Source organism: Natator depressus, chromosome 9 (assembly GCF_965152275.1).
Source record: "Natator depressus isolate rNatDep1 chromosome 9, rNatDep2.hap1, whole genome shotgun sequence".
In the NCBI taxonomy this organism is placed as follows: Eukaryota; Metazoa; Chordata; order Testudines; family Cheloniidae; genus Natator; species Natator depressus.
In genome coordinates, this window is record NC_134242.1 from 67,054,094 (window position 1) to 67,630,809 (window position 576,716).

The 576,716-nt window shown below is 42.2% G+C and overlaps 2 long non-coding RNA genes across 2 annotated transcripts; one reads left to right on the forward strand and one right to left on the reverse strand.

Moving 5' to 3' along the window:
- Nucleotides 1–158,410: 158,410 nt before the first annotated feature.
- LOC141993559 (uncharacterized) lies at nt 158,411–451,742 on the forward strand. Its single transcript, XR_012640886.1, has 4 exons — nt 158,411–158,461; nt 317,713–317,873; nt 401,044–401,134; nt 451,640–451,742. It is a non-coding gene; the product is annotated as an uncharacterized LOC141993559 (long non-coding RNA).
- On the reverse strand, nt 387,369–399,773 carry LOC141993558 (uncharacterized). The gene is made up of 3 exons (XR_012640885.1): nt 399,640–399,773; nt 395,485–395,698; nt 387,369–388,794 (listed from the first exon to the last, which is right to left on the reverse strand). It is a non-coding gene; the product is annotated as an uncharacterized LOC141993558 (long non-coding RNA).
- Nucleotides 451,743–576,716: the final 124,974 nt, after the last annotated feature.

Consider the following 576,716-nt stretch of genomic DNA (forward strand, 5'->3'; position numbering starts at 1 on the left):
CACACTGTGATAACAATTTGCAATTTTCAGCAAGCTGGTCACCTATGACATACAATTCCCCTCCCTCCCCCAATGCACAGATTTCCTGGCGTCCTCATAGCCCACCCTGTCAGCATTTGACAAGGAGATAAGGAATGTGGATTAGTAGGACTGGCTCTCATAGACATGAGAACCACTTGTAGGTTGGTGACCCAGTCTTTCCTTGTAACAGCATGACCTTTCGCAGCTTCACATGCTGCAACTAATGTCTGTAGTTCTTCTGCTTGTGCAGATGCCCCAGGTAAACTGCCATGCACCACCAGCTGCCCATCTTGAGTACAAATGGCCCATCCTGTGTGTCGCTTGCTATCCACATAGAAGGAAGAACCATCCACATATAGGCAAGGGGCACCAGCTATTTCAGTTTCTTCCAGTGGAAGGTTCATGGGCTCTTCCTCAAGGCAACAATGATGCGGGTGTCCCTCATCTGGGGTAGGCATGAGGGTGGCAGGGTTTAGCCATGACACTCGTTGCAGAAGGCATTAGCAAGCTCATTTCCCATCAAGTCTATCTTGCCACATGGACTGCCGAAGATTTCTTTCCTGATAAAATAGCAAGGACAGCATGAGGCATGACAATATTTACATCCTGCGCGCCAATAAGTGGTGAGGCCTGACTTAGAGCCATAGAAGCTCCTTCCACTGCCTGGAGCCATAGTTGCATTGCTTGAGCAACAGCACCTAGTTTAGAAGAGTAGTATGCTACTAAGCGCTGTTTGTCCCCATGTTTTTGCATTAACACTGCTGCCATATGTCCCTCACTGACATGCGTGTACAATGTAAAAGACACTAATGGATTAGGAAGTCCCAACCCTGGGGCAGTACTTAGCCTCTGTTTCAATGTGGGAAATGCCTGTTCACATTCAAGTGTCCATTCAGTTGCATCATGCCACCACCAGCACCCTTCAGGAGATTATTAAGAGGCTGGACAATCCCTGAATAATTTGGAATTTGAGTTCAGCAAAAATTGAATAGCCGCAACACTTTCCTAACTCCCCTGACCATAATTGGTCATGGGTATGCATTAATAGCCTCAGTGCGGTCAACAGTTAAACACTTGTACCCCTTGGATATTAGATACCCCGGATATGATACTTCCTCCTTTGCAATCTGAGCCTTTCTAGCATTACATTTTACCCCTGCCAAGTGTCTGTCAAGTGTTGCAGGATCACTTCTAAGTCTTTCATGTGCGTTTGACCATCTGGTGAGGAGATAAGATCATCCACATACTGTACAACACAAGAAGCCACATCTGGCAACTTTGCCAGCACACCAGCTAACACTCTATGAAACAAAGGCCTGGTCTACAGTACGCGGTTATTTCGGAATTAGCCGAGTTACTTCAAAATAAAACTGATTCCGTCCCCATGATGGAACCAGTTTTTTTGATTTAAAGGGCTCTTTAATCGGATTTCTGTACTCCACCTCGGCAAGTGGAGTAGCGCTAAAATCGAGATCGCAGTTCCGGGTTACAGGCACTGTGGATGCAATTTGACTTTATTGGCCTCCGGAAGCTATCCCAGAATTCTCCCTTGTGACCTCTCTGGACAACACTCTCAACTCTGATGCACGAGCCAGGTAGGCAGTAAAAGCCCCGGGAACTTTTGAATTTCCTGTTTGGTCACCATCAGCACAAGTGACCATCAGCACAGTCCACCATCACAGGCAACCATGCAGAGTCCACCATCACAAGAGACCATGCAGTCCCGGATTCGCAGACGAGCTCCCTCATGGTCCGAATGGGAGGTACTGGATCTCATCGCATCTTGGGGAGATGAATCTGTTATGGCAGAACTACGTTCCAAAAAAAGAAACGCAAATACATATGCTAAAGTCTCCAGGGCCATAACGGAAAAAGGCTACTCCAGGGACACAGAGCAGTGTTGTACAAAAATCAAGGTGCTCAGGCAAGCATACCAAAAAGCCAGGGAGGTGAACGGGCACTCTGGGTCACAGCCCCATACATGCCGCTTCTACTGTGAGCTGCATGCAATTGTGGGGGGTGATGCCACCACTACCCCATCACTGCCCGTGGACACCTGCAAGGGGGGAGTAGCACGGAGCAAGGATGATGAGTTTTTGGAGGACAAAGAGGAGGAGGAGGAGGAGGAGGAGTACAGTGCACAGGCAGCAAGTGGGGAATCCGTTTTTTCCCCCCTAGCCAGGAACTATTCTTAACGCTGGAACCAATAGCCTCCTCCAACTCCCAAGGCATGCTCCCGGACCATGACCCTGGAGAAGGCACTTCTGGTGGGTGAGAGCTTGATTGGAGCCATGTGGTGTGGGGTGGGGGGAACCCAGCCACGGTGGGCTGTTTGCATTTAGTTTAAAGGGCTCGTCCCTGCTCAGAGCCTCATCAGAGCCATGCAGTGGAGGGGTGGGGGGGGAGGGCGTTGTGTGAAGCAATCATGCCAGAGAGCCCACAGGCCCTCCTTCTATATGGCAAACCCACCAGGCATTGCTTGCTATGGGAAAGGGGGCCTGGCAATTTGAAAGCATTGAAATGAATGCAGAAGAAGCAGAACGCTGAGTGCCCCTAGGGCTTACCATGGCTGCCTGCAAGCTGAATTCTGTTGCCCAGCCGCATGTGATGGCTTACTCATACCAAAGTGGCAGGCACTTCAGTATAAGAGGCAAAATGCAACCTTGTACAGAAAGAACATGTGCTGTGTACTATGAATTGCCTGTTTCACTGAGAAAGAGCGTCCGCTTTGTTCTCTAAAATGTATCTTTTAAAATACTACCCTCCCTTTTCCTCCTCCCAGAGCAAGTGCAAATGTTTCAATGCGGCCCCTATCTACTCCATCCCAGAAGGTGGAAAAAATGAACTCAGGACAACGTGTTTGCCAAGCTCATGCAGTTGTCCTGCACTGATAGGGCCCAGCTGAATGCATGGAGGCAAACAATTGCGGAGTCGCATAAAACATTACATAAATACGAAGAGAGGAGGGATGTCCAAGATAAGAGCAGGCAGGATGCTATGGTCAAGCTCATGGGGGAGCAAACTGACATGGTCTGCTGTATGGTGGCTCTAATGTGGGAAAGACAGCAAGACCACAGACTGCCGCTGCAGCCCCTGTGTAACCGCCCTCCCTCCTCCCCAAGTTCCATAGCCTCCTCACCCAGATGCCCAAGAACACGGGGGCAGGGGGAGGCTACAGGGACCCACACAGTCAACCCCAGAGGACTGCACAAGAGGCAGAAAGCTGGCCTATCTTAAATTTTGATTTGGTTTCTGGACTTGTACTTCCGTCCTCCTCCACCCCCCAACCCAATACCAACCCCCAGAAGCACAGCAATAGCAGGAGAGCAGAGTTGGCGGCAGAAGCTGTGCTGCTTGGTTCACGATGGCCGAGCAGAGTTGGCAGTGGAAGCGTTCGATGAGAGAGTAGATAGTAAAGATTACATAGGAAGATGAGAAGAAATGTGAGGTGCATTCATAGTAGCAGAAGAGCAGCAGTGCACCATCTGCTGAAAGCAGTATGGCGTCTGCATGACAAAAAGGCACGAAATGATTGCCTGTCGTAGCTTTCACAAAGGGAGGAGCAACTGACGACACACACCCAGAAACACCCGCGAGAATGTTTTTGCCTCATCATGCACTGGGAGCTTAACCCAGAATTCCAATGGGGTTGGGGACTGCAGGAACTGTGGGATAGCTACCCACAGTGCACCGCTCCAACATTCGATGCTAGCCTTGGTATTGTGGACTCTCTCTGCCAAATTCATGCGCTTTAGTGGGGACACAGAAGACCGAATGTATAAAATCACTTCCAAAAATTAGAATAGTATAATTTTGAAATAATTTCATACTGTAGACCTACCCAAAGTAGGTGAGTTATGAAAACTCTGGCTTAGGTGAGTAAGGTATATTGCTTCCCTTTAACAGTAAATGCAAACCAAAATTGACTGTCAGGGTATACAGGAACAGACCAAAAGCCATTTCTAATGTTTGAAGCCCATGTAGAGTTATTAAAACCACCAGCAATCCTACTCCAGGCTGTGCCAGGACATCTTGCTTTTACCATGGTGAAAACATCAAATGCATGTAAGCCTCCCACTGCCATCCACTCCTGTACCTTTTCCCAGAAGGGTAGGTTTGGGTTATTAAGCTGAAAAGATGGCAATTCTTTTAACATGCTCAGCAAGTCAAATGGACTCATAGGAGTGTGCTCTAGACGACTAACAGTAGCAGGGTCCCATTCCCCTTGATTAGGATTAGGGACAGTGTGCACTCTTACCGGAGCCATGAAACTAGACTGATAGCCCCATGTTCCATATGTAGGGTCCAAAGGTGCTGCGGGACAAGATCTCTTTCCCTGCAAGTCTCCTTCTATATACTTTTTTGCTTCTGCTTTCAGTTTTCCTACCTCTGCTTCTAACTCTCCTACCCTTCTTACAACTAAAATATCTCAACAAGAAAACTAATAAACTTACTGCTACAGTAATTATAAAAACCTCTAATTATACACTCTTCATATTGTGGATCATTATATCCCTTCATTTTTCCCTCCCCCCCTCCCCCGGTTTTTTAACCTAAATATCCTCCAATCTCCAAATTTTTAAATACAATTCTATTTACAGACTAATAACAATTTATTAAAATCAAACACCCCAGACTGAAATGCCCAATCAGCAGATTAATCCTTTTTCCAATTTATTTGATCTGCACAATTACAATTTTGAATTAGGAGACCTGGGCCAGCCAACACATTAACTAGAAGTACTTATGGCTATACCTGCCCCTACCCTAACTGTTGGTCCTTATGGCCTCTCTGATTTCCCACTTCAACACTTAGTCAGAGGAACTTACGGCTTAACCAGCCCCCACACTAAGTACAATGTCTTAAGACTGCGACCTAAATATTTCAAAACTGCAGCAAACCCCTTGAATTCCCCAACACCAAGACTTGCTTACTACAAAAGATATGAGAGTCACCAGTAAGGTCAGAGACACACAACCAAATAAAAAATGAACAAACTCACCCTCTAATTTGATTTATATGTCGTGATCCTGAAGGATATTTCTCACCTGGCTCGTTGTGCCAAGAAACTGTTGGGATTTTGTGGTTCCCAATAATAAGCAAATGAGTCAGATGCCAGGCAGAATCAAGGGTCTTTGATTCAATTCAATTCAACAGGACTTTATTCAATGTGCACAAAGGGAGAGCCCCCGGTACAAAAATCAGCCAGAGTCCCTCCAGCAAGGAGCCCCTTCCATTGCTATTTTATAGCACGTGGCAGTTACATAACAAGTTACATAACACAAACCTGTAACCAATCATATTTAATCTTTCTATATATGGATGTGTTCATCACATGCTTATAGTTCTCCACTTCACATGTTGAGCTCACCCCCCTCCCCTTCACCTTTTCAAGAATGTTCCTCGGGTGGTGAGCCACAGCATGCTTCTTATGCATAAGTACCTTGTAAATCACACTTTGTTTAAAATGAACACAAGCATACCCTTCAACATATTGGGATTAGTCCATCTATTACCATTTTACCCAGCTTTTGCTTGTTATTGAAGGATAATTTTCAAAGAAATTTTTTGAGCTTACATGACAATTGAAGTTTGCTGTTGTCTTCAACAAAGCAAAACTGGAAACAGACCAATGTAACCATCTGAGGTACATTACTCCTTACCTCCTTTATTATCTGTTCCATTTTTCTTAGAAACACCGAGGTCTATAGAAATAGCGTTTCATAGCCAAAAGTAATTAAGGTGGGCTAAAATATTCTGAAGAATAAAGAAATTGAAATGTTAATCAGTTTGGAGAACTTTTTCAGTACATGTTTTCAGCAATAACAGGAAGGGAAAAGGAACAGGAAAGTCCTGTTCAGTAACTAAGCTTATGTGAACAAATGACACTTTAGTTGGCTATTATATCTAGCCACCCACCATCTGTAGCTTTCAAAGAGCTTTAATAAGCACCACTTTAGCCTCACCATGCTGCTGTCAGGCAGGCATGGTATTACACCTACTTTATAAAGGGGTAAACTGATACATAAGTTGTCATTTGTTCCAGGCATTTTTCCTGGGTATTTACTTAGCCCCCTTCCCTCTGTCCCTTAAGCCCTAAAACTGTTGCTGTGTCTAAGCTGCTGACCCTTTTTTCTCTTTCTTTCTTACCTTTTTCTGTTTTTCCTTATCTCTTATTCTGCTTATGCTCTTCAACTAGCTTGTTTCCTTCTCTTTCCATTTATTGTCCTTTTGTATTAATTTAGATGGAATATATGGGCTCAAAGAATCAAAGGGGTTATCAACACCCTGTCACTGTCCAATATTAAACAGTATTAAACAAGATTTGGAGTTTCGTATACAGAAACCTCAGACTGCTTAGTACCATGGCCAACACACCATTCAAAATCTTTTTAACCTTTTATTAAAGACACAGAAAAGAAGGAAAAACAGTTAATACATTTGAAAAGTCAAGTAGGAAATAAGGCTTTCATTTTAACAACATTCCTGTTTCCCGTTCTCTTTAGCTGGAGACAGTTTTTAGAACAAACCCCATCCCTGCTTCTTGTCTGACAATCTTTTAGAGGGTACTAAAGATGGTAATAACTGCCCTTTGGGGGAAAACAGAAGTTAAGAGAGATGGACTTGAGCTGTTTGTTGTTGCTGTTACAGTTGTTAATGTCCAACCCCGTTTCCTAAGACAAAACAATAAAAACACACACAAAAGGGGCAAGAAAAGAACAGCAAAGATAGAAAATACAGCTTTTGTCTCTGGTGATGACTTAAACTTACAACCTCACTGCTGGAAAAACACAGGCACGGCACCTCCTCTTATCAGCCACTCTGAGACTTGGCAAACATGTACCAGCATTGGGCTGTTTAGGGCATTGCTTTTAATTGCCTCTCTGGTCACAGGCTTACAGCAGTGTTGCAAAATAAGCAGTCTTGACTGGTTAGGCCAGACATTTATTAGACAGAAGGAAAGTGAGAGAGATAGGAAAGAGAATAAACAAGCTAGGAAAGGAAAAGGACACATGGCAGGGGCGGGGAAACTCTTAGGTAGTGGTCAGGATTCAGGCAGAGCTGGTGGAGATGATGTCATCTGGCGCTCTCTCTGGCCCAGTCTTGTCAGGACATATCTGAGGACTAGGACAAAGAAGATCCAGGATCCCAGGAGTTGGTAAGGATTGCAACCATGATAGAGAAGCTTGCTCCAGTAGTCAATTTTTCTCCTTAAACTCTTTCTTTAAGGACATTAAAGGGAGTGAAAGGCAGACTATCATTATTTAATCCAACAGTTAGGCCTAAATTCCAACACTTCTATTTTGGTTCACTGATTTTTGATTTCACACTTTTCTCTTATACCAATCATGAACTTAAGAGAGTCCTTGAGTTATGGCAATAGGTCTTTTTGTTTGAACTAATTCAGTCTGTCTCACTTTAGTACCCTTTCCGATCAATGTATATTGTTATAGGTTATTGTGACATCTTATGAACTTCACTCATTTTTAAAGTTGAGCTCACAGTGAGGGTAAATTTGTAGACCCAGTTACACAACAGACCTTTCCCCTTCCCCTCCACCTCTTTTGCACTCCCTCCCTTACTGTCTCTACAGCCAAGATTTATAGACCTTGGGAGAAGACTTAGAAGCAGACCCCTTAACATGTTTTCTAAGACTGATGCAGTTTCTTCTCCCACAGTTATATAAACTTGTTTTTCTCTCCTTCTTCAGTGCCCCCACCATGGGAGCTGTCAGTGAGTGCTTCACTCCTTGCTATTATTCCTATGTGTGGAGGCAGCTGCCTGTCTCAGGACTGTCTGTGCTGCTGTATATACCTGTGCAGTTGTGAACTAACTGGATTTACTGCCTGTGACCTTGGCCCCCAGTCAAGTCTTAGTACTACCATGACTCCTCTGGCAGTAGAGTGTCTATCTTCCCCTCATTCATCTCCCAGTGTTCCTTTTGTCTCTACAAGTTCCTTCTCTGCTCTTGTCCGTGACATTCTTTGTCATCCTCTTCCACCCACCCACGCAATACAGAACTGCTCCTTTCACGCTGACTCTTGCTGTAGAGATTGCAAACAGCAGCACCTGTTGAGTGTGACAGATAGAAGGAGGTGTGGGAGCACATGTGGCTGCAGCAGCAAAGTGGGGAGAGAACTGGTGGCAGTTGTTTTGAGGGCACATATGCCTCACCTCCTGGGGGATTCTGGTGCCTCAGAGCTGGGAAGGGGACACACCCACAAGTTGGATAACCCCAGTTTACATGATTTACCCAAGGTGAATTAGTAAATCTGTGGCACACACAGAAAACAGAACCCAACAGTCTCGATACCTGGTCCTGTACTTGAACCACAGGAAAAATCAGGAAAAATCTAACTTCTCTTTTTTAAATGTATTATTTCAAATTGCATTGTTTTTACTCCTCCATGAGTATGATGCTAAAAAGTAAGCATTTTATATAGGTATTACCACCTCTAAATTCATACCCAGGTTCACAAAACATGATAAATGAGAACAGAAACTGAACAGGAAGTTGTCAAAGCAAGAGTGAAGCTGTCAGAATCATTGGAAAGCATTTCTCAGTCCTTTTGTAAAACCTGTCTGCAAACATGGTGGTGGAATGACATTGCCATATATTTCTGTCACAGCATGCAGCTGTATAGAAAGAAGTCAGTTTAGAGGAAATTATTTTCAATGATATAGAATGGGATATATAATTTCGGAGTTGTACATAAGGATTTAGCCATGTGACTCCCATTAATGTTAATGGGAGTCATGCAGCTAAATCTCTGTTTGCTGTTATGAAAAGTTACCCTAGTGAGTTTACATTAAGTCATGGCTGTCTGTCACGCAGTTGGACTACAAATCATTACTGTTGTGTGTGTGAGTGGTCCAGCAGAAGCGATGCCATGTATTATGATAGGGACATTTTTCCACTTATGTACGGGCCACTAGGTATATATTCTAAAATTATTCATTGCTAATGTTTGTTGGCATCGAACACTGTAAGCATTAATTACCTGATTTGAAGTGCAGTTACCTTTGACTTCAATGGGTGTTATATATGCTCAACACCTTTGAAAATAAGACTATAAATATCACAATTCGCTAGTACTTTTAAGGCCATCTTCAAGATTTAATGGTGTCCTGAGTGATGGAACATGTGGGGCCTCATACAGCTCCCTTCCCTCCTTTGGATGTCCCTCCAAAACCCCCGAAGGTGTCATCACTTTTTACCTGCCCAAGTCATGTCACCCCCCCCAATACCATGCTGCATCATGTGAGAATTCAAAAGCTTTATGTAAAGTAGGGATTGCCTCAGACATGGAGGTCCAGGCACAGAGAAGATCAAAAGGATGATGGAAGTGGTTGTGGTTTTGTGTGGATGCTGACAATCTGATCTCAAAAATTCCAGTGGGTGAGTTTTGGGCCATGTAGTGGGGTGATTACCCACTCCAGCCCTGACAGGGCTGAGGCCAGCCCTGTGAGAGGGCTGGGGCTGTGGGGAAAAGCCCAGGCTGATGAAGGGAGCAGCCGTAGCTGTGGCCAGCTCAATCAGGCCCAATTGGCCCCGATAAGAGGCTGTGAGCCAGGATCCTAGTCAATCTCCCTCTGCCAGTAGAGGGAGAAAGGCCTGGCTGCAGGGCAGGACACCTAGATTGGAGCTGGGCTGGGGAAGGGCCAGAGGGGCTGGGAGCTCTGGCCTGGAAAGCCCCAGGCTGCCGGCCTAATTACAGGCCGAATAGGTGCAAGGTTGCAAGGGGCAGCCCATGGGTAGGCGGAGGCAGCTGGTCCAAACCCCCTTGCCTGTGATGAGTGGGTTATACTGCAGTCTGCCCCAGAGAGTGGGACTAGATGGGGACTGGCAGTAGCCCAGATTGAGGTGGGGTTAGAGGGTGGGGGTTCCCTTGGGTCCCTGGGGACACCCAGAACCTGAGAGTGTGGGGATACTGCCAGGGGGGCAGCACCCCAGAGAAAGGGGCACCGGGTCCTGGGAGGGACATGGGAGCCGGCGGTAAGGTAGATCACCGGCCTGCAGAGGGCGCTCTGACGGCTGGTGAGCTAATTCCCAATGACTACCAGCAGGAGGCACCGCAGGGGTGAGTCCGCACGCTTACAGGCCATTTGCACTTTTGTACTATTTATGTCTAGACCTACATGTTTCCAGTTGAATAAACATTAGGCTATCAAAAGCTTTACTAAATAAGCTGCTTCTGTAGCAATACAAGTCCTGCAGGAGTAGAGGACTATATCTAAACTCAAACTTGTATTTGCTGCATACTGTATTACTGATATCTCTGAAGTGCATCTGTTTTGAATAGAGTTGTACAATGAAGTTCTTGGAAAGTTAGTCTCTGTTATAACATAGTTTTACTGATGTTCTATTTTACAGACTATACAGTATGCCTTATGTGTGTACTTTGTCCTCCAAACTGCTGATGAGTTGCTTTAGTAAGTCCAAGATATCCATCCTGTTGTTCAATGGAGCTAAGGAACAGATGTGTACGATATCTAGGGTGAAACATAAATCTGTGCACTTCCATGTGCGTTGAGTCAGGATTTGTCTAAGTATTCTCTGGAGATCCTCAATTGCAGTATTAACTGCTGCTCTTTCCGCCACCTAAATACATTTTGTTAAACCATTTGACCTTTCAAAGACCTGACTTTACACGGCACTACTATATGCGACAATTTGCATTGTCTAAAGAAGGGGTAGGAGGAAAATTACCATCAATACCCACTTGCTTTACTCCATTTTTTCCCCTTTCTCCTGGTTTTTCTCCTTTTTTTAGCTCCCCTCCCCCAAAATATACATACAGGACGTAGCCATGTGCTAAATATCCTACACCTTTGACTGCTTCTCCTGCACTGTGCTCACTAATCCATCTCTCATAGGACTAAAATCCTAAACCTCTAAGCAACTTTTAACAACCACCTTTCTAAAAAAAAAACAAAAAACAAACAAACAAACAAAACCTTCCAAAGAGAATAGTTTTGTTTATTTCTCACAAAATGTGGAATTTTCACCACAAATTACACTGCTCTGAAGTCCAGAACAGGCTTTTTTAAGTCATCCACCAGACATATGATTAAGATTTGTTATCTCATGACCTTGCAGAACTAGAAATAGGAGTTTTATAATATTGCAAAGGAGAAGAGTCCCAATTTCCCTGTGGATACCATAGCAGACCAGGTCTTTCCAAGCTGAGAATAAACTATCAAAGTATAATACTGTGATATTTTTAGTATACACAAACAATATTAGGTCATTTTTAGAGTTTTTACATTATATAAAAATATAAAATAAATAAAATAAATAAAATTCATTTCCCTCAGAGTTCTGTACAAGTGGAGAAATGAAACAATATCCCAATGATTTAAAACAAAAATCCTCCTCATAACATTTCTAAATAAAAAGGTTTATTGGGTAACATACAGCAAAATGTCATATAAAGAATGACAAGGGGCGGGGTATAGCTAAGTTTTCTCTTTCCAACATCTGGAATGGCCTACTTAACTAACTTGTCATTTCTTAAGCCAGACCAAGCAATATGGAACTCTAGTCACACCACCCATACCAGACCACACCACCTGCAATGTAGCCCTTCCTCTCCTGGGTTGGTAGTCTCAGAGGCCACACAAAGAATTGTCCGATGGGTTGGCTTGGTACACCACACTTATTCTTTTGACAGGCTGCACCTTCTGTCCATGGACCACCACTTTCTGGTTTGGGGCAGGCTAGGGTCTATCCTGGATGGGCAAGTCTCAGCCCTCACTTATTCTCTGTGTGTTTGAGTGAGTGGGGCCCTTTTTGGTACCACTCTAGCAAAGCGATGATTGGGTGGCAGCCAGGAGGGCTCACACACAGAGGCAGTTAGGGTGGCCAAGGGCAGTGGATTTCAGAGTTAACCCACTTAGATGAATGGTTCAGTTTATACCTCCCAGAGAACTTATCTCAGGTGCACTGCAGACATGATTGCAGCAATTACGCCTGGTTCTTGTTTTCAAGGTTTTCTTCATGACTATGAAGGCTATATAGAGTATACTCCTATTTACTTGAACCCCTGTTATATGAACATGCAGATTATCTGACTCCCTTCCTTGTTCCCCAGCATGAGATACATGCCCTCTGCAGAATGTGTCTCGTGCTGGGGGACAAAGGAAAGGATTTGGATAATGGGGAGTGTGATGGGGTGTTCATCCCACAGCCCTGAAAGGGTTAATGCAGACTGAGAAGGGGGCTAATTAGCCCAACAGGCCACAGTGGATATGAATCAGTGGCCAAGCAATCCCCTGCTTGAATGAAGCCCAGCTGGGAGGAAGCAGCTGGGCTGGGACTAAAAAGGCAGGAAATTGACAGCAGATGGGGGCTGCTGAGAAAGTCTACAGTTCCTTCCTAGGAGAAGGGAGGTATATTTGGGCTGGGAAACCTGGGAGCCAAGAAGGTAGGACAGGGCTCAGGGAAAGATAGTAAGCTCTAGAAGGGAACAGACTTTGACTGCTGACTAGAGGGTCCCTGAACCAGAACCCAGAGTAGAGGACAGGCCTTTGTTCTCCTGCTAGCCATTGATGGAGTAGCACTGTAGGGTAATGAATGGGAAGACTGCTAACACTGCTAGTATGGAGAGAGACTTTGAAAGACTTTGGTTCCCCCGGGACAGGAAAACATGTAGAGTGACCTGGCCAGATGGTTGAGTCACAAAGAGGCAGCAGCAGCTCATGGAGCGAGCGAGAGGGGCTATAGACCAGAGGCAGAGAGACAGCATGCGCTATTCCCTAGAGTGACCAGGAGGAAGCACCATCCAAGTGGTGAGTGGAGCACCCTGTCACACAGAGGCTCAGATAATAGAGCAGAGACCCCTCACCAGGGCTGCGAGAAGGAGGAAGAGGACAAGTACCCAGCCATGAGGGAGGCCACCCTGCAGCTGAATAGTTCCTGTGGCAGTGCAGCAAGCCCTCTGCAGCCCTGCTGTCACGTGAGTGAGCAGGGCCACGGCAGTGAAGCTGCAGAGGGCTTGCTGTACTGCTGCACAGTAAGTGACACCCAGTCCCTGCAGGCATGAGATGTGGGTGGGAGGTTCCAGTCGTGGCAGGGCAGAGCAGTGAACCCCAGCCAGGACTATGAGGAGGAGGAGCCCCAGCTACGGCAGTGAGGTGTCCTCACCTGAATAGCTTCTGCCCTCTCATTTATCCAAACTTGTGATTATCTGAATAAAATCCATGTTCCCAATGCCATTGGGATAATTGGGAATACACTGTATATGTTTTTAAGTACTGAGATACTGAAGTTGAAGGTTTTAGAAACTGAGATAGAGAGTCTTTTGCCTTAATCTGGCTCTGTGAATATTGTGTTCATCCCAAACTCATACCAATGAAATGTATATCCCCCGTGACATTCCCCAGGGTATAATCTGGGCTGTGATGAACAGCCCAGATTATGAACAGCTGTGTCCCCTCAGTTCTAAAACATGGGGTGCTATTTACAGTGCTTTGTTGTGAGAACAACCACTCCTGGCCTGCTCATATACAGCCTCTAGCATGTAAATTACCCACAGAGTATTATATATAATTCCTCTAGCCCGTCACCCCTGAACTATATTACAGAGCTACACCAGCAAATTCCCAGTCCAGACTTGTCCAGAGAAATGTATGTCTTGTTCTACCCCAGTACCCTCCTGGACAACACGAGCTAATTAAAAGTCCATCATTTCATTAATAGAAAATGATATACACTGATCCTTTTATCTCAAATGAATTTTCCCAAACACTTTGTTCCAAGCACACGCTGGCTTAGATAAAAACAAGTTTATTAACAAAATCTATCTTTCTGTAAAATGATTACAAGTAATGAGGCATAAAAGTCAGAATGGGTTACAAAGAAATAAAAGGTAAAATACAAACAAATACTTAACAAGGTAAGTGAATTTAAAGCAAAAGTTTTCTCTCACCATATGCTTACAGCAATCTGGCTGGATTCCTTCAGCCAGGGCCACGCCCTCTGATCAATGATGCTTTCTTTTCTTTCAAACGTTGTTGATGCTATGAGTTAGAGATGGAGGGAGAGAGGAGATTTGGGGCCCTCTGTTCCTCACTTTTATATCTTTTCCTTCTTTGAGAATCCACTCCAGCGGGAGTTCAGGCAACAGCAAATATGTTTGCCAAGATATAAATTTATCACTCACACCCTTTTTCTTGCCAAAGAATGGCCACTTGACTAGTGATAGTCCATTTGATTTAATTGCCACCATCTGTGGTGTTGGTTTTCCTGTTGTCTCTGAGGAACTGGTTTGGGCTGCTTCTCCAGACTTGGAACAAGTCTTAGTAATGTTATACAGTAAAATATTATAATTTTTATATAAAATGTTTCCCCACACATTTTACCAGGACAATAATGTTCAGATTATGGGCTTTTGAATGATGCCTCACAAGTCATACTTTGTACGAAATTTATCATAGTCTTGTAAAAAATGGTGAACATAAGGGTACATACTGTCACACCCCCACCAATTATTCTTTATATATAAAACATACACAGACTTCATACCTGTAAACACACACCACAGAGTCTCTCTGTGAGTCTCTTTTGCAGCTCACATTATGGCTTTTGGAAGCATGTTGAGCCTAAGCCTAAAATTAACTACTTTTAGAAAAGTCATCTAAATAGCTGCTCTTTTCAAAAATGTATCACTCCTTCATCAAGAAACAGGGAATTAGTTCTATTGGTCAGATTCTCAACTGGTGTAATATACAGATTTATATTAGCTGAGAATCTAGGGCCAGATTTTAAAAATATTTAGGTGTTACTGCATTCAATGTTGCAAGGCCTAACAGATGTAGGAGCTTAAAAAAACCCTCATTTTCAAAAGTGATTTAGGCACTTGAGCCAAAATCCCATTGATCATCAATGGGATTTAGACTCTGAATTGCCCAAATCAGTTTTGAAAATATCTGGGCTCCTAAATCATTTAGGCATTGCAATTCGGAGTGCAACACTGCCTAATAGCTTTAAAAATCTGGTCCCTAGTCCTCAATGCCTAATTTTGCTGTCACTATGGAGATAAAACTCCCATTGACTTAATCTGAACTCACTCATAAGGGCTGTGTAAGACTATTTAGCTTCTTGTGTTAGATCAGGGATGAATCTGGCCCACAGTGGTCCATCTGTTGACTCTGTGGCATTTAACTAATGCATCATACAGATATGTTCTGACACAAGACTGCGAAAGCTCAAACTGATATTTTGCCACAAATGCATTCTAGGCCATAACATGCTCTTGGCTACATACTAACAAATCACATTGGCAGTTGCATTTCAGGGTAAATCTTTAACTTATTTACATTTGTTTTAATTAGTATAATGTGCCTGTGCAGGAGGCAATGGGCGTAATTTTTGAACCCCTAATACCAGATTTTTAAAAGGGGTGTTAATTCCAGCTTTAATAAAATATCAGAAATAGAATGTTTAAACAATTATAGGACCCATTTAGTACGGGGAAATATTTCCAAGTGCCTAACACATGAAAAATATGTGAGGAACAATCATAATACATTACTGAGGTTGGGGGGGAGGATGTTCCTTTTTTAAATGGGTGTTTGGCTTTTTTTGTTTTGTGTGTAAACTGGCCTGTTTGGAATGATAAATGTAGTTTGTTATACAAATGGAAAACTATCATTTTGTACATGAATATTTAATAAAGTTAAAACACAGGAAGCTAATTAAGCTATGGCAGAGATAACTATTAAAAGTAACACATGAGCTGCACAGGGATGAAAGTTAGATGCATGGCTGTGCATTTGCCATGAGGGGTGATAAACTAGACTGATTGGATTAAGAGCCTCTTTGAATGTAATTTTCCGTGTCAATGTAGCAGAGTGAAAAATAGTTATATTAAATTTTAAAATGCATAATCCTAGTTGTCTGAAATATACTTTGTTAAAATATTGTCACCTTTTTCTATCACACCATTTTATTTTGTAATTACATTGTTTGCCCATTATCATTCATTTAGAGAGGAAAAGAGGTTATTCTGTTCCTAGGGATTCTTTTGGGGTTTTCCTTTCTCTTTTTTTCCTGAGACATTTAAAAAAAAAAAAGTGAAGCAATATCCTCTTTCTGGCAGCGAATATTCATTTTTCTTCTCTCTCTCCCTGGATGTTAATTTCAGCCTTTCATCTAAATTGTAGTTAGTAATTTGTCATTTAACACCAGACATTCAGCAGGTGTGAATAATAGCTCCATTGATTCCAATGGAGCTACACCATTCTAAACCACCTGAGGATCTTGCCCAAACTTATTTTTCCTTGGTTGCTTTTCCACTTCCCTTAGATTGACAAGAATTGAATTTTCCAGTCTGTTTTTTGTTTTAATATGTTGCTATGCAGGGCTGTCATGCTTGTGACAGTGAGGTTGAGCAGATACACTGAGCATACGCAGTGAATTCCAGAATCCCTCTGATTGGAAGACAGGTTCTTCCCTGGTTACTTGCTCTGAGAGTAAGAAGCTATCTTTGGCTGAAAGTTGGTTTACCACTGGAGATGGTCAGAATTTTTTCGCTGAAAACTTTCTCTGTCAAAAAATGAGGTTTTGTTGAAAACAATATCTTTGCTGAAAACTTTAACTTGATGAATTTTTTCAATATTTTTGGTCGGTAATTTTCTAAATGAAAACAATCAACGTTAGACTTTTGTTGTTGTTGTTTTACTCTCACCCCCCCGTCCCCATTTTGCCACCAAATACAATGGAATGAATCGTTTCCCAACTAATTTTATTTCACTTTTCACTGTTTCTATTTTTAGTGTGTTCTCTCTCTCTCTCTCTCTCTCTCTCTCGCCTCTTTCCACCCCAACTATATATTCAAACCACTTCAAGACTTCTCCAGCTTTGGAAAAGTGAGAGAGTGGTAGAGTTACAGAATTTTGTTTTTATTTTGGCTGCTCCAGGCTTTTTTAAATGTACAGAAGCTTTAGAAAGGTAAGATGAAAAATATAACAAAACACCAAACCAAGCTATGGATATTTCTCAGTGGCCAAAAAAGGAAGGGCAGGGGGAAATGTGGGGAGGACCTAAAAATCCCAAAACTGAAATTAAAAAAAAGTTTTTCACTTATCAAGCATCAAATCAAAACAAAAAGGTTGAATGAATATTTTTCATGGGGAGGGCTTTTCAACCAGCTCTATTTACAGCCTAAACCATCACTCCTTGTCTGACAGCTCTTTTTCAGAACTCTGTCTGTAGGTGTGTCTCTCCTACTATGAACCACAGTCATAAGTGGGGAGGAGAAGGAAAGATTCTTTTGTTCCGGGAGTGTTAACTGCTCAATTTAGGGCACCCAGCCTATACCCTACCGAAGGCTCAAGGCATGATTCAATCAATTTAGGCACCCCCACACTTTCTCTTCCAAGGGCTCAGGGTGTAAGGCACCTATCCTTATCCATGGGGCTCAGGAAGAAACCTGGTCAATTTAAGCACCCACCCTTTCCCTCGTGGCTCAGGGCTCTGCGGAACCTTTTCCCAGTGAAAGTGCCTTACACAGTTGTGCTGTAAACATCTATTTATTAGCAACACACACAGAATACGTATACCCAGCAAATATCTTATGCTCACCACTCCCAATATACAGACAAATTTCACCCGATCCACTCATCTGGAGATTCCTGGTGATGCCTTTGCACATCACAGTCATGCAGAGGGGTCAGAGTTCCAGCAGCTTGATGTTGAACTGCAGTCCGGAAATGGTTCCCAAAGAGCATAGGTTTTCATGTACATTATATAGGTAAAACTAGCTCCCTCCTTCAAATTTACTAATACTATCACATAATCCCACATACCTAAATAACAAAAGTTGTAACCAATTACTCACTGGCACCTCTGTGTCCTCCTTCCTGCCCAAGTTCTTTACATTTTATCTTTCGTGCACAAATTGTAACTTAAGTGTGACCTTCTCCATTTATGCAGATGGGCAGCATAAAGTACTTGTCAGAGTTTATCTTACTATTTGTTGAATCTCTTTCTGTATCCTCCCTAATTTCCCAGTGTTTTAACAACCTTGGTGGTTATAACTCTCGTTGGGGACCTTCCTGAGTTGGGCGTACTTTATCAGCAGCAGAACATTCCTCTTTTCAATTTTAGTGGTTAACTCCCTGAGTTTCACCCAAGGCTGGTTTAATATGGGGGGGGGGGAATCAGATCTCAGGCCTTACAGAGCCCCATAACTGTGGTGGTGAAGGGGGTTCACCACTGCAGCTTTAGAAAGCCACATCCTACCTGCTAACTATCAAGGGCTGAAGTCTTCTCTATCCAGGTGTGTTTGTTTTTTGGGGGGAGGTTCTAAGTTTAAAAACCAGACTAGGTGAGGAACAGATGTCTTTATGGAGTGGGGGGGCGCAATGACTACTCCACTCACCTTATTTAGATGATACTTGATATCAGGTAACTAGGACCCTACTAAATTCACAGCCCATTTTGTTAAATTTCACAGTCATAGCATTTAAAAAAATGTTTAATTTCACAGTTTCAGAAATTGAAGTCTTAAATTTCACTGCATTGTAACCATGGGAGTGCTGACCCAAAAGAGGGTTACGTGTGGGGTCACAGTATTGCCACCCTTACTTCTCCACTGCCTTCAGAGCTGGACAGCCAGAAAGTGGTGGCTGTTGGCCAGGAGCCCAGCTCTGAAGGCAGTGCTGATGCCAGCAGCAGCAGAGAAGTAAGGGTGGCAATACGATACCATGCCTTTAAAGCTGGGCAGCCAGAGAGCTGCTACTGCTGGCCAGACGCCCAGCTCTCAAGGCAGCACCATCACCAGCAGTAGTACAGCAATAAGGGTAGCAATACCGTACTATGCCACCCTTACTTCTGCACCGCTGCTGGCAGTGGTGCTGCCTTCTGGGCTGGCTGCCTGACCAACAGCCACCACTCTCCGGCTGTCCAGCTCTAAAGGTAGCACAGAGGTAAGGATGGGAGTACCATGGCACCCGTACAATAGCCAGATTTTATGGGAAAGTCAGATTTCACCGTCCATGACGTGTTTTTCATGGCAATGAATTTGGTAGGGCCATACAGATAACCCTTTACTAGGATGGCATCTAAGGTTGGGTGCAGCCCTTAATAGTTGTTGGAAAGACGCCCATTGACTTTAGTGGCAGGCCCTGAATGAATATGTCAGATTAGGAAAATATTGTAATGAAAATAATGGTTATAAAATGTAATCTGTGATGGGCCCCTGACTGTCATACTTCAGTTCACATTTTAGCCCTATTGTTTTTGTTAGAGATTGGGACTGGAAATTGTATCTTCAGCAAGAGGGGGAGGTGAATTGAGACTTTTTAATTAACAAGAGTGTCATTGCAAAATGGGTGTCAGTCAAATACTTCTGTAAACATAACCCGCAATGGCCTGAAATTTTAACATATTCTTCTAACCTCTACCTTTAACCATAATTTGGTCCAGGAGTTCTGAATACTGAGGGCTAAATGTCTGTCTGTTTAATTTCAGTTGTGAAAAATTCAGCTTCCCGATTCATTTTGCCAGTGTTCTCTAATCCTTTGTGCCGCCCTAATAAATCTGGCAAATAAGGATTATTAATCTTCATTTAATTGATGGGGAAGAGTAAATCATATAGATGAAATGACTAGTATAAAACCAGTGTCTGACAGAGGACTTTCTGACAAAGCTCCAAGAAACAATGGTCCAATGTCTGTCTTTGATTTTTACATGCAGTGTTTGATGTGATGGTCTCTTATTCTGTGGCTTCCATTATAATTTTTTAACAGATTTTTTTCCAGAACAATATTCTTTATTTTATAAACAATTACAACTCTACCCAGTTTTCATGTCACCTCTAACAGGCTCACTTTTTAGAGGTGGATGAAAAAAAATCATTTTTGAGCAAGACAGAGGGGATTACTGAGACAGCCTAATATCTAAAATGATCTCAATACATGATAGCATTCTTCTCATCCCTACTGGTTGCAGGGAGCATAGCACCATCACCGTGCAGCTCCAAAGCTCTAACATTAACTCTTTAGTTGTCATTTGATCAAATATCATCACACATTTGAAAATATTGCCTCAATATAAAATACATGCTCAAATGAGTCAAGACACTGATTTAATTTATAGCTGCTTTCTCCCCAGCTTGTGTAATGTTGCTTCTGCTGTTCTGTGCTAAAGCTGTGCATTTTTGGGAAGAAAATGTAGTTAACACTCTTAAAATCAGTTTAAATTACCTTTCTTGGTAGCATTAGCTTCGTGAGGCTGCAAAGTAGTGTAGCTGTTACCTAACTCAGCCACTCCAAGACGACAGTGTGAACCCCAAACATGAGGGGTTTATATGAAGGGACTTAATGTGTGTGGGCAGGGACATGCTGCTTGGCTTCTGTAACTTATGTGAATCTCAGAGTTGTTAATTCCCTTTATGCATTCCTTGATTTCTTCTGTACCATGCAGGGTAGAGGAATGCTTGGGCCTGAAGCAGTAAGCATTTGCAGGCAATAAAGAATGTTTTTAAATTGGGTCATAAGAGGGCTTCCGATAATGCTCACAGGGCCTCCCTTAACCTACTTAACATGCTCTGTGGCATTACCATGAATGCGCTATCCTTGAACGACTGAAAAAAAGGAACAAAACCTTCTGAGGACTTGGCAATACTGAATGTTCACAGTGGAGAAACATAAAAAAAAAAAATCAGAGTGCAGTCATTCTTACGAGTAAAGTAGTTAAGGAAAATCACCGTGGGAGAGGAAACATATTTGTGAAAAGCGAAATATTGAGTGAGTTCATCTAAAAATTTTCACACTTTGCACAAAAACAAAAGGTAGCTTTTTTTTTTTTAAGACAAAACTGGTTGTGTGCTTTACTGGATAGCTCCCTTTTGTGTGGGCCAAGGCAGGAAGCTATTTTTGCAGGTGAAAATGGCTCTGGAGAAAACTGAAGCAAAGCATAATTCACCTAATCTTGCAAAGAAATGTACATGGGATTCATCATTTGGTATAATTATTTATAGCAGGAACAGAGTCCCCCAAGCCCATTTCTCAAGACTTAGCATAGAAGTAATTTAAATGAGCCATTCTAGGATTGGATCTGGCTCTTTACAGCTGCTACATGCACAAAAAATATTTACTTTGTGGAAATGTGATAAGAAAATTAAATTTAAATTCTGCCTCCAGCCATTGAGTTTTGAAGTAGTTTAGCTTTTCTAGGAATTATGACTTCTGCAAGATCTGTGTGGCTCAGAAAGGGGAAAAATAAAATCTTCAAATGCTATAAAATTCTCTAGTCCTGCATAAATGCTACCTCTCTAATATATTCAAAGACTCTATGGCGTGTTAAAGCTATCCTATAGCTTTAAATTCATCCTATCAGAGAACAGAATGTGCGGGGGGGGGAAGCTTGTGGTTCATGTGACCAATCATAACTAACCAATCTAGTTTGGACTTCTAATCTCTCATTTCAAATACTTGGAGCCCAATGTTTGTAATCATGCCATGAAGTGTAAAAAGAAACAATAACTCACCCCAAAAATTGAGTAAATTTGATTTAATGAATAAATTAAAGTTAATTGCCATCTGCTCTGGCCATCCACAAATAGAAAGAAGGTTAAATTGAATGAATAAAGTACTCATTGAGAATAACTTGCTCACTTCTACTGCATACACTCCAGACATTGCATTTGCCATCATTTGGAAAACAAACACTTATGGCCTGTCAAATTGCCAAGCACAATGAGATTATTTGTTAGGTCATGTATCTGTAATTGATACTATGCTTCTAGTGTTGCAGAATGCTGTATATATTGTAATTTTACCTCTCTCTATATTTAGTGATTATTCACTAAATAAATATTGCCCATTTTGTTCAAGGTTGTACGGACCTGTGAAGACAGTCCATATATACTGTTGTGTGTAGGTGCAAGGAATCTGACTTAAATTTTGGCAGCCTTAACTTTACATTGCCTAACTTCTGTAGGTTAATTGGAGTTAGTCTGGGACTTGGAGACTTTAAAAAATATCCTGGATGTACAAACAAATTGCAAAACATTTGATGCAAATGTAAAAGCATTTAAAACATACCTTTTTTAAAAAAAAATTGGTAGAGCTTCTGTGAACATTTGGTGTTTCATCAGCAATATTTTTCTTGAAGCAGGGCCCAAACTGAATGTCTTGACGTCGCTTTTCACAATGAATTTTCAATTTCTGTTTTTGAGCTGGGATTGTTTGTCACTGTGTAGAGTATTTGAATTCACATCATATATCTTCTGGTTTCCAGATTGCCTGACATTATTGCGTGGGCCTAGGAATGTCAGCAAAACTATTTTGACAAATCTTCTAAGTGGAAGATAGCAGTATACCCTGGCCCAGATCCTCAAAGGTATTTAAGTGCCTAGACGCTTTTGAGAATTTCAGCCCTGTTGTTTTTCCCAGGGTTCTGAGTTGTGGAGTTAGGTGATAAGTGCTCACAAGAACTTATGGGGTTTCTCTCTGTCACCAATCTCTGTGAGTTGGTGGCAAAGTAGGGAACTGTTTCAGTTTTTTTATGAATATCCGCTATCTCCAGTTTGGTTTATTTGTTGTTAGAAAATGATATTTGGGGGATTTGAAGGAAGGAATGATGTGGGTTTTTAGCCTAATTCAAGGATGGCATTCCGTAAATAAAATCAGTCGGCAGTGTGAAAGAAAAGTGTGAGGACCATTGCAGAAGAAGCAGCAAACAGGGTTAAAGCTGGCTCGAGTGGTGGAATAGAGGGTGTGAAAGGGAGGATGTGTTAAGACAAGAGCCATTAAATAAGGTGGGACAGAATTTTTAAGGGCCACTTAAGTTCAGGGTGTAAGACAAAAATCATTTCACTATGCTAGCACAAATCCCTCAAGTCAGTCTCATGTTCAGTGGAGCGGGCATGATGGACATGAGTCAGTTTCACTTGTAGAGAGAGTAAATCATTGTTTTGTAGACCCAACCAGAAATGGTCTTGTTGGCTGTTTTGTTAGATCTCTCTAAGAAATACTAGCTGACAAAGCAAATTATTGTGTTGATTTCACAATTAGTAACTGCCAAACTGCTACAAAGACTTTGAAATGTATAGAGACTAGCAGAATTTCTCTCACAGCTGTGTTGTACTATGACTTACATTATGACTGCTGTAGAATGTAGGCTTTTGAAACTTAAGCTGATCAAGTGCTACCTGAGATCCTTTGTGAGTCAAGAGAGACTCTCAAGGTTTGTAATATTAGAACATGAACTGTCAAAAGCCTTAAGTACTATAGTCTGATAGAGGAATTCATACATAGAGGTTCAGAAAATTCCCTATGAAACTTTGAGCTTCCTGAATTTTGCATTGTTGCAAATGTTTACCATAGTTCAATAGTATTATGCAATTTGAAAAATAACATCTAGCATGTTTATAGGGTGAACTGATTTTCCAGGTGAAAAATCAAGATACTTGTCTGGGAGGAAGGTTCAGAGGACTTGGGTTTAGTGGGGGTCAGTTTTTTATTGCTGAGATTGGAGGAAAAGACAAAAGAGGTGGAGCCCATTCTTTTACCATCTTTTCAATCTTACCTTGTTGTTTTCCCCCTTTTCTTACTTTCCCTGGTGTTAAGTGTGGTGTATTGGAAAATAGTCAAAAATGACAAGCTTTCATATTAATTGTGAGCGATTCCCTGGTGCTGCTTGCAGGATATGGGGTAGTGAGGGAAGCCTTGTGATCTGGGTGGTCTGAGTGAGCCAGCAGACAGCCAGTTTGGAAAGGACTAGCCTTAAAGCAAATTGGCACCTCTTGGCAGCTGAAGTTGTGCCTCTCTGTCTTAGGTAGCACCCTGGTTTTGGTCTATTATTGCTCTGAATTCTGAGAAATAAAGTAGTTACATTGTAACCTTGCAGCAAGAGTACTTTTTTAATTTTTAAACTTTTGTGTGTATGCTGTGAACATAACCTAGAGAGAGACACAAGAAGCCATTTGCAATACTCAAGTTTTCTTGGTCCTGAAAACCCCAGGAACTATGCTCTATATTCTTGAGTGCCATCTACTGGCCCTTTCTTAACAGACAGACATCTCTCATGTTTGCAGTGCTCCTGTAACACCCACAGCCTGGCCCAACATGATTCTGAGTCGATATGGGGAAAGCGTTCACTGACAAGCTTAATGGAGAGTGGCAGCTTTGATAGACAGCAAGCCTAGCTTGCTGTCTGTTCTAGTACAGCCGGCCAGTTACTCCTTCAAGTGGCCAGTGTACAGGGATTTCCAAAGAAGAAAAAGGACAAAACACTGTTCTGTTTAAAAAAAAAAAAAAAGGGAGAGAGGCCCTGAAATCTGGGACATTCCCAGTGTTCAGCAGTACTTGATCACCCTAATTTACCCTAATCTATTTATAAACGCTGCTAGGTTGGTGCCCTTAATTCTTGGTGGGGTGTGATCATGTTCTGCAAAAGTAACTTTGTTTTTGTGAGGGAGAAGGGAAGTTGATGTCAAAATGCTTCACAAACCTGGCCGAAAATGCTCATACCCCTTCTCTGGTCGGATAAAGGATAGAGAATCTGAAATGTGTGTGTGGGGGGGCAATTTAAAGGGAGACCCTAATAATAAACAGCAGTATTTTGTGTTCTTAAACAACACTTTTTATCCATATATCTCGGAGCACTTTACAAAGGAAGTAAAGTATGGCTGTTTCCATTTTACAGTTGGGGAAATTGAGGTCCAGAGAGCTGAATTACTTGCCTAGGTTTACATGCCATGAGTGGCAATGGTGGGAATAGACCCCACATCTTATGATTACCAGGACAGTACTCTGTCCACTAGACCATGTTACCTCAATAACAGATGGTTCTTAAAACAGACACTCCTAGCTGAGACCATGTGCAGAAAAAGACTATAGATGTCCCCCAAAACTCTTATAAGCCCTTATTCATGTTGGAAAACTGGATAGGGATGTACATAGAGAGGATATGGGAACAGGGGAGTTGCTGGATATCTTTGTGGTATCCAAGAGGAGTGGCAGGGGTGCTGGAACAACTTGCATAGTAGAAGTGCTGAGAGACATGGAACCAAACTGTAAACCCTGTGTATGATGGAAACTACTTCAAGCTAGGGCATGCGGAATCACCCCTATTTACAGCACTTATGGGAGCTGAGATCTCCACAGCATCGATTTTTCTGAAGACCTTGCCTTTTGCCAGATGGGGAGATCCAAGAGCTCATTCAACTTGGAATTACAGTCAGGTATCCTGACTTCACTGGCAGGGATTGGTGTGCCCTCCTGGTCACCAACAATTACATCTCCCTGCAGCAGAAGTTTGTGGTGGGCTATGGCCAGCCCTAGTGATGGTGCTCGGGGCTGGCCAAGATTACCCATTGGGGTTGGGAAGACTGAAGATATGGATGGCTACGAGGACTGTTAATGCCCTCAGAGGCCAGCTCAACAGTAATGGCTATGATCACGAAGGGGCTTGCCCTCAGTGCAATGATCCTGAACCAGTAAGATACCAGAGACTATAGCAGTCAGTGCAGAAGACCCTATGTTGAAACCTCAGAGCTTCAGCTAGAGCCTGGAACCACAGTTGAGGAACTCATAGCTCTAGTCATGCCTCCTGCTTCAATCCCCCCACCATCTCCCTGCATTTACTAAAATGCCAGCTGGAGCCTTTCATGTGCAACAAGAGCAGGTCTAGTGGGACCTCACAAAAGAATGCTCTACATTTCCTGCATACTTGAAAGGACTTCAAAAGCCAGTGTAAAGGTAGTTTCTGTAATATTGAAAGGTCTTTTGTTATTGACTATTGTCTATAATACAGTAGAAGCTTGAATATGAACTTGTTACTAGGTTATTTTTTTCTTCCATTGTGTACACACTGGTGGGTTGCTACTGTCATTCATTTTGTTTAGAAAAGAAATAGAAGCATTTGCTTTCTCATTAAAAAGCAGTGGAGTGAATTACATGGGTGTTGCAACAACATGAGGACAAAAACTTTTTTTTTTTTGGTCTAGCAAAATTAACAGCATCTTTGTAACTTACTGCTCAAGCAAAACCAACTCTTGTGAAGAACATAGAAAACACAATATGAAAGTTCATTTCTGCAAAATATAAGTTGTTGAAGAATATTTATTATAATAAAAAAATCTCAAGTCCAAGTATAATAAAAGCTCTTTTCCTTGAAGAAAATTTGTTATTGCAATAAGCAGATAAAGAGTATTTTAATATGTATTCAGTGTTCACTTTATTCCTAGCAAGTGTAAACATTTGAAATCACTGATTTACATTCACATTGTCTTATTTGTTAAAAATACAGGCACAACTGATACATATACAAAAGCAGAACATATTTTCTGATTGTAAGGAAATGTTCTTGCCAAGGCCTTCAGAAAATTGAAAGCCAGAGTTAGAAAATTAAAGAAGAGAGTTAGTTAGTAAGCAGACCTTGATTTAAAACACACCACACACACCACACACACACACACACAAAATAACCACTGCGGGTTTCTAACTTGGATTGAAGCCAAGAGCCAGCAGCTGTATTCATCCTTGACTGAGCAAGTTGCTCTGCTGGAGAGCACAAGCTGAGAACAGTGGTATATACAACAGGGAAAGCAAGGCAAAATCACAGCTAATTAGAATTCCTGTAGGCTTTATCAACAGGTCTGCAAAATACAGTAATTAAGCTGTGACTGTGAAAACATGTCACTTTGATGTGTTTCAGATGAGGCAAACTAGCTGAAAATTACCCAGTTCAAAAATTATCACTTAAAATCTTTATAATGATACATATAATGTATCTACTACTACAGTGATTTTTGCAATTACTGCAATCAAAGCCAAGACTAATTTAATTTCTCAAAAAATGTACAATACATTAACTTCCCAACTTTTATTTCTGCCGGCTTACATTAGAGTGAAAATAGATTGTGAGAATAAAATACATTATGTTGCTATATCAAAAATATGTATATTTGACCTGATATGATTATAGAAAAAGTAGAAAAAAATACATTATGCAATAGATTTGCATAAACGTTACTCAGTTTTGTGTCTGGTAAATGTTCTTGGAGAGTTTAATAATTATTAGTCCATTTGAGTCAGCTATCTTAAAATGAAATTGGAAGAAAAAGTCTAAACTGCTGAAGGTCTAGTTTAAACTGTCTGAACTCAGGAAATTGACGTTAAGGTTGACATTCCATCTGTAACTTACGCTCTTGTAAGAGAGGGAAAAAAGCGCACATCAATGTGGCTGAAAGGACAAGGTGTCGGTGCCTTTTTAAAAAAGCAGACCCCTAACCTTATATGACAAGAGGGTTTTATTAAAAGTTATCTGTCAAAAATATGTTGCTTAATAAAACATAACCGCTCCTGTTCCTGGATTCTGTGTATAAATACAGACACCTGAGCTTTTTACAAACATGTTTATGTAGCTAGCAAGAGCAGTAAGAGGTCGCTGTTTCAGTCTTGTCTGTCAGATAAATATTGTAAACATGTATTGTCTATTGTATGTAATAGACCTACAACGAGCACCATTAAACCAGCAATACTTTCTGTGACAATATTTGATTGGACCACTTTTTTTGTGGTATTTGCTCTACCTGGAATAGAAAATAATCGAATAAACTCAAATATTAGAGCCAAGTATTTTTATAATACCCAGTACATAGGCTACATTAGTATCTCTAGAAGAACTTTGCTTCTCCATCTTCCAGTCTTTCCAGGAGCTGAAGATTGAAGATGGGAAATAGGAGATACCAGTGGTCAATTATGACCTAAAAATGAGGTTGCAATGGTGATATTTTAAAATGTTGTTTCTCTTTTACTGGTGTTTGTAGTTATTCCGGGAATCAAGGGAAAATATTTATGGTACATATTCAAGAAAGCATACTTTCTAAAAATGATGTCTATTTGTATGTGGGTGTACATATTTGTATCCACATTTTTCTATAGACATGCATATAAAAATAAAGTAACTGAAGGAATACAGCTAGCAACACTGGTTTTTTTACATCCGGTATCTATTGGAACCCTCTAGATTTTTTTTTATTACTTCTGGTAGTTCTTACTGTACTTAAAATGCTGACCTAATTAGAGAAGATATTTAAGGGGAAAAAAAACTCCTCTCAGAGACTCTTTGCTCTCAGCTATTATACTCACCTATTAGGAGGCATTATTATGCTATCAGGCTTATAACTAATGTATTATAAAATAGCCATCCAATTCCCAGACTTGAAGATGCATTGTAGGTGCAATTCTTGAAGCAATTCTTGAACAGTAGTGCCATCTATTGGAGAGATATTGGAATTATAAACATGGTTACATTAATATTTTCGCTCCAAGGAGCATTGGTTAATCCTATGGTTTGACGTTGGTTGGTTATTTATGTTGCATATGCTGTATCTGCTTACAATTAAAATATAACAGTAGAGCAGATCACAAATCATATAACTGTATTTATAATATAACTTAAGAATATGTAAATGTTACAATAGGATGACAAGTTATTTAAAATGATTCGTGTTTGAACTCTGCACGTCAGTGAAATCCTTGAATCCTTCAGCAAGTGCTCTACAAATTTCAAATGTAGACTTTTTTGGCATGTTGTGTTGTAAGTTATAGCATTTAAACATGTTGAGCTTGGCTGTAGCATTCTCCAAGTTGATGTGAAGAAATTATCTGTCTTAGTTTCTTACATTACACTAAGTGCCACACAGTTTTTAATGTATTTGTCAGCCCATCACCCCTGTAATTTAGGGAAGCATTCTTACCATTTAGAGGTAGGGAAACAGAGGCACAGAAAGGCTGATGTGATCTGCTCACAGGAAGTTTGTAGCAGAACAGACTTCTAAACACTGGTCTCTCAGCTCCTAAACTATAGGCTTAATCATTAGACTAGCCTTCCTCTTTACTGTGAGGTAGGCAGTGCGGTTAATACCTTTTCAGTGCCATGGGCTAGAAGCTAGCTGTGGGGCACATATAGAAGTACATGATCTACAAAATGGCATCACACTGCATAGAGGATCTCTCGCGTACAGTGTGTTCGAGGTCATGGCATCCAGAAGATGCCATTTTGTGGAGCAGGTCTGCTGTCAGGGCAGATGCATTCAGGGGCCAGACATTGAATAATGCCTTTCTTAGCAACAGAAATATCATGGAAACTATGCCTTAATAAAAAGAAGTTGAATTTTGTTTCATCAGGAGAATTTTATGTGGTGGTTGAACATCCTAGTAAATGCTATGTATTTTTGTGTCTGCAGGAAGCAACGGAGGTTTAGTAGTGCTTGTGTGTGAGGGACTGATAACTTTATTCTGTGAAAATTAAAATCAAATACTGAGCAAAAATGTTCCTATTCCTAAGAATTTACCCAACAAAACTCATTGAAGCAAAAAATTAGTGGAAGAAATAAATGACTTTTCTCCCTGGAAACACCTCATCTCATATTTGCTTCTGGGTGCTTGCTAGACAGCAACGGGGAGTCTAAAATCCCATCATCACCACTAAGCCAATTGATCTGAATAAAAAGGTCTTTTCTAGTCAGTAGATATTCATGATCAGCTTTTCATGTCAACTTTGTATGTCTTTGCTATATAGTGTCTGGAAAGGTACAATATGTGAGAGCAAGTCAAGGATGGTGGTGACAAATATTGTATTTAGGATAGCTGGATCGATGACTGTGCCTGCCTTATTGCTCAAGAATTACTGTTATTACCTGTCTTGAAATGAAATGCTATTTTTCGTTTACTTACAACGGTCTTATTGTGCATTTCTGCGTTCTGAATGTCAACTAGGCATCTCAGAGTCCTAACTCATATTTCAATGGTGCAGAGTGTTAGTTCCTATCTAGGCTACATTAATGGAAGCTGGGCGTGTGTGTGATGTAATATCATAAAATGGGGGCCAACAGATTAAGACAGAACCCCCCACATTTTAATTTAACCTTCAAAGAGCAAGAATGACACCAACAAAACCTTTCTTCCTCCCTCATAGAAAGCAGGCTACTTTTTTTTTTTAATTGGTATTGAACTGAGTAGAGTGGGAGAGTTGGCGTGAGTGAGGGCAGGCGTGTAGGAAAGCTGAGGCCGAGTCAGGGCTGGATTTAGCTACGCCACGCTGGGGCACCACATCCCTGACTCTCACTTGAAGTGGCAGTAGTAGAGGAGCACCTTTAACCGGCTGAGAAGGGGAAACGGCCCTATCTCCCCTCAGAACTATCAGGAGTTTCTGGTACTTATCTGTTGGTAAGGTGGGTGGACCATACCTTGCTGCACTCTTCTTCTCCAGCCATGTAGCTGAATGGTGTTGGTGGGGGAGCCCATCAAGAGATGTGCTTCTTACAGCTAATACTCCATTTAGATGAATAGACTAATTCACACCGCTCAGAGCTGTTGTTTTTAGATTGTCTGAACACCCCCTCAGGCAGACTACATCAGTTATACCTGGGTGGTGTGTTCAGGCTTTTTTGCAACTATGAGGGTGAGTGACTTTAAAAAAAAAAAAAAAGTTGAGTCTCACATAATCACATGACACCAGGAGCAGGGGCTGTAGGCATGGGTCTACTGTGCCTATGACTTTAATTCAGCCTTGGGCAGAGGTGTGGGTTTTACATTTGCTACTGAATAGTTTGAGTGTTAGCTCTGACATTGACCTTCTGTATGACATTCAGTAAGTCATTTAACTTCTATATGCCATTTCTGGGAAACAGACAGTGCCTTAGGGTTTGTCTACACTACAAAATTAAGTCAATTTAAGTCAATGTATTGCCACCACAGTAATCAAAGCGGTGGTTCACATCCACTTTATGCTTCTTCTGCCGGTGGTGCACATCCTCACCGGGAGCACTTCCACCAGCTGAAGTGGGGCATTGAGACGCTGACAGCTGGATCCTGGCAGTTCAGGTGTTGACAGCGCCAGCTGTCAGGGGGACACTGGGCTCACAGTTTGGTGTACCATAGTATTTGGGGTACCATAGTGCCTAGGAACCCTAGTCATAATCCAGGTTCCTTTTGTGCTAGGGGCTGCACAAAGATGGAACAAAAAGATGGTTCTTGCCCCATCTGGCTTTTTGCATAACCAGAGCTGGTGAAAAAATAACTCTGATGGAGTCATTTATAAATACAGAAAAATGTAACTGGCTTTAAATTTATTCATTGTATCTAGAAACAAGAGGGTCCATTGCTTTACTGAAAATTTCTCATTTGCTAGTGGGAAACGATACACTTATTATAGGTATATATTTTCAGCTGTTAAGAAATGAATATCATGCAAGCAGTGACTACCATACTAGTCCTGCAAAAAGGTACAGTTCACAACTGTAATCATCTGCTGGCTGCATTGTATTTTGTTCTCTTGCCAAAAAAAATTGGACTCATTGTTACATGATACTGAGCCCCCCTCATCTCCCATTAGCTTTCAACATTAAACCAGCAAATGAGGCAGTGTCAAGCTGTAGAGCATGAAAAGCAGACAACAAGTATGAGAGATGAAAGAGCAGGTCTACAAATGGGGCAACAGCAGGCTCAGAGTTTATTCCGACTTCATCCAAAACTCTCACTGGAAATGAGTGGGATATTTTCCAAAACCTGACATGTTTCCTAAAAGGGATGGTTGGAAAATATTTCACAATGGGACAGAGAAGAAAAATTTCTATCATACCTGTGACAGAGTTTTGAGATATATGTGGGAAAAGACTTTTGGAAAACTGTAGCTCTCACTACTAAGGCCTGGTCTACATTTAAACTGTATGTCAAAAATCCACACCGCCTGATCAACATAGCTATACCAACCTAACCTCCAGTGTATGTGGAATCCTTCCATTGACCTAAGTACCATCATTTGGAAATAGCTCTTCTCTTTGTATAGGCTGTGTCTACACCACAGGTTTATAGTGATTTAGTTACACCAGTATAGACTCCATAGAGAAAACATACCCTTAGGACATGTTTACACTTACCAGGGATTGATGCAGCGGGGGTTGATTTAGTGGGTCTAAATTGACCACAGATCGCTCTCCTGTCTACTCCAGGACTCCACTGGAATGAGAGGAGTAAGGGAAGTCAACTGAAGAGTGTCTCCTGTCAACGGAGTGTGGTATTGACACTGCAGTAAGGCAACCTAAGTTACTTCAACTCCAGCTACATTACTCACATAGCTGGAGTTGCATAACTGAGATCGACTTAGGTCTTGTCTGCACTACAGGGGTAAGTCTTGTACCTGTTTTTGTGAGTGGAGCATAAACAAGATCAGCAAATAAACAGTGTAAAAAGCTACTAAGTGGCTAGGAATGCACCTTAGGTAGGAGCATTTGCAGTTATGTTTAATTTTTAAAGATTAAACTTAATTTTAAAAAAGTCTCCTGTTCAGAGCTTCACACATGGTGGCCATGGGGCTGCTTAAAAGTATTGCTCAAATCTTCAGATAGTGGGTCACTGCCTGCCACCGCCAGATAGTGGGTCACCTTCTGCCATTTTGTCGCAGCCTTGTCTGAAACTAGACAAGTTTTGTCAGTGTGAACTATTCACCATGGAATCTTGAGAAATCAATATGCCAAACCATCAAGTGTGGGGGCCATATTCAGGTCATGAAACTGCAGTAAATACTCATAAAAATAATCTCACCTTTTTCCTGCTAAAAATGCATTTTGTTTGTTTCCCTTTACAAATGATATAAAATGGTATGATGCAGGGCTGTCTGGCAAAGGTGTTGGATATGTTATGGAATAACAATGAAGCATGAAAGGGGGAAAAATGTGGAAACAAAAACCTATTTTAGAATGTGCTTCAATAATAGTAATAAAGTCCAGTTTTCACACTCCAGAAGCCTGTACAAGGCAGAAGAGTTTTCTCAAAATCAATTTTCCATAGTTTCTACAACAAAACTGTATTTTATTTAATGCGTCTCAGTGATGTAACTAAATTCCAATCTTCACAGTTTAACTCTTCCATATACATTTTCACTACACAAGTGCATGTTTTTAATGAGGAGAAAGCTCTAAATAATTAGCATACACAAACAGGAATTAAGCCTCCTACTGCCACTATGTGATATGTATTTTTCCTCATTTTACAGACAATGAGATGAAGGTATGGAGGGGTTAAATGACTTACTCCAAGTAAAACAACAAATATGTGACAGAGGCGTGCATAGACTTCAGGATCCTAGCATATGTTTTAAATTATCAGAAGGCACTTTCACCCAAAAATTTCATGAATGGTGTGCAGGTTTTGTACAACGATTAGTTGTTTGCAGAACACAAAATAATTTTCCACAAACAGAAACTATGTAATTCACACTGTCAAAACCGATCCAATTCATTCACATTTTGTGGTGTAAAAATAAAGGAAATGAGAAATGGGTGCCTTAGCTAGTTCACCTAGCACTACTTGTAATGCTTCTGGACGTTGGCTGGCATCAGCTAGGCTTTAGACACCAGATTCGCCTCCCACACTAGTTTTACACTGGTAACTCCATTAACTTTAATGTTGTTACTCTGGATTGAAACCAGGGTGAGATGATAGTGATAATAGCATACTGTATGTCTCACTGAGACTTGGGTCAGAAAACAAAATTAACATTGAGAAATTCCAACATTTTAAAAATTGCCTTTTTTGAATTGAAACAAAGACAAATTTTCAAAATTTCCAGCAAAACAAATTCCAACAAATTTCTATTGGGATTCACTAAATGTTTTATTTCAATGAAGTCAAACATTACAATATATTACATTTAATATTATATACAATCTGCATTATATTTAATAATGTATACATTTAATATAATAGTAAAAATTCCTCAAAATAATGAAGTCAGAATGAGCCCACGAACTTAAATTCATATCTTTGCTAGACACTAAAAATCATGGTCTTAATAAAGACACTAGATTTATGGCTTATTGAAACAATTTGTAACCCATTAACCGCTTTTTCTTTGGCTCCAGATCTGTTAGTGGCCCACTGCACCTTGAATGGTTCCTTAGAATGTGTTAACTACTTATGCTCGTCTCTTTCACTGACAGAAGTTGGTCCAATAAAAGATATTATCTCCCCCACTTTGTCTTTCTAAAGTCAGAACAAAACATTTTCACCTTTTTGAAATGAAATGTTTCAATATTATCGAAAATAATAATGAGAAATTTTAAATGATTCATTTTGACTTTTTCTGGTCAAAAATGTCATTGAAATCACCATATTCCTATGCACTGTTTTGCAAAAACTGCATTCTACATGGAAAACTGTTCCCTCGAACAATTTTTGAGCAGCTTTAGTCTGGAGCTGTGGAAATAACTGAGGTTATTTGTTTGTTATTGGCAGTTCCAAAAAATCGGGGAGGGGGTTTGTGGGGGCGGGAATTGTATCAAGTCAAACATAATTTTTTTTTTTTGTTTTCAGCATATCTAAGTGTCTCTAATTTTCATTAGACTCAAAACAATGTTATGTTAGTCTTTGAGCATTTATCAAATTTTATTTAAAAAAATTAAAAACAAAAGTAATTTCAAAATGAAAGGCTGCTTTGAATTGAAAAATTAAAACTTTTTTTAAAAGTTAAAATGAAACTTTTTTTTAAACAAACAATTCTACAAAACTGACACTGATGCTCAATGTTGAGGTGTTGCCAAATCTGCCTTTTCTGGCACCGCCCCCCCCCCGGCAAAGTTTTGGATGAAAAATGTGGCCAAGTGTACTGTAATCTCATCATATGCCCTGTCTTTCAGACTGTTTCCTCTCTGCTATTAAAACCTCACCATGGAAGTCCAGTAAGTATTGGATTTGAGGTGTCATGATAAAAACAAACTCAGCACAGTTTCAACAGGATTTGGGCTCTTTGAACAACCCCTAGAGGCCTAGAGTGTCACATGCAAAATGGTGCTGTTTCATGTCCAGAACAACTGGAAAACTTGGTAGATCATTCAAACCTGAAACTGAAAATAAAAATGGGGGCTAAAATCATAAATGTATGTAACATTAATCTCAGCTATAACAACTGACACAAAGCATATATTCTATGTATGATTATTTGTGTGTGTACATGCGCTCTTGGTGTTGCCTAGTGTGAATTTATTTTATACAATATATCTGTTGCATAAACCTAAATAAGAGTTGATTGAAAGAACTTCCTTGTTTTTTCTTGTTACATAGAATCATAGAAAAGGGTTGGAAGAGACATCAGTAGGTCATCTAGTCTGACCCCCTGCTCAAAGCAGGACCAACCCCAACTAAATCATCCCAGCCAGGGCTTTGTCAAGCCAGGCCTTAAAAACCTCTCGGGATGGAGATACCACCATCTCCCTAGGTAACCCATTCCAGTGCTTCACCACCCTCCTAATGAAATAGTGTTTCCTAATATTCAACCTAGACCTCTCCCCCACTGCAACTTGAGACCTTTGCTCCTTGTTCTGTCATCTGCCACCACTGAGATGGCAGATAGCTCCATCCTCTTTGGAACCCGCCTTCAGGTAGTTGAAGGCTGCTATCAGTTGCCCCCTCACTCTTCTCTTCTGCAGACTAAATAGATTCATAGATACTAAGGTCAGAAGGGACCATTATGATCATCTAGTCTGACCTCCTGCACAACGCAGGCCACAGAATCTCACCCACCCATCCTGCGAAAAACCTCTCACCTATGTCTGAGCTATTGAAGTCCTCAAATCGTGGTTTAAAGACTTCAAGGAGCAGAGAATCCTCCAGCAAGTGACCCGTGCCCCATGCTACAGAGGAAGGCGAAAAACCTTCAGGACCTCTTCCAATCTGCTCTGGAGGAAAATTCCTTCCCGACCCCAAATATGGCGATCAGCTAAACCCTAAGCATATGGGCAAGATTCACCAGCCAGATACTACAGAAAATTCTTTCCTGGGTAACTCAGATCCCACCCCATCTAACATCCCATCACAGGCCATTAGGCCTATTTACCATGAATATTTAAAGATCAGTTAATTGCCAAAATCATGTCATCCCATCATACCATCTCCTCCATAAACTTATCGAGTTTAATCCTAAAGCCAGATAGATCTTTTGCCCCCACTGCTTCTCTTGGAAGGCTATTCCAAAACTTCACTCTTCTGATGGTTAGAAACCTTCGTCTCGTTTCAAGTCTAAACTTCCTGGTGGCCAGTTTATATCAATTTGTTCTTGTGTCCACATTGGTACTGAGCTTAAATAATTCCTCTCCCTCTCCGGTAAATAAGCCCAGTTCCCTTAGCCTCTCCTCGTAAGTCATCTGACCCAGCCCCCTAATCCTTTTTGTTACCCTCCGCTGGACTATCTCCAATTTGTCCACATCCTTTCTGCCCAAAATTGGACGCAATACTCCAGATGTGGCCTCACGAGCACCGAATAGAGGGGATTAATCACTTCCCTCGATCTGCTGGCAACGCTCCTATTAATGCAGCCCAATATGTAGTTAGCCTTCTTGGCAACAAGGGCACACTGTTGACTCATATCCAGCTTCTCGTCCACTGTAATCCCCAGGTCTTTTTCTGCAGAACTGCCGCTTAGCTAGTCAGTCCCCAGGCTGTAGCAGTGAATGGGATTCTTCCATCCTAAGTGCAAGACTCTGCACTTGTCCTTGTTGAACCTCATCGGATTTCTTTTGGGCCAGTCCTCCAATTTTTCTAGGTCACTCTGGACCCTATCCCTACCCTCCAGCATATCTACCTCTCCCCCCATCTTAGTGGTATCCGCAAACTTGCTGAGGGTGCAATCCACGCCATCCTCCAGATCATTAATGAAGATGTTTGTTAGGATATAGATATTCAGGCCTGTCTGTAAAGGCCTGTACTTTAAGAATTTAGGGGTATTCTTATTACTTGGCTAGTTAGAGGTATAAAAGAAAGAATCAAAATCACTGTCTGCTGGTGTAAGGGCCTTCTCTTACTGTGACAGTCTGAGGCCCTGTTCTTAGGCTAAGGCCTTTGGCTAAGCAGCAGAGGCAGCCATAAGCTAGGAAGCGAACAGTCACATCCTCACATTCCAAACTAGTCACATTGAAATAAGGTGCTATTGGGCTGTCAGGCACTATCAGGACAGGATTGTATTCCTATCACCTCCAGAGAAAGGGAAGTGCCTAGAAAATGTAAAAGGAAAGTTAGTTTGATAGCATCCTGTCTGGCAATAACTCACTTATCAATAGCTGGGATGTGAAATCCTCACTTCTGTATTGTTTTGTCATTATAGTTCCCACTTTGCTATTGTTTGTCTGTATAATCTCTGTCTGGTTCTGTGATTGTTTCTGTCTGCTGTGTAATTAATTTTGCTGGGTGTAATCTAATTAAGGTGGTGGAATATAATTGGTTAGCTAATCATGTTACAATATGTTAGGATTGGTTAGTTAAATTTCAGTAGAATGATTGGTTAAGGTATAGCTAAGAATATTACTATATAAATTGGGGGCAAACAGGAAGTAAGTTGGGATTCGAAAATAAGGAAAAAGGAACTTGTATTTAAGCTTGCTGGAAGTTCACCCCAATAAACATCGAATTGTTTGCACCTTTGGACTTCGGGTATTGTTGCTCTCTATTCATGCGAGAAGGACCAGGGAAGTGGGAGAGTGAAGGAATAAGCTCTCTAACAATGTTGAACAAAACTGGACCCAGGACCGACCCCTGGGGCACTCCACTTGATAACAGCTGCCAACTAGACATCGAGCCATTGATTACTATCTGTTAAGCCTGACGATCTAGCCAGCTTTCTATCCACTTTACAGTCCATTCATCCATTCCATGCTTTTTTTAACTTGCTGGCAAGAATACTGTGGAAGACCATGTCAAAAGCTTTGCTATTATAACATTGTAAATCTGTCCCTAGCAACGGAACTTTTTGGTGTCTGCTTCAGGTGAATATTTTATCACGGTTAACAATGGTCAAAATCTGTTTTGGTTGTGTTTTGAATTCACAACCTATAGGAATATACAGTATTTCAGTGATTAGTGAAGAAAAGGATTGTTTTGTTCTCAAGCAAGGGAAACTAAATATTGTCTCTATTTTACTGCAATTCTTTAAACAAAGTTATGATTCTTTTTAAGAGAAAAAATATTGCTTTTGAACTGTCAGTGAAATATAAAAATGCCTTCCCTTGCTCACTCGTGGCTCGTTTCGCCAAATCACAATAATTTTATCTCTGTGCTTTTACCTTCAATCACAATTTCTGTGAATCTCCGTTTCAAACTGAATTCTCCTCTAGTTGTCACACCAAAAAGGAAATTCAATTGTAAAATACTCATATGACAAATTCAGCTTTGTTGGCTCTTCAAATAGTAAGAGAAAAAGACTAAATTGAAAAGGATTGCAACAAACTGTGCTATAGCTACACGCTAGGGTTCCTTTTGGGGATAGGTGGTGTCCCTGACCTAGTTACATCTCTGGTACTTGCTGGACATATCATCTGAGTTACCATGAGCAGCAGAAGCAGAACCTCCTTGCTCTCACATATGTCTTCTCCATAGCTCTTGATGTCAGCTACCTGACCAGGTATGAGTTTGCCATGATCACGAAGAAAGCAGTAACCTACTTACATCCCAATCCTGAAATTTTTGGCACATATTCCTTTAGGATTGGAGAATAGTATCAGTGCACTGGAGGGTTTTGACTCCTGGAATGTCCAGATAATTGGGTGCTGGAAATCTGATTGCTGTAGTATCTATGTTCACCCTACCAATGGGTCACTGTGGCACATCCTGGAGGAGGGTTGATGTCTAGATCCTCAGGCACTCTATTGCACAGTAGGCCCACAAGCAGGCAGCCAGGTCAGCAGATGGATCACAACTGGGTTTCAAGCCTGAAGCCATTGGTCTTTGAAGGAATCTGTATAAATTATTAATTCTGTGTGGGATTATGAATTCTGTATATATTCTTTGCCTTCTTGGTTGTCCTTTTACCTCCATGCTGGGCTGAAATTCCAAGGGATAGTGGATCACTATATCCGATGAAGTGAGCTGTAGCTCACGAAAGCTTATGCTCAAATAAATTGGTTAGTCTCTAAGGTGCCACAAGTACTCCTTTTCTTTTTGCGAATACAGACTAACACGGCTGTTACTCTGAAATATATCTTGATGGTCTATCAATAGAAGATCACTATGTCTTGATGGTCCCCTATTAAAAAGCTTGAGGCAATAAGCTGGCTCCTACTGAGGATAATTGGTATGGTCAGGAAAGAAGTTGTATGGGAACAAAGTCACCTGGTAGGGGTCTGTGAGTGCCTGAGAAGGCTGATCAGGGCATCACCTGACAGGAGACTGGAAAGTTATAAAAGGAAAGGAACTGCTCTACTCTGGGTCTTTAGCCATTTTTTACCAGCTCAAGATGAGAAGAGCTGCTGCAGGAGCCTGGTGAGGCAGAAGGTATTGCTGTCTACCTCAACACAGTCTCAGGATTCCCAAGGGAAGGGTGAGCTGGAGCGAGGGGCATTGGGTTCAGAATGCTTGATGTTTTCTAAATGTTCTGTGCGCTTCTGTGCTTTATCTCTTTACTAAAAAATAATGGTGTTTAGAGTTGTGTGCAAGATCTGCATATCTAGCTTTCCCTGTCACATACCCCTTTAGAGGTAAACTGTAAACCACTGCAAGAAGACTGAACCCTTTCATTGGATTCTGAGGAATAAGCAAGAACTCCTGAGAAGGCTCAGGGGAGATGGCATGAGGTTCAGGGCCTGGACAGTTGGCTTTGCCAGGGGGCTCCCCATTGTGAAGAGGAGTGTCAGGTATGAGCTCTGCCGATGAAGTGCATGGTTAGAGGCCTAATGCCAAGGACAGTACCTAAATTCTGTCCAGCTGGGGCAAGCTAATCCCCCAATGTGGGATTCCTCATTGGGATCCTGTCACAACACTGAGGCTCTATCATAAGGAACTCAACTAGATTTGTGACAATAGTATAGCAGAAGGGGCATGTTGTGGGATCAGCTTATGCCTCTTCTATATTCACACATGACTGAACTACAGTGACCTTATATCCTGCTTATTCCACTTGGTGAAAATGATGCTGGGGCTTGCACCAGAGTAAATCTGAGAAATTGACTTGAGAGAGACAGAGTTGATTAGGGGGTTATGGCCACACACAAGATGGTTTGGTCCGAGATGCTCACAAGGTGAGTTTGGTGGGAAGCTGTTTAGTCAGCCTGCCTGGACAGGACCTGGAAGAATGTGAACTGTGAGGAGAAAACATTGATGGGACAATTTTGAATGTAGGTGGCTCAGTGATCACAAAGGGACATCTGAAGCACTGGGCCTGATCTTATAAAGGGTGATTGAGTCCACCTGTCAGATGCAAAGCCTGAAATTTTGCTCAGTAAACTTAATGGCTAGATCAACCAGGAAATAGCACGTTGTGAGCTCTTACCACTGGTGTCCAGTGAGGATAAAGGCTAACAGGACAGCTTCCAGAGGTAAATGAGAGCCAAGATTTCTCTGGTGGACCTTGTGTCTGTAGCCCAGGGGGAGATCTGAAGTCTTTGTGGACCAAGGTCTGTATTGGTAGCCTCTAACCCTGCTGCCTTCACCCCCTGTAGGGGAAGGGTGAAAGGATTCCAAAGAGTAGTGTCTTAGGGGTAGGCTGAGGAAGGGTCCACCCTGAGTTATTGGAATTGTGTTTGGGAGCCTTTGTAACTGGACCAAGTTAAATGCCTAGTATGTGAGAACAGGGGTGGGAAGTTTAAAGTGCCCCTCCACACTGTTAAATTAATAAAGCTGTGGTCTGCTACTTAAAATCTATCCCTTGCATCGCTTGTTCATTCACCAGCATGTCCTGATCAGTTTATCTTCCCCTGCTTTGAACTTGTCACTGTTTCTGTGAGTGACTGTCAGTTTAAAACTGAATTGTTTTCTAGTTGTGACACTTGAAAAGAAAATTGAATTGTACAGTACTCTTAGGACAAATACAATTGCTCTTCAAATAATGAGAAAAGACTAAATAAAATGTACAAGGATTGGAACAGGCTCTATTACAGTGACATGCAAGCCTATCTTTGGGGGCTCGGTGGTGATGTTTTCCCTGGCCTAGCTACAGTTCTGGAACTTGCTAGCCATCCCACTATGGTTGTAATGCAGCCATTCAGGAGCAGCAGAAGCAGGTCCCCTTCCCGTTACATATGTCTTTTTCCATGGATGTTGGTGTCCTCAGCAAGGCAAGATTAGCTGAGCTTTGGGAAGGCAGGCAGATAAGTAGAGGATCAAGTTTGTTTACAGCCTGTCCAGTGGTATAAGCCAGAACCACCAGAAACACTCATTTTATTTGCTGCTTTCTATCCCTTGTGTAAATTAGAAACTGGCACAATTTCATGCAGCTCCCCTCAGATTCCTGGCCTTTGTTCCCTATAGATTAAAAGGGAAAGATGAACAATTCCCAGGAGGGCTCAGACACCAGCAATGCTTCAGTTAGTTCCTTTCCTTTCCCTGTATTACAGGTGCAGTGCTGAAAGTATGGGGTTGGGAAGCAAAAGTGAATCTATTTAGCTCATGAAAGGGTTGACATTATCCCTGTTCCTGATTCTTGCTCCGCTCTTGGCTCCTGACTCTCCCCTGTCTTCTCTCCTGTTCCCACCATGTTCCTGCTCTGTGCTTGATCCTTACCTCTCCTTCTGTTCCTGCCTTTACACCTTGTCTCCAATCCTCAGTTACTAGTCCTGGCTCTGACTTCTGAGCCTGACTTTGGCTTGACTCTTGGGTCTGGCATTTGGAATCTGACATCAGCTCTTACTCTCAGCTTTGACTCCTAGTTGTGACTCTGGTTTGAGCCCAGGCTCTGGTAATTGGAAGTTGATTTTGGTGCTAACCTTTGGCTTTGTTCTCCAGTTTGGATGCCTGCTCTGCCCACTAGACTTGACTCCTGCTCTGACTACTAGACCAGACTGCCTACATCCCAGTCCAAAATATGGAGGATTCATTAGACTTAGGTTCAGTTTCTCCTCTTATAATACAGAAGTGAAGAAAACTTTTCTCACCAGCATACATTCCCACCGTCACCAAATACTAGCACACGCTAGAGTGTACTAACAATAAAACCTCCAATAATATAAACCGTGTTGGTTTTCCCCTTCGCCATGCATATCTTCAGGAATTGCATCTCCACCCCATGATATAATGGGCATTTCTACTCTAGCACATTATACATCTGGTCTGAGACTTAGTGAAAAAAGCACTGAGAGACTATATAACTAGCATGCTATGGAAAAGCAGGATGGATGGGGTATTTATTTCCCAGACTTGCGCTATACAGTGTTTCTTTGAATGCAAGGGTAGCTGTGTTAGTCTGTATCCACAAAAACAATGAGGAGTCCGGTGGCACCTTAAAGACTAACAGACTCCTCATTGTCTTTGAATAAAGGCTTTTCTTAAAGTACAGTCCCTCTGGATTATTGATGTGGGTATTGTTTCCTGAGCTTTAATTTGACTAAATTCAGAAGCACTCTATTTGTTATGCCACAACTTCTAATAAAATGTCTATGATTTTTTTTTGCAAACAGGAGATACATTGCATTACTTGTTACAAGTTTAATGTTTCAACTGCATATGTAAATAGTGCTTAAAAATAAGCCCAAACCTGCCTTTACAAAAGAATTTTTTTCTATGAGGTCTAAATAGCCATTTTTGTTAATTGTTTTGATACTTTCCCTACTATAACCAATCTTTACTTTTTTCAGATAATAGAAATAACTAGTTTCCTTTAAAACATATAGAAATAATTGCAAGACATTGGTCTTATAAAATTTACATAATCAGAAGAGAAGGTAGATCATATGAAATGTTAGAAATCATTTAGAGAAATGATATATGTTTAGACTATGCCACTGGAACAAACTCATCTTTTATAAATCATCAGAAATTGAGTAAACCTCATTGCTAGCTCTCCAAGTTTAAATTGGCAATAACCGATTCCACTAACTTGTAGTGTGCAAAGTACAGTATTTCTGCCTAGATACCAGAGGAAAGCAAACTTTTTGAAATGACAGATTGTATTGAATTTTAGATCTCCTTTTGTGTCATAGCACCCGTTGGAAAATTGGATACAGTTATTTGTGCATCAGGAAAAGAAGCAGTGTGTGATTATATTTACATTGTATGTGGTGTGGACTCAAGCCAGTAAATTCAAGGGGGTATTGCAATCTTATGAAACTATAATGACAGCAAGTGAATTTTGGTCATTTTTTCTAATCGCCTTCTAAAATTATCAGAATAAGTAATTCCTAGTTCTTGCATAACACTTTACTTTTCACAGCAATGCACCAGCATCCTCAAACAATTCTACATACTATAGGTGAGTAGTATTCTCTCTTTTTTACAGGTGGAGAATGTTTTTAACTTGTACATGGACCCAATCCTATAAAGACTTATGTATGTGATTAATTCAATGAGGCTGCTTATGTAATCAAGTTAAACACATTCATCACATAATTAAAAGAAAAGGAGTACTTGTGGCACCTTAGAGATTAACAAATTTATTTGAGCATAAGCTTTCGTGAGCTACAGCTCACTTCATCAGATGCATTCAGTGGAAAAAACAGTGGGGAGATTTATATACATAGAGAACATGAAACAATGGGTGTTACCATACACACTGTAGTGAGAGTGATCAGGTAAGGTGAGCTATTACCAGCAGGAGATCGGGGGGGGAAAAACCTTTTGTTGTGATAATCAAGGTGGGCCGTTTCCAGCAGTTGACAAGAATGTCTGAGGAACAGTGGGGGGTGAGCGGGAAATAGTTTTACTTTGTGTAATGACCCATCCACTCCCAGTCTCTATTCAGGCCTAAGTTAATTGTATCCAGTTTGCAAATTAATTCCAATTCAGCAGTCTCTCATTGGAGTCTGTTTTTGAAGTTTTTTTGTTGAAGAATTGCAACTTTTAGGTCTGTAATCGAGTGACCAAAGAGATTGAAGTGTTCTCCGGCTGGTTTTTGAATGTTATAATTCTTGACGTCTGATTTGTGTCCATTTATTCTTTTACACAGAGACTGTCCAGTTTGACCAATGTACAGGGCAGAGGGGCATTGCTGGCACATGATGGCATATATCACATTGGTAGATGTGCAGGTGAACGAGCCTCTGATAGTGTGGCTGATGTGATTAGGCCCTATGATGGTGTCCCCTGAATAGATATGTGGACACAGTTGGCAACGGGCTTTGTTGCAAGGATAGGTTCCTGAGTTAGTGGTTCTGTTGTGTGCTGTGTGGTTGCTGGTGAGTATTTGCTTCAGGTTGTGGGGCTGTCTGTAAGCAAGGACTGGCCAGTCTCCCAAGATCTATGAGAGTGATGGGTCGTCCTTCAGGATAGGTTGTAGATCCTTAATGATGCGTTGGAGAGGTTTTAGTTGGGGGCTGAAAGTGATGACTAGTGATGGCTATATTGATGACATCTTCATCATCTGGATCCATGGAAAAGAAGTCCTTGAGGAATTCAACCATGATTTCAACAATTTCCATCCCACCATCAACCTCAGCCTGGACCAGTCCACACAAGAGATCCACTTCCTGGACACTATGGTGCTCATAAGCAATGGTCACATAAACACCACCCTATACTGGAAACCTACTGACTGCTATTCCTACCTACATGCCTCCAGCTTTCACCCAGATCACACCACACGATCCATTGTCTACAGCCAAGCTCTACGATGCAACCGCATTTGCTCCAACCCCTCAGACAGACACAAACACCTACAAGATCTCTATCAAGCATTCTTACAACTACAATACCCATCTGCTGAAGTGAAGAAACAGATTGACAGAGCCAGAAGAGTACCCAGAAGTCACCTACTACAGGACAGGCCCAACAAAGAAAATAACAGAACGCCACTAGCCATCACCTTCAGCCCCCAACTAAAACCTCTCCAACGCATCATCAAGGACCTACAACCTATCCTGAAGGATGACCCATCACTCTCACAGATCTTGGGAGACAGGCCAGTCCTTGCTTACAGACAGCCCCCCAACCTGAAGCAAATACTCACCAGCAACCATACACCACACAACAGAACCACTAACCCAGGAACCTATCCTTGCAACAAAGCCCATTGTCAACTGTGTCCACATATCTATTTAGGGGACCTACCATCATAGGGCCTAATCACATCAGCCACACTATCAGAGGCTCATTCACCTGCACATCTACCAATGTGATATATGCCATCATGTGCCAGCAATGCCCCTCTGCCATGTACATTGGTCAAACTGGAGAATCTCTACGTAAAAGAATAAATGGACACAAATCAGACGTCAAGAATTATAACGTTCAAAAACCAGTTGGAGAACACTTCAATCCCTTTGGTCACTCGATTACAGACCTAAAAGTTGCAAACCTTCAACAAAAAAACTTCAGAAACAGACTCCAACGAGTGACTGCTGAATTGGAATTAATTTGCAAACTGGATACAATTAACTTAGGCTTGAATAGAGACTGGGAGTGGATGGGTCATTACACAAAGTAAAACTATTTCGCCTTGTTTATTCCGCCCCCCTACCCTTCACCGTTCCTCAGACGTTCTTGTCAACTGCTGGAAATGGCCCACCTTGATTATCACTACAAAAGGTTTTTTCCCCCCGCGCTCCTGCTGGTAATAGCTCACCTTAAGTGATCGCTCTCGTTACAGTGTGTATGGTAACACCCTGTCATAAATATAAAGGGAAGGGTAAACCCCTTTAAAATCCCTCCTGGCCAGAGGAAAAATCCTCTCACCTGTAAAGGGTTAAGAAGCTAAAGGTAACCTCGCTAGCACCTGACCAAAATGACCAATGAGGAGACAAGATACTTTCAAAAGCTGGGAGGAGGGAGAGAAACAAAGGGTCTGTGTGTCTGTTGGTATGCTGCTTTTGCCGGGGATAGAGCAGGAATGGAGTCTTAGAACTTTTAGTAAGTAATCTAGGTAGGTATGCGTTAGATTATGATTTCTTTAAATGGCTGAGAAAAGAATTGTGCTGAATAGAATGACTATTTCTTTCTGTGTGTCTTTTTTGTAACTTAAGGTGTTGCCTAGAGGGATTCTCTATGTTTTGAATCTAATTACCCTGTAAGGTATCTACCATCCTGATTTTACAGGGGTGATTTCTTTACTTCTATTTACTTCTATTTCTATTAAAAGTCTTCTTGTAAGAAAACTGAATGCTTTTTCATTGTTCTCAGATCCAAGGGTTTGGGTCTATGGTCACCTATGCAAATTGGTGAGGATTTTCACCAAACCTTTCCCAGGAAGTGGGGTGCAAGGGTTGGGAGGATTTTGGGGGGAAAGACGTGTCCAAACTACGTTTCCCAGTAAACCCAGTTAGAGTTTGGTGGTGGCAGTGGTTATTCCAAGGACAAAGGATAAAATTGATTTGTACCTTGGGGAAGTTTTAACCTAAGCTGGTAAAAGTAAGCTTAGGAGGTTTTCATGCAGGTCCCCACATCTGTACCCTAGAGTTCAGAGTGGGGGAGGAACCTTGACACACTCCTTGTTTCATGTTCTCTGTGTATATAAATCTCCCCACTGTATTTCCCACTGAATGCATCCGATGAAGTGAGCTGTAGCTCACGAAAGCTTATGCTCAAATAAATTTGTTAGTCTCTAAGGTGCCACTCCTTTTCTTTTGCGAATACAGACTAACACAGCTGCTACTGTAAAACATCACATAAGTAGCATCATTGAATTAATGACATGCGTAAGTCTTTACAGGAACAGGTCCAAACTTAGTGGTAGAGCTGGAAATGAAATGCAGGCACTCTTGGTTTCTGTTCTCTTGCTTAGTATAGGGAGTCATGGTGACTATTTTGTAGTTTGTTGGTTGTTTGAATTGTAAAGGAGTATGTTTTTCTTCATTACAATGTCAGTAAGGTCAGAATTTCACCCAGTAATTCTTCTGTATCTCTCAGGTGTTGGGATTCCCTCTGAGACCTTTTCCACCCCGTTTTCCAATAACTCAGTTTGACTCCGCATTTCGTCACTCAGATATCTTTATTAGGCATATAGCAAAGCTAAGCTAAGTTGATCAGACACATGCAGGGTACATACATAAGTGCTGGAACTAGGAGTGCTGGGGGTGCTTCCACATCCTCTGGCTTGAAGTGGTTTCCATTATATACAGGGTTTACAGTTTGGTTCAATGGCTCTCAGCACCCCTGGGTACATAACAGATCCAAAGTACTAAATAACTAATCAGCTTAAATACACATTCTGAAACAAACTCCACATGTGCCCTCTATTCCACATCAATTGTGATTGGTTCATTAGTTTCTGGGAACCAGTTTCCAAACAGATCGCAAGTTGTTCACACACCACACATATGCTTCTGTTACATATTGCTTACTATCCTTCTATATTTTATATTCGCTACATACTTCACATGTTGACAAGGCTACTGTAAATTCAAGATTTGTTGATTATTTCATGTCCTTGCTTAAAATAGATCTGCATCAGACATATCACCAAAATGTCTGAACACCTTTTTTTTTTTTTAAAGATAATATAGCATATATTAATTGTATCTCTTTTGGCTTCCCCCCTGGATCTTTTGTTAACCTGTTCATACTAAACTCAATAATGGAGAGGGAATATACCATTTTTAAGTGATCTCTCAGTATGTCAGTATCCCATGCCTCTCTATAGTCTTAACCTATATAATCCTGGGTTTAGATTTTAGTGCAGGTAGTTAAATTTTCCTATAGCATGTTTTCCAACAGAAAAGGTCATTAAAACATATTGTATTTTATATGTAATAATTAATTAAATGACTCCAGCAGTTGTTTGAATTTTCCTTGTTCAAGGCCATGAGAAATGCAGGGGGGAAGCAAGCAAAAAAGGTGTTTCAGACGTAGTTTGCGGTTACATATAGACTTCGAAAGATCATATTATACCCAAAGCTACTAGAAAACTTCTTTGTAATAATTAGAATCCCCTACAAGTTCATTTGGAAGGTTGAATTCCTGCCCCCAACAGGAATATCCCACCATTCTTCACAGCAGTCATGTTTCTGTAGCAATCCATAGCCCTTGGAAGAGAGAATATAAGATTCTTGAGAGGGTTCACATATTGTATAGCTGTGTGAATATCCTCCCTCAGTGTTGGCATGAAATGCAACCTGGAATGCAGAATGAGGTTATGGGTTTAATATCATAGTTAATGTTCTTAAAGTTTTATTAAAAAAATTCAAACATCAAAGTGTTTTTAAATGTTGTGAGATAGAGATGGCAGAGTTGCCAGACATGAAGGGCCCTTAGCCAGCTCGGATCCTATATTACTATAGTAAATGTAATACAAGGAATCACCCTTGTCAGAAACCTCTGTCTTGACGGATCATCCCAAAGTGTTCCAAAACTTATCATGTACAATTCTACTCCACATTTATTAGAACAATCACTTCTGTTAAGCTACCTGAGTTTTCTTGATCCCTTGTTCTGTCTATAAAGACCGGTTTCACTGTATGTAACTGAGTGAGTTTGTGATTTAGTGTAAATCCTTTGTGCACCTCTACAACTAATCCTTGATTTGACACATTTCCTTTTAAAAATGGGTGCGAAGGCTGCACACCTGTGATTTAAAATACATAGTCATATCCAAAGCACTTCAGAATGCAGAATATCTTGATGGATCAAAAGCACCAGAATGAAATATTATATTGAAAATGCCTCAATATTGTGAAATTTTTATATATTTTTAAAAGTTCTTCCATAATTGATCCTACAGGCTGTGGCCAATGTCATCCCAAGCCAGAGAGCCAAAGGAAATGCTGATCCAAGTTCTTGGGCTCTCCAGGACTCCTTCATCTGCCTCTGAGCCCTTCCCACCCACAGCAATAGTTCATTGCCAGCTCACTTTCTAATAGGATTTAACCATTCCTGCCCCTTGTGACAGAAGGTCTTTTTAAAGCTGTGGATGGGTAACTAGTCCTGGCATGACTATAATTACTCACCACTGAAATTTGCAACATGCTTGTGCGCCTTTCCCCATAGGATCATGCTGTACAGTGGGACTGTTCCAAGGTTCTTGTCCTACCATGCCTCATTATGTGTCCCTGGATTTTCCATTAATCCCAAATGTGGTGTTTTGAGGCTGCATGCATTGCAGCCGCTACTCACCACTCTATAAGATCACCATCTCCTTTGTCCCAGTACTTGCACTGTTTGGTGTTAGACGAATGTAGTTAGTTTACAGTGATAGATTTAAGACCAAAGCTGGAAAATTTTTTTGACAAATCTTTTTTTTTTTCCAATGGAAAAGGCTGGTTGATTGCAACTGAAACTTTTCAGAGATGTATTGGTTTAATGAGACTTCTGTTGGGGGGGTTTCTAATGGCAGGATGGAATTTCTGGTCAAAATGAGAGAGAATTCCTCACCCCTTAACCCAAAATAGCCAATGGCCCAATGGTTAGGGCACCCACCTAAGATGTGGCACCCACCTAGTTAGGCAAAGCAGGGACCTGCTCTCCCACATCCCAGGTGACTGCCCTAACCAAATGAATATTTTAGACGAATGTAGTTAGTTTACAGTGATAGATTTAAGACCAGAGATGGAAATATTTTAGGGTGTGTGTGACTCTCTCTCTCTCTCTCTCTCTCTCTCTACTGGTTTTAATGAATATTTGTGAAAGTCTCAGTTTTGTCTCCGCAGGGAATGAAACCAAATGTTGAAAACTGAACATTTTTCTTGAAACAGAATTTTATTTTCTGACCAGTCCTACCTTTGACAAATAATACAGTATTCTCCATCAGTTGAAGGTTAGTACACTAGCATGTCATGTGACAGAAACTATTTGTGCCCCAACTATGATAACCTTAAGGGAGGCTGTTTGGAAGGACAAGTAGTATTTCAAGAATTTGTAAATATATTTTATGGCTATATAATTCATTATATAGATACGTAGATGACATTATAGTTATGGAAGGCTTGCAAAAAGCAAAATGATTTTTTTTTAAAAAGTCTGCTCACTGACTTAAGTTTGAGTTTCACTTTATGGAAAAGCCAAGTTAATATTGAATATTTAGATTTATTGATAGCTAACAGTCATAACAAATTTTGAAATTAATATACTGCATGAAGAAACCCAACAGGCAGAAATATCAATTTACACAGTTATAGTTTTCATCCAAAATATATTATATATAATATCCCTCAAAGACAGCTTGTGAGATTAATCTAGAATGGTTCTACAACAGAAGAACTTGAACAGTCTAATTTGTCATCTAGTGGAATTGCAGAAAGAGGTAGTATGCATTGTATATGAAAATCAGTTACCCAAATATAGACAATACGAAGACATACGAAGCATGCACTCTTTCCAGTAAGAATTTCTTTTATGGAATTTTTGGAGCTTTTGTGCTAGCTAAAAGATAGAGGCCTATGTTTTTAAAAGTGACTTGTGACAACAGAGGACTGAGCTAGCTCATGTCTGAAGTATATGCTACTATGCATATTTTATACTGCTGACTGCTGTAAGAAATTGATATGTTTTGCTTTGAAAAATGTTATTCAAGTACCACTAATGTGATATGTGGGTCATATAGTCTTTTTAGTTATATGCAGCAAATATTTACTCTCCAGAAGGAAAATATAGTATTACAGGAGCCTTTTGCCATGAAAACTGGTATTGTAATTTATTGATCCAATAAAAAGTATTGCATTATCTACAGTGGCTACTTTAGTCTTCTTACTGAAGATAGTTGCACTTTTTGATGGATACAGTTTGAAACATTTCAGACCTTTAAGGTAACCAAGCCCTTTAATGTTCCAATGCTTCAAAGGATTTTATAAAACATTCCACACTCTTTTTTTTTTTTTATCATCCCCTTGTATGCTTTTTGTTTGTTAGCAGGAGAGAGAGGAATCAGTTACTGTGTGGCACCAGTGGTTTCAGGTACAATGCCTTTATCAGACCTTAAAGATTTTATTATCCTACCCAATTTATATTTTTTGAATTTCTGGATTTGACGCATGCATCGAGCTTGCTTCCCTGCTGTGCCAGCTGTCAGCATTTCCTATTCTTGGATTTTACCGTAACCATATTTTTCATGTTTGCTTTATCTTTTTTAAAAAAAATGAATTTTGATAAACATGCAGAAAATACTGAAAGTGACACATACATATAATCTATACATATGATGAGATACAGCAAAAATATCATAAAACAAATTAAATGTATGCAATAAATGCATTTTATCTCATATAGATGACACTGCATCCTTTGGAATTGATAGCATACAAATAAGCAATAAAGTAAAGGTAAAAACTTGATTATGCTGATGCTCAAGATTTTTATCAAAGAGTTTCTCCTTTGTTCTTGTGCATTTTGACATGAAGCTATAAGTTTTAACCAGTATACAGCATGCACTGTTTTAGTATAAAGTATGAATAGATGTTTGTCTCTGTGGATTTAAGAAGCTTTCTGAGAATGTCAGGAAGTACCTTTCTGAGCCTTTTCTTTCAGTTCACTACCAGTTTTTACATATACCTGAAATTTACAAAAATTACCAGGAAATTTACATGTACCTGAGATGGCTGCAACACTGCTTAATTTGATGTGTTATAAAATAGAAAATGTGTAAGGAGGTTTCAAAGAATTGTTCTCATGACACTTTTCAGAGTAGCAGCCGTGTTAGTCTGTAAACCTGGTGGCTGCACGTTGTGACTTTGTCCTCACCCATAACTATTTCACATTTGGGGACAATGTATACCTTCAAATCAGCGGCACTGCTATGGGTACCCGCATGACCCCACAGTATACCAACATTTTTATGGCTGACTTAGAACAACGCTTCCTCAGCTCTCATCCCCTAATGCCTCTACTCTACTTGCGCTACATTGATGACATCTTCATCATCTGGACCCATGGCAAAGAAGCCCTTGAAGAATTCAACCATGATTTCAACAATTTCCATCCCACCATCAACCTCAGCCTGGACAGGTCCACACAAGAGATCCACTTCCTGGACACTATGGTGCTAATAAGCGATGGTCACATAAACACCACCCTGTACCGGAAACCTGCTGACCGCTATTCCTACCTACATGCCTCCAGCTTTCACCCAGATCACACCACACGATCCATTGTCTACAGCCAAGCTCTACGATGCAACCGCATTTGCTCCAACCCCTTAGACAGACACAAACACCTACAAGATCTCTATCAAGCATTCTTACAACTACAATACCCACCTGCTGAAGTGAAGAAACAGATTGACAGAGCCAGAAGAGTACCCAGAAGTCACCTACTTCAGGACAGGCCCAACAAAGAAAATAACAGAACGCCACTAGCCATCACCTTCAGCCCCCAACTAAAACCTCTCCAACGCATCATCAAGGACCTACAACCTATCCTGAAGAACGATCCATCATTCTCACAGATCTTGGGAGACAGGCCAGTCCTTGCTTACAGACAGCCCCCCAACCTGAAGCAAATACTCACCAGCAACCACACACCACACAACAGAACCACTAACCCAGGAACCTATCCTTGCAACAAAGCCCGTTGCCAACTGTGTCCACATATCTATTCAGGGGACACCATTCTAGGGCCTAATCACATCAGCCATGCTATCAGAGGCTCGTTCACCTGCACATCTACCAATGTGATATATGCCATCATGTGCCAGCAATGCCCTTCTGCCATGTACATTGGACAGTCTCTACGTAAAAGAATAAATGGACACAAATCAGACGTCAAGAATTATAACATTCAAAAACCAGCCGGAGAACACTTCAATCTCTCTGGTCACTCGATTACAGACCTAAAAGTGACAATTCTTCAACAAAAAACTTCAAAAACAGACTCCAACGAGAGACTACTGAATTGGAATTAATTTGCAAACTGGATACAATTAACTTAGGCTTGAATAGAGACTGGGAGTGCATGGGTCATTACACAAAGTAAAACTATTTCCCCATGTTTATCTCCCCCGCCCTCCCCCCACCACCTTGTTCCTCAGACGTTCTTTCAACTGCTGGAAATGTCCCACCTTGATTATCACTACGAAAGGTTTTATCCCCACCCCTCGCTCTCCTGCTGGTATTAGCTCATCTTAAGTGATCACTCTCGTTACAGTGTATATGATAACACCCATTGTTTCATGTTCTCTGTGTATATAAATCTCCCCACTGTATTCCCCACTGAATGCATCCGATGAAGTGAGCTGTAGCTCACGAAAGCTTATGCTCAAATAAATTTGTTAGTCTCTAAGGTGCCACAAGTACTCCTTTTCTTCTCATGACACTGATTCACATTGATGCCTGTTCAGCTACTGCGTTCTGTTATGAATGGGAATAAAAGTATCCAATACCACAAAGTTATTGTGCTGGTTATAAATCTCCCTTTTTGAAAAATAAAAGAACAAAAAAGGGTAGATTAATCTCATAAAAATTGACATTTCCAAATCTTATCAGTTTCTGTTACAAAACTGAAAATCTGCTGCTGATCTCTTCCCTGGAGAATTTCATTTTATTTTTTATTTAAAAGTTTATTTGCTTTCATCAAGCCAACAGGCAGTCCGATATCAGATTTGAAAGGAGATGCACAGAGAATAGCTTTGAATGCTTTTGCCCATGACTACGCTGACCTCTACAAATGCCAAATGGAGACTGGTAACCTTTCAGTATAGCATATATTGATGCGCTGTTTCACAGGAAGTGAGCATCATGTAGTGGTTAGGGCACTGATCTGGGACTCATGAGACCTGAGTTCTGGTCCTAGCACTTACCTGCTCTCTGATCTTGGATCAGTCAATTCACCTTGTTGTGCCTTTCTTCCCTCTCCCATCCTTTGTTTGTTTGTTTGTTTGTTTTCCCCCTCTCCTCTGGTTCTTGTCATGCGGACAGAAAGGAGAAGACCAGAAGTCTGAGATGCAAGCAATGCAATGTTTATTGAGGTTAGTTTCCAGCAAGCAGGTCCATAACTCTGACGCTGCAGAGTCTTGTTTCCCAGTGTCCCATTCTCCCCCTTCCTTAGCAGGCATAACTATACCTGAAATGCACGCTCTTGGTCCCATGGTCTTGTTCCATTTTGGGGGGTCATGAGTCTGGGGTCTTCATCCCAGCTCTTTTGAATCCCATGGGAGGAGGGAGGTTGTGCTAGGGTCAGGGACAGGCATTTATTTGGCCTTTTAGTGTTTTATACTTCCCCCAAACCCCTTTTGCCCCTCCTGACTGGTTGCTTGACTTTGCCTTGAAACAGGAGTTCAGGCAGTCTTAAAGTGTGCGTGCGTATATTATACTCCCAACATGCCCAATAAGACTTTAACTGTTTTTATCTGTTCCCATTATACTAACAAATCTGTCTGGCTAGGCAGAAGCAACATACACAGTGTCTTTGTCCTTTGTTTATATATATTAGTAAGACTATAAGTGTATCAAGAATCAAACGGGAAACCAAGACCTAAAATTCTATCTTGGGTGAAAATACAGGCCTGAATCCTACATTATCACTAGTACTCCTAACAGGGCCTTTCAGTGCTACTGAGTAATGATGATCATAATATGTGGAGTGCATGTCTTTCCCAGTCTAATTTATTTTATGCTATGTTTGTTATAGCAGGTGGGATAGAAGTGTGTGATTGTCATGTGTTCCAGTTTGTTGGTCAAATTATCCCCTCCCAGTTAAAATTGGAAGAAGACCTGTTACTCAAAAATATGAGTATTTCCTACTTATCCTCCTTGGGTTGGAGGTGAGTTGTTTTGCATTCTCTGCAGAAAAGTCTGGTATATTTCAAGGGATACATGTGGAGGTCCTTTACCACTGTGCAATGCTGGCCCCTGCTTTTCTGAAGTATCAGCGACTCCCACTAGTTACAATACCTCTCACGTTACCATGAGGAAAGAGAAAGGCAAAAAAGTTAATATAGACATGGGCTTTGCACGTGATAACCTCCACAGAGAGTCCTCTGTAGCATTTGATGGGTGATAGGCATGGAGAAAATGCTATAGAGTCATTCAAGCTCCCCTTATACACATAGAGGGCACCTCCACATGCAAATTTCAGGGGGCATTTTTTGACCATACCAATGGCTGAGCAACAAGCTGCGGGATACAAAATACTGTATATCTTTTGAGTGTCCTCTCAGAGCAAATGGTCCATCATGGGAGATGTAGTCTGTCTAGGTAGCACAGCCAGTCAAAGAGAATTGAGTCATAAGGTACCCTCTTTACAACTCCCAGGAGGCCATGCGACCTCATAGGGAAATGTAGTTTGATGTTGAAATGATTCAAAATGAAATGTTTTGGATCAGTTCAGCAAACTAAAATAAAACCGTTCAAATTGGGAATATTGAATTATTTGTTTCAATTGAAAATTCCTAAACAATGCGTTTTACCATTTCTTCATCAAAATTTTGGGGGATCTTTCATTTAATAAAAAAATGATATTTCAACTGGAAGAAGACCAATGTTGAAATATTACAATTTTTCACAAGATGGAAATTCCAATTTTCACTCACTTCTTCCAGGAACATTTTGCACTTGGCTCCTGCTTAGCTCTGCAAGGAGGATATCCCTACTTGTACCCCTTCTCTCTTCCTTACATGTGGATTTGGCACAAGGTGGCCCCACATATGGAAGTCCAGTGACATCAAAAGGAGTTTTGCATGTGTGGCACCATCATATAAAATAAGGGTCCAAACTTGTGTCTTGACACAATTCATATCCCCAAATGCCTTCCGTAGGTAAATCATGAAGTTAGTAAAATAATAGAAGCTGAGGGAGATAGAAAACAAATAAAGGGATTAGGACTGTCAGTTAATCACAGTTAATGCATTTGATTAATGCAAAACCAATAAACTAGATTAAAAATTGTGATTAATAGCAATGTTAAACAATAATAGAATTCCAATTTAAATTTATTATATATATATTTTGGATTTCTTTCTACATTTTCAAGCATGTTGATTTCAATCACAACACAGAATACAAAGTGTACAATGCTCATTTTATCTTTTTGATTACAAATATTTGTGCCGAAAAATGATAAACATAGGAAATAGTATTTTTCAGTTCACCACATACAAGTAATGTAGTGCAATCTCTTTCTTGTGAAAGTGCAATTTACAAATGTAGAATTATTATTAGGGCTGTCAATTAATCGCAGTTAACTCAAAAAAATGAATTGTGATTCAAAAATGTAATCTCAATTAATCACAGCTTTAATCACACTGTTAAACAATAGCATACCAATTGAAATTTATTAAATATTTTTGGATGTTTTTCTACATTTTCAAATATATTGCTTTAAATTACAACACAGAATACAAAGTGTAAAGTGCTCACTTTATAATATTTTTAATTACAAATATTTGCACTATAAAATAAACAAATTATAATTTTCTGTCCACCTCATACAAATACTATAGTGCAATCTCTTTATTGCAAAAGTGCAACTTACAGATGTAGTTTTTTGTTACATAAATGCACTCAGCAACAAAACAATGTAAAATTTCAGAGCCTACAAGTCCACTTAGTCCTACTTCTTGTTCAGCCAATCACTAAGACAAACAAGTTTGTTTACATTTACAGGAGATAATACTGCCCGCTTTTTATTTACATCACCTGAAAGTGAGAACAGGCGTTCGCATGGAACTTTTGTAGCAGGCATTGCACAATATTTATGTGCCAGGTATGCTAAACATTCCTATGCCCGTTCATGCTTCGGCCACCATTCCACAAGACATGCTTTCATGCTGATGACACTCATTTAAAAAAATGCATTAATTAAATTTGTGATTCAACTCCTTAGGGGAGACTTGAATGGAGACTGCTCTGTTTTACCCGCAGTCTGCCATACATTTCATGTTATAACAGTCTTGGATGATGACCCAGCACATGCTGTTGGTTTTAAGAACACTTTCACTGCAGATTTGACAAAACGCAAAGAAGGTACCAATGTGAGATTTATAAAGATAGCTACAGCACTTGACCCAAGGTTTAAGAAGGTGTAGTGCCTTCCAAAATCTCAGAAGGATGAGGTGTGGAGCATGCTTTCAGAAGTCTTAAAAGAGCAACACTCCAGTGTAGAAACTACAGAACCCAAACCACCAAAAAAGAAAATCAACCTTATGCTGGTGGCATCTGACTCAGATGATGAAAATGAACATGTGGCAGGTTTGGGTTGTTATCAAGCAGATCCCATCATCCGCATGGAAGCATGTCCTCTGGAATGGTGGTTGAAGCATGAAGGGACATACGAATCTTCAGCACATCGAGCATGTAAATATCTTTCTACACCAGCTATAAAGTGCCATGCAAACACCTGTTCTCAATTTTAGGTGGCATTTTAAACAAGGAGCGGGCAGCATTATCTCCTGCAAATGTAAACAGACTTGTCTGTCTGAGCGGTTGGCTGAACAAGAAGTAGGACTGAGTGGACTTGCAGGCTCTGAAGTTTTACATGGTTTTATTTTTCAGTGCAGTTATTTTTTGTATATAATTCCATATTTGTGAGTTCAACTTTCATGATAAAGAGATTGCACTACAGTACTTGTATTAGGTGAATTTAAAATACTTTTTATTTTGTTTATCTTTTTACAATGAAAATATTTGTAATAAAAATGTGAAGTGAGCAATGTACACTTTGTATTCTGTGTTGTAACTGAAATCAATATATTTGAAAATGTAGACAACTATCCAAAATATTTATAATAAATTTAAATTGGTATACTATTTTAACAGTGAGATTAAAACTGCAATTAATTGTGACTATTTTTTTAAATCTTGTGATTAATTGTGATTTTGTTTTTTTGTTTTGTTTTTAATAGTTTGACAGCCCGATTAGGGACATCTGCTATACAGAAGTATATTTACAGATGAGATTTTCAGAGACAGAGTTTATAGCTAGGATCTTCTCAAATTCCCTATTGCCTAACTTCCTGCTCCAGATTTAAAGAAAAAGTGGAAAGAATATACCTTAAGAATTTGAGTTTCCTCTGGTTTTGTTTTGTTTTAAACAATGCATCCAAACCACGTGAACTTTCACCCATGGAAAGTGTATCTATATTTCCTTTTCTGAAAGAGAATTAATGGGGATTATTTTGAAAAGCAGGATTATTTGCCACGTATGGATTTGCCTTTGGTGTCTCATTTCAGAAGAACAGATTGTTACAGTAAGGGCGAATCTGCATGAGAAATAAAGTTGACTTCCAATTGCACAAGGGTACTGATAAGTAAAATCTTGAGTGGAAGCTGATTCTTGCTTCTCAGAACTGAACACAGTGTGGCATATTTGAAGGGAGGGGAGGGAGCTAAAAGCCAAAGGTTAAAGTTTCCCTGGCAAGTATGTTCCTTATGTAAGTATGAGTGGGAATCAATTTTATGAATTTGCTGAGATGGAAGTTATATTTTAAAGCTGCAAGCTAATAAACTAGGTTTGCCAATTTGATAAGTGTTTGTAGTCAAAATAAGAATTGAACGTAATTAGGATAAACATTTTGTTGACAGTATTTCTCAAATCAGGACACTTAGTGCTGTTAATCAATAGTTTATTAATTCCCCCAGAACCACATAAGTTTACGATCAACACTTCATCAATCAAGTGTAGACACAGCCAATGTTCTAGCCATATACTTACCACAAAAATACAGATTCCAAGCAATTGTCATGTCATACTAGGGCTGAGGCTCAGTTATACCATATAACAATAAAAATCACCACGCTCTCTTATTATATTTACTTATGATCATCACTTATTTAGTATCTCTAACACACTTATTACACTTCCAGTATTTTTCCAATGAGTAAGGATTCACTTGTCTTAAATGAACTTTTAAGAGTGTGGTCCCTGCTATTTGAATGGATTGGTATGAAAGGGACAAGTTTAAAACATCAAAAGCAATTTTGTAAACTTATTGTTTTAGATTTCTTAGATGGGTTTGCTTGAGTTTACAAAGGAGAGCATGCATAGCCAGTAAAAATCCAATATATGGTTCCTTGAGGTCTCACTAGAAAGAGTGTAGACCAGGGACAGGCAAACTTTTTGGCCTGAGGGCCACGTTGGGTTTCCAAAATTGTATGGAGGGTCGGTTAGGAGAGGCTGTGCCTCCCCAAACAGCCAGGCGTGGCCTGGACCCTGCCCTCTATTTGCACCCCCCTGCTTCTCACCCCTTGATGCCCCCCCGGGACTCCTGCCCCATCCACCCCTCCCTGTCCCCTGACCGCCCCCAGATGCCTCGCTCCTGACTGACCCCCATCCCCCCATCCAACCCCCCCTCCTTCCTGACTGCCCCCCACCCTGGGACCCCTGCCCCCATTCAACCCCCCTGTTCCTCACCCTCTGACCACCTAGACCCCTAGCCACACCCCTGCCCCCGACCACTACCCCGAACTCCCCTGCCCTCTATCCAACCCCCCCACTCCCTGCCCCCTCACTGCACTGCCTGGAGCACTGGTGGCTGGCGGCGGTACAGCTGCGCCACCCAGAGCACCAGGACAGGCAGCTGGACCGGCTGGACCCAACCACGCCACCGAGCGCCGGGTCAGGCTGCGGCTCTGCAGCTGCACTGCCTGGCAAGAGCTTGCAGCCCTGCCGCTCAGAGCAGTGGGCGGGGGGGTGGGGGGTGGGGGAATATTCTGGGTACTCTTCTGGCTCTGTCAATCTGTTTCTTCACTTCAGCAGGTGGGTATTGTAGTTGTAAGAACATTTGATAGAGATCTTGTAGGTGTTCTCCCCCCCGCCCCCCCCACTGTTCTTCAGACGGTCTTGTCAACTGCTGGAAATGGCCCACCTTGATTATCACTACAAAAGGTTCCCCCCCTCGCCCCCCCCCCCACACTCTCCTGCTGGTAATAGCTCACCTTACCTGATCACTGTCCTTACAGTGTGTATGGTAACACCCATTGTTTCATGTTCTCTGTGTATATAAATCTCCCCACTGTATTTCCCACTGAATGCATCCGATGAAGTGAGCTGTAGCTCACGAAAGCTTATGCTCAAATAAATTTGTTAGTCTCTAAGGTGCCACAAGTACTGATAAGATTTCAGGTGTCTCAATTTCTCTGTTGCTTCAGTCAGTATCCAGTAGAGGGCACTGATGTATAACAAATTTCTGCAGTCCTTTTATTGGAGGTTTCTTATATTTGATTCATTTCAAGGATAGAATTTCAGTATTAGGTTAGACTGTCAGTTCAATTCCCTTCCCTCCTCTCCCCACATGCCTTTTAAGCAATTTTTTATAATCATTCAAAGTTATAGCCTGGTTAGGTGCTTATATCTTTCAGTACTCTTTTTTGCCTTCTTGTGTCATATGACTCGCACCACTTTTATAGTGCAAAAATCATTTCGAAAGAAAATGAACAAAATTCCTTTATAGTCTTCTAAATCTAGTGGACATAGTCCTTACATTCTTTGATTAGATATAAATATTTCACAATCCTTAGGGCTTACAACAGAACAAGAGACATTATCCACATATAAAGAGACAGTTTATCTGATTCATACTACTGACAAATACGTAGCTTCTGATCTGGGAGGAACCACAATTGAAGGAACTAAAGACATCATCTATGGTACATTTGTTTAATAAAGCAATAACTGTACAGTTTAAAATATGAGGTGAAAGCATGTAAACTGGATCTCTTGAGGTTCCTGTTTAGTTAGGTTAGTATGGAGAGAGAGGTTTTATCCATATGTAAAATATGACAGGCGATTAACAATAGTTTTACTTAGCCATCTTTCTTTTCTATTTTGGGGGAGTGGAACTGCTAACCTTAGCTGACTTGTGGGCCCTTAGACAAAGTGTCATCGCACAGTGATTCATTTTCTTATTGTCTGTACATCCTGGGGTGAGTTCAGTACTAGGTTGGTCCTATTTTGGGGTAAACAGAGGATAGCTTTTCTGATTCAAGGGGCAGAAAGAATTAATTGGCATTAACCAGTCCAGGGATATTCTCCTGTATCTCTCAAAGTAAGAATTAATTATATTGGTTGTGCTCATGAAGCACAATTAATAAGATTGTAATATAGGGCTTTTCATTTAAATTTCTTAAATAACTTTATTAGCACTAATTAAATATTACCATGTCCCTATGAGGTAAGTATTAGTACACCCATTTTACAGATGGCTCATTTAAGGCTGCCCACTTAATTGGTGTCAGACCTAGTAAAAGAACCAAGGAATCTTGCCTCAGATTTTTTTGTAACATGTAGTCTGAACTCTCTATGGTTAATATTGGAGGAGAATAACACTACATTGTTTCCATAAAAGTTGGTATCTTCTTCACTGTAGCATGTCTGTAACGTCATATAAGACTGGATCTATATTTATCAGACTTAGCTTTTTTGTTTATCAGTATAAGTTCAGCAAGAATACCATAAGATGGCAATATTGCCCTTTAGGAAACAATATCACAGTGAAGTTTGTGAAAGAGAAACAAACTTTTGGTGGCTCACGATACTTTTGAATTTAATCTTAAAGTGTTGTATTGCCTTACTAAAATTATGCCCCCTTTGTAGCTCTTTAGTTTAATTTCAAAGTAGTCAATTAATAATATATTTAGTAGCAAAGTAAATATATTTTTTCTGTTATGTTGGTGGATTTTGAATCACAACATACTACATTATGTATGTTTTTTGTGGAAAACAATTTCTTGGATTATTCACACTACTACCTGCACCCAACAATTTCCTGATGATGATGTAGTAACAGTCCTATATTCTATTCTAAAAACAGCATTTTGTGAGAGATTGTGGACTGGCACTTCAGTGCATCAGCAACCCCCTTTGGTGAGACAGGGCTTTGCACAAAATCTGCACAGAATGGCAGGGTGGCCAGTCCACAGTTCTTGTCTGAATCTCTGTTGTCCTATTCTGGGGATAAGGATGTTGATGTCTGTCTGTTCTGCTGGAGTTTACGGACTTCCCCTTATGTTTGGTGTGGGTTATCTGATCCTTGTCCTCAAGGGGCCTGGAACCCCCTTAAGTTCTTAATTCTCTTCTAAGGGATAGGTAGGGGAACCCAGGCCCACCCATGGCACTGGGTTACTGTTCAGGTCCCTTAACTCAGGCATACAGAATCAGGTCTCAACAATTGTCCTGCTGTGTCCTGAACTTCTTCCTATCTTCTTTGGTTCCATAGGCTTCTGCAGCCTGTAGTTCTGGTCGTCCCTTCTCTGGCTCATTGTCACTTTGGGGTGGCTTCTTACCACCTTGCCATAAGAACCTTCTTTCTCTAGCCTTTTTCTTGCTCTGGCAGCCAACCCATTCTGTTGCTTCTTGGCTATTTGATTCTCAGCTGCTGTGAGACTGCCAATCAGTGCTGGATGGCAGTTCCTGCATTAACTCTTGGTTGCCAGGCCTGCGTGGGGTCTATAGAACTCATGACAGAGATAAAGAATAAGAAGTGGAAGTTAAATCATGAAAAACTATAACAAAGTGAAGATGATTGGAGAGCTGAGGATGCAGTGAACTCCTTTGGAAAGTTATTTGGGCCACATTTTCACAATTGGCAGTGACTTGGGATATCTCAGTACCCATGTGTGCAACTTCAAGCACTTTCGGCCTAACTTGCAGAAGTGTTGGGCACCCAAAACTCTGTTTAAAGTCAGTGTTTAGCTGTGGGTGCTCAGCACCCAGGAAGTGAGATCCAAGGTATCACAAGTTGAGCTGCCCAAAACCAGAGGCTACTGTTAAAAATGTTGGCCAAAATCAATCCTGAAGTCAAAAAAGGTGACAGAATGGTAGTTTGATAGGAAATTTAAGTCCTCAGTTCACTCATGAAACACATGCAGCAATATTGATAACTGCTTCTTTAATGTCTCTATCCTGACATGGAGGGGCAGTGATTCTAAATGGATAACAATGTTGAAAAGCATTCGTATTACCAATCTGCAGTTCCTAATGTAGAGACTTACCAACAGTTTAAGAATAATAAAATGTAAATCAAGATTTATTTTGCAGATCTCAGGTAAAAACAAACCAACTATTTTTAAGAGTGGATACAGTTTCTCATAGGTGTTTGCTGTCACTGAATTATACGGGTTTCTTAGCTTGCATTTATAGACACTGTGACAGGGTCGGGCCAGATGGCTACAGGAGAGTAATAGAAGGCAGATATATTCGCCCCAGGTTAAGCCGGTCCCTTTTCCCTGGGTAAAGTAACAGGGGCAGTTCCAGAACAATCAAGAACTTGCTGGAACCAATTAAAGCAGACAGGCTAATTAGGACACCTGGAGCCAATTAAGAAGCTGCTAGAATCAATTAAGGTCGGCTAATCAGGGCACCTGGTTTAAAAAGGACCTCACTTCAGTCAGTGAGGGGCGCGCAAGGAGCTGAGAGTGAGAGGGCGTACTGCTGGAGGACTGAAGAGTACAAACGCTGTCTGGCATCAGGAGGAATGTCCTGTGGTGAGGATACCGAAGATGTTGGGAGGACGCCATAGGGAAGTAGCCCAGGAAGTTGTAGCTGTCACACAGGTGTTACACAAAACACTGTAGACAGCTGTGATCCACAGGGTCCTGGGCTGGAAGCCAGAGTAGCGGGCGGGCCCAGGTTCCCCTCATCCCTCCCACTCCCTATTGGATACAGGAGGAGTTGACCTGGACTGTGGGTCCCACCAGAGGTGGACCAGCAGAGACTGTGGGGATTGTTCTCCTTCCTTTTCCCCATGCTGGCCAGTGATGAGGTTAGCTGAGTGAACAGCAGGTTTGAGCCACTAGCAAAAGTGGCCAAACTGAGGGCTGCCGTGAAGCTCTGAGGCAAGCAAATCCGTCAATAAGCGCAAGACCCACCAAGGCAGAGGAGGAACTTTGTCACAACACTTTAAATGTGGTAAAGAAGTGAGGGGCCCTCACTCACAAGACGCATGATATTGGAGGAAATGTATAGGATGAATTGTACCATTTGGGATTTTTCTGTGAAGTCAAATGGAGGTTTACTAGTTAAATTATTTTCCACCCCCCCTCCAAAGTTTGCATAATGCTCCAATTGTGAAGCACTATACAGCACTATACACTACATTGTACTGCTGTGAAGAACTACACAAGGTGCAGGGCAAATATGAATCGGATCTTGTGCTCACAGGGAGTCCAAAAAGGAAATGTATGAATTTTTTCACCTGCTTTGTTGTTGTAGTTAATTCACAAACCATGTTACCCTAGAAGTAGTGCATTTAAGATGCCAATGTGCAACAAAAAGGGCTATGTTAATTTCAGACACATTAAAAATGGGGAAAGATAAATATTAAATGGGAAGAAGATCTTAATTTCAAGCTCTGAGTAGAGTATTGCAAAGTAAACACTAAAGCCGAGATCCTCAAAGGTATACTTGGGAGTTAGGCACCTAAATACAATTTGAGGATCTGGGCCTACATCCAAATTAGACATGTTAAAAATGAAATAGTTGATACTGTCCTCCAATCATTGTTTTAATATTAGGTCTACTTTATCTATGAGTACCATAATTTAATAAACTGATATTTAGAAGGTATATTTCAACTGAAAGCAAGTGGCCATGGAGGTTTCAGATTTTGTTTCAACAAGATCTAGCTTTAAAATGGCTTAATATATTTTTACTGAAAATAGACATACATCTGGCAGCAGTAATCTCTAGTATTTTAAAGTTTTCAATTAATATGCCATTTTTAGAGGTGTACATTAGAAAATTTGCTCTTAGGTGACTTGCAGTTTCTAATTGTTCTCTTTAAATTCTTAAAGGGTGCTGGAAGTTGCCTAAAATAGCTGAGATTCATAGCTGTTTGTTGGGGCTATCCTTTATTAGTGATCTAAAGTAAATGGCATTTAGTGCTTTTATTCTCATATTGCTTGAGTCATTGACTTAGAGGGCAGAGACTGATAGGTTGTTGCATTCCTGTTTTCCCAAGTTGGTGACTGAGTCAATTAACTCAACTGTTTTATCAATAAATTTTATTTGGGTTGTATTTTTTCATATCCATATCAGTTCTCTCATACTTATCAATGAGCTTTATTTATACTCGGTTTCTCATTTAAGCTCAGTTAAAAATATTCCTGGCTTCCTCAGTTCTATAGTGTCACTTTTGCAGTGCTTCCAGTTAGTGATGGGTTAACCTCAAATGGTTTGCACATTGAGTTCAGATAAGCACTTCATTGTTTAGATGCTTATTCATCTTATCAAAACTATGCAAGCATCTTGCGCTGATAAAAATCTGATGGTGATCTTATGAGACTAGCTTTTCTTGTAGTACTTGGGCATTTTTGCTTCATGTCCCAGGTGCAACTGACAAGTTCAGAGTTTCACAACAATGAAAAAGTAATGAGAGAAAAGTTTGTTTGACTTTGGAGAAGTATCAGGCTGTTTTGCTATTCAGTGTTCTGAATGAGATAATTTACGCATTCTTAATTTCTGCTTAAATATAAGTGATTTTGTAGTTATTACTACAAATGTAGTAATGGCCAAAGCAGAAACTTGGCATTTTTAGAAGCTCATGCTAGATTTCTTAAAGCAGATTTATTTTAGCACAAACAAATAATTTAGTTTGATAATAGCAACATATGTACTATGATTTCTGTGACTTCTGCAGCAGCTGGTGTGTCTGGCCTGGGAGCCACCTGAGCAGCTTGGGCAGCCCCCAAACCAGATGCACCGGCTGCTACTGGGACAGTCTTGGGCCCCTCTGCCCCACAGCAGCAGGAGTTTGTGTGTGTGTGTGTGTGGGCTCAAGGCTGGGGATTGGGGTGCAGAATGGTGCTTACCTGAAGGGGGGGTACTCCCCTCCCTCAGGACTTAGCTCCATGTGCTGCCTCTGCCGGCAGGCACCACCCCTGCAACTCCCATTGGCTATTGTTCCCAGCCAATGGGCACCACAGAACTGGGGCTTGGGGTGGAGCATGTGGAGCTCAGAAGCCAGGTAGGGAGCTTGCCCCAGCCCCAACAACCTTCCCCCGCCCCCAGAGGACCCGTGGCGTCCCCTGGGCTGTTCCCCTCCCGAGGCACCCCCCCCAAATTTTAGTCAAGGGTATATAATAAAAGTCATGGACAGGTCACAGTAATTTTTGTTCACTACCATGACCTGTCCATGACTTTTGCTAAAAATACCCTTGACTAAAACATAGTCTTAATTACAATGCCACGCATATGATCTGTGATAAACTCAAGTACAACTAACCAAATCTGCTTGGTAGGATCAGTGCACTCCATTTTTTCTAGGTCACTATGCAACTGTGCATCCAGTAAGCATCTGGACATTAGATAGAAATTGACGCCTCATTGTGCTAGTGAGACACTTGTGAGCTGTCCCTTCAGCTTTCTGGGTTCCCTACTAAACCCATGGCAGTTAATAAGAGGTTGAATTTCATTCTTTCATTCCTTATTACCAGAGTAGGGTAATCAAATCTTTTGGGCTTCCCTTCTGCTCTCATATGCTCATTCAGTGTCCAGGTTCTGTAACCAAAGGATAGCCTCTGTATCCTAGGCGTTGTAAACCACTCTTTAGATGTCAGATTGGGCACTCTCCTACACCGTGAATTACTGTCTGCTGTGCTGCCCCACAGTTACAGCGTGGAGAGGAAGCCAGTCCAAGCTGGTGCATGGTTGCAGCAATTCTTGGCAAGCCAGAGAACAACTTATGGAGCCTGGTCCACGATCTACAATTAAAGGGACAAGGAGGTAGGTGCAGCAGTAGACTCCTGAATTACATTCTATATTGGCAAGCTTAGCATGGTCTCTGTGCCCCCAGTTGTAGTGGAAACATCAGGGCTGATAGAGATGAATGAAGGACTAAAAGGTCTGCTATTTTCATGATAGTTTTCATATCAAGGAGGTACGGGAAGAGATCTTCATTTTCAGGTGTTCCAGGTGAGGCTGGTATGTCAGGGTCTCATTGAGTTTTATTCTCAAGTTTGTGACAACTGGCTGGAATGGCAGTGACTGTCCTTGTACATGGATCAAGATGGGTTGATTGGGCCTGCATACTGATAGAACGCACATAATGTATCTATTGGAACATCACAGAATGAATGGAACATTACCTTGTGTAATGCAACATGTGTAAAGCACAATATTAACAGTAACTAAAGGGACTTCATAGATGTGGATATACACAGTTCAGTACACTATACCACTGCTAAGCCATGTCTTTCAGGGAATGCCTACCTTTCACTTTTGGACAGTAACCCTTTGGTTAGGAAGTGATATGTGCATAGATTTTTTTTTTTGCTGTTTTTATCTTTGAAAATGCCAATATACACACAAGCTAATCATACCTTTTATTTATATAGCCTGAGGACACTACCTTGAAGGTATTTCGTCAAAGATGACAAGCTCACGAACTAACCTACTATAAATATTTTCCTTTTTTTAAAAAATTATCCCCTTTTATAGGTAACTATCTGTGGAGATTATAGATTTTTATCTACTGCTATCACCTCCCATGTGTAGTGGCTAAATTCATATAATACATTCTCTTTAGTATTCAACTTTGAGCATATTATCAACAATCTGCCACTAGTCTGTTTCCCCTGTGACTACTTCTGACATTTCAGAACCGCTTTTAATCAGCATCTCTCTGTTCCCTTGGACCTGCTGGATCTTGAGAGGTATCTTCCATAGTTTTCACATTGTGGACCTGCTATCAATTTGCAACTTCTAGCTGTGTCGAATTCGTCCTGGTCCTCTTTTCTCTGGTTGCCACAACCTGCTCATTCTCATCTCTCTCCAGCCATGTAGAATGCCACCGTGACCTCTTGCCCCTGGTGGTTAAAAGCCACTAGGCCTCCTCTCTGACCTCCCCATTCTCTGATTCCTTAGTGAGCAGCTCCTTTTTTCACTTCACCTTGGGTACTTGTCTGTCCTGAACTGGCTATCTAGGAATTCCTCAGCTTTTCCGATTCTCAGTTGTAGCTCTACTTGCCCTCCATTCCAAGATGCTTTTCCTCCAGCACAGCCATCTACTTCCACTTCAGGCACATGAAATTCCTTCTGTCTTCAAGCAGGAAAGAGAACCTAGTACATCCATTGCAGGTCACCATGACTGTGCCATTGCTAGCTATCTTGATATCACATGTAGTGCTGAACCTAGAATGAAAATCTCTCTCACTCCCCCTGAAACTTTCCTGTTAGCTGCCTCTGTTAATGGTATCGTTGAATACTTCCAGACCCAGGAGAGACCCCTGTGGGACCCTTCTAGATATGTCTTCCCAGTTTGACAACAAACTATTAATAACTACTCTGAGTATATTTTTTTCAACCAGTTGTGCACCTACTTTATACCAGTCATCTATATCACATTTCCCTAATTTAAGAGATTGTCACGTGGCAAGTGTCAATAGCTGTGCCTTGTTACTTCCTCCACTTTCTGGAACAAGAAGATGTCCCCAATACTTACCAAGAATTTACAGGACATTTTGTGTTTTGCCATATTACTTTTTCAATGGATATGTAGGAATTTAAAGTTTCTCATTACTACTTGGTCAGAATGACATAAGCCATTCTGTTAACGTGTGCAATGGATCATTTATAAACCTAAATTCAATCTAAGCTAAATATTTTTTCAAGTTCAAGCTGCCATCTTATCTGTAACCCATTTCTCAGTATGTAGGCTTGGCAGCATGTACTGGTATAAATCAGATGATTGCACATTATTCTGAGATTCAGAGGCACATTTTTCTAGTATTTTTGTACAGTGCCTAGCCCAAAAGGGTCCTTGTCTATGAGAGTGGTCCCTAGGGCATTACCTCAATATAAATAATAAAATCATTAATATTTCATTCTTATTTAGTGCTTTTCATCTTCAAGGTACCAGATATTTTCAAATATTTTACAAATATTTTCTGCCTCTCTCAACATTTCTTACTCATAAATACAAGTTTTCTAAGAAGCAGCACCCTTAATTTATGAATTAATAAACAGAGGGCAAATAGTGTTCCCGAGACCACAAAAGGAGTCTGTTTCAGAGCTCAAATTAGTAATAACAACAATACTTAGTAAGTATACAGCACTTTTATCCACACATCTCCAAGTGCTTTACAAAAGTGTGTAAACCTCAGTACTCCCTTTTTTGTTGCTTTTATAGATGAAGAAACTATACAGAAAGAGGACTTTTTATAAATACAATTTCCAAAATATCAGAAAAATGCCATTATGGATCAAATGTGGATATATTTTGTGAATAGTCAAGATTTTTTTTCAATAGGCATATGTATGCCTTGCAAGGGCAATGACTTATATTTGTAAACTTTTTTTAAAAGGTGGTTCAGAACAGTAGGAGGATAGTACATGACTGCATGATGACATGGGGAAATCATGCATGGTGTAGAACTAATGTTCACTTGAAGATGTTCTTGATGTCATAGGAAACTGGCAGTAAGTATCTGCTGTAGGTGATGCATCCTGTTCTCCCAAAATTGTTTAAGATAACTAATTGCAGCAGCTTGTTTGATGTTGCCAATATTACTTGCTATTTTTTTGAAATGCAGCAAAGCAAAGAGTGCTAGGTATTTTGGGGTGTTCCATCTATACCACTGGAAGGGGTTAAAATGGCTAAAAAGGGGCTACTTGACCTAATGGGCTGTATGTGAGTGAAGTGTAGGTTGGATATACAGACCTAATTGAACCTGAAGACCAGCTGGGGCTTGTAAAAAGCCAGAGAGAAGAGGGCTGCTAGGGGAGAGAGTCAGCAGTCACCATCAGGATTGGAAGTAAGGAGTTGGAAGAAGCCTAGGGAAAACAGCAGCAAGGATGAGACCTCATGGACATTTGCTGATAATGTAGGATCCCTAGGCTAGAATCCAGTCTAGAGAGCGGGCCTGGGTTCCCCTACCAGCCACTGGCAGAGTGACATGGACAGGATAATGGACCTTGAAGTCTACCTGAGGTCATTCGTTTAGAAAGACTTAGATATCTCAAAGGAGGGAAATTATATGACCTGGCCAGAGGGCCAAAGCATGAAGAGGAGGCACGGCAGCTTGTGGAGGATATGGTGATGGGTGTACCATTCCCTTTGGAGGCTCCCTATTGGAGGTCTCGTGGTCCTACCACACCCTGCTCCAGAAAAAGGACAAGTGAAGGTGGGTCTTCCAGGCCTTCCTAGAAAGGCTGCAGGGAAGTAGCTAATCAGAGTGAAGCAGGCTCAGTTAAAAGGAGGTACAGGGCCTAAGCAGGTCAGTTCCTGGTGGGGACCAGAAGAGATAACACAGTTACTCTCCAGGGTATAAGGGGCTAGTCGTTTTAGTCTGTATCCACACAAACAACAAGGAGTCCGGCGGCATCTTACAGACTAACAGATTTATTTGGGCATAAGCTTTTGTGGGTAAAAACCCACTTCTTCAGATGCATGGAGTGAAAATTACAGATGCAGGCATTATTATACTGACACATGAAGAGAAGGGAGCTACCTCACAAGTGGAGAACCAGTGTTGACAGGGCCAATTCGATCAGGGTGGATGTAGTCCACTCCCAATAATTGATGAGGAGGTGTCAATTCCAGGAGAGGCAAAGCTGCTTTTGTAATGAGCCAGCCACTCCCAGACCCTATTCAGGCCCAAATTAATGGTGTTAAATTTGTAAATGAATTTTAGTTCTGCTGTTTCTGTTTTCAGTCTGTTTCAGAAATTTTTTTTGTTCAAGTAAATCTGTTATAGAATGTCCAAGAAGATTGAAGTGTTCTCCTACTGGCTTTTGTATGTTACCGTTCCTAATGTCCGATTTGTGTTCATTTATTCTTTTACGTAGGGACTGTCCGGTTTGTCCAATGTACATGGCAGAGGGGCATTGCTGGTACATAATGGCATATATAACATTAGTAGACATGCATGTGAATGAGACTCTGATGGTGTGGCTGATGTGGTTGGGTCCTCTGATGGTGTCGCTAGAGTAGATATGGGGACAGAGTAGGCAACGAGGTTTGCTACAGGGATTGGTTCCAGGGTTAGTGTTTCTGTTGTGTGCTGTGTAGTTGCTGGTGAGTATTTGCTTCAGGTTGGGAGGCTGTCTGTAAGCGAGGACAGGCCTTCCTCCCAAGGTCTGTGAGAGTGAGGGGTCATTTTCCAGGATAGGTTGTAGATCGTTGATAATGTGCTGGAGAGGTTTTAGCTGGGGGCTGCATGTGATGGCCAGTGGTGTTCTGTTATTTTCCTTGTTGGGCCTGTCCTGTAGTACGTGATTTCTGGGTACCCGTCTCGCTCTGTCAATCTGTTTCCCCACTTCCCCAGGTGGGTATTGTAGTTTTAAGAATGCTTGATAAAGATCTTGTAGGTGTTTGTCTCTGTCTGAGGGATTGGAGCAAATGTGGTTGTATCTTAGGGCTTGGCTGTAGACAATGGATTGTGTGATGTGTCCTGGATGGAAGCTGGAGGCATGTAGGTAGGAATAGCAGTCAGTAGGTTTCCGGTGTAGGGTGGTGTTTTTGTGACCATCACTTTTTTGCACTGTCGTGTCGAGGAAGTGGATCTTTTGTGTGGACTGGCCCAGGCTGAGGTTGATGGTGGAGTGGAAGTTGTTGAAATCCAGGTGGAATTCTTCAAGGGCCTCCTTCCTGTGGGTCCATATGATGAGATGTCATCAATGTAGCGCAAGTAGAGGAGGGGCGCTAGGGGACGAGAGCTGAGGAAGCGTTGTTCTAAGTCAGCCATAAAAATGTTGGCATACTGTGGGGCCATGTAGGTACCCATAGCAGTGCCACTGACTTGAAGGTATAAGTTGTCCCCAAATCTGAAATGGTTGTGGGCCCAAATCTGAAATGGTTGTGAACTTTGTGACTTTGTCCTCACCCAGAGACAGGGCTGCAGATACAAACCAGGGCACAGTGATAGGCCCCCTGTTGGACATACGTTACCCTGGAAGGGGTTTGTTTGTTCACATATTCATAGAAGATTACGGTTGGAAGAGAACTCAAGAGGTCATCTAGTCTGACCCCGTGCTCAAAGCAGGACCAACCCAAACTAAATCATCCCAGCCAGGGCTTTGTCAAGCCAGGCCTTAAAAACCTCGCAGGATGGATATTCTACCACCTTCCTAGGTAGCCCATTACAGTGCTTCGTCACCCTCCTACTGAAATAGTTTTTCCTAATATCCGACTTAGACATCCCCCACTGCAACTTGAGACCATTGCTCCTTGTTCTGTCATCTGCCACCACTGAGAACAGCCTAGCCCTATCCTTTTTGGAACCCTCCTTCAGGTAGTTGAAGGCTACTATCAAATCCCCCCCTCACTCTTTTCTCTTCTGCAGACTAAATAAGCCCAGTTCCCTCAGCCTCTCCTCGTAAATCATGTGTCCCTGCCCCTAATCATTTTTGTTACCTTCCGATGGACTCTCTCCAATATGTCCACATCCTTTCTGTAGTGGGGGCCCCAAAATTAGATGCAATACTCCAGATGTGGCCTCACCAGTGCGGAATAGAGGGGAATAATCACTTCCCTCGATCTGCTGGCAATGCACCTACTAATGCATTCCAGTATGCTGTTTGCCTTCTTGGCAACAAGGGTACACTGTTGACTCATATCCAGCTTCTCATCCACTCTGGACCCTATCCCTAGCTCCAGCATATCCCTACCTCTCCCCGCATCTTAGTGTCATCTACAAACTTGCTGAGGGTGCAGTCCATCCCATCATCCAGATCATTAATGAAGATGTTGAACAATACTGGCCAGAGGACCGACCCCAGGGGAACTCCTCTTCATACCAATATTGATTGTGTGTGACCTGGCTGGAGAGCTGGGCCACTGATGACCCTCCTGATGAGGGCAACAACGAACAGGGGGAGCCAGGAGAAAGAAAGTAAGTGCAAGATTGCATCTGACTGACAGAAGGAGTTCACAAGAAGTGATTGTCACAGAGATTTAGACATTAATCGGCTTAAGCTCATTCACCTTTATTATCTGTCATTCTACTATGTCCTTTGGATCAGATGCCAATATTGATAGCAGATAGCCCTTCTCTTACCTAAGATGCCATCCTATACCGCTTTTGATGATGATGAGCCATGACAATGTAGTCTGGAACTGAAAATTCCACATATGTGGTGGGATGCCTCTCCTGAAGCAAGATTTATAATAGTGCTTCAAGATCGTAAGTAGGTGGAGGTGGAGACAGATCCCTTTTTGCCACCAATTTCCCCGGATATTGAAATGCAGCTTCCTGAAAATCAGCCACAGCACCAGAATTTCTGGTGGTGGCCCTGAAAGGGGCCCCATTAGAGAGCAGTTCTTTCAGGTTGCATCTTGCTTAGAACACAAGCCTGTGTTCTGCATTTTGTTTACGTTCATTTAGCTTTTATGGTACTCATAGGGTATGCCATGAGAAGGGAGTAGACATGTCCCCCAGCTACTTAGATGAAATGAGATTTTATGTTATCAGACAAGAGAGTGGCAACTAATACCCAATGCATGTAAATCTTCATAGAGTTGTAGTGCCTTAAATTGAACTCGGAAACAAATAGGAAGAGGGTGGAGACCACAGAGGACAGTTGTAATGTATACATTGAAATAACACCCCATTCTAGACCACCTGAAGTTTTCAAGTCATCTTTTTTTGGTGCAGCACCAGATTCAGTACATAATAATAATAATAATTAATAATACAGTTTCAAGGTAACAAATGGATGGACCATTGTTGTAAGGTTTCATGGAACTGTGTCAGTTTTTTGGAGGTTTTCCTTGCAAGTATTGACCAGGTGCAAGCTTACTTAATGCATGAGATCAAAACAAATCAACCCACAGTAGAATTTGCTTAATTAACACACTGACAAACAGAAAATGCTTTAATTGGGATAATTGCCATGGAACTGATCTAATGTTAATATATTTCAGTAACTGAACAATGTATAATTGGAGTATGTCTGGGAAGCTTAGTTGGCAGGTGCAATATATTGGACTTCATGCTATTTGACAAATAAACTAACAAGATGAAGATTATATATTTTTCCTTGAGGAATAAAAGATGTCAAGTAAGCCAGTCTGGTTGGATCTTTTGCTTGGAATGGAAGCAAAGCCCCAGGTTTGTCTGGCAAATGGACTACGAAACAAAAGTAATTGTAAGACTTAGAAAGGAAAAGCCAGTTCAGTTTAGATTTTTGGAGTTAGCAAGAGGTAATATCCCCAGTGTCTCAAGATCAGTTTTTTGGATAACATCACTTAAAAAGATTGTATTGAATTAGAGACCAAGTTAATAACCATTGATATTAACAGGAGTCTGATTGCTTTCGACAGGCATCAGATTGTGCCCTTGTTGTTTATATTTTTACCTCATTTCAGTTTGAAATTCCTTTATATGTTCAACAGTTAATTATCAAAAGAACCTTTTTGTTGCTTTTTTCCTTTGAAATCTTGTTTAATACATTTTCTGTTTTTGTTTGTATATATCCTATTATTCGTGTTAAACTCCATAAATATTAATGTTCTGTGTCCCCCTTTCATGAGAATGATAGCTTATTTAAGATGCCGTACAAAGAGATAATCATTAGGTAAATTTAAACACTACTTACATAAGTTATTCATTTATGTTTTTGTCACTAAAATTGCACTGGGCAGCTGACTGTTTGGTTAAGGATTGGACGGTGATGACAATGGCTGTGATTCTCTGAAGCCACTTTCTGATTGGACACTGCTTATTTCAAGCAGTCACAGAAAGTGATATACATGTTACAGATCAACCAAATGACTCTTTGAGCACCATCTGTGATACAACAGCATTTTTCAATGCAAATGTGTTTTGTCCAAATCATTACCGTTGGCCAGAAAACATATGAATTGCTAGGAAACCAAATTCAATTTTTCTCATTACAAAACATAATCCTTTTGCCAGTGTGCCATTTATGACCCTGTGACCATTTAATATGGGCTTCTTTTTCAGTGTTTCTCTTCAATGCAACTGTCGATATTTTCAGCCAAGAATGTTCTTGACTACAAATATTGACCAAGTTACTGCCCTCAGTATGAAGTCTTTGATCTCAGCAAGAAATAATTCACTCTCCATTCGTAGTAATGAAAGTTTCCCAAATAATTGAGACCAATTTATGAGATTGACCTAAGATACATTTTGATAGCTTTGCTTCTCCCTCATCAAAGACCCCTGAGTCCATCATGTGAGTGGCTATATACACTTTCCAATGATGTTATCTATAAGCCTAACAGTGTATGCTGAAACGTACCAGCAAGGTAGATTATCCTTCAAGGTCAAACACAACACTTTTGTGCTATCTTTAAGCTAGTTATTAATTTGACAAGCCTAAATTCAGATGGAAGTTTGAATATGCATACCAAACACTGGATTAATATGTGCATGGTGCAAAAACATTACAATGCCCTATAATACTATGCTTCTGTTAAAATATGTGATTAGCAGCTGCCAGTTGGCATCAAAATCCTAAGCAACAGAAATGTGTTGGGTAACTGGCAAATGAATGATGGTTGACTGTTAGCATGAATTTTTTTAGCAAGAAGCTTTAGATGAAAATCTTCAAGATCATTTGTTAAGCAACTACATTTCTATTTCCCTTGCCAGAATACCTTTTGTTTGTAAGTGATTTAGGTGCTGCTAAAATCTTTATTACTGAGTATTCATCATTGAGGGCTTCTGTGTATATCATCAAGTATTAAGCACTTCTCTATAGTCTATATACTGTCGTTTAGTTTTAGAAAACTCCAGGTCAGAAGTAAGGTCACACTTTCATGATAATTATTAAATGAATAAAACGTCTAGATACAAGAGAAGACATTCTGAAAACTGCTTCAGGAAACCAGCTTTCTCAGCCAAGTTACAAATTGTTCAGTTACACAGTTTAGAACCACAATAGTACTATGAGCAATTCCTAGATCCAGTCTAAATCCACTTACTCCATATATAAACATGTCATTATTAATGTTACTTTCCAGTGTATGCACAAAAATACACATATATGCAAAGCGAAATGTTTATTGGAAATAACAATATATTAGCAAAATTACTGTGACTATTTTATTTAAATAAAATGTCACTAGTTTAATGGTCCTTCTGAGGTCAAACTGTCTGAAAGGAGGACAAAACAGTTTAAAGGGGAAAAAGTAGTAGTCTAGGGGTACTATGTTAATCCAACACTGACCCTGTCCTGCCGACTTATCACTCTAAGCCCCTTTCAAGAGTGTTTTTTTTCTAGAAATCATGGAAATGCTGAGAGGAAATATTTCTGTGAGAACTAGGCTCCATGTTTTTTTGGGTTTTTTTGGCTCCAGGGGTTTTCGGTCAACTGTGACGAAAGCACTACATCAGCAACAGTTGTGAGGAGGAGGAGGGAGCTGTCAAAGGGAGCCCTTTGGCCTAGCCATTAATGAATAGGTTGGAATGTGGCTTTGAGACCCAAGTGTTCAGGAGGCAGACTGATGATCACGAGGGCCACCTGTCACCCACCCTCATGGAGGAAGATGACGACAGCTCATCAGAGTCGCCATTGGACAAGGTGAACAGAGAAGATGGTGCTATAGCAAATAAACTATAAAAAGAGGTTGCCAAGGATGGGGTGTAATGGGGTAGGTACCGACCTGAGGTTGAGTAGATCTAAACACTTGGGTCTTAAAGCTGTTTGTTTTCTGAAAATTACTCAACAGCTTGATGATGCCTTTCTAGATCTAGAGACCTTTGAGCACCTACACATAGATTTACCCCCACAGGTTACTGATCATGTATCAGGTTTTTTTGCTCATGCCTGAAAGACAGATCTCAAGAGGAGACCTCAGATAAGAACAAAATGGAAGAATAAACCAGCTCGCACTCCAGTAATGGCTCAGATCGCAGCATCCATTTTCCACAGGCAGCTGTGAAATGGTGTGTTAAATCATGGTGATTAATACAACCTGTTTTTGTTTAGATTTGTTGTTGTGAAGATGTCCCCTCCATACTCATGTTAGTAAAAGACATTGCAACTAACAGTCATGTCTATATAGGTGACTCTGTTAAAGAAAATATTACACTCTTAAGGAAATTGTGAGCTTCGGAGCTTTCAAGAAGCCAAAAAAAATTATAAAACTTTGAATAGAAGACAAGTAACATCCTGGTATGAAACACAATCTGCTTACACTTTACACAAACCATTTTGAATATGTTTTAAAAGAAACAAGACCGTTTGCTTCAGATGTGGATGCACATTTTATGGATATGCAGCAGTGGTCCAAACACAACAGTAGTTTTAAGTAGGTCTTAACAGTGCTAGGGGCTTTAGGCCTAGAAGAGAAGATGGGTGATGATGTTTTCAAAGCCTTTATTAGTATTTTCAGTTATGTGCCTCAACATTTTCAAAATTCTTTTCTCTGATCAGTTTGCAACAAACCTTTAAGCAAATTGTTAAAGAGACATGATGTTCACCATTTTGTTACTAATAATGAAGTCAAAGCTGGAGTTGTGGAGCAATTTAATGGAATTTTAAAATGTAAGATGTGGAGATATTTTACAGCCCACAAAACATTTTGCTATGACAAAATGTAAGCAGGGTCTGAATGAACTCTCCCCTGACAACTGGACCAGGAGGGGGAGAGACTTCAGGAGCAAACCGTATTTATATAAATACACATACTCTGTATGGGTATCTAGCAGACAGGAATTGTGTAGCTCTAAGTGGTCAGCATTGGTTGGTGTTGGGTTACAAATCACTTTAGTATTGCAGGGGTAGTGAAATGTTATCAATGTTATCTTCATTGTATGATTAAATGGGAGCAGAACTGTGCTGAGCTTGTCCCGACTGAGGGGTCAACCCCAGCTGAAAGGAACTCGCTAAGCCAGGGGCTTGAATGCTAGACCCCTGTGGAAGTCAGAGGGATGTGGACAGGTGTCCTAGCCAGGAGATGTGGACTCTCCCTAAGGGTTCCCGGTCTAGTTTAACCCTGTTCCTTCCCACTGTTCAAAGACAGAGGACCTAGGGGTTACAGTGGACAAGAAGCTGGATATGAGTCAACAGTGTGCCCTGTTGCCAAGAAGGCTAACAGCATTTTAGGCTGTATAAGCAGGAACGTTGCCAGCAGATCAAGGGACATGATTGTTCCCCTCTACTCGGCATTCGTGAGGCCTCATCTGGAATACTGTGTCCAGTTTTGGGCTCCACACGACAAGAGGATGTGGAAAAATTGGAAAACATCCAGCTGAGGGCAACAAAAATGATTAGGGGGCTGGAGCTCATGATTTATGAGTAGAGGCTGAGGGAATTGGGATTATTGAGTCTGCACAAGAGAAGAATGAGGGGGGATTTGATAGCTGCTTTCAACTACCTGAAAGGGGGTTCCAAAGAGGATGGATCTAGACTAGTCTCAGTGGTGGCAGATGACAGATCAAGGAGTAATGGTCTCAAGTTGCAGTGGGGGAGGTTTAGGTTGGATATTAGGAAAAACTTTTTTACTAGGAGGGTGGTGAAGCACTGGAATGGGTTACCTAGGAAAGTGGTGGAATCTCCTTCCTTTAGAGGTTTTTAAGGTCCGGCTTGACAAAGCCCTGGCTGGGAGGATTTAATTGGGGATTGGTTCTGCTTTGAGCAGGGGGTTGGACTAGATGACCTCCTGAGGTCCCTTCCCTTCTATGATTCTATGATAGAGCTAAATAGGCTTCATTAGGAGCCTTTTATTATGATAAAGTGCTCAAATGAGAGCTGAAATCACTTGTGGCAAGGCGGTCTAAATCCACTTACTCCACTTCTGTCCAGCCTGCAAAGAGCTGAAAATCAAAACAGACTGATGTGCAGAGGTCACAACAGAGAGAAAGGTGGCGGCAGAAGGTGACTGACAGCCAGCCAGCGAATGAGCAGCTGGAGAGGGGGCGAGCAGAATGAGAGGCTGGCAAGGCAACAAGCAACTGGTGAGGTGGCAAGTGGAATGAGTGGCTGGTGGGGCGGCCAGGTAGCGAGAAACTGTGGCTGGTGGAGCAGCCAGGCAGTGAGGAACTGCGACTGGCAGGATGGCCCGCCAGAGTAAGTGTTCAAATGGCAGAGCAAGCACGGTGTCTTCTTCCCCGCGTGGGAGGTGAACTCACACAGATGCACCTCTGAACCCTGGTCCTAACTGACTGAGGACAACCTCTGAGAGTGGGGTATGATGAGGGAACAGAGAGGGGCATAGAAAAGGAACTTTTGGTTATAGAACTCAAGAGCATGAGGCAGAAGGCACTGCCCAAAACGCTCTGGGGTGGGTGTCCTGCTCACAGTTTTATGATTATGAACAGAGCTGTCCCTAGGGTATGGCGAATCACACACGCAAGAGGCGGGCAGGGAGATGAGGTGGGTGGGTGAGCGGGGTGAGGAGGCGAACGGGGAGGCGAGTGGCAGGCAGGTAGTGGGGGGGGAAGGAGAAGCCCCCCCTACCAGAACCTCCCCTCTCCCTAGCGCCTCCTGCCTGCCAGCGGGCCCCACTGACCAGTGCCTCCCCCTCCCTCCCAGCACCTACAGCCTGCCATGGATCAATGTTTCACCCGCTGCATCAGGAAGCGCTGGGGGGAGGGGAGAGGAGCAAGGGCGCAGCATGCTCGGAGGAGGGGGGAGAACTGGGAGGGGAAGAGATGGGTAGGGGGCAGGGAAGAGGCAGGGCACGGGTGGGAAGAAGCAGGGCAGGGGTGGAGTGTTGGGGGAATGGGGCCTTGACCTGGGCAGAGCCGGCAGATTAGAAACTGGACACCTGTGTCTGGGACTTAGCACTCCCCTAGGGACAGCCCTGATTATGAATCCTGCTTGTGGCACTTTCCCTAAGTAATGTCGGGTGACTTCCTTCCTTTCACTAAAAAATTATTTTCTACACTCAACTCTATGCTTGTGAGTGGGGACGCATTGCCTCTCAAAGGTGCCCAGGGGTGGTGTGCAATTTTCCCAGTTACTGGGTGGGGGCTTGAGCTGGTTCTGTGTTTATTGTTGAAAAGGAACCCATAAATATTGAACCCAGCCCTGGTCGCTGCCGGCTCCCCCTGGCAGAATGGTTACATCAACATGTCACCTGCATTTATAAAGAATTACAACCACAGCTTTCACAGAACTATAAGTACCAGACCAATTGATGTTAACCCCTCAAACTCTTTGAAGATATGGAAAATGGCTTATGGAGACAGTTTTAAAATAAAACCGGTTGTTGCCCCTTTTGGAAAAGGTGACCATGTGAGACTATCTAAAACCAAAACAGCTTTTGAAAAAGGTTATGAACTAACGTTTGCCAATGAGATATTCATAGTGGATGAAGCTTTAAGAAAGGGCCAGAGGCCTGTATACTGATTAAAAGATTATGGGGGTAAGACAGTTACTGGATCTTCTTACTCTGAAGAATTACAAAAAGGTCACCTCAAAGAGGACAGGATTTACAGGATTGAAAAAGTTCTAGATGAGAAAGGAAAGGGGAGAAAAATGTATTACTGGTGAAATGGTAGGGGTGGCTCAAGACATTTAACATCTTGGTGGAAGCTTCCCAACAGTGTGACATTTAGATGGCTGGGGGTTGGGGAGGGAGACAATTATTCTTGCAAAGAGAGAATGAGCAACAGCAGCTTTTACATCACTTTGCTCAGGAACACCAGCTCTGGTTTTTCTCCCCAAAACACCAACTCTAACTTTACAATACAGCTAGTTAAGCCCTTGAATCTCCCAGGGTCCTGGGTGGGGAGGTTAGTGGAAATACAATACCTGCACAGCTGGTACAATATCAACCTTCTGAAATCACCTTTGGAGTTAAGAAATGCAGCTTCATCAAATGATAAGGCTATTACTTGTCCATACCTGAATTATTGGATCATATGTACAGTACTGTGGCTAGTCAACCAGGCCCACCTGAGGTGGTCATGAACTATGAACCTGTGGGTCGAAAAGTTAGACTTAAATTCCTCTGATGTTGCTTATGCAATCTCTTCTGGTGGGGAGCTAGCTAATATTTGGATTTGGGCCCCAATCATAGTGTCAAAAATCCATTTCTCAGGAGAAATTACTGGAGGTTTCAACTCCTTAAATCTGTACATGGACATCATAGAACATCAGTCTGTAGGGTACTTTTCTGGTGAGCTGCATTGCCATCTGAGGAATGAACAATGAGTTTGTCACGATTTTTCATGAAAAACTGTCAACCCTGTCAGTAAACAGCACATCGACTCCATCCTCATTGGAATAAAGACAAACCAGAACAGACACATCTCATTTCAGTTCAGCAAGGTGATCATCAAGCTCCACCTGCTCTCTCAGGGACAGGGGGTTTTAAAAAGCAAAAGGCTATGGTGACCGTAAAAAATTTTGGGGACCCTACCATCTGGAGAAACTACTTCAAAGCCCAGGCTGGATACGCCCTTCCTGGATATCATGAGGCAGGTGTGGGTGGAATATAGCCTCTTTTAAAAAGCAAGGGGGAGTTAGAAATGACTAAACCCCACATAAAAGCACCACTCAAAACAGTCAGCTGTTCTGGAGAAGGTGGTAATCCAGCTACAAAGGAGAGTTTGGGGCTGATATCTACTAAGAAGAGGAAGCTTAAGAGAAAAAGAAATGCATCATACAAGAATCCTGGAAAACCCTTTAAAATAAGGCCTTTGACATATAGGGCCAGACACAAATGAGAGACCAAGAGGAAGCATCAACCTGATAAGAGATATTTTAATAACCATGGCTTCTGTTCACTGTGTGTCTGAAGAATGCACCAAATCTGAACTAGACTTGTTCCCTGACTAGCAAGAGAGGAGGTCTGGCTCCTGAGGTAAGGAGGTAGCATTCTGGACAGAGCAGTGCTGGGCAGGCTCAGGGGAGCAGAGGAGAGCTCCGGCCCAGTTACCTGCCAGGCTGCGGCCCCTCCTAAAAAGGGTCGAGAAGGTGCACGGGGCCAAAGGGGAAGTGGCCCAGGGAAGATGGGCAGTCAAGAGGGGAGAGAAGGAGGGCAGAGAGAGGTTTCCGCTAGAGGGTCCCTGCGTTGGGACCCAGAGTAGCGGATGGCCCTGGGATCCCCTCCTTCCCCCCTTCCACTGCACCTGGCCACAGAGGAGTGTGGCCAAGACAGACTGCAACTTGCCCCTGAGGTGAGGGGCTAGACTTTGGGGTTGTGGTTGGCCACCGAGGCAGGTGCTAGCCGAAGGACTGTCGTTATCCCTCCCTTCCCCCCCAGAAGGGGGTGAGACCGGAGTAGTGGGCACTACCGGAGGTCAGTGTCCTGAAGAGGATGCCGCCAGGCAGGGAGCAATGCAGGTCCCAGGTCAGCAAAACAGACCACGGGTGAGACACCACACGCCGAAGGTGCTCCATAGCTGACAAGAGCTAATTCCTGGAGAAACCAGAAGGAAGTGCCAGCAGTGGTGAGGCATTACAGGGGGCCAGGAGGGCCATTTGGCCGACGCCACAAGCTCAAAGGGGGCCTCAAATTTAGACACTTGCTAATTTTTTGGCATTTGATAAGTTTCGCAACTTGTTTTTATGCGCATCCCTATCGGACCAGAAAATAAAAAAAATATTCAAATTATGTCTCACTCTTTTTTTGGTGACTTATTTTGTTTTCATGTGTTGTCATTTTTTATTTTTATTATGGCTAGGGGCCTCAAAAGCTGAAAGTGGCCTGGGCCTCTCTGGACCCCTGAGAGGGCCTGAGAATTACTACTACATTTTTCTTATAACTCTTATTTACGTTATCCAACACTTTCTGAGTAACAGAGTCAGAATGTTTTGGTGTTACTGGGGGGTTGATAGTCATGCTCCATTCCTGTTCAGGTAGAAACAGATTTATTGTCCCTTTATCCACATTCCTCTGTCTCATGTACATTAGTTATGTTTGGAGCACGGCGCTGTAAAGTTAAGCCTTTTCACATGCAAGTGAAATCAGTCCGTTGGAGAATAGCCTTCATTTTAACATCCAATAAGTGAGTCACTGTGGTTCTGATATATTCCTCTGCTGGAGTGGGGGCTCTTAATTGCTCAAACTGCTGGCTAGACACTAGGTACATTTTTTTTCTGCATACTCCATTATTGATTAGTCTAAAGCCCCATTATCAGAGGGAGAGCAAAACTTAATGGAGAGGTCTGATCAACTCTCTAAATGGCTTCACCAGTTGCTTCTTTCTTTTAAGTGTGACTCTTTTATTGCACAGAGCTTTTATGAATTTGCATCTTTTTCAGTGTGCACACTTGATTTTGTGTCAAAGGTACTTTTCCTTTTTAGGTATTGAGTGCTATTTCTCAGATAGCCGCTAGTAAATCATCAGAGGCTGAACAGACTATAGCCTTCCTTTGCTGCAGGGGGTGATTTGCTAAGTAATTTTAAAAGAGCCAGGTTTCTCTTCACACAGCTAGACATATTTTCAGTCAGCAGCCTTGGCTGTTAAAAAAGGCCTGCCGATAATTCATCTTTTTTTATACCCTGCTGTTGTTCTTTTCAAAATATAAACCACTTGCTTGTCTGGAGGGAAAAGCCTAGTTCTTAATCTATAAGCCTCTAGTGTAGCAGCATTTAAATCCAACACCAAGTACCCATAAGTTCTTTTTGGCAACAATTTCTAAAGCTTTTAGAAATAATTGTGCCTTACCAGGTATATTTGCTGAGCCAAGTGTAACAATTTGTAATTTATCCCCGGGGCATTTTAAATAGAACCAGGTACTTAACGTTTAGGTTAATTGTGCAACTCTTTTTTCCCTGACAAAATATGTTCTGAACTATATATATATAATGCTCAGGTTCCTGTGATGCACATACTTGGTAAAGGCTTTCTCAGTTTTGTCACTTGTACAAGCAGAGTCCATGAAATTGTCTATAATAATCATATTTACTTTATTGGTAGGAAACAACAGGTCATCATTGTGCAGACAACACCTGCACAAAACTGGTAAAATGGTATTTATGAAGCAGTTCTTTATACAGAAGTAGCCAGCAACTGTAACACCACCCAATATTCTCAGGCATAACAGGCAACATTCACTCAGCATTATCCAACACATATTTTAAATAAAAGTTACTTTTCCCTCAGTTGCTTGGCCCAGTGAGAATTACAGAAACAGGGTGTTTCAAAAGCTGTAGGGTAGGGTTTTGTGATGACCTTCTTGTTGTAAATGACTTTTTGCATTTTCTTAACAGTGTTTATCTCTCTTTGCCACTTTTTTTTTTGTTCCTTACAATAGAGGGCTGCTGCACCTCTGTCTCTTTTGGAGTGCTCTCCCCTGGTTTAATGCTATAGTATAGGAATGGATCTTTCAAACTGTCAAACTTTTTAAGGTAATCCCTTTGACTTTCATATAGACCTTTCCTCCTGACAGCTTATACTAAGTTATTGGACCTGCTAACACAAACTCAGTGACGTGTTGATCTGGTGGGATCTCACTTGTGAGGTCCCCTAAATAATCTCCCAATGGGGGTTCCAGTCAGCCACTCTGTCCACAGATATCATCAAGTCTTTGTTATGGTACAGGCACCGCTCCTGCAACCTGTCTAGCAGGTTGTATAGTTCTAAGTGGGCATAAGCGGTAGAGAAACAAGTTATGAATATGTTTATACTACCAGATACTTTGTAGCATTCTTCTGCATGGTTCCAAGACACACAAGCTGTTTGATCATCAATAAACTTGCAGGGTGAAGCCTCATAATTGGGGCGGTGGGAGGGAATAGGTACTGAAAGAGTTTGTCAGGGTCTCTCAAGATGCTTGTATTGGGTAGGTTTGTCCTTTGGCCAAATTTACTTCAAAGAGAATTTAAAAGCAGTTGAGGGATTCAACAGGGATTCAACATGTACTCATGTTGGTGTAAATACAGCCACCACCTTTCTGGCAGAAATCATTAACATACATTGTTTTTTCTTCGTACTTGCATCATTTGGGATACCCTGAAGCCTCTTGTTTCTGATGGATGTGTAATTTTATGTAGTTGGAAAAGAATTTCAGATTTTTCTTCAAAATGCCAGATTTCGTAGATATTCACCACCACGTACCCCTTTGCTATGGCCGCATTCAATTCCACTGTGCACGAAGTCACCAGGATGGCCCTCTCCTCATCAGTAACAGTGAATGTTTCCTTCTGCTTGGTTTCTGCACAGATCTGACACAGTGAGAACATATGTTTCCTACCCATTCTGACAGGTAACAGTGGGGGGAAAAAGAGATCTTGTGGGGCTTTGCTTTAACTTTTACAATTAGATTTGTGATACATGCAAACAGCATTAGTCATCCCTCCCAAAAAGAGCAACCCTAGGCACCAGAGGTTGAGGCAATTGGACTTAGTTTAAGAAATCTGCAAGCTCCCTGTCTGTTTCTATCATCACCTAACACTTGTGCTCCCAGAGGGTTCTGACTATATACCCTTGATTTTTCAGATAGTGAATCTTGAGCTGTGTCTGGTAATAAAGAAACCCAAATGTTGTCTCTATTTTAGGATTCTGCACTTTTTTACAATAACAGGTGACACAGCCATGGAAAAAAACACCCATACATTTTAAAGGCCATGTGTTTCTTGTCAATGATGGCATAATCGTCTAGAAAGTAGAGTCCTAACTGTAATTCCCCACCTTGTAATGCATGCCATATCTGTATATTTTCTTTGTGAGCCGTATATAGCAGCTCTGTGATATAGTTGTCTGGAGGGAGAAATGCTACGGTGTAATTGTAAAAACATAAACCTGTATGTACCCATGCTGACAGATGCCAGCATTATGTACTGGAAAGGATCCATACACAATTTTACCTCTATAAATTTATCAGGACCTTGGTGTCCTGCTGACAACAATACACAAGCTCTTTCTGCAAGTCATAAGTCTTGTCTTATCTCAGTTGTCCTGTTACCAGTCTAGAAATTCTGCTCTCTCCCCAGGCATAATGCTGTCAACATTTTCATGTTCCACCCCTTCCACCTGGTCTCCTGCATGCATTAAAAAAATACACTTTTCTGATCATTCAGGTTTTCTAAGTTTGTCCATAAAACATAGATGATGGTACAGCACCAGAAATCAAACACTGACACAGCTTACTATGACTCCCTTTCCATTTGTACCCCTTGTCCACATAAGACTGACACTTATCACATAAAGTTTTAGACAGACATTTGACTTGTTTTTTGATGCCAAGTCTTTGTGTCTGACCAAACAGTCTTTAGACCTGCAATACAGTTTACAGCTAGAGCATCTCAGCTGCACACCCATGCTGTCTGCACATGTTGTGCTCAAGAAGAGGTGGCACCAATACCTACAAGTGTAGTTGTGACTTTACAGCATATGGCAAAATTCACAATAATTTCTCACATCAAACAACTTCTCACATCCACAGACCCATAGTAATGTTCATTGTGCAGCAGGATAAAATAAGTCTTGGGATAAACAGGTCCCCCATTTAAAAAAAACACCCCCCTTCCTCTGCATAAATCACCATCTGTATATTGACTTGTAAATGCTGTTCAAACACTGCTACATTGCTGAGCATAATCTTTTTTTTTTATCTGAGCACCCCAGTTTCTCATGCAGCTTTCTTGTTCATCTAACTTCTGCATCTGTAAGTTTACTGTCGGACATAACGACCAAGAGGCCACCCACAAAACACAGACTAGTACCAGTGTAAATCAGGTCTACTAAATACTGTCTCTTTTTATGGACAATCAGACCACTGAAGATAGAACTTTATGGCCACCCCGATGAAGTCTTTTACAATTATCACAACATGGCATAATGTCCCATCAACATGTGTATCTCTATTACTCTGTAGCAGTTTGGTGGCCTGATGTAAGAAATCTTTGGCGGACAGATCATCTCTAGTTCTTCTTATTGAAAACAAATTATGGCTCTCTAAACGTAACTAAACAAAATCATCTCGGGCTAGTCTCCCATTAACTTAATCAAGAACTAACTCTATCTGTGTATGGCTTCTACAATCTGCCATCTTGAATTTATTTGCTCAAGATTGACAAAACGAATATTCCTCACAATACACTCCATCCCTAAATCTATGTAATTTATATTGCCAGTTTCTCACTCGTTCCATATATACATCTGTTTTGGGTCTGCATCTGCATTTTCAAGGGTGTTTGGGGGTTTCTCTACAAAAGCACAAGGTGTCTTCTATATCAGAAGCTATTTGAAAGTCATCATTGCCCTTGAGGAAACATGGGCCAGATGCAGCCTCCTCACTCTCGGCTATAACAGTTTGAGAGGTTCCATTAAAAGGCATTTTTGTTTTTTCTCCTTATTTCCTCTTTTAAAATGTTGACAGTGACTCAGCCATAACTTTTTAGCAACTGGTTGTCCCCCGACCCTGCAGATACAAATGCTGACCCCAGTTTGTTTACCATTCAGTTGATGTGTATGCTTCAGGATGCCCCTTTTACCCATACCCCTTTCCATGACTAGTCATGCCTGCTCAGAACCAAAACCACCCTCTGGAAAACTGAAGTCTTTTTCAAAGTCATCCATGAGATCTTTGGCATCTTTGATGGAGTTTCCAGTCACCCTTCTTTTAGAATCCTTGAGGATATACAGTCCATCAATTTTCTGAATATATCATCCTTTTAGAATACTGATGCATTGTGCCTAGCTTATTTGGGCAAGAGAACAATTCATAACTATTCTCAGATACTTCAAAAAGAGATACCCCTGAATCACATGAGCTTTCCATTCTTGGTTTTTTATTTATAACCCTGAATAGAGCATAAGCTTTGGGTTTGTGAATCTTTTTTGTTTTCACTCACAGATTTCTCAAGGCTTGATGTGATGTCGACCACTGAGGAACTGGAGGTGCATTTGCATTGTTCCTTTTTATTACAGTCTTTTTATTTTGTCCTTTGGCTTATCGTAGCCAAGCTTTGACCTGTCCTGGTGCTTTGTCTGTGTTCTGCTGCTGTTTTATGTTAGCGTTGTTAAAGGTCTCAGAGCAGATTTCCGGTTCTTTGTTGGTTCTCTTGGTGGTGTCTCTGTAGCTCTGAGTAAGGCATCATCAGGAGAGTTGCACAGGTCTGATTAGGAAAACATAGATGTTCTAATTTAGCATCAAATAAACATTTTACAACATTCACACCACCCCCCCCCCCAAAAAAAAACAAAGAAACAAAAAAACCCTCAACTTTGCACACTCTTTCTCATCAAAGCGCACCCACATCTATGTATTTGCTTACAATCAAAACCAGTTAAATGACCAAACAAGCAAAGTACATTTACTAAGATTCAACTATCTGTCAATTGCTGACACTGGAGAAATTTTCCTTTTCAGATGTTTTTCTTTTTTCTCTTGAGTTTGTTTACACTCTGTTCTAGGAGTGTTTCTTACTTTGACCATATTTGGGTGACAACTTTATTACAAAAACACATGAAACCATCTTGTAATATTAAAAAATAAAATACCAGTTATGGTGTTTGTCTTCTATTTAAAAGTCATATAAAAGTTATTGCTTTACAAACTACAGGCTGTAAAATAAATACCCACACACTACACCACCCACACTGTTTTTGGTTTATTTCTACCATTAGTGTTTCTCCAAAACACAGACAGACATTTTTAATACAGTCATGTTTCCTCCATGAACCCCAAACCAGTTTGCAACAAAATACTTTTTTAAAAAAACTCACACCTATCTTTCATATGCCCCTAAATCACAAATAATTTAAACATTTGAACCAACTTTTTAACCATTTTAAAACACACAGAAAACACATTTTACACAGAGTAAAACCCCTCAGTATTTTAAGCATCCAAAACCCAAACAATTTGAAACAAAATATTTAAAAAAATTACACACCATCTACCCCTCTTTCTTGAAATCACACATACCTTTTCCCATAGACAAAAAAGGCACATTGTATGTGCCCCTAAAACACAAATAACAATATAAGGATCAAAACTAATATAAAGCCTTTAAAATACACATTTAAAAGCAAGTTTCAGAAATTTACCTTCCCCCACAGGATAAAGGGATGCTGGCACATGGTTTTTCTGTTTTCCTACACATGTACGTGAGCCTTTTGGTTAAAGAAAAAGCTAAATTTTATGCAATATTGTTGTAGCCATTTGGTCCCATGTTCGTCAGAAAGACTGGCAGTTCTCAAGTGGGGTTCCACAGGGCTCTGTTCTGAGTCTAGTATTGTTTAACATCTTCATTAATGACCTGGATGTAGGAATAGAAAGCATACTGATCAAATTTGAAGATGACACAAAGCTAGGGGGGATTGCAACCACTTTGGAGGATAGAGCTAAAATTCAGAGGGATCTTGATAAATTAGAGAACTGGTCTATAGATAACAAAATGAAATTCAATTAAGACAAATGTAAGGTGCTATACTTAGGGAAGAAAAAACAAATGCACAAATACAGAATTGGGGAAAACTGGCTTGATAGCAGCACTGCTGAGAGGGATCTGAGAGTTATGGTGGATCACAACTTCAACATGAGTCAGCAATGTAATCCTGTTGCAAAAAAAGTAAATGCTTATATTGCACTAACAAAGACATAGCATGAAAGTTGTGGGAGGTGATAGTATTACTCTATTCAGCGCTGGTTAGATCTCAGCTGGAATACTATGTCCAATTTTGGTCACCAGTGAATAGAAAAGATGTAGAGAAACCAGAAAGGATCTGGAGGCGAGTGACAAAAGGATGGAATGGAAGCCATGTGAACAAAGGCTGAAGGAACTGGGTAGGTTTAGTTTGGAAAAGAGGAGATTAAAAGGGGACATAATAGCAATCTTCATATTTGAAAGGCTGCCATAAAAAGATGAAAAAAGAGGAAAGTTGTTCTCTCTTGCCCCAGAGGGCAGGACAAGAGGCAATGAGTTCAAACCATCGCACAGCAGATTAAGATTAAATCTCAGGAAAAACTTCCTAATGATAAGAACAGTAGGACAATAGTATAGACTGCCAATACAGTAAGGTATTTAAATGCATTCAGAATGTTTACGTGCTGAGGTTTATCCCACCTCAGAGGCATATAGGAGCAAAAAATAACTCTGTTCATCTGATTACTTTTTGATGAGAGATTTATTCATGAAGTCCATATCTGAAAGAAACCAGAATTCAAGGGTTTCAGGGGTCGGGTTGTCAGATCATATAATTTGATCTGGGCCCATCTTCCATGGACCAAAGATATGTGGCATTTTTAAAAAAATTTACAAGATAGAAAATTGCTGGGAAGCAGCAAGGAAAGGAAGCAAGTATTATAAAGAAAAGTAAAGTATTGCCTTGGTTAATGTTTTTCTTACTCTTATGGAAAAGTCCTATAGAACTACATAGAGAACAATCATCGTTTTGTAGGTATGTTGAAATAAACTATAGAATTTTATTGAGAATTAGATCTGTGATATTTAGAATTTCACAGAGTATTTAAAAACAAAAAAAATAGGATGATTATATTTCTCTACTAAGTTCTATATTTGTAGAGTAATTTCTCTTGACTCCCATTGGGTTTATAGGATTTTTTTTTCTCACAATAGGAAGCAATTCTTCGGACTCAAATAGAAATTTGGGGTGCCTAGTAAATGCAGGAGCAGGACCAAAAGTCCATATTGCAGGATGGAGATATGAGTGCTATAATATGCATATGTAAACATGACCATTTATTTTGCTCTATATACATAGAGCAAAATAGCTGCATTCATTTTTCAATAAGATTCAATCTTGAACAACATTTAATGGGCATGAGAAACATTAGGCTTTTGACCCTATATGTCTTAGCATTCACTTTGGCGTTTAATTAAACATTTTAATGTATTTTATTACATGATTAATGTTGATGTCATTGACGAATGTGAGGATTATTATTTGCCTTTTATCACTTAGTAATTGAGTTCTGTGTATAATTTACTACTCTGCCTTTTATTGTAAAAGGCATCAAGGAAAGTTTCCATTAATCTTGTTCTTTTGGCTACAGTCTACTTTTAACAATGTGAATAGCTATCAATAGAAGCAGTGTATTAAAGAGAACAATGACAAAGAAAGAATTTAATTTGGTCATTAGCCTGGTTGCAAAATGTGTTTGGAATGGTGAAGGGATCACTTCCCCATTACAGCTTTGTTACGTTTAAAAATGTCTTTTAATTTGTCAGATGTCTAATCACAATATAACTGATAATACCATAGATTCTTTCAACTGTATAGTTTATTCACTGCTTCTATATGCCTCCTTGCACAGGAATTGCTTGAGCCTTGTTCACTAAATAAATAAACCTCTGATGGGATCACATTTTAAGAATAAGTCATTACACCTATTCTTTGTACAGACGACTGTTAAAGAATTAGACTGATTATTTGGAATCCGAACGATAGAACTAATGTTGTTTCTTAATGGTGAGATGGGGCAAAAAAGATGAATAGTAAGCCATTATTAGTGACAACAGCATGTTTACTACTTACATAGACTAATTTCTGTATGCATACATAATTACCATGAGGAGGTTTTGGAACAAAGGTTTTGCAATAGAGGAGGTTTTGGAACAACTAATAAATTAAACATTAATAAGTCACCAGGACTGTGATAAATACAGTGGTGGAAAAGCTCCCTTTGATGGACACCCAGTCAGCCAGTTAGCTGTAAAATCCCTCTTGGTGGCTGTTCTCTGCTAACTTTACTTGTAAATGGTTAACAAGCCCACAGGTAAAAGGAAGGGAGTGGGCACCTGACCAAAAGAGCCAATGGGAAGGTTAGAACTTTTTAAAATGGAGAAAAAAACTTTCCCTCTGTCTATTGTGTCTCTCTGGGAAAGAGTGGAACAGAGGGCAGGAGGAATGCTGTGTAAGATTAGGTATGAAAAAGTATCTTCCATACCTAGAAGAAATAATTTGGATAAGGAATGTTTAGTTAGACGTTATCAGGTTTATTTCTTATTTTGGCTTGTGGTTCTCCTCTGTGCTAACCCCTGATGCTTTTGTTTGCTTGTACCCTTTAAGCTGAACCCCCAAGAAAGCTATTCTGGGTGCTTAATTTTTGTAATTGGTTCTTTGAAGATCTAGCAAAAAGCCTAAATTCCAAAATAATGTTTTCCTTTTTGTTTTTAATACAATTTAGCTTTTTTAAGAACAGGATTGAATTTTTCGTGCCCTAAGAGGTTTGTGCATGTTGTTTGATTAGCTGGTAGCCACAGCTAGTTTGCTTTGTTTTCTTTCTCAGCTATTCCCCGGAAGGGGGGTGAAAGGGCTTGAGGGTACCCCGCAGGGAGGAATTCCCAAGTGCTCCTTCTTGGGTTAAAAGGAATTTTTTTGTATTTGGGTGGTGGCAGCATTTACCAAGCCAAGGTCAGAGAAAAGCGGTAACCTTGGGAGTGTAATACTTGCCACTCCAGGCTTGTATTAATTTTTGAAATCCTTGCAGGCCCCCACTTCCTGCAGTCGAAGTGACAGAGTGGGGATTCAGCCTTGGCAAGGACCAAATGGTGTTCACAAGAGTTCTGAAAGAACTCACATTGGAATTGCAGAATTACTAAATGTGGTATGTAACCAGCCTCTGTATGAGATGACTGGAGGATAGCTAATGTAACTCTTAAAAAAGGATCCAGAGGCAATCCTGGAAATTGCAGGCCAGTAAGCCTAATTTCAGTATCAGGCAAATTGGGTGAAACTGTAGTAAAGAACAGAATTGTCAGACACATAAATGAACATGATATGTTAGGGAAGAGTCAACATGGCTTTTGGGAAAGGAAATCATGCCTCACCAATCTATGCCCTGGCTGGGATGATTTAACTGGGAATTGGTCCTGCTTCGAGCAGGGGGTTGGACTAGATGACCTTCTGGGGTCCCTTCCAACCCTGATATTCTATGATTCTATGATTCTATTAGAATTCTTTGAGGGGGTCACCAACCTATGGACAAGGGTGATCCACTGGATCGAATATATTTGGACTTTCAGAAAACCTTTGACAAGGTCCCTCACCGAAGGTTCTTAAGCAAAGTAGGCAATCACTGGATCAGAGGGAAAGTGCCAATTAAAGATAGGGTCCCTGTCTATGTCACTGGAGATTTTTAAGAGCAGGTTAGAGAAACACCTGTCAGGGGTGGTCTAAATAATACTTAGTCCTGCCTTGAGTGCAAAGGACTGAACTAGAAGACCTCTCAAGGTCCCTTCCAGTCCTACGATTCTATGAAAGAGTAGCTTTCATAGTGGAGAGCGGTAAATAGTGGGAATCCCTTGGGATCTGTCCTGAGACCTGTGCTGTTCATCATATTCATAAATAATCTGGAAAAAGGGATAAACAGTGAGGTGGCAAAGTTTCCAGATGATAAAAAATTACTCAAGATCGTTAAGTCCAAAACTGACTGTGAAGAGTTAGACAGATGTCAGAAAACTGGGATGAAAGACAATGGCAGATGAAATTCAGTGCTAATAAATGCAAAGTAATGCACATTGGAAATCATAATCCCAACTATACGTACAAAATGATGGGGTATAAATTGGTTGCTAGCACTCAAGAAAGAGATCTTGGAGTCATTGTGGATAGTTCTCTGAAAATATCTGCTCAGTGTGCAGCGGCAGTCAAAAAAAGCTAACAGAATGTTAGGAGCCATTAAGAAAGGGATAGATAATGAGATAGAATATTTTATAATGCCACTACATAAATCCATGGTACGTTCACGCCTTGAATACTACTTGCTGCTCTGGTCAGTTCATCTCAAAAATGGTATGTTGGAATTGGGAAAAGTACAGAGCAGGGCAACAAAAATGATTGGGAATATGGAACAGCTTCCATATGAGGCGAGATTAAAAAGACTGGGACTGTTCCTCTTAGAAAAGAGATGACTAAGAGGGGATATGATAGGGGTTTTTAAAATCATGAATGATGTGGAGAAAGTGAATAGGGAAGTGTTATTTATCCCTTCACATAACACATGAACCACAGGTTACCCAATGAAATTATGAGGCAGCACATTTAAAATAAACGTAAGGAAGTATTTCTTCTCACAACACACAACCAAGCTGTGGAACTCATTGCCAGGGGATGTTGTGAAGGCCAAAAACATAACTGAGTTTAAAAAAGAAGTAGATAAATTCATAGAGGATAGGTTCGTTAACAACTATGAGACAAGGTGGTGAAGGATGCAACCCCATGCTCTGGGTGATCCGAAACTTCTGATTGCCAGAAGCTGGAACTGGATGGCAGGGGATGGATCACTTGACAAATTTCCCTTAGTAAGGCTCAATCCTTACTAAGGACGATGGATTACAGCGAATTCAGAGTTTCTAGGACAAGTGGTTTCGGCAATAAATACTAGTGTGATCATCATATGTTCTGTACACAACATTCTTCAAACAAGAGTGGCTTGCCTCACATTATCCAGAAAAAAATTACCTTTTCATAATCTGACATTTGTGAAATTGCAGCTGGATTGGTTTAAGTTTAGCGAAGTTTGTCTGGGAGTCAGACTGTGGATCAAACGTTGAGCTGGTTATTCTATTCAATGCTAATTTATCTAGGGTCTTGCACTGATCATCACCTAAGAAATGTAGCACTGAATTCCACTCTAACTACATAGAGATGACAGTAGCAGCCTTCAGCCTTAAATGTGGATGCTAGAGTATATTTCTCGAATGCAAACACAGTAGTTTTTGATTACACAAAAAAGGCAATTAAGAAATGGTGTTTTATTAAATATTTAATACACTTGTTTTCTGTATCACAAATTGTCTCATTCCTATATATGTGTATAGTTAGAAAATGGAAAAGTAAACAGGACATAATTCAGGTCATCTTATTCCCACCTTCTCACTTCAGTGACTAGGTGTATGAACCGTAAATGAGGGAACATGTTGGTCTTAACTGTTGTCTTCAGCCTGACTGTTTTTAAATGACTAACTCCTTTTGAACTTAGTGTTCCTTTGCCAGTGTGAAATATTTTGGAGCTGATAGTGTCACATTGCCTACTGCAATTTTCAGCGAATATTTGCTAAATGGTACATAACTGAGGGACTTTTGTTAGTGATTGGACAAATCTAAGCACAGTTTAGTAGGAATAAAGCCATCTCATTAATGTGAGGGTATAGTCTGAAAACAATGCAGTGCAGGAGCCATTGCTATGCCTGGAAAAAGAAAACGATTGTCTTAAATATTTAATACAACACAGCATCTCTCAAGCATTGTTTTTTGTGTGATGAGGTACTTACTTGTCATACCCAGGGAGCATTCTAAGAAAGGGATATTTTTAATAGGCTCCAAAAGATCTGGAAATACTGTACTTAAATATAATAATTCAGGGTGGGTGAGAGATGTGTTTTTCCCCAGCGGGAAACTCATGATGCTCAATGATTATTTCTAGCCATCTTTTCAGATGTTTTAATTTTGTAAGAAAGATGTTTTTTCACAAAGAATAAATTGAGCTGGAGAAATTAAAATAAAGTTTCTCTTCACAAAAATATGCAGTTTTTAAAGGAGGATGTAGTTGGATCTAGTGTGTAACCAGAGAATGTCCAAGTGCCTCCATAACTGCTGGAAATCAAGTTACTCCATCTATGGTGTGGGTAACTCCCCTGTCCAGATCTGCTTGTTTCTGATGAAAGAATAATCAAAGTTGTATTATATTTGCCTTGCACCAAATTGCACCTGCCTTCCTCCCTCTTTCAATACAACTATTGAAGATATACAGAGCAACCCTATTTGAAACATCACTCTGGAATCTATTATTGCATATGCAATATACATATTTTCCCCTGAAGCTCTTAAATAAAGCTTCATTTTTGGGATGCACCCTGGAGATTCAATGGTGTACTACTGCTCTACATGTAACAACTAGATTGGTAATCAATTCCATTTACTTAATAAAAATCAGATTAAACATGTATCCGGTCATTATCTTGCTTCTAAATCTATACACAGTTTTGACTAACTGCATTTAGAACTAATTGAGGACTTGGGCTTCCAAAAAGGGACTTAACATTTGTGAAGAACCTTGAAGAAGAGACATTCTGAACTCAAATAAAAGATTTACCTGGACACTTTAATCCTGATATATGAATGCTTTATGCAGTCTGCTGGCTGCTGTGTGTTGCAGTGGAGGACTATTAGAAAATCAAGGCACCTGAACTCAGTATGGGATGAGCAGAAGGTTTATGAGAGGAGAGAAATTGAAAGTATGCGATGAACCCAACTGCAAAAAAATAAATTGATCTATTTTAGGTTGGAAGCAAATGTGTTTTACTTGTGGAAACGAGGAAGATATTTAAAGACCTTAAAGAAAGCCCACGCCTGTTCTGGATAACAAGATTTTATAGCATAATGGCTGGAATGGTCAGGTCTCATACAAACCTAACACCTGTGGTAAATCAGTGATCCTATGTGAACGTCCAACTTTGAACTAAACAGGGAATCACTTTCTTGCTTGGCCACTGATTTATTGTCTAAAACTGTCTGAACCTATAAGCCCCACCACTGGTTTTCCCCTAAAGGAAATAATTCATCTTTTTCACTGTGTTTGATGAAAATAAGTTAGCATCCCACTGTTTAAATTCATACAGGGTTTATTAGCTGTAGGAAGAATATGCTCATTGTAGGCACTGGGTTACAAAAAGTTAACTTGTAATATTTAATGTTAGCTGACAAAAAGGGCTGTGCAGAGAATGTGATAATTACATCGGGAGAAGCAGAGGGCACTAGAGATATGGTGGTGAATTAGGTGGAGTTACATGCAGTACAGTATGTGAAATAATAACTTTACACAGACAGCTATTAGTGGTGGGAAAATATTCATTGGCTCATACAGGGAATCATCTAAAACAGTGGTTCCCAGACTTGTTCTGCTGCTTGTTCAGGGAAAGCCCGTGGCGGGCCGGGCTGGTTTGTTTGCCTGCCACGTCCGCAGGTTTAGCCGATTGCGGCTCCCAGTGGCCGCGGTTCGCTGCTCCAGGCCAATGGGAGCTGCTGGAAGCAGCGCAGGCCGAGGGATGTACTGGCTGCCACTTCCAGCAGCTCCCTTTGGCCTGGAGCAGTGAACTGCAGCCACTGGGAGCCGCAGTCGGCCAAACCTGCGGACACGGCAGGTAAACAAACCAGCCCGGCTCGCCAGAGGCTTTCCCCACACAAGCGGCGGAACAAGTTTGGGAACCACTGATCTAAAAGTTCAGTACACTCAAAATTGGAATGTAATAGATTTCTGGGCTCTGCCCCTCTGGTGTGCCAATGTTCTGCTTTGCACCCTTGGGGTAAGAAGATGAGTCAAGGTAGCTTTTAAGTCTCACAGCTGCTCTAATATTTTGCTTTGTAATATATCCTTAGGGCCAGGCTTTGATCATGTCTCCTACACTTCGGGAGAGGGCTGGGAGAGGACAACATAGGGAAATGGTGGCAGAAAGGGGTATGACATAGCCAGCTATATACCTGCTGTGGGTTCTTCCTATTTACCAGGCCAATCCATAATTTAGGGCAATGGTTCTCAATCTTTCCAGACTACAGTACCCCTTTCAGGAGTTTGATTTGTCTTGCATACCCCCAAGTTTCACCTCACTTAAGAACTACTTACTTACAAAAACAGACAACAAAATACAAAAGTGTCACAGCACACTAGTACTGAAAAATTGCTTACTGTCTCATTTTTACCATATAATTATAAAACAAATCAATTGGAATATAAATGTTGTACTTACATTTCAGTGTATAATATATAGAGCAGTGTAAGCAAGTCATTATCAGTATGAAATTTTAGTTTGTACTGACTTTGCTAGTGCTTTTTATGTAGCCTGTTGTAAAACTAGGCAAATATCTAGATGAATTGATGTACTGCCTGGAAGACCTCTGAGTACCCCCAGGGGTACACATACCCCTCATTGAGAACCATTGACTTAGGAGATTGAAAGAATGAGTTATTTTGGGTCACCTATAATTCGACTGGAATCACTATTTGAGTACATATTAGGGAACACTGGCTAGAGCTGTGGAGAGTACTAAATGATCCAATAGGTCTTTTCCATCTCTAATTTCTTTATATATACAGGGAAGGGGGCAGTGTAATATCCCCAGAGAAATTTCAGATTATAATCTGATCTGTGAGCCCATCTCCATGTAGAAATGGTTTAAGGAATTCTCAATTTACATTCCACTGAATGTAAATGTTCAGGGCATTCTTTTTTCCTCCAGTATTTGCCTTTTTGCTTGTCTACAACATTAATTGCTGAAATCTAGTCCTTTTTCAATCTAAACATTCAGGCTGGGATTTTTAAACACAATTAATTGACCAAGGAGCACAAGTCCCATTGATTTTTCTCTGAGGGATTTCAGATTATCAAGATTGATGGGAAAATAACAGCAGAGAAGATGAAAGATGACAAGACGTGAAATGATCATTCTTGAGATTATCAAAAGAAAAATCTGAAGATTTGTCAAGTGAGTTGATTCACTGTCTCCTTAGAACATTAAGGCTGTGCACCACGTATTACATGTTACTGAATTTAGTCACTGAGGATTTTAAGAGACATTTTTAGCATAGTGGCCACAAAAGCTGAAATCCTGGGAACTGAGAGGTTTTTCTGAAGGCTGCTGTCAAAGGAGCAGTAGAGTCAGCTGCATTTAAAAAGTAGATAATCTGAATGACCTATCCTAAGCATGATCCAGATCCTGGAAACCGACCCATGCTTCATTTTATGTGCATAACAGTTCTATTGAAGTCAATGAGACTACCCAAGATCCCGATCTTAAATGCTCTGAGATCTATGGATGAAGAGGGCTATATACAAGGTAGGGATTACTATAAGGATGTGCTTAAGTCCCGCTGAAGTCAATGGGAGTTAAGCATGTGCTTTGCTGATTAGGGGCACAAGTGTATGAAGTTAATGCATAACTGTTTGGAGGATCAGGGCCTCTGAGGACCTGCCTTAAACTAACAACAAAAAAAAGGCACTAAATCTTGCTATCTACAGCAGAGCTAGTCTGTTAAATATTAACAGACACACACACTCTCAGGATTTTTTGTAACATTTTACGGTTAGTATCATATTATATATCTACGTGCCTTGTACTGGAGATGCATTGAAGTGCTATGCCAGAAAATACAATATTGTTCACTTTGCCATTATAGTGAAAAAGTATAGAAAGGGAAGTTTGAACTGTCTTACCCTTAGCACGAAATATTAGGATGACAGCATTTTGAACACTGAATTGTGGATTAAAGATGCTTGCTTGGTGTTTAAAAACTTTATTTTCCTCTTTAAATACAGTGCTTCAGGTCTTCAAGATTTTCCTTTATTGGGATCTTGTGCACTCAGGCATTTGTGAGTTTTCTGCAAGACCATTATTTATGCTTTTTGAACTATTTTCTGAGAAGGATGATTTTTTATCAGACATAAGGGATAATATTGGACATGGTGTTCAGTGGATGTTTTCTTTGTCACTTTGCTATCATTATTTGTGAACACTTATTGAACATCAGTGAAGTGAGAGGAAAAAACATTTTTCCCTTAATGGACTACATTGTTTCATTGGTAAATTACACAAACATTTCTAAAAGTGCTTTTTATTCTGAAATATTAGTATCACATAATTTTTCACTTTAGTTTTGCTTTGCTTTCCTAGTTTGCTGTAATTGTATTGGGCAATTGGTTCCTTTCCAAAATAACTTGAATCTCCCAGATGTAGCTTGTTAAAATCTCTAGTTTTTCAAAATAAACTTTAATAGTATGGTAGGTGCCAAATCCTGTTGTCCAGGAACTCATGTGTGGTAAGGTGCTTGATTGCAATGGGAACAATATTAAGACCTATACATGAGAAAATTTAAACCTCAATATAGTGTCGTTATGGTTTGCTTTTTAAAAATCTTTTATTTTCACAGTGAAAACATACCAAACCAAACCTTTGGAACTGGGAGGGAATACCTCTCCTTTTAACACACATTGGAGCATGTTAGAGGCTCTTAATGGCTTGGGTGGTACTTAGCTAAGAGTGCCTCTCTCTGCGACATACTGGGGGGCCGCCAGGAAATCTGAGCTGGAGAGCCATTCTTATGAGAGAGAGGAAGCATCTGGCAGGTTGTTGTTTGCACTGAACTGCTTGACTTTGGAACTTGCTCCCCCAACCCTTTTCCAAATTCATTTTCCTTCTGCACATACAGCAATACCTGTTAGTTGGGGAAGGCAGGGGAGGAGATGTTGTTTGTCTGTTTGCTTGTTTTGTTTCTCTAGGGAATGGAAAGGATATGAAGATAGACCTTGATGATTTACATTTAAATGTCATTTCTTAAATTGCGGGGTGTGGTGGGTATGCTGTTTAATAATTAAAAGGGGTTACTAAGCATGGTCTTTTTCCTGCTGGATATGTAAAGACTGCCTACAGCAAAGGAAAAACTCTCTCTATTTTGTAAGTTGTGTGCTCAAACCTAAAGAAATAATAAATAAAATGTTATTACAAAATGCCCCAAAGCCTTTCCTATATATTATTAATTTGTAGTGCAGTAACACCTACAGACCCCTATTATAGACCAGGGCCCCATTGTGCTTAACACTGTATAAATGCTTAACCAAAAGATAGTTCCAGCCCCAAGGAGTTTATAGTCTAAGGGTATGTCTACATAGCCCATGGAAGTGAGCCTCCCAGCTGGATCGACACACTTGGCTTAGTACGGCTTGTGCTAGCACTGTAAAAATAGCTGTTTAGACAAAGATTTGAAGTTGCTGCTCGAGCTGATGCTCAGGCTCTGAAGTCTAGGGAGGGGGGCTTCCAAGCTCTAGCCACAGCTACAACTTCAAAGTGCTGTCTATACAGGTGTTTTTTATAGTGCTAATGGGAGCCCCACTAGCCCAAGTCTCTTGACCCAGTCTGGGAATCTCTCTTCTGTGGGCCACGTAGACATACCAGACGTGATCCTAAATAGTCCTCACTCCCCTCTTGCACTAAGCCTTTGCCTCAAGCTCTACTGTTTTCTCTGTACAGCTTCCTGTAATTTATCCAGCCATGTATGTGAAGTGAATCTTTCCGTCATTGCACATTTAGAGCCTGATGCAAAGCCCACTGAAGTCAAGGGGAACCATTCTATAGACATGAATGGGCTTTGGATCAGGCTATTTTGGATTTAGCCAAAAGAACTACTTTACATAACCACAGGCTAATGAAGCTAAAAAATTGATACCTATTTTTCTTCAGAACAAGGAGTGGTGGATGGGTGGGATTGTGGTTGTTTTTAAACCATTATGTTCTCACTGACTTAGTTTTTTATGAAATCTAAAAGTGAGTGAATAAAAATGCACTTTTTGGCAGAGATTAAATCTGAGAAATGTCAACCCCATTAGTGAAAGTTCCTGAAATTAACAAATGACTGAAATTTTACCTGGAAGTTGAATGGAAATTGTAACTTATTCTTCACTATATTAGTTGCTGTCACTCCTGCTATAATGCTGATTTTAAGATGTGTATAGGAGTATACTAACAGAGGAAGAAAACTTCTCCAACTCGTGCTTTGTGTAATCATTGCAGCCTGTGTTGTCTTTATACTGTTGATGTACAATATGATAATAACCACATTAGTATTTGAAGCTTTCTCCAATGCATGAAGTCTCAACAGGATATATTTTTAAAAGATTATTTTGAAAAGAGAAATGTGACAGATACACCAGAATGTTTTAACACAGTTGCTCTGCTGCAGCTAATATCCATCATTCCCACATCCGTACAAGAGAGACTGGCGAAGCTATCGCTATAATGATCGTTTTTAAAATACACTTTGTATGGAAGAAGAAAAGGAGTACTTGTGGCACCTTAGAGACTAACCAATGCATCCGATGAAGTGAGCTGTAGCTCACGAAAGCTTATGCTCAAATAAATTGGTTAGTCTCTAAGGTGCCACAAGCCCTCCTTTTCTTTTTGCGAATACAGACTAACACGGCTGTTACTCTGAAACCTTTGTATGGAAGCTAAAGCTCATAACTAAAGCTGGTCAGGAACTTTTTGATGAAATGTTTTTTCATCCAATAATGCCATTTCATGGAAACTGAAATGTTTCACAAAGACGTATTGATTTCAACAAAACTTTTGTCAGGTTGGTTTTCAGGTCCTGGGTAGCCTTTATGGACACAAGGGAGAGAGATTGGGATGAAAAAGAGAATCGTTTCAGTACAATTCCATTTTGCCGAAAGCTTTAAAAGGTTTTAGTTTTGTTCCATATTGGAACAAAACCAAATTTTGATACCTTGAAAGTTGTCACAATTCTTGTTCTCTGGCCAGCTCTACTGATGTCCCAGTTACAGCCATCTGTAATACAGGGGTGCTTAGTTGGGGAAAGCAGACATGAAGCACCTTTCCTCCAAGGCACAGCCACAATTTGGGCACACGTACTTGGAGAGTGAAGTGAGGAGGGTAGAAGCAGACAGTGCCTGTTCCACCCATACACCTACCAGTAGTTATATTCATAGTCATACCAACCAGTAGAGAGTTATACTGTCTCATTTTGCAGAAAAAAATTGAGACAACCTTTTCAAAGCAACTGAGGCAGCAATTAATCAAATCTAGCAATGCTTGTTAATCAACAATAAATCAACCTAGTCCTCGGTGTTAATCAAAAAGGCAAAGTTCGTTGTGGGATAAGTGTCACCTTCCAGTCATACACACCCCCTGCCCAAGTATTGCATATACTGCTCACAGACCAGTACCTGTATTGCGCAAAGGAGAACCTCAGGATGGATTATGACCATCTGATTTCTGGAGACTCCCCTTGCAATATTTAATGTTATAGCCTGTCCAGCAGAGGCTGACAAACCTACTGAGGCTTCACTGTGGATTTTATTATATTCAAGCCCAGGCATACAATACAATAGAGAGAAGCATTGTATAAAAGTCTAGATGTATAGGACTGTCATAGATAGAAGAGACATTGCACTGAGCAATGTATACAAACTGATCTAAACTGAGACAGAAATTAAACTTCGCCATGGCCAGAATTCAGGTTTAGGTTATGGTGGGGGAAGGTAAGATTTTGTTTGTTAAGCAAATTGTTCCACTCTGTTTATTTGTGTTTCTTAGATACCCTGCAATTTGGGCCATGGATTCTCTGTGCGATTCAGAAATGAAACAGTTGGGGACACTCATACATAAGATAGGATTCTGTCACAACCCAGGCATCAGGGCAGCTGCTGAATGCCTTGCTGTCCAGAGCAAAACATTAACAAGAATTGAATAGACAATTTGCTGTGTTATTTTCAGCTGGCATCAGACAGCTTTATTATTTGAGTTCACCTGGATGCTGTCCATTTTATATCCTGAAAGGAAAAGCAATGACATTTTTTTAGCTCTGGCAGTGATAAATACCATATTTGGTTGGCTATTGCACTGTTGAAAAGAATAAGATGTTTGACAATAATTACAAATTGAACTTTTTGGAAACCTACCCATAGAGAGAAAGTGTGTGTGGTCCAATGGTTAGGGCACTGGGCCATGACCTGGGGTCTGGTCCTGGATCGGCCACTGCTCTGTTGTCTAACCTGTGATACATCATGGTGGGGTACCTTTGTTTTTCCATTGTCTTGCTACTTAGATTGCTCCTGTTTAGGTGCAGGAACTGTCTTACCACGTTTGCACTGTACCTCAGTCAGTGGGGGGTACTGATCTTAGGGGGTACTGATTTAACACATGTGATCTATTTTGTTTTCTATGGACTCCCAAACAAGTTTTTCTGCTTTATCACTTTCAGTTTATAAAGTGTCTTAACTGGGATTAACTACTTAAAAAAGATTCAGATGATGATCTTCTTTCTGTGCAGTTGAGGAAATGCAATATACAGCCAGCACTGTTATATTGCTGCTCAGCATTGACTTTACCACAGCATTTCTAATGCAGTAAAGCACTTGTACTTTACTATGGCAATGCTTATATTTTAAACTAGAGGTGGGCCCAAACCATAGCCCTAAACTTGGATACCCCTGACCATTCCTTTGTTCAAAACATAGAGCAGGATCTGAATTTTGTAGCTAAGCCCTCTGTTTTTAACTTCACCCACTGTATTTTCACGGCAAAGTACTTTGCCATCTATGCTTTAAGAGCCTAGGTTGAGTTTGTAGGACTGGAGGCTAGGAAAAAAAAATCTTGAGCAATTTTGTTCTGAGTGTCACTAGAGGCAATGAATACAGTACCACTTCTCAGAATATAAGTGAACTTTAAGAAAATCAGAATTATGCAATGGAGTAGATAGTATAATAGGTTTGTGGATGTCAAAAAATGTGGCTACAGAAAGAACATCCTAGAAACTCTAAGCAACACATGAGAACTGTTTTCTTTTCTAAAAATGCATCTCTGGAATGAGAGGCTGTCAAGGTTCCTTCTTCACTCTGAACTCTAGGGTACAGATGTGGGGACCTGCATGAAAAACCCCCTAAGCTTATTTTTACCGGCTTAGGTTAAAACTTCCCCAAGGTACAAACTATTTTACCTTTTGCCCTTGGACTTTATTGCTGCCACCACCAAAGCATCTAACAAATAAATATATAACAGGGAAAGAGCCCGCTTGGAAACGTCTTTCCCCCCAAAATCCTCCCCAAACCCTACACCTCCTTCCCCCTTTCCTGGGGAAGGCTTGATAAAAATCCTCACCAATTCCCATAGGTGAACACAAAATCAGGATGGTAAATACCTTACAGGGTAATCAGATTCAAAACATAGAGAATCCCTCTAGGCAAAACCTTAAGTTACAAAAAGACACAAAAACAGGACTATCCATTCCATTCAGCACAACTTATTTTTTCAGCCATTTAAACAAAACAGAATCTAACGCATATCTAGCTAGATTGCTTATTAACCCTTTACAGGAGTTCTGACCTGCATTCCTGCTCTGGTCCCAGCAAAGGCAACACACAGACAGAGAGAACCTTTGTTTCTCCCCCCCTCCAGCTTTGAAAGTATCTTGTCTCCTCATTGGTCATTTTGGTCAGGTGCCAGCAAGGTTATCCTAGCTTCTTAACCCTTTACAGGTGAAAGGGTTTTGCCTGTGGCCAGGAGGAATTTAAAGGTGTTTACCCTTCCCTTTATATTTATGACAGAGTCTTTCAAAGAATATCTGGAAGGGTACAAGACTTTTCTCCTAGGCTTTCTTGTGAAAGAGTTATGAGTGAACTATTGTAGGTACACCCTGATAATCTCCTATTGTGCTTATTGACTGGAAAAGTAAGAGTATATGGCTTATCTCTGCTACTCAAACTATACAGGATATTCTCCCTCAGCGGGACTTGTGGGTCAGGCTTTAAAACAACAGATGAAAGTGCAACAATGTTCCAGTGTGTGTGTTCAGTGTGGCCTTAAACAGTTCATCTTTACATCACCTATATATTAAACATGAAATTTGCAAGTGGTTTGAGGTTCTAGCTCCCATAATAATAATATTAAAATATCATTTAGTTCTTATCAAAGAATGCTACTTGGGTACAATCAAGTGGTGTGAGGTAATCCAAAAGTCATTTAATATAGCAGGGGACTTGGAAGCCTCCCAGACCAACAGGAATGTTCCTTAAACCAAAACCCAAACATGTATTAAAGCTATTCAAAGGAAGCTTCAAACCATAATGGCTTTTGCTGAGTCAAGTTCCTATCTGGTTCACTTTCAATGTGAAATAAGTCAATTACATGAGGTGGAGGGATACATTTTAAAATTAGTCAAGTTCCTGACTGGTTAAGCATTAACCCAAAAATAAACCATACCATCCTGATTTAAAAATAAAATATTTGAATATTTAAATGTTATAGATCATTAAATCTTAAAAGGATTTTGGTGTTACTGTTCGCCTCTGCCTGTGGTATGAAAAGAGAGTTACAAAGAAAAAATGAGGCCACTAACCTTTAGATGGAGCTGTTTCTCCTTGGATAATATTATGCACACAAATATTTTGTGTATCCAGTAAGGGAATAGGAATGGACTGATAAATACTGTAACCCAATAATTAATTTAAAAAAAAACACATTCTTACCACAACTGAAAGAGTAAGTGTACCCAGTTCAAACCTGCTCATGTAACTCTTAACAGTACTAAATTATAAACAGAGCTAATTGTTATGTCTCAAATAACCCTTGCATTGTGAGTAGCTTTCTGGGGTGATAAGCTTTTAAGCAATTCATATGTTAAGGTGTATGTTATTGGTTTATGGATCTTTAAATATAAATGGTATGAATTGTACAATAGCAGTTGTTGTCAAAATGGCAGCTAATGTAAGTGCATGGATTTTGGCTTTTATACATCTAAGGTTGGTCCAGTGGATGCAGCTAACAACTGATGCACCAGTGAGCAGCAATAAATTTGAGGGAGTGGTTGTGCAATTCCAAATTGGCGTGGGGGTGGGGGGGGGAGACAGGGAGGAAACAGGTTGGGAGCACAGAAATATATTTTTAAAAAAATTCCAACATGCGCTACAGCCACATTTCATGCAGTTATATGAACCACATAGACATAGTGATGTAGAATAACTGGAAGTTCCGGGTGTAGTAATCATACACAGTATCATAGTTAAGTAGAAAGTTTTTACAGAAACAGAAGTATAGGCTTTGCCCTAGCAGCTTACAGTATAGACTGGCTATAACACAGTGAGTGGTGGTGATTTGCTGATTGACACGTACCAGCAAAGAATGTCTCATTCTCCCTGCTGGTATTTAATAAATAGACTGGCTTCTTAAGCAGATCTGATGTTTGGGCAGACTCCCTGATTTGGAGCCACTAGAAATGTAAAGGAGAAACTTGCCTTTTATTGTCTTAAAATAAAGATGTTAACTTTGAAAATGTAAACCAGTCACTAAGGTTGAAAGGAACAAGCAGCTGGACTCTGCTGTAGCTGATTTTTTTTTTAAAAAATTTGGGGAGGGATGGAGGGGCGCAGAATCTTCCCATGCACATTTTCAATGTGAAATAAGTCAGTTACGTGAGGTGGAGGGATACATTTAAAATTACCGGTAGTCATTTCTCCCTGTGTTCTTTAGATTCCTGGATGTAGATAGGCAAATAGTCTAACACATTTCCAGGAATGCTACTGAGTCAAACTCTGATCACAATAGTCTATATGTCCTTCGAATGTACATTGCAAGTTTATTTTTCCAGCATGTGCCCCTCCGACAGAGCATAACAAATAATTGTGGCCAATTCCTAAAATAGGTCACAGACACTCAAAACCAAACCAGTTACTTTATTTGCTTCTTCTAGCTCCTGCATATGCTAAGTATAGATGGGCAATATGCTAATAAATGGGTCTATTATGTTGGCAAATGTACCAAAATTGATGAAATATTTTTTTCAAGTAACAATGTACCAATAAAAGTGCTCCCAGAAAATGCTCCCACTGAAACATATTCAGGGGCAGCTCATCACTAAATGGATGTATGCCAGCAAGTGCTTCAGTGTACAGATCGCCCATTCCTTGTGTGATGTGGGTGGGGCTGCCAGTAGGAACATTGGCAGAGAGGTAACAATGCAGAAGTTGTCCAGGAAGGTTAATACAATTTCAGGATCTGCAGAGGTCAGGTGGGAGTCTCAGGTTAAATAAAAGCCAGTGCTAAATGCAAGATTAGTTGAGGTATTTTACCTAGTGGCTTCTACAGCTGCATTTTTAAGATTTGAAGGAAATTTTCCTTCATGTTCATATCCTGCAATATGAGCAGATCCCTGAACTCTACATGAAATGGGGCTTACCTGAATGGGGCTTAGTGGTGTCTACCTGGTTTGGTTGTATTGCATGGTCCTTAGCATGCTACAAATTTATTTTGAAGCAAAATACTGTAAATCTGACTTAAGACATTCACACAGAACAACCTCATTTCAAGAATGCTCAGGCTCTGGCTTTCCATTTATTTCCCTTGCCAGAGTTGCAGTTGTCTATGTTCTTGCCTAGCTCTGGCCAAAAATTCCCTCCTAAAAGTGAGAAATTTGTGAGTTTAAAAAATAAACAAAACAAACCTGTGCTATGCAATTTTAACAAGCATATGTAATGGTGGGTACAGGTACAAGTGTAGTTCCCCTTTATGGAGGGTTTTGCATATGCATCACTGTAGGTGCAGATTTTTTTTTTTAAAGAAGAAAATTATATTGGTGACTTGTGTGCTCAGAAAAGTGATGGACTAGAAGCATTGGCTGATGCCAGGCATAGTATGAACAAGCATTATACAAGCTTCCCTCATCTCTGCCAATTCAACTCAATTATTCAACCTAGCATGATACACCTTTGCTATGACATTTCTCTCTTGGCCAAAGGCTAATGATCATATACATATTTTGCAAGATGGACATTAGTATCTGCTCCTTTCTCAGGTTTCTGTAGGCCTTCCATACCTGATTCAAACATTTAACTGCCTTGCTCCTGGTAAGATCTCTGCAGGCTGCAATAAAGCTTTATTAGTTTCATTTGACTTTCATTATAGACTAATCAGAATTCAGTTAGCAAATCCTCTTGTCACTGCTGTATAAATCTTGCATCACATCCTCCTGTTTCTCAGTTGGACGCTCTGCACGTGCTTGTGAAAGAAGTGAATAAATCTCTGCTGACTAAGGGCCTTATTAGACTCTATTTATTTCTAGACCATCTTGAAACACATACACCCAGCCTCTGCTTCCCCTTATCTTTCATGAACAAAGTTATTGAGAAGCTGTCTCCAAAAATGCCTATCATCTGCAAATATCCTAGGCTCCTTCCCATCAAGTTTTAGAATGGGCTATTGCAGGAAATAGTACTGGTCTTTAGTGTCTGACATCCTCCAGGCCATGTGTCATAAATATAAAGGGAAGGGTAACCACCTTTCTGTATGCAGTGCTATAAAATCCCTCCTGGCCAGAGGCAAAACCCTTTCACCTGTAAAGGGTTAAGAAGCTAAGGTAACCTTGCTGGCACCTGACCCAAAATGACCAATGAGGGGACAAGATACTTTAAAATCGAGAGTGGGGGGGGACAAAGGGTTTGGTCTGTCTGTGAGGCTTTTGCCAGGAACAGATCAGGAATGCAGCTTCATAACTCCTGTAAAGTTAGTAAGTAATCTAGCTAGAAAATGTGTTAGATTTTCTTTTGTTTAATGGCTTGTAAAATAAGCTGTGCTGGAGGGAATGTATATTCCTGTTTTTGTGTCTTTTTGTAACTTAAGGTTTTGCCTAGAGGGATTCTCTGTTTTGAATCTGATTCCCTGTAAAGTAGTTACCATCCTGATTTTACAGAGGTGATTCTTTTACCTTTTCTTCTATTAAAATTCTTCTTTTAAGAACCTGATTGATTTTTCATTGTTCTTAAGATCCAAGGGTTTGGGTCTGTGTTCACCTGTACCAATTGGTGAGGATTATTATCAAGCCTTCCCCAGGAAAGGGGGTGTAGGGCTTGGGGAGGATATTTTGGGGGAAGACGTCTCCAAGTAGTCTCTTTCCCTATTCTTTATTTAAAACGCTTGATGGTGGCAGCATACTGTTCAAGGACAAGGCAGAATTTGTGCCTTGGGGATGTTTTTAACCTAAGATGGTAAGAATAAGCTTAGGGGGTCTTTCATGCAGGTCCCCACATCTGTATTCTAGAGTTCAGAGTGGGGAAGGAACCTTGACACCATGAATAACAGGCAAAATCCTTCCTTCTAACAACTGGACCATGCTGTCTTATATTTACTCTTTCATACCCATTTTTTTAAAATTAATATCGCATATGTCTGAGTGAATAACTACATATCTGAAGGATTAATACAAGCTTTCTGATATTGATTCAGGAGATGGGGGAGATAAAACCTGTTCTTTATGCTCAAGGTAATATGTTGGAAGGAAATCCCTCCCCCTCTATAAAGGCACTGGGTTTTTTAGCTCATTTCTGTGGTTCTCTTGTTGTGTTCTGTATTCCATGTCCTAGAATGTTGTCTTGCTGTTACTTAATGTGTGTATATTCCCTTCTGTGCCTGACATCCACTTTCTCTTATCCTTCCTTGTATTGTATTACTATGCTGCTCATACTCTGCATTCCACTACTTCAATTTGGCATTTCACTTTCTGCAATCAAGGATAACTATTTTGCTATATTTTAAGTACCGAGGTAGATTGAACCCATTTCAGGAAGGATGTACGCTTCTATTTGCAAAAAGTGATTGATTGGCAGTCAGCATAAGTGATTTCACTGTTAAGATTTTTGGAATGTCTTTCATTAGCAAACCAGTTCTGTTGAATGTCACTCAAACCTGCTGTATGTACCATCCAGGGATCAGCTAGTTTTATTTCAGAAAACAGCTTGATGCCCAGTGCCCATCATATGCATCATCATTCTGTCACTTGGTATGCAGCCCAAGAATGTAGATCAAAATGTTCAGGCTTTTTTTCATTAGTACTGAATAGGATAGTGCACAATCTCCCTTGTGGCTTATGTTTCCATTCAGCTGATAAAGTGAAAAAGTTTTGTATTTAATCATCTTCTGGGAATTGTGCTTTATGCCTATTTGCCTTAGCTTTTGCTCACATAGATGCACACTATTATGTAAATCTCTTTATTTCATTTTGTTTTGCATCTACAACACAGTTTGACTCCTCCTGTGATTCAGAACAGTCAGACACTGACTCACTCATTTCCTTTAATGAAAATAAAAGTCTCAGTCACTGATCGTAATACACTGTCCATTCACTGTTCTTTAGTCTCAGGTTACTTTAAAAGACAACTATGGTATTCTGTGAACTGATGCCAACATGGCAGGGTGGGGGATGACTATTGTCTTTTACAGCACTGAATGGACTGTATTGTCCCTGTGTAAAAGAATTGTAACATAAATACACATTAAAATATACAGGAAAAAACTACAAAATTCACATTATAAACTGTTTTGTAAACTTGAACAGCTAAATTCTACTGTTCATTTCAAATTTTGGGGGGTTTATTTATCTTGTATGCCTCCCCCTCTGCCCCGTCCCACCCCACTGAACAACTTAAAATTCTTAATGGAATTAAACATGATATGTTGCCAGTACAACAGAGATGCAAACAAAAATAAAATTTCTTAGGTTTGTGTGTATTAAATTTTGTGTGTTTTGCTTTACTTTCTTAAGTAATCTGAACAAAGAAAAGTAACGTGGTATCGTGGTGAACAATGAATCAAGACCTACTTTTTCCTTGATATATATGTATTTAAAAGTGGTCTTTTTGTAGATTTTTATAAAAGAGTGATCTGTGTCTCTCCCTCTTAACAACCAATGTATTTGCAAAGCAGATTACTCCAAATTAGTAAAAAAAACAGTACTATTTTAAATAGGTTAATTTACATTTTACAGAAAAATAAATAAAATCTTGGATTATCCTCGCTGGCTGGATTAATGTTCCAAACATGGAATGTTTGGCAATTCACTTCCTCTCTAGCAATTTCTGAATCTCTGTTCTTCCCATGCTTCTGCACTCTGTCCCTTCCCTGATCAGATCTTTTCCTTCTGTCTCTTTTACACACCTAATAGAGGTGCCCATCACTCTCCTGTACCGTTGTACAGCATCAAGTATACTTTCTGGGGGATCACTCCGTGCTGTCCTATCTGTGGTCCCAGCAAAGTCAATGCTTCAGTAGGAAGAGTATTAAGCCAATGCTGAGTATTTTTGCAAATCCTACCCCAATGAGCCATGCTGGAAAGTAATAAAGTAAAATAAAGAATACCCAAAGGGCTTTACAGAAGACTGCTGGTGACTCTTGATGATTCTCTTCTTTTCATTATATTTCCATAATGTGTAACCTTTTAGAAAGGTTTTGAAAAGCTGGAAAGAATTTTAGCTGGTGAAGTTACGAATGCAACACAGGGAGCCGATACAGCTGGCTTTCTGTATGTGACTCCAGAGTCTTTTCTTCATTGCTGTGATTACAAAAACCTCACTCAACTGTGCAAGTAATATCTGGAATAATGGAAACATGAATTCCTAAACAGCACAACAATTCCTTCATCCAACAGTTGAAGTGCAACTTCCCCTGAGCCGTATTGGGATGGCAGCAATGCTTAACTAGCCCCTTTCAGTCTTGCACTGACTGAATTTCTGCGATGAAATTAATGTCTTCTGAAGTCAGAAGTTCATTTATTTTGGGCATGGCTGAGAGAGTGAAAATCCTTTTGCATTATCTTTACTAAACCATTTTGTCAAGAAGCAGATTATCTAAATATGGCAGAAACATTGAACCATAACACTACATCTCGGCAGTAATTCTGAAGGACAGTATGTTCTCTACTGCTGCAAAGCACAATGAGGTAAAGATATTTCAGTGTATATATGCTCAGCACACTTTGTGGCTTTGAGGACAAAAATTCTGGATATTAGTCCATGTATTATATATGACGTTTGTTATTTAGGAGGTCAGACTAGATGATCATGATGGTGGTCCCTTCTGACCTTAAAGTCTGAGTCTGAGAATATCTCCCATGACTTGCAATGCAAGTGATATGTTCCTGCTGAGAATTAGGATAAAAACATGCCCAAGGAATGATGGGCAAACGACAAGCAGTTTGAAAATGGGATAAGCACAAATAGTTTTTGATTCACATTCAAATTTCATGGGAACGATCCAATAGACTCTTGGACCAGCAGATGGAGCTGAAGATGTCTTTACACAGACTTCATGTGGTACTTCTGCTTCAAGTCCTGCACAGTACCTGGGAATAGAATCTAAAAATTAAGAATTTTTTTCTGATTTTTTTTTTAAATTTAAAATAGGAATGCGCAGCGATTTCCAGGGTACTTTTGATCCAGTTATTTCCCCTCTGGTTAATTGTAGTCACCCAATCTTATTAAGAACTTCCAGAAACCTGTAGCAACTCATACGTGGGGGTAAGAACAAGGCTTCCCTGAGAACGAGGTGCCAGTAGTATGTGGTGCTGTCTGAGTTCACTGGGATATTTAGTAAAATATAACAGCTATGTGAAAGCTTGGTACAAGAATTAAATGTCACTTTAATCCCATAAGACACATAAGTGGGGAGAAATCTACCTTTATGTAGATTTTCTAAGAATCATCACAACTAAGGAACATCCCTATTATAATATCATTGTCCATCGAGTTTTCTAGTAGACTGTCTTATCTCAAGTCCGTGAAATACTTTCTTATGCAATCATTTCTGCTTTCTGATGCATTTGAATGAGATGTAAGAATAGTTCCCACACAGCACTTTTTCTACCATCTTTCAGGATAAAAGCTTGCTAGAAATAAATCTCCTTACTGGAGATGCCAGCTGACTAATGGGCAATTTATGCAAAATGTAAGTAATGAGTTAATATTTTACTGTTCTTGTACATTTTAATAACCATCTACTTCTGAATAGGCAATATGTACAGTATGGATGCATGCTTCCTGGAAAACTTCCAATATTCAGTTTAAATTATCTCTCATTTCTTTGTGGAGCTCCACTGTCCAAAGAATTTTTCCATCAGTTCCCTATTCATTAGTCCTGTCATCTTGCAATGTGTTCTCTGTACAGTCCAATACCTGCCTCACTGTAAACCATCTGTGGCTGTACTCAGTCTTCAAATTCAGTCTTGTCTGATAATCCCTCCTGTTCCCCACTCCACCTCATACAAGCTGACGTGTGACTCACTGTAAACTGAAGATATGCTTGCCTGCATATGATTTTCCAATAATAGCTTTTGCTCTTTGGAGTTCAGTATTGGGGTGAGTATGTTGCTGATTTTTAAGCATTTGCAGTTTGAGATGGAGATGCTTGTCATTTCCAATATATATATTTTCAGATAACCATTATTAATCCATAGATAAAAATAGTCCAGGGAAAATAAATCCTCACATCTCAACTTGGCATGAAAAGAAGCTGCCAGTCAAACATTCTGTCTCCAAATATCTTGTTGCAATGATATTGATAACCAATTGACTAAACAAAAGCCTGAGAATGAGAAATGACTTACCTACAATTAAATGTAAAAAACTGTCAGTGTAACTCTCTGCACTCATGCAGAACCCTGTGACAATCAAAAGGAGCTCTAGTATAGGCGCGAAGGTTCACCCTTGTGCAACTGCAACAACTTGCAGGGTTAGGGTCAAACACTGATTGGTGGGTTTTTTTTGTTTTTTGTTTAAATCCAAATGACGGATATTGCACTTTTTTTTTTTTTTACTAGCTACTGTGCATGCACTAATTTTTCACACAACTTTTGAATATGCATTAATGGACTCTTTCATACAAACATTATCAATGATGGGTTTATCTGCACATTGATTCTGACAACCTGATAATTCAAATACCCTTTTAATTATATTTGTATACTGTAGATTAGTGTCTCATAAAAGCTTATTTTTAAACATGGATTTAGAGAAAAAATAACTTCCATTGAGGCTGAAATTGCCACAACTGAAGTAGCTACAGCAAAGCCAAGGCATTGTAATGGACATTTCAGCCTCCTGTGCTATGGGAAATGTACCACAACATTTAAATGGCTTAGTGGTGTGAAATAAGAAGTACTAATGGGTCTAAGATTAGCAAGAAGGGTCCAATCCTGTCTACATCCGAAGTCTTTGGAAAACACAAACCTAAACTCCTTGTCCTGTGTTTAAAATGTTGATATCCATCCAGGGACTAGAACATATTACATATCTGCTTCTCTTTTCCCATAATCACCTTTCCTTTTAACCGCAGTCTCACTTTAATCTTTCCCTTTGTCAAACCACTCCTCTTCCTGCTCTCACTTAGCTGGTTCTAACCGTCACTGCTCTTTTCTTTCCTCTGTGAGTTTCCATTCTTTCTTCCTCCTTCCTGCAATCAGGGACCTGTGCTGAGTCTTCTTCCTGTTTACCCCACTTGTGATGTCTCTCATGTTTTGCTGACCTATATTGCCCATATCCCACCTGCTAAACTTAAGGCACCCATTCTTGTCCATTTTCGAGGTTTTAATTATATTGTACAGTGACCAGTTACTTTAGTTATTGAACCAATATGAAACAAATAGTGGTTAGGTTTGGATTGTAATTATAGCTGGATAGGAGTGAATTACTAGTACTGGCTCCCTGGATGGCTGTCTACACATTTACCATGTTCATTGTACACTGAAGCCATTAGGGATCCAGAGTTCCCTTGCAGTCTCTTTTAGACATGTTGTAAAACTGTCATATTATTGTCTGAGACCCCTCAAGGTTGTGGCTCATGCCCTCTGCTGGGAATACTGAGATGGTTAATCACAACTGTGTTTTTCAGTCTCTCATAGATTAATTTATAATTCACATTTTTACACCCTGTCATTGCTCTGAGTCATTTGCCTCTTGTGAAATATTTGCCTTCTCTGGTGCTGAAGAAAACCAGGATATCTAATGATGTCAAAATTGACAGGTCCTAGCCGACTTCAGGCAAGAATGATTTTGTTCTTAGTATTGTACAACACAGGCAGAGTCTGATCAGTTTTATTGCTTCATCTGGAAGAGCTACTGCATAGTACCCGAGACTGTGAAACTCACTTATGATACCCAACATCCTTAGATCTTCACACCAACAACTCACCTTGCCACTCTCTTGGTATAAGATATATTCCTCGAGTACCGACACTGCTAAACTACACGTTTCCATACAACAAAGACTTTCTGGAAGAACTGATTAAAAATGCAGTCTGACATATTATTGAACTTCACTAGACTCACTACCTAAGGAGACTTCAACATTCATCCAGATGACTTTGCAGAAGAGGTTTTGGGATACTGTATCAGCGAGCGCTTTATCTTTCAATTTCTCAGAGGTAACCTCTGGACCCATGTATGTGACTGGATCACTTGACTGAATATAGCATGAGAAACCCAAGAATCTGGTCAGACTACTCCATCTCTAGGTGGAATCAAGTCTTTCCATAACCATGCATTCCAGCACTAAGAAAACTACTCACATGGTCCACCTCTGAAAACTCCTGACCCCTGACAAAGTCCCTAAACTTATTTACAGGAAATGCTAGTCAACTAATAGGTGAAGGAATAGAAATATTAGTGAGGCACTACAGTTGCTTTCCGACTGTTGTAAACATCCTGAAAGCACATTCTGCCTACATGGATTATCATGGTTCTCTGGATTATCATGGTTCTACAACAGAAAAAGTGGGAAGGAAGAAAACTCAAGCATTAGTGGCGGAAAATATGGCCTGATGCAGACAGACTCATAAAAACAATTTCTACAGGCCTCTGTCACTACTTCATACTTCTCCTCTTCCATGCAGGAAGCAAAGTCATGACCTGCACCATAAATCATTTTATAAATCCAGACTATGTTCACTGAATCCCAGGATGTGGCATCTAACATTGGGAGGGAATTATCCTCTTATTTCATAGTTTATCACCTACAACTTGTGATACAGCAGAGCCAGAGGGCAGCAGGAGGGTGATAGAGGGGAGATGTGTAAGCCCCAGGATGATGAGAGCCTTATTCCCTGTATAGGGAAGAGAGGTTGCTATAGATTAATTAGAGCACCTGAAGCCAGTCACCTGATAAAATCCCCCTGCTTCAATCAGAGAGTTGAAGGAGTTGAAGCAGAGTAGTTTGGTGTTGGAGCAGAGAGCAGTTTGAAGGAGAGCAGTTTGGAGGAGTTGAAGCAGAGTGGTTTGGTGCTGGAGCAGAGAGCAGTTTGGAGGGAAGCAGAGGAGAGTTTGGAGAAGTGCTGTGGTGGGCCAGAAGACCAAGACCCTAGGTAAAGGGAAACCCGGCTTGTGCAGAGCAGAGGGACTCCACAGACACAAGGGGTTGGGAGAAACCTGGCCAAAGCAGAGAGCGGGCAGGAAGCCCCACAAGCTGAAGGGCCGGAGTGGGAAGTAGTCCAGGGGAAGGAATCGCTAGTTCAAGTGGTTTGCTGCTATCCCTAGGGCCCCTGGGCTGGGATCCTGAGTAGAGGGCGGGCCCAGGTCCCTCCCTCTCCACTCCCCCTCTCTGGGATACTAGTGGGACAGTTGATACCCCAGATCAGGGGTGAGAAATGGCACCCTGAATCCCCCCCCACACACACACACACGAAGAGAAAGTGCGGGACCCATCATAGCAGTGTCAGCAATTTGCCACTATCTGGGATGGCCTTAGGGGCTACTAAGAACAACATATCAAGAGCAGGATTAGAAACTGCTTTCGTTCCATGGTTTCTGCACATTCACACACTAAGCAGTCATGAGGGCACTCTGGGCCATTGTTTGTGACTGACCACTTCTTGAATAGTGAATGAAAGAAGGGCCCCTACGGAGACAGATTGTCAACACTTCCTTTAAGAGGAACATGCAATCCAACCAATCATAAAGAAACCATCACTTGATGCTAAAGACCTTGCAAACAACTACTCAGTGTCTCATCTCTGTCTTCTAAGCTCGTTTAGAGAAATAAAGTTTCCAACACTGCTTGTCATCTGGTTGTATGGTGGATACCTCTGTCAGGCTCCAGGCTCCAGGAAATTAAGTCCATTCCCCTCCTGTTGGACGACTCTACAGTTTTTGATACTGTTCATCACTGAATACTCCTATTTTGGTTTGAAGATGCAATAGGGTTTAACAAACTCCTTGAAATAGTTCAGGTCATTCCTTTAGACTGAACCAGAGGATTATATGAACAACTTTTCCTCTATCTCCACAGCCCTTTTATTTTGAGTCTATAGGACTTTGTTTTCTCTTGCATAATAGTCAATATTTATATGAGACCAGTGGGAGAACTAGTGAGAACATGTACTGAAGTGCTAGCAGTGCACAAATGACACCTGGCACTAATCTCCTTTACATCACATGTAAATAGTATCTTCTCCCCGTTCTCTTAATTCTTACCTAAAATCAGCACCGAATTGGAGAGCTGCTGGCTAAGACTGAACCCAGGCAAGACTGAGGTGCTTTGGTAAGAAGTTGGAAGTGCTTTACAGAACTTTTATAACACCCTCCACTGTCAGGGTCCACTGGGCTAAATTTCTTTTCAACCCCACAGTGCTACTATATGCCCAATGGGTGGCAGTAAATCTTACTCCAAGCTGCAGTTGACCAGAAGATAGTGCACCCATCCTAGCAGTATGCATACTCCAAACATTCATGACATCTGGGATTGATTACTTCTACTAATATTTAGAAATGGAGCCCCATGCAAAATGTAGCAGCCCATCTGCTTAGCAACACAAGTTAAAATGAACATGTCACCACCGTGATACATTCACTACACTACCTCTCCACTACACAGAGTCCAGGCCAAGATCTATGTCTGGGCAACATTGTTAATGCCTTATAACAGTGGTTCTCAAACTATTTATGATATGCAGCTCTCTGTGGATTATGTGGGCCGCACCCACAGAATATACATACTACCTGTAAGGCCCTGAGGATGTCACATGGCCTACAGCTAGTGCTCATTGGGCTGCTGGTGGCCCACAGGCTGCAGGTTGAGAACCACGGCCTATAATGTTTACTAGTGGGGGGAGAGGAAAGTTGTTGTAGTTAAACCAAAACAAAAATCTTTAGTTAGATTTTATAAATTGTTGTTGTTTGGTTTGTTTGAATGCCTTTGTGGAAAAACTCAGGTTCCTTTCAGGGAAAGCAGCTCATGATTCAGCTGAAAGGCTGTTGTGGTGGTAACGGTAGAGTGATGTCAATTAACCTTTCTTATCTAATAGTTTGTTTCCTGGAAGAATTAATTTTTTAAGCCTGTCACTTACGATTTCAAACACAGCAGGTGTTCTTTCATCTTTCAGCATCTGTAGCTGTTTTGCTGTAAAACTTTAGACAGGCTGAAAGCAAAACACTTAATTTCTGGAGACTGTCAATGTTAATAATTTGTCTCATTGTGTCATAATTGTAAATCAAATGTAACTAAGCTTAAACAACCCAGCTAAGTATGAGAGAGCAGTTAGGAGGGAATCAAGAGTCAGAAAGAGGTTATAGTACTTTTGAATTATTCTGTTTCTCTGGAAGATGCTCTCTTCATCTGCATCTCTATTTTTTAAAATTGCAGGATGCTAGTTTGACATCTGTTAGGCTGGTGTTTTTTTTCCTGCTTGTATATGGGAAGACTCATGTGAAAATGTTGGCTCATGTTTCTTGCTACCTTTCCAGCACAATTTTTCAGAGTTGAGTTATAGGTAAATGGATAAGTGAACAAAAGGTTATTTCTCCAAATTCTCTTGTTGTTTGCTCATTGCTGAAGTTGCTTATTTTTTGTGAAGCATGAAACAGGCAGTGACCCTACTATGTGATGAAATTCTGCACTAGATTTGGAAGAGGGGATAGTATTTTTCAGAAATCAAACTGGGAAGGTAACATGCTTTGCCAGAATGCGTAGTAATAAAGGATGTAAAAGACTGTGCAGCAAATTCTTTCTAGTGCATGTGTTCAGTGCCATATAGGAACACAGGGAGGGAGCAATCTAGTTAGCTAGATATGTGCATTTGATGGGATGTTAAATTTTTGGAACCGCGTTGTGTAGGGGATTCTATGTTTGTTTGTGTGTCTGTGCTCATAGTAAGGCTTGTTAAGAACCTGAGGGAATTCTTTGGCCCTCTGCCCCACCTAGTAAAGTCCAGTGGTATTCACAGCAGAGGCTGATATGGCAGCCATTGGAAAATCAGCAGGGGAAGAGTCTGTTCTTGAATTTTTTTCCTGTGGGATGCCATGACGACAGAGTGCTCTTGGCTACCCCATGGAGTTCTAAGCAGTTTGTAGTCTGATAATTACAGGGCAGGGTACTGAATGCAGAATAACTTGTCACCTTGCAAAGTCAAATGAAGCAGGTGCGGCTTTCTTCCACACTTGAAATCTCTGCTTAGGTAAGCAATGGCTGAATCACTGGGAGGTTTTACTGCATCCTCACAGTTTTTGACTTTTTATGATAACTAATTAAAAAATTATGGACTTTTCAGTCCATACAGAGGCTTTCATGCTTAAGGTTTAAGCTAACTTCAGGCACTACAAAAGGAATGATGGCAATGAGATTTCTAGAACGGTTTGTTTTGGAGAAGCAGACTAACTCAGAGTATTGAATCAGAGGGTACTGTGATAAATGGTGGTGACTTGATCAAGGGTTTGCCCATGAACATCCCAAAGTCACTTGCTTCTCATGCTGAAAAAGAAACTTAATCAAAATAAAGAAAAACAGTATTAATCCTTAAACCTATCTGCTGTCTGACTCTCTGCTTCTCTGTTGAACTTCTGCCTAAAAACTTCTTCAGCCCACTCCTGCTTAAGTTTCTGCTCCAGATCTAAACAGGCAGCTAGATAGCCTAATAAATCACATGATTGCTGGCTGGCTGAGTAGACCGGCTGAGCAACTAACTATTGGAACACTGCAAAGCTGCAACCACATTAACAAAAGGAAAAACAGTTGGGTCAGAGGAGAAACCAGAATTAGTGTGTGTGAATGCTACGTCCACCTTGAAGGGGTACAGCAACTCGGCAACAAAAGGTTGAGGGAACATATCTTTTTTTACGTCCCCTAGTGGTTGTACCTATGTGGGCACATTGCATAGTTCAGGTTAACACACACAGCTGTATATGTGTCTCATTTTCTAGTTTTCTAAATTGCATTTAATAGATCCCCCTTAATCAATGAACTGGGGGCAGGGGAAGAGGTTCCTGGCTGAGTATATTACAACACTATTTATTGTTTTTAGTCAGAACAGATTGAGTGATATTTCATTATAAGGAGAACTGTTGTCCATTTACCTTACCTCTTTACTTCGAATTCTTATTAAATTCTTGATTTTTCAACAGTTGCAGAGGAGACTGTTTCAGCAATGAAATGCAAGAACTAATGATATTGTCTCCATATGTGATCACCTATAGCTCTTGTTATCTTTGTCAGGTATAGATTCAGTAAAGGAAGTGGTGTAGGGAGCTCGGGTTGTTTATCAGGCTCAAAGTTTCTTCTTAGCTGTCAACTAGTTGCATTTTAGCCTAGAAGTTTAGCTTGTAGATGGCATTCCCCAATAGAGATATCAAAATGGTTTCGTACTTGCCATAGCCCACTCTTTTTTGTAACTTAAGTGAATGGTTTTGTTTGCATGTTCTGTGCCAAACAGAGGTCCATATCTTGGATGTTAATTCCTTGGCACATCTTTTTTTTTTCTATGAACTGATATCATCAGTGTCTTAATCTCTTTCAGGTACATTACTGAAAGATTTTGACCTTGTAGTTTTGGGTAAAAATTGCTTGCAGGCTCAACTTATTGAATAAGATGACAGTTTTAAATAAAAACAAAACTTGAACAAAAAGGAAAACAGGCCATAGAATCAGGCAACATTTATCAGCACAGGTTTAAGACAAAACAGGATGGAACCTGTCCAGGGAGAAACTTCTCCTTTCCTGGGACACACAATCAGATTGGCACCTCTTCATAGTCCTCAGTCATTCCCCTTTCTCCTAGAAAGATGCACATGAATATTTGACAGACCAGAGGTGATGCTTAGTTGTAGAGCCTTCTTATAAACCCTTGTGCACCCTTCTCTTCATGCTGAAACCCACCCTTGGAGCAAACGCTTGGCTAAACTAATCTTCCTTTGCAACGGGTAACAAATATTGCTTTATAATCCCATGTCTTCTAGCTTTGTTATATTTCATGTAGATAGTGGCCACTTTTCTTCTCCTTGTCTGCTTCTCATCTGAGAATTGAACTAATGCTTTATTGAGGGAGCAACTTTTGATAGAGAGAGGGACCAGCCATAGAAAAGGATATGGAGAAAGGGGGAAAAAACTTTCTTCCATTAATCCTCCCCTTCTTATACCCCAGACTATATACTGGACATTTTTTTGTAATCAGTATAACTTTGAGTATGATTTTAATATCATCTAATGTGTCTTAGGTATATCCCAGTCATGCTTTTTTTTATGACAGGAAGCTTATTCTTTTTGTTTCAATGGGACTTCTCTAGTTCTGTAATGTACCTTTCACATTGTCATTCTGACTCCTGTTTTGTTTTTCATGGCAACTGAAAGCCCATACTATTCCTGATCCAGCATCATCTATAGTCATTCTCTGGTCTTAGAGAAAGTTTGATATATATTCCAGATATTAAGGGGCTAGTTTTTCACTATAGATGTGTTGCTTCCACCAGATGCAGGAATATTTACAGGAATACACATTTTATGAGCTTTAGTTTCAGTCTTCAGAGCAACAATTTACTTGCTTGTTTGCATAGGCGGACCTAGCAATACCATTTGACTTTCGTCTCAATCATCTTCATTGTTTATTTCTTCTGCACCTCTCCCTTTGTCATTTCCTCCATGCTGCTTTATTTCTTAGGAGTAACAGAGGTTGTATGCAGAGCCAGCTGCCTATGCTTTCTTAGTAAAGAGTAATTAATGCTTCCTCCTATACTACTTCTGCAGAGATGTAAACTTCCATTTTTTAAAATACTTTATGGAGTTTCTTACTAAGGTGCTTTTAAAATTTGAATATACACAATTTTAATGTTTTATGTCAATAAAATAATCTCCAAGAATAAATAACTTAAATAACCTCAACTACATATGATATTTCAAAGGTCTTTGACTCTTACAAGTCTCAGTCTCTGTGACAGGTGATATTATAGCTATTGAACAACAAAATGCAGTTCTGAGAGGGGGGGAGAGGAAGGATTTTAAAATAATTCTTTGGGATTTCAAGTTCTATTGAATCCTGTACTTCAAAGTCCTTTGAAAAAAATTTTTCTGGTCTCTTGAATGCTCAATGGTTCAATTCCAAACTAGCTCTTCAGCACATGCATAATGGACTGATTTCAGACTTATTACTCAGAAAGACCCCAATGGTCACATGGCAGCTAGTTCTCTGAATAATATTTTCAAGCTTCCAAGTGCTTGTTTGTGTGAACCTGAAGATCTCAGTAGTTCTAATACAATATTAAGCTCCTTTTCCTAACATTGTTCTTCCCCTTCCCTTTTTTCTTGATCATCCTAAAAAAGTTGAGTGGTGTATAAAATCAAAGTATTCACTAGTCTTCTCAATAATTGTTCCTGTCGTTTGCATCATAAGGAACTTATCTTCATAAATGCACCATCACATTTCTTCCTATGGCTTTTTTATTTTCATCTCGGAGGGGTATTCCCTTCTGCACTGATGTTGTAGCTATTACAGAATATTCTGTAAACATTTTGGGACAGATTCTATGCTGCATCTCGTAGAACAACAGGCACATCCCGTAGAGAAGCTGGTGATGATAAGCCACTTTTACCAGCTAAGTTCTGGGTCAAGTGGAAGCTCATGTGGTCCCTGCATAAATTAGAGCAACCCTGGAGACTAGAGCAGCCTTACCAGTGAGGCTATCATGACCCCAGGTTTGCTACAACCCAGTCTGTTATCTGTCACCACCAAGCTTCTTGCTTTGAAATATTACCTCGGGGCACACGTTTTCTCCCTTCTTACAAGGACCCTATTCCCAGGAACAAGGGTTACGCTAGGTGTTCTTTGAGTGCCACTGCAGAAATCCCCATTCAGCAGACTGAATTAATGAACTTGTAACTTATTATTTACAGTTAAAATATACGATTTAACTTGAGTACTGATCATCTGGAAGTGCCCACTGTCTTCTTCAAGCCCCAGGACGTTTTTTCATACCCCTGTTAAGCCACTTTTCATAAGCCACTGAGTCGGATGTTGTCACAATTTGATGTCGCTACTACCTGGTAGCCCAGATCTCTATCATCTCTCATGGACCAGTCTCTGGAGTTCACGCCAGTTTCAAAGTGGGGTAGATCAAAGTGCACTAAGGAACTTTTAATGCAGGGTAGCAGAGTCCACATGGGCACTGCAGCAGGCTAGTATGAGGCAGATTTATACCTCATCTTACCGCAAACTAGGTGTTCATTTAGTTAAGAGTTTAGTCTCTCTTGAAATTATTAGCCTGGATACCTACCAGCCTGTGGGTAGGGAAGGAATTTGATTTTGCCTCACTAAATTATCATTACAGAAGTACTACTTACTGGAATTTTGTATAACGATGAGCAAACCTTAAGTGCAGAGGAAGCTTGTCCAAAACCTCTCAGCTACCATAGATTCTTACACCTGGAATAACTTCCCATTTCCTTGCACTATGTCTCAATCCACCCACGCTGGCTTAATCCTTATTTTTCAGTCATCTGTGATTTCCCTTTCTATTGCAAACCAAGGTCCAATTCCCTCCTTCCGCCAATTCTAACTTCCAGTACCCTTACCCCACCCCAGCACCTCTATGCCTTTGCAAATTAGGGGGAAAAAAAACCTTTGCCCCCTGGGATTGTATCAACACCCACCTTTTCCTCTTCAGCATTTCCTAGCCCTCCCGCTCGCCTCCGCAGGGGTTATGCCTGTGAAACTCATCTTCCATTTTCAACTAGCAGCAGGCAAAATGGGTTTTGTGGTCCCTTCTCCATGAGAGCTATATGTATATAACTTCAGTTCTAGTGGCAGCAGAAGAAAGGATAAGAGCTCAAGACTAGAGTTGTGCAAATAACAGGTTTTTGTTTGTTTCATTCGTTGTTTGCAGGCTTTTTGAAAAATTGGGGGGAAATTAGTTTTGGGTCAACTTGAAATAAAAATCTTCAAAAAATTTTTTTAGCAAACTGAAAATTTGGAAAAACAACTGGGTAGAACAAAAAATGTTTCATTTGGCCCAAAGCAAAACCTTTTGTTTTGTTTTTGAACTTCTTAAAACACTTTTTAATTTTATAAATAAAATTTAAATAAATTACTAAAGAGGTCATTCTGAATTGAAATATTTTTGTTTAGAAAAAATGCTGAAATGAAACCTTTTCAGATTGTTTTTGAATTATTTCTCTTTCAACTCAAACGATACCAAGGATTTGACATGAATTTTCAAAGGGTTCCAGTCAACCTGCCTGAATTTTTTGGCAAAAATCTTTTTCTGAAAATTTTTTCTCAGCTATACTTCAGATGCTCTTCCCTATTGATTGGTGATGTCCTTATAATCATTCAGGGGAAAGCACTGCTAAATCAAAACTAGCCACTGACTTTCTAGGCTCCACTCACCCATCAGACTAGACAGACTTGGAGGATGCAGTGTTGTGCCAATACAGGAAGGCTATTTGATCAGAAGTAGGAACGGTTTGGGACACACATGTCACACCACCATGCTTTACTTGTCTTTGTGTGCGCATGAACATATGGGGCTGGTTAATAATATAGTTGTTTTGGGTTATTCTTGATACCAGGGATATTTTGTTCAAACAAAAAAATCACATCTGAGTTTTGGGAAATTAAATTTGCTTTTGGAGTAATCGTTTGGGAGACACAGCAGGTATATAGTATCCCTTTCTATCAAATATGTTGTCAGAATAGAAAGCCAACAAATTTCAGTTACAGCATTTAACTGTGTCAGCTAAGCCTGGCTGAATTCTGTTTCAAATGTGCATTTAAGTATTTTCTATATTAATAACATGTTTTGTGTGTGTAAAATGGTTTTGCTTGGAAGATCCATTTTGACAAATGGATGCCACTGCATTTTATCATTGCTTTAATCTTCCATTACTTGGTTGTCTGTTTAACAGCAATTTAATTTTAAGACTATTTCATTGTGCGTGCCTCCCTTTTATCTGTATTTTATGACCGAAGCTGTAAATGTGACTGTTGTAATCAAACTGGACCAGATTATTCGATTGGAGACATTTTAACAATGAAGTCACAATTTTATGCATGATCAGGAAGCATAATAGAAATATTCATATATCCATGAAGCCTAAAGTAATTATTTCAGCTTTTAATGAAAGTTACTAAACCTCCATGAATAGTCAGAATGTGTGTGCATCCAATATTTATGCATTTTTGCTTGCTTGTTTTACAGCATTGGCCATTACTAATTTAATGTTTTCTGGTGGAAGAAGAAGGTATTATCAAATGTGTTTCAAAAAGACAGAATTAGAAAACGTAATCAGGTATTAAGAGTGAAGGTGAAACAAACCCACCCCTTTAGCAACAATGTCAATACGATTTATTTTCATTAGAAACACAATACAGAGATTTATAATCCCAGGGTATCAGTTATTTATAATGTTTGTATTTAAAATTTTAATTATATTCTCATTGAACCAGACACTGCATTATTAATTATAAGACAGCAATGACTTGAATACCATTATTAGTTTTGTTTTTTTTAAGTTGGCACTGTCACTGTTTCTGTACAACACTGGAGGCTGCTGATGTCTAAAAGGAAGTAGTCCAATTGGAAATAAACGGGTGCTTAAAGCCAAATACAGCACTTGGTAAAGATCCTATTGTAGTATACCTGATTCAAGACAGAAGGAGAGGATTGAGGAATTTGCAATACAGTTCTGTCTATTATAGTCTTAATAATGGAGATATGCCAAAGAACAGTTTGGAGCTAAAAGCAAAAAACCAGCCAAATTCAGCTCTGGCATAACGAGGCACAAATCATATTGAATTTAGTCCAACTTGTCTGTAACATAGTTCTAACTTTCTTAGAGTGTGTGGCACAGTAAGAGAACATCAGTTGCCATGTCAAATAGGTTTTTTTAAAAAAATTTCTGACAAGCATAATGCCCCATCTTTAATTCAGTAGCAACAATAAGCGAGTAAAATGCTCTCATAAACAGAATGTAAACATGATTGTGACACTAAGGGCCCCCCGATGGCTGCTGTCAGAGGGCCCACTGTACTGTAACTCCTTTCAGACCTGACACACTCATTACCTGCAACACACTGCTGTCATAATATGTATCCAAAAGTTATCTTGCAAGGTATCATATGTAAATGGGTGAATTACTGATCATGAATGTCAATGTGTGATATCTGTATGGGTTGGGTTTAAATAGTTATATATTTGTGCAGGAACTGTGTTCTTAAAATGTATTTTGGAGGCAGTGCATAAATCAAGGCTGCCCCAGACAAAGGAATATAGATTCCCAATCTGACTGGCTTCATTGCATGCAGAGGACAATAAAAATATATTTATATATAAAGCAAACAAAGCAATCAAGCTAACAAGCAAGGAAGGAAACAGCTTAGTAGGCATACCAGGGGACAGAGTCTGCACCCCATGAAGTCTTTCTGCCTCTGGAAGTAAAGGCAATAGGCATTGGGTAATATAAGGGAGCAAAAAGACCATTATCCATCACTTAAAGGACAAAAGAGGCCAGAGCTCTTGTAATCTGTGAAAGGTGGAGCCATCAGGCTTGTGGGCTGAGGTCTCTGGGAACTATCCATATGTGAGAAATTGCCTGAGACCAAGGTTATAATCTGTTAAATTTAAGACATTAGAAAGCACGTTTTATTTTTGTCTTATTTGTAACCATGTCGGTCTCTTTTTCTCTTGCTTACTATTGCTTAAATCTCTCCTTTTTTAATAAACTTCTTTTATTACAAAACCATCTTAGTGTTGTGTATTAAAATGAAGTGTGAATCTTCAACTAACCTTGACAGGCTGGTGTGTGCATTGTCTCTTTGGAGGTGGAGATCTTAATTTCTGAGAGTGTATCAATAAGAGGGATTGGACAGGGAAACTTCTCTGGGGGATTGGGGTTCACTGATTGCCAGTCTAAACCTTGCCTTGCAGATAACAGAGTTTCAAGAAGTTTGGTGGTGATGTAGACAAACTAGCATGGTAGGGAAAAGACACACAGTCTAACCTCCAGCAATGCTCACTCTTGCTGAAGCAAATGGGTAACACAGGGTATGTCTCCACTGCAATTAAAAATCCGCTGTTGGCCTCTGTCAGCTGACTCAAGGTCATGTGGCTCAGGCTTAAAGGACTGTTAAGTTTGGGCTGGGGCTGAAGCCTGGCTCTAGGATCTGGTGGCTGGAATTTTTTCTGGCCAGTATGCCAATCCCCCAAAGATAGTCCAGCAGGGGTCATATTCCTCAGTGGCAGCCCCAGATGAAGGCTTAACAGTCGAGATGCAACAGAGGGTGGGAAGGCTTAATAGTCAGCCTCCAGAGGGAATTGGCTTGTGGCGGCCAACCATTCATAGCAACGCCACTTTTTGATCCTTCAGTGTCTGCTCTTGCTATCATTGTGAAGCAGAATTCACCAAGCATTGGATTGTTCACCTACTAATAGGGAACATGAACTGGCTTTAGACTGTCGTTAGACAGGTTAGGACCCTGTGAGGTTAGAGGGTTCCAGAGCTTGGACTGCAGCCCGAGCCCGAACATCTACACGCAATTAAACAGCCCCTTAGCCCATGAACCCATGTCAACTGGCAGGGACCAGCCATGGGTGTCTAATTGCAGTATAGACATACCCACAGTGACTTAAGGTTCTGGGTGTTCTGAATAGACTGTCAAAATAATTAAACAATTTAAAATTCTGAGTTATTTTTAGGGACTTCTGCACCCGATACTAAAGTGTTTGAGGCCAGAAATGAAATAGGGCTGAACTCTGAACATGATTCTACACTACTGTTTAAGAACACAGAATCATCATAGTGGGTCAGGCCAATCCTTCGCCTAGCCCAGTATCCTCTCTTAGAATCATCGAATATCAGGGTTGGAAGGGACCTCAGCAGGTCGTCTAGTCTAACCCCCTGCTCAAAGCAGGACCAATCCCCAATTTTTGCCCCATATCCTTAAATGGCCCCCTCAAGGATTGAACTCACAACCCTGGGTTTAGCAGGCCAAAGCTCAAACCACTGAGCTATCCCTCCCCCCTCTTCTGACAGTGGCCAGTGCCAGAAGCTTCAGAGGGAATGAACAGAGCAGGGCAATATATTGAGTGACCCATCCTCTGTTTCATTTTCTGTGCTATTTACAAACAGCAAGAAACTTCTACAGTGCTTCTAGATATTTTTAGACTTTATAGCAAAAAGTTGTACTTTCGGAATTGACAGGAATGTGCCTGAACAATCCCATCAATTTTTTTATATCAGAGGGGTAAATTCTCACTTTGCTTTTTAATTGAGTTAAATCATGAAGTCTTTACCCAGGAAAAACTCTCACTGAAGTCATTAAGAAGTCACTGTAAGGCCCTCATGATTTGCCACATTGGTTTTGGTGAAAATGCAGAACATAAGTAAAGAACTTTTGAATAATCAGAAAATAAACCATAACAAGCATCACTCAGCATGAACTGAAGGAAAAGAAATATTACTACATATTCACAACATATTTCTGTATAAAAATGAAACCTAAAGTGCTGCAGCTGAACTCTTGTTCTACAAATAATCTGTTTTTTAAAATCACAATGGCTCCTTGTTACTTTTTATAGGGTTACTGACAGCACCTGTTAAGGTATTTTTGAATGAAACTGAAATAATACATCACACTGATTTGACTGTCCATGGTATCCCAATTTTTAAGTTTGCCTCAATGTCATTTGAGGAATAGGAAGGTTACATGCAGCAGCTAGGAAGCGTTTTGCAATATAACTGCTACAACTTTATTAAACTTAAAGCTCTTTTAAATTTGTTTTGCTCTGCAACACTTGTGCTAGGTAGGACTTAAAAGGAGGGAAGCCCAACAGAGAGGGGGTCTGACAGAAATAGCTACAGTGGTGGGTCTAGCTTCTGTAGTGGAACAAATTCCAGGGAGGCAGCCTTGGGGTTAGTGTTCCTGAAAGTGAATGGGGAGCTGAGGGGGAAGAGGCTTTAGTGGTGGTTGATTTGTTAGTAGTTTTGTTCTTCTGAGGGGCTTGAGGAAGAAGCCCTGGGTATAGAAATTATAATCCCTGTAACTGAAAAATATTGTATCAGTTCTTAGTCTACTCTAATGTAGCATAACAGAAGTGTGGTCACAATAGACAGAGATAAATTCTGCCCTCATTTACAACCTTGCAGACTGAACACTGAACTTGACCATAATACTTTTAAATTATTAGCAGTGAAAAATGGCCAATGCAAATGTTTTATAGCGGCATCTAGAAATACTTTCTTTAGAACAGAGGGCTGAAGTGTAATATTATATCTCAACTGTGTTAATGAACTAAGAAATCCACACAATATGGGTAGAGGTTTGATTTTTGAATTGCTCTTTAGAGATGTCCATATCTCATACATTATTGAATCGTATGTAAGAGTATGCAGAGGTACCACCTGGTCACCGGCAAACAAGGAATGAACTCCAGCTTACTTTCCCCTACCTCTGCACAAATGTTTGGGGAGAGATGATAAAGCCACGCTAGAGACTACCAGCCGATAGGATTCCACAAGAGTAATGCAGTAAACACCCCGAGAGAAGCTGCCTGACACAGGGGAGAAGGGAGAAGAGAAAGGGGAGAAGAGACTATTGTGGAGCTAGGAGGCCTCTGCCAACTTGTCACAATATGGCTGAAATAGTAGCCCAGTTTGTTTTTTGTTTTCTCTGAGGAAAAGATATAATGTCAGAACTTCCTTATTGTGCACTTCCAGCTGGAAAATCATTCATTAACATGGTGGATGACTGCTGCCCATCTGCTTCAATGAGTCGGAAAACTTGACGGGGCCAGTAGTTATTCAGAATGGGGGAGGAGAACACCTGCTGGGGGGATGCAAGGGTGGCACCTGTACCTCCAGACTCTCTAGCCACTCATTGCCCAGACAGAGGAGGAAGGGAGTTGATTGGTCTCTCACCCTATCCTTTATTAATTAAAACCCTAGCCCAGGCCATGTGGAGCCTCTTGCTCTCTGTGAGCACCTTCTCCATACACAGCCCCCCACCTCCTAATAGAAGCCTCAAAGCTGTGTTTTGCAGATGCTGCAGGTCTAATCTCCTGTTTGGGGGTCAAGGAGGAATTTTTTTATTCCTGTAGGAGCCAAATTGTCAGAAGGCTGGGGAATTTTTTTGCCTTCCTCACACGATCCTGGAGGCACAGCTAAGTTCAATAGGAACAGGATTTAATAATTAGTAGTAGTACTTGGTAGGGTGTTAGTTTGTTGCAACTTGCAGTCAGTTTCCAGTGCAGTTAAAAGGATAAAACGAACAGTTCTCAGAAGTAAAAGAAATAGAATTTTGCTGATAGGCCTTGTGCTCATGGGATGGGCCTCCAGGGGCTGAGGGGTCCCCTTTTAGTATCCTCTGACCTGTCCAAGCAGAAGAGGGGTAGGACTCAGAAGAGCAAACTGAGTCCTAGAGGTAGTCTGAGGAGAGTCTACGACAAGTTATGGGTTATATGGTAGAAGCCCAGAACTGCTTAAAATACCTGGTATGTGAGAGTATAGGTGATGTGGTGGATAGTGTCCCTGCCATCCGTTAATAAAGTTTCTGCCTGTCACTTAAAGTCCATCCCTTTGTTTATCCTCATTCACCAACATGTCCAGATCAAAAGGCACCATAGCTTCACTAGGCAACAAGACCAACTTACCAGGGGGAGAGGAATCCCCATTTAAAATACTAGACTATTCTATACTCATGCTCCAAAATACTACACTTTTCAAGAGTGTTACTTTTATGTTTTGGACCATTAGTATAGACTATTGTGTCTGATAAGGGCTGCACTGAGTACTTAAATCTTCCATAAGTCACTGTGCTATCTCCCTCTCTCCTGTTCCTTCAGACCATTTTTCGTACCTACAAGAGTTTGCAGAATTCTGTCATTATTTCTGCTCTCATTCCATTCTATGACTCTTCTTTCTCCTCACTGATCCCCTTTTCTCTTTTCACTGCTCATGTCCTTCATACACTTAGTACAGCCTCCCATTCCTTATGTAGCAGCAGCCTCCCTCTCTCCTTTCCAATACCCCTTTAAAAAATCTATTCTTTTAGAACAAAAATTCCTGTGTTGATCTCTTCACTGATATCTCCCTGCCTTCTTGTATTTGAATGGCTGTCCTGTACAGGGTTTCCCTGTCAGTTGGATTTGGAGCTTTTGGGGGCAGGGTCCTTTTATGTGATCATCCACTCCACACACACACACACACACACACACACACACGGCCACAGGATGAAAGAGCCAGCCTTACTCCCCACTTCTGACTAATTAGGAGAGGGGCAAAGAAAGGAGCTGTCCCCAGATCTCTGGCTGGTTAGAGAAATGGCAGGAAATCCCAGGTATAACTTCCTGCTTCTAGCCCAACTCTTACTGGAGGAGAGGAGTGCCATTCAGAAGTAGGAGCTCAGAGTTACTCAATCCTCATATCCCCACTTTGGGTACTGGGACTTTCAGCTGGCACAGGGACAGGGCTGGAGAAAGGCGACACCTAGCTGTGGAAAGAGAAAACATTATGGCTACTGTTGGAGGGCATACACCCAAATACAGCCTGAATCTGGAGCTACAGGACTGGCCTCTGGAATAGGCAGGGACTTGACCCCAGCCAGGTTGAAGGAGCAATCTCAACCTAGCAAAGTGATCATGGGTAAGGGAACCAGACATTGCAGCAGTGGCTGGGATGCATCCTCTGAATTTGCACCATACCTAAGTGCCGGTGAATATAGCAGATAGTGCACTTTTTGGGACTGAGAAATGGGAGCTGGCTGTTTACACTCTTAATATTTAGGCCCTGGAGACTTCAGTGCATTGTGTTATTTTTAGTGAGGGGAGTTGTGACTCCTTATAGGGCCCTGAAGTGGTCTCTTGTACTAATTGAGGTAGGGTGTGCCAAACAAAAAGATTTATTACTGTGGTTAATTCCTGTCTTTCAAAGGTTGGGAAGGGAGCCAAGGAGCTTGGACCTAGTGGGAGGCAAGCAGGGAGCTATTTGCCATGTGGCTTGGCATTTAGGATCCACATGATAAAGCTGGGGTGTCCCCACCACAAAGTACTATGTATGCTTGAAAGAGACTTTATAAATAGTAAGGAATGTGCTGCGTCTCTTGTGTTCTTCAGTCCCAGGGGACCTTAGCACATGAACACCCCCTCCTTTCTTAAAGATGTGGTTAGAAGTTCCCACCACCACCATCCACCAACAAAGAGCGATGTCTCAGCAGTCCCTGTCTTTCTTAAAAGAAGCATAAGCCAGAGTGGCAGGGATGATATGTATGTCCATTTTGTATATATTCCTCTCGATTCCCTGCAATGTATATCAATAACTGATTTCCCTGACCTCCCTAGCACCTAAAAAGGTATGTGAAAAAGGCACACTGTGTTCATGTTTGAAAAGTTTATGGTTGAATTGTTGTGTTAGATTCCAAAAATGTGTTGGAAAACTTGGGAGAGTATAGATGTATACTTGTTGTTTTTCAGATATTTTCTTATATCTGTCTGCCTAGAGCTGTTCACCATAAAGTCAAATGGCCCCTTTAGGCTCATTTGGGAAAGCGCACACACAGACACTCACTCACTCACTCTGCAGATCACCTGTTGGACTCTGAATGAAAAGCAAGATTGCAGGCTGTCCATGTTCATTATACAGTACTTGAACAAATCATGCTGTAACAGTTTGGAGCCTTTCAGTGTTTCATTAGCTACTCCATAGCATTTGGCCCTAGTAAAAAGACTCTCCCAAAATTGGGGGTTGGAAGGAGGGTCTATTTTAGTCATTTTTACATGCCCGTTTGGGAAAGTTTATCTATTCTGCACTCGTGTAATGCAACAAAATGGCTTTGTTTTGGAGCAGACTGGCGGTTTGGTGTTAGTACTGTTTGTGGGATAGCTTGGATTTCTTGCTTACAAGGCTAGCAGTGGTTAGAACACTTATAGAAGGTGAAGGGAGTGCCACACAGGTCAATCAACCCTTCTTCAGCCAATGCTGAAAGTAAAATAATAATCTCTTCAGGGAGCACTACCCAGCTATTTTTGGTTAGAGGAAATAATCCCATGTCACACTTGGTTGGATGAGGTGATTCCCACTTGTAAAGTACTTTGGGATTCTTTGGGATGTAATGTGCTACAAAAATGGCCAATATGTTAATATTTCTCATTTTACCAAAATGATTAGAGCATGTTATGAATTATTTCCCCTTCCCCAATATTTTCCATTTAATTTAAAGTTAGTGTTCCTCATTTACTTTAAATATACCTTCCATAGGCTTTCATCTTATTACATGGGGAGAAAATGCTGGCTCATTAGCAGAGAGAAGGAGATACACTAAGGTGTCACTATGTTCTTTTACCTTAGATTTGGATGATTATCAAATTGTCACCAAACACTGTCTTTCTTACCCTGAAAATAAAATACCATTTTCTGGTCGTCTTGCTGATCAGTTTCAGTGAAATAGTTCATTAGCATCTCCTAGGAGGACATTTAAACTTGGATTTTTTGCCTGAGCTAATAAAAATGCTAAGCATTCTGTTCACATGGATTCCTCCTGAATTAATTAGTTTCCATATAATGATTCATATGGGCAGTTCACAAGATTTTTTTATGCATCCTGCTATATTTTTCTGTACAAAGCAACATGTACGATTCCAGCAGCTTTTTGGTTTATATTGAATGGAAGGATTTCTGAGGTAGGGCCCCAGTTCCAAACACCTCCAAAACTTTGGAAATGGGGGTTGAAAACCAAACTAATTTCATACTCATGAAATTAAAATCCCTTTCTAAAGTCCTGATCCTACAAAGGCTTAATGTGACACAACATATAGCCCTATTTATTTCAGTGGGACTATTCACAATGCCTAAAGAATGGGCAAGCCTTTGCAGGATCTGGGCTTTCATTACAATGATCTATTGAAAGCAAAATTAATGTGCATGGTGGCATAGGCAGGAAAAAGAAGCATCAAGAAAAAGGTATTTTTTGTTTCAAAACTACTTAGTCATTTAATCCAAAGGTTGGTTGCAGATAACCTCAGCATTCTCGTTAGATGGGGTGGGATCTGAGTTACCCAGGAAAGAATTTTCTGTAGTATCTGGCTGGTAAATCTTGCTCATATGCTCAGGGTTTAGCTGATCACCATATTTGGGGTCGGGAAGGAATTTTCCTCCAGGGCAGATTGGAAGAGGCCCTGGAGGTTTTTCGCCTTCCTCTGTAGCATGGGGCACAGGTCACTTGCTGGAGGATTCTCTGCTCCTTGAAGTCTTTAAACCACGATTTGAGGACTTCAATAGCTCAGACATAGGTGAGGTTTTTCAGGAGTGGGTGCGTGAGATTCTGTGGCCTGCGTTGTGCAGGAGGTCAGACTAGACGATCATAATGGTCCCTTCTGACCTTAGTATCTATGAATCTATGAAACGTGTTTGTATTATTTCAGGAATATTGTATGTTAAAATACACAGCCAAAAACCAAACCAAAACAGAAGTCTCAATGATTACGTACACATGCTACAGAGGCAGAGTAGTGACACATTATTTTAAAACTAAGCATACTGGAGCATAAATTACATGTTCTTAAATTAGATATTTTAATATAAATATTGAACCTCATGTTAATGTAACAGCACAGTCTCTCTGAAAGGATTCAGTATTGAATATTTATTTTGATGCTTGTGTGAGATTGTTCTGGACTTTGAGCATTTAATTTTGCAGACATACACAAAAATAAAATAGGTTTAAGACCCACCTCCTGCCATGAACTGCCAAGGCTGTGTATTTGGCTCCTTCATGAATCTGGATAAAACAACAACAAAAAAAGACATTAGCTAACTAGAATATTGAATTTTACAGTATTTTTGTTGTTTATGAGCTTTATTAATGCCAAAAACGAGCCATTTATAGATACTACTTAACATTAATTTAGTCTTCACAGTTCTTCCAAGTTCCAGAAGTAAAATACCTGAACATTGCATCTCCCATGAGACTTTAGCTACATATATGTCTCCCAAAGAATAACTTGCTGTCTGTGATCACTTAGCTTTTTGGAAGTGTAAATAACAACTAATCGGCCTGCCCTCTCAATAACTTCCACACTTTGGCCTCTCACTCCCAATTATAGTGTTATCAAACTTTAGGTCACTGACAAGCTTTCAGAGGGGTTACAGGCAAGTATATAATTTTGTTTTTGTAGTGGAGAAAGTTAATATTCAGGACCAAGCTAATACTCCTTGAATTTCTTTGCCATTCATTAATTGGAAGAAAGCTGTCAAACCATACTTAGAGCATCTGGTGGCATTTTTTCTGCACTTTGGTGTAATTTATACTGAGTTTGAATTTCTTCCCCTCTCTTAAATTTCTTTCATCATTTAATCACCTCTTGAAGGAATATTATTTGCATCTGGTCATTTCCAGTAATTTCCTTTTACTTCACATCTTGCTTCATGATCTGTGTAGCTTTAATCTCTTTTTAATCACTGATGAATCAGAGTGAGATGGATTTAATTACATGTTCATCAGTGGAACAGGAAATAAAATCTAGCTTTCTTTAACTTGGCCCTCCCAAAATATTGCTGTTGGGGTGTTTCTAATAATATATGGGCACTATTTACAGCTATTGAGAATTAGATAAATCTACCCCAGAGGAGGTTAACCAGGAATATTCCTAGCCAAATGTCTAAACATTTTTCTTATACTATCCTTCTCTCAGAATTCCCAGCTTATCATTATGAACATATTTGATGTAAAGATTTTCTTTGTTTTAATGTAGTTTATTTTGAATCTAAATGTGAGAGTTGTGAAAGAAATAGATTTTACAGGAAGGGACACTGACATCTTGTATTTATACAGAGAAAACAGAATACCATGTGCAGTGATATATATTTTATACATAAAATCACATTATTGTCACTCTTGAAATAATTGAATGCCTTTACAGTACATCAATATTCTATAGTTGTTTCGTATACTAAGCAATTATGTTTACTGGCTGCTAGGTATTTCTCAACTGGGGAAGATTTGAATGGTGACCCTCTATCTATTTTTTTATGACAGTATGCTAAGATTCCCCTTGTCAAACTTTCTGTCCCTTTGCTAAAGTATTCTCCATTAGTGACACTTCCATAGTACCAGCATCCTCCAGGGATGATGAGAGAAGAAGGATAGGAAGAGATGACCTAAGAAGGAGCAAACAAAATACTAGTGGAACAAAGAGATGATAAAATAAGAACAGGATGAGTGCTAAAGTCAAAGGCCACATTTTTGAAAAGTGGCTAGTGATTTTGAGTGCCTCAAACTTAGGGTGTTCAACTTGAGACACATGAAAGGGGCCTAATTCATAGGGTAGTTGCTATGCACTTGGTGAAAATCAGGCCATGTTAGGCTGTCTCAAGCTGGGATGCCCAAAATCAGTGATCAGCCCTGAAAATCTTGATCAGTGAAGTGTTTTTTAAGAAAATCTTCTTTAACGCCCTAGTTAAGCATTAAATCAGGCTGTACTGAACAAATAAACATTTTAATACTGCTTCTCAAATCTTACCTCTCTCCAAAATCAGTCTGTCACTAACAATAGTGAAGAATCTACACTGTGAATAGCAAATCCATTAATGTCCAAAAGGGAACAATTTTTCTTGCCCAGCATTACCACTCTCCTTTTTTCTTTTTACTTGCTTGCTCTGTGGTATGCTTTGGCTCATTCTGGCCTAGTTGGGGTCACAGCTGAAGGAAAGTTGGAACACCCAAAGGGACAAGATAATGGCCTTGATCTTAATAGGAAGCTTGGGAGCACAGAGACACCACAGTTACACAAATGTACATCGTATGCCTATATAAATTTCAGCTACTTTGGAAACTAAAGCTCTGCAGTAGGTTTCACATGGTTTTATTTCAATTTACAACCATGGAGTAACCACAGAAGTAGTAGAAAATGGTCACATAATGTGATCTTTAAGCAAATGTTTATTCATGAAGTACCCATTTCTCTGCCAGTCCTCTCTGACTGACTGGTTGCTCAGCATGTACTGCAACAAACACCACATGGTATAGTAGTAGGTAATGAACAACCAGCAGTAAGGCATCTGCTATGCAGTCAAAAAGAAACTTAAAAGACAACTCTGCAGAAAGAAGAATATATTTCACAGACTAATGACTTCATTATTCTTTCACGAGATTTTAATATGACAAGGAAGCAAGTTTGCTTATCAATGACATAGGTCATTTCTGATTGACTCTGAACTCGTGTTTTGCCTGAAATTGTAGAATCATGTTAAATCGGTTTTTTTTTTAAATAATCAGTTTCCATATGTTGTATGCAGTGTAGCTATAGCTGTGACAGTCCCAGGATATTACAGAGACAAGATAGCTGAGGTAATATCTTTTATTGAATCAACTTCTGGTGGAGAGAGAGACAAGCTTTTGAGCCACACAGACCTCTTCTTCAGATTTGGGAAAGGTACTCTAAGGGCTAGTCTACACTAGAAGTGATACAGCACTGCAGTGCTTCTGGTGAAGATGCTGTAGGCTGACAGGAGAGAACTCTCCTGTCAGAATAAGAAAACCACTCTGAGAGGTGGTAGCTATGTTGTGGTGGTGGCTTAGTCACACCCCAAATGACATAAATTATCCAACATAACCTGTAGTGTAGACAAGCTCTGAGTGTCACAGCTAAATGCAAGGTGGAACAGATTGTTTAGCATAAGTAGTTAGCACATATTGTAAGTGACCATTCAAGGTAGAGTGGCCTGTTAATACCGCTACAGTTTTCACAAAAGGATCACTCTACATTTGACCTATCAGTCCTCATCCTCAAAGGAAACCTGCACAACACTTTCAAAAGATGAGCCTGGGAGCTTAAATTCATAACTCTGCTAGACCGTAAAAATAATGGACTGAACAGAGACTCTGGATTTATGGCTTATTACAACAAACTTATTACAACTCACCCCCTCTTTTTGTCCTGTGACTTCAGAGGTATTAACAGGCCACTCTATCTTGAATGGTCCCTTACAATATGTGCTAACTACTTATGCAAAACAATCTGTTCGACCTCACATTTAGCTGTGATGCTCAGAGTACTTTTCCCAGATCTGAAGAAGACCTCTGTTTGGCTTGAAAGCTTGTCTCTTACCAATAGAAGTTGGTCCAATAAAAGATATTACCTCACCCACCTTGTCTCAGTTTTCATAGAAGTAGTTTGAGAATATTAGAGATATACAGTACAGGAATGACTCAAGTCCCTCTGAACATTGAACACTTAGTACTGGTTAGGCTGGTGACCACCTATTCTGCTGTGTATCTTTTTCTTGTGACTTTGTGCTCCCCAAACCACCATTGTCTGTCTGTCTGTCTGTTCTCCATTGCATGTTGTCAGACTCCTAGATGGTGAACTCTCTGGGACAGGAATTGTGAGAGTTACATATTTATACAATGTCCAGGAAACCGGGTTCCTGATCCCTGACACAGGTCTGTAGGTATTATCTCGCTAAAAGTTAATACCTCAAACATCCCGTAAGTGAACTGCAAAAATAATCAAGGCCAGATCCTTAGCTAATGTAAATTGTTATAGATCTGATCTGAGGTTGTGGCAATTTGCATCAGCTGAGGCTGTGCCCACTCTAATCAAAACCTTTACCCAAGCTCCTGGTAGACTGTCAGTCTAGGAAGATAGACTAGAATGGAAAGCAATGGTGCTTTTCTTTTCTCTTTGCTTTTCTTTGCTTTACTTTTCTTTTTAAATAGAGGGAAAGTGTAGGTGCACAGCAAAGCTAAATGGTATTCCAGTGGAACAACAGACACTCAAGTACCTGAGATATGGGAAGGCTTTGTCTACATTACCAAATTTTGTTGACTACATTTATATAGACACCCAAAATTTGACCTAATAAAAATTGGAAAAGCTTGTTCACACTAGCCCCCTCTGGCAACAGATCACGTCCACATTTGGGGCACTGTCATCGACAGTGTGAGCAATGCACTGTGGGTATGTATCCCACAGTGCAGAGTGACACCTTCTGTCGCTAGGTGTTGTGGGAAGGAGGAGTGGATTGCGGTGCATTTTGGGACCGTGCTAAATGTCCCATCATGCATTGTTTTGTGTCCCAGCCTTCCACTGGTTTCCGGCTTTCTTTTGCACCATTTTTTCAATGGTCATTCTTTGTTGTGCACCCCAAAAAGGAATGGATCCCACACTTCTCTCCTATTCTCTGTTAAGTGTCATCAGGACATTGCACATGGCAGTGCAGTTAATTGTGAAATTACTGACAGAGGAAGACTCACAGGTGCCTGATATTCTGCGTGATATGGATAGAAGCAACTTTACATTGCTTTTGGCATTCACAGAGCAGCTACATAGGCTAGACCATCGCTTTTGGGCTAGGGAAACCAGCACTGAAATGGTGGGATCACATCGTCATGCAGGTGTGGGATGAAGAGCAGTAGCTACAGAATTTTTGGATGCGTAAAGCCACTTTCCTGGAACTGTGTGCTGAGCTGCCCCAGACCTGCAGCACAAGGACACCAGAATGAGAGCCACCCTCTCAGTAGAGAAGCGTGTGGCAATCCCTGTCTGGAAGCTGGTGAATCCAGACTGCTACCAATCGGTCTCAGATTTGTAGTGGGGAAGTCTACCACTGGGCCTGCATTAATGCAAGTGTGCAGGACAATAAATCGTATCCTGCTACAAAGGACCATGACTTTGGGAAATGAGCATGAAATGGTGGGCGGCTTTGCAGAGATGGGTTTCCCTAACTATGGAGAGGTGATAGATGGCACACCTATTCCAGTTTTAGCACCAGATCATCTTGCAACAGAGTATATCAATAGGACGGGGTACTTCTCCATGTTGTTGCAGGCACTTGTGGATCACCATGCGGGGTGGTCTGGAAAGGTGTATGAAGCATGCATCTTCAGGAACACCGGCCTGTAGAGAAAGCTGCAAGTGGGGACTTTCCTTCCAGACCACAAGATTACAGTGGGGGATGTGGAAATGCCCACAGTGATCCTGGGAGACCCGGCTTACCCCTTACAACCCTGGCTCATGAAACCTTACATGGGACACCTGAACAGCAGTAAGGAGCATTTCAACAACAGGCTGAGTAGGTGCCCGATGACAGTTGAATTTGCCTTTGGCAGATTAAAGACGTCCTGGTGTTGCCTTTATGGCAGGTTAGACCTTAATGAGGAGAATAGCCACGTGCTGCACTTTGCATAATCTTTGTAAATCTAAGGGTGAAATGTTTGCGCAGAGGTGGAGCGCTGAGGCAGAGTGCTTGATTGCTGAGTTTGAGTAGCCAGATACCTGGAAATCTCTCTGAAGGATTCCCATGGGATATCAGCATCCATTAACACCCTGTTCCACTGTACCAATTAGCTACATGGGGAAATGTCCAGCTCACAGAAACAAAGCCAGCCTCCCACATTTCTATGCCCTGAACCCACCTCCGCACTACACAAGCCACAGCCACTTACCAGGCATCTCATTTCCTGCTTCTTGCTCACCGGAGAGCAACTGCTGAGACTGGCTAGGCACCTCAGGAGTGGAGAAAAGTTCCTGGCTGCATGCCCCACTGGGCAACCCCACCGAGAGCTCCACATCCTCATCTAGCTCCACCTCTTCATCAATGACTTCATCCTTTAGGTTAGGTCCTCTTTCCGCCGCCTCCATTTCCTTCGAAGTATCCACAGGGCTGTTGGCAGCGGAGGTGGGGTCACCATCGAGGACACAGTCCCGTTCCTTATAGAAATGGCAGGTCTTAGGTGCAGCACTGGAGTGATGGTTTGCCTCCCTCACCTTATGGTACACCTGCCTCAGCTCCTTTATCTTTGATCTGCATTGTAGCGTGTACCGATCATAGGCCTTTCCACACAAGCCTAGAGAAATGTGCCCATAGGTATCCCAATTCCTATGGGTCAAGTGCAGCTGGGACTGCACAGACTCCTCTCCCCATATACTGATCAGATCCAGCAGCTCTGCTGTGGTCCAGGCAGGAGAGCGTTTGGTGCGATGGCCAGCCATGGTCACCTGGGAAGATGTGATGAGATCTCCCCATGCCGAGCCAGCAAGCAGGAAATGGAATTTAAATTCCTGGGACTTGAAAGGTGGAGGGGCAGATTGAACTCCACTGGCCTACAGCCAGATAAAAAACAAACTGCTGACCAGAGTGGTCAGGGTGGGCATTGTGGGACACTTCCTGGAGGCCAAATAAAGCTATTAAAGCATGTGTGGTGTCTACACTGGCTCTTTGTCAATGATAAAGGGAAGGGAAAAGAAAAAAATCTCTTGAAGGGGTGGAAGTATTTTGTCACTGAAATCAGGCATTTTTCCCGACAAAAGTCGCATCACAGTGTATACACACCCACTGTTTTGTCACCAAAAGGCAGTTTTTGGCGACAAAACTTGGTAGTGTAGACAAAGCCATGGTAAAGCCTCCACTTTTAGAAGCCAAAGCTGAATGAAAAGGTAGAGCTGTGTAATTAAAATAAATATTTTGTTCCACACATCTTGTTGCAATTCATGCCTATAGGTTCCCAATATGGGAAATAATTAATGTTTTTCGTAATGGCTCCGCTCTAATGATGCTATAGTTTCCCCTGAAAATACTCTATAATTGTCATAACTGGTTTGAAAAGGATTCAAGTACACTTTGTGCTGACCTGTTTCCATTCCACTTTAAAACCTGAATTGCAGCAAAGTCAGTACCACAGAAAGCATTTCAAAATTATATACAACTTGTTTTACTAGGTTTCTCTTTCATTTTAATAAGCCCTAAAGTAAGGGGCTTATGTTATCATGTGATCTTTATTTTGGTTTGGTACATAGATATACTGAGTGACTGCTGTAATATATAATAATTCACTGCTTTTTAACTATTGCACTGATGTGGCTATCATCCTGAAAGCTGTGGAAGATGTGGCTTTCCTTTTTGTCTATTTGGGAGCATGTTGCCTGTATTTAATTGCTTAATAGACTCTTGACCATGGAAAGCCAACATCAGAGCTTTCATTTTGGTGACTGAAGGTATCATGGGTCATCTTCCCATTTAAAGATCAGATCAAATGACCATATCCAATGCACAAGATATATGGTTTTTTGTGTTGTGCAATTTGGTAGCAGGCCTATTGTATGTAAAGTTAGACCATTTCTCAGGGGAAAGAGCTGGAAAAGCCTCACCAAATGCACAGCTAGGAGTTGCAGAGCTGTTTGCAGTTTAGAGAATTAATTTAAATATTTTATTAAATTTTTTGACGTATTCAGTCTTAGGAAAGGTGTCCCTCTGCTACTCTTGCCCTCTGACATTATTTAAAACAGCCCAACTAAAGCAAAACTAGTAGTGTGTAAACTACTATATCCCATCTTGGTCTTTTCTTTTAGGTCCCCCCTCCTTGCAAGTTTGGACTGCCGAGCTGTAGGAATTCTGTGGTACCCTAGGAACTTCATAGTTGTCAATGTGCTGCACATTTTGGCCACTTAGAATGTTGGTATGATAGTACAAATAGAACTTGGAACCTCTATCTCCAAAAAGCACAGTCCCCTAATGCTTGAGCTAATGGAGAGTCTCCATCAATTGCTAGCAGTATAAGGCCTAAGATCACAGCTGAACATTTGATTCCTTGTAAGAGTTAGAAGGCAGAAATATATATTAGCCAGGTCATATGTCGCAAAGGATTAAGTTAAATCTTCCATTAGCTTCACGGAAGTACCTTTTTTCTCCCTTGCAAGGCTAAGATGAATCATTTCCAGCAGTGATATAAGGTACAAATCAAAATCTGTCACCTCTTTCCCCAGTGGTAGCAAGCTAAATCTTACAGGCTACTGTAGCGTTATATGCTCAGATTATTTTTGAATTTGATCATCAGTGTTCATAGACAAACATCCAAAGAAATGCTTACTGCTCTTAATGTGCCTGTTGGAATACTAAAGATGATAGAGAAAATCCTGACGGACCGACTCCAAATAACATTTAAATATTCAAGCTGTTTTTCCCAGAAATACTAGTTCTAAATACGTTAACGTAGCTGGCAAAATTGTGAAAGACAGCAGGAAAGAGCTGTTGCCTGAAATGTACATAGCTTGACATTTATCAGAGTCCAAAAGCAGAAATGTGTCTACTATAGGAAAGCACTCATGCTGTTTATACTGATGATCCAACCATTTGTGTATTTGATGGTGACAGAAATCTTTGCACAATGTTCTAACTTCATTATCTTGGTAAAAGAATCTGTTAATGTTTAAGAATGAGAGAAATATTACTGGAAGAATGGTCAGTGACAATAAAGATGCCAAGTGCTGAAATGACATTGGTCGCAGGGCATAACATTTGGAAGGATGCTGAAGGAGTCAACATCTTCTTCAGTCACTTCCTTCCTGCTGGAGGAATATCTGAGTTTACTACTTTGAAAGATGATAACATTTGTTGCCTTTTAGAGAGTTTTGTTTTAAAAACTGTGTATGTTTTCAGAGTTGTTCTGGAAGATAAGTGTCTCACCCAATGTGCTTGAAGTAGAGCTGGGCAAAATTTTTCATGGAAAACCTGTTTTTGGCCACCAAAAAACAAGTATATTTGAGTGGACCAAAACAAGTTACAAATTTAGGCTGATTTTGGCAAATTCTTTAGGTTAAAAAAAATGAGAAATGTCCAAGTGATTTGTTTTGGCATTTCTGAAACAAAATGTCATGACTTTTCATTCCAGAAAAAAACATTTAATTTCAGAATTTCCTTCGACTTCACGTTAAGTCATTTATTAGAGAAACCCAAAATGAAACAAAACATTCTGTTTCATGTGTTTGACCCAAATGATTTTTTTTCAGACTTTCAGTTTGCCAAGAAAATTGTTTCAGGTTGACCCAAAGTTATTCCCCTGGCCTCCAACATTTTGGTTTGTCCACTGCGCTGAAATCAATTCTTTGCATAGCTCTCGTTTGAAGCAGCCAACAACATTTTAACCATAATGCTTGTTAATTTCTCAGAACCTTTTCATGTGTATAAACAGTCCTGGTAAATGAAGAAAAATTAGGGTAACATTTTATGGGCTGCTTAAAAGAAAGCTTTGTCATAAGCCCCTCCCTTCTCATTCTACTAGCAATTAAGTTCTAGCAACTTATTACTACACTGACCGGAAAGAAAGGAGGCAAAGAAAAGCTTCTGATCATCAGATGAGAGGAGAAGGAACTCTGACAACAGGAATTATTGGTGAGAAATATTCTTATTTATATCTAACGTCAGATATTGTGTGTAAGTAGGTGCACATTTTCAATTAGATAAATGGGGAGGTAAGAGAGGACTCTAATTTCCCCTTTCTTATTTCATGCTCCATATTTCCCATACTAAAAAAACCTCAGTTTGTGACAGATTTTAAATAATATGTCTTGAACATATTACAAAATCCTTTCATTTTACTTACAGCAGATCCCCTCTTGCACACAGACCTTTCATCCTCCATGCCCTGGAAAGGGCCAGGAGTTTAGGGTGTTGAGAGGGGAGTATGCTCAGGAATTTAGTCACCCTGAGCATGCTCAGGAGCAGGGACATTGCACAGTGTGAGTTTCTCCTCCAGCAAAGAAGCCAGACTTATTTTTGGCCTTTGTGTTTTTTTGTTTGTTTGTTTGTTTGTTTTGAGGGGGAGTGGAGGAACGTGGTTGGTAGTGATATCAAATTATTCTCCCTCCTGGAATCAAAGGAATAGACATCTGTGGTGGAGGGGTTTTAGCTCAATAATGATGCAAGTAAAAACTGAGTTTGTGTTCAGGCAGCTCCAGTCAACTCACTAAACCAGGCAGGATGAGTTGAATACCAATCACTTGTTCAGCTTGGTCAGCGCAGGTTTGGCTGAGGGGCTGCCATGGGAGTAGCCATACAAGGGTAGCCTGGCATACAGTCAGCAGCCTAATCCTAGTCCTTGCTGTATATAACTGTTGAGAATAGTCGAACACTTTGCAAACAGCTTTGCGCAGTAAATTCTTCCCTTGGACAACTGTTTCTGTTAAGTGATATCTTAGTAAGGATGGCTCGGTCTTTCCATGGAGAGCAGTTGCCAACCTATGCTAACATACATGTCTACTGCTTTTTCATTTGCTCTTCAATAAAGTCTTTCTAGACTCATTACTGCATGTTACATACCTTCCTTCATTCTGTTCATGCTCCTGACAATTATGAATGACAAGACGGTATCACATAAATGTTTATCTTAGGATTTCATAGGATATCAGTGATGGAAGGGACCGAAGGAGGTCATCTAGTCCAACCCCCTTCTCAAAGCAGGACCAGTCCCCAATTTTTGCCCCAGATCCCTAAATGGCCCGCTCAAGGGGCCCCCTCAAGGATTGAAATCACAACCCTGGGTTTAGCAGACTAATGCTCAAACCACTGAGCTATCCCTCCTCCCAATCTTAGGTGATAAACACGTAAAAATCTGTACGGTGACTAGCCAGGCTGCATGTCTAACTCTTCATCAGCAATGGAGTTATATTGGATGGTGGTTTTGGACTGGGTGGTCCTTTGAATAAGGAGTCAAACTTTATTTATCTGGATTAGTGGTTGAAGTAGTTCTGCAAACTTCAGGTATATTTTTATTTTTTGTGTCCCCCCACACTTGTTTTGCTAATTAGCAGGAATTTATTGACCCCCCCCCCCCCCCGCAACTTAGTCACATGCCACACCCACACTATTTTTCTATTACAAACAGCACTAGTCTCTTTCTTGCTATCTCATTTTGTGTCATCTCTAATTCAGTCTGCTTAAAGTTGAAAAATCTAATACAATTAACACTTTGAGAGCAATTTTAGACTTGAACCCAGAACTTCAGAGCAGCATCATAGGCACCTTTGCATTGAGAATATTAACTCCTCTCTAGTAATACTAATTAAACATAATGTCAGTGGTTTACAATGTTGTCTTAGGTTGAGAAGAGCCTGCTGTGACCTAAAGGGCAAGGCAAAGCTGAAGTTTTTTTATGGAAAATAAGTGTTAAGTACAATTCTAAACCATTGAAGAAAGTAATGGCCATTTTTGGCAAGCTATGGTTTTAGTGGTGTTTTAGCCACTCCACAGCAAACTAGCTACATGAAAATACATTTGTATCGTTATCATGGCAGTGTGAAACAAGAATACCCTCATATGTCTTACTTTACAGAGGACTGCAGCTTGAATACATAAACAAAGGGAGAGTGAATTTGACGTAGAAAGCATGGATCAATAGAGGCCTGATTTTCAAAAGTGCTGAATACCTACAAATCTCACAGTTAGCATCTCTAGAGATTAAGTCATAAATCAGGATCACCCCGAGCACTGAAACTTAGTTTGTATTGCACATCTTACTATTTTTTATTTCTATTATGGGGGCAATTAGTAATCTCTATCAGGATTCCATGGTGAAGGGCTCTGGACAAACAGGTAGGAATCAGACCATATAAAAAGACAAGTAACATGCAGAGCGGTGGCAAGAGATGATCAAATATGTACAATTTTCATACGTTGTATGGTAGGTAGTCGTTTTTATTTGCATGTAAACAGAACCAAACTAAAACCCAATAAAATTAACAAAACAGAAAAAATCCCAAGACTTTATGGTTGTTTTGTCTTCCACATATAATTGTTGTGAATATAGTCCTGTGTAACCCTTGAAGGATACAAGTCTTATCAGAATTTGTTTGGTTAACTAGTTAGATTGGATACAATGCAAGAATAGATTACTCATAATTGTTCTCACAATATGTTGGTACTTATACTCCCGATTGATTTTAAGTTATATTGAGAAATACAAATATTAAAAGAACCTGAAACTTTGATGTTTGATTAAGTTTTGATGGGGGGGAGGGTGTTGAGTAGGGCTTTTATTTCATTTTCACTAGTTTGACTATCTGCAATATGTCAAACTGACTTGTTTTTATTCATGTCCGAAAAGAAGTTGTAATGTGACCTTCTTTGACCACTAAAAGTATTATATTTGGCTACCAGAACTGCACAGATGCTCCATTCTTACACAGCCAAGGATGCCTGTGGAGCTAGAAGAGTATCAGTTGTGCAGAACCCTAACTGAGAAGAGATAGTTGGCTTGTTACATTAGGGGAATTATTTTTATTTTCTTCTACCGCCAACAAATGTTCATGTGCAAAAATGTTAAGCTATTTACAGTAGATCAAGAGAAGAATGAGACTTTGTACTTGTGTCGTTGCCTGCACTTAACTTTGATTATTTAGAATTAAATTGTGTTATGATTGTATTCAGAACCTCTTTTGTCCGACTAGTATTGTAGGTGTGTTTAGCACATGCATTTTATCCTCTACTGTAATACATGTATTCATTACTGATCACTCACATTACCAATAAATTAATGACCCACTCTTGAAAAAATTTAACATTTCGATATAACTTTATTTAAAGGTCTGGAGTGGGGGCTGCAATTCTTTGTATATCCTGTTAAGAAAAGGTTTGAAGGCTCCAACCTCCCTCCCCCTCACCCCCGCCCCGTTTCCTACATTGGGTGTGTTCCCACTGAAAGTGGTATTGCAAGTACGTCCATGCCAGCTCCATGAAAATGGCCACAGTCTAAATGTAAGAGGCCCCAAGAGAAGAATGCTACAGTTTGTTGCATACCCTAAATTTATAAAAGGAAATACCAAAAACCCTATTAGAACACTATTAGAACACTACCCTATTAGTACACTATTAGAAACAGTAGAAATGGGAAAGAGGGGGAATGAGAACTAACTATGCAAATTTATCTTTTAACACTGTGTAAATATCTCAGGATTAGAACTGGTTGAACCTACTCATGAACCATTTCACAGGTTCTTTATACCCCTCTACTCCTCTTCTCAAATATTTACATGGCAAATGTTGAGTCCATAGCTGAGATGCAGTCTTTGAAGAAACTAATGGCCTTATTTTCAGAGGTGCTGAGCACCTGTCTCTCCCATTGTCTCAAATGTGGATGTTCAGCACTTCTGAAAATCAGACCAGTGATTGAGTTTGTGACCAAACAATTAATTTAGACTGGTAGCAAAAGTAGTTAATTAAAGATACGGGCCTGACTTTGGGACACTGGGAGTTGGCCAAAACTCTCATTGATTCAACATGTCTGTAAATTGGGCCTTATGTTGTAAAATCAATGTACAAAATCAATACTATATGTGCAGCTAACATCCTAAAACTCTGATTGCAGATTCCATGTACTCAGTAAACGTGATTACTCACTATGAACAGGTGGCAAACAATGCATAGCTCAAACTTGTGTGTAAAAACAATTTTTCACAAAGCAAAAATATTTGATGTGTTTTCCTCTCATTCTCGTCTTCCCCCAGAAGTGTTCAGGTCCACTGGGAACACAATCTGGAGTATACACTGCCAAGTTCTTCCTGCTTTTTGTGATTTTTAGACCAACCTTATGAGAGTGTTGAACATACATCATTTTTAGTGATCTAGCAGTATGAACTTTTAGCTGGTTGCAGTCCAGCAATATTGTACGACGATGATACATGTTTTCAGTTGATCAGTGATGTTTACTATGTTAAGCAGGCACATCTCAGAGAAGTTATACAGACATAGTAAATCTTAAAATAATTAAACCAAACCCCATATCATATTGAAATTACTTTAAAGGACGGTAATATTTTGTGTGACATTTTAATCTTGTCTACTACAATTTATATTTTGTCCATAGAAAATAAATTTATAAAGAGGATTAAATCTATTTTGTCAAGAAAATGCATTAGGGAGGCCCAGAGCACGTGCTGCTATAATGGATTATTACACAGGTTTCACAGCCATTTGGCAAAATACAGTCTAGGGGATTCATTCAATTCATACAGGGTTTTTTTTTCTTCATTTAATCTCTAGTGAATAAATATTGATATGGAGGGACTATCTATCTAGGTTTTAATACACCCATTAATTATGGTATCTGAGTACCTAATTGTATGAACAACATACTATTGATCATACATACTATTGAGGGTACATCTACACTGCAACTGAGACCGTGCTTCCAAGCTCAGGTAGACAGATATGCATTAGCTCTGCTTGAACTAGGGCAGCTGCTGGGGTTATCTGCCCAAATACATATCCCGCGAGTCTGGGTGGGTTTGCACTCAGGAGGCTAACCCGAGTTGCTGCCATGCTACCCCTGGCTATCCTGCTATTTTTAACATGCTAACTTGAGCAGAGCTAGCATAAGTCTGTCTATCCAAGCTAGGAAGCACACTCCCAGTTGCAGTGTAAACCTATCCTAAGGCTCTTTAGTGAACCAAAATCTGTGTTGAAATATAGAAATAGCGACTTTGTTATTTTTTTAAAATGGTTCTCTGTTGTACATTATGACCGCAGTGTTCATTTATTAAAAGTAATTAAAATAAGGCAGTACTTAAAGTGAATTACTCTAGGTGATGGTACACCTTTGTGCAGACAAAACTTAGCCTCTGAACTAAAAAAATGGTGGAGATAAAGGACAGCCATGCGCACAAATGCATGGTTATAATGTAGGCGTGAGTCCTGTTTTCACAGACTGCTTTAACTGCTGTATTGCTGTCCATTTTTTCAATCCATATTTCAAATATAACTACAGTATCAGCGCATCTCATAGTTCCCGAGGCTTTTCTCCAGAAGTCTTCATAACCTCTTCAAGAATGAATAAGTTGAGCTTCTACAGTCAATTGATGAAGCTGTTGGAACTTACAAGTGAAATCTCAGCCCTGTTTGAAGTCAGTGTCAAAACTCCTGTTTAATTCAGTGGAGACCCCTGTATTTTAATTCTCCTGGGTTGTTATTTCTCAGCTCTACTGGCAAAACCTGAAAGCTTCTGTACTTTCACAGCTCTGGGTTTTTTGTTTGTTTGTTTGCTTTTTTAAATTTTTTCTACTCTTGAATAGTAACAGGAAATTAAGAGATGAAAACTTTAAATTAACATTAACATAACATGTAAATAATTAAGGTATCAGAATGCCATTAGCTTTGGTACATTTGCATGTAATTTGACTTTCCTATTCTGCTGCTTTTTAAATGTTTTAAAAGAATAAAGGAACATAAGGTTTGCCAATCATCATATTGATAACTGTTTATGTTAAATATCTGAAACTGTTTAAGGGAAAGTTATTAAATTTTGTTCATATGCTAGGTATTCTAAGTATTAAACCGCTATAGAGAGACCGAATGTTTAAATGAAATGGGTGATGACTGAAGAAACAATTATTGTATATTAATTTAATTATTGAATAGACTTTTAAACTTTGTTTTAAAATAGGAGCAATGTACAGCACAGCAAATATCTACTACAATATAACAGAAGCCTCCTTTACTCTGCATGCTGTGCAACACTTTCGCTGCATATGAGGAGTTATAAACAGTGGACATGTTCTCCATCATTCTCATGTGGTATTTAAGTGATGGCATTGGAGTGTGGGCAATGGCTTTTGCTCTGTGAAAGACCAACTCTAGTTTACCATCAAGGAAGATCTCAGATATTTGCAACAAATTACAGAGTGCTATGTGGACAGGCAAGGGTAAAGGAGAGAGCTGTGGATAGGAAAAAATATTGATTTCATTTCTCCAGTAAGTACAGTGGAATTCTTCCCTCAAGTCAAGGTGGAGAGTAACTTTTCAAGGTAATATTTAACCTCAGTGTCTCATTAATGAAGCAGGAGTGGCATTAACTTATAGGTTTAATATGTCTTACATCACAGCAATTTAACATCCCAGTATTTCTGAGAATAAATGAGTCCAATTGTATGCCACATACCCACTACCTTTTGGGTAGCAGCATTTCACATTCCTAGCTACTCCATTTTGATTAACTATGTACAAAAGTCAAATGAAATGGTGAAAGCATTTGAGTGTTTGGGTAGAGAGAGCAAGGTAGAGACAAATGAAACTGATTCTACTTCTCCTTTTGGCTATTCCTACCACAGCTTCTTATTGCTGAAATTCACAACTGCATGATGCACGATGATGGCTCTGGAAAAGCTGTATCAGTGTCTCAGGTCAGTGATCCAGGGATTATTGGTTAGAAGTAAATATGTTTTGATCATCAGACATTAATGTCTTCAAAGGAAATGGTTAATACACTAAGTTCAAATATATCCAGAGTCAGATATACAGATTCAGACATCTCAGATTAAGATAGGAGTTGCATAGTGGTGTCAGCAGTACTTCATACATTTATATGGAGATCATGACAACTGTATAAATGTTCAGCAATTTTCCTGAGACAACTGTGTAATAGCATTGCTGCAATCATATGGGCACAGACAGAATCCTATTTTATTCCAATGAGAAACCCTTATCTTAATGACAGTCAATGATTTCAGTTAAAGCGTTTCCTATTTCATTGGCACTGAAGCCTTTATACAGTGATTCCAGTGAAATGGGGTGGACGATCCCCATTTACAAATATATTTAAGCATCTATCTTAACGCTTCCCTCCGTTTCATGCCCTTATTTGCAAGATTATTTCCATTGCATTGAGTTATATATACATCATTCACTCTAGGGTATACTTAAAATGGGGTTAAAGTTGGAATGGGGGAAGCTTTACTGTTTGTAGTCCTGTTCATTTTACTCAACATTTGTTGTTTTTCAGTGACTGTAAATGATTTTTTTTTTCAAATAAAATCAGCTTAGTTTTGAACTCATCCATATTGTGCAACTAAAACTTACAAAATAATCTTTCTGAAGCATGGAGATTTGAATGTTCAGGAGGCTAAATAAGAGCACCCAATACATTAGGTTTGAAGAAAGAAAAATAGTTTGTCATTCCAAAGAAAAAGTCTGTTCAAACAGTCTTTCTTAACTTGCAAATCATTGGAACTAATTTTCCCTCAAATATTGACATAAATTACATTCACTAGAGCCCAGCTCCTTGTTTGGTCTTAGGGGCTGTTCCAGCAAGAAGTTCAATAAAATGTATTTGGAAAATTGAGTTTATCAAGCTTAAAAATCTTGAGATAAACTTTAAATACAAGTCTGAGTACTTAACAATACAATTAAGACCACTAATCTCCAAGCATTAAAATGTCTTGTAACATGCCTTATCATATGAATGAAGGGAGTTTGAACCTAATACAGCATAAAAGATTACACTAATTGTGGTAATATTTAGTGTTCATTTAAAAAATGGCTGCTCTTGAAAAAGCACTTTCTGAGCTCTTGTAATAAGGTCATTGACAAGCTCCTAAACATTCTGCAACATGGTAAATCCTACAAGGGCTCAATGTGCTCATAGTTCTTAACTGACTGTTTTGCTTTATTTGGAAGCAAACAGTCATTGTATTGGAAAAAGCACATATTTGTAAAGCTGAAATGTAACATTTTGGGCATTCCTTTGAAAAATCAACATTGGCCAGCAGTTACTAAATTGTAGTGTGTGTTAATATTTTTTCTGTCGCATTAGTTACCAGTGTGTGGTAAGTTTTGGCAGATTCTAAATTTTTAATGGCAGCTATCAATAATCATATTGAACACTTAGGGGCAGAGATTTTAGGCCAAAGTCTCAACCAGGATAGATGCAATAAGAGTCTGCAAATCCCTAGGTTCGAAAGGCATATCTGGTGGTAATAACTTAACTATCCATGTGTAGGTGCAAATGGGTACCTGAATATTTGCAGAAACCCTTGTTGAGCTCCACTTTGAAAACTGCTTTATCTGCTATGTTTAATTTGCTTAATTTTTGGTGGGTGTTCATGCTACCTCTTGATTCGAAACTTTGACTGGCAAATAGTTGCTGTCCAAATTGTTTTTTGTTAATGTGAGGTACACATCCAACTACCCTTGTAAGTAGAACAATGAACTTGTTGGTTCCACCAGTTTTCAAATTACTGCTGAACAATTTGACACATCTCTAGTCCTTCCACTCCTCTATCTCTTGAACAAATTGCTTCAAAAAAGAAGTATGATGCACAGAAAAATCTTGAGCTGTAAATTCTTAACTCTATGTTGACTGTCATTAGTACTGGTACTGTTCTGAGACCAAATGCTCTATAGATATTAAAGCATCAGTGAAGCTTCACTGACTTTCCTTACTACCACATATTAACAACAATATTATTATGTACACTGCAGACAAGACTCTATTTTAACTGAAGTGTAGGGTGACCAGACAGAAAATGTGAAAAATCAGGATGGGGGTGGAGGGTTATAGGAGACTATAGAAGAAAAAGACTCAAAAATTGGGACTGTCCCTATAAAATTGGGACATCTGGTCACCCTACTAAAGTGGGACTAATATACTTTTTTAGAATATACTTATTGGAAGCCCTTGAAACTTGCGTAGCAAAATGCAAACACATGGAATAGTTTTGGCTGGAATATGGGTAAAGCAATGATTTGTGATGAGGTTCAAGATATAATTAGATTAAAAAGTCATGGTGCAAATCTACATCAACCAAAAATATATGCACATGCAGGTTCATTAAATCCTATAAATTCAAACCTCCAAATTTTGTGCCACTTTCTTTTTTATGTGGTCTGATTTCCTAATGATTCATCCTGGTAAATAATCTTAGTGACAACTGCATAAACAATAAGTTTAAAAAAATGGTTTCCTCTTGAAAATCATAAAATACACATGTAACTCAAGAGCTGATCATGTGTTCTCATCTATGTAGTCTATTCAGCGAAGCAGCAATAATGACTGCTTTTCTACAACAGCAAAACAATGGTGCAGAAGAGAAGCAACACCCCCACAACCCAACACTAGCAGACCCTCTACTTTCACTATCTGCAATCAACCTATTTAAAACTGTACCCTGCACAGACTAAACTGCCGTTTCAGTTATTGTGAGAAGTCCCTATTCAACAGTCTAAAGAATAAATTTTGTTTGGAAAAAAATCAATTAAATACCTTTATGGCTTCAAGTTCTCAAGTTTTTTAATTAGAAAGACTGCAACATGTTTCAATTTAAGTGATTGTATTGCAATGAAAGTGCCATGGCCCTGGTGCTTCAGGCCAAAGCAGACTTTGTCAAAATGACCTTGTAAAATGAAAATGCTAATATTTGGACAGATTTGCTAAGAAGGTATTTAACAATTTGATACCTTAATGCAGTGGTTCCCAAACTTGTTCCGCCGCTTGTGCAGGGAAAGCCCCTGGCGGGCCAGGCCGGTTTGCTTACCTGCCGCGTCCACAGGTTCGGCCGATCGCGGCTCCCACTGGCCGCAGTTCGCTGCTTCAGGCCAATGGGAGCTGCTAGAAGCTGCTGAGGGACATACTGGCCGCCGCTTCCAGCAGCTCCCATTGGCCTGAAGCAGCGAACCGTGGCCAGTGGGAGCCGCGATCGGCCGAACCTGTGGACGTGGCAGGTAAACAAATTGGCCCGGCCCGCCAGGGGCTTTCCCTGCACAAGCGGTGGAACAAGTTCGGGAACCACTGCCTTAATGCATGATGTATTATTTTTGTTAGTGTCATAATAAGGCAAGCAGAGCTGGATAGTGAGCTAATTTTATATATCCTGGAGTTGCTATGAAGTGAGGATACAGAATTTAAGACTGCTCATTGTAGTAAACATGAGGTACATTTTAACAGGCCTGTTAATAGCACACAGTATTCAGTACATTGATCCTTGCCAGACTCAAGTATACAAGGTGGTGGCAGGCCACACTTTTGTTACTCCTTGAAATATTTCCAGTGGACAGAAGTGTAGTGATCATTCTTTTACACCTAATTTAACATCCTGCAGTATTGTCAAGTCAGTTCCAGAAACTGCATGTAGGTAATGTGCCTATTTGAGGAAATGTGTAGGTTTTATTGGAGGTGAGGTGGGTGTAGGGGAGGATGTGCTCCATCAAGTTATGTCCTTTGGTCACGTATCGTGCACCTGTTCAGGGAAAGGTTAGGAATATTTGTTTTATCTCTAATCTTTCAATAATGCTGTGTGCTCACTCTTTTTCAAATTGCAGAATTTTGCTAAGTGGTGTGAGTGTATCATAGCTGCATACTCCTTTGAAAAATCTAAGCTCACATGTGAGACTTAAGTGTTTTTCTTTTTTCACTTGCACTGTCTTAACATTGAACAAATGGTTAGACACTAGAATTGTAAGAAATCCATTATTCTAGAAAGGATGAAATCATGCTTCTCTGGCTAGAAGGCCCTGGATTTTGATATTCACTTAGGCATGAGTCCAGCTGAATATGACAAAAAATACTTGTGGTATAGTTAGTCTCTAAGGTGCCACAAGTACTCCTTTTCTTTTTGCGGATACAGACTAACACGGCTGCTACTCTGAAACCTAAAATTAGCTTTTGGTATTCAAAACTTTTTATTTGCTTCTGAACACTCAGGGAAAACAAATTGTTTTATTTTTATCTATAGGATTGCATCTGAAAGAGTATGTCATGAATACGAGCTCAAATAGTGATGAGAGTTCACTCCAGAAAACCATTGTTTAAAAAAAAAAAAAAGCACTTTTCTTGCAACTTAAATTTGTCAGATTATGAAGGTTTGGAGGTAACTTGAAAACAGTCAATGGGACAACTCCTAAGCAGACATCTATTGTTGTACTGTTATAATGCCCAAGATCCCCAGACATGGACCAGGATCCCCCTTGTGCTAGGTGTTGTAAAAACACAGAACAAAAAGATGCTCCTTGTCCCAAAGAGCTTAGAGTCAGCTTCTTTGTTAAAGTGAGATCACACAGTCAAGCAATATAAACAACATGTGACTAACGTGCCAAGTCATAAGAGGTAATTACCCACAGGAATCAGTTTGCAACCAAGCCATTGGCTAAAACTTAATCATACAAGCTATTTTATCAAGAGCAAATTAACATTCATTGAAATCACAACCTGTTCATTACAGCTTTTTGGAAAAAGGAAAATAGTTTTGCAAAAATGATTGTGAGACATTTTTGTTCCAAAACTGAACCTTTTTTCCCACCATTTTCTTGACATGTTTGACAAAACTGAATGATTAATACGTACTCTACTGGGTCTTCCACAAGTTAACCCCTAACCATTTTGATTGACAGGCCAGCTGATACAGTATGGGGTGCTCAAGGGAAATCAAAAACCCTCTAAAACACCATCCATGCTACAGAAAAATTCCTTCTGAACTATAGATAGCAGTCAACTACAGCCCAGAGCAAAATGCAGGAGGCATAGCACCTTTAAAGATTCTTACATCTAAATTATACTAGTCTTCTTGCCATTGGGGAATACAAACCAGCCAGCGGATGGGTAGAAAGCAAGAGAGGAGAGAACAGAATGCCTTCCAGCAGAAGCAGGACAATCTATATAATATTGCACACACAAAGACAATGAAGGCAGCCGATGGGGGAAAAGTATTAAAACATTTCAGTAAAAAGGGGGAGGGAGTAAATAAAACGCCCGTCAAGCCCACCACCAGTGGGTTCGACTGGCCTTCACTCTAGCCCCAGCAGCAGTAGAGGGGGAAAAATCAGAGAGGCTGCCTGTTGCCATCTAATGGCTGCCCCACTGATGATCTTCCCTGGTGTACCTTTCCAAAGATTCCTGATCAAAGCTATCAGCTATCAAATAACGCTACTGAAGATGGAGGAGTCTGCAAAGATTACATTTGCTAGTACAGTTTAGCCAGATAAATATAATTCTGTACATCATGAATATAACTGTATACTGATTCAGGGCAGGTCTCCACTGCAGATTGATTATGATGGTGTGCGAAGTACATAAACTGCATGTCCCCTTACCATGAGCATAAAGAGCAGTGTAGAGGGTGAGACGTTGCTTAAGTGAGTAGGGTAAAGACACCAACACCTTAGAGTATGTACAGCTCTCTACATGCCCAAGCAGTGCTTCCCCCATCCATACTGGTACTTTTAGCAGTGTTGTTTCCTGCTGCCAGAGGCTTTCCCCACTGCAAGGAAAGAACTTGGCTGTGAGAAAAGGCTCTGGCAGGGGAGAGGCAGCAGGGAAAGGCCCCAGCACCACACCGCAGCTAAAGCTTTTCCCTGATGCGGAAAGGTGCTGGAGGAAAGACTTTCCACCATGAGAAAAGACTCTGGCAGGGGGAAGACTCGAGCAGCTCCATCTGGCAGGGAAAGGCTCCAACAGCACAGGCTGCCAGAGCCTTTCCTAGCTTCCTCTTCCCTGCCTAAGCATTTCACTGCTGCATGGAGCTACACAGGAGACTGTGAGCACAGCCTGCTTGTCTACACATAACCTCCATGCCACCACCAGGTGTGGACAAGGCCTATATTTAACACAGAAAGGCCTGAAAGAGTTGCATCAATGATTATGAAGGAAAATTTCCGTGGTATGAATGGGCTATGTGCCATGACCCTCAGGATTATTATAGAATAGCCACCTATTTTTTATACATTTTTTTGTTTGTTTTTGTTAGAACGAAAGGCAGTTTTCACAATGGAAAAATGTCATTTTACCACAACTTTGTTGGCTGAATGAGAATATTTCTCATAAAAAATTCAAATTTGCCTCTGGGCAATAATACAATTTGGATCAGAAGGTAGATTGATTGTGTGTGTGTTTGTTTGTTTTACAATGTGAAAGATTGATGTTATGGATAATATAGAACTGGAGTTATGAGGTCAGAGAAATTAGGAATTTGAAAAAGCAGAGGATGATTCCCGGTAGAAGGAAGCTTTCAGACATGTTGTAAAAGTATCTGAGCTCTGAACGTTCTGAGGTTAGATCAACTATAGAGAAACCTAAGAGATTAGGACTACGTGCTTAATTTTTTAAAAATGTGAACGCAAACCATTAATATTAAAATAATTTTTTGTTAAAATTGCCATTGTTAAAAAAAGCTATGGTTTGGTTTTGGCCATGACTCTGTAGAAGGTGAACAATTTTGTTGCTGCAGTTGAGTAATTTTCCATGCATAATTACAAATGGCTACAATAAGATAAAGATGCCCTGAAAATCAGAAAAAAATGTATTGTATGTACATTATTATTTCTTCCTTTCTCTGGCTCCTTAACTAATCCGACAATGAAATAGAAAATGATAGTCTCCATGTTATTGCATTTTACTACTTTAGCACCTGCATTTTATGACTGCTTATAGGAACTGTATTTTCTATGATTCATGAAATATACAATTCATTACAGAACTACTGAACATTACAGAGCATCTTTCTATCATTACTCGTGGTGATGTGTAGATGTCAGCTGAACATATTATGTAAAATGAAATTGTACAGATAAAAAAACAATCTATTCTTTATACCCAAAATGTGCTTTGACTGAAAGGACATAAAAGTGGAGTTTAAAAAAAGGAACACAAGAGCCAATAACTACTTTAGCTTGTTCATATCATCTTTTTTTAAAATGATTATGCTATAAATGAAAAGAGCTATGGCTATTACCTCATAGGAGTGCTAGGTATGCTAAGCACAGATTGCCAGGCAGCTCAAGCTGCTGCCCTAACAGACTTGCAACATAAGAGCTACAATAAGAAATGCCATTTCAAAAAGGCAGTTCAAAGGTAAGTGTTTCAATTTGAATGGAGAGGGGGAGTTCTTTGATAGTAATCACATCTCTGCTCCCTGATTATAGCCTATCTTGTAAGTGTTAGTGTGATTATCTGTTAGATGGTACAGTATAGCTATATGGCCCTCAACAAAACAGTGTTAATATTGCATTAACATGCATCATCCTTGTGGTGGTTTCCAAATTGGTGACTTTTAAACTCAGTAGCATGTAAACATCGCAATTAATGCTGGGGCCGGTGATTGAGTATTGTAATGTGGGTAACATGATTATCCTGTCACTGATGACTGTATTATGTGCTGCCTCATTGTGATAAACCGTTATGAAATGCTCGTTAGCAGTCCCTATGATCAGTATATTAAAAGGCTTAAATGAATATTAACATTAGTGGAAAGTGCCAAATTTACAGTCTTGGGGTGAAGTTTTGCCATTGACCTTAGGGGAGCCAGGATTTCATCCCAAGAGGCTGGGATCCTCTTACCACAGAGCAGGGACAACACAGGTAGTGCTATCTTCTTTGGCTCTTATTTAGGCAAAAGGGTTTGCCACCCCCCTGAAAGCAAAGACCAAAATAGATGGAGGACTAGATTTTTTTTTGTTGTGGTCTTTGCTGTCACAGGCTGTGACAGAGTGCTGGGATTCAACAGTTGAGACAGCACTGATCACTTAAACGCTAATTAACTCCTCCCTTTCTCCCTCCTCCCCATGAAGCTGACTGCCTAATTAGCAGATTAGAATGGGCTGGGGAAGATTAAAGAGCTAATTACCCATTAACGCAAAGGGTAGAGAGAGGCAGTGCTGGGGGGAAAGGCAGTCTAGGACAGCCAGAATCAAGAAGGATCTCTAGGAAGAGAAATCTCTTTTCTTGCCTTGGTAGAGGGCTGAGGCGAAACAGATGTTGCAAATGATGTGGTGTATGGATCAGTAAGGTGGTGGGAAGGGCAATGCAAATAAACTACATGGTGGTGTTTAACAACTGAAGGTCTCTGAATTGTCTGTGTAGACAGGTGCAGGACCTCACCCTGTCACACATGCTTTTTTAATTGCAGCATATTGTCTTAATTGTTTGTAATTAAACAATTAGCTACCAGATAGCTCATACTAAAATCCCCCACTCAAAAGAAGTATAAGCAAGTAATTGCAAGTGGAAGGTGTATTAACATTTCCTCCAAAGGTATTGCTAGTAAGTATACTTGGCTTTATTTATTTGATAGAAGCTACTTGAATAAAAACAGGTAGGATCACAACAATGGAAACTGTTAATGTAAATTATTCTAGCCTTAATGGATATACAACAAAAGTCTTGTATGACATTATTATAAGAATTATGTCAATGCAGTGCCTCTTGCCTGCTTGAGATGTTGATTTCTGTCTAGTGTAATAGAACATCCCCAGGACATGAGTTTGTGTTGCTATATTTTTGCAACATATTTTAGGTATGTTACTTATTTTTGATCAAGCGGGGTGTTATCCTATTCCTATCCACACTGTATGTGTCTAGACAAATTTATACTCTGGAGATTATCCAGAATGAAGTATATTTGTTAACTTGATCTTTTACATCCAGGTAGTACCCGAACAGGTATTGAAACCTCTTTTAACTGACAATGCAAAAGACTGACAAAAACAGGTTGCTGAGTAGATGTGGTCTTCTAATGTGCATTGAGTAGGATTGTAGTGTGTGTGTCTGGACACTTGTTGAGTCAGTCTCTTATGCCAGAGGCAGCCTTACGGGTGATTAATTGGACAGGTTCCTTTGTACTAAATAGATGAAATTTTTCAAATTTTCATTTTCTTGATTCATATGGTTTTAATATGCAAAGTACTCAGTGTCATGCAAAACAGGATCTCTGTATGACTAAAGTATGTGACAAAGTTCCTCCTCTGCCTTGATGGGTCCTGCGCTTTTTGGCAGATTTGCTCACCTCAGAGGTTCAATGCAGTCCTCAGTTTGGCCTCCTCTGCTAGAGGCTCAAGCCTGCCGTTCACTCAGCTAACCTCATCACTGGCCAGCATGGGGGAAATGGACAACAGTCTCTGTTGTTCCACCTAGTGGTTGGGGACAGGCCAAATCCCTTTCCCAATTAGACCTTCCCTTCTGGTGTTGCTCATAGACCCGGTCAACTCCTCCTGTGCCCAATCAGGAGTTAAGGGGGCCCACCCTCTACACCAGGTTCCAGCCCAGGGCCCTGTGGATAGCAGCTGTCTACGTCTCCTGTATCAGCTGTGTGAGAGCTACAACTATAACTCCCTGGGCTACTTCCCCATGGCTTCCCCGCAGCACCTTCTTTATCCTCACTGCAGGATCTTCCTCCTGAAGCCTGATCACGCTTGTACTCCTCAGTCCTCCAGCATCACGCCTTCTCACTCCCTGCTTTTTGCACACCCTCCACTAACTGATGGGAGGTCTTTTTTAAACCAGGTGTCCTGATTAGTCTGCCTACCATAACTGATTCTAGTATCTGTGGCGCCTTAGAGACTAACAAATTTATTTGAGCGTAAGCTTTCGTGAGCTACAGCTCACTTCATCGAATGCATCCGATGAAGTGAGCTGTAGCTCATGAAAGCTTATGCTCAAACATATTTGTTAGTCTCTAAGGTGCCACAAGTACTCCTTTTCTTTTTGTGAATACAGACTAACATGGCTGCTACTCTGAAACCTGATTCTAGTATGTTCTTAATTGGCTTCAGGTGTCTTAATTAGCTTGCCTGTCTTAATTGGTTCTAGAAGGTTCCTGATAGCTCTAGTGCAGCCCCTGCTCTGGTCACTCAGGAAACAGAAAAGTATTCATCCAGTGGCCAGTATAACTGCCTTCTACCAGACTCCTGTACCCCACTGATCTGGGTCTATCACAAGTAGTTGTCACAATATTTAAAGTATGCGTAAGGTACCATATCTCAGTTGATGATATGATCATCTATGACTAACCTATTACAATTTGTTAGCACAGAACTGACCTTTTTCTTGTAAGCAAAGGGCACATTTTACAGCTTTCTGAACATGTCTTATCTACTTAGAAGGTTTTATAGAAAAGTAAGATGTAGTGACATTTAGTTTTATTCTAGTTCACTGCCATTAACCTCCTCCTGCTGACTTTAGATAGTTGTGCTTAGTGCTTTATCAGAAGAGAGCATATTAAGCTTATTCAGGGCTTGAAGTTGAGGCATGTTAGCATATTACAAATTGTTATATGAGTGCAATATTTAAATGAAGTTGTTTCATGATACAGTGCACATGTGCCTGGCTATACATGTGTAGACAATCATGTAATTACAAAACACAGCCTAGTGAGAGAACTGCTAATCTACTGTCAATACTGAAACACTGTTCCTTTAAATACAGAATGACTTCCTATGAGCAGTAATCACTAACTAGCTTAACGTCCGTGTGCTTAGATGTACAGGAGTCACACAAAATAACTTGCATGCTAAAGTACTTCCAAACATTCCTGTTTCATTTGGTATGCAATTCCATTTCCACTTATGCGACGCCATGCCATTTAGTATGCTCAGTGCTTTGCACCCCGCAGATCAATTCAGCTATGAAGTTAACAAAGTATGGAAGCTTTCTGTGAGCATATATTCAACCATGCGTTTGCTTTCCTTTTTTTCTGCAGTATGTTTAATGGATTTGGACATAAAAATCTAAGGCATTTCACAGGCTGTTTGGTATGTATGGGAAAGCACAGTTCAAAATGAGATTTTCATTTCAGTTAATGTAATGTTTGGTGTCAGATTTACTGAAAGCTGGATAGTTATACTATCTGAGCAACAAAGGAATCGTATCGTCCCTCCTCCACCCCTATGGTTAGTCTTCCCTGGATTTGTTCATTACACTGATAAATGGTTTCCACAGGGAACATTAGAAATGCTCCAGACTAAGAAAAAATAAAGTCAGAATTGCATAGAAAAGTATCTGAAGCAGACTGGAAGCCACCTCCCTCTTGTTAATTATTGCTTTGGGTGGGTGGGGGTTTTTTAAGTTATATTACAGCTTCCAATATGTGAGGATGTTGATGGATTTTGAAATCAGAGCATTGAATAGGAGGTCAATCCAAACTTGCATTGACTGCTAAATGTGCTTTGCCTACTTACTTATTGGAACCATACTACTGAATGGCAGAATAAGGTTATTTTGGATTTTATGCTTAGCCAGGCACAGGACTCTTGCTAAGCAAGTAATATGCAGTGTGGCCATATATAGAGATGAGAAACAGCCTGAGGAGGAGTCTCATTTCCTTGAGTATCTTTCCTGTCTCTTCAAACTTTGTAGACTAAAGACAACAAAGTTAAAATAACATTACACTTATATTTACATTCAACTAATTGAAATAGCCTCTATTTCCTTTGCCATAGGATGTGGTTCTGAAGGCAGAATCCTCTAACCAAGAAAAATTGTTTATTATGGTTATTATTTATTAGTCACAAACAGTTTTATCCTGGTATTATCTTTCTAGAAAGGCAGATCACGACAAATGTCTGTACTCAACATGTTTCCTCTTACGCATCATGAGATTTTCAAAATGACACTCAGTTATTTGCTGAGAGCATAAATTCCAGTTCCGATTTGTAAAGACAAGCCTGGAGGACAGGAGGATAATTGCTAAACAGCTAATCAGAACTCCAGAGATATAAAAGCTCAGAATCTGTATGCTAACATCTTAGTTTCCTTCCCCCCCCCCCCCCCAAGCAAAATGTTTTGGTGCTTTGTGAGGAAAATAAGTATAGCACCCAGTAAGTGGACAAAGTTTTATTATTCTCTAAAGCTGTTAAGCTGAAGGCAATTGGACAGATTTACAGGGAATTGTGGATATAATGACAAGGAATCCTGTGCATGTTTTTCAGGACAAGTTCTGCACCATTGTGACTTAATCAGAACAACAGTCTTGTGATACCTACCACAAACATGTCCATAAAGGCAGTAATAACGTAATTACAACAACAGTCTTTATAGGACCCATGGAAAACAGTTACTACTTCACTAGAATTGAACATATGCCAACCTGGGGGAAGAGGAGGGGGAGGAATGACTTTATAAATATTTCTGAAGTTAAACCTAACTTTGAGCTGAGAAATTTCCTTGATCCTGCACATATGACTAAGGATGAACTATGTCAACATTGGTATAGTGTTCCGAATAACCACACTTGAACGTAAGAGAGTCCATGTGATCTTGTTGTTTCCTACTTTCATGCCCATATACTGGGATTGATTGAGGTGGAAATGCTTGTTTGAAAGTGCACCAAACCCAAAGATATGCCTAAACCACAAATGAAGGTGTGATTGTAGCATGGATAGAAATACCTGTGCTAGCTTTAATCTAATTAGCAGTGATAACAAGAGTAGTAAAGACTTCATGGCACAGACTTGAACACAGGCTAGCAACCTGAAAATGTACCCAGGGTCCCTGGCAGCCTTGTACTGGGTCAACTAGCCTGTGTTGAAATCATACTGCCAAGTCTACTACTATTGTTACCCAGAGTAGCTAGACTAAAACTAGCCTTGGTATATCTACACACAGTACAATCAGACCTTCATTTGCACTGCAGATGTACGCTAAGATGAATTTATATAGGTGATCTGCCTAATGATGTAAGTTCTGTTTTCTGCAGGTCAGATCTCATATGTGCTTTCTGTAAACTCATCCAGATGATTACTGTGAGGCCAATTTAATGGTTGAAGCACAAACACAATCTAGTCAAGCAATGAATCCTTAATGAGTTTTATACTGTCTCTGAGAAAGGAGCTAAGAGCTTACACTACAATGATAACAATGAGGAGTCCTTGTGGCACCTTAGAGAAATTTATTTGGGAATAAGCTTTAGTGGGCTAAAACCCACTTCATCAGATGCATGGAGTGGAAAATACAGTAGGCAGGTATAAATACACAGCACATGAAAAGATGGAAGTTGCCTTACCAAGTGGGTGGTGGGGTCAGTGCTAATGAGCTTGGCCGTAGACAATGGATTGTGTGATGTGGACTGGAGGCATGTAGGTAAGTATAGCAGTCAGAAGGTCCAGGCTGAGGTTGATGGTGGGGTGGAAATTGTTGAAATCCTGGTGGAATTCCTCAAGGGCCTCCTTCCCATGGGTCCAGATAATGAAGACTTTGTAACTTTGTCCTCACCCACAACTATTTCAGATTTGGGGACAATTTATACCTTCAAGTCAATGGGACTGCTATGGGTATCCACATGGCCCCACAGCATGCCAACATTTTTATGGCTGACTTAGAACAACGCTTCCTCAGCTCTCATCCCGTAACATCCCTACTCCACTTGCGCTACATTGATGACATCTTCATCGTCTGGACCCATGGGAAGGAGGCCTTTGAGGAATTCCACCAGGATTTCAACAATTTCCACCCCACCATCAACCCAGCCTGGACCAGTCCACACAAGAGATCCACTTTCTGGACACTACAGTGAAAATAAGCGATGGTCACATAAACAGCACCCTATACCGGAAACCTACTGACCGCGATACTTATCTACATGCCTCCAACTTTCATCCAGACCACATCACACGATCCATTGTCTGAAGCCAAGCTCTAAGATACAACCGCATTTGCTCCAATCCCTCAGACAGAGACAAATATCTACAGGATCTCTATCAAGCGTTCTTAAAACTACAGTACCCACCTGGTGAAGTGAAGAATCAGCTTGACAGAGCCAGAAGAGTACCTAGAAGTCACCTACTACAAGACAGGACCAACGAAGAAAGTAACAGAACGCCACTAACGATCACCTACAGCCCCCAACTAAAACCTCTCCAGCGCATCATCAAGGATCTATAACCTATCCTGAAAAACGATCCCTCACTCTCACAGGCCTTGGGCGACAGGTCAGTCCTCGCTTACAGACAGGCCCCGAACCGGAAGCAAATATTCACCAGCAACTACACACCACAAAACAAAAACACTAATCCAGGAACCAATCCCGGCAACAAAACCTGTTGCCAACTCTGTCTGCATATCTATTCAAGGGACACCATCACAGGACCTAACCACATCAGCCTCACTATCAGGGGCTCGTTCACCTGCACATCTACCAATGTGATATATGCCATCATGTGCCAGCAATGTCCCTCTGCCATGTAGATTGGCCAAACCAGACAGACTCTATGCAAAAGAATAAATGGACACAAATCAGACATCAAGAAATATAACATTCAAAAACCAGTTTTTATGAAGAACACATCAATCTCCCTGGACACTCAATAACTGACTTAAAAGTGACACTTTTTCCAAAAATACCCCCTTCAAAAACAGACTCCAATGAGAAACTGCAGAATTGGAATTAATTAATGGTGCATAGACAATCCAGGAAGTTTTTGGAAAATGTAGGGGACAATTTCCTGGTGCAAGTGCTAGAGGAGCCAACTGGGGGGGGAGCTTTTCTTGACCTGGTGCTCACAAACCGGGAAGAATTAGTGGGGGAAGCAAAAGTGGACGGGAATCTGGGAGGCAGTGACCATGAGTTGGTTGAGTTCAGGATCCTGACACAGGGAAGAAAGGAAAGCAGCAGAATACGGACCTGGACTTCAGGAAAGCAGACTTCGACTCCCTCAGGGAACTAATGGGTAGGATCCCCTGGGGGAATAACATGAAGGGGAAAGGAGTCCAGGAGAGCTGGCTGTATTTCAAGGAATCCCTATTGAGGTTACAGGGACAAACCATCCCGATGTGTCGAAAGAATAGTAAATATGGCAGGTGACCAGCTTGGCTTAACGGTGAAATCCTTGTGGATCTTAAACATAAAAAAGAAGCTTACAAGAAGTGGAAGATTGGACAAATGACCAGGGAAGAGTATAAAAATATTGCTCGGGCATGTAGGAATGAAATCAGGAGGGCCAAATCGCACCTGGAGCTGCAGCTAGCAAGAGATGTTAAGAGTAACAAGAAGGGTTTCTTCAGGTATGTTGGCAACAAGAAGAAAGCCAAGGAAAGTGTGGGCCCCTTACTGAATGAGGGAGGCAACCTAGTGACAGAGGATGTGGAAAAAGCTAATGTACTCATGCTTTTTTTGCCTCTGTCTTCACGAACAAGGTCAGCACCCAGACTGCTGCGCTGGGCATCACAGCATGGGAAGTAGGTGGCCAGCCCTCTGTGGAGAAAGAGGTGGTTAGGGACTATTTAGAAAAGCTGGACGTGCACAAGTCCCTGGGGCCGGACGCGTTGCATCCGAGAGTGCTAAAGAAATTTGGCGGCTGTGATTGCAGAGCCATTGGCCATTATCTTTGAAAACTCGTGGTGAACGGGGGAAGTCCCGGATGACTGGAAAAAGGCTAATGTAGTGCCCATCTTTAAAAAAGGGAAGAAGGAGGATCCTGGGAACTACAGGCCAGTCAGTCTCACCTCAGTCCCCAGAAAAATCATGGAGCAGGTCCTCAAGGAATCAATCCTGAAGCACTTACATGAGAGGAAAGTGATCAGGAACAGTCAGCATGGATTCACCAAGGGAAGGTCATGCCTGACTAATCTAATCGCCTTCTATGATGAGATTACTGGTTCTGTGGATGAAGGGAAAGCAGTGGATGTATTGTTTCTTGACTTTAGCAAAGCTTTTGACACGGTCTCCCACAGTATACTTGTCAGCAAGTTAAAGAAGTATGGGCTGGATGAATGCACTATAAGGTGGGTAGAAAGTTGGCTAGATTGTCGGGCTCAATGGGTAGTGATCAATGGCTCCATGTCTAGTTGGCAGCCGGTATCAAGTGGAGTGCCCCAAGGGTCTGTCCTGGGGCCGGTTTTGTTCAATATCTTCATTAATCATCTGGAGGATGGTGTGGATTGCACTCTCAGCAAATTTGCGGATGATACTAAACTAGGAGGAGTGGTAGATACGGTGGCAGGTAGGGATAGGATACAGAGGGACCTAGACAAATTGGAGGATTGGGCCAAAAGAAATCTGATGAGGCTCAACAAGGATGAGTGCAGGTTCCTGCACTTAGGACAGAAGAACCCAATGCACCGCTACAGACTAGGGACCGAATGCCTGGGCTGCAGTTCGGCAGAGAAGGACCTAGGGGTGACAGTGGACGAGAAGCTGGATATGAGTCAACAGTGTGCCCTTGTTGCCAAGAAGGCCAATGGCATTTTGGGGTGTATAAGTAGGGGCATAGCCAGCAGATCGAGGGACGTGATCGTTCCCCTCTATTCGACATTGGTGAGGCCTCATCTGGAGTACTGTGTCCAGTTTTGGGCCCCGCACTACAAGAAGGATGTGGAGAAATTGGAGAGAGTCCAGCGAAGGGCAACAACAATGATTAGGGGTCTGGAACACATGACTTATGAGGAGAGGCTGAGGGAACTGGGATTGTTTAGTCTACGGAAGAGAAGAATGAGGGGGGATTTGATAGCTGCTTTCAACTACCTGAGAGGTGGTTCCAAAGAGGATGGTTCTAGACTATTCTCAGTGGTAGAAGAGGACAGGACAAGGAGTAATGGTCTCAAGTTGCAGTGGGGGAGGTTTAGGTTGGATATTAGGAAAACCTTTTTCACTAGGAGGGTGGTGAAACACTGGAATGCGTTACCTAGGGAGGTGGTAGAATCTCCTTCTTTAGAAGTTTTTAAGGTCAGGCTTGACAAAGCCCTGGCTGGGATGATTTAATTGGGGATTGGTCCTGCTTTGAGCAGGGGGTTGGACTAGATGACCTCCTGAGGTCCCTTCCAACCCTGATATTCTATGATTCTATGAATTTGCAAACTGGACACCATCAAATTAGGCCTAAATAAAGACTGGGAGTGGAAGGGTCACTACAAAAACTAATTTCCATCTGCTGATACTCGCAGCTTCTGAAATGGGCCGCCTTGATTGCAGTGGCCTCATTAGCCCTACAAAAGTGATTTTTCCCTCCTTTGTATTCACCCCTTCTTGTCAACTGTTAAGAATAGGCCACTTCCAACTTAATTGAATTGGCTCGTTAGTACTGACCCCCCCACTTGGTAAGGCAACTCCCATCTTTTCATGTGCTTTGTATTTATACCTGCCTACTGTATTTTCCACTCCATGCATCTGATGAAGTGGGGTTTAGCCCATGAAAGCTTATTCCCAAATAAGTTTCTTAGGCCTGGTCTATACTGGGGTTGGAATCGATCTAAGATACGTCGACTTCAGCTACGCTATTCTCATAGCTGAAGTTGTGTATCTTAGATCGACTTAGAATCACTTACTTCGCATCCTCATGGTGTGAGATCGATGGCCGCCGCCGCTTCCCCATCGACTCCGCTTCCGCTTCTCGCCCTGGTGGAGTTCCGAAGTCGACAGCAGAGCAATCGGCGATCGATTTATCGTGTCTACACTAGATGCAATAAATCGATCCCCAATAGATCGATCACTACCCGCCAATCCGGCGGGTAGTGTAGACCTGGCCTTAGTTTCTAAGGTGCCACAAGGATTCCTTGTTGGTTTTGCTGATACAGACTAACACAGCTACCACTCTGAAACTACAGTGATACTTTACTTGTTGTTTGCTGCTATTTGATTAGGGGCAAAGGCAGTATCTAGTCTTGAATTGTCCATGAGATTTTTACTTATCAGATTATATTAAGCATCACCTTGACAAAGGACAGCAGTAATTCTACAGAACACAGTGACATCTGGCAGCTAACGTGTGAGGTTAAATCTTTAATACAGTACGGAAAGATTACCTATTGAAGATCTGTGACTTAATTTAATAGGGAACTGGATAATTTTATTACCATTATTAATAACTTTTACATATAACACTAAGAGGGGTCAGGAGGGATTTATCTTCTGACTACATACAGAACTGCATAACTCACTAGATATATTAAGGGCTTATTTGCCTTTTTCTGAAGGATTAGATACTAGCCACTGGCAGAGTCTGGATAACAAGTTAAATGGACTAATGGTCCAATTTGGTAATTTCTATACTCTTTGTCAGTATCTGAGAGCTTTTTGATGTGTGAAGATGTACCTCTTCTGTCGTCATGTACTCAGTTCAGAGCTAGATGGCTCAGCAAATCAGTAATGGGATATGTAGCCTTTTGTTGTCTGGTCAGAAGCTCAAATCCATCCTACGATGATGGGCATTAAAACTCATTGCCATCCAAAGGCTCTTTGCGATCTGTATTGCACCAATCACAGTTCTATTTCATAAAATATTAAAGGTGCACATTAAAACGTGATGGCTCAAGCTTGGTTGCTAACCATATCAACTATGATTCTCAGAGGTGATGGCCTCATATGGATCAGTGTTATTAATTTAAAGTACTTGGCTATCAACAGCAAGATGGGCTCATAGAAACTGCTTTCGCAACAAATTGAAACCCTGATATTCCTGCATGTATATAGGGGTGGTCTTCATGTTAGTCTACTATTAAGCGTCTACATTCACCTAATCAGTCACAATGCCTCAGAAATAGTCCTGCCTGTCAATATCATGTGACAAAAATGTCAGGGGCTTCAGCTCCTCACTGTTCGAGAAGTTTTCAAAAACCAGACATGAATTAATCCTGTCTCTAATACTTGAATTAATATTGCCTCCTAACAACCTGTTGCAACAAATCAATTTATACCACTCCTCCACCTCATCAGCACACCTCTTTGAGGGACCAGTTCCGCTACTGCGGATTGCCCTATTCCTTTGGTGAACAGGAATTCTTTACACACATATACCACAGTCCTGGAGTGTGTGTGCGCGTGCAGGGTGTGTGTGTGTGTGTGTGGGTGTCCTGTTTTAAATGTGGCCCTTATCTTTCTCTTCTCCTCGGGCTGGTGAGGGGGAAGTAGCTGAGGATGAGTTGCGTTAATCTGCGTTTACATTAGTGTGAATGACATCACACTGGTGCCAGGATGTCACGGTCTCGGTCAAGAGTGGCTTTTCTGGGGGATGTGTCAACTGCATCCCTTGTAAATGGAATTACTCTTTTCTGGTTTTAACCAGTCAGGAGGAGCATAGATTTATGTTAGAAGTGGTGGCTTGAATGTTTTTTCAGGGCTTCAAGAGCTTTGTTCATATGGCGGGGATTAGTTCCATCAGCGGTGGTTAATGCCATCTCACATGCAGATCTTACCCCTGAAGTGTTCTTTTAAGCAGCTGGTGCATGAATTACATGTTGTATTAATGCAGTCTGAGTTGATTAGCTAACTCCCAATGCAGAATTGTATATGTAACTTTAGCGTCCTCGTGGCCAAGATGGAGTCTGCTTTGCAGGCAGCTTTGGCCAAGAGACAGTGCGCGCAGGAATGCAGCAGGAAAAATTCCTTCCACCCCAGGGGCACCTGTTCCAAACGCCCCAGAGTGAACACACACCCCCACAGGAAAAGTATAATGGATATAACAAAGGGAGATATTTATTTACAGAGGGATGAGAGGAGAAAAAACAACAAGGGGAAATGTAGGGGGAGCAGTAGAACAGGGTTGCATTCAAACCAAGGCCCCACAGGCCCAGTGGTAGCAGTCTGAAAGGGCAGACACCGAGCAATGTGTCTGCACACAGAGTTCAGGAGTTCTGAGCAAAGTTCCAGTCCAGTGCTGAGTGTTGGGTGCTCCTGGTCGTCTTCGGCGCCAGTGAACTTTCCCAAACAACCTCTCCGGTGCCCTCTTCTCCTGTTCTCTGCAAAGCCACACACAGAGCGACCACCTCCCCACTTAACTAACTAGCAGCCTCCCTCCTTACTCCCAATGCAGTCACAAGCCCCAGTACTCACAGCCCCATGTAGCTCTGGGCACCAGTGATACTGGGTTCAGCTCTGGCCTGTCCTTCTCGGGCAATTCCTCCCTGGCACAGTGCTCCTCCTTGCTCCTGTCCTGGGGTGTCCCCGATCGGCTGTCCTGTCCTTCCCAGGCTTCAGGCAGGTTCTCTCTCCTTCACTTTGTCCAGGGCTTCCCTGCTGCTACCCTTCTCTCCCCAGGCTCCAGAGCCACACCCCCAAATTTCCCTCCTTTCTCTCACTGCTCCCTCTCCCGAATAGGAAAAAGATTTAAAGGGGCCATGCTCTCTAAACCCCAAGGGGTTACATATGGTTTTGCAGCCATGATTTGCTGTGGTAGCAAAGTCCTGCAAATAATCTTTTGTGCCATTTGTGGATGACTTTGCCTGACTATTAATCTTCTGCTAATCATCTTTTAGCTCTGTTAATGAAGCTGAGTGATCTTATACATTGATGATGGCAGACTTGGATTTATTCTAATATGAGATATTGATTCTTGATACATTTAAACAGCCTTTGTAAAATTCACTTATTTAAACTTTGTGAATGCCACTTCCTCACTTGGGCTTACGCAGTCTGAAAAGTCTTCAGATGAATGGGAAACATTGTATAGCCTAACTAAAATAACTAAGCCAATGTGTGCAGTGTATTGTTTTTATCCGGATTCTCTCACCAGGTCATCAGTCCATTGAGAATTACAGGAAAGCCAAATAACTGTCACGGAGGTTTGTTGGATGGCCCATGGTAACATCTATCTGTCACTATTGAGTAGGCTGGATTTAAACTGGTCACCTAGTGGTGAAAAACTTTGTATTTCCAGGAAGAGGTAAAGAAATTTAGTGCATGATCCAACACCCATTTAAGTCAATGGGATATGGATTTGGCCCTTAAGATTTGTCTACCCTGGGGATTTTTGCATTGGCTGCACTGATGATAACCTCTAGTTTTGCTTACTGGTGCTTGCTATAGTTTGTAATTGCAGTAAGCCACACTTGTACAAATGACTGGTGTATCATGTCTAGAGTGGGGGCCGGAATGTACTGGAACAGCTACACTGTATACACAGTGTAGAAAAGCCTATGGTAAACCTCATATAAATAATTAAAGGGACGGGGGAGAATTGTTTTGTAAAATATGGATGTTTTAATGATAAATACTAGAAAGAAAAATTCTGGATAAAACATACGCTTAGTAACTTTATATTTACATATATGTACACACACATTAGTCTATGTACATATATGTGTGTATATACTTAGCCAAAGATAAATAACAAGGACATATCTTTTTTTAAAAAATGACTTTTCATTGAAATTGCTTAGATGATGTTTGCATTGTATTTACATCTCTGAAAAATTGGAGTGTTATGCACTCCTAGACACTTGTTTTTATACTTTATGGCCTCATTTCAAATCAACAGCACTTTTATATCAGTGCTTGCATGACACTGAAATAATTGAAGGATTAGTTTAGATGAAAGATTAGCCTACCAAGGACCACAGTGCACTGCATGTGTGCTAGCAGTAAAATTGACAAATTGTTAAAAAACACAGCAGAAAGCACCACTGCCTATATTTTACTAGCTAAGCTAGCATTGCCTTTATTGCTCCAATTAATATCTAACATATAAACAGGAAAGACACTTTTTAGCCTAATTCCTCAACTTGAATATTTCTAATTTGAGGCATCATGATAATTTCAGGCACTCCAAGCATCTTCTGCTCCTCATAGAAGGGAAGTAGTGTGTAGCATTTCCCCCCATATAATGTACTCTCCTAAGCATCCAAAGATAGGCTGATAACAAAGGGTTTAAGTAGGAATAACAGAATGAAATTGAGACAGGAGAATATTAGGAAAAAAATATTAGGTCAGCCATATTAGGCAATGGAATATTTTTCTTAAAAGAGGTGATAGAAGCCACATCTGTTGCTACATTTAACAGTAAAGTGGACAAAATGAAATGAGTGTTCTGCATTACACATTCATGCATGGGCTTTGATATAGACGAGTAGGTTTTTTTCAGCTCTGATGTTTGATGCGCACACACTGCATATTAGTGCTCATCCCTTTGTTCTGTGTTCACCATATGCACCCCTTGATTCTATGCTAGCCTTTACATTTTCCACGTTGCAGTCTTTTCACTTGCCATTTTGTGCCGTAAGCACTGCTGCCTGTGTCCGAGAATGCATGACACCGAGGCTACCACTGTTATCATCTTTTTCTTTTCTAAAAAAAATATCCACAGTCTGCTCTGGTGGTGTCTCTGCTACTTGAACTGGCAGAGGCCAGATTTTTAAGATAAAAATATACTATAAAACGAAGTGTGTATGTATATGTAAAAGATTGACTACCATACAAATGAGCATTTTGTAGAAGAATATATACCTTTATTGTGAACTGTCATTCATTGTTTACAATGACTTGTTTGCCTAACTAAGGCACTTGCCAACCTGACTCATGCTGTTGAAAAGGCTTTATAATTATACTTAAAACCACTGATCTTTTGAAACTTGTAATCTATTACAATGGAATTTGTGGAGGTCACCAATATTCAGCGTGAAATTTTTGTCATGCAGGACAGTAATTTTGAAAGTTATTGTGATCGCAATTGCTATTTTGTGTCAAACAGTTTCAAATTTAATCAATTTTATAGTCTTTATTATGGTTTTCAGTAAAAGAACCGATTCTAGGCTTTGACACTTGTTCCAATGCCCCTGGAATCAGTGAAAAGGATCCAGTTGACTTCAACAGTTGTTGGATCTGGCTCCTCCATTCTGGGGAGCATTTTATTTTAATTTCTGGATGACAGAGACATAGCCCAACTCCTACCTTCCCTCTACCCTCCTTTCCATGCAATGACATTTGTGGAATTAGAATTAAAATGGCCAGTAGTCGAATTCCTGCTCTGCATCAGAAAAGGTCAGAACATTTTGTTCTGGCATGGTCTACTCTAAACATTTCTAGTTTTCAAAATGGGATTATTCGGCTTTTTTAAAAAAAATCTTCTTTTCATTCTGATTCAGGACAAAGCAAAATTCGAGATTTTTTTTTTTTTTCATGAGATGAAAATTTCATTTTTCAGCCTCTCTATTTGAATGTTGCTTATTTGGGCAGTGGTCCTCAGCAAGAATTTCATTCTGTTCTCCCTTTCCCTTCATTTTGCATGCAGTTATTACATTGCTTAAAATACCCAGTAGTTGGTTTGGGGATTGGAAACCAGATTTCAATTCAATTCCATGTGACCACATCTAATCTGGTTTCTTTTTTATTATTACTTTATTTTATCATGTTTCAGAGTAACAGCCGTGTTAGTCTGTATTCGTAAAAAGAAAAGGAGTACTTGTGGCACCTTAGAGACTAACCAGTTTATTTGAGCATGAGCTTTCGTGAGCTACAGCTCACTTCATCGGATGCATAGCATATCGTGGAAACTGCAGAAGACATTATATACACACAGAGACCATGAAACAAAACTTCCTCCCACCCCACTGTCCTGCTCGTAACAGCTTATCTAAAGTAATCATCAAGGGAGGGCCATTTCCAGCACAAATCCAGGTTTTCTCACCCTTCCCCCCCGCTCCCCCCACAGACACACATACAAACTCACTCTCCTGCTGGTAATAGCCCATCCCTCTTTGAAACCTCTCTTTATAATGCGCATGATAATCAAGGTGGGTCATTTCCAGCACTAATCCAGCTTTTCTCATCACCGCCACCCCCCCTCCCCCCCCCCCACACACACCCCCCTCCAAAAACCACACACACAAACTCACTCTCCTGCTGGCAATAGCTCATCTTACAATGTGCACAGCAATAATCCAAGTTTAACCAGAACGTCTTGGGGGGGGGGGGGAGGGTTAGGCTACCTTGCATAATGACTTAGCCACTCCCAGTCTCTATTCAAGCCCAAATTAATAGTATCCAATTTGCAAATGAATTCCAATTCAGCAGTTTCTCGCTGGAGTCTGGATTTGAAGTTTTTTCGCTTTAAGATAGCGACCCTCATGTCTGTGATTGTGTGACCAGAGAGATTGAAGTGTTCTCCGACTGGTTTATGAATGTTATAATTCTTAACATCTGATTTGTGTCCATTTATTCTTTTACGTAGAGACTGTCCAGTTTGACCAATGTACATGGCAGAGGGGCATTGCTGGCACATGATGGCATATATCACATTGGTGGATGTGCAGGTGAACGAGCCTCTGACAGTGTGGCTGATGTTGTTAGGCCCTGTGATGGTGTTCCCTGAATAGATATGTGGGCACAGTTGGCAACGGGCTTTGTTGCAAGGATAGGTTCCTGGGTTAGTGGTTCTGTTGTGTGGTATGTGGTTGTTGGTGAGTATTCGCTTCAGGTTGGGGGGCTGTCTGTAGGCAAGGACTGGCCTTTCACCCAAGATTTGTGAGAGTGTTGGGTCATCCTTCAGGATAGGTTGTAGATCCTTAATAATGCGTTGGAGGGGTTTTAGTTGGGGGCTGAAGGTGACGGCTAGTGGCGTTCTGTTATTTTCTTTGTTAGGCCTGTCCTGTAGTAGGTGACTTCTGGGAACTCTTCTGGCTCTATCAATCTGTTTCTTCACTTCCGCAGGTGGGTATTGTAGTTGTAAGAATGCTTGATAGAGATCTTGTAGGTGTTTGCCTCTGTCTGAGGGGTTGGAGCAAATGCGGTTGTATCGCAGAGCTTGGCTGTAGACGATGGATCGTGTGGTGTGGTCAGGGTGAAAGCTGGAGGCGTGTAGGTAGGAATAGCGGTCAGTAGGTTTCCGGTATAGGGTGGTGGTGATGTGACCATCGTTTATTAGCACTGTAGTGTCCAGGAAGTGGATCTCTTGTGTGGACTGGACCAGGCTGAGGTGGATGGTGGGATGGAAATTGTTGAAATCATGGTGGAATTCCTCAAGGGCTTCTTTTCCATGGGTCCAGATGATGAAGATGTCATCAATATAGCGCAAGTAAAGTATTTTATCATGCGACTGTTCTATATTGCATTGGGTTAGCTCATTGAATGTTGGAAGCCAGGAGTCAGGATTTCTTGATGCAGCCAGCAAATGCAAGAAGCATTAATGCTGATGTGAAATCTGCAGACAGGTTGGTGCCAATGTGTTAATTAAACTGAGTTGGTGGACATTTTCAATATCGCTTCTTTGAACCATTGTATTGCTTACCCTAATTCCCCCCCCCACCAAAAAAAACCCAACAAAAAACATCTCTCAGAATGATTGTTCAGTCTTTCACACCTTATGAATTACATTGTTTGTTTTTCCCCAATACTGTCTACACAGTGGTAACTTTATTTTTGAGGTAAATAAACACCACCCAGCAGATCTTTTACACTTACACTCACACACAATCAGGGCAAGTTAAAAATCAGTGCCTTTACGGAGATTCATCAGCAACATTGGACTGGGACAGGCAATGCAAGTATGGCAGTACGGTGCACTGTACCAGCAAGATATTTATAGCCAGTGCAGTGTACCAGAAAGACACGGGAGAGGCCGGTGGCCCCACGCTGGCAGCTCCTTTGGTGCGGCTGTACCACCCCCAGCCCCTCCACGGAGCTGCGTCTCCTCCACCTGCACAGCAGCGGGGCTGTCCTCTGGCGGAGGGGCTGCTGTAGTCCACAGAGAGCTGCATCTCCATCCGCCCCGTGGAAGGGCGCGGCGAGGGGTTCTGCTCTTTTCCCTGCTGCGGTTCCCGGGAGAGCCCCGAACCATAGGGCTCTGCCGGGAACCGCAGCAAGGAAAGGAGCAGAACGCCGGCAGCCCCTCCAGCCGTTGTACCGCCCGCAGCGCTGCCTTGGCTGCTGCACAGACCGAGGCCGGAGACACAGCTGCGCGGAAGGGCGGGGGGCGGTGCCGCAGGAGCTCCTTTCCCCGCTGCGGTCCCGAACTCTGGGACGCAGCAGCAGGAGAACCGAGCCCCACCGCCAGGTAACGTGGGATAGATCATGGGGAGAGTGTGGTGGCCCTAGGCTGGGGGCGGAGAGGAGTCACATGGAGGGTCACGTGAGGAGATCATGTGCCCCCCCTCCTTAGTTGCCCCCCCCCCCCCATCGGTGAGCAATGGATTTTACTTGCACCACTGACTGGTACTTAGCTAAATTACTACCCCCCCCCCCTTCTTACGTTAAGCATAAACTGTAGAGGGAAAGGACTGATGAGGGAATACAAAATTAGAAATATAATGAAGCAGAAGGAAGATGCTCACACTAATGACATGCTTAGAACATTAAACGCTGCAGTTTAGGGATCGGGCCCACAAAGCTGAACATTGGTAGCAATGCCTCCAACATAATGTTGAGAATGACCTTAAGAAAACCTGTGTTCTATATTTCAAATTATCAAGTTCAGTTTATTTAAACTGAAATTTAAAGTTGCTGGCAACCAGGTATTTCTGAGTATCTAGTCAGACATGCCAAAGGAATGAACCGGTTTATCGATCATTTTTTGGTTTCATCAGAAGAATATTATAATTCAGTTTCATGGGGGAAAAAAATGATGTTTTGGTATTTGGTTCTGTTCCAGTGTGGAACAAAACTAAGCCAATGTTTAGGGCCCTCCCATGGGACAAAAGAGATCCACCTTCAAGTTCTGGCTCTGAATTAGGTGGAGCAGAAACTTGAACCTGAGTCTCCCACGTACTAGGTAAATTCATTAAACACTGGGAGTGGAGTGGGTGGGTTGGTCAGTCCAAAAACTCCATCCCGAGAAACCTTCCCTTCAAATCCAATACATTTACCTGAAATGTTTCAGTTTTGAGAAACTGGTGTTTTCCAATGAAAACAATGGAATGAAAAATGACTAATGACTTCATTTTTTCCAATGAAAAAATGTTAAGTCAAAAAATTCCTAACCAATTCTAACGATAATAATCAAAACTCATTGTCCCAAAAGTGTTGAGGTATGGTTAAAAGGTACTGAAAGATAAAGTAAACTTTGTGCAGAAGTTCCTCAGTAGGGATAAATGGATCCATTGGAAAAAGCCATCCTTGTAAGAGTGCATCTGTTCCTAAAAGACTGTGAGTGACGTTATTTTATTTTTAACCCAGATAGAAGCCAAAAATCTCATGTGACAGCTTGCTTCATATCACAATCAAAGCATCTGCTTTTTTTTTTTTTTTTTTTTGGTGTAAAAAAAAAAGCTTTCAGTTCTTAAGTCAACTAATTCTGATTTCAGACATGCAGTGTAATTAAAATTGTGTTCTTACAATAGCCAGGAAAGTCTAGCGTTAATGCTATGGATATACAATTCTACACATTTTTCTGAATATTGTTACTGTAGAAAGCTTTAGGAGTTAGACTGATGTTGGTTTCAAAAACAGAATATGCCCTTTAAAACAAATCAAGGGCTTGTTTGAACTCTTAAATATTTTTTGAGTTATTACTGTGAGAAAAGAGGTCAGATTAACTGGAAAATGACTCCACTGTAGTTCTGAAAGCTTGGTTAGTTTCCTCTTTCACTGCTGACCTGCTTTTAAAATAGTGATAACTAAAGAAATATAAGGAAACTCAGATATATGTTTTGTTCCTGTTGTTGAGGAATGAACTGACCTTTGGACGACAAATGGTGTGTTGATGTGTATGAACTTGCAACATTTCCAATATTTGAAGAAAAAAAAGTAGGTTTAAACCAGTGACTATATTTTCTTTAAATTAATTCCTACTGTGGATGGGTTTAAGGCTCTGATTAATGTCTGGGCTGTACTTAAACATTTTAAATTAAACTACTTATTGTAATTAAACACTCATCTCTGTCTCTCTCCCACTCATGCTATAAATGAACTCTAAGATTTATGATAAAATTTTCATTAATCTACAGAGCTAAAGAAAGAATCTGCATTACTGTAAACTGAACAGTTAATCTCAGCTGCAGTAATGGGTCATAAACCTGAATTTAAATAGAGTCTTTAAAGGATCCAAGAGTGTTTGACAAACTGAGGGCCAGGTTGTGCCAGGTGTGACAAGGTGACTCCATTGCCCCTTCCACCACTCTCTCTTCTGTGCAAAGGCTGAGAGCCACTGTATGTACCATTCTTTCCTTAGCACATGGAATTCTCTCTGCTACCATCCCTGTACGAGAAGCTCATGCCTTTAGTCTTTCATAAATTCACAGAGCATTTATATTGTCTTCACAAAGAAACAGGTTAAGGATTACTTCATCTAACTGCACACTTAGAATCATAGAATAACAGAGTTGGAAGGGACCTCTGGAGGCCATCTAGTCCAACCCCCTGCCCAGAGCAGGACTAATCCCAACTAAATCATCCCAGCCAGGGCTTCGTCAAGCCTGACCTTAAAAACTTCTAAGGAAGGGGATTCCACCACCTCCCTAGGTAACGCATTCCAGTGTTTCACCATCCTCCTAGTGAAAAAGTTTTTCCTAATATCCAACCTAGACCTCCCGCACTGCAACTTGAGACCATTACTCCTTGTCCTGTCATCTGCTATCACTGAGAATAGTCTAGATCCATTCTCTGTGGATCCACCTTTCAGGTAGTTAAAAGCAGTTATCAAATCCCCCCTCATTCTTCTCTTCCACAGACTAAACAATCCCAGTTCCCTCAGCCTCTCCTCATAAGTCATGTGTTCCAGACTCCTAATCATTTTTGTTGCCCTTCGCTGGACTCTCTCCAATTTCTCCACATCCTTCTTGTAGTGCGGGGCCCAAAACTGGACACAGTACTCCAGATGAGGCCTCACCAATGTCGAATAGAGGGGAACGATCACGTCCCTCGATCTGCTGGCTATGCCCCTATTTATACATCCCCAAAATGCCATTGGCCTTCTTGGCAACAAGGGCACACTGTTGACTCATATCCAGCTTCTCGTCCGCTGTCACCCCTAGGTCCTTCTCTGCAGAACTGCTGCCTAGCCATTCGGTCCCTAGTCTGTAGCGGTTCATTGGGTTCTTCTGTCCTAAGTGCAGGACTCTGCACTTGTCCTTGTTGAACCTCATCAGATTTCTTTTGGCCCAATCCTCCAATTTGTCTAGGTCCCTCTGTATCCTATCCCTGCCCTCCAGCGTATCTACCAGTCCTCCCAGTTTAGTGTCATCCGCAAACTTGCTGAGGGTTCAATCCACACCATCCTCCAGATCATTAATGAAGATATTGAACAAAACTGGCCCCAGGACCAACCCTTGAGGCACTCCGCTAGATACGGGCTGCCAACTAGACATGGAGCCATTGATCACTACCCGTTGAGCCCGACAATCTAGCCAACTTTCTACCCACCTTATAGTGCATTCATCCAGCCCATACTTCTTTAACTTGCTGACAAGAATACTGTGGGAGACCGTGTCAAAAGCTTTGCTAAAGTCGAGGAATAACACGTCCACTGCTTTCCCTTCATCCACAGAACCAGTTATCTCATCATAGAAGGGAATTAGATTAGTCAGGCATGACTTTCCCTTGGTGAATCCATGCTGACTGTTCCTGATCACTTTCCTCTCGTGTAAGTGCTTCAGAATTAATTCCTTGAGGACATGCTCCATGATTTTTCCGGGGACTGAGGTGAGGCTGACCAGGATCGTCCTGGTTCCCAGTTCCCAGGATCGTCCTTCTTCCCTTTTTTAAAGATGGGCACTACATTAGCCTTTTTCCAGTCTTCCAGGATTTCCCCCGATCGCCATGAGTTTTCAAAGATAATGGCCAATGGCTCTGCAATCACATCCGCCAATTCCTTTAGCACTCTCAGTGCAACGCATCCAGCCCCATGGACTTGTGCACGTCCAGTTTTTCTAAATAGTCCCGAACCACTTCTTCCTTCACAGAGGGCTGGCCACCTCCTCCCCATGCTGTGCTGACCAGTGCAGCAGTCTGGGAGCTGACCTTGTTCGTGAAGACAGAGGCAAAAAAAGCATTGAGTACATTAGCTTTTTCCACATCCTCTGTCACTAGGTTGCCTCCCTCATTTAGTAAGGGGTCCACACTTTCCTTGGCTTTCTTCTTATTGCCAACATACCTGAAGAAACCCTTCTTGTTACTCTTAACATCTCTTGCTAGCTGCAACTCCAGGTGTGAGTCAGTCTTCCTGATTTCATTCCTACATGCCTGAGCAATATTTTTATACTCTTCCCTGGTCATTTGTCCAATCTTCCACTTCTTGTAAACCTCTTTTTTGTGTTTAAGATCAGCAAGGATTTCACTGTTAAGCCAAGCTGGTCGACTGCCATATTTACTATTCTTTCTACACATCAGGATGGTTTGTCCCTGTAACCTCAATAAGGATTCTTTAAAATACAGCTCTCCTGGACTCCTTTCCCCCTCATGTTATTCTCCCAGGGGATCTTGCCCATCAGTTCCCTGAGGGAGTCAAAGTCTGCTTTTCTGAAGTCCAGGGTCCGTATTCTGCTGCTTACCTTTCATCCTTGTATCAGGATCCTGAACTCGACCATTTCATGGTCACTGCCTCCCAGGTTCCCATCCACTTTTGCTTCCCCTACTAATTTTTCCCGGTTTGTGAGCAGCAGGTCAAGAAGAGCTCCGCCCCTAGTTGGTTCCTCTAGCACTTGCACCAGGAAATTGTCCCCTACAGTTTCCAAAAACTTCCTGGATTGTCTGTGCACCGCTGTATTGCTCTCCCAGCAGATACCAGGATGATTGAAGTCGCCCATGAGAACCAGGGCGTGCGATCTAGTAGCTTCTGCGACTTGCCGGAAGAAAGCCTTGTCTACCTCATCCCCCTGGTCCGGTGGTCTATAGCAGACTCCCACCACGACATCACCCTTGTTGCTCAGGCTTCTAAACTTAATCCAGAGACTCTCAGGTTTTTCTGCAGTTTCATACTTGAGCTCTGAGCAGTCATACTGCTCCCTTACATACAGTGCAACTCCCCCACCTTTTCTGGCCTCCCTGTCCTTCCTGAACAGTTTATACCCATCCATGACAGTACTCCAGTCATGTGAGTTATCCCACCAAGTCTCCATTTATTCCAATCACATCATAATTCCTTAGGTAATGGACAATAGGATAGTAATTTAGAGACTGAGTCTATGGTGATAGTTCTCTGTACAGTGAAACAAACTGAGCAAATTTAGCCATTTTTATGTAAATTTATTGCCCATTCTCGTGAAGTGTGTTTTCCACTACAGAAAACACATCTTCAATTTTTACTCAGAGAGCCTAGAAAACAAATGTTTTGCTGTATCAGAAACCTACAGTCATTTTATTAATTATAATGGTGGTAGCCACAAAGGTTCCCTGGTCTGGAGTGGTGAGGATCGGCCTGTCATTGCTGCCTGGTGCCATATATTGTTGAGCAGTAAAGCTTTACACATTAAATGTAGTTTGTGTGAGGGGGGGGGGGAAGCTTTTCCCAAGCCTGTTTTGGTATTGATGAGTGTGGATGGGATTCAGTAACAATCGTTTGTTTGTTTTTGATCCATAGAAAATGTAAGCATTTCTTTCTTTCTTAGAACTCTTTTTCAACTACTCAGATTTATGTCTATGAAGAAGAGAAAGGGATTACATTACCTTGAATGTATTAAAGCTAAGTCTATACTTTAAAATATTGAATAGTGAATTAGCACTCTAAAGTACAAATCGTTCACCAGGACATATGCCTATATATCAGATGTACCATCAGAATGAATTGTGATTCTGACATTAACAACCTCCTGAAAGACAGAATGATAAAATGTTTCTCAGATTTCAGTAGACCTTTGCAAAAGCTAGGTATTGTAATGGCAGGTTAACCCTTTACGTATGCAATCAAAATGCACTTCTATTTCTTTAAGAAAATATCGGACTGTTGGCTTCTGCCTAACCACTGAAACTGATGGTAACATTTTTCTAAACAGAGAAAAGCCTGTTGGTCCTAGGAATACATTGTGAGAGTGCACCTGCTCAGAAATAGGTGCCGACATTCATTTTTCTGGGTGGGTGCTCCACCCCCACTTTGCCTCCAGGCCCCGCCCCCAGTCCATCCCTTCCTCCAAGACACCACTCTCGCTCCACTTCTTTGTGCCTCTGCTCCGCCCCCTTCCCGGAGCATACCCTGCCTTTGCTCCGGCTCTTCTGGCCTGTCCCATTCCCCGAGCACCTCCAGCCCACTGTGGAACAGCTGATTGGCTGGGCCCACCCAACAGCTGATCGGTGGGTGGGTGCTGAGCACCCACTATTATTTTTCCATGGGTGCTCCAGCCCCGGAGCACCCATGGAGTTGGTGCCTATGAATAGGGGACATTAGCTACTGCTTCAGATAGCAGGACTGTGTGTCACGCAGCCTTCAAGCAAATGTGAGAGAAGTCCTAAAATGCAGCCTATACAACTCCTTAAATTGCAGGATGATTATAAAGCTAATCAAGATGAACTAATTGTGGTTGGCAGTTTCAGCTAATAAGCATCATTTCCGCACCCCACCCTCCTCATAGTCACCAGTCAAGGAAGACAGAGTATAGTGAGAACATATGATTCTAATTTATTTTATTAAAGTTGTTAACTCCCTTATACTTTTGATGCAGGCATGTAACCTTCTAGGAAGTTTCCTGCATGCCCCACAGTTTCACAGCAGTTGGATGTATCTGTTTATAGAGTATCTGTGCAGTGACACCTGCTCATATTTTGTCCTCGAAAGTAATTTCAGATGACTGCTTCCAGAAACCAAAGCATCAAGTATCCTGGCATTGAGTGATGCATATCAGGTAAGACAGGAGGCAGCATGTGGGGGAAGTAAGTATCTTTGTCCCATTGCAAAAGGAATGGCCCCGATGAAAGGGAATATATTCCAGAGAGGATGGATAGAGATCAAGATGTCAGTTATGACAGACTGATGGTCCATTTGTTTGAGCAAAGATTGAAAGGTTTTTTTTTATCTCTATTTAACGTAAGGTTGGCTGTAGCTTTGAGTGTCTGGGCAAATAGTCCTCCAAGTCTGAATTAAAACCTATGCTAAAGATGGGCAATTTGTGATAAAATAGGCAATTAGCTTTCTCTACTTAATTGTTGTAACTGGCAATTTCATAGAATGGAATATCACCTTTTTCATATTGACAGAGTTATGTGATAGTCTTACTAATATAGGTAAGAGACGCTTTAAAATCACCATCTTTAAATGCAAAGGAGGTCTAGGGACTAGGAAGAATAAATGTTAAAGAGATGTGGCTGTTAAACTGGAGAAGAAAAAACATTTTGAGAAACATGTTTTATTCCCCAGCCAAAGCATATTCGCTGCAAATTTGAGACCCTAGGACTTGATATAGAAAGTGTTCAATTCAGATCAAAGACTAACAGATACCTGTTATGTTTTAAAGTGCCCTTTTATAGTAAGAGGAATGGACTCTCTACTGAATGGTAGGTCAGGATAAGTTTGGATGCTGAGACTCTAGAAAACAGTACTACTACAGAAAAAACTATGAGAGAAGTGAATCTGCATTCATTAGTGTTAATATTTTGCTTGTTGATATTTCGTTACCAGACAAAGGGGGAAAAAGATACAGCTCCTAGCAAAGAGCTGCAGCAGATTTACATTTTAGTAAACATGTTAGGTTGTTCAGATGCTTGTATAGAGTCTAACTCTGTGGCTTGTGGACACCTCAGATTAAGCTTGAAAATCAATCAGAACAGTGCAAGTCATCAAAAGAGTAACTCAATGTAATTGTTACACAGGGCCCAGACTTTGCTGTTTAGTCAGGATTATAATAACTACTTAACATTACAAGTGAGCTTTGTACTGTGACCTGAAACCCTTTTAAGATCAGGTACTGGCAGTGTTTCAGAGTAAAGGGCACCCTGTATTGATGATGCCCTGCCACTGCAATCTAGGATTTGACATCAAAAGTGACCCTGCCAAATCTTGCCACCATGGCAAGATAAAGGGGACAGACAGTTGCTCTAGCAGCTGGATTCCTTATTTCAGCTTTCAGTATACTATGAAGCACCAGGAACCCTCAACACCTATTGATGCAGTCTGAGTTGTGAAGCTTGGACGTTTGAAGATCATAATTTAAACCTGAAATCCTGCTCAGAAGTCAATTGATAAAGCAAAGTGAGCAGCACAAGTGTTTACGTGTGCAGTGACTCAGCCTCTCTGCCATAAACAGATCTTTGTGTTGTGCACTCTCCTAGGGAAATTGTTCTGCTGCCATGTTTTCTGACACTAAATATTTTTAGCAAGCTGCATCATGTCTGTCAGCATAAGGGATTGTTGAAAGGTAGAGCTCTATTTCTTTATGATTTGGGTAATCGAGGGAAAATAGTGCCCCCCATTGTGGTGTTTGGATTGTCATAATTAATCAGCTACGTTTGGAGAAACACTTTGTGGAAGAAAAGAAGAGAGCTACCACGTAAGTACATAGATTTTTCTTCAACTATCAAGTGCATTACACCAAGTTTCAATGAATTAATACAGATGAAGAATCATGTTTCTGGCTTTTGTAAGAATAATTTTCAAGTCTAATTTGTCGTTATTTGATGGATAGAAACCAGGAATAGAAAAGGTCTAAGATAGTGTTTCCCAAACTTGGGACGCCGCTTGTTCAGGGAAAGCCCCTGGCGGGCCGGGCTGGTTTGTTTACCTGCCGTGTCCGCAGGTTCAGCCGGTCGCGGCTCTCACTGGCCGCGGTCCCCCGCTGCAGGCCAATGCGGGCTGCGAGAAGTGGCGCGGGCCAAGGGACATACTGACCGTCGCTTCCTGCAGCCCCCATTGGCCTGGAACACTGGTCTAAGAGAATCAAATTTTCAAAGGGACTGGAATTTATCTTGCAAAGCAGCAGTCACAAAATTTTCAAGTACTTTCCCCTGTCTGACTCACAGAAAGTCTGTATACATATGTGATGAGGTGTCCATCCCACACCAGGGGGTCTGAAATAGTAAATTAAGCCAATTGACCTATAGGTTGCACATGGAGGGAAACCAGGAGTGCTAAGGCCTAATCTGCTGGGGGAGGATCTGGGCCAGGTTTATAAAGCCAGGAAGCTGGGAACAGACTGGGCTGTAGGGAAGCAATGCCTTCCTTGGGAGGAGGCATTGTGTGGTTGACACACCCCTGGGAGGGTGAGCCAGAAGATCAGGAAAGGCTCAGGGAAAAGGTAGTAAGGTCCAGAAGGAAGCAGACCTTAGCTGCTGACTAGAGGGTCCCTGATCTGGAACCTAGAGTAGAGGGTCGGCCTGCGTTCCCCTACCAGCCACTGGGGAAGTGGCATCATAAGGGCAGCAAATGGGTGGGCTGCTAGTAAGGAAAGACTGACCGCTCAGAAGGGGGAAATATGCTGAGTGACCTGGTAAGAGGGCCAAGTCACAAAGAGGAATTAGGAACACCTAGAGTGAAAGAGGGGCTGTGGACTGAGAGAGAATGAGACCGAGTGTAACTGCCACAAGGGTCATTGGCCTGGCAGATCTAATCCCCAGAATTGCCAGGATGTAGTGCTACCCCACAGTGAGTAGAGTGCCTTATCACAACATATGGTAGGTTTTTTACATGTGACAAACTATACGTATGTCAGAATGGAGTAGTTGCATGTCTAAGGTATTAGCATGCTCATTTGATATTCTGTGGGTAAAAATATTCGTGATTAAATGTCACTGCAAATGTGTTGCAAAGAAATTGTTGGCACAATTTTAAAGATGACTTTTGAAGATTTGGTCTTCTTAAATAACTGAGACTTTTGTCCAGGACACTGATTGATTATAACGTGCTGAGTTGGGAATAGAATCCAGGAACCAAACTCCCAGTCCTTTCTAACTACTAGACAACACCACCAGTGAGTAAAATCAAGTTGAATAATTTATTTGGTAGTGCTTCTGTTGCATTTATAAATAGGGTTTTTTAAATCACTTGTTACAGAACTCTTAAATACCTGTTCTGTGTCTAATTTATGGATGAGTCATTTTAGGAGGCTAGAATCCTTAATGGATGGATCTACTTTTTATTGGTATTGAGGGTTAACTTAATTTATGCAGGTAGGGACTGTCCTCCCTTTACCCTGAGATGGGCATAAACTAATAAGTACCTTTCATTCTGGGACTGAAGCTACAGCTTCTCAATTTTATACTTCCTAAATCTGTACAGAAAATCAGGTTGACATTGGTTATGTACCATGTATGTACTGAATGAATCATGCAGTACCATTTTAAGAAGTAATGAAAGGCAATTTACACAGATTATTCTGTCACATAGGTTCTTATGCCACCCTCATCAATGTAAATCGGAGCACTTTTCAGTAGTGTGGTAGGTGACCTGCCTCTGATGGTTTAACTACGCAGTTGGGTAATGTGCTCTTTGGGGGTGTGATTTCTAAAGTGCAACAACTTGCTGTGCATTAATTGGTCCATATAGCTGCTGCTGGTATACTTAACACAGTGGTGTTAGAATCAGTACTATATTAAAGTGCAGTAGATGTGCACCAGCAGCATCTATACGGAGCAATTAATTTGCAACATGTTGTGTGCTTTAGAAATCTGACCCCCATTGTGCACATTACTCCATCGTATAGACAAGCTACAGTACTGATTGATGAACTTTTCAACTGAATGTAGTACTAGAAATACTATGCACAATAAGTCTACTTTATATATAAGGAAGAATAAGCCAAGCCTTTCTAATAAAAAGTTATGTCCTGCAGCAGGATCGCACACAATACCACTATTTCCAAAGGCAGCTCATCTGATCAAGTCAAATACTATTCATTATAGTAAGTTCAGCTGTTGAAAATGCATACTGCTTTCATTTTCAATGTGGCTTTTATTTTCCTGTTGAAATCTAAGTTTATTTAACATAAATTTAGCTTATATTTTCCAGGAAACCTTTGCCCTTTGTGTATGGAGCTGTCTCATTGTGCTTTTTAGGTTGTTGAGAATGTTTTCTAGATTGCGTTTTGATAGGGATATGAGAATTTGAGCAGGTTATGTCTGCAGCTAATGTTGCAGTCTGCTTGTATATATTTAGGGGGGAGAAATCACTGTGAAGGTAAAGTACAAATACAAAACTGACTATGGAGGTTATTTGTTTTTTAATTCAGGGCCTGATGGTTTAACTCTTAGTCTGCGCTTAAAAGTGCTACAGTGGCACAGCTAGAGCACTTCAGTGTAGACACTACAGCGATGGGAGGGATTCTTCTGTCAACAAAGGTAATCCACCTCCCTGAGAGGTAGTACTAGGTTGACAAAAGAATTCTTCCATCAATCTAGCTACCATCTACACTGGGGGTGGAGCGGGGGTAGTTTGTTTTACCAGTGTGTCTCAGGGGTGTGGATTTTTCACAACCCAGAAACTAGCTTTGCCAATGTAACTTTTCAGTGTAGACCAACCCTTACTCATAGTAAGTAGCACCTACTCGTAGGAGGAATGCCATTACTTTAATTATTATACATCATGAGTAAGTGTTGCAGAGTTGAGGTCCAATCCTGGAAGCACTTGCCACTGGGTGTAAAGCTAACACTAGTTGTAACTGTGCTGATGGCAAAGGCACTTTCATGGTAGATTATTAGTTGTCTCTTAGGTTAGACTTTATGGCCTGGTCTACGCTAGAAAACTAAGTGAGCTTAACTATGGCCTTGTTTACACAACGGTTTTGTCAGCAAATGTTATGCCGGTTTAATTAAAACCTGCGGTTGCATGTCCACACTACCTCCTTGAGTCATCAGAGTGCATCCACACCAACAGCTCTTGCATTGACAGAGAGAGCAGTGCACTGTGGTAGCTATCCCAGTATGCAACTGGCCTCAGGGTGCTTTGGGAAGGGTTTGCAATGCCTCATAGGGCAGCTACAGCATCACATGATGCAGGTTTCTCAATCCCATCATTCCAGGGGCATCCTAGTAGATTGTCAGCTGCTTTTTCAACTGAAGTGTGTGGAGGGAGGGAGAGGAGAGTGGTGTGTCTGGGTTGAGGGAGACAGCAGGCTGACTGACCTATCCTGAAGCAGGGGGAGGTGGACATCCCTGCAAGTCAGCCCCTGCTCTGCCCAGCACAGCAGTCTTTCCCGAAGCAGCCCACTCTGCTTGCTTGCCTGTGGCTCTGTGATTCCCTCAGAGTTCTCCCACAACCTCCTCAGCTGCTGGGGGCCGCATCCTGTGCAGCTCTGAGAGTTCTCCATGCTAAGAAATGCCAAAGCAGCATAGCAGTCCCTCCACATCAGCAGTCTGCCTGCTGCTGTGTTCCTAGTGCAGGGCAGAACAGGAGCATTCCATGTTAATGATTTTCTCTTTGTTCCTAACATGGAGCAGCATGCTCAGCTGTCAGATACTTCCCGGAGCTTTGAGAGGGGATGGGGTGCATGTTTGCAGGGCAGCAGAGATCAAAGCAGTGAGCAGAGCGGTCATGGCAGGCATTGTGGGATACTGGTGGAAGCCAGTTATGTTGACAAAACAAACAGTGGTGTCTACACTGATGCTTTGTTGCTTTAACTTTGCCAAAAAAGCTTATGCCTCTCCTTGAGGTGGGTTTATTTTGCTGGCAAAACACCAGAATTTTGCCACCAAAAGTTGTGTACACACCTCCACTCTTGTCAGCAAAAGGCAGCTTTTGTCAACAAAACGTGTAGTGTAGACAAGGCCTCTTATTCTGGAAGTGAAAAATCCACACCCCTGAGCAGAAGTTAAGCCACCCTAACCCCCAGTGTAGACAGCACTGGGTTGATGGAAGAATTTTTACGTCAACTGAGTTGCTGCCTCTCAAGAAGGTGGACTGTTTACACCGATGGAAGAACCCCTCCTATCAACGTAGGTAATGTTTACACTGAGGTGCTACAGAAGTGCAGCTGTGCCGGTGTAGCATTTCAAGTGTAAGACAAGCACTATAGGATCAGGCCAAGGCTTCTTCATTGATTATCCACTTTACTATTTGAGGGAGAGAATTTTTCTATTATAACTTCTATTGTATTTACTTTACCCCACCCTGATATTGCATTGTTAGAGCATTTTACTTTTGTAGATGCAATAGTGGTGTCAAAAGCTTCATGTTTCCATCTTGTTCTGTTTCTTCTGAAAATCTTCCATATCCGTTTTTCTAAAAAATGAATACAAATCATGAACTTTTGAAACCATGATATAAGCCAACAAACTTCAAGTATGAGATAATTTCAGGTGCCTAAGGAAGGGAGGTAGGAGATTGGGAATGGGTCCAGTCATGCTTAATGGATTTTTTTTTTAAGTAGTTCTATTGGAAGGAAACATAAAATCTTAAGAGTGAAAAAATTAGGAATCAACAAGTACGGTAATTAATACACACTGATTTCCAAGAAAAAGCCTAGTTTTTGTTAGCATCATCTGTAAGCACAGATTCCATTAATCCTCTCTAACCACACTGTATTTTAAATGCACATGATGTTTTTAAGAAAAGATGCATTGATCAAAACTGGTTAAATACGAGTTTGTCAACCTGATCTCCTAGAACTGTTATTGGGTGGTGGTGCAGTGTGCCGCGTACTAAATTTAATTGTTGGTGTTTGACTTTATAATTTTAGTCCCGAGTTAGGCCTATTATCTCCACTTTATTTTAATACTTTGTCTTACACGTTGACGTTTTTCCCCCTTGCTGCATGTAAACTGACCTTGTTCATTTTTTTCCATGTTCCCATGATTCTGACCTCTTGCTCCTTTTAACTTTCCTAGCTAATTGTCTTCAATTTGTTTTCACTGTACATCTAACCTTGTTTGAGGACTGCCTTTTTGACATCTTACAGGAAGTCTCTTTGCTCTGATCTATGTATTCTCTGACTTTTGGGTGAAATTGAATGTAAAGAATTAGTTAAGTGCTTCACATTCACAGTAAATGTCTCCTCCTTCATTTGAACTGGAACTTTACAAATCCAGAGCTAATATGTCCTGGATTCTGCACCCTTTAGAATAGGGGTCGGCAACCTATGGCACGCGTGCCAAAGACGGCACGCGAGCCAATTTTTAATGGCACGCTGCTGCCTGCCGGGGATGGCAGACAGCAGCGTGCTATTAAAAATCCGGCCCGGCCCGGCCTGCTCTTCTCCGCCCCGCTCTCTCCTTGCAGGGCAGGCAAGCTTCCCCCCTCTCCCCGCCTCTTCCCCCAGTGTGCTGGGTTCCTGCCCCTCCTTCTCTCCCTCCCTTCAGCCTATCAGCTGGCGGCTCTTGCTACGGAGGGGGAGAGGGACAAGCGGAGCTGCAGCATGCTCGCGCTCTCTGCTCCGGGGACCTTGGTGAAGGGGTTGGAATCAGCGTATCCCCTCCAGCCCCCTGCCGTGAGCCGCTCAGCGCAGGGGGCTTGGAGCACCCCCACGACCTCAGCCCTCTGCCCTGACTCCCGCACACACACACCCCCCACCACCATCCCCCAGCTAACGTACCTGTTTCTCATTACTTTCCTATAGCTATCTGGCCTTGCCCCATCACACCTTAGACAGTATGTCTATACAGTGGCAAAAAAACAACAACCCTGTGACAGTGACTCTCAGAGCCGAGGTCAACTGATTCATGCTTGCCCTGTGGGCTAAAAATAGGAGTGTAAATGTTGGGACCCCGGGCTCTAAAATCTAACCAAGGGGGAATGTCTCAGAGCCCAAACATGTACAGTGCTATTTTTATCCCCAAAGCATGAGCTTTTGGGGGTTTGTTTTTCTTCCATTTGATCTTCAGAAATTATGGTCTTCTCTGATACCACGTTCTCTCTGTGCTCTGGCACCCTGAAGAGCTGATTTATATTTCCTTCCAATACAGAGATGGTCAGTTTGGTTCCTGGTAATGCCATCAGGGGAATTTCAAGCTAATTAATGGATATCTTTGTGAGGAAAAAGTCTTCCACAAATTATGAGCTCTGTTATTAGCACACTTCTGTCAGTCTTCCACCGTTCTGATTTTGAGAACCAAAGCTGTGCTTGCACACTACTCTATCCACTCCATTGTTGTCATCCACAAACTTGGCGTTGAAATCCACCATTACCAAGCAGATGTCATGCATAGTAATATTGTCTGCCAGAGTTTGTAGGCAATTGTAGAGTTGATCTTTGATCCATCATCATAACATTCCCTGACAAACGGTGTACAATTGTCACGTTCATGTATCATGTTCTGAAACTTGGTGAGGGCAATCGGCCATTAACTGGCTACCAGTCTGAGTGACTCTCCTGCTTTAGAAGTCATAATAAATGTTACTCTCTCTGAGTGGCAACCATATTGCCTCCCCAACTATAACAGAGCTTTGTTTTGTTTTTAAAGTATTTTAAAATCTATATATGTGCACAGTATATATCCACATGTGTTTGTGTTTATATTTATATATAGTTATTTAGAGGTTCAAAGCAATAATACAATGAATACTATTATGATTTTAAGAATGACTTTGTACTCATTGATTTCCAAAATTAAAATGTCTGGGTTTTTTTTTTTTTAAATAACTTTTGTTTAGGGGATAGTGCAGTGTTTTTACCTGTCATGTTTGAGACATACATATTATGCTCCTTTGTTCCCTCTGAAAAGGAAAACTGGGCTTCTCCTATTTAAAATTCTTAAGACAAATCAGCCTTCCAAATTGCCTTAATTGATTTTTTTATACACTGCCCAATCAATGTTTCTAATCAGTTACTGTCTTATCTACTTGTTACAGTAGTTTATAAAGGAAGACAAAGAAAATCATGTTTAAAGTGCTCAAGGCTTCATATGTTCTTTTATGTGTGTCATAGACATCTCTACTTAATTTGTGCAACCTAAAACAATTTTTAAAATCCAAAACCTAGTGCTCAGTTCAGTGTTTTTCACCCTCTCTAACTAGTTTTGATAAAGTTTCTGATCCCAGACATCTTATGACATAACCTGAACAATATAGTTAGTCAAAAATCAAAGTAGCATGTATTTGAAGAGCAACTTGCATAGTATTGATTTGATTTATTTTTAATTAGTTGAATGCCTCCAGATGATAGGGATAACAGTCTAGGAAGCCACAAATGCTGAATGATCAAGTTAATTAATAGAGAGCAATGGATGAATAGGAAACAAGGTTGACAAAAGCTTGTTTTTCCACCCTCATTTGGGGGTGGGGAGGAGAAACTGTATGAAAAGAGAAGTGCTGGAGTACCTTGAAAGGTAATGAAATTCAAAATGTGTGTTATAGGAACTGGTCAGTATTGAAATATTGTAGTGGGGAAAGAGCCTAATTGTGGAGAATATTCTCATGCAGAAGCATTGAGACTTTCTCCTTCAGATAGCTTGTGTCCATGACTCCTGCTATCTCTTTGTAGTTAACTAACGCTGAGTATCTGCCTTTTCTGACCATCCCCATTTTGCTGTTTATATTCTATGCCCACTCGTGTTCAAGACCACACATTGCTGCCTCCATCATCCCAGTGAAGTGATTCAGACGCCTTTTAGAACTGGACATACTTTATTCTCAATTGACAAGGGCATTTTTGACAACACCAGGAAGAAGTTCCAGCAGCAGCAGTCCAATTTGGGTAACCCGTCCGGCAGTGCAGAGTATTAACAAGTCCACTTCACTTGACTTTTAAGTTCTGCCCTACATCTATTTAAATAAACTATGTCTGGATCAAGAAGCATTTTGGAAGAATAGACACACAAATAATTTCTACGGGGAAATGATTACAGAGAAGTTAGCATTGCTGACATTCAAAGGGGTTGCTTTGAGGTCAATCTGCTTGAAGAGGTTGAGAGCCTTTTCTCTACTCCAAGAAATTCATGGAGTGCAAGAGTCTCTTCAGTAAAAGAGGTGCTTGATAGACCTCAAGACATACTAGGTCAAATCCACATACATTATGCTGGCACTGTAGTACAGCGGTAGGGGTATTGGAATGGTTCACTTGAATATATTCATGGTTTGTTGTTTTTTTTTCTTCTTCTTTAAGAGTCATTCTCATCCTACCTGTTAATGATTCTAGTTTGTCACTAGATAAGTGCATCAAATTTACTGGGCAAACGGAAGAGCCCCCTCTGTCCTGTGTATGGGCTTGGCTTGTGTTGTATAACCTGCGGTGCATACCAACAGATAACTGGACTTGACTCCGGGCCAGTGAGTGACTCTTAAGTGAGTTCAACATGCTTGTGCATCTGGACTAGGGTGACCAGATAGCAAGTGTGAAAAATTGGGACAGAGGGTTGGGAGGTAATAGGCACCTAAGTAAGAAAAAGCCCCATATATCAGGACTGTCCCTATAAAATCAGGACATCTGGTCAGTCTACTCTGGACTTATTTATTGCCAGAGGAATTAGATTTTCACTTGTACACTTTTAAAAATTGCATCTCATGGTTAAAGTGGCAAGGTTAATGTCAAATTTTGTCCAATGCTATTCTTTCTTAAAACGAACCATCACATTTATGATGACTTCATTCCTGGCACCTTTTTTATTAATATCAGACCTATGCAGTATAAAAAAGCAAAACAGTTAGTTGTTCTATGCACACACATTGACAGCTTTTTTTCAATATGCCCATATATGATGGCAAATCCTGCCAAGAAAAAAAAACTTTCTTCTGAATTAAGTTACATAGAGAGAAAGAAATTGGCTTCTGTTAAGGAAGTAGATAATTAAGTTGCTACCGGTGATTGAGGAGTAAGGTCCAGTCTTTGCTAGAAAAGATTTGCTGGTATACCTGTGCTGTTTTTGCTGGTATAGCTTTAAACCATAAATATTCACCAGACCAGGGACTTAAACTTGGATCAACCACAACCTAGGGGAGCCACTAATCTACAGAGGCATTTTTATACTACTTGGCCCAATGACTATTGAAATGTTTTATACAAAGTGGAATAGCTTCAACAGAAGACACTGATAGAGGCCTTTTCCAGAATACCTTACAGCCTGTGATCAGGGCATATCTAGGTATGTGGGTACCTGGATTCAAATGGAGTAGGGAGTTGAACCTGGGTCTCAACCATCCCAGGTGAGTTTCCCAACAACTGAGTTAAAAGATATACAAGGGTGTACCTCCTCTTACTAACACTTTGTGAATCTGTCCCTTTTAAAATACTCAAAAACAAAATATTTCAGGTCCAGTAAAGTTTTATTCAAACCCAAAATTGATTTTTTTTTTTCAATTTGCCAGCATTTTCTGGATTTGATTTTTGGTGGTGGTTGGTTGTTCTGAGTTTGTTTGAAACTGCCAGTGAACCAAAAAAAGTCTTATTTATTATTCTATATATCATGACCCTTCTCATGTGTGTGTATATAAGGAAATGAACCTAATTTTCCTGGTGAAATTTCAAACCAACTATGCCTATCTGTGTTCCTCCTCAGTTTCAATAAGTTACAATTTACTACTTTATCTTGCGGCCTAAGCAATTATGTAGTGTTGAGTGTGCTGTTAAAAACTGCAGTGTTCTACCACAGAGCTGGCTGCATCACAATGCTGAGTTAAGTGACCTGATGTATTCTGTACAAAAACGTTGTACAGATAAGTTAAGTTTGAGAATTGCACATGAAAGGTGTTATGGGTAAAAATTTCCATATTTTAACAACAAATATGTATAAGTAAATGCATGATATTAAGGAGGAATGCATTTGCTTCTTGGGCTTGCTAAGCTGTCAGTGGAGATGCTGGGGGAAATTTACAGGGATTGGGAACAAGGAGAGGAGAGATGTAGCACAATAATCAGCATTTTCTTTTTGTAGTTTGTTGTGCTAATAATAGGTCAAGGTTGAAGACAGATGTGTTCGTTCTTCTGCAATTATATGTGCAACCAAAAAACCAGTTTTGCTAACTCTTGTGGTTTTTTCATGAGTCATGATATTTTTGCATCTGTCTTAAAGTCCTGGCTGCTAGAGTCATGTGAATACACCAAAATATCATCTTTCATTTAAAAAAAAAAGTTAAGTGTCTGGCTTACACAGTTGTGGAAAGAATCCAAATGCAAATAAAAAGGACCCAAAATTTGTTATTTTTAAAATCCCCCTGAGTTTTGTGTCAGTCCCATGCTTTTAGGGAGTGATACATGATGTTAGAGGTTTGCAATTGACAATATTGGAACAGAGACAAGAACAAAGGAAGCTTACAGATATCACTGCAACAGAAACTGTTAGCATATGCTGTCTTGAACTGGGAAAGTACAATAAATAAATAAATAAATACTCTTCTGAGAATGTTGCCTGCTTCTGACTCTGCACCGGGCTAGGAGGAATGAGAAATACTCAGAGTTTCCGTGCAACAACAACATTCTTTAAAGAGGGCACATAAGGTTCTTTGTACTATGGTATTGATATTGTACAGAAGTGTACTTCCAAAAGTAAAGCCAGACATCCTGACAGTAATGCTCCTTTCTGGTAAATCATACCTCATATTAGTCAAAAAGAACATGTCACTTTAAACTGGTTTCAATGTAACTATTTTTTTAAAGTATGGTTTCCAATAATTTCAAGGACAACTTAATCGTATAAAACTCACAGCAAGTTAAAGTACATGAATGTGACAAATGAGCAAACATGAATGATGGCCAATTGAGGGAAGCTGTGCCAGCAGCTCTGCAAACACTAAAGCATGGCACATGATGTGTCTTGATGAGATAGTGTGATGATTTTTAGCAATAAAGAGGGGTGACCGCAAAATGTAATGAGGTGAGAGAGAGGATCTGGTTTTAATTTTTTTAGATCTTAATCTATTGTTTAAATAACTTCTTCGCATCACATTATGTAGGTGTATCTTGTGCACTTCCATGGTATGGCCCCTTTAGGTGGATGTATATATAAAATGTCTCTAGAATTAATAAAGACCTTAAATATACACAGCACATCTAACAAGTATATCTTTAGATAAATCATTCTAAATCCACAACTATTTTCATACCCATTTGGCTTTGTCTCTGACCCAATGGTATCACATTTTGATATTGCATCCTGTAACCTGAATTCTTCTGTGTTATCACTAATAAAGCTCTTCCTTCTGTTATAAACACACATGCTTCTGTGCTCTTGGACAATGTTACTTGTCTCTTGGGAGTGGGTGCCATTTCACTTATGGCTGGCTTCAGAGTTTTCTGTATATACTCCCTGATGTTTGTAGAACACTTTGGGATTGATAGATGGTACAATGAAAATATAACCATTTTTGGAATAGAGGAGAAATATATGATGCCCCCATAATGATCCCAAATTAGCCCATCCAACTCTTTGAGACAACCAGCAGGTACATTCTTTTGAAATGCTTTTTCACATAGTAATTGGAGTAGGCTGTCCTTTGAATTCGTATTCATCCTCACTGAATGTGCAGTGCAAAGAAAGAAATCTTCGTGGGACCTATTAGAAGCTCACTATAGCAAGCAGCTGTTAAATCAACAGTGAAAAATTCCAATAGCAGTACAACTTGAGCATTAAATATAAGGGGATGCAAGCATACGGATAAGCTTTATCTGTTCGTGTTCTTAGTTAAGTAACAGCTGCTTATAGAAGGAGGTACTCTAAATTTCCACATTCTAAAAGAGCCCTATTGTCTGAGATTAAGATGATGACTACTCCTCCTCAATCCTCATGGTTTTTGCTCATTTCATGAACAAGTTGATATAGAAGAGATTTGTGAGCTACAGGAATAATGGCTTTGTGTCACTGATCATATAGTATAGGAAAAATCCACAAGTTAAGGAAATTATTCATATAAACAGTAAGGAATATTTTTCCCCACAAGGTATGAATTCACTTCACAGCCATCCATGCTCAGGTACATGAAACTACAAGAAGAGCTAAAGGATTCAAACACCAGCTTCTATACTGTATGGTTAGAGATCAACTGCACTGTCCTAATAGAGAGAGTTGTACATAGACCACCCTCTCTTCACAGATACAACCAGTGTGTCCACGTTCCTGTAGTTAAGAAGCAGTTTATTCTGAGGTTAAGAACAGAATACGTGGGACACCTATTGAGGTCAACATTTTAAGTACTAATTCACCACCCTCAGTGTCCGTGTTCATAAAACAGTTAAGGGAGGCAATATATTTTCAATGTGAAGTGGCCATTTCTGTAACTCATCCATCAGAAAAAAACTATTATGTGCAAGATGGAGGAGCAGCCCAGCTGTTAGAAAGAAGTGTTCTATATGAACAGGGTGCAGGAGTTCAGTTAATTGTGTAATGATCCATTCCAAAGTGAGCTCTTTGACTCTTCATAGAAACAGAGAAGAGAAGGTTAGAATCATGAGTGAATTTTTTTGGCCAAACAGTTGATTCGCTGAAAAATGTAGTTTCAGGTCAACCAATATTTTGGTTTGAGTTTGGGCTGCATTTGGTGAATAGTTTCAGCTGGAAAAAAAACAACAACTTTTAAAAAAAAGTCAAAATGAAATGTTTCAACTTTTAGTTTCAAAACTACTTTATTTAGAAATGTAGCTAGATTTAATGGTTAAAGGGTAATAAGCACCCAGAATGTAACACAACATTTTATTTCAGGTCAAAGCATTTTTGAAAGGCTTCATTTGCCCAAAAATTACTTAGTTTTTTTTTTTTCATTTGAGTGAGAATCTTCCATTTTCAATTGATAAGAATTTTTCCAATCTTATTTTCCATTTCAGCCATCAGCAGAAAGGGACCAAGGAGGCCTCGTTTTAAAAAAAAATAAAATAAAAAATGAGCACTTCTGCTTCCAAAATTTTAAAAGACAGTGTCTAACATGAGATGGGCAAGGAAGGAGCATGAAATTATGGGCCCCATGTATCAGATCTATATGCTTTAACTCAACAAAATGTGAGTGCATGCATGCACAAACAAAACCAAGAAAAGAAAAAAACCAAAAAAACAACAACCACAAACTGTGCATTCTTTCCTCATCAGTATTAAAGATTTGCAACTACATGGCAGCATTTACACTGTATGAACTTTATTTTCCAAAAGCATCTGGTTTCCATGGACAAGCTGCATGGAATATTCTTTCTGGAATTAGTTTGTATATTATTAAAATCAATCAGGGAAAGGAATTTTTGCATGAGAATCTATATTAAATTGCTGATTAGTATAGATTATATCCTAATTAAAAAAGAAATTACCAACCCGATAAGGGCTAGTAGGAAGGACGTTATTGCCAAACTGAAAATAGATGAATATATGGACAAATGATCTAGATCCAGTTGAACTATATCCCATGCTAGAAAAGTCAGCATATAGTCTCTGTGCAAATCTTTTTGTCTAACAAACAAATCACGAACATGATTGTACAATGAAATCTCCATTGTATGGTGTTACACGAAAATGACTCTTGGAGCAAATGCACAAGGCTGATCCTGCAAATATTTACACACACAATTCATTTTAGACCGGAGAATAATGCCATTGGCTTCCTTTGGATATTTTATGTGTTTTAAGATTTTGCAGGATTAGGTCTCATGTTCCTTGTAATGAAACAGAGAGAACCTGAGAAGACTGCTTTGACTTCAGGCTCCCATTTTCAGGATCTGGACTAAGCGAGCAGCCAAGATTCAGTGGATGTATCAAGCCATTTTCTTTCCAATATGGAAAGGTTCAGTGCAAAATTGTTTACTTATGCCTACATTAATTATGCATGTCCCGTTTAAGTATGGAATTGGCAAATATTTGAGTCCTAGATAGTACAGATAAGTATTAATCCAGTCAGTCCTTTTTGATTCCCATCTGTGTGTATTTTTTTTTTTAAGGCTTAGAACTGCATTCAGTTAGCAATTAATAGGTGTGTAGCAATTAATAGGTGATAACTGAAGCTAGTGTCAACAGACTGAAAAGTATTGTGGTTTGAGAGGCAATTTTGATGACAATGTATGGTGCTTTGTTTAGATTCACCAAACTGGACAGTTGTGCAAATTCCTTTTATACAATAAGTTCTCTCTGAAAAACTGCTTGACATGGAGAATCAGCTATGTTACAACTTTCAAATCTTTCCAAGAAGCAAGGCCTAGTCATTAGCTTGCTGCTATGGTACCAGCCAGACAATTTATTGTTAAGTGCTTGTCAGTAGAGAAAAATCTGCTTTTTTCTAGCAACTCTCAATGGCACTGACATTTACTCAGAGTAAATCTAACATGGATTGGTTCAGAATACCACAGCATGACAGACGTGACATTTACTGCTGCCATACTTTGACCAATATTGTGATGATAAGGTCTTGGATATCCCATTGAATTGGTGACATATAATTTCTAACCTAATGGAAAGTCTGTTTACTTTTTCACTAAGGCCTAAGAAGAAATTAATTAAGGATCCTTCACTTGCTTCTTGATGTATACGTCATGGAGGGGGCATTAAATTCCACCCCCCAAACCCATTTCCCCAGATGTTAGAAATACAAGTTAGTTTCTTTCCTTTCCTTTTAGAGTCTACAAATCTGTTTGCCTCAGACATGCTAAATTTTTAGATCACTGCATGCTCTCCAGATAGTATGAGATTATTATAAAAAGAAAAGATTATGTACACATTTCATTTTAAAACTCTTCTGCATGGGACCATGAATTGTATATAAATGTCAATGAGCCCCTTTGTGCCTCAGGTTCCCCTTCTATCATTAACATTTTGATAGTGCTCTGTCTGTCGCAGGTGTTGTAAGGCTGTAGTCATTAATGTTTCCAAAGTGCTCTGAAATCTTCTGATGGAAGGTGCTATACAAGTGCCTATTATTCTATTCTTTTATTATCCAAATATTTTCTTTGGTTTTTATTACTGTAAAATGATACAAATAAAACATGCAGTCCCTTCCTACTTGTTTTTCCCTGCACCAGCACAATATAATAAGCAAACCTACTCCATGAAGAAAAGGAGTACTTGTGGCACCTTAGAGACTAACCAATTTATTTGAGCATAAGCTTTTGTGAGCTACAGCTCACTTCATCGGATGCATTCAGTGGAAAATACAGTGAGGAGATTTATATACACACAGAACATGAAGAAATGGGTGTTTTTTCATGCACACTGTAAGGAGAGTGATCACTTAAGATGAGCTATTACCAGCGGGGGGGGGAGAAAACCCTTTGTGGTGATAATCAAGGTGGGCCATTTCCAGCAGTTAACAAGAACGTCTGAGGAACAGTGGGGGAATAAACAAGGGGAAATAGTTTTACTTGGTGTAATGACTCAACCATGCCCAGTCTCTATTCAAGCCTAAGTTAATTGTATCCAATTTGCAAATTAATTCCAGTTCAGCAGTCTCTCGTTGGAGTCTGTTTCTGAAGTCTTTTCGTTGAAGAATAGCCACTTTTAGGTCAGAAATCGAGTGTCCAGAGAGCTTGAAGTGTTCTCTGACTGGTTTATGAATGTTATAATTCTTGACATCTGATTTGTGTCCATTTATTCTTTTACGTGGAGACTGTCCAGTTTGACCAATGATTAACTTCTCCCCTCATCCATGACTAACTTCTCCCCTCATCTTCCTTGGGCCTGCTAACCTTCATTATCTCCATCTCTGACAAACCTACTATGTTTATATTTCCTCCTATCAACTCCTGAAGTCACTCTAACCTTGCAGAGAACACACAAAGTGCCTGTCAGGATCACAGCAGGTCTGGCTGTCTTTGTGCTTGCTTTGGTCTTTGACTTTGGTGAATATCAAAGGAAAGTGTAGGTCCACTATTTAATAGGGAAGGAGAGCTAATAATAGATGACAGCAAGAAGGCTGAGGTATTTAATGCCTAGTTTGCATCATTCTTCATTAAAAAGGTTAATTGTGACCAGATACTTCACACAATTAATATTATCAAGGGGGAAGGAATGCAAGCCAAAGTAGGGAAAGAAGAGGTTGAAGAATATTTAGATAAATTACATGTATTCAAGTCAGTGGGGGCTGTATGAAATAGAGCTTAGGGTACTTAAGGAACTATCTGAAGTAATCTTGGAACCATTAGCAATTTATCTTTGAGAATGCTTGAAGCATAGGGGAGATTCCGGATGACTGGAGAAGGGCAAACATAGTACCTGTCTTTAAAAGAGGAACAAAGAGGACCTGGGGAATTACAGACCAGTCAGCCTAACTTTGATACCTGGAAAGATATTGTAACAAAGTATTTGCCATTTGTAAGCACTTAGAGAATAATAGGGTAATAAGTAATAGCCAACTTTTTTCCTGTTTTTTAAAAACAACAACAACACAATAAAAAAACAACACAAAAAAACAGATCATGCCAAACCAGATGAATTTTCCTTCTTTTACAGTGTTACTGGCCTAGTGGATAGTTGGGAAGGAGTAGACATGATGTATCTTGATTTTAGTAAGTCTTTTGACACAGTCCCACATGACATTATCATAGGGAAACTAGGGAAATGTAATCTACATGAAATTACTGTAAAGTGGGCACAAAGCTGGTTGAAAGACCATACTCAGAGTAGTTATCAATCATTCACTCTCAAACTGGGAGGGCATATGTAGTGGGGTCAGTCCTAGTAAATATTTTCATTAACGACCTTGAGAGTGTGCTTCTAAAATGTGCAGAAGACACCAACCTGGGTGGGGTCAAAATGACCTTGACAAATTGGAGAATTGGTCTGAAATCAGCAAGATGGAAAGTCAATAAAGACAAGTGCAAAGTAGCGCACTTAGGGAGAAAAAAATCAAATGGATAACTATAAAACGGGAAATAACTGGGTAGGCACTAGTACTGCAGAAAAGGATCTGGAGGTTACTGTGCATCACAAATTGGATGAGTCAACAGTGTGAAGCAGTTGTGAAAAAGACTAATATCATTCTGGGGTGTATTAGCAGAATTATTGTATATAAGACACATGGGGTAACTGGCTTCCTGAGGTACAGCCTCAGATGGAGTATTGTGTTCAGTTCTGGGTGCGGCACTTCAGGAAAGAGGTGGAAAAATTGGAGAAAGAATTCAGAGAAGAACAACAAAAAATGATAAGTTTAGAAAATCTGACCTATGAGGAAAGGTTTTAAAAACTATGTGCTCATGCTTGAGCAGAGGACTGAGAAGGGACATGATAAGTCTCCAAAGGAGTGTTCCAAAGGGGGTAGTGGTTGGTTGGTTATTCTCCATGTCCACTGCTTCTTGTCTTACCTTCAATCAGCTTCATCTGCAGCAAGGGAGATTTAGGTTAAATATTAATGAACAATATCTAACTGTAATGTTGGTTATACACTGGAATAAGGGAGGTTGTTGAATCCTTGTCACTGGAGGTTTGCTGTCAGGGGGTGTCAAGGTATACTTGGTCCTGGCTCATTGCAGGAGGCTGGACTGCATGACCTCTCAAAGTCAATGATAGTTCAATCTATACAGGCCAGACAAATTTGATTGGTCCCAGTTTTTTCTTAGCAGTAAGCAATAGTATATATGTGCCTTATTTTCTAATTTACATGTTCTATGATAAACCAAGTAATAATCTGTTAATGGACATTGTCAGAGATGGGATACTGGACTATATGGATCCTGTGGGGCATTTTCTAGTTTCCTAAGATTTTGAAACTCCAAATATATGTAGTACCAGGTAACTTCAGAATTGCTTTTTATACACTTATTTTGACACACACAGACTAGAATAAAATAAAATTCAACTGCTGACTCTACATGATTGGAAAGGCAGACACCTTCTGTCTTTGGGGAAATTAAATCTGTGCGCAGAAGCATGTTTATAGTTCAAGCTTAATGTCCAAGTTATAAGGTAGTCCGTAAGGCTTGGTAATATCAACTTCTGGATGAGAGAACCAGTCCCAGATTGAATGAATTCCCAAACCCTGTTTATCATGCACAAAGTTAACTCTCTTTCTTTCTGTCCTGCATTGTAACAACCATTAGGTCTCCTTCACATAAAACAGGCTTGGTTTTCTTTTTTCAGCATTTCCTTCTGTACTGTTGTACCTATTGACCTGACTATACTGGAGATTGGTATATAAATGTAGCTCTACTAATGTACCTATAATGGGGTAAACCTCTAATGTAGATTTGCTGCAGTGGTATAAAACAAAGCTTCTGCCATCATGGCTTTATCCCAATTTTAAACTTCCTTGTAAGTTAAAAGGAATTGGAAATAATACATTCAGGGAGTCCTTTGCTCACCTCAGCTTCTTCTGGTTTCTTTTTCTTTTTCTCCTCTTTTCTTCCCACTGAGACTTTTACACAGAATGGCTGTCGGAGACCCTGCCTGTAGCATGAGGTGTCTGTTTTCCCTTTATTTTATCTCATTAGGGTCCATCAGTAATACCCTTCCTCCAAGGCACATCTGTGGAAGTACGTTGTGGTGGGAAGTCACAACACTATAAAAAAGTAACCTGGAAGGTAAAATAGTTTTTGAAGTAGCCATTGTATGTAGAGCTGTGAAGATGATTTCTCGGTTAAAAAAATACTGCTTTATTTGAATCGGAATATAACCTGAAAATTTTAAAATTCTCAATGAAGGAAAATTCAGACATTTTCAGGTGGATCAAAATGTTTCATTTGGGAGAAAATGGAAATATTTTGATTTTGACTTATTTTCTGTTATAATATACAATAAAATCAAAACAAATGAATTTCAAAGTAAAAAAAGAAATGTTCTACCTTTTCACCAGATGTTTGTTTCAGAATATGACCTGTTTGACAGAACCACAATTTCATCAGAATTTTTAAGTTGCTTTCAATAGCTCTTGTTGTAATCAAATAATTTTAAAATGCACTGGGCCAGAGAGATTCCAGTGGTTAGGGCGTGTGCCTGGGCTCTGGGAGACACCAGTTGAATTTCCCCCTCTGCCTGAGGGGGGAAAAAAAGATTAAAACAAGGGTTTCCAAACTCTCAGGTAAGTACCCTAATTACTGGACTACAGCGTCATTCTCCTTCTCTCTCTGTCTCTGACTCAATGCATATTTAATTCTTTAGACACAATGAAACAGTTTCAAAAGGAGAGATTCCTGTATCAAAATATCCCATAGTTCCTCTCACACAAAATGGGGGTGTGGAGTTAGACATGCTCAGAGAATGTCTACCAAATTGGGCCCCATAGGCCAGACAGATGAGCCAATCCTAGTTCCACCTGGTTTGAAGATTGCCCTGGGGTTTAGGCATGAGATGGGCGCTGAGGCCGAAACAAGCCCAGCAGCAGCAGCAACTTAGGTGCCATGGCCTCTTTTAAAAAGAAAATTTAGATGCCAAGGTATCTGAGACACCTACAGGATTAGGCGGCCGCTGAGTAGGTTTTTTAGAATCTCAGTGATACCTAAATTTTGGACTTAGGCACCTAGTCTTTTTGTGGTGCTGGTTCTATAATATCCACCATTCATTTTCATCTTGGGTGTTTCATATCACATTAAGGAAAAGGAAGCAGAGTCCACCTCTTTTCAGAACACAAGTAAATAATTTATACAAGAGTGAGCATTTCAGTAAAATATTGGATACACCCTGTATCTCCTCAAGCACTAAGTCTTTTAATTAGGATGAACTTGATTGTACAGTTATCTGCAAACCAGAAGTGGCAAGTTGGCAGGATTTGCGTGCACTTCTTACCCCGGTATCAGATATCCTATTAGTTTAAGTGGGTTCTAATAAGTCAGGAGGGGCTGGGTCTGTACCCCATCAAGTATAAAGGGTATTGACATTGCTCTTCAGGAAGGGAACTGGAAGGTTGTTAGCAGCAGCCAAAGTAGGGAGAAGGGATGAATGCAGGGGTGAAAGTAAGTCAAGTGACTTACCGGTACTCTGGGGCCACCTCTGGGCCCGGAAGGGGCGGGGCCTAGGGTGGAAGGGGCAGGGTTGAGGGGGTCAAAGCCATCCCCAGCCCACCCTGTAAGGTAAGTGCCCCCCCCCCACCGGAGTAGCAGCAGCAGCCCGGGGCTCCCCTCTTCTACCGTCCTGGCCCTTTAAATAGCCACTGGAGTCCTGGGGAAGCAGTGGGGCTCCAGCGGCTATTTAAAAGACCGGGGTGGCAGAAGCAGCTGGAGCCCCGGCCCTTTAAATAGCCCCAGGAGCCCCTGCTACCCCAGGGCTCCGGGGGCTATTTAAAGGGCCTGCGGCTCCCCTGCTTCTACCGCCCCTGTCCTTTAAATAGCTGCCGGAGCCCTGGAGTAGCGGCGGCGGAGCTCCAGTGGCTATTTAAAGGGCCCGGGCGGTAGAAGCAGGGGAGCCCCAGGCCCTTTAAATAGCTGCCAGAGCCCTGCAGCCGCTACCCCAGGGCTCCAGCAGTGGGGCTCTGGAGGCAATTTAAAGGGCCTGGGGCTCCAGCCACTGCTGGGAGCCCCAGGCCCTTTAAATTGCCCCCTGGGGAAGCCGGGCTGCCCCAGTACGGTGCACTGGCTCTTGCCAGTACGCCGTACCGGGGCATACCGGCTTACTTTCACCTCTGGATGAATGCAACTTTTACTTGGAGTTAGATTCTTAGTAAAGCTTAATCTTAACAAGAGGGATATTTCTTTGACTCTCCATTGTGTTTGGACTTTTTGTTTTTGAGCAGCTTGGCAAAGGTACTTGCTTATATCAGACTAGCAAAATATTTAAATATGTAAATAGAAATATATAATCTCAAACACTACAGGTTCTAAAAGTAAGATTTTTTTCTAACGATTTGGGTTTACGTTTTGAGAGAGATACATACAAGGAGAAAATAAAAAAAATTGCTCATTTTTCGATAGACTCCTAGTTCATTAAGAATTAGTGATCTGCTAATTTTACATACAATCTTAATGTTAGTTGCAGGTCTCTTCATGCATATTTCTGTATAAATGGTGACTTGGATAACTGTCAGAGAAACAGAATGACAAACATCTTCTTAAATTTTGTTTAGAATTGAAATGTTTTTAAACATTCCCAAAGTTCTGTTACAGAATTGCAATACATTACTTTTAAAAGTGGAATTTCACTATCCATTGTGGAACTGGCCCAAGAGTTCTAAATGTATTATCTGTGCATGGCCAATATCATCAGCATCCACAGAGGCATGCGTAACACAAGAGCCAGAGAAAATTGCTTGCGTTCGCTCCCCACCTCTTTGCAACAAAATAGGTCTATGAAAACCTTTGGATATTTCAGCAGTATGAAAATGAGATTACTTTCACGTGGTGTACAGTAAATAAAAACGTTTTTTTTTTATTACGGTAACTGTAGCTTATTCACACCAGTAAGGACTGTGAACAAACTTTGATAATGTTTGTGAGTATAGGGATGGGTGAAACGGTTGAGGGGAAAAAAGTGACTTTCTCTTTCTCAGTGCTATTTCTACCTCCTGACACATTTAAAGCTTTTGAAATGTTGATTTACCCTATTATGAACCGTTTCCAGAAGCAATTAGATTGCCAGATCTCAGCTAGGATTGAAACCAAAAATACTGAAGCTACATGGGAAAAAAAAAAACCTTTGTGTTCATTCCAGTGGTAAACAAGTAGTGCCAGAAACTTCAAACTTCACAGGAAATTTTCTCACAAGACAGTTAACTACAATTTGCAGATTCAAAGGGTTTGCTTGCTTCAGATAAAAAAATGGCTAAGTAACCAAAATTTTCTACATCCATGCTAACCAAATCCAAATTCAAAACCTTTTGAGCTTCACCTGTTGCAACTGTAGATTGAGTTGTCTAAACTGTTTGGGGAATAATTCAAAGTTCTAGCCTTGCAGTCTGAGACCAGAGCTGCTACAATTATGTAGCATTACACATAACTGTTTAGCAACATTTGCAAAAGTTAAGGCACAAAACTGCGCCCTCTCTGAATGTCTGACTCTGAAAACTGAAACAGCATTTCAATGCTTGTATGAATTTGTACTAGATGTTAAAAATGGTTACATCACGCAAGGCTGAAATTACTTTTTCTTCTGATTCCTTGCTTAACTGAGTTTTCCTGAACGTTAAAACTGTTGTGCAAATTGCCAAGAAAACAAATTTTTTCAGGTAATATGAGTTCACCTCCCTCTCTCTATTTTCAGACTAACTCTAACCACTGTGCTAAGTTGTGACAGAAGAAGCTATTTAGAATCAGTTTGTCAGACAGCAGTTTTGTTTTAATGGCTCTTCTAAAGTTTGTGAAAAGCTTAGGACAAACTGGGGGTACTTAGGCACTGAAACCCTTTTTTTAGACACTTAAAATAGAGTCTAAAGTTAGCAGTGAGCATTCAGCACCTCTGAAATACAAGCCTCTGTTTTTCAGGTGTCTAGATTTCGGCCTCCAAGTTGGGAACATTTAGGCTAGATTTATTTATTTATTTATTTATTTTTACTTATAAAGAGAATGCAGTTCAGTCACATTCTCTCTCATAAAGTGCATTTAAATGGCTTGTGGTGAGCCTCTCTATGATTTGGATGCCTCACTCATATCACAGCTTCATTTGTTAACCAACAGAGCAGGTTGACAACTTATTGCTTCTCATAGTGACACTGAAAAGCTGCTGCTTCATCTAATACTGAGCTTTGTTGTATTTTTCTATTTTTTTCTTTTTCCCCCAAAACACATTGGACAGCTTGTAGAGATTTTGCTGTATTTTACAGTATGCACATTTTTGATCAAATCTATAAGCTAGACAGCAGCTGTCTTTAAATAGTTAAAATGTTTACGTTTCTGTAACATATGTAGAGCAAATATTCTTTAAAGGGGGCTTGTAATAATAAATTATAATAAAGGTTATTATAATGTAATATTCATAACACTGTGGGGTTAATAAGCCACCTGCCTTGTTTGTAGGAAAGGTGTGTTTTCTGTGGAACCCATGACTAGGAGTATACATTCGATTCAGTAATCTTATTGCACATCAATAGGAATGCTGGTTGGGCGTACACAACTGCCTGAACTATTCGTATAGTGTAAAATGTATCCCGTGTTTCCTAACTTGTGAATGCAAACTCCTGTGGGATTTACGTATGTGTGTATGTGAGTAAGTGCCTTACAGTCTATCTGCAATGCCAGTGGACTCAAGTAAATATAATTTCATTTGCAAGAGTGGCTCCAGGGCAACAAACCTTCCCAGTAGAGCCCTTGTGTTGGCTCTTAATGGCACAACAGCAAGAGCCTACTTCTTCAGAAAGATGTCAGTGGGTGCTGGGAACGGCACTATAGGCATTCAGAGTGAACCCAAAGTCCCAAGAATTTGACGCTAGGAGAGGGACAGTTGAGAAAAACAAACAAACAAAAGAACAACCTCAGGCAAAGCAGTACTGAACTCTGGTGGGAGAGCTCCAAGGAAACTTATGGCTACTCTACGTCCCTGATTCAAAGGCCACTAAAGCCAAATAACAGAACTGAACCCGTCAGTAGTAGTACTACTCGAAGTTTCTTTGATAGCAACTACGTAGACGTGATTCACCGCTATGTTACATACACCAACATAAGTGACGAGTGGCTTTAGAATTCCTAATTTTCTAGAAGAAAATTTGGGAGACTACCTCATGGGTTGCTATGGTAAACTGCTTGGAGATTTCTCTGCTGTTTGCACTGTCCATTTGGAATATTAGGGCCCTCTTCCCACAAATACTTGAGTTTCAACTGGCCATGCGTACTCTTTAAACACACACATAAGTATTTTCAGGATCAGGGTCATTTTTTTGCTTGCTGTAGCCCTTCACTCTAGGCTAGAAGAGGCAGTCTGCTGAGGAACATGTCTTGTGTTGCTCAGTAACTCTTCTCACTGGTTAAGGGCTGGCATAGAGTCCCTTCAGTACTCTTTGACAAGGAGAAAAAGGGCTTGATGGGGGAGGGGACAGAGGGACCACATCGGAGTTCACCCTTTATCAGAAAGGTAGAATGTTAACAATATAGTTTAAATTCATCATTAATACTTGATTTATTATTAGCTGTTCTCAACCATTGCTTAATACTAAAGGATAGAAAAAATCATAACATTTAATTTCAGAAGCCTTCCAAAAAGCAGAGGAATCACATGCAGATAACATATTTTGAAGCTTCTCTTTAAACTGTTCGGATAACATTTTCTTCTTGGCATGAGTTATAACTTCAGTTCCAAGCTATGTAGTTCATTTTCTAGATGTCAAGAATTAGTTATGTCCTGATGAGGTCTAATTATTTATGAGTTTAAAAAATAAATCTGGCACAATAAAGTGTGTTGAAGCAAAGGTTACTGTCCTTCATGGTTTAAGATAATCAGATTATACACAGGACAGTGCGGGTAAGGAGAAACAACTATCAGTCATGCAAACACAATTAAAACAGTTTTGAAGCTTGAAGAACATTTTATTACAGCTTTTAAATAAGAATATTGTCATAATGTACACAGTTGCTAAATAATCAAATCCCAGTCTATTTAATGGCACCTTAGAGACTAACCAATTTATTTGAGCATAAGCTTTCGTGAGCTACAGCTCACTTCATCGGATGCATACTTTGGAAAGTATAGAAGATCTTATTATATACACACAAAAAGCATGAAAAAATACCTCCTCCCACCCCACTCTCCTGCTGGTAATACCTTATCTAAAGTGATCACTCTCCTTACAATGTGTATAATAATCAAGGTGGGCCATTTCCAGCACAAATCCAGGTTTTCTCACCCCCCCACCCCCATACACACACAAACTCACTCTCCTGCTGGTAATAGCTCATCCAAAGTGACCACTCTCCTTACATTGTGTATGATAATCAAGGTGGGCCATTTCCAGCACAAATCCAGGGTTTAACAAGAACGTCTGAGGGGGGTGGGAAGTAGGAAAAAACAAGGGGAAATAGGCTACCTTGCATAATGACTAAGCCACTCCCAGTCTCTATTCAAGCCTAAGTTAATTGTATCCAATTTGCAAATGAATTCCAATTCAGCAGTTTCTCGCTGTAGTCTGGATTTGAAGTTTTTTTGTTGTAAAATAGCGACTTTCATGTCTGTAATCGCGTGACCAGAGAGATTGAAGTGTTCTCCGACTGGTTTATGAATGTTATAATTCTTGACATCTGATTTGTGTCCATTTACTCTTTTACGTAGAGACTGTCCAGTTTGACCAATGTACATGGCAGAGGGGCATTGCTAGCACATGATGGCATATATCACATTGGTGGATGTGCAGGTGAACGAGCCTCTGATAGTGTGGCTGATGTTATTAGGCACTGTGATGGTGTCCCCTGAATAGATATGTGGGCACAGTGGGCAACGGGCTTTGTTGCAAGGATACGTTCCTGGGTTAGTGGTTCTGTTGTGTGGTATGTGGTTGTTGGTGAGTATTTGCTTCAGGTTGTGGGGCTGTCTGTAGGCAAGGACTGGCCTGTCTCCCAAGATTTGTGAGAGTGTTGGGTCATCCTTCAGGATAGGTTGTAGATCCTTAATGCGTTGGAGGGGTTTTAGTTGGGGGCTGAAGGTGATGGCTAGTGGCGTTCTGTTATTTTCTTTGTTAGGCCTGTCCTGTAGTAGGTGACTTCTGGGAACTCTTCTGGTTCTATTAATCTGTTTCTTCACTTCTACAGGTGGGTATTGTAGTTGTAAGAATGCTTGATAGAGACCTTGTAGGAGTCTGTCTCTGTCTGAGGGGTTGGAGCAAATGCGGTTGTATCGCAGAGCTTGGCTGTAGACGATGGATCATGTGGTGTGGTCAGGGTGAAAGCTGGAGGCATGTAGGAATAGCGGTCAGTAGGTTTCCGGTATAGGGTGGTGTTTATGTGACCATCGTTTATTAGCACTGTAGTGTCCAGGAAGTGGATCTCTTGTGTGGACTGGACCAGTCTGAGGTTGATGGTGGGATGGAAATTGTTGAAATCATGGTGGAATTTCTCAAGGGCTTCTTTTCCATGGGTCCAGATGATGAAGATGTCATCAATATAGCGCAAGTAGAGTAGGGGCGTTAGGGGACGAGAGCTGAGGAAGCGTTGTTCTAAATCAGCCATAAAAATGTTGGCATACTGTGGGGCCATGCGGGTACCCATAGCAGTGCCGCTGATCTGAAGGTATACATTGTCCCCAAATGTAAAATAGTTATGGGTAAGGACAAAGTCACAAAGTTCAGCCACCAGGTTAGCCGTGACATTATCGGGGATAGTGTTCTTGACGGCTTGTAGTCCATCTTTGTGTGGAATGTTGGTGTAGAGGGCTTCTACATCCATAGTGGCCAGGATGGTGTTATCAGGAAGATCACCGATGGATTGTAGTTTCCTCAGGAAGTCAGTGGTGTCTCGAAGGTAGCTGGGAGTGCTGGTAGTGTAGGGCCTGAGGAGGGAGTCTACATAGCCAGACAATCCTGCTGTCAGGGTGCCAATGCCTGAGATGATGGGGCGCCCAGGATTTCCAGGTTTATGGATCTTGGGTAGTAGATAGAATATCCCAGGTCGGTGTTCCAGGGGTGTGTCTGTGCGGATTTGATCTTGTGCTTTTTCAGGAAGTTTCTTGAGCAAATGCTGTAGGTGCTTTTGGTAACTCTCAGTGGGATCAGAAGGTAATGGCTTGTAGAAAGTGGTGTTGGAGAGCTGCCGAGCAGCCTCTTGTTCATATTCCGACCTATTCATGATGACAACAGCACCTCCTTTGTCAGCCTTTTTGATTATGATGTCAGAGTTGTATTGTTAACCTATCCAACTATACTCTCAGCCCAGCAGAAGCAGCTGTCCTATCTCGGGGCCTCTCCTTCTGCCCCTCCAACCCCACGAACATGATACAGTTCTGTGGTGACCTGGAATCCTATTTTCGACGTCTCCGACTCAAGGAATATTTCCAATAGAGACTGGGAGTGGCTTAGTCATTATGCAAGGTAGCCTATTTCCCCTTGTTTTTTCCTACTCCCCACCCCCCTCAGACATTCTTGTTAAACCCTGGATTTGTGCTGGAAATGGCCCACCTTGATTATCATACACAATGTAAGGAGAGTGATCACTTTAGATATGCTATTACCAGCAGGAGAGTGGGGTGGGAGGAGGTATTTTTTCATGCTTTTTGTGTGTATATAATAAGATCTTCTATACTTTCCACAGTATGCATCCGATGAAGTGAGCTGTAGCTCTTCAAGGTGCCACAAGTACTCCTTTTCTTTTTGCGACTACAGACTAACACGGCTGTTACTCTGAAACCAGTCTATTTAATGTAATCTGTTCACAGATATATTTGTGTGCATTTTCTGTTTGCTCAAGTATAGCGTTTGGGGGCTGGGGATGAAATGCCATACTAGTTCTCACATGGAGTTCCAATCATGCAAGGTAGACACAGGAAGAACTGATACATAAGATCAACAGCTAATTTGGTCTGAATATTTCTGGGGAGGAAGTATCATGTAAATGTTTGGCACACAGATGTTTGCTATTAAAAAAAAGAGAGAAAATAGTGACTCCAGCAGTTTGTTTACTTGTGTGTCAGTTCAGAATACCCAATTCCATTTAGTTTTATTTAACATAGTCAAAAAACATAGCTATTCAAAAGCTTTGAGTTGTGCAACAGTTTATGTAGTCATGTGACTTTATTTTTGTTCCTATTGACCTTCCTCCAACCTCGTCCCTAATCTTTGCTTGGAACACTGATTGTGGCTTGTCAGGGCAGGATTGTCATGTCAGAGTTTGAACAAAGAGGCTGTAGTCTTGATGTTGGCCTCTAAGCATTGCTGTGATACAATGAAATAAAAGGTTTCAGAGAACAGCCGTGTTAGTCTGTATTCGCAAAAAGAAAAGGAGTACTTGTGGCACCTTAGAGACTAACCAATTTATTTGAGCATAAGCTTTCGTGAGCTACAGCTCACTTCTACACTTTCCACAGTATGCATCCGATGAAGATCTTTTTATACACACAAAGCATGAAAAAATGGGTGTTTACCTCTTCAAAACCAGACTCCAGCGAGAGACTGTTGAATTGGAATTCATTTGCAAATTGGATACAATTAACTTAGGTTACCTTGCATAATGACTTAGCCACTCCCAGTCTCTGTTCAAGCCTATTTCCCCTTGTTTTTTCCTACCCCTCCCCCCCCGACGTTCTTGTTAAACCCTGGATTTGTGCTGGAAATGGCCCACCTTGATTATCATACACATTGTAAGGAGAGTGATCACTTTAGATAAGCTATTACCAGCAGGAGAGTGGGGTGGGGGGAGAGAAAACCTTTTGTAGTGGTAAACACCCATTTTTTCATGCTTTGTGTGTATAAAAAGATCTTCTACACTTTCCACAGTATGCATCCGATGAAGTGAGCTGTAGCTCACGAAAGCTTATGCTCAAATAAATTGGTTAGTCTCTAAGGTGCCACAAGTACTCCTTTTTTTTTAATGAAATAAAAGGTGAAGTTCTGCCCTCATTGAAGTCACTGGTAGTTTTACCATTCACTTCTGTGTGGCCAGAATTTTACACGTAGTGACTCAGGTAGGCCTGAGTCTGTTATATGCAAGCTTGTATCAGAGGATTTGACGTTCCTGTGAATAAAACCCACCCTCTCTCTTTTTTTTTTTTTTTAAATGTATAGCAATGTTTTTTCTGGAAGCTTGTTTTTTGTTTTGACTGTTTGGATTTGTTAATTGCATTTTCAGACAGTTCTTCACTTTGCCTTAAACTGCTAAGATACTGACTAACTATTTCATATTAGATTGACATGCAGCTGACCCATGTTTCCAAAATAAGTTGTTTAATTTGTCTGGCCTATTTAAGGGCATGCATTTTTCTGAGAGTTCAGGGTTCTTTTGTTAAGGGGGAGTGGCAGGCAATGTCTTTAGTGGAGGCATCTTGTCTGAGATGACCGTTGTGACAAAAATAATGTTGCTGTAGAATTTAAAAGGGGTTGTTCATGACCTAAACTGCCAATTTAGACCCTATTTCTTACCCCTCACCCCCACCCCATCACTTATAATTGGACTAATCAATTTGTTTCTACTTGACATGATTAAATAAAGGCATGCCAGACACTTTCCCCAGAGTTACCAGGGCAGGGTTAACGTATGCAGAGGCCAACAAAGGCCAGGCCACACAATCAAGGAGCTGTAACCAATTCCTTAATGGGCCCTCTTACTCCTCGCTTTCGTGAATCAAGTAGGTGAGAATCTGGCCACAAATAGTGGCTTAAGTTCAAAGGGCAGTTTATGGGGGGGGAACCCCTGTTAAAACTATGGAAGTGTTTGAATTCTGACATTTCCCCTTGGCCACCTTTAAACTGTATTTAAGTGTCCTCATAGCCTCAATGCATTTGAGTTTAATGGTTGCTTAACATACTTGAAGGTATCATGTTATTCCAAAGTGCGTGTTAAATCACATACTTATACTGTGTAATTGTGATTAGTACTGAACATAAATGACCACAGATATAATTAAGCTAGTTAAAAGATTAAGAGGATATAACAGTTATCAAAGGAAGCAAGACACTCTTAAAACATTTTTATCACCAACAGTTAGTTCAGGGGCTTGGCCACCATGCTGGCCAAGGGTGGCTTGAAGATGTGAAGTTCAAAGAACTATACTTTGTGACATAAGCTTTTGGAAATACTTAACCCATTCTTTGAACAGCAGCCTGACCTCACAGCTGATGAAGGGTATGCAATACATTTTTAAGCCAAGGGGGTGGTCCTATCTGAGGATGGGGCGATGGAATTCACATTTAACTATGTGCAAGTAGCAAGGAGGAACAGTGGCTGATAAGTTTGAATAGTAGCCATGTGGCATTTTCCCCTGTTCACCTCCTCCATTATTCAGTGTTATAAAGTCTGATTACTCAGGATTTACACAAGTGAACTAAATTTCTCCCTCTGCCAGACCAGAGACACATTTTACAACATTACAAGTTTTTTAATCTTTTCAGTATCTGTATGAGCTTAATTCAAAGTCCTCCGTAAAAAAGAATTTGGAGCTCAGAGGATATATCTATATCCAGACATTTGTTTTTAGCACTGCTTTCTGCCCATATTTCCAGAGCATAGGTATTTAATCTTTATGTGCTATCCCACAGCTCCACACTTATCCTCTTCAATTTCTGTTTCTGGTGCGAGTCGGAGAACCTAATAACACAGAATTTGTGTATCCAATAGTCTACGTTCTAATAATATTCTACAGTTTGATATAAAAAGTTGTATGCAAAATATGCTCCCTTGACGTGGGAGGAAGGAAAAGCAACCACTGTTGGTTTTCATTGCATACTGATACTAAAGTTATTAGAACATAGAGAAAGACCAGCAGAAAGGACAACTGTCCCAGCAGCAGCAAGTTGTTAGAGGGTGAAAAACTACAGAATTTTTAGTCAGTTAGCATGTTCTTAGATTGTAGCATTAACACTAGAATGTCACAAAGATTAAAGTTCTAATCAGGATGTGCTTTATCAGCTGCCAGAATCAATTGCTTTTGTTCAAAGATCAATGCTGAAAACACACACGCGCCTAGATGTGTGCTCTTAAATCCAGATTTCAGAATCAAGAACAAGTGGCTTCATACTCAGAGGTGCTGATCACCTGCAGCTCCCAATGACTTAAGTAGTTTTTGTGGGTGCCTCTGGAATTAAAAGAAAATCTGGCTGCTTAATGAACAGTGATTTATTTTAGACAACCAAAAACATTGGCCTAAGGATGCATGTTTTAGAAATACTGAGCACCCACTAATTTAAACGGAGTTGATATGGGTTGAGTTAAAATGTTGTTTAATGTAACAAGTGTAACAGCTGCCCTTCATTCAGGTGAAACTTAAGAAAAAGTAGCGGTCTCCAAGAAAAAGGCATACTGTCAGGAGATCCACTACTTAGGCAGAGAGATTTTAGCATACGAGTGCAAGACAGCACACAGACAGATGCGGCCTGGACAAGCTGTGTGTGTGACCCTGATCCTAGGAGAACCGAAGAAAGTGAGCATGTGTGTCTGGGCAAGCTGGCTTAAGAGGCTTGGGCTGTAAGCAAACAAGCTATCTTCTGTTTGTTTTTTCCAGTGTTTGGGGAAACATGACTGGGTCCGTTCCCTGTAAACAAACAAGATGGCATAAAAAATACGCAAGACTCTCCCATCGATTTCTTCTCCCTCAGGGCCCAGAGCTATGACCAGCTGCTTGGGTCAGAAAAGGTAACAGGAGTCAATAGGAACTGCAGGTGCACAGCACATATGAAAATCAGGTCACAATTGCCAGTTTAATCAAGGAAGAACATTCCCTAGTTACGAATTTTAATTCTTTTTAGAAATGGCATTATATAACTTGGGCAATGTATAACTCTGCCTCTGGTTGACCTGTTCTCATCTTTCATGGTAATGAATAACTTGATGTTACAAATTATGCACAGTACTCCATGTAACATTGGTAATGCAAACCCTGTATTACTGGTGGACTCCAGATTTTATTGGAAATCACCTTCAATCCCCAGTGATGATTCCATATTAAGTGAGCTTTACACACTTCTTCCGTACGCTTGTGTTTAATAGGCATGTAACCAGACCAATTCTCCCCACACCCCTCACCCTGTAGAAGAGTATGTTGTAGATTAGAACCACATGTATCCTATGGCCCACTTTTCGGTATTCTTTTTGTGGAATGGAAGAATCTAACAAACTTCCATTTTCCTAGGGACCACAAGGGTCATCTAGTCTAATCCCCTGCCAAGCTGTGCAAGATTTGTTGGGTCTAAACCATTCAAGACAGATGACTATCCAACCTCCTTTTGAAAACCTGCCATGAAGGAGTTTCCACAATCTCTTGAGTCAGTCTGTTCCATTGTGCGGTGCTCTACACGTACAGGGTGACACATACTCCTGGGCAATAGAGAGCAAAGTTATAGGTGCCATGTATGATCTATTTTGATGGCATAAGCACAGTATTGGCAACTCCAAGCATTCAAAAATAAAGAGAGTGTATTCAAAATCATGGGATTTAAAAAACAAACAAACAAAACCTTTCAAGTTCTCTATTTTGGCTTGTGGTTTTTTTTTTTTTTTTTTAAATCTTTAAGGTATTTTGAGTCATTTTTCAAGTCTTTGTCTGCAACCGGGAGGACTAGAAACCCTTTTTTGGGGGGAGAGGAAAGCTGTCTCTCTCAAACTTAGCTTCATAGACCTCTGATCGAAAAGAAAATATATTCAATATATTTTTAAGAAATGTATTGAAAATATACTCCACAGAAATAACTTCTGTGTATACATGTTAAGGTAGTTATTCATGTCTGTTATCTTATGAGTTACATTCAGTTAATTTTGGAAACTCTTATTTCTTACCTTTGTGGCTTCCAAGTTAATGCATCTTAGACCTCTAAGTTGTTCAGAAATGAGTATTACACTGAGCTGAGGGCTGGAAAGTGCAACCTTCAGGGGGAAATCCACATTTTTGGATAAAATAGCAAAGGTTTTTTGTGGCAAGTTTTTCTACAAAATGTGTGTCTGTAGGTGCTCCAAAGTTGAGCTTGCCAGGAGTATTCCCTGCCATGATTGGTCACTGGTGCTGGAGGCATCGACAAAGGTGAAGAATAATGTAATTCAGAACAAGGCTTTGCAATTTCTCCTGGCAGCCGCCACCATTTGTGGGCTCTGTGCATATATATGTTGTCATACGTGCACACTGAGTGTCACTAAGGCCGTGTCTATGTTAACAGTGCTACAGTGGCATAGCTTCAGCGCAATTCCTATGGCACTGTAAGCCCATAGTATAGACTCAGAGTAGAGTGATGGAAGAGGCTTATCAATCACTGTAGGAACACCACCTCCCTGAGCCGCAACAGCTAGGTTTATGAAAGCATTCCTCCGTTGACTTAGCTGTGTCTACACTGGGGTTTAGGTTAGTGTGTATACGGCATGCCTGGGTGTTAATTTTTCACACCTGTGAGTGCCTTACCTATGTTGATCTAAGTTTTTATACCAGGCCTCAATAACTACTTGAAGAAGAGAGAATGCAGTGAACTTCTTCTGGGCTGTGGGAAACATGAAGTCAACATTATTTAAAAGGAGTAGCTTTTGCTTTTTTTGCTTTTGTAATTAAAAGCTCCTCTATAACTACTAGACCAAGTGAAAAATCCAATAGGCCACTACGTTCAGAATAGAGAAGCTTTCTAAAAAATAAGATCCATGAGGATGGTATCCTACTTCTACAGGTTGAGAACATACGTCAATCTAAGCTTATTTCTCTACAGTAGGGTTTTTTTAAAAAAAATTATGGGCTTTTGAAGCCATTTTTATGGCAATGCTTTCTGAGTTGGAGTCTTAATCCTTTCTTTTAAAAATATCTCATGCCAAGCATTAAATATCCAACACTTCTGATTTAAAAAAAATATTTTTGACAGTTTGCAGGGTGAACTGTTCTTTTTATCCTGTCCTCATATCCTGTTGCTTAGGTAATACACCACTAATGACCTCCCCAGAATTAGTCACAGTTTGGAACTTAGATTGTGGTCTTACAATTTGTCTTCACCTGTATAGTTCTTTTATGTAATACTTTAAAACATTTATTTCTTGAAAACCCTCTTGCTCAGCTGTTCAATAGCTTCTACATCTAAGGATGCTGATTTCTTTCCAATCAGTGTTCTGCTACCGTTTAGCCTGTCTTTCAGGAAAAGTGAATTAAATTTATTTAAATTAGAGTCTCATTTTCTTACATTGTATCTAATTGAACATTCATTTCATTTCCTCACCTCAAAAATCCTTAAGGATAAGACACAATGTCAGAATATTTGCTTAACTAAATGTTGGGATTATGAGAGAGCCAAAATAAGTTAGTTTTGGGGATTTATTGAGATGCTGCTCAACACATCTTCAGTTAAGTTGAACTACTTGTGTCACTAAGTTTACCCCTTGGTTGTTGACATGATGATGCAGAGAATTTGTCTAAGTTTTCTGTTCTAGACATAGCAACATTTGTGAATCGTATGACAAAATAGGTTAGGATTGCACTCTGTTACTTATGTAATGCCTATAACAATAGTATCTAGGTGCTGAAGTACAGTCAAAGGGCATAATTTTCCAGAGGAAAATGGGATTTGATTTGGATTAGCTAGAGTTCATTCACTTGCAATTAAAATGTCTTTTCTTTGGGTTAATAATATAATCCAAACTATTGAATAATCTTGGTAACCAATAATTAGACTGTAGGCACTTTGGGGAAGGGACTTTTGTTTGTGTTTGTAAAACATGGGACTGGGATCTTGATTGGGTCCTTTAACGGTGCACTTCTTATGGCCTGTTGGGGTTCATGTCTAGGGAGAGATACCTGGCTTGGAGCACAGGACTGCCAGGAGGGAATTATATATAGAAATCTGATCTTAGTCTGGGTGAGTTCAGATCTAGATGAGGGCTGTAAGGTTTAGTCCGAGGAAGGGTGCTAGCAGACATGCCTTGAGTTAGTTTCTTTATTAATAAACCTGATTCCAAAAGGGAAAATTAAATTGGAAAAAGCACCATTTGTGTGGCATTTGACTAGGAAGACTGTAACCTGGGGCTGTGGACATACCTGCTGTCAGACTGAGGAAGCCACTGATACAGTTCCTTTAGGTACCACCATAATGTAAATGAGAATAGTAATTGCCTTACTTTCTATGTGAGTGCATGATAAACTACTCTCACAATCTGTAGATTTATTCTCCAATCTGCTACATATCATTTTTTGCTTTATGGATATGGTATGGGTTGGGAGGAGCATCATATAGATGGTATCAGCTGGGGAACGAAGCTTAGCTATACGCTATTCAGCCTGATGGCCTTGTAGCGGCTGCTGAAATTGGTGGAGGGGCAAGAGACTGAGATTCTGGGTACCTGTTGTCCAGCAGATAGTTTAGTTAATTATTAGACTGTCAGCACAGGTGATATAAATTGGAAGAACTGAGTGAACAGGGCAAATGGAGTCAGGTTTTTGTGTGTAATATAATTTCTCCTTGCCTTTATTGTGAGGCTTTTTTCACTGTGTCTTTGCATGTGTGTGCTTAGTACCATGGCAAACCTAAGTAAGAATCCTTTTAACTTTTTATTAAAGATACAGAAGGAAAATTAATTTACACTTCAAAGGTTTGAAGTAAAGATTTTAACATTTTTCTTCCCTTTCCTTTTAGCAGAAGGATGTCAAATAAGGAGGTTTTCCTTCTAAAAACTGTCTTTTAGATGGTGGTAACTTTCCTTTTCGGGGAAAAGAGGAATGTAGTTGAGATGGGCTGAAGCTGTAATTCCATTTCCTAGAAGATAAAACAAGACAAATATTCACAAAAACAGGGGGAAGGGAGGGAGAAGAAACAACAAAGATAAAAGATGCTGCTGCTTCATTCTCTGGCGTTGAGACTCACTGGGAACCGTACTGCTTGAAAAACACAGGCATCGCACACCGTCTTGTTACCCATTCCAAAACCTGGCAAGCTGGTACGAGCATCGAGCATTGCTATTAGCTTTGCTCACAGCAGTGTTGCAAAATATACAAACTAAGGCAGACCCTTGTTAGACAGAAGGTAAAAGGAGAGGCATAGGAAGAAAAAGAAATAAGGTGGGGAAGAAAAAAGACACACAAAGGGTGGTACTGAGTGAAGGAACAGTCTAACATTCCAGGTGCTGTTTGGGATTGAGTCGAAGCTACTAGAGGTGAAAGTGTCACGTAGGTCCCTCTCTCTAGGCTGATCTAATCAGGACATTTCTCAGAATCAGGTCCCAATGATGTTCTGGTAGATTGCAGGGTTCCATCAGATGGTGAGGGTGGCAGCCATGGATGGTGATGTTTGCTCCTTTCCTAGTTACTCTTCTCCCACCCACCAGTTGTTCTCAAGCAAGTTTTCTTTTTCTGCTAATTTTCCTGCTAAAGTCTTTTCTCTTTAAGACCCTGGGAAAGGAATGATGAGTGGAACAGACCATTCATTCATTATTTTGCTCATTAGCCATAATTTCCAACACACCAATTTTGGTCCAATGACTTCCACACTTTCCTTGTTTACTAGGCATAATCTTAACACAGCCCTTGAGTTATAGCCATAGATCTTTTTTTGTTTGGACTAATTTAGTCTGTCTCTGTTTTGCACCTTTTCCCAACAACAGGTGGTATGGTCATTGTGATATTTTATGAATTTCTGCTCACTTTACTGTGGTGCTTACAATTAGGGTAAACTTGCAGGCCCAATTATCTCAACCACATTTTCACTCCCTGGAAGTTACAATGTGTGTGTGTGTTTAAACATAACTCATGGTGCAGGCTAATATTTTGGTGTCATCTATTGTATTCTGCGACTGGGGAAAAAATCTTGAGAAATGATACATCCAGCAAGCCCTTATGTCCAAGCCGTCTGTTTCCTTAACTTCCAGTTTGACTTAGCAGTTGTCACGGAAGCCCTATTCCTAGGGTGCTTTGCAAGTTTTCTTGTATTCAGCTTACTTTGCAGTATACCACTTGATACCTTTCCGTGGGTTTTGAAATTGGTTACACTGTAACCCTTGCATTCTTTTTTATTACTTTCCATTAAAAAAAATCATCATGGCTTTTTAAAGTGTTAATATTTTCTTGAAGATTTGGAGGTTGTCCAAGAAAGCCTGGGGAAGGGGAGGGTTAGGTGCTCCACTCACATTGGTTTCTTTCAATGAGAACTGAGTGCCTAAAATCCCTTAAACCCCTGTTAAAATTACATTTATCCATTTCTGGGCCATGGTGAGAGGAAAATCACACACTATTCTTATTGTAAAATGTTCTGACCATGTTTGGCTAGATGATGAAAGTAAGTGGCTAGAAGTTTGTCAAGTAATTAGTCCAAAGAGCAATGGGCATCTCCCCAAGCTGGAAACTAAAGGCTCGTGGAGAACAAAGTTATGAGATATTGAGGACTTTGACAATTGGGTGGGAAGGCACTGACATGTAAACATATGTGTAGAATTCAGGTATGAAATGTTTGTAACATATTAAGGAGGCTGAGACAGGCTGGCAATTCTGTTAAGTTGCTAATAACACTATTATTATTATTTCTGAGTGTCAGTCACTCCTCAAATGAAGAAAGAATGACCTTCTTTAAAAATCAAAGGGAATTTGTGCTTGTCCATTGGGGAATTATGCAACACTTTTTTTTCTGTCTTTGTTACTTCCATTTAGTGCCTGATATAAGCAACATCACATTTTACTGGAGAATTTTTGGCCACCAAACCAAAAAATATCAACTATTTCCACATCTCTAATCAGGGTACAGGCTATACACATTCTGATTAGAAGGGAGAAAGCCAGAGCTCCATAACCTGTGTCATAGTACTTGGTTGGATCCTATGTTGAGTGAAGTTCTGGATGGTTATGAACATCCATTGAGGTAAATTATTACTATGACTGTATCTGTGTTTTTGTTTTTGCCAAGTGATTGCAACATATGACCACAAGGAAGACCTTTGCTCCTATTATTTATTATGCCATACATCCTAGGAGCCCTAGTCAAGGACCAGGACCCCAATGTGCTAGGTGCTGTACAAATACAGAACAGGAAGATGGACACTGCCTCAAAGAGCTTACAAAGCCAAGAGATGACCAATGATACAATACAAAAAGATGGGTTCTTACTGTGAAACAATGAGAGAATATTGGTCAGCCTAATTGTCTCAGCCCACCAGTGGCCTAACCTTTGTCAAGTTTATTGTAGGTATGACTGCCTGTACCCCTGTGTTCACCCCTTTCACAAGATTATAGTAAATTTTGTATGAAGTATGCCTTGAAGTATCATTTGAAAACTCATAATTTGCTGATCATTATTGTCCTGGTAAAATATGTGTGGCAACGTTGTATGTAAAGTGAAGATTCATCTGTATGATATAACTAGGACATGTTCCAAGTCTGTGGAGCGGTCACAAACCAGTTCCCAAGAGGCAGAAGGCAAGCTGACACCTCAGCCAGATGTCATCAAAATCAAGTGGACCATCACCTGGTTAAGTGGCCACGCTTTGGCAGGAAAGAGGGTGTGGGCAAAAAATCTACATCTTGACAAAGAAACAGCTTGGGGTTCCCATCCACACAGATTTTCTGTCTCCTGAACCTCAGCTGGAGATGATTCTCAAAGAAGAGAAAGAAAGAACTATAAGAGGGGAGAACAGATGCCCCCAATTATTCCTCCCTTTTTCTCTGCCGCAACACCTGAAGATCGAAGGAAGCAGCATTATTTTCTATTAATAAGCTTCCTACATTTGTATTAATGAGTCTGCCTCTGTGATCCACTAAGCCTTGCAGAACCTTTTCAGTTCACATAGTCACTTGCCCCTTATGGTGAGCAAAGTATTGGGATATGGGTTCTGTCGATGGCCCCTGCACTGTTTGGAAACCCCATCCTCTGAAATCCAGCTATTATGTCTGGAATTTTAATTTGGCAACCACTCGTGGGTAGATCCCAATATTTGTTGCCTCACAAACTTGAAATTTTACATGACAGCTCATCAGGGTAAAATTTTCTGGGATGTTGGGGAGGAAAACTAGTGAGGAGTTTGAAAGTTACTGTTCTAAAAATATTTTCCTCTTGCTAACTGATTACTTTAGAGAAAACTTTCTTGGTTCACCATATTTCCAAATTAGCTTTGCTTCAAAATTCCAAGTTTGTTATTGCTGGCCTTGCTGGAAAATCCATTTTTGTGGTTTTGTTTTTTTCTGGGGTGGGGCTGGTTAGCGATATATTGATCCCACACTATATGAAATAGCTAGAGGTTCAGAGCAGGGTGAAATAGAAGGCAAAGGAAATCAGGAGAGAGAACCTGAGAGAAAAAGGAACTGTCCACTTCTCACCAACCCAAGGAAGCAAAGAAGAGAGACCTGAGTTAAATCCTTACTGTTCAATTCCAAACATTCTAAGGTTTGGGGGTTTTAAAGTACCGAGAATTATTGATGTTTCCTGTTTAGTGTGGTAGTTGCATTCCTCACAAACCTCGGTGTGAAGAGTGTTTCAGTGTAGATATTATCTATGCCAATGGGAAGGGTTCTCCCATCTGCATAGGTAATCTATTTCCCAAAGAGGCGGTAGCTAGGTAGATGGAAGAATTCTTCAGCCAGCCTAGTACTGTCTATATGGGGACTTTGTTAAGTTGACCTATGTCTGTCAGACATAGACTAAGCTATATCAATAAGATGTACATGATTTTCTAGGGTAGGCCACCTACCTACAGACCAAAAGGCCAGGTATGACTGCTGAATCCTAGTTTTCAATAACCAGACAATCTGCATCTTTTTACAGAAACTTGCCAACACAACTTGATTTCTAAGGCTCTGACAGTGGACTTTCCAACCCCAAAGTTCTATGCAAAGGACCTATAGCTGTCTGATGTAGCCTACTTACATAGGGCAATAGCAACCCACTTCTGAACTAATATGGTTTCCCTGAATCAAATGTTCTGGTGCTGGAGGTTTAATGCAAGTTCCTCAAGCAGCTCTGTGAAGGTCAGTTTTCTCATTTGGAAGTTCTGAAGCCACTGCTGGTCATCCCAGGCTTCCAAAGCTGTGTGATTCCCACCCACAGTGCTGGTTCTCCTGCACCAGAAGTAACAGTCCATCCAAGTAATGGCACAATATGTCCCAGCTTTCACTTTGTGAGCTGAATGAGTAGTAATTGACTCTCAAAGTCAGCTGTCTTAGTGTCAGAAAATTCAATCCAGCATCTCACCAATTGCCTACTCCACTAAGTAGTTCCACAAGGAGGAGCAGAACCAGATAATCATCCCATTGTGCCATGTCTTCCACCCAGTTTGGAGCAGTGAGGAGAAAGGTGATCAGGAATTTCCATTGGCAAATGTGTGAAGGCAGGGGACAGTACCGACAACCCACAGCAAAGCAATTCCTAGAGGGTCTCCCTATGATGTACAGAACCTTGGGATATCACCCATGAAATGGTAGCACTAACATCGTGTAACAGCACCAGAATTTATGTGGGTATACATATGTATACAGTGTTATACCCATGTCCAGCACAGCATATGTAAACATTCGGTCCAGGTATGGGGAGCATACAATAGCATGTACATGATTCAGTACTCAAGTATACACGCTATTGTAGGCATAACTTATGACTTTCAAAAAACACCATAGGAAATAGAACTCTTACATGCTTTAAATGGCTATTCTTGTGAGCTATGCATTAATTTTTGAACTAATAAAAAGGAGTACAGTAATTTTAAAATTATAGATTGTCTGTCTGTATCCAATATCCTATTTAATTTAATGTTTTTATAATCAGTATCCATAGAAAAACAAAGCAATCAAAAGGTTAGAGTATTTTCATTACTTAACCACAAGACCTAGAGAATGTTTTTGCATTAATAGGTATATAAAAGCTTTAGAGAGAAGTTGCCATTTTTCAATCAAGTGATAATTACCATAGACTATGTGTGTTCAGTGATAATTACTGCTTTGATGGCAGAACTCTCAGATGAAACTATAATTTGATCAAACCAGGAAAGCAGGATTATTAATCATTGACTCTGACGTCATTATGATCTACTGCTTTAGTTTTACTTATGTGTAATTACAGCAAAACAGAACTTCGCTATGTACTTCTCTGCAAAGAAAATATTACCACAGATGTTTCATTTATGGAAATTAAAGTACATTAAGAGAGGTTTAATGACAAGCACGCTGTTAAATACTGTGTTGTGCACCTTCACATATGCAGATTGTATTTCCTACTTACAGAAAGAAATGACTCTTGAAAAACAGTAGAAAGATTCCTTCCCACCTTCCAACCTAGAGAGCTCTACTTTGATTTGTTTTCCTGATAAGAGTGAGAGGCATTCATTTAGTAGTGTGAAGAATGGGCAAAGTGCTGGCTTGTTGTATCCATGTTTAATCCTTTGATGATCAGTCTGAATTTCTTGATGTAGTACAGTAATGCAAAATGCATTATATTTCATCTGTCAGTAGCCTCTGACCTCCCCACCCCTTGACATCAAGGGATAATGACATGCAAAGTAGGTAAACAACATATGCTTGTTAGATTTCTAGAATTGAAATTGGCATCTGGGGGCGAATAGGGGAGACGGTGTTAAATATTCCAGAGCAGAACTGCTCCTGCTTTGAGTATTTATGCTAGTCAGCTGCCCACAAGAGCTGAATAACACAGTCAGACAGAAGCTTTAAGTTTAGCTTTTTCTATTATCCCCATACAGGAGGGATAATCAATGTGAAGAAATCTTTGTTTTGCATTTCATTTCACGGGTGGTAGCTAGAGAAGCCTGCCAGCCCATGATAAGGGATTGCACTTCCTCAAAATGATCAGAATAAATTATTTTAATGTCTAAGATTTCCCCCCGCCTTCACCCCCCCCCCGCAAAAAAAAAAACAGAAGACCTCTATTCTGGAAGAAATTTAATCCTAGAATTCTACTGCAAAGCAAGGAGAAGGACTGTTTAAGGATATATACTGTTTTCTGGCAGTTGCAACTTTCTGCTACCTTTCTGGGACCAGTCAGTTTTCCTTTTGAAACATTAGTTGGTCTATTATTACTGTTGACTGTCACACGAGTCTCGAGGAGTAGAGAGGTTGTGCTGCAGAGACAGTCCATGGGATGGCAGGAGAATGGGAGACTTGCTGGGCCCCTGATTGAAAGTGGGCCCGGCAACATGGAGGAATGGAATTGTAGAGGCTCTGGAAGGCATTTTGAAAGATGGGGAACAATCAAGCAAGATTTGAAGATGCGTGAGGGCTTTAATCTTTAAAATTTTTGGTTCAAGGAAAGGATCAATACTTGGGGATGTTTATTATACAGCTAGCAAGGGATGTGAAGGGTAACCAGAAGGGTTTCTACAGGTATGTTAGCAACAAGAAGGTGGTCAGGGAAAGTGTGGGACCCTTACCAAATGCGGGCGGCAGCTTAGTGACAGATGATGTGGAAAAAGCTGAAGTACACAATGCTTTTTTTGTCTTGGTCTTCACGGACAAGGGCAGCTCCCAAACTGCTGCACTGGGCAACACAGCATGGGGAGTAGGTGAGCAGCCCTTAGTGGTGAAAGGACAGGTTAAGGACTATTTAGAAAAGCTGGACATGCACAAATCCAGATCTAATCAGCCACCTCCCTCAGCACTCTTGGCTGCATGTGGTTGCAGAGCCATTGGCCATTATCTTTGAAAATTTGTGGTGATTGGGGGAGGTCCTGGATGATTGGAAAAAGGCAGATATAGTGCCCATATTTTAAAAAGGGAAAAAAGAGAACCCGGGGAACTACAAACCAGTCAGCCTCACTTCAGTCCCCAGCAAAATCATGGAGCAGGTCCTCAAGGAATCCATTTTGAAGCACTTGGAGGAGACGAAGGTGATCAGGAACAGTCAACATAGATTCACCAAGGGCAAGTCATTCCTGACCAACCTGATTGCCTTCTAAGATGAGATAACTGGCTCTGTGGATATGGGGAAAGCGGTGGATGTGATATATCTTGACTTTAGCAAAGCTTTTGATATGGTCTCCTACACTATTCTTTCTAGTAAGTTAAAAAAGTATAGATTGGATGAATGGACTGTAAGGTGGTGTGACAGGGTTGGGCCAGATGGCTACAGGAGAGTAATTTTTTTTTTTTTTGAGCAGGAAAGAGTTTTATTTGCATAACACTTACAAAGAATCACCAAGAAGAATAAAGCAAAACTATGCAACAAAACAAAAGCAAACGCAAGGTATAACACAGCAGCCTTCAGGAGGGAGAAGTGTTCAGGCTAGCCTGGGCCCGAGCAGGGGGGCTTCCTCGACACTCGTGGTCTTCCACCCCCTCAAGTTACCTAGTGCCACGCCCAATGTCACCAATTATTCCTCTCCTGAGAGTGCCCGACAAGATGGGCATGGCTGCGGGTTGGGCGGTTTGGGGGTGGGGGGACGTACACCCACGTGTGATAGGACCCCTCTTGGGTGACAGTGATGACGGTATCCACAGCGGCAACGGCTGGGGCTGGGGTCTCTCGCTCTTCCCCTAAATCAAAGGGTCAGACGGAGGGAACCGGCCGGGGTCACTGAGCAGAGAACCTCGGACAGTGCCCACCGCTCCTCAAAGGCGTGAAGGGAGTCAGTGGACGCCGCCCAGAGGAACTCCGCCCAGATACGTGAATGTACTGAGGATCGGAAAACGTCCCTACAGTCGCAGGACGCTTCATTGGCCAACCTCCCCTCTCTGGTTTTATAGATGGCTGTTTTAGCTAGGGCTAGGAGGAGGTTAACCAGGAGATCCCGCGACTTTGTGGAGCCACGGATGGGGAGTGTGTAGATAAAAAGGTGAGGGGAAAAGTGTAGCCAAAAGCATAATAAAATATTCGTGAGGAGCCAGAAAAGGGGCTGCAGCCTGGCACACTCTAAATATACGTGTGCCAGGGTTTCCCTCACGTTGCAAAAAGGGCAAGTATCCGGGATGGGGGTGAACCACGTCAAAAACACGCCCATGCTCACAGCTCCGTGAAGGAGCCGCCAACTAATGTCCCCGACGGGCCTCAGGACCAAGGTGGAATACAGGCTGGCCCACCGGGGCTGCTCACCCTCCAAAGGTGGCAGGAGGTCCCGCCACTTTCTATCGGGGCGGGACACCAGGGTGTGGGCGTGAAGGGTGTGAAGCGTGAGTGTGTATAGACGTTTCCGTGGCGCGATTTGGAAGCTGACCGGCTGCAGTTCGTGCAGCTGGCTCGCAGTGAAAGGGTGAGGGGTTTGTTGGGATCTACGGGGTAGGGGCCCAATTGAAAGGTCCGGCGGGCCTGGGGTAGAGGGTGGGCGGGGTGCGCCCTCGCGCAGGGCTCGGTTGAGGTAAGCCCGAGCAGCGGGCATCAAGGCGGCCTTCACCTCCTGAAGTACGCGCTGGTGGGTACGAGGTCTGGAGAGCCCCATGTGCCAAGCGAGCGTCAGGGGATCCAGCCAGTCTCCCCAGTCATAGTCCAGGAGGTCTCTGACTCTCATGACTTCCACCAGGACCAAACTCTGGCGCACCGAGCGGGATTCCGCCACCTGCAGACGAAGCTGGGGGTTGTGCAGCAGGGGCTCCGCGAGGAGATCTGCACCCATGGTGGCCGTCACGGACCTGGTCGTTGAAAACAGTTTCCAGGTCCGGAGGAGGTCCTGGTAGAAGACTGGCAGCCCGGAGAGGTCTCGCGGAAAACCTTTCAGACAGAGATAAAAGAGCTGCCGGTCTTGGAAGCCCTTGGAAGCGGCGCAGGAAGGCGTGCGCCAGTATGCCCCACATCGAACTACCTGCACTATAAAGGAGCCTCTGCAGGGCCTGGAGGCGGAAGACACGGACCTGAGTATGCAGACACTTCAGGCCCTGCCCTCCTTCCTTCAGGGGTAGATGAAGAACCCCAACAGGGATCCAGTGCATTCCTGACCAAAAGAACTCTAGAATCGATGTCCGGAGGTTGGTCAGAAAACCCAGGGCTGGGACCAGGGTGTTGAGCCGGTACCAGAGCGTGGACAGGACTAGTTGGTTAAGCACCAGTGCTCTCCCTCGGAAGGAGAGACATCGGAGTAGCCTCGTCCATTTCCGCTCTATCACCCCACCTTCTAAATTTTGCCAGTTCTCCGGCGGACAAGGGTGCATGGCAGAAAGGTAAACGCCTAGGTAGAGCAGTGGACCCGCGCTCCACCGGATGGTCTGAAGCGCGGGTGGAAGGGAGCTCACCCCCCGCCAATCCCCCACCCCACCAAGCCAGAGCTCTTGACCCAGTTGACTCGGGCGGAGGAGGCTGCCGAATAGATGGCCTGGCAAGCCTCCATCCATGCCAAGTCACCTGGGTCCTGGACCACGAGGAACATGTTAGCGGCGTACGCCGACAGGACCAGCCGCAGCTCTGGCTCCCGCAGCACCAACCCTGTCAACCTCCTGCGAACGAGACAGAAGAAGGGCTTGATTGCCAGAGCGTACAGCTGACCCGAGAGGGGGCACCCCTGCCATACTCCTCGCCCGAAGCTGACCGGTTCTGTCAGGGTCCAGTTGAACCTAACCAGACACTCCGCGGAAGCGTACAGCACCCGGAGAAAACTCACAAACTGAGGTCCGAATCCAAACGCCTGCAGAGTGCCCAGGAGGTACCCATGGTCCACTCTATCGAACGCCTTCTCCTGATCAAGAGACAGGAGGGCGAACGACAGACCGTCTCTATGCCCGAGTTCCAAAAGGTCTCGGACTAGAAATAGGTTGTCAAAAATGCTGCGGCCTGGGACAGTGTAGGTCTGCTTTGGGTGGGTCACGTCTGCCATCATGGACCCTAGCCGCAGCGAGATTGCTTTCGCTACGATTTTGTAGTCCGTGCTAAGGAGCGAGACGGGACGCCAATTTCATAAATCGCGGAGGTCCCCCTTCTTTGGCAACAAGGCGAGCATCGCTCGCCTGCACAAAAGAGGGAGGACCCCGCCCTGCAAAGACTCGGCCCAGACAGTGGCTAGGTCTGGGCCGAGGATGTCCCAGAACGCGCGGTAGAACTCCACGGTCAGCCCGTCCATGCCCGGAGATTTATTGGTGGGCATGCGACGGAGGGCTTCCGAGAACTCGGCCAGGGTGAGAGGCAGCTCTAGTCGGTCTCGGTCGCCCACGCTGACCGTGGGGAGTTCCTCCCAGAGCACCCTGCAAGCACCAGGATCGGTCGGATCTGGGGAGAAAAGGCTTGTGTAGAAGTCACGGGCCCTCCCACACATCTCCACCGGATCCGTGAGGGGGGTGCCGTCTTCTGCTAGAAGGCAGGTGATGTGTTTCTTGGCCCCCCTCGTTTTCTCCAGGGCGTAGAAGAAACGGGAGCCGCCATCCATTTCCCAAAGGAGGCGGATGCGAGATCGAACAAAGGCACCTAGGGCCCGATGGTCCTCGAGGGCCCGGAGCTCCTCCCGCTTCTCCCGGCACGCTCCGCAGAGGAACGGGTCCTCTGAGCTGGCGGCCAGATGCCTCTCCATCTCTAAGACCTCCCGTTCCAACTGCTCTATCACTGCATTTCTCCGTTGGCTGGTGCCCTGGGTGTAGTCACAGCAGAGCTTGGCGCGCACCTTCCCTAGATCCCACCATCGCTGTGCCGAGGGAAAGGCACACCACTGCTCTCTCCAGGCCAGCCAGAACTCCCGGAAGGACGTCACGAAGCCCTCATCTTCCAACAGGCTGTTGTTAAAGTGCCAATAGGCCGGCCCCGGTCCCTCTGCACGGAGGGAGGCTGTTATGGTGGCTAGATGGTGGTCGGAGAAAGGGGCCGGCCGAATGTTGGAGGAGTGGGCTCGTGAAAGATGGAAACGGGATAAATAAATACGGTCCAAGCGAGAGTGGTGTGACCGATGGGCCTCCACCCGGACAAAGGTGAACGTGGAAGTGTCATCTGGGTGGTGGTCACGCCAGATGTCCACTAGGGAGTGATGTTCGACTATTCCTCGGAGAATGTTTGCGGCGGCCAGGCTCAGCTCGGCCGCTGAGTGGTCCTGTTCCTCGAGGGTGGTGTTAAAGTCCCCTCCCAGGACTAGGCACTTGTGAGAATCTAGGGTGCCAAGGAAGTCGGACACCCGCTGATAGAATTGCGGCCACTTCGGGCTCGTTGTCGGGGCATAGATGTTAACGAGGTTGACCACGAGCCCCTCCATACGGACTCGAAGGTGCAGCAGGTGGCCCGGCACGACCTCAGTGACCCCTAGCACCTCGGGCCGTAGGGTGGGGGAGAACAGAGTCGCCACTCCAGCTTGTTGAATGTTGAAGTGGCTAAAGTAGACTCCTTCCCCCCACTCCAGCCGCCAGCTGTCCTCGGCGGTCAGATCCGTATGGGTCTCCTGCAGGAAAACCACAGGGTACCCCCTTTCCTGAAGGTAAGAGAGCACCTGGGACCTGCGGAGAGGCATCCTACTGCCCCTGGAGTTCAAAGTTGCGATAATGGGAGGCGTCATGCGGAGGGCTGGGGGGGGGATGGGGGTTCCTTGTTGGCGGGAGTGTTTGCGGCCCCCGGCAGGTCGCGCAACAATCTGTAACCCATCCCGTGAGTAAATCATCACGAAAGCTGCGGGCCCGCCCGTAGGCCGCGGCACCGTGCCTTCCTTTCCCTCTACCCTTCTTTATAAGGGCCCTTGTGGCCTGGAGGAGTTGATCAAAGTCCCCCCATAGCTGGAGAGCTAGCTGTACCCTGTTGCAGGAGCCACGGATGTCTTCTAAAAACTCCTGCAACGCTTTTCGCAGCTCATGGGGGGGGTGGGGTTGCGATTTTCCTGTTATTCCCTGGTGGGGCTCTTGGTGCAGCCTCATGGTCCGCTGAGGCGGGCAAGCAGGGTGCGGACCACCGACAGGGCGTCTGACAGGCTAAAGTTATTAGGTCCGTCTCAAGCCTTGGGGTAGAAGGGGATGGCGGAGGGAAAATTGCAGCTCCTAATGGGTCGCAGCAGGAAAATGCAAAGGCTGCTCCTTGGGGGGGATCTGCAAAAAAAAGGAAGAGAAATAACCCCAGGGGTGGCAATAGCATTGCAGGAGGAGGTGGATTGGGCAGGGACAGGGGTGTGGGCGGGGGCAGAGGCAAGGCTCTGGGCTTCGGGAGGCAAGCAGCTGAGGCGCCTCCTGAACAGATTCGAGTGTTAAGTGGGGGGGAGGGGGCTTCCAATGATGCTAGGTGCAGGCTCTGTGGTGGATTTGGCAGCCATGGCATCAGGTGGTGGACCACCTTCTGTAGGGTGCCCACCCGGGAAGGTGGTTAAGGGGAGGGAGCATGGGGAAAGGGGGACTGGGGTGAGGTTGCCCAGATTGAGGCCAGCCGGCAGTAGGTCATCCTCTCCCTGGGTGACCGGGGTCAAACCTAGGGCCTCGATCTCCTCATACATGGAGGAGAGGTTGTCTTCTGCCACCCCGGGGGTCTCCCCTCTGGCGCCCGCTTCGACGGTCGCTTCGGGGTTTGCGGGGGGTTCGGGTGATATTCGGGCAGAAGGGGTCTCAGAGGGGAGGGTCTCCCGTGGAGGGGAGATCCTACCTTCCTGTGCTATTTTGTCTTCCCCCCCCCGACACTGGCGGATGGATCTCACTTGTGGGCATAGCGGAAGGCTCAGTATCAGTGCCTCCCTTCCTGGTCTTCCGGGGGGCCTCCGCATCGGATGGGTGCAGCGGAGATCAAGCCTTCCACTTGCCTCGCTTCCCCTGGACTAGGGTCCAGCCCTCCACAGCATCATCTGGGGGCTGGTTAGCAGGGGTCGTGTCGGGGAGTAGAGGCGACGGTTCAGGGGTTCGGGGGGGTAATGATGAAGCAGCATGGGGGGGGTTGTCCTTGGGGCGGGCCCTCTCTTATGCCCGGTAATATCTTTGCTGCACCCTCCTCCATAGGCTCTGCTGGATTGTTAATAGCAAGGGCGGGGCTCCCTCACTCATCTGGGCTTTGTAGGGGAGGTGTCTCTTGGGCCCGGGCGGGAGCAGTAGTGGATTGAGCAGGAGGAGAGGTGGTTTCAGGTGCCGGGCGGCCAGGGGCGTCAGCAGCGATGGAGCCGATGTCCTGCCGGATCTCGGGTGCCCCTCCCCACCAGGCCAAGGGGCAGTCTCTTTGGACATGCCCCGCTGATCGGCAGAGGTAGCACCGGGCCTCTCCCGTGGAGTAGTAGACCCGATAGCGGGCTCCCTGGTAGGGGACTAGGAAGGACCCCTCGAGCGCCTCTCCGTCATAAGCTGCACTTGCCAGCGGAACGAGAGGACGTGAGGGAGGGTGGGGTCCTTGCAGCCCAACGGGAGAGGGCTGATGACAGAGACGGGTTTCCCCAGGGTGGAGAGAGTGGGTAACAGGGCGGTATTGGGTAGAAAAAGAGGGACGGAGGTCAGGACTAGGCAGACGCCCAGGTCCTCTAGCGGCTCCAGGGGGACGAACACTCCCACCACCGCCAGGCCCTTCTCCACCACCTCCTGGGTGGCAGCCTCCGATGCTAAGAAAAAGACGACCCTCCCGTACATTTTGGAGGCCGCCACAATAGCCGTGGGTCCTACCACCCTCACCAACGCCTGCACGTATGTCTCCACGTGGGGCGAGGCAGGCACCAGGAGGCAACGGATGCCGTGCTTCCTGGTCATGGTGGGAAAGGGGCCCCGGCCGCTATTGATGGTAGCGGAGGCGGTGGGTGGGCGAGATGACGAGGTGGGGCGGGGCTGCTACCGCCCGGGCATATGCCCTGGGGGCCGGGGGAGGGACGCTCGCAGAGCTGGTGGAGGGAACAGCGGGGAGGGACGCCATGGTCGATGACAAGGCCACAGCGGTGGGGGCAGCCCCTGCCATGGAGGGCCTGATGGTTGTAGCGAGGCCCTTTCCCTTCTTCACACCCTGGCCTTTCCGGCTAACCGAGGGGGCTCTCCTAGAATCTGGGGGGCGGTGGGCGTAGCAGCGGCAATAGTTGCCCCGGTGCCTCCTGCTGCCAATGCCCCAGCGGGCATTGGGCAGCAGGAGGCACCGGGGCAACTATGGGCAGCTGAGGTTGTTAGAGGGGCCTCACCCCTCTCATTCCCCGCCATCGTGAGCAGGGAGAGACGGGGAGACACCAGAAGGCGGAGGGGGGAGGGGGAAGCAGATTAACCACTTCTCCTCGGGCTGCAGGTGGGGCGGCGGGGGGGGGGTGGGGAATGGGTCGGACTGGACAGGGGGAGGAAACAGGAGTTGGGGTCAGGTAGTAGGGGCAAACTGTGGGGTGGACAGTCTGGGGGGGGGGGGGACGGGATGTGGACCCACGCGCGTTTGTCCAAAGAGTCTTGTTTGGTCGGCTGTCGTTTCTGGTCCGGACGGTGGAGTCAGGGAAAGCAGCTGAATCCAGAGGTAGATGGTAAGTTGCCAGCAGGGACGGACAGCGGGGGGGCCGTGACGGTTGTAGTAGTGTGGGGGGGCACCGATGGATTGGGGGGCAGCTCCGTGCCACACCTCCTGTGCCCCTACAAACGCAGTTAAGACACAGTCAAACTCCCCCCATGCGAAAGTACAGTTCAAAAATTACTCAGTCTTATGGCCCCCTCCACGATGATTTGTAGCTTCCCTGGGCGGTTTTTTCTGTCGGCTATCTTCCCTTCTGGTTTTGTAGCGAGGCTTTCAGCAGGCCAGGAATGTCGGAGAGATAAGAAGATTCCTCTTGGCCATGAACATATAGCAAAACGGTTGGGTCTGGGGGCTTCCTCCCCCCCTCCTCCAGGGGTTTCAGCTGGAGCAGTAGCAGTGTCTGAGGGCAGGCGTGGGGGGGCTGGCAGCTAGCTGGCAGCCAACCAGCACTCGAACAGCAACCAAAAAAACCCAGCAAAAAAAACAAAATGAAGAAAAAGCATCTGGCCCGGTCGGGGGCGGGGGGGGAGGGGTAGAGCTGAGGCGGGGCAGAAAGTGAGAAAAGCCCAGGCCAGGGGGCTTTAGGAGAGTAATAGAAGGCAGATATATTAGCCCCAGGTTAAGGAGGTCCCTTGTCCCTGAATAAGATAACAGGGAAGATTCCAGAACAATCAGGAACCTTCTGGAGACAATTAAGACAGACAGGCTGATTAGAACACCTGAAGCCAATCAAGAAGCTGCTAGACTCAATTAAGGTAGGCTAATCAGGGCACCTGGGTTTAAAAAGGAGCTCACTTCAGTTTGTGGTGTGTGTAAGGAGCTGGGAGGAAGAGGTGCGAGGAGCTGAGAGTGAGAACGCATACTGTTGGAGGAATGAGGCGTACAAGCATTTTCGGACACCAGGAGGAAGGTCCTATGGTGAGGATAAAGGGATTGGGAGGAGGCCATGGGGAAGTAGCCCAGGGAGTTGTAGCTGTTGCACAGCTGTTCCAGGGAGCACTCAAAAACAGCTGCATTCCACTGGGCCCTGGGCTGGAATCCGGAGTAGAGGGCGGGCCCGGGTTCCCCCCCAAACCTCCCGACTCCTAGTCAGACACAGGAGGAGTTGACCTGGACTGTGGGCTCATTAAAACGGCCAAACTGAGGGCTGTTGTGAAGCTCCAAGGTGAGCAAATCCACCAATAAGTGCAAGAGCCACCAAGGTAGAGCAGGAACTTTGTCACAGTGGATAGAAAGCTGGCTAGATTGTCGGACTCAACGGGTAGTGATCAATGGCTTGATGTCTAGGTAGCTGGTATCAAGCGGAGTACCCCAGGGGTCGGTCCTGGGGACGGTTTTGTTCAACATCTTTATTAATGATCTGGATGATGGAATTAATTGCACCTTCAGCAAGTTCGCAGATGACACTAAGCTGGGGGGAGAGGTAGATATAATGGAGGGTACGGATAGGGTACAGAGTGACCTAGACAAATTGGAGGATTGGGCCAAAAGAAATCTGATGAGGTTCAACAAGGACAAGTGCTGAGTTCTGCACTTAGGAAGGAAGAATCCCATGCACTGCTACAGGGTGGGGAATGTCTTGCTAAGTAGCAGTTCTGTAGAAAAGGACCTGGGGATTACAGTGGATGAGAAGCAGGATATGAGTCAGTGGTGTGCCCTTGTTGCCAAGAAGGCCAATGGCATATTGGACTGTATTAGTAGGAGCATTGCCAGGAGATTGAGGGAAGTGATTATTCCCCTCTATTCAGCACTGGTGAGGCCACACCTGGAGTATTGTGTCCAATTTTGGGCCCCCACTATAGAAAGGATGTGGACAAATTGGAGGGAGTCCAGTGGAGGGCAACGAAAATGATTAGGGGGCTGGGGCACATGACTTTTGAGGAGAGGCTGAGGGAACTGGCCTCATTTAGTCTGCAGAAGAGAAGAGTGAGGGGGGGATTTGATAGCAGCCTTTAATTACCTGAAGGAGGGTTCCAAAGGGGATGGAGCTAGGCTGTTCTCAGTGGTGGCAGATGAGAGTACAAGAAGCAATGGTTTCAAGGTGCAATGGGGGAGGTCTAGGTTGGATATTAGGAAATACTATTTCACTAGGAGGGTGATGAAGCACTGGAATGTGTTACCTAGGGAGGTGGTGGAATCTCCATCCTTAGAGGTTTTTAAGGCCCAGCTTGACAAAGCCCTGGCTGGGATGATTTAGTTGATGTTAGTCCTGCTTTGAGTAGGGGATTGGACTAGATGACCTCCTGAGGTCTCTTCCAACCCTCATATTCTATTATATGGAATTTGTCCACCCACCTCCCATATTCTCTGAGCAGGAAATCTTGTTGTTTGTTATAGTTCTTAAAGGAAGAGTAACTGCCGAAGAGCCAAAAAGAGCACTGTAGCTGATGTTTGTAAACAGATTAACATTTACTGTGCATTAGAGATGATGTTATAAACTGTGACAGTGGTCACTCTTGGCTAAAGAACCTTATCCTGGCTTCTGAAGTATTACTTTAACATGCCTAGATAGCTGCCTGACAAGCACCTGGGCCTGTTAAAAAGGCTTCCAGAACTGGCGGGAATGTTCCTAAGGAGACCAACACCAGCAGAATGCCTGCCTGCCTGCCTTCCTCTTCAAGCCTAGGCGGGAAAGGAATGAGTAGGGAAAAGGGGCCAGATGGGAAGAAGTGGCTTGAGACCCAAGATCTTCTGATTCAAGAAGAGAGTGACTGTTTACCACCCAACCCCAAAAGGATGTCGGTACTACTGCTGAATACAAGGAAGGTAAGCCTACCTGAATTATGACCTCGGCCAAAGGGAACTTGGGAGAGCAGCCCTGTTTGTATTAACATCCAGCCTCCAAGAGGAAGGGTGGACTTGAGGGGCTAAAGAGTCTGTACCCTGAAAAAGAGTTAGTAACCCAGGCACAGGAGGAATCTTGATTTTTGATTACTCTGGTCTGGGAGTAAATCAGTACAAGAGTTCAAAGGAGCAGTGAGCCTGCAGGGCTGTACTGTGTCACAAGGGGGTGTGCTTGAGAACAGTGCCCTGAGATACATTGGGGTCCTGCTTTAGGAGATTTAGAACCATTTGCTTAGGTGAGTCTAAAGCCTAAAGAGTTAGGAATGAAACCGAGCAAAGTGAATTTCCCTAATGGAGATAGATACAAGATTAGACCACCTACATGAAGGTGGAATTAAGGTTGACAGTACCTATCAGTAACTTAAGGGTTAAAAAGAATTCAGGGCTATTGCAGTGATTCCAGAAGCAAGCATTCTAAACCCAGAATGATTCAAATTGAAGCTTATATTTAAAAGAAATCCAAACATCTTAAGGTAAGAACTGCATCCAGTATAGGCACCCAAACAATCTTGAGCTGGCCCTGTTGTGGCATCATGTGATCATACAATTGCGATGCTAGTGTTTGTGATCCCACACATGGGTCATCATAGTCCTTTTCATGAAATACCACATGTTGAGTTGAAGTTTCAGATTGCGGTCTTGGCTCCAGTAAGGAAGAAAACCAAACTGCAGCATCGCAGCATGAGTTACCAGCTCCTGGTGGGATTTGTCTTTCACTTCAACTGCAGAAAGTTAGCTCTAAAGCTTTCAAACTGCTTTCTGACTGAATTTGTATAGTGTGCGAGCGTAACAGATGAAACTCCATGGGTCCTTTCTGCAGTTGGTGCTACCAAAGGAACTTAAATTGTATATATGAGAAAGAAATGGATATGAATGTCTGGGCTATATATGAATCCTTTTAAAGACAAAATGAGTCACAGTAAGTTCCAAATGAGCCAAAATTTGCTAGATTTGAAACTTCACTGTTGAATAATATCTAGGCTCGGACCGCTGACGGTCTATGAATTGAGTCTTCAAAAAGAGTTAACAGTCCAATTTAATAGCAACATTTTTCTAGCTTCCGCCCCCCACTTGTTTCCTTCAGCCTGTGCCAATGATGTGGCACACACAGGTTAAATACTGTGTAGCCTAACAAAATCCCAATACATTGCTTAATATGGGTTACGTATTAAATGTTAACAATAGATAGATGTTCTCTTAGTATGGTATTTTACTAAAACAATGGAGTCAAGGGCTTGCATTGATAGGGTAGATGAAGAGGTGAACTGATGGAGCAGTAGTACCTAGAGACACTATGCCTTTGCAAAGCATAGTGAATGTATAGAACAGCATACTGAACAGCACCAGTTGCATCTCCCAGTGCTCTCTCAGGGCTCTAAACTGGTATTCAGGAGGTCGACTCCATCAGATAACAGCTTTCTGGTGGTATTTAAACTAATCCTTAGCTCCAGGAGGTACAGTCATCCATGGCTGCTTCTCACCCAAAGTAGTGGGAAGGGGATTCCCTGCATACTTCTGCTGGATGGTCAGAATTTGACCCAGGTAGTTTTGATTCTCAATGGTGGCAGTTATTTGTGAATCCTGTAACAAACCTTGAGTTAATTAAGTCTGCCAATCATCTAGGCATTGCTCATGATCATGTTTATTTTAGATGGGCATAAGTGATTGCCTCATGCTCATTTGTTTTTTACACCGTGTAGTGTTGTGTTAACTAAACTCCTACTCCCATATCGCCATAAGCTTAAGTGAAAGTGATCTGTTTGGTTATGAATATGCATACATATTTGTGTGCAGTGAATGTGACCTGAGTAAATAATCCCTTCTTTAAAAGGGTAATAGGCCTTATCAGTCTCCATTCAGAGAAACTGCAGGCCTGGAAAATGTGTGATGTGGATATTTAGTTTTTATGTTATGTTTCTCCATCTGTCCTGTCTTGTGGATATGTTAAAAGGATTAGGACAATTTCTCCTGCCTCAAAAACAGCTCGTATAAGCATGCAATAAGAACAATTTTGGAAAAGCTATACTCCGGGAGAGTCATCAGGAAGAAAGTTCATGCATCTCTAACTCATGTCATTGTAGTTGTGTGGGATAACCAATAACAGTTCAACATTCCCATTCTTATTAGCATTTTAATTGTTGAGGGATTAGCTGCAAAACAATACAAGAAACACCAGTAATTTAGAATAGTTATCCCCTGTATATACAAAGCTTGATCTTTTGAAAGGACTAAACTATTGCCAAGATTGAAACTCAAGAAATATTGTAAAGTGAGAAGTCATAAAGTTTTCTCACATTGCAATACTGGTAACACTTTAGATTACATTTTAACATTAAAAAAATCAGAACACTTGCATTTTGTTTTACGTTTTGCACTTCATTCTGTTTGGAGCAGTTAGCAGAGAAGCTGGCAGATACACAGCAGTGTTTCCTGTGTCCCATGGGAGTTTGGCAAAGGTTTGTTTTGCCATCATTTTTTTTGAAAATGCCACATTGCCTGTACCATGCCAGAGAGCAATCCAGATGGTGCTTGATTTTCAAGGAGGCCACAGTCCTTTAAGATTTGCCATGATAATGATGACACAGAGAATATGGTTGCAAAACTATTTCTCATTGGTTCTCATGAAACTAGTATGATTCTGCAGTATTTGGATTGCTAGAGCTGAAGATGAGCCCTTGCTTGAATTGAACACAACAAAGAATTCTGTATTGGTATTAAGATTTGTCAAGTCTGTGTTAATTCCCATCTACCTAAAATTTACCACCGAAGTTTGGGTCCTAAATGTCTTAACGCTATTTTAAGTCTCTGTAAGCCTGACTGTCCTCTCCTTCCAGTAAACTTCCCACTGGTGTGAGTATGTGATCAGTCCTTTAAATGGATCATCTAGGGCATAATTCACCACTTCATTACTTGAGTTTCATACTGGTGAAACTCCACTCATTTAACTGGAATTACTCCATAGTAGCAAACAGTATGTACACAGAAGCCAACATTTTTGCACTGGGGTACCTAAATTAGTAGCCACAGTGGTATTTTCAGGGGGACTGAGTATCTTACACCTCCCATGGACTCCAACTTTTGCCTGAATAGTTAGGTGTCTAACTTTTATCACACAACTTTGAAAGTTTTGGCCATATTTTTTTTCAATAGCATATTTTGATTATGGGCATACTCAGATATCAGATGCTCTAGCTGACAAATAATTACAAGCTTACTCTTAAGGGTTTTTCTCCTCATTGCCTTTTTATGGTACAACAGATGCACAGAAGTTGCATTAATTTTAAGAAGGTGAAGTTATACAGTATGTGTGTAATATATTACACACACAAAACTCTGTTAAAGGAACATTATTAAGGTTGCATTGTGAAGCATTCAAAACCTAGGAAATGCCAGAATTAAGGTTGCCTGTGCAACTGGGACTGTCTCTGTACAGAAAATAATAAATTCACTTCTTGTTTACTAAATCTTCAAAAAAATAACTTGTAACACTCCTCCCCGCAATGGCCTACATTTCATCTTTTACAACAGGAACAGAAGCTTTAGATTAGCAAATCTAGTCCTTTTCTTTTTAGAACTGCCAAAATTTATCAACTGCTAAGAGGTGGCAGCATGTTTGCAGAGTCAAAAGTACATGGGACATGTATTCCTTGGGTAATCTGTTCAACTATCAAGCATGGGGGAGTGGGGGGAAACTCTAACCAGCCTCCCATGTTCTTGGATGTTTATACTGGCTACTTAGAGAGTCTCTTGAATATGGTAAGGGACCAGTGCATCTTATAACAGCAGGGATAGGATCTATTCAATGGAATAATACCCCACCTGTGGCATATTTAAAGCCATCCGATCTGCAAAATAACAATAAAATGATGCAATCAATATATATTATGGGCCCAATGGAAAGTGCATTGAAACCAGTAAAATTAGGCATTTTATATAGTTAATAACTTAGCAAGCACTGTGCTCCATTCTTTCAAACACCAATTTTAATCATGCTGGTGGAGCTGCAATGCTTCTGAGCATTAGATTAATTTTTACCGGTGCTTCGCTTCATGAATGTAACAAATATTGTAACTGGGTTCATGTAAACCCAGTTAGACTAAAAAGGCAATAACCACAGTTTTTTGTAAATATAATCCCAACTAGTAAAAAATGTCCATAATGAAATGTAAAGTCACGTGTAACTCTGATTTGAGTGTTGTGGAAACTTTCATGCTATGAATGACATATGAACCTGGGAGGTGTGTGACTGCTTTGTACTGAAAGCATGTGACACTCACAGCTTTCAGTGGGTTTAAAGAAAACCTGGTAAAATTAGACCATAGGAAGTGAGCTGTGTTTGATTTACAGGATAAAACAAACCCACAGGGCCATATTCTGTGCTGCTATAATTGGGTGCAGCTCCATTCTGTGCTGCTATAAATGGGTGCATATCCCTTGATTGCAGGGTAGTCTTATTTACACCAGTAGAAAAGATGGCCTAGCATTACAGTGCAATTCAAGTGTGAAGAATCCATGCAGTGTGAAACTAAGGGAAATGTTACTGTGATGCCTTGCAACCAAAACCATTTAATTTCACACAGCTCAAATTATAGCCATTAGAGAGAGAATTCTGAAATGATGTGCCATTCGTCAGGCAATGATGACATAATGATCATTAACCATGTTGTGTGATTTCAGGTTGGGAGAAGCCATAGTTAATTACTGTAGTTGTGTAGTCCTGTTCCTTCACTAGCATTATGGTTGAAATTTCCCTTGAGTTTAAAGAAATGCCAAACTAATGCCTCTCTGAAAGTTTATATTCTCATGATAAAGTTCTAGAACATGCAATAGGTACATACGACACAGCAAAAAGATTCTCCAATTTATTTAAACTTCACTACTCTGTGTGGGGATAATACCAAAGTTCTTGCAGTAAGTAAACTGGCTAAAACAAAACAAAATAAAAAACAAAACAAAAATTAAAAAACCACCCACAAACAGGTGGACTCTTGTGGCTCAGTGGTTCCTTCTGTATAGTACTAGATTGCAACTGTTGCTGTGATCAGAAAGTAGCCTGAAACTAAAAAGCAGTTTCAACCACATATGAACTTTTGCCCCAGATCAGTAAAGCACTCCTAAATCAAACAGCACTTAACCATGTGCTTAAGTTTCACTGAAGATAATAGGACTCAAGCTCATCCTTAAAGTTAAGCAAATGTGCAGGTGCTTTTCTGACTCAATGCTATATGCTCACAATGAAGACTGAGTAATTCTCCTCTTTACCTGTATCCTTAGTGAAAAGTAAGAGGTCATTTGATTACATTTTTCCAGATTTGCTGTCCTTTAAATTTAAAGGCAAGGCTTCTTTCCATGACAGTAGTCATTTTCACAAGAGGTCTAGTTAAATAGTGTGGCAGTATTTTTTTTTTTTTCAAAACCTGTGTGATTTCATAAACATTATTGCTTGGAGATAAGTTAGTGAGCAAAATTATATGGGTGACTTCGTGATGGTGTCAGGAAGGAAACTATTCCATGCACAGCATTGTATAGCTGGGGTTGAGCCTGCAAACTTCTGCTTGTGCAATTAATACCAGCACGTACTTTGAAAGAGTTTGTAGGTTCAGCAACTGCTTCAAGTACACCACTTCCTTCCCCTTCCCACCAGAAACATGAAGTATTGTGTATTGCCCTGACAGAATACATAGATTCTCTCTTGACTTTGAGCATATAAGTAATTCCATGGAATTCAGTGGAATTACTCATGCTGAAAGTTAAGTCTGTGCCTAATTGTTTGCAGGGCTGGGCATATGATTTTTAAATGCTTGTTGGCACTTGAAAACTGATGCAACCAAACATTACGTAGTAGAGTTTCTACAGGTGGGCCATTTCTAGTGTTACCACTGATAATTTCTGATAATAGACTTGAATATTTACAGCAAAGAAATAAACATTGGAAATTATTATATTCAGCAATAATGTTTTAATTAAGAAAATTATAAAAAATTCTAAGTGTGAATAATTATTGAACAACTTTGGTGCTTAATTAACTGTTATATTATGCTACTTTATTAGGCTGCAATAATTAATCCATTAGCAATTCTATTGGCTCAGATAAAGAAACTAATTACTTTAAATCTTCATGCCTATGAAAAGATGAAATGCATTATGATTATCATTAGAACAATTTTTACAGTAGTTTGGATAAGTAATATCCTGTTTTATTTTGCTTGTTAGAAAAGCTATTATAAGAGCATAATCAGTTTCTAATAGCAAATAGCACAGGACAATTACATAACGTAATGTGTGTTGTATCTGAAAACTCTATTTTAGTCTAATTTAACGGACTTAAATTTTGCCAATATTAATAGGTTTTTTATTTGAAATATGTAAGCAGTATACCTCACTGTTGCAAATATCAGATGTACTGTACCACAGTGAATTGGGCACCCGGAGATAAAAGGCCATAACAGAATTTCATTATCAAGCTAACTTGTCTTATAATTTAATATTTTTAGCTCTGTTATATTTAATTAGCTCAGACTATTAATGTGGGGATAGCTATCAAGGTACCATTATGGGAGTGATAATCCAAGTGAGATGATATTGCATTAGTTTGTGAATGATTATGCTAATACAGTACTTGTGATAGGCTTCTCAGTTGAGCTGGCTAAATTCTGCAGTAAAGCAGCTGAGCATTTGGTTGTTCAATAATTATTACATTATTATTGTTTGTTATATATATTACTATAGCATCTCGGAGCCCTAGTCATGCCTCAGGGGCCCCCATTGCAAAAAAGTCAGTCCCATTCAAAGAATTTACACTCTAAGTATTAGACAAGAGACAACAGATGGATACAGACAGATGGATGGGGATGGAATGCAAGAAAATGAGACCATATTGGTCAGCATGAAAAGCAGTGGTCTCAGCACACCAGCGGGCTAACTGTTGTGAAGTTTATTGTCGACATCATGCAAAGGAGAGGGATTTGAAGAATTATAATGAGGTAACTCTGTGGATGTTTGCAGGAAATCCCTCCCAAGCCTGAAGGGCAGTGTAAGAAAAAGCACAAAGATGTTTGTTTGAAAATTTAACAAAAGAGCTGGATTCTCGGGCTGACTGGAGGTGGAATTGATATCTTAATATTGAATAAGAGATGGTAGATAGGGAGGGGATAGGCCACACAAGGCCTTGAAAATGAAGACAAGTACCTTATGTTTGATGTGATAGAGATGGGGAGCTAATGGAAGTTTGCAAAAAGAGAGGTGAGAGCCATGACCATAACGGGATTTAAATTGACCTATTTCTATACTTGTCATTTTTGCTAGTTCTATTTATGCTTTCGATAACTAACCTGAGCAATTTGTGTCAGTTTCTTAATAAATAGCCTGCATTGATGCAGGCTAACTGCCTCATAACAAAATTGAAGTAGTCCCCCAAAACACCTTATATCAAAACATGTTTTAAAGCTTGTGGTGTACAGGTTAGCTTGTGGTCAGTTGTTTTTGTTCTCTCATCATGGGAAAAGCAAAAATAGGTGACCCAGGGTCACCACTTGTCCTACTTTTATGCTGGGCACAAACATCTGCCCGTAGGCCTCTCTTTGCTAACATTATCCTAACTCCCTTTGTGTGTATTCCATACTTGTCCCATGCCATGTTTCAAGTTAATAAGTTACAGCAACTTCTATCAGTATTATACCCCACAGTATTATTGCCTACCAATGCATGCCTAACTGTATTAGTGGTTCAGGAGAGGGAAGGGTCATAGATAAACAGTACTGAACACTTTTATGATCCATAGGATTTTTTAAAATCCTTATAGCCACAAAGTGGAGAACTAACCAGTTGTAGTAGAAAAAGGAGAGTATAGTAGATACCCCACCTACTGTCCACATTTTATTCTTTAATCATACAAGGGCAGAATGGGTCACTTGAGTGACATTATGCTTGTTAAACTGTCTTTTTGAATAGTCAGCTGCCTACGAGTCTTGCTATTTATAACTGTGAAATAGGCAGCTGTTAGTAGGTGAAATCCTTCCATTTTTCTGCCACTATTAAATACTTATTTTATCAAGTAGCATGTGTTGAAAGGGATATGGAATTGCAGAGTTGGTACAGCAGGTTAATGCACTAGAATCTCCTATGAAAACTGGGTGTAAATTTGATTTGACAGGTGAAATCCATTTGTTAATCTTCATCCTTAGTCCTAATGGACATTTTTTATGTATATAATAATCTCCACATAATTCAGCACAATTGGTACCATTAGCATCCTCTATTAAGGTTAGTTTTTGTGAAAGTCAGGCTAGTGTAGGTCAAGACCGACGTGCATTAGCTGGGCTGTTTGTGACCTCACTCTACCTTGCTTTTAGCCATTATTATCTGCCTTTCATTTTCATAACCACTAACGCAATCAGATTTCGAGTGAATAAACTGAGAGGAAATAGAATCTTCACTTCATACACTTCAACAGATGCTTTAATTTGTGTGCTGAAGACATTAATTTGAGTGGATTAAGTTATTCCTTTTACAGACTATAATCTAAAACATCAAATGTGTGTAGAAACATATGATGGTTATGTACAATTTTAGATGTGTTAACTGAATTTATCCTACTTAAAGCTGGGTATAGCAGGTTGTTAACTTCTAACTAATTCTGTATTACAGAAATTCTTCCCTTCTAGTCTCCCCACAACCTTATTTATTTATTTATTTATTTATTTATTTATTTTTTGGAGCATTTGATATACCACTGTGAAGTCTATTCGGATGTGACTAATATAAAGTTACCAACCATACAAGGGCAATATGGGGTTGGTTCGATGGAAGTTTCTGATCTTTGGAAGTAAGTTCTAAGGAGACAGTTGAGATTTCCAGTAGTGTCTTCTGTTTAAATGTTTCCAAATATAATGAACTCAAGGAAAGCACACCACTTTCAGGATGCTGCCGTCACTTAATTTGGCTTGTTGATCAGACTTACGCTGAATGACATGAGTGAAAGGCATATTCTTTTATTCTCCCAGATTCATTTCAAGCTATTTGATAAGGAAGGAGCGTAGGATCTCCATGGAAGAGGCATTAGTAGTCTATACCCTGTTCTAGCTCTGTCCGGGGTCTTGCAGAGGTGGCGGCTTATGTTACACTGCCTGGAGTGGCTCATGACTGTAAGTGTCTACCTCAGGGCAGACTGTCAAAAGCAGGGCAGACACCCCAAACTGGTGGCATATTCTACTAGATCTCAGCAGCCCAGTACCAAGTATGAATTCCTAAAGTACTACAATAGTCTTATAATGGAATCACAAACAGTTCCCTTGGACACTCCAGTCTACTTTGCTACCCAAGCAAGCTGGGCTATGTGATAAATGGTCACTTACACCAAAAATCACAAATAGTTCAGGTTAATTCCGAGACCCAAGAGGCCAGTCACTCACCCAGAACAAGTTGCATCCTAGATCTCTTGATGAATACAATGCTGGTAGCCAATTCTATATTAACTAAAGGTTATAGCTAAGGAAAAGAAATGAGTTATTGAGAGGTTAAAGCAAGTAAAATATATGTACAATTGAATCACAGTATATAATTCCACATGGTAGCAGAGATGTAGTAATCTTCCAGTTTCCCAAGTGTCTCAGGGCTACCCATAATCACTCTGGGGATCACTGTGTTCTTCAGTTACTCCTCCCTATTAGAATCCAAACAGTCCAGAGATGAAAAATTTTTCCTTTGTATCCATCCTTATACCTTCTCACAGAAAACAAGTGGAGAAGGTCACTACCCACATGGGCTTTTTCTTTGAGGACGGAAATTGAGGAAAGCATTTAGAATCTTTGATCTGCGATCATCTCACACAATGACCACTTGTTTTGAAATTAGCAAAATTCTTCATTTGCATTGCACAAGGCTTTCTCATTTGGGTTATTTAGTTACGGGGGTATATACAATATAAATGTTTGCTATTACATTATAATGAGAAACAGAGAAGTAAAAACAACGTACGTAACATCTTGTTAGTTTCATGAACTTTGAACACCAAATACATTCTTATTAATTTAACAATCACTTTGATCTAGACTAATATGCAGGTGAATTGCCCTGGTTTCCAGCTGTGCATTTGTAAGTGTTTAGGGAGTCTTGGGGCTTTGGCATGAGCTGAAACCTGGCCTGCCACTGTCACAGCTTAGACAAGCCCAGTGTGGGTCCTTGTATTCTGTAGCTCACTGTCTAAGCTATTTGGTGACAGGGTAGTAAGAGATCTTCAATGTGATAAGTTAGGGAAATTTGCACACATGAAATGTTGGTTAAATTTCAAGAAAGTGTTTCTGCCAGTATTTCTAGTGGACCACAAAATGAATAGTCCAGCAGTTAACCCCTTAACCTTCTTAGCTTTTATCACATAAAAAATTCTGGGATACTTATTCTTAGGATTGGATGTGGGGCAACCAACACTTCTGTTTTTTCTAGAGCTACATGAAGTCTGAAAAAAATTATGCTCAACTTCTTTTGTCATTTCACATCCCTCTGAAATTGGCTGCAGATATCTTTTGTCTAGTAGACAGTAATAGCTCACGTTGCTTCAAGGGCAATTCACTCATCCTCTGCCTCACTTTGGCACGTAGCAGCTGCGTAAAGTAGTGTTGGCACTGGCCTGCAAGGTAGGAAACCTATATTGCAATTGTGTGTGTGTGTGTGTGCGCGCGCACACACACACACCTGTACCTTTCCTGAATTTTGCCTCTTCATAGAATCTCTTTACTACCAAATATTTATTGGGTATCGTGGCCAGAGGCCATGTACTTTTAAGTATATGCGTAATGCAGAACACTGAAAGAAACATTTAGTAAAAGGAGGAGAGTTGGAACACTACAGTGATTAGTTATCAGATTTCATTGGCCAAATTGGGCTAATGTTTGTGGGGAAAGCCCTGGGGAATCAGGGAAGTTCTTGCAGGGTGGACTGGGCTGGCACTTTTACATGGTTCAGCCCCCTGTATTCCAAGTTATCCAACTGTGGATGATGGATTTGAACTTGGACCAGCAGCTGGGTTAGGTGAACGTGATCACCTGTTAGTACCCTGGAGTGGGACTTATAAGGAGAAGCCTCCTCCATCAGAGAGAGAAGGGGAGAGAGATGCAAGGGGTCTAGAAGGGAACCAGGATTAGAGATGACTGGGGAAAAGGCCTAGCTGGACCTACTTGCACTGAATGAAGGAGCAAAAGCCTCAAGAATTAGAAGCTTTAGTAAATGCCAGGGAGAATGACCTTCCTTTTTTTTTTTCTGCAAACCGGTAAGGGGCTAAAAAAACCCTGTGGAGTAGGAAAGTCTTGTTTGCTTTAAGTTGACATTTGAACTGTGGTGGTATTTTAATAAACCAGACTCCAAGAAGGGGGGTTATTTGGCATAGAAGCAGCTGAGTGCTCTCATTAGGAAGCACAACAAGCAGAAACTAAGGCAGCAGAAAAGTCTCACACTGGATTGGTTAAACCTTGTTACAGAAGGCCTTTCAAGGCAACTCTGCTGTTTGAATGAGGAAGTGGAGGTTTGGCTACGCCATGTATAAGCTATCAGGTGTCTTTAAAAGTTAATATACTTCAAAAACAGCAATTAATAAGTGGGGCCCAGTCTGCTAAAGAATGGGAAATGGGCCTTAAATTCTTCCCGGCCAGTTCTGCTACCAGAACAGGAGACTGAGTTACCCAAATCAGGATGAGGCTAGCAGCAGGAAGCGTTTCCAGATGTGTTTAAAACATTATTCCTCAGTTATGGAACTAAAAGACTGACAGATCTGGAAGCCAGAATGTGCACCAGCTAGGGCTGTGTCCAGGAGAGCAAAGGAAGTCTGACGCCTTTTGTTCCTCAGCCCGGCTCGAAAGGGAAAAATGACATCTGAACATTATTGTAATGCATTTTGAGAGTGTACATATATGAGGAAATCATGTAGTGTATTGTCAAGCTGTGACTGTATTAAAATACCTGTGTTTTAAAGTTCCTCTTTATATGTTCCTCTTGACAAAGCCCTGGCTGGGATGATTTAGTTGGTGTCGGTCCTGCTTTGAGCAGGGGGTTGGACTAGATGACCTCCTGAGGTCTCTTCCAACCCTAATCTTCTATAATTCTTCTATGTCTTGCAGTCAAGGTACTCTCACATGAACAGCAAGAGCAAAAGTTTTTATTGAACATGAACAACACTGGCTGTCTAGCTACAACCATGTAATTCAGTAGAAAGTGTAAGCAAGTGCACTGGCAGTCCTACTGCAAAGGAGGTAAGTGCACGGGGAGTGCAGTAGTATGACACCTGTTCTACAAGTTCACATCAGGGTCACCATGCCTGCATAAGGGTGGAGTGTAGAGGGGACAGCTGACCATGTGCACTTTGCTCCATGGACTAGGGCAGAGAGGTAGCAACCCAAGCAGCCTTCCAAGGTACCTGACTCCCCTGTTACAGGGGATATGACCCATTATCTTTTGTCACTCTTGTCCCTCATTCTCTCCAAGTCTCGTAACATCTTTATGTAAGCTCTTTAGGGCTGGGATAGGGTCTTAGGTGCCATAAAGGCATACAATCATGCTACTGAGCTGTTTTGAGGTGTTCATTACCCTCAACTCTCACTGGGAATTGAAGGAGCTCATCACTTTACAGAGTCAGGCCCATCCTGAATCAATCATAATGATGATTGACAAAGTCAGTACCGTAGAACCCTGGCTTGCTAGGAAGCCTGTGTAGGACTTACAAAGCTACTAAGATGAACAAAGTATGTTAATTTTAAAAGTTAAACAATTATTTCTTGATATTACCAACAACTCTGTATTATCCCTGCTTTCTTCATCACTACTGCTGTCCATGCAGCCTTCAATAAGGACGGAGTAGGAAAGTGTTGTTGGCACTTTTCCAAACCTTATTAATTATCTGTACCTGTGACATTGTCCCGCTGTTAGTCATTAACCTCGCAAAACTTGTGCCAGTGATGGGGTCCCAGATATGCAGCTGCTCTGTAGGAGTTCATCACACAGGCCGCCTACATACTCAGGTCCTATTTATTAGAGTATAACAAGCAACAGATGCCAGGTGAGGAGCTGATTTAGATTGAATAAATTCCACTAAATCAGATGTCCTTGTTAGTACAGCACCATTGTTAACGTGTGAAAATTACATTTTTTTAAAACGATCTATTATAGAACAGGTTTCAGAGTAGCTGCCGTGTTAGTCTGTTTTCGCAAAAAGAAAAGGAGTACTTGTGGCACCTTAGAGACTAAATAAATTTGTTAGTCTTTAAGGTGCCACAAGTACTCCTTTTCTTATTATAAAACAGACTATTGGGATATTTTTTTCAGTTTAGTGTCCAGTCTATACCAGCATAGCTACCTGGACTTGTTTTCAGTGGAAGGAGGGCCAGGTCCATGACAGTGCAGCAATATGGTAATTTGGACATTACACGCAGAAGAATCTCTTCTCTGTGTTCTTAGTCTATCAGGACTGGATGTGAAGTTTTCAGGAGTCTGTATTTTAGCCAGCTCTATAAGGATGTGCTCCAAGGTGAGTGATCTTTAAGAACAAATTAGCAAAATAGTAACTACTGTATGGCTCATGAAAGATAAAGTGACATGCCTCTATATACATGAAGCAAAGAGCAGTTTCAGCTAATCCACTGCCTGCCTCAAAATTAATGTCATGGTACATTAACATTAGCTGCGAACTTAATTCATGCACTAATGTACAGTCCCATAAGAATTCAATTTGCAAACATCTCTGTGTTCAATCAGTTCTTCTTATGTACAGTAGACATTTTAAAAACAGGTTTCCAAAGCAAAGCCATTTGATACTCACAAGGTTCAATAAATGCTTAGGAAATTGTGCACTAACATTAACTAAATCTGTTTAGGCTGTAGTATTAAGAGGGGCAAAGATTCTGAGGTGTCATGTTCCTGGAAAGACTATCAAGATTGGGGGATTTGAATGAGTTAGCAGCTTATTGAAGAGCTGGGAAATAAGCAGTACCAATGTTCTTTATCACCATTCTTCATACTGGCCATTTCATGAATCCAGGCTAGCGTGTCTATTGTGCTTGTAACGAACAGTGTTTGTCTACACTGTTCATGGATACTTGCGAACGGTGTAGATGGAATAGCATCAAACTTGAGAACTCACCCACTTGACCTAGAGTGAACTACCTTAGCTTTAAATAGTGGGCTGTTATATATGGAATCTAGTGGGAGACCTCAGATGTGCAAAGCCAGTGTATTACATAGCCACTAGCAATGGCTGAATCCTTTTAATTGAAAAGTTTGACAAACACTTTGACACACACACAAAAAGGAAAGTTTTCACATACTCGGTTTTGGTTGGTGTGTTTCCTTTTCTTTTTCTTTCTCCTTTTCTAACAAACTTCAGAACAAAACCTTTGGAAACTTTAATTTTGTTGTGTCGGGCAAACTCTAATTCCCCCCACTCACTCACTTCCACCTCCTTTGCATTAGTATGGGATGAGTTGTAGGAAGAAGTAAAGTAGTCAGAGAAGAAGTTATCCTACCAAAAATATACTTTTCAAAAATTTTTGAATTCTTCAACTAGCTTTAACAGCCACTTCTCAATTCAAAATTACAAGTACAGCATGTAGAATTTAATGGCATGTTTTCTGGATGTTAAAGATGCTTCTCATTACCATTATAGTACGTCACTTAACTACAGAGCTGGCTGGACAGTGGAATTTCTCTTTCATGGGAAATTCTGATACTTCTAAATGTGCTTGATTGTTTTTGGAACAAAAAGCCATTAAATATATACGCATAGTTTAATATGTACAATTTAAATGGAATAAAACTAAATGAATCTAAACAAAATGTTTTTACCTCACTGAAAGAAGTTTTGACTTTAATGAAACAAAAGGAGGGTATAAATGAATTGTTTTGACTTTCTTCCATTGAAAATTGTCAGAGTGACCAAGTTTCCATGAAACGTTTTAGTTTTGACTAAACTGCATTTTCCTATGGAAAACTATTTTGCTTAAACTTTTTGAGCAGCTCTACTTTGCAGATGAATGTCCATCTTTTTCAAAGGAATAGGAGGTCAAAGTGAAGAAAATGACTGCCTGCTTCTCTAATCTGTTTAGCGGCTCTTCCATCCCTGTACCCAACCCCTTATTTATTGAGGTTTTTGTTGATATGTTCCCTGAATGGTACTGTAACTATATTTCTCACAGGTATATTTTACCTTAGCTAATAGATAAATAAGTGCTATTAACCTCATGAGTCATATTGTTGGAAGTCACCAAATGGTGCTGTTGAAACTGGTCTTGCTAGTTCTGTTTCTGAAAGCACAGAATTCTGTGTTTAAATTCTGAAGTGGTTGTCAGTTGTGGCAGAGTTCTTTATAGATCCTAACCATGTGACCAGTAAGATCTGTTCAGGCAGAACATGACCACATTGTTCCTGGGTGAAGAACTACTGACTACAGGTCATCTACACAAACCAAATATTGTTATATGGTGCCAAATGCATTAGTGTTAGTTATACATTTCATTTCTACATCTGGTCTGTAGCTACAATTGTTCCAGAGATCCTTGGGCACTGTACCCGACCCATTACCCATAGTTTTGCAAATCATTAAGCGTATCTCTAGTGTAAGTGCTAGCTAATTTTACAGTACAAAAAGAAGTGCACTGAAGGAGATTTGTATCCCTAAATGTCACATTACTTTATTTCATGGTGAACCGCATCCAACTTCTGTTCAAGTCCTGGGCAAAATGCCCATTTACTTGAGTGGGAGCAGAAACTGGTCCTATATGTATTTTTCAAGTAGTTAATAACAGAGCCATATCCCGCTGTCCATTGATGTCATTAGTCATTCTGATTAGAGTCTGCAGAAAGAGGCTAATGTATGTACCAGTCCTTTTATGCTATTTTTATTTTGACTTTCTCTTACAATAGACCACTTTAAAAAAAATCAGAAATATCTAACATTGGTAGATATAGTACAGATTGCACTAATCAATAAGAGCTTCCCTAGACCCTTTTTGTTGACATGGGGATTGAAGAGTTTGGAGTTTCATTAACTGGGCCAATAGAAATGCTAATGAGAGAAGTTATCTCTTTCAGAAATGGAATTGTTCGATAATGTGACCATTACTTGCCAATGTAAAATAATTACTGTATAAACCTTCTGCACAGTTTTAAGGAGACTAATAAGTGACAAGCCTTTTGCCAAATAATAGCCAACAAATAAGCTTACTTCTGTCTGTAATGCAATATTGTTTTTGTTTTTTTTTTTAACTTTCTCTGGCACTCATAAATAATTGAATCATAGATACATCTCTTTAGGAGTGATTTGCTGACAATGTACATCTAAATGTATCAAACTATCAGGAGAATCTAAATGATCACTTAGTTAGTTTCATGACCAGAAGAATTAGCATATAAGGTTTAAGACTATTAGCCAGAGCTGAGGCTCTTAGTGAAAACAAGACTCCCATGGAAACAAATAGGTGACAGGCTCAGGTCCTATGTGTGCACTTGAAATGCATTTACTAAAATAGAAGTCTAAAGCATGCATTGCTTAACGAACAAATAGGTGTACTGCAGTGTAACATCTGGAAATGACTCAAACAAACAATTTTCTATACTTCTCTACTTTGCATGATTTAATTAGCTAACTAGTTTGTATGTTAATGCACATTTAAATGGTTAACATTTAATGAACACAAATATGACAAGAGATGTTCAAACTTGGTACTGTAACCAAAGCACCTATTGTACATGCTTAGGTTTTAGCAAAATAGAGTGGAGAAGGAAACAAAAGTATTCTAAATGCTGTACAAAGCTGTGAACATGTAAGTCTGTTCCTTTCAGACTATAAGTGTCTTAACTTTGTCAGTGATCCTGGAGGAACAATTATTGGATTGAGTGTTTGTTCCATTTAATAAGGGTCCTTATTAATTCAAAATTTCAAGTAGGTCTGATTGTTCCTAGAGAATGAATGTCCTTTCTAGTCAAATGATAAATAATCTAAATATAGGTGTGTTATGGGGGAATTAAATTCTTGCTAAATGCTTTTGTATTAGATAATGTTTTGTGAGTCAAATAGCAATTGATGTAGCTTTTCCTCTTTGATTCCATTCTGCTCATTCTTAATTTTTTTTCAGCTGAGAGAAGACAAATTCTTATGTCCAGACGCATTAGGGAAAGTGAAGATGCTCACTAAGCCTGTATTGAATCAATTTATAGTGACTATCTGTAGCAAGTATAGGAAGTGTTTTTAACTCTTTTACTTCAAGAAAACTTGGAGGCAATTCCTGCAGCCCATGTGAGGGCTTAAGAAACCCTGAAGACAACAGAGCCATTTTAGTTTCACTGCATTTGAGGCAGAGGAGAGAGAAAAGCCTGGATGCTAGAGACCCCACAGAAGTATCTGCACAATGGAGCTCTGCTCTCTTGGGACCTCTTATACCACAATGAAAGAGTGAGCGGGGAAGGTGCGGCAGTAGCAGCATCTCCGCCCTGCCTCTTTCGGGCTTCCACCCCCACCCTTGAGCGATGCCGGGGACCGGCAGGGCAGGGCGGAGTAGGGTGGGGTGGAGCCGGGTCTCTCGCTGCTGCTGGCACCAGGCCCCCCGCTAGCTCCCCAAGACACCCTGGACCCTGCTTCCCCCTGAAGTGTGGGGCCCCCCAGAGTGTGGTAAGCCCAAACATTGGTGGAGCACGGGCACCACAGGCCCATATAACTTGCCACCTATGCCGGTGAGAGGTTACACTAAAATTTTAAGCTATTCCTGACATGTGAAACAGCCCCACTCTCTGCCGAATAATTGGGTGAAACTGTGCTCTGCTCTTGGCAAGCACACATATCCAAACGATTCTGGTTTTCCCCCTAGACCTCAGGCACCACCACTGCAGTGAAACACTTGTGATCTGGAGAGCACACTGAGACTACATCTATGCTTCACACCACCGGCATCGGCCTGTAGGTTGTGTGTAACTACATGCTGCAGTGGAAAGCAGTGTGTCCACTCTGCAGTGTATAGCTACATGTGTCAGCCTAAGGCTCTGGCACAAGGGAGGCAGTGGGGAAAGGCTTTAGCAGCAGGAAACTGCTAGACCTTGTGCCTGCCACCTCCACTTTGCCAGAGTCTTTCCCCACTATTGGAGCCTTTCTCTGTGGTGGGGAAAGGCTCAGACAGCCTCCAGGCAGTGGAACACTACACTGCTAAAAACAGCAGTGTAGACATAGGAAGCATGGGTGTGTAGAAAGCCATGTAAGATGCATATCATAAGGCTCTGGTGTGTCTTTACAAACCTAAGCAGTGCCTCACCGTCTACACTGCTATCTATACCCATGCTGGGGGGGCGGCATACAATATATGTACTCTACACACCACCGTAAGAAGTGTGCACTATTGATGTACGCTGAATATTGGATGTTATTGAGAATCTTGGAGTCTCACTGTTTCTAGAATTAAAAATTTAATTATATATATGTCAGGGATTGGCAACCTTTGGCACGCGGCCCATCAGGGAAATCTGCTGGCGGGCCGGGACGGTTTGTTTACCTGCAGCGCCTGCAGATTTGGCCGATCACAGCTCCCACTGGCCATGGTTCGCTGTTCCAGGTCAATGGGGGATGCGGGAAGCGGCGCGGGCTGAGGGATGTGCTGGCTGCTGCTTCCCGCAGCCCCCATTGGCCTGGAATGGCAGTCGGAGCTGCGATTGGCCGAACCTGCAGATGCTGCGGTTAAACAAACTGTTCTGGCCCACCAGCGGATTTTCCCTGACGGGCCGCATGCCAAAGGTTGCCAATCCCTAATATATATATTTATTTATTTTTACCAAAATATCATTAAAGGCTGGCCCAATCCTGGTGAAGCTGGATAGAAAGCCAGTCACCCTAAAAGCTAATGTGCAGAATCTAGTATACAGATATCAACATGGGTAAGAAATTTTGGAGTTATAATTTTATTACCTGCTGATGTGATATCAATCCTTATAACTGACCAGCCACTTCAGATGCTCCTCGTGAATAGCAACAAGAACGTTAAATTCCCAGATTTAATGTGAAAGTTATGATGCTTCGGTCTTAAAGGTTTTATGAAATGGGCCGAATAGATGTTGAACATTCACAGGCTCGGACTATACACGTCACCTTGAGCCAAAGAGTTGCAAAAAATATTGAAACCTTAAGATTTTAGAAACAGAACTTTTAAAATCTGATTAGTCAGATTTGACCAAAGACATCTTATTGGTAAGCTCCCCATGTAGGGATGATATGAATTTATACATTGACCATGTAGTTTAAAAATATACTATTTTTTACCTTCTGTGGTTTCCTCCCACTGGCTGCCTCACCAGTAGAGTATACACATAAATCTGTGTTCCGTTCCTCCTCTCATATGTCTGGCTTCTCATGGAGGAAGACTGTTTACATATAGGGTTAGACTTAGTAACCATTGTGTAATATCTGTTTACTATCAATGCTGTATCTGGAAAGCAGCATTGGGACTAGTTGGTTTGGCATTTAGATACAGCATACCAGTGTGTAGCCTGCTGAGTGGAGAGCAAATCAAGTAATTTTTTTTTAAAAGTAGTTTACTTCCAGGAAGTTCACTTTGGTCTTTGATGCAGTCAGTTTTAACAGAATGGCCAGATTTATATTGCTACGCTGTATAATGAAATTGCTAAGCCTTCATTATCTGAATAGAGCTGTGATTCATGCTAGCAAGTGACTAAGAATTATAAAGCTGGGGGAAAGAAATGAGCTCTTATGATGATGATGGCTCTTCAGTGTTCCAGTTATTATATGGAGATATACTGACTAGCCTTCATTTGACATCAAATTCTTCAGATCTGAAAATACAGTCGATGCCAATTTCTGTGTCTCGTTTAGGAAGCCTATTTTAACTATTTTTTTTTCTGAATGCAGTCCTTCAGTTTGATACATTATCCCACTATTACAAATATCCTCAGAATATTTAACTGTTCTCAATAACTAATGGTGCCATAGAGAATGGTACAACAACAAATGATAGTTCTGATTCTTTTACTGTTTGGTGGGATGCAATTCTGGATTCGTTAATAGTTTGAATGTTAGCAGACGATTGAGTCACTTCTCCCCCTTTCATTGTCTGTCACTCTTCTTCCACAAACTAGAACCCTGATATAAAATCTGTCAACAGTATTCTAACTATATTGCAACAGAATTCCTCAAGAACCTTGCAGTTTATCACTGCTGTTGCCATCTTTCAATGACCAGTCCTCTCAAACAGGAAGCGAACTGATGTTTATCTTAATCACTTTGGCTAACTTTGGGCAACTGTGCACTAACATCAGAAGGAGTTTAGAACTCTGCCATGAATAGAAAATTATAATAGACCTTATCCAAGGGACTGTTGTGCATGTACCGTTGAAATTAGTATTGGGTGAGAGCCAGTGATGAGCTGCCAAAATCTTTAACAACAGCTTCCTTCCTCACCCCACAAGTAGGTCGTTGCCCACCCCCGCCCCCCGGGACTCCTGCCCCATCCAACCCCCCCCTGCGTTCCTTGATGTCCCCCCCCCCCCAGGACCTCTGCCCCATCCTCCCCTGTCCCCTGACTGCCCCCAGAACTGGGCAGGAGGATCTCGTGGTCCACAGTAATGGGTGCCCACCCCACCCCTAAGAACTAGGGGCACCTGCAGGGAGGTGAGGTGGGGAGTCCTGGCGGTGCTTACCTGGGGCAGCTCCCAGGAAGCATCTGGCAGGTCCCTCTGGCTCCTAGGGGCCGGGGAGCAGGGAGAGCGGCCGCTCCCCCACTGATCACATTAAAAGTGGTGCCTTAGGTGCCGGCTCCCTGGGTGCTCTGGGGCTGGAGCACCCATGGGGAAAATTGGTGGGTGCAGAGCACCCACCGGCAGCTCCCTGCCCAGCACCGCGCCCGGCCCCAGCTCACCTCTGCTCCGCCTCCACCTCCTCCCCTAAACGCACCTCCCCACTCTGCTTCTCTGCAGCCCTGCCCCCCGGCTTCCCACGAATCAGCTGTTTGCGCGGGAAGCAGGGGAGGGCTGAGAAGCAGGCCGCGGCTTCACACTCAGGCCGAGGGTGGCGGAGGTGAGCTGGGGCAGGGAGCGGTTCCCCTGCGCCCCCCCCCCCAGGTTACCTGCTGCGGCGCAGGTGGCCCTTTCCTCACGCCCCCCCCCACCCAAGCTCACCTCCGCTCTGCCTCCCTGGGCCTGAGTGGGAAGCCGCCGCTTGCTTCTCAGCCTGCCCCAGCTTCCCGCGCGAACAGCTGATTTGCGGGAAGCTGGGGGGCGGGTGGAGAAGCAGAGCTGGGCGGCGCATTCAGGGGAGGAGGCGGAGGTGGAGCGGAGGTGAGCTGGGGCCGGGGGTGGGGTGGGGAGCTGCCGGTGGGTGCTCTGCACCCACCAAATTTTCCTCTTGGGTGCTCCAGGGGTGGAGCACCCATGGAGTCGGCGCCTAAGGCGCCACTTCTGGCCGGTTAAATTTAGAAGCCCTTGCGGAACAACCGGTTCTAAAAGGGCTTCTAAATTTAACAACCAGTTCTAGCGAACCGGTGCGAACCGGCTCCAGCTCACCACTGGTGATAACACAAGTGCTGAGAGTGTGATAGTATGAATGTGGATGTTGCACAGGGAACATTTAGCTGTGAGTAATCCAATTGACCACTGGATGGCACTGTTCAATATAATATGTCTCCTGGAAGCTTATTGCTATAGTGCACAAACTTTAGACTTAGAGGACATTCTAGAAATGACATTTAGAGTAGCTGAGTGCATTGTCAAATATAACAGTTTTTTAAAGCTAACACATAATAATCCACAATTTAACAGAATTGGTATTAGAATTAGCATATTAGGTGACCTACAAAGCCGTTTCAACAGCACATGCATCTTGTTGGATACTCCATTAGCATACCAAACTAGGTAACTTTGTTTTGTCATAGAACTAATTTTCAACTCTTCCTGAATTAGCTGTTTTATCTAGGTACTTGTATTGCCCCCACAATCCCCACCAGGGGGTTTGCATGTCCCCCACAAGTAAAAACAAATAATTTCTTTCCTTTCATGATATAAAGAGGACTTATGGGGTTGTTTTAAAGAAACTATATAGATGGAGTTGCAGCAAAATACATTTTGCTGTTGCTGCCTTAACACAGAACTACAGAATTAAAAACCAAGTTAAGGTCACAATTTCCCCTCTTGTTCTAATTCAAGATTACAGGTGCCATTATAAAATTAGTGTAGATGTTACTGTGTACTCTTTTGAATAGTCGTACACAAAAACTATTCGCAGTAAAATTAAAATATAATAATTTTCATCCATAAGGACAGAAAGACGATGGACCATTCCTTTCTGGCTTCTGCAAAATGATCAGGGAAAGAATCACAGCTATGAGAGACACAAGCATGTGTTTTTTAGGCCTTGTCTACACTACAGGGGGAGATCGATCTAAGTTACACAACTTCAGCTTCGTGAATAATGTAGCTGAAGTCAACATACTTAGATTTACTTACTGCAGGGTCCACACTATGAGATGTTGACTGGAGGTGCTCTCCCGTCGACTCCCTTTGCGCTTCTTGTTCAGGAGGAGTACAGCGATCAGCTGTCGATTTAGCAGGTCTTCACTAGACCTGCTAAATCGACCACCGATGCATTGATCGCTGTGTATCGAAGCCCTTATAAGTGTAGACAAGCCCTTAGGCAAAATAACAAAAGATAAACTGTTTTTACAATGTACTGAAAGTCTATATGAAAATGTAAAACAAATCACCATGTTTTAATACATTCCATGTTCTCAGGCCTTTTGTACTTTCACAAAGAGCAGATTGTGTTGGGTAGCAGTTCTATATTTTGCCTGAACATTTTTAATTAAGGGTTGGTTTTTTTTAAGCAAAGAAACGTTGTTATAAAAAAATGTATCTGAAAGTGTATGTTTATAATAATTTAAAAATGTTTAGTTTGGACATTATTGCTACCATTGTATCAACAATATTGTAGTGAAGTCAGAACTTCATAAGGGGGAGTGAGGGAGAGTAGATCATTGGTTCAAAATGTCTTCCTTGGTGCAAGAGGGGAATAGTACAGAAGGGAAGCTACAGAAGATATATTTATAGGTTAGCAAGCATAGATATTGGTAAGGCTATGCTTATTTTATTTTTGCTGGTTTAAGCTTTTTGTACTGCTGTGTGTGGGTGTAGCAGGGTAGGCACCTGCTCCGGCCCACAGTGGTTTAAGATAGTCCTGGGAGAGGGCTGGGGTAGAAGGAAGGCAATGGGGCTGATTGGGGGCCACACCCCAATCAGGGCCCAACTGGCTCTATAGAGGCTGTGAGCCAGAAGCCGAGGGAGAAGGGCCTGGCTGCAAGGTGCTGAGCAGGACACCTAGTTTGGAGCAGGACTGGGGAAAGGCCAAGGGATCTTGGGAGCTCTGGCCTAGGAAAGCCCCAGGCTGTGGGCCTGGTAAGGTCTATTAGGTACAGGGGTTGCAGGGGCAGCCATGGGTAGGCAGAGGCAGCAGGTCCAAACCCAACCTTGCCTGTGATGAGTGGCTCATACTACAGTCTGCCCCAGGGCAAGGGGGCTGGCTGGTGACTGGCAGGAGCCTACGACTGAGGTGAGGTAGGGGTAGTGGGTGTGGGGGTCCCGTGGGAGGGGGAGACCCAGAATTGTGGAGTACTGCCAGGGGAAAGCACCTAGTGAAAGGGGCACCGGGGTCCTTGGAGGGACACGGGAGCCAGTAGCAAGGCGAGACACTGGCCTGAAGAGGGCTCTCCAGAGGCTGGAATGCTAATTCCCTGAGATGACCAGCAGGAGGCACCGCCGGTGAGTCTGTGCCCGATTACAGTGTGGGAAAAGATGATTTTGACCATGACTGACTGTCCCACCTCACTCCCTCTTCTAATACACAGGGGCTCCTTTTGCTAAGAGTAAAACCAGCATTGGCTTCATTAGATCCAAGGTCAGGCCTCATTCCTTGCTGTTAATCCTCACAGTGCATTAAGAGATGGGTGGTTTTACTAGAAATGCTACATGTAGTAACGATCACATCTGTGCATGGTGCTGAGAAGTGTGTGAGGAAAAAACTGTGATGTACCTCCTGCATGCATTCAAGGGATTTCTGCATAATACAAAATGTGCTAAGCAAAACTGAGAAGTAGCTGAACAAGTTTTATGCAAAACATGTTCATTGAATCCAATGAGTTACTCATCTGACTGCATTTGTTCCTTTTTGATTGCTTTTCAGTTTTTGTTACTATTAGTGTTTGGAGGGGGATTTGTCATCCTATTTCTGGTTGACATATATTAGCTCTGTGTGTGCTTGGAAGCAAGGGTGATAGGCAGGAAGGGTGTAGCAGGGTGTGAAAGCCAGTGGTAAATAATAGGGTGATCACTCACCATGTAAAGAGGAGAGAGGCTCAAGCAGTGTCTGTTTGGCCCACTGCCTGAGGACATTTTACATTGGTTCCATCCGCAGAACAGGAAGCGAATTGTCTGCAATAAGAACTTGCATCAGGCAGCAACCCCTTTATGGAACCATCACTGTATTTGGCACATGGAGATGTATGGTCCTGTTGCTAGCTGGTAGCCTGCCCGCATGATGTCTATGCTGTTTAGAGGGAGCATGGCCTTCAGCCCTATCACTATTTTCATTGAGAAGCCAGGAACCAGTAGTAGCCCTTGCTAGTCAGGCAATACTGGCAAAGTAGTAATCTATAAATTACAGACCTGGGTAAGTTGCTCCGCCACACACACAAAGTGACTTCTCACACACAAAAAATACATGAATGATACTTTCTACATAGAAGAGTTGAGTCACGTGGCCCCCTGACCACATGACTTAGCTGGCAAATAACAGCTCCAGCACCCAATTCGGCATCTAGAACACTTGGAGTGATCTCTATTAACTGCTTAAGAAATACTTGGGCCCTAACAGTTTCTTATTAAATGATGCATGCAAAAATTACACCCAAACAGATTGATAAGTGTCAGTTAAGACCATTTGTGGACAGAAAGAAGTGCTAAATCAGACTAAATTGGTTGAAACAAGGAAGAATCACTAACAAACATTTGCTGAACTGTTCTTAATACATTTATTATTTGTATTACTATAGCACCCATATACTATAGAAGTCCCAGACATGCTTTTGTCCCAAAGAGTTTACAATCTAAGTATGACATGAGACAACAGGTGGAGCTAGACAGATAAAGTGTCGAGGAAAAGGAAACAATGAGATCATTTTTGTCAGCATGATAGGCTGTGGTCATAACACACTAGCAGCCTAACTGCTTCAAGATTTTTTAGGCATCACGGAAAAGGAGAAATAACTTTGCTTCATTTGCAAGAGATTAATCTTGCATGAATAAAGTTAAGTTAACACCATGGGTACAACACTTTCATAGAGTTTGTGTTGTTGTTTTCAATAACTCTATGAAATATCTAGTAAGTGTGTTTGTTATAGTGCCCTTTAGCTGAATAAAGAAAAGGAGGACTTGTGACAGATTAGAGGCTAACAAATTTATTTGAACATAAGCTTTTGTGAGCTACAGCCCACTTCATCGGATGCTACAAGTACTCCTTTTCTTTTTGCGGATACAGACTAACACAGCTGCTACTCTGAAACCTGTCATTTAGCTGAATAGTTACTGCCTCTCAAAATGAGGGTGGAAAATATTCTTATGCCAGGGTCTGCAAATAGCCTATTAAAGCAGTGGGCTTGGGGCAGCAGGGAAGCTCCTGCACATTCAACACTCACAGTAGAACATTTTTTATGTCAAACATCTTATGGTGAGCAGTCAAACTCAGAACTGGCTTATTTTTCATTCACTATGTGATGTACATTGTTTGCTAAAGCTCTGAACTGAATACACTATTTCCACTGACAATTCAGTGTTTTACAGATTCAGTGGTGGGAGATGGGTGTAGAGATGGTTTTTGTGATGATTTGGGGGATCCACATTCTGGGTCTAACAGATTGCCTTATATGGGATTGGGAAGGAATTCTCCCCCCCCCCCCCCCGATCAGATTGGCAGAGACACTGGACATTTTTCACCTTCCTCTGCAGCATGGGGCACAGGCCACTTGCTGGTCTGAACTAGAGTAAAGGGTGAATTCTCTTGTGAAGTCTTTAAACCATGATTTTAAGACTTCAGTAACTCAGAGGTTATGGGCCTATTGCAGGAGTGGGTGGGTGAGGTTCTGTGGCCTGTGATGTGCGTATAGTCGGACTAAATGATCATGATTCCCTAAGGACTTCAAGTCTATGAATCAGCCATATGCTTTCAAGAGTGGTGTCACATCCCCCTCATACTAGGAGCAATAGATTCATTAATATGAATAGCTCCCAGTCCAATGGGAGCACTGGAGGATGATGGGATGTGGCCGCATTCCAGGTGAAACCAGTTTTCTCCAACGTCTCTGCAGTGGGTTGGCATATGAAGCAGTGGAATTTCCTCAGAAAGGGGAAACCAAGAAACTAGGTCTGGGTGCTAGCCTTTAAAACCACAAAAAGAAAAGGAGTACTTGTGGCACCTTAGAGACAAACAGTAGCTGAGATAAAAGAAAGGAGAGGGACATGGTTTTGTAGCAGAGGGGTGGCTCTTGACTGAGGGACCAGCTGAGGAACAAAGAAGATGGCTGTGGGGAAGGTGGCGGGGGGGAGTGAGAGACTCAGGACATACAGATAGGGACATGAATATCGGTAATGTGGGGGAAGGGGAAAAAGAGAAACTGGGAAGGTAACAGCTGCAGACACAATTGCTTATGTAGAAATCCCAGTCAGCGAGGATGGATAGACAAGCTATGGTTATGGTAAACTCACTAGTTTTGGGAGCAAGTGTTGATCTGCTCAATGTCAGGAATAGGACAGTTTCTTGAAATCAGATATGGATGGAGAATATCCAAGCATAAAACTGAGGTTATAGTAACCGAGAGTAGCCTACAGCTGTCTGGAACACACAGCATTTTCATAGTTCCAACAGGTAACAAGTTTTCAGTGTTACGTACTGGGTGGAGTGGGATGGCAGAGAGAGGAGAATTTGGGCACTTTACAAGCGTATTGATTGGTGGGAAAAGAACCTGTGGGTTACTGGGCTTGAGCAACTTCGAACAGCACTATCAGAGTTGGGATCAGGATGTGGGGATTCAGGAGGCTCCTCTAGTTGAGGGTAGTGAACCAACAAGAAAAAAGTGGCCAGAAAAGAGAGAAATAGAGAGAGAGAGTGTTAGTCAACTAGATGAGAATTGCAAGTACTTGTGATGACCTGGATCTAAGTCTTTATTTAGATGATACTGACAATTGCAACTTGGAATGTACTTTCCAGCCTGTGTGCACCAGAGTCGAATAATCTTTCAGGTTTTAGTGGGGCCAGATCTGGGTTAAGTGGGAATCCAAGAAACATTATGAGCTCAGAAGGACTAGAGGAAGATCCCATCTTTTTGGTCCACCGGGCCTGATACTTATGATGGAGCAGGTATACTGTTATGCAATGTCAGTGCAGAGGGTGGTAGAACTGCAGCTGGGAAGGGAGTTATTAGCTGATTTCTGTTGTTTGGGTGTGAAGTATTGTTGTCACCATCTACATCTCGCAGTGTCAGAAGCTGAGGAAAGATCTTTTTATGAGGTTGCTTCTTTTTTATTGAGGTTTTATTGAGGTTGCTTCTTTTTTTTACTGATGTCTTGACAGTTGTTTTTTATGAAGGGAGGGGTAATTTATGTAGCTGCTGTGATTGACATAGTGAAGCAACCTAAAGGATTATGAGCTGATGAAACTTACAAGCAGTGTGCGATGCTGTTGGGTTAAGGATGGTTTTTGGGCATCCACATTTCAGAAAGAAGGCAACATATACATTTTTAGAAAGTTATTGTGCAGTCCATTGGGTACACGTGACAGCTACCTCAATAATTGAACAAGGTGCAGAGCAGCCTGACGAGTTTTTGGACCACTGCTTGGTCTGAATTGAACTCAGGAAGTATGTAACGGAGACCTTTGTCAGAGGTTATTGGAAAACAAATACTTAGTAATTCAGTTGCAATTAAAAAGGTTGAAGGCATCTTTATGGAACGAGATACAGTTTAGGAGTTTTATGCATCCCAGATGGCATGATGGGGATTGATCAAGCCGAGACTGGCAATCTCTGTACATCCCTTTTCAGGATGTCTGTATACAACTGATTACAAACATTATTTAGCATTGCAGAGCCATTTGAGAGCTTCATAATCTACTGAAAGCTGGGGGATGCATAGAAATAAGGATCCTAGAGGACGTTAAGAGGAAAATGGTTCAGTGCTGAAGGAGAATGCTGGAATCAGTTAAAATTGCAAAGGACATTATGATAATAAGTTGGGCAGCTCCCTCTGATATGTTTGCAAGATTGAAGGAAAAGAGACTACAGTGGGATATGGTTGGGTCAGAAACCCTAATACTGGACAGGTCTGTAGGGACCTGTTGGCTTGTTGAGGATATGTCCTGAATATTACAGTGAGATAAATCTTCCCCCCTTTCCAGAACTGGTTTTTGAATAGTATTGCAGGTTTTCTAACATTGGCAGAGGAGGAATGGAACTCGCCTGTGAGGCCAGTTGAGGAAATGGAGGTTAGTGCAACTGTATTGTCCCTGAAAAGAGAACTACCAGGGACAGACAGTTTAAGTGTGGAATCTTTATGCTTTCAATGATGCCTTGTCTAGAGGCACATTGGGAACGTCCTTTTGTGAAGTCCTTTTGCTTTTTTTCTTTTCCCCCTAAGAAGGGGGTTAGGAAGATACCAGGAATATTGAAGGCCTATTGGATTACAAAATGTTAGCTTCTGTTCTTGCCAAGAGATTGGGAAAAATAGCAGAGAAATTATTGCATCCCAGTCCTGCTAATGCAGTTAAAGTTTGTGCAGGGGCATACGCTTTGTGTAGTTTGCAGGAAGCATTTGAAATTTTGAAACAGGGAGAATGGCAGGATTTTGTTTTGGCTTTGGATCTGGTCAAAGCTTTCTATAGAGTGAAACTGCCTACCTTAGAAGAGTTGGTCCCGTCTCGATACAGGACTTGTCTATGTGATCAACTAGTTTACAGCAAGCTGGGGTGTGAATCTAGCCTGCTTCAGATTAACTGTCCATGTGGACCCTGCTGATATGTGTTAACGGTTTCTTAGAGCGCTTTGAGCGTACTCCCATTTCGAAAAGGACAGTATCCCCCCCACAGTTTGCAAACTGGCTATGGATTGTGTACATTGACTCACAATGCATCATTTTATAAATGAGTGGAGGGGAAAGGTTATATGGACACATTCTCGGGTAAGACAAGGTTGTCTCTTGAGTCTATTGTTTTGTTTTTCTTTGGACCCTCTATTGGTGGCAGGGTATGGTAAGAGAGGATTTGAGTATAAATGTATGGATTGAAGGAGAGATGTTTGACCTGTACAGACATCACAGTGCTGGTGGGCAGTGGATAAGATTGGGATACGTATTATTGACACCTTAAACAGTTATTCAGCTGGAGCAGTAATCAACATGAAGAGCAAGCCTTTGTGGGTGGGGACTTGGGGATATTTTGGAACAAAGCTTCAGACATGATTTGGTTGCTGAGTTGAACTGGAAGAAGTGGTTTGCCTCCTGCCAAGTTAAGGAGATTCAGTGAAAGAGATGCACCCTGAGTTTGGCAGAAAAGATGAAGTTGGTTAAAACATTGCTGTTTCCTCATTGTATTTATGTGATATATTTTTTAAATTTTCATAGGGTTTGTGCAGCTGCAGATAGGGGATAGCCACTTAATCTCCTATATTACGGGGAAGAAACAGGGGAAAGGGGGCAGGAAATGGGGGGTCAGATCATAAAAGGGTAGTTTATTCCTGCAACAGCCCTGCAAGCTCCCTCTTACACAACTTGCTCCAAGATGTATTTCCCCAGCATTTGAGATCATGGTTTGCAGTTTAGAAAATCACTACCAAAGGGTGCTTAAGGACTATTTCTCAGAATGCCATTTAGTGGTACTGAATTGCCCAGAAGATTGTCTCAATGGGGCATTGTTGTACTTCTGATATACTAGCATTCCCTTCAAATACCGGGATATAAGGTGGTGGATATTCAATGGTAAATTGTGGGTTAGAGGTAACCTATGCCTGGGAAGCACATAGAAGAAGAAGGCTGCTTCTAGGAAGCCTGTGTGGATCAGATGAGAGAATGGAACACTTTTTATATTCTGCTCCTTTAACCTCTGCATTTGGGATCTGGTGATCTCAAAACTGAGAGTCCCGCTGTTGCATGGCCATGACTTTTAGACTTCTGGAGCTTTTCAGGGATCAGAGGATTCTGCATCTACCTCGATAAGCAAGGTCAGACATTTGTTGCATATTTTCTTTCAGACTCTTGCTATTAATACAGTGGCTTAATACTACCTATGGGAGAGGGGGGAGCTGCTCACCTGAAAATCTAGTTCTTGCAATTTGCGCAGTTGTTTAGTTGCTGGTAATGGAGAAAAAAAGGAATGGGTTTAGGGGAATGGTGGATATCATAGGGACCTAGAATACCGGATTCACCTTCTAGTTTTCAGAACAAAGACTCTGGGATGGGGAGAGTTTGGGTTGTTTCTTTCTGCATTTGTGACTTGCCCTGATTGTGACAGAAATTTTTGGTTTCTGCTTTGAAGTTTTTATTTAAAGATGACCAGAGAGATTTGGGGGAGAAGTCATGTGCTGGAGAGGGAGTTCCTGGACACTCTAGAACAGTGGTTCTCAAAGCCGGTACACTGCTTGTTCAGGGAAAGCCCCTGGGAGGCCGGACCAGTTTGTTTACCTGCCGCGTCCGCAGGTACGGCCAATCGCAGCTCCCACTGGCCATGGTTCACCACTCCAGGCCAATGGGGGCTGCGGGAAGCTGTGCGGGCCAAGGGATGTGCTGGCCACCCTTCCCGCCGCCTCCTTTGGCCTGGAGCAGCGAACCGTGGCCAGTGGGAGCCGCGATCAGCCGAACCTGTGGACGTGGCAGGTAAACAAACCGGTCTGGCCCGCCAGAGGCTTTCCCTGAATAAGCGGCGGACTGGCTTTGAGAACCACTGCTCTAGAAGACTCTCTAACCAAATCCCAAAGAATGTCCAAGTGGTGAGGAAACCAATGTGGGGAGCGACATAGAGATGATTTATTGTTTTGTCCAGGTCTGTATCTTTTATGATATCTAAAATAAAGTGAGTGTGTGTGTGTGTGTATGTGTGCGCGCTTCAACTATCATGTGTTCCTGGGGAGGTAAACTGTAACTCAGAGTGCCCACGAGGCTGGAGCTCTGAGGAAAGTGCTTAAGGGTGTCTGAGGGTGGGGGGTCAGCTTCTACAAAGAGGTAATGGACAGTCTTCCCAGGAAGTGTGTCAGAGGGGCCAAAGAAAAGAGACTGTGCTGGAGTCTACCCAACCCAAGAGAGGCCTAAGAGCGCACAGGTCTAGAGTGGTGGGACTGAGAGTGCAGGGAGTGAACAGGTGAACCTGATCACTTGGACACCAATTAGTCCTCACCTCCCCTTCAAGGTAATTATCTAATCAGGCTGGGTGAGAGAGAGAATTAGCCCATCAGCCAAGAAGGATAAAGAGGCACAGGAACAAACTGCAAGGAGAGAGAGGAACAGGGCTCTGTGAGCCCAGCTCCACAGAGGCCTCAGGGAAGGGTGACCTCAGGTCCTGAGGAGAAGGCCAAAAGCACAGAGGATATTGTAAATAGACTGTTGCACGGGGACTGTAGTGGTGGTGTTGGTGGAGGGAACTCAAATGGCACTGGGAATGCACAACCAGAGGAATCTGTGCAGTTTCTGCTGGGCAAGAAGACAGGAGCGAAGGCGCATCTTGTTACAAGGAGTCAAACACTGCAGCCTGGTGAGCGACCAGCAAGGGGACCTTCATCAGGGCTGTGGCAGTTCATGTGAGTGCAGAATTCTTACAAAGCAATTAGACTTCTCAAAAAACAATAGCTGAGGGCCTGTCATGAGGTAGGAGGATTTTTTATGCTCTCTCTAGACTCATTTTCTCCATATCTAAAACGAAATAACAAGCAGTTGTGGTTATTCGAGCTACTGATAGATTTCAAAGTCCAGATTGCGAGTATTCATGTATCATTTCATCTCTGTGGTGTCAGTTGGGGAGGCAATGTGGCTCACACTATAAGGGCATAGTCTGGGCTTTGGGTGAACTGTGTTCTACTCCTAATTCTGCTGTGTGACCTTGGGCAAGTCACTTTACTGCATCCTTTATTTTCTGCATGTAGACAGTAAGAGACAATCCCTATTCAAAAAGAGCTTACGAGTACAGCAAGTGGCACAGTGGGGCCCCTATTTCAGTTGGTCTCTAGATGATATGATGAAGAAAATCATTTTACATCAGTTAGCTGAACAGAGCAAAACAGAGTGAAACTCACCTGAATGTTCCATTTCCTGCTGTCTATGGGTGTGATAAGAATACCACAGTTATATCTTCATCCAAATAGAAGTCTCTTCTACCACACCTCTGGCCAACATAAAAGGTTTTTTTTTGTTTGTTTTTTCCTTGGTAAAGTGGGGACATGTTGCTATGTGAATTCTACGAATTTCTGTTGCTTTTGTACCTGAGAAATGCTGTTCATCTTTAATGGAGGTGATTCTTTTGTCATGGAAATGTTCACTAACTAGGAAATTCAAAATGCTGATGTGACATTATAGTATCTATTCACAGATATTTGTAGCCATCATGAAAAGCTGCTGTTCTGAGATACAGTGAGATAAGTGAGGTATCTTCAATTAACATATTGGAATAGGCAGAATATGTGAAGAGTGATTTAAAAATATAAGTAGACCATATATGCAAATATTACATGAAAATGGTGGTTTTGAACTAAATCTTGAATTGTTCTTAAACATAAAAATGTTGTAGCCACTAGTCCATACACCTTTTAGAGTCAGACAGTTTACTTTGTTAGTTAAGCAGCTGCTACAACATATGTAGCAATTGTTTAACCTTTTTAGTATTCATTAAATCATATAAATCTGTTTTATAGTGATGTGAAGGCCTTCTGTTTGTATATGGTGAGATTCTTCATATCATTGCAAGATCTTAGTAGTAATTCTCATTTTTTTTATATATATGTATATATATAAAAAAACACATACACCAGGGATTGGCCAGCACATCCCTCGGCCCGCGCCACTTCCTGCAGCCCCGATTGGCCTGAAACGGCGAACTGCAGCCAGTGGGAGCTGTGACTGGCCGAACCTGCAGACTCTGCAGTAAACTGTCCCAGCCCACCAGCAGATTTCCCTGATTGGCCACGTGCCAAAGGTTGCCAATCCCTGAGATAGATCTCACACACACACACACAATTTATCCAGGCCAGGACACTGTTTTCACTGATGCCCAACACAGCAATGAGAAATTCGGTTATTTTCTGGTTGCTGTCCATCTTTCTTTATGAAAAGAAACGGGATAATTCCCATTGCTTGTTATGTTTCTTGCACTAACTTAAATTAAAAAAATTTAATGTTCAAGGTTTGGGGGTGCTGTTTGAGTGCATAAGGTGTGCATCTCTAGCAAGTTTCTGCTCTAAAAGTACTTCCCATTGGGAAGTTTAGACTTGAAATTAGACGAAGGTTTCTAACCATCAGAGGACTGAAGTTCTGGAATAGCCTTCCAAGGGAAGCAGTAGGGGCAAAAGACCTATCTGGCTTCAAGATTAAACTCGTTAAGTTTATGGAGGCGATGGTATGATGGGATAACATGACTTTGGCAATTAACTGATCTTTAACTATTCATGGTAAATAGGCCCAATGGCCTGTGATGGGATGTTAGATGGGGTGGGATCTGAGTTACGACAGAGAATTCTTTCCTGAGTATCTGGCTGGTGAATCTTGCCCACATGCTCAGGGTTCAGCTTATTGCCATATTTGTGGTCGGGAAGGAATTTTCCTCCAGGGCAGATTGGAAGAGGCCCTGGGGGTTTTTCGCCTTCCTCTGTAGCATGGGGCACGGGTCACTTGCTGGAGGATTCTCTGCACCATGAAGTCTTTAAACCATGATTTGAGGACTTCAGTAGCTCAGACATAGGTCAGGGGTTTATTGCAGGAGTGGGTGGGTGAGATTCTGTGGCCTGCATTGTGCAGGAAGTCAGACTAGATGATCATAATGGTCCCTTCTGACCTTAATATCTATGAGTATTACAACTAGGGCTGTCAATTAATCGCAGTTAACTCACACGATAAACCTCAAAAAAAAAAATAATCACAGTAAGAAAAGGAGTACTTGTGGCACCTTAGAGACTAACAAATTTATTTGAGCATAAGCTTTCGTGAGCTACAGCTCCCATTCACTTCATCGGATGCTCACAAAAGCTTATGCTCAAATAAATTTGTTAGTCTCTAAGGTGCCACAAGTACGCCTTTTCTTTGTGAATACAGACTAACACAGCTGCTACTCTGAAAGCTGTCATTAATCACAGTATTAATCATACTGTTAAACAATAGAATACCAATTAAAATGTATTAAACACTGTGTTTTTTCTACATTTTCATGTATATTGTATTCTGTGTTGTAATTGAAATCAAAGTGCATATTTTTGATTATAAATATTTGCACTGCAAAAATAAAACAAAAGAAATAATATTTTTCAGTTTACCTCATACAAGTGCTGTATTGCAATCCTTTAGTTGTGAAAGTGCAACATACAAATGTAGGTTTTTTGTTTTGTTTTTGAGTGGAGTTATGTAACCAAAACAAAGTGAAACTTTAGCACCTACAAGTCCACTCAGTCCTACTTCTTGTTCAGCCAATTGCTAAGACAAACAAGTTTGTTTACATTTACAGTAGATAATGCTGCCCTCTTCTTATTTACAATGTCACCAGTAAGTGAGAACAGGTATTTGCGTGGCACTTTTGTAGCTGGCATTGCAAGGTATTTACATGCCAGATATGCTAAACATTCGTATGCATGCCCCTTCATGCTTCAGCCACCATTCCAGAGGACATTCTTGCTTCCATGCTGAAGATGCTCGTTTAATTTAAAAAAAAAAAAAAAGTGATGATAAAACTTGTGACTGAACTCCTTGGGGGAGAATTGTATGTCCCCTCGTTCTGTTTTACCCACATTCTGACATATTTCCTATTATAGCAGTCTTGAATGATGGCCCAGCACATCTTGGTTTTAAGAATTCTATCACTGCAGATTTCACAAAACACAAAGAAAATACCAATGTGAGATTTCTAAAGATAGTGTGACGGGGCACACTCATCCTGTACCAGACGGGAAGGGGTTAACACCACATTTTGGGCTGAGGGAGCCACACCCCTTTCTCCCTACTGGGCATGCTCCAGGTGTACCAGTATAAAAGAGAGCAGCCCAGCTCAGTCAGGGGGAGATGCCAGCACGGAAGGACATGTGTCAGGAGCTCCTGCTGAGGATGCCTTCCAGTCTGTGCCAGAAGGAAGTGGAGATGTGGACCACAACCTCAGACACCAGCAGCCCACAGAGCCCCAGGGAGCAGCCAGTGTGGGGGACCAAAGAGATCCCAAAGCCTCCAGTACTACAACGTCCAAGACTACAATAGGAAGTGACCCGGGGCAGTGTTGAAGTGATATCTCCCACCGAGGTAAGCTCAGCGTATTTCTGAGGGATTCCTCACTGAGCTGGTCGTTCCACCATTACTAGGGCGCTGGGTCGGGGCTCAGTCGAATCGGGCGGGTCCAGGCCCTCCTACCTGGGCTGACAGCCCTTCTGCCAGCGGCCCCCATAGACCCTGGCCATTGGCCCACACTGCCTGGACAGTAGGGGCGTATTTCATAGACTCTGGCCACTAGACCGCACTACCCCGAGTGAGGGGGGATATTTGTATGTACTCTGTCCATTGGCCTGCACTGCACTGACAGTAGGAGCATGTTTGAGCTCTGGCCATTGGCCATTTGAGGGGTGATTCTATGAACTCTGGCCATTGGGCAACTCTATCCCACAGCTAAGCCCAGATGTGCGGACTTGAGCTGGGGGAAATAGGCACATAAGGTTTGTGCGCCTGCTTCTGTTCCCCGAGGAAGGCTGGGGCACTCACCCCACACCGGACAGGGCCCACCTTAATCATGTCACAGATAGCTACAGCACTCAACTGAAGGTTTAAGAATCTGAAGTGCCTTCTGAGAGGGATGAGGTGTGGAGCATGCTTTCAGAAGTCTTAAAAGAGCAATGCTCTGATGAGGAAACTGTACAACCCGAACCACCAAAAAAGAAAATCAACCTTCTGCTGGTGGCATCTGACTCGGATGATGAAAATGAATTTTCATTGGTCTGCACTGCTTTGGAAAGTTATCAAACAGAACCAGTCATCAGTATGGACGCATATCCCCTGGAATGGTGGTATGAATCATGATGGGACATCTGGCATGAAGAAAGAAGGGACATCTGCCACGTAAATATCTTGCCCTCACTATATAAATTTATAATCTGACCCAGAGCTGGTAAATCTTCTTCTGCACTTAAGGGAATCCATATGGCCAACACATGATTGTGCCTTTGGGCAAACAAATGACTCCCCCTTTCTCCCCCCACCCCACCCCCCAAAAAATCACTACTGGCTTTCAAGGTATGTATTAGTTGGGGGCACTTCACTTTCAACTGATGGGTGCAGAAATGCCACTCAGTAGTTTTCTATTTCATTTTAGTACTTTATAAAGGAGTACCACACAGATCTTAAACTCTCCACATTAAAAAAGGAGATAAGAAACAGTTTGTTAGATCTTCATGTTTAGTTATTTATTTGTATTACTTTAGCATCTCACAGACCAGGGTCCCATTTGTGCTAGGAACTGTACAAACACAGAACCAAAAGATGGCCCCTGCCCTGAGAAGGTTACAATTTAAATAGGCAAGACATGCCTATTTCCCCACTCTGTGTCTAACGCACAAGCAGAGTGAAGAATATGATTGTAGCAAGCATCATGTTGATGCTATGTTTGTTTGATTATGGGTGTAGTTAGGAGTGGATAAGCTGAAGGAAAGTGAGGTGAGGGGGAAAGAGAAGGGGAGAAGAGGGTGTAAAAAGGAGTCCTACTGAGGTGAAGAGGCTATGAGGGGGAGAAGAGGGGACAGTTGGTGCAAACAGCCAATCAACAAGGAGCAGAGAAAGTCTCTACTTTGGCTGCTTGTGCCCCTACCAGCAAGTGCTCCATATGGTAGGCCAAGAGAAACACTGTCTGGGTCCTAGTACTGCTAGAGTGAATGGTCAGGGTGTTTTCTATACACCGTTCTGGGTACAGAGGATGGCTCCAGCTGGGCCCCATTGGTCCCCCTTACCCTCTCCAGTGCTGCAGTCCCTGCATTGGCTACTTCTGCCCCTACTGGCTACAGCCTCACTGTTAGTCTGTTCTTAAAGAAAAAGAAAACTAAGCAGTGTCTATCATGCTCTTCTGTTTTAGGTGTAACCCTTCTGCCCGTCAGAGTTGGCAGCAACAAGGGCCGGGTTCAATATGTAGGGGATCCATTCCAATAACACAATGCAAACCGGCTCGAGCCCCCACCCAGTGACCTGGGACAAATATATACCACCCCCACTGGGCGCCTCCAAGAGGCAATACTTCCCCTCTCGCAAGCACCTAGTCTGAGTGTAGCAAAAAGCCTTTTAATAACAGAGAAAAAAAATGTGGCATTATGTTGGGGAAACACCACCAACAGGATTCATAACACAACCCATGAGCAAAAACCCACCCAAGCAAATTGGGGCATGCCCTTTCCCTTTTGTTCTTGAGTCCAGCAACCCCAAATCACCCAAAGTCCAATGACCCAAAAGTCTCTGTCCCTGGTCAGGGCAGCCCCAGAGTTCAAAAGTTTATCTACAGAGCTTTACCTCCCAACCTGGGTGGAGATGGGGGCGGAGGTAAGAGGCACCTTACATGATTTGAAGCTGACTGCCCCACAGCTCCATAGGCCTTCGCTCCGCTCCGCTCCGCCAGCCGCCCCACAAACTGCTTCGCTCAGCTCCGCTCTGCGGCCCACACGCAGCTCCTGCCGTCCCACGAACTGCTCCACCAGCCGATCCACGAACTGCTCCGCGTCCCACCAGCAGCTCCCGCCGTCCTATGAACTGCTCCACCAGCCTGTCCACAAGGCACTCCAGCCATCCCGCAAACTGCTCCACAATATAGCTTCAGGCTCCCCCACTACTTAACACAACGCTCAGTGATTTCAGCTCTTAGTCAGTTCAGCTCTTTGGTGAATTCAGCTTGTAGTAGGGGAGCCTCAGTGCTGGTGCACCATTAGCCCAAAGCGAGCTCAGCAGCCTGTAACTAGACTTCTAATGAAATCAAAATTAGCTCTGATATTCCACAATGGAGAGAGGAGGAAGTGCAATTAGCATGTAAGGCCCTCACCAAGGGGCCCATGCCACCAAGTATTAATACTTGTCCCCAGCCTCTCTCCATTCACAGAGTTTTGGAACCCATGACCCTTGCCTAGCGAGTGCTACTTAGTTGATGGTGAGTCCCTCCATCATAACAAAAGGCCAAGTACAGTTCCAAGCACAGTTCTCATAATCAGGGTAATAACAATTTATTCTTCCTGCCCCAATAACAGAGACACTGGGGATCCCACAGCAGCCAAAGTGACCATTTGGGCAGCTATGGCCTCATTCTAGGCAGGGTGGGTGTGCCTATGCAAGTGAGATCAGCCCCTGAAGTTGTTTTCCACAACTTGCCACACCTCACCACCAGCTGTCAGGGTGGAGCTCATCCTGACACTGCTTACATAGGCAGCCGGTATAATTTGGGTGATAGTCTGGATTTGACACCCGTTGCAATCCATCATTTGAACAGCTAATTTTACAATGAGAGCACTAGCCCAGCTGCTGTGGCCATTTGCCTCCAAAGATAAACACCATTCTTTGAAATACTAAGCAATATTTCCACTAACCAAATTTTCTGGATCACCAGAACTGTGTCCAGAAACAATTTCAGAGCCACTTCATAGTGGCAATACAGATAATGTCATTGTTCATCCTTCCCCTATAGTTAGGGAACTGGAGAATATTTTATTCATGCTTGTTCTATTGATTCTGTTATTGAAGAACTCCTCTTCCAAGTGCAGTGGAGGCTAAATTCCCTACAGTCCTTTTGCTTGTATCCTCATTGCGAAAATGACCTTAATCAGGTGACTACTCACAATTAAACTCTAATCCAGCAGTTACAACACCACAAGGTCTTTTCTACTGGCCTTCTCGTATAATACCTTAGTTGCAGGTGGTGGATCTTAATAGCACTGCATATTCCCAGAATGTTTTCAGCCATTTGCACTGCTTCCTCTTGGCAGCTCTTCAAGGTGTCAGCTTTATTTTGATTCTTCTTTTCTGTGCTTTAGGAGTTCATGGAGATTGTAGCTATGCTCTACAAACACTTAAATCTTTGTGTACAGGTTTTAAGTTAATAAAAATATTGAAAAGTCACAATCAATTAAAGGGAATAAATTTCAAACATAGTAAATAGAAAATATTATCACTAGGTCACAGACACAGCCCTCATAATCCTGTTCTTTAGAGCAAATTCCTGCTTAATTGCCATGCACGCATAGATATAAATATGGAAACTTGACCATTAGCTTTATTTCTAATTTCTATTGCAGCATCTTAGTCTGGTATAAATTATTTAGTTTTTATTAGAGATGCAGAAGAAGCATGAGTTACCACTAAAAATAGCGGAGTCCACTTAGAACAAAGGAATTATATATTTCCTCATACAGGCTGTTTTTGTTTAAAGTGTGCTTTTTTTTTTTTTTTTGTTCTGAAAAGTGACTCTCTACAATGATGGCATTGTTGCATTCTAGATCTTTTGTTTAAAAGAGTCATAAAAAGTATTCAGTTTACAAGTAGATAGCCTTTTTTCTCACTAGCTGCCCAACTCAGAACTCATGTTGGAAAGGAAAGCGGGGTGCTAGCTATGTTGCACATCATCACAAAGTTTCTTCAAGCCAATGATGCTCTCAATGAGAGATGTGACAACTCCATTGTCTATACTGTAATTGCACAAGTATATCTGATATGAACTTAACACAAATGTTTGTTTGGGGACAAGAGGAATCCACCTCCTTGATTAACTTTGTGCCCTCTCTAGTGGTAACAAGAGGACAAAAACTTTTAAGTACGTATGTATTTGCTTCACTAAAATTAGCACTTACAACAAAAGTTGAAGTTTTGTTTTTGTTTTTTAAAGAAAGAAAATGTTAGCAAAACACCTACATAAAGTTATGTAAAATAGCACTTTTGCCAAGCCTCAACCTTGCATGTGGTTATGTTTCTGATTAAATTTCTCTGGTTCATGATGTCTAAAGTCTGATAGTTTCACCCTCATATGGACAGAAATGGCTGAAGGTCAAATTGTTGAGTAGGGTACTGTAAAGCTTCTTTATATCCAGATTCACTATGGGCATTGTCACAGTTTCAGGGTTGACTGTACCTTTGACCGCCCCTTGCCCCCAGTCTTCCTCAAGGGTACCCACTTAAGGTTTTTAGACACCCATCCGTCACCTCTAAGCAAAATAGACTTATTCTCTGTCTTAAAAACATAAACATAAATCTCCATGTGCATGCTAAAGCTCACCAGAAGTCGCCTAAAAGTCTTTTGGAGCTCTCACAGGTGAAAGCCCTTCCAACCCTTTCATAAGGGTTGGGGCCTCCTTGGACAGAAGGTGCTGTCTGTCTGCTGGATCAGAAAGAAGGCCCCCAAGTCAATTTAAACCCAGCCTTTTTATATAAAAAGCCCTTTCTTTGTTGGTTTCTGGTTGCAGTGGTATATGCAAGCCTTCCCAGGGGATAGTAACACTGTTTTTAGTTCCTGCTGGAGTTATGCCTGGTAACACTCCATGGAGTTGCATACAATCCGTGGCCCTTAGTATTACATAAATTATTCATACACTTAACAACAAATTTCTCACTGCAAATATTGTGTGAGGTTCCAATATCTGTCAAAGGCGCTTAAGAACAAAAGAATGGCCATACTGGGTCAGATCAAAGGTCCATCCAGCCCAGTATCCTGGCAACCAACAGTGGCCAATGCCAGGTGCCCCAGAGGGAGTGAACCTAACAGATAATGATCAAGTGATCTCTCTCTCTCTCTCTCTCTCTCTCCTGCCATCCATCTCCACCCTCTGACAAACAGTGACTAGGGACACCATTCCTTCCCCATCCTGGCTAATAGCCATTAATGGACTTAACCTCCATGAATTTATCCAGCTTCTGAAAGTGTCCCTCAGAATGTAACTTTAGAATTTCATACTTTCTAGGTGAACTGATTTTCATCTAAATCAACTTAAGAGTTTTCAATCAGTGTTGCAAAAACATTCCTTTTTCCCCAAAAATGATTTTTGCTTTAAAAAAAAAAAAGAACCACTTTCTGCTTCGGACTATCTTCTCTCAAATTTTAAAATAAAATGGAAAAAAAAAAACCCAACCCCAGAACATTGAGATTTTCTAATAATTTAATTTAGAAGTTTAAGCACAGTGAAACAGTCATGTTGACTTTGTTGCATTAGAATAGAAATATAGTCTGTTATAGCAGGTGTCCCCAGATGGCATAGTTACATATAATCTTCCAAGTTATTTTTCTTAACACAGAAGCGAGTTGTTAAGATTGGAAGAAATAGTTTTTTGTTTTGGTTACGAATTATTGTATAGAGGAAACTGTTGCAAACAGCTTGAAAGGTCTCTCCCTGAAAGACTCAATTCTTGGTGCAGCGTTGCTTCCTAGTAACTGGACATTAGGGTGTAAGCTGAGATTTTTGGAAGATGGAGTTGCTTGTGGGCACTTTGATAGAACTGTTTCAGGACTTGTGTGTGTGTGAATAAAACAAGCTATACTGAGAATATATGCAGACTCCACATTGGTGGTTTCTGCTCCTTTGGGAAGCTGACCTGCAATATGCTGCACTTCTGTTACCATCAACAGAAGGGCGATGTTGGTTTAAGAAATGGGACACTCTTGTTAGAAGAAGGGGTAACAAATCTAAGTTTCCCTTATGGATGCAGAGGCTCCCCTTCACATTGTGGAAATGGAAAAACAGCTGGTGGTGGGAGGAGAGGTAGATAAGGCACCTTGTGGACATCTAGAAGTCCTTCTGTGCATAGTTAAGATCATATAGAGATGGTCAATGATTGGCAATAAGCTGTAAGGTTATATCTCTTTGTTGCTTGCACTCACCCTTCTAACAAACTCCAAACAGCATAAGAGAAGTGGGGGTATTCTAGTGTGAGGATGTGTACTAATCTTTTAAGATTGTAGCAGGAAGCAAGCAGTACAGTGGGAGCATTGTGCGAATGTCTGTTTTGGGTGCAGATTTCAGAATATGGAGCCTTTTCATGGAGTTGCTGGTTGGAGTGTTCAACGTATAGCTGCTATTTTCCAGGTTTTCTCATTCTTCATTGATTTAGCTTTGCTCAGGACGTTTGGTAATGCTACTTCTACTGAGCTAGTTTGAAAGAGAATGTGCCTGATGTGGCTATTATAGCTTCTAAATCACCATTGCTACAAAAGAAATGCCTTCAATAGCATTGCAAAGCAGTGGCACCATTTAAAAGCCTCTAAATTCTGTTTTCTTTTACCTGTTTTGATTAGTTCTTTAAAGTGCCATTATTGATAGCTCTCTCTGTAATGCAAAGCTTTATTTCCAGTTCCGTTTATATGTCAGTGATAAAAAGTCAATTCTTTTGCTGCTACCAAAGGGAAAGCACTTGAAAGTTGTAGAAATGCTGTCTTAAGTACTAACAAGGATGAGCTGGTACACTTGCAGTTTTAGTATGACTTAAAAGGGGAATTGTATTAATGTGAACTTTATTCAACAGGTGAGGTAATAATCCACTTGTTAAACTGTAAAATGAGTGGCTTTATCAGTTTGGTTTCCGACAGAATTGTATTTTGTGCTGAAGTTTTCACACGAAAGCTAAACTTTGACATCTGGGTTTCATAAAGATTAGTAGTAATATTTCCAGAATACTGCAAGAACACCTGTCTGTCATAAAGCCTTGGAAGGCAAAGATGGAGAAGTCCTAACAAGCACCTACTTCGCATTCGGCCTGTGTAAGAGAGTTTCTTGGTGTGTGTGTGTGTGTGTGTATATATATATATATATTTTTTTTTTGCTTTATTCCATCAGATAGTTCATAAATGTCTCAATTGATGAAGCTTAGATTTACACACACATGACAAATTCTTTAAATGTCTGATAGATAAACCAATGTGGTGGAAGAAGTATAAAACTGTCAAAAGGGTGTGGTACTTGGAAGTTTAAACACACACCAAAAAAACAAGTATAAACTGATGGTATCAACATAATTAATATTGCCGAGTGTGGTTCTTGCTCACTGTCTCAGTGGATAGGTAAATAAATGAGATTATGAATCTGTATATTTCAGTTAGTGTCCAAAGTTTTTCAACTATGTTTAAAAGGCATATGTTAAGTACATATACAATTAAAACTAATTTCATGTTTTTTCTATAGTACAGAAATACAAGTCATATTAAACTTAATCTTCTATAGGCACAGGGGAAATTTAAATCTTGAGGATAATAAGTATGGTTATTTATCATGGTTTTTAAAAAGAAAATCCAATTGCATATTAACCAAGTTAATGGCTGTTCAGTAAGTCTGTGTCAGAAGACTCAAGGGTCTTAGGGATGAGGAGACCTGACTACCAGGAATTTCACCAAGAATAGCTAGATTGTGTATTAGCCACAAGCCCTCAAGAAGGGGGAGAGCTTCATAGAGGCAGGACACTGGCTGCTGGTTACTTCAGGCAGCAGGCCATGCTCCACCCTGTGACATTGCATTCTATATGATTTTAGGAAAATATGCTAATGAGTGTGAATATAATGTAACTAGAATATGCTTCATGCAAAAGATCTCTTGTAAGGTATCACAACAAAGCTTATAATCTACTGAGTGTGGTCATCCTATTTGTATAAATGTATCACTCTTGTATCTGAAACTAGAAATATGAAATATAACTGAGGGCCTATTGTAATTTATGCAAAGTGTGGGCCATTAAGGGTGGTTTGGAGTCTTGATGACTCCCATCAACCAGGACAATTGACTAACTGCGGATGGCTCTGGTTTCTTGCAGACCTTCCTGTGAGTTAGGCTGGGAGGAATGAGGGCTTGGAGTCTTACAGTGACATGTGATCATGTCACCTGAACTGGAATCCATCTTTAACCTGGTGCTTTTCCATTTAAAAGGACGGGTGGGAACCCAGAGAGGGACAAAGAATTCCCACTTTATGCAAAAGATCTATAAGGGGGTGGAACAGAACAAAGGGGGCTGCAGTCATGAGAAATCCCCTAGCTACCACGTGAGCTGGAACAAGGGCTGTACTAGGGGAAAGGATTGTGCCCAGACTAGGAAGGCATCCAGTCTGTGATAGAAGCTTATTGAAACATCTCTGAGGGTGAGATTTTTATCTGTATTCAGTTTTCTTACTGTATTAGGTTTAGACTTGCGTGTTTTATTGTATTTTACTTTGTTCTGTCTTATTACTTGGAACCACTTAAATCCTACTTTCTGTATTTAATAAAATCACTTTTTACTTATTAACCCAGAGTATGTATTAATACCGGGGGGGGGGGGGACGACAGCTGTGCATATCGCTCTACCAGTGTTATAGAGGACGAGCAATTTGAGTTTACCCTGTATAAGTTTTATACAGGGTAAAATGGATTTATTTGGGGTTTGGGCCCCAGTGGGAGTTGGGCATCTGAGTGTTAAAGACATGAACACTTCTTAAGCTGCTTTCAATTAAGCCTACAGTTGTTAGGGGATGTGGTTCAGACCTGGGTCTGGGTTTGCAGAAGGCTAGCGGGTCTGGCTCAAACCAGGCAGGGCACTGAAGTCCCAAGTTGCCAGGACAGGAAAGCAGGGGCAGAAGTAGTCTTGGCACATCAGTTGGCAGCCCCAAGAAGGTTTCTGTGATCCAACCCGTCATACACCCCTACTCCCAACCCATTCACCAGAGTGATGAAGAAACATTATGCTGCCCTGGCAAGGAGCGATGAGGAATCACTCCCAATGGTGGAGGAGGAGAAGCCACATACCACCAAGGCTGGGAAGATATCAGCCACCACTCTCAGGAGGAAACATAGGGTAGTGGTGGTTGGAGCCTCTCTTCCAAGGTAGATGGAGACACCCATCTGTCAGCCTGACATGGCATCTTGGGAGGTGTGCTATCTGCCAGGGGCCCATATCTGATATGTTACGGAGGGATTGTCAAGGATCATCCAGCCCTCTAAGTACTACCCCATGCTACTCATCCATGCAGGCACTAATAATACTGTCACATAAGACTCTGAGCAGATCAAAAGTGACTATAGAGTTCTGGGAGTAAGGGAGAAGGATCTGGGGGCACAGGTGGTGTTCTCTTCAATCCTTACAGTCAAGGGTAGGGGCCCAAGCAGAGACAGATGCATCCTGGGGAGAATGCCTGGCTGTGAGGATGGTATCACCAGGAGGGCTTCAGCTTCCTTAACCACGGGATGCTCTTCTGGGAAGAAAGACTGCTAAGCAGAGATGGGGTCCACTAACTGAGCAAAGGGAAGAACTAACCTAGTGAGGAGGGCTTTAAACTAGGTTTGATGGGGGCAGAAGGCAAAAGCCCACAGGTAAGTCAAAAACAAGGAGACCTGGGAGAAGAGTCACAATCTGTGGCCAGCATGGGCGGTTATAGCTGGGATAAGGGAGACGAGAGAACATAAGGGAGAATCAAATCAGTATCTTAGATGTCTGCATACTGATGGGAGAATTATGAGGAATAAGCGGGAAGAACTAGAAATGCTAGTCAATAAACACAACTATGACATAGTTAGCATCACAGAAACTTCGTGGGAATAATACACGACTGGAATATTGGTATAGAAATGTACAGCTTGCTCAGGAAGGACAGGCAGGGAAAAAGGGAGGAGGTGTTGCCTTATATATCAAAAATTATATACTTGGACTGAGGTTGAGATGGAAATAGGAGACTTGTTGAAAATCTCTCTGGATAAAAGGGTAAAAAATAAGGGTGATGTCATGGTAGGGATCTAATATAGACCACCTAACCAGGAAGAAGGGGTGGATGATGCTTTTTATAAACAACTAACACAATCATCTGAAGTACAGGACTTGGTGGTGATGGGGGACTTCAACTACCCAGACATCTGAGAAAATAACACAGCAGGACACAGATTATCCAACAAGTTCTTGGAATGTTTTGGAGACCATTTTTTATTTCTGAAGTTGGAGAATGTTTTAGATTTGATTTGACAAATAGGGAGGAACTGATGGAGAATTTGAAATGGAAGGCAGGTTGGGTCAGTGATCATGAAATGGTCAGAAGGAAAACAGCACAATAAAGAATATGGATTTCAAGAAGGCAAACTTTAGCAAACTCCGGGAGTTGACAGGTAAGATCTCATGGGAAGCAAGTCTAAGGGGAAAAATAGTTCAAGAGAGTGAGCAGTTTTTCAAAGAGATGTTATTAAAAGCACAAGAACAAGCTATCCCACTAAATAGGGAAGATAGTAAGTATGACAAGAGACCACCCTGGCTTAACCAGGAGATCTTCAATGATCTGAAACTCAAAAATTCTACAAAAAGTGGAAGTTAAGTCCAGTTACAAAGGATGGATATAAATAAAGAACACAAGTATGTAGGGACAAAAAGACTGCCTAGGAAGGAATCTAGGGGTCATAGTGATCACGAGCTAAATATGAGTTAACAATGTAACACTGTTGGAAACAAAGCAAACATTGTGCTAAGATGCATTCGTAAGAGTATTGTAAGCAAGACACAAGAAGTAATTCTTCCACTCTAATCTGCACTGATTAGGCCTCAACTGGAGTACTGTGTCCAGTTCTGAGCACTACATTTCAAGAAAAATGTGGACAAATTGGAGAAAGTTCAGAGAAGAGCAACAAAAATGATTAATGGTCTAGAAAACATGACCTATGCAAGTAGACTTGAAAAAAAATGTTTTTTTACTCTGGAGGAGAATGAGAGTGGACATAACACTTTTCAAGTACGTAAAAGGTTGTTATAAGGAGGATGGAGAAAAAATTGTTCTTTGTAATCTCTCAGGATAGGAGAATAAGCAAGGGGCTTAAATTGCTTGACATTAGGAAAAACGTGCTAACTGTCAGAGTGGTAAAGCACTAGAATTACCTAGGGAGGCTGTGGAATTCCCACCATTGGAGGTTTTTAAGAGCAGTTTAGACAAACACCTGTCAGGGATGGTCCAGATAATACTTAGTCCTGCCATTAGTGCAGATGACTGGACTAAATGACCTCTCAAGCTCCCTTCCAGTCCTACAATTCTATGGTTCAGGATAGGGTTTAGAGAGTAATATGAACCCTGTTATGTAAAGTTTTTGTGAAGGATGAGGTGGATGTGAGAGGCTTATTAAACTTTAACCTTGAAATGTTTAACTAGGTTGAAGGACAGATGCTTGGAAGTGTATTTTTACTCTTCGGCATATTCATTTAAATGCACATCTAATTTTTGGACCAGCCTTTCCAGGCAAACTATTTTTTGTTAACATTGATTTTGAGTAGCTTCAGATTAGCAGGAATTAAATAGCCAACAATGAATTCTGTAGGCGCATAATGTCACCACATCCACTGTAAAAACATTTTAAGCTCTAGTTTAGAAACCAAGATAACCAATGATCACCCTTCAGAAAAGGTGTTTGTATGAAGGCTCAGCTTTTGCAGCCCTTAGCATAATTCTAGCAAATGTATGCTGAGCAGTACAGAGAGCACTGTAATAGCAAGTTCATCATGGTGCTCATGGAATTTCACACTACAGAAGTTTGCCAAGGCCATGTCTACACTACCAGCCGGATCGGTGGGTAGTGATCCATCTATCGGGGATCGATTTATCGTGTCTAGTGTTGATGCGATAAATCGATTTCCCCAATCACTCTGCCGTCGTCTCCGGAACTCCACCACGGCGAGAGGCAGAAGTGGAGTCAACGGGGGAGTGGTGGCCATTGATCCCGCACCGCAAGGAAGTGATTCTAAGTCTAAGATACGTCGACTTCAGCTACACTATTCTCGTAGCTGAAGTTGCGTATTGATTTCCACCTCCCCCCCAGTGTAGACCAGGCCCAAGAAAACTAAGTAAAGTTAATATTCTTTTTCAGCCACAAGTCTATTTAGACACTTTTACATTCAAAGTTCAAAAATACTTGTTTTAAATAACTTATTGCAATACATGATCCACATGATTTTAAAAAATCATTGTAACACATACGAAAGAATTACTCATCTTCCATACATCACATTTCTCATCCCTAAGGAATCTCTAATAGTCATTGTAGCAAAACAATAATATAAATACTCAAGCTACTTATGACTGTCAACATCATTTATATTGTTTTAGTGACAGAAATAAGCTGCTTAGAAAAGACCTAAGAATTAAACTGCTTAATCAAATCAGTACAAAACTTTCAGCATGTAGAAGGCCTTCTGCATTGTTTGGTTTTAAACTGCATAATGGTTGGGTAACTTCACTTTACCTCCTTTAAAAATGTATTTAAGTGGTTGGTACCTTCATGAAATTATTCTTTAATCTGGTGATTTCTTTCTCTCTCTTTTTAGAGAGTAAACCACAATCCCTTCAGGAGCATTTTGTCAAATAGAGTGAACTTTGTAAGCATATTACAGAGTACATGCTGTCTCCATAAACAGGCATCTTTTACCATTCCTTCCAGCACTATCGTAGAGTCATCTGTCTTATGCTCGAATTATATTATAGCACACTTTTTTCCCACACAAACATCCTTTGCCTTGGACAAGATGTACTGTTTGCTGTTACAGAAAGGTTTAGTGAACTGAATTATTAATTATCTCAATGCCAGCATTATCAAACTCAGGTTTAGGTTCTTAATGAAAACAAATTTAAAAATAAGTTTAGTCCTGCTTACTTTCTGGATTAAAAAAAGTTGCTGGCCTTCTGGAAAGTTGAATGTTTGCCTTAAGTGCAACAACTATGCATTATGCAAACCTGCTGATAACAAAAGTATTTTGGAACCCCAAGTGGCTGGTTTGCTTACCTTAGGAGGTTAGGCTCAAATGTAAAAAACCAAAAAAATATTTCAGCCATATCTATTGGAGCTATGATAAAGGAAAGTAATAGTGGTTTTAAAGTTAATAAATAACATACATTCAGTGCTCATGAACAGTGCCAGATGGGCCATACTGGAAACTGAAGTGTTGGGTTTATCTACAAAACAGGTAGTGAAGACATGGATTTCCCCACACTAACCACTTAGGGGGTGAAAACCTTCCCCCACATGACTGTAATACAGCTAACATTTAACATGGTCTGGAGAGACTACCTCTGGGTCAGCAAGAGGATAATGTAAATCCCCAAATCTATACAGTCCAAGACCTAGGTCCTGAAATGGCCAGCAATGGTCAAAGCCAAATGTGGTAGCCATTCGATATGGACACCTATCCTTTAGGACTGAGACCACCACTGATTTCTGACAGCTGTCTAAACTTAACAAGTAGTCACTTCTGAACTGGATAATATTCATATTAGCAGACTTGAGGTGAAATGCTGATTTTTTCAATTTACCAACCCCCTGAGATACATAGTGTGACAGGGCAAGGCCAGATGGCTACAGAAAAGTAGTGGGAGATAGATATATTAGCTCCAGGCTAAACAAATCCCTGGTACCAGGATAAGTTAAATGGCAGCTGCTCCAGGTCAGTTAAGAACTTTCCAGAAGGCAGGGAGAATGCTAGGTTGATTGGGACACCTGAAGCCAATCAGGGACTGGCTGAAACTAGTTAAAAGCCTCCCAGTTAGTCAGGTGGGTGTGAATGCCAGGAGCTGTAGAAGGAAGTTGTGCTGTTGGAGAGATTGAGCAGTACCCACTGTATCGGGCACAAGGAAGGAGGCCCTGAGGTAAGGGTAAAGTGGAGCTTGAGGAAGTGGGGGCTGCTGTGGGGAAGTAGCCCAGGGAATTATACATGTCCTGTTTCTAAAAGGTCAGCTACCATAGCTGATACTATTAGGGTCCCTGGGCTGGAACCCGGAGTAGAGGGCTGGCCCGGGCTCCCCCCTTTGCCCCCGGTAGATAAATCACTGAGACTGGGAGACAACAGAGACTTTGCAAGGGAGGATAGCTTCTCCTCACCTCCCTTGCTGGCTTATGATGAAAATGACTCAGTAGATTGTGACCCTTGTCTCTAGAGAGAGAGAAGGGCTACATGGAGGGTCACAGTAAGCCTCTGAGGCTAGCGAAATCCACCAGGAAATGTCGGACCCACGGAGACAAGGTCAGAGCTTTGTCACAATAGGTTTTCTGGGTATCTATAGAAGTCACTGATCCTACCTTTTTATTTTTTAAATGAAAAATCAAGCTATACTAATACAGGATGGCTTGTACTTATGCTATGTCTCTTTGGGGAGTATTTACTTCTTGACATGTTCTATATCAAGGATCCAAAAATCAGGAAAAAATGACTAACTTGAGAAATAATTGTAATCACTTATCTGGGGGATTTATATAAGGCCACATGCAGGGTATTTTGATATTTTTCACCTTGGAATGGACAGTTATGGAATGACCTCATATGAGACCTCTCTTCCTAATCCCAGGCATTGGTTGCCTTATACCCTGAAGCATGAGGGTTTATTTACCTTTATTTTTTTATCCTATCTAATGTAACTGAATGTTCTTATTCATATAAAAGTCTATTCCTTCTTCTTCTAAGTTCTATTAGGCTCTTAACTTGTGCTCTGAGCTATTCAAGCCAAGAGTGTCTGCATTTACGCTGCAAAGCAATATGGCTTGAACCCTGGGTCCTGGCTTGACTCAGGCTTGGACCCTCCATCTCCCTGGGTAGGAGACCTGAATTAGCACAATTTGTGTGTAGATGGAAGGAGGCGGTGGGGGGGAGGGGGTTAAGGCTTGAGCCTGAGTTTGAATATTACAGGTAGCCATACCACTTGTGTTTTAAATTCTCATCAACCACAAACCTTTCAAGCAGCTAAATAAAACCCAGCTTTTCAAATGTGTTAATCACCCAGAAATTTCCTTTGTGACACTTATGGCTAGATTTAAAACAAACAAACAAAAAACTCCAGAGGTACCTAGATGGGAGCTGAGCTCTTTGGAAAATCTGTCCCCAGGGGCTCTGCTTCCAGATATGGACATCTTTAATAAGCAGTCTAACTGCTACATTTGGACAGTCAAATAAGCACTTACTCAGAGAAAACAATTAATGGTCTAAGTGCTTTTTAAAGTATCGATTGGCAGAATATGGATTTCCCACCAAGGCTCTCATGTTTCAGAATCTGGGCCCTGGATCATTGGAATAAATATAGGGGTTCCCTTTTACTATTTATATATCGTAATTTAACACTGTGCCTTCTTTACATGGTTAGCAATATAGTAAGTTTGTTTATGTGGGGATAGGGGATTTCTAGTGAACAGTTACTTTTTATTCCTTATTTTTAGTAAATACTGCTTATCCTGCATTTTATGAAGATTTTGGGGGTCATGCTCAAAGCCACATGCTTGACAATATGTTGGACTGGGAAAGTAACTCTAGAGCAGTCTGAGTTTCCACAGTGGTGTTCTGAATCTCTGTTTTCTTCAGAGTGCTGTTGGTGAAAGCACTGGTGCTGTGTTGATTTTGATAAATGCATGTTGCACATGAATGAACATGAAGTTCATCTAGTTAGGAATGGAGCTATTTCAGTCAATTAGAATAGTAAGTGTGGTACCCCTGAATTTTCAAGCTGATATTTCAACACCCTAGCCTATTTCAGTGAACCGATGTAGAATGCTGGCAGCCAGATGCCAGTTATTGCCCAGGCTGCAGGCGTTAGCTAAGAACTGACAACCTCATAGCTGGGGACCAGGTATTAGTCTTGTAAGATTGTATTTACTGTTTTGACTCTATGAAATGCTTGTATGTTGCTGCATGCATTAATCTCTCTGATAATATCTACATCCCCTGTTAAAAGGTAATATTTAAGTGTTTCCTCTAAAACTGTAAATCCCCACTGTCTGGAGAGAACAATACCAAGTGTGAAATACTAGTTGGCTACAGAGGAGTTATCTCCTGCCTAACAAAAGAAGGCCCAAAGATACTAGATGAGCCATTATGGAAAATCAGAGGACAAAAGACTTTGATTGGTCCCCCCACAGCCATCGAGAGGAAGAGTACTCCTGAACTCATCCCATCATCTTGAACTCTGGGGAAAGGGAATGAAAATCTCTGACAAGAAGAAACAGCATCCTTTGAATGTTTGAACTTTGAAGGGCCAGAGATTTCTAAACTGAAGCCAGAGATCATCCAGGTCTTCCCTGAAAAAGACTTTGATCAGACAGATCCCTACAGCTTATGTCACTCTCTTAGGATTTAGATGGTAACTCATTTGTGTAATATATGTTTACTTGCTTTAACCTAGTTAATAAATCTTTAGATAGATTATTACATGATTGACTACAGGTGTTGTCTTCAGTATAGGATCTAGAGTACCAATTGATCTGGGGTAAGTGACTGGTCTCTTGGGATTGGAAGCAACCTAAATGTGATGTGATTTTTGGTATAAGTGACAATTTTCACTAAATCCAGTTTGTCTGGAGAGTCTGAGGGGATTGTCTGACTCCCTGGGGAGACTGTTATAGTGATCCAGGAGTTCATTTGTTACTGGCTTGGTGAAATCTAATCATAGAACATAGTACCTGTTTAGGGTGTCTGTCCTGTTTTTTGACAGTCTGTTCTGCGGCAGGCACTCTCAGTTGTGAGCCACTCCAGACAACATTACACTGATGCTAGAGAGGCCTGGGCTACCCTTAGGCCTTGACTAGACTTGCAAGTTAGAGTGCATTAAATCAGCCTTGGGTGCCCTAACACCTGAGGTGTCCATACTGGCAAGGCACTTAGAGCTCCAGGACTCTGCAGCTGGAGTGCTCCTGGTAATCCACCTCCATGAGAAGCATAAAGCTTGCTCCGCCCTGGCTGAAACACCTGGGTGTCAGTGTGGATGACATGTTGCATTACTGTGCTGTGATTGGCCTCTGGAAATGTCCCACAATCCCTTGAAGTCAAGTGGCCACTCTTGTCATTGTTTTGAACTCTGCTGCAGGCATGGGGATATCCCCTTTCAAAGCTCCCTTTCTGAGAGCCGGCATGCTTATCTGCTCCGGGACAAAGCAAACCATTAGTATGGAATGCTGCTGCTGCCCAGGCAGGGTGTGGGGGGGGGGAGGGGAGAGGGGGAGCTGATTGGGTTTCCCCCCTGCTGCTGTCTGAACTTAAAAGACCGCATGCTGACACACACTCTGCCCCCAAAATACGTCTCTTCCCCCCAAATACACACAACGCACTCCCTGTCACACTCCACATCCCCCCAATTTGAAAAGCATGCTGCAGCCACTTGCACACTGGGATAGCTACCACAATGCACCGCTCTCTGTGGCGTTGCAAGAGCTGCTAATGTGGCCTCGCCACTGCACTTGCAGCTGACAGTGTAAACACACTACAGTGCTTTCCCTGCTGCTGTCTCCAAGGACTGGTTTAACTCCCAGCACGCTACATCTGCAAGTGTAGCCATGCCCCTAGATAGACCAAACAACCAGTATTTTCTTTAATCTCACACATGAGAGCAAGGTAGGTAGATCTTGTCATCTAGACATATGTCACTTACAAAAATAAGTGCATACTTCCCCCTCCTTGTTTTAGTACGATTTAAACATGAAGTTGATTGCTGGCTGCAGAGTTGTTCTTCTCTTGCCCTTTGTATGGGCTGCCCATTGTTTTACTGTTTTGTAATTAGTTTTAAGGTTTTGTTTCAAATTTTTTATTTAATTTTCAGGGAGGATCAGTATGCAAGGCTTTGATAGGCAGCTTGAACTAAAAGCACCGGAGAAGGAATCAGTTTAGGCATTTAAAGAGGCTTCTTTTACCTTGCACGTATGTAATGCATCACTACATATTGTGCTGTGCAAGATCAAACCCAAAGGGGTAAAGAGCCCATTTGGAGAAGAAAAACAATTGTGGAGATTGAGAAGGTGCTTTGCACATTTATGGTAGACACAACCATGTATCTCTTTGCCCACCCTTTTATTTTCCAGACAGTAGAATGCACTGTGTGTGCTCAGCTAGAGCTATGCTCCTCTTTTTTTTTTCTCTCTCTTCTGCTAAAATTGCTCACTATTGTCACCCCCTCACGGAACTCCTATGGTAGCTGTGATGCTGTATCGAATATGTGGAACACTTTGATATTGTTGATACCGTTATTATAAAATTGAAAGGAATCTGACCAGATCTGCCATGTAAGATATCTCTGAAAATGTTATGATTTGCCAAGTATGATGATCTTGTTTATATGTTTGTATCCCCTTTTGTATTGTGAGTTAGATTTGTATGGCATGTCTGTATTTCAAAATTTGTGCTGTTTCTGGGTGACACCCCTAGACAGATTGGCATCAGCATTGCCTAGTCCGTTTGATGGCCTTCCCAGGGTCATCACCTGTACAATGAACCCATTGAAAGGAACTAGGGAATACACTTTATGAGTCAGCAAGGCATGTGGTATGAGAACTCCAAGACTTTTCCATGCCATGTGCTGGGCAGCTTGTGTTTTGCGACAAAGGAAGTACAAGCCATGTGGCAAAAGGCAGTTGCATCATCTCCATTTTGGATCCATTCCTACTTCTTACCTCTGGAGTAACTTTTCTACAAACTGAAGCTCTGAACAAAGGACTGAATGATCCATACAAGCTGTGGATGTGTTCCAGGGGGATTGTCAAGTCAGCAAACTCACATACAGAGACTTCAAAGTCCATATATCAGCAATATTGGTATCTGAGTGCTCTATCATTTAACAACTCTCTTCTTCTTTCTTTTTTTATAAACCTTTAGTTTTAGACACTAAAGGATTGGCTAGCCATGTGGTATTTTGGGTAAGATCCAAACTAATATTGACCTGGCAATGGGGCTGGCCCTTTGGAGTCAGAAGAACATTTTGTATAGTGAGCAGAGTTTTTAAATACCTTCTCACTGTACTGGACGTGTGGTCTGATTGGGAGCCAGAGCACTGGAATGCAATAAAAGAGGCTGTGTGATTTCTTTTTTTCAGCTCCTTGATAACCAGTCACTCATTGGTGAGTGTAACTTTAGTGTTACTCCCAAACTGATGGGTTATCTGCTCTCCCTTTTGCAGCCTGCCATGCCCTGGACACCCCTGGGTCACAGTAGCAATGGACAGAGCACTAACATAGAGATTTGGGTGGCTGCTGGCAGTAACCTTCCAGTTGTCTAAACTTACTCAGACCATCTGTAAGCAATAGTATGGTTGCTGTCACATTGTCCAGAATAATGTGCCCAATGTTGCTACTGCAGGCAGAGTGAACCCAGAAATAGCAACAATAGCCTTCTCTACCCGATAGAAACTTACCACTGTAAGAAAGCTTTCAATTGTTCATAAAATATTTCACCAGACCAGCTGGTTCTTAACAGTACTGGGTTTTCAGCAGACTGGGTTTTCAGCAGACTTAAGAACAAGTTCAATCTATACCAGTGGTGGGCAACCTGCAGCCCATAGGCCACCTGCGGCCTGTCACAGTAATCCTCTGGCAGGCCACCAGACAGTTTGTTTACATTTTTGTGGCTGTCCGCAGCTCCCAGTGGCTGCGGTTCGCTGTTCCCGGCCAATGGGGGCTGTGGGAAGCAGTGGCCAGGCCCGTGCTGCTTCCCGTAGCTCCCATTGGCTGGGAAACAGTGAAATGTGGCCACTAGGAGCTGTGGGTGGCCATGAAAATGTAAACAAATGGACTGGCAGCCCACCAGCCAATTACCCTGGTGGGCTGCAGGTTGCCCACCACTGGTCTATACCATTTCCATCTGAAATAGGTTAGTGCCAATGTTAATGTGTAAAAACTGAAGTGATTCTTCCAGTCATCTGCTATTATCCCACAAGGGCAGCACTGGCCTTTCAAAATCCCCTAGAATCCATTCCTCCTGGACTGCACTGAGGATCTATGGGATAGTTACACAGAGGTCATTGCCACTGTTTTAGATTAGTGCTAGCATGCTGTGACACATGGCTAGAAAGGGTTAAACATCCTGCAAAATAAACAACTCAAATTTGACTCTTAAAGACGTGGGGTGGTAATGGTTGTGTTTTTGTGTATTTACATATGTATGAGTAGGGTAGACAATGTAATCAACAGTCCCTGTCTATGCTGTATTCTGATAATTCAGAAATCAAAAGAACACCCTAGCATTTAAATGAATTGTAATCACAGGATATCTCTGTATTCATCTTGTGATGGGTTGGATCACAGAAACCCCCTTGGGGTTGCCAACTGATGTGCCAAGTCTACCTGCCCCTGCTTTCCCTGCCAGCCTGGGACTCCAGCACCCATCTTGTTGAGCCAGACATGCCAGTCTGCTCCAACGCAGACCCAAGGTCTGAACCATGTGCTCCAAAGCTGCAGACTTAACTGAAAGCAGCTTAAGAAATGTTCCTGTCTTTAACACTTAGATGCCCAATTCCCAATGGAGTCCAAACCCCAAATAAATCCGTTTTACCCTGTATAAAGCTTATAAAGGGTAAACTTATAAACTGCTCGCCCTCTATAACACTGCTAGAGAGAGATGCACAGCTGTTTGCCCCCCCCCCCCCGGTATTAATACATACTCTGGGTTAATTAAAAAGTGATTTTATTAAATACAGAAAGTAGGATTTAAGTGGTTCCAAGTAGTAACAGACAGAACAAAGTGAATTACCAAGCAAAATAAAATAGAACATGCAAGTCTATGTCTAAGAAAACTGAATAAAGATAAAAACTTCACCATTAGAGGAATTCCAGTAAGCTTCCTTTTACAGACTAGTCTCCTTCTAGTCTGGGTCCAGCAATCACTCACACCCCGTGTAGTTACTGTCCTTTGTTCCAGTTTCTTTCAGGTATCCTTGGGGGTGGAGAGGCTATCCCTTTAGCCAGCGGAAGACAAAATGGAGGGGTCTCCAAGGGTTTAAATACTTTCTTTTGTGGTTGGATACCCCTCCCTCCCACCTGTAGAAGTCCAGCTACAAGATGGAGTTTTGGAGTCACAAGGGCAAGTCACATGTCCACGCATGTCTCAGAACTTACAGGTAGCAGCAATGGCTCACATGCTAGCTTGAACATCCTCATGTAGACTTCTTATGTGGATTGGAGCCTCCCAAGATCCATTGTCCCTTAAGTGCTTCTTGATTGGGCACTTAATTTGCACATTCCTTTCTCAAGAAGCTGACCAAATGCTTTACAAAGGCTACTTAAAAATCAAGCCAGTATCCAGCCAGCATTCATAACTTCAAATACAAAATGATACATGCATACAAATAGGATTAATAGATTCAGTAGATCATAACCTCTACAGAGAGATGGCATATGTAGCATACAACATATTATAGTTATGTCATATATACACTCATAAGCATATTTCCATAAAGCCTTATGGAGGGGCGCCATTCCACATCTCTTTGAAATGTATAGCAAATCACCTGTGAATGGTGAAGGAACAAGCCAATTGCCCTATGTTAACTTGTATAGCTAAGTACCGGTGGTGGACCCCCTTCAAAATCATCTTAATTACCTTTTGTTCCCAGAGGAACTCCAACTTGTCAAAGAGAACATAAAATTATATAAAAGATCCTTGGGTCCTGATTCTATCATCGCAGATCTGCTTAAGCTTCATCCGGGGGAAGTTTGAGTTGAAAGACTGAGGTTCCAGTTGTGCTGGTATGCCCTGAATATGATATTTGGACATTGGGCTATAACCTATAAACTATTTCTAAAAGCACTCTTTGCAACTACAAAGCTCACCGTCTCTGCTATGTATCTGAACTTCAAGAATTAAACTCATGTCTGTCTGTCTATTGATCTTTTAACCATCCTCTCTTTTTTGTTTTTTAATACATTTTAGTTTAGTTAATAAGAATTGGTTGAAAGTGTGTATTTGGGTAAGATCTGGAATGTTCAGTAACTTGGGAGGTAATGTGTCCAATCCTTTGGGATTGGTAAAAACTTCGCTTTCATATGATGAGATTTTCAGAAATCATCATATTTGACTTAAGTACCTGCATGGAGGCCTCAGGCTGGATCACTTTAAGGGAGCTGTGTTGTTTGAACGTCTGAGTAACCATTAAGGTACTTAAGAACCTGTTTTATGCTGTCTTGGTAGATCTAAATATTGAATTATCCAGCAGCTTTGGGGTTTGTCTGCCCTATTCTTTGCAGTTCACCCTAATTGAGTGACCTCAGCTGGCCCCGACTGAAACCCTGGTCACATGTTGATACAGGGCAACCCTGCAACCGTGGTGTGGTTTTTTTTTTTTTTTTTTTTTTAAAGGTAGTGAGAATGGGTAGAACTCTACATACCCAAACCATTTCATTACAACAGGTTCAATAACAGACAGTTCAATCCTCTTGTGTAGAAGGAGCCTGTAGGACATTTGGAGAGCGAAGAGTAGCGTAGACACAGGTCTCAGTGTAACGAATACTTTTAGTGATGCTGTCTGTACCTGATATTTTAAAGTTTATGGACCATAGATAGAATAAATGTACTTTAGCCTTACAGACAATCTGATGCCATTTGTTTGCATTCTTTGCTCCATCTGGCAACCTTGTGAAGAAAATTGCAGTCCCCATTATACCCCATTGGGCATTTTCTCAGGGAACAAAGAATTACTTCTGGTTGGTGTTTCCTGGTACAAGGGAGTGATACCCACAGTGTTTTGCAAAGAAAACTTCTCTTGAGTAGAATGCAGCATTCTGCGGAGTCCTGTGCAAAATTGGAAGCAGATGCTCTCCTATAAAATGCACATTCTTGGCTCAGTCAAGTTGGCACACAAGTGATCAGGCTGGCTCTGGTGTCTTTGTCTAGTGGAGTGAAAAGTCCCTTTTTTTAAAAAGAGCACAAAGGGGTAAAATTGTGTAGGAAAAGCAATGCTGAAACAGGAGCAGTTCTTTTTAAATAAGAATGCAGAAGGCAATTACTATGCATACAGTAGGACCTTGTTCCTGTCTATCAGTCAAGTGACAATGTAATGAAATGTTTAGAACACAGCTGGTCAGGAAACATTTTTCTTGAGGGGTGGGAATTGACTGACAAACTAACACTGTTATCTTTTGCCAGTGTTTTCCTTGGAAATGTTTTGCATTTTTGTTAATCAGCGTTCCTGGTTAATAAAAGCCAAACATTTCTGATGAAAGCATAAACTTTTTAGTGAACTTGGTTTGCTGAAAACATTTTAATGAAAAAACATTTTAATGAAAAACTCATCTAGAGCAGGTTGAAAGTTGATCTCTTGCTCCCTGGGCTGCCAGGTACTGAGACGTGCTGCACAGGAGTTTTGCTTGCCTACTGGAGTGATCCCTTATGGATGACACTTGGTGTAGCACTGATAAGTTTTAGAAATAGAATCTATATTACCTAGGCCACAGGGGCTTATGAGAGCAGTAAATCAAACCACAATGAGTGGGTCCCCATAATATATATCCTCCCCCCTCTATATTAAAAAATAGAAGGTAAGGTGGCTCCTTTCTCTGATCCCCGATCACTTACAAATAGAATACAGGGGGGGCTGAAGAAGAATGTCTAGACCTTAAGGGCCAAATGATTATAAACAAACTGTGAACATGCAAGTTTTGCTCGAGTCCAGCAAGTAATTCTTCTCTTTAGGCCAGTGGTTCTCAACTGTGGTCCACCGCTTGTTCAGGGAAAGCCCCTGGCGCGCCGGGCCGGTTGGCCGAACCTGCGGATGCGGCAGGTAAACAAATCGCGGCTCCTCACTGGCCATGGTTCACTGTTCCAGGCCAATGGGGGCTGCGGGAAGCGACGCGGGCCAAGGGATGTGCTGGCTGCCCTTCCCGCAGCCCCCGTTGGCTGGGCACAGCAAACTGCGGCCAGTGGGAGCTGCAGTCGGCCGAACCTGCGGATGTGGCAGGTAAACAAACCAGCCTGGCGCGCCAGGGGCTTTCCCTGAACAAGCGGTGGACCACAGTTGAGAACCACTGCTTTAGGCTAAGGCGCAAGAACAGAGCTGCAAACTTCATGGCTGTTAAATACCCTGCTACAGGGAAGTTTGGCCCACAGCCGTCTTATTCCTCCCCTGGCCCTCTCCAATCTTCTCCCATCCCCTTAAATAACTTGTGGTCTAGGGCAAAAGGAGCATATTGCACAGGGCGCTCCACGTACTTTTATTACTTCAAGACAGTGGAACCACATCTCGTCCTCTGTGTTCAGTCTTTAAACAGCCACGGAAGATGGGGGCAGGATTTCCCCCTTAGCAACTGGTAAACAGTACAGACTGAGGAATCATTTCACTTGCCTCAGATTTTCATCCATGTCTTTGTTACTCTCTGAGGCAACATGCCTTCCAGCCAAATTATCCTGTATTCTGTTTCTAACAGCAGTCTACCTCTGCTATGGAATTCCCTTTGATATCAATTTCTGTGAAAGACTTATACTGGGATGAAACCCAGAATACACATTGGGGACCTGCAGTAGAATCTTCCTATACTAGGTCCCTCTATTCACTGCTATAAACACATTGGAAAAGAACTGGATGTTCTGTTCCCAGGGGTTTGTAGGGCCAATTGTACTGTAAAGTAGCAGAAATATGTGATCCTGCTTAGAGTTTGATAACCTTCATGGTGTGCTTACAGTGCTGTGTTTGCTGTGTTTACAGTGCTGAGAGAGTCCTGGCTCACTCTTCATTCCCTGGATTGTAGCAGTATTGAGACATAAGGTGGGCTTGCTCAGCATTGTGGCTGCCCCAGCACTCAGTGCTCCTATGGATTCTGGCTGGAATGTAAAGCTTTACTCCCTTGGGATTTAATTCCATGGCTGTCACAGATTTTCAGCTGCAAACACACCTACACGGAGGCACAGGCAGGTGCTGTCTGGCCCATATACTTCAGCTCTGTAGGCCTCTGGTGCAAGTCACTCACTATTTTACCAAGTTGTTACATTTTATTAAAGACCTACAACTTCCAAAATCATAGAAATGACTGAAAATGCAGGTTTTCTCCAAAGGCTTTGTGGGATCTTGCCAACGTTATTCTGAGGGAAAACACTGCAGTATTTCTTTCGTCTTCTTAAAAGGTAGTTTCACTGCTATTTGGAATGACTGAACATTTTTACCTTTTTCTAGCATCCAGTGCTTTTTCAAGGTGTGTTCTGACTTCCACTGAACGAGGTAACCATGACTGTATTCTGTCATTGCTAATGTCCTCATGCTTGCCAGCTGTACTTCTTAAGGCCTTTAACTGAGTGACTTTATTTGCAGCACACATGCAAATGAGCTTCCAGGCTCCAGATGTCAAATACTGGGACAATACAAATAGTCAAGTGTTGACATGGGACAACATGCTGCTGCTGTCTCCAGGAGGTCATGCTCAAGTAACTAACACAACATTAGGAATAGTTTTAGAAAGAGATGGGTTCTAAGCAAATATTACCCACATTTAAAGTTGTTTAATTTACATCAATTTCCGCAGCTGAACGATATATAAATATTCATGATTATACCACTGTAGTTTACATTATGTGATGTTTGATGAGATGAGAGAGAGCTGGCATAAATATTTTAACTCTTCTAAATATGCAGTGAATTTGATTCCCCTGTGATATGGTACTCAAAATCCTATGAACAGAAGAAAACTTCATTGTAAAAGTTCTATTAGTAAAGGTAAGGACTCATGCAATCGAAAGATATTTACTACTGGATTATCCAGGAGTGCAATGAAATTGCTACCTATTTCTTGTATTTATTTAGCTTCTGTGCTCTTAAACCCTGGTTAAAATGTGAGGGGAAGAAATTGGGTTCTATAAACATTGTCATTGCCATGGAGTTACCTGCTTTCCATTCTATCTACTTATATATGGTGATGAGGACCATAGAGAGTCATTAAATTCTCACTATGTATGTGTACACTATAGCAAGCAGAGTCTTAACTAGTAAAGCAGACTGCCAGCACCTACTTCCTTGGCAGAAATACTTTCTTAGTCTAATGAGCCTGATCCAGCATCCATTCAAGTCAGTTGGGAGCCTTTCAGTTGACTTGAATGAGCACTAGATTGGATCCTGATGCAATACATTCCCCTGTTCAGTACTACCCGTGTCACTCTCATCAACTTTAAACTATCTTTCTGTAGCTGGCACAGAACTGTTGCTACAGCTGGGTAAGAAACAGTTTTCCCATCCCACAAAAATGTTTTGAGATAGATAGATATATTTTAAAAAAAAGAAGCTCTTGCCCTAAATCAGATCAAAAAGTTGAAATGTTCTCAAACCAAAACTCGGGGATGGGGGGAAGAGAAAGAAAGGTCTTTTTTAGTCTACAGTTACTAATGTCTCAAAATGAAAATTTGACTTGAAAAAATAAAACGTTCCAGTTCAAAAATATTTAAATTAGATGTTTCAGCAACTGTGGGTCCGTCCCTCCCCCAAAGTTTCAGATTGAGAGGTTCATCAAAACTTGGCCTACTTTAGGTTTCAACAATTCAGGTTTGTGAGTGTGTGAGACAAGTAGTAAGTAGAAAACCAGACCAGCTGTATGGGCGCCAGTTTTGGCAAACACATCTGGCATTTGATCACCTATTCCTCTGATGAGAGCTTCAGTTCTAATGTCTAGCAGTAGAATTTCTGGCTGGAAGATGGTCAGTGTTGAAAAACTATGCTGCTTCTGCATCTGGTCACTTTAGGTCTGGTTGCAGACCCTTAATGCTGCCTGTGACAGTCTATACCATTAGGTTCACCACTTTTACAAAACTATAATAAATTTTGTACAAAGTATGCCTTTTGAGGTATTATTTTAAAATGTCAGAATCTGCTGAATATTCTTGTCCTGGTAATATGTGTGAGACAACATTGTATGTAAAGTTACAAGATTCTACTGTTTAACATTGTTATACATGCTCCAAGATTAAGAAAAGCAGGCCCAAACCAGTTTCTCAGGAACAAAGGACAGACAAGCACCCAGACAGGTGTTAAACTATCACCTGCTTAAGTGGCCATTCTCCCGCAGGGGGAAGGTGTGAATAAGAAATTTACATTCCACCACAGGGAGAGCTTAGACCTCACGTCTACAAGAGACTACTTGTCACCTGTACCCCAGCTGGGAGAGTGGTATAAGAATGAGAGACAGTGGCCTTCAAATCAATTCTCTCTCCCTGCATCTCTACTCACGGCAGCTACAATGCTTGAAAGACTGAACTGAGGAAGGGGTGGTCCTGGCTGGAAGGCTTTTCAGCCAGTAAAGACTACTGTAAACATATTGTGAGACAAAACCTTTTTGCTTTAAAGTTCGCTTAGCTTGTTAAATTAAAAAAGAAAAGGAGTACTTGTGGCACCTTAGAGACTAACCAGTTTATTTGAGCATGAGCTTTCGTGAGCTACAGCTCACTTCATCGGATGCATAGCATATCGTGGAAACTGCAGAAGACATTATATACACACAGAGACCATGAAACAAAACTTCCTCCCACCCCACTGTCCTGCTGGTAACAGCTTATCTAAAGTGATCATCAAGGAGGGCCATTTCCAGCACAAATCCAGGTTTTCTCACCCTTTCCCCCCCCCCACAGACACACATACAAACTCACTCTCCTGCTGGTAATAGCCCATCCCTCTTTGAAACCTCTCTTTATAATGCGCATGATAATCAAGGTGGGTCATTTCCAGCACTAATCCAGGTTTTCTCACCACCCCCCCCCCCCCACACACACCCCTCCAAAAACCACACACACAAACTCACTCTCCTGCTGGCAATAGCTCATCTTACAATGTGCACAGCAATAATCCAAGTTTAACCAGAACGTCTTGGGGGGGGGGGGGGGTTGTAGGAAAAAAACAAGGGGAAATAGGCTACCTTGCATAATGACTAAGCCACTCCCAGTCTCTATTCAAGCCCAAATTAATAGTATCCAATTTGCAAATGAATTCCAATTCAGCAGTTTCTCGCTGGAGTCTGGATTTGAAGTTTTTTTGCTTTAAGATAGCGACCCTCATGTCTGTGATTGCGTGACCAGAGAGATTGAAGTGTTCTCCGACTGGTTTATGAATGTTATAATTCTTAACATCTGATTTGTGTCCATTTATTCTTTTACGTAGAGACTGTCCAGTTTGACCAATGTACATGGCAGAGGGGCATTGCTGGCACATGATGGCATATATCACATTGGTGGATGTGCAGGTGAACGAGCCTCTGATAGTGTGGCTGATGTTGTTAGGCCCTGTGATGGTGTCCCCTGAATAGATATGTGGGCACAGTTGGCAACGGGCTTTGTTGCAAGGATAGGTTCCTGGGTTAGTGGTTCTGTTGTGTGGTATGTGGTTGTTGGTGAGTATTCGCTTCAGGTTGGGGGGCTGTCTGTAGGCAAGGACTGGCCTTTCTCCCAAGATTTGTGAGAGTGTTGGGTCATCCTAAGCAAAAAAAAACTTCAAATCCAGACTCCAGCGAGAAACTGCTGAATTGGAATTCATTTGCAAATTGGATACTATTAATTTGGGCTTGAATAGAGACTGGGAGTGGCTAAGTCATTATGCAAGGTAGCCTATTTCCCCTTGTTTTTTTCCTACAAACCCCCCCCCAAGACGTTCTGGTTAAACTTGGATTATTGCTGTGCACATTGTAAGATGAGCTATTGCCAGCAGGAGAGTGAGTTTGTGTGTGTGGTTTTTGGAGGGGTGTGTGTGGGGGGGGGGTGGTGAGAAAACCTGGATTAGTGCTGGAAATGACCCACCTTGATTATCATGCGCATTATAAAGAGAGGTTTCAAAGAGGGATGGGCTATTACCAGCAGGAGAGTGAGTTTGTATGTGTGTCTGTGGGGGGGGGGGAAGGGTGAGAAAACCTGGATTTGTGCTGGAAATGGCCCTCCTTGATGATCACTTTAGATAAGCTGTTACCAGCAGGAGAGTGGGGTGGGAGGAAGTTTTGTTTCATGGTCTCTGTGTGTATATAATGTCTTCTGCAGTTTCCACGGTATGCTATGCAGCCGATGAAGTGAGCTGTAGCTCACGAAAGCTCATGCTCAAATAAACTGGTTAGTCTCTAAGGTGCCACAAGTACTCCTTTTCTTTTTTCTTTTTACGAATACAGACTAACACGGCTGTTACTCTGAAACCTGTCATTATGCAAGGCACTGCATTTAGCCGCATGGAGTGGAAATCTATCAACTGCATGAAAAAACTTGTACAGATACAGACAGACATCATCTTCCTTTCCAAATGCAAACAGATGGACATCGTACCAAAAGGACTGAAGGTAAAAAATCCATTACAATCTACATACCATACAGACGATGCTGACAGCTTGTGCCACACGCTCTCAAAGAAACTGCGGAATCACCTGATCAACATCATCTACAGCAAACAGGGAAAGATTAAGAATGAGCTCTCAAAAATGGATACTCTCATAAAAAACCAACCTTCCACACAAACTTCCTCGTGGCTGGATTTTACTAAAACTAGACAAGCCATTTACAACACACACTTTACTTCTCTACAAAAGAAAAAGGACACTAAACTTTCTAAACTACTACAGGCTACAAGGGGCCACAGCAATGGTTCCCTCAACCCACCCAGCAATATTGTTAACCTATCCAACTATACTCTCAGCCCAGCAGAAGCAGCTGTCCTATCTCGGGGTCTCTCCTTCTGCCCCTCCACCCCCTCGAACATGATACAGTTCTGTGGTGACCTAGAATCCTATTTTCGACGTCTCCGACTCAAGGAATATTTCCAAAATACCTCTGAACAACATAATGATCCACAGAGGCCTGCCTACCAACATTACAAAAAGAAGGATTCTAGGTGGACTCCTCCTGAAGGTCGAAACAGCAGACTGGACTTCTACATAGAGTGCTTCCGCCGACGTGCACGGGCTGAAATTGTGGAAAAGCAGCATCACTTGCCCCATAACCTCAGCCGTGCGGAACACAATGCCATCCACAGCCTCAGAAACAACTCTGACATCATAATCAAAAAGGCTGACAAAGGAGGTGCTGTTGTCATCATGAATAGGTCGGAATATGAACAAGAGGCTGCTCGGCAGCTCTCCAACACCACTTTCTACAAGCCATTACCCTCTGATCCCACTGAGAGTTACCAAAAGCATCTACAGCATTTGCTCAAGAAACTTCCTGAAAAAGCACAAGATCAAATCCGCACAGACACACCCCTGGAACCCCGACCTGGGATATTCTATCTACTACCCAAGATCCATAAACCTGGAAATCCTGGGCGCCCCATCATCTCAGGCATTGGCACCCTGACAGCAGGATTGTCCGGCTATGTAGACTCACTCCTCAGGCCCTACGCTACCAGCACTCCCAGCTACCTTCGAGACACCACTGACTTCCTGAGGAAACTACAATCCATTGGTGATCTTCCTGATAACACCATCCTGGCCACTATGGATGTAGAAGCCCTCTACACCAACATTCCACACAAAGATGGACTACAAGCCATCAAGAACACTATCCCCGATAATGTCACGGCTAACCTGGTGGCTGAACTTTGTGACTTTGTCCTTACCCATAACTATTTTACATTTGGGGACAATGTATACCTTCAGATCAGCGGCACTGCTATGGGTACCCGCATGGCCCCACAGTATGCCAACATTTTTATGGCTGATTTAGAACAACGCTTCCTCAGCTCTCGTCCCCTAACGCCCCTACTTTACTTGCGCTATATTGATGACATCTTCATCATCTGGACCCATGGAAAAGAAGCCCTTGAGGAATTCCACCATGATTTCAACAATTTCCATCCCACCATCAACCTCAGCCTGGTCCAGTCCACACAAGAGATCCACTTCCTGGACACTACAGTGCTAATAAACGATGGTCACATCAACACCACCCTATACCGGAAACCTACTGACTGCTATTCCTACCTACATGCCTCCAGCTTTCACCCTGACCACACCACACGATCCATCGTCTACAGCCAAGCTCTGCGATACAACCGCATTTGCTCCAACCCCTCAGACAGAGACAAACACCTACAAGATCTCTATCAAGCATTCTTACAACTACAATACCCACCTGCGGAAGTGAAGAAACAGATTGATAGAGCCAGAAGAGTTCCCAGAAGTCACCTACTACAGGACAGGCCTAACAAAGAAAATAACAGAACGCCACTAGCCGTCACCTTCAGCCCCCAACTAAAACCCCTCCAACGCATTATTAAGGATCTACAACCTATCCTGAAGGATGACCCAACACTCTCACAAATCTTGGGAGAAAGGCCAGTCCTTGCCTACAGACAGCCCCCCAACCTGAAGCGAATACTCACCAACAACCACATACCACACAACAGAACCACTAACCCAGGAACCTATCCTTGCAACAAAGCCCGTTGCCAACTGTGCCCACATATCTATTCAGGGAACACCATCACAGGGCCTAACAACATCAGCCACACTGTCAGAGGCTCGTTCACCTGCACATCCACCAATGTGATATATGCCATCATGTGCCAGCAATGCCCCTCTGCCATGTACATTGGTCAAACTGGACAGTCTCTACGTAAAAGAATAAATGGACACAAATCAGATGTTAAGAATTATAACATTCATAAACCAGTCGGAGAACACTTCAATCTCTCTGGTCACGCAATCAAAGACATGAGGGTCGCTATCTTAAAGCAAATAAACTTCAAATCCAGACTCCAGCGAGAAACTGCTGAATTGGAATTCATTTGCAAATTGGATACTATTAATTTGGGCTTGAATAGAGACTGGGAGTGGCTAAGTCATTATGCAAGGTAGCCTATTTCCCCTTGTTTTTTTCCTACAACCCCCCCCCCCCCCAAGACGTTCTGGTTAAACTTGGATTATTGCTGTGCACATTGTAAGATGAGCTATTGCCAGCAGGAGAGTGAGTTTGTGTGTGTGGTTTTTGGAGGGGTGTGTGTGTGGGGGGGGGGGTGGTGGTGGTGAGAAAACCTGGATTAGTGCTGGAAATGACCCACCTTGATTATCATGCGCATTATAAAGAGAGGTTTCAAAGAGGGATGGGCTATTACCAGCAGGAGAGTGAGTTTGTATGTGTGTCTGGGGGGGGGGGGGGGGGAAAGGGTGAGAAAACCTGGATTTGTGCTGGAAATGGCCCTCCTTGATGATCACTTTAGATAAGCTGTTACCAGCAGGAGAGTGGGGTGGGAGGAAGTTTTGTTTCATGGTCTCTGTGTGTATATAATGTCTTCTGCAGTTTCCACGATATGCTATGCATCCGATGAAGTGAGCTGTAGCTCACGAAAGCTCATGCTCAAATAAACTGGTTAGTCTCTAAGGTGCCACAAGTACTCCTTTTCTTTTTTCTTTTTACGAATACAGACTAACACGGCTGTTACTCTGAAACTTGTTAAATTAGGTATTCACTTGTGTTTTACTCTTTTATTTGTCTTGTAACCAATCCTGACTTTTACGCATCATTACTTGTAATCACTTAAAATCTATATTTTTGTAGTGAATACATTTTTCTTATTGTTTTATTTTAGCCATTTGGGTTAACAAGGTTGGTCCATATAATTTTCCTTTGAAGGAATGAGGGCTTTTCTAGGGGCTGGTATTGTTCAGGAGGGTTTTAAGCAGTACAAGATGCACATTTCTGGGGGAAATTCTGGGACTGCTGGTGTTGTTCTGCAGTTTAATTTGTGAGTGGCTAACTAGTAGCACTCAATAGTGTTTAGCTGGAAGTGATCTTACATGCAAGAGGCTGTCTGTGAACACACCAGGAGTGGATGTTCTTACAGCAAAGTAGTGTAAGAGGCACCCCAGTTTGGAGAACTGAAGGGACACAGCTGTTCAGCAATCCAGATGTACCCAGGGCAATGTCACACTGCCTCTTTATGTAGATTGCATGTAAACCTCAGTTATGCAAAGAGCTCACTAACTTTACTAAGACTGTGCTGGTATAGTGGTTTGCCAACATGACTTTTTGCATGGTTTATTGCAGATCAGGGACTTGGATTTCTATAAGAGGTGTCACCTGTCATACTTAGCCTCTTTAATCGCTTATCAGACATTGTAACTTGTATTTTAGCATCTATCCCAGACATGGTGAGGAAGGACAACTAACTTGATCTTTGCTGCTGTGTTTGTGTGTAACCTAGCAGAAAATCTCCACTAAGAAATTGACTTGATGATAATGGAATTATTTCCAAAAGTGAAAAAGAAAATAACAGTTCTCATTTTGCCTCTATGCCCTGCTGGCCTACTGGTTCTGTTTGAAGATGACCACACAATATAATTAAATATTATGGGTTTTAGTTTTTTTTGGATACTGGATTGAAAGCTCAAGTAAATAGCCACCGCCTTTGAAATGCCTACCTGTAATGGCATCATGGTGCCAAGTGGAATATTCAGCCAGCTAGAGACCTAGAGGCACTTCATGAGAATGCGAAATCAGTCAGTGCTACACTTGGCTGATGCAGCAACGCATGGTGTCGGACACTATCAGGTGGTCGAGGGACATCTACATAGAACACATCACCAGACATTGACAATACCAGGAGAGATGAGCTGGAGTGCCGATGAGATGTGAAATCAGAAAGTAACTGAAATGCTTCCCTGGTGGATTGTATTTTCCAATGGACAACCTACCCTAAATTCTCAACTACTGAAGGACAATCTTCACTCGTTGTTATATTTTGCTTTCCACAACAAGCTCTCTGTACAACTTTTTATGAGTGATGTAACCCAAATACTTGGATGCAAATATCTAAACCATATTATTAAATTTATTCACCTAAAGTTGGGTTATTGCTGATTTATGCACCATATGTACTTTAGGACTTTTAAAACAAACTTTGTGGATAATCTAAGCATTATACCTAAATGTACAGACACTCTTTTCTTTAACCTGTGTACTATATAATTTTTTAAGAATAGCTTTAGTAATTTTTTTTATTCCTGCAGTATTGGAAGATATAATCATTTCTGTGTGGTGGAGGGGAACACCAGAAAAAAACAGCAAAAGCTTCCAAAGATTTAGAAACACAAGTGTAACCACTATATGTCTCACAATACTTCTGTGATGTAGGTGAGGTGGTTTTTGTTTTTTGGTTTTTTCCCCTTTGTACAGATGGAAAATAGAAGTTCAGCATCTTAATTGTCTTACCCCAAATCACTCACACTGCAACAGTCCTGGGATTACTGTCCTGGGCTCCTGCCTCCCAGTTATATAATTAAGCCCTCCTTGTACCCTGTGATTTTATTTATTTATTTATTTATTTATTTATTTGGTCGTGAACCTGTGTGAAAACCCAAATAAGTAAGAAAACTCCACCTTAAAGAATCGTACCTATTCTGAGAAAAAGAGGTTTCATCAGAACCTGTGAAAAGTTGGCAAGAAACCCAACTGCTTTTTTATTGTCTTTCATGCTGGAAAACAGACTCCTTCAGATTTTGTGGTGGAAAGTTTTTTTGCAGACATCTTTTCTTACTGTGAAGGAATTCTCATTTTACAATTTTAAACCGGGTTGTTGATGTTCCAGTACTAATTTCTTCAGTTGACTTAAGTGCTGAACTGGCTTGTATGTCTTGGAAATCTACGCTATTCTCTCTGTAAATAGAATTGTTGTATAAGAAGGTATAGACAACATCGGGGATGGTTAATAATCAGCACCCAGGTACCGTGATGGTGGGTATTCCTGGCAGTATTTGGGCCTCTAAGTAAGTTCACTTTTCATAAATACCTACCAAAAATAATCAAATTCTTACAGGAAGTTTCCTGTGGTGAGAAGTATTGCTATATTATAATTACAGTGCATAGCTTGTTAATGACGTAGTGTGACAGACAGTTTGTTGTCATACTTGTCATTACTATTAATGTGCTTTTTGAAGGCAGTATATAATATAAAGCTTTAGTCCCTGCCTGTTTTAAATCTTGTATTAGTATTATTGTAACTGTAGTTACACACCTATAAAACCAAACCAGAGATGCGATTTTTTGCTTCCCTTTTAAGAGACAATATAATATTTTCTTCTACTACCTTAATGTTGTGAAAACCTTACCCTGAGCTTTCAGAGAAAAGGAATGTTTCAGTAATTGGATAAGTTTGTGACAACTTGCTATACTTTATTAATTATGATTCTTAATGTAGAGGAAATGACATATCTCTGTGTTTTGAATTCAGTTGCCCTAACAAAGCTAATTGCTCCTCAAGAGATGCCAACCTGGAATGTGCTGGGAGTGTGAAATGAACAGTTGCTGACTTTAGTATCTTATTTTCCAGTGAGTTACCATTTTTCATGTAATTAGCCCCAATGTTCTTCTTACATTAACAGATCAACTAATAATATGTTACGCCTTAAACGCCAATAACAAGGAAAAATGTAACAAGGAGCATATTCAAAGGGCACCAGCTCATTACACTAAGAGCACTGATAGATACAACATAGTTAACATTTAGACCTTCACAAAAGCATATTTACATTGCATATACCATTCTAATAATGAATTGTACATTTATGGATTTGTCTTCTACTTAGCCTAATAGTCAGTTTGCTGACCTGAGTTCTCTATTTCAGTTGTTGCATGGTTTCCAGCAATCTTAATGAAGCTTTCAGTCACATGCTAAGGAGGAGAAAGCACTCCTTTTCCATACACATACTTATCAGCAGTTGAAATCCAGGCCAGAGCAATTAAAAGATGTTTGGGGTGAATGAAGACCATGAGTGGGGTGTGCAACTATGCAGAGCTCTGAACGGGATGACAAAAGCTTGAAGCAGATCTCGAAGCCAGAGAAGGGATTCAAAGAGAGGGAAAGACTAAGTCTAAGAGCTAAGAGAGGCAGCTTTTAAAAGCATTGGAAATTTGAATGGTTTGGAGGGGTGCAAAGTGAAAATGCAGTAGTCAGGTGGAAGCTGTAATAGTCAAGGCAAGATATCATAGCACTGGGGATAGAGAAGAAAAGATGCATTTCCAGAGATGCTCTACAGAGGACCAAAAGAATTTGGTAAGAGCCTAACTGCAGAAGGAAAAAAGTCCCAATAATAATATAACAGTCAATTAACACAGTGATGGTGAATAATTGACAAGCAATCTATATTAGGTTTTTCTATTTTCTAAATATTTCTTCCCTAAAATATGTATATTTCAAGGACCTGATCCATCAATATTAACCTGTTTTGGGTTTATATCATTGCTGAGAAAATGCTCTGTGTGGCTAGACAGGAGCATATTCTGAACAGTGTTCATTACAAAGAAATGTATATTCCAGTCTGTTGGCAGACTTATCCCACAGTGGGTTTGAATAAAGATTTAGATAAAAAAGTCTGTCAGAAATGTTACACAGGGCTGAAAAAATCTGTTTGTTCATGGTATGCATAGGTCAAAATCCAATGATATATGCGATCTGTTGTGTGTAACCGGCACACATCACATGTCCACTGCTGTTAAGTGATCTGAGACTTACCTTGTGCTATTTCTACTCCTTTCTGAAGAGCAATTTAGTCATTAACGTTTGCTTGGCAATGAGGTATTGTACTAAAACCTCTTCCTGACTCAGAAGTATGTTTTAATAACATATTTATTTCTGTAATTTTCTGTAAAATCAAAATTGAAAACATTGCAGATATATTTCATAAAGCAATAGCAAATATCCTCATGCTCAATATACTGTGGGTGTGTTACTTTTTAGTCCATTATAATTATTTTAAAAAGAAAAAAGAAAAGGAGTACTTGTGGCACCTTAGAGACTAACCAGTTTATTTGAGCATGAGCTTTCGTGAGCTACAGCTCACTTCATCGGATGCATAGCATATCGTGGAAACTGCAGAAGACATTATATACACACAGAGACCATGAAACAAAACTTCCTCCCACCCCACTCTCCTGCTGGTAACAGCTTATCTAAAGTGATCATCAAGGAGGGCCATTTCCAGCACAAATCCAGGTTTTCTCACCCTTCCCCCCCCCCCCCCCCCCCACAGACACACATACAAACTCACTCTCCTGCTGGTAATAGCCCATCCCTCTTTGAAACCTCTCTTTATAATGCGCATGATAATCAAGGTGGGTCATTTCCAGCACTAATCCAGGTTTTCTCACCACCACCACCCCCCCCACACACACACCCCCCCTCCAAAAACCACACACACAAACTCACTCTCCTGCTGGCAATAGCTCATCTTACAATGTGCACAGCAATAATCCAAGTTTAACCAGAACGTCTTGGGGGGGGGGGGTTGTAGGAAAAAAACAAGGGGAGATAGGCTACCTTGCATAATGACTTAGCCACTCCCAGTCTCTATTCAAGCCCAAATTAATAGTATCCAATTTGCAAATGAATTCCAATTCAGCAGTTTCTCGCTGGAGTCTGGATTTGAAGTTTTTTTGCTTTAAGATAGCGACCCTCATGTCTTTGATTGCGTGACCAGAGAGATTGAAGTGTTCTCCGACTGGTTTATGAATGTTATAATTCTTAACATCTGATTTGTGTCCATTTATTCTTTTACGTAGAGACTGTCCAGTTTGACCAATGTACATGGCAGAGGGGCATTGCTGGCACATGATGGCATATATCACATTGGTGGATGTGCAGGTGAACGAGCCTCTGATAGTGTGGCTGATGTTGTTAGGCCCTGTGATGGTGTTCCCTGAATAGATATGTGGGCACAGTTGGCAACGGGCTTTGTTGCAAGGATAGGTTCCTGGGTTAGTGGTTCTGTTGTGTGGTATGTGGTTGTTAGTGAGTATTCGCTTCAGGTTGGGGGGCTGTCTGTAGGCAAGGACTGGCCTTTCACCCAAGATTTGTGAGAGTGTTGGGTCATCCTTCAGGATAGGTTGTAGATCCTTAATAATGCGTTGGAGGGGTTTTAGTTGGGGGCTGAAGGTGACGGCTAGTGGCGTTCTGTTATTTTCTTTGTTAGGCCTGTCCTGTAGTAGGTGACTTCTGGGAACTCTTCTGGCTCTATCAATCTGTTTCTTCACTTCCGCAGGTGGGTATTGTAGTTGTAAGAATGCTTGATAGAGATCTTGTAGGTGTTTGTCTCTGTCTGAGGGGTTGGAGCAAATGCGGTTGTATCGCAGAGCTTGGCTGTAGACGATGGATCGTATGGTGTGGTCAGGGTGAAAGCTGGAGGCATGTAGGTAGGAATAGCAGTCAGTAGGTTTCCGGTATAGGGTGGTGTTGATGTGACCATCGTTTATTAGCACTGTAGTGTCCAGGAAGTGGATCTCTTGTGTGGACTGGACCAGGCTGAGGTTGATGGTGGGATGGAAATTGTTGAAATCATGGTGGAATTCCTCAAGGGCTTCTTTTCCATGGGTCCAGATGATGAAGATGTCATCAATATAGCGCAAGTAAAGTAGGGGCGTTAGGGGACGAGAGCTGAGGAAGCGTTGTTCTAAATCAGCCATAAAAATGTTGGCATACTGTGGGGCCATGCGGGTACCCATAGCAGTGCCGCTGATCTGAAGGTATACATTGTCCCCAAATGTAAAATAGTTATGGGTAAGGACAAAGTCACAAAGTTCAGCCACCAGGTTAGCCGTGACATTATCGGGGATAGTGTTCTTGATGGCTTGTAGTCCATCTTTGTGTGGAATGTTGGTGTAGAGGGCTTCTACATCCATAGTGGCCAGGATGGTGTTATCAGGAAGATCACCAATGGATTGTAGTTTCCTCAGGAAGTCAGTGGTGTCTCGAAGGTAGCTGGGAGTGCTGGTAGCGTAGGGCCTGAGGAGTGAGTCTACATAGCCGGACAATCCTGCTGTCAGGGTGCCAATGCCTGAGATGATGGGGCGTCCAGGATTTCCAGGTTTATGGATCTTGGATAGTAGATAGAATATCCCAGGTCGGGGTTCCAGGGGTGTGTCTGTGCGGATTTGATCTTGCGCTTTTTCAGGAAGTTTCTTGAGCAAATGCTGTAGATGCTTTTGGTAACTCTCAGTGGGATCAGAGGGTAATGGCTTGTAGAAAGTGGTGTTGGAGAGCTGCCGAGCAGCCTCTTGTTCATATTCCGACCTATTCATGATGACAACAGCACCTCCTTTGTCAGCCTTTTTGATTATGATGTCAGAGTTGTTTCTGAGGCTGTGGATGGCATTGTGTTCTGCACGGCTGAGGTTATGGGGCAAGTGATGCTACTTTTCCACAATTTCAGCCCGTGCACGTCGGCGGAAGCACTCTATGTAGAAGTCCAGTCTGCTGTTTCGACCTTCAGGAGGAGTCCACCTAGAATCCTTCTTTTTGTAATGTTGGTAGGCAGGCCTCTGTGGATCATTATGTTGTTCAGAGGTATCTTGGAAATATTCCTTGAGTCGGAGACGTCGAAAATAGGATTCTAGGTCACCACAGAACTGTATCATGTTCGAGGGGGTGGAGGGGCAGAAGGAGAGACCCCGAGATAGGACAGCTGCTTCTGCTGGGCTGAGAGTATAGTTGGATAGGTTAACAATATTGCTGAAGAAACAGATTGATAGAGCCAGAAGAGTTCCCAGAAGTCACCTACTACAGGACAGGCCTAACAAAGAAAATAACAGAACGCCACTAGCCGTCACCTTCAGCCCCCAACTAAAACCCCTCCAACGCATTATTAAGGATCTACAACCTATCCTGAAGGATGACCCAACACTCTCACAAATCTTGGGAGAAAGGCCAGTCCTTGCCTACAGACAGCCCCCCAACCTGAAGCGAATACTCACCAACAACCACATACCACACAACAGAACCACTAACCCAGGAACCTATCCTTGCAACAAAGCCCGTTGCCAACTGTGCCCACATATCTATTCAGGGAACACCATCACAGGGCCTAACAACATCAGCCACACTATCAGAGGCTCGTTCACCTGCACATCCACCAATGTGATATATGCCATCATGTGCCAGCAATGCCCCTCTGCCATGTACATTGGTCAAACTGGACAGTCTCTACGTAAAAGAATAAATGGACACAAATCAGATGTTAAGAATTATAACATTCATAAACCAGTCGGAGAACACTTCAATCTCTCTGGTCACGCAATCACAGACATGAGGGTCGCTATCTTAAAGCAAAAAAACTTCAAATCCAGACTCCAGCGAGAAACTGCTGAATTGGAATTCATTTGCAAATTGGATACTATTAATTTGGGCTTGAATAGAGACTGGGAGTGGCTAAGTCATTATGCAAGGTAGCCTATTTCCCCTTGTTTTTTTCCTACAAACCCCCCCCCCCCCCAAGACGTTCTGGTTAAACTTGGATTATTGCTGTGCACATTGTAAGATGAGCTATTGCCAGCAGGAGAGTGAGTTTGTGTGTGTGGTTTTTGGAGGGTGTGTGTGTGTGTGTGGGGGGGGGGGTGGTGGTGAGAAAACCTGGATTAGTGCTGGAAATGACCCACCTTGATTATCATGCGCATTATAAAGAGATGTTTCAAAGAGGGATGGGCTATTACCAGCAGGAGAGTGAGTTTGTATGTGTGTCTGTGTGTGTGTGTGTGGGGGGGGGGAAGAGTGAGAAAACCTTGATTTGTGCTGGAAATGGCCTTCCTTGATGATCACTTGATGATCACTTTAGATAAGCTGTTAGCAGCAGGACAGTGGGGTGGGAGGAAGTTTTGTTTCATGGTCTCTGTGTGTATATAATGTCTTCTGCAGTTTCCACGATATGCTATGCATCCGATGAAGTGAGCTGTAGCTCACGAAAGCTCATGCTCAAATAAACTGGTTAGTCTCTAAGGTGCCACAAGTACTCCTTTTCTTTTTTCTTTTTACGAATACAGACTAACACGGCTGTTACTCTGAAACCTATAATTATTTTATGATGGCAGTAGTCACTTTCCATGAGCAGTGCACTGTTGACTTGTCAAAGCTTCCCCCTTTAGAGATCAGGAAATATTGCACTGGGCCATTGCCATCACAGGCAATCATTTCCCCATTTTGATGAAAATCAGTTCTGTGTATGGGTGATGTATGCGGAATGACTTCAAAGCTTATTTAACGTGAAAATCAAGTGTAACCAAGGCATAAATCTTCATAGATATTGGTCTTCATGTCCAAAAGGTTTTGAAAATATTGCTTTGACAACAATAGTGTCTTTCCATTCCAGCTCTTTTATTAACATGACTTGCACAGGCAAGGATTTCTTTACAATTGATTACAGAAAATTAACGTTTCTCAGTTAAGGCAGAAAATAAAGGAAGAAATTAAGAAATGGCCAAAAGAAGATAAATTGCTTTCAAGCCTAACTGACAAGCTATTAAATCCTTGGCACTGGTGACTTCAGCATATCCACTGCCGGCAATAAAACTGGAGCCATGAAAATGTGGCACTGATCAGGAATAAATTTCAGATACATTTGAAAAATCCACTATAAATCTTGACAATGCCTTTGAAATGGGGGTGTTGTAACTGGGAAAGTCTCCCCACTTGAGGGGATGATGGTGATAATATAAATTCTGCGCATCATTATGTACTTCAGATAATTCCAATTAATGCAATGGTGTAAAATTTTCTGTAAAGGCCAAGAAAGTATTCCCACTGGAAGCTGATATTCCTGGCAAAATGAATAGGGAATGTTATTTTTAAAAGTGCATTTTTGTGTGAATTAAGGATGCTGAATAGACAGCCTTATAAACCAAAGTAATCTCTATTGGTGGAAAAAAATAAAACATAGGCTGTATCAGTACAAGCTTCTCATGCTGCTCTAACAATCCTCACTGACCCTGAATTGCAGAAGAGTTACTTTCAGAGGTGAGTCTCCATGTTCTGTAAAGTTCTTCCTAGAGCTGTTTACTGAGAATGCTAACAGAAGTGCTAATTGTGGATGTCATGGTGGTCTGGAGACCTGTTAACTAAACTGAACTGAAACCACCAAATAGCTGGCAGATGGTAATGACTTCCAGTCATCCTGGGCTGAGTTGGATCACCTGAGAACTGGACTAACATTATCTGCCTGTTTTTACATAAGCCATTGAATAGCCATCTGTTCTTAACCTGCCTTTGGTCTTTACAAATCTAGTCTTTGGTGTATCCAGGACATAATGTATCCTGGACATACTGTATCCTTTACCATTCACTGGAGCTGTCCAGTCCTCTTATATTAATTGAGAAGGAATAAATGTGCCCAAAGAGTCAAAGGTGTTAACATAACACAGTCGCTGTTCAACATTAAACAGTTTTAAACAAGGTTTGGGGATTGGTATACAGAGACCTCAGGCTGCTTAGTATCCTGGCAAACACACCATTAAAAATCCTTTTAATCTTGCATTAAAGATACAGAAAAGAAAGAAAATTAGTTAAAGCATTTGAAATGTAAAGTGTTAAATAAGGCTTTCATTTTAACAACCTCCTGTGTTCCCTTTCCCTTTAGCTGGAGAGAGGTTTTAGAAGGGGGGAAAGAAAGCCTTGTTTGAAGTCCCTTAGATTGTATCAAAGATAACTGTGCTTTTTGGGGAAAAAAGAAGTTAGTTGAAAGGGGCTGCAGCAGTCATTGCTGCTGCTGTTCAAGTCTGATCCTGTTTCCCAGAAGACAAAACAAGACAAATGCACACAAAGGGGGAGAGAAAAGAACAGTAAGGATAGAAAATGCAGCTTCCATCTCTGGTGTTGACTTTCACTTGCATCCTCACTGCTGAAAAACACAGGCATGGCACATGGTCTTACCAGCCACTCTGAGACCTAGCAAACTGGTACCAGTATCAAGCCATTTAAGTCACTATATTTTAGCTGCCTCTTTGGTCACAGGCTCGCAACAGTGTTGCTAAATATACAATCTTGGCTGGCTAAGACAGCCTCCTATTAAACAAGGCAAAAAGAGAGAAAAGAAAAAAGGTAGGGAAGGAAAAGGACACCTTCTGTGAGTGTAAGAAGGAGACAGTCTCACCTTGCAGATGGAATTTGGGGTTTAGCTGGAGCTGGTGATGTCGTCTGGTCAAGATACCTCTCAGGATTAGGATGGAAAAAGAAGGTCCAGGGTCTCAAGAGAGGGGCAGCCATGATGGTGAAACTCACTCCTTCCCCTTCTTTCAGTCAGCCAGTGTAGTGGTAGCTTCTGTTCATTAGTCTGTACTTCCCCACAAAACTTACACTCACTTTTTACAGCTGAGCGCACAACTAAGGTAAATGTGTACGCTCCCTGGGATGTAAAGGAAAGTTGTTGCATTGAGCATATTACCACTCGGTATACTGACCAACATATGGGATTTCTCCCCATTTAGATTCCTCAGTACTAAATATTTCATATGCATTGTAACCTTAATTTAGTTATTTAACTGTTACTTTTACAACCAAAAACTGAAAGCCAGATCTGTTTAGCTCAGGTCGGAATATGCTAATATATAATCACACTGCTGTGAAGTGAGGGATACAGCTTCCTTTACCACGTGCAACAAAGAGGAGTTTTTTTCCTAAAATTTCGTGACCGCCAGCAAAATTAAAAAGTTATTTGCAGAGCTCTAATTACCACCCCAAGAACATATGTTAACGGCTTTTCTAATTTGTAAAACAACTAAATTATTATGGGGGATTCACTATCCAGTCCCATTGCCCAACATTTTAACAGCAGAGAGCTTTTTTTCCCCCTACAGTTTGCTGTCAGACAGGGGAGAATGGGCAGAAGAATTTTTCCCTGGAGCAGTTGAACTAGATGGGAAGAAAGGACTGATCTACTAGTTGCAGAATGAACTACCAGAGCTGCAGAAGTATGGGCACTAGGCGAAGACTTTCCAAGCGAGGAGCCTAAAATCAGGTACTGAAATCCATATTTCAGAGCTGAAATAATGAAGCAGATTTTCAGAGGTTTTGGCAGCTCTCACTGAAGTCAAAGGGGAGCTGTTGAGTACTCAGTACTTCTGAAAGTCTACCTTACTTAAATTCTTAACATTTAGGCTACTATCTTTGCAAATTTTGGCTAGGGCTTTCTGTCACTTGAAGGTCAATCTAAATATAAGTTTAGGCAATTCCTTACAATTTTGATTCATGTTTTGCTTACGAGTTTGGAGCTAGGCCTGTGCAAAATGCTTGTAGCAATTTAAAAACACCCCTCTCCTGAAGCTTAAGCCCAAGTTTCCCCTAAATTGTTCATGGTTAGCAAAACTTTTATCTAAGCTTGAGTTGACTAGAAACTCGCCCTTCTAGCATAACTTACTGCTAAATTGAAAAGAAACTCATAAAACAAAACTACTTTTTTGCAAAGCCATAATCACGACCTCTCCTGCAAAGACTTGTGCACATCAGCAACTTTATGCATGTGCATCCCATTATGTTCAATGGGAATGTTCCTGTTCACAGAGTTATTCATATGCATAAGTCTTTGTAGGATCAGGTCCTAATTTAAAAATGAAAATCCAGGCTTGCATTTTTTCTGAAAATGTGAAGGATGTGTGGGTAGTAGTATTCCTGTTTGCTCGTTTCTCGTGAGCTCATTTAATCTTAAAATTGAGGGCATTTTGCGTCTTAACTCTGAAGTTCAAATACTGCTCTGACTTCAATAAGGTGACAAATTTTTTTTAAAGAGGTGAACATTTTAGGCCACTGTGAAGAAGTGGACATTTTCTGTAGCATCTTTGAATCCTATGTGTGTCTCAGTTTCCCCTACATTTTGCATGGCTACCTGGGATGGAGGAAAAGGACTAAGTCTGCTCTGAGGACAGGCTCAGAGCAAGAGGTGGATGTGTGTTGCCTAGCTGTCTGAGCCTGAATGGGTCACGGAATACAAGGACTGGCTGAGGTTGGCTCCATATCAATGGAAAATCTAAGACAACAACGGAAAAGCCAGTCACCAGGATATTGACACCTATCAGTTAACAACCCAGAGGAAGATGGATTTCCTCATCTCTGAGTAGGAAAGCTGGCATAGACCCCAGCTCAAGAACAAAAGAGTGGAAGCCAAAGTGTTGGCTTCTGGAAGGCACTGGGCTCTCACCTGGAAATTGACCTGGAGGCCAGACTTTGGGGGATAGAGAGAGAGAGAGCCTGAACATGAGGTTCAGTACAACTTGGCTGGGGCTCTGTGCTAACCAGAATGGACTATACTTTAACCTTCGTTTCTCTGTGCTAGCCTAAGGACTTCCAGATTCTGTATACCAGATGAACAATAAATGGTTACCTTGTTTTAAAAAGGCTGCCTGTGTCACTGTAAATACTCGCTGAGAGCATTGCACACAGTACAAGGGCTACAGTACAAACTTCCTTCAGGACTCTAGCTTGGCTAGATTCACTGCAGGGAGCCATGAGGAGAGACTGGACACTGTGCCAAAGGCCGTGGGCCTGCCGCTGAGGAACTGTGTGGTTTCTTGGGGCCTGGAGACTGGTGATGGGCTGGAGCATAAATCAGGCTCTGTACCAGTCAATCCTAATATGGTGTAAAATTACGTAGCTCTGAAGTCAATCAAGCTACTCTGACTAAAATCAGATGATGATATGGTCTATCTGTGTGTGTGTGTGTGTGCGTGTATTTTGCTGTTAAAAATTCCTTCTTAACTTTTATTATTGCTAAATTTTGAACAACCAAAAACAAAACATAAACTTAAGAGGTATAGTTACTTCTCTAACCAAAAATAGGCTAGCTAAGCTGTTTTGATCTTCCCTCGTCAATTGCATAATCAGCAAATTAAAACAGTCTTCCTAAGGTTCATTTCAGTTAAAAACAATTTATCTTGCCAGGAAGGCTAGTGGCAAATCAATAGGTCTGCTATCTGACCAAGAAAAATGGATTGTTCATTAATAAAAATGAGTGAAATTTCTACTCCATTATATTCTGTGTGTCTCTTTGATATTATTGCTAATATCCAGTGCATAAAATCATATTTGATTTTACAGAGCATCTGTCATAATTATGTGCCAAAGTGCTCTACAAAGTAACTGGCTGGTTGTAAGTAGTGTAGTGATTGTAAAGGAACAGGTGACATGCTTCACTCAGAGCTAGATGGACTTACACATAGCCTTGTACGAAGGATGGTTCATAAATAGCAGCACACCAGCACTGGGATGCACTGTGATTTGGAGACTGTTTGTTTGCGACACAATGTCTTTGGGGATGGTGCAGTTTACAGCCTGCTTTAGCAGCTGACTCAGCTGTGTTGGCCGGCAAATAGGAATGGAGCTAAAATTCCAGGCATTCCCTTGCTCAACTTTTGCCTCCCTATCTACCATCTCTGCTAATGCTTGTGCGTGCTCAGTCCCAAATAGCCTGAGTAAGGGTGAGATTGGGAATCCTTAGTCCAAATCACAGTTCAGCCCTGCTGTGTTCATAAGGAGCTAACTCCTGCTCTTAGAGGTGTCCGTAGCAAAACTGCCATTGATTTTAAATGTGTTCGTGTTGTCATCTTCTGTTTGCCCAAATCCTATACTTCAAACACAAACACAATTCCCACTGACTCCATAATGGAGTTTGGTCCAAATGAAGACTACAGGACTTGGCCCTCTAGATATCGTTTTGATTTGTACAAAGAAATTTTAGAAGAAGCTGCTCTGCCTCCTCCACAAGAGCTTCATAACCCTCATCAAGGGAGGGCATCTCTCCAACAAGGGTGGTAGATGGAGAATACGTACACTCCCTGCACCATGAGCTTTTGCTCCCACATTCAAGGAAAATATACTGAGCAATCTACCTTTGCCCTTTGAATCATCGTGTACTCCAGATATTAAAGCACATCTCAAACCACAAGAGCCAAGTTCAGCGGATTGCTTTAGCCATCCCAATGTACCAGTGGAGTCTCTGGAAGTGGAAGGTAATGAGGGATGTTTAAAGGGGCTCAGCCCTCCCCATCTAACTGGGGAGCATGGGGCCAGCCAGATTGGAAGTGCACTGAGCACTAGCTCCTGTTGTAGGCTGCCACTGGAATGTACTACGTATGTAGTAAAAACGCAAATTCTATATTCCCTGGACCACAACTAGTGATGGAAAGAATCTATCTACTTTAGCACACCGCTCAGAAAACGCCATTGCAAAGTGACACGAACAGCCAGTAAAAAAAACACTTTTTGCTTTTACTGCAAAGTGAAGTCATGATGTATAAAACTGAACTTAGTGAGGCAACGAACACTGTTGATAGGCCTATTGTAGATCTTTTTTTTTCTTTTTTGTAAACTCCAGGAAGTCTGTCTTTATTACATTAAAACTTTAGAAAACTGATATTTCATGCTACCGTGTGGTGTTCAAGATACCAGTTGCTGAGATAATTGGTTTGCACAAGAATTAGAAGAGAACTTGCATGAGTTCCTAAATTAAAACTCTTCTCTCTTAAAGGAATGTTCTTCAGGGAAACAAAAATTACAGGGAATTAATTAAGCATGAACTATTTACAGGGCACACTCCGGCAATATCCGGCTTTTACTGCTGGGAGAGTTACAATGTTGTAATTCTGGAAAGCTGATACACAGCACTATGGTCTGGTAAGAGCTACTTAAATAAATGATACATTTTATATTAACAATTTTCTTAAGAGTCTTGATAGGTAGAATACCATGTGCTTGAGTCAAAGATCTATGGCCTACCATTAAAATATTTTTCAGGGAATTGGGTGTAACTTTTGAAACACTGTAAGCATCTTTTTCATGTATTATAAATGTTATGCTAGTTTCATAACATTTATAATACATTTTCAGCCAATTGCAGAAGAAGCAATAACTACATAGATTAGTAATCGCCGTTCTGTTTTAAAAATTAAAATGTAAAAGCTTTCTATACTGTTGACAATTTACAGTTATGTACAATTAGCTTTTGAAATGTGGAAAACAGGGACAGAACAGTTGCATGCATCCCTTCTGAGTTAAATGGAAACTTGCAAGTTCCGTAATCAGAGCTTTGTGAGTGCTTTTACTTTCAGAGATCAAAACTGTAGAGTTGAAATACATGCCTTTTATTGTGGGCATTGACCTCTTGTAGTACCTCATAACTCCATGCCTGCAAATGTTTTGCTCTGTAAGTTTTATGCAGCATGTCTTTGTTGTGGAAATATCACAAAAGCAGGACTGGAAGGCTGAAGTCTCATGAGATGCCTCTAAGGTTTCTAGTTATTCCTAGGCTTGCTCTGGTTGCCCGTGAGATCAGGTTTTCTTGCTGCCCTTGGTTGCTTCCACATCTTAACATGGCCAAAGCCAGAAAATACAGCAAAGCAAAAAAATAAGTAAACCCAACTACTTTAAAACCCAAAGGTAGAGTTTGTTGGTCACTACAGGTGGTAGTTGTTCATTGTGTATTACAGTAGCATCTAGTAGTCTAAGCCAAGATTGGATCCCAACATGACAGACATTGTACAGGGAGTCCTCAGACTCGCGATGCCCAACTTACATCGGACACCACTTATGACACTTTTCAATTGACTGCCCGTTTCGCCCCTACAATGTTTGCTTCGCCCTTATGACAAAAGCCAGCCTGGAGAACAGCGCACACATCACATGCTGAGCCTCAGCTAATCACTGATTTCACTCTTCAAGCTTTCTGATTGGCTGAGCCCGGGGCCAGGAGCCAAAAAAACCCACAAGCGGCAAGGCTACCTAACAACAAGCTACCCTGGCTGTGGAAGCCAATCAGACAAGTGACTGCAGGGGGCTCCCCCCCTGCTCCATTCATTATAATGCAACCACAATGTTATTTATAAGCAACTCTGTAAAAAGCAAGAAATTCTGTGTAGTATGTTGCCGGCATTCTGAGCAGCCGCCTTTCTTGCTGCCTGCCTCCTTGGCTGTCTGCCCAGCCTGTGTTGCTGGCATTCTGTGAAGACTCCAGAGAAACCTGCAGCCCAGACTTCAGAGAAGCCCCGAGCCAAGAGCCCTTAGAAAGTTCCGGAAAGTCAAAGCATATGTGATTTTATGTTTGTTTGAATGCTGTTTACCAAATAAATACAATGATGTTGCTACATTAGTCATCTATAATTCATTTAGTACAAAAATCTGGGTTATTGTGGTGAAAATAGTGCATCAAGCCTTGGTTCAGGAACCAATCCCCCCTTTATACCATTGATTCCTATGGGAAAAGCTGTTTCGACTTACGATACAACGCAATTCTGAGGAACGAATTGTAAGTCTGAGGACTCCCTGTATGCTCACACAGTAAAGCAGTCTGTGACCTAAAAAAGAGTACAATCTATGTTCCTGATCCAGCAAAGCATGTAAGCACGTTTTTAACTTTCAAACAGGTGAGTAATTGCTTCAGGGTTAAATAGATATGACCAGCAAAAGCTAAGGAGGAAGTCTTGGTTTTACAAATATGGAACTATACATATATAATATTGTAAAATTTCTTACATAAAAATTATAAACCCTTCTATGGATCGTCTTTTTGGTTTGGTCTTTAAGAAGTTGCCATTGGTTATCTAAACAGACTTTTAAAAAACAAATACAAATGCAGATGAAGTTGACAGTCCCATGAAAGTTGTTTTTCTTTGATTAAATCATTTATGGGAGAATCTATGCATGTTTCCCTAAGATGTCTTTTCCTTGTTTTTCTTATTTTAATTGACCCATTAAAAACATTATTAGCTGGTATAAATTCACTGTCTGCTGCTAGGTTTACAGCCTGACTAAGCAGCACATCACTCAGACTTGGTTCATTCAGACTCTTGTTCCAATGAAGTTGGAGATTAACTAAAGTTCTTCCTTGTCACTTCTGCCCAGGCCAGAGGTGACACTTAATATTTAGGATGATTCTTTCTTATTTCTTTAAAGTTGACTGTTCTTTCCATAAGACAGTTGATCTAAAATGCCTACCCTCCATTTTGTTGCTATATGGGCTTTTTAAAATGCCTGTTGTACTTATCAAGGATGCTAATTTCAGCTTTATGATCCATGCAAGATGTTTTGTGGGTTTTTTCTTTGTTTTTCACATTTGTTCTATGCAATCCATTTTTTGCTTTGGTTTAGTTTCACAGAGTATCTATACTTATAGTAGGCTTCTTATACAATTTTAACTTTCTTTCCTTCTGATATTAACCTCTCTAAAAATGTTAAGGGAAATTAGTTCTGTCCAGGGAGAATTTCTCATTCCTTGGTGGATCTTGTGTGGTTATAGTTACGGCATCATAAATGGCAAAAATAAATTGGAGCAGCTCTAGAAATCAATATACTATATTATTCTCAGCCAGACTCAACATCTCTCAAAAATCTGTGGGTCCAGAGGCTGCAGGGTACTCTTTCCTCTGGCAGAAGCCTTCTGCTCCTTAGTGGCCAGGCCCAGAGTGCACCAAGTTCAAGAGAGACTTGCATTGTCCAGAATGATCTTTGCCTCAGGCCCTGTGTGCAAAGACTCACACTGTTCTGACAGAGTCTTAGGGGACAAAGCTCTTTGTAAACTTTCTTGCATCCAAAGCAATCTGCCTTATAATCGTAGGGTGGCATGGTGGGTGAGGTAATATCTTTTATTGGACCGACTTCTACTGGCGAGCGAGAGAAGCCTTCGAGCCACACATTGTACTCGTAGGAAATACAAATGAGCATGCCGACACTGGACATAATGCTTTCTAGAGACTCTTAAATTACACTGAAATCAAAATGACATTTTTCTGACCTATTAGAATATTTTATACTAAAAATGTATTAAGTCATTGAAATGCAAAATGGAGCAAAATGCTGTATATTGTGACTTAAGATAAGGGCAGCACAAAATATGGCTGTTCATGGACAATCTTTGTTATCACGGTGTATGAGAAGAATGCTACAGTATTAGGTACGGTGGCGAAAACTATAGGTAAGGTAAAGAATAATCTACGTTAATGGCTATTTTTTTTCTAGGCATCTCAATATTATTAAACACACCTCTGTACCTGCTGGGGTCACCCCTGCTACGACTGCTGTGGAGCACTGTCCAGAGGGTTCCTGCAACATTCTGTACCAGGGAGTGGTGGTGTGAGCTTCCCAAACTTTCATCCAAACTGTGAAGCTCTTCTGATTACGTTGTGGCAAGTCCTCCTTCCTCCCCAAAGAAGAGAGGAAGAGTCATCCTCTACAGAGAAATTGTCACTGCTGTTGGGGGGGTAAGGGCATGTAAAAATTGATCAAGCCTAGATCAGTGGATCATTCAGGATTGCCCTGACATTCTGTTCACATCTAAGGGAAAACGTCATCCTCCTTCCCAGCTCCCTTAGTGGCTTGCTTGATCATGATAGTGATCGAACTCTGCAATATTTTATCATTAACTGTCGATCATAGATTTAGCAATGTTAAATAGTGCCTATATTCAGCAGTGGATCAAATTAATGAGATGAGACAGTTGTATGAGTGTGAAAATAAATATCATACTATACAATTAATGAGCTCCAAGTATAATATTTGGGCTAAAACAAGGACTCTGGCTGCACATAGGCTCATACCAGAACAGTATCATCTCCTTCAACTCTTAAGTACCAAAATGAAATGCCCTTAGCCAGGGCCTTCAGTGCTCCAGTCTTGACTTCTCATCACCTTTACGTTCCACAGGACTTGTGGGGTCTTAACATTTAATTTTAATGTCTGTAAAATGGCTCTCTAGGTATGGGGATTTTTCAGTGTGCACTTTACTTTCCGGATGTGGGACATCCATTCTGCTTGCTGGTAATGGGGTTTTGCCTGGGGTTCCCACTGATCCCAATACGAGTAGAGTGCAAAGCTACTTATTGGACCTGGTTCCAAAGCCTAAGGACTAGTCAACAGAAGTCTTTCCACTGACTTCAGTGAACTTTGGCTCAGTCCCTTGATGAACTAATGTCCACCCAGGTCCACATTCAAAGTGCCTAAGCCCTGATTTTGGCTCTTTGTTTGTAGTCTTTTCTGATCTGGGGGGTTCACCCCACAATAGCCTAGAAGGGGTCAGTGAAGCTGGGAAAGGGCCAATTAACTGGATAGACCACAGCTGAGGGGCCTAAGTAATGCCTAAATGATGATGGAACCAGCTGTGAAGGAACAAGAGAGGCTACTGTAAAGCCAGGAAGCTGGTAACAAAAAGGGGCTACAGTGAGGGAGCCTGTAGCCACTCTCTGGACATTTCAGAGGGAAACAGCATGTATCATGAGACTGTGATATCCCAGAAGGAGAGAATTACAGTGACCTGGCTGGAGGGCCAAGTCACAAAGAGATAACGCCCTGAGTTGCAGAGAGGTGGAAGGGCATGCAGATGAGCAGCGGAAGGGGGCGTTAGGCCTAGAAAGAGCTAATCCCTGGAGTGGCTAGGAGGAGGCGTCCTAGTAGTGGACCTGTGACACCCTCTAAACATTTTTAACAACCAGGTTCATCTAAAGAATCAAAACCTGTCAGGGCTTTTAAAATTGTCAGACTGGTTTTGTTTTCATGAAAATAGCAGAATCCTCCATAGTGGTGACAGTACATTCTTTTTCGGTAATCCATTTATTATGCAGCTGTTGTAGGAGCAGCAGTGATCTGTATGCTACGTCAGGTTTCAGAGAAGCAGCCGTGTTTAGTCTGTATCCGCAAAAAGAAAAGGAGTACTTGTGGCACCTTAGAGACTAACCAATTTATTAGAGCATAAGCTTTCGTGGGCTACAGCCCACTTCATCGGATGCATAGAATGGAACATATAGTAAGAAGAGAGATATAAGAGAAGGTGGAATTTGCCATACACTCTGTAAGAGGCTAATTAATTAAGATGAGCTATTATCAGAAGGAGAAAAACTTTTGTAGTGATAATCAAGATGGCCTATTTAGACAGTTGACAAGAAGTGTGAGGATACTTAACATGGGGAAATAGATTCAATATGTGTAATGACCCAGCCACTCCCAGTCTCTATTCATAACATACAGATCACTGCTGCTCCTACAACACTCTGCCCCTTGATCTATGATCATTACAGTAGTTGTTGTCATTGTAGGGCACAGGTGATCTGTTGCAAACAAACCAAACAATCATAACCAGGTGAATATAACTAAAACCGTTACAAGTGACTAAACACCAGATATAACATAAACACAAATGCAAACAATCACAATAATAATAATTGGGAATACAATAAAACCATCACCATCACAATAATTGGGTACATCAACAAACAAAATGAGGCCCAAGTCTGCTGCTGCAATAGCCATTAAACAATAAAAGTCCCTGAGGTCAGGACCTCCTTAAGTACACACAACAAATAAGATTTGTAGGGGTACCACAGTTGTCATGTAAGGGTAAACTGATTTGGAAGATACATAGTAACAGAGAACTTGGTGAAATTGCTGATACTTAAACTAACATTTAGTTGCTAAAATATTGCAGAATTCCCTATTACTAACAGTTGTTTTCAAGGGGTCAGTAGGGGTGGGGGTGAGGACAAATCCAAGACCTGAAAGATGGGGCCCATGAACTACCCTTCAGGGCTTGGGGAAGTACAACCTGGGTGCACAGAGGAAAGTGGAATCAACAATACAAGAAAATGTAACTAACAATACAAATGTATCAATAGAACTCAACAACAAAATGATTATTAGAGAACCTAATAAAAAATAAACCTGATGCATTGGGGACCAAAGTCTTTTGGACAGAGGTAGATGTGATTGATAATTTGGTTGGAGATGGGGAAAGTAGAGAGAGGAAAAGGCATTTACGCTGTCTAGTAGTAGTTTCCCCTCTCTCTGGACCCAATGCTAGCACAGGATACCCACCAGAGACAGACTCAGAACATGGGACACAGAACATGAACACTGAACACAGATTTTGTCGTGACACTATAACCATGGTATTTCTGTAACTCTTCAGCTGGTGCTAGCTCTCCAGATCTTCCGGTTCGGAGGCTGAAAGATAGAAGCCTAGAAACAAATTAGCACAGTGCTCCCACCGTGGCAGACCCTACTTGTTTGAGTTGTCCACGGTGTACCCCTTTTTCCTCTGGGGTTTTATCTATGCCACCTAGGGTTTTTGCTAACTCTGTTGCTTGTGCAGGAGTCCACACAGTCTCTGCCACAGTGTGACCGGTACTTGGGGCTGCTCCGCCTGCTGCAGGCACAGGCCCATAGTTTCGGACCACCCTCCAGACCACCACAACATGGTGTCTGGGGTCCGGCCATCCAGATCTGCGGGATCCAGATCATACCAGATATCCCTGTCCCAATCATCGTATGGTCCCTCACCCCCCTGGACTTTCACCCCAATGGCAGTGACCCGGACTGAATAAGCCCCCCGGACCCTGTTCTCCTGGGCGGACCTCTCCAGGACGAGATCCTTCAGGCAGGTAACTGCCTGGCTCAGAGTGGCGTTCTCTACTTCCACCCGCTCCCGCTCCTCCTCTGCTGCCACCACCTGTACTGCGGCTATAGAGAGGGAAGACGCATGAGCACTAGCAGTCAGAGCCTGCGCCTTCCACATATTCCGTTCCTTCTCCAGCTCATTACATCAGTCCTTGAGTGGATCTATTTCAGTGGCGAGCTGACTCTTTGCAGCTTGTCATTGCCAGCCTGCTGCACAATCCAGTACCGCCTTGTCGGGACCGTATATAAGTACATATTTATCTGACATGAGCTGCAGTTCAGGAATTGTACTCCCAGGTGGAACCACCACTGGCATCCAGGGGTCTGCCCCCTTTCTTTTGGAGCCATTCTAACAACACCCCGGGCAGCACCGCCGCTCCCCAAGAGGGTGTGTTTTCTCGCTTGGGCTGCTTCACCTTTTTCTTCCCCTTGGCCCACAGTGGCATACTTAATAGCGGCGTCCTTTTCTCATTGCAGTGGGTTGCTAGCCTGCCACTTTTTCACACAGGCTCAAGCTGGACCCACTCAAGAGACCACCTGGGGGCAACAGGGGATTCCCTACTCTTGGGTCAAATCCTCCACTAAGCTGCCTGCATTCTCCACCTGTAATGTTACCTGAAATTGGGCCAGCTAGTAAGCTTAGGGGGGACTAATGACACACCAGAGTTTGGCAGAAAGCAGCACATTTACTATACTGATAGCTAAGCTCACAAGAAGGTGGGGCGTGGGGGGAAGCCACTTCACAAGTATTCAAAGAAGGAGAGGAGACAAAAGTGGTGGGAAGTGTAACAGGCCTTTTGAGCATACAGGTTATACAGAGCATACAGATCACTGCTGCTCTGACAACAGCGGCTTTTTGCATGCTCTGATAATGGTCATAATTTTACATGGGAACTGTGGATTCTAGCTACCACAGTATTGTGCAAGTGACATGGGTCATCAATGCCACATCATTTGAGTATAATACTAAAATATAACTCATCACCACTTTTTTAATATTTGAAAAATAGTCATGTGGCATGTACAAGATCAGTTGTTATGACACATTACAGCACAAATCAGTGTTTGACCTTTTATAAAATAATTTTATGCTATACACTGTTTTTATAAGGTTTAATATAGTATCACAGGCTTTAAATCACAAGAGGCTATGAAACTTTGTAAAGAAGATTATAAACCCAGCAGACATTATTAATTTTACACATGCTGGTGGAATATAAAGGATTTCTGAAATTATGAAGCAAAGAAACGGCATCAGAGTAGGTGTAGACTTTATTGAAATGTGGCTATTAAGTTATTTATTATTTAAAAGAACAGATTCCATAATAGTATTTCACAATAAGGATGTCAGAATGGTTGCTTGTAAACTGGCTGAGTATTAGACACTTGATTATTATTTCTCAGTCAAACTAAATTCAGATAGGGGAAGTCTTGGCACTCACTTTCTGCTAATGCTTGATTTTCTGGTAGAGAAAGGAGTTAAGAGCAAAAATTCCAGGCTTCCACATAGTCTGCATAAAAGTTTCTAAGAAACACAAATACCTTATAACTTAGGTTGATAAAAAGTTACACTGAAAGCAGCATGGAGGTTTTGTGTTAATTTTTCCAGCATTTCAACCCTGCAATATTGTGGACTAAAGAACTTGATATCATTGTAGAGCACCTTGAGTGCATTTTTATTATAAATTTGGGGGAAATAACCTTTTTGAAAATTTCTCATGAAAAATAAATGATATTTTTGTTCTTTTTTTTACCTGTTCTGTTACCAACCTTTGAAGGGAGTAGTAATTTAAATCCCTAAAACATCAGTTTGAGGTTAATCCTAATTCATGTTATGTGGCCAAGAGAGAAGCAAACTTCTGATATTAACAATATTGGCCTCAATTATTCAAAATTAATGCAAGTCTCAGATTCTTTCATGCCCCCTTGCAGACATCATTGAGGATGAGGCTAACTGGGCAGAGGTTTCTCAAGGCAATGGGGCACAAATCTTTCATTAAAAAATGAAATGCTGTATGGATGGTTGCTTTTTTACAAAATATGTTCCAGTGCTAGAAGGGGTTGTGTATAATTGACTAGAAATGGCTGAGGAAGTGGTTTCAAATAGCTACTGCTCATGCTCGGTAACATTTTTGAACCTTGTTTACTTAATGAAATCTAAAAGAATAATCTGGGCACATTCTTAAATATGAGCCCTCCAAAGAGGTAGTGGTGTGGGAGAGAAAGTAGTTGGAACTCTGTTGCTTCTGAATGAATGCCTCAGGACAGTACTAATGTGCCACATTTAGGAAGAGGGATGGTGCTGAAATTCTGAACATGGTCATTAAGGATCCCATGGCACTCATTAAGGGTGTGAATTCCGGAGACCATCTACCCAGGTGTTCACTAGGTACTTATATCTGGTCTACCTAAATTAATCTGGCAGTTGCAATTTGTTTAGGCACTTGTCCAGCACTTGTCCTAACCTAGCATAACTGTTCGCTGTTAAGCTGCTGCACTCCACTGCAGAGGAGGGGCCTTGTGAAAGAATAGTTTAAGTGGTGATTGCAGCCTGAGATTTTTAGATGGAAGTAGTTATGTATGTGAGCCATATTATCTAAAGCTTTGTTTTGTATTCTTACCTTCTAAATTTAAGGCCACCTGGCTTCATTTTAAGATTGTATTATTATGATTCAGTGGAGCTCATAAACAATTATATATGATATAGTCCACTGATAATTCCCAGATTGATAGGACTTTGATGCAGAAAGAGAATAGGTTGACAAGACAGTACCTACACAAATCATACATTTTGAGTAAAAGCTATGGATTACTTTGCATGGATGGCATTAGTCCCTTATTCACTATTTCAGTACGAGACTGTTTATGTGAGCGGAAAACCTTGCTCAAAACAATGGAATTTTAAATACACAATTTCTTACAACCATGTATAGTTCTAATGTATGACTTGTTAGGAATTGCAGAACACATTCCCTTGAGTCTAGGTACACAACATTCATAATTAGCTAGTGAAACAGACAAATTATTTTTACTCATGAGATATTATGTGCTTGAGTGTAAATGCAAAACTCAGCAAGTAAAAGTCAGTAACAGACAGGAAACTACTTTCAGTCTTAATCAAATGTATTTGCTTTTTGTTTGCTGCCGGGGAGCCTCTCAGGTATACCTTTTTCTCCTGCAGTGCAACAGTGACCACTTTTCAGTAAGAACAAATTAAATTGAATACAACCATAGCTGCATCAATCAAGCATCTCTGTAAAACTGTCACTTTTTAGCTTGACCCCTTCACAGGCAGTAGACAATTCAGATTATCCAAGCATACATGTTAAGCATTCAGTGTCAGCTGAAATCAGCCAGGGGACTTTGGCCAGCTCTCGACTTCCGGTTATTATCTTTGAGTTTCTACTGATATTTTCAGGATTACATACTTGGGACTTGGTTCAATTTAAAACTGTGTCTGATGTCTCGCTTCTGGAGGATGTTGCTTACTTCTAGAAAGTATTTCCTGAAGAGAACTGGTTGTGTGATAATTATTTTGGGCTGCTATGATTACTTATACTTTCTGCCTTTCAAAGGCCAGAGTCCTAGACCACAATTTTCAAAAGTGACTACTGACTTTTGCTATCTAAATTTTGGATGCTCAAAAGATCACTTAAAAGGGCCTGGTTTTCAGAAAGTACTGAACAGCTACCATCTGAAAAGCAGTCTCCTTTAAAGTGCCCGAAGTTAGGCATTGTTAATTTTTTAAAATCTTAGGCATGGATTTTGTTTGTGTTTCTAGATGTCCGTTGAACTCCAAGGTATGGTGTTGGGAGAGAGATGGTTGGAAATCCCCCAGACAAACAAGATTCTTAATGCCTACCAAAGTAAAGCAACCACAAACAGCAAAGGAGAAAATTGTGTAAACACAAGAGTGTGTCCTTTTATCATCTTTGATCCATATGTTGCAACATTTCTCTAATCCAGGGAATGTATATGAGTAGTTAAGGTAGCTGAATAACAAACTTCTTTGGGAATATTTTTGTAAATAAACATAGTGAGCTTGTTTCCCATTGGCGGGGGGGAAAGAGTTGCGGGTGGGGGGAGAGGGGGGGAATCATGATTCTGGAAAACTTCCTGAATTTTAATACAAATGATTATTTGTCCCAGAAATGCACTATTTCTGTTTAAGAAGCGGACATTGTTTCATGTGACTTGCTGTTTGTGTTAAGATTCACTAGTAAAGATTTCCATGTCTGACACAAGAAGAAACAGCCTCAGTCACATGATCGAGGTCAGGGAGAAAGTCAATACCCCTATCACTGACTCCATAGGCTACTACTACACCACAAACCATAGGCTGAACATTCTTAGTGCAAACTTTCTGGTGAGTACTAAGGAATAATGAATTCACGGAGAGAAATCAGTACTGGTTTGCAAACGAGTCATGCTTGGGGGAAAAAAGGCAAAAATTGTCATTTTGCCATTAATGCTCAACTCAAGGGCTCCATCCATCTCCCAGTGAAGTTAGTGGAGGAAAAACCACTTAGACTTCAATGGCTTTTGTTTATGGCCCGTAGTTAATATGTACTTGACATGTTCAATATCACAGCACATGCATTCAACCACCATGTACCTGAAGCATGAAGAAGCAGTCACATGACTCACATGGTGCTTCTGACTGTATTTTGGATCTGGCTCTCTTTCCCAGTTAAAAATATAATATTGCATAAATATATATTACATCTCTATTCTTTTGATGTAATGGTTTGTCTTCTTTTTTCTCCTGCTGAGCACTATTCTTAGAAAATGTTTTCAAATATTTGATGTGAAATGTGGATGGTTGAGTATTTTTTTTTATTAGTGGCTAGTATAGTTGATAGCTTGTTTGAATGGCTGGGGAGGGGGAGGCTTGCTTCATTAGAGCCATCAAGATGTACATCTCTCTGGCATATAGTATCCTGTCATCTTAATAAATACTTCCATTTAATGACCACACGCAAACCTTTGCTGATCTCTGAAAAGAAATAAATAGGGATGCTTACTCAAGTATGCCCAAAGCATATCCCCATCAAACTGTTGCGATGTAATTGAAATGGGAGGACTGGGTACTTAGTCTGCTATGACCCTTTCAGCACATATTTCCACTTTGAAATGTGTGTTCTTGCCTTTTTTCCCTGAGTTGATTTATTATAATTCATTGAGTACACCCCAGGAAGCAAATGGTGACAATCATCAGCCTTACAGTATACAGTGTCAATGAGGCTTCTATGTGTGATCTACTAGAATTCCTTCTGGAAAGTCTAAGTTTCACGCAGGGAAAAATCAGAAACAAAGATTCCTATGACAAAAAACACACTTGTGAGCTTCAGTTACAATACAGTGGTTATATTTCTGGAACTCTTGCAAGGATGCATCTAGTACAATCAGCTAGTGTGTCAAACATGTGCAACAGGAATATAAACATTAAATTACTGTAGCTCCATCTACAGCATGGTGTTGGAGGGCAGAGTGATGGTACTAGAAGAGCCCAAGGCAAGGGAGGGAAAGGGGATCATAGTGCTGCATGCATACAGTGGTTATAGACTTTCTCACACATTAGCTGCAAGCAGGAATGTGGGATTATGATGAGGTGTCCACCCCACATGAGCCCTGAGCAGGTTTATGAGTGCCTGGAGGGCCAACGAATCTTAGATGCTACACTTGGAGGGAAGCCAAGGATTGATCAACACTAATTGCAGATGAAGACCAGCTGTGGGAGGAGCTGGACTAGGCGTATAAAACCAGGAATTGAACACAGGAAGCAGGTCTGCAATCACTCATTAGAAGGAAAGGGAGTTAGCCAGGAACAAGGAGGAATCCAGGAGAAGAGTAAGCCCTAGGGTCCTGTGCTGGACCAGGATGTCTGGCAAAAGGCCTAGAGGGGTGAAATATTACTGGGAGCTGAGGAATCTCTAGTGGTAAATCTAGAGCTAGAGAGGTGGGGTAGGAAAGAGCCTAGGGAAACAGAACCAAAGTCTGAGACTGAACAGACCTAGGTTGCTAGTCATGGTGTCCCTAGGCTAGAACCTGGAGTAGTTGGGTCCTAGTAGCTGGAGTCCTCTACCAGCCGCTGAGAAAGTGGTACGGGATGTAGAGTTGGAACAGAAGATTGCCTGAGATGACATTCTAACAGCTTGTCCAATGGGACTTTCTTACCCTAGAATGGGGGACTGTTTTGTGACCTGACTAGAGGGCCAAGTCATGAAGAGAGCATACCCTGAGTCACGGGGGGAGAGAGGAGCCACAGCATGAGTGACTGACGGACGGGGGCCCAAGATGGGGTGAAAGCTAATTCTCAGATCCAGCTGCGAGGAAGCATGTCTACGGTGAGTAGGCCCTTTTACAGGGATTAATTAGTAATCCATTGTGTGCATGAATTGATTATGGGCATTATGTCAAATTTTTTTTTCCCAAGGCAGAAATTATCACTAACTAGAATTAATGTTTATCTACTGCTTTTGAATATGCAGATGCAAAATGTATGTTGAAAAGTATTGCTTTTTAAACAAAGAGAATTTTATCAAAATAGATGATCCAAAAATGTGTGCAAGTGAGATAAAGCCCTGCAAAACATGAACAGACACTTGTCTATCAGGTGTTTCTATGTGTAGAGCTTTAATATGCCATGATGGTTGTGCACTCTTGCTGGGAATGCAGGTAGAGACCTCTACTGTACCTGGCACTGGGGACAGCCCCTCTCTGTTGTATATGGGTGAAATTCTTAACCCTTCCTGTTCAAGTAAAAGGACAAAAACGAAAACACTTTGTAAAAGGACTTGGAATGGATGAACCATACAGTGAACAAATTCATTAACACCTGATACCTTTCTTTGCATGGTCCTGAAGGCAGCTATGGAGGAAAACTAGGAGTTTTTAGTAGCTTCTATGTATGACTCGTTGTAGACATCTTTGGTTGTCCATAGGCTTATGAGTGAACTAGTTTTGATAGCACCCCTATTTCTCTGCTGGTTTATTGACTGCCATGTTTGTTGTTACTGCTTTCATGCCTGCTTGTGGGATGTGTGCTGCATATCACTGGAGTAGCTGCCCCTGACTTTGGAGAATGGGAATACAACCTCACTTACTCCAGTCACTCAAACTCTAATATTAATGAATGGTGCCTGGGACTGGGATGGAAGGTAGCCATTTTACTTCCTGTTTTCTTTTTACTCCAGCTGGCCCTGTGGCAGAACCATCAATGCCCAAACTGAAAACTGCACATTTATAGAGCCTTCTGTGCCTTTAGCAGTGTACACTGCAGGTAAATGAGATGCTATAAACCAACTCAAACCCTCTGAGAGAATAATGCATTGGAGTGGTAATGCTCTAGAAGTACTTTACACAGCTTTCTGTGAAACATGATCCACATACCAGGTGCTTGCAAAACAATCAAACAGAAAAAAGGCCAGGCAAACCAAAATAGCATATTGTCTGTAATCTTTAAATAGCTTATTATCCATAGTAAGTGTGGAAAATAAACTGGCTGAGGGAATTTCCTGGGAATTAGTGACCAGTACGGTTAATAGTGCTTTACTCTGCCTTGGACCATCAACTCCTCATAGCTAGTTATTAATCTTAGGACATGATGCACACCTCAGTCTGTATTTTTAGGATTGTGCAATATGATCTTTTAAAAAGAACAAAAATACACAATTCTCATTGAAGTCAAAAGAAATGCTCCCATTGACATCAGTGGGGTCTAGTTTAGACCCCCAATAAGTTAAAAATGTTTGTGCAATAGTATGGTTCTTCATTTGTGCAAAGAGCAGCTATAGCAACAGTATCGGTAGCAATCATCACCAATATACATCAATTGTGACTTTGCAGGATTGTCTGTATTTAGAGAGAGGAGTAGGATAAGCAGTCACCATTCCCCTTGAGTGTTTGACCTCTCTGCTAAGACTCCCAGTAAAGGAAACTTGTAAAGGTGGCTTTTGTGATATGAATGAAAATAGCCCACCAACCTAATACACATAGGCAAGATATCACTTCTTGCGATATTATGGTCTTTCTATTAATCGCGTGACTTGCACTTGAAAACAGAGCTTTACGAAAACTGAAAATGTCTTGATAAAGATCTAATGTTTTGTATGGTGAAAAAAATCTAATGAAATGAAAAATGCTGACCAGTGCTACTTGAGGAGAATGAAGATTTTTCATGTTTTGAATACTTGAATACAATTTTTTGTGCAAATTTGTATTTCAAGGCCTTGACTAAAGGCAAAGGACTAAAGCATGTGCTTAATTTAAGCCGGGCAAGAATTGGGGAAGAGTAGAGAAGGATTCCTTTGAAGTGACATTTACAAAATATTAACTCTGGTATGTTGAAGAGAGAGAAAATGCCTTTCAGTGTTCCTTTCTACAATGCAATGAGCATGTATTGGAAGAAAATATTCCCTGATGTTAATCATGCTACTTGTTTTCAAAGGTAAAGTGATATTGTATTTCTAATTGTATATCCAATTCCTGTCCAAATATATCTGCACCACCTGTTTACTTGAAGTAGAGTGAGTTTGTATTACAAGGATGTGATGCTACATCCTTCATATTCTTCATAAAAATATTGTTGTTATGCCATATTCATATAACTGAGATGTTTTATGCAAGGTGGGACATGTGAGGTATCATTGGAAAGGTTATGATATGCTGAATGTGTTTATCTAATATGTATGTATCATTTCTGTATCTGAAGTTAGGAATATTGACTATGTAACAATTACAACTATGTGTGTACTTGGGGGAACACCCACCAGCCAGTAGGCAATCAGCCTGGATGGGCCATTAGTATCCTTTCTTAATCTCCCACCTTCCTGAGAAGCTTCCTAGGATGCTGCTTTGACACTACAAGGTCATGTGATGTCACCTGGTACAGAGTACCACCTTGGACACTGCTGGTATGTTTTCAGTGGAAACAAAGGATTCCTGCCTTATGTAAATCCTATTTAAGGCTGGGAAGTGAGTCAATCAGGGCTCTTCTCCATTGCCTCCCAGTCCAAGAAGGAAGACTGCTGAAAACACACAAAGGAACTAAGCTGGGGAAAGGCAAGGGCTGAGTACAGGCTAGACCCCTGTCTCAGCCTGGAAAGAGAAATAACTAGAACTCTGAGCTGAATAAACTCTGCAACCTGCCTAAAATGACATTTATGGTGAGAAATTATTATTTGTAACCTGTTTCTTTCGTGTAATAAGCTTAGTTTGCGTGTTTTGTTTTATTTGCTCGGTAATCTGCTTTGTTCTGTTTGCCATTCCTTATAATCACTTAAAATTTACCTTTTATAGTGAATACACTTATTTTTTTTTGTTTATTCCAAAACCCAGTTTGTGCAATTCATATCTGGGGGGCAAAAAGCTGTGCATATCTCCCTCCATATTGAGGGAGGGGGCAATTTTATGAGCTTGCACTGTACAGATTGCTCAATACAGCATAAGACCATATTATTTTGGGTTTACACCCCAAAGGAGGTGTGCATGTGAGTGCTGGGTAAATCCCCAAGCTGAATCCTCCCCCACACAGCTGATTTCAGTCTGTGTCTGCAGCTGGGTGTAGCCTTACCTCTATGCGTGTGCGTGCTAGAAAAGGCTTGAGGGCCTGGCACAGCAAGGACTGGGGGAGGAAGCCCAGGCTGGTGGAACTGGGAGGCTCAGTGGGACCTCGACATATCCTTTTGTACCCTGAAAGGGGAGATCCAAGCTGTCACAGTGGTGCAGCAAGCAGGGTGATCTGCACAGCTTGATGCTCTGAGACACTGGTTATGATTTTAAGTGAGTTTTAAGTGTGCTGGCTAGAGAGCAGACAAAGTGGTAACTGGTTTGTTGTTTTCTGTTTGCTTATTTTGGGAAAGGGAAGTAAGTTTAAGTAAGTTTTGCCTGTTAAGGAGTAGAGCGTCCCTTTTTTCCCTGACATCAATTTCCTTTTAAGAGTTGGGTAACCATCTTTGATGTTGAGAAGTGGAATGAATGATTTATATTTCAGCCTTATTTACAGTAGATGGACTATGTGTTTAATGACAATTGTATGGAAATTTCCCAGATGAATATTTATGAATGTGAAATATGAGTGCAGTGCTTCCGGCTGTGTGTATTGCCACAAACATTTCTTTGAACGGCTGTATTGAATTTTGTCAGACTCAGCACAATTGAGAAATCTTTCAGGGAACTACCTAACTGCTGCTTCTCTGTGTGTATATATATGTCCCTTTGGCATCTTATAATAAAGACTTGAATATGTACTGTTTTACTGGCAGTAAAGCCAGCAATAATGTCTTAGTAGAATCAGAAAAAATAACTAAGCACCCTAAATGTCTGAAATAAAGAGATAATTGAAATTACTTTGTGTTTAGGCCTCAGCAGTTTCCTGCTTTATAATATCTCAGGTGATCATTTATACTTAATGAAATGCAATAAAACGAGTATATTATTGATTTAGAATTTAAAAGTTTGGTTTGAGTCTACGGTAGGTCTCATTGATACATAGAACATTTATGAAAGAAACAAATTGTTTAAATTGCATCTTATTATATTCAGTAAAAAGTCAATAACTCACTTGCATAGGCCCATCTTTCAAGCTTTGAAAACAGATTTGACGGGTATGTTGTATTAAAAAATAAAAAGCCAATTTGTAGTCTGAAAGTTGCTTGTCTAGAAGTCAAGTCCAGTGGTGGGTGTAGCCAGTATTACCACCCCCAAGTGTTCAAAAATCACATCAGCCCTCTCCCAAATTATGAGATTTTTTTAAAATAACTTTTGAGATCCCTTCATTTGTCTTCTCGTGCAGTCTTTGTGGGTATGTCTACACAACAGCTCGGAAGTATGATTCCTAGCTTGGGTAGACCTAGAGTGCTATTTCAACATGCTTAAACCTGGCAGTGTGACTGCAACAGCATGGGCAGTGGCTCAAGCTACTTACCCCAGTATGTATCTAAGGAGTCACACAGGATTGTACATGGTTGTAGTGTATAAAGTGCAGAGACACCCTGACTTCTAAGACTAATTATGCCCTCAGGTATCTTTGTGTAACACACTTGGAATGCAGAGGGAGTTGCTCACACATCCATGGGGAGAATTTCGTCAGTTACACTAATTAACTTCTGGGTCTACTGGTGCACACACAGTTTTCTGGTACCATGGGCTTCAACACTAAGAGTCTCATTCCATTTCTCTACCCTTTACGAGTAATGGAAGTCTGTATTTAAAATTATTAATGTACATCTCTCAGAGGGTACACTCATCAATACATAGAAATTCTCCATTAGCCTTATTTCTGGGCAACCTTAAAAGGGGAGAGTGGATTTCTAGTTATATATAGTAAGGGGTTGGGGGTGTGTGTGTTTTTGTTGGCCCTTTGGAAGTCTACTTACTAAGGACCTGAAGTGTCTTAAAAATGACAAATTAGCAACTGAGATGCACATTTTTCAACACCAAAGGGCCTGCTGCGTTTTATGCAACATTTTGGAGTGAGTCACATGGACTTGCGGGGCTCACGCTCGTGCTCTAAAAATAGGTGTATAGACCGTACTTTGAAGTTGAAACTCTGGCCCTGAAGTCTGGGAAAGGGAATGGGCTTCATAGCCTGAGCTCCAGCTTCAAAGTGTTGTCTCTACAGCTAGTTTTAGAGCACCAGTGTGAGCCCCACAAACCCATGTGTTTACCCAGCCTGGAAAGCTTGCTCCTGCTCACTCCAAAAGTTTACAGTCTAACCATTTTCATTTTTCAGAGTAATGGAACAAAGGGAAATAGTACAGAGCCCTTCAGCAAAAACTCCTAACAGCTGAGAGCTCAAGAGCTGGAGAACGTGGGTGGGCTGAACATTTACAGTTGAGAACTTACATTGAGGCTCTGTAAACACAAAGTAAGGGAATCACAATTTAGGTTATGTGATGTCTGCTGCCTCTTCAAAATATTAATTGTTCTATTAGCTTCAATATTGGCTTTCCAAATTATTTGCCCAGTTTCTACTGAACTGTGGAACCATCCCTGTAATAACACGTATTATCAGATCCTATGATCCCCATCTTTGTTATGGTAGTGCTAGTTTGATTCCAGTTCACTTCAATTCTGTTGGAATGTACATGATTCTCACAGAAGTTGTTTGAGGCATGTACATTAGTTTCCATGGAGATTCAAGACTTCATTAAGGTACATTAGTACACATAGGAACACGCTTGAACACTGCTGGTATGCTGAAAAGAATTATAGCTATATGTGATTTTTTTGGTTCATGACTTCGATTTATTTTATATAGTACAATTACTAAAGAATCTGAAGGTGGTTGTATGAAACAATCAATTTGCAGTTTATGTAAACTGCAATGAGGTTGAATATTTGGAAAGTTAAACATTATATGTTAATTCCCAGAAGGGAGGTGGAGGAAATAAGCCAAATATCTGCTCATTTCTATAAGCTGGAGTTTATCAATTTGAATTAAGTATAGTGTTTGGCCTTTAAAATCAGCATTTTGTCTGAACAACCAATTTCCTTTCCACCTCTTCAACTTTTTTCTGAATAGCGGATTCTTTTATCCACCTGTGGTTCCCCACGTTTCTCCCCCTCGCCCCAAGGTAGCTGATGTGTCATATTGCAATGAGTCATTTTGGGGTTTTGTCAGTGTTAAGGAATTATAGCCCACAATATGACAGCTTGGCTGAGCAGTGGGAAGAAAGGTACTAAAATTCTTGACTTGAAGATTACAGGCAATAGTTGCTAGAGATTTTCCCCACTTTTGAATTTAGCTCAACTGGGATAATAATTTAGAGGAGAGTCAGGTATTCCCGTATACTGGTCAAACCACCTTTGCAATTAAAGTTGGGTGGGGGGAGGAAGGGTGTGTATGCAATTCATCAGCGTTGTCAATCCAGACAAAGGACCCCACTGCTTCTTATGCAGTGAGGGCCTAGTCTTGAAAGCACAGTCAGGCAATGCTATAAATTGTTGATTTTTGGAAGGAGGAACTTTATATGTAAACTCTTCTGTAGCAGGGATGATTTAATTCTCCTTCTGCTTAACTTTGGAGGGGAAAAAATGTACACACCTGGCTACCAACAAGTGCAAGCACATCATGGCTGATAGGAGAAAATATTACATTTTGTGTGTGGATGTGACATTTAACCAGTACTGAATTTGTATCTGAATTCAGCCTCTCTGAAGGTACTTGGGATCACTCAGAAAGGGACCTTAAAAATCACATTTCTGATAGTTACACATTTGAGTATCAAATTTGACTTGCATAGGAAATTTTGCCTGAGCAGCCATTGCAGAACAGTACCCAAAATATATAAACATAATGGCAACTTTCTCTTATAGGTAGTGGAATATGTATAGTGGAATTGGAGGGGAATAACAAACCAAACTGAAACATGCCATATACAAACAAGGCAATAAAAGATTAGCAACAGAACATACTGGTTAGATATAGAGGATTGGCTCATATGAATTTGGGGGTGATTGCATTATACTCAAGCAGGGAATAATTCACCACTTGGAGTTGAATGACTTTTGTAGTAGTTTGTCTATTAAAGGAAAATGTTTTCAGATGGAAAGGAGAGAAAGGATGATGGCTTTTTAGTAGACACATGGGGATGGCACTTAGGTGGTATGACTTACTGGATCTGTCACGTGATCTTGATCAAATCACTTAATGTCCTGTGCCTCTCTCATCATAGTAAAATGGGGATGATATTAATCTACTAGTTGTGGGTAAAATATAGTATTGCGAACCTACATGCAATATCTGGCACCTAGTTTATTACAGTGATGAGGATGGTAGAAATACCTAAGAGATAAAAAGAATAAAGCAGTTTAATTCAATGAGAGATTAAGTGGAATTGTGAAATGATTCCACAACATGCCATATCAGTGTCACCAGCACAGCCTATAGGGTGTGCACTGATCTCACTTTAGCTATATATTAGAGTTTTGACCTGTATTTCCTAGACCAAATGCTTGATTAGTTTTCTAGGAGTCACAAAACAAACTCAATATTGTATGACAAAAACAACAAACAAATACTGGTGATGTCCTTTTAGTAAGCTTGCACTAGCTTTTCCAAACTTTCCTTTCCTTTCCTCTTGAATATGTGCCAGTGTTTCATTGGCTTTTCTTTGAATCATGAACTAGAGTAGTGTTGCACTAGGTTTTACAATCTATCATGGAAGTAGGCTTGTTCAGGAGAGGCCTTTTAAAATGAGAGTTCATTACTATACTATCTCATAACAAACTGTGGTTGCTATGTGATAAGCTTGGTTACTGCACAGTAAAATAAAACTGCCATCATGCCAATATAGGTTCAAATGAAAAGGATAGTAATATGATGAAGGCTACCTTCCAAGAATTTAGGGCTACCTTCCAAGAAAACTGCCAGATAAATATTTGACTATGAGAAGTTCAACACTGAATTAGACAAAAATCTTATGCATCCTTATGATTGCTTAGGAATTTCAGCAGCACTGAAATCAGTTACATCTGTAGTGTCCAACCTTTTGAGCCTAGGGACTAACAGGTTACTTCAGAAATGTCAAGAAGCCATAGTCAATAGTCTCAGGCACATGGCCTTCTGCCATTCATGCTATGCAAAAGGAGCAGAAATCACAAGGAAAGGGATTCCTGTGTGGACCGGCATTTCCCTGTAGGTGCATAGCCAGATTCTACATCAACCCATGGTTTCCCCTTCTTGTCCCTTTTTGCTAGGGGCTGTGTCTGGAGGTTGATGCAATCTGACTATCCTCTGATGGCATAAGATCCCCAGGGATTGTTGCCAGCTTTCATCGTTATCGGGATTGGCGCAGAGAGTTGGGGAATTGTAGTTTGTTGTCTTTTTTCAGCTCTTCCTTGGGAAGGAAAGGAACCATCTTTTTGATGAGAGTTCCCCGCAGACTGCAGTAGCTGTGCTCTTATCCTGGTCTCTTTCCAGCATGTCAAGAAAACAAGCCAGGTAGTGCCCAGAGCTAGTCTTCATTTTTTCAAGACAGCAAGTATCCATAAAGGGAGCTACTGTGCAGCTGCAGTAAGGAAGTGGCAGGAAAAAATGCTCCTGAGTCTCATGAGAGCTGCTCGTGTGGATGCACCCTAGAGAATATGCTTTAAATTCATAATTTAATACAAAGTTTCTTAACACAGTTGTCCTTGCGTAGAACACTCCTGATCTAGATGTTTCCAGCATCTAAGTGGAACTTTGAGTGCTCTGAACTTCTCAGCCAACCATATATACAAAAATTAAAATCAAATACTTAGCCACCCATAGAACTGTCCATACACCAGTAACAGCTAACTCCCTGCATTAAAACTCCACCCAGAATCCAACCTTGTTATCCCCAATTCAGTAACCTACCTCCTCCCCTGCATGCCCAAGACAGAGATTTGGACTTTGCAGGATGACCTATGCAGATAGATTCCCCACTGTTCAGGTTCTTTGGACCAACCCTGCTGGTGCTGGAACACATCCCTGGATGTTAATGTAGTACAGTCCGGAACAGGGCATCATTTTGCAGGACTTGGATTCAGTCCTGAACAGCCCTGAAAATTGAATGTGCACCATAATACCTGGTCAGTTTCACATGAGGGGTTGATGCTATTTTCATTGGTGTCAGCTGAAGTTTTGTGTCTGGAGTCTGATGCCAGCAGGATGGAACTTGTGTAGTGTAATGGAAATTGACGTGTTGGGAGTACTAGTCTTTAGGAATTTGAGATTTTTTACAGCATGAAAGATTGTGCAGTTATACATTGCTCAAGCTGTGCTTTTTCATGTAGCCTCCCATTTGCTCATCTTGATAACTTGTAAAATATTCTTCTACAAATATTGCATTAACTGGCCTGTGGCTTCCCTATGCCAGTCAGCCTCCAATAAATAAGAGCTTTGTGCTTAAATCATGGCTCTTCAGAGGACATTGCTCCTGTATTCTATAGCAATGTTTGTAAACTTAATAAATATAACTTTGAGTTGATCCCCAGTTGTTGTTTTGTGTGTTTGTGTGGGGGGGGGGTAAGGGGGGGGTCTTACCCATGTTAGTCATCAGTTACTTCTACATCCAAAATAGTGGTAGATCTCTTGATCATCTTAGTGCTTCACTTTCCAGCTAGGGAAACTGCATCCATGTGTCAGGGAAGCATGTACTGTGACGAGTTTTTTCTGATCATACTCAGAATTCTGACACAGGAAACTGATGAAAAAATATATTAAAAACATAGCTTATTTCTCCAGATTTATTGCACCCCTTTTTCTGTTCCTCCTCATACAGAGGGTAAGCCATGGAATCTATATAGAAATCTGTACATGGTCTCTTGCTTCCACCTTTGCTTTGCAGCATTTATTTCACTGTCACCTCTGTACACAGCAACACAGTCAGGTTAGGACCCCACAGCAAAGGTGTAGCAGAGGAGCTAATGGATTAGCCATTGTGTGGATCTATATACCTAAATGTTCCCATGTTAGGGTCATTGTGGTACCCGCCATTGCCTGGGTTGTACTTGTAATAATATTTTGCACATGTAATCGGCTATGTAATTGCTGTACAGATTTTAACACATCACCTCCCTGTTGTGCGGTTTTATGCTTATTTTAGAGGCTAAAGAAACTGCCCAATCATTTCACACTTCTGTCTCAATGGACAGGTAACAGTAAGAGTGCCTGCATAGCCAGCTTTGCACTTGGTAAATTTTTGGTGGAAAGCCTGTGCCTTATGCCTTGGCACAGGAGTGAGGATGGCTAGGCAGCATTTGGCTCTTCTAGGAGGTTTTTTGTGAAGATGGAAAAGAATACACTTCCATAAAGTGGTTATTACTTTAAAAATGTAGTAAATCCACAGCTCTCCTACAACTCTGAATCATTGGAGACAGGTTGGAGCTTCAGTACTGGATTCGCTTCTCTTGAGCCTGTTGTTCAAACAGTCTTTTGTAATAGAAAACAAAAGTAGAAAATTTTTTAAATGTATCTGCAGGGACACTTTGGAGGAATGACTCCAAAATGAGTTAGTTTCATTCTTTGCACAGGACCCTGCAATGAGCCTGTGGTGAAGTCTACCACTCTCTTCAAATAACTGCACAGCACCTGCATTTAACAGCCTGTCGCATGGTAGGCACACCTCGTCCTCCTTAGGGATGGGTCGGGGTAGTGACACCACTGTGGTTACAGACTATTGGTCTATCCTTAGGCTGAGAGCAGCACAGCTCAGAGGCCGGGATCAGTATGGCGGCCCTCAAGTGCAGGGCTGTGTGGCCTAGTAGCCAGAATCTATGCAGCTGCCTTTGGGGTCAGGGCGGCGCAGTCTAGTGGCCAAAGCCAGGGAAGTGGGCCGCCACCTAGGGGTGAGTGGCAGCCGGGTAGGGGGACCCAGGCCCTCCTTCTCCACCGACCCCCAGGCCAGGGCTCTATCAGTGATGGGGGTGGTCATCACCCAGTTAGCAGGGAACCATCCATACAATATCAGTGTCTCCAGGTTCTCTGGCAGGTGTAAGTCCCCTAGAGGTCCGACTCCTGGCAGTCTGCTGGAGGTAGCAGTTCACCAGTTTGGTCCCCCGGTTCTCTGGTTCCCGCAGTCTGTGGCTGTAGCAGCTCCTGGCCTGGAGTCTCCATCAAGCATCTTCTCCCCTCAATGGTCAGCCTCAATTGAGCTGGGCTTTTATAGTAAGGCAGTCCTTGGAGCATGTCCCTCAGGGTCTGAGGGGTGGGACTTCTGCCTCCCATAATCTGTGGTTAACCCTCTCCTGCCCAGTGCGGGGTAGGCACAACCTGCCACATTGCCTTTTGCCTCAAACTTAGCTACTGTTCCGTATGTTCATTTTTTATAGTGCATATATCATCTATGTGATACTTTTTGCTTTTGTTATACAATGGTGCCTTTCTAAGCTACTTTCTTACCATCCATGTCAAATCACGCATTGTTCTCAGAACTAAATTAATGTTCCCTTTTTTAATCTTCGCACTTACACTAAAACCCTATTTTGTAATTAAGGTCAGTTATTCAATTTTCTAGTTGCTTGTTAGTTACTCCTGCAATGTTTTGGAACAAAACTTAACTTCAGTTATGTAACTGTAGAACACCACTGACGTCTGTAGGGTTGATTGTATATAATGGAGGTCCAAATCTGGTTCTCTTTGCCCCACCCCCACCCAATAGTGTGACCTCACGATTCCTTTGAATGTTTCTGTCTTTAACTCTTTAACTTCCATTCTTGAAAGGCAATTTCACTCACCAGTAAGTTTGATATATTTTTTTTCCATATTGGTTTCATGCAAAACTCTCCCAATGTGACTCCCTTGTGTCTCTTACAGGAAATCAATTTTCCTCAACATGGATTAGATAGTGCACATAATGTTCTAGTCCAGCAAAATATTTACTTATCCATCAGTCATGACTGACTGTCTTTTGAGCAATAAAACCTCAGTACATGTGCAGAATTTCTGGGGGTAAAATACAGAACAAGTCCTGCTGTGCAAATAGATCAGCATCATAGGATGGTGTACGCATAACTGATTAATAATGGTTTTGAAGAATGCGATGTATATTTATTGAGCTATTTTTTATTCCTTTTAAATGTCAGCTCAAAGGTATTTAGTTACATACTTTAATGAAATTAGACCATCCTAATTTAAGTTTAAATGTCCAAATGAATGAGAAATCTACAGTCCAATTGCAAATTCCCATATTTGGGTCATAATGGAATTACACTGATTTGAAATGAGTCTTATTAATTTTTTGTCATTATTTGAGATTAAATTAGGCCCAGAAAACTTTCAGCATCTACATCGAAGGCAGTGAAATATATATAGGCACTGAGAATGAATTCAGGCCTTTTTCAATAGCTGAAAAGTTATACAGACACTCATAGTCAGCTAGTGACCAGATAGCTTGCAAAGGTAAGATCTACCTTCCTGGAACATACACAATCAATAAAAGTCCAAGTTATTGATAGAAAAGGCGAGGAGCCACTATGCATTGACTATTTCCGAAAACATTAGGGAGTGACTAGCTCAACTTGACAAGTGGCCACTACAACACTTTGTGAGAATGGAGAGATTTGTACAAGTGTGAAACTTTTTTGTAATTTGGATGTTCAGCTTGTTTGTTATACATGGTTCTGTGAAGAGACCCGAAAATAGGGAATGTTTCCATTTATAACCTCACATGATTCTTAACTCATCCCATAACTTTTATTTAATAAGTTAAAGAGAATTATCATTTCAGTAACACTCGGTTTATAGAGATTGTTTAAGCAGAAGTGAATGATGACCCCGAGTGGCCAGACTTTCCAGAGACAGGCCAGAACTCTTGATAAATTAGAGCAAGAAAGTGTCGTCTTTTCTCTGGCTCTTTTTTTCTCTTCCTGTCTTTGGTTTTTGAAGCCGAGCTATAATCATTCTCATTGGCATATTTTGAAGAGATATACAATAAAATAACCGGTTGTTACCCTTTTGTCCCTCAGCTAAATGCTTAAATCTCTCATTTCTTCTCAGATTTTTTGAGATTCAATCAGTATCCATTACAGTAACCTTGATTCTTCTTCGAGTGATTGTTCATTTCCATTCCAACCAGGTGTGTGCACGCCAGCCGGAAGATTTTTCCCTTAGCAACGTCCGTAGGGTCAGCCTGGGCGCCCCCTGGAGTGGCACCTTCATGGCGTCCAATATAGGGTTCTGCCGACCCTCCACCCCCCTCAGTTCCTTCTTACCGCTGGTGACAGCTAGCTGGAACTTTGCTCGCTCCTTATAGCAAGCACTTTAGCAGTGTCTGATAGCATATGATGTGTATAGTTTTCTCAGTTAGTTCATAGTTTTTCCTTATAGTTAATTGCCCCCCTCCCTCCCCCCGCCCCGCTGACCATGTTTCCCCTCCTGGGGTATGCCTGGGTCTCCAGGGTTGAAGCTCTGTGAGGCCCGTGGCAAGTTTATGCCCAAGAGTGATTCTCACTCTACCTGCTTGCGGTGCCTTGGTGAGAGCCACCAGAAGAAGTGCCACATCTGCAAGGGTTTCCTCCCCAGAACCCTTAAAGACCGGGAACAGAGACAAAAAATTCTGTTGATGGAGGCAGCATTGAGGCTACACTCCGACCCGGGACCCACTGAACTGGCACCAAGCACGTCCTCATTGGTGCACAGTGCGCTAGCACCAACGGCACACAAAACAGCCCCGACTAAGGCCCCCCAGCACCATCACGGCTTGGGCCATAAGAAGTTGGCCTCAGCACGGCACCACTCTCCATCCCCAGTGCCGGTAAAGAAGAGGAGGCCGGTAAGGAGTCGATCACCCTTCTCGAAGGCTAAGGGATCTGTGGTGTCCACTAGTGTGTTGAGGCAGGCCGTCCCCTCCTTGCCTCCACCCAGGGTCTCGTCGACTCCTGCCCCAGCCGGGATCCAGTTGAGTCCGAACCCTCCTAGGTCCCCAGACAACCAAGGGGACATACAGCTACCGTCAACGTTGGAGGCATTCGAGGCGGCCACAGACCTGTTGCTCCTCCCGGTGCCATCTTCCCCACAGAGGAGGGAAAAGCCGCTGGATCCAGGAGACTGGCATTCCACTCTCGACTTGAAGGACGCGTATTCTTACATCACAATAGTCCCACATCACAGACGCTACCTAAGATTCATGGTGAGCAGTGGCCACTATCAGTCTGCCGTCCTCCCGTTCGGACTGTCGACAGCTCCCTGAGTATTCACAAAATGCATGGCAGTCATCGTGGTGGTCCTGCGCAAGCGCCAGATACAGGTTTTTCCTTACCTCGATGACTGGCTGATCAAGGGACGCTCAAGAGTCCAAGTGGAGGGTCAGGTTGAATTCATAAGAAGGACCTTCCTCTAATTAGGTCTTCTCCTAAACGAGGCCAAATCTACTCTGTCCCTGGTGCGGAGGATAGAGTTTATAGGTTTGGTCCTAGACTCGATTCAAGCCAGGGTGTACTCCCCAAAACCAGGTTTCGCTCACTAGGGGACATCATCCCCATGACCACAGCAAGAAACTGCCTAAAGCTGCTGGGTCACATGGCTATGTGAACTTACGTGGTACAGCAAGCCAGACTCAGACTGCGTTCCAGTCTTGGCTGGCCAGCCTGAGACGCTCTGGACAGCATCGTAACCCTGCCCTGCCCGGTGTTGGACTCCCTCCTATGGTGGCTCAACCCACGAGTGGTTTGTGCGGGAGTGCCCTTTACCAGCCCTCAGCCCTCTCTCTCATTGGTGACAAACACCTCGGATCTCTGCTGGGGAGCTCATCTAGGGGACCTCAGGACTCAAGGCCTCTGGTCTCAGGCGGACCTCGCTTTGCACATCAATGTCAGAGAGCTGAGAGCAGTGCGCCTGGCATGCCACACTTTCAAAACCCACATAGCAGGCAGGTGCGTATCAGTTCTCACGGGCAACACCTCAGCAATGCTCTATATCAACAAACGCGGGGGGGTGTACGCTCCTCTCCCCTGTGCCGAGAAGCCCTTACGCTGTGGGGCCTGTTTGACATTCGCGGCAACAAGAAATGTCAGCTATTCTGCTCCCTCATGAGTCACAGCCTGGGGTCCATCATGGATGTGTTCCTCCTCCCATGGGGGGGCTGCCCGCTCTATGATTTTCCACCAATTCCACTGGTCCACTGGTCCACAAGGTGCTCCTCAAGATCCACAGAGACCAGGACCAAGTCACACTGATGGCACTGGCATGGCTGCGCCAGCACTGATTCACATCACTCCTGGGAATGTCCGTAGAGGCACAGCTCACTTTACCGCTGGTCCCGGATCTGATCATGCAGGAGCATGGCCAACTCTGACACCCGAATCTAGAGTCGCTCCACCTCCTGGCCTGGATGCTCCATGGCTAAACACCACAGAGCTGTCCTGCTTGGACCAAGTTAGACAAGTCCTCCTTGGTAGTAGAAAGCCCTCCACTAGGGCAACGTACCTTGCCAAGTGGAAAAGGTTCTCTATCTGGGTGGAGCAACACGGCTGGCCACTGTTGCTCTCCCCTATACCGTTCATACTGGACTACCTCTTTCACCTAAAACAACTAGACCTGCCCTGTCATCAATAAGGATCCACTTAGCCGCCATCTCTGACTTCCATCTGGGAACTGACGGCTTCTCGGTCTTCGCAAACCCTTTGGTCAGTCTTTTCCTCAAGGGTCTTCCCGCAGACACATCAGCCTGTCCCAGCCTGGGACCTTAATCTAGTCCTCTCCAGATTTACAGGCCCTCCTTTCGAACCACTGGTGACGTGCTCCCTGCTCTATCTCTCATACAAGGTCGCGTTCCTCATGGCAATCACCTCAGCTAGATGGGTATTGGTGCTCAAAGCCCTCACGTCCGAGCCCCCTTACAGTTTTTCATAAGGACAAGGTCCAACTCAGACCTCACCCAGCCTTTCTCCCTAAGGTTGTCTCCCAGTTTCACATGGGCCAGGACATATTCCTCCCAGTGTTTTATCCCAAGCCACACTCGTCTGATAGGGAGCACAGGCTGCACTCATTGGATGTACATAGGGCCCTAGACTTCTACATAGAGAGGACTAAGTCATTCCGGAAGTCTGTCCAACTCTTTGTGGCCGTGGCGGACAAAATGAAAGGTCTCCCTGTCTCTTCTCAGTACATCTCGTCGTGGATCACATCCTGCATTCGGGAGCATTACAACCTCACGAGGGTGCCCGCCCCGCCGATTACCTCCCACTCTACCAAGGCCCAGGCCTCCTCAGTGACATTCCTGGCACAAGTCCCCACCCAGAAAATCTGCAGGGCAGCTACATGGTCCTCGATACATACATTTACGACTCACTATGCAATTACACAACAGGCCAGAGATGATGCGGCCTTTGGACAGGCTGTGCTCCAATCAGTGCATGACTCCGACTCCACCTCCTGAGCTTTAGCTTGTGAGTTACCTGGTTGGAATGGACATGACCAATCACTCGAAGAAGAAAAAACGGTGACTCACTTTCTCGTAATTGTTCTTTGAGATGTGGTGTTCATGTCCATTCCAATAGCACCCTCCTACCCCTCTGTCGGAATAGCCAGCAAGAAGGAACTGAGGGGGTGGAGGGTCGGCAGGGCCCTATATTGGGCGCCATGAAAGTGCCGCTCCAGGGGGCGCCCAGGCCGACCCTACGGACGCTGCTAAGGGAAAAATCTTCCGGCTGGTGTGCATGCGGCGCTCGCACACCTGGTTGGAATGGACATGAACAACACATCTCAAAGAAAAACAGTTACAAGAAAGTGAGTCACCGTTTTATTTGTATTGTCTGTTTGTTAGAAATATAGTAGGCCCTAACCCTTCTATTTTCAGAGTTTTCCTTTTAGGGATGGAATTTTAAATGTTGAGGGTGATTTTTTTTTTTGACAGTGCAAAATAGTTATTTGCAGCTAGACACTGTATAGATGGATGCTATGACAAAAAAAAAAAAATTCTGAACACTTCTCTGCCTCAACCTGCCATTCCAAATACTGACCTGAAGTAGAGCTCTGTGCAACTTGAAAATTGTCTCTTCCAGCAACAGAAGTTGGTCCATTAAAAGATATCACCTCATCTACCTTGGTTGTGTCATATCTGGGGACCAACAAATGCTGCTATAACAACACTGCAAATTCCAAATACTGTCAGTCATCCTGCCAAGCTGTGTAGTTCTTTCAATATGGACAAAAGCCTGCAGCCGATCATATTACAATCAACAAACTCTTCTGACTTGTGGCCTGTATGATGATGACTACAATCAATGTCTCATTGCACCCTTTCTCTGGCATTTCTTTGTCAGTAAATGAGGCTAAATGGCATCAGAGAGAGCCCAATTTTCATTCATCACATTACTCTGATTTCTCCATATTCAAGGTTTGCATTGTGAAATAATGTAAATCATTCCTCTAGTGTATTGTTATATTTTGAAGTGTTATAGTCAAACAAGGATGAAAAATGAAATGTTAATTTTCTCTCTCAAATATATACCCTTCATTCCTCACAAGCAGGCGGGATGGCTTCTAAGATGTACTTTCCAATAATTTTATGCAACACAAGAAACGCTGCAACATTAGTTGAATATTAACACAAAAATACTTGCTTGCTGTTTTCAAGTGAAAATAAGGTGAAAAACTTTGAGGTTTTGCTAACACAAAGTGATTTGTAAATCACCATTAACTTTTAGCTGAGAAGATAGAAGGTCTGAGAGACGTGGGTTCAATTCCTCCTCTACCCAAGGGGGGAAAGGATTTAAAGGGGGGTGTCCTACCTCTCAGGAGCGTGTACTAACCACGGGGCTATTCTGATGTGCGTACTGTCGGTTTCTCCTGTTAAAGTTGTTCCAGTTTGGATAACTAAACAGTCAGTGGAGCAGGGGGACTGCACCCTTGATTTTTCACCTCCCAGTCATAACAAGGCTACAGAGTCAATCTTCCTTTCTGGCCCAATGATTCTTTAAGTATTTGCAGCTGTTCCACTATGGATATATACTTAGCCATTAGGCTAGAGAAAGAGAATGCATCTATAGCCTGGTGGTTAGAGCACTTTCCTGAGTGGTGGGGGACTCCTGTTCAAATCTTATCTCCCCCTCTCCCAGAGGTGGAGAATTGAATGTGGGTCTCCCACATCCTAGGAAAGTGTGCTAATCACTGGGCTTCACCACCACTTCCCCACCTTTCCATTCATTGTATTGGGAGCCTAGGCAGCTAACTAAGGCTTTGTGAATCATGATGTGTCCTTGTGGTGGTTTTTCTAGGAGCTGAAAAGTTAGACATTGCAATGCTCAGCATCACAACACCTCAGTACCTTTGTGAATCTGGGCCCAAGACTCTTCTAATAGCATTTATAGTTCTGACACTAAATTATTTGGGAAGAGACCATGCCTTCTGACCTGTCTGTATAGTACCCTGTATAATGGGGCTCTTTTTCTGGGCACTTCTGTAGTGCAAATATTTAATAATTATAATCTGAAGGATGCCAGTCAAAACCTGATCCAGCTCCCACTGAAGTAAATAGGAGTTTTACCACTGACTCCAGTGGGAGAAACAGCAGGGCCCCTTCATGTTTGCAATTTTCTTGTTTTCCCGACACTACTCCCCACTCCAATACAAACCTACACAGTTTGAGCTGAAATAACTGCTCAGCTTTCTATATTGCTACAATTACTTAACCGGTAGAGATGTACAGTTCTTAATACCTGAAGGTATGCAGGATACATCTGTGTTGTTGCAGTGTTGTGTCCTGACCATTCATGTAAAATTTGGGGGTGGGGAGAAAAACACATTCAGAAAATGTTATCAGGTGTCCCTGGAGATGCAGCTACTGTTAATATTCTGCTTTCCTTTTATAAAGAAATCAGGAAATAGAGGAGTAAGTCCATTACAATTCTGAGGCATTAGTGCAGTCAGCTGAATATGACATGACTGTATTTGAATATCTGAATGTTAATTGGATTGACGTTGTTAAAGCAATTAACTTATCAGCTATTTATGACTACAGTTAGGCAACTACAATAAAGTAAAGTGGTTAAAATCTTTCTGGTACCATCCTCAGATAATAGAGGGCAGATCAGGATCTCCTATTAAATAAGCACTGGGAATTATATAAATATTAAATTTTAACTATTTCACAAGCAGCAGCCAACATTCATTTTCTGTAGCATATGAACTTTAACCATTTATATTTAATGCATTGCCTGTAGACTGACCACATACGTAAATTGTCTTCAGGCTAAATGTTTTAACAGAGAACACAAATTAATTTATTTAATGTTTTAAGAGTTGGTTCTGAGGAACAATTTATTATTTACCCATTAGGGAGTCTTGTTGGTCTTTCCTAACAAACAGCAAATCTAATTTTCTTTAAAAACAAATTAATTATTCCTTCTAGCCAAAAAAACTACATCATTAACCTCAAAGGCATGCTAATAAACAAAAATAATTTAAAAGCTTTATTAAGTTCAATTAATTGGTTGTAACAGTCTAATTTTGTCATGCTTTGGTAGCCAGTGTATTGTAAGTAATTTTGATGATCTCCAATTCAGTTGAGCAAATAAGCCTGCATACTAAAGCAAAAAATGAGTTGTCTTGATAATTACAAAAATCATTGGCCTGTTTGGTATTTGTGATAAATGGGTTAATTAGCCTTTCTTTTATTGCGCTGAGAGTTTCACGGCTGCAGAACAATGGTAATTTATTTTACTGTGAACTAATAAATTCAAATTCTAACTTTGATTGTTCACGATAAATTCCTTAGAGCAACTGGACTCTGCACGAGAAAAGCGCCGTTGTGAGTAGCTAGTTACAACTGGATTTTTTGGTTCAGATGTTTTGCTTTCTGTATTTTCAGCAGCAATTAATCAGATGTGATTAATACAATTCCTGTTATTCTGCTGTTCTTTACCCAAACATCACAGGTATTTTTGTACCAGATCAGATCAATAGCTCATCTAGTTAGCCATTGTGGAAAACAGGATACGTAATACTACATGCTTCAGAGGAAGGTACAGGACAATCGTAGAATATCATGCCCAAATGGGGATTTTTTTTCCTATCTTCCTTCAGTTAGTGGTTGACGTAACTCCAAAGCATAGTGTTTTAAAATCTGTCTAATGAAACTGTGGCTGATGTAATACATTTAAATACCTCATCTTTTTTTAAAAAAAATTTTTTTAAAGTTTTGTTAAGTTTCTAATCTCCATCTTGAGACAATAAGTTCCACAGGCTAATTATGCTTTATATTTAATTGACCTTTCCCCACTACGAAATATTTTGCTTTTCAATGTCATTGGAATGGCCCTCTTGTCTGTCTTTCAAGTAAATAATTGTACCTAATTTGCCATATCTGTAGCATCCATTAGGCCCGTCATCTCTTTTCAGCTGAACAGTCTTAGTTTAGTCTCGAACAGTTCATTGCCCAGCTCCATGTCCACCCTGTTTGTCTCCTATTCATTTTGAGATAGAATACTTGGAATGGATCATGTTTAATGTGAAGGTTTCACCATTGACTTGTAGCACAGGAAAATATGTATGGACCTGGTTCTTAAAAATGTTTGGACACATTTACATAAGTGGATGATCATCATATCTGCTCCTGATCACATGATGGTGCCAAAAGCTGGCAATGGGCTGATAAGATCATGAATGATAGATGTAAACTGGATAGCCAGTGAGATCACGTCAAGGACCTAGCTAAAAATTGAACCATTTGGAACTCCATCTTCAAGGAAGCTATATCCCTTTGGGATTTGCTTTGATGTTGATGGTTATATCTGCAGTATTTTCTATCTCTTCGCTCATCCAAACATTTCTATTTTATTGGCCAATTACTTGAGCAGTCCACAGTGACACCTATATCTCTTATTCTGAATGGGTGTAGTTAATTTAGATCCTACCTATATGAACAAACAGTTCATATTATACCTTACAATGTGCTTTATCTTGCATTTATCAAGACTGAATTTCATCTGCCATCATATTGTCTCTTCACTTAGCTTTGTTAGGTCTCTCTGAAGTTCCTCAAAATTTTCTCTGTAATTCCCTAAAATAAATCAGTGGCACCTGTTAGCTCTTTAGCCTTTTTCAGATTATGAAAGGCTCCATGAAAAGAATAGTCTTATTACCTCACTTAATATTTTTCAATGTTAAACATTAACTTCTTCCAACTCTTGTCTTAGCCAGTTTCTTATCCATACAAGTACTTTGCCTCTCACCTCAGACTACACAAAATCTTGAGTTGGCCATTGTGAGGGACTTGATGAATGGCTTCTTGTAAGTACCAATATATTATAGCAGTCATCACTGGATGATGCTCTTACATATTTTTTCATGTTCTTTCTTTGTGTATGATCAAATGCTCAGTCTTGGGAGGTTGTACTCTGGTGTTAGTGTTAGTGAAAAAGCTTTGTAAGGCGCTGGAGAAGTTGCTCTTCTGCATGGTTTCTGGTTAGTTACTTCTTTATGCAGAGTTGCACCTTGGGAGTCAGGTACTGGTGTTGGGATGAGAGTCCTGAAAGCGAGGATGACCTTCATGTTGTTTGTGATCACTATTATTCCAGAATTGGAGTTTATGGGCTTCCTACACAAACACATCCAGGAAAACTAATCCGAATTAAATAAAGGTGTGTGTTTGAAGTGGATTATTTAACTGCATAAAAATGGGGATGATGATGTTAAAAATTAGTGGCCTTAATTTGGTTTATGTTACTTCACTTCCAAAGTGAATTAAACTAAACTGAATAAAGCCACTTTAATTCTGTTAGTGTTCACATAGAGGTTTAATGCAGTTAACTACTCCACTTTAAACTTGCATCTGTCCTGGGAAGTCCCCATGTAGATAAGACATAAGTGTAAATAACAAACCAGAATCCATCACTAATTTATCTTCCATTGGGAAGTAAACCTGCAAGGCCTTAACAGCTGCTACCACTTGGCAATGGATGCTAGTATTAGAACAGAAAGTACTGGGAGAAAAGGCATGCTATCTGCTTATCCTTTATCTGCTATTTTGCTGACAAACTCCAAGAACTCAAATAGATTTTCTGAGGCCCTGGTTTTAATTTAGAGATTTTGCTCGTTTGTCACCATCAAATTATTTATTACTTTTTTTAGGTGGGTAGATCTATTTAAGGATCACTCCCATCAATGCACCTGGTTCAGAAAGTAAAGTGTATTGGTCTGTAACTGCCATGGTGCCTTCTTAAAATACCAGTGCAACATTTGTTACTCTCCAGTGATCTAGTTTATTAGTTTATTTTAATGAGATTCCATATCTGTGGAGCAGCTCAGGTACTTGATTCTTAAGTTTCATTGTGTATGCACTATCCAGTTCTGGTGAATTGTTTTTTTCCTTCAGTTTATCAGTTTGCAGCTCTTGAATCTCAGAATAGGAATAGTAGTTTAAGAAGTTTAGGCCAATCATCATGTCTGCTGCTGCCATAATGCAAATGTGTTAATATCTATCTGCTGGTCCACTGCCCATATTCTGGACAAAATGCAAGTGCATAACCCCTAGTTTTTCCTCACTTACCAGATCACGAATAACAAAGTTTTATCATCTGCAGCCATCCCAAAGAGAGCCATTAAAATAAAGATTTTCCTCCTCTAGTGCATTCTGTTAGTCACCAACCTAATAAGTCATACCATTTTTTTCCCCAATAGAAGGGCACTGGGCATCAGTATAGTGTTACATTATACCCTTGATTTTAGAGCTGTTACATTATACCCTTGATTTTAGAGCTTTGTAATGAAAGCAACCATAAGGCTTGTTTTGGCTGCCAATGTACAAGTGGGTTTTGTCTAAATTAAGTGGTTGGTGTGTAAGGGGGGCAGTATATACACTCCCTAAAATGAGCCATCTGGGGAAGAAAATTACATCTGAACTTTTTCCCTGTGTGTGACGTTTTAAGGGTGACGGATGTTTTAAAGTAGTGACACAATAAGAACAAAATATCCTATTAATATTAATTTTGGAGGAAAGGTATCCTCACAGCCTGAGATCTCCTGAAGAACTTACTGATTTTTAACTACAGTGATTAAAAATAGTAAGTTGGACTTTGACTTACATTTTAAAAATAGAATAAGGAGCATGCTCCCAATTAAATATTCTGGACACTTGCCCAAATAAGGAAGGTATTTGAATCTTGTTGACACAGTTAATCAATGAATGATGTTTATACCAAAGACACTTGATTCAGTGTTCTTTCTGAAATAGAATAACTAAAGTTGCCTCCTGCTGTTGGTGAGTTCAGTAGGAACTTTTCCGTAGACTGCATCACAAGCCAATTTACACCTCTAATCAAGCAGATATTTTAAAGTAGCTTCTTTAACCATTTTCTGAAAGGGTCTCACTTCTTACTACTTTAATCAAAAAGTAAATCTACCTTCCTTGTCCAGATAGCCACATGCCTGCTTTAATAGTCCCTCTCCTTCTGAACTGAATACGTAGTAGATGATCGTGAACACAGAAGGCTGCTTCTCACGAGACATGCAGTATTTCCAATCCCAGCGGTTCAAATATAATGAGTCAGGCCCCTGAAAATCATGAGATTGGCTTAAAAATCAAGAGAGTTTGAACAAATAATACATATAGTTATTTTTCTGTTGCCTTCTGGTTTTTTAGTTTTAGGTTACACTCAGGTCAAGACACAAACCTGAAGGCTATAAATTTACTTTTTATAATGAAAACTGAGATTCTCATGATTCCAGGATCTGGGCGCCTTTTTAAAAAAATCGCCAGATATCATGAGACAAACGTAGCTGGAGTTGATGTAGCTTAGGTTGACTTACCCTGTGTCTTCACTGTGCTGCATTGACAGGAGACACTTTCCTGTCGACTTACCTTACTCCTCTCAGGGACTTGGAGTACCGGGGTTGACCGGAGAGCACTCTGCCATTGATTTAGTGGGTCTTCACTAGACATGCTAAATCAACACCTGCTGAATCAATTGCAGCAGTGTCAATCTCCCTGGTAGTGAAGATAAGCCCTTAGTGATTACCCAGAATTAGGTAATCTGCCACAATCCAGAAAATCACTTAAACATATGGTGGAGAGTTTGAGGTTGATCTGAAATAATTTTATAAATGTGACATATTTATTAAGATAGTCAATGCATAGCTATGTTGAGGTTCCTAGGATTTGTGGATGGTATTGGGTCAATTTAATAAAGGGATTGTTAGAAAGAGCAAGCAAGAAACAAAACAATTACCAGAGATAAGACATTTGAATAAGCAACCTCAAAAGAAGTCTAGGTACAATGGTCTGACCATTAAGTGGGAAAAGGGTATTCCAAGGCGACAGAGTACATGGCTGGCTTGCTAAGGTTGAGGGCCTAAAATCAAAAGGATGCTAGACAATTAAAAACTCTTGGTATGGGGAGGGTGCTGTGGGTGGGGGGTTCAATAGTTGGAGGCTATTCACAGCAGTTCTCTGACAATGGCTCTGAGGGATGCGTTTGGGACAGATGGGCTTGCCAAGGCTTTGAGAGAAGAAATAAGCTTGCGGTGAGGCCCAGGTATGCAGATTTGTGTGGTTCTAACCCTTTTCTCTCCTTGTTATGGACCTTTGGGTGAATAGGCAATATGTCTGTTTGGAAGAGCTGTCATGGGTCACTTTAATCAGCTGCTGGTCACAGGCTTCATCAGGGAGATTCTTTGTAGGTTCCAAATACAGTTGGGCTGGTCATGCTGGAAATGGGAGGCCACCACCCCAAGGTTCTAGAGTAGTAAAACTGCAGGATCTCACCCAAAGAGAGGTGGTGGGATGCACTCAAGCAGAACTGCAAAGGGGTCTAAGGCACCACTTGCCCTCTACCTGTGATGAGACTGTGGGAATAAGGGTTGTTGTAGCCTGGTGATGCAGTCTAAAATTGGGTTAATTGCAGAAAGCTACTCTGGGAATAGTACAGGTGTATGTGTGTCACTTGAAAAGCATGCCCACAGAGAGACTAGGGGAGAGATCATAGGTGCAGCTCTCCCCCAACCCATAACATGTGCTTAACTTTAACAATGTGACTAGCTCCATTAAAGTTACTGGGACTACTCAGATACTTTACAATAATCTAGCACTTAAGTGCTTTTCTCGACTGGCTTCTTATCTGTAGGTGGTAAAATCAAGGGTAAAAGCATCTTGGAAGCTTTCTGGATATAAATTAACTGCTCCTTCCAGGTAAATGGAGTTCTGTAGGCAGAAAACCTGACAGAATTGGGACCTAAATTATTCTCACCATTCTTCCATCAGGACATTCTTCAAAAACAAGATAGAAACATTAACAAGTTTTGAAGATTCTCTTTTTATTAAATGTCACATTTTTCATCATTTTAGCACTATTATAGAAGTTGGTCTATATGGGCATATATTAATGAGGACTGAAAGACCTCAATAAGTGTGTGTCTGAAATCTCTCCTCAATCCTTGTAAAAGTGTAATTCTGATTTTGATCAGATTGGACTGTCGTGTCTAATGACCAGCAATAGGAAAGCTGATGAATTCAAGTTAATACAAACTTCCAGCCATTTCCAATTGCAATAATTGCTGTTCTTCTGATGCAATTTTGTATTTAAATGGGATGTTTCAAAACTGCTTCTGTCAAAGGAGCACACATCATAGAATTCAGCTGCTACAAGGGGATTCAACAACACTGGAATTCAATATAAAAAATTCTGGCTATTGAATTACAGTATTTGAATGCGAAGTGTCAAGTGTGCTGTAATGTGTGAGCAGGAAGATAGTGTGTGGTTTGCTGTATTATGACAAAGATATCACATCGTAATGCTGATGTGTTAACATTCTTATTGAAGAGCTAACATATACTACATGGCAGTTACCAGTAATTCATTACATAATTTGTCAATACTTATATATAGTTTTTGATTTACAGGCCTTAAATGACTGTTTACTTGTTTTATGTACCATTCTTAGAGGTTCTGTTTTAACTATGACAATAACATTAGTGGTGCTATAATACTGCAGGTGCTGCGTCTATTCATATTTACACTATTTAATTTTAATATCCGTACACTTATTTGGACTTGTATTTCAAGACACAACAGTCCTGTAAAGTAAATGGCACAGGCTGGTTTCATTATATGCACAATGTGGAAGGGCAGAATGCTGACACAGGATACATCTTCACAGTGAGCAGTCTCCGCGAGCTGAGAGTCTCTGAGCTTAGGCTAACAGACTTGGGCTCACCGGGCTTACACAATTGCATTAAAAATAGCTGTGGAGAGAGGCTTCAGATCCCAAGTTCCAGGCCCAGCCACAAGGTCTATGCTGCTATTTGTAGTGCAATAGCAAAAGCCCAAATCTGTCAACTCTGCTGCAGGCTTTGTCGACATACCTGAACAGGCTAGAATTGTTTACTTGCACTGTACTAAGGCAGGCTGCTGCAGCAGGTGCACCTTCACCACAGTGAGGTGTGAGACCCAGACCTTTACCCCTGCTCATACCCTGTGACTCAGAACTATACAGTGGCGAACCCCCCTCCCCCATGTCTGAAGCACCAGCACCCATATAGCCTCAACCTCCTCTCAACCATGTGAGCTCAAGGAAGAGAGAAACTGTGCCAGGGGCAAGTAGAAATTTGGCCAGAAAAAGCAGATTTAAGCAGCAAATTTGGATGCTGCTGATAGTGGTGCTTGACTTTTTTTTTCTTCTCCCTCACCCCTCGCTGTTTACTCAGCACATTCTTCCCCCACTGAATGGCTCTTAATGCCAAACTCCTCCATCTCACTCCCTTCTCTTCAGGCCCACTTCACTTGCCTCCTTTCTTCCCCTTCTTCCTTGTAGTTCTCCTTTCCCCATCAATCTTCCCCATTCCCTTCAATATTCTCTCCCTTCTTTTGTCTCTGTTTAGCTAATTCCTGCCCTACCAAAATCCCTCCCGGAAATTGTTACATGCATTTAACTAACATGACACTTACAGACCATCACCCTGTATGTTGCATCTCTTCCTCTCAACCCTTCTTTCCCTTGCTTGTTTAGACTGTAAGGTCTTCAGGACAGGGTCTTCCTGTGTTTATACAGTGCCACGCACAATGGAACCGTTACCTGTTGGGATCCCAAAGCACTACTGCAGTGCAAACAATAGTAATAAATGGAATGCTGACACAGAGACAATAGAATAGTTCATTTGCAATGCAACTGGATTACGAAACAGAAGCAATTCTGAAATAGTTAAATATATATACAAAGCCAATCTACGTTCTCCAGTCTAACAGGTTTATCACGATTGCTGATCTTTATCCTAAGGTTGCTATGTCCTATTGCATGTACCCTAGTTATTCCTGAAAAAATCCGACATAAAAAAAAAATCATCTGAGTCTGCCCCTTACCCCAGTACACAATGTCATGGAGCTACCAATGTCATGTGAGTTCTACATAATAACATCTGGATGTATGTTGATAGTGTATCTAAAGGGCACTATCTATTGGCATGGAAGTATAAGGCATGTGTTGCTCACAAGTCTGTAAATTGTATTGGACTGAAAGTGTCTGGAGTGCAGCTTGTTACATAGTGTTACATTCACAAGGTCTGGTCATAGTGTTACATTCACAGGGTCTCAGCCCGTAACCGTTCCCTTGGGAGTGACCCCTTTAATATGCTGGACCCCATGGATCTACACAGTTCCACAGAGGAAGATCTGTAGCCTCCAAACTCCTAAATTGGGCCTTTGGGCACCAGAAATCCTTGTCTCTCTCCATAGATCCTTGCAATAAGTCCAGTCAAGCCATACTCCTGAGGGAGGCTTGTTCTTTGCTCCTTTACAGCACAATGCTCTCCGTGAGTATTTGCAGCCAGGCAATCTTTTCAAAACAAGGTAACCATTCACTAATCACCTGGCATACAGTATTTGAGAGTGCTTAGGTTAGCATAGAGAAGCAAAGGTTAAGACATAGTCCATGCTGCCTAAAGTGAGGGCTCCTCCAGGAATAATTTTCTCTTCCTTTCTTTGTCTCTGTTCCTTTGTCTTAGACCCAGGTGAGATTCCTGTGCCTCTGTGAGTTCATCTTTGAAAGGTCACCTGATTCCTTTTCCCTTTGTTCTCCAGCTCCGGGCCTTCTGTCTGCTTCCAAGCTAAGAGGTGGGACTATTTTTCCTCCTCTTAGCTGTTAGTTACTAGGTATGTATGTCCTGGCCACTGTGGTTTTTATTTTCTCTTCTGGATCCTCGTTCATGTGTGTAGGTGCTAGTCAGTTTGTTAAGTACTCTGGTCTCCAGCCTGGAAACTACATGAGACGAACACCTGTCTCTTTCCTTTGCACTCAGTGTGAAGCAGTACAAAGCACAAAGGGAAACTCAGATGGGCATAGAAAATCATAAAAATATTACCAAATACCCACATTTATCACACTTCAGACTCTTAACAATCCTGCTGCCTTAGCTGCAACATTTAGATCAGCAACCTGAGGCACCTGGTAAATCAACATATGCAAAAGTGCAGTGGAAAAACAATTCTCTGTGGAAAGATTACTTGAAGTATTATAACTTCCATCTGGCATTCTGACAAATAAGGCATGGTGTGTGTGTATGTGTGTGGGGTGTAATATTTGGTTAAGATTAGAAAAATATAAGATATCAGATCGTGTTAAATCTGAGTTTTAACAGCATTGTTACAAGGAAAATGGTAACACAGTCCAAATGAAAGATGTGTTTCACTGCTCATGTTTTTCTCTACGGCCACATCTACACTGGGTGCTACGGGTGTGATTCTTGTGCTTGTCTGTACATACTCGCACTAGCTCTCATCAAGCTAGGGTAACTACAGTCACGGAAGTAGTTTCATCAGAAGCATGGCTTAGCCATGCTGAGTATGTACCCACTTGAAACCGGTGCAGCATAGACAGAGTCCCAAATGTAGCAGGTGACTTATTTCTAATAGTAGATTAATGAATTTCAAGTAAATTGGACATTTCATGTTCCTTTCACATGTAGACAATTGTGAGGGCCAAAGGTATTAAATTAGAAAGATGGCCAAGTGGCTCTCTACTAGGTTTGCTAAGTTATTTTAGTTCTCTGAGTAGAGTAATTGGTCCATGTTGCAATGTGAAAGAATAAATGAGTCTCAAGTACTCTTTGAGTTTTATTGACCAGAATATGTAAACAAATATAAACTTAAATATGTCACTAAACTACTATAATTTCAGTAAAACTAAGAATGATACAATACATTGATCAAATCAAGGTCACAGTTGGGATTGAATCAGTAGATCAATGAGTTAACAATGATGTCTTAGATAATCAATGTATCCAATCATCTACTTAAAGCAATGGGCAATCAAATCTAATTAGAAGGTTGACACAACAAAGACTTTTTTTTGTTAATCCTGCTGTGTGAGATTGCAAGAGGAGCCATTTTCCTTTCCTTTGAAACCTTAACTAATGTCCCTGGTACAACAGTGACCTTGAACTAGCTGGTGAAAGACATAACTGTCTATTTCTCGTCTTAGACTCTTGAGCAAGACAGCCAAATGCTGGACAGGCATTGAACTCAACTTGGATAGCCTTAAGTAAGATCAGAGACCAGATTGATTTCTTTATAATTCCACTTTCATACTTCCTCAAATTCCACTGCTATCCCAGAAGCTACTGTTCCACTCTTCTTACTTCCCCCTACCTATACACAGTAGCACGAAATGTACAAAGATGTAGAATGGAGGGGAATTTCTGATCAATTCTCAATAGCAGCTTCTGAATAACACCTTTTTTATCCTTGACAGAAATCACTGATTTCAATAATGGACGTGGGAGTGTGGGATTTACTTTTATGAACCATTAATGGCACCATTTCCCCACAAACATACACATTCACTGTCTATATGTTCACATGCTGATGGAACTAGAAAGGGTCCATCCCATAAGACAAAAATCAAGAGTCCACACTTCTGCTTTGTTTCCTTGGGATCTTTAACTCACCAGAACCAGGTGATGGAGCAAACTGGTTAGATCTTGAGTCTCTCAAACATGCTGGCATAGCTGATGACTGGAGTCTTTCACCTCTTCGTCCTCTGGATAGCTTCCCAGAGAAGAGAGGGGCTCTTATTGTGGGTGGTGGTGGTGAACTAAGAGTACATCCTCCTTGAGAGTACATCCACATGATCATGACCTTCATGGGGGTAATTTTCTTTTCCCACTTTCTTCACCACAGGAACCACCTTCATGGTTTAAAGGCCAATTAGATGATCCATAGCTCTGAATACAGCGAGCATAACTCAATCTTCTTACAATAGGCAGGCTTTAGGTGTTAGATCACTATGGAAAGTTCACTCATGGATGACTCTTGCCTTGCAAAATCCACTGTTGCAACCACACGAAAGATGTTCTCCAGAAATACAAAAACAGTGTAGGTGTGGGACCCCCTGCTGGAAAAACTGATAGCAGCCTTCCACCTGGGGTAACAAAGATGAAGGGCAATTTTTAGCATCTTGAAAAATAACTGATAGCTCATCAGCACATACGCTCATGAATCATTCTCTCATTAATCCATGAAAGTTACTGCTGTCTAGCATTCCAGAAAATTTGGGAAGTAACTATGGGGGCCTACCCAAGAAAAATGTTTATGAGCTACTCTAGTGTGTCTTGACCTAGAGACACAGCTGGTTTTACCTCTTGATCAGAATAAATTCCATTCACTATAAAACAATTAGTTTTCCCAGGACCAATTTAAATATGGGCTATTTCCTTCATGCACTTCTCTTTTCATACCATAAGGAATCAGGGCATGCAACAGAGCCAGTCCCTGGGCAATCTAACAAGCTCAGCTGGCCTGTAGTTGGCTGTCTTATTGGTCACACCATCTAATTGGCTGGAAGAATCAGCACACCAGCTCTTAAGTCCAGCAGCAGTGGCAGTAGCTGTCCAAAACATTCACCCATGGTTGTGATAGCACCTTCCTTTTTTCCAGCCATCCTCCTTCCTTGGACCTATCCCTTATCCTGCCTTGCCTTACTCCAGGTATTGTATTTCTGACCTTTGGCTCTAACTCCTGTCTACAGATGCTTGTTCTAACTGCTAGGCCTGACACCTGCTCTGACTGCTAGGGATGACCACTACCCACATCCTGGTCACTGACACACATGGACCTGTTAGTAATTCCTATTGTATGCATTTATATACACACTTTCCCTCTTTGAAGGTAATATTTTTTAGTAAAGCCATGCAGTTGGATAAAGTGAAAATCATATGTTCTATTACTTTTCGCTACCACCTCCCCTGCCCCTTTTTAAAATGTGCTAGTTGCCCAAGATCATTTATACAACCTTGAATAGTTTCTGGGATTCATCCTTAGCAGAATAAAAATCAAATGTCTGTTTGATTTTGTGTACAGTGGGCACAATCCTGCCTCCTTTTATTCCTACAGACAGCAACACTTTTTTTATATTCTCTGCCTAGCCTTTTAGGGTGTGGGTTTGTTTTTAACTCTCTGGATTAGTGGCCTTTCAGTGCAACATGAAATAGAGAAAAGTTAGGTATTGTTACGGCAAAGATAACAATAAAAGGTTTATTGTTCTATAATTGTTTGAAGGATTTCATTAAGTACTACCTATTTATATCAAATATCTATCTCTTGCCCTGTAATTCTCTACATTAATGGCCTCTATTTAAACAGTCAGTTCTCACTGTAAGATGAGGTGAGTTATTTCCTATCCTAAAAATAGGCAAATCAGTGTCGAACTGGTATTTCAACTACTCATAGCAACCACAGTGTTCATGGATACTTCTGTAGATGAATTTTCAAAAATAGGTTTATCCTTTATTTTCACATGTTGGAAGTTTTGTCTAAATGAGGAGTGCAGGGTGAGGAACTTAATTTTGTCTGGTAAGTCAAGTAATAGATAATTTACTTATGTGAATGAGGCAGATGAAATGTCTTGAATCATTTTTCACTAAACACACACGAGTGCTTTCCTAACAGATTTAAATCTATCTTTTGAAATGTCCTGCAAAATAGGCCAGCTAGGTTCTCAAGAGACAAAACTGCACACTTTACTAAACAAAATCAAGGTGGATGGTGATGGCTGAATTCCCTGTGTTGAGGACGCCTGCTCAGTCATTAAACCTACCAGTAAAAGTTGAGCAATATAATCATAAATTAGATAAGACAACTTTATATTCCACTACAAAGGATCTTTCTAAAATCTGCAGCCTTATTTTTCTTACCTCTGTATCCTGTAATAATCTTTGATGATCCACTCTTACCAAACTATGCCATTCTGTCCTTTTCTCAGTCACCCATAAGAAATTAAAATGAGGGTGACCAGTTGTTCCAGGAACTGGTTTTTGATTAAACTATAACCACTGTTCTTACTAAAATTAACAAAAAATGCCATCCCTTAGATATTGTCATAAGTGTTTAAAAATACCTCTGCATTGCTGCTATTTTCAGAGACATTGTTCTGGAACCTTTACGTATCACTCTTTAAATGTGGAATATACATACAGGTTCACACTCAGTATGTGCTATTAAAAACTGGACATCACCAGCCAGAATTTTTTAATTTACTGTGGTACTTCCCATTTTTAATAGATGCTGTTTTAGTTAGTTTTGATGTGTAGCGTCTGTATATCAATTTCATTCAAGCAAACTAGATAACGTATTATCACTTATATGATTTAGAGGTCCTAAATAAGATCAAAACCCTATTGTTCTAGGCACCATATGAACATATAACTCCAAGAGCATAGAATCTAAGCAGATCAAAGACTGGGCACGGTACACAGAGGTATAGAAAAAATGACATAATTTGCCTAAGGTCACACAGCAAATCAGTTACATAGTCGGGACTAGATCCCCAGTCTCATCGCATCCAGCCTAGTACCCAAGCCACTGGACCATGTTGCCACTCTGCATAGCCTATACATTTTTGGATAGGAAAAGGTGGGAATTTAGTCACTAGCCTGAAGCTATTTTCAGATGCAGTCTATTCATCCAGGATTAAATGCACCCCTGTGCAGAGACCTGTACAAGGCTATGTCTGACTTGGTTAACAAACTGAAATTCTTTACAAATAAGAGACAGCCACGGGGTTGATATCATGCTATACTAATCTATACATGTATTATTTCTTAAGTGTTAGAATCTTCTGTTAATGGACTCAGAATACCTTTTAATATTATCTGTTGGTACAAAGTAAGTTGGGGTATTTTTTTTTTGAGTGAAACACCTCAAAAGTGCCCAGTTTTCATAAACGTGCCAGTTGTATTCTCTTCCATAATTTCACACTTTTAAATGCAAGTGTCGTACTTAGGCTACAGATTTCTTTATGCTGAGAACATGCACATGTTAATACCTTCCTTTTTTCAATCATTAACTATCCACGGCAGCTTAAAAACCACCTCATTTGACTGTGATTTCTTCTATTTTCACATTAGAGGCCAGATTCAATAATTTCAAACAGATTTCATTGGAGGCAATATTCTTCACATTTCTCAATTCCATTTCCTACGCCTTTTCCCTTCACAACTGGAGGAGAAAACCCTGTCCTTGAACCTTCAGTACTCAGTCTTCATGGGGTCAGTCACTGAAATCATCCAGCAGCAATAGACATATTTGATAAACCTAATCCAGATATGCCGTTTCCACCATCTTCATGTTGAATTTAATAAAAAGGGGATGATCAAAGAATAATACAGGTCTTTTTAATACACTAATTTTCCAATCCAATAATGATTCCATAGCAGAGTTATTTGGACAGAAGCTATTAAAGAATTCCAATATCAACTATATTACATTTGCCAAATACTATAATTTTGGTAGATAAGATGTATAGTGGTCACGCTTAAACATTTCAATTTCCTTTATAACTCAATAATGCAATACAACCTCAATGTCCTCTTCTTCACTTACTAGAAATATGACAAATATTGCAAATACTATCTAGTTGCAAAGGCAAAATTTGTGGGATTTCTACGGACACGTTATGGCACATCCAGGCTCAAACAAACTGTGTTTTACTATGGCTAAATGTATCCATCTAGAAACAAAGAATGCAGGCCATACTTACAGGATGGGGGATTCTATCCTGGGAAGCAGTGACTCTGAAAAAGATTTGGGTGGTGATGGAGGATCATCAATTTAACAGGGAGTTGCCAGTGTGACACCGTGGCCGGAAGGGCTAATGCAGCTCTTGGATGCATAAATGGCAAAATCTCATAGGAGTAGAGAGTCTATTTTACCTCTATTTGGCACTGATGCGACTGCTGCTGGAATAGCAGGTCCAGTTCTGGTGTTCACAATTCAAGAGGAGCCACAAGAATTATTTTAAAGGATTAGAAAACATGATTTATCATGATAGACTCAAAGAGCCTAATCTATTTAAGAAAGAGAAGGATGAGGGATGACTTGATTATAGTCTGAGTAATAATGGGCTCTTAATTCTAGCAGGCAAATGTGATGCAATCGCTGGATGTTGAAGCTAAAAAAGTTCAGACTAGAAATAAGGTATAATTTTTTAACAGTGAGAGTAGTTAATCATTGGAACAACTTAACGGATCATGGTGGATTCTCCATGTCTAAAAATTTTAAAATCAAGATTGGATGTTGTTCTAAAATATATACTCTAGGAATTATTTGGGGGGGATGTTCTATGACCTGTGTTACACAGCAGGTCAGCCTGGTTGATGGCAAGAGTAGGAAATACTGAGTGCTTTTTGTTCACATTGCTTTTAATGGGGGTCGTCCATTTTGGAGCTGGTTTTGACCAACAAGGATGAATTCAAGATCATGATCTCATAGATTTCAAGATCCTATGTGAAGGGGGACATGAGAACAGCAAAACAAGGACCCTGGACTTCTGAAAAGCGGATTTCAACCGACTCTCAGAAATAGTAGGCAAAGTCCCATGGAAAGACCAATTTGGAAGAAAAGGAGTCAATGGGGGCTGGCAGTTATTAAAAAATGTAATACTAGATGCTCAACATCAAACTATTCTGATGCAGAGGAAAGATAAGCAGCTGACATGGATTTATCATAGAACAAATAGTGCCAAACCAGTTTGATTTCCTTCTTTGGCAGGGTAACTGATTTACTGGATAGGGAGAATGCAGTGGACATAATATACCTGGACTTGAGCAAGGCTTTTTGACACAGTCCCACAGGACATTCTGATAAGTAAGCTGAGAATGAGATCTCAACAGATGAGCGCTCAACAGCACTACCATTAAGTGGATACGTAATTGGCTAAGCAACCACAAACAAAGAGTAACTGTTAATGAATGGTTTCAGAGTAGCAGTCATGTTAGTCTGTATCAGCAAAAAGAACAGGAGTACTTGTGGCACCTTAGAAACTAACAAATTTATTAGAGCATAAGTTTTCGTGAGCTACAGCTCACTTCATTGAATGCATACAGTGGAAAATATAGTGGGGAGATTTTATATACACAGAGAACATGAAACAATGGGTGTTACCATACAGACTGTAACAAGAGTGATCAGGAAAGGTGAGCTATTACCAGCAGGAGAGTGGGGAGGTAGAGGGGGGAACCATATGTAATGATAATCAAGGTAGGCCATTTCCAACAGTTTACAAGTACAGTAGGAGGGGAAATAAACAAGGGGAAATAGTTTTACTTTGTGTAATGACACATCCACTCCCAGTCTTTATTTAAGCCTAAGTTAATTGTATCCAGTTTGCAAATTAATTCCAATTCAGCAGTCTCTCGTTGGAGTCTGTTTTTGAAGTTTTTTTGTTGCAGTTGCCACTTTTAGGTCTCTAATCGAGTGACCAAAGAGATTGAAGTGTTCTCCTACTGGTTTTTGAATGTTATAATTCTTGACGTCTGATTTGTGTCCATTTATTCTTTTACATAGAGACTATCCAGTTTGGCCAATGTACATGGCAGAGGGGCATTGCTGGCACATGATGGCATATATCACATTGGTAGATGCGCAGGTGAACGAGCCTCTGATAGTGTGGCTAATGTCATTAGGCCCTGTGATGGTGTCCCCTGAATAGATATGTGGGCACAGTTGGCAATTGGCTTTGTTGCAAGGATAGGTTCCTGGGTTAGTGTTTTTGTTATGTGGTATGAGGTTGCTGGTGAGTATTTGCTTCAGGTTGTGGGGCTGTCTGTAAGCAAGGACTGGCCTGTCTCCCAAGATCTGTGAGATTGATGGTTCATCCTTCAGGATAGGTTGAATGATGTCAGATTGAGGGAAGTCTCAAGTGGAGTTCTACAGGGGATCTATTCTGGGTCCAGTGTTGTTTAACATCTTTATTAATGACTTGGATGTAGGTATACAGAACGTAGCGATCAAGTTTTCAGTTGCCACAAAGCTAGGGGGGATTGCCAATACCTTGGCTATACACAACAAAATGAAATTCAGCAAAGACAAATGTAAGGTGCTACACTTAAGGAAGGAAAACCAAATGCACAAATACAAAATGGGGGGAAACTGGCTTGACAACAGCACCGCTGAGAAGGATCTGGGAGTTGTGCTGGATCACAACCTCAACATGAGTCAGCAATGCGATGCTGCTGTAAAAAACACAAATGCAATTTTAGGTTGCACTAACAGAGGCATAGCATGCAAGCCACAGTAGGTGATAGTATCACTCTCTTCAGTGCTGATTTGGCCACAGCTGGAGTACTGTGTCCAGTTTTGGTCACCAATGTATAGAAAGGATGTAGAGAAACTGGAAAGGATCCAGAGTCAAGAGACAGAGATGGTCAAAGGAATGGAATGCAAGCCATCTTAGCAAAGGCTGAGGGAACTGGGTATGTTGAGTTTGGAAAAGAGGAGCTTAACGGGGGATATGATAGCAGTCTTTAGATCGGGGTGGGCAAACTACGACCCATGGGCTGGATCCGGCCCACCAGCCATTTTAAGCCGGCCCTCGAGTTCCCTCTGGGGAGTGGGGTCTGAGGCTTGCCCCACTCCAGCTGGGGAGCAGGGTCAGGGGCTGCTCCCTGAAGCCATGGTATGACCCCCCGCCTTCCGGCTCTTACGTGCTCCAATGGCCCCCTCCAGTGCTCCAATGGGAGCTGCAGGGGCAGTGCCTGTAGACGGGGCAGCATGTAGAGCAGCCTGGCCGCACCTCCGCCTAGGAGCCAGAGAAGGGACAAGGCACTGCTTCCGGGAGCCGCTTGAGGTAAGCACCATCTGGAGCCTGCACCCCTGAGCATCTCCCCATGCCCCAACCCTCTGCCCCAGCCCTGATCCCCCCCACACCCTTCAAATTCCTCGATCCCAACCCAGAACAACCTCCTGCACCCCAAACCCCTCATCCCCAGCCCCACCCCAGACACTGCCCCCCCCCCCGCAGCTGGAGCCCTCACCCCCGCACTGCCTCACCCCAGCCCAGAGCCCCCTCCTGCATCCTGAACTCCTCATTTCTGGCCCCACCCCGAAGCCTGCGCCCCCAACCAGAGCCCTCACCCCTTCCTGCACCCCACCCCAATTTTGTGAGCATTCATGGCCCTCCATACAGTTTCTATTCCCAGATGTGTCCCTCAAGCCAAAAAGTTTGCCCACCCCTGCTTTAGATACTTGAAACACTGCCATAAAAAGGTGCAGGAAAGTTGTTCATTTTTGCCACAGGGAAGAACAAGAGACAATGGGTTCAAACTACAGCATAGCAAATTTAGATTAAATCTCAGGAAAAACTTCCTAACTGTAAGAACAGTAGGGCAATGGAACACACTGTCTCAGGAGACTGTGGAAGCTCCTTCCATTGAAGGTTTTCAAAAGGAGGCTGAATAGCCGTCTTTCTTGGATGGTTTAGACACAAGAAATCCTACATCTTGGTGGGAGTTAGACTAGATGACCTTTGCGGTCCCTTCTAATCTTACGATTCTACCCTCCATGGGTCCTCATGCTGTTCACCTGGATGTGTTCTGGTATTTTTTTGTTTGTTTCTTTTTTTTCTTTTTAGTATTCTCAATTCTTGATCCTGCATAAATTAGTAACTCTATTGAATTGGGTATATGTGTCTGAGGTTTTCAGACAAGTGGAGCTGCCCCAGCTTACAGCTTTTACATTTATTCCTCAGTAGGTGGTCAACAGATTGGCACAAGAAATGAAAAGTTCACTTCTTTATTTTTCATACCCATGGTTCAGTAAGCTGCTGCCAGAGGACTTCTCTGTGTTCTTGGCATAATTAAATTTCCTTCAGTGTAAAACTATTTCATTTTTGTTTTCTTTCTACTCTCTATAGGAACTCATGGGAAACACATGAACATCTGAACTTTGTTTTAATAGATAAACCCTAGCTCAGCCATAATGATTTTTGGTCCATATAAAAAGTCTGCTAAAGCAGGACTCTACGCTTCGTTGCTGTGTTAAAATGCCTCCGGTCTCCTGTCCAGGTGACTTTTTATTTTTTTCCTAAGTAATCGGCAACTCTATGTGCTTAAAATTTGCACTTCGTGCTTTTGGACATTCAAATAACTGTATTTCTCTCAAGGCCAAGCAACTAGTTGTTGATTTGTTTTAAGGAAATAAAATTAGTCCTAATCTACGCTGGGAAAATTATAGCTACACCAGCAAAACCCTCCTCGTATAAACACAGCTCTCGCAGTAAAGTGCTTTCTGCAGTATAATTTATACCAGTTCGGTGGGCAAAATAAATTCTACCAGCCATGTTCGTAAAGCATCTCTTCATTCTTCCTCCCACCCCCCAAATACCTATGATGGCAAAATTTTCTAGTGTAGACCTGACTTTACAGAAAACACTGTGTAAAAACATGAATCATATCATTTTGTTAATCCAGTTTAAACTATTTATCTTTCTCTAGTGGTGCAAACTGATTTTTTCCAGCTTTTACTGCATAGCACTTCCCTAGTTCTGTAAAGTGCTTTATTCATGTGGCAGTCTCCATCTGTAGATCTCAAAATAATAGTATTTATTATTGATTACATATTATATTCAAGGTACTTAGAAAGAACTTAAGAGGCAATGGTTTCCTTAGCAGCTGGGTAGGCTTCATATAGTGGCACTAGATATTAGCATTTGGGACTTAGCTTTGCAAAAGGATTTTAAATGCTTGACCAATGGTGGTAGAAGTATAATTGTTAGATGTTCCTGGGAAGGCTTGTGAAGTGGAGTCTACCTCGAAGCAGTGGTTGGAGGCATTGCCCATTTATATTTTTCCTGAGAGCATTATACAACATTAGAAAGGGTCATCTTGTTCACACACAAGGGATTGCAGGCTACTGAAGTTCTCTGTAGTCTGCCCCTCTGTACATTTTACATTTCTTTTCACAATAGCAGTTACTATCTTAGTATTGCCCTTTTTTATAGGAAGATTTAAAATTTTATATTTTTATTTTATGCCCAAAAAAATCACTGCATTCTTTGACAATACATCCAATAATTCCAAATGAATCTGAGTAGATGTGTTTATGCAAAATGTAACTGAAAAGTAATTCGAATTGCTAGTTTTAAATTGAATTTTCTGAAGGGGTTATTTTGTTTATTTTTTGAAAAGTGTGAATAGATTCTCTTTCTGTGTGTGTGGGTGTGTATGTGTAACAAAAAGATTGAAATAATTATTTCCGTATGGGAAAATTATCTTCTCGGTTGGAGAAAGATCCAAGAGAAAAGAAAAATTAAAATGTATTAACTTGAAGGGACAGTTGCCTCGAAAATCATACTTGTATGAAAACTTTATACCTACTTATTTAAAGCAAGTACTAAATTGCTTTAATTGAAAGTAGCAATTTTTCACCTTTTTTGCATAATGCATTTCACTATATCTCCTGATGGTAGTCCATTGCTGGCAGTGTTTGTCACAATTCTCATCTATGGCTACTCATGTAACTCTGGAGTCCGAATTCTGATGCACAGAGTCAGCAGTACTGAGGGCATGGGAAGTCTGTATCTATGATATTTGACAATGCAGCTCTGTGGTGCCTTTTACCATGGAGCTTGGAGACAATTTTGTTAATCCCGCTCAAACCTCTTACATGCTGATCTTGTCAGAGACAGCCATTAAGTCCTGTTCTGAGCCACTGGCTCGAGTTCTCTGAGATTGATGCCAGCCCACTGGAGACTGCTCTTCAGGTTATATTTGAAATGCTTATGTGGATAACACTTCTTTGCTTTTGCCCTGACTCAGCTCCCCTTACAAGAGCTATTTTGGGAGACAGTGTTCTTCCATGATGATGACATGTCCGGTTCATGTGAGTTGTGCTATCAATAGAATTTACTCAATACTGGTTGTGTTTGCTCTCTGAGGGTCCTTAATATTGGTTGTTCTGTCCTACCAGTGAATGCTCATTATTGAGCGGAGCATGTACCTGTGAAGTTTCTCAAGATGTTTAATGTGCCATATATAAAGAGTCCAAGTCTCAGATCCATGCAGGAGAGGTGTTAGAACCACTGCACTGTAAATCTTCAATTTGGTGGAGAGATGAATGTTGTGTTGGCTAAGGAGTTTTGTTTGGAGTCGGCCAAGGGCCTGTCTGGCTTTACTACTTCTGGGGGCAATTTCCTTATCAAGGGAACTGTTACTCAAGATGGTGCTGCCCAAATACTTGCACTGATCCACATTTTTCAGCCGTATGTCTTGGATGAAGAAGGATGGCGCTTGGGCATTGGAAAGAGGTGCTGGTTGGAACAAGCCCCCAGGCTTACCGAAACTGACGGTAAGGCCAAATAGCAGGGATGCTTCAAAAAAACCTATCAATGATGACCTGAAGGTCATCATGTCTATGGGGCATCAAGACACAGTCATCTGCAAAAAGTGCCTCGACAAGAAGTCTCTCCTGCATCTTGTTCTTAGCACTGAGCCTTTGAAGGTCAAAGAGGGAGCCATCGACTCGGTAGCAGATATATATCCCTTGATCTGTGTCCATTGTGGCATGGCTGAGGACACAGGCAAATAACAAATTGAACAGCTCTGGAGCATGTACACAGCCTTGCTTCAGTCCATTCATGATTTCAAATGTGTCAGAAGAGTCACCTTTGGAGAGCTCTTGCACTGTCATGAACCTCCTTGGGCAGCCCAGTTTATGTAGACTAGCCCATAGACCCTCTCTGTTGACTATATCAAAAGCTTTGGTCAAGTCGATGAAGACTGCATAGTTCTGCTGCAAACATTTTTCCTGGACCTGCCTTTCAACAAAGGTCATTTCTGTAGACCTACAGTCTGGTCTGAAACCACTCTGTGCTTCTGGCAGATTCTCCTCAGATATGTTTGCAATGAGTCTGTTCAGTAAAATACAAGCTAGTATTTTCCCTGCTCAACAGAGGAAATAAATGCCTCTAGATGTTAATTGGATGAGATTTCCAAGAAAACATCTGCAGAATATTTGAGTGAGAAAGCCATTGCACAGGGGCAGTCCCATTGTCTTGGCTGCGGAAGCCAGATTCCAGCGGTATGAATGATTGTTATGGCTGGGGATTTCCTTAGCTGTAGTGGGTGATCAGGACATTTTCAGTGCCTTGTCATGCTCTTTGTTCCCTACGGTGCACTGCTGAACTGCCTTCATGGACGTTGAATCATAAATTGATTTCTTCTGCCCAGTCTGCTCGAACAGTTTTTGCATGCTAGAGAGAGGCAATATCCCTATCTTGCTGAGGGTAAAACACCCATCGGCTACCCTCGCCTCGTTTAGCTAGCTTGTCGAAGTGGTTTACCAGGGTGTGGTTTCTGTTGCATGCAAACAGCTACTTGGAGCCACAGAGGAGAGCAGGCTGTAGGTGGGGACCAAAGCAGATGAACTACTCCCTAAGGAGCACGGTGTGTTCCTCCAACAGAGATACTACCCTTCCTAAATAGCAAGTTTCTTTTTAGCTGAAAAAGACACTTGAAAACCATTTAAAGGCATTTATTAAAGAGCTAAAAAATAATACATCCCTCCTTTCTATCTCAGTGAGGGGAAGAGGAGAGAAGAAGAAAATCACCAGCAGAAAGACAATTCCTGATGTCTACTTCATTGTTCCATGTACTTCCTTTATCCTCTCCACAAAGAATGCATGTGGGGATCGTGCTTTGTTGGGGAATGAAGGTATGGGAAGAGGAGAGGACTGTTTGGGGTGAGGGAGAGTTGATTGTGTGATGGCTTCAAACAGAGCACTCAGAGCATGCATCAGCCATATTGCTGTAGTTGTTGCCCAGCCCTATAACAGAGGAATAGCTTGAAATAGGTTGTGAATCTGACCAATTGTCAGTTTGAAATTGGGAAGGAATTTGGAGACAAAATTGGCAAGGTGTCCAGCGGGGGATTTTGCCTCCTTGCAGGATCCTGGAGGCCTGCTTTTGGGCGGATAAGGAGAAAGGTCAGGAATTTAAAACATATAAATTTATATGAGCAATTTGGGTGGAGGTGGGGTCACTGCCAATGATGGCTTCCAGCTCCTCATACAAGCGACAGATCTTTGGCGCAGCACCAGAGTGACTATTTGACTCCCTTGCCTTCTGGTACACCTACCTCAGCTCCCTTATCTTCACACAGCACTGATGCATGTCCTTTTGTAAACCTTCTCCAAGATGCCACAAGAGATCTGACAGTAGGGTATCAAAGTTTCTATGGCTGGAGTGGAGCTGGAACTGCATGGCCTCCTCTCCCCACAGTGTCAGTAGATCCAACAACTCAGGTGTGCACCAAGTGGGAAAGCATTTGCTGCATGGAGCTGCCATGGTCAGCTGGAAAGACAGGATGAGAGCTGTCCACACTGAGCAAACAGAAAGTGGAATTTCAAAATTCCCAGGCCTTTAAAGGGGGAGGGGCGGATGCCTGTGTACCTGGGTGCATGGCAGTGGAGTTTGAACTGCTGCCCAGAGCAGTCAGGATGGGCATTGTGGGACGACACCTGGAGGCCATTTACAGCAACATAACCAAGCACGGTGTCTACACTGACATTTTGTTGGTATAACTTTGCCGCATAAATCTCTATGTCTCTTGTCAAGGTGGTTTTGTTTTGTTGGCAGAAGGAGCATTGCAGTGTGTACACCTCTGCTGTTTTGTTAACAAAACTGTCTTGTATACAGAAGGCCTCAGAGGGACTTTTTTCCAGTAGACTAGCATGATTAGTGATATTCCTTTGTAGGAACTGTAGCTAATTTTATGAATGCAAAATAATAGTTGGAAAGCATGGTAGAAGTTGCAAATCCATTAAATTCACCTAGTCTTAACTGTAATTTTTGCATATTTTTCTAGTAAAGAACTGAACTTCCAGAATCCAAACGCTAGGGCAAATTCAGCTCAACATCCCAACTTGCTGCTTGGAGGGCAGGAAGACCCGGGGGTGTTAGATCCTGAAGAATGTCTGTCTTGGAACCACACTTTTAAGATTTTAAATGTCCTTATATGGAATTGCAGATTAAATCAACAAATAGTAAGAAACCTATCAACATTATCACATTATTGGTTCCTAATTTTCAGTGGCCCCCTAGTGTGTTTCCATTGACTTCAAAGGAAGCAGCTGGTGCTCAGCGTCTCTGGAACTCAAGCTCTCTTTTTAAGTGAGAGGAAGGATAGCATTGTTAAATAGAGGACTTGGTCTCAAGAAATATGAGATTTATTCCTGGTTCTGCCACAAGCAACCTGTGTGACCTTGGGCAAGTCCTTTACCCTCTTTGACTCAGTTCGACAGCTGTAAGAGAGGGATAATATACTTCCTTTCTCCCAATCATTGATCTTGTCTTTTCAAAGCAAGGACTTTCTTACTATATTTGTGTGGAGCCTAGCACAGACTAATTTTAAGCACATTCTGTAGAAAGTTTGGCCTTGATTTTTAGGGACAACAATAAAACACAAAAATAGTCACACACAGTACCTTACAATTCTTGAAGTGATTAAGTGATTTATTTTTATGTAGATAAAATAAAGAATAATTTTGTTTGTGCACTGAGTGTTCATTATATTTAGCAGCATATTTAAAAGTGATGATCTTTTCAGGCTCTCAAACTTCCTCACAAGTCTAGTCCCTTCTTTCTCCATTACAACTTTGAAAGGATTATTCAGATGTTTTGTAGTCCTAACTGCACAAAGCACATTAATCCTATTGTTTATAGATCATCAGTCTCCTGGCTACTTTCTGCTTGCAGGCTCCCATCAGGCAGTACAGGCACATCCTGGTAATCTCAAAATCCAAGAAAGTGCTGTCTGGCAATCAATATCTGCCTGCCCTCTATATTTACTTTCCACTGCTTGCATATTTTAAAATAACAGAACTAGCCCCACAATCTTCTCTCTTGCACAATACAAACTGACTTACAAAAAAAATATAATTGGTATCTGTCCCTTTCCCTCCTGAGCCTGCTGATGCCGTCTCTTCTCCTGATCTTTTATCTTTTGATAACTCCAGAGGATTCACCTTTTTGCTCTGAGACAGGAATGCTGCTCAGAAGTCAGTATTAACTGAGTAGAACAAGGCAAAGTTCCAGGCTGTCAACTGAAAAGAATAAAGGATATGAATACATGTTTCCAAAGCCGGGGGTCTGAAATCGGGGTCCTATATCCGTATCTTGGCACCAAAGTAAAAGACCTGATTTTTTCCCCCAAAGATGCTGAACACTCACCTGATTTCTGCACCCAAAAATACCAAAGAAAGACAAGATCAAGCTCACAATATTGTATTTTGTAGTTTGGAAACTACTTGGACAGAGACCTGTCCTTATTTTGTCTGGTCTCTGATACTAGATCACTGTTGCTTAATCTTATGGTAACATGGACATGTATATGATATGGATTATGGGAGATGCTTTCAAGTCAGCCCTTCTCTTAAAGTGCTATATGAGCTCACCTACTTGTTAGACATTCTTAAAGTGTATTACTCTGAGAAATATTACTGGTAACTTACAAGGGTGGGTTTTTTTTTTGTTTTTAATGGAACCAAACAGTTGCCTGGGTAGATTAGTGTTATTTATAAGCTGTGTACTTACAGTAGGAGATGCACTTTTAAACAAAGTGTTATTGCAGTCACATGTAAATAAGCATTAAGCAACAGGGATTCCAAGATCATTTCTTTGAGTGTTTGTTTTCTTTTGCTTTCTAGACAAAGTGGGGCTACTGTCATCTGCTAATGACACTGTGGGGTAATGCACAGATGGCAGAACTTCACTCTCAATGTAGCAAACTCTGCTCCTAGTAGGCCATATCTACTCAACAAAATACAATGATCAGGAAACACTGGTACTGGATTTAGCTGAACTGGTACAGAACATGGAGGAGGGGGAGGAGGTATTATCCAGCCTCTTTGACACTATGAAAGCTGGTATGTTGAAGAGACATTGGTGCTGTGGTGAGTGGTATTGTCTCTAATTCACCCCTCATTGCCTGGTTCATGATTTCCTGATTCTAAAATCAGATACAGCATAGATCAATGGCAATACTACTCTTTGGGTGAGCAAGTTAGTTCTGATAATATAGTTTCATGAGCTGGTTTGTCTGTGCTTTTGGAAATAAGGCCAGGTGTGTGTTCCCAACTCTTTTTTTCCCCTCTGTGCATGCATCTCAGCCCTTTCCATTGCTGGGCTAAAAAACAATTTTGTGTTTCTAGTTCAACCAATTCGTTCGACAAGGATGTTTTTCTGGTGAGAAAGGCAGGGACCTAAGTGTCTTGGGCAGGGGGCGAGGGCAGGGAATTGCAAAAGCAGTTCTTAGAAATGGAAAAAATTCTGCTACCCTTTTTTGTTTTGAGAATTAAAAATCTGAATGTTCTGCAAAGCGAATAGGCTGATTAGTTGATTTGTCAGGACTTCTCATTGCCATCTGCTAGGTACACCTGCATGACTATTTCCCTGCAAAATAGACATCAAAATAGATATACAGCCTGGGTGTAATCATTACAGAAAGTTAAAACTGATTATAAAAGTGGTTTTGGTGCTGTATTTGAATTATTACATACTTTATTGTGAACAAGCAATCAGTCAAAAGCCCACAGCTAAAAATATGATCAGAATGTGGCTTATTTTTGATTCTGTAGGAACTACATGTTCCTACAAACTTCTGTTAGAATCAGACTAAGGATGGCATTTGTTTCATGATGGAACAAAACATGAGCCTTCTTTTCTTGTAGGGACACTGATGTTGTGTTGTCCTGATGATTGAATTTGGGTAGTGTAGGCTGAAAGCCTCATTTGCACCACTGTATCTTTGCCATTTGCTTCAGTGGTGGAGGATCAGGTTGTTGAACTGAATCTGCTATGTTAGACTGAGTCAGGGGATGGGAGACAAACTGACAGGCACAGGGAGGAAAGTGAGTAGTTTTCTCATGGTGCCAGAGTGAGAATTCAGCCTGAGAGCAGGGTAGGAGGTAGTACTATTCTGGCTTATTGCTAAATTAGCACATCTGTCTAGAATATCTCAACCAACTGTTGGTTCACATTGATCAGGGCAAACAATATTTTAAACAATGTTGAAGGGTTTTCTGATCTGACATTTTATTGCTTTAATGATAATGGAAACTTTCAGTCCTCCTTATTTTTCAGACCTTTTTAGTTTAACTTAGTTCTTCTTATTTAAAGGCAGCATAAAAAAACCGGCGTGATGGCCTTTCCATTTCCCATAGGGACTTTGTGCAGAACTGATTTTTCAGTTTGGCAACTGAACTAAAAAAATCAGTTTGTTCTTGTTTTTGTGTTTAGCAAACTGAAAGTCAAAAATGTTTTGGTTTGGGTCAAACAAAACATTTCATTTGGCCCAAAATGAAATGTTTCATTACCAGGATTTTTTTAACTGATTGTTCATATAAAAATGCAGTAAAATTCTAAAGAAAAAGGGAATCAAAATAAATGTTTCATTTTGAAAAAGATGAAAATAAATGTTTAGATTTTGTAAATTTTCTGCTTTTTTCAACTGAAACAATGCAGCAAATTTGACTTGAACTTGCAAATTGTTTCAGTCAACCCAAATCTGCATATTTTTTCAGAGAAAGCAGGCATTTTTAAAAAAGGCATTTTCTTAAAAAACTGCCCTGTTCTGTTAGCTGTGTACCACTTCTTTGGGCTCTTTATAAAATATGAAACTTTAGGTCCAACTATTGACACTCCAGCGGCCATGTAGTTGATGAGGATAAATGACGATAGCTGAACTATAACAGCACTCTTTGGACCCACCATTTGTGTTTCTTCGTGCCATTTCCCCCCACTATGCACAAGCTTAAAAATCATTAGAAAGAAACACTTAAATTGCTAGCTAGCTATCAGGGTGGGCTAATTTCATATCCTAGAGCTATACCTTGGATCTCATAGCTGTTGATCAAAGGAGGAAATTTGATACCTGAACTCTGGTATTATAGGCTACATCCACAACTAACATATGTTCAGGAAGAACTACCAAGACCACATAAAAGGTCTTTGTCCTAAATTCTTCCCTCAATCCATACAAGCCCATAAATTTAGTGGAGTTAAGGGCAGGATTTGGTGGGTTATGTTCTAGCCAGATTAGACTACTGGTATGTTTGTTCCACTGGATATTCTCACTTCAGTCACTGTCATAGGAATGGTTTCATGTTTGCCATTTCTTGTGTTCTGCTTATCATAATTTATTACCTCTAAGAAATTAAATGCCTCTTATATTTGACCTTTTAAATATTTTGCATTTTGATTGGATGTCCATTACACCTGTTCCCCCCGGTTATATGGCCTACGAAAAAGGGGGAATGTTAATGGCCCATGTTTAAATTACTGAACATCATAAAGGTCAAAGTATAGTTTACTGTCTTTCACAGAATTTGTAATGGGAAAATTTGTGTACTTTAAGTCATTTCCATAACAAAACTCTGACCTAAAATGGCACAACATAAATCAGTTTCTTTGGCAGTTGTGCGAATGACAGTGTCAAGGTTCTTTCCCCACTCTGAACTTTAGGGTACAGATGTGGGGACCTGCATGAAAGACCCCCTAAGCTTATTTTTACCAGCTTAGGTTAAAAACTTCCCCAAGGTACAAACTTTGCCTTGTTCTTGAACCGTATGCTGCCACCACCAAGCGTTTTAAACAAAGAACAGGGAAAGAGCCCACTTGAAGACATTTTCCCCCAAAATATCCCCCCAAGCCCTACACCCCCTTTTTTGGGGAAGGCTTGATAAGAATTCTTACCAATTTGTACAGGTGAACACAGACCCAAACCCTTAGATTTTTAAGAACAATGAAAAATTAAGTAGGTTTTTAAAGAAGAATTTTAATTAAAGAAAAGGTAAAAGAATTACCTCTATAAAATCAGGATGGTAAATACCTTACAGGGTAATCAGATTTAAATCATAGAGAATTTTTTCTAGGCAAAACCTGAAGTTACAAAAGACACAAAAACAGAAATATACATTTCATTTAGCAATGCATTTTTTAGCTAGATTACTTATAGATTACTTACTAACTTTACAGGAGTTGTAAGGCTGCATTCCTGATCTGTTCGCGGCAAAAGCATTACACAGACAGACCAAACCCTTTGTTCCCCCCCCCTCCAGATTTGAAAGAATCTTGTCCCGCTCTTTGGCCATTTTGGGTCAGGTGCCAGTGGGGTTACCTTAGCTTCTTAACCCTTTACAGGTGAAAGGGTTTTGCCTCTGGCCAGGAGGGATTTTATAGCACTGTATACAGAAAGGTGGTTACCCTTCCCTTTATATTTATGACAGACAGTATGAAGGTACCAGTGGTATCAAGGACTTCAAATTCTAGGGCAGTGGTAGAATGGTATCAGCTGTGGAATAGAAAGCATCAGTCTTTTTTTTTTCTAGATTCCCCACTCAACTAGCAGCACGTTGAATACTGCCATACATTTCTCCCCACTTCACAGGTTATGGGCATAGGTTCCTGACTGTCAAATTCTATATTAGACTTTTATTAATGAAAAGAGTCATTGCTTCCTGCCTATACTAGACTTACTATACTATTATGTTTCATAACGGCAAAACAGTGGTATGCTGTTGAATTTTGGGCTGAGGATATGAGAGAGTAAAATGCTTACATTTTTAATTTTAAGGTTCCTTTTATTATCCAAGGAACAAGATTTTATGCTGTTTCTCAGTAAGAAGAAATCTGCCTCTAGGGATTTTCATCCCTCCCCCACGCCCCACCCCAACCCCATGACTCAAGGCTAAAACTCTTTCTACTATTTTTTCTTCTAGAGAACGGTGCTAATAACACTAGAATGTTATTGTATGTAAATATTGTATGTAATGTAAATATTGCATAATCTGGAATATGCCATTATCAAAACATTTACCTTATAAAATAGGTAAATGTTTGTGAATATAAAGTCCCCTTCAATTTCCATTTGGGCCAGATCCTCAGCTAGGGTAGATCTATATAGCTTCACTGAAGTCAATGGTGGATTAGTTAGTTAAAATCTATTGGAGCTAAGTTGCTTTAACCAGCTGAGGATCTGGCGCAGAATTTCTGATGACAAGGAAACAGTTAAAATATATTGAATACTAGCTATGTCCCTCACTGTTTTTCAGCCTCCTTCCCTAAAGATTGTCAGTTAAACTCTTCCTTTGTCAGTTCCTCTCTATTTCCCAGCACTTCCATATGATCATAAAGCTTTGAAGATGTCTCTGTGATTTTTTTTTCAATTTTTTTTAATAGGCTGTAGGGTATAGTAGACTGGTGTGATATTAATGGACCTAATTGAGATAAAGTTTAATCATTTTTCCTAACACACTTCATCATTAGACCAGTGGCACATTTTACTGTCATCTCTTCTGTGTGGTGGTTATGTTAGCTGCTCCTAATTATAATTAAATGTTTTAAAGATAGGTGGGATCTCATTTGCTTCGCTAGGTGGCTGACTATTTTTTTCTTAGTTCCAAGTACACAGTAGTTTCATCATTATAGAGGATCAACTTCCTTGACACCGTGATCAACATCAACTGTCAAATCCTACAGACAGCTATAAGCAAGAGACCCAGAGCTCACCATACTTCACCTTCAGATTCAGCACCCCACCCTCCCCAAACACACCAAGAAATTTACAGCCAGGCATTCAGATATAACAAAATATGCTCCAAGGAGAAAGTGCAGGATACACACCTTAAGAACATAAAACTGCCTTCACTGAACAAGGACATGCCATCAGAGAAAGAGGTCACATCATGGAACAGGCCACCCAAATATCCTGAGAGAACTTACTTCAATACAGAAAAGGGTGGGGGAACCAACCTTCCAACTGCACACCCCGAGTTGTCACCTACCATCCCACAGTAGAACCCATATGGTGTATCATCAAACAATAACAACCCATACTCAATGGGGACCACATCTTGAAAGAAATCTTTCCCCCTCTTCTGGCCTTCCAACAACCCCCTGTCCTCACCAAGCTCATCATCAGAAGCAAGCTCCCCACAGACCAGGACCCACCAACTCAAAGCTGTACCAGCTCCTGCCATAACAGATGCAAAACCTGCAGACATATCTGCACTGCTACAATGATCAATATTCCCCACAACACAACTTTTAAGATTCATGGGTCCTACACATGCCTATCACAACATGTGATGTACTTCATATAGTGAATTATTTGTCCCAATAACAACTATGTGTGTGAAATCAGGCAAACACTGTGCGCTCTCATGAGCTCACACAGGAAAATGTTAAACAGACAAAAACCCTATATCATCAATGGGCAAACATTCTTTACAAAATGGTCACTCCATATCTGATCTCTGTCCTCTTCCTGGGGAACCTGCACAAAAGACAAGTCTGGGAGTTTAAATTCATAACTTGGCTAGACACTGAAAGTCATGGTTTTAATAAAGACACTGTATTAGTGAGTTATTACAACAATCTGTAACCTGCTAGCCCCCCTTTTTGTCTTATGATGTGTTAATGAGCCACTTCACCTTGAATAGTCTCTTAGAATATGCGAGGGAAAAAGTGGATGAGATAATATCTTATATTTCTCTAACTCTTGATGGTGAGAAAAACAAGCTTTTGAGCTTACACAAAGCTCTTCTCTCTCTCCAATGGATGTTGGTCTGATAAAAGATATTACCTCAACCAATTTCTCTTTATAATATCCTGGGATAGAGATGGCTACAACAACTCTGCAAACAACTCTTAGAATATGTTAACTACTTAAAAAATCTGTTTCACCTTGTATTTAGCTGTGACACTCCTCAGTACCTTTTCCAGACCTGAAGAAGAGTTCTGTGGAGCTCAGAAGTTTGTCTCTTTCACCAACATAAGTTGGTCCAGTAAAACAGATTACCTCAACTTACTTTGTCTCTATAATATCCTGGTACCAACATGGCTACAACACCACAAACTATAATGGATCTAGTAATTTCAGTTAACTAGAGTCTTTGAAGTTATTTAGCATCTTTGCTGTTCTTCCACTCTGTGGGGTTATTTTGAGTCCCTTTCCTTGTAATTCACTGTGATATTGCTAAGTGAACAGAAGAAATGATGAGAGACCTTTGTGGGCCTGATCTTGCATCAGCTCAGCCTACACAACTCCTTTTGCATGCTGAGAAGCTGCAGGATCTGGCTATTGGTTTTGAAAAATAAAATTATACAAGTTAAGAAGAAGTGAGACAAACGCCTGTCATGAATGGCCTAGATAATACTTGGTCCTGCCTTGGTGCAGGGGACTGGACTAGATGATCTATCAGGGTCCCTTCCAGTCCTACATTTCTGTGATTCTGGGAATTTATGTAAAGTGGTCTACTGGCTTTTTCTGTGTGCCCTCTGGTGACAAATCGGAGGATTGGGCCAAAAGAAATCTGATGAGGTTACAAAAAAGGACAAGTGCAGAGTCCTGCTCTTAGGACGGAAGAATCCCATGCACTGCTACAGGCTGGGGACAGACTGGCTAAACGGCAGTTCTGCAGAAAAGGACCTAGGGATTACAGTGGATGAGAAGCTGGATATGAGTCAACAGTGTGCCCTTGTTGCCAAGAAGGCTAATTGCATATTGGGCTGCATTAGTAAGAGCATTGCCAGCAGATCAAGGGACGCGATTATTCCCCTCTATTCGACACCAGTGAGGCCACATCTGGAGTATTGCATCCAGTTCTGGCCCCCTTCCCCCCTCCCCCCCCCAGCTACAGAAAGGATGTGGACAAATTGGAGAGAGTCCAGCGGAGGGCAACGAAAATGATTAGGGGACTGCGGCACATGACGTATGAGGAAAGGCTGAGGGAATTGGGCTTATTTAGTCTGCAGAAGAGATGAGTGAGGTGGGATTTGATAGCAGCCTTTAACTATTTGAAGGGGGGCGGTTCCAAAGAGGATGGAGCTAGGCTGTTCTCAGTGGTGGCAGATGACAGAACAAGAAGCAATGGTCTCAAGTTGCAGTGGGGGAGGTCTAAGTTGGATATTAGGAAAAACTATTTCACTAGGAGGGTGGTGAAGCACTGGAATGGGTTCCCTAGGGAGGTGGTGGAATTGTTATACCAATAAAATAAAAACCAGCAGGATCTTATTAAAGGAGATAAGGCAAAATGCCACATTTTTTGTGAATACAGAAAGAATCCTAATAAGCAGTTAGTTATAGTTATAAAATTCCATTCAATTTCATATTTTTTCACACATTCATACACACACACACACACACACACACACACACACACACACACACGTTCTGCAAGGTTGTTATCACAGTTACCAGCCTTATAGTTGCTCGTACCAAGCCACTGGCCAGGTGGCCTGGACACGAGGATGGAGCAGGGCCTTGTCAGATGCACATCTGATGCTCCTGGAAGTTGGTTTGCAGAATCAGACCCCAAAGTAATTCAGTTTTGAGAAAAAAGAAAAGGAGTACTTGTGGCACCTTAGAGATTATCAAATTTATTTGAGCATAAGCTTTCATGAGCTACAGCTCACTTCATCGGATGCATTCAGTGGAAAATACAGTGGGGAGATTTATATACATAGAGAACATGAAACAATGGGTGTTACCATACACACTGTAACCAGAGTTTCTAGACTAACCTATCCGTTTCTAGAGTCCATTTTTATAGGAATTTCTTCCTATGCCAGTCTATGGGAATTGCTTCATCATGCTGTTGCTGAATCAATCAGCAGATGGCACATTCCTGACGGCTCCGAGCTGCCAGATGTTATTTTGTTCTTTGGTGCGCCCATTCTTGAGGCTGTTGGGTGGATTCCAGTCTGCCCTCCGGGGGTTCTCTGGTTGTTTCCACTTGACGCCTTCTTCGGCCAATCGACACTGGATTCTTAGGCTGGCACCTCCCTGATCATTCATTTATTATCCACACCAAGCATCCATCCACATACATCCTCTCTCTCTATTTTAATCACAATTGTTAACAAAGCAAGATAAATACAACAAAAGGGCGGGGAGTCTCTATGTGCTGTTTCTGTTGTTACAAAGAATTGCTTTGAGAACAGACTCTGTCTTAGGATGTACTAACACAACTAGCAGCTTGCAAGTTTCACACAGAGCAGGAGAGAAACAGTAAAAACAAGAGACCAAAAACCAAGAGACCTCTTAATTAGTAATACCCGGGAATTTAAACTGTGGGGAATGAAACTCATTTGTGATTTTAATACGGAACTTCTTTAATATGATCCAACAGTATCTCCCTTTTGACACTAAGATTTATAATCATCAGTGTCACTTTCTATGTAGCCTATTCAAGAGAAGGTACTGTGAGGCAATTTGAGTTTGTGATTCCAATTCATCCCACATACATGATCCTAGTGATGTATCTTTACTACAAGGTTCTGGGGCAACAGGCAAGGTGAGGCACATCCACTTTTGAGGAGTCCATTCGGTACAACCTCTAGTGTCCAATAGCTTCCTCCCTCCCGCCCCAGCCCACTGGCTCGAGGTCCAGGGTAGCCAGAAGGATCCCATGGGTAATATGGGGAGTGGGCTAACCTTCAATACCTTTGCCTCCAGAGACTGTTGGCATGCAATTTTGACAACAATTTCCCCAATTAACAGGTCTGGTTTTACAATGCTTGAAACTTACTGAATCCATTTGTACTGATAAGTATCAAACAGTGATCTTTTTTCTTTGTTTTTTATTAGGCTGTCCTGTAGCTGGGACAGAGAGCTTAATTTATTCTTAATTACCTGCAGGTCTGCAGTATTTTTTTTAAACACACAACAGCGCTAGGAACAAGACAAAACACAAGACAAAACATAGAATACAAAACACAATTTCTATTGTGACAGTAGATTCATGGTGTTGGGTTGCTCTTCAGCTGGCATCAGCTTTTCCTGATTTTCTGAAAGACAAAAAGAACATGTTTCTACCACTTTTGGGATGGCAGATTTATCATTTAAAATATTTCTTTTACAAATACCCTTGCTGATTGCAGGCAAAATAGAGGAATTACCCCCATATTTTCCTGCATGTGTTCTATAGGCAGGCCAGGTTTCAATGGCTTCTATCTTTTAAGGGTTATGGGGAAATTATCCCACTCTTTAGTCATTAAATCCATGAGGTGGGGTACCTCAGTTTCCCTTCTTATAAGTTTATAATGTTTTTCCTGCTGTGTTAAGCTTTTAAGTTTATTTACAGGTAATAGTTGAGAAGCATCATTACCATATGACCTTAAAGGATTTTTCAAAAAATCATATACACTATAAATTGTTACAGGGGTGCTTATTATCATTAAATTTATTAAAGTTATCTTGTTATACCATGTCTTTTATTTAGACAGTTTGTTTGCTGACCAGGTATGTCCTTTATCTGCAGCTCCTTTGTGCTGCTTTCTTTATCAGTGAGGTAATTTGCATTTTCACAGATGCTTTCTGGCTTGTTTTTGGATTTAAAGCCATCAGCAGCTTGAGACTCTGTCTTAAACAGGACACAATCAACTTTTACCAGAGTTTTGATTACTTTTCACTTTTAACTCCTGCTCCCAAAACACACAGTGATCTGAAAAATGGCTTTGGAGCCCTAATAGGATTTTAATTAAGTAGCATGGTATATTTGCATTTCTTTTACTCCTTCTACAATATACATGGCACATGTTCTGGGGCAAATGCACATTCCTTCCATAGTTTAACTTCTATAACATTATCCATATAAATTTTTATGTAAGGTGTAACTATTTCTTTTGTGCTTACAGAGTTTTCATGTACCTTTATCCAAGTGGCAGTCTGATTACACAGAGCCATTTTAAGGCTCAGTGTTTCTAACATTGCTTTTTTTTGTTTTGTGCACCTCACCCCTGCTTTTGCTTCAGAGGGGCACTGTCTTTTTTTAATTTCTTATTTTTTTTTTTACTACAGCTCTCATCTTCTATTTTGTTACCAAAAAACCCCAAACAAACACAAAAAAGAATCCAGAATCTTTTCCTATTCTCCTGGTTTTGACTGCCCTGCTCAGCCACAACTTAACATTTTAAATTTTGTAAAGCATTGAGTTACCTCTTAAGGGTTAAATGCCAAATCCCAAAGCCAAACAACACTAATTACCTGTATCTAGCAAAAAGGTCTGTCAGTTTTGCAACTTTGAATTAAAGAGTCAAATGGATTTTTAGTGGCATTATTTAAAACAAAAACAAAACCACTTGGTCCTTAGAACTTTACATATTTACACACAGAGATAGATACATAGACATTTTCTTTTCCTTAACATCCCTTCCACACTGCTCTGTTTTTACATCGTACATTCCCTTTATACATTTGAGGCAGTTAAGTTCCAATAGAACCCTCTTATGTTCTTTTAGCAAATTTGACTAAATTGTCCAGTCAAATGATTTGAATCAGATCGTTTATTTTTGCCTGGCTAATTTACAGACATTCCTTTGGAAAAGGGCCCATTTTTCCTTCAGAATGGCTGCAAAGAAACCAAGAATTCTTTTCCTCTAACACTTTTTCTTTTTAACATTTTCACAAAGTTTAACTGCTTAATTCCCCCCAGCCTCTGCAGAGTTAACTTTTCACTCTCTTTTCTCTTCGTATTTATGCCTGGGGGTGCTATACATAGGACCTTCTCCCCTTTCACCAGCTGTAATGGCTGCTACCTGTTTAGTGGCAAAGCTCACTTTTTGTCCCAGACTCTTAATTAGTGACTCACAACGACTATGATTTGCAGGTGCTCTGCCCTGCTTCAAGGTTAATTTCTTTACCATACCTTGGAGCACATGATTCTCTTCCAATTTTCTCAGAGGCTTTAGCTTGGTCTGCCAGGAATCCTTCTCTCTCTCTGCATTCCTGGAATGCCTCTTTCACTATTTCCAGCTGACTCTGGGTATTTGTAGCCAGCACCTTCCAATTGTCTGCTCCCTTTTCCATTTGGTTTAGCTTTTCCTGTAAAGATGCCTTTTCCTCTTTACATGAAGACAAGCGGAGGTAAGAATCCTTACATGCCTCCCACAACAACCAAATTCCTGCTGCACCTCTTTTGGCAGCACTAGAAGGTTTGTATATGAGGATATACTGAGCCAATCTATCCTCTAGGTCTGAAATAGTGCAGACATCAGCTAGGGCTTGTTTAGTCCAAGGACTATGCTCAGATTTTTGAAGGATTTGTTTAAAAGGTGTAATTTCTTTAACAAAAGGTGAGGTTGGAGTTCCTTCTGACTCCATTCCTCCCTCTGGTACCGGCTTACCCTGTTTTCTTTTAAACATCTTAACGCAGGTCTTTGAATCTCTTTGTCACTCCTGGTATTACTCAGTGAGTAGATTCTCTGATCCTGCTATTCCTTGTTGCAGCGAGCAGCACTGCCTGGCCCTTAGGCCTTCTTGTTGCCCCTGATACTTCAGTGAACAATAGGACTTGGATTCTGTAATCGTAGCTTAGAATTGTATTATAAGTTTCTTATTTTCCTGATACCTATCCGGAGGCCAGCGGGTTTGGTTAACCAGATCATATTATGCCAAGTTTACTTGGTAGTGTGCACCCCAATATTTACAATAACTGAGTTTTTTTTACCAATATTCCCCCTTCTGCAATTCTCCACTAAAATGTTATACCAATAAAATAAAAACCAGCAGGATCTTATTAAAAGGGATAAGGCAAAATACCACATTTATTGTGAATGCAGAAAGAATCATAGGTTTCAGAGTAGCAGCCGTGTTAGTCTGTATTCGCAAAAAGAAAAGGAGGACTTGTGGCACCTTAGAGACTAACAAATTTATTTGAGCATAAGCTTTCGTGAGCTACAGCTCACTTAAAAGCAGTTAGTTATAGCTATAAACATTCCATTCAATTTCATATTTATTCACACATTCATTCATACACACGCACACTGGTTCTGCAAGGTTGTTATCATACTTACCAGCCTTAAAGTTGCTCGTACCAAGCCACTGGCCAGGTGGCCTGGAGACGAGGCGGGAGCAGGCCCTTGTCAGATGCACATCTGATGCTCCTGGAAGTTGGTTTGCAGAATCAGACCCCAAAGTAACTCCGTTTCTAGAGTCCATTTTTATAGGAATTTCTTCCTATGCCAGTCCATGGGAATTGCTTCATCATGCTGTTGCTGAATCAATCAGCAGATGGCACATTCCTGATGGCTTCGTGCTGCCAGATGTTATCTTGCTCTTCGGTTCTCCCATCCTTGAGGCTGTTGGGTGGATTCCAGTCTGCCCTTCGGGGGTCCTCTGGTTGTTTCCACTTGATGCCTTCTTCGGCCGATCAACATGGATTCTTAGGCTGTCACCTCCCTGATCATTCATTTATTATCCACACCAAGCATCCATCCACATACATCCAGTGGTGAGCTGGAGCCGGTTCGCACCGGTTCGCTGGAACCAGTTGTTAAATTTAGAAGCCCTTTTAGAACCAGTTGGCTTTTAAATTTAAACAATGGGCCAAAAGTGGCGCCTTAGGTGCCAACTCCGTGGGTGCTCCGGGGCTGGAGCAACAACGGGGAAAATTTGGTGGGTGCAGAGCATCCACCTGCAGCTCCCCGCCCGGCCCCAGCTCACCTCCGCTCTGCCTCCGCCTCCTCCCCTGAATGCACTGCCCTGCTCTGCTTCTCCGTGCCCCCCCCCACCCCTCCCCGGTTTCCCGTGAATCAGCTGTTCGCACGGGAAGCCTGGGAGGGCTGAGAAGTAAGCGGCGGCTTTGTGCCCAGGCCCAAAGAATCGGAGGTGAGCTGGGGCGGGTAGTGGTTCCCCTGCGCATCCCCCCCAGGTTACTTGCTGCGGTATGAGCGGCCCTCCTTGTGCCCCCCTCCCCCGCCCCGTCCCAGCTCACTTCTGCTCTGCCTCCGCCTCCCTGGGCCTGAGTGCAAAGCCACCGCTTCTCAGCCCCCCGCCCCCGGCTTTCTGCACAAACAGCTGATTCACAGGAAGCTGGGAGTGGGGAAGGGCGGAGAAGCAGAGCAGGGCGGTGCATTCGGGGAGGAGGCAGAGGCGAGCTGGGGCCGGGCACGGGGCAGACAGCTGCCGGTGGGTGCTCTGCACCCACCAAATTCTCCCTGTGGGGGCTCCAGCCCTGGAGCTCCCACGGAGTCTGTGCCTAAGGCACCACTTTTGATGTGATCGGTGAGGGGAGCGGCCGCTCCGTCTGCTCCCCCCTAGCTACACTACCCCGCCCCTAGGAGCCAGAGGGACCTGCCGGATGCTTCCCTGGAGCCGCCCCAGATAAGGATGCCTTCCCCACCGGGAAGGCTGGGACTCCCCACCTCACCCACTGGCAGGTCCCTCTGGGTCTTAGAGGCGGGGTGGGGTGGCCAGTACAGCGGCCCACGAGACCCTCCTGCCCGGTTCTGGGGGTAGTCAGGGGAGGGGGGTGGATGGGGCAGGGGTCCCGGGGGGGCATCAAGGAACGCGGGGGGTTGGATGGGGCAGGAGTCCCGGGGGGGGGGGTGGGCCACGACCCCCTCATGGGGTGAGGAGGGAACTGGTTGTTAATATTTTGGCAGCTTATCACTGCATACATCCTCTATCTCTATTTTAATCACAATTGTTAACAAAGCGAGATAAATACAACAAAAGGGCTGGGAGTCTCTGTGTGTTGTTTCTGTTGTTACATAGTATCGCTTTGAGTCTCTCTCTCTGAGTAGTTGTTACAAAGAATTGCTTTGAGAACAGACTCTGTTTTAGGATGTACTAACACAATTGGCAGCTTGCAAGTTTCACAGAGAGGGAGAGAGAAAGTAAAGCAAGAGACCAAAAGCCAATTAATTAGTAATACCCTTGAATTTAAACTATGGGGAATCAAACTCATTTGTGATTTTGATACAGAACTTCTTTAATATGATCCAACAGAATCTCCATCCTTAGAGGTTTTTAAGGCCCAGCTTGACAAAGCCCTGGTTGGGATGATTTAGTTGGGGTTGGTCCTGCTTTGAGCAGGGGGTTGGACTAGATAACCTCCTGAGGTGTCTTCCAACCCTAATCTTCTATAATTCTATGGTTTACTCAGAGAACCAGGAAGGGACTTGCTATACCAAAGGAAGTTCTCCTTTATAAAGGCTTCTGTTTTTGAGATGAAGGTTGAGATTTCTTGCCTCATTTCCCTGTGTAGCATGGTGTGATTTGTCTACTTTCAACACAGACTCATTATTCACTTTATATTTACTTCTCAATAAACATTTTGCTTCTGTTACCTAGCAGCCCCTCTACCGTGTTCATAATACTGGAAGACTGGGATAAATGCTTAGCAAACCTGTTATAGAGATGATAGTGTCTTAGCTCATTGTTCCCCATTCTTCTGCCTTGTGTCATCTGGGATTAACAGTTTACATAGTTTCAACCATTGATGCTGGTGCATGAGTAGGGATGCAATCCAACTCCTTCTCTCAGCTGTGTTCTCTGCAGTTTTAACATTTTTCATTTGAAAGTAAAGTGAGCATGATAAAGACTGAATAGACTCAGGGAGCACACCTACTGAGTAAGCAGGTGTTAGTTTCTAAGGTACCACAAGTACTCCCATTCTCTCACTGTTTTTCCAAACCTAAACTATAAGGAATTATTTAGGATCTTTTTGTAAGCACCTTAGTCTGGCCCAGAAATGTATGAAGACAGTCTGGAGCACTGGTGGGCAACCAGCGGCCCGCAGGCTGCATGTGGCCCGTCAGGGTAATCCGCTGTCGGGCCGCAAAACAGTTTGTTTACATTGACTGTCCGCAGCTCCCAGTGACCACGGTTCACCGTTCCCGGCCAATGGGAGCTGCGGGAAGCAGCAGCCAGCACGTCCCTGCGGCCCGTGCCACTTCCCACAGCTCCCATTGCCCGGGAACGGCAAACCGTGGCCACTGGGAGCCTCGGACGGCCATGCCTACAGATAGTCAATGTAAACAAACTATCTTGTGGCGCTCCAGTGGATTACCCTGGTGGGCTGCAGGTTGCCCACCACTGTTCTAGAAAGTGCACAGTAACTTACTCTACATATAATACATATGTCCAGGCATAGGTGTCACCTTATTCATGCATCCAGACTGAAACATTCAGGTCTCAACTTCCCTGAAATGTGCGTCCTGCATTCGAGGTTCTGCGTGAATCCATCTCTGATTTTAATACTACAAAGTTGTCTATCTTTAGGGTGACCATACATACTGTTTTTGGCTGGGACAGTCCCCTTTTTAAGCCCTGTCCTGGCCGTCCTGACTTTTTTTTTTTTTTTTTTCAAAAATGAGTATTTGTCCCGTTTGCTCTTGCAAACTTGATCCGAGCAACAGGACAAATGCTCACTTTTTTTTTTTTGTCAGATATGGTCACCCTACCTATCTTGTTTGATCTATGGCAGCTGTATGTACCCTTATCCTGAATATGCTGCCTTCTTCGTCTTTGAAAATGCAATTATCTGGTTGGCTTTCAATTCTATTCTGCTGGCGTTAAGCCTGGATTCAAAGAAAGAGGTGGGGATGCCTTGGCATTTGTTTCATACTTTGTAATACCATCTGGTGTCCAGAGCGGGGATAACAGCAGCCTTTTTTTTTATTTTCTGTTGTGGAAAATAGGTACTTGCCGTCCCTCTCCATCAAGGAGAACCAAAACAAAAAAACAAAACAAACCTCCATATGAGTAAACAGTTGTTGGGTGTTTTTTAAAGATTCTCTCTTCAAAGCAATGCATCCTAGCAGATAGGTGGACTTCTTTCGTTCTAAACTTGAAGAGCACATATGCGAATCATAGCCTCATACTATACATGCAGTCTTGTTCTTCAACGAATGCTGAAAGAGGGTTGCTGGTCCCATTTGGTTAGTCAGCGTGGGGTGGTACAATACTCTGTTGGGTTGGAAGAAATTGAGTTATAATGTCATACTCTCTGGTGCTAAGCACCTTGCTGCTTTTTTCTTGCCATCCTCAAAATAAGATAGCGTCCTACCATAATGGAACATTATGAAGGTTATTGTTTGTAAAGAATTAATTAAAGTTTTTATTATGTTCATAAAATCTCAGTATAAGCAGCATCGACATCCAAACACCCTATAGGTTAGAATTCTTCTTGGCTGATCAGACTGTACATGCTACCAGTTATTGTTTTGTTGGGCAAGGGTTTGAGTGCTGTAATATAAGTTAAAGGTTTCAGAGTAGCAGCTGTGTTAGTCTGTATCCACAAAAAGAAAAGGAGGACTTGTGGCACCTTAGAGACTAACAAATTTATTTGAGCATAAGCTTTTGTGAGCTACAGCTCACTTCATCTGCTGCAAGTATCTAAATAGGCAGTTGGCTCATTATCAATTCAATTTGTAGTGCAGATTATTAACAAAAGTCTTTGTAGATGCATATCTTCTGTTACTAAACTTCTCCCTTGGATATGTACACCGGTCTCCCTTAATGTTGATGAGAGTCCGGTGTGCACATTCCAGGGTGATGCAGGCTGTTGTCACAAATTGGTTGATTATCCTCTCCACTTTGTGAGGCTCTTAATAAAAATATTTACCTATGAAACTAAGAGCCAGATTGGATTACTATTGCTCACCTTGGGTAGTACTTTAAGTCCTATTCCTGGAAACATAGGTACCTACATTTAAGCATGTGGCAAATGTAGTTAATTGGATAGTCATGTGCTTACATGTTTTTGAATTGAGACCTTAATTTGCCAATACTCTTCCTCTCCCCCCATACACTCTACTACCAGTGGGGTTATTTAAGCAGAAAGTTACTTTCAAGATGAGCAATGGTTGCAGAACCTGGCACTAATTCCTTTAGCCCCATGTGATAGTAAATTTATCACAAGCCTGAGCTTCCATGAGAGGGAATTGCTTTGGTTTCTTAGAAATTTTTTCTTAGCTGCTGACTTGGGACTAAATTAAAAAGGAGGGTGAAGATATATTTGTCTGGTGAAATTATTTTCTAATATTGGGTGAAATTGGGTCCATAAAAGATTAAATTTTGATACAAACAAAGCAGACATAAATGTATTCCTTTTTTAGCCACTTCTCCTGTTTTGTGTGGTTGGAGTATGGGAAACAACTGACTGACTATTTTGTATTGAAATTCATGCCAACTTGGACCAGCTATGTATTTATGAACCTCAATACAAATCTCATCTGTGATTTCCACCTGGAGCTCCTGTTCCTGTTTTCTTGTTATCTCAGAGGAATTTGTCCTCTTGAATTTAATAAAAACTAAACCAAAATATGCAGTTTAACTCCTCCCCCCCCCCCCTTAAGTCTAGTAGATTGTTTTCTAGGGGACAAAGGGGGATTGTTACCCATGCAAAGGCTTGATCTCCGTATTAACAGTGTATTTTCAGTTTTCTTGTCTTGGTAGCTTAGTCTAATTGACCTGCCTTGGTAAAATAAGCCCCTTTCCCCACTCACATCCCTCTCTCCACTGACCCTTAACATAGCCATCAAAGAACTGGACTGGGGGAGGGGGAGAACCAATGCTTTCCCTGCCCCTTCCCTGCCATTGTATTCCTTCATCCAAACTCACCTTCGCTAATTGTTCTGGATCATTCGGAAGCTTTCATCTCCCTCTAAGTGAACCAGTGACCTCATTAAAATAAGTCAGCCTTCCTTACCCCTGGGAGCCAGTCAGCAAACCTGCTCCCAACACAGCACATCCCCTTTGCACATACAGCAATCCCCATGGTAATCCAGGTAGCAGTGTGAACTGGAAAAGCTCTAGTGGGTCCTGCAGCAGCTGCAGTGTGAGCCTCTGATGCCAGCCTTGTTCAGTGAAGGAATTACTTTGGTTCCTCACAATTTTAGGATATTGATGTTGATCACCGAAAATACTGTCAAACTACAGAAAATGCTGCAAGAACTCAACACAAAAAGCGGCCACGTCGGACTGAAAATTTACCACTCCAAAATGAAATGTATGCAGTCTGATACCTTGCCAAAGGCCCAAATAACAATCAAGGGAGAACAAACAGAAGAAGTTGAGCAATATGTCTATTTGGGCCAAGAAATTAACATGCATCACAATCAGGAAGGTGAACTCTCACAAAGAAAGAAAGCAGCTTGGTGTGCATTCAGTTCTATCGAGGATGTCCTCCAAGGAAAAATCAACAAGGCAATATGTGCCAACCTCTTCATCTCAACAGTACTGCCGTCAATGTTGTACGGCAGCACAACATGAGCGCTGATAAAGACAGAAGAGCAGCAATTGTCTGTCATGGAGAGGGCGATGGACAGAAGAATTCTGGGAATTTCAATCCTTGACTGAGTCCCCAGTGAAGTGACCAGACAGCAGAGTGGAGTGAAGGACGTCGGTGTTGAGAGCAGGCATAGTAAAATGTGATGGGCTGGGCATATGTCAGGGAGCGAGGCTCACTGACAATCGATGGACTCCAGCTGTCGCTGAGTGGTACCCATGGGAACTGAAATGACCACTCAGCTGACCTCCAAAGAGGGTTAGATTTTATTATGAAAAGACATGGAGAAGGAAGGCCAGGATACGAGAAAAATGGAAGGCATTTTTGTTGTGATCGGTGCAATCTATACGAGGGTTGAAAGACCTATTGATCAAGGTTTGTTTGAATGTTGTCACTCCCTTTGATAGAGAAGGAAGTGTCTTAATATTTAGTAGAATGAAAAATGGGAGTAAGGGGAAAGTCAGTTTTCCAGCTGAGAAGCATTAGCTGTTTCAGCAAGCTCTTTGTTGCTGCTCTGGGTTTGTCTCCAGATTTCATGATTCCTGAATGACTAATGGGAGCACTGTCAACTTCAAGAAATCCGAAATCAAAAGAACAAACTGAAACAAAGCCATCAGCTTATTTCCAGCCTGACGTATGCACAGAACTTGTTCCCAGTTCATGCCCCTAATGTGTTTTACCCCATTGCTAGTTATTTCATGTGCTGGAAGAACTAGGAAATAATTGGCACTAGGGTGACTTACATAATGAAACTGGCTTTCTGTTCAGTACGAGCTACTTTAGATTCACTTGCATCACTCCCTCTGTTAGCAACTGACTTCTCTTTAGAGGCATCTTAGAATTTTTTTTTTCTTATAGGCAAGGTCTGCAACTGTGTAGTCCAATCTGTTTTAAGCTTTGGTTCTAGGACCTGTACATCTAGGGCTGGCACGGAGCTCAGGAATCATGATTGTTAGTTTATTCAATCCCTTGCAAGTGAGGTATGGGATATTGAAATCACCTTTGTGTTCCCCTCAAGCCTAGCACACAAAACAAAGACCCTGCCATTACCCTCTATTTACCAACAGATGGCAGCAAAAGATTATGAACTAAATTTGGCTTACTTTGAACAAATAATTATCCACGGGAGCAGCAATTAAATATCACTGAAGGCATGTTCTTTTCATCTTGGCAGTATGAGATGAATTTTTAAAGACACTTTTTTAGTGATCAGACAAAAATAAGATATTGTTTTCCAAGGCTTTTGAGCTCATCTTTCTATTAACGCTTACACTTAAGTTAGTGTTTATGATAGCACGATCAGACTGAGATTCTGCCATGCAGTACATTAAGGAACACTAAAATTGTATTGCCAGTGTGTACAAGTGAATCATGTATTTCCACTGAGTTAAGTATGTCAAGTAACTGTATGGCAGTATGAGTTACTGTGGCATTTCCTAAAACTAAGACATAATAGCTACAAAGAAGAAGAATATACAAAGCAGAATATTAAAATATACCAATACGTCTGTGAGCTCATAGCTAGAAGCCCCTATCCAATGGGTGAAGTTCAGGCCTGGAATGCAGGAACTCCTGACCCAAATTACTGCAATAGAAAAAACAACAAACTATACAGTACCTGTTTCTGAAGCCAATTCTGTAGCCCTTTTTTTGTTCAAGGCCTCCCATAACAATCTTAAAGAATGTTTTTCTTTTCAGCTGTGCTGCAGTGAGCAGAGTCTGTCTGGAGCTGATCTGTCTCTAATCTAATTCACTGATGTACCCTCCTCCCATTAGTATCAGAGTGCCTGGTTAAGTATTAAACAAGTAACATGGCCTATTCAAATAAAACTTGAATACAGTAGACAGACCTCAGGCAGTTTTGATGTGTGGTAGTGGTGTGTATAAAGGGGTTTTTGTGGGAATACAAAGTCCAATTTGCTTTTGCATTTAGATTTGAAGGTGCTGTTGTTAGTGCCAGGTTTCTCATTCTTGTCTCCCTAACTTTGCTGGGTTGGAAGAGGCATGTAAAGGCATGCTCTTTTGAAATTACACATCTGGCATTGGTCTGTAGGACATTAGGCTGTCTAGAGAGAGATTTAAAATGGAAGCATTTATCCCATCACTCTGCTGCTTTATCACAATAGTGGCAATTTACTTTTTTGGAAACTAACAGTGCTATGATAATTTTCTAATGAGAGAGAACAATTATCGTAGGCAGTGACTTCCATATCCAAAGTGCTGTACAAAACACTAACTAATCACACAGCCATACTGTGAGGCAGGCAGGGGTTAAAGTAAATGGAAAGAGGAGGGTGAGCTCTTTCAGCAGAAGCGAGGTGAGTTATACTTCCCAACAATTTCCCTTCCCCTAACCTTTGACGCATGTATTGTCCCCATTTTACAGGTAAGGAAACAGAGAGCAAAGATAGTTAACTGACTTGTCTGAAGCCCTAATGCAAATCCAAGATGAAAACTAAAATGTTTAGCTGCTGGTCCCATACTCAGTTCATCAGACAACTCTCTCTCTCTCAAATTATTTTCTTTTTAATTGCTATTTGTTCAGTTCTCTGAATGCAATAAGGAATGGAGGTGCCTCTTTGGCTAAAATCAACTTGAAACATCAGCCAAACCCCAAAGTGATTAGGCCTTTTTTGATGTATAAGAACTTTGCTGAACACTCTCCCTTATTCAGATCCCCTCCTGTTTACTTCATATAGAGCATGGTTTAGAAGTATCGAAAAACTGCCTGAGGTCTGTTCTGGCTTTTGTGTAGCTGAGACCAAGATACATATTGTCACATGAAATGTCCACTATTTTTGTGAGTTTCAGAGACAGAGGTTTGGCTAGAATGAATTTCTTTGCCTATAACTTGTGAAAGCTCCTTTGTCATTTTCTTGAGAATTCATTTTGCTTTGTATTGTCCAATTGTTTGCTACAACAAACAGTAACCTAGTGGTGGCTTAACACTTGGGGAAAGACAGGTCTGAGATGTTACTTGCCTGGATGTAGCAATTATAATAATATTGTAATCCTCGAACAGATGGCAGATAAGCTGGAAGGAGCTCCACATTTTAAGGACAAACCAGAAGGATGCTACAGACAAAGATGAGGCATATGGATGCTATGAGAAGGTAAGTTGAAATGCCATGGAGAACTGCTTGTTCCAAGGTCCCTCTCAAATGAACTTTGAAAAAAATCTCAATTTATTTGAAATGCTACAAGTTTGGAAAAGCCTGTGCTTATTTGAACATCCACATAGGCAACAGATGAACCAAAGGTGGGAAATAATCAGCAATATTGGCACAAACTAGAGGACTAAGGCTTCTTGTTGTTGTTTTAAGGTAATCAAGATCTCCCATCCATGAGTACAGATTAAATACAATATAAACGTTTTGCGATCAGTCTGCTGAAGTCCGATGTTCATTGTAATGTATACATTGTGTAAGTGATATTACAGAATAAGCACAAGCTTTTTTTTAACAAAAACTCTTTCTAAAATAAAATAACTTCAGATTGGGTATAACAAGCTGGCTGCTTAAATTTGTCAGTCATCCTGGAAAAGTAGAATTGTGTTAATCTTAGCAAGAGAGTTTATATTAGTGTCATTAAGGTCCCAATCAAGAGTCCACTGAAGTCAAAGGGAGTCTTTCCAACGACTTCAGTGGTTCTAATATTCTATCCTAGTATTAAAACCAACAATAAAATAACAATTCTGTGACTAATAAATCTCTCTATTAGAATACTACAACAAATAAAGTGCCTGAACAGCTTTGATCCTTACCTGTGGCCAGGCAGAGTGACCACACCTGAATTATGCCATTCCTGTGCACTTAAAATCCTGACACACGAAGCTTGAAAATTCACTACCATTTACTTGCTAGGATTCTAATGGAAAAACAAGCCTGAGAGCTGCAAATATTTATATATTTCCCGATGCAAATTATGATAGTGTGTGTGGGGGAACCAGTCAGTAAGACTTTTCTGAACCCAGACCCAAAATAGCACATTTAAAATCTCTTTTCTTCCTGGTAGATAGCTTAAGGGTTAAATTAATCTCTCCCTTGCCCTTGGCTTAAGTCACAAGCTTGGAGAAATTTGTAAAGAAAGAGGTTGTTTGTCAGGGGATTTTTTTTTCTTCCAGGATTTCAAATATCATTTTACTTAGGACAAAATGTCAGATGATTTGTTACAAGTGCATTAGTAAAAATGAAGCATGTAAAGATTTGTACGGGCAAGCTTTTGTTATACACAATGTAGTAGCACTTCTGTTTTCACAGTATCTTCCTTTTGCTGACAGTCAAAATAAAAATGACAAAGAATGCATAAGATTAAAAATAGAGACTGAAGACAAGGTAGTGGCATCTGGGCAAATGCAATTGAAAGATCAGGGCCTAAATATAAGATAACAGTTCTAACCACCTAGAAGAGTTTTTACCGGGCTCTAGGCTTTGTTACTTTTTCATTTAAATCACATTGTGTGTTAAGCTCACTGAGGTCAATGGCAGTCTATTTCAGTGGGATTTGGATCTGGCCTTCAGTGACTGAGAAATGTGTTCTTTCTCAAACTGAAGAAATGGTAAGAAGATTCTCTAAACAAGTGCGCCCTAACAGCCCCACTAGCCTTAAATCCTAGTTCCATATGTTAGATGTTCTTTTTCAGCCTTCATGGCTTTATCAAAGGAGTACATGCTTTTAAAACTAAATAGAAGACTTTCTCTTTAACACTGCTTTTATTCATTGTTTCACTATTTTTGTTCATGGCTCATACAGCTGCCTTTTTCTAGTACAAAGGATCTTGGTTATGATTAAGGTGTTTATATAAATCTATTACCCCTTTTTGATCCAAGCGGTTGCCAAAGTTGGGGGCCTGTGGAGGAGTCAGGTGTCTTTGATGCATTCCTGCTTATTTACAGTGAATGTACAAAGTCCCATTTCCTTGAATTCAGGAGGAATCAAACAGGAGACAGTTTCTTTGCTCATAGCTCCTAAACTCCTTTCAGCCAGCATTTTGTCCCCAAAATGTTATCTCCTCACTTCTCTCACAGCCACATTCAAAGAGCTTGTTCGGGTTGTATCTGGTGCTTCCTTGCTGCCTTCTTTCTCATCTCCTCTAGTCTTTCTGCCTCTTCCACAGTCATAGAAACCTTCACAAAATAATAGCCAGTGTATCCCCTCCACCCACATGTGCCTTGCATGTGCGTTCAGGTATGTCTACACTGCAGCTAGGACGAGTGATTCCCAACACAGGTAGACATATGTGCAGTATTTCTGCTTAAGCTAGCATGCTAAAAATATCAGTGTGGTTGTTGCAGTCTGGCTCCTCTCCAAGTGTATACCCAGGATGTTGGGAGGCACTGTACTCGGGCAGCTAGCCCAAGCTGCCACCTCTACCACCAGGGCCACACTGCCATTTTTAGGCACTAGCTCAAGTAGAGCTACCATGTGCTGGTATACCCACACTGGGAATCACACCATCCCACTGCAGTGCAGACATACTCCTTGCCTTCGACGGTGACATATGCCAGTGTTTGGGGTGGAGGCCACTATTGTTTCAGCTACCTGGTTACATAAAAGAGCTTAATGGCTTCTTACGGTTCTCTTAAATGAAGGGCAGCCTCAGAGATGTGTAACCTAACGCATAACAGTGTTATTCCAATATAGCCATCAGAAAGTTAGTTAAGAACTTTTCACTAAGCTCCCGAATTTGGTATTATCTGAGGACAGGTGTACAGTTTGGAATTATCTGATTCCCACACATGGTATTTCAGTTATGTTGCTTACTCTAGTATTTTTGTTCCTGTTTCAGATCAGCTGTCTGATCTGAAAATGATCCATGTTTAAAATGAAGGAAACTTGGAAAATTTGTTTTCTGGTGCATCTTAAATTTGAGTTTGGAGTTAATTTTCCAGTAAGCCAGTTAGGAACTTCCCATTGAATGTAGCACCAAAATGAAGTACTGAGGGTTTATATAATTTGTTACAAGGCAATCATTAAAATATTCAGTCCAATGTGCAGAGATTTTTATGGCTCTCTTGTTTTTGAAAGACAAATACGCAGTAATTTACTGTTATGGCACTGAACTGCCTGAGCTAAGGAAAATGCTCTGCTCCACCACTGAGATCCTGATGTTACTAGCCAATTGAAAATAAGTTAAACTGACTTAATTGTCATTGTAAATCATATGCAGAGCTGGTTAGTATGCTCACAAAAGCAGGACTACCATATTTTCTCCACTTAATGCATTTCTCCTATCAATAAAACATAGTTTTCCACATGAGATTCTATAACATCTCTGCATTTTCATGGAGAGGGTGGCACACACCTATGGAAGAAATAGATTCTGACTGTGCTACGCTAATGATAATAAATGTTGCTGTACAATTTAAAAGACACCTGTAAGTATTTTTCCAAAATGGATAATGTAGCTTCACTATACAGGTGACTCCACAAAGTCAGAGATTTCCTGTCTTCTCTACTTATATTATAGCATATGAAAAAGCATTCGGGGTGACATCTTGAAATGAATTGTCATTATCTTTTTGGATCTGTCAGACTTTTAAGTCACAGGTTTTGTTTTTTTTTTAATTTGTGATTGAAATTAAAAGTCTTCACTGAAGTTAAAATTAGATGAAGTGACTGGGCAGAAAATCTATTATATAAGACTCCACACGTTAATCGTGTGTTACCTTAAATGAACACTTGAGCCTCAATCATTTTCACTTGAGAACAGTATTTCAAGCTAGAATGTGAGCAGAGATCAGCTCTGGTGGAACACCAGTTTCTTGTAGCTATGGGCATGTAGGACTAGTTAGTGCAGATAATAGTGAGGTATCTATGGTTTTGTGTGTGTTTTTTTGTTTTTCTTAAGATTGTAATATGTTGAAAAACTAAACCAAATGTACAGGAAGACAGAACCATGCAAGGTTGGGTGGGGGCGGGGGAGGAGGTGGCAAGAAGAACTTTAGTCAACTTACATAATTTTACATGGATGCATGATGCAGGGTGTCAAGGTTCCTTCCCCGCTCTGAACTCTAGGGTACAGATGTGGGGACCTGCATGAAAACCCCCCTAAGCTTATTTTTTCCAGCTTAGGTTGAAACTTCCCCAAGGTACGGACTATTTTACCTTTTGTCCTTGGACTTTTTTGTTGCCACCACCAAGCGTCTAACAGATATATAACAGGGAAAGAGCCCACTTGGAAACGTCTTTTCCCCCTAGAATCCTCCCCAAACCCTACACCCCCTTTCCTGGGGAAGGCTTGATAAAAATCCTCACCAATTGGTACAGGTGAACACAGACCCAAACCCTTGGATCTTAAGAACAATGAAAAATCTATCCAGTTCTTAAAAGAAGAATTTTATTTAAAGAAAAGGTAAAAGAATCACCTCTGTAAAATCAGGACAGTAAATACCTTACAAGGTAATCAGATTCAAAACATGGAGAATCCTTCTAGGCAAAACCTTAAGTTACAAAAAGGCACAAAAACAGGAATATACATTCCATTCAGCACAGCTTATTTCCTCAGCCATTTAAACAAAACAGAATCTAACGCATATCTAGTTAGATTACTTACTAAGTTCTAAGACTCCATTCCTGTTCTGTTCCTGGCAAAAGCATCACACAGACGGAGAGAGCCTTTGTTTCTCCCCCCCCAGCTTTGAAAGTATCTTGTCTCCTCATTGGTCATTTTGGTCAGGTGCCAGCGAGGTTATCCTAGCTTCTTAACCCTTTACAGGTGAAAGGGTTTTTCCTCTGGCCAGGAGGGATTTTAAAGGTGTTTACCCTTCCCTTTATATTTATGATACAGGGCATAGCGTAAGAAGCATTTGAATGCCAACACTTCTCCAAGGCTCTACTCATCAGACATGGTCTCCATCCCTTCAGTGTATGCAATGGCTTAACAGGACTTGGAACAAATCCCTTACCCACTGCTGACTTGGAGTATTTAGCAGAAAATGAGTTGCTACATTAGAGATTTGATTAGTTAGGCAGGCTCTTCTCTTGGGAGTCAAAACCAGTACTGTAGAGAAGTGACAGTTGTGCTGTCAAGTTTAGGTAAATTACCTTCCCACACACCTGCTTACAACCTTGCCAACATACACCTGGGAGTCTCTCCTTATGCAGCTCTTAATCCAGTTTTCTGGAGGCAGCAAAGAGCCCAGTCTGCTGCTTGTTAAGGAGTGAAAAAGGAAGGCTAGTTTAAAGCACACCATTTAAAAACATTTGTAACTGTCTTTCTTAAGTAATGAAGAGGTCGAGGGGACTTATGGTAAGAATTTATTCCCTCACACATCCTAAGGGCCCAGCAAACCTGACCTTGAACCTTGAAAGTCAATAAGAGCTTTGCTATTGAATTAAGTGGTGCAGAACTGAGCCCGCTAAGAAAAGAGAAGGCCCTCCAAAACCCAACAAGTCTCTGTTCCCCTCCTGCCTCCCTTTCCCCCATAACCTGTCACAACCTGAGCAGCCTTCACTCGGCCATGTAAGGGGGCAAGGCATGGGGCCGTGCTGCCCTGCGTGGCCAAGTATGGGCTGCGACAATCCCCTCTGCAATGGGCAGATGCATATTTTTGAGGTGGCACTCAAGGTTCACCTCGTAAAAATGGTTGCTAAATGTCTCTAGCAAATTACCTGGAGAAACAGAATTTCAGAGCAATCAGTAGCTCACTGCAAATAGACTGTAAAGCTTCATGACAAGTTAAGTGTACTTCCATGGCAGCTCAGCAGCCTTATGCTGCTGAATTACTGCATAGAAAAAGCCGCTCTTTCATTCTTGCACTACTCAGGCATCACAAACACACAAATCCACCCCTTTTAAAATATATTTTAATGGGCTTACCTTTATTATATCAAATTCTTATTTAACTCTAAGTGCTCAAAGTGTTCCCTACCCCATAGACCATTGCTAGTGCCTTGAATGAGGTGTGAAAGGAAAAGGTTCTGTTAATAATAATGTAAAGGAACTACAATCTCTGACACTTATACACATATTGTAGTTGTAAGTTGTTAATATAAGTGCAATAACTATTAGCATCAGTGGTGGGAGATCAAAAATGATGGAACTTTTCACTCCTGTATTACCATGTCAGACCTGTTTATGTTGGTTTTTACCAGTGATGGTATCCAAAAGGTATTGTGGCTAGTGTAAAATGAGTTCCTGATGGGTATGTATCAGCATCATTCAAAAGGATCTAATTTAATGTTGTTGCTAATGGCATGAAGTCAAGGTTTGTATAGGCATAGATAATTTATGATCTTCCTGACTCTTGTGATTATCCTTTCAGAACAGGGATGAGGTACACGGGCAAAGGATGTGTCATGGGGTCTATATGCTCCCCATTGGTGCAGAAGCCAAAGGGTTAATGAAGCATCTGCCTTCTCAGCCAGAGCTGATTGGAAGGCTAACAGCTGATGTAAGGATAAAAGGGCTGCAAGGCAGGAGGGTGGGGTGGTTGCCAGAGAGGCAGAGTGATTGCAGAGGGAATCCCCCCAGCAGGCTGGTGAGGAGCTGCCAGACAAATCCGAAGAGGGAGAAGTAGGGAAAGAGGCTGGTGAAGCCTACAAAGGAGGGAAGGTAGAAAGCATCCCAAGGAGCAGTAAGGGACTGAGAAGGCCTGGCTCTGACTGTGCAAAACAAGGGCCCTGAGGGGGAACCCAGGGGAGAGGGCAAGCCTGTATTCCCTTACCTACTCTAGCCACAGGTTTTTGAGGAAGAAGGTCCTAAACCCAGGAGACCTAGGCTGAGTAGCCCTATGCTAGAACCATGGAACTTGGGACTCCCCATCACCCTGAAGGGAAGAGAGACTACTGAAAACCCTGCCAAGCAGGGTCAGATTATAACAAGGACTTAACAAATGTAGAATTGTGTGTGGCAGCATGAGGACTGAACCATATATATATATATATGAAAAGGTTTAATGGCAATGAAATATTTTTAGTTTTATTTCTCTTTATTTAGCCTACCTTTAAAGAGTGCACTGCTGTGTAACTTGACCCTAGTGTTCAACTAGGATTTAACATTGCCTACCCTTTGTCTGAAAGCCTTGTAATCAGAACTCCTGCAATACCTAAGTCATAGTGGAATTCACTAAGGACTATGTAGCAGCTTTAAGGCTGACATTAATTATTCATAGTGTTTGTTACAAAACATGCATGCAATGATGAATTTGTGCATCCCCTCCCCTGAGCAGGGTGTACTTCAATAACAACCTTCTGTGGCTGTGAAAAGCCATGTTTGGCTCACATTAGAAATAAACTTTATATTCTTTAAGGGGGGTGCAGAGAGAAGTTTAATGATCTCCCTGTTTTCTAGCTGTGTATGGAAGGCCCTCAAGGAGGCAGGTAAGAAACAGTTCTGCACCATAAACACTTTTTTGTTCTGAAAAAGAACTGGGGATGAAATCTATTACCTGGGCTTCAGTGCAACATTTCTAATGAATACTAAAACACTGTATAATAAAGCCGTCTTGACAACTTGTGCCACCAATCTTTACTATACAGTTGACACAGATTTTTCCCTTGCCTCTAAAACAGTGTGCATATCAACATACTTTCAGGAGCATTGTCTCAATTCAATGCATTGTTTTTGCTCTGGTGGTGCCAGTACCAATAAGAGGAGTACTCTGCCTGCTGACTGGAATGGCAAATATAAAAAACACCTTGCCTGCCACAACTATCTTCCATCCTAAATAAGACAGCTGAATGCAAGAGAGAATCTAGGTCAACACTCCAGGAGAAGGAAGATGAGAGGATTCAGTGCAGATTGCTTGAAGAGTTGTTGTTTGCAGGAGGACAGACATGTGGTGGATAGGATGAGGAGATTGTTATGGGCACTGGGGCAGCATGATAAAGCATAAAGTTGAGAGTGAGACAGAATTGGGGAGATGACTAGGAGAGTCTAAAAGCCTACCAGGGAGTAAGACACTGGAAAAAAGGGTATTTTCTATACAAAATCCTCATGTAACTTGCTCGTACATGCTTTCTTAGACACCTTTTAGGCATCCATTAATCAATTGTAAAACTTGCCCATTTATATGATTAATCTTTATTTCTAAACATTAACTGATTAAATATTAAGATTCTCTTATACCATAATGCCATTTTGATATTTTGTTACAGGCTTTTTAATTGCTTGGGCTCCCATCCTAGCATCCTTGAAGTCTGGCACTTTTTGCTCTCACAGTCCAACTTTTCAGTTGGTCCAAATTTCTGGACAACTTCAAAACTGGGCAACATGTTCTCTCTGTTTTCTTCCCACTTTAACCTACCCCAATCTCCCAGTAGCTGGCATGCCTGGAAAAAAAGGATTTTGGAGCTGGATAAACCTCCATAGTGGAATCTCTCTAGGAAGTAATTACTCGATTGGAAATCATATTTCATCTTGAAAAGGCTGCCTGTTAAACTTGTGTAATCCAGAGCAATTAGCTTTTTTTTAATTGGCATTACAGGTACAGGTACAGCTTTTTTTAACTGGCATTACAGTTTCAGGTACAGACAGTGGGGAGCACTTCAGAAACTATGGCAGAGTTTATACATGGATTTTAATTCATCAATATGTAGATTAGGATGCTTTCTAGAATCTGTTAATAGCCATGGGGACATAAAGCAGAGAGAGAGAGAGAGGACCCGGTTACCATAGACACATTTTCTTATACCCTTCTCTAGTCAATGCATTGACAGTGCATTTTCTAAAAAGTTCTTAGGAAACTGTGGACAGTCAGAAGACTGCCAGATATCATTGCTAACATAATTTAAACTAGTCTCAGAACTCTTACAGCTGCTAATTACTAAGAATAGATTGTCCCAGAAAGCTCCTGTCTAATATTTGTGTGAGCAAGAATAAGCTTAAGATCAGTTTTAAATTATGTTACACACAGAGAAGTTCCATAACCAGGTTTGACAAAATAGGCTGATTTTGTCCCAACAGAGGATTGGTGGGGGAAAAAATTAAGATCTAAAAGGAGAAGGCAGCCACAGAAGTTCTATGAGAATGAAAGAACCTTCATTTTTTAAAATGTAGACTACTTTTAAACATCTGATGGCAAGGCTGTGAGCCAGAATTCTAATTATTTTAAAGCCTGTTCTCTCCTTCTGAGATGCCAACATTGCTGCATAGGGGGTCAGAGAACAGAGATTCTTTGTCAAACTATTGCACAGTAAACCTAGAAACCTCTCCACTGAAACTGGATACCAGTTGAGTCATTGAAAGAGAACCTCTTTCTTGATGCCATTTAACCTACTGAGGATCCCATGGGCCTTTCAAAATGCCCTTGATTGCAAAGTTACAAGAAGTAGGGAAATCTTGAGGGGAAGATTTCATTATGGTTAATGTACAGAGGAGAAACAAGCAGGCTACAGTAACTGTAATTTACACAGCGTACTGTAACTTTAAAAACTTTGGTAACTAGAAGCTTGTAGGAATGTTATTGCTAAAGAGAACCCTGTCAACTCAATGTGTAGAGAGTTAGCACATAACTCAGTTAACTCTAATGGGAGCAGTTCAGCTAATCTCTGTGAAACTAGATTTTTGACATGCTCAGCTGTTCTTATGGGTAGAGTGGTCAGATAGCAAATGTCAAAAATTTAGAACACCTTTTTTCAGGGGGCATAGTTGCCCACAGAAGATAAAGCCCCTAATATCAGGACAGTCCCAATAATATCGGCATGTCTGTCTGGTCACACTATTTATGGCTGCGGGGATTATAGTAACTAAAAAGGTTGCCTTATGGTGAAAGATGGTTTCTCAAGAACAGTAGGCAGAGATTTAATACAATATTTTTGTCTTAAAGAGTATTATCATTAGAAATGTTGTTCTCAAGCCCATGTAATAGATTTCACCCTCACTACCTTTTCAGAAGAAATTCACCTGTCCTACAGAATTATTTCTTGGCTGCTTCCTTGAAGATCTTCAGCACATAAGCAGAAAGACAGGGGGTCATTAAATACATCTCTTTGTGCTCTGGTATTCTTTAAAGAATTTCATTTTTAACCTGAATTGAAAACAAGGTTTTCCACAGACACTGCTTTTTATCATCATTTAGGAAGAATACCCTGCTCTGAGCAGCAGTTGGTGATGGCATTGCCACTGGGTCTCAGCAAGAACAGATTGTTTTTCTATTCCCAGATGAGATTTTATTGTGTTGGCAGCACACGCTTGATGCTAATTTTGTATATTATGTTTTGCCTAGTCCTACACATTCCCATGTATTAAGATGATGTGTTCATCTATAAAATGCTTCCTTTTCCATTAAGAGCAGAGGTGTCACCCAGATATAGGTTTCTCTAGTCCATGGCCTGTCAAATCGTTTCATACAGTGAACCACATCTTGATAGAGCATGTTAGTGGGGTAGCCCACTGAGCTATTGCATCCTACCTTCTCTCATGATTGCATAGCGTCATTATGCCATCTACAGCAACTGCCTATGTAAAGCAGTAATATTATTGAGGAAACTAATATAATTTTAGCTTCCGTTTTATGACTTAGCAGCTGGAAACATGAGACTAGCCAGCTCTCCACAGATCATCAATAGCTCACAGGCCACTGTTTGGGAATTGCTGTTGTATCATATACAGAACCACCACATTAGTCAAAAGTCTGTCATTTGTGGTGGACATGCAATTCTGACATCACCCACCATTTCATCTTGTCACCCATTCTGGTAATCATGTGCCAAAATAGAATTCCTGGTTAGTGGAAAGAAGAAATCCAAGGTTTGTGGTACTGAAAACTGACAGACTAGCTGTAATGCTTTTGAGAAACTTGATAAATCCATCATGGCCTCGTGGGATGTCAAAATGTACATTCCCTTACGTCAAGGTACTGCCCTTAAGCGCTCTCTGGGTGATTGAAAGCTCACAGCAGACCAGTGTATGCACAAAGGAATCAAGGTGTTGGAAAGAATGTGTGATCTATGCAGTCACCCTGAGAATGCAAAAAGCAAAAGACATTGCTAACGAGCCTCACTATTGTGCAGCTTCTTCCCTCGTAGAATAAAAGCAAAAGTTACACTTCATATAAGCTCAGCAACAGATTCTGCTCTGTTACATGGGACTGAGTTATGCAGGGAAGAGAGTGAGAGCAGAAAACAGTTTCTTTTGCTCGATAGTAGATGCAGCTAAATTGGCAATGTGTAGGGGTTGACACAAGCAGTGTAGTTGAAAGAAATGCAGGCGGTTCAGAGGTTTGGGTATTTATCTGGTGCCTTTTCTCCCTCAAGAGCAGGCTCTTATGAGTCTTCCATTACATCCCTGTTCTCGGTATGTCTGAAGTACTGTGAGAATAGCTTTTTTTGCAATAATTCATTTACATTCTGTCCCATCTGACACCAGGACATTCAGAAATTCAGTTTAATTTCAGTGGTAAATGAATATTTCAGGCGATTTTTTTTTCTGAATTAGATTCTGCTTCTCGATGTGATTATCCTGCTCCAAATTCTATTCATACCTAGGAGAACCCTGAGAGTCATGAATTGAAAGCATTTTCTTTCTGACCTGCATCTTGTTTTTTGTGGTGGTACTAGTGAGTTTCTGAGCACAATCCTGGGTGCAAGCAAGCATGGTCTCTTTAAATACTCCTTTCAGTCAACTTTTTAACTGGTAGGAGGTGACTTGTCTTGTTTTAGTTGTGCATGTGTATGCACTTTTGACAATCTGACCTGCTGAGCAACCTATTAGAGTTCCTTCTGCTCTCTGCCTTTCAGGGATGAGTTCCTAAAGCATGATGGTATGAAACAAAGGTTTGTGTGATCTTGGCAAGGAGAAATGAAAACTGCAGATTTTGAAGTTGTTTGTAGAAATCCTCTCAAAACAGTTTTGTCCTGCAAGGTGTGGTTAAAAGGGGATGGGATTTTGTTGTGGTTGTGGTGGTGATAATGGGGAGTGTGTGCATGGTTTGTTTTTTGTGTGCTTGCTTTTAAAGTGGCTTATACAATTACAGGGCTACATGAATAGTTAATAGTGAAGCCCTGGGCCCTGTCAAATGCTCCCCAAACTTAGAGATGAAATATCAAATGTCAAGTGGAGGAGTAGACCTCAAATCTATGAATTACAATACATTTTTAATCTATATTGTTTCAGATATTATTTTAGAAGTGGTGTTTGAAGGTTTGTCTATTTTAACAGAAGGATACGGTGTCATGGGTGTTGGAAGAGTGCTCTCTATCTGTTAATACAGTAGTTACTTAATAGATAAGGTGCCCGTATATGGCACTCAAGAATATGTAGTATGGTTCCTTAGATTTGTAGGACCAATTAAACTTTTGTTCTTCCATATGGTTCCTCTGTACAGCTCTTCACATCTGCTCTTTACACTGGAGGTAATAAACATAGGCTTTCAAGTTCAAGCTATCTAGACATAAGGTTATAAATGATTGCAATTTAAAATAAGTAAATCAGAACCATATGAATATATTTTAGAATCTCTAGAAAAGTCATCTGTGGAGTAACTCCACTGACATTACTAGGGATAAACTTGGCCTTCCTTGTTACCCATTTTTAATGCCTTAATTTTAATTTGATCTTGTAGAGCCCTTACTTCTCTGTAGTTAAATGTGTGACTGTGCTGTGCTATCCTATATATTTTGTCAACTTGCTTTATTTGATATTGGGTAGGAGATAATCAGTGCTATTGGTTGCTATCGGTAGGTGCCTGCAAAAAGAGGATATTAAATGGATTTTCCTTTTTTATTTCAAACTCGTGCATGTGTATTTGACAGTGTTTATTATTGACAACAGGGTTATTTACAGAAGTTCAGTCAAAATGTAACATCAGTCACGACATTTAGTTAATAACACTTAATAATCTAGATGTATTAGAAAATAAATGGATGACAGCTTGTGGCTGGCTATCAAGATGAAGGATTCAGAGGAGCAGGGAGAGTTGCAGAAATAACATGTAGCATCTGTATAAAATTTCTGTAGTGTAAGGAGGAACATGGGTGCTTACATACCATGGTGATGAGTGAAATATAAAAATGAAGATAGATTTCCCCTCCATACAAGGCCACTGCCTCAAGTTGCCCTAAGACAAATTGCAGGTCAACATTTTTTTCCCACTAGTGTTTCAGTGTTTCCAGGAGATCAAAGGAGAAGAGCAAGTAAGTACTGAAGATGAGAGCATTGTCCTACAGGCACTATTGGAAGAAGATGGAAAAAAGCATATGAGAATAGATTGCATGGAGCTCATAGGAGGATTAGGACATTAGTGGCTATCAGTAAAGTAGAGTGGGTACACCACAACACTGTATCTCAAGAGTCTGTCTGATCCCAGAAGATTCAGGTGCTCAAGTAGCCTCAATTTCCCTTTCTCCAGAGATTAATGTTTCACCCAGACAGGTTGTTAATAGGATATTTGTGTCATATAAGAGTCATTTTTCAAGATTTGTAAAGACAGTCCTAGAAACATAGAAGTATTCAGCCTTCCTGCCTCTGGACGCCCCGCCTGCACAATGGGTAAAGTTTTCAGTTTCAGTAACTGGCCTTTTTCCTCTGTATAGTAAAAGTTAATAAAATCTAGGGCCCCGCTGTGCATCTGCTGTTCCCATGGGTGAGTACTGAAAGTGGTTCCATTAAAGCCAACTCAACTAGTTGTGAGAATAACTGCTCACCACTGGGAGCAACAGGGGCATAATCCTGCCCTTGGTAAAAGGTAGTGAAGTGCCATAATGATCCTGTGTCTATCTTCAGAGCTTTTCCTGCGCATCAGAGCAGGCTCAGATTAACCAGTGTGCACTCGAACATGGACGTTGATCTTAGCAGGGCCCCTAACCAGGTTTGGGCCTAAGATTGCCACCTGACCAATCTTTAACTGGCCTGGCAGATTTTTTTCCTTGTGTTCATGGTTGCGATGTGCCAGTTATTTCTCCCCATTTGTAACTTACTAGTAAATTACAAGTGAAAAAATTCTGACACATTGCAACCGGCAACCATTGCTGTACGCATGCCCAGGGGCAACAGCGGCTGCTTCAGCTACAATGTGCAGGTTACATGGCTGCTGGGAATACTGCCAACCATTCTGTGTGCCAGGCCCTCAACATGCTGATGTGGCATCGGATGCTCCTAATCCCATTTGTGCCAGAAAGCAGGACCTACCTAAGGCTTGCCAGCAGGAGCAGAGACCAGGGAGGGGGAAGCAGGAGCTCCTGTGAGGGACTCGTAAGGAAGCTCCCTGGGCTCAGGCTCCTGGTAGAGGGTGGGTGTAGGTGTAGGGGCTCTGGGGCAAAGGGGACTAGGCTAGTGACAGGGATGCCTGGGAGGGGAAGAAGAGTCCAGGCTGGTGTGGGTAGCAGTGTGGTTTTCCTGCCTCTCTGAGGTGGCAACCCTATTTTGTCCTCAACTAGGTTTGGCCCAGATCCCCCACCTTTACCATCATGACTCATGACAATGGGGAGGACGGGCTAAATGTCAGTGGCATTGCGACTTGGCACATGGGGTAGCACTGCTGATGAGGTTTGGCGCCTTAGGCAGCTGGGCCTCTTCTTGGCAGCTGGGCCTCTTCTTGGTATCCTTGTGGATGGCTATGGCGATCAGAGCCGTGTAAGAGGAGGGGTTTCTGTGAGGGGTCCAGTTTCTCTGGTCCCTTAAGGAAGGTGGGAGGGGCAATTTCTATACTGCTCAGGGCCCCAAACTTCTTTAATCTGGTCCTGCATCAGTGATACGCCATGCGCTAATCATCCACACAATTTATGTCCCCTAGGTATAAAGACCTTCCTACTTCCTCCGACCATAGTCTCCTAACTACATTCTCTCCTTATACCTAGGACAGCGGGGGAAAGAGCACATTGTCTTACAGCCAGATTTTGCCATTAAGTCACTGAGCTGGAGGCAGCATGGAGTTAAGCAGTCCCAGGAGAAACACTGCAGGCTCCACTGGTGGTACAGATACTTGTGCTGTCCTTTCCTCCCTTTGGGATACTTAGTGCCTCCAATGTTGGTAGCAGGAAGCAGTCCCCACGTGGGGGCCACAAGGTGGCTAAGGCTTCTTGTGCCTTTTATCCTTGCAGGAACCCATGCTCATTCAACAACCGGATATACTTGGGCCTGTATATTGAATTGCACATATACTAGTGATGGGTTACACCTTGTGTCTTTCACAACTGCTGTATTTCCAGCATTTAGCCCCACGATATAGCGTCACTAAAGTAAATAGCTTTTAAATTCCTTTCATCTAGAAAGAGATGAGTTTTGGAGAGCTTCTCTCCCTCCTCCCCGGGCACAAAGGACCTACAATTCTGGGCTTGCAACATACCTTCTGGTTGTGGTAAGAATTGGGTGGCATCAGTCTAATGCAGTACTCTTTGTGATAGAGATGTAATGCATTTCATGGGCATAAGTTTAATTTGAATAACACTGTTGGAATCATTAGTAGTTCTCTTATCCATACAAAGATAATTGATCTTTTTGAAGCTCTTTAAGTGCATTATGAAACTTTGATTGTTACATTCCATTGTGCTGTTTTCAGTGTTAAAATAGCAAAGCCTTAAGTGGTACTGTATGTGACATTGACATTTAATAGTTTCATTTTTACAATACTCTTTCCTAGGCTCTGGTAGCCTATTATTTCAAAATGCAAGTACGAAAAGCTGTCCTGAAAAGACAACTATATTAATTGTTGTACACATTTCTGTGCAGCAGGAAAAACTGGCAGTAAGGTACCGAAACTGCTGCTGCTGTCCCTATTCTCGCTATCTTCTTGGGGTGGCCCCCTGCCTGTTCTGGTACTAGTTCCTGGGCCTGGTAACACAAGAGCTAGGTGCCATGTTAGCCCGTACTCCTTCTGGTGGGCATTTCTGAGCTGACTCTTGTACTCTGGGATTGAAGATGCAGAGTGCCTTTCAATTTTACTGAGCATTATTTAGGGGAGAAAAAGTCTCAACCATCATCTGGCCCGAAGAGGAAGATGGCCTTAGAGGAGTGAGAAAGCAAAGAACCTCCCCCAATGAAGGGATGGCAGAGGTGCAGAGAGGGCTGCCAAGTTCCATTGCCTGCTCATGCGATGCTGTGCGGCAGCCCCCTGGCTAGAGCTGGGCAAATCACTGATTTTTTTTTTATTATTATTATTATTTTTGTATTTTTTTTTGTTCAGTGGCAATTCCAAAAAATCAAAAATAATGTTTTTATATATCTTGACTTTAGTAAAGCTTTTGATACTGTCTTGCATGACCTTCTCATAAACAAACTAGGGAAATACAACCTAGATGGAGCTAGTATAAGGTGGGTGCAAAACTAGTGGGAAAACCTTTCCCAGAGAGTAGTTATCAGTGGTTCAGTCACGCTCGAAGGGCATAATGAGTGGGGTCCCGCAAGGATCAGTCCTCGGTCTGATTCTATTCAATATCTTCATCAATAATTTAGATAATGGTATAGAGAGTCCACACTTATAAAGTTTGTGGACAACACCAAGCTGAGAGGATGCAAGTACTTCGGAGGATAGGATTAAAATTCAAAATGATCTGGACAAACTGGAGAAATAGTCTGAAGTAAATAGGATGAAATTAAATAAGGACAAATGCAAAGTACTCCACTTAGCAAGGAATAATCAGTTGCACATGTACAAAATGGGAAATGACTGCCTAGGAAGGAGTACTGCGGAAAGGGATCTGCGGGTCATAGTGGACCATAAGCTAAATATGAGTCAACAGTGTAACATTTTTTGCAAAAAAAGCAAACATCATTCTGGGATATATTAGGAGGAGTATTGTAAGCAAGACATGAGAAGTAATTCTTCCACTTTACTCCACGCTGATTAGGCCTCAACTGGAGTACTGTATCCAGTTCTGGGCACCACATTTCAGGAAAGATGTGGACAAATTGGAGAAAGTCCAGAGAAGAGCAACAAAAATGATTAAAGGTCTAGAACACATGACCTATGAGGGAAGATTGGAAAAATTGGGTTTGTTTAGTCTGGAAAAGAGAAGACTGAGAGGGGACATAACAGTTTTCAATTACATAAAAGGTTGTTACAAGGAGGAGGGAGAAAAATGATTGTTCTTAACTTTTGAGGATAGGACAAGAAGAAATGGGCTTAAATTGCAGAAAGGGCAGTTTAGGTTGGACATTAGGAAAACTTCCAGTCAGGGTTGGTAAGCACTGGAATAAATTGCCTAGGGAGATTGCAGAATCTCCATCACTGGAGATTTTTAAGAGCAGGTTAGACAAACACCTGTCAGGAATGGTCTAGATAATACTTACTCCTGCCATGAGTGCAGGGGATTGGACTAGATGACTTCTCGAGGTCCCTTCCAGTCCTATGATTCTACGTTCAGCTCAGATTTTTTGGTGAATTGAAAAAAAATCCGTATCAGGGATTCACACCTGGGTGTCCCATGTCCTAATCACTGGGATAAAAGTTATAAGAGTAGGCAGCAGCAATATCACCAACACCTCTCTCTCCTCTTCTGGCCACTTTTCTGAATGGCTGAAACCATTTGTGTCAAATTTCTGAATAGTTTTGCATTGATCGAAACTGCCTTTTATGTCAAATAAACTATTTATCTGAAAATTTCATCCAGATCTGTCTAAGATGGAAGTTGTCCTGTGGGCAGTAAAGGAGCAGAGAATTCTAGCTCCCTCCCTTAGCCCTGGTCTACACTGGGGGGTGGGCGGATCGATCTAAGTTACGCAACTTCAGCTATGTGAATAACGTAGCTGAAGTCAACGTACTTAGATCGACTTACCGTGGTGTCTACTGCTGTCACTCCCGCATCGACTCTGCCTGCGCCTCTCGTGGTGCTGGAGTACAGGAGTCGACGGGAGAGCGCTCAGGGGTCGATTTATCGCGTCTAAACTAGATGTGATAAATCAATCCCCGCTGGATCGATCGCTGCCCACCGATCTGGTGGGTAGTGAAGACATACCCTTAGGAAAGAAGAGCCAAGTAGTGGGTTAGGCTCTGCTTCATTCTGGCACTGCTTGGTTGAGGTGCAGGCTCCCAGCCCTGAAGACTTTCTTTAAATGTTTGATTTCTTAGAACACAGAACAAGAGGGTTCCATCCTTTGGTAACTCACACCTGTCACACACAATCCCACATCTTTAAAACCTCTTCTTAAATATGCCATTGTGCATTAGCCAGGACAAACGGTGGACAGCAAAGAGAAAAGTTCTCTGAAATTTTCACAAAGGGACATCTGTAATAGGCAATTGCCAATCTTAGACCATTATTAATATCCTCAAGTTTGCCGTTGGTTTTGATTACCTACTTAATGGCTCAACTCTTTTAGGACACTATTTTCTGGTTGCTTGTGCTGGTCTTTGGCTAGTAACACATTACAAGTTAAAGAGCATGCATGCACAAGAATGCCCCTCCCCCAAGTATCCATTATCTTGTTTTAATTTGGGGAGGTAAAATAACTTATCCAGTCCATAAAATGAGCAGTTGAAAATGATGTTGGCATTGAAAATGCATGCTCTATAACCCAGAATGGATAGTGAAGGTGGGTGTCTTCCAAGCCCCAGTGGCTGGGATAATTGATTGTTCCCAATCCCATGATTGTCATTGCCAGCCAGTATGAAGGACTGTAGCTAAACTCACTGGAATCGTCTTTAGAAAATGGAGTTAAATCCCATCCCAGCCTTCCTCTGTTGGGACAAAGTACTTCTTTCTTTACAGAGATATGTGAAGATGGAGTTGTGAGACCCAATGATTGGCATAACAAGGTGAAGATAGGAAAGTGTTCCCCTCCACTAAAATTAATCCTTTATTTTATTTTTAAAAAGAAAGTTAGACCTCTTGGAAAACATGTGACTTTTTAATGCATCTTCTCTGGTGCATTATTTTAGAAATACACAACAGTAGTCTTCCTCGCAAAGATGTCCCTTACCTAGAAGGTTTTATACAAGTGTGATTAAATAATGGAAGAAAGACAGACATAATAATAAACATCAGTTAAGGAAGAAGAATCAAAGCATGAGGGAAGAAGTCAAGGCAAAGTTGGATCTATTGTTTCATAAAGCGACATCATTGGAGGTATTTATTGTATATTTTGAAGCTCAGCTGTGTCTAAGACAAAGTGGCACATGGGAAATCCTGGCTCCACTGAAGTCAATGGGAGTTTTGCCATTGAATTTAATGAGGTCAGGATTCCACCCCCTGAATCTTAATCAATATCACTTTTAGGTGTGATTGTAACTGTCAAGATTATCTAATTAACCTGTGGTTGAAAATACTGGGCCATTTTCTGCCTCGTCACACTGGTGTAAATTCTAACTTCTTTCATTAATGAACCTACTGTGGAGTTAGACCAGTGTAGCAGAGGGAACAATTTAATCCACTGGGTTTTGTGTCTGTCAATGTCTACAGATGCAAGAAGTGGACATCTGTTTTAGCATGAGGGAATAGTGGACAAGAGTTTGGCCTTTTTAGAAACTATTTCATATTTAATGACAGTTTTAAGCAAATACTAAATACAGAAATGTGCATACTATACTTTCATTGTAAATGTAATTCTCTATCAGAAATGTTTGTTTATATACCAATACAGCATAAATATGCAAATTAAAGAGAGAATAGTTCCCAGGATTATAAAATATTCTTTTTATTTCAGGAACATATATAATATTAATTCTGCCCTCAGATGTCACCATGCAGCTTTTCAGTGGCTATTGTGCATATTTATATGCGACAGAATTTGGCTTTGTAATTTGACAACAGATTGTACTAAAAGCGTATGCCATGGATTGTATTGTAAACTGCTCAGTAAGGTATCATATTTACAATAGCTTGCTTTAGTGGTGTGGACTCTGCGGCCATCAAAAGTAACTTGAAATCAGCCAGTTTTGTTATTTTGGGTTAGATTGTATACCCAGCTTTACCAATACAGGCCAGTGTGCAGTATCATGCTGCTGGGCTTTGTTATAAACAGAGAAGGTGGTAGTTATGGAGTGAGGTTTTGTTAAATGTTTATCAGTAGGAAAACAGAAGTGCCAATTGCTTTTAATTGCACAGTAATTTTATTATTCAAAAGATGGAATTTACAGGGAGCAGCTGCAGTTATAACATAACCAGCTCTTTTAATGTGCTTCTGATTTTTCCTGTATTATGACAGGTTTCAGAATAGCAGCCGTGTTAGTCTGTATCCGCAAAAAGAAAAGGAGTACTTGTGGCACCTTAGAGACTAACAAATTTATTTGAGCATAAGCTTTTGTGAGCTATAGCTCACTTCATTGGATGCATTCCACTGACTGCATCCGATGAAGTGAGCTGTAGCTCACAAAAGCTTATGCTCAAATAAATTTGTTAGTCTCTAAGGTGCCACAAGTACTCCTTTTCTTTTTTTCCTGTATTATGTTTTTTAACAGTGATAAACTGCCTGTTTCATTCAGTTTCTCATATACAGTAAGAGTATAATGTGGGGAGATCTGAGATTAAAAATGCAGTATGTTTGTTGAAAGAGACATTTGTGTATTTAGTGGCCCTGATCTGCATTTAGAATTCCTTACATTAAATCAAGTTTAATTCTTTGTGCTCTCTCAGTAAAGAATTTTAAGGCTTATCATGTGTTTTTAGTTGGATTTTCACCTGTTGTTTGTAAAGTCTCGCCTTTCTCCCTGCCCCACTCCCCCCGCGCACACAATTTTGCTATTTTGTATGCATGGGAATGCAGCCCTGCAATGAAGACACATTCTGAATTAATTAGCTATTTTCTATAAACTATGCAAATAAGTGATAGTGAGGACAAAATGGTAAGCAATAAGGACTCATAGATTCATAGACTCCAAGGACAGAAGGGACCATTGTGATCATTTAGTCTGACCTCCTGTATAACACAGATCAGAGAACACAAAAGGCACTGAAATTTATAAAGGCCCTAATCCCATGAGGTGCTTATAGAGATTACAGATGCACTACACCATGGTAGGGATGGACGCCAGACTGTCTTTATTTCCTGTTTATGCATCTTACCTCCATGCTCTCTTCCCCTAAGTGGCCATAGCTAGCACTACGTGCCTCTTTCTGAAAAGATAAGAGTAATGAAATCTTTATCCAAACTTTATATTAAACAGCAACATATAATAGTGAAATATCAACTCAAAGCTAGAATAAACAGCTCTATGAAGGACAGGGTATACTGGGGTTCTCAAACTTTATTGCTGCCCCCCCTTTGGAAATATTTCAGGCTGTGATCAACCCCCTCCCCAAAAAATGATAGCAAATTACTGTACATACTCATAGGAGCATATTCATAGGAGCATACTTCTGCACTACCGCTGGCGGCAGCACTGGGCGGCCACAGTGCTGGCTGCTGCTGTACCACCATTCCCCCTTGAGAGTCTCCCTCCTCCCCCAGCAATATTTTTTGTGACTTCATGACTCCCGCAAATTTTGAGAAATGCTGGGGTAGGTTGCCTGAACACTCAGCCTTGTGTCAGGGATTTATTCTTCTCTTTTGTCATTTGGCTACTAGTCTTCTGACTTTCTTGAATTCTCAAGATCTCATGCAATCCTCCAGGAATGCATGGGGACCAAATTGCAACAGAAGTGAAGTGAGGTGCAGGGAGGTATTGACTGGGAAATGCCATGTAGACAGGGAACACCCTCTGCATGGAGCTTCCAGTCTGCTCAAGCTTTCTTCACAGCAGGTTATAGGCCTTCTAAGGATGAGAAGGGGCTAAGCCTCAGTGGCTGAGCTTCACTGATGTCACTTCAAGCAAGTTACTTTTATGCACCAGACCCCCAAGTCTTTAGTGTGTATTTATTCTGAAGTAAAGTGTTCAGGGCAAAATGAGAAATGTTGCAAATTCCTTCTTTTCAGGGGGGCATTGACGCATGCTATTTGCTAGGTTGGAAATGATAGTGATTAGACTTTACTGAGCTTAAGAACACTACTACGGTGATTTATTTGAATGATTTCCCTTGTATATTTGAGAAAGGTAAAGGTTATGTGCTGGATTCCTGAGCCAGCCTGTCTACATGACAGTTTAGCGTAAAATATGGTTCCAAAGAGAAATGTCTGCTTTTGATAATTCATGCCAGATAGATATAATATGTTGTTGTAATTAAGTTTCTCTTTTAATTTGAATCATCTAGTTAAACAAATATTTTTCCTTTGGAGAAAAAGTAAACAATTTGATGTTAATTGCTTCTATTTATTTCTCAGCACTGGCATATACCTAGTGTAAAAGCAGCTTAATACTTCCAGTACAGTACGGTACATACATAACTAACTTTCTTTGCTAGTTATGTTATTTGATGGGTAAATGGTAATTGGTATAAAGGAGAAAAGAAGCACTTGTGGGCAAGAGACTACTTAGGGGATTGAGAACCTAAAAGAGAACAATGATGTCAAATTTCTTCTTGAGTTGGGCTTTTTCTTTTCATATGTAAGCAGGGGAATAGTCCCGCTCTTGTGGGAAACTTTCCTGGCTTCTGCACTACCCCGGTGAAGTGGGCTAGCAAAAGGATCTGAGTCCTCGCTCCCACTTCCTTTACCCAGTGGCCTCCCTGCCCTTGAGGACTCCCCTTCCACTCTCCTGTCTGGCAGAGTCCTCGTAACCCCAACAAGGCTGGGCCCAGGATTCCTGGGGGGCTCGACCCCCCAACCCTGCTGTGGTCACCTAGGACAGGGGCTAGGGTGTCCCCACTCCGGGGTACTCTCTCTGCACTGGGCACTTCTCTGACCCACTGACCATTACATACGAGTTAAAGCAAATGCAAGTTATTTAATCAACAATTAATTTTAAAAGGAATAAGGAAAATGGGAAAGGTTAAAGGAAACACATCAACCCGCTCTGTGGCAGGGAACATCACAAAGAGTGTCTCTGGAACGTCAGGGCAGTTCACAGTCTGTTCCTTGTAAGGCCTCCTTCTCAGGCCCTGGCTGTGCCGCAGGGATGCTGTGGGTTGGACACTCGCTCTGGTGGTGGCCACATGCTCTCAGGCTCTAAGTGGTAGGACCCTTCTTCCCAGTGTCGCCCCCACCCTGTCGGGGTTATGATCCAAGCCTGGCCTGCAGAGTCTCTTGGCTGAGGCGTCTCCCCAGCTGCTCACCGCACCCAGCTCCGGACTGCTCCAGCCCCGGCTCCAGCATTCTGTCTCAGCACTGCTGCTGCTGCTGCTATGCCTCCAGCTCCCTGGGCTGTGTCTTTGGCACCTCTGGCTCTGGTTTCTGCAGCTCCCCTCCCAGGACAGGTCTGCTCTGCAGGCTGCTTCTGTGACTCTGCTCCCAGCACTGACCTGCTTCCTGGGCTGCTTTTCTGACCCCTCTGGCTCTGGTTGCTGCAGCTCTCCTCCCAGGGCAAGTCTGCTCTCTCTGGGCTGTGCCTCTGGCTTTGGGGCTGCAGCTCTGCTCCCAGGACAGGGTCTGCTCTCTCTGGGCTGCTTTTCTGGTCCCTCTGGATCTGGCACAGCTCTGCTCCCCAGCTTAGCTTGGGCCCCACTCTGTCTGACCCAGGCAAAACCAGCTCACACCGAGGACGGGACCTCCCTGGCCTCCTGACTCTCTGATTAGCCTGCCCACCCTGTCATTCAGGCTGACCTGGAGCATTGGCCTCTCCCCATTGTTCCCCACTGTCAGTCTCAGGGTCCTGATTTCCCATAGACCCTTCCCCTTTTAGTACTGGGAGCTAGCCAAACAAAACATCCCACTGAATGTTAGTAAGGGGGCAACGGTCCCCTTACACATAGGTGAAGTGCTTGTGAGTGACAGAGTTAATAGGAAGGGAAGTAGAGTGGGATTCAGATCAAACTCCCGATGCTTAATAGGCAAACTGCAAATCTATGAACTGTCTAATTCCTTTATAGTTTGTTCTCAGCATTCTCAGATGGTGCAGAGTTTAGTTTACAAAGATATTATCAGACAGGAAACTGACCCATTTGAAAAAAATAGGCTGAAAATTTGTGTTTGGGTGAACACCATGGAATGGATTCCAGTCATGGTGTCAGGGACAATCAGAAGAACTAGGCAGAAAAGGAAGGAAGGTGCTTTTGCAGTAGGACTGTATGTGGTGAAAGGTTTGCTTGGAGTGTTACTTGATAATCCTGGTTTTTGCTGCTGCAGGTAATCTTAGGGGACATTCTCCCACAAACACCTATTTCAAATAGCCAAGTTATTGTCCTCTGAGTAATATCTAAATATGGATGGCTAGCTATCTTCTCAATAGGTTAATATCAGCAGTGCATCTGTGTGCAATTACTTCATTGCCAGTGATGGCAGATAAGGTGCATAGTACTATTTTGCAAGAGGCAATGGCCCATGTATGTATGCTGTGGCTTATTCACTAATTTGTGGGGAGGGCGAGGGAGGGGGGGCACTGATTTTGCAGGCTTCCCAAAGAACTTCTGAGGTCAAGTCAAACTGGACAGTCTCTACGTAAAAGAATAAATGGACACAAATCAGATGTCAAGAATTATAACATTCATAAACCAGTTGGAGAACACTTCAATCTCTCTGGTCACGCGATTACAGACATGAAAATTGTGATATTACAACAGAAAAACTTCAAATCCAGACTCCAGTGAGAGACTGCTGAATTGGAATTCATTTGCAAATTGGATACAATTACTTTAGGCTTGAATAGAGACTGGGAGTGGCTAAGTCATTATGCAAGGTAACCTATTTCCCCTTGTTTTCCTAACCTCCCCCCCACCCCCCTTCTTCAGACGTTCTCGTTAAACCCTGGATTTGTGCTGGAAATCGCCCACCTTGATTATCATACACATTGTAAGGAGAGTGATCACTTTAGATAAGCTATTACCAAGAGGAGAGTGGGTTTGTGGGGGGGGGGGGAGGAGAAAACCTGGATTTGTGCTGGAAATGGCCCACCTTGATTATCATACACATTGTAAGGAGAGTGATCACTTTACATACGCTATTACCTGCAGGAGAGTGGGGTGGGGGGAGAGAAAACCTTTTGTAGTGATAACCACCCATTTTTTCATGATTTGTGTGTATAAAAACAAACATCTTCTGTATTTTCCACAGTATGCATCCAATGAAGTGAGCTGTAGCTCACGAAAGCTTATGCTCAAATAAATTGGTTAGTCTCTAAGGTGCCACAACTCCTCCTTTTCTTTTTGCGAATACAGACTAACACGGCTGTTACTCTGAAACCGCACAATATTGTGTCACTCTAGCTGCATAATATTAGCAATAATTTCGCTGATTTAAGAGAAGCAACTAATCTATCCAGGGAAGGTCACTTCAGATATAATGCTACTGTTATAGAACAGGTACTTAGTTGTCCATGGTGCCCTGCAGGATATAATACTAATTCTTATATAAACTATACATGGATGTTGCATTTGAAACTGATTTTTTTCTGTTTTAGCTAAGCAGTTTTTTAGATCAAACTCTTGTGACTGACATGCAAACATCATGTACTATTGCAAAACCCAGTATTTGTGAACAAAAGCACCTCTGTACTCCTTTTTTTTTTTTGCAAATATTGTCGTCCTCCAACTTTTCAAAGTTTCATGTAGCAAAACTAGTATTTCTCCTCATCCAAATTGTGTACTACATGCTCAAGCAAAACTTCCATTGACTTAATCTGATGCAGAAAAGAGGACTGATTTATCGTTTTGGTGCCCACTCATATGCAAGTATTTCAATATACATATTTCTGTTTTGGATGAGTAAAATCTTTGACTAAGGAGTAAGCAAACACAGTAAGAAATCAGTCTCAATTCAAAATATCTGTCTTCTGAAATTCTTTAAGAAAAACTGCAGTGCTGAAAACTTCCCTGGTCTAATAACACCCACAACTATTAAGCTAATGTGCACACACTCTCACACACACCCTCCTCCCAAGTTGGCTTCTGTGGGCAAGTCTACACTACAAAATTAAGTTGAACTAAGTTATGTTGACGTACAGGCCAGCACAGTAATTGAGTTGGTTTTACAACTCAAGTTGAAAGCCTTGAAGTGAAAGCCTTTTTGTACTTCAGCCAAATTTGGAACAGCTAAATCACCCCACTACAGGTAAGAAACGAAACATTGTGAAAATGCAAGAACTCGAAATATTTGCAGTAAATCAGCACAGTTTTATTTAGAGTGAGTGTCTAGGTAACTGCATAGCTACAACTTCCACACCCTCAACTTCCTACCATGGAAGAGGTGTGATAGAAGAGGACAGAGACAAAATTGTATTATTAACCACAGTGTTGTGTTATACTAGCAGACACACAGTAGAATCCAGTGTCCCAAAGGTACTTAGATATAAATCGCTATTGTCTTTCCCAATGGCTTCTCCTTAAGAATTAGTAGGGTGGTGTGTTTATTTGTGTATTGTTTGTTACAAAACACTGACTTACGTGTGTACAGCAGATGATGACATCTTAATGTCCTTGATGCAGCATTTCCTTCCTGGGTGCTGTTTTGTCTATCAGTGACAAAAAGCAGAAGAGCCTATATTAACTAAGGCTTCAGACTGCTCCTCCATTCAGCATGCCCTGCTAAAGGAAATTAGTAGCCGGGTCTTTCGCCTCTTTTGTGATAGGATCTTATTCAGCACCACTCCTGAGTGTTTTCCTTAGACTAAAGAGGCCAAGCTAATTGCTGGTGCCTGCTTGTGGTGAATTTCCAGTGCAGATATGCCATAGGGAATGGACATGGTGATCAGATAAAATGGATTGATAAAGGATTTAAAGGAGGCATTCTTTAAAGGAGCAGAGAATGGTGTGTTGGGGCTCCCATGACAGGTACAGCAGGGAATTAACCCACCCTTCTTTATAGCCTCCCCCATGCCCTTTAACTGTCATACGGGGGCAAGGTCCCAGGAATGGGTTGGCTGGGCCCTGAATGGGAAAGTGGGAGGGTTGATGGCAGCCGCTGGGTATATAGTGAAATGATTATGGAATTACCTGCACTGTAGAATGTTATCTGCTGGGTACTCCTAGAAATTTAAGAATAAAGTTGCAGCCTAATTAAACCCCATCCAGTGCTTACTGTCCTTCTTCCAGCATAGCTAAATAACATCTCAGTGTTTAGTGTCCCTCAAGTGTATGTTTCAGTATGGGTTATTTTCCGGTAGGCTATAGGAACAGTGGTTGGCTTGGGAATTGTTAGTTCTTTTTTACTTTGATATTTTATTTGCAGTTGTATTGTGTTATTGTTTTTGAGGTTTTATGAATGGTTCATTTATAAACAGACAACACGTAACTGTGAAGTTGGAAGATTCGTGCACAAGAAACAAGCATACTGCCCTGAAGCCATTAATAAACTCAATATAAATAGTTTTGAATGTGATGGAGAAGCAAACATAGAAATACATTCATCCCAATGCATACATGGACTTGTATTACATAAGCTAAAAACTGTACTACCTAGATTAAGACATTGTTTCTATAATAAGTGTTTTTATATATAAAAGATGAATGTATAACCTTCTCACTGTTTTAGATTCTTCTGTTAGTCTGGGAAATTTCACTGCAATAGGCATGAGATTAGGTTATAGAAACTAGACATTGAAAAGACTTAATAGCCTTTTTACAGTTGTTTCCTCCTCTTTTATTACTTCCTGGAGTCGTTTCATGCTGTACATTATTAAAGCTAATAACATGTAACTTGAGTTGCCAGGGATAAGCGGTATTATATGATTATTGTAGTGGGAAACCTGTACATTGTAATGAGGACTTTATTCTGTAAAAGAAATGCATTCGCAGTTGCATGCACTTGAATCAATAGGAAAATAGCAAACACTGACAGTGATGGTTGTGTCTTAAAGGATGTAAGATTAGTCCAGAGATTATTGCATAGTGGTCAGAACAGAAGGAATGTGAGTCAGGACTTCTGGGTACTATTTAAGACTCTGCCACGCACTTGCTGTAGAACCTTGGAACAGATTCTGCCTTTGGCTTCGAGGGCGTGGTTCCCATTGTAAATTAAAGGAAGCAGCACATGTCTTGGTGTGTGCAAAATTAGTATCTTCTTTTTAATATTAATAAAAGCTCCAATTGTAAGACTCTTCTTGGGTCGGCTAGCCCTGTCTGGTGCAGAAAACAGGTTGAGTATATCCATGTTCTTTCTCAACCTCCCCTGTCTATTAGTGGCTAGTCAGCCTTTGTTTTTTGGGGAGCATGAGGACTACAGTTGTGCCCTTCCCCTGCATGGCTAGATGGGGAAGGAGGCTCTTTATGCCTTCCCCCATCTTTTGAGCCCATACAGGAGCCTGGTGCCGCCTGGCCTTGCAGTAGGTGCTGAGATCCCCTGATTCAGCTAGCTACTTAAGAATGAGTGAATGAAAGAATGAAATTAAAGCACATAAGTAATTCCATGAAGTCTCTGGGACCATCCATGTGCTTAGACATGTCAGCTGCACTAAGGTCTTAACAAGTTGAGATTTGTTTTCTGCTTCGTTTTAAAAAAAGCCCTCTGTAATCTGGGGTTTAAATTAAAGGTTTCAAATGATCATTTCAAAGTCTCATAAATGTTCCATATGTCGTTTCCCCTGAAATTATAATCTATTATCTCGCTCAACTGGAATAAGAAAGCTTTGAAAAACTAAATTTATCCCAGGTGCCTCAGCAGGTTGTTTCTTCATTATCAGTTAATCATTAATGGCAGCTTTCCATGGGGTGGCTGCCAGTTCTGGTGAGCACAGCTTTCAGAAATGATTTTTTAATCTTAAACATAGACACTGATTAACAACAAGAACAAGAGTGTTGGGGTGTGGGAGTGGGTATTTGTTCAACACTAACCTAAATTATGTATGTGTAAACTAGCTGGGTATATGGTGTATTTCTCATGCTAGAGATGATTGCCAAATATTGATACATTTCAGCCTATAAACCTTATACTACTAAATAATTTTCTTCACAAATAAGCATGTCTTGTTGGCTCAATGGAGTGGTTTTTGCTTTGGATTTAAAATGTTTTAGCTTCAAATCCCACACACACTGTTGTTGAAACTGCAAAAATTATTGCCTCAGTTACTGTGATAGTCATATAAATTCCTTGATAGTTGTTAGTTGTATCATTTATGATGTAAAATGCTGAATAAGTTTCTAAGTCCATGTTTCAGCAAATCATTTCAAGTTAATAGGACTTAAACATGTGCTTAAGAACTTTGCAGAATAGGGGTAGACTTGAACGTGTGCTTAAGTGCTTTTTGCATTGGGTTTAAATTAAACAATTGATTTTTAAAGGCTATTGAATGCTTATTTTAAACTGACAGGAATCTCTAAAATTGTGTAATAATGTTTAATTGATGATTTGAGGGTTCTCTGAATTATGCTCCTCTGACATTTTTTTTTATGACCAATTTATATCAGCTTCTTTAAGGTAAGTGACTATCCCTAACTCTTGGCTTTATTTTTCTGGTTAAGATAGACCACTAGCAGGATAAATTTCAAAAAATGCATGGATGGATCTGCCAGTACTAACCCACAATAATTCTTGCTGAGTATAATAATAGTGATGATGACCTCACCTTTGGGACCCTACATATCTCAACTCACCTTTACTGAAAATTTAAGCTTTGCAGATGAAAAAAAGAGTCAATAATTATGATTGCAAATGGTCATCACTATATTTTCAGAGTACAAATGCAACATATAGCCTACATCCTGAAGTGTGTTAACAAAAAAGCCTTATTTCAATGTTATTTTGTTAGAATATTTGTACAAAATAATGAAATTGTTGCTACAAAGAATTCTAAATTCGACCGTACACATCAAAAATATCTTTGAGATGAGCTCGAGCCAATCCTGAATGTAGGGAATGTTGGAATTTGGATCAAGATCCAAACATTGTGGTAGGCACACTGTTTAAACACATAATAGGATGTAATCCCTTCCCCTCAGTGTTTACAATCTAAATAGGCAAGATAAAGGATGGGAGGAGACCAGTGTGTTATCAGTTTGCATATGACACCTTACATGATACCTTTTAGATAGGATGAGATGCTCTCTCACAGTTGGCATTGAGGGGCTCCTGGGATCACAATGTGTTATATTTAGGAGACACTTCTCTATATCTTGATCTTATTGGTCAAGCTCCTGGCCAAGAGGCAGGCTGGATCATGACCCTCAGAGTGTGAATATAGAAATCACCCATCCAAATAGACAACAGAAATTTGGTATCTGATAGGAAATGACCAATTTGCATTTGTACTCTATGTACTTAGGAGTCAGGGTGTTAATCTGTCACACATTGAAGATTGATTCTAATTTGGATATCCAGAAATGGCTGAAAGAATTTCTAGTATGAGAGCTAGGTGAACGCTCATGTGTGCTTCTGAGGTTCCTGTACCAGTAAGCCCATATGGGTAAAATATCAGTGTCTTGTAGATTATTTGTAGTGGACGCTTGAATGTAAGTTTGCGATAAGCGGAGGTGCAGAATGGTAAGGATTGTATTGTTTTTTTTTCTTTTAAATAATCTAATTCATGCCTTTTTCAGATTCTCATAGTAAGTGCCATTTTTCCTCTTGGTATGTAATTAAACTGCTCACTGAAAAATCTCAATCAAACAATAGTAAAACTTCATTGTGAAATCTTGATTCAGGCTCATTTACCTTATGGGAGACAATAGCTGAATGGAGAGACTTGCATGTGATACATCAAAATGAGTTTTGATGCTTTGTTTTATATAACAGTGGGTTTTTATTTTATTTGTTTATTTTTGGGAAAATCACATATCCTCTGTTAAGGAAAATGTTTTTTATTAAGAGAAAAGGTAATATCAGTCAACTTCTGTGTTTGAGTTAGCCCCTGAGCTGGCTCATGTGTAAAGCAGTTAGAGTTTGCGACATTTCTACAGACATTGTAATGGTGGAAAGGCCATGGGCAGATGCAAACAGGAGCAGTGGTGTTGCTGAATTATTTGATAGGCATTTGGAGTACTCTGAATGTTCAGTAAAAGACACTAGCACAGAATGATGTTCTCGAAGTATCACAGTAATGGACACAATCTGTTGCTGTAAGATTTTGCTAAACTGCCAGTTAAAAGTGTTGTGTTTGCCCTATAAACTGGAAACTGAGCTTATCCTCAGAAATAGTAATTTGAAAAACAATAGCTTGTTTGCACGGCACATTTAATACCTTCACACAAAGTTGTCACTCGGCAGGTGGTGCAGTGGGAAACTGGAGTGATTTGTTCCCCTCAGGACTATATTGCTGCCACACTTGTAGAGCACTGCAAGCATCTCTCTTCTTTCTTGCCACTTCTCTATTCAGCGTCAGTCACATTGATAGCATTCTTCCAAACCTCATGATCATATGTGAGGCTGTCATACAGATTGCTCTCTCTGAGCTCTGCTGATATCCAATCTGTGTACCAAATCTTTGTTATACACTTTGGTCATCTTCCATTCACCATCATTGCAAGAGCCATCCTTGCACTAACCAATTTATTTGAGCATGAGCTTTCGTGAGCTACAGTGAAGTGAGCTGAATCCTTGCACTATAACTCTTGGGTCAATGTAGCCTAGCCACCCTCAACTTGTCTTCAATTGGAGCAACCCATGTTAGACCCAATACAACATCATTTCATTTCCTGTCATGGAGTGTCCAACTGTTTGACCATCTCAACATCTTCATTTCTGTGGTGGAGAGCATATTGTTTTTCTTCCTTGTGGCTGGCCAAATCTCTATACATGCGTTAAGTTGGGTCGAATTACAGTTTTATACACTCTACTGCTTAACTTAATTTTTTTGTCGCAGAGAACTGGAGTTGTCTCCTGCCATTTGAACCAAGCAACTTTAGTATGATGCCCGGCATCACTCAGGAGGGCAACCATTTTCAGCAATCATTGATCTTAGATATTTAAATTCTTTCACTCTTCTAAGCTCTCCACCTGTGATGTCCTTTATGCTAAGTCCTCCTCCCTCAGTTATCATAGTCTTGGTTTTACCAATGTTCACTCTAAGTCCAGCCCACTCAAAACTATGTTGCCACTGTTCAAAATTGCCAGGAGTACTAAAATAGTTATAGCACTGTAATAGTATTAGAAACAAAAATGTGGCACTGACCAAGTTGCTTTACTTAGTTCTGCTGAGCCTAGATTTGTAACCTTTTTTTTTTCTTTTTGGTTGTAGAATAGTGAAGGTGAAGAATAGAAAGGTGAAGTTGTTGTCATATGAATTAGTGACTCTAGACTCTGTCTAGAGAACTTGATTAGTTTTACTACAGTCCCCAATTGTCTGTGATGTGATCTTGGCACTTTTACTTCAATTTGAACTTGGAATGTACCTATTTCTGATTTGTCCTGTCAATCCATGGCAATGAATATCAGTGTCATAATGCTTCTTTCGCAGTCACAGTTCATGTACATAATGCGCATCTTTAGCGAATACTACACACAAAACTTTACTAAAACGTGGTATTTGGCTTAGAACTCAAGCAAGTGGTGTCACATTTCATGCACTAGAATAACATATTTTTAAATGTGTACATTGTGTGTAAGCGGTGGTGGCATCTGTGTCCCTGAGATGACAAATTGTGTAGATTTAAGGCAGGCAGAGCATCTGAACAGTGGGAAAGGCTTGGTTAGTAACAGTGCCTTGGTTAGTAACAGGAGCCCTGCCCTGCCCTGCCTATGAAGTTTTTAGCACTCTTAGTCTGAGTTGTACTGATATTTAAGTATTGATTACTTCAGGATTTTCTCTGTATGCTTATGAAGTTAGTTTTGTTTGAGGTGATGTGAATTGGGTGGTGGTTCCTGTTGTTGTGGATGAGCACTGTCTGACTTCTGACATCAAGGGAGGCAGAACTGGACCAGAATTAATAGGTTGATCTCTTGGTGTAAAACCAATAGAACTGCAGGATCCTTTCTCTAATTGTTCTGAAAGAAAGCTGATGTAGACTAATGCTGACTGTGGTACATGTCCAGAAAGGGTTAAGCATCCTGCAGGACAAATGACCCAAATTCAACCTTTAGAGAGATATGGGTAGATAATGTTTGTGTTTTTGTGGAAACCTATATATTGTTAGAGATGAACAGTTCCTGTGTATGCTGTACTCTGTTAATTCAGAAATCAAAAGGAGATCTTAACATTTAAATGAACTGTAAATATAGTGATAGCACTGTATTGATTTCTTTTTGAAGTATTATCAGGGTTCCTTCCCCACTCTGAACTCTGGGGTACATATGTGGGGACCTGCATGAAAGGCCCCCTAGGCTTATTCTTACCAGCTTAAGTTAAAACTTCCCCAAGGCACAGATTCCTTTCTTGTCCTGGGATCGCTGCCACCACCAAGTGATTTAACAAACAATCAGGGAAAGGACCACTTGGAGTCCTAGTCCTCCAAAATATTCCCCCAAGCCTAGACCCCCTTTCCTGGGGAAGGTTTTGAGCATATATTGTTAGGGGGCTTATTCCTTCACCCACTTACTTCCCTGGTCCTTCTCGCATGAACAGAGCAACAATACCCAAAGTCCAAAGGTGCAAACAATTTGATGTTTATTGGGGTGAACTTCCAGCAAGCATGATTCCAGTTTTCTTCCTTAGTGTCCCCCTTCCCAGCTCTGACACCACAGAGCCTTACCTGTGTCCCTGTTCCCATTTCTGCCCTTAGCAAAACATGATTCCAATTTTTCCACCCCCATTCCCTGTTCCCATTTCCTGATTGACTGCAGACTATATAGTAAAACTTGAGTTCTGCTTAGCTATACCTTCACCAATCATTTTCCTGAAATTTAACTAACCAATCCTAACATATTGTAACATGATTATGTAACCAATTATATCCCACCACCTTAATTAGTTTACACCTAGCAAAATTAATTATACAGCAGACAGAAACAATCACAGAACCAGACAGATTATACAGACAAACAATAGCAAAGTGGGAACTATAATGGCAAAACAATACAGAAATGAGGATTTCACATCCCAGCTATTGATAAGTGAGTTCTTGCCAGACAGGATGCTATCAAACTAAGTTTCCTTTTACATTTTCTAGGCACTTCCCTTTCTCTGGAGGTGATAGGCATTATCAGGACAGGACTGTATTCCTGACAGCCCAATAGCACCTTATTTCAATGTGACTAGGTTGGAATGTGAGGCTGTGACCATTCACTTCCCAGCTTATGGCTGCCTCTGCTGCTTAGCCAAAGATCTTAGCTTAAGCACAGGGCCTCAGACTGTCACAGTAAGAGAAGGCCCTTACACCGGCAGACGGTGATTTTGATTCTTTCTTTTATACCTCTATAACTAGCTAAGTGATAAGAATACACCTAAATTCTTAGAGTATAGGCCTTTACAGACAGGCCTGAATATCTATATCCTAACAGATATCCTCACCAGTTGGTTACAAAGAGACTACAGACCCAAACTTCTGGGTCTTAGAACATTGGAAAAATCAGTCAGGTTCTTAAAAGGAAGGATTTTATTTAAAGAGAAAAGGTAAAAGAATCACCTCTGTAAACTTAGGCTGGTAGTTAACCTTACAGAGTAGCAGAAAATTAAGAGAGCACAGAGGAACCCTCTCTAGCCTTAATTTCAAAGTTACAACAAAACAGGGAAAACCTCCCTCTAGCAAAGGGAAAATTCACAAGTTGAGACAACAAAGATAAACTAATACGCCTTGCCTGGCTGTTACTTACAAGTTTGAAATAAGAGAGACTTGCTGAGAAAGATTTGGAGAACATGAATTGATGTCCAGTCCCTCCTAGTCCCAAGAGCGAATGGCCACAGAAACAAAGAATCCAAAACAAAACCTCCTCCCACCCCCCACCAGATTTGAAAGTATCTTTTGTCTCCATTGGTTCCTTTGGTCAGGTGCCAACCAGGTTACTTGAGCTTCTTAACCCCTCACAGGTAAGGAGGAATTTAGGTTACCCCTATGGTTATGACAAGTTTATAGAATATCACCTGCAAATGGTGGAAAACAGGCAATTGCCTTATGTTAATCCATGTAGCTAATTACCGGTGATGCTTAGGAAATAGAATCATAGAACTGGAAGGATCCTTGAAAGGTCATCTAGTCCATTTCCCTGCACTCAAGGCAGGACTAAGTATTATCTAGACTGGGGTGGGCAAACGTTTTGGCTCGAAGGCCTCATTGGGGAATAGAAATTGTATGGCAGGCCATGAATGCTCACAAAATTGGGTTTGAGGTGCCCGAGGGGGTGCGGGCTCTGGGGTGGGGCTGGGGATGAGGATGAGGAGTTTGGGGTGTAGGAGGGTGCTCTGGGCTGGGACTGAGGGGTTCAGAGGGTCAGAGGGGAATAAAGGCTTGTGCAGGGGTGCAGGAAGGGGTGCAGGTTATGGCTGGGGGTGTGGGCTTGGGGGTGGGGCTGGGCATGAGGAGTTTGGGGTTCAGGAGGGTGCTCCAGGCTGTGATCGAGGAAGAGGATCAGGGCTGAGGCAGGGGGTTGGGGCATGGGGAGAGGCTCAAGGGGTGCAGGCTCTGAGTGACACTTACCTCAAGTGGCTCCCAGAAGCAGTGGCATGTCCCTTCTCCGACTCCTATGTGGAGGCACAGCCTGGCTACTCTGCATGCTGCCCCATCCACAGGCACCTCCCAGCAGCTCCCAGTGGAGCACATAGGAGCTGGAGCGGGGCCATGCCACAGCTTCCGGGAGCCGCGTGGTGTGGCCCCTGACCCTGCGCCCCAGCTGGAGCGCTGTAATGGGACTGAGCCACGCGATGTGGCCCTGACCCTGTGCCTTGGCCAGAGCAGGGCCGAGCCGTGTGGTGTGGCCCCTGAGCCCAGCGCCCCGGCCGGAGCGGGGCCGAGCCAGGTGGTGCGGCTCGCGAGCCAGCTTAAAACAGCTCGTGGGCCGTGCTTTGCCCACCACTGATCTAGACCATCCCTAACAGATGTTTGTCCAATATGCTCTTAAAAATCCCCAATGATGGAGATTCCACAACCGCCCTTGTGGTGTGCTTAATCACTCTGACAGTTAGGAAGTTTTTCCTAACGTCCAACCTAAATTGCCCTTGCTGCAATTTAAGCATTGCTTCTTGTCCTGTCCTCAGAGTTTAAGAAGAACAATTTTTCTCCCTCCTCCTTGTAACAACAACCTTTTACATACTTGAAAACTGTTATCATGTGCCCTCTTTGTCTTCTCTTTTCCAGACTAAACAAACCCCATTTTTTCAGTCTTCCCTCATAGGTCATGTTTTTGTTAGACCTTTAATCATTTTGTTGCTCTTCTCTGGACTTTCTCCAATTTGTCCACCTCTATCCTGAAATGTGGCGTCCAGAACTGGACACACTACTTCAGTTGAGGCCTAATCAGCACAGAATAGAGTGGAAGAATTGCTTCTCGTGTCTTGCTTACAATACTCCTGCTAATATACCCCGGAATGATGTTTGCTTTTTTTGCAACAGTGTTACACTGTTGACTCATATTTAGCTTGTGATCCACTATGACCCCCAGATCCCTTTCCTCAGTACTCCTTCCTAGGCAGTCATTTCCCATTTTGTGTGTGAGCAGCTGATTGTTCCTTCCAAAGTGGAGTACTTTGCATTTGTCCTTATTGAATTTCATCCTATTTACTTCAGACTATTTCTCCAGTTTGTCCAGATCATTTTGAATTTTACTCCTAATCTCCAAAGCACTTGCAACCCCTCCCAGCTTGGTATTGTCCAGAAACTTTATAAGTGTACTCTGTATGCCATTATCTAAATCACTGATGAAGATATTGAATAGAACCGATCCAGAACTGAACCCTGTGGGACCCCACGCATTATGCCCTTCCAGCATGATTGTGAACCACTGATAACTACTCTCTGGGAACAATTTTCCAACCAGTTATTGTTTACTTAGGTCTACTTCAAAGTCAGGATGATTTCCTATTCTTGGGCTAAGGACTCCGAACTGTCAAGAGAAGGCCTAGAACTGTATAAAAAACCCTTGGGTCCTGATCCTTTTTTATCTCAGATCTGCTTGATGCTTTATGCAGGGGAAGCTTGCGTCATAAGACTGAGATTTCCAGTCCCACCTGGATCACCCTGGATATGAACATTGGACTATAACCTATGGACTAATTCTGAAAGAACTCTTTGCAACTACAAAGCTCACCATCTCTGCTATGTAAATGATCTCAAAATTGTACTCATGTCTGTATGTATACTGATCTTTTAACCAATGCTCTCTCTTTTTTCTTTTTAAAATAAATTTTAGTTTAGTTAATAAGAATTGGCTATAAGTGTGTAGTTGGGTAAGATCTGGAATATTCATTAACTTGGGAGGTAAAAGTGTCCGATTCTTTGGGATTGGTAGAACTTTCATATTTGACTTGGCTGTCTGGGAGGCAGACCAAGGCTGCGTTGCTGTAAGGGAACTGTTTCTGGCTTCAGTGTAACCAGGTATTGTAGAAGCTGTTTTGTGCTGGCTTGGTAATCTAAATATTGGAATATCCACCAGCGTTGGGGATTGCCTGCCCTATTCTTTTGCAGTTTGCCCTAACTGAGTATCCTCAGTGTGCCCCCCACCCCCCTCGCACCCCGGGACCCTGGTCACACTGACGTATGGAGGAGGTAAGACTTCAAGGAGTTACAGGGTGTTAATATGAAAGACTGAGGTAGTTAGCCCTGTACATTTATTTCTGATTCATTTTGCAGTATCTTAATGTTCCCCTGTCTTATACCTTTTAAGATACAAGATGACCCCTATTGGCTTATTTTTTAATACACTGTATTGCTACTACATAGCAATTAGTCTCTTCGGTTTTTTACTATTCTATCAGTATGGCTTACTGGTTCCCATTTGTTATTCTGGACCGTTATTTACCCTTTGTAAATGTCTTTTAATATGATGGCAATAGTACATTCTGAAAAGAAATAAGTGGTTACAATCCATTTTGGAAGATTTCTGCACCATAGGGGATGATCTGCACTGATCATGGAGGGCTACATTTCAAATAATCTTGTTCTCTGTGGGTGACTATTTATTTTCAGCCTCGTAATAGGTGGGGTATTTATCATTTTTAAAATGTTTCCATCATAGCAGTGTTCTCCTGCTGTTACTCTGACAGCCCAAGTTGAAGTTTGTCCTGCATCTAAAGAAAACTATGCATAGTAAGGAGGCAGATAAGATTTGATAGTCCACTACGAGGAAGTAGGCATAGTATAGCAATCTCCCTGATATTTTAATTTAAAAAAAAAAAAAGAAATTTCAAAACTTGGAAGACTCAATTGAAGTTGTCAAGCTTGTAACCCTGTCAAAAATAGATTGGGTAATTCATAGAACCAATTTTTAATATACTTGAAATCTCTGTATGGAGTCTTTTAATTTACACTATCTATCCATTTGAATGGAGGTTGTTATATAGTGGAAATCAATGTATTTTATACATTGTTAGTTCTCTCTGCAATCAATGCATAGAGATTTATGAGGGTAACTATTATCAATGCTAATGGGAATTGACTTAAATCCCACATAGGGAAACTAGTTTCTAATGTGCATGTGTTTTTTTCCATGACACAAATATAATTATCCTTCCTGCATCATGGAAGAAATTCATCAGAGTTCCTTATGTAGTCAGCAAGACATAATCCTTTTCAAACCAATTTAGTCAAATGTATTTGTCACTGTGTACCTAGCCCAGGGGTATTTATTCAGTCCTTACTTTCCGGAGGAAAACTTCTATTGCCTTTGAATAAAAGTAGAAAAAAAACCCACTTTTTGAAAATCTGTATACATTCAAATTACCCTATGCTGGATTTTACTAATAGCACAATTTCATAAAACTAAAAGACTAGTCAAGATGTGGGTAGTAAATAAATAACATACTGTGAAAGGGAAATGCAACACTTAATTAAAACACTTGATGCTTACAAAAAAAGAGACCTTTTTAATACCTCTCCTTAAATGTAATAAGACATCAATGTTAATGACAACAGTGCTGTCCTGCACTAAACAATATACTGAACATCAGTTTTCAATGGATCATGCATTTCTCTACATCTTCTGAAATGCTTTCTAAAGTTGGTTTATATATATATATTTCCTCACCACCCCACCTTATAATCCCATTTTGTGTTTGATATATTGTATGTGCCTTCATTGGGCAAACAGATAAATTGTTCCTCTCTCTAACATTTTTATCTTCTTCTCCTCCATAGTTCTTTTCATTTTACTTATTCCCACTCTTATGATGAGTATCATTGCTCTTTCTTCCAATACCAGTGTCCTTTTTCTAACACAAGCATTGCTCCTCTGCTGAGCTGTAGCAGAATTCAAGGACCTGGCAAGTTGTCTTCTCTGTGGAGTTAAAATGAGTGATGTAGAGTCTGGGTATATTTCCAATGTAACTTGTTTTATTTACACACGTACACCAGTCCTGGAACAGAGGCAGTCATAAACTGCAATCTCAGCCCAACACCAGTGTCTGATTCCTATCAAGCTGCTCTGCCCCAAGAATTGACTCTAATTAAAGAGATTAAGGGAGAAAGCAAATTGTCTAGCTGCTCACCACAGCTCTCCCAAAGGACCCTTCCATAACCAGATGAACTACCATACAAGCATTTTTTTTCCAAAGTCTAAAAACCTACGTATTGGCCCTCTTAAATGAATATTCTAATTTTCACCTTCACCCACCCTGCAGAAATAGGTAGCTCTCTTGGTATACGGTTCCCATTGGATTGTTTTTGTGTTTTGATTAATTTACATTGTACATTTTAAAATCACATTTTGTATTTCTCTAGGTCCATATCATCACATCTTAGATCCACAGGATATTTTGCTGAGGTAGGAGGCAAAAGCGGACAGCAGTCTGCTAGTCAGCAGTTTAGCATTTCACTACAGCTTTCCCATCTGTCTGTTCAACCAAAGAACAGAAACCAGTGCACTATACTTCACTGAACAAAACCCACAATAGTCCCAACCTGTGAAGTAAAACCACAATGGACTGTTCTAAACAAAGAAGCCCTAAATCTGAACTAGTGGAATAAACATTTAGAGACTTTCTGCCTTTAGATCTGAATTCATGACTCCCTCTGAGAATAGGAGTTTAGTCTTGAATAAATTGTGGAGATGTGATAAAGGATCAAAACATCCAACAGACACGAGAATTTTACAGCATCTAAGCCAAGAGAAATTCACAGGCTCTACATGATGTATACAGCACAACACTCCTTTCTGTACACGGGGAGAAAAATAGTAAGCTGTAGAATTAGAATCTTAAATCTTTTTTTCAACCAAAATTATTAGCTGAACAAATATAAGTTGTCTTTGTCCAATAGATATAAACGGTAACCTCATAACATAACAAAATAGTGATAATCGACTGTCACAAATTAGCTGAAGTGGTAAGTGATGATCAAATAGGAGTGAACACTTTGTCACTGTAGGCTAGAGGCAAACCCAAAAGCTTTCTTTCTTTACCAGATTAATTTTTATATATTAATGAACTAGAACATAATATCAGAGGTAGGAATGTCTAAAACACAGTTCCCATGCATTAGATCCCTTGTCTCTGACCTCCTTAACTAAAAAGAAAGGTACTGTTAACCCTCAGGGTCCCTGCAAATTACAGAAAGCTTTTATATTGCATCTGGAAAGAGCAGAATTTGCAAAGTGGGTCAACTAGGAAATTTAATGCAGACATTTTGAGAGTGCCTTCTCAGTCCCAGCCCCTGCCACTTCTATTGTTGCTTAATGTGTGTTATGGGACAAGGGAGTCAAGCTCATTTTGTGAAGAGGGCTGAATTCCATTTTTAATTATGGTCTGTGGGCCAGGTATACACTTAGACTCCATATTCCCCTTGATCCACAGTGCATTTGCCCCACAGACATCAGTGGGAAGTTAGCACAAAGATCAAAGGCGAAGTATGACTCTCTTGTAATAGCTATCTAGTTACTATCACTATTTGTTGTTTGTTCGGTGGCTAACGATTCGTCTATGCAATAAAGTTGCACTGGTTTAGCTAAAGTTTATTTCTTTTGACTGACATTAGTTAAACCTGTGCAAATCCCTGTAGGAACAGTCTTATTTGAATTTGAGCAGCTTATTTGGGTTTTGCTCAAATAGATTCCCAATCCGTATAAAATAAACTGAAATAAGTCTCTGCTTTTTGCACTGGTTTAACTAAATGGGTTTAATATAACAGCTTGAATAAAACAGGTGTAACTTTCTTAGGTGGACAAGGCCTTATTGTAACATTGAGCATCATTGACTGGGAAAATATGCTGTCTTCTACAGTCATTGCTGTTTCTGTCCACTGTTTCTTTTTTATGTCAAATTCCCTTTTTTCCCACTCTTCATCTTCCGTTTCTTTGCATGTCTTCTCCTTCCTTTCCTCTGCATTTTTTTCCATGTAGCAACTCTCATTTCCCAGACTCCATAAGTTTCATTTGCACACTCTTCACTATTTCATCTGTGAAATGATCTGCATAACAATGCAAACTGGCGCTTTAAGACAGAAGATTGAAGTCTCCAGGGTCATGCCACTCCATTCCTGGGGCTTTTCTGAAAACTGAAGAGGCAGCCACTAGGAGAGAAGTAGCCCCAGGGAGAGCAAGTTTATGATCTCAGGAGAGCCCAGGATGCTAATTCTCAAAGAGTAGATGAGGAAAAGCTCCTGCCTCTATCTCAGCCAGCCATAACAATGTGCTCTTCAAGGGTAGCTGCAATTTATAGGCTTTCACACATGATCAGGTTATGAACAGCCTTTCTCCAACAAGGGAGGAAATTGTAGCTACTGCCAGAGACAGGGAGAACTTTACCTTGTTTGGACTTTGCCACATGACTTCTGTGTAGAGGGTTCTCTAAAGGAAAAAAACAACCTAACAAGTGGTCGTATTGTTTGTTTTTAAATAACTTAATGGATGTGGCCTTCGGCTACATTCATCAATGAAGCAGTAAATTCTGTCACTGTTGAAGTCTTTCAAGTTATTTCAGTTCTAGAATTCCGATAACTATCAAATGGCTCTTGATCTAGGTTTTTTTGTTTGCTTGCTTTTTGCCCAACTCTCGACCATTTAAAATACTGGAATGTCTTTATGTTGAACATTCTAGTAACATCAGAAGCATCTGAAACTGCAAACCTTATAGCTGCATTTTTTGATTCAACCATGCTGAAAAGGTTAGTATGTGAGATGGACTTGGATAAGAGTATCCTCCTCCTCAAGGTGCTCTGGCAGTGTAACTATATGCAAACAGTGCTAGTCCTTATGAGATGCTCCCTTCTGCTGAGACTTGTTATTGAGCTGACTATGGGGGGAAAGGAATGGATTCCCTACCCCATATGGAATTGGGCAGTTTTCTGGCTATCCTCCAGTAGGCTTTTTATTTCGATTGAGGAAGGTAGTAGTCCCATCTAATTGCTTCCTCAACCACAGATACTGAAGCAGCCAGCTGACACCTTCTTAAGAGTCAGGAGGCATTGAATAGGGTGGTGGTAACTCTTTCCCCTCCAAAAATGACTATGACATGGGGCATCATGAGAGCAAGTGGCATGTTTCCTTCAGGATCTGAGTTCTTGATATTCAAATAATCGAGTGAAGGGGAAGAGTTCAGTTCACAATCACTCATGAACTGAACTGCTCCATCACAAACTGAATTCTGTTGTTTGCATGGCTCTGACTTTTAGGGGCAACTTTTGAGCAGGCCTCTTGCAAATGCACTCATTTGTACCTGCAAACCTCCCTCCCCCACCACCCATTTGTGACTTCAGCAAGTCTGCATTTACGCATCCACTCACCAATTTTGTGTATGCAGGTCTACATGGATACTCTTAAACTTTGCAGCCAAAGATGGAGGCCCACTTAAAATGTTTAGAAGTAACCATGACAGGGAATAAGACACGTCTCAGCTTGTGAAAAAAATGTTTGTCCATCAGGTGATTGTCCATAGCTATTCCATTCTTCATGTGCATGTGTCCCAGGCACTCAGATTGGAATCTTTTGGCCAGAAGTGGTCACCCATTTGCCCTGAATGTCCTTGTGCCCCATACTAATGGCATTAAGGATGGAGCAGGCCCAACCACCTCTCAGTTCCTCCTTAACACTTGTCTAAAATTCCTAAAAGAATTTGTACATAGTGTGTATATAAATAGTATTAGGATTAGTGATAATATAGTTAGAGTAGGTTTTCCTGCCAACTGGTAGTTTAAAATAATTTTATAGTCTTTGCTTTATTTTGGAAAAAATTTAGGCTCTTATGAAAAACCTTCAGTATACAATTTTCCACAAGAATAAGGTCATGCTTAGACCCCATCCATAAAGTAGTCTCTGATTTTCATTTGAATCAAGTGCTACACTAAGCAGTTTCCTTCTCAAAGCACATACAAGTCAGGGAGAAGCTAGACTGCATGCCCTACATGTCCTTAGCACACTCCTGTTCTATTTACATGGGGTGAGAGAGTCTTGAGAAGACTTTAAACAGTCGATATCATTTGCAGAAAGGTTAAAGGGGCAAGCTATTTCAACCCAAAGGCTTTCAAATGGGTGTCCAGTTGCATTACAGTATTATGAGCTAGCCAATTTAGATCCTCAACCATCATCTTCTGCTTCCTTGAGAAGCATACCCATCTCAGAAATATGCAGAGCAGCAACTTGTGGTTCAGTCTAGACCTCTATGAAGCACTATTCTCTAGTTGAAACAAACATGATCTGATGCTTCTTTTGGCAGATGTACATTGCAATGTTTGTTTAGGTAGACTCAAACATCCACCTCCATGTTACCAGGTCACTGCTTGTGAGTCACCAAGAGTGGAATATGTGGACAGTCATTCAAACAATAAGAAACAATTATTTGCCTTACAGTATCTGGTTCTTTGAGATGTGTTGTCCACATGGATTCCACAACCCATGAAGGGCAGTTGCGCCTGTTCCAAACTTTAAGCCCTTGGTACATGGCACAAGAACACTGAGAGCTCAAGCATGACCCCAACAAATATTCCGGCCAAAAGATTCTGATTTTAGGCATACAAGGCATGTGTGCACCAAGAGTGGAATCCATGTGGACAACACACCTCGAAAGAACCACACTTACTGTAAGGTAAGTCACCATTTCATTTCGTGTCTGTCACATCATGCTGTTATGGAACATGATTGTGTATGTGAGGTATCACTACTGGTATGCTACTGTTAGCCATGCAAATGGATATTTGAAACTTAGCAGAATTTGTTTATGATGTTTCAGGCATGGAAGTAATTGTCTGAAGCATGAAAAGCAGTGACAGGTTGCAGCATGCATATTGTTAGGAGTTGCCTAGCAATAATTCGTTGCCATCAATGGCTTTGTAGAGAGGGTTCGTCGGGCTTCATCCCTCTCCGGAGTGGTGGGGAACCACACAGCCTCCTTTAATCCTTGCATGGCCCCTTGGGGAATTGGTTGGGTCGCAGGAGTCCTGACTCAAGCCTTCCGGTAGGGGGCTCACACACACACAGGTAACAATTAGCAGATAACCAGCCTAGGCCCTAGGTCAGTGTGGAGCAGCAAAGAATCACACCTCAGGCCCTTGGTCAGGGGCTGAGCAAACACAGATAGCAGTTAGCAGTTAACAAGCCCAGGTCCTGGGTCAGGGTGGGGCAGCGATGAGTTCAGGGCTCAGGCCCTCAGGCAGAGGCTGAGCAAACACAGGTAAATAGCACACCCAGGCTTCAGGCTCCGAGGGCCTGGGAGAGGGGGAGACTGCCACCTGTGAGTTGGGTGGTGGGGGGGGATGCAGGCCCTCCCACTACACTGCGTCCCAGTCCGGGGTCCTAGCAGTGGCCAAAGGACCGCTGTTGTGTCAGTGGGGATCCTGGCCACAACACATTGACATGCGTTCTGCCTGTGGTGCGTCCAGACTCGGGTCGGCTGCCCCCGGGCTACTTCCCTACTCCCACTCTGGAGGTACCTGAGTCAAGGTGGAGTCCTCAAGGGGGTCAATCACCATTGGATCCTCGGGGTAGCTGGCGAGGGGTAGGCTCGGCAACTCTCCCACACGCTGATCCATGTTGAGTACTGGCCTGTCAGGCCAGTCTCCAGGTCCGCTGCTGATTGCTGGAGTCTCCCCAGCTGGAGCTGGGCCAGAGACGTCTGGCCTCTCCAGCAGCTGTCTCCTGGGTGAGCTCTGAGGCTGGGCTCTTATATTTCCTGTCTGGCCTCTGACTCTCTGGGGGGGTGGGCTTGGAATGCTCTGGCTCCGCCCACTCTGGTGTCTGGTGGAGCTCGTCCCTCTCCAGGGCACCGGGGAACCACACTGCCTCCTTACAGGCTTTTAAGAAAGTGAAGTGAGCATATAATAATAAAGCTCTCTTATATAGTGCTTTGTGGTAGCTGATCTCAAAGAGCTTTACAAAAGAGATGAGCATAATTATCCCCATCTGTCAAATGGGGATAAAAGGAGGGGCAAATCACTTCAGCTCAGTGTGCATGGTACAAAGGTAGAATAAAACATGGGATCATTAGAGAAATCCAATAAGTGTATCAAAGGAGAGATGAGTAAGCAGGGGAAGGTCCCTGTATTTTATGGTAGGCACTGTAAGGACAGAATAGTCCTAAGATTTGGATGCCCTTATGGCAACTACCAGTCAATAGAGTTGGATGAGCATAAGTGAGGGCAAAATTTTACCCAAAGCCTATATTGCAAAGTACAAATGTTTTCATATTCATGTTGGTTTTAGTAAAATGTACAGAATAGTAGAATAATGTTCATCTGTATTGTGAAAGTTAGTGCCTCATTTACAGGCATGAGAGAAGTTCATAATGTGTGAACATCTGTCTGTTTGTGTACCTTGCATATTATTTGGGTAGAATTAAGGTTATATGTGCCCTTTTGTAATATAGATTGAAGAATTAAGCGTATGCATAGAGTTGCACAACTCCCATTATATCACTTTGTCACTGCGTCTTGCCTACCTAAATTCCCCCCATAGATTCAACTGTATACAATATAATGTTCACTTGTGGTGCTAAACTGTTGTTCTCTGATAAACAGCTGCTGCAATCCACCCCAGAGAGAGTTGCTTTTCCATGGTGAGGGAAGTGATATTTGTAAACGTAGCTGGTAAAGTGCATTGGGATCCTTGCAAATAAAATGTGACACATAAATATAAGACAATAATTAATAATTACTTCTAACTTAAGTAATAATCACCTTGTATTCACACACAGCCCCATGAGACCTATCTTCCTTTGCTATATATTGCAGCAGGAGAGTTTGAAAACAAGGCTTTATTATGGAAACTATTTAGCAACTGTAACTGTAGCAGTAGCTGCCAGTCCCATTGTAATGAAATAACATACAAAGGATAGTATTTTCAAGTTTTGAGAAACCTTACATGTAAAACTGGGTGACACAATGTGAATTTTCCTCCACAAAGCTCATTGTAGGACTTTGGCTTTAATTTGTAACCCTGGGGATATTTTAGCCAGGCAAATGATATGACAAAATAAAACTCCGTAAGTGTCGTGTTTAAATAAAACCAATGGAGAGAAGTAGTCAAATAAACCTCTGTCCCACTATCCATTCTGGCACTATTTCTGACTCTTTCCATAGCTCTTTGTTCTTCCCAAAGCCTTGTTTCACTCTATAGTTGCCCTACTTCAAACATGTATAGGTCCCATAACCTTTTAGGGGTATTGAGTGCAAGTCACTTGACCCCATATGCTGCCTGAGAGTGGCATTTTGATTGTTCCTCTGCTATAAATCCATTTGCTGAGCTGCTGCAATCCATTGGAATCAATGAAATTGAGGATGTTTGTGGTACTTGGCACTTGGTACTTGGCCAGATCTTGTAATTACTTCCAGGTTGGCACAACAACCACGTTGTTCTGTCACTTGTCACTGTATCTTCCTTGTATAGACTATCTGTGAAGAATAGTATTGCCTGTATTTTGGAATCATCCCCATATATCCATGTCCTAGCACTGGTCCATTCATGCATAGACGCCCATATACACTAATTCCAAAAATTAATTTAAGCTGATGCTAAAACTCTCAATCAGAATGTGTTAAATTTCTGCCTATCTGTTGCAGATCACAGAAGGGGAGGGGTTGATATTCTCTGCTTTTAAGATAAATGGTTGACTTGTCCTTCACAGGAGGAGAAAAAATTTCCAATCATTTTGCACCACTGGAGTCTGGCTTAAGCTGCTGGAAGATAAATGCCATTGGAAGAAAGCAGATATGAGGATACTTTTCAGTGTAGACAGACATCACTGCTAAAACTGGGGACTAAAATGTGCAAAACACAAATCTAAAAATGGCATATCTGGAGAGTTTATCTACCTTTAAATTACTGTCACTGTTAAATTAGCAGGTGCACTGCTTTGCACATCTGATGAATATTTTCCCCCATTCTCTTTACACAGTGAAATCACTGTGTCACAAGAGCTTTGAAGTATATAATTACTTACTTATTTTCTTCCCACTGAGTTTTAGCATACCTCTCTCTTATCCAGAAATGTTCCCACTCATGATTTTATTTTAATAGCTCCATAAAGGTTTTGGGGTCAGAGCAGAACAGTTGTCACCAGGAAAGTAAAACAGAGAACCCAGCTCTAGAGCTGTATAGTTTCTCCAGTCCTTCTACTGTAGAGAGAACCCTGTACATATTGGGAGGCTGAGCATAGAGCACTGGTCTGGGGTTCAGGAAACAGTTCTGTCTGGGCCTTCTGGGTGACCTTGCACAAGTCACTTCAGCCTGTATCCCCTCTGTCAAATGGGGAGCCTCGCCTCTGTAAAGTGCTTTTCAGAGTTGCTGATGAAAAGTGCAATGTAAGAGTTTGGTAATATTATTTGGTAATATTATTATAGCAGTTACTAAGGACAAGCATTGTATTATTGTGACCGAATGCAGCCCCATATTCACGCCATACAAACTATTGTAATAACCTTAGTACAAAATATGTTTTGTGAGGTACCATTTGAAAACTGATAACTCACTAGTCAATAATAGTATGATGAAGTGTGTAGCAGCATTATATGTAAAGTTATAAATTCCCTTTAAATGAGGATGGTAGCACATGTTCAAACCCATGTAGCCCAGTTAGGCATGAGGGGTCAAGCAGGTCTTAAAGGAGTGTATGTTTACCTCAGTTTACATGTAAGTTGTAAACAGGGTCCTCAGACAGGGAGAAAGGGAAGATGGGTGACAAGGAAAATCTTCATTTTTTAGCAAACAGAGGTGAGAAGAAACAGCATGTAATTTCTTTCACCACCAGACACCATGTCATCTTCTTTTACTATTTGAATAAACTTGGGTTTGAGCGGTAACTTTCAGGAAAATTCATCTCCAAGAGGGACTGGACTGTAAAAGTGAGAGGCAAAAACACCCCGAGATCTCTCTCCCTATCCAGCTCTCTCTTTTCACCTAAAAAGACAAAAACAGCTGTTGGACTTCGGGAGCTGACCTTGGCCTCAGAGTTTTGTCAGCAATGTTACTGGAAACACGTGGTAAAGGACTTCCCCTTGAACCAAGTCTAGTTGGTTAAGCCCAGAAACTGTTTTATCTTTATTTCTCTTGTAACTATTTCTGACTTTGTCTTATGCTTGTACTCACTTGCAGTCTATCTCTTTTATAGTTAAATACACTTGTTTTAGTCTTTAATTAAAACTATTGCAGCATTGTAAATTGTTTGGGTAACTTTATTTAAGGTAACAGGCTGTTGTACACCGATCCGCTTAGTGAGTCCAATATCTGGACTTTCTAGGAGAGGGCTGGACAGGGCAAAATGAGGAAAATCTGGGACTGGGAGTGTGTTGAGGTCACCCTGCAAGAAGTGCCAAGGCTGCTGGGGCCAGAGCTGCTGGAGCAGGGCTGTGGCTATACACATACACTCAGGGTATGACCTTCATGCTGTTTGTGTGTGAGCAGCCCAGGTGGGAGATACAGTAGCAAAGCATTGTGAGGCACCCCAGGTTGCAGGGCAAGCATGATACAGCCCCTCACTGATCTGGATTGTACCCCAACATGTCATAATTGCAGACAGGAGAAAATTGTGGACTATTGGGACAGTTGCCTAGAAACTTCAAAGATGTCTCTCGATTAATTCTTGTGGGTCAACATTTTCTTTGTGCTCCTTTTCATCATCCTTCCCTCCAGCCACTTACAGTTACACTTTGGCAAGGTGCAATGACACCACATACACAGTATTCTCCTGCTCCTAAATGGGAGGATATGTTTAGCTCTAAGATCAAGGCCTCTCCACATAGTGCTTTCTGTCATGCAACAGAAAGACACAAACTGGATTTACTTTTGTGTGACCCTTTCAGTCTTCACAGTTCTAAAGAATCTAGGTCTTATAGCTTCTTTTAAATCCAAGTCTTCCACCGTGCACCGTTGCTTAGATACAGAGGACAGTTAGAAATATTCTGAATAAAAGAAAATGGTGTGTCTTTTTCCAACTAGGTTCTCTGACCAAAGAAAAGAGAAAAAATCAGTATGAAATTAAGCTTGTTGTTTCTTTAGAAACATGTACATTCAGTCTACCTAACTTTGCAACCTGGCTTTCAATTTAAGAAGTTTCTTTCTTTGATAGCAGATGAAGTCCTTAGTATGAGTGCATGGACAAAGATACCAATGATTACAAAATTGGCTGAGAGATTTTCTCAGCTGAAAAGCATGGAATACTCTTTAGAGAGCATATAACTGAATGTAAGGAAGATTTTTAAGAAGCCCGTGCTCTTTAATTTACTGAAGAGAGGGCTATCTATAAGGACCCAATTCTGAGGGGTCTTTAGAATCCTTGAGCACAAGCCATGCAGGGTAAGGCCTTACATGGCAAATGAATCTGACCACTATTACAGCCGTATTCCTGTGAACCACTTTTTAAACAGAGAATTAATTCAGTTTCCGAAAGCGCCTATGCAGCAGGTCTGTGTAACACTTTGTAATGTAGAGTATATAAATTTCAGTTAATTAATTGAAATTAATTTAACATATTGATGTGCAGGGTATTTGAAAGCTTCTGTGATTTTGATTATTTTGGTTTCTTTGCTTTGGAAGGAGCTTGACCTTTCTACAGAGAAATGTACCAGAGCAAACACAGAAGGTACTGTGGCACTGATTAAAGATTAGGTGTCCACCTTAATTTGAATCACTGGATTTTTTTCTAGTTTATGTCAACTTTAATGATAAAAATACATATATGGCTGGTTCTCACTTACCCTATGTTACTTGTGGATGTCTTTTCCTGTTTGTTAATTAGGTGTCAGGATTTCAGTAAATCATTAATATGTTATGAATAAACGCTGTACATGTGTACAAGGGCACTTAATTGAATAATTCAAGCACTAACTAAAGCACCAAGCGCCTTAGAGTGGATAGGCAGGAGCTTCATTTTTTAAAAAAAATATTGATTGACATTGAGGACTATAATATCAATGACAATTTTACAACACTAATAGTGACTTGTGACAATAGAATGAAAGATGGTCACTTGGTTTCATCATTATTCAACAGAATTCAATGGATTTGATCTGTGTTTCAGTTGTGTACCAGTCTCTCTGTTAGCTCATCACTCAACTGGGTGAGATTGATGTAACAGAGGGGGTTTGATGGCCTTGGGAACCTCTGTTGCTAAATGATGACCAAAGCAAATCCCTGCAACCTAACTCCTATTCTCTTCAGTGGGAGTGAAATTGCACCTAAACGTGGTAAAGGATGGAGGTATGGGGTGGAAAGAAAAACATTACAAGTGTGCATGCAACACTGAGAAAGAGTAAATGTTTAGGGTTTACTTGGTCCTGCCACAGCACAGGGCACTGGACTTGATGACTTCTCAAGATCCCTTCTAAGCCTACATTTCTATGATCCAATCATTCTATAAGGAGCTGTCACCAATATGTGAAGAAACTATGTTTCTCTGCTTTCTCAGCAGGTTACTGTGTTTTGGATCTCAATGGAAGAAATGTGTCTGAGGCTGAAACCTGGACAAAATGGAGATAACTGTGGAAGAAGGGGTCCATGCAGAGGGACAGAGGAAGATTATGCCTGCATATTTCACTGGGCATGTAATTCTGCCTTTTTTCCCAAAAGGTAAGCAGTACCAATGTCTTACTGTTTACTTCCATCTTCTAGAACCCTGGGCTGCAGTGGTGGTTTGAATTTTTTTTTCCCCTCACCTGACATGGCTGATGAAAGGTTATGATTATTTCTTGTGGCTCATGAACTTCACCGTAGTAGTCATACTTTTTCATCTCTGGTTTATATTACTTTAATGAGAACTCCCTGGGGATGCCATGGATGAGCTTCCAGAAGCTCCAGCTAGCAGAATGTGCCTTCCACTCCTTGAATGGGATGGATGACCATGAATCCATGTGGAACATTGCACTAGTGACATATCCAGTTCCAGTTGCATATTAAGGTCTTAGCTTCAAAACCTTATATGTTGGAGGACCCTTTCAGTTAAGAGATTGCTGTCCTCTTTATGCCTCATTTTGAAATAATCTGCTGGGGAGTCTTGGCTCTCTGTGTGTGATAAAATACTTGATTTTGTGAGCTCTCAATGGGGCATAGTTGTTCCAAGAGATCTGGGATTTTTCAAGCCTCAGATCATTCGGCAAAGTTATAGAAGGCAATAAAAAAGTTTTCATTACAAACCTGTCTCGAAGTTCCAAAGTCAGAGATGAATAGAATTTAATTAGTTTGTGACACTTTTCTGTTTTGCTGTAACTCAAACTTGACAACATGCAGGCCCTTCGCCCACAGTTTGAATTGGGTCCTCTTTATTTTACAATATTTAAACTAGGCATATATCCTGATCTGTGAAACCTGACAACTTGTCATTGTGAGTCTACCTGCTTTCTTTTCACACTTGTAAATTAGACATGGAATTATTTCATTATAATTCTATTAGTCTATTTATTTTACAGTCAGTCATGAAAAAGCTCAGAGAACCACTTTTAGAACAAGCCGTAACAATACATTATAATGTGTGACAGGGTCAGGCCAGATGGCTACAAGAGAGTGCTTTTTTTGAAGCAGAAAAGAATTTTATTTGTGTAACACTTACAAAGAATCACCAAAAAGCAAAACTATGCAACAAAACAAAGGCAAACACAAGGTATAACACAGCAGCCTTCAGGAGGGAGAAATGTTCAGGCTAGCCTGGGCCCAGAGCTGGGGGGCTTCCTCGACACTCGTGGTCTTCCACCCTCCTGAGTTACCTGGTGGCCTAGAGCGGGGGGGGCTTCCTCGACACTCATGGTCTTCCACCCCCTCGAGTTACCTAGTGCCACGCCCAGTGTCACCAATTATTCCTCTCCTGAGAGTGCCCAACAAGATGGGCATGGCTGCGGGGTGGGCGGTTTGGGGGTGGGGGGGATGTACACCACGTGTGATAGGACCCCTCCTAGGTGACAGTAATGATGGTATCCACAGCGGCAATGGCTGGGGCTGGGGTCTCTCGCTCTTCCCCTCAATCAAAGGGTCAGACGGAGGGAACCAGCCGGGGTCACTGAGCAGAGAACCTCGGACAGCGCCCACCGCTCCTCGAAGGCGTCAAGGGAGTCCGTGGACGCCGCCCAGAGGAACTCGGCCCGGATACGTGAATGTACTGAGGATCGGAAAACGGCCCTACAATCGCAGGACGCTTCATTAGCCAACCTCCTCTCTCTGGTTTTATAAATGGCTGTTTTAGCTAGGGCTAGGAGGAGGTTAACCAGGCGATCTCGCGATTTTGTGGGGCCACGGATGGGGAATGTGTAAATAAAAAGGTGAGGGGAAAAGTGTAGCCAAAAGCATAATAAAATATTCATGAGGAGCCAGAAAAGGGGCTGCAGCCTGGCACACTCTAAATATACGTTTAGAGTGGTTTCCCTCACGTTGCAAAAAGGGCAAGTATCCGGGATGGGGGTGAACCGTGTCAAAAACACGCCCGTGCTCACAGCTCCGTGAAGGAGCCTCCAACTAATGTCTCCGACAGGCCTCGGGACCAAGGTGGAATACAGGCTGGCCCACCGGGGTTGCTCACCCTCTAAAGGTGGCAGGAGGTCCCGCCACTTTGTATCAGGGCAGGACACCAGGGTGTGGGCGTGAAGGGTGTGAAGCGTGAGTGTGTATAGATATTTCCGTGGCACGATTTGGAAGCTGATCGGCTGCAGTTCATGCAGCCGGCTTGCCGTGAAAAGGTGAGGGGTTTGTTGGGATCTATGGGGTAGGGGCCCAATTGAAAGATCCGGCGGGCCTGGGGTAGAGGGTGGGCGGGGTGTGCCCTCGTGCCGGGCTCGGTTGAGATAAGCCTGAGCAGCAGACGTCAAGGCGGCCTTCACCTCTTGAAGTACGCGCCGGGGGGTACGAGGTCTGGAGAGCCCCATGCGCCGAGCAAGTGTCACGGGATCCAGCCAGTCTCCCCGGTCGTAGTACAGGAGGTCTCCGACTCTCGTGACTTCCGCCAGGACCAAGCTCTGGCGCACCGAGTGGGACTCTGCCGCCTGCACACGGAGCTGGGGGCTGTGTAGCAGGGGCTCCGTGAGGAGATCTGCTTCCACGGTGGCCGCCACGGACCTAGTCGTTGAAAACAGTTTCCAGGTCCGGAGGAGGTCCTGGTAGAAGACCGGCAGCCTGGAGAGGTCTTGCGGAAAACCTCTAGGACAAAGATAAAAGAGCTGCCGGTCGTATCGGAGCCCTTGGAAGCTCCACGTTGAACTACCTGCACTATAAAGGAGCCTCTGCAGGGCCTGGAGGCGGAAGACACAGACCTGAGTGTGCAGACAGTTTAGGCCCTGCCCTCCTTCCTTCAGGGGTAGATGAAAAACCCCAACAGGGGCCCAGTGCATTCCTGAACAAAAGAACTCTAGAATCGATGTCCGGAGGTTGGTCAGGAAACCCGGGGCCGGGACCAGGGTGTTGAGCCGGTACCAGAGCGTGGACAGGACTAGTTGGTTAAGCACCAGTGCTCTCCCTCGGAGGGAGAGACATCGGAGTAGCCTCGTCCATTTCCGCTCTATCACCCCACCTTCTAAATTTTGCCAGTTCTCCGGCGGACAAGGGTGCATGGCAGAAAGGTAAACGCCTAGGTAGAGCAGTGGGCCCGCGCTCCACCGGATGGTCTGAAGCGCGGGTGGCAGGGAGCTCACCTGCCGCCAGTCCCCCACCGCCAAGCCAGAGCTCTTGACCCAGTTGACTCGGGCAGAGGAGGCTGCCGAAAAGATGGCCTGGCAAGCCTCCACCTGCACCAAGTCGCCCGGGTCCTGGACCACGAGGAGCACGTCATCGGCGTATGCCGACAGGACCAGCCGCAGCTCCGGCTCCCACAGCGCAACCCTGTCAACCTCCTGCAGAGGAAACAGAGGAAGGGCTCGATCGCCAGAGCGTACAGCTGGCCCGAGAGGGGGCACCCCTGCCGTACTCCTCGCCCGAAGCTGACCGGTTAGGTCAGGGTCCAGTTGAGCCTAACCAGACACTCCGCGGAAGTGTACAGCACCTGGAGAAAACTCACAAACTGAGGTCCGAATCCAAATGCCTGCAGAGTGCCCAGGAGGTACCCATGGTCCACTCTATCGAATGCCTTCTCCTGATCAAGAGACAGGAGGGCGAACGACAGACCGTCTCTACGCCCGAGTTCCAAAAGGTCTCGGACTAGAAATAGGTTGTCAAAAATGCTGCGACCCAGGACAGTATAGGTTTGGTCTGGGTGGATCACATCCGCTATCACGGACCCTAGCTGCAGCGAGATTGCTTTTGCTACAATTTTGTAGTCCGTGCTAAGGAGCGAGAAGGGACGCTAATTTCGTAAATCGCGGAGGTTCCCCTTCTTCGGCAACAAGGCGAGCACCGCTCGCCTGCACGAAAGAGGGAGGACCCCGCCCTGCAAAGACTCGGCCCAGACAGTGGCTAGGTCTGGGCCAAGGATGTCCCAGAATGCGCGGTAGAACTCCACGGTCAGCCCGTCCATGCCCGGAGATTTATTGGTGGGCATGCAACGGAGGGCTTCCGAGAACTCGGCCAGGGTGAGAGGCAGCTCTAGTCAGTCTCGGTCGCCCATGCTGACCGTGGGGAGTTCCTCCCAGAGCACCCTGCAAGCGCCAGGATTGGTCGGATCTGGGGTGAAAAGGCTCCTCCCGCTTCTCCCGGCACGCTCCGCAGAGGAACGGGTCCTCAGGGCTGGCAGCCAGACACCTCTCCATCTCTAAGACCTCCCGTTCCAACTGCTCTATCGCTGCATTTCTCCGTCGGCTGGTGCCCCGAGTGTAGTCACGGCAGAAGAGCTTGGCGCGCACCTTCCCTAGAGCCCACCATTGCCACGCCGAGGGAAAGGCATGCCGCTGCTTTCACCAGGCCAGCTAAAACTCCCGGAAGGACGTCATGAAGCTCTCATCTTCCAACAGGCTGTTGTTAAAATGCCAATAGGCCGGCCCTGGCCTCTCTGCACGGAGGGAGGCTGTTATGGTGGCTAGATGATGGTCGGAAAATGGGGCTGGCCGAATGTTGGAGGAGTTGGCTTGTGAAAGATGGAAACGGGATAAATAAATACGGTCCAAGCGAGAGTGGTGTGACGGATGGGCCTCCACCCGGACAAAGGTGAATGTGGAAGTGTCATCTGGGTGGTGGTCACCCCAGACGTCCAGTAGGGAGTGATGTTTGACTATTCCTCGGAGAATGTTCGCGGCGGCCGGGCTCAGCTCGGCCCCTGAGCGGTCCTGTTCCTCGAGGGCGGTGTTAAAGTCCCCTCCCAGGACTAGGCACTTGTGAGAATCTAGGTGCCGAGGAAGTCGGACATCCACTGATAGAATTGCGGCCGCTTCGGGCTCATTGTCGGGGCATAGATGTTAACGAGGTTGACCATGAGCCCCTCCATAAGGACTCGGAGATGCAGCAGGTGGCCCGGCATGGCCTCGGTGACCCCTAGCACCTCGGGCCGTAGGTTGGGGGAGAACAGGGTCGCCACTCCAGCTTGTCGGATCGTGAACTGGCTAAAGTAGACCCCATCCCCCCACTCCAGCCGCCAGCTGTCCTCAGCGGTCGGATCCGTATGGGTCTCCTGCAGGAAAACCACGTAGTACCCCCCTTCCGAAGGTAAGAGAGCACCTGGGACCTGCGGAGAGCCATCCTGCAGCCCCTGGTGTTCAAAGTTGCGATAATGAGAGCGTCATGCGGAAAGTTGGGGGGGAAGGGGTTCCTTGTTGTCGGGGGTGTTCGCGGCCCCCGGTGGGTCGCGCAACAATCCGTGACCCATCCTGTAAGTGAGTAAATCATCACGGAAGCTGCGGGCCCGCCCGTGCCGCAGCACCGTGCCTTCCTTTCCCTCTACCCTCCTTTATAAGGGCCCTTGTGGCCTGGAGGAGTTGATCAAAGTCCCCCCATAGCTGGAGAGCCACCTGTACCCTGTTATGGGAGCCACGGATGTCTTCTAAAAACTCCCGCAATGCTTTTCACAGCTCATGGTGGGGTGGGGTTGTGATTTCCCGGTTATTCCCTAGTGGGGCTCTTGGTGCAGCCTCGTGGTCCGCTGAGGCGGGCAGGCAGGGTGCGGACCACTGATGGGGCATCTGACAGGCTAAAGTTATTAGGTCCGTCTCAAGCCTTGGGGTAGAAGGGGATGGCGGAGGGAAAATTGCAGCTCCTAATGGGTCGCAGCAGGAAAATGCAAAGGCTGCTCCTTGGGGGGAATCCGCAAAAACGGGAAAGAAATAACCCCAGGGGTGGCAATAGCACTGCAGGAAGAGGTGGATTGGGCAGGGACAGGGGTGGGGGCGAGGGCAGAGGCGAGGTTCTGGGCTTCGGGAGGCAAGTAGCTGAAAGATGGCAAGTAGCTGCCACCTGAGCGGATTCGAGGGTTGGGGGGGGCTCCCAGTAATGCTAGGCGCAGGCTAGTAATGCTAGGCTGTAGGATTTGGCAGCCATGGCATCAGGTGGTGGACCACCTTCTGTAGGGTGCCCGCCCGGGAAGGCGGTTGGGGGAGGGAGCATGGGGAAAGGGGGACTGGGGTACGGTTGCCCAGATCGAGGCCAGCCAGCAGTAGGTCATTCTCTCCCTGGGTGACCGGGGTCAAACCTAGGGCCTCAATCTCCTCATACATGGAGGAGAGGTCGTCTTCTGCCACCCCGGGGGTCTCCCCTCTGGCGCCCGCTACGAGAGTCGCTTCGGTGTTCACGGGGGGTTCGGGTGATATTTGGGCAGAAAGGCCTTCTTCAGGGGTCTCGGAGGGGAGGGTCTCCCGTGGAGGGGAGATTCTACCTTCCAGTGCTATTTTGTCTTCCCCTCCTGACACCGGCAGATGGATCTCACTCCTGGGCATAGGGGAAGGCTCAGTGTCAGTGCCTCCCTTCCCGTCTTCTGGGGGGCCTCCACATTGGATGGGTGCAGCGGAGCTCGAGCCTTCCGCCTTCCGCTTGCCTCACTTTCCCTGGACTAGGGTCCAGCCCTCCATAGCATCCATAGCAGGGGTCATTTCGGGGGGCAGAACCGATGGTTCAGGGGCTCGGGGGGGGTGGTAATGGTGAGGCAGCATGGGGTGGGGCAGTTCTCCTTGGGGCGGGCCCTCTCGTACGCCCGGTAATATCTTTGCTGCACCCTCCTCCATAGGCTCTGCCGTATTGTTAACAGCAAGGGCGCTCGTCTGGGCGTTGTAGGGGAGGTGTCTCTTGGGCCCGGGCAGGAGCAGTGGTGGATCGAGCAGGAGGAGTGGTGGTTTCAGGTACTGGGCGGCCAGGGGCATCGGCAACGACAGAGCCGATGTCCTGCCGGGTCTCGGGGGTCTCGGGTGCCCCTCCCCGCCAGGCCAAGCGGCAGTCTCTTCGGACATGCCCCGCTGATCGGCAGAGGTAGCACCGGGCCTCTCCCGTGGAGTAGAAGACCTGATAGTGGGCTCCCTGGTAGGGGACTAGGAAGGACCCCTCGAGCACCTCTCCGTCACGCGCCGCTGGCGGCGGTAGAAGCTGCACTTGCCGGCGGAACGTGACGGAGGGTGGGGTCCTTGCAGCCCAAAGGATGACAGAAATGGGTTTCCCCAGGGTGGAGAGAGCGGCTAACAGGGCGGCATCGGGTAGAAAAGGAGGGACGGAGGTCAGGACTAGGCGGACGCCCAGGTCCACTAGCGGTTCCAGGGGAACAAATATCCCCCCCACCGCCAGGCTCTTCTCCACCGCCTCCTGGGTGGCAGCCTCCGATGCTAAGAAAAAGACGACCTTCCCATACATTTTGGAGGCCGCCACAATAGCCATGGGTCCTACCACCCTCGCCAACGCCTGCACATACGTCTCCACGTGGGGCGAGGCGGGCACCAGGAGGCAACGGACGCCGTGCTTCCTGGTCATGGTGGGAAAGGGCCCCGGCAGCTATTGATGATAGCGGAGGCGGTGGGTGGGTGAGATGACAAGGCGGCAGGCAGTAGGGGGGCTTCTACCGCCCGGGCATACGCTCTGGGGGCCGGGGGAGGGACGCTCGCAGAGCTGGTGGAGGCAACAGCAGGGAGAGATGCCATGGTCGATGACGAGGCCACAGCGGTGGGGGCAGCCCCTGCCATGGAGGACCTGGTGGTTGTAGCGGGGCTCTTTCCCTTCTTCACACCCTGGCCTTTCTGGCCAACTGGGGGGGCTCTCCTAGAATCTGGGGGGGCGGTGGACGTAGCAGCGGCAGTAATCGCCCCGGTGTCTCTTGCTGCCGATGCCCCAGCGGGGGCAGTGGCAGGTGTTTTGACAGCAGTGGTGGTGGGGGAGGCTTGGGGGTTGGGCAGGGGGGTAGGTGGGGGAGGGGCAGCTGAGGTTGTTAGAGGGGCCTCACCCCTCTCATTCCCTGCCATCCTGAGCAGGAAGAGGCGGGGAGACACCAGAAGGACGGAGGGGAGGGGGAAGCAGATTAACCACTACTCCCTGCTGGGCTGCAGGCAGGGGGGCGGGGCAAATGAGTCGGACTGGACAGGGGGAGGAAACAGGAGTTGGGGTCAGGTAGTAGGGGCAAACTGTGGGGTGGGCAGTCGGGGGGGGGGGGAACGTGGACCCACGCGCGTTTGTCCAAAAAGTCTCGTTTGGTCGGCTGTTGTGTCTGGTCTGGATGGCGGAATTCAGAGCAAGCAGCTAAATCCAGAGGCAGATGGCAAGTTGCCAGCAGGGACGAATGGCGGGGGGCCATGACGGTTGCAGTAGTGTTGGGGGATGGATCGGGGGGCAGCTCCATGCCATACCCCCTGTGCCCCTACAAACGCAGTTAAGACACAGTCAAACTCCCCCCACATGAGAATACAGTTCAAAAGTTACTCAGTCTTACGGCCCCCTCCACAATGATTTGTAGCTTCTCTGGGCAATTTCTCTGTTGGCTGTCTTCTCTCCCGGGCTTTGTGGAGCATTCCAAAAATGCCAAGCAGATAAGAAGAAAAAAATAACTTGTCGGTTAATTACGGGTCCACAAACAAGCAGCAAAACAGTTCGGTCTGGGGGCGTCCACTCCCCTCCTCCGGGGAGCGGGTCGGCAGTCCTCCCCCCACCCCCGGGGGTTTCAGCTGGAGCAGTAGCAGCGTCCGAGGGCAGGCATTAGGGGGGCTGGCAGGAAGCTGGCAGCCGACCAGCACTCGAACGGCAGCAAAAAAACAGCAAGAAAAAACAAAACGAAGAAAAAGCATCTGGCCCGGTCAGGGGGGGAACTAAAGTGGGGGCAAAAAGTAAGAAAAGCCCAGGCCAGGGGGCTTTAGGAGAGAATAGAAAGCAGATAGCTGAGCAGCAAGCGAAGGAGGTCCCTTTTCCCTGGGTAAGGGAGCAGGGAAGGTTTTTTTTTTTTTTTTTTGAAACAGAAAAAAAAAATTATTGTGACAATTACAAGAATTATCAAGAACCAAATCAAAGTATGCAACAAAACAACGCAAACAGAAGGTATAACACTGCAGCTTTCAGGAGGGAGAACTGTTCAGGCTAGCCTGGGCCCAGAGCGGGGGGCTTGGTCTTCCACCCTCCTGAGTTACCTGGTGGCCCAGAGCGGGGGGGCTTTCTCGACACTCGTGGTCTTCCACCCCCTCGAGTTACCTAGTGCCGCACCCAGTGTCACCGATTATCCCCCCCCTGAGAGTGCCCGGCAAGATGGGCACGGCTGCGGGGTGGGCAGTTTGGGGGTGGGGGGGTAGACACCCACATATTATAGGGCCCTCCTAGCAAAGGGTTAGACGGAGGGAACCGGATGGGGTCACCGAGCAGAGAACCCCGGACAGCGCCCACCGCTCTTCAAAAGGTGTCAAGGGAGTCGGTGGTCGCCGCCCAAAGAAACTCCGCCCGGATACGTGAATGTACTGAGGATAGGAAAAAGGCCCCACAATCGCAGGACGTTTCATGGGCCAACCTCCTCTCTCTGGTTTTATAAATGGCTGTTTTTGCCAAAGCTAGGAGGAGGTTAACCAGGAGATCCCGCGACTTTGTGGGGCCGTGGATGGGGAGTGTATAGATAAAGAGGTGGGGAGAAAAATGAAGCCAAAAGCGCAACAGAATATTTGTGAGGAGCCGAAAAAGGGGCTGCAATCTGGTACACTCTAAATAGACGTGTGCCAGGGTTTCCCTCACATTACAAAAAGGGCAAGTATCCGGGATGGAAGTAAACCGTGTCAAAAACACGCCCGTGCTCACAGCTCCGTGAAGGAGCCGCCAACTGATGTCTCCGACGGGCCTCGGGACCAAGGTGGAATACAAGCTGGCCCATCGAGGTTGCTCACCCTCCAAAGGTGGCAGGAGGTCCCGCCACTTTGTGTCGGGGCGGGACACCAGGGTGTGGGCGTGAAGGGTGTGAAGCGTGAGTGTGTACAAATATTTCCATGATGCAAGTTGAAAACTGACCGGTTGCAGTTCATGCAGCCGGCTCGCAGTGAAAGGGTGAGGGGTTTGTCGGGATCGGCAGGGTAGGGGCCCAATGGAAAGGTCCGGCGGGCCCGGGGTAGAGGATGGGCGTGGTGCGCCCTCGCGCAAGGCTCGGTTGACATAAGCCCGAGCTGCAGGGGCAAGGCGGCCTTCACCTCCTGAAGTACGCGCCGGGGAGTACGGGGGCTGGAGAGCCCCATGCGCCGAGCGAGCGTCAGGGGATCCAGCCAGTCTCTCCGGTCATAGTCCAGGAGGTCTCCGACCTTCGTGACTTCCGCCAAGACCAACCTCTGGCGCACCGAGCGGGACTCCGCCACCTGCACACGGAGTTGGGGGTTGTGTAGCAGGGGCTCCGTGAGGAGATCTGCTCCCGTGGTGGCCGCCACGGACCTGGTCGTTAGAAACAGTTTCCAGGTCCGGAGGAGGTCCTGGTAGAAGATCGGCAGCCCGGAGAGGTCTCGCGGAAAACCTCTCGAACAAAGGTAAAAGAGCTGCCGGTCGTATCGGAGCCCCTGGAAGCGGCGCAGGAAGGCGTGCGCCAGTATGCTCCACGTCGAACTACCTGCACTGTAAAGGAGCCTCTGCAGGGCCTGGAGGCGGAAAACGCGGACCTGAGTGTACAGACACTTCAGGCCCTGTCCTCCTTCCTTCAGGGGTAAATGAAGAACTCCAACAGGGGCCCAGTGCATTCCCGACCAAAAGAACTCTAGAATCAATCTCCAGAGGTGGGTCAGGAAACCCGGGGCCGGGGCCAGGGTGTTGAGCCGGTACCAGAGCGTGGACAGGACTAGTTGGTTAAGCACCAGTGCTCTCCCTCGGAGGGAGAGACATCGGAGTAGCCCTGTCCATTTCCGGATCCGCTCTATCACCCCACCCTCCACATTTTGCCAGTTCTCCGGCGGGGAAGGGTGCGTGGCGGAAAGGTAAACGCCGAGATAGAGCAGAGGACCCGCGCTCCACCGGATGGTCTGAAGCGCGGGTGGGAGGGAGCTTACCTGCCGCCAGTCCCCCACCGCCAAGCCAGAGCTCTTGACCCAGTTGACTCGGGCGGAGGAGGCTGCCGAATAGATGGCTTGGCATGCCTCCACTCGCGCCAGGTCGCCCAGGTCCTGGACCACGAGAAGTACGTCATCGGCGTACGCCGACAGGACCAGCCGCAGCTCCGGCTCCCGCAGCACCAACCCTGTCAACCTCCTGCGGAGGAGACAGAGGAAAGGCTCGATTGCAAGAGCGTACAGCTGGCCCGAGAGGGGGCACCCTTGTCGCACTCCTCACCTGAAGCTGACCGGTTCGGTCAGGGTCCAGTTGAGCCTAACCAAACACTCCGCGGAGGCATACAGCACCCGGAGAAAACTCACAAACTGAGGTCCGAATCCAAATGCCTGCAGAGTGCTCAGGAGGTACCCATGGTCTACTCTGTCGAACGCCTTCTCCTGATCAAGGGACAGGAGGGCGAACGACAGACCATCTCTCCGCCCGAGTTCCAAAAGGTCTCGGACTAGAAATAGGTTGTCAAAAATGCTGCGACCTGGGACAGTATAGGTCTGGTCTGGGTGGATCATGTCCGCCATCACGGACCCTAGCCGCAGCGAAATTGCTTTCGCTACGATTTTGTAATCCGTGCTAAGGAGTGAGACGGGACGCCAGTTTCGTAAATCGCGGAGGTCCCCCTTCTTCGGCAGCAAGGCGAGCACCGCTCGCCTGCACGACAGAGGGAGGATCCCGCCCTGCAAGGACTCGGCCCAGACAGTAACTAGGTCTGGGCCGAGGATGTCCCAGAACGCGCGGTAGAACTCCACGGTCAGCCCGTCCATGCCCGGAGATTTATTGGTGGGCATGCGGCGGAGGGCTTCCGAGAACTCGGCCAGGGTGAGAGGCAACTCTAGCCGGTCTCGGTCGCCCACGCTGACCGTGGGGAGGTCCTCCCAGAGCACCCCGCAAGCGCCAGGATCGGTCGGATCTGGGGAGAAAAGGCTTGTGTAGAAGTCGCGGGCTCTCCCACACATCTCCTTCGGATCCGTGAGGGGGGTGCCGTCTTCTGCTAGAAGGCAGGTGACGTGCTTCTTGGCCCCCCTCGTTTTCTCCAGGGCATAGAAGAAGCGGGAGCCGCGGTCCATCTCCCGAAGGAGGCGGATGCGGGACCGGACGAAGGCACCTCGGGCCCGGTGGTCCTCGAGGGCCCGAAGCTCCTCCCGCTTCTCCCGGCACGCTCCGCAGAGGGACGGGTCCTCGGGGTCGGCGGCCAGGCGCCTCTCCAGCTCCAAGACCTCCCGTTCCAACTGCTCTATCGCCGCATTTCTCCGTCGGCTGGTGCCCCGAGTGTAGTCACAGCAGAAGAGCTTGGCGCGGACCTTCCCTAGATCCCACCATCGCCGCACCGAGGGAAAGGCACGCCATTGCTCTCGCCAGGCGAGCCAAAACTTCCGGAAGGACGTCACGAAGCTCTCGTCCTCCAACAGGCTATTATTAAAGTGCCAATAGGCCAGCCCCGGTCTCTCTGCACGGAGGGAGACCGTTATAGTAACTAAATGATGGTCGGAAAAAGGGGCCGGCCGAATGGTAGAGGAGTGGGCCTGTGAAAGATGGAAACGGGATAAATAAATACGGTCCAACCGAGAGTGGTGTGACCGATTGGCCTCCACCCGGACAAAAGTGAACGTGGAGGTGTCATCTGGGTGATGGTCACGCCAGACGTCCACTAGGGAGTGATATTCAACTATTCCCCGAAGAATATTCGCGGCAGCCGGGCTCGGCTCGGCGCCTGAGCGGTCCTGTTCCTCGAGGGTGGTGTTAAAGTCTCCTCCCAGGACCAGGCACTTGTGCGTATCTAGGGTGCCGAGAAAGTCGGACACCCGCTGGTAAAATTGTGGCCGCTTTGGGCTCATTTGTGGGGCATAAATATTAACAAGATTTACCACGAGCCCCTCCATACGGACTCGAAGGTGCAGCAGGTGGCCCGGCACGACCTCAGTGACCCCTAGCACCTCGGGCCGTAGGGTGGGGGAGAACAGGGTCGCCACTCCAGCTTGCCAAGTCATGAAGTGGCTAAAGTAGACCCCGTCCCCCCACTCCAGCCGCCACCTGTCCTCAAAGGTCGGGTCCGTATGGGTCTCCTGCAGGAAAACTACAGAGTACCCTCCTTCCCGAAGGTAAGAGAGCACCTGGGACCTGCGGAGAGCCATCCTACAGCCCCTGGTATTCAAGGTTGCAATAAGAGTAGGCATCATGCGGAGGGCTGGTGGGGTGGAGGTTTCTCGGTGGCGGGGGTGTTTGTGGCCCCGGCGGGTTGCGCACCAACCCGTGACCCATCTCATAGATGAGTAGATCGTTTTGGAAGTTGCGGGCCCGCTCGTAGGCCGCAGCACCGCGCCTGCCTTGCCCTTTGCCCTCCTTTATAAGGGCCCTTGTGGTCCGAAAAAGTTGCTCAAAGTCCCCCCAGAGCTGAAGAGCTAGCTGTACCTTATTGCGGGCACCACGGGTGTGTTCTCAGAACTTCCGTAGTGCATGCCGCAGCTCATGGGGGGATGGGGTTACGGTTCCCGGGGTATTCCCCGGTGGGACTCTTAATACAGCCTCGAGGTCCGCTAAGGCGGGTAGGCAGGGTGCGGACCACCGACGGGGGGTCTGACAGGCTGGGGTTATGAAATCCATTTCATGCCTTGAGGTGGAAGGGAATGGCGGGGAAAAAATTGCAACTCCTAATGGGTCGCGACTAGAAAGTGCAAAAACTGCTCCTTGGGGGGAATCTGCAGAAGGCGGAAAAGAAACGACCCCAGGGGCAGCAGGAGCATCGCAGGAGGGGATAAACTGGGTGGGGCTAGGGGAGGGGGCAGGGGCAAAGGTAAGGCTCTGAGATTCAGGAGGCAAGCAACTGAAGGAAGGTGCCTCCTGAGCAGAGTCGAGGGTTAAGGGGTAAGGGAGGGAGCTCCCAATAATGCTAGGCGCTGGCCCCGCGTTGGTCTTGGCAGCCGTGGCATCTGGTGGTGGACCACCTTCTGCAGGGTGCTCGCCCGGGAAGGCAATCAGGGGGAGGGAGTATGGGGAAAAAGGGGCTGGGGTGAGGTTGCCCAGTCTGAGGCCAGCCGGGAGTAGATCATCCTCTCCCTGGGTGACCGGGGTCAAATCTAGGGCCTCAATCTCCGCGTACACGGAGGAGAGGCCAACGCCTGCTACCCCGGGGGCCTCTCCTCTAGGGCCCGCCTCAGCGGTCGCCTCGGGGTTCGCGGGGGGTTCGGATGGTATCCGAGCAGAAAGGGCATCCTCAGGGGTCTCGGAGGGGAGGGTCTCCCGTGGAGGGGGAGTTCTGCCCTCCAAAGCCAGTCTGTCTTCTCCTCCCGACACCAGCGGATGGACCTCACTCGTGGTCGTAGCAGAGGGCTCGATGTCAGTGCGTCCCTTCCTGGTCTTCCGGGGGGCTTCCGCGTCGGATGGATGCAGCGGAGCTCGAGCCTTCCGCTTGCTCCGTTTCCCCTGGACTAAGTTCCAGTCCTCCATAGCGTCGTCCGGGGGCTGGTTAGCAGGGGTCGTGTCAGGGGGCGGAGGTGATGGTTCAGGGGTTCGGGGGGGCAGCGGTAAGGCAGCATGAGGAGGGGGGGGTTCTCCTTGGGGTGGGCCCTCTCCTATGCCCGATAATATCTTTGTCGCGCCCTCCTCCATAGGCTCTACTGAGGTGGTAGTAGCAAGGGTGGGACTCCCTTGCTCGCCCGGGCGTAGTAGGGAAGGAGTCTCCTGGGCCCGGGCGGGAGCAGCAGTGGATTGAGTAGGAGGAGGGTTGGTTTCAGGTGCTGGGCAGCCAGGGGCGTCGGCAACAACGGGGCCGATATCCTGCCGGGTCTCGGGGGTCTCAGGTGCCCCTCCCCTCCGGGCCAAAGGGCAGTCTCTGCGGACATGCCTGGCCGAGCGGCAGAGGTAGCACCGGGCCTCTCCGGTGGAGTAGAAGACCCGATAGCGGGCTCCCTGGTAGGGGACTAAGAAGGACCCCTCGAGCGCCTCCCCGTCACGCACCCCCGCCGGCGGTAAAAGCTGCACTTGCCGGCGGAAAGAAAGGACGTGACGGAGGGTGGGGTCCCTGCAGCCCAACGGGAGAGGGCTGATGACAGAGGTAAGCTTCCCCAGGGCGGAGAGAGCGGGTAACAGGGCAGCATTGGGTAAAAAGGGGGGAACGGAGGTAAGGACGAGGCGAACACCCAGGTCTTCTAGCGGCTCTAGGGGGACAAACACCCCCCCTACCACCAGGCCCCTCTCCACCGCCTCTTGGGCGGCAGCCTCCGTAGCTAAGAAAAAAACGACCTTCCCATACATCTTGGAGGCCGCCACAATAGCCGTGGGTCCTACCACCTTCGCCAACGCCTGCACGTATGTCTCCACGTGGGGCGAGGCGGGCACCAGGAGGCAACGGACACCGTGCTTCCTGGTCAGGGTGGAAAAAGGGACCCGACTGCTGGTGATTGTAGCGGAGGCGGTGGGTGGGCGAGATGACGAGGCGGCAGGCAGGGGGGAGCCTGCCACCGCCCGGGCATACGTCCTGGGGGCCGGGGGGGGGACATATGTAGCGCTGGTGGAGGGAATTGCGGGGAGGGGCGCCGCGGTCGATGACGAGGCCACGGCTGTGGGGGCCGCCCCTGCCATGGAGGGCCCAGATGTTTTGGCGGGGCCCTTTCTTTTTTGCCCGTCCTGGCTTTTACGGCCAGCTGGCAGAGGGTTCCTAGAACCTGAGGTGGGAGGGGGCATAGCAGCAGCAGTAATCACTCCGGTGCCTCCTGCTGCCGGTGCCCCAGCAGGGGCGGTGGCAGGTTTTTTGGCAATCGTGGTGGGGGGGGCAAAATTGGGGGTTGGGCGGGGGGGGTGGGGGAGAAACAGCTAAATTTTTCAAAGGGGCCTCGCCTTCCTCATTCCCCGCCATTGTAAGCAGGGAGGGATGGAGAGACACCGGAAGGAAAAAGGGGGAGGGGGGAAACAAAATAACCACTCCTCCCTACTAAGCTACAGGAGGGGAGAGAAATACCAAATGGGGTGAACAAGGGGGGGGGAATCCAATAATAGGGGCAAGCTATAAGCTAAGCAATCCGGGGGGGTGTGTAAACCCACGCACATTTGTCCAAAGAGTCTCATTTGGTCAGCTGTTATGTCCGGTCCGGAAGGCAAAGTTCAAAGCAAACAGCTGGATCCGAAGGCGGATGGCAAATTGCCAGCAGGGACGAAGCGGCGGGGGGGTCGTGACAGTTGTAGTAATGGTGGGGGGGGTGGAGCGGGCACCGATGGATCAGGGGGGCAGCTTATTGCCACACCCCCTGTGCCGCCACAAATGCAATTAAAACACAGTCAAACTCCCCCCCACGAGAGTAGAATTCGAAAAAAACCCTCAGTCTTACGACCCCTTCACGATGATTCGTAGCTGTTTAAATTATGTCTCCTGTCTTCTGAAATCCTTCTTCTCCGGCCGTGTTGGCTGTGTTCCAAGGCTTCCGGCATGCTAAGAATGTTGTAAAGATAGTCCGAGCTGCCAACAAAGCGGCTGGGTCTGGGGGCTTTCACTCCCCCTCCAAACAGCAAAATCAGCAATCTTCCCCCCCCTCCTCCGGGGGTTCAGCTAAGACAAATAGCTGCGCCCGAAAGCAGGCGAGGGGGGGTAGTGTTGACTGCAAGATGGCGACTTGTCAGCAATCCAAAGAAAAAGCAAAAAAACGGCGGAGAATCAAACTAAATCAGCAAAGCGTCCAGCCCGGTCCGGGGGGGGGGACTAAGGCAGGGTCCAAAAGTAAGAAAAATCTGGGCCAGGGGGCTTTAGGAAAGAATAGAAAGCAAATAGCTGGGGAGCAAGCGAGGGACGGTCCGTCCTCCAACAGGGAAGGTTCCAGAACAATCGGGAACTTTCTGGAAACAATTAAGGCAGACAGGCTGATTCGAACACCTGCAGCCAATCAAGAAGCTGCCAGAATCAATTAAGGCAGGCTAATCAGGGCACCTGGGTTTAAAAAGGAGCTCACTTCAATTTGTGGCGTGCGTGTGAGGAGCTGGGAGCAAGAGGCGCTAGAAGCTGAGATTGAGAAGGCGTACTAGTGGAAGACTGAGAAGTACAAGCAGTATCAGGCATCAGAAGGAAGGTCCTGTGGTGAGAATAAAGAAGGTGTTGGGAGGAGGCCATGGGGAAGTAGCACAGGGGGTTGTAGCTGTCACGCAGCTGTTACAGGAGCCACTGTAGACAGCTGCAGTCCACGGGGCCCTGGGCTGGAACCCGGAGTAGAGGGCGGGTCCAGGTTCCCTCCATCCTCCAACTCCCTATTTGATACCTGAGGAGTTGACCTGGACTGTGGATTCCACCAGAGGGGAAGATCTCTGGCCTGTTCCCCGATCTACTAGGTGGATCAGCAGAGACTGTGGGGATTGTTCTTCTTCCTTTTCCTCATGCTGGCCAGTGATGATGCTAACTGAGTGAACGGCAGATTTGAGCCACAAAAGTGGCCAAACTGAGAGCTGCTGTGAACCTCTGAGGCGAGCAAATCCACCAATAAGTGCAGGACCCACCAAGGCAGAGGAGGAACTTTGTCACAAATGTTTTAGATTAAGATAGTCCACAAACTTAGTCTCCATTATATTAAAGGCCATATCCTATTAACATAATAACATAAGAACGGCCATACTGGGTCAGACCAAAGATCCATCAAGCCCAGTATCCTGTCCTCTGAGAGTGACCAATGGCAGGTGCCCCAAAGGGAATGAGCTGATAGGTTTTCATCAAGTGATCCATGCCCTGTCACCCAATCCCAGCTTCTGGCAAACAGAGGCTAGGGACACCATTCCTTCCCATCCTGGCTAATAGGTCCATCAATGGCTATCTTCCATGAATCTATCTAGCTCCCTTTTGAACCCCGTTATAGTATTGGCCTTCACAACATCCTCTGGCAAGGAGTTCCAGAGATTAACAGTGCGTTGCGTGAAAAAATACTTTCCTGTGTTTGTTTTAAACCTGCTACCTATTAATTTCATTTGGTGGCTCCTTGTTCTTGTATTATGAGAAGGAGTAAATAACACTTCCTTATTTACTTTCTCTATACCACTCATGATTTTATAGACCTCTATCAGATCCCCACTTAGTCGCCTCTTTTCCAAGCTGAAAAGTCGCAGTGTTGTTAATTTCTCCTCATACGGAAGCCGTTCTATACCCCTAATAATTTTTGTTGCCCTTTTCTGAACCTTTTCCAATTCCAATATATCTTTTTTGAGATGGGGCGACCACATCTGCACACAGTATTCAAGGTGTGGGCGTACCGTGGATTTATATAGAGGCCATATGATATTTTCTGTCATCTTATCTATCACTTTTTTGGCTGTTGCTGCATATTGAGTGGATTTTTCAGAGAACTATCCACAGTGACTCCAAGATCTCTTTCTTGAGTGGTAACAGCTAATTTAGACCCCATCATTGTATATGTGTAGTTGGGATTATGTTTTCCAGTGTGCATTACTTTGCATTTATCAACATTGAATTTCATCTGCCATTTTGTTGCCCAATCACCCAGTTTTGTGAGATCCTTTTGTAGCTCTTCACAGTCTGCCTGGGTCTTAACTATCTTGAGTAGTTTTGTATCATCTGCAAATTTTGCCACCTCACTGTTAACCCTTTTCCCAGATCATTTATGAATATGTTAAATAGGACTGGGCCCAGTGCAGATCCCTGGGGGACACCATTATTTACCTCTCTCCATTCTGAAAACTGACCATTTATTCCTACCCTTTGTTTCCTATCTTTTAACCAGTTACCAATCCATGAGAGCACCTTCCCTCTTATCCCATGACTGCTTATTTTGCTTAAGAGCCTTTGGTGAGGGACCTTGTCAAAGGCTTTCTGAAAATCTAAATACACTATAGCCACTGGATCTCCTTTGTCTGCATGCTTGTTGACCCCCTCAAAGAATTCTAGTAGATTGGTGAGGCATGATTTCCCCATACAAAAAACATGTTGACTATTTCCCAACAAACTATGTTCATCTATGTGTCTGACAATTTTGTTCTTTTTGATCGTTTCAACCAACTTGCCCGGTACTGAAGTGAGGCTTACTGGCCTGTGGTTGCCAGGGTCACCTCTGGAGCCCTTTTTAAAAATTGGCGTCACATTAGCTATCCTCCAGTCATTTGGTACAGAAGCTGATTTAAATGATAGGTTACAGATGACAGTTAGTAGTTCCTTCAGAACTCTTGGGTGAATACCATCAGGTCCTGGAGACTTATTACTGTTTATCAATTTGTTCCAAAACCTCCTCTAATGACACCTCAATTTGGGACAGTTCCTCAGATCTGTCACCCAAAAAGATTGGCTCAGGTTTGGGAATCTCCCTCACATCCTCAACAGTGAAGACGGATGCAAAGAATTCATTTAGTTTCTCCGCAATGGCCTTATCATCCATGAGTGCTCCTTTAGCATCTCGATCGTCCAGTGGCCCCATTGGTTGTTTAGCAGACTTCCTGCTTCTGATATATTTTTAAAAAAGTGCTTTTACTTTTGGAGTCTTTGGCTAGGTGTTCAAATTCTTTTTTGGTCTTTCTAATTATATTTTTATACTTCATTTGCTAGAGTTTATGCTCTTTTTTTAATTTTCCTCATTAGGATTTATCTTCCACTTTTTAAAGGATGCCTTTTTACCTCTCACTGCTTCTTTTACTTTGTTGTTTAACCGTGATGGTTCTTTTTTGGTTCTGTTACTATGTTTTTTTTAAATTGGGGTATACATTTAAGTTGAGCCTCTATTATGGTGTTTTTAAAAAGTTTCCATGCAGCTTGCAGGGATTTTATTTTTGGTACTGTACCTTTTAATTTCTGTTTCACTAACCTCATTTTTGTGTACTTCCCCTTTCTGAAATTAAATGCTACAGTTTTCGGCCACTGTGGAGTTTTCCCCGACACAGGGATGTTAAATTTAATTATATTATGGTTACTATTACCAAGTGGACCAGCTATATTCACCTCTTGGACCTGATCCTCTGCTCCACTTAGACCTAAATCAAGAATTGCCTCTCCTCTTGTGGGTTCCAGGACTAGCTACTCCAAGAAGCAGTCATTTAAGGTGTCAAACTTTATCTCAACATCCCTTCCTGAGTGGTATGTACCCAGTCAATATGGGGATAGTTGAAATCCCCCATTATTATTATTGAGTTTTTTATTTTAATAGCCTCTCTAATCTCCCTGAGCATTGCAGAGTCACTAACACCATCCTGGTCAGGTGGTCTGTAATATAGCCCTACTGCTATATTCTTATTTTTCAAGCATGGAATTACTATCCATAGAGATTCTATATTACAATTTAGTTCATTTAAGGTTTTTATTTCGTTTGCTTCTATGCTTTCTTTCTCATATAGTGCCCTCCCCCACTAGCACGACCTGTTCTGTCCTTCCAATATATTTTGTACCCTGATATTACTGTGTGTCATTGACTAACCTCATTCCACCAGGTTTCTGTGATACCTATTATATCAATATCCTAATTTGATACTAGGCACTCTAGTTCGTCCATCTTATTATTTAGACTTCTAGCAATGGTATATAAGCATTTTAAAAACTTGTCATTTTTTGGCTGTCCCCTATTGCATGACGTAATTGAATGGGATTTTTTTTCATTTGACTGTTTCTCATCAGATCCTCCCTGTATTTAATCATTTTCCATCCTCTCCTCCTTATTAGGACATAGGGAATCTCCATTTATAGATCCTCCCCTAAGGGATGTCTGAACCACATGCTCCTCTGCACCTGTCGGCTTTTCCCCAGCCCTTAGTTTAAAACCTGTCCTACGACCTTTTTAATTTTAAGCGCCAGCAATCTCGTTCCATTTTGGTTTAGGTGGAGCCCATCCTTCCTGTCTAGGCTCCATTATTGATGGAAGCACAGCATGGATGAGCATGCAAGCAGGAATCTTATTGACTCTGGGCAGGATTCATGGTGAGCAGTGGAGAACTAATTCCTAAGGTCTGTTGTCTGTGTTAAGGGCCTGTTTGATCTATTTAAATTATTTCTGCAGTTTATTCTGTTTTAATTTCTACAACTGCTCCTGAATGGAACAATTTTTGGTGCCAAACCACATATTATCATCATAAAGAGGCTGTGATTTCTCAGGATGTTTGGTTTATAAAAGGTTGTTAAGAACAAGAAACAAAACTGGTTAATGTTGTTCAAACAAATTGATGGGTCAGAGCCTCAGATGTTGCAAATTGGCATTGTTCTATTGACTTTGGTGCTAAATATTTTTGAGGCCTTATTTACAGTGAGGATTTGCCCCAATTTCAGCCATTGGTGAACAGCTGTGACAGAGTAGCTGCTCTGATGTAAACCCTTCGCATAGACAGGGTGCATTATAGTAAACTCCAATCTGTATTCAATCAGCTTACCCTTGTTTCAAGCCGGGGTAAGGTGCACTGGCAGAAGTAGCAGTTTTCCCTTCTCCATACTAAGGCTACACAAGTAGCTGGACTCTGATGGTTGAAATCAGGGCAAACTCCCAGTGTGGACAAAGCCTAAGGCTATTCAGCATACTTAGCCCCTCTAAAGGCAGTTTGGTGACTACTGCTACTAGCTTCATCTAATTCACAAGGAGTCTTGGGATGGACAGTCATAAGCAACTAATATTTAAATGCAAGAATAGTAGTGTAGATATATTTTTGTCTTATTGCAGAGCAGCATTCCAAGCCTCTAAATGTGCTATGGCTGCCTCTTCATTACAAGTAATCCCAAATTACAATGTTTCAATAACTGCAAAGATCCTTTTTTGAGTTTGTTTCCATCTGGCAAAACTCTATCCCCACCTGACATTAACGCTTGAACAATAGTTTGAAATACCGGAACCAATGAACAGATTTGGAGATGTAAAATACTTTAATAGTCCTAGTTCAACTATATAAAACAAGCTTCCCTAGAGAGGTTTTTTCATGTTAATTCATTTATTTATAAGATAACTGAAGCCATAGGTGTTCTGCTTTAATGAGGCATTAGTTAACAATTCTATAAAACACTAAAAATAAGATGTTGCTGAGGCAAAACATGGAGAAGATGCACACAGAGTGAAAGAATATTTAACTACAAAACTATGCAGATTTAAAACGAAAAAGGGGAGTTCTAAAATAAAAGTGCAATTGACAAATAATAGGCATTACACATTTTAAAAGATCATGTTAAGAGAGACAAAACGATGTATTCTAGTATGTGAAATGGGTAACAAAACCAGGAGTACTCATATGAAAGGTGGCACTAGGGATCATGCTGCTGGCTGTACTGATAAACAAGAACATTTTTGGTTTTGATTAAAATGTGTTTTAAAGTAGTGTGGAATGAGCCTTCCCCCTACTATGTAATTTTGCATTCCCTGTGATTTATGAAATCTCATTTTAATTGCAAACCAGTGGTTCTTCTCATGTATGTGCTTGAGCATTGTATAATTCCACAGACAGCTAAACTAGCACAGTTGCTAAAAGGAACAGAAGTGTTCAGAAAACAAGATGTATTAAACCTGAAGAATTGGTGACGTTGAAAAAAAGCATTCCAGCTCTCATGTTACGATGAAACTGTCACTCAGTTGTTGGAATGAAGTTTCCAATTAAAAAAAAAATACTAACACACCCTAACTAGCCTTGGAAGCAATATTCTGTTTTATGAACGTTAGATCTAAAAGTTAGGGTAGATGTTCTCACACTTCCTCATAAGATGTTGTCTTGTGGACACCTCTAAGCATTTGGAACAACTCTCGAGAATATGGAACAACTTTCCTTCACTTCATCATTTGATAGTGTAACACTGCCAGCCCTGGGTCGTTTGTGGGCAGGATCGAACTGGGGACCTCGGGAACTTACTCTATGAGCCTCTACAGCATGAACTAAAAGCCAGCTGGCTATTAGCTAAGGCTGAAGAGCAGGCTCATTTTAGCTCTGTCTCTCTTTACCTGATCTCAGTGCCACTAGATAGGACAGAACACCACACCCACAACCATTAATCAATTAAGAGAATATGTTTTAAGCTAGCTAGCAAGGAACTGTTCAGTTCTCTCAGACTATATGTACACTGAAAGACTATCTCATGTCTTTTCCTGTAAAGACATCACATATAAATAAATTAACTTGTGAAATTAATTAATCAATCCATGTTGGATACTTACCATGTTGTGAAATGGATGTGGCCAGTATTTCAATTTTTCTTGTTACTTCAAATAAGCACAACTTCAAATGTCACAATCCAATAGATTTTTTCCTCTGTAAACTATTAACTTCTATATTTCTGGTCAAGCACATACTGTTTCCATTATAAACAGGTTTTTTTCCATGCCCATTCTTGCAAAAAAAAATTGCTTTGGGGTCTGTTTTGCATGTGTGTGTGCACACATGTGCACGCATGCACACACATGCATGCTTGGTCTCTGCCTAAAACATGTGTCTTTTGGTTTGTCTATTTATTTATTTAAGCACATTCAGTGCCATCAGCCGTTTCTTTGCAATTGGAGAATGGACCAAAGCACACATTTCCCATTGTAAAAGCAAAGTTTTAACCACATTGGGCTGATTTAATCATGAACATAGACCTCATTAAGGACTAATACTCTGACCCATGTATTACTTTTCTGTTCCTGTTTTTCTTTAACTATGTATGTAACTGGATTACTTGTATTGCAAAGTGTACACTAGTAAATATACCCAATTTTCAGTGTGGCTGGGTTACTATTGCTATTGGAACCTTAAATTTTGCAACTTCAGACTTTCCCTAACCCTACATGTTGCAATTAGAGTTTTCTGTAGCTAATAATACATATGATTTGTTTATTATGCCTGAGGACTTGGATACCTTGCCTCTGGCCAGCAATTAATTTGCTGGTGAACATTGCAGAAACATACAAAACCCACAAGCACAGCAAATGCAATCAGAAATTTACACACAGTGCCGTGTGGTGTGAAGTATGACTGAAGAGTACTTAGGAATCTGGGACACTTGAGGAAACTAGTTGTTCAAGGAGTTAGCTGACTCCTAACCTATTCAATGCAGATGGAAATATTTTTGTATTAGTTTCAGAGTAACAGCCGTGTTAGTCTGTATTCGTAAAAAGAAAAAAGAAAAGGAGTACTTGTGGCACCTTAGAGACTAACCAGTTTATTTGAGCATGAGCTTTCGTGAGCTACAGCTCACTTCATCGGATGCATAGCATAATGTGATTTAATTTGTCCACAACTTTATTATTTAATTAATCTGGTAATAACTCATATAGTGTGGATTATGATTCCTTCCGTAACTGTTTTCACCTTTTGGAGGGCTGACATCAACTCCCCACCTCTCCATAGCTAGTCCCTGTCCTATTGCCCTCCCCTCATACAAAGGTTAAGGGACTGTGGAAGAGGCTGTCTGACACTAGGAGCTCTTTCCCCATTTTCCAGCTTCTTTAGAGGATGCCTTCCCCTAAATCCACTTTCAATTCCAGTTTATTAGGGAACCAGATCCTTTCTGAAATTATTGCATTAGACACCTGCCATGCAGAGGTGCCAGCAATTAGCTTGGCTGCTTCCCCACACCCCAGCCAGCTTCTCAGATAGTTAACAATTCCCTCCAGGACATCAGCCAAAAGTCCATCTGCTCCCCAGCTGGAGATGTGTACCTCACCATCCCTGAAAACTCAGGTACTAAATATGATCTCTATGGTGGATAGTTATCAATCCTCCACAATCCAGATGCATCACATGTCTCCTGGCCTTATGAATCTGTGGAGGCCCTCAGGCTTCCTACTATATCCTCCACTCGGCATTCAAGCTCAGTTTATTGTCACCCCCCAGGAAAAGGTCCTGGATCTGCCCTAAATCTCTCTGTCTCCTGATGATTAAGTCAACCTACAAACAATCTCAATTTGTTTTCAGCCTGATGCAGAATAATCATTTCAGGTGGATGCTTCCGGGCTGCCAAAAAGTTCTAAAAGGGGCCTGAGAGTTCCCCCCCTTGCCATGTCAGTTCAGATTTGTCTCAATATTGAGGCCCAGATATGAACATCCATGAAAACTGGCTATATGCCTGTGGGCCCAATACCTGCAGACCCAAACATGACCCATTCCCCTGTTCTCCATATAGTGCGCCTCCATATCTTTCATTAACAGAGTGAAGATGAATGCAGGTTAGTTCAACAAGTTGAACTTAATTGAACCTTATGGACTGCTCTGTCAATGTGGCAGAGTTTCCTCCTGCCTAACTCCACCTGTTCCCTTTCCCATCAATAACAGTCCCTCCAGGGAACACGGGTCTTCCAACTCCAGTCCACTGTCCTCATACATCTTCCCTATTTTACAAACATTTTATTATGAACATTAGCAAATGGACAACTAGATACCCACCCATGTCCTGTCAGTCAAAAGTTACCAGCAAGTAGCTGAGCTGGAATGTGGTTTGTACCACATACTCAGCTATAGTTGTATAGTCTTTGAGAAAGTTTAGTCTCTTCAACAGGTAACATCTCTGGGAGTGACCTATCTCTGTCGCCTCTCTCCAAGTCTAGTAAACTTTCTCCTTCTGTGGGTCTCCTCCCTCCCTATGGTGTTGGCTTCTGGATCATTCTCTGTTGGCTCTGTGAGTGTTGCGTCTGCTGACTCGTAAGTGTCCCCTGTTCCGTCGACTCACTTGTCCCTCTTGTGTAGTTGTCTCATATGACCTGGTGCTACTACACCATTGACAACTCCTTTAGGATGGAGCCTCATTGGAGTGCCTGTCAAAGTAGTCTTTGACTAACCTGTTGTACTCTAGTGCCTGCTTTCTCTGATTGTTATCCATCTCCTCATAGCAGAGTCCCCATCTTTCCGATAGCAGCTCTCCCCCTATTGACAACGGGTTTTGGTCCCTCATCCCATAGTGCCTAAATTAACTGTATTGGAACCCAGTGATTCATGTGTGCCAAAAATGCTAACAAGGGATCTGAACCAGAAGAAACAGCCTTGTGTAATAATCTCTTTGTGTTTTCACTGCTGATTCCACCTTACCACTACTCTGTGAGTAAACTGTGGAGGATGTATGGTGGTCAAACTCCTATTTGCATGCAAATTCCTTTAATTCTTCCATGGCTAATTGGAGACCATTTTTGGTAAATACAGTGTCCAGAATGCCATATCACACAAAGTGGGCCCTCAGTTTGCCAATCACTGACTTATTTCTTGTATCAGGCACAGCATCAACCTCCCAAAAGATAGAATATTTGTCTATTGTAATCAAGTACTACTTTTCCTTGAATGTAATTAAGTCATCCCCCACCTTTTTTCCAATGGTCAGGTGAGCTGCTTATGTGGTAACAGAGTCTTTCTGTGAGTGGTTATCACCTGACTGGCAGGGGTCACACCCTTATATCAAGGAGCAAAGCTGTGTATTTGTTCTTGGTCAATAAATACATTCTCAGACCCATCTAGACAGCAGTCTATGCCCAGAAGGGAGAAATGGTTTTTTGTGCGACATCCTTATGTATTGAGGGAGGAGGACAACAGCTCTCTGTCCTCAAAAGATGATTCAAACATCTTCCAATCTTGTACACTCAGATCATCTTTGATTTGAAAATATGGTTCTAGTCCTACTGATACTTGGCTTTTGTCACTGTGTCAGTATCACTCTCTTGTCTTCCTGTAGTTTGATGTCCCTTTCTATAGCCTCTTTGATTTCCATCAGCGTCACTGTTGAAACTGGAAGATTGAATTCATTAGCATGCTGCACTATGTCCCAATCTCCTGTCCCCTAGCTCACTGACCTTGGGCGTATATGCGCTAATCAGGGTTTCAGCTAGGATCAATAATCATCCTGGACAAATCTGACGTCTACCTGGAAGCACATCAAACTGCTCTGCAATCTCTTTGGAGCACTGAAAAAGGAGCTTTGCTATGATTGTCTCTAGGGGTCTGTGGTCTTATTGCACTATTACTGGATGCCCATAGATGTACTAATGGAATCGCTCCACTCCAAATAGAGGAGCTAGAAGCTCTTTTTCTATTTGGGCATACCTCTGTTTAGTCTCTGCTGGCATAAGTGAGACTGAACAGGCTCTGCTGGCATAAGTGACTGCCTCTGCCCAAGAGGTGCACCCAATCCTTTCTCCAGTCCATCACACGGGAATGTCCATGGCTCTCCTGGCTGGTAGTACTTTGGGATGGGGGATCCATTATAATTTCTTTCTGCATATCAAATGTTTTATGTTGGGGACCTACACAGCCCCACTCAACATCCTGCCTTGTGAGATGGTTTATAGGTTCCATTATTGCAGCCAGGTGTGGGCAGAACTTTGTCAGGAAATTTATAATTCCTGTGCAGTGCTGTGCCCCTTTCACATCCACTGGAGCTGGCAGGTTTCTGATTGTATTTGGGTCTGCTTTCAGTCCCTCTGCTGTGAGCAGATGTCCAGTGTATGTCACCTCATGCTCTTTGTGTCAGATTTTGAGGGGAGGGGGTTCAGTTTTATGTTCTTGTCCCTGCATCACTATAGAATAGCTTGTAGTTTTCTGACATGGTCTCATTCAGCTTCTGTATCATTGCTCCCTTCACCTACAATGAAGATATCATCTGCAATTATTTTCACCCCAGGCAGACTTTCCAGTGCTTGGATGAGACTTCTCTGGAATACCTCTGGTTGATGGGCTTATGTCTATGAATGTGCACAGCCAACTGTAGTGACCAAATGATATCGCAAAGGTTGTCAGCATGCTGGACTCCTCACCCAGGGTGTGTGCCAAAACCTGGTCCTCCCATCACAGACCATAAAGATTCTGCCTTTGGAAAGTTCTGGCAAGATGTCATCAATTACGGGCAATTCATAATGACATCTTTTCAGTGATTGGTTCAGTGGCATTGGGGCTATGCAGATGAGAATGTAAACATCAGATAATTTAATCTCCACCATGCTGCTGGGCTGTACTAGCCTCTGCAAGTGATCCCAGACCCCTGCTCTGCAGACATATTAGCTCCTTGCGTACTGGATTATGTAGTGTCACTGGAATTTTCCATCACGATAAACATACAGATTCCACTGTGGGGTCTATTTTCAGGCACAGTTTTCGTTCAAGGCAACAGTCACCTTTGAAAACACCACCCACATGATTTTAAAATGGGGAGGCCTTTGCTCTACAGCTATACAATTTTGCTGCTGCCCCCGATCAGATCTGTGGCTTCCATATCTGTATTCCCAAAGAGAAGTCTCTGGTCCTTACTCACCAGAACTAAAAACTTCAGTTGGTGCCATTTATTACTTTTTTAGGTTAGTTACTATGAGGTCACATTTTCCTAGAGGCTACATTATGCTCTCATTGTACATTATTAGAGTGTGCCTGCTTTTTGTAATGGGTCTGTTAGAGTCCAATTCACCCTGAGGAATCACACTGGAGGCCTTGCTATCCAGCTGAAATCACACAGGGCATTTGCCTATTAACATTGTTGCATACACAGAGGTTGGTATTGTTCCTTGTTGCTTCCCTGTCCCAGTAGCCTGAACCTGATGTGCTTCAGAGTCAAGGAGAGAGTCATGATCTGCCATCCCCTTACTGTTACGAATTTGACTGAATCTTGCTGGGACTTTCCTTTCCTCTTGCGCATATTGGTAAAATGATTCAACTTGCTATATTCCTTGCAATGCTGTCCTTGTTCAGGGCACTTTTTTACCTGCTCATGCTGTCTCTCACAATAAATGCATCTCACTATAGGTATGGGACCTGGCCACATCCGCCCCTTTGCTGTTATCTCATGGACTGTACTTTTGGGGGTGTTGAAAACCCTCGGAGGCACATCCTTTCTCTTGAGGCTTCTGGTACAAGCCTCTCTCCCCCCATCTCATGAATCTGTTTATTGTGAGATCACCTTCCCAGACCAGCCATTCCTGTAGGTGGTGATCCCAAAGCCACAGACTATCATGTTCCAAATCAAGGAGTCTTGCAAATCCCCAAAATTGCATGTAGCAGTCAGTGTGTGTAAGGCAGGAACATTTCCTGCTGTGTCGTACTCCTGTATGGCCAGATCTGTGTACAGTCCAAACTCCTCGTTCCACCACGTTCATTGATTGGATTAGGTTTGTGTCTGCAAAATCCAGAGCTCTGGGGGCTTTAGACCAAGTTGCATGGCTCATGCTGCCAACTGCTGCACTTCACCAGTCACCAACTCCTGTGTCCCTGAAGGAACGGATAAGCAAGAAGCATTTAGCACATAAACTGCTGAATTGTGTCGTCCTGAGCAGGGGTCTCCATACCCGGCTATGCAGTCGGATGACACTGTTGATCGGCCTAACCTGTTGGGCTCCCATTGCAAGCCATGCTGTGGATGTAACCAATCCAACCCTGAACAAATAGGATCCCATGTCATCAGAGGAACCTCAACAATACAGGCTTTTTGACATTGTCATGAACTGAAATTTCCTTTTTTTCAGGTTACTCCCTTCCCTAGGAAGAAAGAGTAGAGCCTACCCTAGGCAAATTGGTACTGCTTTGATGGGGCAAATCTTAGCCTCTTCACATTTTGGTTGTAGTATGATTCACCTTACTACCGTCCATCCCCCCCTCTTTTATTGCACTGAGTCTGGGTTTCAGATCCCTCTCCGCTTTCTGCCATTTCAGAGCCCCAAACTGGAAACACCTTTTTTGCTGAGCCTCTGATTAGTCCTGATAGAGAGAGCCCATTCAATAGGCAAGGCACCACAGATTGTAGTGTCAAATTCTGAGCGAGCTCATCTCTGCCCTTGAGTGCAGTAATTTCCCAATTCCCAACATGCATCTGACTGTACAAGATGTTAGTTACTTTACACTATGGCAAAACTGATCAGTCCAGAACCAACCTTCCGGAGGTCCAACTGCACTGAATGACCATCTCACGGGCTCCCAGAACCAACTCTCAAATTCCACCCCTCCCATACGCTGAGTGTCTTGAAGAACTGGCAGTTACCAGTGTGGATCCCTGCTTACCAGTGTGGATCCCTGACTTCATTCTTGTATGTAGACACTACCATGATGATGGGAAAGAACTTTTATAGGGTTGTGTTTCCATCCCCTCCCAGATCCAAGCAGCACCACTTGCCCTGATGGAAACCCCAGACTCAATGCTCCCAGTCCCTCTTCACTGGATTCAGATCAACTTTCAGGTCCAACTCTGGCAATCCTCCCTTCAAGGAAGCCCTGCTGCACTGATTGAGGGATTGTCCAGTGCTCAATAAATCCTCCATCTCTTAATTTTCTCTTAATAAATTAGCTCTGGCCACGAGTGAGGTAGTAGCTGACTGCCCAGTGCAAAATACCCATCCCAAAGGCACCACCTGGCATGTGAAATTGAAGATGTCCAAGCTTGTAGTTTATGAGAAATAATTTTCTTGGATGATGCAGCCCTCTTAGCCAACTCCTGCAATCCTATTAACAGCATGTAGAGCTACTCACCTGTTTCTTATTCAGTCTCCAGTCAAGCCCGCCTAGGGGGGACAGGGCAGGGCAAGGAGGACTCGTTTTTTTCATTTGCTGGCAGTACTCTAACCTACCAGACAACATGTAATGAAGTCAAGAGACTTGTGTTGTCCGTTGAATCCACTCTTGCTGCAAATAAGGGTATCCAGCTGTCCCACCAACTATGCACTGGGTTTTAACCAAGATGTTACACTAGGTCTGCAGCTACCTAGTGTCAGGTGGGGAAGGGATTCATGACAAATATATTCTCTGGGGTCTGTTTCCACCTCTGGGCTGCGTGCGAATATTAGGAACGATCTCCCCTTTATGAATTAACCAGGTGCTCCATTCCCTAAGACCAGTTCCTCTCTCTGTCCAATCTCCATGCAGGCTGCTAGTCAAGGTATCTATAGCCATCCTGTGTAAAGGGTCTTCTGTTGCAGTCAGTGGCCTTAAGACAGTTGCACACATATCTTGGACTCTTCCCACTCTCTGGTAGGAATTGAATATCATGCAATACTCAACTGATTCAGCTGTCTCTTTCCTCTGAGGTCCTAGTCATTAGCATCACTGAACCATTCCCCAATATCAGCTCTGATCTTTGCTGCACCAACACTGAGCTGTGCTTCAAGTCCAGCTGGGATCTTAGCTGCAACAACATGGAGCTGTTGGCTGGCATCTTAGCACAGCAATATTAAACTGTGTCTCAGTGTCCCCCAAAGCAAAAGCATTTGGTGCACATCTATGGGGATGGTGGTAGGGCTCCAAACTTCCTCCGCAGAGTCATCTGCATGAAGCAGCCTCTCCTTTAAACTCACTGAAGACAGACTGTTACCTACAATGGAGCTCATCACACTGTATGCCTTCTCCTTGCAGGGGTAGCACTCCCAGGGCTAGTCTACACTACCATGCTACATTGGTGCAGCTGCACCAATGCTGCTGTGCCGATGTAGCACATCCGGTGAAGATGTGCTATGCTGATGGGCGAGTGTGTCCTGCCAAGGTAGTGCTAGTGTGGACAGTGCTTAGGTCGATGTAACTTGCGACACTCAGAGGGGCGGCTTTTTCACACCCCTGAGCAATGTAAATTACGTAGGCTTAAGCGGTAGTATAGACAAGCACTCAGTGTCCCCTAGCCCCTGTTCCTACATTCCCTCTGCAAGTTGGATCAAAGGAGTTGGATCTGTAACATTCTGCCTGCTGGGGAGAATTACACTTGATTGGCTGCTGCCACCACTCTCATCCTGCACCCCTGCCTGGCCTGCAGGGAGCCAGTGGAGTTGCTTGTCTACCCCATAACATCTGGACACTAGGAGCTGGGAGATTCTGGGTCAGAAATTCCAAGACACAAGATGGAGCTTAGGCTGGTGGCATTATGTTGATATATCTTCCCCGAGGCGCACACGGGCCAATGGCTTACCTGAGCCCCACTGGCCTGGCCCGCAGCTCAGATGATGCCTTCCTCCTCCTACTGAGAAAGTGTGTGGGGCTATCACTATTTCTTTCCCACCAGTCCAGACAAAGGCCCTCCCCTCATCTTGAGTTTGTGGGGATTGTATTCTGGCCCACCCAGAAGCAGATGACTACCAGAAATCTTTTGTTAGAGTGTGTTTTCATGAGATTTCCAAGGTCTTTTTGGTACCCAAGAGTTTACCACAAATGGGTGCAGAATCCAGACTTAGAATTGTTCCTCTAAACCTTTTTTTATTTCCGCCATCATTACCAATCCCCCATGAAGACGAATTCCCCTTTTAAAAGTCTCCAGCCTATGAGGATAAACTGAAAAAAGGACACAATATGAGGCCAAGTTAGTTTTACAGTATCAATAGGACACCAAACTGCCATCGGCTACATTCAATGAGCCAAATTTTTCACAGGAGTAACTTCACTGGAGTTACACCCAAGATGAATTTGATATAGTTCATTTTGTGTTAATTCATTTAGCATATTTTGTGAGAGTTCTCTTGTTGTGGATTGGGCTTTTCCCCAAGATGAGCTAAAGCCTTATCACTAGTTTAAATCAGTTGGGAAACAAGACCAGTGTTCCTCTCCCTAGTGGTTACATTAGTCAGCTAATCAATTAGTAGGCACCCAGATTAATTAAAAGTCCTCCTGTCTTTTTTGGGGCACAGAGAAGTACTAGTGCAATAATGCCTTTAACTGAGCTCTATGGGATAACACTTGTTCACATTAATTCAGAATGACACTCTCCTGGAACATTATTTATGTCTTCTCACTGTTGTATGGCACTTTTTTTATATTTACATGTTAAAATCGATGCTTTTGATTTGACAAATGCAGCCTTTCCCTGTGTTATAAATCCTGAAAAGAGCTTTAATTGACACATGGTATTCTTGCCAAAATCAACCTAATGAAAACATTGATGGAGTTTATTAGTCAAAGATTATTAATATCAATTTCAATACTAACTGACCTGGCAGGAGGCTTGATAAAATAGAGAACAGTATTTCTCAAAGGAAAAAAAAAACACTTAAAAAACCCTCCACAGTAGGCACAGTACAGATATAGCTGACAGGTTTGATGTGGCAACCATATTAATTTTTTTCCTTGAAGGAAAGGTCACTGACTTTGGCATGCCAGTTTTCCTAGAGCAATAAAAGTTCCAGTTCTCTCAGTACAAATATTTTGTCTTCTAATTTGACACATCATTTCTTCTTAACAGGGAAGGGCACATTCTTATATCCTCTTCGCATCATATTTGTAATACATTGTTCTATTTAGATACTGAAAATGACAGTGCTGTGTTGCTATACATGTTTTATCAATGGATTATTCATAAATTTATCTTATTAGTCATACAGGGGATATTATATGTGTTAGAGGGAGGAAGTGCATGTAGTACTATGTGAAATTAAAAATAATTCCAGTCTACATACATTTTATCTAGTATTAGCCATGGCATTTTACTTTGTATTTATGACATATAATGACTTATTGTTGTCTTCTAATACACGTGAACTGCAAAGTAGATTGCAAAAGATCAATAAGAAGTAATGAAGAAATAAAAAAAAATCTTAAACGATTTTAGGAAGTATTTGTGAGTGTGTGTGTGTGGGGGGGGAAGGAGGGTGTTTGTGTGATAGAGGCTGTAATGAGCTACAGCTCCTTTAAGGCTGCAGGAAGTATTTTGAGAGACTAGTTACCCTATGTTGTGTGTCCAAAGAGAATGGATAAAGCCAAAAGAAATAAATGAAGCCGTCATTGGGACAAAGGCAAATGGTCCCGGGGAACAGTAGCCCCTGATCCACAAAACTTAGGTTTTAGAGTCCACTGAGGTCCACAAAATTCCTGCTAAATCCTGTAGGCAACTCACCTGGCACGTAAGTTTTCAGGGTAAAAGTTCCCGTGGAGCCTATGTTCCTGTCTCTGGGCACACATACTGCTGCCTCCCTTTCGTCATCCAGATGACCAGGGCCAGCTCCAGGCACCAGCATTCCAAACAGGTGCTTGGGGCGGCAATCTGCAACGGGCGGCAGTCCATGTGCCCTTAGGGTGCTGTTAGGCAGCAATTCTGCGGCAGCCTCTCTCTTCTGCCACCCTCGGCGGCAAATCAGTGGCAGCTTCTATCATCTCTTCAGCCGCTCACAGCGGCGGCAATTCAGTGCGCTGCTTGGGGAGACAAAAAGAGTAGAGCCGGCCCTGCAGATGACTGTCTCCTTCCTAAGCCCCAGAGTCAGTCAGTCAGTCCATGAACTGGAGGGAGCTAGGCGTGTGCCTGCCTAACTCATGTGTGGGGATCAAGCTGGTAGGTGTGCTCAGTGGCCGCCTATCAGATTGGGTCCGATTCAAAATCTGGGTGGAGGAAGATTTGCCTAGTAGCTAGCACACTCACCTGGGGTGTGGGAGACCCAGGTTCAATATCCCCTTCTGATGGGAACAAAGGATTTAAACAGGGGTCTTCTACCTCTTTGGAGAAGTGCACTAAGCACTGAGCTGTGGGGTATTCTGATGTGGACTCTGCTTCATCTGTTGGAGCTGTTCCACTGTGGATGGACAATTAAAGAACAGTTGGACCCAGGGGACTGGACTCTGGGTCTCCCACTTCCCAGGTGGGTGCCCTAACTACCTGGCTACAGAGTCGTATTCTCTCTCTCTCTCTGGCCCCAACAGTCATTGGGTCAAAGAGACAGTGAGAGCGCATGAGAAAGAGCAGGGCTGTGATAGGAGCAGAAAAAGCTATACTGCCAGAAACCCTACCGAGGAGTTGTTTTGGATATCCCATTTAAAGTGATATACTGAGGTCTCGACAGTTGATCTTTCTCTGTTTTAACCTCTTGCGCAGTGAAGACAGAGGTCATATGGGAGCTGCAAATAAACCCATCCACACTCATGCCTTTTCTATTTAAAGTTTTAGTCGTTTGTTTTTGCTAAGGGAATGAAGAATGGGTTTGTCAGATTGAAAAATGGTGCATGAACAACGCAGTTGAGACATGTTATGCAATTCAAAACATCCTAACAATAATTTCCTTTACAAGACTAGGAGTCTCCACTAAGTAAAATGAAACCATGCCATCCAAAATCTCTAACTTTTCATGACAAAATCTTAGGACCTAAACTCAGTGTGCACCTTTTTTGACGTTTCTTTTGCCTTCAGTATGCTCATGTTTGGCTCTCTGATATTTTGTCTTCCCTTATCTTTATTTCACTCTGGTTTGTTGTGGTTCTCCCTGAGACTGTCCTTTCAGTGTCTCATCTGGCAGTTCCTTCTCTTCCCCAATCACCCTCCCATTGAAGAGCTTGGTCCTTGGCCCAGTGTTACCAACTTTTGTGATTTTGATCACAAATCTCATGGTATTGGGTGTGTTTCTTAAAGTCCCGGTTCCTGGAATCTTGTGCCTACATGAGAATCGCTGCTTTAATTTTAAAAATGAAAGTAACTTTGTAGCCCTCATGGCTGTGGAGAAGATCACCTTATTTACTTAGGAGTCTAGGTTCTGTTTTCTGAAGAGACGTAAGTGCCTAATTCCCTCTCTTCCCAGGAGACTTAGCTCCTAAGTCATGTTAGAAAATGGTACTTAGGCTTTTGGTGATTTAGATGATTTTGAAAATGTTACCCTTGAGTTTGAAAATATGACCTAAAGGCTCAAAAGCCAGCTGAAAAATAAAAATGAGTATTTTAAAAATCTTGTGGTTTATACACCAATTATTGGAAAGCCAACTCCTTCTCTTATGGGTTCAATCCTGATGCATTGAATGCTGATACAATGAGGGCTCCTTCTCCTAACTGGACCTGGTTCTTGCTGTTCAGTCTCTCATGGTCCCACAGTCTGGGACATTGCACTGCTTAATCATATTTTCATAGGAGGCTGTGGAGACCAACATGAGTGACCCCTCAGTATCTCATTCCCTTGTTTAGCAGGACCTCAGCGCTTCTGCTGTTAGGGACTTCTTCCCATTAAACTTTTTCTGATATACTTGTACTTTTATTCACCCCACTCAGCAGAGAGATGTTGTACAATATTCTCCAGTACTAAGTAAAGTGGTGGACATTTATATTACTGGCCAGTCATAACTGTTTTACTTCTACACAAATAGTGTCTGCTAGCTAATCACCTCTTCATCTTCTGCCACCTGCTCACCTTTTCAAGAAGGCAGAGGACATCTTTTGTTAGTAACACCTTGCAAAGAATACACTTACATATGAAGTGGAAGTAATACTACCATGCTGCAGAGAGCAATGTTTTTCAAGGAGGTGACCTTAGTCTTTTAAAACAACAGGATAGCTCATCTGAAAAGTTGATATATGGCATGCTGGGTGCCAACAAGCTAGGGCTGTCTCTTTAATTAGCATCACATTTTTTTATTTCTCTCCATGACAAACAGTCTGTCAGTTGGTAAATAAATATTTTACATAAATGTAATCAGTAACTTCGGCATTTACACGTTGTAGGGCAGTAATAATATTGGGAAATTAGATTGTTCTAAGGCCCGTGAAAGCCTTGATTTTCAATCCTTCACAAAGCTAAGGTAGGGCCTGACACATTTTTAAAGATTTATACTACAACAGTGCATTTAGTAATAGTAATAAACTGAGTAAATATTAATATTTCACTGTAATGTGCATTTGGAAGCGGGCATGAGTTAATCAGTCACCGAGTAAAGTAAACCCACATGGATATCAAGACACAGGAGCTCTGAATTGATCTTACTTTTAACATAGTATTAAAATTAATAAACCAAATTATGTTTTATATTACCAAATAGTAATATCAATTCATGAAGAGTAGGAGAAGTCTTTAAGAGCACAACACTTAAATTATTTAGTATCATTAATATTCTGTATGGGACTGGTCTGGAGCAAAGGGGAGACGTGTCATTGACTTCAATGGGTTCTGCATCCAGCCCTGTTTCCCTCATGTTTAGACTTTGAATGTTTCATTTGGATACTTTGTTTACATATAAAGTTTTCTGCTATTCAGCCAGCTCTATGAATGATTGAAAACTATTTTGCAAATAATTTAGCGTAAGATTTTGGTTTCAATTTTCAAATCATTTATTTGTAATTTTTTTTCATTACTCAGCCCATTTGATTCCCTACCATGATGCCAAGTACTTGCTCTAGCTTGAAATGCATGTATTTTTTCAGTCTGCCAGCTGAAGGTAAAATTAATAACTGCTTAACACTTGCAGTTTACATAGGAATACCTTTAATATAGATATTTCTGTTTCCAATATTTCCCTTTATTTTCAGGCTCCATCCCTTCCTTTGAGAAATCTACAGCTAAATTGAAGATGGTATGTTTTGTTTAGAGGACCTGGGTTTACTGATGTATGCATTTAAAGAGCGTCCCTTCGGATCCTGCTGTGCCAGGTGACTTTTACCATTACTGTGTCACTGCTTTTCAGGACTTTCCCCCAGGTTTTAGTTACACAAATGCTTCCAAACAGTATTTTCCTTTAGTGAAATAGATACATTAAAGCTTGCTACCCTCCTCACTACCTAGGAAAGTGAAGCCGTAGAGACTGGCCAATGACTCCAAGTTCTTTGAGGCAGGAACTGTAGCTTCCTGCATGTGTGGAAAGTTCCTAGCACAAGATGGGCACTGTTGAGATAAAATAATACCTGCAGTGCCAGCTAGAATTGCTGTGGGGAAATAAAATATGCACAATATTTGCTAAAGGACTAGTGAGTTGTCAGTCCAACGCAACTCAAGGGCCCTACAATATATTTTACAAATAAAATAAAATTCTGTAGATGTTTAACTCTCTCTCCTTTTGGAATGAATACCTCTCATGCAATCAGAGCACAGCTTTGGAAACCTGAATGAAAAGTATTTCACCAAACTGTTTTCTTTAAAGAGATAAAGATGATTGATTTTAAGAAAATTAGCTTTTTTATGTGGCAATGCTGCAAATGGATACATTTCTTAGACTCTTGTTATCACAGATGGGTGAGGAGAATGATTAGAGTCTTGGGAAAATTCTCATGAGAAGTGATATTGAAAAGATTGGGATTGTTTATCTTAGAGAGGAAACAAATAAGAAGGGACATTGTAACAGTATCCAAAATAGTGAATAGTAGGAGGAAAAAGATTAGGGATATTTGAATAAATTTGAAAGGTGGCAAATCTGAATAAATTTGAAAGGTGATAAAAGGAAATTGTTTTTTCCACATAACTCCCATTTAAACTATAAAACTCATTGCCACAAAATACCAGTACGGCCAATATTTTAGGATTAAAAAAAGGATTAGGCATTTATATGGTAACAAGAACATACAGAGTTATAACTGTGTATTATAAAATGAACAATGATTTTGGAAGGAATATAAACCCACAGACTTCAAACATAAGTCAACATCTGATTATTGAGGGTTTGGTAAACAGTATCCCTGGGGCAGGTTATCCCACAACTTCCTTTTCCAGGACTTGTTGCACCTTGTTTGGAAAAGATGGAGCAGAAAAGAGGCAGAACAAGAATAGAGAGATAATAGCACAGACAAGAACAACACTGGCATTTCATATATCCTATTCGGTGAATGCTTGGTAAAATATTAAGTAGTTCAACTGATATAAAAAATAGGGTCAAGCATGTTCTGATTCCCATCAAATCCTGCAGTGGTGGGATCTTTCTTATAAAAAGCAAATTAAAAGAAACAGAACAGGAACATGCTGCTAGAGTCAATGTAGGTAGATTGCCATGGCATTTCTCTTGCTGAAAGGTTCATCACAGACATCCTCTTTCTATTCACTTTTCCTCCTTTTGTGTTTTTTTAAAATGGTTAGCAGTCAAGTTTTATTCCCATCCTGTGATTTATATGGTATTTTAGAGACAAGCAATAATCCTCCTTGTGTGGTGTTTTATGTTGTTGATTGCACACACTATATCTCAGCATGGCAATATTTTTGTTTTCTGAATGGCTATTGTGAACAATTATGCACCTACTCATTAATTGTCTTCATTAAGCTACTTTTTAATTAGTTCTTTTTATTGATGGTTTTACAGTGGCTAAATGTGTGCAGTGATACCACCAGTGACTGAATCCTAATAGTATCTTTGACTAGTAAACCTTAAACATGTCTCACTCCATCTCCACCTCCCAAACTGAAGGCTTTGTGTTTCACAGAACATTTTTGTAGTTGGTGAATTACCTCACTTGTAAAACAAATGGTGAAGTCTACAGCAGAGTCATAATATTTTTCAGGATGGTTCTTCAGCTCAGCAAAAACAAATACAATAATTCAGCAGGAAACCAGAATGTCCAGCCTTCATAAATCAGAATCCTTCTGAGTGAGTTCACCTATGCATTGGGAGTCTGCTATACAAGACAGTAGAGGTAAATGCTAGTGATGGGCAAATACCACCACAAATTTTCCAAGCACGGACCCATATTTAAAAATGAATTCCATATAGCTGTGATTACTTCACTTTTATGTTCAATTTCCATGAACATTAAAGTGAACAGGTTTTACTTGCTTATATGGTTATGGAAAGGGTGTTTTCAGCCTTATGTTCCAGTACAAAGATGTGAGATAATACCTTTTATGTTCCAGTAGTCATACCAGAAGTGGTATATTTTATATCAAACACTGCTTGACACCTCAGTGGTTCCCATCTTACTGCGGCCCTTTGAAAAATTAGGGGGGCAATTTTTAATTGTGCCCTGAAATGAATGGGATGATGAGATTGTGCTTCTTTTAACATAATGGAAGGAAGGCAGCAGTATTCTGCATATTCCAAGTGTTTGAAAGCATGAGCATGGGTTACGGTAACGACAATGTTAAGCCAGTGGTGCCAAGGTAGACTATGTCAGGGTCAAGGTCAAGTTTTGGGTTTTTTTTGGTTCTGTAATTAGTAACCTATGATGAACAGGTTTTCACTTTGTATATGGACATTTCCCTATACAAGGTATATTGAAAATCCTAGAAGACTTTCTTGTGCAATAACTTCAGATTGGAATACATCATTATGAATTACACATGTCTATGGGATTCTTTCAGTATAGGCGCTAGACATGCCTGTTAAAAAATTGTTGTGGTATACTAGGGTAAATATATTGGTGCTTAGCTAACGTGGGCATAGATGTCTTATAAAATAGCTGAGTAAGAGCTCCAAATTTGTGACATGATAGCAAGGACCTGTGTGTTGGAGCATTAATATAGAATAAAGTACCTTTTTAATATAAGGATAAGAAGTGGGATGTAAACACAAAAGAATAAAGAATTAAGCCGCAAATGCCAATTAAAACTGAGGTTGGATATGACTAGGCAAATTAACGATAAATTTGAACGCTTGGCTGATGATAAAATGTGTCTCTTGCCTTTTGGCAGCATGTGAGGGATAACCCTTTATGGACTGTTCTTTGAACAGCTTCTTCAAGCAAACTTTCCAGTAGTCTCAGACCTACATTCACAACCCATTTTGTTTGTTTTTTGTTTTGTTTTTGTACGAAGAAAAACAATTGCTGTCTCTTATAAAAAGAAAAAACACTATTTGAGTTCCATATTTTCCTACAGTTTTAAGAGGTGGGTGGGGTGCAGATTCATCATCCACACCTCAGTCATTTCTGCCTGCTTAGTCTCTTGTCATTGAGCCACTGGTAGCATATAACGACATTCTGCATACATTATTTAATCCTTTGGGGAATTTAATAGATTTCCCATTTACAAAGATCACCTTTCTTTCCATACCATCATACATAGTAGTCCCATCTTAAAAATAAACCAGGCATTTACCAACAAATACCCCCACATTGGTATCTAACATACCAGTTATATGGCCATTTTTGGCAAATGTTGACTTCAATGGCCACTGCTATCTAGGATGCCATGAGAAGATTCAAAGACCATGTGTTATGCAGTGCTAATCCTGGTGAATCTTGAAAGCAATCAGGACTAGCAGGAAGAGAGAACCTGCCAGAATAAATGCAGTAGAATGGTATGAGTAAGTTTACTTACATGGATCCATAAACCAGCCATTACCTTTGCATTATGAACCCAGACACCAATACCGCAAGATGCTGAGAGCATCCTGCAAGGGGCTGAATGACTTCCACTCCCTTGACCTCAATAAGAGTTGAGGTTAGCTCAGCATCCATCTAGATTAGGACTCAAGTCAGTGAATACAGACCATTTAAAGTACATTTGGATACATGCAATTTCCTTAATAGTCAAAAATGAGGAACTGCTTATCCCCAAATCTTTAATCACATTGTTAATATATGATGAACTTCCCAGAAATACTGAACAGCACTGGTTTTTATAAAATGTGTACATCTAATCCACTAGTATGCTACGTGGTTCTTTATGTCCAAATAGTCTCATGATCAAACAAACTATAATAAACCAATAAGTGTTCAGCAGCATAACTGCTGGCGGGGTTGAGTTGGGCAGGGGAATAGACTGATCCAAAGTGACTTAAGATCCTGTTGCAAATAATGTGCTATGGGTTCTTGGCCCATCCTTTTCCTACATTAATTACATTCATTGGCTGCATATTAGTTATCTACTGAACCTGCAGCACAGTCAGCAGATCTGTCTTTTGCAAGTGGTCACACAGGGTCAAATGTAATTGTTGTACACATGATAATTATGTGCCCAATACCCATCATTATCAATGAGGTAATTTCCGTAACATGCTATGCACCTTGCTGAAAAATTGCACCTTGATATCATTTTAACAAAGATCTGCGATGGGTGAGTCTTTTAGACTCTGTGTGTGATGTTTTGTTAAATTAAATTTTGTATTTCAGCATGAAGTTAATTGGCACATACTGACACTAAACACCAATTATTACTGAAGTTCCTGTTGTGTGTTAGTTCCTTATCAGCCTTCCAGAGAGTAAGAAAATTTGCAATTAGTTTTGTAAATGGCACAGTCCATTTCTTAGCTTGAACAGTGTGAAACAAAAAAAAACCAAACAAACAGACCAAATTAAGCAGAAAGTAGTGTCTTCTGTTCAATTTTAGTAGCTCTAACAAAATTGTAAAAGATTAGGGTTGGAAGAGACCTCAGGAGGTCATCTAGTCCAACCCGCTGTTCAAAGCACCAACACCAACTAAATTTTCCCAGCCAGGGCTTTGTCAAGCTGGGTCTTAAAAGCCTCTAAGGATGGAGATTCCACCACCTCCCTAAGTAACCCATTCCAGAGCTTCACCACCCTCCTAGTGAAATATTTTTCCTAATATCCAATCTAGACCTCCCCCACTGCAACTTGAGACCATTGTTCCTTGTCATCTGCCACCACTGAGAACAGCCCAGCTCCATCCTCTTTGGAAACCCCCTTCTGGTAGTTGAAGGCTGCTATCAAATCCCCCCCACTCTTCTCTTCTGCAGACTAAACAAGCCCAGTTCCCTCAGCCTCTCCTTGTAAGTCACGTGCCCCAGCCCCCTGATCATTTTCATTGCCCTCCGCTGGACTCTCGCCAATTTATCCACATCCTTTCTGTAGTGGGGGCCCCAAAACTGGACACAATACTCCAGATGTGGCCTCACCAGGGCTGAATAGAGGGGAATAATCACTTCCCTCGATTTGTTGGCAACGTTCCTACTAATGCAGCCCTATATGCGGTTAGCCTTCTTGGCAACAAGGGCACACTGCTGACTCATATCCAGTTTCTCATCCACTGTAATCCCCAGCTCCTTTTCTGCAGAACTGCTGCTTAGCCAGTTGGTCCCCAGCCTGTCATCGTGCATGGGATTCTTCCTTCTTAAGTGCAGAACTCTGCACTTGTCCTTGTTGAACCTCATCAGATTTCTTTTGGCCCAATCCTCCAATTTGTCTAGGTCTCTCTGGACCCTATCCCTACCCTCCAGCGTATCTACCTCTCCCTGCAGCTTAGTGTCATCTGCGAATTTGCTGAGGGTGCAATCCATCACATCATTCAGATAATTAATAAAGAAGTTGAACAAAACTGGTGCCAGGACTGACCCCTGGGGAACTCCGCTTGATATTGGCTGCCATTTATCACTACCCATTGAGTCCGACAATCTAGCTAGCTTTTTATCCACCTTATAGTCCATTCATCCATTCCATACTTTTTTAATTTGCTGGCATGAATACTGTAGGAGACCATATCAAAAGCTTTGCTAAAGTCAAGATATATCACATCCACCGCTTTCCCCATAGCCACAGAGCCAGTTATCTCATCATAGAAGGGAATCAGGTTGGTCAGGCATGACTTGCCCTTGGTGAATACATGTTGACTCTTCCTGATCACCTTCCTCTCCTCCAAGTGCTTCAAAATGGTTTCCTTGAGGACCTGCTCCATGATTTTTCCAGGGACTGAGGTGAGGCTGACCGGTCTGTAGTTCCCTGGGTTCTCCTTCTTCCCTTTTTTAAAGATGGGCATTCTATTTGCCTTTTTCCAAACATCTGGGAACTCCCCCTGATCACCATGAGTTTTCAAATATAATGCCCAATGGCTCTGCAATCACATCAGCCAATTTCCTCAGCACCCTCGGATGCATTAGATCTGGACCCATGGACTTGTGCATGAACAGCTTTTCTAAATAGTCCTTAACCTGTTTTTTCACCACTGTGGGTGCTCATCTCCTCCCCATACTGTGTTGCCCAGCACATCAGTGTGGGAGTTGACCTTGTCTGTGAAGACTGTGGCAAAAAAAGGCATTGAGTATTTCAGCTTTTTCCACATCATCTGTCACTAGTTAGCCTCTCCCATTCATTAAGGGTCCCACACTTTCCCTGACCTTTTTCTTGTTGCTAACATACCTGTAGAAACTCTTCTTGTTACCCTTCACATCCCTTGCCAGCTGCAACTCCAGTTGTGTTTTGGCCTTCCTGATTACACCCCTGCATGCTCGAGCAATATTTTTATACTCCTCCCTAGTCATCTGTCCATGTTTCCACTTCTTGTAAGCTTCCTTTTTGTGTTTAAGTTCACCGAAGAGTTCACTCTTAAGCCAAGCTGGTCATCTGCCATATTTGCTATTCTTTCTGCACTTTGGGATGATTTGTTCCTGTGCCTTCAATAAAGCTTCTTCAGCCAGCTCTCCTGGACTCCTTACCCCTTCATATTAGCCTCCCACAGGTTCCTGCCCATCAGTTCCCTGAGGTAGCCAGAGTCTGCTTTTTTGAAGTCCAGGGTCCGTATTTTGCTACTCTCCTTTCTTCCTTTTGTGAGGATCCTGAACTCAACCATCTCATGGTTGCTGTTGCCCAGGTTGCCACCCACTTCTACTTCCCCTACCAATTCTTCCCTCATTGTGAGCAGCAGGTCAAGAGGAGAACGGCCCTTAGTTGGTTCCTCCAGTAGTTGCACCAGGAAGTTGTCCCCAAAACTCTCCAAAAACTTCCTGGATTGTCTGTGCACTGCTGTATTGCTCTCCGAGCAGATGTCAGGGTGATTGAAGTCCCCATTAGAACCAGGTCATGTGTTCTGGAAACTTCAGTTAATTATCTGAAGAAAGCCTCATCTATCTCATCCTCCTGGTCCGGCGGTCTATAGCACACACCCACCACGACATCACACTTGTTGCTTTTGCTTCTAAACTTAAACAAAGACTCTCAACAGGCTTTTTTACAGTTTCATACTGGAGCTCGGAGCAATCATACTGCTCTCTTACATACAGTGTAACTCCTCCATCATTCCTCCCCTGCCTGTCCTTCCTGAACAGTTTATATCCATCCATGACAGTGCTCCAGTCATGTGAGCTACCCCACCAAGTCTCTGTTATTCCAATCACATCATAGTTCTTTGACTGTGCCAGGACTTCCAATTCTTCCTGCTTGTTTCTCAGGCTTCTGGCATTTGTGTACATGCAAACTAAGATAACTAGCCGATTGCCCTGCTTTCTCAGTATGAATCAGGAGGTCCCTCCTGTTGTACCCTCCTCCTTGTGTTTCCTCCCAGTATCCCACTTCCCCACTTACCTCAGGGCTTAGGTCACCGTCCCTCGGTGAGCCTAGTTTAAAGCCCTCCTCATTCGGTTAGCAAGCCTGCCTGCGAGGATACTCTTCCCTCTCTTTGTTAGGTGGATCTCATCTCTTCCTAGCAATCCTAGCAAAAGTATGTGGGAGTATTGAATATTGCTTGTAATGTTTTCTTTTGCTTGGCAGTAAGTGGCACAACAGGGTAAACTACAGTACAGTGGCAGGCTTTGTATCAATTTTAGCTTTCAATCATATGGTGGTAAAATTAGACAAATATATTGCTACCATAAAAATGATAAATAATTAAGTCAGTGACCTATTGTAAATTTACTCTTGTCAAAACATGAATACATAGATATTTTTATGTACTTGTAATTTGCTGACCAAGCAAACACACAGTATATTGAATGAGTTAATTTGTTCTGTCCTGTTTAGGAATCCTATGTACAATGTCTTCCTGTTTCTGAGGAATGTATTTTTGTAGAGAAGAGAGACATACTTGTGTGAATAAAAAATTATCGCAATCTTCTTGCTGTAGTTCTGCCTCTAGTTTACTAGATTTGACAATTGCTGCAGTGGCCTCATGTGTATTATATCCAACTCTGAAATTTTTTTTGTCTTGCCATACACAGGAGAGAAGAGGCATAATTTCTTAACACAGAAATCATCGTATGTAACTTACTTATTACATTGCAAGCATTCCTGCAGGTGGGGAAGGGATGTCTGCCCTGAAATAATATATTTAAAAATAAGCGGCATTTTAGTAGAGATGTGGAAATTACATCTTACAAGTGAAAATACATACAGACAAGGAAAATGTATGGGTTTCTCTTCCTAATGCCTGGTAGCACTCTTGCCTAATTTTGTCACATTTCATAGCAATTGTTTGAGAAATTTTCACTCACTGTTACCAGAAGCTTCCTTAAAAATCCAAAATAACTGGTGTTTTTCACTCTTTACTGCTGTGATCAAGAGTGTGGGTTGGGTCTGTACATCTTATTCTTCAGTACTACATAGATGGGAAAATAAGCAGCAGTGTCTCCTCTTCTACATCTAAAACAAAACAACTACCAGAGCTTCTAAGTGGTCAGGAAAGGTTTGGACTATGGAGGTGGATTACCGTTTCATTTTGTGGCAAATGAGTTGGTAGTCTAGGAATTCAATAACTTGTTTCTTTTATTGACAAGTATGTACAGTTTTGAGCAGGTCTATCAAAGGCGTTAGTGGGCTGGCCACTCTCCCTGTGCCCCTTCATGGCCTAGGGTTACATTGCAGGTAGCCTGCTCAGTTTCCCTCTTGAACTGCTCACAAAACTCAAAAAAACTCTTTTGTCCATTTGCATCCCTTCCCAGGTTCTGCTTTATTAAATTAACAAACCTTCAAAATACAGTTTTCAAGTCCATCCAAAAGTCTGCACAAACAAAAGTTTCTCCTCCTCCTCCTCTGCCTTTCTGCCGGGGCCTTTCCTCCTGTGGCAGGCCATTCCCAGGCCCTACCTGGCTGGAGTCTCAGTCCCAACTCCCTGGGCTCTCTGCTAAAGCCTGGTTGCTTTTAGTGGTCTCTGATCCCGGCACATTTCCCCCACTTCATTACAGCCTCCTGCTGCTCATTATAGGGCAGTCGCCCTGATCCTCTTCAGGAGGGTGAGCCACCCTGTTATGGATTCCAAAAGCAAAGTGCAGCTAATACACTGAATCACAGGGATTTCAGCACAGCACTTCCACAAGCAGCTGCGTGCAAACATTCAGCCCCTTCTGCTGCTTTTATCTATTTACCAGTCTTTCCTCACATGTTTTAGGAGGGCAAAGTCTATTCCACTTGGTGAAAAAATGAATTTCACTTAAAACCGTGGAGCAAAGTGATGTTATTTTAGTTTTTTGATGGAACATATAGAAAAAGCTAATGTTACTTTTGCATTTTTCCTTGTTAGGACCACATCTGAACACTTGTAGCTCTGGGATAATCAGCATCAAAACATTTCAAAGCTCCTTTGTGTTCAGCTCTTCCTTTTTCCTGTGCTTCATGTCCACTGCAGCCCTCATGTTGACTTCCCTTCAAACTGAGCAATAGCTTAATGACCAATCTTGTATTCACTCACTGTACATCTTAAGTGCCGGTGGTCAACTCAGTCCATCAGCTGCTTTTGCCCTTTGTATCTTGTCAACATTAAAGTCAGTCAGAAGTTCACCTCCCAGTCTCTCAGGAATCAGGTGCCCTCTATCAACACTGCTGATCTGTCAGTTTTAGTCATTGAATTTTTTGCAGTAAGTAGGAGTGAGTTTGTCAAGTCCCCTGTTTTGTCTTGTCTCTGAGTTAAAATTAATATTTGCTCAGGTGCGCTCATCTTCCCCAATACAACAGCCATTATATTTCTCCAGATGCATTCAGTATTATATCTAGCTCTCCCTCCTAGGTATTTATTTGTCCTCCTAACAGTATCTGAGAGTCTCACACTATTTAGCATGTCTATCCTCACCACTCCCTGCTCAGGCAGGTAGGTAGTGTTGTTCCCATTTTACTCTGGGGTACTGAGGCAAAAAGAAACTAAGTGATTTGGCCAAGGTCACTGTGGTGGGGCGGTGTCCCACCCCCAAGCCAGATTGGGCTACAGCAGGTCAGAGCGGCTGCGCAGACAGGCAGCCAGTCAGAGAGGGCCTGCAGGGAGCCAATCAAGGCTGAGCAAGAGGCAGCCAATCAGGGCCAGGTTAGGCCCTATATAAAGGCTGCCCAGGCGAGAGGCAGGGAATCTCTCTCCCAGGCCTTCAAAGGGTGAAGGTCTGTCTCCTGCGTGAGGAGACTAGCACCAGGAACAGCGCAGTACTGGGCAGACGCGGGGAGGAGAAGGGAACTCCAGCATGGTACCTGCCAGGCTGCAGGCCCTGAGGAAAGGGCATAGCTGGTGCAAAGGGGCCGAAGGGGAAATGGCCCAGGGAGAGAGACGAGAAAGGGAGAGAAGGAGGGCAGGCAGGAAGGCTGCCGCCAAAGGGTCCCTGGGTCGGGACCCAGAGTAGAGCGTGGGCCTGGGTCCCCCCCTTCTCCCTTGCACTTACACCTGGCCATTAGGAGTGGCCATCATGGACTGCACCAGACCTGCCAAAAGGGGTTAGACTTTGGGGTGTGGTTGGCCATTGTGGCTGGGGCAAAGAGAAGAACTGCTGATAAAACCGCCTCCAGAAAGGGGTGAGCGTGGACTAGGGGGCACTGCCGGAGGGCAGTGTCCTGAAGAGGATGCTGCGAGAAGGGAGCAACCTGGGTCCAGATGCCAACAGAGGGCGAGAGATGGATGAGACACCACCAGCGGAGGGTGCTCCACATGGACTGAGCTAATACCCAGAGGTGCCAACAGGAGGCGCTTCAGTGGTGAGTCCCAACCCTGTCACAGTCACATAAGTATCCTTCGCAAAGTAAGGGATTGATCCCAGGTTTCCTGAGTCAAAGGCTAGCTGCTCAACCACTGGACCATCCTTCATCTCTGGAGAGGTGTTTTTTGATTAAACCAGGTGCCATCAATCCTTGTCTCTTCCTAGGTTAATATCAAAAGCTTCTTTGAATGTACAGAGGTATCTACTAACCATGCATATACTTTCCTGGCAGATGGTAAAGGTCATTTGTATATCAGTTCTGTCCTAGTAAAAACTAACCTCTTTTGCCCCACTGCCACCCCTCTCAGACATCTGTCTTTTCTGGCTGCAATCCTTTTGGATCCTAATTAGGCTTCCAATTGCTTGGCTCAGGGTCTTACCTTAAGCAAGTTGTCATTCTCTCTCTCTCTCTCTCTCTCTCCCTGGGACATGCATTTAAAGGGCCAGTACCTAAATATTTCCACATTAGCTACAATTTCCAATCTCTGTCAAACATGAAACCTTGACAGATGGAGTCCCATCTGTCACAGTAAGTTAGCATATTTCTCTTGTGTTTGAATGTATCTATTCTTTATCGCATAGAGAAATGCAGAAGAGCTGTAAAGAGGTATATTTTAGTTAATGTATTAGAAGTAGCTGATACAATTGTTTACATCTGAAGAGAAAGTGGTTTATGTATTACTAGGAAACTGATTATTGTTTCCCGACAGATAAGAGGGGTGACAGCATTCAGCACAATGGAAACAGATGTAATGAGCAGAACTGCAACATGGTCCAATACCTGTCTCCTGAATACTCTGACACTGACCAGCAATGAATTCAAGGGAACATTCTGCCCTCTGCCAATATGCCCCTGTTCCAATGAATCAGTGGGCATGATGGCTCTTGAAGTACATTCTGGAGTGAAAATGCATTTTAAAAAATTACTCTGCCAGTGTGCCGGGCCAATCAATCATGTGTTAATGATGGATCATGAAACCCATTTGTTGACAGATAAAGCCTTTTGTGCTCTGCCAGTGAAATGAATTGAGCCACCACTCTTGCAATTGCCAACTCTGAAATATTATTTGCAAACATATAATTTATGGATGGAAAGAGCTAGTAGTGCATCTAGCCCATTCTGCTGCCTTATAGCAGGTGCATCTTGCTATTCATTAGACATGCCCTAGCTGTGTGGATTCTAAATGTACAATCCATTTTCGCTTTAAATTCATTAATGCTGGCTGGCCCTATTACATCGTATAGTAGTGACCAATAACTCTGCAGGAGGGTATGGACCAAAGGCCAAATAAACATGCTAATCCAGTTAGATCTCACACAGTTACTTATAATACTGTGGGCCATGAGGACTTGCTGACATGGCTCCGGAACCTACAAGGAATAATAGATAGATTATTTTTCCTCTGTGAGGAGATAGAGTTGGGTAATGATGATTGTGCCCAAAAGGTTCTCCAATGTGAAACAGTACCAGACTCCATTCTGTCACTCATCCTGTTCAGCGTGTACATAAGGCTTATGGGTGGGTAGAGTCAGTTTTTCCTGCGGTGCCATCAATATGCAGATAATACTTTGTTTTACACTGACTTCACATTCTCTGCTTTCCCAGTGCCAAGCCAATACTGTGGCCTGGATGAAGCATAACTGACAGAACCTCAGTCCAGACAGGACCAGCTTGATGCTGGCCATTTGTGGCTGGGGAAACAGCTCTCCTGAAACTCTGCTTTTGTGTGTGAGGGAGAAATTCTAGCATCTGTGCTTTCCCATGGAGGACTGATAAGGGAGTTAGGAGCAGAAAGAAAGGAAGGTGAAGCTTCTACCACTTTCTCTCTCCCCTTAGGAAGGGCTGAAGATGCTGCCTCCAGCAAAATGAATTACTCTTTGCTGGTAACTAAGTGATTCTATTGGGAAAAAATCCCTGGAAAGGAGAGGGTGTATGCCTGGTACATAGGGGTCTGGAGACGGATGCTCTTCTCTGGAATGGACAGATGGCATGTCCCCCAGAAATTCCCTTTCCCTTGCACCTTTTACAGGCTGAGTAGTGTTAAATTTTTCATCCAAAAATGTTTGGCAAAAAAATTCAGATTTGACAACACTGAAACATTTCATAATTTTATGCTGGTTTCACCAATTTGTTCATGTCAGGGAGGAAAAAAAATGGCAAATTTTCACCATCACCTCTCTGTGATGCAACTTTCCAGGTACCTTATTTGATAAGATGAGCAGCCTTGAATGACTCTTTGGTGGGGTCACAAACCATTTGCCCTCGTTCAGTTGCCGACTGGCCTGTTTTCCTAAAATCCACACCTGTTTCCTAGCACTCCTATGGTCTCTTGGGTTTTGGTCACACTCAGATCGTCATATGCTGCTGCAGTGTATATTTTACACAGTGCTTCATGGCCCATTTCTCTCTCGCACACACAATTTCTTATGCAGCCCCATTCGGAGCCCTGGTACATCATGTTCCCTGGGGACCCATCCCTTCCCATTTCATTTAATTGACACAGACACTGATATTCTATGATTGCAGACATTTCAGGGGGTTCCACCCTCCCCCCCCCCCGAGCTTAGGGTCCCGGGCCCACCCTGAGCTTGGGGCTCCAGTAAAGTTGTTCCCCCTTCCACCTCCCTCTCATCAGCCCTGCTCTTATGTTAGAGCAACAGCTCCCCAATCATTTACAAGCTCATAAAAACAGTTCAGCAGCATCCGCTTGCCCAGCAGACCAGGGAAATGGTTCAGAAATGAAAGCCAAGGAAAACAATAACTCGCAGCAAACAAACAAAGAGACAACTACAGCAATCATATTAGATTGTGCAGAAGAATCTTTTCCAACAACACAGATATTCCATTAAGCATAGAATAACAAAGCAGCATAGATGACTGTTATCTTCTTTAACTCTTTCAGGCACTTAATTCTGGAGGCAGTGAGTGTGGGGGAGAGAAGTGATGTGTAGCTGCAAGTCTGGGGGCCAGGAATTCCTAAATGAAATCCTGGCTCTTCCACTACTTCCTCTGTGGTCTTTATGTCCTTAGGACCTTAAGAAGTGTATTCACTCTCGGCCCTTGCTAGGGCAGAAGGAAACATTCCTAAAGTATGGTCCATTCCTCATTTCAGTATAGTTCTTCAGGGTTATTTAATGAAATGTACCTCCGCTTATGGGCAGGTAACCAGCTTCTATTCCTTGCTTCTCGCCATGAAATGACTTTAGATTCCATTCCAGCAGGCCACACCCTCAGCCTCTCTTGTAGACACACTATACCTGCGTCCTCCTTTCTCTAGGGCTACGATACAGGATGGGTTCTATCAGCATGTGGAAGAGCATCTCATTGAGGGGGACAGCTGGGATAGGAGAGGAGGCAGGAAGGGTGGGATTTGCTGTGGGAAAGAGTCCTACACAAGCCCTTTCCTTCTCAAGCTGCAGATCCTCTTCCCTCCCTGGCATACTGCTCTCTTGTGGCCTTGTCAGAACCAGAAATAAGTCCAGCTAGAGCTATGGGTTTAGCTCCTTGCAGCTGTTTTAAGTCACAAGGGAGATGCAAGGTTAAATTGGTTAGTGCTTGTGCAAAATTTTGTGGCTGTAAAGTGCTATCTAAGTGGCCACCATCCGCGCAGCCAAGATTGGTCTTTGTTGTCAGATCATCTTCCCCCCTCTACTTTCCCCACTCCCTTCATTTTTCAAAACTGGAATCTCATTTTTTCTTCAGTCCACATTTGATGCTGTTTTGTGACAACCCACTGTGCACAACATCAAAACTGCACCAGAACTATTCCAACATTATGTTCTTTCTCTAACTGCCATAGAGCAGCACCACACCCACACAGTGGACTAGTTGGACAATCAAAGAAACTGGTAGCCTCCACTACAAGTAGGAGACAGGCAGGGCAACAGGCCTCTATTCCCTACTGGCTGACACGCTAGTCACCCTGCCAGTAACTATGGCAAATTAAGAGAGATAGGACATGGTCTTAACCTTCCCAGTCACATTGCGATTGTCCTGAAGAGCGTGGGAGAGTCTCTTTGAGTCTTTAGTCCACATGCACTGCTGGAGTTGGCAACAATCTAGCTCCATATGTCTGGACTCTTGTTATTGAAATGTTATATGGTTTTGGCCACACTGCTATGTGGTATATTTATATTTGACTCCTAAGGAGAAGTACCTGATCAAATTAAGACTTGGTCAAGACTGGTATGATGGACTTCGCTGCTGATAATTGTGCCTGTAACAATATAGATCATGCATGATAAATCCTTTGAGAATACATTGGTCCTCACTGCACAAAGAAATGATGAGCAGCAGAAAATCTAACCATAATGAAAGGTCACAAAGCCCTGGTCTACACTACGAGGTTAGGTTGAGTTTAGCCATGTTGGGTCTATTTTATAAGCAATGCGTCTACACAACCAACCCCGTTCCGTCGACCTAAAGGGCTCTTAAAATGGACTGCTGTACTCCTCCCCGGCGAGGGGTGTAGCGCTAAAATCGACCTTGCTGGGTCAAATTTGGGGTAGTGCAGATGCAATTCAATGGTACTGGCCTCTGGGAGCTATCCCAGAGTGCTCCAATGTGACCGCTCTGGACAGCACTTTCAATTCTGATGCACTAGCCAGGTACACAGGAAAAGCCCCAGGAAATTTTGAATTTCATTTCCTGTTTGGTCAGCGTGGCGAGCTCAGCAGCACAGGTGACCATGCAGTCCCAGAATCGCAAACGAGCTCCAGCATGGATCGAACGGGAGAAACTGGATCTGATTGCTGTATGGGGAGAAGAATCTGTGCAGGCCGAACTCTGATCAAAAAGAAGAAATGCTACTATACATGCCAAAATTGCACAGGGCGTGTTGGAGCGAGGCTACAACAGGGACACACAGCAGTGCTGCGTGAAAATTAAGGAGCTCAGGCAAGCCTACCAAAAGACAAAGGAAGCAAACATTCGCTCCAGATCAGAGCCCCATACATGCCTCTTCTATGATCAACTTCATGGCATTCTAGGGGGGGACCCTACCACTACCCCACCACTGTCCGTGGACACCTGCAAGGGGGGAGTCTCATGCAACAGAGAGGAGGATTTTGTGGATGAGGAAGAGGAAGAGGAAGAGGAGAATGTGCAGCAGGCAAGCGGAGAATCCATTCTCCTCGGCAGCCAGGACCTTTTCATCACCCTGGAGCCAATACCCTCCCAAGGCAGATTCCCGGACCGTGAAGTGGGAGACAGCACCTCTGGTGAGTGCACATTTGTAACTACACTACAGGGTTTAAAAGCAATAATGTTAAATGTTTGATTTACCCTGAAGAATCGGGATGCATTCACAGCCAGTACAGTTACTGGAAAAGTCTGTTAACGTGTCTGGGGAATCCTCCAGGGACATCTCCATGAAGCTTTCCTGGAGGTATTCTGAAAGCCTATGCAGAAGGTTTCTGGGGAGGGCTGCCTTATTTCGTCTTCCACGGTAGGACACTTTACCATGCCAAACCAGTAGCAAGTAGTCTGGAATCAGTGCAGCACAAAGCATGGCAGCGAATGGTCCTGGGTTTTGGTCACATTCAAGCAACATTCAGTCTTTATCTTTCTGTGTTAGCCTCAGGAGAGTGATATCATTCATGGTCACCTGGTTGAAATAGGGGAATTTTTGTAAGGGAACAGTAAAAGGACCCCATTCATGTTGGGCTGTTTGCACTTGGCTAAAAGGGATCATCCCAGAGAATAGCCATGCGGTGGGGTGGGGGTAGGGGTGTGCTGCACATCCACCCAAAAATCACAGCTCCTTCTTTTAACTGGCAATTTTAATCGGCATTGCTTACTGTGGGAAAGGAGGGCGCTGCAGTTGAAAACATTCCCACATGTTATGAAGGCGTTAGAAGCCAAACCTGAGTACCCTTTGTCTTACCATGGCTGCCTGGAAACTGAATTCTGTTGCCCAGCCGTGAGTGATGTGTCACCATACCGGCAGGCGCTCAATAAAAAAGGCAAAATGCGACCTTGTACCTAAAGCACATGTGCTGTCTGCTGTGAATTGCTTGATCCGCTGTGAAAGAGTCTCCCTTTTGTTCTCAGAAATGTATCTTTCTAAATTCTACTCTCCCTTTTTATCCCCCTGCAGGTGCATAGGAGTTTCTATGCTCCCCCTATCATCTCCATCCCTGATGTTATTGCAGACTAGAAGGTGAAAATTAAGTACTCGCAATGACATGTTTTCTGAGCTCATGCAATCCTCCCGCACTGATAGGGCACAGCTGATTGCATGGAGGCATACAGTGACAGAGGCCAGGAAAACATTAAGTGAGCGCGATGAGAAGAGGCAGGAGGCGATGCTGAGGCTACTGTGGGAGCAAACAGACATGCTCAGGCATCTTGTGGAGCTGCAGGAAAGACAACAAGAGCATAGACTGCCACTGCATCCACTGTATAACCGCTTTCCCTCCTCCCCAAGTTCCATATCCTCCTCATCCAGACGCCAAAAAATGCGGGGGACAATGACCTTTGGAGCACCCAGCCACTCCACTCCAGAGGATGGCCCAAGCAACAGAAGGCTGTCTTCAAACAGTTTTGATTTGTACTGTAGCTACAAATCAAAAATGTGGTGTTGTCCTTCCCTTCTCCCCCACCCGACCAGGGCTACCTTGTCAGTTATCTCACTTTTTTTTTTCAATTAATAAAGAAAGAATTTGTGGTTTCAAAACAATAATGACTTTATTTCCTTTGCCAGAAGTGATCGAACTGGGGACGGTGGTTGGCTTACAGGGAATTAAAATCAACAAAGGGGGTGGGTTTGCATCAAGGAGAAACAAACACCACTGTCACACCGTAGCCTGGCCAGTCATGAAACTGCTTTTCAAAGCCTCTCTGATGCGCAGCATGCCTAGCTGTACTCTTCTAATTGCCCTGGTGTTTGGCTGCTTAAAATCGGCTGCCAGGTGATTTGCCTCAACCTCCCACCCTGCCATAAGTCTCCCCCTTTCTCTCCTAGATATTATGGAGCATACAGCAAGCAGGAATAACAATGGGAATGTTGGTTGCACTGAGGTCTAACCTAGTCAGCAAACAGCACCAGCGAGCTTTTAAATGTCCAAAGGTACATTCTACCACCATTCTGCACTTGCGTAGCCTATAGCTGAACTGCTCCTTACTACTGTCCAGGCTGCCTATGTATGGCTTCATGAGCCATGGGAGCAAGGGGTAGACTGGGTCCACAAGGATAACTATTGGCATTACAACATCCCCAACGGTAATTTTCTGGTCTGGGAAGTAAGTCCCTTTTTGCAACTGTTTGAACAGCCCTGAGTTCATGAAGATGCGAGCGTCATGCACCTTTCCTAGCCATCCCACACTGATGTCAGTGAAACATCCCTTGTGATCCACCAGTGCTTGCAGCACCATTGAGAAGTACCCCTTGCGGTTTATGTACCGGTTGGCAAGGTGGTCCGGTGCCAAGATAGGGATATGTGTTCTGTCTATCTCCCCACCCCAGTTAGGGAAACCCAGTGCAGCAAAGCCATCCAGTATGACCTGCACATTTCCCAGAGTCACTACCCTTGTTAGCAGAAGGTCAGTGATTGCACTGGCTAATTGGATCACAGCAGCCTCCACAGTAGATTTGCCCACTCCAGATTGATTCCCCACTGACCGGTAACAATCAGGCCTTGCAAGTTTCCACAGGGCTATCACCACTCTCTTCTCAACTGTCAGGACAGCTCTCATCTCCGCATTTCTGTGCTTCAGGGCAGGGGAAAGCAACTCACAAAGTACCAGGAAAGTGGCCTTACACATGCGAAAGTTTCGCAGCCACTGGGAATCATCCCATACCTGCAACACTATATGGTCCCACCAGTCTGTGCTTGTTTGCCGGGCCCAGAATCGGCGTTCCACTGTATCAACCTGCCCCACTACCACCATGATGTCCCAATTGCCACATCCCATGCTTTCAGGAACATCTGTGTCCATGTCCTCCTCACAATCGTCCTCATGCTGGTGGCTCCTAGCCAGGTTCCGCACATACTGTAGGATAATGCGTTAGGTGTTTACAATGCTCACAACAGCAGCGGTGAGCTAAGCGGACTCCATGCTTGCTGTGCTATGGCGTCTGCATGGGTAACCCAGGAAAAAAGGTGCAAAAGATTGTCTGCTGTTGCTTTCATGGAGGGAGGGAGGGGAGACTGACGACATGTACCCCAAACCACCCGCGTCAATGTTTTTGCCCCATCAAGCATTGGGAGCTTAACCCAGAATTCCAATGGGCAGCAAAGACTGCGGGGACTGTGGGATAGCTACCCACAGGGCACCACTCCGTGAGTCGATGCTAGCTACAGTATTGAGGACACACTCCACAGACTTAATGCGCTTAGTGGGGACATACACAATCGACTGTATACAATGGACCTAATTTCATAGTGTAGATACAACCCAAAGTGTTGTATGTCACTGGATGTTGGTCAAGTATTACCCGAAAGGCATAGACTGGAAGTCGTTGAAACACACATGATGAACCAGCAGATCTATGAAACTGGTCAAATAAAAATTTGTTTCCTTACCACAAAGTGCTCTTACAATCTCTGAAAGGCAATTTGGAGGTTGGGGTTTTGGAACATCCACTGCTGCTCAGATAAATACACTGCATCTTTATTAAACTCTTTAAATGCGCATCTTCACAGGCCATGATCAGTATCTTTCCTTTTTGTTGGAAGATCTGTGGATGTTTCCGTCATTCAGTCAAAGCAAATGAGCATTTCAAACATTTTCAGTCAAAGAACAGTTTCCCTGGTGCTGCACATGATGTTTCCATGTAATATTTTACATCAATTGTTTGTGAAGAAAATTGCTTTTCATGCCATGGTTTTTGAGCTGCCCATTTGCTTTCAGCACTGTAAACAGCAGACCATAATGATGGCATTAGTAGGGTTTGTTAAGGCAGTTTTGGCTGGCAGTTCAAGTTTCACTACTAAACAGGTTTCAAGGAGCCAGACCACCCTCTTGCTATGCATGCAATTAACTAATTAGATATTAAACAAACAGCTCACCAGCAGAAGGAAAGTTCAATATTATTGCAGCACTTGTTGAATTGTATTAAAGGCAAAACAAGAACTCCATGTATGGCAAAATGCAAGAGTCACACCTGAATTATTCTGTCATACACTGAGGAAATATTAAGAGTATGCACAGTTCAGTTGGTCACATGGCAGCATGTGCTGAAAAGCAGTATAGTCTGGATTGGTTTTGTTGCACATATCACAGAATAGGTTTTATGGTTGGCTGCACATTGTCTGATTGGCATAGTACACTGGCTTAGTCACAGATAGTCTACCTTTATGTATGATTGATTGTTTATGAAAAATGGGGTTACCATGGCATCAGTGATTCCTGCAACAGTTTAGGCTTTGGTGGCCAGAGAAGGATTTTTGTTTTTTGTATTTTGCAGCTCTTGGTCTGTACATTACACACCAGTTCAAAATAGACAGTTTGAAAGTAAATATATTAACACTCAAAACCTTGAGCTTCAGGAACCAACTAGGGCTGATCTGCTGAAGATGCTATATGCTTCTGTGTAACACTACAGCTATCAAAAGTGTTTTAGTTCACTCACTGAACTGTTCCATCTATTATATACACAAACAGGGTGGGGTTTTTTTTGCCATATATGTATATATATGGCAAGAAAACTGTTTGTATAGAAAGGTACTTATATCTCTTAAGGATCTCAAAGGACATTAAATATTTGTAATAGGACATGGGACTGACTCTTAAAATTCAGATCTGGATCCTTTTTTCTGAAGATCTCAAAATGCTTTGTAAACATGCATGAACTAGGCTTCACAACACATCTGTGAGGACAAGAACTATTCTTCACTATTGTACATGAAAAGAGTGAGATATAGAAAGGTAAAGTTCCTTACCCAAGGTCACAGAGCCCATCAATGGCAGAGATGGGGAACAGAACCCCAACTCGGTGGTGGAATAAGAGAACAAACTCATAGCAATTCATGCAGCCTCCCTTCCCGTTTTATATACAAATATTAAAGCTATAGTCAACTTTTGAGTTTGCTAAGAACATAATGTCTATCTTGTCTTTAAAAATATGATTTTATTTTAAATTATCTGCAGCATATATGTAGTGAGAAGGAACGTAAAGTATGGTGCACAGTATAAAAACTTGTAAAAAAAAAAAAAACCAGAATCCTATGGCATGCATGTTTTCTTGTATATTCTGCAGATAAACTTCTTGAGTACAGATATATTCTGTAACAAGTCTTTTTTACTTCTCTTGTTTCCTAGCCCAGTTATTTTTAGGCCACATTACTTTTGATAAAAAGTTTTCCAGGGTAGACAACTTCTTTTTTGAGTACTTGATAAATAGCATCACAGATCTGTGACCATTTGCAAACTGAACATCTCCATCCTAAGCACTTAGTAAATGTTACTGTCCATCAATCCAGTGCAGGTGCCTGTGGATTCTGACACTCTGCAGCAATTACACTATGGCCCACTAGGTAGAGGAATTAAAGTAATATATTTTGGGGAAAATTTTGCTATCTTAGATTTATTTGTTTTGTAGGAGCAAATAGGCTGAATTTCTGTACTGGAGGAAAGAATAGAGGAAAGACTGTGACTAGTGAGAAGTATGAGTTTGTGTAATACTGAGCTGATGATTTTAGACTTAGAATTTATGTTACTCCATTTTTCCCAACCTCAGATTTATTCTGAGGGTGCATGCCCTATGCAGCTCCTTTTCAGTTTTTGTGATTGTGTTTGTTGTGATGTGGACTTTTGTTTTCAGATGACTTCAATTTTTTCCCATAGGTCATTCAGTCCCTTAACACTTTGGGTTTTTGTTAAATTGTTGTGTCAATTATTTAAGCTGTGTCCTGCTAGTTTCTCTTTAGCAACTAGATGTCTCTCTTCCCTCTGTTATTGAAAAGTATTACAGTAGCTTTGGTTGTCTTTGTAAAACACTCTTTGCCCTGCGTCATCTCTGCACTTTAGTGGCAAATTTAAGATTTGAATTTTGCCATAAATCTGTATCCCAGGGAGCAAGTGACTTTATTTTGCAGTTCCTTTTTTGAGATCATTGATTGTTTCCCTCTGTTAATCTGCCTTTGCCTGAGGCTGACCTACTTATAGGTAGAATCTGCTTGCCCTTTCATATTCCTCTGTGTTTTCCAAGCAGGTTTGTTGATTGAGACAGTTTTTCCCATTGTGACTCTCCTTTTCCCCTTTCTTAATCCCTGTCCCTTTCCACCTGAGGCAATGGACTGATTTTACTCACTTTTTTTCAAGCTGGAAATGTTGTCCGATTGAAAGGATCTACTGACCTTGTGTGCTGTGCAAGCTATGGAGAGTGAGGCATTCCTTCCAGAATGCTGACTGTGTAATGAGGTGATTTAAGGCACCCAGTGTGGGGGAAAGGAGCTGAATCAGGGATAAGTGCTTAGTATATGCTTCTGAGCCATTAAAAGTCTTACTCACTGTTACCACAGGTTCTGATGAGGTCAAGGCAGATATGTGATATTATATGGCCACTTGTAGGAGGGTGGGGTCTGGGCCTGGCATTGTTGCTCATACTGCGGAAGTCTGTTTCTTTGAAGCAGGATATATCTAAATCTCCTCTGTGCTTTATCTCACCTTCCATTCAATTGTCCTCCTGCTGCTGCCTTTCCTTTGGGGGAATTCTAACTATTGGCCTCCGCAGCGTGGGCTGAGCTGACCATTAATCCAGGGTAAGGTTTGTGATTCAGTTGGCCCCGTGTTGAGTAGGGAATAATACGCCTGGTACCTTTTCCTTTTAAATCTTTCTGCTGAAGCCAAAGTATCTCGATCCCTTTTGCTCTTCAGACAAGTAATCACAGTCAACAAACACTCTCACTTCATAGAACATTTGACTTGTCCTCTGTGCTGTCCTGATGCGTTAATACTCTTCTGGACCTTCTGGAAATCTTGGGGAGGGGGATTATGTAACTTCTCATGTTGCTAAATGGTATGTATCAGAAATAAGCACAAGAAGAATTACTACTTTTAAAACAGATACTGGGGATTTAGTGAAATGCTTTGGAAACCTTCGCAGTGATCAGAGAAGAAAAGTTTCTGCTTTAAAGGCCTGGTTTTAGGGAGATCAAAATGAGTTTACTAAAGGTCTCTATGTGTTGTTTCCTTTTGTATGTACTGTTTATTAAAGACATGCAGAGAATAACCTCTTTGTGAATGCAAATTATACCTAACACACCAGGAAAAATACAGGACTTGAAGGAAATTCTTAAAATTGACTTTGATGGCATTCAAGATTGGTTGAAGAAGAACTGTCTTCTTTTCAATGTTAAAAAAGCACAATTATTTTTAAAGCACAGGAAGGCTGAATATAATGATAATGATCACTGCTGATTGTACTATGCTGGAAACAGCTAGAGTAGTTTAGTTGCTAGAAACAGTTAAAGTATCTTAGCTTTATCAAACTCTTTTTTAAAAACACTTGGGTTAATTATATTAAGTAGATACATTTCAAAGTTGGAAGATGATCTAGGACAAACACAAGAGGTGTGCAAATGCTGCTGCTTGTATAAGATTATATGGTTTTAGTCTAAAAATGGTATTACTAACACGACTTACTGTGAAATGACAGTAGAGCAATCAATAGTTTCACTATGGACAGTGATACTGGCATGCATGTTGTGTCCATGAAGAAAATGTTGTATGTATTCCACTTCAGAATACAGGAGACTTATTGTTAATAAATTATATTACCATTTCCAAGGTAACATCCCCCTCTCTTTGTAATATGGCTGTATATATTAAACTGTTAGGCTACAATACTGCAAGTACGCACAGACCCATTAATTTAAACAAATATGTAAATTTGACTTCAGTTGGACTAGGCATAAGGGTTTGGATCAGGGTCTAAGGGTTTAACATAACCCGTTGTGTTTCAGAACATGGGACACATGTAACTTGGCCACTCTGAAATAAAATTTATTAGCAATGAGTCTCGTCAATTTCTATCCATACAATTTTATAATGTATTCAATGATGTATACCAATACTATCCATATGGTACTTCTCACAGGTGAGTTGCAAGATCAGGGGTTTACTACGTAATTCCATATTGAGGGGAAAACACATATCTTATCAACACCCAGTCATTGGTTTAGTATGGATTATATCTAGGTACTGAAAACTCTTCACTTTCAAATTGTTGTCTAGATGGCAGTAAGCCTGTTCAGTAGCAAGGGACTATAGAGTTTAGCTCCTGATCTTATTTTTTTAATGAGCAAGTTCTAATCCTTAATTAATATCTGAACAAAAGTTAAAATGTTGAGTAGAATATTAGTTATCTTCAAATATCAGATTTGCTACAGAGAGTGTAAGCTCAGAAAGCAAGTTATTAAATCTCAAAGTCCACTAATAAATAAAGGCCCCAATCTGGTGAAGAGACCTGTGCAGGCAAACCCTCACTGTAGCTAAATTTAAAAAGTGCAGTGCAGAAAAAAAATCTGTTAAATTCCTCAAAGTACAAATTAGAACTTCATGAATTTAAAGGTATTTCTCCTGGATTAACTCCATGTTATAAAATTCTTCATGTTAAGTTTTGCTGAGGGCAGAAGACATGATGGGTTTTTTGTTTTGTTTTTTTTTAGAAAAGTTGGTTAGGTGACAAGTATAAAACCATTCCACTGACAGGGCTCTTTTTAGAACAGAAACCCTTACCTCCCACCTGCTTATTTACAGAACTCCCATTAATAGCTGGAGACTGAATTCTCTCCTGCTGGCTTTCTTTCCAGAACAATGTTCCACTGAATGTAGTCTGAGTAGAACTTCTTTCACTCGCACTTCACTAACCTGTGTGCAAAGTAATTTATATACACAAAATAGTGGCTTTGCCACCTTTTCCAGGAAATATTATGACAAAGTGCTGCTTTGAGATTACTAAAGCACCTATTCTTCAAGGAAAACTGTCAGACCTCTGCACTTCCTAGAGTCTCATCCAATGGGGCTTTCCATGGGCACTGGGATTCCCCCTCTAAGACACTTTTACTTCTACAAAATACAGTAGAAAACATTCATGAGTATGTGCAATGCAGTATAAGCAATTATTAAAAGTAAAGTGTACTTGTCACATACAGTACATTTTTTGAAGCATTATCCTAGCATTTGAATTGGTTAGCTGTCAAGTTAAAAAACAATCATTTACGGAAATAAGTACATTTCTACTTTATTTATTTTGGGGGAGGAGAATCTAGGCACTTTGTTAATAAATTACCAGGATTTATCTAAACTTTATTAGGGAAAATGTATCCACCTTAGGGGTAGTTTAACAGTTTAAACTCAAACACTTGAGTTTGGCGCTGAGCTTTGGGTCAGTTCTTACCTCCTCTGAACAAGTTTGCTTATTCCTGTCAAATGCACAATTTCCCATTTTTTAGGGAACTATTATTTTTCTTCTTTCGTACGGCTTGGGTAGGTAGCAATGCCTACAAATTTATATCTAGGTTTGATAGCCAGCACATTGCCTCAGCAGTGAGCTAGGGAGCTATAAGCACTCAGGACAAAGGGTTTTGTGTGTGTGTCTGTGTCTGTGTGTTTTGTTTTGTTTTTTTTGTTTTTCTGAGAAGTCTAAAGTTAGGCTCCCAAGACCATATCATATTTAGGACACTAAAGAAGTGTCCAGAATTTCAAAAGTGCTGGGCATCAATAGTTCATTGAAATAAATCACTGGCTGTGAACATGGTGGACAGATTTTCAAAAACACAAATGGGAGTTAAGTTCTCAGCTTCCATTGACTGTCACTTCATGTTAGACAAATAACCCACCTCTGTTCCTATGAAAATTTTTCTAGCGTCTCCCACCTGCTTTCAGAGCAAGCTACAAAGGTGACTCATTCGTCAAGTTCTGCCCCTCCTAAGACAGAGGAGTCCCTTTATTATTGCTTTCATTTGTAATCATTTATTTTACACTTTACAATGTTATTGATTTATGAAATGGCTTGTTAAAGTAACTTATATCTAAATCATTCCATTAGATGCTTTAAATTAAGTTATACTTATTTCTGACTTGGTATACTGTAGAATTTAATGGTTTCCAATTGTGCATCAAATAATGAAAATCAATCCCTATTTTATTAAAGAATTTAAAAAAAAACTGCTAGCAAGTTATTTTTTACTTCATCAAGAGACATGCTCAAAAGGATAATAAATCATTTAATCGAACAAATTTTTAAAAAGACTGCCACAGAGCACCTCTTGTACACTAGCAAGGTCATCATGCAGTGGCCCACGCTGCATAAGACAGTATTAACTGCATCAGCATTAGCTTGAAACAGAATGACCAGTGTGTCTGGGGGGTGAGTGGAGGAGAATGAGTACCATGGAGAATACCCCCACGCCCCTCTTCATATGAGGAATCTGAGCCATGTGATGCAACCATGGGAGATGGGCAGAGTCATAGAGTTTAAGGCAGAAGAGACCACCAGATCATCTAGCCCGACCTCCTGTCTATCACAGGCCACCAACACCATCCAGCACATGGACACTAAACTCAAAAGCCGAACTCAGACCACAGTATTACAGCCCACAGGAGACTAGATAGGCAGAGAATGGGAGGGACTGAGATGCACCAGTGCCTGAGGCCCTGGCAATGGCAGGGAAACAATTAAGTGAGAGATACCCAGGTAATTCTGTCACCCAAATGCTGTGGAGGAAGGCAAAAAACAAAAAAACCCCTCTAAGGTCACTGCAAATCTACGATATATCTTGCAGAGCTGCAGTTTCTTCCAACCTTCCATGCTTCCTGAGTATCTGGATCCTCTCCGCTCATAGAAGGAAAGGAATCAAATCAGCCCAATAGTTTTTTAAAAAAATCCTACAAGTCCAAAAGTCCATTCACAACATGTTTTTGGGTTTTTACACATCCTACATTTCTGTTCATCAGAGTAACTTTTTCTTATCATGTGTAATCCTATCATATCATATATACTACTATATAACTGTTTTTATAACACAGCTGCTTCAGAGAGTGAAAAATCTTCTTTCCTTCACCCTCAATTTTTTACCAAAATTAGGAGGAAAAATTTTTTGGAGCGACACAGTCACCAGAAGTTAATGGGCAGGGGTGAGATTTTCAAAAGCACCTCAGTGAGTTAGGAACAAGAATCCTAGTGACTTTCAGAGGGGCCTGTCCTCTAAAGTCACTTAGCTGCTTTTGAAAATCCAAATAATGATTCTTTGGTTTTAGACGGAGAGAGAAAAACAAAGCATAGTCAAAAACTCAGAGTAAATTTGGAATGACCTGTAACTCTTTTGAGTGGTTTGAATTTTCTTCAAAGTTTGCAGAAACATTTTCCTTTGTCTTCGGAGTAAATTGGACTGGAAAGTTTATTTGGCCTGAAAATTTCCAGAGTCATGAGGATGCTACTATAGAGCTGGTTAGATCCTAAAGAGATCTCACTTCCTCTCCATAATTTCTTCTCTGTCTTCTATTGCACCTGTTAGTTTAAAATATATGTTAGCAGAGGGTGTTTTTTTGTTCATTTGGATTTCATTTGTTTGTTTGTTCTTTCCAGAAGTCTTCTCAAAACAAAGTGTATGTCTTGAATCATCCCTTTTTTTTCCACCTTGGGCTTCATTCCTGAAACCATCATCTGCTGTTTTGCTCTTTCTATCTCAAAATCATCACTCAGCAATCCTCAGAAATTCTGTGCAGATTTTCTCTTTTCATTCAAAACATTTGGGTTGGTTTTAAAGGGCCAGCTATTTAAATAAACCAGGGCCAACTTTGGAGCTCTGCACAATAGCAGCCAGTAATGCTGTTCAGAGATGTAAGATCTTTCATGGCCCATTCCATAGTGCTGCAGTTCAAAAATGTAGGTAACTGCAACTTTCTATTTCAGCTTGAAGAGGAAAGCTGTACAGGAGAGTCCACTGCCACTCTCACACTCCAGATGTTCATTTCAATACTCTTTTAAACTGATGGACAGTTTTTAATTCTCAGTCTATCCAATATACCAGAAAAATAGGAATGTAAGTCAGTAGCTACATAATGACCATTTTTTATTGCTGTATTGTAAGTCTATATATTGAAGAGTCGAAGAAGGAAGGAAACTGTCAAAGATGTGAACTTTCTTAAAGGGAACGCAGTGATAATGCTGTTGTCTCTTTTGTGCTTTTAGTGCAAATGTTAAAAGTCTGCCTGCTGGGATCAGAGGATTCAGGATGGAGGCTTTTTTGAAGGGAGGTACCCTCTACTTTCTCTCTTACAAAGGTTTTATATTTCTCCTATATTGGTTTTGTTGTTTTCCTAAATCTAAAAATGTTATCCCAGCTGAAAGAATTTGTTTTGTACTGTCTATGAAAAACATAACACTCATTTTCCTTCTGTAACTGATCTTTGATTAAAAAGGGACAGAATTGTTCAGCAAATACAGCGCGCAGGAAGGATTTTATTACTCTGCAGATTGATATTATTGCAGTGAACCTAATACATATAAAGGGTTTGGAAATCTGGATTGCTCACTTAAACTTTTACTTTATGATGGAGTGAAAACAAAATGGTGCATTAGTGTAGAGGAAAGTGAACAGTGGACAATTTAGACCATCTACAAGAGTTTTCTCCATTCTTGCTCACAGCTGTATCTATAAGAGTTGGTCTCAAATGACTTTCAGATTGTACGTTGTATGTTTGCATTAAAGATGCAACATAACCCTCACAGCAAAGACGGTTGCATTTTCTTCACCTGCTTACGTGGTGCACTTTTGTGTACTGTATTGACAATGCATGTGGTTATTTTGGAGTAAAATCCAAGTTCCAAACCTGAGATGAAATCCAGCCCCCATTGAGTTCAGTGGATCCAGGATTTCACCTGGCTTCCTATATTTGTTGCAGAGTATATACAAATCAAAGGGGTTTTTGCTTTGTTTATAAATAAAATACCAGATTTGTAAAAAATATTGTAAAAAAATGTATTTAAACATATTAAAATTAAAATTGAATTATGAAACCTATATAAGTTAAACTTAGCATAAACCTAAACTTACTATTACTTTGAATATCTTTTTTAAAAAAATCAAGTAGTACATGTTTGCAGATGAAGTTTTAAAGAAAGTAAAACCAGTGAACTGATGGAAGTCATCTAGGCACCTTGAGCCAGTGTTTGTTGAGGTGCAAACCAGGTTTTGCCACCAATAGCCTCTTCTGTGGGTGCAGACAGAATATTTTCTTCATTTCAGTTTATTCAACAAGTTCAGTCCAATGACTAATTCATTTAAAGTTGAGAAACTACTGGGAGTTCAAAAAACAGGAAAGCTTGTTTCCTCTTTCTAGCTACGAAAAAAAGCAAAATGTGAAAGGGTGAGATCTACTAGTTCTGAAATATTGAAGGGCATGGTGCCCAAATACAATCAGTTCAATTCACTGATTACAGATAATTGACTTCAATGAGTGTCATGATTTCATCAAGTGCCTCCAACCACCTCTGACTCCTTCCCACTTCCTAGCATATCTCGGCACCAAAAGAGGCATAATAAGCCCTAAATTGATATTCCTGTCATCCTGATGAGTTCTACCTTAATGCCATGCTTCTTCCTCTGTTCTTGTTTCTTTGCTTGTTTCCAACAGTAGCTTCAGCACTCTTTTTACAATTTTCCTCCCTGTTCCCTTTAAAATTGGTTGTCATACTGAGCCCCCGCTTCCCCTTTGTCAACAATGTGACAGGCCTAACATCTTTAATGTTTTTGAACAATGAAGAGCCTTGAATTTCTATATTGTTCTGGTTACCCATTGCTGGACTGTCAGTGTTTGTAGCTTATTGGGTTTTTTAAATAATTAGATGCCCTGAACTCTACAAAGTATTCCAAAAGCGTCTTTATGGTTATTAGAATAATATATTCTTCATACTTCTATTTGGTATTATTTATCTATCCCAGAAATTTGACCTTTTTTATTCATAGTAAACACTTTTCCAAGGGTATGTCTTTTACCCACTGACAACAACTCCTACTCTCTTCCAGTACTGTATAGCATGCGGCTTTATACCATCTGGTAAACCATACCACATCTTGTATCTTCCCATCTTCTTATCTAATCCAAGATTATCTGGCCTGTATTGTCCATCTCTTGTGTACATCCCTTCTTGTATAAAAAGTAGTTAGATACCCAAGTCCCAGTTTTGTCTTCACTTCAATACACAACATTCCTGCTGACCAGTCTAGGGACCTAAACTTACTTGGCTCCTAAGTTTTTGCAGTAGACGTTCCCTACCTTCTGTGTCTGCCTTTCGGCATATGCACTCCTGACTCCCTCTAGGTGTCCAAGAGCCTAGCTTCTACTTAAGCCCCAGAGCGATTCATAGACTAAGGGAAGATAGGCAGCCAGATATCTAAGTTGCATGAGGAGCCCGATCTGGCCGGGCCCTCTGAGCACAGCTACTAGATTGGGTCCCTCAGGCAAAGTCACACAAAACAGCTGGAGGAGGCCCACCCTCATAACTTTTAGCCCAGTGGTTAGGTTACTCACCTGGGATGTGTGAGATCCCCAGTTCAAGTCCCCACTCCAGCTGAGCAGGAGAAGTGATCCGCCACCTCTCTGGCAAGTGCTCCAACCTCTGGGCTATGTGCCATTCTGATGTTGGGCACTCTGTATCTCCTGTTGAAGCTGTTGTACTCTGGATAAATAATTGATGAGTGATTAGAGAGGGGGACTGGACCCTTGGATCCCCACATCCTGGGTGAGTGCTGTAACCACCAAGCTAGAGTCATTCTCATGTTGTGTGCATATGCACTTGCACTCTCTCGTGCTCTCTGTCTGGCCCAAATGACTCTCTAATTCAAGTTGCTTTTTCCCCCTCAGGTGGAGAGGGGGACTTGCAGTGGGGGGTCTCCCACATCCCATGTGAGTACTCGAGTACACTGGGCTAAAAGTTAAGAGGGCAGTCATCCTCCTCTTCCTCACAAAGATGGTGTAGGCACCTATCTCTGTGATGGGGGTGGGGCTTAGCTCACCCTCCCCACCACCTCTGTCCTGTTAGCATCTCCCATTGTTTATCTTAAGCAGCTCTCTGCCTAGTGTGCTGGCTTTTGTGAATATCATTCTAAGGTTCCTATCTCTCCCTGTTCCCTATGCACTTAACTGAGGCTTTGTGAATTGCTGTGATTCTATAGGCACCTAAAAATTAGGAGCTGTAATGGTCAGCATTACCATGCCTTATTCTTTTTGTGCATCCAGGCCTAGATGTCTATTTCCCTATCTTTAACTAGTCTCTTCAGCATGTCACCCCCAGAGCAATAGTTCAGCTTGTAGTCAAATTTCAGGAAGAAAAAAATATCTTCCTACATTTTATGATGTAAAAGATTCCGTCCTTCAATGCTTTTCCTCCACAGGGTGATATCCCATCACCAGTGCTGACCTGTTTCTGCTGCTTGCAATGCTGTGCTCTTCAGCCAGTCAAGCTTTATAGAAGTCCTGCATCCACGTCCTGCTTTGTCATCATATTGATTTTGGGGCAGTCACCTCAGTGTCATTGATAGGCCTCAGTCCTAGCAATGACTGGAAGAACAGCATAAAGAGGCACCAAGAGCATTCTCATCTTTGGTTCACTATTTAGCTGAATACTTCAGTTCCATTAGCTTCTCATGGTTCTGCCCTGCCTGCAGTGATATTGTGGGGTTCTTTGTTATTTACTGGGAGCTGACACTATTTTGTCTAAATCTGAGATCTACCTTTACTGACAGCATTAGAAAGTGATAGGTAAAAAAGTCATCTGTTTTCAGAAACGCCTTCTAGATTTATAATTGTCAGTGTTCATCCACTGGTGAAGGGGAGTGGGGATGAAGGAATTAATCAGAGAAAAAAGGGATCCAAATTGCTTGTTTATTTTTTCTATTTATTAACTCAGTCTGTTTATACTGCCTGTCCCAATTGCATCTTCTTTCTTGCTACGCTGGAGGGAGAAGAATGAATAATGTGGGTGTCACAAAAACCAAATCAACTTTTTGCCTTGCACAAAGAAGCAGTTTTGTGAGTATTGCACCCTCATTTGCCTACAGGACATTAGTGCCAGTTCTTCTAGTGGGTGGAGTAGCAGTAATTCAACCAAGTTAAATTAAACCAAAATGTGTTTAGTCTTACAGACTCATCAGCAGCTGTCATTGCTAAGTGCTAATTCCTTTCCCGCTGGCAGAAGGAGGGAGGGTGAAACAATGCCGTCAATTGCACAAATTAAGTCACAGCAGCAGAAACACGACAGAAAGAAACAGAGGAAAACAATACAAAGAAAACCAGACAGATTGTCACTGTTACACAAACCTTCCTGCCAAGCCTGAGGGCTGGAGAAAGAGAAAATAATGACTTGGTGGGTGTCGGCTTTTACCTTGAGGGCTCTTTCAAAACAGAAAAAAAAAAGCGTAAGGTCTCAGGAGAAAGTTGGGACAAGATGGGCAAATAACTGTTGCTGTACACCCTGAAAGAGGAAAAGGGCTTGGCGGTAATAGAAGGGGAGTCCTATAGCAGAAGAGTCAGAAACATCAGAGCTCAATATAACTGCAGCTATTGACAGCCACAGAGAGCTGATGATTTCTCCAAAAGAGAGTACAAATATGAAACAGGAGTGTAAGTGTAATAGAGTGTTCTTACTATCACTGACTGACATAATGCTTTGTAGCATCAGAATTTATGTAGACCAATGTCCAAAATTCCTTCATGCATAAAAATAAATCCCCTCTAACAAAAATTTCTAAATGTTCCCTCTTATCTCTCACAACATGGAAGGAAAAGTATTTTTTCTCTCACTTTATCAGATTATTACCTTGTGGGGGGAAAGAGGTTTGTGGATATTTTCAATCACTCTTATCTTTAATCATCATGGTCCTATACATTAAAGTTATCCAACAAATTAAAGATTTGTTTTAGATGTTAACAGTATTGTTTTTTCCCTACATACTCTCATTTCTTTATTATTTCTCTAGCCCAACTGTTTTCAGGGAGCTCTGTTATAGTGCAGTAAATAGACATTGAAAATAGAAAACATATCAAAGTAAAGGAATTAAACACATGTCCCACTAATAAAAATCTATATTAAGAACAGATGCTTCCAGCAACAGGGGATTGAAAAATTGTTATGATCAACCGTAATTCTTATAATATTTTAAAAGCCCACAATTTCTAAAATACAATATTCATTATCTGTTTCCCTCCTACGCTAATTTAATCTACCTACCCAGAGTTTAAAATAATACATCTAAAATCCATTATCCAGAACAATCTTATTACTTGCTAACTAGATACACACTTCACTAGGCACAACAAATGTTTGGCCTATAACCAGCACTCAAAACTGACAGGAACACAAAGGAATGGAATCTTAGCACTTCATACAAAGGGAAAAGGCACTTCCAGGAGAGAGGCCTTGCACCATATCCACTAGGTTCAATTCAGATCTTACTCGTAAACACCGCTATTAAAATCAGTATTTGAAATGGGAGAACTCCCAAAGTATATCTATTACGGGAAGGCTGGCTAGTAAGCAGAGGGCAAATTTTTATGAATCTTTATTGAACTGTATGCTACAGCATGGTAGTATCAGATGCTGGTGTTGCAGGTGCCCGCATCTTCTGGATGTGACCAATTTTTGTACTGTTTTGTTTCTGTTTCCTTGTGGCTTCTGAAGATCCTATCCCCTGAGCATGGCTGAGAAGGTCATTGCTTCTTCACTGGTTGGAAGGGGTCACTCCCTCATAGCACCAGCTGCTAGCTGACAGACTTCTAGAGCCGGAACTGTAAGGCTTGATTTTTCAGAACCTCTGTGTACCCACAAGTTCCTGAAGCACCTCCAACTCCTTTAGCTGCCTTTGTTGAAAGAAATATTGAAAGAAATGATTTGCTCCAGCTTGTAGCATTTTTTTTTCCAAATACAGAAACTGGGAGAGTCCTGAAAAAAGAAAAGGAGTACTTGTGGCACCTTAGAGACTAACCAATTTATTTGAGCATAAGCTTTTGTGAGCTACAGCTCACTTCATCGGATGCATACTCTGAAACCTGGGAGAATCTTCTGATTCAGGTGGTATGGTGGGTATTCAGTTCCAGGGCACACTAAACTACTCTCTTTTGAGTCATTTTGTACCCATTCCTAGAGACTCTGGTTCTTTTGTGCCTCAGGAGTTCTCAAATGTGCACCAGGAATTTCAGAGCTGACTAGCCCTTGCCTTCCAAAGATCCATGGAAGGGCACTGAAGTTAGCAGGTGGGAAGAAGGCCACTGAGAGCTTTGAAAAAAGGAGGAGAAGCTTAGGGATGGTTATGGGGTAGCTTTTGGGGTGCGGAAGGGGGAGCAGCCAGATAGCTGGTTGAAGGTGAGATTTTTCCATCAAATATTTTACCATGGTACAAATTTCCACCCTTTGAAGTGTATCAGATCTGGAATATGGGCTCTGCCTGTGCAAGTTGAAGGTTAGATGCAATTACTTTGCTCAGCTTGACTCAGAATAAGATTCTGCAGTCAGGAGGGGGCACACATAGGGAGGAAAATGAGGTCCATGAGTGATATATGGAGGAGACAAGAGTATGGTATTTCAGACTTATAAAATACTGCTCATAGGACAGGAGCTTACCCAGCAGGAACAAGAAAATATCTCAGAAGTTTGCCTCCCTACTTCCCACCAGGTACTTGAGCGTGTGTTTCAGAGCTATCATAAACTAACTTCAGGGTTTTTTTTTTAAATTCATACTATGTGGTTTTTTTGTTTTGTTTTTTGTTTAGTGCTATAAATACTTTGTTACTGGAACATCATATCTTTTGTGATTTATTTCTGTAGTGACATTGTTTACTTGACTCATTATTTTGGCATCAGGAAGGCATAAGTCGATTTAATTAACCCTAATTTGATCAAATTAAATAAGAAAAATGCCTGCCATTATAAGTTCATACAAGAAACTGATAAATAAGCATGAAATTTGTTACCTGCTGTCATAAATATAAAGGGAAGGGTAACCACCTTTCTGTATGCAGTGCTATAAAATCCCTCCTGGCCAGAGGCAAAATCCTTTCACCTGTAAAGGGTTAAGAAGCTCAGGTAACCTGGCTGGCACCTGACCCAAAATGACCAATGACGGGACAAGATACTTTCAAATCTGGAGGTGGGGAGGAGGGGGGGCAAAGGCTTTTGTCTGTCTGTGTGATACCTTCGCTGGGAACAGATCAAGGATGCAAGCCCTCCAACTCCTGTAAAGTTAGTAAGTAATCTAGCTAGAAAATGCATTAGGTTTTCTTTGTTTTGGCTTGTGAAATTCACTGTGCTGGAGGAAATGTGTATTTCTGTTTTTGTGTCTTTTTGTAACTTAAGGTTTTGCCTAGAGGGATTCTCTATGTTTTGAATCTGATTACCCTGTAAAGTATTTACCATCTTGATTTTACAGAGGTGATTCTTTTACCTTTTCTTTAAATAAAATTCTTCTTTTAAGAAACTGATTGATTTTTCATTGTTCTTAAGATCCAAGGGTTTGGGTCTGTGTTCACCTGTACCAATTGGTGAGGATATTATTATCAAGCCTTCCCCAGGAAAGGGGGTGTAGGGCTTGGGGGAATATTTGGGGGGAATAGGACTCCAAGTGGTCCTTTCCCTGTCCTTTGTCTAAATCACTTGGTGGTGGCAGCATACTGTTCAAGGACAAGGCGGAATTTGTGCCTTGGGAAAGTTTTTAACGTAAGCTGGTAAAAATAAGCTTAGAGGGTCTTTCATGCAGGTCCCCACATCTGTACCCTAGAGTTCAGAGTGGGGAGGGAACCTTGACACCTGCTCATACTGATTCAAAAGAGATTGAAAAGCTAGTACTCTTGTCAGAAGATGAAGGCTTATTAATTGTTGTAGAATGGAGCTCATCAAATAAAATATAATTATTCACTGGTGGGGAAAAATGGGTTGGATTTGATCATGCTCATGGCTGTTTTATGTTTTTGCTTTCTGCAAACATTTAAACAGATCTTTACTAGCATAAATATTTATGAAAAGTGAAATTCAACCTTGACTATTTTAAATCAGTTTTTGTATTAGATTACAATATTCTAAGTTGATGTTGATGTTCATGATGTTATTCATGAAATCAGTAAATAGAAATCCATGACTTAAGTAAGTAAACAATTTAGAGCAAATTTTGTCATTTAAAAATTATTTTAATGACCTTTTCACTTTCACTTTCACTTCCACTTCACTTCACTGGGACTAGAATTGAGAAGCAATTAAAATCATTTTGATTAAATATGAGTATTTTATACACATCCTGTAAATAGAGTGAAGTAAAATTCAGTGAAATAAATAAATTATTTCAAATTATTCACTTATCTCTGCTGTAGAACACAAGAGATTTCCTCAAAGATATTGAAAATCAGGCAACAGAACCAAATGGCTTTACTATGAATTAAGTTAGATTGACCTGGAAAATGTGTGTGTATATGCATGCAATCAGTAATAACAGTATATTAGTAAATACTTCTCTACTCACTGATAATCAGAAATTGATAAAAAATGTCAAAATTAAGCAAATCCCTGGGAATTAATATAATCATTCCATTAAATTCATTTGAATACTTTTCATATTTTTATCTTTAATACATGTCTTTAAATTTGGGACTGTCAATTAAGAAATTAATTAAGAAGCATTGTCTGAGATTGAAATGGTCATGATCCAGCATGTAGCGAGACACAGAGAAATTAATTCTCAGTGCAACATCTTATATATTAAGACAGAAAATATATCTGCTGTAGAGGCTGTAAAATGCCCTTGAATCAGAGATAAAAACTTATACCCAGAAAGCGAACCACAAATAGTGGCAGCTCTTGCCCGCATATGACAGTAATATACACATATTTGTGAAGAATACATATAGGCCCATAGGGATTCCCTTCGCCACACTTTTGTTTGGAAGAAACTCTGCCAAGAATCCTGTTTGTCAAATATAAATTAGAAGGCCAGGCTTCTGATCAACATTTTTGTTGATAATTAGTAAATTTAAAACCTGTGAGAAGTGGGTGATTTTTCATATCAGAACATGATTTACTTTGGCAGATGTTTTACTACCCCCGCGTCTCTAGTTTTATCATTAGAGTGTGGCACATAAATCTCAAGAGAGAATGAGCAATAACTTATTACTAAATAGAAAGAAAGCAGTGTGAACATTTCTTAGCATCAAAAATTCCCCAGTCAGCAACAACCATCCTATGTGCCCAAGACTATCGGTGTATCCTAGCATGAGAAAGACAAATTAAAATGTTTGTGGGGGTGGCTGAGAAATATGGTCACCCCCAAGCGTTGTAGTCTCCCAGTCAGCTAGCCAATCAATTTTCAACAAGCTATAGCTTTACACCACATTGTTCAGGTCAATAAATATGATTCTAAGGGTTGGTTCAAACAAATCTGGGGCTTCATTTAAAGTTGTTTGATTGGTACCCTGTTGTGGGGAGAGGGAAAAGGAGTATCTTATAGGGCCGTGTTTCCCAAACTTGGGATGCTGCTTGTCCAGGGAAAGCCCCTGGCGGGCCGGGCTGGTTTGTTTATCTGCCGTGTCCACAGGTTCGGCTGATTGCGGCTCTCACTGGCCGCGGTTCGCTGTGCCCAGCCAATGGGGGCTGTGGGAAGTGGCAGCCAATATGTCCGGCAGCCCGCGCCGCTTCCTGTTGCCCCCATTGGCCGGGCACAGCAAACTGCGGCCAGTGGGAGGCGTCCCAAGCTTGGGAAACACTGCTATAGGGTTACAGTAGGGGAGAGACTTAGTAATAAAATGTCTACAGAATTTGAGGACAATATTATGGGAGTAGTCAGTGGATTTTCCCATTAAAGAGGAGGAAGATTGAGAACTCATGCAGCTGGGGCCTTCTTTCATTCTCTAGGTCAATCATGGTGTTTCCCAAAATTCTCAGTCAACATGAAGCAGCTTATAATGAACATCGCATGGCTGTTAGAGCACAAGCAATAAATCTCACTGAATGAGGTGGTGTCTCTGTGACAGGAGGAGGAGTTTGGAGGGCCAGTGGCTGCAGGTTTTAGTAGCACAACCCTATCAAAATGTAAAGCAGAGAATTCTGAAGAGGACTGAGAAGGATGGTAATTTGTGATCAGCTATTGAAGCTGATAGGCAATGGAGAGATGTACAAATGAATTGGCTCCCATTTTCATTTTGTAGGTGACGGGCAGAGAAGTTTTAGACTGGAAGGTCAGAGCTTCCATGTCTCGTAGAGTTCATCTTCTGCTGGATCACTGCAGTCAGGAAACACTCCTTACTACCTGATAAAAAGATTTTGAAGAGCTAATTTGTTCTTTTGGAATGCATCAGCTTGCACAAAAAGATGTGTGTGTTTTACATAAAGGCTTCTAGGAAGGCAATACCTTCAAATCCCCTTAAAGCATGTTTTCTGTTTTACATTCTTCCGCAATTATTTAATTGGATGAATGGTCTGTGGGGCCTGCAAGTTGGATGGAGAGAACAGCCTGGCAAAATAAAAAATACATAAAAAAGGCTTGTGCAGTTTCACATGACATTAGAATAAATTGAACATAAAAGAAAAGCCTATTTAAAGAATGTCCATGAATGTTTTAGTAGAATTCACTTCAAACCTGGTATGTCCTACATGAGTCTCTTTCCCTTATGGGAAAGCAATATACTTGAAGTTGACTAAGTACAGATCTTTTTCATAAGTATTTGAAGGAATAGGCATTGGTAATGCAACAACACTGTTGTTCTGAACACAGAATAGTAATATAGTACCATAAGGCTAATTAACATCCTGTAGTCCCATTGCATTCCCTGAAGAGAATCATGGTTTTAAATGATAAGCACATATATTGAGACATTATTAATCTAGGCAAGTACCTGTAGTGCAGTAAAGCATACTTCCAGTTACGGAGTAACTGGAAGAATACAAATTTCATACAGGGAAGCACATTTTAGTTAAAATACATGGTTCACTGCACTTAGTTAAACTGATGTATTCATTCAACTTTAGAAGGGGACAACATGGTGTGTAATATTTGTAACTTTGTATATGTAGTTTCCTGTATTTTAAGAATTTTTGATTTAAGATTGACCTACCTTTTGGAAGTGTTCTTGGGGCACTGCTTGGTGATTCATCCATTATGGGGAAAGTCCTGTAGAAATTACGAAGATTAAAACCTATAGGTGTCTATAGAAAAGACAATAGATGTAAATAGAATATTCAATCCTTTCTGTAGTTTCTGCCCCCAAACTTCCTAAAATTCTGTAGAGATGTCTGGACATGGAGAGTGAACTTCTCTATATATGGCCCCCCATCCAAAGTCAGGATAGTGTGACAGGGTCAGGCCAGATGGCTGCAAAAGAGTGGTCAAAGGTAGATACATTAGTTCCAGGTTAATCAGGTCCCTTTTCCATGGGTAAAATAACAAGAACTATTCCAGAACACTCAGGAACTTTCTAGAACTAATTAAGGCAGGCAGGCTAATTCAGACACCTGTAGCCAATTGGGAAGCTACTAGAATTAATTAAGGCTAATCAGGACACCTGGTTTAAAAAGGCTCTCACTCCAGTTAGTGAGGGACATGCAAGGAGCTGAGAGTGAGAGGGCATGTGGCTGGAGGACTGAGGAGTACAAACGCTATCTAGCATCAGGAGGAAGGTCCTGTGGTGAGGATACAGAGGGTGTTGGGAGGAGGCCATGGAGAAGTAGCCCAGGGAGTTGTAGCTGTCACACAGGTGTTACACAAAACACTATAGACAGCTGTGATCCACAGGGCCCTGGGCTGGAACGCAGAGTAGAGGGCGGGTCCGGGTTCCCCCAGTCCTCCCAACTCCCTATTGGATACAGGAGGAGTTGACTTGGACTGTGGCTCCCACCAGAGGGGAAGGTCCCCCGCCTGTCCCCCGACCCACTAGGTAGACCAGCACAGATTGTGGGGATTGTTCTCCTTTCTTTTCCCCATGCTGGCCAGTGATGAGGTTATCTGAGTGAATGGCAGATTTGAGCCACGAAAGTGGCCAAACTGAGGGCTACTGTGAATCTCTGAGGCGAGCAAAATCTGCCAATAAGTGAAGGACCCACCAAGGCAGAGGAGGAACTTTGTCACCATAGATAGAGGCACACTACTGGGTTGTTGTGAGCACTTGTCCCCTGGAGTGGGACAATGCCTTTCCTTTTGTCAGTCATTGTACAGTTGTTAGGTACCTATGGATTTTGATTATTGCAAACCAGGGCCAGAATTGAACCACTGACCTAGAGTTTCAAGTGTCTCCAAATCCCAGCTAACCTCCCGAGCCATTTATGATTTTACCCAAAACTAGCCAAGAGGATTTTTGCTCAAAATATGTAAGGAAACAAGTGACTACCCTAGTGTCCATGCGGTGCATGTGTGTGTATCCCACATTGCAATGTAAAGATCTGTTATAACAACATATTCCCCTGCCCCAGCCTTGTGTATTAGAATTGCAGAGGCTGGTGATACAAGTTTCTGGATAACTCGTGCGGATTGGCCACACAGTATTTGCAGCTTTTGCGGTTAACCTTCAGAAGCTTCTCTTTACACTTCCATTGCTTAGGGATTATATTTCTCTATCATTTGAACTGTTTATCAGTTTGCCCATTTTTTTCATAGAGGAGTACCCTGCATTTATGTTGGGATATAAAATGATCACTTTTAGTTCATAGGGGTTCTACCAGAAAAAGCAATGCAGAAAAGCAGAAATCCACATGTCTGAGTGATTTGTTCTTGATTATGGAGAGGAATTTGTGTGAACTCAGGGAAGAACAACATTGGCTGAAGAAGATATTATTAAGGAGTTTGACCCAATTATTTTAAATGGGGAAAAACACAGAATAATTTAATATGTGTCAGAAATTTACTCAAGTTTGTCAGACCACCACAAATGTCAACGGAACGCACAATGGTATGGATGGGATCCTGGGAGAAGAAATGCATTGGCAAACTGCTATAAAACATTGATAGACTTGTGGAGTCATGGTTCAAACCTCTGAAGTTGGGCAGATCGCAACTTAAAAGTTTGAGAGGGTCTGTAGCAATGGAGACAAAATATTTATGTGGTGCATTGTTTTTTGCTTTGCAAATATTTCACAATGCCAAAGAGGATGAGAAGTCTCACTGAGCTACGAGGGACAGATTACATTAAAACATCTCTAGTTAAGCAAACAAACAAATTATTACCACCCAGTATAAGAAACTATCTGCTAAATTACAGCTCATGGAAGACTTAACACATGCTGGAAGATCCTCAGTGGGTGTAAATTGTCATATCTTTACTGAAGTCAATGCAACTATGATGATTTATGCCTGCTATAGATCTGCCCTCTTGGCAAGAACTTCATAATATGTCTCAGCTAAAACTCACTGAATTCAGGGCCAAAAATTCCATTGACTTTAATGGAGCAGGATCAAGCCCACTGAGATGCATCTTACTTCTACAAGGCACAAAAATCCACTCAAATACCCTGTCAGTTTAGCTTTATCTTCTTTATAATCATCACCAGTAGAAGATTTAAAATTTCTCCCTCCACTAAAAAACAACTACTCAGCAAATGAAAAAGTTCCCAGAAAGCTGCAAACGTCTTTGTAGTATGTGAAACTTCTTCTGTTTCTTTAACCAAATTAGTCATTAGTTTTTAAATATTACTTTTGCTTTTACCATTGAGTTAACAGACTTAATGTAATTTGTTCTATTGCTCTGAAGGCTAAAGGATTTTTATAACAAAACATGGAAGAGTGAAAAAGTAATATTTTATTAGACATAAAAAAATTCATGTGTTTTGAATTATGTGCATAATGTTTCCTATGCCTTCTTCGCTACATTTAAGAGATTCTTCAGAAGGCTAAAAGTGGAGAACAGCCATTATTGCAGGGATCACTGGCACTAGATGGTCATAAGAACAAGTATTACCACCTCTTTCACGTCCTGTTTTCTGTATAGCAGATCTTAGTATTTTGCACTTTAAGGGAAAAAATAGGCTTAGGTTTTATAGCTGGTTGTCCATAGTGTTCAGCACTATATCTTGCCTTTCCCACACAGCCAAATTGTATTGGTCTGGATGCACTGGTAGGTGTGAAAACAACATGTGTTGTTTACCAACCTGGATCCAGGTTTTTCACTGCTCTGTTGTTGTTATTCTTATTTATTACATCCTTCTCATGCCAATGTTGGTGCACAGGGTAGAAATTAGTCTTTTCCATTCCTCTCTGTCATTAGCTGCTGCTTCCATCTGCTCTGTGGTGTTGATATTGACTGTTGTTCCCTGACTGCTAAGGCTTCTTCTTAAGGTTTCTCTTTGGCACCCTCATTTCCTCACACCAGTTGGTTTCCACCTGCAGCTTTGTGTGGGAATCTGTGTATCGGCACCCAGAGTATTGGCCCCAAAGATGTCCAAAGCTTCCTTCTAATTTTCATGGAGGGAAGCTGCTGGTTCATAATATCTCAGATCTCTTCAATGAAATGTCTCCACCCAATGTCCAGAATCCTTCACAGGGATTTAGTTTCAAAGGCATCTAGATCTCCAGATCTTGCAGTCTTATGTTAGCACTGAGATTACATTTGAGTTGAAAATTCTCAGGTTTTTTTGGTATTAATATCTTTGATTTGATGTTGCAGAGTTTAGTGAAAGCTGTGGATGCCTTCCCTATCCCTGATGTCATTTCTTGCTTGAAAACTCTGTTGGTTAGTATGGTGCTGCCCAGGTAAATGAACTGTCCCACTTTTTGTCTTTGATGTTTTTGTCTTCTAATATGATGATACAGCTTGATGGCTGGATATTTGTTTTGGAGTAACTGATTTGTGAGCCCTACTTGGCCTGCTGTTTTTGCCATGGTGTCTGTCTTTGTAGCCTTTTCAGGAGTGTTGCTCAACAGCATGGTGACATCGTCAGAGTCTAGTTCTTTGAGGTATTTGCGGCCTGCTCATGTTATGACAGTGTTTGGCATTGCCACAGAATGTATAACGAAGAAGTCTGTTAGCAACACAAATAACAGAGGAGATAGAATGCAGCCCGATTTTATGCCAGCGTCCATATTTAATCACCCTGCAATGCTGTATTGTAAATAGAGCTGGGTGAACTTTTTTGGACAAATGGTTTATTCACTGAAAAATTTAGTTTTGGTCAGCCCAAAGCTATTAACGAATCTAACACAAAATGTTTTGGTTGACTTCAAAGCTACTTTTAGATGACTTTTTTGATTCACTGAAAATTCAAAAAAGTTCAGATTCGGTTTGACCTGACCATTTTTTTTTCCAGAACCATCAGCAGTTTGGAACATTTTGTTATTTGTTGAGCTCTAATTGTAAACATTGCTTAGGGATCTAATTGTAAACACAGAAAATAGTGCTGAACTAAATTAGGACTGATCTACATGTTAGTGGGAGATGTGATGTGGATTTTTTAGCTGACTTCAAGCAGAAGTTTGAATCCCTGTTTTCAGACTGTCTACGCAAACAGTGCCTCGGATGCTTGCTTTGTTGTAGCTGTTTCTTTGAAAAATCAGCTTTTTTCCTCAATGTGTAACGTTTGTTCTGTGATTCATTCTGGAACATATTTTGGGAATTCACAGGATTATCACCAGGGCTACTGCTATCAGTCCGAACACATGCATGTCTTATTATCTCATCCAACAGGTTTTCATTTCCTGTGCACATTCAGTTAGTAGAGAGGATGAGAAATGCTGCCATCACTACTGGCAGTGCTCAATAAATATTATGACTGTCTTTTCAGTGCTGCAGCAGCCAGTTCTAAGACTATAATTCAAAATTTATAGTCTTTTTTCCCCTATTGGACAGTATCCTGGCCCTGAACAACCCTAAAACCCCAAAGAGGGAGCATGTTACTCAAACATAAACTGAGCAGATGAACCAAATGAATTTTCAGGACCTGTGAAATGTGTACATGTGGTGGTAGCCAATGTTCTCTTTTTGTGACCTTAAATATTAATTTTTGAGACTTTTATCTGGGAAGATAAGACAGATGCATAAAAAAGAATGAAAAATTTAAATTACATCTGTCAAGGAAACTGGTGAAATTAATTTTCTAGTATTTCTAAAAACATCCGACTGAATTTTTTTAGCATTTTTAAATTAATTTATACCAAATAAAAAATAAGATGATGTAAACCTGATGTTTTCTGTTCCCATCATAGTGAGGTCCTGTGGACAGCTGTGGAAAAAACATAGGAGACGTCATAATCAAATATACATTTGCTGGAGCGACAAACCTATTCAGGAAAGAAGAGGTAGCTTTCTGATACAGTGAAATTTAACCCATGCCCCATACGATTAGATAGTCCTGGTATGACTAGAGTGTTAGTTCATCATAAAAATTCACCTCTGTGAAGTCCACACTCATTCTCCCACACAGGCCTCCTCTTCTAATGTAAGTAGTTATTAGGGATGGGCTTACTCAGAGGTTGAGAACTACTTCTGGTATGTCTGCAATGTAATTGGGAGGTGTGATTTGCAGCACAGGTAAGCATACCCATGCTAGCTTTGATGTAGATAGCTCACTAAGAATAGCAATGAAGTTGCAACAGCCTGGGTGGCAGCACAGGCTAGCCATCCAAGTCTGTACCCAGGCTCTGGTTGCAGTTTAGAGATACCCTGTGGAGAAAGCCTACTGGCCAGTATGACTAAGACTCCCCGTGTTGGGGTGTACTGGGCCCTTTGATGACCCTTGCTGAAGACTTGAAGGTGGGTCCTCCAGGCCTGCCTCGAGAAGCTGCAGGGAAACAGCCAATCTGAGCACAGCAGGCCCAGTTGAAAAGGAGCTGCAGGGCCTGAGCAGATCAGTTGCTGGCTGGGACCAGAAGGGTGAGGAAGGACTGGAAAACTGTGAGACTCTCCAGGTGAGGAGGCCTTCCTCAAGCAGGAAACAGACAGAGAACCCTGAGGTTAGGGTGAAGAGGGAGGGGTGATGTGGGAAGTGGCCCAGGGAATAGCAGCAGAAACTATTATAGGAAGCAGAACATGGCTGATATTTTTAGGGTCCCTAGGTCAGGACCCGGGGTAGTGCGTGGGCCTGGGTCCCCTAACCAGCCACTGGCAGGGTTGTCTAAGCCCCAAGAGGGGATAAGGCTTGATTAGAGGCCAAAGTGAAGGGCAGGACCTAGAGTCTCCAGGGAGGAAGCCCTGGGGTCACTGCTCTATACCTGGGCAGACACAGACTTAAAGCTAGCCCAGAAGGGGCTGAGGACTGAGTCCAGAGACCGGGCTAAAGATGGTAATGGGCACAGGCCCCGTTGGACCTTTTACCACAGAAGTGTTTCCTTCAGGTGTTTAGAAAATGGGTAACTTAGCCAGAGGGCTGAGCCAATGAAGACCCGCCTGATGCGGGCAACTGCCAACAAGAGGTGACAGAAAAGGAAAGAGTGCAGGTTTGCACCCAGCCAACAGGAAGCACTCATGAGAGGTGTGTCCCCCCAGTCACACCCCTCCAGAATTAAAAGGAGTAAAACAGTAGTGTAGTTTCAGTTGTGTACTGTAGCACCATTAAAGGTTAGTGCTAGGTCTGTATCCTAACCAGCTTCTGCACAAGTGTGCTAGTTGGAGAAGAGGTCCCCAGAACACACATACTCCTCTCTCTTTCCACCCATAGCAGTGCTTCTGTACAAGATAGACCTTAAAATGAGCTGGAAGATTTAAGAGTTGAGTTTTTATATCTTTACTATCCTTCCCACCTTGTGGAAGTTTTTATCTCTCAGTCACAGAGAAACTGGAATTATTGCTGAAAATTAAAAAATAAATCTGAGAATAGGGTTGGGTCTAGACAACAGTCCTCTACAGCCAGCTGGGACAAGTCTAAACTACCTTTCCAGTGAATTCATGGGTGGTATGCTGCGAATTCATTACTCACCATAACCCTCTATGCTATGAAGTACCTGAACTCTTCAGATCCAGCTGTGCCCATCTCTGTTTATGCTTTTTTTTTCTTGTTATGAACCTCCTCATTGGTCTTTAAATCTAGGAGGATGTTTGCTGAGAAACAACCCCATTATTCGAGGAACATACGTTCATGACTATTACAAGTCAGGAACATTTGAATAGTCTCCATCTGGCACAAATCAATGTAGAATCATAATAAATGAGAATTGTTAATACTGCGAGAACTTTGTCTGGAATTGTAGATGTAGCCATTGTTTAAAGTAATTTGTAAAGAACTCTGAAGTTTCAGGATTAGTTCATCCATAAAGGTTTTGCTTGGTCTGTTCTTTTTATTTTCAATAATGTATAGAAAATTATAAATTGGCATACCAAAGCAGATCATGTTCTGCCACTTACAGTAACCATATGCTTCTAAGAATGGTGCAAGAAATCCTCAATGGACAATTATGGAATAATCTGCCTGTGAGGAAAAGTTACTTCGAAATCGCTGGGTGTGTTTTAATCCACTGAAAGTTGCCTTTAGAGAAAGTAAAAATAACAAACACAAAATTAGAATATACTTCAGTGGAAACAGGCAATACTCGTACACCAAATCAGCATTATTTGTAAACATATACTGTAAAACCCTCACTGTCCCTTGAGTATACAAGATGCATCCAACATCCATATGGAGACGCTGCATTCATTTAAACAACTAGTGCACAATAAAATTATGTTGTCCTCTGAGTGCAAATTGTTTATTCGGGAGAGTTACACCTTTTTTTTTCTAAATTAAAATAAAAATACAGTCACTTTGCTACACTGAGATTTTTTTCATACAGTATCTCAGAGAACCATTGGTATCTCCCATAGCTGTCAACTAATAGAAATTCTGAAAAAAGATAAACTCTTTCTGTGATATTTTAGCCAGTGTTCTTTGGGGTTCACTACTAGTCATTCCATAAGAAGGTAGAAAATGTAAGGGATGCAAACTCTCGTGCTTGATCTGACTCTGTTTGAGCTTATTAAAGCTTTGCTGTGAAAGTGTTTCTAAGCCTTCCAAGAGTTTCCTTGGGTGTATTTCTAGTTTATATTGAGATGCATGCAATACTTTGAATGCATGGGAGGGGGAATGCAAAAATGAAGATAATTACAGAAGCTGGGTCCGTTTTTATCATGAGTTGTAGTTGTACTGGTACATTCTTTCCAAACACGGGGTTGGTATTGCTGTTTTCTAGTTAACTCTCCTTTCCCCATTTTATTTAATTTATAGTAGAATTTCATCTGACGTTTGGACTGCAGGGATTTCACTTCTTGAATTACCCTTCCCACTCAGTCTCAAGGGGGATCGTTTTTAACAAGAGAAAGATGCCATCTTTGGTGAGGGGTGCGTGTGGGGAGGGTGCAGGAGGCAAAAGGTCAGAATTACAGAGTAAAATCTTATAATGTTCACTATGAAAATTGCAAAGATGAGTTCTGGGTGGCTGACCAAGTTGGTGATGCAATACAGAGCCTTTCATTTCTAAGTTACAGCTTCCAATACAGTCTATTTCAGCAGTGATCCAAGCCATTGGGTGTTTGGTCTGTGTGAGTTCAGTGGTGTAAGTTCTTGGGGGACACATGCCTGTTCAAGTGACCCACAATCACAACTGGTACTAATTACAAGTCTTGGAACAGAGACCAAAGATGCAATGGGCATGGAGACCTAGCTACTCTTTTACCCCTTGAGGTCCATCTAAGACTGGGTAGATAGCCACTGGTGGGCTATTCTGGGAAAGATTACACTACTGCTGTTCATGCTGTAACTGTGGATACAAGCAGGACTTCAGTCTCCAGCCCTCTCAGACCCTGACCTTTCACAAGCACTATGCTGAGGAAGCTTAAAAGAAGGGGACAAAAATGAATCTTACATGTAATTTGACAATTTGTCCTTGTGTGATCTCTTGCTCTACTTTCTTAGTTCTGCCACATATAGTTGATATGTTTTCTTATTTCTAGAATCCTAAAGGTATCTCAGTTTGACTTGTCACCTCATTAATTTCTTTCATCTACTTTAGACAGAGAATGTTCTCTGACTTGGCCTTGTTATGTGTCTCTCAATTTTAAATTGCTACTTTTTGGATTGTTTTGATTTAGTTCCTGTATGCTGCAAGGCGTCCAGGGAAAATAAAGCAGAAAGGCTTCAATTTGCTAAGGCATATGGGCCAAAATGCCTTTTCAAACCCTATATGAATATCCTATTAGGCACGTGTGTAGGTACGCTCTTCGTTGAACAGTTCTTGCTGCAACTCCACAGAGAATCACTGCTGGCTTGCAGTACAGAAACACATGAATGTGAAGTGTGGAAAGTTTCATAACTCTCTGATATGCAACATGCTTGAGTTGCTTCATAATGAGCATTAACAACCAATACAGAGTATTACACATATATAAAATAAGCAGAGAATGACTTGCAGCTGAAGCAAATTTGGCATAATTGTTTTGGCTTGATAAGGCAGGGACTCCCTAGTCACTCAATGGGTGGAGTTGCACTCATTGAACATAAGATGTCAATTTTAAAATCTTGGGTGATATAATGTCCTGCAGTGGTTCCATCTTGGGCTGGGGTCTTCTCAGATGGTACAGTTTAACCTGGACAGCAGCTGGAGTGAAAGACTTCCAGAATCTAGGATGTTTCAAGAAGCAATATTAGTGATTCAGAGGGAGATGCTCTTCCAACTGAGTCAGCAGTAAACTCATTGACCAAGCATGAGATTACAGGATGCTTTTTGTTGGTGAGGTGTTTGTTGTAGGATCAGATATAAAACAAACCTCTGCCTTATTTGTAATCATTACAAAATCCAGAGGCAGATGGCTTTCAAGAAAGGAGTATTAAAAGGAAATATACACTGGATAAAATTTTCAGAAGTGTAAAAGTGACTTAGGATCCTACACTAGATTGCTTTTCAATGGGTCTTAGACTCCTAAGTCACGTTGTCACTCTTGAAAATTTTACCTGTTACCTTTGTTCATATTAATTTTTAGTCCATAGGAAACAATGCCAGTTTTAAGACAAAATAGTGCTTTTGTATTTTTCTCTGACCCTGCTTAGCTTATGACATCTGACAAGGTCATAGCGTAAAGACATATGGCTGTAGACTATTGACCCAAACCATCAGTGACTTGGAGGACAGTATTAATACAGCACAATACTTTTAGGCTGCCAAATCTGAGATATCCTTACATAAGGGGATGTGAACCATTCCACTGTGTTGCAGTATGTCCTCATGGTACACAACAATACCATCCCACTGTTATCAGATGAGGAGAACCATATTCCTAATGCAACGTGTTTCCATCTTCCCTAGTCTAAATATTAGGGCTGTCGATTAATCACAGTTAACTCATGCAATTAACTCAAAAAATTAATTGTGATTAAAAAAATCATGATTAATCGCAATATTAATCGCACTTTTAAACAATAGAATACCAATTGAAATTTATTAAATATTTTGGATGTTTTTCTACATTTTCAAATATATTGATTTCAAATACAACACAGAATACAAAGTGTACAGTGCTTACTTTATATTTATTTTTATTACAAATATTTGCACTGTAAAAATGATAAACAAAAGAAATAGTATTTTTCAGTTCACTTCATACAAGTACTGTAGTGCAATCTCTTTATTGTGAAAGTGCAATTTACAAATGTAGATTTTTTTTTGTTATATAACTGCATTCAAAAATAAAACAGTGTAAAAATTTAGAGCCTACAAGTCCACTCAGTCCTACTTCTTGTTCAGCCAATTGCTAAGACAAACAAGTTTGTTTATATTTATGGGAGATAATGCTGACCGCTTCTTATTTACAATGTCTCCTGAAAGTGAAAACAGTTTGCGTGGCACTTGTGTAGCTGGCATTGCAAGGTATTTATGTGCCAGATATGCTAAACATTTGTATGCCCTTTCATGCTTCGGTCATCATTGCAGAGGACATGCTTCCAAGCTGTTAAAACAATAATGTATTTATTACATTTGTGACTGAACTCCTTGGCAGAGAATTGTATGTCTCCTGCTCTGTTTTACCCTCATTCTGCCATATATTTCATGTTATAGCAATCTCAGAGAATGACCCAGCACACGTTCATTTTAAGAACACTTTCACTGCAGATTTGACAAAACGCAAAGAAGGTACCAATGTGAGATTTTTAGAGGATAGCTACAGCGCTCGACCCAAGGTTTAAGAATCTGAAGTGCCTTCCAAAATCTGAGAGGGACGAGCTGTGGAGCATGCTTTCAGAAGTCTTAAAAGAGCAACACTCCAATGTGGAAACTACAGAACCCAAACCACCAAAAAAGAAAATCAACCTTCTGCTGGTGGCATCTGACTCAGATGATGAAAATGAACATGCATTGGTCGGCACTGCTTTGGATCGTTATCGAGCAGAACTTATCATCAGCATGGACTCTCGTTCTCTAGAATGGTGATGGAAGCATGAAGGGACATATGAATCTTTAGAGCATCTGGCACATAAATATCTTGCGATGCTGGCTACAACAGTGCCATGTGAATGCCTGTTCTTACTTTCCAGTGACACTGTAAGCAAGAAGAGGGCAGCATTATCCCCAGAAAATGTAAACAAACTTGTTTGTCCAAGCAATTGGCTGACCAAAAAATAGGACTGAGTGGACGGGTAGGCTCTAAGGTTTTACATTGTTTTAGTTTTGAACGCAGGTTTTTTTGTACATAATTCTACATTTGTAAGTTTAACTTTCATGATAAAGAGATTGCAGTACAGTACTTGAATTAGGCGAACTGAAAAATACTATTTCATTTGTTTCTTTTTTACAGCACAAATAATTGTAATAAAAATAAATATAAATTGAGCACTGTACACTATGTATTCTGTATTATAATTCAAGTCAATATACAGTATCTGAAAATGTAGAACACATCCAAAAATATTTAAATAAATGGTATTCTATTATCGTTTAACAGTGCCGTTAATCATGCAATTAATTGTGATTAATTTTTTATCACATGATTAATCATGATTATTTTTTAATCGCTTGACAGCCTTACTAAATATATATACAAATGCTGTAACGCTTTAAAATTCTAAAATAATCTTGACTGTATCAATTTGGGGCAAAAGTAGGATTTTCATTAATCTCATGACAGGTATTTATTTTATTTAACACAGAAATACTTTTATGTAATTTTAAAGTTATTTGCAATATCTATAATTAGCAAGCAGGTGACACAGTCAAGGTAGTTCAAATTAAGTAACATATATTGTTTTTTATTTATAAAAAGATGTTCTAATTTTAAAATTTGAAAAACAAGTTTTCTTCCATGTCGAAGTTTATTTGTGTGTGGGTTTTGTGTGGCAATGCTTCTTGGGAACTCTGGGAGCATGTCTGTGTCTGGAACACCTTGTTGTGTACAGACAGCCTTGATTATACAGCATGTGAACAAAATTAAACTTAGGATCTGCCTGAAGGCAAGAGGCAGTCTCAGGGCAAGATAGCAGCCAAAAAGTCTTGGAACCCCTTGCTGGCTGATTCTCCAAACTACAGTTCTGTCAGACTTTATTGCAGGGCTTTCCCTACAGTACTTCATGATATTGTACATGTTTGGGTATGGCAGCCTCATTAGAGGAAGTCCCTCTGGACAGCTTCACATTTAACTAAATTATTCCTCAGAATGACTTTCACTTTAAAGAGGGCAGACACCTCATTTCATTTAGAGAGTATGTGTGGATGGGGAGTTGAAGGAGTATGAGGTAAAGGGATGGAGTAATTGATCTGGGATCCAGATTCTAAGGAGTATCTAATACTCCCTGCAAAGTTGGAGGAATTCTCTCCAAAACTTTATGTTAGAGGGACGACCTCCACTGGGTCTTGCAGAAGATGATGTCTGTGTGGCAGGCAGTGGTATGAGAGAGGCATAATCCTGGACAAATTGCATAATTCAAGTCCTGTTTTTAATAAATGTCTGAGGATTTGGCTGCCTAAAACAAGTGGATAAGTGGTGGGGTACCAAGCTCAGCTGGCTGTCGACCACACATAGTATGCAGCCTCCATGTACAGTATGTCTGTCTGTCTAATTTTTTAGTGACACACTGAGAAGCATTTCTAGGAGTGATGTCAAATAATTGGTCAAGCAGCATTATCTGGCATGCTGAAATGAGTCCCAAAAGCCGTGCTTTTGAGGAAGGTACTTGCCCGTTTGCATAGTGTCACCATAGAGCATGATAACCACTGTTTTGAAGGGTAGGTCATGTAGTCAAATAAATATGTAGTTGGTGCTTTGACTGTTTCCAGAACTGGCAGGACCATTTCTGCTGAAGAAGAGTGAACTTGAAGTGTGCCAAAGATCATTCCAATTCACTAGAGAAATTCAAATGGCTTTAACTACAACCAGGGGAGTGGGGCTAGCATGTGCCACTCAAACTATCATGGAATATTCACAATGAGGTCATCCTCCCTGTGCCTGAGTGCGGTCTTATCATCAGAGACCAGACAGGAGAAAAGAGGGGAGCTAACCCATAAATAGATTAGGTTACATACCACAAATAATTTTGTTTTGTAAAGTGAAGATTGTTTGTGTGTGCATGTTTCTTGTCTAGTTCAACTAGAGGTTTATTTTCCTATTCAAGAGTGGAAAGGCAGAATGTATTGTTAAATAAAGATGATTCTCATTTTTTAGACCAATACACATCAAGAAGGCTGCACTCAAAAAAACCCCACTTCATTTTTACCAGGGTGTTTTGGGCTGTGTAGCTATTTCTAGCTAAATAACCATCACCAAAGAACAGGACTGGGATTTTTCTTTAATGATTGAGAAACATATGCCTGATTTTCTATGGGAGTTTTGTCCTGAGTTACTTAAGCACTTTAGAAAATCCCACCCTTAATTATTAAACAAAGCTGGAGAGTCATTTGTTATAATCAAAATTAAGCAGGGAATACAGGGAACAAGAAGTACCAGATACATGCAAATTTGGAAAGCCATAATTAGGGACACAGAAAATTGTTGCTTTCCAACTGTGTATTGGCCTTTGTATAATGAGTTTGTCAAGTCATGCTAGTATTTTCTATTGCAGAGTATAACGCCTTCTGTCTGTTCTCAAAATGCATTCCTGAAGTGTTCTTCATACTAAAGAAGTATGGTAGGTAAGTGAGGTATGAATCAGTGATTTGCTTGAGGTCACACACACAACCTGAGGCAGAATCAGGAATAGAGCACAGTGCTTTAGTCACAAGAGTCATTCTAGGAGATTTTTGAATATTTTTAGGAACAGGTGAGTGATATTTTTCCTTGCTCAAAGACACACAATATCCCGTTTAAGCAACTGGGCCTAATTTATTTCACTGGGTTACTTCAGTGTATTTGCCCTTAACTTTCGAGTTCCCTTTGCCTGTTCTCAGAATAGAGTACATTCAGTTAACCATTTGCTGGCTACATCACTTGCCATCTAGCTCTACCTTTTGGATGAATGACATTAATTGAAAAAGTAAATATGGCAAGGAGATAGTAGAAGCTTTTGAGTAAATAAGAAGACTACAGCATATGATATATTTCCAATCTGTAAGGACTGCTTGTATCTAACAATTAGGACCTAAACCAATCTATTTAAGGGTCTTTTCGCTCAAAGCACATATTTGCAGAAACCGCTAAAACTTTGTGCCATAATGGTATAAGTCACATAACCTTTATCTCCTATACTAGTAATATCATTATCAACTGCAAGGAAAGCAGCTGATGCTGGCAGAAAAGAGCTCTCAGACTTGGCTAAATGGGATTTAACAAATTAGATTGACTCAGGTAACGTTGCAACTAAATGTTTGTTTTGCATTTTAAAACCCATCTTGCTGTTGCATTAAGAGACAATACACTATTATTATCTTATAAGAATCCCAAATGTCTCTTTTAATCTTATAAGAACTGGGTATCATTGTGATGGAACGTGTATTCTGCAGTCATTATTGATTCTACAACGTCTGTTACATTAACCTGGCTTTCTGTGAATTGAGAAGGGTAAATTTCACTTATCTGTTTAACTTATGTTAAGTTAGAAAATGAAGTATGTATGACAAGCCCTTTTGATTGTGTTTAGAAAATGAGAGCCCTGGAAGAGTTAAGGCAGCAGACAGTACGCTAAAACCTTAGCTGCAAGCTTTCATTTTCCATTAGTCACAATATTAAAACCAATGGTACCTTTGACAGAGAGCAATCAACTCTCCTCTTATGGCAACTACCATGCTGGGAATTAGCTTCTTTCTACCCTTGAATTGTTATCTCTGGCTTTGTTCAGGTAATTAGCCAAATGCAAAGGGGTCTGTCTAATACTATATTTCTCGTCACTTCTTTTGTGGAAGATGTTCAGATACCACAATGATAGATGACCTTATAAAAACCATAGACGGATAAACCTAGGCATTAAGGGGTGCACTATTCAGCACTGGTTTGAATTTCCTGCTGACTTGGTCTCTATCTGTTTTTGTTGATGTCAAGGTTCCTTCCCCACTCTGAACGCTAGGGTACAGATGTGGGGACCTGCATGAAAACCTCCTAAGCTTACTTTTCCCAGCTTAGGTTAAAACTTCCCCAAGGTACAAACTATTTTACCTTTTGCCCTTGGACTTTTGCTGCCACCACCAAACATCTAACACTGGTTACTGAGAAAGAGTTTGTTTGGAAACATCTTTCCCCCCAGAATCCTCCCAAATCTTACCCCCTTTTTTTCTGGGGAAGGTTTAATAAAAATCCTCACCAATTTGCATAGGTGACCACAGACCCAAACCCTTGGATCTTAAGAACAATGAAAAAGCATTCAGTTTCTTAAAAGAAGAATTTTAATAGAAGAAAAAGTAAAAAGAATCACCTCTGTAAAATCAGGATGGTAAATACCTTACAGGGTAATTAGATTCAAAACATAGAGAATCCCTCTAGGCAAAACCTTAACTTACAAAAAGACACAAAAACAGGAATATCCATTCCATTCAGCACAGCTTATTTTCTCAGCCATTTAAAGAAAACAGAATCTAACACATCTCTAGCTAGATTACTTACTAAGTTCTAAGACTCCATTCCTGTTCTGCCCCGGCCAAAGTATCACACAGACAGACCCAGACCCTTTGTTTCTCCCCCCCTCCAGCTTTGAAAGTATCTTGTCTCCTCATTGGTCATTGTGGTCAGGTGCCAGCGAGGTTATCCTAGCTTCTTAACCCTTTACAGGTGAAAGGGTTTTTCCTCTAGCCAGGAGGGATTTTAAAGGTGTTTACCCTTCCCTTTTTATTTATGACAGTTGGTCTGTGTATACATATTAAATCTGTAACCAACTGAGCCCCTATTTTGATATGTTTTAGTTGACACTGCTATTGTAGGAGGGAAATATGTTGCGGAATCCTTTTTGCAAAAAGATTTTTTTTTAAGTTAAGATAGGTACGTGCCTGTTATTGAAACAGAATTGAATCCTGTATTATTTGTAACTTGTTATGCACTGTATACATTTTGTGGGTAGTCCCTTCAAAAAGAAATATCAACCCCCCCAAATTGGAAATGAAAGCAGCCTACCAACTGTATGAAGTATCTGTTTAACAACATAGTCTGAGATTTAGGGAAAAATATTTGGGTTGTCAATAGAGTTATAATGAGCCACCTGAAGCCTTAATGCTCAAACGGCTTACTTTACCAGTCAGGCTTGTAACTGCCAGAAAAAATATTCTTTCAGCTATATTTATGTAGAACATCCAGATGTCAGTTAGCTAAATCACAGTCATATACCCTCTAGAGAGATTTTAGGTCTTGTTTCCAGTTAAATGATACAGCAGGTGGTAATCAGAATTCTGATTTTATGTCAACTACTCCAAAAGTTTGCTACATTTCTGTTTACCTTCAACTCTTCATTTTGATTGTGTGTGTGTGTGAGTGTGTGAAAGAGAGAGAATATGCACAGTCTTGCATCAAGTATGACAATGCTATGATAGCTACAATGTAAAATACACATAAATTAAGTAATATTAACCATGTTCCTCATCAATTTGTTGGGTTTGGGGTTACTTAGTTACAGTACAAACTCAATAGATCACAATAAATGCATACATTCTGTTCACCAATATAGAATGTAAAGTTAAATAAGGAAACAGAAAATAAAACAAAGATGGTGATATGACAGTGTTTGCAAACTTTCAATGGAATTAATTTAATGCAGGATGTTACAATTTATCAAGATCCAATAGATCAAGTATCTTTTAGCTCTTCCCTTTTCAGCAGTGTTGTGTATTCACCCAAGAATACAGATAAAGTTATTTTTAACTTTTGGAAATAGTCACCATTTGGTTCAATTGTAGGTGATTTATAATTGTATTCTCATTTAACTATATACAAATTGTACTCAAACGAAATGTAAAACAAGCCTTTTGGGTGTTCAGTTCTCATAACCATGGTTTGGTTAGGCTAACCTTGAAGGCTTTCACTTCATGTTGTGGTGGTCCTGCCCCCACCATTCATCAGTTACATATTTCTCCTGGTCTTTGGTTTAAATCTGTTTCCCTTTGAAACCTTTGGTATCTGTTAATATGTTCATTAACCAACATTTTTAAATTAAAATAAAGCATTTTCCTGACATTTTGTGATTACTTTCTAATAGCAATAGAATCACACCAAAACAACCCTTGTTTCATCTTTGTTGAGAACAATTTGAATATCGCAAATTTTTACTAAAGTTTGTCAAGCTTAATTTTTGACATAAGTTTATCTTCTTATAAAATGGATTGATTTCTGTAATTTGCACTGGTGAATGATAAAGAAACGTGAAATGATTATTCCATATTTCATTGAAAATGGAAATTCCTCTGAGAGGTTTTGAGTAGTTGGGAAGTTGTTTCTCAGCCATGAAAACTCTTCTTCTGTGAAGCACAGGTTAAAAAAGCTTCACAGGTGCAGACCTATATTTTCTTGATATACATAAAACCGTTACTCACTAATAAAAATATATATTTTATGGGTGTCATCACAGAAGGCTGAAATGTGTGTTAGCAGAACATTTTAGAGATAATTTAATGTAATCACTGAATCTTGACTGATTCACATTAAAAATTTCCTAGGAATGCACAGCAACTCTTACTAAGATGTCAGGTGATTTATTAAATACATAGAGATTATAAATTGCAATACCATTGCATTTATAGAATATATTTAATTTTTCATACTTGAAAGTTTACATTGATTTGTTCACTTTAAAATGGAACACGCACACAATCTGATCAGCACTCAATTGTAATTGGATCTAATTTTCATAATCTGTTAGTTGAATGTATATTGTCTATTTAGGAAAGAATCTCTATTCTGTCTCAGCTGTAGCTAGCTGAGATTATGTATTGATGATGATCTAGGATCTGTTTAAAGCAGGATAACATTTTAGATGAATCTTACACTTTTAAAAATTACTTTCATTTTGACTCTAGACATTTTTTTTAAAAGGGGCGGGAGATTAGAACTTACTATACTGCCATTTGGCTGATATTTGAAGAGTGGGAAATAGCCCAGTTGTGATCTAACAGTGAGGTCCCTACATGCATAGGTCATTTCAGAATCAAGGACTTAGTCAATATTTTTCCATTTAAGATATGGGAAGAAAATTGCTTTATAATATCACATTGAGAAGCATTTCATTCAAGGTTGAAAAGGAAAGGAAAAATAAAACCATTTCCTATCTGTTTATCACAGCCAAACATTTAAAGTCATTTTTATCTCTCTGATAATCTTTTGAATTGCATTTTACTTTATAATACACAGTTTTTCATATTACACTAGCACAATTCTAAGTGTTACAATTTAAGGATTAGTGAATGTTCAGCTCTTTGGGGCACGGACCATCTCCATCTCTTGCTTTGTCTGTACAGCACCTAGCACCAATTTCATTTGGTGTGTCCGGATCCTAATGTATTGCTACTATTACTCAGTAGGTCTGAAGACAAAATATTTGGAAAGTTTTCACTTTAGTCTTAATATACAGTAAAAACCACTATATTGTCATTTACAGTGATGGGTAAAAGAAAACAGTTGGTAGTAAGAATATGTGGTGCTCTGGCTTTGTTCAGGTATTGTTAACTCAGTCCCAAATCTGTAAAGAATGCTCTTACCCTGCGTGGGATTCCTGGTACTATCAGGACTTTGGTGTTTTGTCACCTTGTGTTTGTTATACACATGCTCTAAGATGTCAGAATATTTATGTTGGATGGTGACGTGAAAAGATCAAGAATAGCCAGCAAGGGAGTAATTGATTAAAAAAAAAATCCTAGCAGTTTCAAAAACTACATGATAAAAGCCAAAGGTGTTTGTTTAGAAATGGTAAGGCTAAATTCTTTTTCTTCCTCATTTACATACCTCAAAAGACATAAGCCCAAAGCTGCAAACAAACACTTCACTTCAAAAGAGACGCACCAAAGGAGAGATTCATTGGATGCAATGCATGCATTTCTGGGGAAAAAAAATTAAAGATAGTGCATAACTTAAGGCTGTCCCTTGATGACCATAACTTTTGAACTGACAATTTGTACACATTCCACGTGCTTATTTTCCTCTACAGTTCATGAATAAATGAATTGGTAGTGCAGCAACAATCTTATTGTGCAGTGTTCTGCTATTTTTGTAGACTGTCATCTAGACACTGCTTAAAGAAACATGTGATGTATAAACACCACCATACTTCATAGTAGCTTAGAACAAAATAGTATAGCAAACACTCAAGTGATGTAATTAGCAATTGTATATAATTTTCAGTCTTACCATATATATATATATATATATATATATATATAGGTCATGGTGCTCTTGTCTAGCGATGCAACTTGTGTGTGTGTGTGTGTGTGTGTGTGTGTGTGTGTACCAGAACCCCAATGTGCTAGGCTCCATATAAATAAAAATACAAAATTACCTTAGATTTTTTGGTATACTCAAAAGGCACTTTTTATATAATGAACAGTGCTTTTTCAGCGGGGCTACAAACAATTACAAATTTGGAAAAATCAGGATTCTTCCATCCTTCCCACTCATTCAAAAGGACCTTTTCAGGCTCAAAGAGACAAGAAAGTAGGGTTGAAAAGGGAATGCTCAGCATCAAAGTTAACAGGGGAATGCTCACTAGGATCCATATTTGGACAAGTATTTACTAATGAACTAAAGAAGAGAGTGTATAGGGTGGTAAAATCTGTACACGACTGTTTAGTCAAGCCTAGAGAAGACACTGAGGAATTGCAGAGGGATCTAGCAAAGTTAAGCAATGGGGCATCATGATGTCTAATAAAGTTCAATATTCATAAGTGCTTGATAATACATATTGGAATAATTTAATCCACTCCTAAGCATGGGTTCCAAATGGACTTTAACACCCACGAAAAAGGCTTGAGTATCAGTGTGGACAGCTCAATGAACACATCTCCTCAATCAACATCAGTCTCCTTAAAAGCAAATCAAATGCTAGGTTATAGGAAGTGGGATAGAAAGTATTTAGCTGTCATTCTATAAACTGATGATACGTCTCACCTGGATCACTGTGTCCAGATCTGCTCAGATCATCTCTTAAAAGATTTAGAAGAGAAGGGGTCAAAAGATGGGCAAGATGGTTTAAAGAAATGGAGACACACATCGATGTGAAGAGAGACTGAAAAGATTAGGACTGTTTAGAGAGGGAACAAGTAAAATAGGAGATAACAGAGATATAAAATAATGATTCTATAAAGAGCATTAGTCATATACTCCCACTTATTCATTCTTGCAGTACAAGTACATGGGAGCACCTAATGAAACTGAAAGACAAAAATATGTGCAAATGATAAAAGAAAATTATATACCAAGAAAATTTGTTTTTTTTAAACTGTATGTAATTGACCATTGGAATTCACTGCCACCAGATTTCATTGAGTCCAAAAGCCTTGGAACACTTAACATAAGGTTAGACATTGTTATGGATAAGAAATTCCACAGTCATGCACAATGCAATTTTAAAAAAGCAAAGAGAAAGAAAGAGAAATAATACCTCATGCTACAAAGTATAAGCAAACCACAAGCTGCAAGAGATTAAGAAGACATTCTTCTAGTTATTACCCTATGGGGTTTCATACACCATTTCCTGATGCATCTGATCACACCCTGAGATATGCAACTGTTTGATCAGGTGATTTCTATATCTGATGTTTCTTTTATACTGAAATTCCTGAGGCATTCAGAGATGCAGTCTAATTGGCTACCCCAACAAAGGGCAAGCCAATGCATTCTCTTTATGCATTGACTATCAGTAGAATCATAGAACTTCCACCCACTCCTTCATTCTGAGCAACCATATTCTCTTTCTCTATCTCATCTAGATTGTCTTGTTGCTGAGAGTAACAGCCTTTGCTCATACACAAGAAACTTGAAATATGGTTCTGACTACACTACAGTTTGTACTTTCCCTTAGAAGATACTTAGCTTCTGCAGACATGAAGTGTGAGCTCTGACTGATATGCTATAGTGCAGTCGCAGGGTGCACAGAGCTGTGTTAAAGCATCTGCTTTTTCACTGAGCAAAATAGTGATTAAAAACAAAACAAAAAAAGTTAATTTTTCTGTTGTGACTATACATCTAACTCTGGCTGAAACCTTGTCATCCAGAGGGCATCTTGCTAGCCCATTAAACTGGGAAATGCTAAAAGGACTAGCATCTGGGTGGGGGTGGCTGAAGCAGCTCGTTAGAAGAGTCTTGTGGAAATTTCACTTTGGACCTGTGACAACCAGGCTGTGTGTATATTTTCTTTCTCCATAGTTTGAAAAGGAAGTTTTAAAATAGATTAAAAGCTGCCTCTCACAGGCATTGCACAAAATTTCTTGCTCTCTTATAGGTATGTCAGAAATAAATGCACTGAACTACCAGGGGAAGTGTTTTCTAGTTCTTACAACAAAGGGCTGGGAGTCAGGGTTTGCTATTTTCCCACTGAAGTACTTTGTTACCCTTGTCAAGTTGCTAAGACTCACTGTGAGCCCATATACAAGACTGTGGAAATAATACTCAGCAGGTGTATTGTGATACCCAGTTGTAGACTGATTTAAGATGGCCGAACAAAAGATGTGATGTAGGGGCAAAGTACTCCATTATCACACACTATCCGTGCAATGAGAATTAGGAGAATGCAATAAAAAAGTAACCTTCAATGCTTCTTTGAATAAAGAGCATGTAAATACTCAGTGGTCATAGTGAGACTAAAGGTTCGTCTTCACTACCCGCCGGCTTGGCGCGTAGTGATCAATCTATTGGGGATCAATTTATCACGTCTCATTTAGATGTGATAAATCGATGCCCGAATCGACGCCTGTACTCCACCTTGGCAGGAGAAGTAAGCGGAGTTGACGGGGGAGCCACTGCGGTTGACTCACCGCCGTGAGGATGGCCAGGTAACTCGAACTAAGATATTTCAACTTCAGCTACGCGAATAGCGTAGCGGAAGTTGTGTATCTTAGTTCGAACTCCCCCCAGTGTAGCCCAGGCCTCAGTAAAAGGCCTGATTTCACTACCCTGATTGCTTGGCTTTTCAGGCAAAAATATTCATCTAAACTTGCATTTCCCTGAATCATAACACCATGTTAGCTTATTCTGAGATACTTTTGCTTTAATTATATATTTTCTTGCATTAGCCAAACCCTGCATGGGAACAGTGCCATTGAAATTGTCTCATTGTGAAGACTTTTAGTATCATGCTGTCATTGTAAGTGGAATTACCATAATCAACGAGAAAAGTAGCTGCAATGTGTACAGAGATGTTAGCTTTTGCAGTTACATATTGCACACCTTAAGATATTTGAGTAGTTTCCTTCCAAATATCAAATGTGCACAGGTTATAGTCATTGATTCACAGATTCTAAGGACAGAAGGGATCACTGTGATCATCTACTCTGACCTCCTGGGTAACACAGACCATAGAACTTCCCCAAAATAATTCCTAGAGGAGATCTTTTAGAAAAACATCCCATCTTTATTTAAAAATTGTCAGTGTTGGAGAGTCCACCGTGGCCCCTGGTAAATTCTTCCAAAGGTTAACTCTTACTGTTAAAAATTTACACCTTATTTCCAGTCTGAATTTGTCTAGCTTCAACTTCCAGCCACTGGAGACTGTTAGACCTTTCTCTGCTAGACTGAAGAGCCCATTATGAAATATTTGTTCTTTATGGAGGTATTCATAGACTATAATCAAGTCACCCCTTAACTTTCTCTTTGTTAAGCTAAACAGATGAAGCTCCTTGAGTCTATCACTATAAGGAATGTTTTCTAATTCTTTAAGCTTTCTCATGGCTCTTCTCTGTACCTTTTCCAACTTATCAACATCCTTCTTGAACTTTGGGTGCCAGAACTGGGCACCATATTCTAGCAGCAGTTACACTAGTGCCAAATGCAGACATAAAATTATTTCTTTACTCATACTTTAGATTCCTCTTGTTATACATCCCAGGATTGTATTAGTTCTTTTGGGCACAGCATCACATTAGAAACTCATGTTCAGCTGATTATCTACCATGACCCCAGATCTTTTTTCAGAGTCACTGCTTCCTAAGGTAGAGTCCCCATCCTGTAAGTATGGCCTACATTCTTTGTTCCTAAATGTATACATTTATCTGTATTAAAATACACATTGTTTGCTTGTGCCCAGTTTACTAAGCAATCAAGATCGCTCTGATTAAGTGACCTTACCTCTTTATTATTTACTATTCCCCCAATTTTTGTGTCACCTGCAAACTTTATCAGTGATGATTTTATGTTTTCTTCCAGATCATTGATAAAAACGTTAAAAAGCATAAGGTCAAGAACCAATTCCTGCAAGACCCTACTGGAAACAGACCAATTTGATGACAGTTCCCCATTTACAGTTACATTTTGAGACCTACCAGTTGGCACACAGCCAATTTTTAATTCATTTAATATATTGATTTTATATTGTTCTAGCTTTTTAATCAAAATATTGCATGGTACAAAGTCAGATGCTATATAGAAGTTGAAGTATATTATGTCAACTAAATATGTAATCTTATATAAAAAAAAGATAGCATGTTAGTTTGACAGGGTCTAATGTCCATAAGTCCATGTAGATTAGCATTAATATTATTACTCTTCTTTAATTATTTATTAATCAAGTCCTGTATCAGCTGTTCCATTATCTTTCCTGGGATCAATGTCAGGCTGACAGGCCTACAATTACCTGCATCATCCTGTTTATCCTTTTAAAAAATTGGCACAACGTTAGGTTTCTTCCAGTCTTCTAGAACTTCCCCAGTGCTCCAAGACTTACTGGAAAATTAACATTAATGGTCCAGCAAGCTCCTCAGCCAGCTCTTTTAACACTCTTGGATGCACATTATCTGGACCTGCTGATTTTAAAATGTCTAACTTCAGTACCTTCTGTTTAACATCCTCCAGAGATACAAGTGGAATGGAAAAGAGTATCATCATCACCATATGATAAGACTACATCATCTGTCTTCCACCAAATACAGAATGCTTCTGCCTTTTCTGAATTATCATTAATAATTCTACCATTTCCGTCTAGTAATGCACCAGTTCCATTGCCAGGATTATTTTTATCCCTAATATATTTTAAAAACTCCTTCTTATTATCCCTAACTCGGCTGACCATAGTTTTCTCCTTGTGTCTCTTTGCATCCCTTGCCATTTTTCTACAATTCCAAACTTCTGATTTATATTCATTATCATCATCTTCCCCTTTCTTCCACTTGTTGTATATTATTTTTTATTTTTATTTTTTATTGCAGAATCAGATTTTAAAAATGCTTGTTTAGTGCTTGGCTGAAAAACTGATCAAACTTCCCCCTCTTTTGGCAATATGAAATTCTATATGTTGTTAACATACGTCCTCCTGCCCTTCACATGTCCAAAACAAAGAAGCCAGATTGAACAAGATCTTTGAAATTGGCCATGTGGTAAAAAGGGGGGGAAAGTTGTCAAATATTTGGATTGGACAGAATCTACCCAACAGTGTTTTCATAAAGTCACAATACTCTTGGTCAGTAAAGATATGAAGCATGACTAGAAACACAATAACATTGCATATCATGAATTGTATATAATAAAAATAGTATTTGTACTGTATAGTATGTGGAATGGTTATTCATTTTATATATCACTGATTGACTTAAAATGCAATGTACAGCACTACCAGTAGTTTATTGTGTTGTATTCTGCTGAGCATCACCACATCTAACTTTTAGTCTCCTAGACAGTCACAGGTATTCACTAAGCCTGAGTGCGTTCTCTATGCAATGAATGGGGATAGATAGGCACCTTACAATGGGACTCTCAAAAGCCAGCATGCCAGGCGGCGTCTCACCTAATCTAGTCAATGGGAAATCGGAGGTGCCATGCTGAAAGGTGTGTGCCCAAAGCCTACCCCTCTCTCAGAGATAGGCACCTAAATCTGGGCTGCAGGGTGACACCTTCCGCTGCTTGGGATTCTCAGCTGCAAACCCTCTCTTTGTGTTAGGTGACTATCCTGTTTAGTAGGGGGAAGCGCACCCTCATAGCTTTTTTTCCAGTGGATAGGGTGCTCACCTGGAATGTGGGAGACCTCCAGTTAAAATCCCCCTCCTTCTGAGGAGGAGAAGGGATTTGAACAGGGATCTTCCACCTCTCAGGTGAGCCCCTTGCTACTGGGCTATAGGATATTCTTATGTGGGAGCTCCCTCAGCCTCTCCTTTTGAAGCTGTTCATACGTTTTAAAAAATCATCTGGGCAGGGACACTGGATAATGGCCCCGGTGAGTGCTTTAACCAGCAGGCTACATTCATTCTCATGTTTGCTCGCTCACAGTCACAGGTTTAGTATTGAAGCTGTTGCACGCTGGATAAATATTGAAAGAATCATTAATAACCCCTTGCTCCAATGTATTCCCAAAGCCCTGTGGCTAGGGCACTCATCTTGAGAGAGAGCAGATCACTGTTCAGATCCCTTCCTCTTTGAGTGATTGCTCATATTGATTCCAATTAGGTGTGCACGAGCCACTTGCACAGTCATCGGAAAGTTTTTCCCCAAGTAGCACCCGTTGGGTTGGTTGTGGAGCCCTGTGGAGTAGCGCCTTCATGGTGCTCAATATATGACCCTGCCGACCGGGCGCTTCCTCAGTTCCTTCTTACCACCAGTGACGGTTATTGGAACTTTGGCATCTTGCTCAGCAAGTTCTACCAGGTTCCCTAGCCTCTTTGTTTTTATCTCTGTTCTTGATACGTTCTAATTAGTTTAATTTTTAGTTAGTATTACTTCTTAGCAGTTGGGCTGGGGGGTTTACTCTCTATCCCCACCGCTTTTTCTTGGGAGGGCTTTCATGCCCAAGTCCCAGGGGTTCAAGCCCTGCAAGTCCTGCTCCAAGCCCATGCCACAGGACGAACCCCACAATGCTTGTCTGAAGTGCCTGAGCTGATTGGTGCAGGATTTGTAAGTGGTTTTGCCCCAGAACAAAAAGGGAGCAAGAATTTCACCTTAAGCAGCTCCTTATGGAGGCAGAACTTAGACCTCAGCCTCTGTTGGCACAGCAGGACCTGGCACTGATGCTCCCCAGCACCAAAACCTGCAGAATCGACCTGGCACCGCTCCCACTCCCCGGTGCAGAAGCGTCACTGGAAGCAAGGGAGGAGCAGCTCTCTATCCCAGAGGCCCACCTCTCTGGAGCCGGCCAATGTGAGGACCGTCGAGGGGGGACCGTCGAGTCCTGTGCCGTTGGACTCCCTGGCCCACATCATCAAGGAGGTGGAGCTGCCATCCACCCCTGACACCTTTGCAGCCGAGAGGGACCTCATTGCCATGACAGCACCAAGGTCACCTACGATTCATGCCAAGCCTCTGGTACCACATTGTATGGCACCATCTCAAGGCAAACCAGTGATGATCTGGCACTCGGCACTGCTGATAAAATCCTGGTGCCGCTCGGAGTCCTGGCCCCGCTTGCAATCGTGGCACCGTTTGGACTCACGGCACTGGTCAGACTTGCTGCACTGCTCCAGGTCACGCCAGCACGCCCAATTGCGATGCAAAATCCACACATCGGTCCCCATCATGCAGCAGGTCCCACACCGGCTCCGGTCCCTACGCCGCTCCAGTGACCCCGCATAGCTCCAGCCTCACAGCACCGCTCTCCAGCCTCACGGCACCACTCGCCAGATCAGCTCTTCTCGACACCGCCCTGGCCCTCGCTATCCCAGTCCCAGTTCTCGGGCTCAGAGGTGGAATCTAGGTACTCAGAGTGGGGCAGACACTGCTCAGGCCATGGATGCTCTGAGGTTGGGGCAGGGCCATGGCCTGTGCAGTGGCAGGGACCAGTGCTTTGGGCATTCTGGATCCCGTACCACCAGGCCCACAGCACCCAGTCTAAAGGCTCCCAATCTGCTACCAAGGGTGCCGGAGGCCTCAGCCAGTCACCCCACCCCTAGGAGGAGTGAGTCTGAAGAGGCATTGTGCCCCTGACCCCCCCCTCCTCGGAACCAACCACAACTCCGGTTCCGGAGCCTGGTACAGCCAGCAAGACAGGTTGTAGGCTCCCAATGAGAAGGAGGGACAGGAGGACCCTGTTCCCCCATTAGCTTCCTACCCAGATGAGGCCATTGCAGGCACTTCTGTCTCCGGACCACCTCCTATAGACAGCCACGCCCAACAGGACCTCCTGCGCATGGGTCTGCTGGCCGAGGAGGTGGTGGAAAAGGCCAGGGCCTGACCAACCATCGTCAGGTTCCAAGCAGGCCTTTTGAAGGGGTGCCCAAGGAAGACACACCAGACTCATTCCCGGACCCTTCCCCACCCTTTTTGAATCATTTGTCCCACTTCTACCGTGCTTCGTCCCAAATAACCTCAGACCCCTGCATCCTCTGCACAGTGGAAGTGGGATACTCTCTCCAGTTCTGCTCCTAGCCTCCGTCCCACCCACCTTCCCCGTCCCTTTTCAGGGACCCCTCTCAAAAGCAACTCCTTATCCAGGAGGTGCAGACGCTCCTCGCCATGGGAGCAGTGAAGCAGGTTTCTCAGGAGCTAAGGGGCAAGGGATTCTACTCCAGATACTTCCTAATCCCCAAGGCCAAAGGGGTCTGAGACCCATTCCAGACCTGTGATCACTCAACAAGTTCATGGTAAAGTTGAAGTTCCACATGGTCTCCCTGGGCACTATTATTCTCTCCCTGAATCCGGGAGACTGGTATGCCACCCTCGACATGAAGGACGCATACTTCCACATAGCAATTCGTCCAGCACAAAGGTGTTTCTTACCCTTCATGGTCAACAACAAGCATCATCTACCCTACCATTTGGCCTCTCAACAGCCCCTCTCCCCCCCCAGAGTGTTCACCAAGTGCATGTCGGTTTTGGCTGCTTTCCTCCATCGCCAGCAGGTGCAAGTATACCCCTACCTCAATGACTGGCTGCTCAGGGCAGGGCACAGGTGCCATCCCAAATCTGTTTGGTCAAGTGCATGTTCAAGCAGCTGGGTCTCCTCCTCAACTTTGGGAAGTCAATCTCAGAATCAACCCAGAGAATAGGGTTAATTGGGGCAGGCGAGAGCCCTGCTGCCGGAGTCCTGATTCTGAGCCGTCATGGACATAATTCAAAGCCTCCAGCAATTCCCAACCACAACAACAAGGGGGTGCCTGAGTCTCCTCAGCCACATGGCTTCTTGCACTTATGTGACCCGGCACGCCAGGCTGCGGCTTAGACCGCTGCAGGCATGGCTCACATCGGCCTACCACCCAGGGTGCAACAGCTTGAATTCAGTGGGCATGGTGCCAGGGCAGGTCCTCACGTCCCCTTGCTGGTGGCTTGACCCCAAAGTGGTGTGTGCAGGAGGCCCCTTCCACAACCCTCAACCTTCCTTGTCCCTGGTTACCAATGCGTTAGCTCTGGGATGGGGGGACGCATCTGGGGGACCTCCAGACACAGGGCCTATGGTCGTAGGATGAGCTCTCCCTACATATCAATATCAAGGAGCTGAGGGCAGTGTGTCTCATTTGCCAGGCCTTCCAGGCCCAACTGCAAGGCCAATGCATAGCAGTTCTAATGGACAACACCATTGCCATGTTTTACATCAACAAACAAGGGGGATCCCGTTCTTCTACCCTATGCCGGGAGGCCCTCTGGCTGTGGGAGTTCTGCATAGCCCACTCCTTTCTACCAGGAGTTCAGAACACACTGGCAGACCACCTCAGCAGGTCCTTCTGAATGCATGAGTGGTCCATTCGGTCGGATGTCATACACCTTGTTTTCCAAAGGTGGGCATTTCCCCAGGTCGACCTCTTTGCTACTCGACGCAACAGGAAGTGCCCAATGTTCTGCTCCTTCCAGGGTCGCAGCCCAGGTTCCCTCACGGATGCATTCCTGCTACCCTGGAGAGGTCGCCTGCTCTATGTCTTCCCCCCGTTCCCTCTTGTGCACAAGGTCCTGCTCAAGGTCCGCAGGGAGGGAGGAAAAGTAATTCTGATAGCTCCAGCATGGCCTTGACAACACTGGTACACCGCACTACTGGAGCTGTCAGTGCAGGCACCAGTCACTTTCCCTCCCTTCCCCGACTTAGTCAGGACCATGGTCGCCTCCATCACCCGACCTACGGTCCCTCCACCTCATGAATTGGAAGCTTCATGGCTGAACCACATGGAGTTTCTGTGCTCAGAACAAGTAAGGGAGGTCCTCCTCAGCAGCAGGAAGCCCTCTACTAGAGCCACGTATCTGGTGAAGTGAAAGAGATTCTTGTGTTGGTGTGACCAGCTTCCCACACCCCCTCTCCATGCGTAGGTACCTCTCATCTTGGAGTACCTCCTGCACCTGAAACAGCAAGGCCTGGCGGCGTCCTCCATAAGGATACACCTCGCTGCTGTCTCGGCCTTCCACCCAGGAGCATCCAGTTAATCTGTTTTCGTCAACCCTCTGGTTGATCGCTTCCTTAAAGGTTTGGACTGCCTACATCCCCAAATCCGGCAGCCTGTCCCTGCGTGGGACCTTAACCTGGTCCTTTCCAGGCTCATGGGGCTCCCATTCAAACCACTGGCAACTTGCTCCCTCATATACCTATCTTGGAAGGTAGCATTCCTGGTCGCCATTATGTCTGCGAGGAGAATGTCTGAGCTAAAGACCCTCACCTCTGACCCACCTTACATGGTTTTCCACAAGGATAAAGTGCAATTCAGGCCACATCCGGCCTTTCTTCCCAAGGTGGTGTCGCACTTCTACACCAGTCAGGACATTTTCCGACCTGTCCTTTACCCTAAGCCTCATGCCAGTAACCGGGAGCAGTGGCTTCACTCCCTCGATGTTTGCCGAGCACTAGCTTTCTACATAGAGTGCTCTAAGTGGTTCAGAAAGTCAACCCAGCTGTTCATAGCGGTGGCAGACCAGATGAAAGGACTCCCGGTCTCATCTCAAAGAATATCCTCCTGGATCACGTCGTGCATGTGCCAACATACCGACCCCAGCTCTTACTGCACACTCCATGAGGGTCCAGGCCTCATCAGTGGCGTTCTTGGCCCAGGTCTTGAGCCAAGAAATCTGCAGGGCAGCAACTTGGTCCTCTGTGCATACCTTCATCTCTCACTACACCATCATCCAGCACGCCAGAGATGACGCGGCTTTTGGCAGAGCGGTGCTGCAATCAGTGTTCTCTTAACTCCAACCCACTGCCTAGGTAAGGCTTGGGAGTCACCTAATTGGAATTGATATGAGAAATCACTCAAAGAAGAAAAAACGGTTACTCACATTAAAGAGGCGAGCCGGGACTCGACCCACTCCGGGGCGGCAGGGAGCCACACCAGCTCACTACACACAGTTGGTGTTTGGGGGAAATTAGTCCGGCTGTGGGAGTCTCCCTCGGCGGCCCTTGTGGCAACTGAAAGAAGCACTGTAAACCCGGGCCCTAGGTCAGGGCGGGCCAACAGTGAGTCAGGTACTCAGGCCCTGAGGCAGGGGCTGAGCAACAGCAGTATAGAAATAAGCCCCGGCCTTGGGTCAGGGTGGGGCAAAAGTGGGTCAGGTGCTCAGGCCCTCAGGCAGGGGCTGAGTGGTAGCAAACAGTAGCAATAGGCCCAGGCCTCCAAAGGACCTGGAAGAGGGGGAGACTGCCACCCACAAGTTGCTTGGCAGGGGGGACGGAGGCCCTCCCACTCCACTGCGTCCCAGCCTGGGGCCCTAGCAGCAGCAGAAGACCCGCTGCCGTGTCAGTGGGGATCCTGACCACAACACACTGACATGGGCTCTGGCAGTGCTACAGCCAGACTAGGGTCGGCTGCCTCCGGGTTACTTCCTGGCTCCCCCTCTGGTGGTACCTGAGTCATGGTGGTGTCCTCCGGGGGGTCCAGCACCATGGATTCCTCGGGGTACTGGGCGAGCGGCAGGTCTGGCAACTCCTCCAGGTAGTGGGTGCATTGCAAGTCGGGCCAGTCCTGGAGTGCCCCTTGGGCCACGGGGGCTTCCCAGACACGGGCTAGGCTGGAGGCGTCTGGCCTCCCCGGCAGCTGGCTCTCCAGTGAGCTCTGAGGGCGAGCCTTTATACTTCCGAGTAGACGCCTGACCCTCTGAGGGGCGGGCTCAGAGCTTCCTAGCTCCGCCCACTCCGGCATCCGGATGGCGCCACTCCGCCCACTCCGGCCCCACACCCAGGGGCGCCTCTAGCAATTTTGCCACCCCAAGCAGTCGCCGCCAAATTGCCGCCACAGCAAAAGCAGCGGAGCTGCCGCCGAATTGCCGCCATGGGACACAGACTGCTGCCCCATTCTCATTGCAGCCCCAAGCACCTGCTTCGAAAGCTGGTGCCTAGAGCCAGCCCTGCCCACACCGCCTCACTACACTCACCTCTCATGACTGTTGTTCTTCGAGATGTGTTGCTCATATCCATTCCAAACACACCTGCCTTCCCCTCTGTCGGAGTAACCAGCATGAAGGAACTGAGGAAGTGCTGGGTCGGCAGGGTCATATATTGTGCACCTTGAAGGCGCCACTCTAGGGGGCTCCATAGCCAACGTGACGGGTGCTGCTAGGGGAAAATCTTTCCGACAACTGTGCACGCAGGGCATGCACACTTAATTGGAATCAATATAAGCAACACATCTCGAAGAACAACAGTTACACGAGGTGAGTAACCATTTTTTCTCCCCCGCCCTGCCCCGCCCCTCCAGCACTGGGCTAAGCACTGAGCACTAAGAGCTCCCCTTTCTAGAGAAGAGGGCCTCAGGTCAGTCTCAAGCCTCTGGTCAAAAGAGATCAAATGGTCTCTCTGCTTCTGGGATCAAATCTGGACTGCTTCTCCTCCTACTGTTGTAACCTGCCTGCTGTTTCCCAGAAAACTGTCCCTATCCAGGCTCAACTCGCACACTGGAGCAGTCCCAGTCATGTGCAGACTATCCAGGACGTGTATGTCAGTCAGTGTCTGACCCAGTTTCTCCTTCCAAACATGGGGTCTGTCCAGGCACAGCTCAAATGTTTGCTCAGGCCCAACCAGGTGCAGATTCTTCAAGGCATTAGTCCAGGGATGGCCAAGCTGAGCCTGAGAAGGAGCCAAAATTTACCAATGTACATTGCCAAGGAGCCACAGTAATACGTCAGCAGCCCTCCATCAGCTCCCCCTTGCTCCCAGCGCCTCCCACCCACCAGCAGCCCTGCTGATCAGCACCTCCCCATCCCTCCTAATCAGCTGTTTTGTGACATGCAGGAGGCTTGAAGGGGAAGGGGGAGGAGTGAGGGCATAGCAGGCTCAGGGGAAGGGGTGGAGTGGGGGCAGAGCCAGAGGTTGAGCAGTGAGCCCCCCCCCGGCACATTGGAAAGTTGGCACCTGTAGCTCCAGCCCCGGAGTCGGTGCATATACAAGGAGCTGTATATTAACTCCTGAGGTCCCTTCCAACCCTGATATTCTATGATTCTATGAACTTCTGAAGAGCCGCATGTGGCTCTGGAGCCACAGGTTGGCCACCCCTGCTTAGTCGGTGGCTCTGCTTGTCTGTCGGACTCCTTGTCCAGCCACCATACTCTGTGCGTCTCCATCAAGCACAGGGGAAGCAGGCAATCTCAGCTCAGTTCAAGTCTTTTGTGCTGTACTCTGTGGGACCCACTTTTCTCAAGCCCTCTAACTGGCAAAATATAGATACACTAGTTAAATCCAACTTTATTTCATAGCTGTGCAGTTTTCCCCATAGCTACTACTGCTGCATACAGGTACGTAGTAAAATATCTGCTAGATTTGTACAGTGTCAAAGATAGATGTCTCTCCTGTTCTCTAACATGCACCTTCAGTGTTAAAGCACAGGTAACAGCTTTAAAAACTTAAATTTCAAAGACTTGCCTTTCTCTTGGCCATATTGTCTTTCTTTTGATAGCTCATTTCATGTGCACCTCTCCAGAAGTTTACTATCAAAGCTCACTCTTCCTACGAGATTTTGTGGCATTACTGACAGATTGTGTAGCTACATTGCTCTCATTAAAGTAAAAAGCTGACGTAGCAAGGTCAGAATGTTCTCAAGTGCGGAAACTATGAACCGAAAGCAGCATCGTTTCACAATTTACATTAGCTGTTATTACACTGTGTTAATTAGTCATTTCCAACTTATTTATTATTAACTGCCTGACAAGTTTAGAAAAGGTTTCCAGGAGCTGTAACAGTAGTTATTTCTGAGTTTTGCTAATTAGTAATGTCCAATGCATTCATTATTTATTTCCAAACAAGTATAAATGCCCCAAAGACTCCTAGTTAAATAGTGGGATAATTCATATTGTCCAAGATGAATGTGAAAATTTTACAAGATTGAAGATAGCCAGAAGCAAGCAATTTGACAGGGCCTGCAAATCTCGAGTGTGATCTCTGATGCTTCAGTGCATTGTTTGCTGCTGCATGAATAATATGATTATCTTTATTAATAGAATGCACTGAGTTTTTGTCCTAAAGAAATGCTGCTTAGTGGCTATTTCCAGAGGTATTGAGTTTCTGATCGCTATAACCAGCTAAAAGAAATCTACAGTGATCTGTTCAGAAATTTTAACTCTGAGGAATGTATCCTTCCACCCCTTCTCAAATCTTGTTTGATACTTTGATTATTCAACGGGTGCAGGGAAATCTTCAAAGAGAAAATCCCCACGAGGTCAAAACTCTGTATTAGTAGCAGAGAATATTCTCAGTGTATGCATGGACTGTGGAGAACCTCAAATATTTGGATCTTTGCAAGGTGAAGAAAGATTGAGTAGGATAAAGTATCTTTGTTTAAATATCATGTATTAGATGGGACTACATTCAGCCTATTGTCTTTAATACTGGAAATACCTGAGAGTAGATGTTCTGCTGGGTAGACAGCAATGGCAAATAGTGATAATCTCCCCTTCCTCAGAAGGTTCATAAGAGTTAGCACATCCCAAGAAATGAGATGAACTTCTAGGTGAGGTGTAAACAGTCAGCTAATAAATTAATTCCGTGCATCCCCTTCACAATCTCTCAGTGGAGTTCCAGTGAAGCCCTGACTCTAATTTATAGCTTCTCCAGCTCACAGAAACCCCAGTGGATGGGACAGCGGTACCAGTGCCTCCCTTCCTTTTGGGTGAATGCCCACTGAGGCAGTTGGGGCTTGGTTGGCACAAGGAAGACGTAACTTGCTTCACTCCTCTGCCAGCAGTAGTGGGTCTAGCCCTAAGTAGACTGTCATTGTCTAGCAATTAAAAAGACAAACAGCACCAAAGAGAAGGGTTAAAATCTGTGTAACCCACTCCTGCTGGAGATGCATGAATGTCTCTTCTCGTTCTTTTTGTACAGAGACACTTTAGAACCATATATCTTTCTTTCTGGCATGTTTTAGGCCCTGACTGCTGTGGCTTTTTGTTCTTCAAGTCATATATTAGTTTAACCGATTTCTTTGCTGACATTTTTTTGATCCTTTGCCCACTCACTTGTTTATTTCAGTTATCCTTAAATTCTGCGTGCTGCTGTTTAAACATTGCCTATACAATATCACTTTCTTTCTTAGCACGGATAACTTCCCTTTTTTCTTTATGCTACTACTTCACATTTATTCAGTGTTCCATCTCACCTGCACAATACCCATTTGTGTAGAGGGGGGGAAATACCTCACATTCCCATACGCATCTAAAATTGACCATGAAGTTTTCAGCTCCATTATACTTCTGCTACAAGTTCTGTCCACTAGTATGGTATTGGCAACATTTATTGTAGTGTCTTCTCAGTGTAAACTGAACATTTTGGCTCACTTGTAATGCTTTGTTCCCATTCTATTTCATTAAACTTTTCAGAGTAGCTTAAGACACTTGCCAATGCTCACCTTTCCATTTGTTTCTAAGGCTACTAAAGTTTCCCCTGATATTTCTCAAATTTGTTATTCTTGTAGACCAGGGTATGTAAGATGTTTTCATTAACTTTGGAGTGTGTAATAGGGTGGCCTGTCTCTTTAAGGGCCAGAAGCCTTGAGCCAGCCAGTTCTGCTCACTAATCAGATCCTGTTGAGAAGGGGGAAACTGGTGTTCCCTATAAAGCTAGAGAGAGTGGGGCTTCAGAGAGAAGCTGTGGGAGGAGACAGACTCCTGGAAAAGGGAGACACCAGGTGGGAAGTTTTGTTTTCCTTTTTGATAACAAATGGAGCCTGGAGGCAAGGCCTAAAGACTGTTTTGGGTGTGGCTGATAATTCCCTAGATTGGTGAGGAAGATTGCCCAGTTTACAGAGTTGGATCCATTTACCCTCCTACATCCCAATATAAGGCACCTGAATTACACTTGCAAGCAAAATGTATTCACTCTGACAAGTCTTTTCTTTTGAAAACACTGTGAAGTAGGTGGGATGGGTGTTAATCTTTACTGACAGCTAGAGGAAGAGTTCTGTGAACACAGAAGTGACTATTCTCTTGCTCTCTAGCAATTCTTCTTTGAGAGCTTAAATACGTCCATTACATTGTAGGTGTCTGCACCAGTGCTGGAGACTTTTCCCTAGGGTACCTGTAGGGGGTGGCCCTACCCACCACCAAGCTCATGCTGTGATGCAGGGTATTAAGAAGGGAGATGTCCCCCACCTCCTCTAATTCCTTTTTATAATCAGTGGTTGGTGCATTGGAGCGTCAGTTTACCTAGTAGTACTCAAAATATTATCTGGACTTTTTCCTTTCTGTCAGTTCTTTATACATTTAAGTTTTTTTCTTTTGATGTAGCCCTTCTATGGGGTGTTTTGTTCCAGTCCAGTGAGTCTCTGAACCTTGCCTGTTACTGGGGGAACTTATGCCAAGGCCTGTAAGGTTCAAACCTTGCACAAGCTGCAGGAAGTCTATCCCTGGAAGTGACTCTCATTCATGCCGCCTCACATGTTTGGGTGAGCGCCAAATCAGAAGTAGGGGCTCTGTTTGTCATGGCTTCAAGACTAGGACAAAGAAGCTGAGGGAGGAGTGCTGCTGATATATCATCATGGAGACTGTCCTCAGACATCTAAGGGTATGTCTACACTACGAAATTAGGTCGATTTTGTAGAAGTCGATTTTTAGAAATCGATTTTATACAGTCAATTGTATATGTCCCCACTAAGCGCATTAAGTTGGCATCCTCAATACCGTGGCTAGGATCAACTTACAGAGCGGTGCACTGTTGGTAGCTATCCCACAGTTCCTGCAGTCTCTGCTGCCCATTGGAATTCTGGGTTAAGCTCCCAATGCCTGATGGGGCAAAAACATTGTCACAGGTGGTTTTGGGTACATGTCATCATTCCTCCCTCGTTCCCTCTCTCCCTCTGTGAAAGCAATGGCAGACAATCATTTCACACCTTTTTTTCCCTGGGTTACCCATGCAGACACCATACCATGGAAAGCATGGAGACCGCTCAGCTCACCGCTGCTATTGTGAGCATTATAAACACCTTATGCATTATCCTGGAGTATGTGCAGAACTGGGCTAAGAGACGCCAGCACGAGGATGATTGTGATGAGGACATGGACACAGACGTTCCTGAAAGCACAGGATGTGGCAATTGGGACATCATGGCGGCAGTGGGGCTGGTTGTTACAGTGGAACGCTGATTCTGGACCTGGCAAACAAGCACAGACTGGTGGGACCATATAGTGTTGCAGGTATAGGATGATTCCCAGTGGCTGTGAAACTTTCGCACGTGTAAGGCCACTTTCCTGGAAATTTGTGAGTTGCTTTCCCCTGCCCTGAAGCACAGGAATACCAAGATGAGAGCTGCCCTGACAGCTGAGAAGCAAGTGGCAATAGCCCTGTGGAAGCTTGCAAGGCCTGACTGTTACCGGTCAGTCGGGAATCAATTTGGAGTAGGCAAGTGTACTGTGGGGACTGCTATGATCCAAGTAGCCAGTGCAGTCACTGACATTCTGTTATCAAGGGTAGTGACTCTGGAAAATGTGCAGGTCATACTGGATGGCTTTGCTGCAATGGGGTTCCCTTACTGTGGTAGGGTGATAGACGGGACTCATATCCCTATCTTGGCACTGGACCACCTTGCCAACCAGTACATAAACCAGAAGGGGTACTTCTCAATGGTGCTACAAGCACTGGTAGATCACAAGGGACGTTTCACTGACATCAACATGGGATGGCTGGGAAAAGTGCATGACGCATCTTTAGGAATTCAGGGCTGTTCGAGCAGTTGCAAGAAGGGACCAGACCAGAAAATTACCATTGGGGATGTTGTAATGCCAATAGTTATCCTTGTGGACCCAGTCTACCCCTTGCTCCCATGGCTCATGAAGCCGTACACAGGCAGCCTGGTCAGTAGTAAGGAGCAGTTCAACTAATGCAAGTGCAGAATGGTAGTAAAATATGCCTTTGGACGTTTAAAAGCTCGCTGGTGCTGTTTGCTGACTAGGTTAGACCTCAGCGCAACCAACATTCCCATTGTTATTGCTGCTAGCTGTGTGCTCCATAATATCTGTGAGAGTAAGGGGGAGACATTTATGGCAGGGTGGGAGGTTGAGGCAAATCGCCTGGTGGCCGATTTTGAGCAGCCAGACACCAGGGCAATTAGAAGAGTACAGCTAGGCATGCTGCGCATCAGAGAGGCTTTGAAAAGTAGTTTCATGACTGGCCAGGCTACGGTGTGACAGTTGTTTGTTTCTCCTTGATGCAAACCCACCCCCTTTGTTGATTTTAATTCCATGTAAGCCAACCACCCTCTCCCCTTCGATCACAGCTGGCAAAGGAAATAAAGTAACTATTGTTTTGAAACCATGCATTCTTTCTTTATTAATTAAAAAAAAGTGATATAACTGACAAGGTAGCCTGGGTGGGGTGCGGGAGGAGGGAAGGACAAGGTCACATTGCTCATTGTAGCCACACTACAAATCAAAACTGTTTGAAGACAGCCTTCTGTTGCTTGGGCCATCCTCTGGAGTGGAGTGTTCCCCCCTCCCCGCTCCCCGTGTTCTTGGGCGTCTGGGTAAGGAGGATATGGAACTTGGGGAGGAGGGCAGGCAGTTATACAATGGATGCAGTGGGGGTCTGTGTTCTTGTTGGCTTTCCTGCAGCTCCAACAGACGCTTCATCGTGTCCGTTTGCTCCCCCATTAGCCTCAGCATCGCCTCCTGCCTCTGCTCTTCGTGCTCACTTAATGCTTTCCTGGACTCTGCCACTGAATGCCTCCATGCATTAAGCTGTGCCCTATCAGTGCGGGAGGACTGCATGAGCTCGGAAAACATGTCATTGCGAGTACATTTGTTTTTGCCTTCTAAACTGTGATAACCTTCTAATCTGTGGAGATGATAGGGGGAGCATAGAAACATTGTCACCTTGGGGGAGATAAAAAGGGAAAGTAAAATTTAAGATGATACATTTCTGAGAACAAAAGGAAGACTCTTTCACAGTGAATCAAGCAATTCACAGCAGACACCACGTGCGTTAGGTACAAGGTCTCATTTTGCCTTTGATATTGAGCACCTGACGGTATGATGACACATCACAAATGGCTGGGCAACAGAATTCGGTTTCCAGGCAGCCATGGTAAGCTTTTTGGTATGCGGAGTTGGCTTCTTCCGCCTTCATAACAGGTGGGAATGGTTTCAACCTGCAGCGCCCTCCTTTCCCATAGAAAGCAATGAGGGTTGGGTTTCACATTTAAAAGGAGGGGCTGCGGTTTTCTGGTGGATGTGCAGCACACACCTCCCCCCCCTCCCCAGGCCACGTGGCTATTCTCCAGGATGATCTCTTTTAGCCAAGTGCAAACAACCCAGCACGAACGGGGTCCTTTTACTGTTCCCTTACAAAAATTCCCCTATTTCAACCATTTCAGGTGACCATGAATGATATCACTCTCCTGAGGCTAACACAGAAAGATATAGACCGAATGTTGCTTGAATGCGACAGTCATAAACATACAGCTAAGGGTATCATAAAATCCCTCCTTACCTGTAAAGGATTAAGAAGCTCAGGTAACCTGGTTGGCACCTGACCAAAAGGACCAATAAGGGAAGAAGATACTTTCAAATCTGTGGGGGAAGGTTTTTGCTTTGTTCTTTTTGTTGTTCTCACCAGGTCAGCGAGGAATCAGGACAGGGAAAATACATCTCCCAAAGCCCTACTTGAACTAAGCATCTAGATTACAAAAATTGTAAGTAAAGCAAGGAAATGCATTAGTTTATCTTTTGTTTTAGCTTGTGAATTTTCCCTGTGCTAGAGGGAGGTTTATCCCTGGTTTTTGTAACTTGTAAGTTGGCACTGCACAATAGCCAAAAGAGCCCAAATCTGTAAAATAAATAAATAAAATAAATAAATAAATCAACATGTTTGCTACCATTGTCTTCAGCCTTCTACTGTTGAAATCAGAATGAGGCTCGATTAAGTGAGTAATACACTAGTAGTAGATCCCAATTTAGAAATGACATGTAGTGAGTAGGGACCTATCAAATTCACAGTCCACTTCGGTCAATTTCATGACCAGAGGGTTTTTTAATTGGTCAATTTCATGTTTTCAGATATTTACACCTGAAATTTCATGGTGTAACTGTGGGAGTCAGCTGTGGAGCTTCCTGCAGCCAGGGGGAGGTACCTGGAGGTGGGTCTGATCCCCTCCCCCCCGACCCCAAGAGTGGCCGTGCAGGGTAAGAGCAAGTCTTGCCACTCCCCAGCCAGGACTAGCAGCTAGGAGCTCCTAGTGGGGGTACTCCCAGCCAGTGTTTTCCCCAGGAATTGAAATTAGGGGAGGTGTTTAAATTGGGGGGGGAGGGTCGGTCAGGGCTGATGAGGGGTGAGACCGTGAGGGTGAAGGTGGGCTGTATGGCACCATAGTAAAAAACTGAAAAATGTTTCAAGACCATTTTATTAGATTTTAAAATCATCACACAAGTTAAAGTTGGCTACTCAAGCCTTCTCTGAAGCACTACATCTACATCCTTCTTGGTTTCTTGTTATAATTTTGCACAACTCTGTTAATGAACTTCTTGAATGCAATGCATTCATCTTTGGTGGCTTCTCATGTGTCCGGTACTTCCATTCCTTCAATTGATATGCTTATTCATTCATTCACATCATCAGGCAGAAGGCGACTTTTTTCAAAACACAAAATTCTATTCAATGATGAAAAAGAACTCTCAACTGTAGCTGTTGTGACTGGGAGTAGCAAGAGATAAATTCCTAGTTCTTTCAGACCAGGAAACATAGCATAAAGATTGGGTCGAGCCACTAGTGATGCTAAAAAAGAAGTTGAAGTCAAATCTTCATTCATTCATTGTATGATATTCCACTCTGTGTGCAAATTTTCTGTTCTGTTCTGAGCACATGGCAACCCTATTGCTGGTAATGCCCCACTCCACTCAACTGTCGGTGTTTTATAAGACAGGGATCTGTAAAAGCTACGTAGAGGTTGAGTAGAATCTAGAAGTCGCTGTTGTAGATTTTTAAGAATCAAGTCTGTGTACTTTTTCAGTTGTATTAACAAACACTTCTTGTCCTCTTCACTTAAGGATTCAATATAAATGCCTTCATTAGTCAACTTCTGGACTGAAGTCTTTGCTTCTTCCAGTACTTTTTCAATGGATAGCTCTCTGATTGATCCAAATGTAGCTTCTATTGCTGGACGAAGATCTACTACTGTTGTAGCAGATGCCTGGATGGCATTGTTTAATGACCCAAGTAGTTTCAACAGCAGACTTACAAGAGTGAGAATGGCAATAGTCTTCTCTGAATGTAGTAACAAAAGTAATCCACCAGCCTCACTACTTAGAGCCATCCCATCTTGGTAGATACTTTCAAAAGCCAGTAATAACGGCTGGAGTAATTTTAAGACAACAGCCAAGGATCAGTCATTAGAAAGCCAGAGGGTTTTCCCAGGTTGGACTAATTTGAACTTCAGTCCCAGTGTATCTTCTATATTTTCCAAGATAGTCAGTCTTTTTGGACTCTTGCTGAAAAAAGAATATAATGAAGACATTCAATTTATAGCTTTTTAAATGTCTTTTGAAGAGTCTGCAGCTCATACTAGCGCTAGTTGGAGTAGATGGCCTCTGCATTGTCTATAGGAGAGACTAGGGTTACACTTTTCTCTGAGCAAAGCTTGTGCTCCACCATGTCTTCCAGAGAAGTTTGCAGCTCCATCAAATGCACAAGCAGCCAGCTGTTTGGGGTCCAATTGACGAGCATTTAACTCTTCTAAGATGTGGGTTGTCACAGATGCAGTCAATGTGTCTTCTATAACTTGAACATCTAGAAATGCATGTACTGGCCTACCACTGACATCAAGATAATGTACACAATGACTTAATACTTGATGACCATTTGCATTGGTGCATTCATCAGCCATGTATGCAAATTTGTTGAATGTGATGAGTTCTTCACTTTTTCAACTGTTGAGTCTTTCACTGTTGCACCACATGCTTCTAGCCAGTCAGTTGAGTTTCTTGAAGAAAGATAGTGAGCATATGCTGGTCTTGTTTGGAACCAGTATTCAGCTTCAGGATGAACAAGTGACAATCCACTTAACATTGGCCTCCAGTTTGTAGTGTGTGGTATCTTTTGTCTAAATAACAGCCTCATTAACACTCACCGGTGTTGTCCTTGGTCAGTGGAGACTTAGAGTTCAGAGGTGCTTGCACATGAGTTCACCTCCCAGGTCGGGGGCAAGAAGGCACCTTGCTCATTCCTCCAGCTGCTCACTGTTCGCTCTGACCATTGTTGTTCGTTGTGCGACCATTCACTCCATCGCTCTGTTGCCAATGGCCCTGCACTGTCACCTTCTGCTGCCACCTGCCACTGTGACCTCTGCAAGTTGGTCTCTTGAGGTTCCACCCAGCTCTTAGTGATTTCACCTGAGCTCTCAGTATGGGAACCTCACTGCTAGTGCAGACTGGGCCATCTCTTCCACAGAAACACTGTCCCACAGCAAGTCTAAGCACTTAGACCTGATTCTCAGTGATTTCAGCTGTAGTGGTCACTTAAAAGAACAAAAGACTATCTATGGAGCCTAATCAGCTCTGTCTTTAAACAGTGGAGAGGGGCAGGTCAAATAGTACTTGTGACTGAGGCAGACCATCAAGCAAAACACTTGATCGACACTCTCTCTTGATGCCCTCAATCAACAGAGGCAAAGTACTGTTCTACTGTCCTTTACTCATACAATAAGAATAACAACATTTCTTTACCCCCCACATTCAAGTGATTTGTAACCCAACCCCAGCCAAAATCTATCACTTGGGCAAAACAGCTCTATTTGCTGGATACCTAGGTAGATTAGGTGTGAATGTAAATACAATCTGGTCCTGAAGCCTTTCCCCCAGCTCATCACTAGCTGTCAGGGAGAGCTCATTTAGACTTTGCTTACAAATCATAATTTGAAATTATTAGGTTGGCCAACATCACCAGAATGAATGCACTGACATGGTCATTAAAACAACAACTGTATAAGGAAGCTAGTCTATGCTCATACTTTTCAAATCTATTATACTTTTTCAGATACACGTATTTTATCATACACTTTATATGCTTTTAAAGCATGTATTAATGTTTCAATTTCAGTTCAAATTTCCAAACAATCACTAAATTGGCAACACTGTATGTAACTAGTTCACAAAACTGGGGGGGTTTGGGGGAAATTCATGGGGGGTAAACAGCCCCATGGGCGGGTGTCGGGAAATCCCTGCGAGTCCCAGCAGTATGGGGAGATCAGACCCACCTCCACCTCTATGAATCTCCCCCTGCTGCAGGAAGGTCCACAGCTGCTGCCTTCAGAGCCCAGTGTCAGAGCTTCCAGCAGCCAGGGGAGGTACCTGGAGGTGGGTCTGATCGCGCCCCCCCCCCCCCCGAGAGTGGCCATGCAGGGGAAGAGGAAGTCCTGTCCCTCCCCATCCTGGCAGACTAGCAGTTGGAGCCTGGTGAATGGTAGGAGCCCCTTATTGGGGCGCCCCAGCCCTGTCCCTTCCCCACCCATCCAATAGTTACAATTCATGGGGGAGGTCTGATTTCACGGTCCATGACGTTTTTTCGTGGTCAGGAATTTGGTAGGGCCCTAATAATGAGAGACACTAAGCTAAAATGTTTTAATGAAGAAACACTTGTCCATTGGTTTATTTTTTAACTGCACAGTGTTCTGCAGTCAATCTAATTAGGCATGACTTTATTTTTTTTTTAAATAAAAATATGATTATGCCAAACAATAAAATTGCACATAGAGCTATAGTCCATGATGAATAAATCAAAAACCAATAATGAGGGGGAAATGTTCAGGACTACTTCAGCCTACATTAATAGGGACAGAAAAAAAAGGTATCCTAATAGAGTACACAAAACACTAATTTATATAATTTACAGGCAGGACATAAAATCTAGTCACTAGTTCCCAGGACTGGAAGTCAGAAGACTGATTTCTATATTGTATTATTTTATGAATAAAATAATATCTGCAGGAAGCAGATAATCTGAGAGAGACTTCAAAGAGCAGCCAATCAGGACCCAGCAGGTCCATATACAAAGAGCTGCAGAGCCAGGGGTGGTCAGTTGCTGCAGGGAGCCCAAGGGAGATGACTTGGTTCCCAGAAAGCTGCAGGAGGGTAGCACCTCAGACAGGGTAGCTGCTAGCAGGGACTGGGGGAGCTAGAGAGAGCTCCTGGCTGGTTGCTGGGACTTGCAGGCTCGAAGCCCTGAGAAGAGGGTGAAGAAGGTGCTGGGGCCAGGGGCAAGTGACCCAGGGAATGTGAAGCAGACTGGTGAGAAATTTAAGAGAGGCAGCGAGAGGCTGCTAGCTACAGGGTCCCTGGGCCAAGACCCGGAGTAGTGGGTGGGGACACATCTCCCCCAATCACCATTGGGGAAGAGGGTGGATTCTGGAACTGAGATACCCCTCTGGAAGGGGAAAAACATGAACAGTGACACAGCCGGAGGGCCGAGTCAAGAAGGGGACGCTGTGGTACTTGTACTAAGGTGGGTCTGCAGGTGGTGATGAAGACAGATGAGACACCACCGACAAATGGTGTACTGGTTAGCAGAGCTAATCCCTGTGATGGCCAGCAGGAGGTGTTGCATTGGTGAGTAAACCCATGACAGTTATGTTAATCTAAGTAAATATATCATGTTATTGTTTCACTTAATTAATTAATCATGTGTATCTGGCACCCATCAGTGCCTTGTTTAGGCAGCAGCAGAGAGAGTAAAATAATACATCAACAATCCTGTGATAAAGGAGCCAGTTACTCTCTCCTTTCAGTTAGGTTTAAGTTCTGAGGGCATGTTACTAAGGCTGTTCAACAGCATGTCTTGTTAAGGGAATGTCTGCTGAAAGTATCAGTCTTCCACCAAGATTTGAAAATTTCCTGGCTAGTCTCAGCCTGATTTGGGTTCCTGGGCCACAAACATTCACTGAGAGCGTCTGCTTGAATTTCAGTGAGGGATTCATTCGCCATAATGTTGCTGTGATGGAGGGAGAGGGCCTGAGAGAGAGCTTGGCTCATTAAGAACCAGGACCTTGAATTGCACCTGGGATGGTACTGACAGCTAATTCACTTTGGGGAATACTGGTAAAAGGAGGTGATGCTACTTATCTATCTTTAGAGAGTGCATTGTAACCAGACAAACCTGTTATGTAAATAGAAAATTCTCTGCATTTACTGTGACTAATTGCCGGCACTACTTTGATGGGTCTCGCGCTTTCTCTTCTTGGGGGGGTTCAGGGCACCATTTCTTACCCCTGAACTGGGGTATTAACTGCCCCCCTAGTGTCCTAGAGGAGGGGAGTGGAGAGGGAGGGACCCGGGCCCACCCTCTACTCTGGGTCCCAGCCCAGGGGCCTGAGGGATAGCGGTAAACCACTAGAACTAGCAGTTTCTTCCCCTGGGCTACTTCCCTCTCCTGCCCTTCAGCTTGTGGGGCTTCTTGCCCTCCCTCTGCACAAACCAGGTGTTCCTTTACCTAGGGTCTTGGTCTTCGTAGCCCACCGCAGCACTTCTCCAAACTCTCCTCTGCTTCCCTCCAAATTGCTCTCTGCTCCAACATCAATCCACTCTGCTTCAACTGCTCCAAACTTCTCTCTACTCCAATACCAATCCACTCCACTTCAACTCCTCCTCTTGTCTTATTGAAGCAGGGAGTTTTTATCATGTGACTGGCTTTAGGTGCTTTAATTGGCTTCAGGTGCTATAATTAATTTATAGCAATCTTTCTTCCCTCTACAGGGAATAAGACTCCCTTCTTACACTCTCCTGCTGCTGCCCTCTGGCCTGGGCTTTCCTTGCTTTTTGCCCCTGCTTTAGTCCCCCCCCCCGCCGCGACCGGGCCAGACACTTTTTCTTCGTTTTGTTTTTTTTTGCTGGGTTTTTTTTCAGCCGTTCGAGTGCTGGTTGTCTGCCAGCTTGCCTGCCAGCCCCCCCACACCTGCCCTCGGACGCTGCTATTGCTTCAGCTGCAACCCCCGGAGGGGGGGGGAGGACTGCCGACCCGCTCCCCGGAGGAGGGGAGTGGACGCCCCCAGACCCAACCGTTTTGCTGTTCGTTTGTGGATCCGTAATTAATCGTCTTCTTATCTGCTTGGCATTTATGGAATGCTCCACAAAGCCCGGGAGAGAAGACAGCCGACAAAGACATCGCCCAGGGAAGCTACAAATCATCGTGGAGGGGGCCGTAAGACTGAGTAACTTTTGAACTGTACTCTCGTGTGGGGGGAGTTTGACTGTGTCTTAACGGCATTTGTAGGGGCACAGGGGGTGTGGCACGGAGCTGCCCCCCGATCCATCGGTGCCCCCTCCCCAACACTACTACAACCGTCACGGCCCCCTGCCGTCCGTCCCTGCTGGCAACCTGCCATCTGCCTCTAGCCTCAACTGCTTGCTTTGAATTCCATCATCCGGACCAGACACAACAGCTGACCAAACGAGACTCTTTGGATAAATGCGCGTGGGTCCGCATTCCCCCCCACCCCCGGACTGCCCACCCCACAGTTTGCCCCTACTACCTGACACCAACTCCTGTTTCCTTCCCCTGTCCAGTCCGACCCATTTGGCACCCCCCACCCCCGCCGCCTGCAGCCCAACAGGGAGAAGTGGTTAATCTGTTTTCCCCCTCCCCCCTCCTCCTTCTGGTGTCTCCCCATCTTTCCCTGCTCACGATGGCGGGGAATGAGAGGGGTGAGGCCCCTCTAACAATCTCAGTTGCCCCTTCCCCACCTACCCCCCGCCCAACCCCCAAGCCTCCCCCACCACCACTGCTGCCAAAACACCAGCCATCACCCCCGCTGGGGCATCGGCAGCCGGAGGCACCGGGGCGACTATTGCCGCTGCTGTGCCCACCCCCCCCCCCAGATTCTAGGAAAGCCCCCCCCCCCGGTTAGCCGGAAAGGCCAGGGTGCGAAGAAGGGGAAGGGCCCCCCCACAACCACCAAGCCCTCCATGGCAGAGGCTGCCCTCACCGCTGTGGCCTCGTCATCGACCATGGCATCCTTCCCCGCTGTTCCCTCCACCAGCTCTGTGGGCGTCCCTCCCCCGGCCCCCAGGGCGTATGCCCGGGTGGTAGCAGCCTCCCCCCCGTCTGTCGCCTCGTCATCTCGCCCACCCACCGCCTCCACTACCATCAATAGCGGCCGGGGCCCCTTTCCCACCATGACCAGGAAGCATGGCGTTCGTTGCCTCCTGGTGCCCGCCTCGCCCCACGTGGAGACATACGTGCAGGCGTTGGCGAGGGTGGTAGGACCCACGGCTATTGTGGCGGCCTCCAAAATGTATGGGAAGTTCGTCTTTTTCTTAGCATCGGAGGCTGCCGCCCAGGAGGCGGTGGAGAAGGGCCTGGCGGTGGGGGGGGTGTTTGTCCCCCTGGAGCTGCTAGAAGACCTGGGCGTCTGCCTAGTCCTGACCTCCATCCCTCCTTTTCTACCCAATGCCGCCCTGTTGCCCGCTCTCTCCACCGTGGGGAAACCCGTTTCTGTCATCAGCCCTCTCCCGTTGGGCTGCAAGGACCCCACCCTCCCTCACGTCCTTTCGTTCCACCAGCAAGTGCAGCTTCTACCACCGGCGGTGGTGGCGGCACCGACGGAGAGGCACTCAAGGGGTCCTTCCTAGTCCCCTACCAGGGAGCCCGCTATTGGGTCTACTATTCCACAGGAGAGGCCCGGTGCTACCTCTGCCGATCAGCGGGGCATGTCTGAAGAGACTGCCCCTTGGCCCGGCGGGGAGGGGCACCCGAAACCCCCGAGACTCAGCAGGACATCGGCTCCGTCGTTGCCCATGCCCCTGGCCGCCCGACATCTGAAACCACCTCTACTCCTGCTCGATCCACCACTGCTCCTGCCTGGGCCCAAGAGACACCTCCCCTACAATGCCCAGACGAGCGAGGGAGCCCCGCCCTTGCTGTTAACAATCCAGCAGAGCCTATGGAGGAGGGTGCAGCAAAGATATTACCGGGCATAGGAGAGGGCCCGCCCCAAGGAGAACCGCCCCCCCCTCATGCTGCCTCACCGTTACCCCCCCGAGCCCCTGAACCATCACCTCTGCCCCCCGACATGACCCCTGCTAACCAGCCCCCAGATGATTCTATGGAGGGCTGGACCCTAGTCCAGGGAAAGCGAGGCAAGCGGAAAGCTCGAGCTCCGCTGCACCCATCCGATACGGAGGCCCCCCGGAAGACCAGGAAGGGAGGCACTGACACTGAGCCTTCCGCTATGCCCACGAGTGAGATCCATCCGCCGGTGTCAAGAGGGGAAGACAAAATAGCACTGGAAGGTAGAATCTCCCCTCCACGGAAGACCCTCCCCTCCGAGACCCCTGAGGGACCCCCTTCTGCCCGAATATCACCCGAACCCCCTGTGAACCCCGAAGCGACCGTCGTAGCGGGCGCCAGAGGGGAGCCCCCCGGGGTGGCAGAAGACGACATTTTCCTCCATGTATGAGGAGATCGAGGCCCTAGGTTTGACCCCGGTCACCCAGGGAGAGAATGACCTACTGCCAGCTGGCCTCGATCTGGGCAACCTTACCCCAGTCCCCCTTTCCCCATGCTCCCTCCCCCTAACCGCCTTCCCGGGCAAGCACCCTGCAGAAGGTGGTCCACCACCTGAGGCCGTGGCTGCCAAATCCACCACAGAGCCTGTGCCTAGCATCACTGGGAGCCCCCTCCCCACCCCCTTAACCCTCGAATCTGTTCGGGAGGCACCACCTCTCAGCTGCTTGCCTCCCGAAGCCCAGAGCCTCGCCTCTGCCCCCGCCCCCACCCCCACCCCTGTCCCTGCCCAATCCACCTCCTCCTGCAATGCTATTGCCGCCCCTGGGGTTATTTCTTTCCCATTTTTTGCGGATCCCCCCCAAGGAGCAGCCTTTGCATTTTCCTGCCGCGACCCATTAGGAGCTGCAATTTTCCCTCCGCCATCCTCTTCTACCCCAAGGCTTTAGACGGACCTAATAACTTTAGCCTGTCAGACGCCCCGTCGGTGGTCTGCACCCTGCCTGCCCGCCTCAGCGGACCACGAGGCTGCACCAAGAGCCCCACCAGGGAATAACCCGGAAATTGCAACCTCACCCCCCCATGAGCTGCGAAAAGCGTTGCGACAGTTTTTAGAAGACATCCGTGGCTCCCACAACAGGGTACAGCTAGCTCTCCAGCTATGGGGGGACTTTGATCAACTTCTCCAGGCCACAAGGGCCCTTATAAAGGAGGGTAGAGGGAAAGGAAGGCACGGTGCTGCGGCCTACGGGCGGGCCCACAGCTTCCGTGACGATTTACTCACTTATGGGATGAGTCATGGATTGTTGCGCGACCTGCCGGGGGCCGCGAACACCGCTGCCAAAAAGGAACCCCCACCCCCCCCAGCCCTCC